This window comes from Aulonocara stuartgranti (genome assembly GCF_965226115.1).
Source record: "Aulonocara stuartgranti genome assembly, chromosome: 17".
NCBI classification, from domain to species: domain Eukaryota; kingdom Metazoa; phylum Chordata; class Actinopteri; order Cichliformes; family Cichlidae; genus Aulonocara; species Aulonocara stuartgranti.
In genome coordinates, this window is record NC_138953.1 from 15,386,496 (window position 1) to 15,963,211 (window position 576,716).

Here is a 576,716-nt window from a genome sequence, read left to right on the forward strand (position 1 = left end):
ACACCACATCGACCATAAATGCAAAAAAATAATTGAGTTTCTATGACTTGCTGAGCTGCCAGTGGCTGTGAAGAGGAGAAGAAGGGGGAGACATATCACACTACTTTCCCAGTTGCCTATTGCACTCCTTTAACTTTCCTCTGTTCATCTGCACATGTTATTGACTTTTAGGTTGAAGCTTTTCCTCTTGAACAGCTCATATTCTCTTGATGAAGGCATATGGTTTCTTCCACAGTTACGTCATCTAATTTCTTCGTAATCGCAATCAGGATCAAAAAAGGAAGAGTGCAGGAATAATTGGCAATTTTTGACTTCATATTTCACCTTTTAAAAACTGTTTACCTTCCTTCCCACTGCACAAAGTCATATAGGAGTAGCATCTTTTAGGTGCAGGTTTTCTCAGTTCTCAGTGCAGGTTTTTTCTTTGTTGAGAAAAAGGACAAAACTCTCCATCCCTGCATTGACTTCTGAGGATCAACACAATCACTGTTAAGAATAGGTACCTCCTGCCTCTGCTTTTGTCAGCCTTTGAGTTATTGCAAACTCAAACTCCACAATGCCTATCACTTGGTTCGCGTCCAAGAGGGAAACGAATGGAAAACAGCATTCAATACTCATCCGGGTCACTTCGAGTGTCTTGTAATGCCTAACACCAACACTCCCGCAGTGTTTCAGAGAGTGTTGGTGTTAGAGAGACTTTATTAACCAATTTGTGATTGTCTACCTGGACGACATTCTGTTTTTTTCCAAAAGTCATGGTGATCGTGTGAAACAGGTCCGGCTCATCCTGCAAAGACTGCTAGAGAATCGTCTGTTTGTAAAGGGAGAGAAATGAGAGTTCCCCGTGCAGACTGTAACACAGACTGTAAAAACGAGAAATTGATTTTTGTAACGCATAACTTTGTAACCTCAGGTTGGTAGCTTGATTTATTGGAGCCATTTAAGCTTAAGTGTTTTGCTCACTTGACACTTTCACTGTGTGAGCCATAAAGCCTTTTTTTAAATTTATTTATTTTTTTAGTCAATAGTTCTACAGCCACTTCTGGAATCAGTTACCACTCTCACTTGTGGCAACTAACACATTTCAATTCCATTTTTCATTTCAATTTTATTTATATAGAAACAAATCATAACAACAGTTGGGAAGTGCAATTTGTATTGCAAGTTAAATACCGTAAAATAATATAAAGATAGTGAAAAACCCCAATAATCATCAGATTGAGTATAACGTGACTCACTAGTGCTTCTAAAGTGTGCAGTGGCTCCGATGTCGGTTTCTATTTCAGCTGCAGTTTCCTGAGCAAAGTTGACCTTTCAATTTGTGTGAATGTTTCTCTGGAAAAATACTGAACAGTACAGTAGCAGAGTACATGTTGTCCTGAAAAAGCCAGTGACAATTTTATATCTTTCCTGCTATTAAGTATGTTATATTTAGCAACATTTGTATATGCCTTATTTGGAAGTACACCTTACATGGCTACCAACTGAGTTAAATAAGAGGTTCAGATTTGGTCATACACAGTCAAGAATACGTATTTATTGTCCTAATATAAAACTGCAAAACAAACATCTGATCTTATTTTTACAGGTACAACATTGTCACTGACTTCAAATTAATCAGTTATGGTTTATAATAGCAAGTGTGGCAACAGTCGCTATTTTCAAACTTTTTCCAGAATGGGACTAATTAGAGTGTGTGTTTATATTTGACTAAGGCAAATAGTCCTTGAGGTAGGTCAAGAGGTTGTAAGTAAATGACAGGATGTGTGGTCGGGCTGATTCATGAAATCTTAGTAACATTGGGAAAGAGAACTGACCCAGTCATCACCAACAATGCCCCTTCTGTTAACCACCACACACACAAACACACACCTGAATGGACGCCAGTGTACTGCAGAGGGGAGATGTGCACCATTGCATAACAAAGAGAGAGAGAGATAAATGCAGAATGAGCGAGAGGCAGAATAAATGCTTTTATATCTACTGGAAATTCTATTTTATGACAGAACAACAAACAACAGTCTTTTGCTGACGCACAGTGCTACACTGGTGAGCATTGTAAGCTGGTGCAACTCAAACAGAAGTTTTCTGCTGCATTTAAAGTGTGTTAACAGAACTTATGTTGGATACTTACACTACTGGTCAAAAGTTTTAGAAAACCCCAGTTTTTCCATCTTTTATTGCAATTCAAGTCCAATGAATAGCTTGTAAGTGGCGACCTGCCAGAGATTTAAAAAAGGTAAGGTTACCCAACACTGAAAAATAATGTAGATTTCAGAATTATACAAAAAGCCTTTTACAGGGAACACAAAATGGGCTAACAATTTAATGCTGTTCTGCCACAATGGAGGTTGGTCCAGTCTTGAAAGCTGGTGCTACTAATTCCTACAGGTGTTCTAACCGTTCTGGATTACTTACAGTCCCATCTGTCTGCATAAAAGCAGTGTTGGAACACACTGTGGTACCATACCCTCGTGAGCATCAGTTGAACAGTATTGTACTGTAGAAAATAGTGTGTTGCTACAAATATGGCGGGAAAAAGGCAATTAACAGTGCAAGAGAGATAGACCATCACAACAGTCAAGGTGTCAGTGAGTACAGTTTCCTTCACCATCAAAAGGCACTTAGAAACTGGGGCAAACGCTGACAGGAAGAGGTCTGGCAACCCAAAGCCACAGCTGAATCAGAAGACAAGTTTCCGAGAGTTAACATCTTGCATGATAAGCGGTCACAGGACAGGAGATTGAAACACAGCTTAATGGCCCTACACATGAGCACAGACACACACTGGACTAGGGATGGGTATCGTTTAAGTTTTATCCGATACCGGTGCCAAACCGGTACTTTTGAAACGGTGCTGGTGCTTAAACGGTGCTCAAACCGGTGCTTAAAGAATGGAGAACACAAAATTGGTCCAAAAACCTCTCATGTTCAGCTGGTTTTTTTGTAAAAAGATAACAATGTTAGCCTTTTCTGCAGCTATAGGGGATTTATGGCATCACTCTTGGCTGGAAGCAGTGCTTAAACAATGGAAAAAACACAAACTTTGTCCTAAACCTCTCATGTTTAACTGTTTTCCACTTTTTCTTTGGTCGTTTTAGCCTTTTTGGCCAGGGTGAAGGGAGTATCTGCCATCAAACAAGAAGACAGCCGCATGTAACTACGACGGTGTTTGCTAGTTCACTTTACATGCATTAATTTAATAACGTGGTTAGCCTACTCAACGTAAATTATACACGAACAACATTAAGCTACTCACGCAGAGAAGAACGGCTGCTGCTGCCATCATCATCCGTCATCATTTCTGCTACACTGGCAGGGCTAGGGGCCAGGACTCTACTCTTTGGGTTTTTGGGGGATGATGCTAACTCCGGGTCCGATAACAGGCACCACGCCCGCAGTAGATGCGCTCGGTGTGAGGTCTCGCAGCAAGCTATCAAATACGGCGCATTTTTCGGCTTTTAAAAAAAACGCTATGTGTCGCCAGGTGTTTCATCGGATTTGAGGTGTTACCTCCTTTGACAGTATCACAGTATCAGCTTAAAGCACTTGTTGCAGGCTGCTGAGTTTGCATATTTTGCTGTGAAGTACAGCCAGACTTTTGACCGCTTCGCCTTGGGCATTTTTAATCTGTAGCTCTGCTCTAAAAGAACGTACGTACCGGAACCCGCCTACTATCCTCGGAAACGGAAAATGATTGGCTAGAATTCAAAGTGTATGACATCTCAGGAAAAAAAAAAAAGCACCGAAATGTGCGCTGCTTTTCGGTCTGGTTACTACCGTTTATGTCAGAACCGGTGCCATCATGGCACCGGATACCAGTACCCATCCCTACACTGGACCTTTCTTTCATATGGTCTGCCTGTCACTAACCTGGAGATCTGTGACTGTGCACTCTCAGATCATATGCCTGCGTTATTCACTGTTGTTTTTACACATACTGCAGTTAAATCTCGTAGGGTTATTAACCCCTCCACTGCCGTGCAGTTTCTGCTGCTTTTAAACCAGCTCTGTGGCTCCATTAAAAACCAGGCGCCCTAAGGCTAAACCTGAGCTTTGGTTTAATGTTATCGAGCAGAACGCAGATGGAATTGTGGATCACTGGAATCCATTGATTCTGGTAACCACGTTGTTCTGATCTTGCTTGATTTAACTGCTGCCTTTGACACAGTAGACCAGAATATTCTCATATCTCAATTAAATGATCTAGTGGGTATTGGTGGCACTGCACTTAATTGGTTTAAGTCTTATTTGGCAAACAGAACGTTCTCTGTCAGCCTTCTCACTTCTGCATCATCTTCTGTCATGTGGCGTCCCACAGGGCTCAATTTTAGGGTCACTGCTCTTTTTACTGTATTTATTGTCTCTGGATTCCACCCTTAGAAGGCATGGGATCTCTTTTCATGGATTTGCTGATGACTGCCAAATTTATTTGCTACTAAAGCAGAAGGATGGTATCTCCGTAAAACCTCTCTTCACATGTCTAGATGACAGTCAATCTTGGTTGGCTTTAAACTGGTTTGTGTGAGTCCTCCTCTGTTATTACTAGCGTTGGTTTTAAGTTGACAGCGATTTTGAATTGGACAACCAAATTAGAGCAGTGGTGATGTTCAGTTTTTACATTTAAGGTGACTGGCAAGAGTGAAACCTTTTCTTTCTAGGCAGCACTTTGAAACAGTGATCCATGCTTTTATTTCATATTGTCTGGACCACTGTAACTCGCTTTATGTGCAGATCAGTCAGTCATTGCTCTCACGTCTGCAGCTGGTTCAAAATGCCTCTGCACGATTGCTAGAAGGAACTCGTAAAAGAGAGCACATAACCTCTGTCCTGGCCTCACTGCACTGGCTGCCTGTGTCTTTTAGAGTTCATTTTAAAATTCTTATGTTTGTTTTGAAATGCTTTCACAATCTTGCCCCACCTTACATCGCTGAGCTTCTTCATCCCCACACACCCTGTCGGTCTCTTAGGTCAGCTGACCATCTGCTCCTGGGCATACTGAGATCCAGGACGAAGCTCAGAGGGGACAGAGCCTTTTCTGTCGTGGCTCCTAAATTCTGGAATAACTTGCCCTTGCGCATTAGAGAGGCCGCTTCACTGTCCACTTTTAAAACATGTCTTAAAGCCCATTTTTATTCTTTGGCTTTTGGCCTCAGCACGAAGTAGTTTTTCTTGTAATTAAATTAGTTATTAACTAATTCATTAATTATTTTACTTTTTTCTTATATTTGGATTTTATTTATAGATTATGTAATTTTATTATTTATTTCCAATGTACTTTGTGTTAGCTGTGGTTGTTTTAAAGTGCTTTATAAAAGATGATGATGATGATGATGTAGAAAGAATGCCACGGGTGTGTTCAGCTGTTATATCTCTCAAAGGTGGCTACTTTGATCAGTCAAAAGTTTAGAATACACTTTGGTCTATAAAATGATTCCATGATTTCTTTTCTAACTCCAATTGGTTATTTGTACGAACGACCAAAACCAACTTTTGGCCGGTGGTGTAAATTCTGAAAATGTAAAAAGCTCATGTCAGTAAGTATGCTGCTATTACGTTACAAGAGAGAAAAATTAACTCTTGCATTGATAACTTTCAGAGTACCCAGAGAGCGCCAATATATACTACCAGTTGAAAGTTTGGCACACATTCTCATTTAATCCAAAACATTTTCCCAGAGATGCTGAGCACTTGTTGGCCCTTTGGGCTTCACTCTGCGGTCCATCTCATCCCAGTCTATCTCGATTGGGTTTAGGTCAGGTGACTGTAGAGCCCAGGTCATCTGGTGCAGCACTCCATCGCTCTCCTTCTTGGTCAAATAGGCTCTTACACAGCCTGGAGGTGTGTTTGGGGTCATTGTCCTGTTGAAAAATAAATGATGGTCCAACTAAACTTGATGGGATGGCATGTCACTGGAGGATGCTATGGGAGCCTTGCTGGTTCAATGCGCGTTCAATTTTGAATAATTCCCCAACAACAAAGACATGGTGGGTGGAACCAAAGATCTCAAATCATCATACCAAAGCACAGATTTCCATTGGTCCAATGTCCATTACTTGTGTTTCTTGTCCCAAACAAATCTCTTCTGCTTGTTGCTTTTCCTTAGTCGTGGTTTCTTAGGAGCTATTTGACCATAAAGGCCTGATTCACGGAGTCTCTTCTGAACAGTTGAGCTAGTGATGTGTCTGCATTTATCTGGCCTCTAATCTGATGTGCTGTTAACTTGCGATTTCTGAGGCTGGTGACTCGAATGAATTTATCCTCAGTGGCAGAGATGACTATTGGCGATGATGGACTGTCGTTTCTCTTTACTTAGCTGATCTGTTCTTGCCATAATATGAGTTCAAACAGTTGTCAAATAGGGCTGTCAGCTGTGTACCAACCTGACTTTTGCACAACACAACTGATGGTTCCTCGTGTGCTGAGAGACAAAGAAGAAAACTTCAGAGAAATACATTTTCTTTTATACAACGTAGAATTGTGACCACTTGTCAGTTATGTTAAAAGTCAGTCAATAATTAAAGTGATCGCTGGGAAGCAGGATCAAGATAACAGCCAAAGAGCTAGAAATTGTGTCTGGCCAAACACTAGTTGCCCCTATGCATCATTGCATCTTACTGACACCACAAATCTCAACAAACATACCCAGATTGTTTGGGTGATAGCATCAACTGACAGAGACAAAGACGGAAACATCCTGAGAAATAACTGCACAAAGCCAAATGTCTTTCTTTTCGTACAAAGAAATGTAACTATTCTGAAGGTGGTCAGGTGAGAGAACAACACTGATTACATCCATTCTCTTTCAGTTATAGGCCAGAGGCCATCCCAGCTACCATAGGGTGAGAGGTGGGGTACACCCTGGACCGATCACCAGTCTGTCACAAGGCTTACACAGAGACAGACACTTACATTCACACCTATTGGTGGCAATTTAGAATTAACAATTAACCTAACCCCACTAACTATGAAGCCAGAGCACCCAGAGAGCACAAACACAGGGAGAACATGCAAACCACACAGAAAGGCCCCGAGCAGGTGGTGGAATCGAACTCAGGACCTTTTTGCTGTGAGGTAACAGTGCTAATCACTGCATCGCCAGTTTTTTTGTCTAGTTTGTGGATAGTTGATCATTTAGTCCGTTTATACATCATGGAACGTCATACAGGAGAAGAAAACTTGATCTGATTTTAATGTATAGCTGCTGCTGCTCAAGCCTCCTATAGTGAAGTTAACATTATATAACATCAGATGTGGCCTGAATCCTCTCCTCACTGACTCGCCTCCATCAACTTTTCATTTTACTTTTAGCTCTTAACTCTAATCACTTATATACTCCCACAGCCTGGCTGCAAGATTCACACTGGCACACACAAACACATACATTCATCCTGCTCTTGATGAAATCTGAACACAGTTTTTGCCCATATATGCCCACAGACAGTGTTGGGGAGTAATGGATTACATGAGTAACTGTATTCCGTTACAGTTACCGTTTAAAAAGGTGGTATTCAGAATACAGTTATTTTGTTGAAATAAAGGGATTACACAGCGGTCTTTTCCTGTTTCATATGTTAGGGTATGCCCTCTTTTGGTAATTCCACGCCGGTGGAAACCCAAACAAAACATGCATTAGGAGGCTCAAATGCCTGTGTCTCAATCTCGTGTCTTATAATGACGTGAGGAAATATTTTTGATGATTTAATATGAAGGCAATAGGCAGAGTGCTACAGGCATAGCCCTAAAGAATGTAGCCTCATGGGCAGTGTAGTGCGTGCTGCAGGGACTGCCATACCCGTTATGTGTCTGTGAGCGAGGGAGGGAGAAAAAGGAGAGTGGAAAAGTACGAGTCGTCACCGAGCAGAAACGGGAGCTGGAAGCATGTAAATATAATAATAACCACTGCAGCCAAAAAGAGTGCCTGACGAGCCCAGTTGTAAGTAAGCTATTAAGACTCGACTGTACACTGTGTTGCGTTCGAGCAGCCTTTCAACGCCTCTCTCTGTCTCTCGCTAGCAAAGTTGACCCAGACAACAAAGTAAAGCTAGTTTGGAGGTGTGCACCCAATCCTGAAATTCAGATAAATTTCCTTCAATTAAGAAAACTTCATGCTTCGCTGTGCTTCAGTCTCTTAAATAGTAAGTTCAATAACAGCAGTGAAAAGAGACTTTAACAGCAGGCAAATGAAATGAGCCTATAAGTGCAGAAATCTGTGTGTCCTCATTTTCTTTTCTTGTTTTCTCTGTTTGATTTTTGGTCTTTGATTATGCTTATTTGAAGCAAGTTTTAAACAAAGAATGAGAGGCATGTACAAGAGACTGCTGTTTGACATTCACTTTCCTGTTCTCTTCTTGTTACAACTGCTGTAGAAGGAAGGAGAACATTTCTCTCGCTGTCTTACTTTCTCCTAGAGTTCATCGCTCTGCAGGGAGCTACAGGTGTGCGCCCAGTGTCCTTGTGTGTCACACCATGAATGTCTGAGGGATGAAACACAACATCACAGCAGGATTTCTGCCTTTGCATTCTGGTTTAGTTCTGCACACAGCACACAAGTGCTTTAAATTCTACTTGGTAAACAAGAACAATGTACAGTGAGACAGTATGTTGCAAAACCATATGTTAATAAAGGATGAGCATTGTTCTTATAACTAAAAATTTTAAAACAAAGTAAAGGTGCCTTAAACTTTCAAATAGCCGTTAGGGAGTTTTATATGCTTTAATGGAAAAATGCTTCTAAGACCTTTTGATCCACGCATACAATAAAAGTTTTCTTTATAAATTTCTGGGCTTGATTGCTTTCACCAAGGGATGATATAAATCTAAAAGACAACACAGTGGTAACGTCTTTAAAAATGCCTTAGATTGGCTGTAGGTATTGTGACACATATGCATATGACTATTACCAGAGTCTGAATCTACTAGGGGTGGGGGAAAAAATCGATACTGTGTAGTATCGTGATATTTTTGTTGTAATAATGTATCGATACAGGGACAGCAGAAATCGATATTTTTGTTACAAAAAAGTTTTTGTGGACTGGAACATGCTCTGACTTCAGAGCATGTTGATCAGCTCCTTTTTCTGAGCAAGAATCCTGACATTCCTTCACTGTCCAAATGTGTTTAACTTTTTTTTGGCAGCAATAAACTAAATTTAAGACATGTTTTATTTTAATTAAGTTAAACTTTTTTATTTAATGTAAAATTATATTTTGTTTTAATTTACTTTCAAATTCTTCAGTTGCTGAATGGGCTGCATAGTTTTCATAAATTGCATAGTTCAGAATAGCTATAATTGTACCAGATGGTTGCATTCAGTTAAGTTGGACTAGACTGTAATCAGAGATGGGCAGTAACGCATTACTTGTAACGCGTTACTGTAATCGGATTACTTTTTTCAAGTAACGAGTAATGTAAGGGATTACTATTGCAAAAACGGTAATTAGATTACCTTTACTTTCCCGTAGGAACGCTGCATTACTGCGTTACTAAAACCGTGAACTTTTTGCGAGAATGTCTCATGACAATGACGCAAGCGAGTGCGACGGCTATGGTAGCTCGTGTGTCAACAATAGAAAACATGGAGCGAGGGATAGAGTACGATCGTGCAGCATTTAATACTTGGAAATACCGACATTATTTTGAATTTGACTCTTTAAAAAGCGACAAAAACATAAGCGTACGTTGTACACTCTGCATCGGAAGAAAACTTCTTTCTACGTCGAAAAATTCCACTTCCAACCTGAGCAAGCACCTAGCACGCTGCCACAAGAATGTTAAATTGACAGAAAACCCCCAGGATCCCCTCACTGACGTGACCGCTGTGGCTACCACATCTACTTCCACCGGGCAAACCTCAGATGGACCCACTCCTGCTAAACAGGTTAAACTAGACGTAAGAGCGACAGGACTTAGTGCCGCTGAACTGAAGAAGCTTGTCGCTGCCTATATCGTCGAGGACATGTTGCCGATTTCCACTGTTGACTCTGAATCATTCCGACGCATCGTAGAAAAAATACCAACTAAAAGTGGTGTCAAGCTGCCCCAGAGAAAGTCATTTGTAGGATACCTTGAGAGAGAATATGACAAAATGAACTCTAACTTGAAGGCTACACTCGAAGAGGCAGAGTTTGTTTCCACCACTGCTGACATCTGGACGGTAAATAATAAAAGTTTTATGGGTGTAACAGTTCACTGGATTAATTCCACATTACAACACAACAAGGCCGCTCTAGCATGCAAGAGAATTAGAGGCAGCCATACCTATGATGTAATTGGAGCAGAGATTGAAGAAATCCATTCATCATATGGACTACAAGGCAAAGTTATTGCCACTGTAACGGATAATGCATCCAATTTTGCCAAAGCTTTCAGAGTATGTCAGCCCTGTCATTTGGAGTCTGAATCTGAAAATGAAGAAGGTGATGACGAGGAACCGACCTTTACTGATGTCATAGAAGCTCTTTCAGCTGCATCTGGTGATGCACAGTTCAGCCTCCCTCCACACTACAGATGTGCATCGCACACAATTAACTTGATTTCAACAAGCGATGTTGACAAACATCTAAATTCCTGTGCAGACACCAAGGCTGTATATAGGAGTAGCATTGCAAAATGTTCTGCTCTTTGGACTAAAGCAAGTCGATCAACATTAGCCTCTGAACAGGTGGAGGAAGTCAGTCGGAGGAAACTAATGGTACCGACATCCACAAGGTGGAATTCCCTGTATGAGGCCATTTCTAGAATCATCACAATTCCCTTGAATGAACTTAATCCCCTGTGTGTAAAACTGGGAATCAAGTGCCTTAATGAAAGGGAGTACCAGTTCTTGAAAGAGTACTGTACTGTGATGAAGCCCCTGACAGTGGCTCTGGACATCTTACAAGGGGATGAGTGCACCTACGGGGCTTTACTGCCAACACTCACAAGCCTGATGTCAAAGACCCTTGCCCTGAAAGATGACCTCTCTAGAATGACAGCCAGCCTTCCAGATGTCATTGTAAAGGTAAGATTATTATTAATTGCTTTGGGTGGATTTGTTAAATTTATTATACCATTCACAGTGGGTGGATGTTATACTTTGTTTTAAGCAGTGGGTACAATTATTAAAATGATAGAATAAAAGACCAAGTATTCACCCCTTGTTAAATATCAGGGACATTGATCATCATTAATCATGAATATTAATCATAATATCAACAAAAGCCTCAGCCAAAATTAAATCTCATACAGTATTGATAATAGAAAATATAGATGGTTTAGAGCTGTAAAGCCCACAAAATATTGACAATAGGTAATTATACAGTAAAATAATTTTATTCTTAGTTGCATCATATTGTATGTTACAGGCCATCAAGACTCGTTTTGATGCTGTTCTGGACAGCCAAGAAGGACTTCTCGCAGCGGCCACTTGTCCCAAGTTTAAACTTCGTTGGCTGAGAGATGAGCGTAGGAGAGAGTATGTGAAGGAGCTCCTGATAACAGAGTGTCGTAAAGCTGCTCCTGCAACTGAGAACACTAATGTGTCCCAAATCCCAGCCAGCCCAGCCGAAATGGACTTTTTTGAATTTCAGAATCAGCCCACAGAAAGCTTCTCAGCAGAAAAAGAAATAACTGACTTTTTAAGGTCAGGCTATGAGCTTGAGATTCTGAATCAGTTCCCAAATCTCAAAAAGATGTACATGAAATACAACAGTCCAACTCCATCCAGTGCACCAGTGGAACGGCTGTTCAGTTTAGGTGGATTGGTGCTTTCCCCAAAAAGGAACAGAATGTCTGATAGAAGGTTTGAGAAGCTTCTGCTGATGCGATATAACCACTGTTTCAGTCCAAAAGAAAACAATAAAACATAGGTCTTTTTCAGGGTTGCCACAAACTGAGACTGGATTAACAGCCTGAATGTAGCATGCAATAGCATTTTCTGTTTTTGTAATCTCAATATTATGCCTCTCTGCACTTTACCAACTGTTAAAAGATGTTTTTGTTAATTTTATTTATTTTATTTATTTATTTTTTGCTTTATTTATATGAAAAGATGTGTGTATACACAAAAATAATTTATGTTATATGCTGGAGTATGCAGAAATACAGTTTAAGCCTTTATTTTCTTAAAATATGGTGTAATGTGCAGAAATATGTTCAAATGTTAAACAAATTTATTAAAGTCAAAGACTGTTGAATTTAATTTAATTTTTGTTTGATGCACTGTTTATAAAGTTAAGATTAAAAGTAATAAACAATTTTTTAAAAAGACACTTTTCCATTTGATTCACTTTTATATGATGGATTATGCAGAAAAAATAGCATTGGCCCAAAAGGTCTATTGCTTTATCAAGCATTCAGGTAGTGTATCATGTTTTTTAAAAGTAACTAAGTAACTAAGTAATCAGTAAAGTAACAGGATTACTTTTTTGAGAAGTAATCAGTAATCAGTAACTAATTACTTTTTTCAAGTAACTTGACCAACACTGACTGTAATACAAACCGTTCAGTTTGTCAACAATAAAACTGACTGAAATGAGAGAAAGACTGAGTGCGAGACTTTGATATTAGATAAAATGAATACTGATAAAGTTTACCTTTATGTACAGAATCTGAATATCGCAAAATATTTTTAAAAATTGCAATAATATCGTATCGTGCATTAAGTATTGTGATAATATCGTATCGTGGGATGTATGGTGATTCCCACCTCTAGAATCTACCCCGATCTATTTGCTCTGTGTCTTCAAGGAAGATGATAAGGGAAAACGTAAAGTGGGTAAAATGTTGTTTTCCTGGTATGTAAGCCCACCTCCATGAGTATATCATCAAAAATACCAAAAACACATGTTGTAAATTTATTGCACAGTGCATTAAAAACTTCACTATCAATTCCATTTACAGGACTTTTATTGAGGAAAAAAAATCAGTGTGCAGATAGTTGATTTAAAACATTGACCAGATCCATAACTGCCTTTTGTGCCAGCTTGACAAAGCAAAGTAGCAGAGCAGCAACACTAGTCTCCCCTTCATTTGCAGAAAAATAAAGCATGAATGTCTCAATTATGGATTATGTATGTGTGTGCACCTACACTGTCTTATGTGGCAAAGTTTACCACTGTCATTTTTGTTGACATCTGCAGCTCCGCTCAGTTTATGCCGTGTTGTTCCTTGTCTTAGCTGTATTAAACACAGGATTCATGTGTTTACAGTTAAATGTAGAAATGTGCTAAAGGTCTGCATGTGTGGCTGTGATGCAGTTGATTAAGTAGTCTGAGCTGACAGAAATCCAATACAGTACATCCAGAAGTCACAGCACATAGAGCTGTGGTTTATTTTAATAATGTTGTTTTCAATTATTAAAATACTCATATTGCAGCACATAGAGATACATAGAGAGTACATATTCTGAACATGTGTGTTATGCAGAGATGAGTGGAGTGGAAAACAGCAGACATCACTCTGACTTGACTGAACAGTATGTCTCCACACCTCTCTACATAACAGTGTGGATGACCATAGTGTGTAAAAGCTGACCATTTATCATTTTAACAGCAGAGGGAGATATTTTATATCAAGCCAACATCATGTCATGACTGTCTTTATGCAGATGCCCTGTCACTCACAGTGACAGATAAAGAGATCTTCACTGCAACCGCCAGCAGTGTCACTGCCGCAGTGCATTGACTGCTGTCACATCTTGATGACACCAAAACATCAGAAATATTTTGCAGCAAGTGATGTGTCATGCAGCTTTTTAGCCACCTTTGCCTCAGATATGCCTCATAGAGCTAAGAGTTGAATGCCTAGCCAGTGTGTCCAGTATTTTGCGACTGTGTGCTCAGAAGTCCTATTCAATCTGGGTCTTTTGGTGAAGAGAAGGATGTTTTTTTTCTGTTCACAGAAAAAGTAGAGCCAGTGGCCCAACACTGACAGCCTCTTGCCTTTGAGAGCCCCCGAGCTTTGGTCTGGTCTTCTGTCTGTGAGGGGTTTATTGTCAAAGAGTGAGGCCTTTCATGTCTCCATCTATCCAAGGAGAACCAGCTTCGGCACTGCTCTGGATTTATTTCCTGTGATAGGGGAGCAGCCTTGCACCCAGCTGATTAGGTCCGTCAGCAGGGAGGAGCAATACCCTGCATTAACCCCTGCCATGTACGTTCCAAACTAGTGTCCTCATCCTTTCTATTGTAGCGCCCATCTCTGTCACTTGGCTGTCTCTTTCAGCATTCTCTGTCTTAGTCAACCATCTCAGGATTTCCCATTGTCACTCTTGAGATTCCAGCATTCCCAGGCATTGCCTGTGAAATAAGCCAGAGCAAACAAGGTTCATGTGATGAAGCTACGGCCCCAAAATGTATGTGTTGTTTTTGATAGAAGAAGTCCAAAAACTAGATACAGTTTCATTTTTGACTGTTTTATGTGTTCTGATTGTAATAAAGGACCTTTCTGTAAGTGTTAGAGATATCATAGTTGTTTTAGGAATTAAAAGCAACAGCAGTAGAGACTTATATATTTTTACTTGCTGTGTATGATGTGAACACATTGTTTGGTTTTGAACACAGGATAACTGATTTTGAGGAGATAGTTTGTTTTGTGAAGTCTGGGGTTTTGTGAATGTAGTTCAGATTTTTGGATTTGTGTTTAAGGTTTTCAGAAAATGAGTGGAGATTTCAAGACGTGTTTCATCAATTCAGAAAAACTGTAATTTAATAGATGTCTTGGGATATATTTTTTATACTCAAGATTTTATTTTCACATTATAGAGCAACAGAAAAGAAAGTGTGTAATGTAACACTTTCTTTTCTTTTCTTTTTGAAGAAAAGCTAAAATATTTTAGATCCTTCTATATATTCAATCTGTGTATAAAGTACCTCGTTTTCCTTATGCATATGAAATATTAATTTTTCATTTTTACAACATTGTTGAAATTAAATGAATAGAAAGATCACTGCTTTTTTTAAAGTCACATTAATTATTTAGAATTTCAATTTTCTGAAATGAAATGACTTGTATTCCAATCAGATTACTTCAAGAATTATTAGAAATAGAAAAAGACAGAAGAGCTTTTATCGTAATGAAATGTCTTGTACACTGTCTTGTCCTGCAGCTCTCATCTTTTCCTTCTCTTTGTAAGAATCAGTTATTTTCAGGATTTGACAAATGCAGAAGTCAAACTCCGGTCACCAGCTCCATGGCTGTGGGAGCCTGGGAGTGCTGCAAGAGCAAATCCAATTCACTGCATTTCATTTCATCTCTCCACACACTGCGAGAAATTTCTGACACCAGGCAAGAAAAAAAAAACACTTTTCATCGTGAATGCTGTGTATGTGGGTTCATCCTGAGGCCAGTGAGATAACGAGAGGAGAGAGACTGGTAGCGACTTGTTGATTATAAGCTCTCTCTGCTGCTCAGTTTTGTTTTTCCTGATAGTCTGTAACTCTGAAGTCTGAGTAAAGTCTGACAGGGGAGAGCCTGGAATAGCAATTAGAGAGGAAACATTGCTGTTGTTGTCAGCGATTCACAGTAAAATAATACAATTTTTCAGGTTATTAAACAGGCCTTGCTTTTCATTGTAAAAACCCATTGGCGCCAATCAATGCAGAGCGCTCCAGACATTGCTCTCCATGATTAAATTACTCCTCTATCAATCAATAGAAAACATATTCTTTTTACGAAAGCCAATCATTAAGAAGATAGAACTGACAACAGGGATTGTTATCTGATCGACTCTCAGATGTACTGAATGACAGATGCTGTAATGAAAATGGCTGTATTTATGGTAATAGATATTAGTGTGCCGGGATGCAGGACAAATTTTCCAAACATAGACCTTTTCTAGTTTCTTTGATGCTTCTCTTTGCAGATAACCATCCTTAAATATTACATCTCTTCTATTTGAATTGATCACTTGTTGTAGAAGATATAGGAGTAAATTTCACAAACATGGTCAGGCAAAAATCATTCACAGTGAACGTCTACTTCAATCCCTCTAACCCACAGCAGACCTCAAATTACCTTTAAACTCTACAAAGTCCACAAGATTTTGTAGGAGTGGCTTTTTTATTGTATTCACTACAGGTTCTGATCCACCAAGCTTTGTCTCAGCTAGGTACATGGCATGAATAATAAAGAGTCCTTTTAGTAAGGCTTGTTCCTGCAGTCAAACAACTTATTTGGTTCTTGAACTGAAGAAGTTTAAGAACTCTGGCATCAAATCCTCTCTGATATCACTGATACACATTTATAAAGTTATTTTACTTTTACAGGACAGCAGAAAAATACCCAAACTTTATTCACTATTTCTCTAGTTAAGGTCTCAACATTAATAAAATCCCCTTGACAGGTTCCCTTGTAAGGAAACTGATACTTTTTTATATAGGCAGAAAATTCTGAGTATGTGTATTTGATCTCAGTATGAGCATGTGTTGCTCCAAGGTAAAAGAGTCATTCAGGCTTAACATAAGAAAGTAGAGAAGAGTAGTTAATTTTCAGAAGAAGACTATCATTTAAAACACACTCAGAGTTTGAGCTACTCATTTACCACTTTCATGAAACTGAGCTGACAGCTGTAACTCAGAGAAATCCCTGATTTTCAGAAGAAATTTGACACTTTCTTCAGTGCAGACAGGAGAGTGAAATAACTGTCAAAAGATACAAGATACTACCTGACATGTTTCTCAGTGAATCTCCCTATCAGGTTAATTCAATTCAATTCAATTTTATTTATATAGCGCCAAATGACAACAAAAGTCGCCTCAAGGTGCTTCATAGATACAGAGAAAAACCCAACAATCATATGACCCCCTATGAGCAAGCACTTTGGCGACAGTGGGAAGGAAAAACTCCCTTTTAACAGGAAGAAACCTCCGGCAGAACCAGGCTCAGGGAGGGGTGGCCATCTGCTGCGACCGGTTGGGGTGAGAGAAGGAAGACAGGATAAAAGACATGCTGTGGAAGAGAGACAGAGGTTAATAACAGATATGATTCAATGCAGAGAGGTCTATTAATACATAGTGAGTGAGAAAGGTGACTGGAAAGGAAAAACTCAATGCATCATGGGAATCCCCCGGCAGCCTACATCTATTGCAGCATAACTAAGGGAGGATTCAGGGTCACCTGATCCAGCCCTATCTATATGTTTTAGCAAAAAGGAAAGTTTTAAGCCTAATCTTAAAAGTAGAGATAGTGTCTGTCTCCTGAATCCAAACTGGAAGCTGGTTCCACAGAAGAGGGGCCTGAAAACTGAAGGCTCTCCCTCCCATTCTACTTTTAAATACTCTAGGAACAACAAGTAGGCCTGCAGAGCGAGAGCGAAGTGCTCTAATAGGGTGATATGGTACTACAAGGTCATTAAGATAAGATGGGGCCTGATTATTTAAGACCTTGTATGTGAGGAGCAGGATTTTGAATTCAATTCTGGATTTAACAGGAAGCCAATGAAGGGAAGCCAAAACAGGAGAAATCTGCTCTCTCTTTCTAGTCCCTGTCAGGACTCTTGCTGCAGCATTTTGGATTAGCTGAAGGCTTTTCAGTGAGTTTTTTGGACATCCTGATAATAATGAATTACAGTAGTCCAGCCTGGAAGTAATAAAAGCATGAACTAGTTTTTCAGCGTCACTCTGAGACAGGATATTTCTAATTTTAGAGATGTTGCGCAAATGGAAGAAAGCAGTCTTACATATTTGTTTAATATGTGCGTTGAAGGACATGTCCTGGTCAAAAATGACTCCAAGGTTCCTCACCGCGTTACTGGAGGCCAAGGTAATGCCATCCAGAGTAAGAATCTGGTTAGATACCATATTTCTAAGATTTTCAGGGCCGAGTACAATAACCTCAGTTTTATCTGAATTAAGAAGCAGAAAGTTAGCGGCCATCCAGGTCTTTATGTCTTTAAGACATTCCTGCAGTTTAACTAATTGGTGTGTGTCATCTGGCTTCATGGACAGATAGAGCTGGGTGTCATCAGCATAGCAGTGAAAATGTATGCTATGTCTTCTAATGATACTGCCTAAGGGAAGCATGTATAATGTAAACAGAATTGGTCCTAGCACTGAACCCTGTGGAACTCCATAATTAACCTCAGTGTGTGAAGAGGACTCTCCATTTACATGCACAAACTGGAGTCTATTAGATAGATATGATACAAACCACTGCAGCGCAGTACCTGTAATACCTACAGCATGTTCTAATCGCTCTAATAGGATATTATGGTCGACAGTATCGAATGCTGCACTAAGGTCTAGCAGGACAAGCACAGAGATGAGTCCACTGTCAGAGGCCATAAGAAGATCATTTGTAACCTTCACTAAAGCTGTTTCTGTGCTGTGATGAGCTCTGAAACCTGACTGAAACTCTTCAAATAAATATCCCTCAGTGTACATGCCTCTGTTTACTAAAGGCCAGTAGTTTATGCAAAAATACATTTCTAGATTATTTGAAAAAAGAGCCAATTAACTGACTCATTGATTGGCAGATTCAAAAAAATTTAATCCAGAAGTCTGTAAAGGGAGAATGGTGAACGTGCATTTTATCCTGTAAACTGCTAAAGTGAACAACAACTAAGTTGAGCTGAGTACTGCAGGTATACAGTGTATACATGTTGCGCTGTAAAATCCACTTCAATAAACAAAAACAATAAAACACATGATGTTAATAAGTGATAGAACAGTGTATGTTTAAAGCCAAGTGAGGTGAAGTCACTTGGTGAACACTGGGGGAGGTAATTCTTTGATCAGCGGAATATGTAAGTTTGCTCACAAAGGGACTTAAATCAAAATGCAAGCTTTAATTCTTATACTAGTTTCATTTTAATGGAGAGCAATAGTAAAGTCAAGTGGCTTTATTGTCATTTGAACCACGTGCAGTGGTACGGTACACAGTGACAACGTTCCTCCAAGACCATGGTGCCACATATAACAGACAATCAACACGGGACTACATAAATTGTAAGTATGCAAAAATTGCACACAAAAAAACTGTGCAACAGTAGATAGAACAAAACGATACAGACGCAAGACAGTGCAAACATAACAGTGCAACAGAAGTGCAACAATGACCGTGGATTGTGCAAAAAGACTGAGCACTGTGCAAAAAGTAACTTGATGTATGAGGGTGTGCACGCAAGTGTGTATGTGTATGAGACTGTGCAGATAAGTGCTTGGTAGTGACATGTATGAAGGTGTGTGTGCGTGTGTGTGTGTGTGTGTGTGTGTGTGTGTGTGTGTGTGTGTGTGTGTGTGTGATACTGTTTTGCAGTCTGGCTGTGAGGGCCTGAATACTCCAGTACCTCTTGCCAGAAGGCAGCAGGGTCAAGAGTCTGTGTGAGGGGTGCATTGGGTCCTCCACAATGCTGGTAGCTTTGCAGATGCAGCGGGTGTCATAAGTGTCTGTGATGGAAGGAAGAGAGGCTCCAATGATCTTCTCAGCTGTTCTCACTACCTGTTGTAGGGTATTGCGATCCTATACGGCACAGTTACCATTCCAGACAGTGATGCAAGCGCTCTCGATAGTCCCTCTGTAGAAGGTGAGAGATGGGCTTTTCTCAACTTCCTCAGGAAATACAGACGCTGTTGGGCTTTCTTAGTTACGGAGCTGGTGTTAATGGACCTTGAGAGGTTCACCGCCATGTGGACACCAAAGAATTTGGCGCTCTTGACGACCTCCACAGAGGATCCATCGGTGTTAAGTGGACAGTGATCTCTCTGTGCTCTCCTGAAGTCAGGAGATGCTGTTACATATTCAGGCTGTTGGAGGTCTTTCCGTCCGGTTCCAGAGGGAGGGGTTCAAGTCCAGCAGGCTCAGTTTTCCAATGAGGTGCTGAGGAATGATTGTGTTGAATGCTGAATTGAATGACGAGCCTTTTGAAGCACTTCATCATGATGAGTGTAGTGCAACAGGACGGTAGTCATTGAGGCAGGACACTGAGGACGTCTTTGGCACAGGAACAATGGTGGTGGCTTTGAGGCACATTGGAACGACAGCAGTGCTCAGGGAAAGGTTGAAAATGTCAGTGAGGACATCTGCCAGCTGGTCTGCACATTCTCTGAGCACTCTCCCAGGGACGTTGGACCAGCAGCCTTCCGTGGGTTCACTGTGCAAAGAGTTTTTTCTCACATCAGCCGAGGTCAGACACAGATTCTGGTCGTTGTATCTGGGTCCACTCCTTAATGAACCTCAAGTTCATGACAGATGTAGTGTCTTTTGCACAGGTTTCTCTGTGTTATTTCGAGAGAGTTGGGACTGAAAGAGATCGAAGTCTATCCTTCTAACCTCTAATTAAATCTAAAAAAAAAAAAAAGGGAAAACACAGAAAACCACACTTCAGTTGCCCACAGGCTTACACTAGTATCAAGCAAACTGGTCCCGCAAGCAAAACTCCAAAACACACCAACAGGCTCTCCTTTTCCTTGACCTCAGTTTCACACAGTGAGCATGGTTCCATGGGTTATAATAAAACTATCTTTTAATAATTTTCTAAATAATTCCTAAAGTATAAAATTTGACTCGATAACTCTAAATGTGCAATTGCATTTGACAGTTTGCATTTGTTTGTGTTGTTAAAAGATATCACAGGGGTAAGACCACGGGAGCAGATGAGTTTTTGTTATATTATTTACTATTTTATTTATTTTACATTGGTAAACATGAGCTAACAGACAGATTTGACAATAAACGCATAACTCATATGAAAGTTATCTTGAATAAACTCCTGATACCCTAGGCCTGTGTAGCTCTGATTGATTCAACAGGAGCAGAACATACCTGGGCAGGAATGTTCGCTCTTTTCTGTGCTTGCTGTAAGGAAGGACAGTGGTAAAAGCATCTTCATTGTATTTGTGCTGTGGAGCAGGGATGAACTCAAGGACTCCATACACTCTGTTAACAATAGAAATATTTTCAGGCACACATCAAACACTACAGAACAATCATGCACAGAGCACCTTTTATTTAACACAAAGCATTGAAGTTATCATAAAATCCAGCTTTGCAGACTTCTGTTCAACATGTGAAGGAAAATGAGAACTGAAAACATGTCTCAGGGTCTTATGATGCAACACAAATAATTGGTAAACACTTGTTACCTTTGAAATGCAGCACAATAACAGCTGCTGGAGTTTGCCGCACTCTGTCCATCCGAGACACAGTATTAAATAATAAAAATGGCTTTTATTTGTACTGCACTTTCAAAGAATTTCCAAGGAGTAAAATACAAGGACTCTATATCTCGCATCACAGACGAGCTGACCAGAGAGTGAGCAAGTACTTGTGAACTCTCAGAGTTCAGCACATCAAAATCAACTCCACAGCCAAGCACCTAGAAGAACAACACCTCCACACACACACCTACACAAAGACACGTACACAGACAAGTATCGACAAGTGCAATCTCAATCTCACTGCCTCCACACCGGCACCGCAGAGATCCAACCTCCCTCACATGCCCTCAATCTACAGATTAACTGTGTTAAGTACATGTGAGAACATTTTGGTCTTCTTTTTAAAGTGTGGAAAGTTGCTTTAAAAACACTGCTAATGGCTTGAAAAACTGTGTGTCAGTATGCTGATGAGAACTAACACAATTTGAAATTATTTTTCTGTCAACTGCACAAAACTATTCTTGGCATTACATCTAAAAGCAGTTTACTTTCCTTTTAGAGCATTTGCGGAGGAATGTGCATCACCAGCGTTTTAGCATTTCAACTGCCTACTTATTAACTGTGAGACGATTTCTAAAATATTAAATACATTCACAAAACCTCCTTTTTTCCCTTTTTTAACAGATTGTTGGGGTTTTCTCTGTATTATTGAAGGGTCTTTCCCTTTACAATATAAAACATGAGGTGACTGTTGTTGTTGTGCTATAAATAAGACTGAATACACACAGGCATAGTTTCATATGTACTTATTGAAGGTAAATGGACTGGTTCTTACATAACGCTTTTATACTCTGAGCTCCTTATACAGCTTGCCTTACTCATTCAAGCACTTTATTCCTCTGCAAGTGCTTTCTATCTAATATTCAGGCAACAGACACATCAGAGAGCAACTTGGGGTTAGTATTTTTCATGCAGACAATAGCAACCAGGGATTGAGCCACCAAACTTCCAATTAGCAGATGGCTTGCTCTACCCTCTGAGCTACAGCCACCCCATCTAGCCATTCATAAATCAGTCAGTACCTACAGGTAGTGGCCATAACCGAGTGTGTAAACTCAGGTAGAATGTTAAATTAACAGCTTTCTTTTCATACTCAGCTTTCTCTCAATCCAATTTAACTCTGTTTAATTTAATTTATTTTATTCTATAGCACCAAATCACAACAACAGTCATCTCAAGACACTGATGTTGTAAGGTAAAGACCCTGCAATACTACAAGGAAACCCCCCAAAATCAGAAACCCCCCTATGAGCAAGCACTTTGATGACAGTGAGAAGAAAAAAAGAAACAATTTTAACAGGAAGAAACCTCAGAACCAAGTTCAGGGAGGGGCAGCCATCTGACGTGACCAGAGAGGGGAGGAAGACAGCTGTGGATAGACAGATCAGTTGATCAGTTTGGTGCTGCTTCAATTGCACCAGTTGTTATTATTACAATTACCCACTGCACTATCTCATTCTCCACTTGGGACAGCAACTTGTCCTGTATAGCTTGCATTACACACTTTCCTGGTTGAGAACCGTGGCCTTGGACTTACTTATTAACATAACGCAGTGGATAAAACACAGGACTAGAGAGGGTTGCATTAGAAAGAGTATCCAGCGTGAAATCTCAAAAAAATAAATAAATAATTCAGATCCATCCATCCATCCAAAACTTGCTTGTTCTAGGAGCCAAAACTTAGGAAACAAAAGTGAGGTGTTGTCACACTGAATGGGTTGGATTTGGCTTGTTCAGCTGCTAAAGTATTTCCATAAAAAATCAGTAGGGTATTGCAATGCTTGCGTGAGCTGACTAGGCTCGGGTTTAATAAGCATAAAAAGGCAGAAACAAAGAACAAAAGCTGAAGTTAAAAGCAGAGTGTGTATATTTTTTTTTCCTGAATGTACAGAGGCCAAAACACACCATCATTTGGGACAACAGGAACAGAGAAGGGGCTGTTTCGTTTTGGCTGCCCAAGAGCCGGCAAGCTTTCCTGTTGATCAGAGCTCATCTCTCCCCTGCTATCTCTTTATCACTCCTTTCAGCTACTCATCACATCTTTTTTGACAGTATAACAAACTCTCCAGAGCTCCAGCAGGCAAAGCAAATAAGATATTCTGTATAATGTGCTGATAACAAGAGTAAGAAAAGTTCTCATGAACTGACATCCAAATAGATATTTTTGACATCCCAGAGTCTGTATTTTACAGGCATTAACTTTAGCTAGCATTGTATTACCACAAGCATTTTTTGTGCTGGGCAAGAGTCACCACAGGCACTTTTGTTGATGTGCAACTATGCAAGGTTTTTATGTTTTAAGTTTAGAACTAATTAATTCCAAATGACAATTTAATCAATGAAGTGTAACTAGATAAAGATGCATAAACCACACAGGGATCTGTTTGCTTCACTGTGCATATCCCAGCAAGTCTGAGACATTTTGTCACTCTGGCATCTGCTCTCTGTCGAATGCCATTTCAAATATTTCATATATTTATGTTTTAAGAGGATGTCTCGTCAGTTCATCCTTGAGTTACACGTTCTTTCTCTGTAGCTGGCTGAAACTTTTCAGGTGTCCTAACTTGATATTATTCTCATATTCAGATGAATGTAAGAAATAAATAAATACTCACCATAGCCCCAAAGAGAAAAAATTAAAACATGCAAACATATAAGATGAGATTTAGAGTAGACTAAAATAGTTGTGGGTCTTGTTATTAAAATAAATATGACTAATCCATATTTTCGTCAGAAGCACCTTCTATATCAGGGGTTCTCAAAGCATCTCCAGCATCTTACTGAGGGCTACACAGGAAAAAAGCACTAACGAAAAACGTTTAGTGACTCTCTGAATCTGGACCAGAATTACATTTACATAATACTAAATAAAGTTTCACTGACCTTTCAATGAGCTTCAAATTTCAAGTATCAAGTATCTTGGTGTCCACATCTCCTCAGACCTGACATGGGCTGCCCACATTCAGGTCCAGACCAAAATGGCTAGGCAGCACCTGTATCACCTACGACAACTGAGGAAGTTCAGGGTCTCTCCAAAGATCCTCAGGATTTTCTATACAGGCGCTGTGGAGAGCATCCTCACACAGAACATGACATCGTGGTTTGGGAACAGCTGTGTGAAGGACCAAAAAGCTCTCCAGAGAGTGATCCGTACAGCAGAACGCTGCTGCAGGATTGCTCTCCCCCCGCTTCAGGACACCTACACCAGGAGATGCCGGACTAGAGCAGCGCAGATACTGAAGGACCCGTCCCATCCTGGCAACAAACTGTTCCAACTTCTGCAATCTGGTAGAAGGTCCCGCATCTTCCGGGCAAGGACAGAGAGACTCAAGAGGAGCTTCTATCCCCAAGCCATCCGTGCCCTAAACACACACACCCGCCCTCTCACATCATCTATAATTGACTGAGACAGGACTCTTCCAGACACTAAACCAAGGCACAATGTACATTTCAATTCCTTTAATTTTAAATATGTTTATATTGTCTATCCTGTAAAATAGTCAGATGTCTATTCATATTAATGTACAAAATTCACCTGCTTGCTGCTACTACTGCACATTCACCCAATGTATATATATATATATATATATATATATATATATATATATATATATATAATGTTCTTCCTCTACCCCCCCCCTCCCAATTTTTTTGCACATGTCGAGGAGCGTGTCAGGCTACATTTCACTGTGTGTTATACTTGTATAACTATGCATGTGACAAATAAAGAACCTTGAACCTTTAAAAATGACAAGCCACATTCAGCACTTTATTATCCTTTGATAAATTATTTATCTGGTTAAATCACCCATTAGGCTAAAATGTATATCTTTGAACTATGTACAGTAACCAGGGGAAACCCGCACACGTACAGGGAAAACATGGGGAGGCCAGACTATTGTGTTTCATTTTTTCTGTATTATTAAAATTGAATTGATAATGATGGTTTCTTTGAACCATCATCATTATCGTTATCAAAATGATGGTGATGATGGTTTATTTCAAATAAACCATCATCACCATCATTTTGATTCAATTCAATTTTGTGCTACAAGAATACGATGAACATGTCTGTGATAGGTCAGCTGCCCTAATATCAGCTCTGTTCAGATTCTTTCTTTGATCGAGCTCCCGATTACTGTAATTGTGAGCAGAATCTTTCCTCAATTCACGATGTACTGCAGCGAGGCCACCTAGGGAATCTAATCTGCACATGAATAGCCTTTACTCTGGCATTTTAATGTAACGAGCATATTTTTTCGCTGGGGAGGTGCAGCCTGAGTTTTGGATAAGCTACATCAGAATCAGAATCAGAATCAGAAAGGGTTTATTGCCAAATGTTGAGCAGGTTTACAACATTAGGAAATTGCTGCGGCGCTTCAGTGCAAACATACTGTCATATAACGCTTAAATAGACATGAAAAAAATAAAAATAAGAATAAGAATTAAAAGTGCTAAGTAGATAGATATATACATGATATATACATGAGTGCAGGTGGTGATCAGTGCCAAACATGGAATGATGCAGTGAACACAGCGTAGGGTCATGTGTTAGTGGTGGGAACAGTCATACGGTTATTGTTCATGTGTCCAACAGCAGAGGGGAAGAAACTGTTCTTATGGCGAGAGGTTCTGGTGCGAATGGACCGGAGCCTCCTGCCTGAGGGGAGCAGGTCAAACAGACTGTGTCCAGGGTGAGAAGGGTCAGCTGAGATCCGAGCTGCACGCCCCAGTGTCCTGAAGGTGTACAGGTCCTGCAGAGATGGGAGTCTGCAGCCAATCACCTTCTGAGCAGAGCGCACAACACGCTGCAGTCTCTGTTTGTCCCTGATAGTGGCTCCAGCGTACCACACGGCGATGGAGGAGGTGAGGATGGACTCGATGATTGCAGTGTAGAATTGCATCATCGTCCGTGTTGGCAGGTTGAATTTCTTCAGCTGCCTCAGGAAGTACATCCTCTGCTGGGCTTTCTTAATGACGGAGGTGATGGTGGGCTCCCACTTCAGGTCCTGGGTGATGGTGGTACCCAGGAAGCGGAATGAGTCCACAGAGGTGATGGGGGTGTCAGTCAGGATGATGGGGGGGGAGTAGGGCTGTGTGCTTCCTGAAGTCCACAATAATCTCCACTGTCCTCTTGGCATTCAGCACCAGGTTGTTGTGGCGATAAATAAATCACGATAAATGGGCCTCGTTCAGTGACAGTGAATGTATATATGTGTGTATATATATATATATATATATACACATACATACATACATACGTGTGTGTGTGTGTGTGTGTGTGTGTGTGTGTGTGTGTGTGTGTGTGTGTGTGTAACGGGGGGAAGACTATATAGACTGACTGTAAATAACAACAAGTAAGTGTGTGGATCCTAAAGACCCTATTTTTGATGTGAATGTCTAATCATTTGTGTAGCACTTTTTAAATAGCCATCAGAGATTTAGCCTCTAAAAAGCAAGTAATAGTAAAATAGGTTAATCTCAATGTGTTAAATCACAGAATCCAGAGAAAGCTGGAACATGAGTTGACATGATAACATGTCTATGGCTGCACCTGCAGGTTTTTGCAGGAAATTACCCAATAAATCATATTCAATCAAAAGTTAGGCTGATGAATTAGGTTTTCAGTTTTGGTTTAAAGAGCTGCTATATATGAAAGTGTTTCAGTTTCTCTGTGTTACTTAAAGAAAGAAATAAAAGGTAAATTTGGTGACAGAGCATATCAGAGTTAAAGACCACTCCTGTGTCTCTTGAACCTCTTACAAAAGTGTCCTGAAAATTGTTGTATATTTATAATTTTGCATGCATGTCTATGTATGCAGCTTACTAAGCAAGCTTTAGCTTAGGTTTGGACTAGCATTAGCTGACAGCTTTAAACCCTTGTACACAAATGTTCACTTTTGGCTTCAAAAGTCTCACATGATGTCACTCAGAATACTAACACTGAGTCCAGAAAGCACTAAGTGAACATGTGATTTGAATGTGATTTCCAAATATTAGTATTACAGTTTTTTCTGATTGCTTAAGCACATTTTTTGTAACTATTGGCTAATTTTGCAAAACTCTTCACACAAATAAGAAAACCTGTCACCCAATAATCAAAACATTGTAGTTCTCTTGCAAAAGCAAACACAGCTAGATTAACTCTTCACACCTTCGTAAAAATGGTGTTTCCGTATCAAACAGTACACACAAGCCATCATCTACTAAGCACACAATGCGCCAACTGCACACTGATGGTATGAATACAAAACACATCTGGCTTTTGCTTTCTCTGTGCACAAGGTAGGCTATGTCAGTTTGAGCTCATACTTCTGTCATAGATCCATAAGCATAGAGGGATCCAAACTTCAAGTACTGGTGTTTATTCACACACATCAAAACAAACACAAGTGTTTATTTCCAAGTATAGGATTATTTGCAATCGCCATAATGACTATATGGGTTACTTGGTCTGCAGTGAACATGCTTCCTCTGCCCCAGCATCTGGTCATCTAGCAATTCTGTAAAGTAACAATTTCAGTATTTTTACATCAATGGCATTGGTGTGTTTCTCATTGGCATATGGCAGTGCTACAAATCTTTGTGCGAAGTGACTGTACTCTTGCTCCTCCTTGTCCTTGTCGTCCTCTTCATCCTACTTCTTCACCTCCACGTCCTCTTCCTCGGCCTCCTCTACTTCTCACTCTTTCTGCTCCCTCCATTGTACTCCGCACACACAGCTTACCTGTATTATAGTGCTTAGGCTGATTGCAAAGTGAACTAATTATCTAAAAAAGTTTTCACATGTGAAAGTGTGCCAGACAGTTGGCAAATTAGTGTTAATGATAGCCATACATGTGTATACTTTTGCTAGGAGTGTGTTGGAAATTTGGTAATTGAGTGTTGTGCAGTGAATTGTGCCTACAGTTTTGCAAAGTGTGTGTTACAAAATTGCAAACTGAGTGCAAAGCAGTTTTTGTGCTTTTAGTTTTGCAAACTCAGTGAGTGGTTTTGCTATAAGTCTGAATAGTTTTAGAGATTGTGCTACAGGAATCACAGTTAGGGTTTAAGCATTCAGAAAAAACTGTAATCATTAGTACCTTGATGCACTTTACATGTTAGAAGATCATTAATTTACTCCAAAATGAGCCCAAATGTCTTCACTCCCTTGGGATGTTTTTTTTTTATTCTAAGCACAACTGGTGCAATAATTTTAATATATCACCAAAACAAACCAATTAACAGTTTGGAGCTTGCAAAGTATTACAAAATATTTTTTTTTAAAACAGTCCAGTGCTATGTGCTCAGCTCTTTTTTGTAATAATTTTGAGAAGTATAATCTTTTATGAAGATCTGTGTTGCACCTAATGTAATCTAACAGTGCCCTCCTATGGCTTCATTTGGCAATCTACATTTTAATTCTTATATTCCACCAAATCCCTGCTGGTAATTTAATATCTACTTGTTTTATTGCTCAGTGAGTGACACTGATGAAGCACTAACGGTGAGATTTGAGATTTGCACTGTTACAGTCAGAGGATGGCAGCAAGCACAGATGTAATGACTGGACTGCCCGCTCAGCTGAGGAAAAACACAGATCGGTGGTGGTGGTGGGGGGGGGGGGTTTGTCCTGCTCTTTATCTGATGAGACTCTCTGACATCAAGAGAAGGATGGTGAAGAGAAGTGACCAAAAAAGAATTTGGTTAAAAAGCAGGTGGAGAGATTGATATTAATATATTTACATTTTGTATTTACATACAAAATAAAACATTTTGACATTTGAAGCCAAAGTGAGGTCCACACAAGCCCACAGGATTATTGATTAGTGTATAGATGGTCCTGGCAGAAGGGTTTGCAAGCCTTCAGTAATTCCAACAGAAATTCCTACAGCATATTGTACACCGCGAATGCAACATTCCTTGTAGCCTTGCAGTATTCACAATGCAGCACATTGTAGTATAGGATGTAACAACACTTCTTTATTAACCCAAAACCATAAAATTGACAGTGAAAACCGTCAGTCTAACTTTGGCTGTGATCATGTTTTATTCATGTGGTTTTGCTGTGGGTTTGCTCACCGATAGCTTTGATAGAATTAATTTTTTTTTCTGTTAAATACTCTTTAAGATGTGTCTGGATCAGATATCACCAAAATATTTATTTTTTATTTTGAAAGGAAAATATCTGGAATAGCGGGCACTACTTTGTTTCTTCATGCACTCTCAATGTCCCCGTGAGTCACATAAGATTAAAATGTTTAATTTTCATTTTTAAAGTGAGAAAAAGTAATGCTATTGCTGCACAGACTCTTTAGTCATGGCTCATTTTTAAAATTGATCACACCCTGCTGTAACTGACTGATAAAATTGCTGGTCCAGCTAATTTCTTGTTTTGAAAATCCGGCCCAACACACTTTATAATTGAATAGCTCTGCCCTACACCAACAGCAAAGTCAGATCTTTGCACTGTGTTTTGTGAGGAATGAGCTTTGTTATTAAGCTTCCAGTGAGGTATATACAGTACATTCTGGTGGACGTTCTTTAGTTTTCTTCGCACCACCAGCTCACCCTCCACCTCACCCTCCACCTCTCACTGTGGATTCTTTTTGTGTTTATGCTGCTTTACTATGGGTGCGTGTTGTTTCTGCAAACATTTATAAGCGTTTTAAAAGAGTAACTGGCAATCAACTTATTATATCATTTTGGTATGAGAATGTGTTGGTCTATCGGTAGCTAGTTGGCTGCACTAACACAAAAAACTTTAGTTAAAAGTATGACGAATCATGCTTTTTGGTAATATGCATAAATGTTCTTAATTTTAACAGAGGACTGAACTTCAAACTTTAATAAAAACTGACTTTTATAGAGTATTCATTGCATATTTCAAAGTCGTAGAGAGAAATCAGAGTTCAAAATTAATCCAACCCTAGAAACACATGAGGCAACCACTCAAGCAGACAAACAGTAGGATGCAGCAAAGAGCTAAGGAAAACTGAGGGCTTAAAAACATCCACAAGGTAATCAGGGAAAGAGAACAGAGTTGGGGAAAACAAGACACAGGTGAAGAGAATCTGGCTAATGAGACAAAGGAACACAAAACTAAATGCACACAAGATTAATGCGCTAACACATTAAAACAGGAAGTAACTAAACACGGGACACTGGAACATGGAGAACACAGATGGGTAAAATGTAAACCTAAACTAGAATATAAAACAGAATGTGTAGGAAATATAATAATGAAAAAATTGAAACACAAACTTGCAGGCTCAAAGACATCATGACACCTCCGTGTTGTTCCGGTTATGGATTTTGTCACCACCTAGTCTTAGAGGTTTTCCACTATGTTGCAACACACTATATCCAAACCTTTAGATGGTCCTGTATATATACTGGCATATGAATTGCACAATCTTAAGCATGTGTGAAACCTTATGTATGTATACTATCTCGGCAGATGAGATTCTCATTGCTGTCTGATAGAGATGTCAAAGACATCAAACAGCTTCTCCACTACACGATCACACAGAGATGAGGGAGGGAGTTTAAAAATGAATGGAGCAATGAACAGAAGTCAGAACAAGTGCGAATCAGTGAAAGCTCTGCTGTGAGACTTCAACAAGCAAAGCAGGAGTTCAAAAACTGAGAGAAAAAGAGAATGATAAAGTGGGTCTGTGAAAAGAAGGATTAGATGTTTGGATTTTGGAAATGTAGATAAGAAGAAAGCTGAGAATACAGACACAGCAGCAGCATCCCCTACGGGTCAAACAATGAATTAAAACATATGTGCGTGCGTCTGTGTGTGTGTGGAGACAAGTTTACACTAGCTGATGATTTGATTTGCATTTCATTAATGTTTGTGTTTATACACATGTACAATGTTAAAATGCAGAAAGCACATATGCTGCTCAGATATGTAGATGAGGTTATGCTTACAAACTGAATACATGTTATAATACTTATAATAATATTATTATTATTTAAATATTTAAATATATTTATATAAATACCACACTAACAGATGTTTTATTTAAACAACCACAAGACTGCTTACACAATTTATTTATCGGTTTTAATAAGGAACGCTACAAGTAAGATAAAAAAAACATTTACTAAACAAAAAAATGATTATGCTTCACCTGATTAATAAACGTATCCCCAAATCAAATTGAAATCTTTACAGAGAATATGGCCACAGAAGTGTAAACACAGTCAGGAGAGCAGGAGGCAGATCTGTATTCATTACAGGTATTCAAATCTGTGTGTGTCTGTGTGCTACTCTCTCCCTAAGGCATTGTGCGGCCGTGTAGAGAGGATGAGATCTTTTATCTCGGTTGACGTCCCAATCAATCAGCCAGACACTGATGGAGACCACTGTGCCCTCACTCTCTCTCTCACACAAGCATGCGCACACACACGCACACACACACACACACAGTAGTTGCTAACCCCTGCCTGTTAGTCTTTTGTTTAAAAGCATCCTTGTTCTTCACAGGATCAGGAGGATGTTCTTTGTTAAGCCCTGATTGTGGGTCTTTGGTGCCCCTCAACACAAATACACACACATCTTAGAGTATCACATGCCTGATGAGGTAATTAGGTAAATCTTCAGTGAGGTCTTTGTGATATCTGCAATAGTGATCACATTTTGTAAATTAAATCTTAAAAGAATAGACAAGCACAACAAGTGGAAAGATCTCAATCTAAAATTTTCAGAGTGTAGAGAGAGCAAATTGGCTGCACCCGTCATTATTGTAGGTTCATAGATTGGACATACACTGAATTTGAAAAAAAGAATCCGACAAGTTAAAGCTTTGTTCATTTTTTTCCCCAAATATCTTTGTTAAAAAATATATGCAAATGTTATTTTACCTGTCATCATGTAAAAAGTGACAACATGAACTGACAAGCAAATATTTGCATCCTGCTAAAATGTGAAATGCTATGAGAGCTCAAAGGTAGTTTCAATGCTTGTGTCTATAAAATGTGGGAAATGTAATTCAAATATTTTGATTTTGAAGCTCATTATGAACATTAGAAGCAGGTTCTGTGACACAGTGAACACAGTGTCAGACTAAAGGAAAAACAAGGACTGAACAAGTTCATTTCTCTTAAACATGGTCTGTCTGAGAGGTAAATCTGTCAAAGCAGACAACAATATCCCAGAAAGCATTTAAATGAAAACGTCCAACAGATGTGCACTTTCAAAAGAACAAAAATCATAACAAAATTTTATTTTAAAAAAATCAACTTGAATTTCTTTGACGCTCTCATTGCTTTCAAACTATATTGATTTGAACCATCCATCTCTGTTGCTTCACACAGTGGCAGCTATTTCATGCACTATTAGCCTCATACACATTATCATCTTAGGTGCAGCAGAAGAGATGCTAAAGTAGCCATACATCAGCCCACCACAGGCTTCATTAAGTACCTGGCACCTGCTACCTACAGAGATCAATTAGAATTCAGAGTGTAATGGGATGTGATCTCTCTCTGCCAGGCCTTAACCAATCACAGCACAGATTTAATAATTTCAGTGTCCTCATTAACGGTGATAACTAAAGTACAGAGAAAGCACAAATAATGTTCATCTTTTGTGGCAGAATGGGAACAGTAGCTGAGGGGAGAATGAGGAAAAATGTCTTTACTAACTGTTACTAACTGAAAAACTAACTCATCAAACTGTCAATCATTGGAGCACAAAGATTGAAATGTGGGTGAAGCAGGAAATGTCCCTAACAATGATTTTGATAAGATTTTTTTTTCAGTTCAATTCAATTGTATTTATATAGCACCAAATCACAACAACAATCACCACAATGTGCTTATATTGGAAGGTAAAGACCCTACGATAATACAGAGAGACCCCAGTGATTAGACAACCTTGTCTGAACAAGCACTTTGGATGAGAGGCAGAAATTAATAATAACTCATAATTAAAAGCAAAGTGGTGTATAAACCCATGGTGAGTGAGAGAAGAAGCAATGCTCAGTGCATCATAGGAAACCCCCAGGAGAAGGCAGCATAACTAAGGGAGGATTCAGGGTCAGGTGATCCAGCACTAACTTCGTGTTTAGCAAAAAGGAAACTTTTAAGCCTAATCTTAACAATAGAGAGAGTGTCTGTCTCCTGAATCCACGCTCAGAGCTGGCTCTACAGCAGATGATCCTGAAAGCTGGAGGCTTTATTGTACTTTTAATTATTGTAGGAACCACAAGTAAGCCCATAGTCTGAGAACAAAGTGCTCTAATGGGGTGATATGGTACTATAAGGTCATTAAGATAAGATGGGCCCTGATTATTTAAGACCTTGTATGTGAGGAGCAGGGTTTTAAATTTGATTCTGGATTTAACAGGAAGCCAATGAAGGGAAGCCAATACAGGAGAAATATGCTCTCTCTTTCTAGTCCCTGTCAGGACTCTTGCTGCAGCATTTTGGATCAACCGAAGGCTTTTCAGGGAGTTTTTAGGACATCCTGATAATAACAAATACAGTAGTCCAGCCTAGAAGTAATAAATGCATTAACTAGTTTTTGAGTTTCACTCTAAGACAGGATGTTTCTAATTTTAGAAAATACAAAATAGAATAAAGCATTTCTACAGGTGTTTAATATGAGCATTGTAGGAAATATCTCCCAAGATTCCTCACAGTGTTTCTGGAGGCCAAGGTAATGCCATCCAGAGTAAGAATCTGGTTAGATACTATATTTCTAAGATTTTCTGGACCAAGAACAATAAACTCAGTTTTATCTGAATTTAGAAGTAGAATATGTGAGATCATCCTGGTATTTATGTCTATAAGATATTCCTGTGGTTTAACTAATTAGTGTGTGTTATCTTACTTTATGGATAGATAGAGCTGGGTGTCATCAGCATGGAAGTGAAAATGTATATTGTGCCTTCTAGTGATACTACCTAAGGGAAGCATGTACAATGTAAACAGAATTGGTCCTAGCACAGAACCCTGTGGAACGCCATAATTATTATGTGTATGTGAAGAGGACTCTTCATTTACATGAACAAATTGGAGTCTATTAGACATACAGTGGGGCAAAAAAGTATTTAGTCAGCCACCGATTGTGCAAGTTCCCCCACTTAAAATGATGACAGAGGTCAGTAATTTGCACCAGAGGTACACTTCAACTGTGAGAGACAGAATGTGAAAAAAAAATCCATGAATCCACATGGTAGGATTTGTAAAGAATTTATTCGTAAATTAGGGTGGAAAATAAGTATTTGGTCACCTCAAACAAGGAAAATCTCTGGCTCTCACAGACCTGTAACGTCTTCTGTAAGAAGCTTTTCTGTCCCCCACCCGATACCTGTATGAATGGCACCTGTTTGAACTCATCATCTGTATAAAAGACACCTGTCCACAGCCTCAAACAGTCAGACTCCAAACTCCGCCATGGCCAAGACCAAAGAGCTTTCGAAGGACACCAGGAAAAGTATTGTAGACCTGCACCAGACTGGGAAGAGTGAATCTACAATAGGCAAGCAGCTTGGTGTGAAAAAATCAACTGTGGGAGTAATCATCAGAAAATGGAAGACATACAAGACCACTGATAATCTCCCTCGATCTGGGGCTCCACGCAAGATCTCATCCCGTGGGGTCAAAATGATCATGAGAACGGTGAGCAAAGATCCCAGAACCACACGGGGGGACCTGGTGAATGACCTGCAGAGAGCTGGGACCAAAGTAACAAAGGTCACCATCAGTAACACACTACAACGGCAGGGAATCAAATCCCGCAGTGCCAGACGTGTTCCGCTGCTGAAGCCAGTGCATGTCCAGGCCCGTCTGAAGTTTGCCAGAGAGCACATGGATGATACAGCAGAGGATTGGGAGAATGTCATGTGGTCAGATGAAACCAAAGTAGAACTTTTTGGTATAAACTCAACTCGTCGTGTTTGGAGGAAGAAGAATACTGAGTTGCATCCCAAGAACACCATACCTACTGTGAAGCATGGGGGTGGAAACATCATGCTATGGGGCTGTTTTTCTGCCAAGGGGACAGGACGACTGATCCGTGTTAAGGACAGAATGAATGGGGCCATGTATCGTGAGATTTTGAGCCAAAACCTCCTTCCATCAGTGAGAACTTTGAAGATGGAACGAGGCTGGGTCTTCCAACATGACAATGATCCAAAACACACTGCCCGGGCAACAAAGGAGTGGCTCCGTAAGAAGCATTTGAAAGTCCTGGAGTGGCCTAGCCAGTCTCCAGACCTCAACCCCATAGAAAATCTGTGGCAGGAGTTGAAAGTCCGTGTTGCTCGGCGACAGCCCCAAAACATCACTGCTCTCGAGAAGATCTGCATGGAGGAATGGGCCAAAATACCAGCTACTGTGTGTGCAAACCTGGTAAAGACCTATAGTAAACGTTTGACCTCTGTTATTGCCAACAAAGGTTATGTTACAAAGTATTGAGTTGTATTTTTGTTATTGACCAAATACTTATTTTCCACCCTGATTTACGAATAAATTCTTTACAAATCCTACCATGTGGATTCATGGATTTTTTTTTTTTCACATTCTGTCTCTCACAGTTGAAGTGTACCTCTGGTGCAAATTACTGACCTCTGTCATCATTTTAGGTGGGGGAACTTGCACAATCGGTGGCTGACTAAATACTTTTTTGCCCCACTGTATGAGATTCAAACCACTGAAGCGTAGTACCTTTTATACCTACAGCATGCTCTTACTCCTAAAAATCAAATATTATGGTCAACAATATCAAACACCACACTGATGAGTCCACTGTCACAGAATACTATTTATCATTTACAACTTTCACTAAAGGTACTGTGATGAGCTCTGAAATTGAAATGGAAACTGAAATTTCTTGTATATTAATGATTAACAGATTTTGTACCTATAAAGTGGCTGCTGAATGTATGTAGTTTGAGTTAACTGAACTATACAGTTGCTGGTGCTGCATTCTCAGATTGTATATATTTTCTTTGTTTTCTGATGCATATAGTTTCGTGAGTATGCTTTTCTCCATTTCAGCAAATTTGTTAAGATTCCAATAAATCCTTCACAGCACATGTTGGATGGTAGGACTTTCCATAAGACAGTCAGATGAACTCTAAAACTGCTTTTTTTGGGTTCACGCTGGATTTTCTGACAAGGTTTACTCCCTTAGCATGAAGACTTGCAGGTGGTTCAGCAGCAGGTGGGTTTGATTTCTGAATCTCACCTTCCTAGCCTTTGCCTCTAATGCCTTGCCCCATAGGGCAGCAAAGAGATTAAGAGTAGAGTAATGATAACTGAGGGGTCACTACACTCCTTCCCACAGATCCATTTTATCTCAAGTGTTAGAGTTAGGGGACTCAAAATGAGTCTCCCCCCCCCCTTCATTTGATTAATAGTTAATTTAGAAAAATGTATAATTCCTCTTTTATTTTTCATAGATTATTAAATAGACTGAGGTCACTTGGACTAATGGTGAAACGTTTCTCCCACAGAAAGCGCTACATCCAGATGAACAGAATCAACTTTTTGGAGATTATTAAATAAATCATTATTTTATTCATTGAAAACCTGAGGGCATCCTATGCCTGACTGGACACAGGAAGTCAGTATATTTGGGGCTTGTTTCCTTCTGTTCACATTCCCCTGGCTATCCTTGTCTCCGTCTCCCTCTCTGGCAACCTGGAATGAATTTTCTAACTCATGTCGAGTTGTGTCAGCGTAGGTTGAAGCTGGCAATTCATCACTGCCTGTCACTACTGCTGCATTTTCGTGTGTGTGTGCAGGACACCATTTTCCTGCTGTCAGAGCTTCTCTCGACTATGTGTACCTCCATCCACTTAGCATGTCTAGTGATGACTGAAAGGGGCCATTTCTCTCTCCTCTGTTCCGTCAGCTTCCTTTGGAATCAAGATCGTGAAGGAGATTGAGGCAGGAGGGGGGAAAGGGACCCAATTATCCCACAATGCAGTGGTAGGTGGTGTTTAAATCAGGCGGTGCAACCCTTGACCTCACTCTACTGGCGGGAGACTGAGGTCCTTTAGCAAGAGGCTGTGTTAGCATAGAGGAAAGCAAATGGAGATCCATTCTGTGGCAGTTTCTGCCTCAAATTGTTGAAGCCCTGCAGCCCATCGCAGATTAGTCATTACCCTCTACAAAAGCATTCCAAGGCCAGGTGAAGCTGTCTCCTTTGAACATTAAAATGTCTGAAATTTCCCACAGAGACAGAGTGAGATTAGGTACACATCCATAGCCGATCGGGCCATTTCAAGCCCTATTAGGGAGCTCGATGCGGTAAAACCACAGCTTAACTGAGTGGATGAAGCCACTTTACTGATAAACTGCTGGCAAAATGAGTTTACAGATAATTTACTGCCACTTTCCTGCTCACTCTTGGTCTCTAGATACACACCAGGACTTGAGGAGAAAGAATGACTGGGAATCAACTGGCTGGCATGGAGACTGAGAATAGAGGGGGTAATTTAACATGTTTATGTGAAGCGGGAAAAGCTACTCTCACCCCAGTGAACAAAAATGTGATACACTGTAAAAAAAAAAACAAAAACTCAGTTCTGTCTAAAACTTTGTTGATTCAAGTCACTGCACGTTTTCTCAGGTTCATCCACAGCCAGGGCTGCACATGAGTGGTCCGCAGGTGCGCATTCGCTGTCAAAATAAAAGACACGCACCAGATAAGAAGTTGCAACGCGCGTTTGCGTAAATAAGATTTTCAGGAGAAGGACAGACGTTTGTTTAGAACTCTTAAAGATGTTGAAAAAGCAAGCTCCTTTAAGCAATTACTTTGGTGTTCCTCCACCACCAAAGAAATGTCAGGAGTCCGAACCGCAAAAGAAGCACGTATTCTCGGAAAAATGGTTGCCGAGGTGAGCTGGCTTCAAACGAATAATGAACGCACAGAGATGTGGTGCAGAATATGCCGTGAAAATCCCACTCTAGCGGACAAAAACAGTGCCTTTTATATGTACGCAAACGCGCGTTGCAACTTCTTATCTGGTGCGCGTCTTTTATTTTGACAGCGAATGCGCACCTGCGGACCACTTATGAGCACCCCTGGACATAGACTTTAAATTAAAGACCAATACAGCAGACATGCCACACATTTGTACATTTTGTATTGTGAATCTCCACGGTTAATGTTGGGCCTGCCACCATGTGGCTATTTTTTGGAGCCAGAAGTGACCAACAAAGGATAAAAGGCAGAGTGTAAATTATTTGCTAGCTTGGTGAACAAAGACTCCATAAATGGGATGCAGAGAAACACATACCTGCTAATTTAGTATGTAAAAGATTAAAACACTATAACTACACTCACCACAATTTCAACATAACCTTGATGGATTACATTGAGTCCCTTTAATCGTAAGTGGGCCAGACTATTGACCAGTAAAATTCCCAATTCTGTCTGTGTGCAGAATTTGATAGACAAAGGTTGCTGAAAGAAATCTGAGAGTCAGCACGACTCTTTGGGTTAAGATTCTAAGAAATAAATATGTTAAACTACAACTACTAAGCACAAGTAGGTCATTGTAGACTTGCCTATAATTATAGACATGAAAGGTTTCGCTAATTAACAGAAATCACAATCTTTTTATTAATTTGTTTTAAACTGTTTAAAAAAAGCTTCAAAAACCAGAAACTTTTATAGTCGACAAATTTTAAAAAAACACCTTCCCCTTATTTAATTAATTAATTTGGTAAATAATTAACTGTTGACATTTTTTAAAAAATGGTCACGGGAGTTTTATCAGTAGCAAAAGCTTTAAAAACTTAGGAAAGTAAAAAAAGTATTTTCTTTTCAAAATAGAATTAATTTTGCTTGTTTTGACTGCATCACAGACAGACTATAACAGAAGGATGAAGTGGCCATGACATCATCAGTTGGCTTGTTAACATTTTGAAGCCTCAGGTTTCTGTTGTCCAGGTCATCACAGTAAAGTCAGGCCCTTCATTACTTACTGCCCATTACTTCCAAACTTCAAGAACTGACTCTTCACTTGCTGTCTAATGAATTCCATCTCTTGGCACCAGACAATCAATCTCATTCACTTCACCTGTCAGTGGTTTGAATGTTATACAAGTTCAAGATCAATGACATTACCCACCTATTTTTTTCCCCTTTGTTTCTAAAAGTAATCAGCAATTTAGTGAAATTTGTTAGAAACAAGTTAAATGATTTCATTTAACAAACACAAAAAAGGAATTTTCTTCCGAGGACTCAGCCACAAAATAACTTAAGAGACCTTTTTGCAGTGTAGCTGTTGTCAGCAGCTTGAGGCATTGTTTAAACCTGGGGTTAGTTGTCATTTATTGGATGTGACTTTATGTGTTCAGTGGAAGAACTCTCCCTAAAAATCTGCCTTAATGTAAAAAGCGTGATGCACCACATAAAAGAGAGCAAATTGTAAAAACACAATCAATCAGTGCACAACGCAAGCGTAGAGTATGAAAAGAAACTTTATTACTGTTGCAAGGTAACATTGACAACAACATGCTTTTACCACAATAAAAAATAAAAAGATATTGCACTGGTTTTTATTCTAGCAATGTTTTTTCCCCCCATCTCTCCCTCTTAAACCTTTTCTGAAGCTTTTACAATACACAGCTAAATCTTCTTTCTCATCTTCATCACTCCTACAAGACAACACAAAGCGTGGAGATACTGCTCTTGTCTACAAGACTCGAGGCAATAAAAGTATTTTTCTTGCTTTACAGAGCCAACACAATCCCTTAATATCAGTTTAACGGATGTACGTTGAAACAGCACTGAATCTCATGACGTGGTGGTTCAGTGGTAATAATAACGCTTCTCCTCGTACCTCATCATACCCACAGTCACATGTTTAAATCATCTATATGCCTCACAGTAAAAGCTCGTCGATCCTTGTGATGCTTGTGAGTCAGAAGCGTAGGGAAGATCTTCAGTGACTAAATCATAATTCCATTTGTTAATCGATCCCAGGACTTGGGACGAAGCGTGGGACACCATAAGCAGGTCAGTATACTCAGTTCGATCTGTGGAGGTCAATCGAGAACAAAACTGCCGCATGAGAACAGAAGTTGTAGAGCACACTTATATTTTGTGGTCTGGAATCTCAACACGGTTATCATCTGTGGGGGTTTACAAATGATGAAACTACAACATTTGTGTTTGCAATCATAGCAAAATGAGCTTGCTCCTTGCCAGCACCAACCTCACTTTGATGCCTATTGGTGAATGCTAGCTTTCAGATGACCCATGAGGTCAAATCCACGTAAGTTTGTTAATTGGAATTGGAATACAGTCTTTGCCAAAGACCGTTTTTGCAGATTTGTGAGGCGGCAGTACTCACATTTGACTGATATTGGTCACCATTTGTTAGTTGATATATAACGTAGATTTTTAATAAGGATACATGAAAACATGCTGTTGAAACGGACTCTACTCTAGTTCCAGTTTTTCTGTAAACAGAAAAATCCAAAACTGAGAACACAGTTAAAATAAATCCAACTACTCGTTTCTTGCTTCAGTCCACAGACAGAACAGTTTTTGGGCTCAAATCTTTACACATGCTTACAATCACGTGCTCACTTGCTCTAAAAATTAATCAGTGGTTAAAAATCTGCCCACAGAATGATTTCTGCTCCAGGCTATTCTCTCTCCCAACACCATTATCTTGATAATGCAACAGAAAGAACCAAAAGGTTTGGACTGTGTGTATAAACAACATCCAGTATGGTCGGATAATCTCATTGACACTAAACTGTTCAAGTTTGATGATGTACAAAAAGTTATTAACTCCCCGACTCTCGTCAGATCGGCCAGAGCGCTCTGATCCTCAGAGGGGAACGGCTCCGTGCCACTGATGCGTTCCACAGACAAACCCACAGACAGCAGAGAAATGTGCTGAATCGCCATCATTTGCAAACTCTTCGTCACATGACACAATATGAACCTATCACATTATGCTCACCTTGCTGATAATCATCCTAGCCTGTTAGAAGTTCCATTGACACTCCCACCCCCCAACACATATACACAAACAAACATAATCAACATGTAAACATAATACAGATTACCACAGTCACTGTCAAAGTCACTTTTACAGTGTCCTTAATATGCAAACTGAAACGAATGAACTCTGCTGCTCCCCCTGCAGTGAAACAAGCTCCACACCAGACACAAAACACTTTAAACACACGAGAAGAGGCCATCCTGTGGGTTGGGCTTTGTGTGCTTTGAGCTCACTTTGAAAGATCAAACTAAAATTACTAAGGATCAAATCAGTTCGTCATTAAAGTGTAAATCAAAAACAAAAAACACTGAAATCACTGAATTAAACAAGCTAAGTGCAGTTTTTGCTTTCACCTGCAAAAACAGTAGTAGCTCTCAGAATCAGTGGTCAAACATCCAGACCGGCTCTCCTTTCAGTGACAGTTTGCCTTTCTTCCCAATCATGCGAGATCAACGCTTCGTGCAGAGCCTCATGACTGACACAGACATGTCGACAGCCCAGCACACATACACGGGTAGGCTGCAGGGAATTCTGGACACACACCCACGCAAACAGTGTATAAAACACAACATACTTTGAAATATTCTACACAGACGATCATGCACAGATTCCTACTCGTGTCATACAGAAAGAAAACTTTACAGGATGAACACAGCGAGTTGGTCCTGATACCAAATAAAAGCAGTGCAGCCTTCAGAGGCAGACGGGGGCCAAAAATAACTGAATGGAGACCCAGCAGAGCAGGGTTTCAGGTGAAAACTGGTCATGTTACTTTACATCCACTGGAATTCTTTTGTTTTAAATGGTGCATCTGAGCGTTTCTGCTTTAATTGAATTCTGGTATAACTAAATTAGGTTTTTGTAGACGACTGAGTCAATAAAAGTCAGGCACGTGATCAAATCCTTTGCATCTGCAGTGCCGTACAGCGGCAATCTACAATCCTATCTCACCACCAGGACCACTCACTAAATCTGTCTCCCTGTTTCTTTGCACAGAACAGAAAAATAAAAATGGAGCTGGAGGATCACAGTTATACCACAATGGGTGAGATCCACTGTCCATTTTGAAAGAGCAAGGGCCTAATGGGACAGCCGCTGACATCTATAAATAGCAGTGTCCAGGGTTTCCCCATTCCTAAAACCTGATCCCACATCATATAAAATACTCAAACACTGATTATGGGGTCAAGACAGTTAAAGGACATCGGAAAACCTGCAACAAATTATGAGTACGGCACAATCCTTGTAAAGAATACATGTATTGAAAAGGTAATCATCTAAAACTGACACAATGTATGGATGAATATATCTGGTAAAACAAGAGGGGAGAGACAATATTTCAGTATTTGTACAAATCCTGTACTTCACCCTAAATGTGCTAGTTTCCATCTGCTGGAAATCAGGACATTTCAGGGCTTAGACTATGTGAAAATGATTAGTTCAAACACTGAAGAGACACTGACTTGGCCGCATTCCTGTCCTGTTCCTCCGATACTTCACTCAGTGCGAGCCAACGCTGCTGTACAACAGCCGTGTCAGAAAGTCAGCAAAAACCACTGCAAGTTTTCATTTTATTTATTAGATGCTCTTATTTTAAGCAGTTTTAAAGTTAAAAAAAACAACAAAAACAAACTAAAAAACTTAGCCGCGCATGATAGAAATAAAACTATTAAAAACACTGGGAACAGAGGATAATCCAGGAAAACGATGAACTCTGCAAAATGTCCAGCAGGTGCACAGTTTGCTGTGCAATAACAGAATAAAAGTTTCAGAGACGTTCAGTCGGCTGCAAAGGGTGAAGCAGACCCAGAGGGTCCTGAAGACCGACAGTGTTGGATCAACAGGGAGCACAGTGAGAGCAGAATTTGGCCTATTTCGCTGGGTGCTGCATGTACAATGACGATGCTTGACTCTTACTAACAATTCTATAATGCATTTAAACAGTTTACTAAATATAATGTTGCACTTTATTGCTCAGATACAACTTTCTGTCAATCATAAGTGGATGCTCAGAAAGGAGGGATGTGAATAGGAATAGAAAAGAGGGAGAAAGAGGAGTGCGTTAAGTAAGGCACGTCCTGATCTCTTCGAGGAACATGTGTGGAGGCTCTGCTCGACATCAAGGTGAGATAATGAGGCAGCACAAGAGGAGTGGAAAAGCTGTGCGCGTGTGTGTGTGTACTTTTTAAAGTAGTGTCTCCTTGGACTGCTGAGCAGTACTGTGTTTCTAGCCCCTTATATGTTTGCAGAAAAGCAAAGACCCCCAAACTCCTCATCATATTCTGTCAAGCAAGAACTCACATGAACATAAGATAATCATAAAGAGCACAGAACAGCTGGATTAAAGCTGGGACTATCACATCTGGCTCTGCTTCTCAGCTCTCCTGCTGTGCGTTTACTTTGCTTTCTGATTAGTGTGATGTTGTAAATGTGTTTTTTCCCCGAACATGCAGTTTTTCAAAGTTTTAAAACTTGGAGCCAACACTGAGCCCTGTGATCTTTATGTTTTATTCTGGTACTGTGGTAGGTTTGCTGCTACGTCTTCTTGCTGGTTGCTTTGTCTTGTTGCGAGGCAGCAGTGGTAGCTGTCGTCGTCTGGGGGTCTGACCTCTTGCGCTGAGGCTCAGTTGCTGCAGAAGTGGGTGGGGCTGTGCTAAGAGTGGACTGAGCTGCTGCTGCTGCTGCTGCTGTTGTACCGAACCTCTGTGCAAATGCAGAGGTGGCAGTGTTGTCTCTGCCTGCAGACTCTGATGCATGCCTTTCTGGAACATCTGTGCAGGATCGAGGGTGAGAAGCTGGGGTGGTCAATTTGGCTGGTCTCATGTGGTTGGTGGTGGTTGGTGAAGCAACGCATTGAGTTTTCTGCCTGTTTGGGGAGAGTTGAGGTGACTGAAGGGTCGGGACCTGTTTGGAGGGGAAAGGGACAGGGTCAGCAGGTGGGACTTCTGAGGCGCCACCTCTGGATGGTTTCTGCTCCTTGGTGTTGAATTTGACTGGACCCAGAACACTTTTAGCTACTGTTGCGAGCTGGGACACAACTTTGTCAACCCCACTTTCAGAAGGGGGAACTGGGGATCCTGAACTTGAATTAGAGCTGGAAGAGGATGAAGGTGAGGTGCAGAGACTTGCAGCAGCAGCAGCTGCACACAGTCTCCGATTGTCAGCCTCCTTCTTCTCCTTAGGGATGCCTGGAGATGAGCAAGAAGTGCGAGCAGTATCGCGGGTGTCAGTGGTTTGGCACTCTGCAGTACTTGTGGTGGTCTTGGAGTCTGTGGTCTTTGGAGTACCTGTGGAGCTCTCTGTACAGGGAGTGGTGATTCTGGATCTGTCGATCATTTGGCCATCTGCTCTGGGTTCTGATGGTACAGTCTTTCCCATGACAGTCTTTGAGTCTTTTGGAGGAGCTGGCTTAATAAAAGTGTCCTTGCTAACTGAGATGAATGCACTGCCTGGTGTGGAAAAAGGAAGGGGACCCTGAATGGTATTTGTTGTACTGCTGGGCTCTAGAACCTTCCTCTCTCGTCTTGCATCGTCCTCTGTGGACGAGGCCAAGCTTCCATCTGTTGACCCTTGAGAGCAGGGAGTCTGACTGGGCTTAGTCTCTGCAACAGGTGGTAAAGTGTGCGAGTGGCTGGGTCTGCCTACCTGAGAGGGCCCTGTATGACTGAATGTAGCATGAGGAGTGCAGGGGGAGAGGCAAAGGGATGGCAGCGTGCCTCCAGGACCTGTTCTCACAGTGGTGGGTCTCAGAAGAGGAGGTGGAGTGGACATATTCCCCCTGCGTCCATCCTGGCTGTCCTCTGAGCCTTCGTCTGTCTCATCCTCAGATGAATCCACCTCATGGATGGCATCTTGCTTCTGCAGAGACTCTCTTCGCTCAGCTCTGTCTTGCCTGATGGCTGACAGTTTGTCCTTCAGCTTGCTCTTCCCTGCTGACAGACCCAGCGAGCCAGACACCACACCGAGTGTGCCATCTCCTTCCTGCCGCCCTAACTTCCTGGATGAAGAAGAGTGTTTGTGCAGACTGCCTTTCTCCACGCCGCGTCCTGCTGAAGACAGCAGACCCTCGCTGGATGACTCCTAGTGGTCAATAAGCAAACAGACACAGAATATCCTTGTTAAAGCACTCACCATTCTGAAAATCCCACTCTTTGCACAGTGAAGAGAACCGTTACCTATCCTGAGATCTGCTGTCTGGGAAGCTAAAAACTGACAGTGTTGTGGATTCCACTGTTAGAATTTAATCGATTTCTGCAATGTGCTGTGTTCAACAATAATGTGTTTTGGGGAAAGCTAAACTAGGTTACGGGCTTGACTGTGCTGGTATATAATACAAACTCTGCAATAAAACTTTCTCTGCTTGTGTCTAAGAAAAAAAAGTCATCTGAAACCCCACAGAAGAAGCAAAGCTCAGTAGAGCTACAACATTTCATCACCAGTTTACACACATTTTATTTTAGCTTTAACTTAGTTACCATTTGGGAACAATAAGTCCTACACACACACACACACACACACACACACACACACACACACACACACACACACACGAAGACTTCTTCTTTACATTTTGGATCTCATTGCCTATTTGTTATATCAAAATAAAAACTTTTTATCTCCCCCACAACAGATGTATTTCCAAATGTAAGAACCATAATACTTGCATGTCCTAAACAAACTCTCATTATTATGATTATTTTGTTGATTATGTGTTAGACCCAACTTTGTGTGAAGGCAGTATCTACCTGGAGGCTCTGTAAGCTCGGCTCCCTCTGCAGAATCTCCTTCTTAAACTCAGAATGCGAGATGTCCAGGCTGTGTTTACGGCTCCCCACAGCTGCTCCAACTGCCAGCTTCTTTTCTGCTGCTGCTGCCATGCCCGAAGATGAAGGAGAGTTAGTGAGAGAGGCTGCTAGTTTCTCAGCTGACTGCACCCTCTTGAGGAGCGGAGAACGTGGAGGCTCTGCACTCTTGGGTCTGGATATCTGCCTCACCAGAGGAGGAGAGGAGTGGAGCTTCACAGGGAATGACTGACCCATGGCAGACTGGCCAAGAGTGTGGCTGGAGAGTGGTGAAGGAGAGCGCTGAGGAGAGCTGCTCTGAGGGGTGGGAGAAGGTGTACGGGCCAGAGGGGAGAGGGGAATGTTGCCAGCTGACTTGCGCCGAGGGGAGCGGTACTGGCGCTGGAGCTTTGGTGCAAGTCCATGTAAGGAGCTGGGTCGAATGTGGCCGGAGCTTGCTGGAGAGTTTGGGACGCTCGAGCTGGGTGAACTGCTCTGGGAAGAGTTCCCACCCACTGTGGGGTATAAAGGAAGAACAATAATGTAGCGGAGATATACCAAATATGATTCGTTTTATTTTGAATGTGTGTTTTGCACATGTAAAAAAACAAAACAAAAAACAGACATACACACACAGATTTAAAAACAAAAAACAAAAATCTATCCAAATGTGTGTCTCACCTGAATGCGTGGAGTCTGGCGTGGACCTGTAGCCCTGTGTTGGGCTCCGAGGTGACAGATTGTGTGTTGGTGAGCCGGGGCCACTTTCCCCTGATGACAGTGAGCGGTTTAAAGAGGACAGACTGCGGCTAGTGTGGAGGAGAGATGCCTGTTTGGTGATTTTCCGGAAAAGAGATGTCCTCTTCTTACTGTGGGAGGTGAAACAATTAATTGATCAAGAACTGTCTGTGTAGGTTCTCAGTCATAAAAGTCATGGTCTTAGGAGCTTAAAGAGGAGGTAAGTGGACTTCTTTATGTTTGAAGACATTTAAACTCTCATCCAACCTGATTTTTAGTTATAAAAAAGCAAAAGGTAAGAAGCATTGATCCATGCTGGATCATCCTGGTAAGTAAATTCCAAAAGGTGGATTCTGCTCATCTGGACGTAGTGTTTTCAGTGGGAGAAACATTTTGTCACTCATCTAACTGACTTCTTCAGTCTCAGCAGACTGCAGGTTTCCCCAATCTTATAAACAGTACATTTGCACAATGACTGAAACTAGCACCACTGACGAACAATGGGCTGTGAGGTCAGTTCATTGATCATTAATATGCAAATTGTCACGACCATTGATCAACAACCACTGATCAAAGGGCAAAAGGTGAAGAGTCCCACTGTCATTGTCGCAACATCCCTGTTCTGGGACTGTTTTTAAACCAAAGATCACCTCTGATCCTCTTGGATCAGAGGTGAAATGTTTTCAACAAACTGAAACAAGTCCAACTGTCCAACAAACTCCTAAGATTGTTCAAGAATTCTTTGCACAAGCACGCTTGTTATTGCTCGACTTGTGTGTGTATATTTCCTACCTGTCCTGTCCCTCCTTGTTCTTGGTTTTCTTATTTCGTCTTGCCATCTTGGATTTGTGGGTAGTCTTTCGAGCAGGGCCGACTTTGATGGACGTGTTCTCAAACGGGGTTGCAGAGATGGACACTTTGGCACCACTCTGAGTGACGACCAAGCAATAGAAACATTTCTTACTTTCAGAAAAAGATATCTTTACAAAACATTTAAAGTTGTGTGTATGAGCTGAGAAGTCGAAAGGTCTGACTTCTCAACTCATACACATGCAAGGTGTAAAATTCTGTTACCACATGCAAGGTCACAGAATTTTTATCAGCTTGAATCATATCTTTATTTTGCAAAGAATCGATTTAAACAGAAAGAACACAAACAGAAGGAGAAGACTGATGTTTTTGCTGTCCGCTGAAAAAGTTACTTTAGTGAGTACAAAAGGTTGTGATCCCGTACCTTTAGAATAAGCTCCACTACCTCTGTGTGAACCAGGCCATGGACCGGCTCCCCATTAACATGGGTGATCAGGTCACCCTCTCTGAGCCCTGCCTCGTGGGCCGGTCCCCCTTCCTCCACATGCTGGCAGTGAGCAGAGAGTTAGACGAGTGTAAGGGAAAAAAAAGAGGAGGGAGAAAGTGAACGAAAAAAGTACTATTACTGCCACCTTCTGTCAAACAACAAGAAACCTGCAAACACAGTGATACTATTACAGAGTCCTTTCACAGACATCTGTTAAAACAAAGTGATAATGGGGAAAGAGCTACCACACATGAAAGACAGTTTGGCCAAATAGTTTAACAGCTTAAAACAAAAAGAATATTTTTTATTGTTAAATCTGATACAAATTGTGTTTTCAGATATCTCGGTGAAAATAGCAGCTGCATCCACAAACGTTAGTTAAAACTCTGCTATGCACACAACAAACAAATACGATCCAGAAAAGGAGCTACCTTCTCTGAGCCCACGCCAATTTAAGAGGAAAAGTTCAAAACTATCCTGAGCTCTCATCAATGAAAACTTGGTCTGTCCTGTAGCAGAGACAGACCAAGCTTGTTATCTGCAAGCAGCTGAAAGCCAGTTGGGGTACATTAGTGCACATAGGATGGGTAGTTTCTCACATCTGTGAAGGCCGCCGCAATGTATACAGATTTTGAAGCAATGCATTTTACCTTTCAAGGAAGACCTTGTTTATTTCATCAACACAAACATGACTTTATGACTATATTGTAATAAAGCTGCAGATGCAAAACTGGCCTGCCTGCAGCCCGGACCTGTCGACTACAAACATTTATAAAGACAAACACAATAAAGGGGGGCACTAAATGTTGAACACCTGAAATGTTCTATCAAGTAAGAAAATGGAAAACATTTAGCTTTCAGAACAACTTCATTTGCTCTTCTCAGTTTCCAAACACTTACAGAATTTCACTTAAAGAGAGAATTACCAAACAAGCCTAAATGTGTCCCTGCCACAACTATTTTTAAATGTCCTGCTGGCAGTTTCAAAAATGAGTAGCCATTCATCTGCTGATGTGTTTGTTTTACTTGATGTATTTTATCAAGTTTACTTTCCTTCATATCCTTAAAAGCGATGTCTTACAAATCATTACATTCTGTATTTAACTGACATTTTATACACCCGGTGTAGCTTTAGCTTTATCCTTTTGTCCTATAGTCCACTGTTTTTAACTCAATATATATCACAAATTTACAACAACAGTCGTCTTAACACACTTTATGGTATAGGTCAAGACCCTGCAGTATTTGAAAATAAAGCCCAGCAATCAGACAAAAAGTTAATGAGCAAAAACCTGGTGACAGCAGGGAGAAAACAACTCCCTTTTAACAGGAAGAAGCCTTAGGGAAGACCAGAATCAGTCAGGGGCAGCTATCTGCTGTCACCAGTTTGGTTTTTCTTTTAAACATATGGTACTTATCATCAGTATCATTACTAAATCTGGTGCGACACTCACCCAGACCATGTGATGTACAGTGTAGATGTCAGAGTCACCCATGTACACTCGGATGGCTCTCAGAGTAAAGCCATACTTCTTTCCAGCTCTGTGGATGATGATGGCAGGTTTGACATTAGTCACAGCTGGAGACAGGTCCCGGCTTGGTGAAGAGTCTCGTGATGATGGATTGGATGACAGTGAGTGGGGAGACATCGGGCTGGCCAATGGCGAGGCGCCATGATGGTCTTTCAAAAAACAAAAAAACAAAATAAAAAACCCAAAACAAAACACAAAAACCACACAAAGAACAAAACATGACAGATTATACCTGATTTCATGTAGCATGGTTGCAGATTCATTCTACTCTAGTGCAAAGGACAGCAGCTGTCCACAATAATTCAAAATACTATGACCAAGTTAATGCTGTTCATGTTGTCTTTTTGGTTTTAAGAACCTAATTTTTTGAATGTTTGAAAGCACCTGCAGGAATCATCAGCGACAGCGTTGTAGCCGAGGCCGACTTGATGACCTTGTTGAGCGGCCTGGTCGTTGCGTGTCTGTCTGCATCTCCAGACAGCATGCGATGGCGAGCTCTACGAGCTGCCAGGTCACTGATGGCCTTTGGAATGGAGGGAGAGTCGCTGTCTGCTGCAGCTTTGGCACCTCCGCTGGCACCACCGTTACTGCTGTTGGCACGTTCGCACGCATCGCCTGAACTGCCTGCTGTATTCACATAGGAAAATTGAGGAATAACACCAAAAGTAGCAAATTAGGTCAGACCTGAAAGCTTTAAAAGATGTGGAAACAATCTTTTTCGTTCATATTCATCTTCACATTTGTAACTTTTTCATGTGACCCATTTAATCCCCCTAAAAACAACAAACCACATTAGTACTATTAGCATTAACATTTTTATCTTAGTATATAAGGTGTTTAAACTACACTGACGAGTGAGTGTGGCTTTGCTCAGTTGGCTGGAGGTGGAGCTTGGTGTGGTGGGAGACTCGTCGAGCTTCAGCTCTCTTTCCACTGGAAGCTCTGGGATGGCGAGGGGCAGCTCATCACATCGCAGGCCCCTGACTGCATTTGGGCCAAGCAGGCTGGGACTCTTTCGACTTCCAAGTGCACCTTAGAAATCAGCAAATTAGAGGCACAAATAAGTTACAACTTATTATATCTTATTACATCTTTTTTTAAAAATAAATAAATAAAACATTTATGAATAACTTCTTTTGGGCTAAGCTACTCGCTGTGCTATGTGTACTGGACATGCACATGAAAGAGCATGACAGATACAGCATATTTATCAGAAGAAACTGGGGGATTTTGTGGCAGGTAAATGCAGGAACTGGTAAAAATTAAAAACTTCAGCAACAACTTGTAGGCAGTTGTTTGTAGACTGTGCTGAAGGACAGTTTTGCCCTGAAATTTGGTTATTTCAGTTTATCAGAGCTAGCCTTTCTTTACCTTGCCCTTGGCCTCCTTCCTCCTCTGAAGAGATAGCAAAGCGCGGCATCTCAATGATAGCAGAGCAGCAGCGTCTCCTGACTGTCAGGGGTGGGCTTGAATCACTCTCTGTGTGGGAAGACTCAGAGACTGACAAACGCTTCCGCAGGCTGTAAAGGTGAAGGACAGGACAGAACAAACACATGAACAGCTACTAAATAAAGCTGAAAACATCATCATCATCATAATTTTTAACTAGAAATAAAGCAAAAAGTACATAAACCAGCAAACATGCTCACTTGGGGCATGCAGGGGAAATTTGGGTAAATACATATGGCCCACAGCCTACTGTGGCCGCAAGAACTGGCATGAAATGTGGGGCCCAACTGGACGACAGTGGGACATACCCACAGTATGCCCATTGTTTATGTGTGGGTTTCCCTACTGGAGCCACAAAAGGGCAAAACTGCTATGGACCATGAGCAGGCCCGGGGCCCACGCGGGTTTTTGTCAACAAGACCACACAACCCCACAGCTCACCCACAAATACCCAATGTGGATTTGCACAGACATGTCTGCTCGGAAATATCTGTTGTCTTTTTTGTAAATGAACTCACATCTCTGGAGATCCCACCATCCAAGATCGATCTCTGGACTTGAGTCCACTCAGGCTGTCGATGCGATCTCCTCCCTCCTCACTGAGGCTGCGTTTGGTGGGAGGAGGTGTCCTCTTTTCCTCATGCAGAGACAAACGTTCCATGCTGCTGTACACCTATAAAAACATTTCTCTGCATCAGACATCATCTTTAGAGCAGAGACTCTTAATCCTTTCTGACTCTGAATATATATGCAATGCCAAAATCTTTGATGGTCCTCAGGATCAAATGGTAAGCTGCCCTGGCATTAAGAATATCCTCCAAGTGTATCAGTTCAAACACACTAAAACAATCAAAAATATGTTAGTATCTAATATTAAATTATCAAAAGGTCATTTATTTCACTGATATCTGTCATTTGAGGGTTTTGGCTTATTTACTGAGCATAACCTTCCAAATAAAGATCCAGCTGATTTAAAAGTACAAGACATGGATGAGTCAATGTGTACCTTGCTGAAGCGAGGCGAACAGGAGGAGAATTGTCGTATCTCCACGTGTTCTTCATCATTGGTATCGTCCTCCTCCTCTGAATCCACGTGGTGGTAGCGATCAGAACGAGCTGAGACAGACACATGTTGGTTGTGACGAGACTACATGACTTTCAAACAGTGAACAATTTCTGTAAGGCACTGGCAGACATACTGTCAAAGTAACTGGTGTCATCCTCTGACTCCAGTTGGGGGATGAACTCGGCTTTCTGTCTTAGCAGGCTGTTCCAGTCCAGATCTGTGAAGAATTGGTGCTGCTTCACCTCAAAGGCACTTCCTGTGGAGTTGAAAAATTAAAGAGAAGATAGAAAGGATTGAGATATATATGGTGGGTAGGTGATGGGGTGGAGGTGGAGTGGGGAACACAAGCATCAAAGAACAACCTACAAGTTAGCAGAACGCATGCTGACAGGGTCTAACTGAACATCTACAAAAAAGCCAAAGACAGTGATGCGGAACACAAAAAGGCCTCTGAAACATGGGAAGAAAGAGAATTACATTCCAAAATAAGTTTTTCACTATATACTACCAGTCAGAAGTTTGGACACGTCTTCTCCCTTTGCTTTGATTACTGCTTTGCACACTTGGCGTTCTCTCGATGAGCTTCATGAGGAAGTCACCTGAAATGGTTTTCCAACAGTCTTGAAGGAGTTCACAGAGATGCTGAGCACTTGTTGGCCCTTTGGCCTTCACTCTGCAGTCCATCTCATCCTAAACCATCTCAATTGGGCTTAGGTCAGGTGACTGAGGAGACCGGGCCATCTGGCGCAGCACTCCATCACTCTACTTCTTGGTAAATAGCCCTAACACAGCCTGGAGGTGTGTTTGGGGTCATTGTCCTGTTAAAACATAAATGATGGTCCAACTAAACAGAAATGGGATGTTGCTGCAGGATGCTGTGGTAGCCATGCTGGTTCACTGTGCCATTCAATTTTGAATAAATCCCCAACAGTGTTGCCAGCAAAGCACCCCCACACCATCACACCTCCTCCTGCATGCTTTACGGTGGGAAGCATGTATGTAGAGACCATCTGTTCACCTTTTCTGCGTCGCTCAAAGACACGGTGAGTGGAACCAAAGATCTCAAATTTGGCCTCATCAGACCAAAGCACAGATTTCCACTGGTCTAATGTTCATTCCTTGTGTTTCTTGGCCCAAACAAATCTCTTCTGCTTGTTGGTTTTCCTTAGTAGTGGTTTCTTAGCAGCTATTTGACCATAAAGGCCTGATCTGGGCAGTCTCCTCTGAACAGTTGATGTGAAGATGTGTCTGCTACTGGAACTGTGTGGCGCTTATTTGGCCTCTAATCTGATGTGATGTTGGTGATGATGGACTGTCGTTTCTCTTTACTTAGCTGATTGGTTCTTGCCATAATATGAGTTCTAACAGTAGTTCAATTCTACAAATGAACCCTGACAAGGAACACTTGTGAAGTGAAAACCATTTCAGGTGACTACATCACAAAAGTCAAAAAAGCAAAGAGTGGCAAAGGGTGGTGGCTGTATCTACAATGTAGAAAGCAGTGAAAACAAAGGAAAACCATTACATGAGAAGGTGTGTCCAAACTTTTGACTGTGTAGTAACAGTTATTTCTACATGACTAAAATGATAAGGGAGTTGAGATGAATGGGTTCCAACACAATATTGCAATTTCACACAGCGGCAAAGGCAACGCTACTGATTTCTTTGAAGGTTCAGCAACCAAAGCAGTTTTACTGACACACTGCCAAGGTCAAAATAAAAATCTGTTTAAATAATTCACACAGGCACACCAGCACACTCCTATGGTCACATACATTTCTACGTTTTGTCTTGTCTTATCTTAGTGTAGCACTTCTTTGTGGTAATGTTTATCTAATTCTTGAAAAACTCTTTTGCTTTACAGTGCATTACCTGTGCCCAGTCTCTCCAGAGGATTTTGTCTTAGCAGCTTGGAAATAAGGTCCTGTGCATCCTGAGGCAGAGCTTCATCCCCCTCAGGCCAGATGATCTCATCTAGCACAGCACAAAGACATGCACACGACACTTTGATCTTACTGAAATGAGTCTGTATTCATTTAAAAGAACAAACAAACAAACAAAGATCAAATTCCCTCGATTCTCAGACTTTTGTCTGACTTTTGTCTACCAGTCAACCAACATTATCCAACAATGTTGGATAATACCTCCCATCCACTCCATGACACGCTGGTCAGTCACAGGAGCACGTTCAGTGAGAGACTGAGATTACCAAAAAGCACCACTGAACAACACAGGAAATCACTCCTGCCTGAGGACATCTCTTTGTACAACTCCTCCACTTAACACACTGTATACTGCAATAGCTACACCCTTTTTGCACATGCTCTTCTTTCTTATTCAGCTATTTATCAATAAGTGACTTTTGTGTGTGTGTGTGTGTGTGTGTGTGTGTGTGTGTGTGTGTGTGTGTGTGTGTGTGTGTATATATATATATATATATATATATATATATATATATATATATATATATCTCAGAGGTGTGGACTCGAGTCACATGACTTTGACTCGAGTCATGTGACTCGAGTCCACACCTCTGAGATATATATATATATATATATATATATATCTCAGAGGTGTGGACTCGAGTCACATGACTTTGACTCGAGTCAGACTCGAGTCATTAATTTTATGACTTTAGACTTGACTTGAAAAATGTTCTAAGACTTGTGACTTGACTTGGACTTTTACACCAATGACTTGGGACTTGAATTGGACTTGAACCGGTTTACTTGAAAAGACTTGATATTTAACACGCATATTATATAGAGATTGAAAATGTGACGTCATTCACGGGTAGAACCGCAAAGGATTCTGGGAACTCGTGGCAAGCGGTACTAGCGCACGCAGGCTTTCAATTGAAATCAGTCACACAGCGATAAAAAGAAACACAAAAATGTCAAGAAGCTGTTGTATTATTAACTGCAATAGCCGGTCGCATGACAGCCACGGGAAGCCGACGGGTAAAGAGATCGGTTGTTATCGGATTACCTCGTTGAAGAGAAATTGTTCGAGCCAAGTTTCCGAAGTAACAAAGAGGCGACGGATGGCCTGGATTGCAGCCATTCAAAGATCAAATATAACGTCCCAGAACACTCCAGCTCACAGGTTAGTCTGCTCCAAGCATTTACACAAAGGTCAGTCTGCTGTTGTAGTTAATACGTCATTTTCATAACATAATTGGTGATATAGGTTACAAGCAAGTCTGGCGCTGAACAGAAATTGTCGCGCTATGCTCCTTTATTTATTGTGCATAAATAGTGAATTGTCCTGACACAATATTGTGTTTCGCTTCTGTTATTATGGTACACTGACAAAAACATACTTTTATTCACAGTTTAAAACAGGTTTTTTGTATCACTAATTGCCCAGTACGATTACAGCATACTACAGTATTATTGTCACTGCTACATTTCTGTGATGCTACCAGAAATTATTTCCACTACTAATTAATTACCGTTGAGCTCAAAGGTTATATTAATAAACGGTTAAGGAATGTGTATTTATGACGACGATTTGTGAGACTGGTAAACTTATGATACGTACGATGGTCTTTACTTTCTACACGGTACATTTCAAGGGCCTGTACCCATCCATCGGTAAACTGTACCTGGGCTTGTTGCAGTGACCGGAAGTTACTAAACTTCATGAGTGTATGCACTCACTCCAAGAACCGTATGATTATAAATATGCATATAAATATGCTAAGATGAGATAGCTGACTTCATCTAACTAGCAAATGTTGTCCAGGCTACGTTGGTGATACAGTTTTTTTAATGTGTATGATATTTTTGTCATGCGATTTTAAAGCTGGTCCTACAACCGCATCCAAGAATAACATGCAGCTTATCTCAGAACTGTCGGTGAAAATTATTCTTGGAGCTAAGTTTAATTGAGCTGCATTTTAAAGAGGTGCAATTTCACAATTTGTGTATATTTTCTAAGTTCACTATTTTGTCATGTGTTGAGAAAAACACAGATTTTAAAATTACATGGTCTAATATTTACATTTAGCATATAACTGCAACATGCTTTTTTTCGCTTTTTTTTTTTTTTTTAAAGACTCGAAAGGACTTGAAATTCAAAGTTTCAGACTTGTGACTTTACTTGGACTTTTACACCAGTGACTTGAGACTCGACTCTGACTTGCCTGACATTACTTGAGACTTGACTTGAGGATAAAGACTTGAGACTTACTTGAGACTTGCAAAACAATGACTTGGTCCCACCTATCTATCTATCTATCTATCTATATATATATATATATATATATATATATATATATATACACTGTGTGTCTTTGTTACTGTTTGTACTGGAGCACTGTAACCAAAATAATTTCCCCTAGGGATCAATAAAGTATTCTGATTCTGATTCATTCCTGTTTGCAACAATAACGACACTAACTCTGAGCACTAACCTGTAAAACACTAAAAGTATAGATCAATCAAGAGTCACGTCTTTCATGACAGCCCTCTATCACCACTTTGTATTAATGTGGGCAGAAGTCAAGAAAAGAGACGGTGCGATCAATACAGGTTTATGATTATTGATTAGGCCTATCATCTAAGGGAATTCAAAAGGGGAAAGGAACACAGCAGAAATCATAATTGATTTTAGTCCTTACAGAGAAGCCCGGGATCCTTTACTGCAGAGCTACATGTAAACATTTCTGAAGACGTCTGCCGTTCTCGCTGAGGCTGGGAGTCAGCAGGCTCAAATGTTTATTATTCTGATTACAAAGCAACACCGTTATTAGACCAGTAACTACACAAAGGGTTTAAAGGGTTAAAACCCACATCTGCATGGAGTGACTTAATACTAAGGTGTTATAGGGACATCGAGCATTGAGTCCTTAATGCTAAGTCTGAAGTTCAGTTTTTAAAATTTCACACTTATTGGATTCTGAACTTCAACAGGTAACAAAGGAACAAACAGTCAGGCTGCTGCCTCCATTTCTACATGTTCATATTTCTAAAGCAGAATCACTGTGGCGATCACGTCTTTGTGCTGCTTTTTAACTGTAATTTGTGTTACTGACTTCATGTCAGTAACACATGAAGTCGGAAAGGAACTGAAATTGCTAAAGTCTAATCAATGCCCATCCCTAGTGATGGATTGATAGATTAATGTGTATTATATGTTTTTATCTATTAAGTATGAATATGTAAGTGAAAGCCAAATGACACTATGCATGTATTTCTTCTTGTCCCTCAATTCTTGTTCATTGTGATGATCATCATTAACCGTCACCCTCTTTCTCTTTCAGCCTTACTAACCACCGACTGTGAGGCTCACTTATGAGCACATTAAGCTATGGGAGCCTGGCTGACTCTCCTCCTCTACTGCCCACCTTTGTCTTTGGTTTAGTAAATTATTCTTGCATTATTAAAAACCCTTTGAACTACAACAACTTTGTGGCACCTTATATATTGGGATACTCCTGATTTTACAAAGTACAACATTAATAAAAAGCAATGAGCAGGTGATGTACTCACCACTGATAACCTGACCAAAGAGCTCCTCTGGAGTGTCTCCGAAAAAGGGAGCGCAGCCCACCAGGAACTCATACAGGATGACTCCCATTGCCCACCAGTCCACCGGCTTGCCGTAGCCCTGACGGAGAATCACCTCGGGGGCGATGTACTCTGGAGTGCCACAAACCTGCAAAAGCAGAACGTTAGCTCAGCACATGAAAAACACACACACAAAGGTATTTATTCAGTTTTGTTAAGGAAAGACAGGCATAACTTCTGGGTCTGAAAAGTGAAGCCAACACTATGCAAACATGCAAACACTGCCCTTGGGCTTTGTCTCTGTAAAACCTTTCTGCTGAGTTTATCATACATACGGAATAAAACATCAAATTCATTTTGTAAACTGACATAATTCAAAGTTTAAGAAAGGAATCGGGGGTGTGCTCACTGACTAACAACTTCTGAATGACAAATGTGAGTGTGCAGTTTCACAGTCAGTCATAACATGCATGCATAAGCCTTAAAAAGCTCATACCTGTTTGTCCAGAAACTCCCGGGTGTCTTTCTCTATGTGTCCTTCATACAGATTTGTGGTCAAACTCATCAAACCGATTTTAGAGAGGCCAAAGTCCGTCAGCTTGATGTGTCCCATAGATGTGATGAGAAGACTGCACGAGAGAAAATTGAAAGTTTCTGTCCAGACAGCAAATGTTGGAAAAACAGTGCACTATTTCTATTAGTTTCTAACCTTAGTAATAACAATAATCAACAAAATCATAAAAAAGAAAACACATATGAGCAACTTATGTTAAAGTAATTACTGCGAAAAAACACTGTGAACAAGGCTTCAGACTGCTCCAAACACTCGTCATGGTGCAGTGTGATGTGGATATCCCTATTTTAGTTATCTGAGTCTTACTTGTCAGGCTTGAGGTCTCTGTGCACGATGCCATAATTGTGAAGATATTCTAAGGCGAGGACAGTTTCAGCAAAGTACATACGAGCCATATCCACAGGCAAGGCTCCGATATTCTTCAGGAGTGTGGCACAGTCGCCACCTATAGATGACACATGAGAGTTGCAATATTAGACAACATAATACTACTACCACCACTAATGACAACTAGTAATTATCTTACCCTCCACATACTCCATCACCATGCACAAGTGTCTCCTGGTCTCGAAAGAACAGAACATTGAGACAACAAAAGGGTTCTCAGCAAATGTTAGTATGTCTCGCTCTACAAAGGCCTGCTGGATCTGGTTCCTCAGGATCAAGTTCTGCTTGTTGATCTTCTTCATAGCAAATCGTTGCCTGGTCTCCTTGTGACGTACGAGAAACACAGCCCTACACAGGACAAGAAAGGTATTCAGGTTTTACAAAGAACTTAACATATATTAAAAATACAGACAGAGAGATGGGTTGAATGCTGTTGTACCCATAGGCTCCATTACTGATGAGCTTGATATTTTCAAAGTCCTCCTCTCGAGGGGTTTTGGCTTTAGTCTGTGGTGATCCTGCTGGGACTGTGGCTACTCGAGTCTGAAACACAAAAGCAAAAAACATGAAAGGTTTTCAACCCAAAGAGAAGAACCATGAAAAAAAAATCTTTACTGTATTTTCATAAATGATTAGTAAAATTCACCCTTTTGTATGTTTCTGAATCTACAAGTTGCTTGAAAAGTGATTTCAAATTGATTAGATGATTAAAATGAAAGTCAATTAAACTGCTTACATTTTTGGTCTACTTTCACAGATTCCTATTAAACACTCCTTCATTGTATACTCACGTCAACTGAATCATCTGTCTCTGGGGTTTCTGGGTTTCCACTATCATAGCTGCTGAGCTGAGTCATTTCTACAATGAGACACAAGGATCAATGACCAGGAGAAAGAGGAACCGAGGGGGGCAAAGAAAAAGACAGTAGTTAACCAGTTAAATAAGAAATATTTGATGTTTGCTGATGTTACCCTCCAGAGGGTCCCTGGTGAGGCCCAGCTGGCTGATGATGTATCGGGGAATGTCAGACTTAATGCCCTGGCCTTCTTTTGCATGGCCTTCAGCTGCTTCCAACAAGTGGTAGAACTCCTCAGGATCAAACTCCTGCAAAGGAGGGAGAGTGGAAGGAGGTCATGAAGCAGGAGTGGCATAAAGAGACAAATCAAAGCTTAAGGTTCAAAATCAAGTAATAACAGAATGAGAATCTATTTCTTTTGGTGCCAAAATGGTTCCTACAATCTCAGCTGTGTAAGTTGTTATGAAAGCCATGACACATGTGAATTTAAACGGTTGAAAGCCTTGACCTGTCCAGACTTTTATTAGCTGTTCAGTATTTTGCCTTGCAATAATAACAATAAACAGTAACATATAATATGAAGATTCTTTGTGTAGTTCTGTATCTGTGATAATTCTCCAGTAACGAAATATCATAATTTAGCACAAAATGCTCCCGTCCTGTTTGAGTCTCGACATGGAGAGAAACAGAAATTCATCTGGTTATCTTATTAGATCAAGATATTCAACTCTGATTTAAAGTGAGTTGCCCCAACAACAGCGCTGCACAGAAAAAAAACACAATCTAAACCTTCTGTGTGATTCTAAAGCAATCACAGAGCGAAGACTTGGACGGTGCTGCAGACGTACAGGATGTTTTGCTGGGCAGAAACTTCTGTGTCCTCTGACTAAGACAGACTGCCTGATTATTCCCTTCTTGTGGACACACATAAACACTTCCTGCGCCCTCTTGTCTCTCTGTGCTTTCATTTGTAAAAACCCATCCTGTTCAGTGTCACAGCTTCAGCTGTATGCAATTAGTCAAAACTACTGATGTGAGGACTTGGGAAACCTCCCCTCTTGTCCTCCTCTTCCTCATCCTCTACTGCCCCTCCAATTATCCCTGTCTTCTGCACTCCACATCTTTCTTTCTTTCCCCTTTTCCCATTCTTTTCCCTAATGTCAAACTCCTGGGCTCACCAATTGCTGGTTCCATCTATTAGGCTGAAAATGCGAACCATCTCATCCAGAGATACAAATTGAGAACCGGTTCTTGTAGAGAACTAGTTCCCAGTAGTCCAATTCCTTGGAATTGTTAGCCTGTCTGCCTATCGATCCCACTTATCGGTTTTTGCACTCGCACTACAATCCGCTGATTTCAGTTCACGTGTCAGAGGAGGAAAATAATGACACAGTTTAGAGTGTGGATACGGACTTTTTTTTATCGTACAAAAGGATGAGATAAATGTTAAAGTGGAAAACTGCTTCCAGGACAGAAACAACAACATTATGCTGCTTACACACCTATGTATGTATTTTTTTTAGTTTGTATGTAATGGTGGTGACTCTCAAAACAGAGCCAATGAGAACCTAATGACAATCAATAAGTGATATCAATAATGGAATCACTAAATTTGTACCAACTCCCATCCTTAATCTCATCCCAAAATCATGGAGGTCCTCTGAGAGAAGTTTGAATAGGTGACAGACAGAGAAAGAAAAGAAGCTCTGCTGTTGTCTAAACATAATGTTGCTGAGAGGTGTTAATGTGTGAGCATGTGTGTACATTAGACTGTTTTGAAATACCCATAAATTGATTTATTGGCTTAAATTTCCACCAAGGAGCAGAAAGCTCTAAATTGCATTTTTCAAGCGTTTATGGAGCGAATCTGAACAGTATGAAAAAAACAATTCCAGTTAATACTAGTAACTGAAATGCAAAAAGGACTCAGTAGCTGTTGAGGATAAGCAAGCAAGGTAAGGTTTGGTGAAAAAGGTGAATAAGCTTCATATTTAAATAAAAAATTAATTAAAAAACATCTGGAAGGTCTGTGAAGGTCTTTCTTACCAGACACTCGAGCAGACGTGCGGGCCGGGCGATTATGATCATCAGCTTCTTGACAAGTTGTGTGACAAAGGTAACCTCTATGCTTTCAGAACGCTCATGAGCCTTAAAGAGAACACAAGAGGACTCAGGGTTAAAGCAAAAAGTGTACAAAGAACAATTATTACAAATATTCTCTGCGATATTAAATTCAAATAGGCAAGAAAAAAACAATAACAACAAAAAAAAAAAACAGCTAACAAACAAACAACTCGTATCTGTCAGGACAGGACAATAATTCATCTGTGTGAACTTTGATGACCTTGCACTGAATAGAAAACGTCTCTTGTGCTGGATTTGTCCTTCATAAACAAAGCAGAACAGCCATGAGGATGAACAGATGGTGGAGTCCTTCTTTCATTGACACCTGAGAGGTAATCTAAATCAGAAATGACCTCTGCCTCACTCCTTCGTATCCACCATGAAATGTCTGCCAGCATGGAGACAGAGCAATTTACTCAGCAATCCGTTGTAACTGACTGGAGATGCAGCTGGAGCAAACACTGACCCCTGGAAAGAAATGGGGTGGAAAGAAAGTGCATCTGTGTGTGTGTGGTGACGAACCTGCCACTGTAACAAAATAAAATAATTAAAGAGAAACTGTGTACATGTGGTTTCATATGTGCACATTTATGAATGTGGCATGTATGTATGTTTTTATAATGTATGTATGTGTCAGGCGGGGTAACACAGGGGAGGCGGCTGCTCATAAACAAAGCGTGGCTGACAGGTTGTTGTTTGTCTGACAGATGCAGAGGGCCCGGGGGCCCCTATAACCCCACCACCACCACCACCCTTGAATTATCTCTTGAATTATTTATAACTGTAATGAAACCTGGAGGGAGGGAGTGAATATCTACTGTATTGGTATTCAACTATATGTATCTAAGTATAAAGGAGATGGAATATTATGTATGTGCGTGTATGTGTGTGGTTACTGTAAGGACCAGCGATCGGTGGTAACGCACAGCTGAGGGATAGGCTCCCCCTACATAGAGACTAATTATCCAGAGACTATGTGAGAAAGAGACAGCCGGCATATTTTAACACTGTGTGGTCAACATGAAGTGACTCCCTGGTGGGTACACAGCATACATACAAGTCCTTTAACATCTTGAATCCACATGCACAGTGTGATCTAATTTATAGATTTTAGTGTATTACAAATTTATTCTATTATGCTAGAATGACGTGGATTGGACTTTTATGTTTGGTAAATGCATAGCGATTAACCATGCTAAGCGATACACACAGTTATTACAACTGGTGCCAAAAACGTCATCTTCAACATCCTTTGTCTTCATCAGCGGAGCGCTGCTCGTCTCGTCAGAGAAGAAATTAGATGAGCATTTCACTTATATTGAAAAAGATCAACTAATTTTCATTAACAAATTCAATTTCTTGTGAATCATCAAGGCTGGTGTGAAATGAATACTGTAAAACATGCTATAATTCAGATTACCAGTGAGTAAATATACTTAGTAAGACTTAATTAAACTAATTTAATCCTAATTTAAGAGTGAAATCCAGGAAATGCTGGAAACTGCTGGCAGTGAAAGTGGTCTCACCAAATGTTTACGGACTTTTTAGGTTCATTTATTTATTTTAACAAATGGTACAATAACTGTTTTTGTTCAACTAAGCTTCAATTTTGTTTAAAGGGAAGTACATGTAAGTACATATAATTTGGCAGTATCTTATTGTAAAATGTTCACAACCTTAGCTGCATTTCTGCAAATATAATATAAATAAATTATATTTATGTCTTTTTTTATTTTAAAAAAATGCAAGTTATTTTTAAGATCAGAGGTAAATTCATTAAGTCTAACAGAGAGACGTGGGGATCACAGATAACCTAATACAACAATATCACAATACATGGTGTACAGAAATGATGTCATCACACAGCAACACTCAGTACAGTGGAACAAAGTCACAGATCCCTGTGAGCTGCTTTTCCTTCACTTCAAATTCCATTTTCTTTGCTTTTATTCATTTGAAAAGTACCACCACAAGCACTCATGAAAAAGTGAATGTGAGATGTTTAAGAATGATTGAATGTGAATTTCTGGTGTTAATTTGGTTCAGTTCAATTCAATTTAATTTTTTTAACACCATAACATATGGAAGAAAATATCTTTTTCTCATGCTTAACAGAGAGCATGCATCATTTCCTCCAAGCAGGTCACAGTTGTACCTGAATTCAGCTAAAAGACTATTAAAAGCAGGTGTTTGCAGCTGTGTATGGCTTGTGGCAAATCTGTTGAAGGTTCAGAGTGAAGGATGGACACTTAGTGACAGATCACTGGAGCTGAGATAGCTTTCTACAACCCTCTGCCCTCAGGTGACCTCCAGGAGTCTAACAGGGTCTCCCAGGGGTTCCAGCAGAGGATGTCCTGGATGGAGGTTGCCATGGTGACCGCCAGACAGGTCACTAAGGCCTCGTGACAGGGATAGATGACCGAGAGGAAGTGAGTATGAGCCAAAGAAGAGGGGTGAAGGTGGAGGACAGAAAAAAGACAAGAGAAGGACAGGAGGAGGAGAGTTTAGTCAGCCTCCTGTGAATTTTGTAATGAGGTCATGACACAAGGAAAGGAAAGAAAGGACACCAAAGAAGGGGATAAGGAATGATGATAAAGGAAAAGGACTGATAATTGCAGAAACCAAAAGGTGTAGGCTGGTAAAAATGAAAAACAAGGGGAAATGGGTTTACCAAACCAGCTTCTCAAAAATGAGAAAGGCTCATTTCTCAAAGTTACTCTGCAACTGGCTCATGTAAAGTGCAGTGAAGCATAGTAAAAAGCCACTGAGAGAACATACAAACTATTATTTTTGTTACCGTTATTCCTGTAAAATTACAGGGTCAGTTTATCAAATGGCAAGTTTCTGTTGAGTTTTGTCATTTTCCAGTTTCAGCTGATTAAATTCCACTTCACTCACGCTCACTGAGTGGCACACAGAAATCTCACTACAGGGGAAAGTGAAACCATCAAGCTTCACGCAGTTTGTGTTTTTAGACTTTTCTACGGTGTTTCTCTGATTTTTAAGGGAAACAGGAAAAGTTAGACAGGCAGGGTTGAGATTGTTTTAATATTTGCATTGATGGGATAGTAGCTATACCGGACAAAGGATGTTGAAGATGGAGTCACCAGGCAGAAGGAAAAGAGGAACCACAGAGAAGATTCATGGATTTAGTGAAGGAGTATATGCTGAGGGTTGGTGTGACAGAGGAGGGATAGGTTGAGATGGAGGGCCATGGAAGAAAAAGAACGGCTGATTTATTTTAGTGATCAAGTTATCTGGGGATAAAAAGCCTTCATTTAAGGTGTTCCTTTTGGTTTTTGACTCACTGGATCTGTGATGGTCAGGTCACCTGTCCAAGGCGTACACTTCGCCCAATAAAGATGGCATTGATTCCAGTTGGATAAGCAGTTAAGATGGACAAGATGAATGACATTCACTACATCAGGCAAAATGATCAATTTTGATGTAATTATATTTACAAATATATTGAATGAAAAACTAGATTAACTCTCTGTTGAGATCTCTCCTGTTAAAATAGTAAATACCAGATAATGCATCACCTTTCTGAGCTGACTTTTGAGCCAACAACAGCAGCATTTGGGAAGAAATTGCTCACAAAGTCGCACTTAATGCCACAAAAAACTAGCTAGACTCAACTTGCAGATAAGGGGTAAGAATAAGACGTAGGCTCACTTGTCTTTTATGAACCTTTCAAAGGTTTTGTTTGTAGAACAATTTACAGTTACAAGCTACTAAAGCCAGAGAAAGTAGTGCAGGCAACTCCTGAGGTATGACATCAGATCAGCAACATTCAGTTTACCTTCGAGTCTGATCCTCAACAACAATGTAACCGAGTCTCAACGTCTCAATAAAGCTACACTGAATCAAACCGAAATTGACTCAACTGTAAAGTCGGCATCTGTCCCTTCCTCCTCCCAGCAGTCCATGAACACCTTCCACTCGCTCCTCCTTATCACCTCCTCCACCTCCTCTTCTTCCAGCCTCCTCTGCCACGAGGTGCGATACATGTCTCGGACAAACACCCACAAAAATTACGTGGAATTCCCATAAATGAAAGTGCTGAGGTTGCCTTCACACCTGCATCCACCTGCTCACAAATTCATTTTCTGAGCTGGAGGTCTGCTTCACCTGCTGCTGCACTTGGCTATATTACAAAAAACAGAAGAAAAAAAAAAACAGTCTAATGTCGCCTAATTGGTGATGTCATCATTCAGCCCGCATTGCTGCACTGCCATCTGAGCTGGGAGCGCTTCTCCAGATGTGCACAACCCGAGTTCCTCGCACCCTCCAAAAGACTTTGAACAGGCTTCATGCATGTACATCCACCTCCCCTTTCCTCTGTGAACCTGCTGGCCAATCGAAAGCAGAGGAATCCCCTCCAATCCTCAGCCATCCCAAAACCTTTCCACTGCACCTCCTTGCGTCTGGGAGAGTCATCCATCAGTCCCCAGTGACCACTGAAGTGTGAAATTAAAATCGGAGAGCGTGTGTGTGCTTGCCTGCATATATGTGTGTGTCTATGATTGAGACATCTTGTGTTTATGTGTCCCAGTAGAACAGAAGGTCAATAAGAGGCCTGTGGGAGCCACAATATCACACCCTCAGGCCCCCGAAAACTGAGCTAATAGAGATGTCACCACCGCTCACACATGTGTAAGTACATTTCTGTGCTCTGTCATGTTGATATTCGTGTGTAAACGGACACGAGGTAATTTTGTCACACCAAGTGAGTAAATTTAAATTGATTGACAGAAATATACAAACTGTTTATGAAGGAATGTGTGAGAGCCCAGGAAGTCTTAGGTCTGTAAGGAACGGCAGCCTCTGTGCATTCATAAGACATGTAACCATACTCGCAATGAGTGAACAAAGGTGTGTGTCACACTGTAAGTTGTTGCACAGTAAACCAAGCATGGCTGGGATGGTACTATACATGTTGTGTCTTTATTTGTGTATTTTTAAAGAGAAGAAAATAATGAAAAGAATTAAATAATTAAAACATTTAGAGGTCTCTAGAATCAACACTGCAGTCTACACCTGGTCAAAAGTGTCCGAGCTGATTGTTGTGTGTCTGTTTGTTTGTTCTTTAGAAGTGCATGAGGAACACAATTGGAAGCAAATGAAGTTCTTATATTTAGATTGCTCTTACACGCTTTATTCAAAGGAATGATTAAGAATTGGAAGCAAAAGTGGCTTATTGCGGGACTGTGAATAAACTTGTGAATCAACTTACATCTTGCAGCAGCTTCTCCAGATTCTCCTGGAGTTCGTAGAAGTAGCGGGAAGTGATGAGGTCCTCTCTGCTTTTCTCCAGGCAGTCTCTGGACAACTCTATAAGCTGATGATGAATGAAGCTCAAGACCCCGTCGGCCAATGGGCAAATCTTCTCTGGGGCCGAGGAGGCAAGCAGCTCGGCCAGACGCTCCTCCATTTGAGCTGTTGCCTGAGGGGAGGAGGCGGAAGGCAATTACAGGGTGGGGAGAAGGATGAGTCACACATAGGAACGCTCATGTGAGACACATGGAGAGACAGTAAACGGCACGGCTATAAGATAATCTCATATGGAAGGGAAAATCCCTTCTAATTGAAAAATTAATTATTCAAAAATGATGTTTGATACAGGCCTGAAATAATGTACTCAATGAAACACTAAACTTCTAGTCTTTAGCATAATACATCATCTATGTCACAGTAATTGAACAAATACTTAAAGGGACAGGTCGCTGTAAGAAAAAAGAGAAATATGGAACAGAGACGAACGCTGATGTCACATATTAATAAGAAATTAGAGTATTTTATTTCAAAATGCTGCTCATACAGCACTTACTGCAGCTGCTTCATTGAATAAAAACAACTTGCAATAATATTTCAGTTGTGTATAAATCCTGTATTAAATAGAAAATAGAAACAAAGCAAACGCATCGATCTCTTAGACTTCATCAGCCAGATGATTGGACAGCATTTCTGGATTTTTTTTACGCATGTGCATATCTCTGCATGCTGGAGTCTTAATTTGCACTTGTGGATGTGCAGCCTTACTGCACAGTAATGAACAACATCTTTTTTAAAGCAGTGCTGCATTAGGGCTTGAAAATATATGCTCATTTTGAATATGTTCTTAGCACCAATTTATTTAACTACTGTGGTGCATCTATTTTGTTTTTTTTAAGTTATGTTCTCCACTCAAATTCAGACAAATGCTGCAAAATTGATGGTGCTGGATAATGAACAAACACATAGCAATCCAAGTCTCTCTAGACAAAGAAATGAGATATTTGACCAAGTCAATGACCTGATATTAGCCTAATAGAGCATGATTTTCAGTTGTTAAACTGACTGCACAAAGATTCACAAACATGCAGCAACTAAAGCTGGCTGAGTAAAGGCCTAGCAGAGCATCTCGATGGAGGAAATGCAGCATATGTGATGTCCGTGGGTTCTAGACAGCAGTTGTTGTTTTTTATCCACTTCTTAAAAACAATCTTAAAATATTGAACTACGTATAATGCAATTTACATTCTTTAACAGTTAACTCAATATATTAGCAACACGTCATGAATTAAAGCTGAACGTCTACGCTTTAGAAACATCTTGAAAGACCGATTTAAAATCCACCGGGGTGGTGTGCAGAGGCAATATGACAAAAACTGTGTCAATGATGAAAACCTAAAAAACACAACTAATATCAAAATACCATTGTTGTTTTTATAGGACTGCTTAAAACTGTATTAGTGGCTATAGAGATGAAATGTGTTCATTGACTAACTTAAGCAGAAGGTGTCTGAGCCCATGCACTTATTACAGAATCAGGTATGTTTTTGATGTAACGCTGCAGTTCAGCACTACTTCTCAGCGTGCTCCCTTGCTCACAGAAACATCTGTAGATTCTTCTTCTTTTTTTTAAATACACTGTGTACTAAAGATGATGAAATCCCCAAATTCTTGCAGTTGTCCAAACAGTAGTGAACTCTAAACATTTTTAATTGCTTGTTGTTTGGATTCTAGACCAACTTTGAAAGCAAAGACTTAAACTGAGGTTCTTGCATTGTTGTTCTTTTGTTCATCCCTTTTTTTTTAGCACTTCCTTTAGTTTCTTTAGGAACTGTGTGTCAGTAATACAAACCTTTGGGAATCTCTCCTTGTACACATGGTTCATCATCATAATCTCATGGTCAAAGGACACAGGAGAGCGCCCAGGGCTGAAACAAAGCAAATGGAGATAATCACCAACTGTAAGCCATTAAAGTCTTAGCATGCCTTTAGTTAAATGTGCTGACAGGCAACAATTATTTTCAAAAAGCTGTTTAACATATGCTTTCCAGGACAGTCACACGTTACTCTTGATGTAGCTCATCAGGAAATTGTTCTGTGTATACTGTGGAACCAAAAACATGAGCATGTGATGCACAAACACTAGCATTTGAAGCCAAATACTTGTGAGAAGGGATCATGTGAGCATCCATAAATAATTCAGTACATAAGTCTACCTGTTCACTATGTCAGAATTAATGATAGTCATGGTCCTCTAATGTATAAAGTAGTAGACCCAAACTTTAAATCTCCAGATGGTAAAAATGAATAGAATTTCTTTAAAGATTCTCTGTAACGTACATAAAAAGCACAAACTAGGATAAAGCAAAGACAGATTTTTTTTTCTCCACAGATGAACATTTAGAAAAGTTCTGGTGCTCGTTTGTATTCTGAAAAAAAAGATCCGCCCTGTCAGAAACAGGCCCGAGGAAACCGAAGTGACAGACAGGCTCGGTCAGCTCAGAGCAGAGGGGAAGAGAAAAGAGATGGTGCTCACACACAATAACAGGACCTGGGGGTCTTCATCATACGTGCATCTTCAGCGGTGTCAACCGAATACCATGACATCCTCTAGACTCACATGGTTGCACACACTGAGCAGCGCAAAGGTAACCCCTCTGGAGGCTGGCAGACCAACGGACAGCATGTGTGCGTCAGTAAAAAGCCAGGCATCTTCACTACTCGTCCAGCTCCGTGCAGCGAGTCTCCATTAGTCCTCGGGGGGTTTTCATGCCCTGACAGACTGACAGTGATGTCTCCTTTAGTTCATACTAGCACCAACAGTGGACTTCATTTTCTCTGTATTGTGCTTCTCCAGGGACTCATCCCTTTTCTTATTCTATCATGAACCAACCCCCACACCTGACCTCTCTCTACAATAACACAAAACAGCAACAGCAGCAATACCCTTGACCTTTCCATGTCTCACTTTCACAATATGAGATGATGACAGGTAGAAGGCAGTATGTGTGTGTATGTGTTTTAGTCACGGAAGAAACATTTAATTCTGAACAAGGCTTTGATAACCTTCGGTTTCATTTACTATCATATATGAAAGTGAAAACTGCTTTCCAAACGATGAGCATTTTAGGAACTTTAGGAATCTGGCACACAACATATCTTCATCTGTTTTAAACCATTAGTTTGGTTGTTATTAACTGTTCCTGGAATGATTTTAAATATCCTTCTTGAAGATACAATGAAGAAACACGGCCATAAATTCAACTGTTATTAAAATTGTCTAAGCTTGCCTTTAGTGTTACTCAGAAACAACTTGAATACATGTTTATTACGAGAAGGGTGATGCCAGTGTACTTGAGCACACTGGATTTTAAATTCTGCTCCCTCTTGTATGTAAATGGTCTGAGCAAAAGGAGGAAAATTAATGAAGGCATCTCTATAACGCAGCCCACTTCCATCCATTCATCCATTTATCCATCCATCAATGTACATCGACATCTATGGTCAATTTAGCAAGCGCTAAGCTATGTACAGGGTGTCTTTTGTCCTGTTTTCCTCCCATCACCCCCAGCCTGGCTGGAGTTTTGTCTCTATTATTGTAGGGTCTTTACCTTACAATATAAAGCACCTTGAGGTGACTTGTTAAGATCTGAGGTTATATAAATAAAATTTAATTGCACTGAGTGTATATTTCCTGTTTTTCAAGAGGCCTAAAGTGACTTTTTATTGCTCTTACAACTTAACCTCATAAAGGGTCATCACATCAAGGGGGTAAAACATTTTTGCTAAACTCAAATATAGTAAAATATCTAATTTTACAAAAAAAATAATTATTTGACCTGAAGGCCAACCAACAAGTTACTTGTTTTTAAAATGAATTGAAATCTTAAGAAAACATTAAAAAAGGAAGTGCAGAAAAGACACCTCACAATTTCTGCAAACTTAAGAGACTTAATATGACTGAGGTTACAAACCTAGCAAACAAACACAAAGACATTTTAGCCACCACACATCTGTTAGCATGAGTCACTGATAAACACACAAATATACCCGTGCACACAAGCACATACATGGTGACCTGTACCATGAGGTAATGCTCTGAGTCATCAACCAGCAGCTCAAAGTCCAATTACGAGCGTAATAGGAATGAGAACAGCCTGAACGTGACAAACATGCTGAACGTCATGAGCGCAGTTTATCACGCTGACAGATGACCACACACACACACACACACACACACACACACACACCCCGCTGTGAAAAAGTATTTGCCACCTTCCTGATTTCTTACTTTTCATTGCATATTTGTCATGTTTCAGATGATGAAACAAATTTTAATACTAGGTAAACATAATCACAGCAAATACAAAATGCAGTTTTTAAATTATTATTTCATTTATTAAGGATAACCTTGGCAGCAATCAAGCAATTAAAAAAAACTGGTAAAAAAACTGGTAAGGTTTGTTTTTTCTTTGCTGTGCAGGAAGTTTGGCTCGGTATTTGCAACTTTTTTTAATTCGGCTACATGTGAGGGTTTTATGGTCATGAGCACCTTAATCAATCAAATTAAGTACAGACCCCTCCCTTTACATATTTTCTGATCCAACTCTACGATAACGATTTCAAACTTAACTGAAAAGGACCTCATCCTTCCTTTTCACTGCTTCATTGTGAAACATCTGCAGGGACTGTTGAATTTGTTAACAGCTTAAAATTGAAAAAGCTAGAAGGAAGATGTGTTTTCAACTAGTTGATGAAAGAAAACTGTCTTTGTGACATAACGGCACAGCAATAAGACAGAATTCGGGTTTACTGATGCTTTACAAAAAGAAAAAGGCTAGAATATCTGTGCACGTACATGACTAACAAAGGCAATTGTTAGTCATGTACGTCAATCACCTGATGCGATAACATGTTCAACTTTAAGCACTTCTTTAATGTCCGTGTGCCTTTAAGGAAAGAGAAAATCAATCAAAACCTGTAGCTCTGCCACAGGGCTCAGTAAGTAAAGGAGGTGGAGTTTGTCCAAAACAGCCTGAGGCACTTTCTTAATTTTCACAGTATATCATTGGTGTCTTCTTTGTGTTCTTCTTGTTGGGCGCTCATGCCTGTGAGCAGCCTGAGCAGATATTAAAATAAATCTCCCATTCAGTGTGCGGTAGCGGACGCCAGAGTGAAATCCTCTGGATGAATAACATAAGAAAGCCAGACAAAGGCTAATTAGAACCTGGCTATATTTCTGCGGTAATGGGAAATAAAAACTGCCTCGCGGCAATCCCTGCGAAAATCGTCTTAGTCATTACTCTGAGAAATGACCTTGGAGAAGAGATATTGGAGCAAACTGTGGGACACTTGTTTTAGTGTGGGGCTGCAGTTCGAAAGTTAGCACTTATACTTTCAGAAAGATATGAAATTTGATAATTAAAACATTGGGTGAAGGCCCATTTTCTTTCTAAGTGGTGCCACATGTGACAAAAGGCACTCAAAATGCAAAAGAGCTGATTTCTGCAGAGGATAATTGAAGTAAATCAGATGAGACAGGGAATCAGACGGTGATGGTGAGGCTGGGGGAAGGCTGAGGTGAGGTGGGAGGAGAGATGATTGGTTGGTGTGTGTGTGTGTGTGTGTGTGCGCGTGTGTGTGTGTGTGTGAGAAAAAGAGAGAGTGAGAGAGCGAGACAGAGAAAAATAACATTGCTGCTTCACAACTGAGGCGTCTGACTTGGGGAAATAAGACGCCTAATTGAGCGTGACAGAGAGGGGGGGCACGTTGTGCCTTCACCACCAAAATTCATCGATGATGTCATTAAAATCCTCCAAGCTAAAACCTAATGAAAAGATAAAGGAACAGTGAAGGTATGTTTGTTTAGTGAATCCTAAAACAGTGGTGCAAATTCTTTTCAAAATTGATGTAAAGTGTAATTTCAGTACTTTGTCTTCATTTACTTTCTGGCTCTGTTTCCAGTCACGAATTTCAATTTGTGTTAAGCTGCTTAAACTCAACTATTTAAAAAAAATAATTATAAAATATTTTCTAGCTTTTTGTGTTTGCATACAGCCTTTCTTTGGAAGTACACATTTCATCTATAATCCGCAACTTGTTTCTATTGCGTGAAATTCGTTAAAGTTTAAATTGTCAGATAAATTAGTCACCTACCATTTCTGACTTTGCTGTTTGCTCAGCATAAAAGCACCAGAGAAAAGTCTGGACACACAGTGTAGAAAAAACACTGAAGAAAGCAAAGCTGTCAGGTGTGCTGATCCAAGCTACTGCTAAGATTAAGAGCAAAAGCCCTCTTAAGGCTTTTTGAAGTGCAGTCTTAAAAACAGCAAAATACTGTTATGAAAAAGGCTCAGAAAAAGAGGAGCAAAGAAGGGAATCAGTGCCTGCTGAGTATAAGCTCATTGGAGTTACCAGCCTTAAAAAGGTGTGGGCGTCACAGAGATGCTCCCCGGAGATTAAGTAGTGCGCACCTCCCCTCATCAGTTGCTGTGTCTTTACCAGACACTGAGAAAAAGAAGACATGGTTTCTGCCTGTGACATTCCCACCATGAATCATTTAGAAGGAGCTGTTATTGTGTGGGGGCTTTGCTAGTAATGGTCAGATTTAAGCCGACACTTTAGTGGCAACCAAAAAATCCTGCAGTGACACATAGTCCACCTGGTTTGATCTTAGTGGGACCATCATTTATTCAGTGAGCCAGGCCACATCTTCAGGCTCGGTAAGGACTGTTAAAAAGGAAGCAGCAATGATGGAGTGCTGCATCAGTTAGCTTGACCTCTACACTCACCAACAGAAATGGTTGCAGACTGTAGAGTGAAAGGGAAGGAGACAAGAGCTGCTCAGCCTTGAAGGAACCCCCTCAGGTGATGGAAACTGTCCAGGTGATGACTGACAGATTGAAGAGTGTATAAAACTGATATGAATTAAAAAAAAAATGTTTTTCTGTATTTAAACATCCTTGTTTACTACATAAATATGAGGTATATATATTTTTTGTTTTAGCTATGATGTCTTAACAGCCCAACAATACAAACGGATCTATGATCCTACTTTGCTTCTGCAAAAAATGAAATTAATAAAGAAGCTAGAGAATGACAAAAACAATGGTGAAGGTCATTCCTTACAACAGAATGATAAAATCATGATCATTCTATTATATATTATTGCTTTGCAGCTCATGTTCACTATAATGCCTCTCATCCAAATACACATACTCTTCTTCTCTTGCTCCTTCTTTTGTCTGATGGGTCCAGTCAGTGACTCCAGTTAATTTCTTTCATTGTTCTTCTTCTTTTATCTTTTTGCGTTTCCTTTTCAAACGTTTAAACTGCATTTACTCCTCACATTATTACTGCTTTCTGTTGGCTATTCCTCTGAACTTGTAGATTGTCTATAGACTGCTCATTAAAAGCTTTTTAATGACACTCACTGCTGGTAGACTAATATGATGTCAGGGTTTTGCTGAGGCTCACTCCTCCTTCATACGAGGGGGGCTGACAACCAGCCACAGTTGAAACACTTTTCAAAGTCACCTCAGAGTAAAGTAACTTGCTCACAGTCAGCAAGTGCTCTGTGCTTGTCAGCTCTTCTTTTATCTCTGATAGAAGCAGGTTGGTGCTAAAATGTAACATCTGAGATCTTTTTATTTCATTTTATTTTCTGACTGGAGAGATATCAAGGTTACATAGGGACACTGTTGATGGTGGATTACCTGAGATAGCAAACCACACAAACACACACACACACCACTAAACACAGCGGGAGTCTAGTGTTGTGGACTTCGGGAGGTCCAGAGAAGGTCCACTGCCAGTTCAGATAGAGGGGGAGGAGGTGGAGGTGGTCAACAAGTACAAGTACCTCGGGCTGTGGGTGGACAATAAACTGGACTGGTCATGCAACACAGAGCACCTGTATAAAAAAGCCCAAAGCCGACTGTACTTCCTCAGGAGGCTGAGGTCTTTTAACATCTGCAGGAAGCTCCTGAGGATGTTTTACCAGTCAGTGGTTGCTGGAGTACTTTTCTATGCTGTGGTGTGCTGGGGGAGCAGCACAGCAAAGAAGGACTCATCCAGGCTGGAGAAACTGATCAGGAGGGCTAGCTCTGTGGTCGGCATGAAGCTGGACACTCTGGTGACAGTGGCAGAGAAAAGGACACTAAAGAAACTGCTGGACATTATGGACAATGCTGGGCATCCTCTGCACACGGCCATTAACAACCAGAAGAGTCTGTTCAGTGACAGGTTGCTTCTCCCCAAGACAAGAACTAACAGACTTAAAAACTCCTTTGTCCCACACGCCATCAGACTGTTTAACTCCTCTCTGGAGGGGAGAGGGAGGGGAGACAGGAGGACAAAGGAGGGGGGAACAACTAAGCTGTAGTGCCTCTGCACCTCACTGTACAATACCTTGTGCAATACTTTTGTAAATAGTCAACAGTGCAATAGACTCAATACTTGAAATGTGCAATTCACTTGTATTTTTATTTTTTTATTCCTATTTATTCTATTTATCCCCTTTGTATATTTTATTTATATTTGTCTCTGTATTTATATATATGTGTGTGTGTGTGTGTGTGTGTGTGTGTGTGTGTGTGTGTGTGTGTGTGTGTGTGTGTATATATATAACAGTTCTGTAACTGTAACTTTGGTCGTTGCTGTGCTTTTTTTGGAAGTCGAATTTCCCAGAGGAACCCACCCGAGGGATTAATAAAGTTCTATCTTATCTTATCTTATCTTAATCAGATACACACCATGTAACTTGGTATTGCCTGCTTTCATCTCATAGGATGAAAGCATTCGATATCTATCCATAAAGAAACAGGGATAAAGATGAAGGGGTCAAAACAAGTGTGTGATACAAGGAAATTTTAAAGAGGACTGATACAGAAAATCTGTAGATGATAGGATGAGGTGAAATCTGAAAGTATCTCTTGACAACCAGGAACAGAAATAGAATCACAAAAAAGCAAAGATGGCTGGAGACGGCCAAAGACAACGCAACACCGACAGAGCTACAGTTTGACAGGTGAGTGTCACAGTGAGGACTATTCTCACTTACACCTGTCATGGGTAAGTCAGAGGAATATGTGTGACCTTTTTAAGACTGACAAATACACACACAATCTGGGTCTGCTAATGTTTGTTCATCCTTTGTGAAATGCTATTTTAGTGCTATGCTGTATTTAAAAATCAGACCTCCACAAGTGAAGGGGCGCAGCAGTGTGAGCCTCCTCTACAGACCAATGAAGGCCCAGCAACTTTACACTCAAAATGAGCAATCATCATCCAGGACTGACTGATAAAGCTACGTTGCATCACTTTTTCTGACACAAATTGAAGGTGAGAAAAGCCATCTCTAGATCACGGGACAGAAAGGATACATTTATGAGATTACTTTTAAATTCAAGTACTGACTTGATCTGAATGGTCTGCACCTACAAGTGCAAAAAGATCTACATTGTTTGTAAAATTGTACATTTTACAAAGACATAATACTGGTTGATTAAGCTGAGAAACTATACTCCTTTTTGAAAATTATATGCTCCCTTTGAATGTAAAACAAAATTGAGAGAGACATGTTTAGCAGAGACATGTGTTGCATCAACTCTTCTTTGAATAGCAAGCAGGGTTTGTGCGTCTGGGCCCTACAAGGGTTTTTCTTTTGCAGGAAGCCTCTAGCAGCTATAGAAAAAATGGAGGGCATTTGCTTTATCGTTCATTTCTGCTTTCCGCTAACACGTAGGCTGGGTTTCATGTGGCATTTTGCTGGATCCAATCAGAGTATATCTTGTGAGCTAGCCCAGAGCTCCTACCTTAGGCTGCGGGACCGTGGTCTCATGGCGGGGGAGCGTCGTCCCTCCTCATCTGTGATGCTCTCAGAGCTGAAGTGTTTGGTAAGGAAGTGCAGCTCGTCAGGTGTGGGCTGGAAGGGCAGCTGGTGCAGCTTCTCCTGGGATGAACAGGAGGACTGTGAGAGGAGGAGCACAAACGGAGCATAGATTACAACCAGCACTGAAGCTACAGTGAGGAGTTAGGCCGGAGCTAAACTGGGATTAGAAGAACTCTGGGTTGAGTTTGTCTTTGGAGTAAAGTTTAGTCCCCTTCTCATTAGAGGAGAAAGGGACAGGAAAAGCAGATTACTCAAAGCTGGAAATGCCTGTAAGGTTTGAAGGGAGCTAAGCTAGGATTATACTACAGGCTAAAACTATTTTTGCTTGTATGATGTATTTTTGAAAAGTTAAAGTGCTCTAAATGGAAATTGGCGCAAGGACATTCTAGCATTATCTCTAGCTGGAACAATTTGTGGTAGTCTGTCCTTGCAGGAATTCCTGGTGTTTCTACACAGAAAAACAGAGTGGAAAGACTGAAGAATGAAGTGCTTGGCATAGCTGTAAATCTGTGTGTCATCAAATTATAATGTATGTAGCTTTGCAATTCCACTACTGGAAAGGTTTTCCAAACAACTTTAAGCTGAACTTCAGTGAATGTGAGTTTCTAAAGCTGACAAGTGAAAAGTCCCTGGTTTGATTTCAGTAGGAGGCACGAATCCTTTTGGGGTTGTGACAGAAAGGGCATACAGCATAAAAAAAACCCCACCAGTTAGGGTGAAATTCACACAACAAAGGTCTTATTTGTCCGAATAAGATAAAAGAGAAGGGGGGCTCGGTTCTCTCTTACTACAATGATTGTGTTAGTCTGGATGCTCAAGTTCACGGCTTCTCAGACAACTTAGCCAGGCTGCTGCCTTTGATGCACAGCAAGTCTCATTTTAAAGGCAGGAGCCACAGAGGAAGTGTGCAATTTTAAAAAAGGGAGATGAAAGAACAGCAGAAGGTAAAGGACAAGGAGGAGAATAAGACCAAGTGGGACATTTGACATGTCCCTAAGAGTGAGGGAAAGAAAAAGAGTAGGACGCAGAAGTACACAGTAAGGTATCAGAATGAAGGAATCAGCAGTGGAGGCTACGGCAGTTTTGCAGCTTTGTAGTAAGTGAAATAAAGTATGTGTTTCTAGTTTTCATGGATGAGTCTATAGATCACTACAGCAGACATACAAATACATGCATAGACAGAGTATAGTGAATTTATTTACCGAGACAGTGGAACTGGGAGTGTTAGTGCCATATCCAGAGGAAGGCAATGAAGCGAGAGACCAGCGTCTGCCATCCGTCCTTAAAAACAAAGAGCGAACATTAAAGAAAATGAATGAAGACATCAGCACTCAATGATCATTTTCAGTGAAATACCACATATTCTCCACAGCCAGAATAACAAGATGAAGTAGTGTCACATACAGTGGAAAAGTATTACAGTGGGTGGAAGAAAAGGTGAAGCGGAAAGATAGCATGGAACCTAATGTGTGCAAAAAGCATCCACTGAGACTTTGCACACGTAAAGAGAAGCACCACAGAGTTCACAGACTCGACAGCTCATCCTGTGTCAGAAAAGCCGGATTCTTTACTTCACAAATACCTTCTGGTTATCAAACATTAGCCAGCTTTTTGTCACTTTCAGTAAATATTCATCCTAACAAACCTGAAGTGCCTCCTTACCCCTTCTGTGTCTCAGCTCCAAATCCAATTAAACATGTCCGACTTTAAAAACATCTCGCAAGTATTTCATTTCTTTTTGTTTTACACTTTTGGCTAAAACGAGTGAAACTTCTTCTGGAGATTTTTGAAGAAATTTATAAAAAGATCATAAAAGCACTTATTTAAATGTCTAAAAAATGATTTGTTTTTCCTCTAAAAAAACAAAACAAAACCCTGTGGTGTTCATTATGATATTTGTTTATGGATGCAATTCTCTCTTTTGTTTTTTTGTCTCTCTATTGCCTACGTGTTCTGGGGGGTCTTCATTTTTCTCGTGTTACCTTGTCTGTCTACATATTCCTGTTGTCTCGGGACTGTCCCTCATTCAATTTAGTTCCACTTTTATTTTGAAGGTTAGTTCCTCTTGTGCTTTTCTTTGTTATTCCTTCCTTCCTTCTTCTGCCCCCCCCCCCCCCACTGGTGTCTGATTGACTTCACTCCTTATTACCCTTCTTCAAAAGGAACACTCCTGGTCTTGCTATTTAGGATGTTTGAATTCCTAAAACAGGTGGTGAACAGAGGAGAGAGTACAGGAGAGGCTAGCCTGAAGAGCCATAACTGAAAATGGATTTCCCCTGTGGAAGTGTTTTGTGAGAACAAATGAGAATGTTTGAGTATTCACCAATAGAAAAAAACAAGAGGATGCTTTTTCATGTCATTCTTATCTCTACTTATTAAAAAAAGCAGAGATAAGTGTGTGTGTGTGTGTGTGTGTGTGTGTGTGTGTGTGTGTGTGTGTGCTGAGTCATGCAGGACAGAGGGCAGGAAGAGGCAGGCGGAAAAGTCAGAGGTCAGAATGGAGACATTACCTGTCAGACCTGTGTCCATGGCTGTGAAGAAGACAAGACAATGGTTTTCTTTTTATTTATTTATTTATTTTTATTGCTGTCACACAGACTGAAAAATAGATGCAAATTGCCTCAGTTGGTTTTCCAAACAAAACATATCTGATAAAGAAAAACGTTTAACTGCTGATACTTTGTTGGCAGTGCAGAGTGGCACACTTTTTGTTGCAAGCCATATGTATTTTTTATTTTATGACAACAAGCACAATTATTTTCATGCAAAGCCAAATGAAAAATACATTTAAATGAAAGTGTTTCTGGTAAAATAAGGCTTTTATGCGAGTAGGAACAGTAGGCCCGTCATATCAGACTCCACCACACGGTGTCCCTCTCACCCCACAGTGTGCTGAGCAGCGGCAGCTCTGAGGTCAGTGGCTGGACAGAGAGGGATTTCCAATTCAAATCAGCACTAATGCTCCTTTTCGCTGCTGCACCTCACACACACAGTGTCTCGGTGTTTGATGACGTCGTCGTGCAAACAGCCTGCCTGTTCGGCTCAGTCCTCGAATGGAGAGTCTCAGTTCAATCAAATAGATTCCAACCCCCCCACCACAGCTAGGGATCACAGTGTCTCACAATAGTTCCCGGAAGTTAGCAACATACGCTAGCCACGGCACAGATATGAGAGTACAGATCTTTTAAAGATAAGATATGTAAAATAGTATTTACAAATTTGCCTCCTCATCAGCTCACACACTCATTTACATCAGCAGCTGCTCAGCTCTCATAGGTCACTGAGTTGTTTAACACTGTTTCAAAGATACGGACATTAAAAGATGAAGTACACCTTATCTATTTGGGCTCAACATCTGCAATCTATTACTTTATTTCTATTTTTTTTCCTGATGTACTGTATAACTTAAAACTGAAAAGAACTGGTAAGAGCTAATGATCACTAATACAATCAGTTTGTTTATTGAGGACAACAGCGCTTCTGTGTTTTTTACATGTGTGACTGCAAACACAAACATCCTTAGCACATAAATGGAAGTCTTACCTGCGAGCAGGAACAAAGGAGAAGTGTGCAGCTGTGTTGGGAGAGAAGTTGCGAGGACTGTCCAGTGGGCTGGTCCCTGAAAAACAGAAGTAAAGGAATAAGCAGGAATGACAGTAAGACAGACAGAAAACCTACATCTGTGTTCACGTGATGAGTTCTTTCTTTAACACAGTGAACACTTTTGTGGCAGCTAATTCAGGGAGAATCACAGGGAATGAAAATCATATCCGATTACCTTAATTAACTTCTCATCAGCCATGAAGTAACTGATCGGGATGTGTTTTGTTAACGTGTGCCATTTTACTAATAAAAGACAATGTGTGAAGTCTTAATCCAGTGAATTTGCTCAGTGAAAAGAGATTTAAGAAAATTACACCACAGACTATGCAAATAGGTAAGAAAAATGTTTTTTGGGGTTTTTTTGTCATCTCTGGACTTGTCATCTCATGTCATTGTTGCTCAGCAACTTGGTGCTACTATTGTTTGTATCAGGGATCAGCGCATCATGCTGATGCCAGTGAGCATGCCAACCAACCATGATCACGGAAAAGAAGATGCAAAGATGCAGAAGAGGAAAAGGGGATGTCTGCAAACGCACAACTGGCAACTGAGACTGATGATAAAGATGTGAGATGTCTTTTTTAAGTGGAGTTCAAGGAAATAAAAATCCAAGACAAAATAATAAAGAAAGAGGCAGAGGGACTTTGTATTACTACTCTGATCAAAGCCCAAGTAACGGCTCCCAGTAATGATATCATTATATCAATAATAAAACATAGCAAAGATATGTGCTTACTCAAGACAGTAATCTCAAATACAAAATAATATCTGTGGATCAGAAAAAAGAAAACTTTGTCTTTACCAAAAGCTGGTTAACTTCCTTTTACTTTACCCTCTTAGCTCATTACCTACTGACTAGTAAGATGCATTAGAGGTAAATTCAGTAACTGTGTCGGAGATTTGTTCCATGCCAGGACTAATATTTTTCACCTTATAGATACTTTGCTTGAGCAGTATTACTACAAAACACTGCAAATATTTCCATCCCAACCCAAACCAAATACTTGGACTATAATATACTATTATATTTTTATAAATGTCTTCTTCTGTACAGGGTCTAACCAGAAACCTACTCTCGATGACATCACCAAGTTATTTTTGACCAGAAGATTTCCTTTGACGCAAACATTAAATAAATATGCCTTCTTTCATCTGTGCAGTATTGTTCATACTGGGGTTCTTAAAACTTTACAGAATGAATTATTTGTGCTGCAAGACATCTTCCTGCTGCATTTACCAACCTGAAAATATGAATGGGAAGATAAAAAGGCCCTCACTGTGAAAACAGAGCATGCGTTAAGTGTTCTGCTCATTCATTTGTTTTCCTTTATTCTCCATCACTTTAAATTTCTGACCTTGAACAAGACAAGAGCAAAATGAGAATCCGAATGTAAGATGTATGAAGAGAAGAAGCGTGGGCGATATGCAGAAAATAAATAGGAAAAATAAATAAATAAATAAACAGGGGAAGTGGCTGTAATAGAAGACAGAGAGGAAAGAAGATGGGCTCTCTCACAACCTGATTGAGTGTCTCATTAAGTGAACGAGCACACAGGGGAAAGTAAAAGGTAAAGATCTTAAAGGAATGACTCGTCTGTCTTCTTGAATCACACAGAAAGGTGGAGTTAAAAATTTAGATTAAGATAAAGTAGGTGAACCACCTGCTTTTTACATTTACTATTACACTGCTGAAAATATACAAAGATAAATGAATGCAGTTCAGTTAACTCCTTTTACATCACTTAGACTGATAACACATCATATAATGATTGTGGCAATCAGTGAGTTAATTACTTTTAACTGGATAAAGGGGAAGAAAAAACAGCTTCCCCAAACAAAATCACGTGTAAGTAGCTAAACAATAACTTAGTTTGAGAAACTGGGGACACAAACACTCAATTTCTGCTTCAACTTCAACACAGAAGGGAAACATTTCTCTTCACTGAACACCAAATATCTCCAGAACAGCTTGAATTGACTGTGAAGCTCATAATGCAGCCATTGCCACAGAAGCCACAGATGATCCTCTGTTTAATAAAGCTGACATTTTTTAATTAAATATGCTGACATATCCGAGCAAAAGCAGTGGAATGGATATTCACGGTCAGTATCTGCAGGGAGAAACAGCACTCTGATAATAATTCAGCAGAATGAGGCTGAAGGAAGAAAGGGTGAACACAGATGAATAGCAGAGGAACGGCTGGCTGCCTCAAAAACAGGAGGAGAGATTAAGTAGTCGGACATTTCCACATCAATTATGCAGTTTTCTCCGCAGCATGTCTGGACAGAGCAGAAACTCAAATATTAATGCGAGCATTTGATTGTTGTCAGATGGGAACCTCTGTCTGTCTAGTTGGCTGTGCAGAACATGTATGCACATATTGGAGTGAACAGGTAGGTTATTAGTCAGACAGATTGCTTGTTAGTGTACATCTTACTTGTGTCAAATGTCTTATACATGATGTAGTATGGCTGCAAGGATGCTGCTGAAGTTGCATTTAAAAGGACATGGAGTTGTCCCTGGAGCTGTTAGCAGGCTCACCCACTGCACCGATCCTCCCTGTTCATATTTTATACTATACTTAGAACTGTGTGTGCATATGTGCGTGGACATTATTTAAGATCCATCTCTCTCAGCAAAGAGAAATCAGACACATCAGCGATGGGTCAACTGGTGTGTTTGTGTTTAGAAAGGATGTTTAGGTCTCCTCAGACGTTTTTGCACGAGAATGTGTTTGTGCTCATAGGTTGATGACAAGAGTACCAGATGCATGCACAGGACACGCAGTCACGCAGTGTTTCACCACAAAAGAAAGTCACTTTAATCCTTTTTTTAATCACCAAAGACCGAACAGATTGTCATGAAACATAAAAACTAGACATTCCTTCGCTATTTGCTCCCCCAGCCTGTGGTATCCTCTTTTATGGGGAAGACACTCACAGCACCTGCAGGTTTTTGCCAAATAATATATTGATATGTATTTAATACTTGTGTGTATTAACACCTTCACAATTATAAGTCCATGAGCTAATGGACTTACTGACATATAGGGCTGCCACGATTAGTCGACTAGTCACGATTACGTCGACTATCAAAATCGTCGACGACTGATTTAATAGTCGACGCATCGTTTGAAGCTTTGTAAGATCACAAAAGACGCAGGAATAAGTAGCAGGATTTAAGAGTGTAATAACGGACTGAGACAGAAGATGGCAGCACTGCATGTACAAGGATGCCAGCTGCCGTTAAACCCCGAAGAAGAAGAAGTAGCTCTGTCCCAGAATTCATAGCGCAGCCCAGCTCAGTTTCCAACAATGGCGGCAGCTAGTTAGTTTTAATATTACTCTTATTATTCTTTCTGGGTCACAAAATAAACGTTTAACATATTTTCAGGCGAGAACGTAGCTGTGTAAACCTCAAATATCTGCTCAGTTTATCAAGACACCACATATTTTCAAAAGCGCTCCGACGTTTTCGGAGACGTCTGTTACCCATTAGCTCGATAGCTAGCCGGGGGCAAGGTCACTAGAGCCGTGAGAGCACCGGACTCCCTGCAAATTGTTTTCAAACCCACCACCGTCTTTCGCTACTCAGGTTAAACATACATAAGTCACTTAGATAACTTACAAATGTTATTGTTTGGCTTTTTTAGTATTTTATTTGTTCCTGAGTAAATCGGTTTGGCTGAGATTAAAGTTATAGTTTTTACACAGCTGAATAAACGTCAAGCAGACAGCTGATTATCAGAAGTGTAAGATGCTCGAGAATATACTCCAGTGTCCCGTTAGATTTTAGATAGTAAGGAGTTTATTAAACTTCACCGAAACAATCTGCAAATTTCATTAAAATTTAATAAACTATCATCTTGTCTTTATTTTTAGTTAGCACATACCTTAAACACTTAAAGCTGTAAGCTAATGATCGTTATATAAGAGCAGATGCTGCTGGTGCAATAAGCTGTACGTTTTACTCCAATGGATGATGATCTGATTAGTTGACTAATTGCAAAAAATAATCGGTGACTAGTCGACTATCAAAATAATCGTTTGTGGCAGCCCTACTGACATATAATGTATGTTCAACACAACATGCAAATCATGAGTGCTGAGTCGATTGCTCGCAAGTATTTTGGACTGAACTCTCCACGTTTTTTGACAGAGATTAGAGCCGACTTGAAAACTCAAACAGACCTGATCTAAGATCACGTCTATGCTTTGTGGATCTCCCATGTGTGTCTTTATATGTACTGCAGTAAAGTGAAATAGCAGCAATGTGTCCATCTATTGATCGTGCAGTCTCAACTGACACCACAGTCAGTTATAATTATGCCACAATCAAATAGTTTCCAAAGAAAAATCACTATGGAATCTATGAAAAAACACTGTGGCATGAATTTTGCACCTGAATAAGAAAAAGTGAAGTGAAATGTAAATTATAACTGAGTGCATGTAGTAAGAAGTCTCATCACACCATATATAGAAGCTACTTTGCTGTCACATTTTTAGGTTTCCTGCAGTAAACTGCAGTGACAGTGACCTACTTTAACAAAAACCAAGACATATGCTTTCATATCAGATACATGCAAATGTGATATCTACTCTGTGGCTCTTCATTTTCACTTGCCTGCTCCCTCTCCGGTGAAGACGAGGTGGGGAAATCAAAATAATTGGGGAAGGGGTAAAAAGAAATGTGCAATACATGCATATGTATGTATAAATATATTTAGCCTTGAGTCTGTGACATGAAACTGAACAAAAGAAAAGCCATCTTTCTTGCAGTCCTTCATTACAATTGCAAAAATGAGCAGTGGTTTGACAGTATTCATCTCGACTCAGAGCGTATAGCTGCCAATCACAAGCTGACCTTTACCAAATAACAGCTTTCTGTCAGCCAGGAGAGCGGAAACTACGGGCTGGTGAAGTGAAACAAATAGAAAAGATGGAGATATTCTGTGTGAGTAAATGGGGGAGAAGAGAAGAGAAAATGAAGCTTGATGTTAAAACATTACAAAAATATCAAGAGAGGAGAAAAAGAGATCATGAGAGAGGCAACAAGGGATTCATGCAGACCTCCAACATTTAATAAGTCTTTTTTTTTTGGAGAGGATTGGTGCTCATCAGACCCTCAGGATATTAGACTGAAGAATTTCCATCTGATTAGCAGCAAATGGCTTGGTGATTGAAACTATGATGAAATTCAGGATTATGGCAAGAGCGAGAAACTGAGAAGGAGGAAAAGGGAATGAAAGGACAAGGCTTAACCTCCAGTGGTTCATATTAATCAGTTTGTGTCTACAATGAGATATCACAGCCTGGATTAGACAGTTACAGTGGAAGTGTGGAGCTGTGTTCACACGTGATATGAAACCAAAATTTACATTATTCAAGTAAACAGATTCAAACTAAACAAAGTGTAACAGGACAGAAAATGAAAAACAGCATCTTTAATTAGTGCTGTTTAATTAGAGGTATTTAATTCCTGCGCAGGGTCTAGGACACATAGACAGCACTGCAGGACTAGTGGCACAGTTACCATGGCAATGTAGCAGCTGGAAGATGTAAATGGAGAGGAGGAAGGGAAGATAGAAGAATGGAGCAAAAGAAGTGTACAGTATTAGTAACAGCAAACCACACTGTGAATACAAACAGGCAACCACAGATCACTTCTACGCACTGCAGATGCCCCGTAGGACATCTATCCAGTCAGATATGAAACTATGAAAAGAAAATCATCATGTCAAATAAGTAATGTATGATGGTGAATTACTCCACATCGAAAGGAGCCAGCTGAGGTGGTTCAGGCATCTGACAAGGATGCCCCCTGGGCGCCTCCTGGGTGAGGTGTTCCAGGCATGTCCCACCGGGAGGAGGCCCCGGGGCAGACCTAGGACACGCTGGAGAGATTATATCTCTCGGCTGGCCTGGGAACGGCTTGGTGTTCCCCCGGATAAGCTGGAGGAGGTGGCTGGGGAGAGGGAGGTCTGGGCCTCTTTGCTTAGGCTGCTGCCCCCGCGACCCGGCCTCGGATAAAGCGGATGAAGATGGATGGATGGATGATGGTGAATTTTTTTATCCTCTCAGTGAGCTGCCAAAAACAGTTTAAAACCCCCTCTCAAAAACAAAAACAACATGTCTTTTATTTCCAACCCTTTCCATTGTCTTTTGCTAACTTCAGCCATCACAGTATTGTTCCTGTGTCATTTCACAGCATAATGAAATACAGGAAAATCTGATTAACAGATCAGTGCTTCAGCATACAAGTAGAATCTGTGCACCTTTTAGTCAGAACAGAAACCATACACTAACCACAGGACTACAATCTATAGATATTCAGCTGATATTCAGGGAAGACAGCAATTTACTTTATGGTGAACAGCAGCTCTTGTATAAATGATCATTCACTGACACCAAGGTCGCCAGTCACACAATAGACTGGTGCCAAAATAAAACAGTGCTTGTGCTATGCTGTGGGGAGTGGAGGATGACAAAGCTCCCATCAGTAGCAAAGGCTCGCTGATTGCTTGGCTCTAAGCCTGTGTTTCATAGTTCATGAGTAGTTTATGAAATCAGTATCAGGATATCAATATTTAAATATATATTTTGGTGGCTTCAGAAAATGGTTTGAGATCAGTGTCTGAGAAAGAATGTTACAAGAGTAAAAATAAACTTTACATTTACAAAGTGGCTTTTAAACTTCATTTGACTGACTGACCAAACAATACTTGTTTAAACAGTATAAACCAGCACTGTGCAGTAAAAAGTCTTTAACTGAGCTGGATTTAGCATGTTTGCAAAATTTATTTGCACTAAATTTTAAAACGCTATTAAAATTTAAATTGTTGCTGGTTTTGTTGCTGTTTGTTATTTAACTCTTTTGGAATTTAAGTTTATTTTACCATGTTAAGAAAACTTTTTCTCATATTGTCCGAAATATTGTTATTGCCAATATAATTTTGAGGCGATGTCACCCACCCAAAGAAACACTACTACCACTATTGGGTGAAGGTAAACACAACATGGTAATGAGTGTTTCTCTGTGTCACGCAGCCTCTCCTTAATATTCTCTCCTCAATATTTTACCATCTTTCCATCTTTCATATTCATTGAGCTCTCGCTCTCTCTCCTCCCATTCAGTTACTGCCACCAATAATCCTTTTCCATTCTGCTGTTTCAGTCTATATTTTGATTCCTTCGCTCAGTCCCCTTCAGGCACCATCAATCATAGTTTTTCTTTTTTCCATCTCTTTTCCATCTATACATTCGAAGGGTGGAGGAGAGGATGGGTGGGTGTGTGGGTTGGTGGGTTTGTGCGCTTGTCTTCCTGTCAGATGTGTTCAGAAGACATTTTGTTAGCACACATTTCATCGAATCATTTGGTGTGTGTGCATACAGCTTCTAATATCAGCACACACACTTTTTCATAGCGAACGTACGTATGATGGCATGGTGGGTGGAATCCTTTTGAAGTGACTCTTGCCTGCTTCTTCTCAGGAGTATTTCAAGAGTATTTGATAAGGGTGAAATATTTTTCTTTCTATAAATGTGTCAGTTTGTCAAAGATCAAGGCAAAATCTCATCTTGATGTATTTCCTGCTGCAAGATCAGCTTAAAGTTATAGACACTGACCTTACACAGGGAGACAAGAAAATGCAATACCAATTTGCCAAATTTGACGAAGTGGAAGCAGCTTCCCAATGATTTTATGTGCTCTAGCACATTACAAAAGGCTAAAGCACATAAAATCATTGGGAAGCTGCTTCCACTTCATCAAATTTGGCAAATCTAAGTCACCCAGCAAATCAGTGGTTATGCAAAATTATTGTCAAGGTGCTTGACTTCTTTTTATCTGATGAGATTAAGCAATCAAAATTCTGTCAAGAAACTACTGCTAATTGTGCCAGAGTGCCCTCAGATTATACAGTCCAGAAAATTTATACACTATCCAAAAAAACAAAACAAAATTCACCCATATTGGGGACTCCCCTGTTGTCCAAAAACAGTTGGGACATGGATTCAAGATCTTTAGGGAGTTGTTGGATGGGTTTGGGGAACTGGATGCTGACACGTTATTCTCTGTGTTATGTGGATTTCAGAGCGAGTGGATCTCACAGAGGCTCAGTCAGATTATGAAGTAAGGTGTCTGGAGACTGAGCCACTTCAGACTCTTTTCTTTGTAACTTGAAAATAGTAAAGAACAGCAAAGGTGTGGTGCGACGTACTATCCTTCTGTTATCAGCAACTGCTCTTCCTATGAGAGTTGTGCCTCGTCTTCAGCAATGTGTTCGTGGGAGTAACGGTAAGTGACATTCGCATGAATGCCTTCGACCCGAGGTTTCCCAGAAGAACATTGCATTGTAACAAAATAATCACCTGCATGCTCAGCATATATGCATATGTTTCAGTGATTTTAAAAGCTATACAAATATTGCAGGAATGCATACGAATTCAAGCCAATCAGCAAAGACAACCATCAGTCTGTCTTCTGTCTTGCATTACTGTAACGATATCTTGATGATGTCAGTTTTAAAAGTGTGAAAATCTAAGTAATGCATTGGTAACAATCTATACAATAATTAAGATGAAGTAAATATTTCATCTTAATTATAGTAACATGGTGTTAAATTACAAATAATAATATTTACTAATCAATAATAATGGCAACATTTATTTAAGGAGTAGGTTTGTTTAACAAAAAATACTTATTTTCTAAATATGTTTCATATTATACAGATAAGAGAAAATTACTTTAAAATCGGAGAACATTTTGCTAATATTATTTGCTTATTATTTACAAAGATTACATTTTAAAATAAAACTTTCTTTACTTACCCAGGCATTTAAATGCTTTTGTTAAAACCCTGAAGCAATTTTACAATAAAGAAAATAAACAATGAAGTATTTTTTTTTATTTCAGATTTCAAACTAATTAGTAACCAATGGATGAACATTAAAAGTACTAAATATTCAACAGCAACAAACTATTAGCTAAAGCATCATTATAAAAAACAATGGTTATTAATAAGTGTTAAAAATAAAAGTCTGTCTGCGGCAGCTGACCGTATGTCAGCCTGTGCATTCATTCACACAAAAAACATCTCACTGTGCGATCTCAGTGTGCTACCGGAGCTGTTAATTGAGCTTTGTTGGTGTGTGATTGTAAACAACACGACTCCATGTAATGCAACTTGTCTGCTGTTACTACACACTTTTAGCAGAACAACAACATTTGAGCAGAGTCAAAGTTTCCAATAAAACAACACCTAAATTATCACCTTTTCATCATAATTTATTCAGCAACTTTTGCTATGCTACCAGTGAGAGTGGATTTGGACTACTGAAACTGGTACTATGGATACTGATGATATTACAGTATTGAGTATATCAGGTCTATAGTTTGAAACATCAAAGGCAGTTTATATAAAGGAGTGTGTGTTACCTGTGTGTCCATGCAGAGGTGAGTGTGGTCGTGGCAAAGTGGGCGAAGTGCTGGACGTGACAATCAGGCTCTTCCTGTTGCTTGCCCGACAACTGAGAACAAAAACAAAGGCAATTTAGTGACTTCAGCTTAATCTAAGTTCAAATTTGAAACAAATAAAGTCAGGGTAATTAACTCTTTACATAAGTACAAGGATTTCATAGAACCTTCAATGAAGGACACATTCCTGGCATGGAATTTGCTTCTATAAATGTTCCTTGGGATTTCATAGCCACAATCACCAGTCACAGACATTATGAAAGCACATCATAACCTCACACACTCTTATGAATGCTAAGTTAGTCATTTGTTCTTGTTTACTCTTATCGACTCTTATAGAGTGAGGTGCGCTCAGCTGAATTACATCTTATGCAGAAGATGTAGTTTTAACAAAATAAGAGACTGAAAGGTTTGGGCTGGGAAAAACAGATAGGCATCATTAGATGGTACTCTGTAGGAGACCTCAGCTCCCCTTTGGGCTAAGATGCTCATACGGATGTGTACATACTGCTGTACCAAAGACACTCGTCGAGGAAAGAGCAATCTGCTTTAAAGCTGTGACATCTGTCCCTAGACAGAAGGAGAAGAGGAGGAAATGAGGGGGCAGTCTTCACAGCTAACACCTCCAACATAAGCTCACAAGATTATTCGACTTTGTTGTTTACTCTGAAGCTCCGAGCCAAGTGTGCCTGTAATGACTTAGGAAGGGCTAGCTTCACTCAGGGGAAATTACAGATGGAAGAGGATGCTGTGATGTGGCATCCAGGTACGCTGATATGATATCTTTCTAAAGTGACACATTTGCTCAGCAGCCACCTCTCACATTCAGACAGCACTGGCTGAGAACAATGCACGTGAAGGCAGATGCCCATGTTGTTTTTAATGAAAACGCAAACATAGTGACTATATTTTAAAAATGAGCATTACACCTATTCTGTCATGCTTTAAGAGTGACAGAGAACCAAAAGCTGTATGTTCACAAAAGATGCTGCACAACGATTGCTAAACAGTATAAAAGCTAGCAAAGCACAGGAAGCTAAACTCAGGCTATAGTGATAGGCGCCCAATGTTATGAAAACAGGTGAGTGAACAAGGCGGAGGACAAGACCGACTGAGGGAATTAACTGGGAAGAGGGAAGAAAATGGGAAACACGTGAAAACCGCCACATGTGAGAACAACTAGACAAACATTAAGTAAAAACCAGAAGAAAAAAACCCCGAGAGAATTCACAGCCAAACCAAAATGGAGACGAGAGACCTGGACTACAAAGCAGGATGTTTTTTATCCAGGTAACGTCATGTTCAATCCCATTTTATCTACAATGAAGGTGGCTCACTTCGTGCTGGAGTATATTGTTTTGGTAGTTTTTGCTGCAAACCTAACCTGCTCAGGTTATTTTTCAGGTTAGGGAGCAATTGGTGCAAAATCAACACCTACTGACCAATTAACTTTATGGAAAACAGCAGTCACTATTACTGGAAGACCTCGTGCGTGGATGGTAGGAGTGTAATTCAGAGTGTAATTCAACACTGTAATGTCTTTGCATTTCCCTGATGAACATCAGTAAAAAGTAGAGATTCTATGACTCAGTTCTATTCCTTGATTTTTATTTGTGCTGCCTGAAAATCTACAAAATGTTTATTTTTTTGAGCCTTGATATACCCTTCTGAGAACCAGCCTATTCATTTCTGTCCTGTGTAATGGACATTTGTTTTTCGTCAATATCTTTTGACTTATTTGAGCTACCCTACTAAGTCCTGATGTGCTTAATAGAGGACATCCTGGGCTTTCCATTGATATCTCCTGAGTCTGGGTATTCTGTTTTAGTGCCAAAGAGGACGGAAATTGAAGAAATGTTCAATGGGAAGACTTTTTTTCCCTCGGTTCTCAGAAAATCTGGTCCTCAAACAGTACACCTATACTGCGCTTAGAGATCTTCATTTTAAATTTGCATGTAGACTAAGTATAACTTTGAATTCTGATGATCTACTCTGACCACTAAGTACTACCAGGGCTGCAGCTGAAAGAGCAAAAAACAAAATGATTTTCTATTTTAAATATAAACTTAATGAAATGCTTGATTTTAAGCCATCAGATTCTCTCGTGTCTCAATTTGGTGACGTAGTTGTAGTCAGATGTCCCACACCTTCCATGTGAACGTGCAGAGAAACCCAGAGTTAACTTAGCGAGTTGATAAGCAGCTTTGTATGACTGCTTATCTTGATTTCCAATGTTCAGTGAATCCAGATAACAGAAAGATAGCTGGGGTATGTTGAACTCTGCTCACACTAAACCTGATAACAGACGCAGAAGGACAGGCACCAACAGAAAGAGGAACAGACGAGGCAACACTGAGGAAACTAAAACAACTAAACATGAAGACATGAACCAAAACTAAAATGAAAAATGAAAATTAAAAAATGATAAAACGCTGTAATATCGCAAATACTTAAAGACACATAATGAAATCTAAAGCAAAACTCAACAAGAATCAGTTGCAGACACTGACAGTGTAGTTATACTTGTTCTACTTCTTCTACAAGGACTGGGATGCATGTGCAGTTGGCCCGTCGTAATGTAGTTTCTCAATGGCCAAGTCCAAAAAGCAGACTAGCAACAAAAACAAAAAGGTATCCTTGAGCTCGCTTTCTGATGATTGGGACCCGAGTGGAGCCTAGCAGAGTTGTGAACATGGAAAGCATCACAAAGGCTGTAAAGGATCTCCATACTCCAGGATAACTAATTACCTGGAGCTATTTTAATCCCACACACAAGACCAACAAAATTATGATTTATGTCATTTACTACTATTCTCTCCCTATGCAGCTGACGCAGGTTTATATCAATCTACACAGCAGCCTGTTGAACTGCATCTCTCTGAATGGAACCTATTTCAAAACTATGCGTGTGTCAGATTATGACGACACTGTCTTTTACTTTTCTTTTTTGTTTTGTAACTTTAGCAGTGGATAAAAACAGTGGTTAGTTTTTAACATTTTACTTTCGTAAACTTTAAGGTTCTTGATCATGACAGAGCTCGTATATTGAAACATTATTATTGATTATTGACTCATTGACAGCATCAAAGCTAAAAGCAGATTTTTTTAAAAAAAGTTTTAACTATAAATTTACCCTTTATAGTTAAAACAGAATGGTTGGCATTTGTTCATCTTTGATTGAGTACAAATCAAGCAGTCCTGTATTATGTCTGTACAGAAGACAAATGCTAAGTACTTCCTTTCAGTCCTGCTGTGTGTATATTATTCTAAATTGTAGGAAAATGTCTTTAGAGAACAAATGGACAGACAAATTGGGACTCTCCTGGCAAATTGTCTCGATGCCAGCAGGTGTCGGCACAGTAACAGCATGTGTGTGCTGTGTTAATTGACCCATCACATCTGCTGGCTGTAATTATGCAGTTGTGTAGTGCAGTGTTTTTGACAGGCTAAACGCGCCTGAATGATCACACAACAAACATTTTTCCACAAAGAAAAAAATAGTTTGAAATCTCTCTTAAGTATGTTTTTAAATTTTCTTGTCAGATATGCTCTTAATCTTTGTTCTATGATTTCTACGCCTAAAGTTTAGGAACTTTAGTAAATCTTACCCTAGTCCTTTAGTCTAGCTTCAGAGTTAATATATTAGAATTGATATTTAGGTAAAGGTTATGTAAAGGGAACAAGAAGCGCATCTGGGATTTTAAAAAAATATATTTCATAATGGCAAAAAATACTATGTGTAATGTAGATACGATATTCTGTATGCAAATGCATGTATCTTCTACCATCTGCTGAAATGTGCCACTTCAGCAGTTTGTGGCAGCATGTAGTCGACACACAAACATAAATGACAGATGTACTGCCAAATTAAAGATTCAGTGATGTGTGTTCATGGAATATCTTCATCTTACGAAGACACACATATACACCATTGATCTTTTGAAAGTTTTCCCCTAAAGCCTGAAATTTAAACGTCGAAAACACAAACGCCTACACAAAAAAGTGGCCTAAGGCAGGTGATCATTAGGAAATAGTAGAAGAGATGTACAGAAAGGGTCAGCTGGAAAGAGAGAGAGATGAACTGATGACCAAAATTCAGAGTCTGCAACAATGACTACAACTTCAAGTATTAAAGTAATGGATTGAATGAACAACAGGGAAGCTAATTAAACAGTTGCATGGCCTTAAGGTGCTATTAGAAGAAAGGTCATTGGGTTTGTCATCAAAAAATGTTAAGCTGAAGTCTTGATGCTGCAAATGAGAACAGATGATTGAGGCTCCAAAATGTATAGGCTCCATCCTCTGGGGAGAAGGGGTGTGGTCAAGAAAGTCAAAGAAATCTGATCATTGGATTCATTTTCAATTTAAAATTCAAATTATAACCAAAAGTCACATTTCTTGATGCATGCTGAATCATCCAGGTAAGTAAATCTCCAAAAGTTGATTCTGTTCATCTGGACGTAGAAACACTGAAAACGCTACGCTACGTCCAGAATCAACTTCTGGAGACAAAAGACGTATTAGAATTTTTCTGGATCTGTAAATGCCATCCAAGCCTTCAAAGAAATCAGGAATGGTTGCTGAGGTAATTTGTAAAGTTTTAAAATGGAAATCTTGAGGTAAATGTGGAAAAGGTGATGTTGGTTTGACAAATGTCTGCCAGAAAGCAGAAGATTCAGAGTAACAACAAGGGATGAGAAGCGAAGAGAAGAAGATTAAGAGAAGCAAAGGAACAAATGAACCGCCTTCGCCAGGAGACGACAGAAGGGTGACAATTATGGCTTGCGGCTCTGAGAGTCCCGCTAAAACAAAAAAACTGTTCAGCATGTAAAGGTTTCTTTACAGCAACCGTCACTCAGTCTGCTGCTGTGAACAAAGTTAATGAACAAATCATAGTGACTGTCTCAACAATATGGAATACCATCCGAGTCACGCATCAGAAACGCTTGGGGAAAAGAGGAAGTGAGCAGGTGCCTTCCAGTGGAGCTTAATTTACTGAGGCAGAGGAGTTTCCATTAAAAACAATGTCAGCTTCTTTCATCTGTTACTGACCAGAATATAAAATGAATCTATAACATGATGCTTTTAGAAATCTATCGAAGCTCTTCTACTATATTGCTGAAGTGAGATGAATATAGTATGAGCGATAAAAGTGTTATTATGATCATTATGACTCTTCTGCCAATCATTTTCTTCTGCTTATACACTTCATGTTCAATTACTTCAAGTAACATAAGGATTGGAAGTCATGTTTCACATATATAAATGGATTGGCCGTCAAACACTGACAGTTTGAAATATATATATACCTTAATGCATTTAGTTTATGCTGACCATAAGACAGTGGAGATTTGCAGCCAAGTAATTTAAAATAGAAATTAGACTGTGTTTTGTATTTCCTTCTCCCTTAATTAGTTTTGGGTCACCAGCCAAGGTACCAAGGACATATGATGGTACAAAGGCGCAAAGGATACAAAGCTGGTACAGTTAAAAATCAAGAGCAACTCCAGTAAGTTGCTGTTGGTTGAACCACTGTCAACATTAGCTTCCTGTATGTTTATTTCTGACTCACATAGACAAATGTAACTTCAGTACCGAGACTACCAACCTACCTTCCTTCTTTCTCCTGCAGGCATTTTGGATCCCTGCTGGGAAACATGCATCCATTATGCAGAACTGACTGAAGGCTAGACACACTGTCTGAGTGTGTGTATCCATGTGTGTGTGGTTCTGTGTGTGTTTGTATGTGTGGGTAGATAAGTAAGCTTTTGGGTACCTGGTATCATCAAAGCAGCAGGCTGTCAGGTAACAGCACCAAGACTGAATTGCTTCTCTGGCTGAAGAAGGATTTATGGCTGAATCTTCAGTCAACATTACCACAGCTAGAATGGCCTTTTTTTCTCTTAGCAGTTTTTATCCAAGTTGATCCACCTGCCCATTTAATAGTATGGTGGAAAGTGATTAAAAGATATCATTTACAGCAACAGAAAAAAAAGGCTTATTTGTTTGTTTCTTAAATATGAGTTTAGGGGATTTATGACATGCCCACCACTTTGTTTTCCCAAATCTGTAAATGTTTGAACACACGTCTGCTTACTTTATGTCTCTAAAATGACAAAAACCTTGAGATCCAATAAACTTTTTCACTATAACACACAAAAGGCACAGTTATAGAAGTAGACATACAGGTTTTGACATGGCTGACAGACTAACAAACAGCTGCACTGGCAGATGTACCCACACACACACACACACACTAAACAGACAGAAGGTAAGTTTATGTGGATAAGATCTATAGCGAAACACATTTCCCACAGCCCACACAATAACTTTGTCTGCGGGTTACAGCCACCACAGGAAATCAAAGTGATAACAGACTGTGTGGTGACATGTGTGTATGCTCCTGCGGCAAGAGCTTTAGGGTTAATGATCTAACAAATGAGAAAGGATTCAACTCTGCATTGTTCTTGTGTCACTGTGAACAGTTTCTAACAAAAAACGTTGCATCAAACTTTTGTTTTCTTTTAAATGAAAAGGGTTTTTAGAGGAAACGTTTTTTTATAAAGCACCTTTATTAGAGTGGCATCAGAAAAATTAAAGGTACTCATCTAGTTCACTGTCACCGTCACCAACACTGTAAAGATAAAGAAACTATGAAACACAAAGCAGCCAGTGTTTCTGGGGTTCCTATTCAAACAGTCAGTAAATTACAACACAAGTCAAATGGTTCATTCAGTCATTTATTAACTTAGTGGCAGGTCTTAACTATTGCACTATTTTGGTTTTGACGTCATGTGCACATTGCCCAAGAGCAGGTGGCAGTTTAGCTCACTGGGTGAGCAGGCGACCCAGGTTTGAGTTCAACCTGTGGCCCTTTGGTGTATGTCTTCCCCCTCGCTCACTCTCTCCACTGTACCACTATCCACTAAAGGCAAAAATATGATAATAAAAAAAACCTTGCCCAAGAGCTGCCATATTGAACAGGATACAAAGCACCGGTTGCTAGGGAAAAATGTGGTTGGTGGTTCCTGAAGGTTGCTGGTAGTCACTGGGTGACATTGGTTGCAAAGAAACTGCTGGACCAAAAATCTCCAGATGATTAATTTGCTTGCTAGCAGATGGTTGTCTGTAGTTTTCCATGTCATAGTAAACCTAAAAACAACTATATACACAGTGGACACTAACAGCATTTCTCAGAGAATATGAAATAGTATTTTCACCTTAAATCACCATTCCCAGTTCCTATAGGTTAGTTTTGCACAGCCAGCACAGCTTCACTGGTCAATCCAGTAGAAGACCTGAAGGTTCAGCTGCAGAGGACAGCCCAGGGATCTGGTGTCTGTGCCATGTTTTGCTGGCACAAGATGGACCTACACATTATCAGGCAATTTTAGCTGACTGCAGTTCCCATTGTGCCAATTTAATGTCAAATAGCAAGTATAAAAGAGGAAATGATATCAAAGAACAGTGGAGCTACAATCTTTTGAAGTCTAAAACTGACAAAAGAAGCACACTTTTGTTTTAAGCGCAGGCTAATGAAACAATAATGCAAAAATAGAACCATTTTGCATTTGAAATGATGTTAAAACTATACGGCTAACTTAGAGAGCTTAAAATAATCTGTATGTAGACATTTCTGTAAATGATGGAAAAGTAAAATGTATTATGCTTCTGATCCGAATGTGATAAACGCTGCTACAAAAAAAGAACACAGTTTATTTTAAAACCTTCAGATCACCTTTAATCAGTGCAAATGATGAATGTTATGCCTGATTACAGCTTAACGTCATCTGTCGACTGTATCCACTCCAAAAACTGACAGAGCCTGTTGCTATGCAGGAGTCTCACTTCACAAGCATTCCTCCCTTAAAAACACTGCTCTGGAGGTAACAAAAGAGCAACACACCACAGGACATGGTGACACGTGTGTGTGTGTGTGTGTGTGTGTGAGTGAGTGTGCGTGTGTGTGTGTCAGCTGCTACCCCTGTTATTACAGGGAGCAAAGAAAATTGCTGCTTCAAAGTGATAAGTACAGCCCTGTCTCTCCCTCTTGTTCCTGTTGGAGAAGCTACTTCTGCTTTGACTGACAGAGAGGAGAGAGCAGAGAAGAAGAAGAGGGGTCAACTGAGAGAACGACAGACGAAGGAACACGATGCTCGTTGTCAAATCACACTTAGGTATGTCACTGTAAATATGGTCATATCGAGAGCATAGGATAAAAAAAGAATTTGACAACAAACGTGCACACTGCAGATGCCAGCACCAAATGACAATAACTTATACTCAAAAAGCACCCTGTTCATACATCAAAACACACATCCAGTTAGCTGACCTTCATTTTGGAGCTGCTCCTGCTGAGCATTAAGACATGCAGGGAAGAGGAACGATAAAAGAGAGGAAAACGGAGCAAAACATAGGCAGTGGCATGAAAATAAAAAAGGCATATATGAAAGAGGGAAAAAAACTCAATGAAGGTAAGATAATGGAGGCTACCAGAAATGAAAGAGAAAGGATGTGTTTGTACCTTTTGGAGCGCCGCAGCATGCTTCTCTCAGGCAGCGAGAAATTGGAGAGCACCGTCCAGAAGGACTCAGACATGCTAACACTAGTGCAGTGCAATCATTGCTCTGACACGGCGACACTCGGCAGAGGACGCGGTCAACAAACAGACGCTGGCTTCCACCTGCCACACCGGCAACATCAAATGCGTGTGAGAGCTGTTAGTGTCTCTCCTCCCGCCTTCCCTCTTCTTATTCTCCCTATTCTGATCCTTTCTCGCTGCACAGTGCTGCCTCCTCCCTTCTGTCTTCTAACCCCTGTGTTTCTAAGTGGAGCTCAGCTGACTTCAGTTTCAGCTGAGACACACTTGTCATCAGGTCACAGATGCTCACAGACAGATATCTGAATGCAACCAATACAGGACTGATGCAGAAAAGAAACACTTTCTACTTAATTTAAGCACTCAAAGCATTTTCTGCTACAAGTGTCATTTACCCAGTTATACTAAAATCATGAAGCTATAAATGATTAAATCACACACACATTCATGCAAAACTTTGATTTATACCTAAACACTTGTGTAGGTACACACTCCAACACATCAGGAGCAACTTTCGGTTCAGTATCTTGCCCAAGGTTACTTCAATACATGGACAGGCAAAGCTGGAGATCAATCACCGACGTTCTGGGTGGTACAGTAGATGACCTGCCCAACCAATGAGTATGGGTGATATAATATCTATTTTTCAATTCTGCCATGTTGTTTATTCAATGGTCTTCATCCCTTTAGCATTGCCCGGCAAGACCATGAGTGTTTCTCCCAAACTCGTCTCTGTGTTACGTTGACGGTTCGATCTACTTGAGCAGAAGTCTGAACAAAGACCAATCAAGTATTCTTCCTAATGGCCAGCAGAAGACAACTCCTCTGATTGCAAAAGAAATCTAGATATGATATGGGAAAACAACCTTAGGAGTATTGACTGAGAATAGTCACCCTGTCGTCAGAGCATATACAGTGGGGCAAAAAAGTATTTAGTCAGCCACCGATTGTGCAAGTTCCCCCACTTAAAATGATGACAGAGGTCAGTAATTTGCACCAGAGGTACACTTCAACTGTGAGAGACAGAATGTGAAAAAAAAAATCCATGAATCCACATGGTAGGATTTGTAAAGAATTTATTCGTAAATTAGGGTGGAAAATAAGTATTTGGTCACCTCAAAAAAGGAAAATCTCTGGCTCTCACAGACCTGTAACGTCTTCTGTAAGAAGCTTTTCTGTCCCCCACTCGTTACCTGTATGAATGGCACCTGTTTGAACTCATCATCTGTATAAAAGACACCTGTCCACAGCCTCAAACAGTCAGACTCCAAACTTCGCCATGGCCAAGACCAAAGAGCTTTCGAAGGACACCAGGAAAAGTATTGTAGACCTGCACCAGACTGGGAAGAGTGAATCTACAATAGGCAAGCAGCTTGGTGTGAAAAAATCAACTGTGGGAGCAATCATCAGAAAATGGAAGACATACAAGACCACTGATAATCTCCCTCCATCTGGGGCTCCACGCAAGATCTCATCCCGTGGGGTCAAAATGATCATGAGAACGGTGAGCAAAGATCCCAGAACCACACGGGGGGACCTGGTGAATGACCTGCAGAGAGCTGGGACCAAAGTAACAAAGGTCACCATCAGTAACACACTACAACGGCAGGGAATCAAATCCCGCAGTGCCAGACGTGTTCCGCTGCTGAAGCCAGTGCATGTCCAGGCCCGTCTGAAGTTTGCCAGAGAGCACATGGATGATACAGCAGAGGATTGGGAGAATGTCATGTGGTCAGATGAAACCAAAGTAGAACTTTTTGGTATAAACTCAACTCGTCGTGTTTGGAGGACGAAGAATACTGAGTTGCATCCCAAGAACACCATACCTACTGTGAAGCATGGGGGTGGAAACATCATGCTATGGGGCTGTTTTTCTGCCAAGGGGACAGGACGACTGATCCGTGTTAAGGACAGAATGAATGGGGCCATGTATCGTGAGATTTTGAGCCAAAACCTCCTTCCATCAGTGAGAACTTTGAAGATGAAACGAGGCTGGGTCTTCCAACATGACAATGATCCAAAACACACCGCCCGGGCAACAAAGGAGTGGCTCCGTAAGAAGCATTTGAAAGTCCTGGAGTGGCCTAGCCAGTCTCCAGACCTCAACCCCATAGAAAATCTGTGGCGGGAGTTGAAAGTCCGTGATGCTCGGCGACAGCCCCAAAACATCACTGCTCTCGAGAAGATCTGCATGGAGGAATGGGCCAAAATAGCAGCTACTGTGTGTGCAAACCTGGTAAAGACCTATAGTAAACGTTTGACCTCTGTTATTGCCAACAAAGGTTATGTTACAAAGTATTGAGTTGTATTTTTGTTATTGACCAAATACTTATTTTCCACCCTGATTTACGAATAAATTCTTTACAAATCCTACCATGTGGATTCATGGATTTTTTTTTCACATTCTGTCTCTCACAGTTGAAGTGTACCTCTGGTGCAAATTACTGACCTCTGTCATCATTTTAAGTGGGGGAACTTGCACAATCGGTGGCTGACTAAATACTTTTTTGCCCCACTGTAGAGAGAAAAATGGCCCAATACTTTTCAGCAAATGCAAGGTAAGTTTGCTTTATCTCAGTGTGTGATCGGAGAACTTTGGAGAAAGAAAACACTTTGGACTGCTAAACTGTTTTCCTTAAAAAAAAAAAGAAATGATCTTTTTCCATTTACTCGGGTTATGTGCACCTCAGGAGGTAGAGCAAGTCATCTACTAGTCAGAAGGTTGGTGGTTCGATCCCTGGCTGCTGCAGTCTGCATGCCAAATATCTTTGGGCTGCTCTCTATCCTGCTCGTTCATCTGAGAATGTTCGATAAGAAAACACTTACGTAGAAAAAAGTAGTTGCATGAAAGGGTGTATAAGGATGAATGTTCAAAGTGCTTTGAGTGGTCAGGTAGCGTGAAAAAGCGCTATAAAAGACCTAATCCATTTATCATTTTTGTATAATAATATTCTATATCTAACAATAACTATAATATTGATGAGGTGATTTCATTTATTTGAATTCCAGCGGTCAACCACATTTGCAAGTCTGGTTATTTCATAAAGTCAAATTCAATGCAGAAGATTGTGTGTTGTTGTGTTTGTGTGAGTGTTTTTGTTTTCCAACATAAAAGATGGATTTAAACTAAAATTAAGAAGCTATAAACGATCAAACAAACAACCCTGCAATTGGAAGCTGCTAAACAAAGTGAGTTGCTCTTTAAAAACAGCAAAAGAGTGTTGTAAGTGCTTTCTTGTGTCACCAGATGAACACAGCTCATTAGTGCCGTTTGCTGGATGCTCTCAGCGGTCTGTCAGCTATAACACCAACAAAAGGTCGGCAAACTGAGTAATGGGGACAAAAAAAGAAGGAGAACACAACACACACCCCAAAAGACCAAACAGTTATGAGATGACACGCAGGGTGGGTCTTACCTCCAAAGGAAGGGGTTTCCCCACTGGTAAACAGGGGCTGACAGAGGGCCATCACAGTAACAGAGAGAGGGAGAGGAGGACGAAGAGGAGAGGGCGAGGTTGACTAGGGCGGGCTGAATGACAGAGGGATGAAAGGAAGAGGGGGAAAGCAGGTGCTGGAGGAGGCTGTTGTTGCCGTGGCAACGCAACTGAGCTGGTGACCAGATTCTGCCAAAAGAGGAGGGAGGGGAGGAAGATGAAGAGAAAAAGACGCAAGGAGAGATGTGTGACGATGTGTGGGTGTGCGCTGGGCGGTTTAACACCATCAACTCCCTGCCTGCTGTGCCTTTAGCTGGACCAGAGGAGCTACACTGTGACAATTTTTACACTACACTGAAACAAAGTTTAGCAAAACCTTCTTTGGTTACTACTCTACTGTTCTACTGTTCTGATTTTATATACTGTTTTGTTTGTTTGTTAATTAGTTTGTTTGTCTGCTTGTTTTAATCAATTTTAAATCATGCTTTTTACTTGTTTAACTTGTTTTTTCAAGATTTCTTTTACAAATCCGTCACTGCATTCTCCATAAAGCTTAAGATGTTTCTGTGTAGTGAGATAGTTGGGTGACAGCATGCAGATAACAAGAATGCATCTATGGATGTAGAATAATTCTGATTCAATGGTAAGATAACAGTGGTGGTGAATGAGGCCTAATAGCACTTGTTTACCTGGGTAACCCCAGTTCTCTGACAATCAAGATAGGTATCTCACTATAGTAAGCACCTTCTGGTGTGATCAGTCATGGACACTAAACTACCACCACATCTTTCAAAGACAGACCAATCACTTCAAGGACACAGCATCTCACTCAATCTTCCCCCGAGTGATCGGGGATTTTCTTTGACTGGTACCTGCTGAGAGTCTGGAAATCACCACAATTCCTGAGTCGACCTATGAGCCAGCATTTTTTTCCCCTGGAAGGCAGATACACAATAAAGAGAAGCCAGTATGGGTGAACATGCTTTCTCTTTCTAGTCCCTGTCAGTACTCTTGCGGCATCAGTTGGGATCAACTGAAAGCTTTTCAGGGAGTTTTTAGGACATCCTAATAATAATGAATTACAGTAGTCCAGCCTAGAATTAACAAATGCATGAACTAGTTTTTCAGCATCACGACAGGACATTTCTAATTTAAGAGATATTGCATAAATGGAAGAAATCAGCCCTACATATCTGTTTAATACGCACATTGAAGGACACATCCTGGTCAGAAACAAGATTCCTCACAGTGTTACTGGAGGCCAAGGTAATGCACCAGCTACCACCATGATTGGCACCAGTAGAAGCCATAAATACTAATGCTCAGGTTAGCAAGCAAATAGCTACACGAGCACAAGCTCACTTAATGTGCTAGCTTGATAAAGTTCAAGTTTTAAACAATTTGACACCAGCTTACCGGAAAAATATCGTCACAAAACAAAAATGTAATTACAAAGTAATAATTAATCCTGAAACAAAAACAAAAAATTACAATGGTTCAGGACCACTGAGGAGCTCTAGTGATCTGCACAGGAAAGAAAGCAATAATGCCTGGTGTTGGGCCAAGGGTTATTAAGGGAGGTGTTGAAGACTGTGTGTCCTTGAAGTGATAGGTCCGTCTGATACACACATATTGGTAGTGGATCTTCCACTCAGGTCACACCAGATGGTATTTCCCATAGAGAAATACAGAGTGACGCCTGAAAGAGAACACAGGCTCCCTCTCAGTTAGGGAGGGTTCCTCATCTGAACTAAACACCACGAACTTGTTGGTTGTGTAGAAACTATACTTTTTTCAGTAACCGGCTGACAGTATAACAATTATACTGCCTGAACATACACCACCCGAGCAGAAGTCACTACTAAGTGTCCCCAACATATTGTCTGACTGCCTGCAGATGTCCCCTCACAGCAGGTAGAAAGCCTCACATACTAACTTCTCACAGCCAGAGATGGCTGGACACAGTCTTGGATCAGCTTCAAAGAGCTCTGTAAGTACTCCCAGGGAGGCACCGGGTCAGCTGGTAGACTGAGCTAAGTCATAGCACTAATGTGGATAGAATTGGTCTGACTCAATCAGTTTTGTCTAACTCACTGGGTTACAGTGAGTGGTAGTGATAAGAAGCACACACTGTTTTAGGTTTAAATCCAGCTGTCAGTTGTCACAGCTATGCAGGGCAGAATGACCTTATGGTGTTGATCTCCACGTCCCCTCCCCCCTGCTGGATGGGGCAGAGTGGGAGAGACCACCTACTGGGAGGTCAAGGGCTGCACACATTTTAGTATCTGCAGTTTTTACCTAACATACTGTAAGGCCATCTGTGGTGTGCCTCTATAGTTTTTAACACACCAATTTTGGAAGCAGAATTAAAGACAAAGTCATCATCAAATGCTAGCCTGGAAACTAAGTCACACCAGCAGTGAAAAAACAACACTGTGTCCCAAATATTAGTGTGGAGCAGTCTGACCAGTAGGTTTTTGGAAGGTTTGTAGTGACAGTGTCACATAAAGTTGATTGAGATGAGCTGAAAAATACCACTGAATATTATGCAGTGTAAGATGATGCATGTTGCTTCTCTATATTAACACGAACATATCAGTCAACTCGAAAGCTTGGGGGGGGGTGTCTGTGCTTCTTATTTTAAATAACAGCAGTGTGCAAATTATTATATATAAATATTGCAATATATTATTATTATTAATATTTAATTATTCTGGAAGTTAGCTACAATATATCTTCTTAAAGGCCAGCATTGCCTCAATAATTTGTTCAAACCTCCACAGAAAGTAAGAAAAAACAACATTGGCTGTATACACATGTGAAAGAGTGCAAGCACAGAGTCACAGTAATCTGTTAAGCTGGTGAAGGATTTCCCTCCCTGCTGGGATCTCACTCTGATACCTTCTCGTGTTCATGGCTCCTCATGGTTTCCATTTCACTGACACACTATGTATGTACACTATGTGTGTTCAGCACTGTGAATGTATGTGGGTCATTGATGTGTCACCTACACAAAGTTTCCGTCTTTATTTGAAAATATTAAAGTTTAAATTGATATCAACATCTCACTCATGTATGCACTAACTTTCAATTCCCAAAAGCAATATGTAATTTTTTATATTTTATATCATCAATGCTTTTAATTCTCTTCTTTGGTATCAATTTTTTGTTGTCTTAAATGGATCATATGAATATTTAATATATGAAGAGACTTTGTCCAATGATGTCCAGTTTGTGAAATACAGCATGTGGGTAAACAATAAAAACATCTGTTGGGGATGTTATTTGAAATTAATGTAAAGACAAAGCTAAGCCTCTTAAACGTCTGGTTGGCCTGCAGTTTGCTAATGTTGCTAACTCTTTTTAAAGTGCTAAATGTACTGTGGACTGTGGGAACTTGGTCACTATTAGTGATTATGAACGTGCCATGAAGTACGAAGTGGCCCAACATCAGTTCCTGAGCTTGTCCTATTCCTATAAGCTTAAGATGAGCACTTTTCTGTTATTTTCCTCTTAAAATAGAGACTAAACAGATAAATCACAATATTCACATTATTGATCTTGAGGTGGTACTTGTATATAAGAATACCTCTGTCTGTTTAGCACAAATAAACGAGAAGGAAATGGGATACAGCTCTTGTTGTGTTGATATGAACCTAATCTTCATTCGCTTTCACACACAAATTTGAACATGCCGTGTACACACACTCTTACTGGAGGCGAAGTTGCGGGGCTCCTGATCGCTCCCTCCTCCTCTTCATCTTGTGTACTGGGACAAATGAATCAGCTGTAATCGTTAATAATCCACCCGCCTGTATCAGCTCATCTGTCGGTCAAATACATACTGACCACTGAGCAGCTCCTCCAAAGGACCAGAAACTCTCATGTAGTTTAGTTTTCCATGGGTCAGACTGCTGACAGCACCTTCATGTATAAAAGAATGAGCTTAGCCTGTGCTACGTCAGCACCTACTCTTATCTCCACACAGAGACTCAGCTGTATGAGGTATCTGGGGTAGACTGCTCTTCCACCGGCAAGCATGGGCTTGCTAATTCACAAACACACACAAACAGAGTGTGGAGCTACGTGCAAGCAACACACATATTTATCTGAGCTGGATAAACAAATTTGGTGTGTGTTACACAAACTCAATTGACCTTTCCTCCTTCTCATTTTGTCTTCCTCTGATGAATCCAAAGTCTGTTAAAAACACAAAAGAAATCCTTTTGTTTCTCTTCTTGCATAAAACGTAATCCCAAAGTCAGAGAGAACATTACGTTCTGTGTTGTCCCATCAAGTCAGAAAAGAAAAAGGACCAACTCCTTAGTTATCAGCTCCTGTTACCGCTCAGCCATAGCAAAAGTTTGGAGGAAGTGTCCTGCCTGCACGTCCCCAGGAACAGAGTGCCTGCCAGAACCTCCCCGGGTACAGCCGGCCCTGCTAATCTCCCTTCAGTTCCTTAAAAGTCTCAGCCTGTTTGGGATCAGACCGTCCAAGAGAACTGACTGAGTCCTCGACAAACAGCCTACAGAGGGACGGGTGAACAGAAGGCTCGAGGGAGGGGTCAAACAGGGAGGTGGGAAGATAAAGAGTGGAGTAAAGCCTGACGTCTCCTTCTGTGCCGTTTGGCTTGGCTTATTATGGGAGAATTTCTAGAGAACATTATATCTGGAGAAAATATAATGTTTGAAAGAGTGTTTTAATGCTTTTTAACCTGTTTAAACTTTTATTCCACATGGTTTTTCTTTTGGGGTTGTCTTTGTGTTTTGCTTTGTTTTTTTTGTGAGGTTTTTCTTGTGTTAGATTATGTAAAATAACTGACAATGACTGGGATATGTTAGAAATTAAACAGTTTAACAGAAAACACTGCTTAACCACTTTTCAAACTCAGTCTTATTTTTTATTCCTGTCACATTTACCAAACTCCTACAAAGTCCTACAATTTTTATGGATTCAACCTAAAATTATTTTTAACCGACTCCTCTTCAGATGGTGTTTTTCTTTGGGTCAGGTTTTGAGCGTACGTTAACACCTAAAAGAGAAAAGTCAACACAGGAGACACTTTCATGATGCTATATTAGAGCATGTGTGAGGTACAGCTGTCCACTTTCTGTCTCTATTCTCATTTCCGAGAAGCTTTGGTACACTGCTAAGCGCGACGGGCTAAATGCAGCTCATAAGCCACATCGCTAAGTCATAAACAATGACTCCAATCACAGCTGGCTTTGGCTGCGTAGTGAAACACATGCACACACAGTTCGGTTCATTTGGAGTGATTACTGAGCTAATATAGAAGCTGCAGCAGGACACGAGAATGCCATTAGAAACTATACTGGGTCTTTGTGTTTGCCTCTGGACTTGGAAAAGTTAGATTAAGGGGTCTGGTGGGGTCAGAATTTATTAGTGGAAGTTAAAATTAAGGTCACTGAGGATTCTCACAAAATAAAAGTGAGCATGAGTGTCACATGATTCCCCCACTGAGCTCCTTTGCAAGCCCCCAAACAAAGAACACTTTTTCTAAATGTCATCTTGCGTGTGTGTAACTGACCTTATCCCATCTTGTTACTGACGTTTGAACACAGCAAGTTTAACATGGAGGGGTGAAGCCAAATTGTAATTCAATTAGAATTTTTTAGTACCAGAATAATAAAGTAAAATCAACTGCTTATTCAGGCCAGTAGATGGTGCTGCTGAGTTTCTAGTGAGGTAAGCAGAGTTGAGATTGCTCATTAAACAAACATGGTGGGCTCTGAGGAAGAAGTTAGAACAACCATCTGAGTTTAAATTAAACTCATGGGCTTCTTTTGGATTTTTTAACAACGCTGGGACAAAGAGACGGAAATGAAAAACAGCCTAATATTCACGGAACCAATGATCAGCTCTGTAGAGTCAAAGATTCGAAAGGAACAATGGGAGGGGGAAAAGTTGTTTTGGGGTTGTTGCTACAGCAACCATTTTTATACTTTGAGTGTTTGTTTGTTGAAATTTACCACAATTTTGGTGGGCTGGGATCAGAAAAGAGTTCAAACATTGGGCACAATTTTATACACCACCAGAGCCAGGAGGAAAAAAGATCTAAAGAAATACACGTTTACATCTTATGCTCTGGGTTTGGTCACGATTTTAGCAGCCTTTCTCAGTACTGCTGATGCTAAATATTCCTTAAAATATTCCTAAAAATGCATTTCATTTCATATGATTTTCTCATCATACTTGGAATTGCAGCCTCACAGGCCTCAAATGCCTGGAAAAGATGAAATATACATCAGTAGTTCCCACGTTGCTCATTAATGGAAGTTGTTCATGTGAGACGAGGGTTTATCCTGGAAGATAATGCGAATTGTGAAGATGATTGTGGGAAATCTTTTGATTTGCAAGTAACACAGAAACCATCCAATCTTAGCTAAATGGTGTTTACTTTAACCAAACAAAGAAGTAATGAATATCAATGTTCATTGAGAGTCACATCAAACAGAGTCAACACCTTGTGTATTAATGTGATTGGCCAATAAAGCTGATTCTAATATAGGGCTTCAGCTATCATAGCAGACAATGATGCAAATATTTTAGTGATCCTGTGAAATCAACTTGCAATTTCTCTGCCTTTGAAATGGAAGCTCAAAGATGGGGGCCAGTTCTGAGACCACTTGCCATTTTCCAGCTGACTTCGGTGCATAGATATGCCAAATAAACTGGGAACAAATGGCAATAAGGCAGTTTCTGATCAATCTGGGTCAAGCTGGCATGTGCAATCTGTTTGCGATAGTGCTGCCGTGATAAACTGTGATAAATCTCAAATCTACTGCTGTCTGTTACAAATCTGTTCATCAGATGTGTAGTGCTGTACCAAAGCCAGCGACAGACTTCCCCATACCACACTGCACCACACGTCAGGTGTGACTATCTGCCACAGACTGGGCTGTTTCTAAAGAGGGCCGGTTCTCACACGGAGCCTTTTTACTGTACCTGAACATTACAAGCACTTTATACAACATGCCTCATTCATCTAATCACACACATTCATACAAGCATCTTCTGCTTCACACTCTGATAAATACACTGATTCTTTGGTACGCAAAGCAGGGATCAAACTACTGTGCTACAGCAAATTTATAATATACAATTATTAAAAAAAAATAGATGCCACTAGTACTGTACCTGATTTCCCCAAGTATGCCTCTTTTTATAAGACAAAATGAGACATGCTTTCTGGTGTTAGATGCACTGTAAACTACTCTAACAAACCTTAATAGCTCTGATTTGTGTGTTTTGTCGTTTCATGGAGCAGACAAGCAGCTACTTCTAATCTGTTCTAGAAAGCCCAAAAATTCTGTGCAATCATTTTCCAACCAGTGTTTTCCTGGTCATATGGAGATCATCGTCCTAATTTTATTCTAGTTTAACTAAAGCGTCATAGATTACTTTTTAATGACAGTAGGCAAGAATATATAATATTACCCAACACTAGTGCTGCTAGGGAAAACATTCCCTCAGGACATTTTTTAAGATATCAAGTTCTTGAGGAAGGCAAGAGGAAGGTTGCGAAGCATTTGATTCCTCATTTCCTAATGGACATGGAAGTTAACTTAACCTCCATCATTTCTGTTGAGACCTGCAAGAAAAAGTAATCGTTTTGAGAGAAGGTTCTTCTCTTACACTTTCCAGGAAGAAACAAGAAACCCTCTGCAGGACTGCAGAACAGCTTTAGGATGACTGAGCACATTCTGGCAGTGATTTGTTCTACTGTGAACCCACATCGGCACAAATATGGCCAAGAAAGACTCAGAAAACCTATAAAATTCAGAAAAAGGTTTTTTCAGTGAACAGAGAGACAAGACTAATTAATTAAATGACACAGGTCATGTGTGATTATAGCCCAGAAGTAATTTAAAATTCCTTCTGAGCTATAATCAGCAGAGGTATGTTTGTTAAATAAAGAGGGAGAGAAATGAATGAAAGAAAAACTGCTTTGGACATGTTACAAGAAGAACATAGTACCAGTATGAGGAAGAATGACTGAAGTGATTACACTGACCAGCTGATCTACCACAGAGTAACTCCATGCTGAAGGTTTTGCAAAGGCTCGCAAACTCCACATTACCTCAACATCAAGATAAATACAGAGAGACCTCAAAACACTGTCAAGGGAATGTGACTAAAGTGCAAACGCCTTTAATAATTTCTCTCAAAATATTAAACAAGTGCTTAAATGCCATTCTAGTGCAATCATCTGAACTGTTATGATGACTGCACTAGAATGGCATTTTCCCCAATGCATCTCTGACTTTTGGTAGGACTTATCAGCATGACATTACATTAGAACTTTGCCACGCACACACGCACAAAAAGATATAAATAGGCCTAAGCACACAAACAAACTTAGTGGCCTCTAAATAATAGCTCTTTATCCCTTCACTTGAAGCTCTGCTCAATACTAATGACCACTAAAGATGAAATTTAGGATGAAAGACATTGTTTTCCAAAGAAATTTAAAGGACCCGTACAGTCAGAGGTGTGTATAAAGTTGATTGCTTTGCACCATAAAAACGTTCCAACCATTTCCATATAAGGCTGGAAATAGACAAAAGGCAAAGAGAATGATGGGTACTTACAAGCTGCCTCTTCTGGGAAGGCTCAGTTCCTTCTGAAAAAAAAAAGGCAGAAAGAAAGACACGGTGTCAATACTTGTAGCATTTTCCATTTGTCATTGTATGTCAAAAGCACTACATCTCTTTAGACATGACGAAATATCAGTTGGATCTTTTTGACCAAAAAGTGTCACTGTGACATAATTTATACAGGCAGCTTCAACATGAGACCCCCGGTCATTGTGGTTCAGTGCGACCAATATGACACCTGCGTAAGGGATTGAGACTTTACTGCTCAACCAAATGTTCTGATTAACAATTTCACTTCATTTCATTGCTGTCTTTTTGGCACATTTTTATCATTTGCCTTCTTTCCCACATGCTGAGACAACGTCTGACTTTTGTTGAATGACAGTGAAGAAAGCAGCAAGAACTATTGCAAATTCAGCATCACTATCTTGTGCTGTGGATGCCACGCCCAATGCAAAACTGCATGTTTACACGAAGTCAAAGCCAGGTGAAGTCAAAGCTGTTTTTAGTCATGTTTTGTTCAGTTATTTATGAAGTCTTGAAAAATGGCCTCAAAAAAAGAAAGCTCATTATTACGAGACATAACAGCAGTTAAAATAACAGCAGTTTTATTGGTTAATGGAGCTTAAAAAAAAAGGAGGGTACATGAGAGTAAGAAGGTTTTACGTGAGATCAAATATGACTAATGTCTCCTTTAATTCTCACTGTATTTATTAAAGAAAGGAGTTATTATGGTCGCATTCATTCAAAAGCACTATGTGCTTCACATTCTAAATGCCTCTCAGTATTAACAATATGTTCCACCTAAACATACTCATTGTAGCACCTTTAATTTATTAGGATACTGTCATTGTTTAACCTCCTAGGACCTGGCGACCACATATGTGGACATTTGGGTTATTTAGACCAAAATACTCAATTTAGCTCTACAAGGGCCTGATATCCACTTACGAGGACATTATGCTGCTACTGTTCTATCGAAGTTTTAAATGAATATCCTCATATGTGGCTCTCATTTCTCTTAGAAACAAAAATCAGGTTAAAAAAAAAAAATTAGGTATTTCTTTGTTTTTACATTCATCGGGCCCCAATATGCCCAAATATCAAAGAGAAATCAAAAATGCATGCAGTGGAAGAGTTCGGGTCTTAGAAGGTTAAACATCTGGCATTCAAACTGAAGTCAAGTAACTTTTACTGCGTTGGTAACGTAAATGTAAAATGAACGCGTGCGTTCAATCAAAGATTGACAAGAACTCAGTTTACAAAATGGTGAGTTTATTTGTTCAAGTGTGATGTACTGTCAACAAGTGACCACACAGTGGCAGTGCAGTGCTTTTACAATCATGGGTAGGCACCAACACTCATAAGTTGAGAAGTAATGAGGCAAAACAAAAAAGCAACTCATAAGAAGCAACAGACATTTCCAAGTGTGAGCACGTAAGCAGAGTCTTGATTTATATTGAGTATTACTTTCTTTAATGCATGAATGTCAGTATGAGTGAAACTGTGTTGCCCAACTCAGCCCGAAAGCAACATTACAGCCCTCATAGAGAGCACGTTTAGTCAATACTGCTAATCAGTGTTTCTGTGGCAGATATCAGGTGTGTGTGTGTGTGTGTGTGTGTGTGTGTGTGTGTGTGTGTGTGTGTGTGTGTGTGTGTGCGTGCGTGCGTGCGTGTGTGGTATTGTCCTATAGCTTAAGCTGATAGACCCTGACGAAGTGTTAATGGTGTTTTTCCAACTACAACGGTTGGGAACCCGGCAAGCCACAGTTTAAACATCTGATGATCTCCCCTACACACATGCATGCACACACACACACACACACACACACACACACACACACACACGCACACACAAAAGAAAAGTGCTGACATGACAATTTCTGTTTGCTTTGAAACCATCCCTGGAAATATTAATTTACCAACTGATTAGAACTACAAATAAAAAAATAACGTTTATTTTTTTATCAATTACTTATCTTACAAACAGTGGTTTATGTCTGAGTGTCTGCACCATTTAGAAAATTATACTACATCTGAAACATTACATTTTTAGATGACCATCTAAATGCCCACATCCATAGATGTATATGACTAAGCATAACTGTGATTTTGTACATCAGGGTTTTGGTTCAGCCATGGCAGGGATGAAAAATGCAGCACCCCCTAATCAGGATCAGTTTCAATCTTGTTCTTTGAGTTTTAAAGTAATCATTCACTGCCACATTGATTTAGAAGACTCTCTATCAGGAGAGAGAGAGAGAGAGAGCGAGAGAGAGCGAGAGATACCTCTTGGCTCTGTTTTTAAACCTGGGACGTGGGACGGCTGTGTGATCTGAGTCAGATAGGCTCTCTTCATATCTCTCTGCACAGATAAGCTTAATGGGCATAATGGAGTTCAGCTGAAGTAGAGTGAGTGGGTGAGTGAGAGTGCAGCAGAAGTCTGCAGAGGTGTGCTATGATAACATCAATCAAAATGTGGCTTTTTTTGGTTTTCACTTAGCCAAGCACAGAACAGAATCACAGATTGACCAATTAGCTTGTTTGTGTGCCTGTGTGTGTGTGTGTGTGTGTGTGTGTGTGCGTGCGTGCGTGCGTGTGTGCGCCTGTGTTCGTTCCTGTAGGTCAGGCTGGAACCAGGAATCCTGTCAGTCATGTAAACAGATTTCGTTCAATCCCAGAGGGACGGGAAATGGCTCGAGTCTCAAAAAGAGCAGCTCCCTTTTTTTTTTTTTAAATAATCCTAATCATGTTTCCCTCACGCCTATGTTTACACTGCTGTTGTAAATACCTCGAGACACAAGATTCATTACGACCTTTCTTTCCCCTACTTATTAACATTTTCTAAAAAATTAAAAAATAAGAAGAAATACAAACTCACATTACCCTTGAACTACCCTGATTCCTTTAGATTTGGATTCCAAGGAACCATAGATAATTTCTTACAGAGGTCTTGAGCAATATTTCCCTATGCTTTTTGAAAGTTTTTCTTTGGACACTGACTGCTTCTTCACTCATTTTCAGTCAAGCTCTTGTATCTGATTATTTTCCTGACCAATGATTTGAGTCATTCGGGTATATTAAAAAAAACATTTTAGTTAAGGGATGAACCAGTGTTGTGTCTTCATATAACAAACGCCTTGACAAAGAAAATTTTAAACTGCATCTTTAGGCACTTAGTTACTAGCAGGTTGTGACAAAAACATATTTGCTGTTTCCATCTCTTTAGTTGAGTGCACACACAAAAAAAGCCAAAAATAAGTCCCAAAGTTGGTACAGTTTATCTTGACATGCTGTGTGGTGTACCCTTAAAAACCTGAAGAAATTAAATAAGCAGGGAAAAAAATGACAGCAGGCGAATAGCAACACAGAATTGAGGAGAAAAATGCAGCAAAGACCGCACACAGAACCCATAAGATTGGTTCTGTGCTACTGTTCGCTGAAGACTAATCAGAAATGGTTCTTAGTGGACGGGTGGCTGTCAGGAAACCATTCTTAAGGAAAGGAGGGATGAAGTTTGCCAAATTACACAAGAACTGGAGTCAAAATCAGAAGTAACAGGTTTTATGGAGTCATGAATCCAAATTTGCTATTTTTGATTCAAATCGTCATCAATATATATGGAGTATATATAGAGAGAGAGAGGCGCAAAAGTGAGTGTCTACAGCCATATTTAAAACCAAAATGATTATGAACACAGAAGAATGCTGATGTTGATCCACCATAAGTGTCTTACTGGCTTCATTTTTCAGCAGGACAATGATTTCAGACACATTACCACTGCATTAAAAGCATACATGGACAGAAGCACACAATGGAACTATGAGTCATGGATTGGAGTCCTTAACTTTACTGGATCAGTATTGACAGAGACTGGAACAAAATGAAGCCGATACCTATTGTACTTCTAGAAGTTTGGAAAACTATTCTTGAAGAGAAGTTAAGAAAATGACAAGAAAACTTACCTAAGAGAGTCTAGGGTATGATGAAGAATTGAGGTGGCCATACCAAATGCTGACTGTCACGCTCAAAAGAATTTTACACTTTTTGCTTTAGCCTTAGATACTGTGTTTCCGTGTCTGTTAGAGCATACTTCCATAAATTATTGCAGCCATTCGTACCTTCAGGCTGTCTCAAGATTTTTGCACAGTACAGTTAATCACTAACCATATCACTACGCCTGTTACTTTTAGGCCTAAAGACTTAGGGCCATTACACGCCAAGCACACTGCGAACCTGTCGTTAAGGGTACATGAGAGACACACGCCAAACTCATTGTGTTTTTGATGGGGGGGGGAAGGCACTTTGAAAATAATAAAGTCAACATCAAGCAATGATGATCCTGATGTTAAAAAAAATAATCAGGCTTAAAAAACAGAGATTATCCATTCTCATAAGAAGGCAGCAGCACTGAGATTACTTTTACCATTCCCATATCATTGCATAGTATCCGGTTGTTCAGTCTGACGTCACTAGCCGTGTCTGGGTCTAAACTCCGCTGCAGGTCCATATATCAAACGATCACTATGGCATTACTGAGAGTTGAAAAACTGTCTAAAGTCTTTCATCTTTAATAAAATGATCAGCGTTCTGCTCTACCAGGTGTAACAATTGAGTTTAACATCCAGGCATCCATGAAAACGGAATTTATGACATTTAACGGAGTTAGAAGTTAGCAGGGAGTTAGCTCGCTAGCTTCTATCTAAATACAATATAGCATGTCCTGACTGCGGGGTTTTGGAAACAAATTAAAACGTACAGCTCTGCTATCACTTCCAGCATAAATGAAGACAGAAAACTAAACAGCAGTGACGTTTGTAGGGTTACTGAAGTTGGGCTAGCTGGTATATAATGATGTGCTGCGTGACCGCTAGCGACACAGCTATGTTAGCATAATATAAACAAGCTAACTTTTTTCCCACTCGATAAAAGTTAACGTGAGTGTTCTCGGAGGTCAGAAACAAATGTAATCGCATGGCAAGATGCTGTAAAAGGACCAAACTTCAGCCAGGAGAACAACTGAGATAATCCATCCACAATACGAGGTTAGTCATTCATATACTGCTGCATGGGCTGGGCTGTAGTTACATCCTAAGGTTTTAAAAACTGAGCTTAAATAAATGATTAGCGGTAATAAAAGCCGAGGGAGGTCAACAGTGATCACTGACTGTTTTAGGAGCTTTTTGAGATCAAATAGAAGAAAATACATAACATTAAACATGTTAACAACACAAAAGCCATATTAAACGCAGACTACTTTAGACCCGGAAGTAGGATTCGTCGCGTCATCACTGAACAACCGGATTGATGCATGTTTTAATCTATGATCGCACTTGTTGCTGAATGCAGTTGTCTCATTGGGGCCGATTAATCGGTTCTGACCAAACAAAAATCTGAAAAAAATCAAAAAACAATATTAAATAAAATTTACATATTCTTAAAAAACTCTTCCCTACCTTTGTTATCCATCTTCAGCGTCTCAACCTTCATGTTATTACCATTACATTAGTCTCTACCTGTTTTGTACTTCACCCCCTCACTTTAACTCTCCTGTTTGCATTAACAGCAGAGAGGAAAGCGACAGGAAAACGGAAAAGAGGTCTGTCTGTGTGTTTAAGTACTTTAAGCTCTTATCAGCCATCCGCCTACACAGAGCTCTGTAATGTGAAATGATGTTCGTCTGAAACATTTGTTTGAAGGTTTATTGCTTTATATTGTATGTTTTCTGTGTTTTGCAGCTGTTCATATATGATAATCAATAATAATAGTCAGAGGGAAGCCTGACAAGGGAAAAGAGGTGTAAGCCTTATTACCTAAGTGACAGAACTGTTAAGGTGATGTTCTTTTTATAAAATGTTGTGTTCGTTTTGTGCCACATGTAGTGGGAACTTTCCACATAGTTCAGATTTTATCTTGTCCGAACACAGAATATTTTCCCAAAAGTCTTACGGATCGTGGCACTTGATAAAAAAAAGCCAGTGGGATTAGTTTATGTGTTTGCATTTTTGCAGAAAATACAAGTTTATGTATACTTACTTTAGCATGATAATCTCCACAAATAACACAACTTGTGATTTAAAATGACAGAGGAAATGAAAGCGGCTATAAAGAATCTACACCACTTTCACATGATATCAGTATCACCAGCACTAAGGTTCTGTGTTCCCAACAGCTTCTGCAGCTTCATTTAGCAATATGTTAGCAAATGCCTACTTCATTTCAACTTTCTTGTGCTTCAACCACAAGAAGATTACTAAAACATGTAGTCATGGCCCACAGAGCTCTGATTTAATTATTGCAGACTCAGAGGAGACAAACACAGAGTCAGCCGTAAAACACATTTTTAACTGACTGATTTTACTAATGAATCTATCTGGGTCCCATCTTAGGACTTGCAAAGCTTAGTGCCAGAAGCACCTCATACTGGTAGTCTGTGATTCTGCCATTCCAGACAGCTGTGGTAGTCAACAATCATCGGTGTATTCATGGCAGCCTCATAGTGATTTGCCAAGTGTGTGATAGATAGTTCAGGAAATGGAGCAACAGCAAACCCATTACAGCCAACTGGGGCTGAGCTGACACACTGTCAGCAGGTGAGAGAGATAAAGAGTCGAGATTCTCCAACAAACACCTAATAGACAGGAGGGCTGACCATCACCACACAGTCAGATGGGACTGGGCAGCTGTTTTCTGCTGCACCACTCCTGCTGCTTGTACTGTAGCAGTGAGTGAGCTGATTCAGCTGAAACCAGTCCCATTCTTAACTCTTTGAATGTGTGCTCTCAAATTTGCTCTCAAATTGTACAGAGAGCACTTCCAAGGATCAAAATCAAGTCATAAAAGGGCTTCTATCGAGGGATCTGTACTAAAAACTGTCCAGAGGTGCACAAGAAGATGCCACTAAACATTAGATTGGCCAGATTTAAATCAGGTGTCTTTGTAAAAGAGAATTTCAATTCTGAGAAACATGAAAATAAAAATGTGACTGTGAAACAAGCAAACAAAACATTTTTCATGTTTTCTTACGAATCAAAACACTAGCTCGGTGGTATCATCATACTTGCAAGCTCTGATAACAAACACTCACCCAGACACAAAAGCAGTAGCATTTATTCAAGAAACAGGTCTTTAGTACCAAAGAGTCCCATGAGAATAGCTTTTCTTCTGAGTGTGTGTTACAGTGCGCGTAGACTATGTGCAAAATGTCTGCATCTAACCAATTTATGTGCACTGCATGCACACAACTGTGCCACCCAAGGGCCTGATCATAATAACATGTTTTAGTTCAACTAAAAACATGCAATTAACTGGAGGATGCAGGGGAGCTGAGCTCCACCAGAGACAATTAGAGCTGCAGCAGCAGCCAGCAGGCAGAATTCATTATCAACACAGTGAATATTGATGACAAAACAGTGACAACAAAGAGACTCCACGATGGCACACAGTGCACAAACAAGACACAGAGCCGAGGCTTAGAAACACGCTGATGTTTACCAACTTGATATTTCATGTGAAAATTGTCCAGTCGAAGAGGAGAGTACAGACAGGGCAGAGAAGTCACACTCTCAATGTGCTAAAACAAAAGATAAAAGATGCCAAAACTGAATGTTTCATTTTACATCTACTGTCTTTAAAAGCTTTTAAATGAAATCAACATCAATCACAAACTTAATTTCAAGTACTTTAAGTAGTCCGTTACACCATTTGTCCATCAACAGAAATGATTGAAGCTCTTCAGCTAACTACAGTTAATCCTCCTGCCAATGTGGAGGTCTTTAAAACAAGCTTTAAAGCCACTGAGTAATACACATGTGACCTGTGAATGTGAAGGACATCTCTAGTCAATCACACACTGTATATAAAAATGCTGCTATTCATATGGAACATGCTGCAGTGATCAGTATATCTACTGTATGATCAGTATCACAGTATCCTTCTGCGTGCTGGCCTGAGTACAGCCCACTTTCGGATGCCTAAACTATTTGGTAATGACATGAGCACGAACATGGTGAGCTGAGACGCGTTCATTACAATAACAACATGCTACATGTTTCCATCACTTGTCTGTTGGTCAAAATCTGATAAATTACTTCATTTATTATTAACAGCATTAATAACTTAAATGCATCGTTGGCCACACCAGTCACCTCACTGCAGCCTAATTTTATTATTGTGTAATCAATCCAGCTCAGCTTCTGGTGACTAACTCGGTTTGGCCTTGGTTTGAGAAAACAGCTGTTACAAATCAATCTTAGCAGTAACCAGACACGGACAAGGAAAGGCTTTGTAAACGATTACGTCATCCCACATACAGCACCATTACAAAGGCATATTTTCACAAATTAAAGTCTAAAGACTTGAGGCTGAGTTGGCTGAGTAATCTCTGATAATTACAGTAACATTTGTTTTCTTCTCATGTGCTGGTACAGAAAGATGAGGTCATCACTCTGGGAAGGATGCGGAAGTGCAAAATGCGGAAGTCATGTTTTTCAGGACTCTGCACTGGTATTACGATTGATGGGTAAATTTAAAAAAAAAATCTATTAAACAAAACAAAAAAAAAGCAAAATAAAGGCAGACTATCCATTTGCCACTTATTGACTAAATATTTTTTTCTTTGTCTTTTAACAGGGTCATTTTTATTAAACTGAACATTACTGTACGTGGCCTAATAAAATACACTAATACAACTGGTCACAATATTAACCTATGTGCATCAGGACAACAGGTATACAGAAACTTCAAATTTGAATTAAAGAGAAAGCGAGTAAGAAAATGTAGGCTGTATTAATGAAATGCTAATACTTATACATATATAATACAAATCTGAGATGAATACGGGGATGTTTCTATAATAATAATAAAAAAAACTTTAAATGAGTTTTCTAATGAATTATTATTTAATTTACTTCTGCAATCCCAAGCAGCAATGCCGCCGTTGAATAATGGTATACCACAGTACCGCGGGGAAATTAAGAATGAAAACACAGCATACGAAAATATATGGGGAAAAAAACGATAGGAAATCAGAGCAGGAAAATGTACTTTTAAGGTGAAATACAGTATTTAGTGGTAGCAACATAAAGTTGCACTAAGTGAATGAGCTAACGATGTGGTCCATTTTGAGGACATGAGCAGAGTCCTAATGATTGCTCTGCTGCTGCTTTACAGCCAACAGGAGACACTCTGAGCTCCAGAAAAAGGCCCGTCGGGACCAGTAAGACTCTAACTGGGGGCTGTGTGGGTACCATGGAAAGCGTTATAATTTACCTGGGCCACACACACTGACACATTAATACAACTAGTCTCCCTTCCTCAGAAAGCAAAGTGTCTGTGTAAGTGTCACCAGGGGGATGACATCCATTTAGGATGCCTTTTAATCTCCCAAATGAACAGATATAACTCTCCCAACACTAATGCTAATGAACCCAATTACTGTGTTTGTGCACTAATGTGTCATTACAGACATTTTAAATGTGTGCGTGTGTTTTCAATGATTAACATGACTGAGTGAATACAAAGTGGGACTCTTCTTTTACAGCCTCCTCTCAGTTAAAAGCGCAGCTGTGGCCAGCCAATGTTAAAGTCTTTACGTGACGGCGGACCTTTCTAATCACTACTTTCTAAAAGCAGTATTCAGTACTGTATGTCCTCCATCAGTTAGTTTCAACTGTTTCAAATTTTTTTTTTTTTTAGTTAGCAACAAATGAGCATTTTTAAATAAAACGTGTGGCTAATCAGATGAACAATACAAAGTATAAAAGATTGTAATGTGCTACAATGTTAAGTTGCAAAAAACTCCCAAAAAGGTTAAATTCCAGAGGATTTTTAAGGTGCTCCATTTTATACTGCATCTGTAACAAGTTTCACTCATAGTTTAGCCATGGGCAGATGGCAGAAAGCTAACGTTAGTATATATGTGTAGTGTAGTGTAGACTGAGCTAAAGGCATTCACCGCTGACCGTCCAGTATAGCACAGTGAGTTCAGTACAAAATCTTATGGTCAGCATGTCCTGAGAACCAAACTGTCAAAGGACTATTTATGTTGATGTTCAAGTGCTCCTGAAAAAATAGACAATACTACATCTACCTGCAACGGTTTGGCTGTGCAACGTAAGCTATAACATGCTAGCAGAGTTAGCCTCAAAAGCTACAGGGTTTTCCATGCTTTTTTAATTCTTAAACATCAATATATTGACACACTAAATGGTTCCCCACCAAATCTGGAGATGGATGATGTTTCCCAAAAAGCAGAGGACACTGCTTTTTTTTCTTTTTTCTTTTTTTTTTTTAAATGCAGCAATTGTGTCTTATGTGTATTCTTAAAGCTGCAAAGCTAGGAGATTCAAACCCGCAAGACAGCAAAAGCTTTGTCTGTTTATTTAAGTTGAAGCTTTTCTAACAGCTTCTACTTCACTTGTCTAACCATATTTTACTACATTTATTTCATTTATGTCAGAATGATTGACGTGCTTTAGCTGTCACACTAAAAATTATGGCCATATTTTTTTTGTTTGTTTTTTTAAGTAACTGCTGCATTCATGGACCATGAATTTCTGTACTATTACACATCTATAGCTTACATCAGGCTGGTACATGAGAGAGAGGGCTGATGCCTCTTCATTAACAAGAACCAAATTACAGTAGAAATTATGTCCAAGAAGAAGAACAGCAAGGGTATTTATTGTCTGCTCTAATTTGGCATTCGAGTGGACATCAACTCGTCTATTTCTACAGCTACTGTTTCCTTACAGCTGCACCATTCATTCATCAGATTGCTCTCCACACTTCCTGTGACACTGCTGGATGTGCCTTCATGCAGCTGTGGGGTCTCTCAAACGGATGTCCAGAAGTGTACAGTTATCTAGAAAGCATGTTGGTACTTGTCCCCTGCACAGAGAAGACAAACTGCTAATTATTTTTATCCACGAACAACATCACGCACCTACCAACCCACACACACACACACACACACACACACACACACACAGAAAAGCGCGTATCTGGCTCCATCAGCTCATCGTAAGTTCCAGTAAGCCATCGCTTCCTCCAGCGAGATGCTAAAGTCACTATCAGAACCAGGAGTGAAAACAAGCTAATCCTAATTGGAATTTACACATTTAAATAGAATCTGCAATGCTTCACTGGAAGGGTTTTTATCTGCAGATAATACAGAGTGGGAGTGGCAGAGTGGAGGGGAGAGGAAGGGTTGTGTGTGTGTGTGTGTGTGTGTGTGTGTGTGTGTGTGTGTGTGTGTGTGTGTGTCTATGCCTGAAAAAGAAAGAGAAAAAGAGTGAGAGAATGAGAGAGAGAGAGATTGGCAGGTGGATGGGAAACAAGCTTCCCTACAACAATTAAAACAAAGAGATGTCTGGTGTCTGTTTCAACATGCTGAGCTGAGCTGCTCCGCACTGGGACTGCGTATTCAGCATTCACAGAATTTGAGAGTGTGTGTTTGTGTGTCTGTGCGAGAGAAAGAAAAAGACAGAAACATGGACATATGCTTAACAGGACGTCAAAGTATGTAGGCCTCAAGTTTTCTTATCCACATCTGTTTTTACAGGGGGGGAAAAGAAAGATAAAGGCTTTGACCTAAACCAACAATCTATAACAGTATGTGACATGGTTTGATAAAACCTTTTGATTATAATGAAATTATAAAGCAGAAGCCATTATAAAGCTCTTGAAGCTTTATTTACAGCAAGTAGAGGTCTTTTTCTTACACAGTTATCCAGCCTACACCCCATTTTAGGCAGATAAAGCCCAGATTGTATACGATACATAAAAAAATCAAAGACTTGTTGGCATGCATAGATCATCTCACTGGGTTACCTATCAAAGCAGCTCATTAACAGCTTTCTCGTAAACATGTTTTTAAATTGATGACTTGGATGAGCGTCTCTTCCTGCAGGCAGTTTGGACACTACAGGTCCAGATGTTGACTCGGCGTAATGGGAATTCTTCCTGACTGACATAGGTGAGATTTTACCTCTGTCTTCTCCTGCATGCACACACGATCTGACGCAGCTCAGCAGCTTGTTTGTGATAACAGAACCGACATAGCCACGCGCACGGAGGCAGCAGCTTCACAAAAATGTGAAAAGTGGTTTTTGAAAAGGAGGTGAGGCTGCCTCGCTATGATGTGTGTGACCCAGATTTGAGCAGGGCACTCAGATGATGTTGGTGCGAACCTCTCTCTGCTTTGTATGAATACATTAAAGCAGCAGGCTGTGCTCAAGCGCATGTTACACAAATAAAGTGTTCCATATGTACCTTGTGTCTGTTACTCTTGTCATCCCTCTGATCTGGCCTCGCTCACGTCTACAGTTTCACTTTATTATGAAGAACCTGGACAAGTGTGCTCTGCTGCTCAGCCTGCAATTTCATCTTCATTTGGCTGAAAACTACTTCAATTTATGTCTTTCTGCTGCAAACTCACTCTTGCCTATCATACAATATATATACGAAGAGTAACACTCTGCTGTCACAACCAGATCAACACCCATGGTACAGGCTGAAACTGTTTTTCAAGCTCTAAATTATTACATTTTCATAAAATACAACACCTGCACTGAGGGTAACAGAGCCAAGGCACCAACTCACACCGCAAAAGCCACAAATACAACGTTAGTAACACAATAACCTCAACACTTACCAGAAAACATGTCAGGTTTGTCTTTATGTGTCAAAGAAAAATTTCGGAAGAACATCGCTACATATTTGTCTTTGTTTTTTTACAAAGCTAAATTTCTTTCATTTCGGTATTCATCACACCCCTAAATGTGTCACGTTCTCCATTTGCTTTCATGTTCAACAGAAGTCCTCCTTAAGTTACTTCAGTGTCGGCAAAATTAGAATACACAACAGAATTTTGTTTGAGTCTCCACTAAATAAAGAATTTTTAAAAAGCACTGCAGGCCAGAGGGCAAATCAGCTGTTTACCACAATGATAAGATAAAATGCCAAGCACCACGCAAAACAGTTCTTCCTGGTTCTGCCAGAGGTTTCTTCCTGTTAAAAGGAGTTTTTCCTTCCCACTGTCGCCAAAGTGCTTGCTCACAGGGGGGTCATATGATTGGGTTTTTCTCTGTATGTATTATTGTAGGATATACCTTACAATATAAAGCGCCTTGAGGCGACGGTTGTTGTGATTTGGCGCAACAAATAAGTCACTAGTCTAACAAATAAGACTAGTGACAGATCAAAGAGATGGAAGTGCAAAAAGGTGGATGATGAAATTCTGAAGCAAGAGAGCGGGACAAAAAATGAACTGATGAAGACTTTAATGGGATTCATTAAAATGGAAGAAAATGACAATGAACAGAGTGGCACAGAAGGAGAGAGACTAACGATTAGATAGTGAGATGAGACTGAAAAAGTGAGACAAAGAACAGTTTGATGGGCAGCTAAAGAGGGAAATGATTCCCAGGAGGGGAACCAGAAATAAGAAAGAGTGACATGTGATCTGTCTGCACGAGCATTCTTTCTCTGCCTCACCATCCCCCTTCTCTTCCTCCAATATGCTCTCTGGCAACCCCGCTCACAGGTCGTCCTCATTGTTACAGCTGATCTGCTTACAGTGTGTGAGGGGTCAGGGTGTAAAGAAAGCATAAGTATTGGGGTTGAAGAATGAGCAAATATCAGTGCACACTTGAGAGCACTCAGCCACTAAGGACTTCAGTAATTATCATCACCAGTTAGATTCCCCTCATTTGGGAGTATGAATCTATAAATCCAATTAAGCAAAGCAGCTAAAAGCAGCTAGCTTTGATTTCAGAACAAATACATATAATTCTTAAGATAGCTAGCTGTTTTTTCCTTATGGGAGTGCTTTCTATCTAACATCACACACATTCATACTCCAATGGATGCATCAGAGAACATCTTGAGGTTAGTATATTGCCAAAGGATATCTGGAATGCAGACTAGAGCACCAAGAGATCGAACCACCAACCTTGCAATTAGTAGCTGAGCTGCCCTACCTCCTACCTTACCTCCTGAGCTACAGCCATAACATTAGTTTCACTACTGCTAGCATGAGGTGATATCTGTGCCCTACTTAGGTTGCATAGACAGTCCAACTTCTCCAGGATGGCACATCAATATGTGGTATTTCCAGAAGGATTGTTGCGTCTCCTGCATGGAGGAGGTTCCAGGAGACTTTTAGTTACTATAGGAGAGCTGGACAGGGTTGTGGCAGGTCCTTAAACTATCAGGACTGGTATCTGCCTCTGCAAGATACCAGTGCAAGGAGGAAAAGGATGAGCACTACCACAGCCCAACAAAATGACCTACAGCAGGTGTAAATCTCTGACCAAACAATCAGAAACACACTTCATGAGGGTGGACTGATGTCTAGTCAGCCCTGTGCTCACTGCCTGGCACCATGGAGCCCGGACTACCCTGCCATATTATTTTCTTCTAGGGTGTCTTTGAATTCAGCCCTCTTTAGGTTGATAATATTTATTTTCTTGTTCCTAACACATTACCCAGTATAGGATATCAGTATAGATATCCAGCATGATTTTTCCCCATTGAGATCTGATGCGTTTCATACCCAGGGGTTTTCCAGGAAAACCCAATGATCTGTGAAGGAATTAGAAAAATATTAGGTATAGCTAAAGGCAATTAAGGAGGAAGAGCCCAATGTTAAAAAGACCACTTTAAAGAAGTTTGTCTGAAGGTGTAAGTTTCTTATAAATCAAAATGTAAATAAATGTTTATTGTTTTCTACATGCCACACAAAGTCTGAATGTTGCTCAGTATTTCGTGTAAGAAAAGAAACCGTCCTAAGGCAATGGAACTGATGCTGTGTCTTACAAGCAGGAACAGTGTGGTGTCTAGACATTCAATTTCACACTCCTTGAAGTTTACTGCCTGCTGGCTAAATGCAGCCATGTAGATTGACTCAACGAGTCGGAGGAGGAGAAAGGGGAGTGCTTCAGGGTTTACATATGTGTAGGCAGATGAGATGAGGTCTATACAATCAGCATTTTGTTCATATTCAGTGGGAGAAATAATGATTTGATCCCCTCCTGAATTTCCAAGAAAATCATGACTTAGAACACAGGTGTCGAACTCCAGGCCTCGAGGGCCGGTGTCCTGCAGGTTTTAGATGTGTCCTTGATCCAACACAGCTGATTTAAATGGCTAAATGACCTCCTCAACACGTCTTGATGTTCTCCAGAAGCCTGGTAATGAACTAATCATTTGATTCAGGTGTGTTGACCCAGGGTATTATCTAAAACCTGCAGGACACCGGCCCTCGAGGCCTGGCGTTCGACACCCCTGACTTAGAACTTTGCAGAGAACTTTACAAACTACCATTTGGCAACATGAAGCTTCAGCTTACTCCACAGATTTTCTACAGGAGACTAGTAGGTCAGCTAAAAGTTAGGCTATTGCAAGGCCTTAATGTGCTTCTTCTTTAGTCATTCCTTTGTAGCCTTGATGGTATGTCTTGGGTCATTATCATGCTGGAAGACCCATATGTGACCCATGGTTAGTTTTCTGGCTGAGGGAAAGAGGTTTTCATCCAAGATTTTACAGTATAGGGCTCCATCGCTTGGCCCCTCAACGTGGTGACGTTGTCCTGCTTTTCAGTAGGTAAACAATCTCAAAGCTCTTTGGTTCACATACAGCAATTTTCTTCCTCCAAACATGGCAAGTTGAGTAATGATAAGGAACTTGATTTTGTTTTCGTCTGACCACATTACTTTCTCCCAACTCTTTTATAAATAATTAATATATTCATTGTCAACATAAGACAGGCCTGTACATGTGCCTTCTTGTGCAGGGACCTTGTGGGTGCCACAAGGTATCAGTCTATTGAGGCATAGTGCGTCAGTGGTTACTGTGGTCACAACTGCCTTTAGATCATTAACAAGTTCCTCCCAAGTAGATTCCCCACCTTTCTCAAAAGCATCTATGCTCCAGATCTCCAGACCGAGGGTGACTTATATCTATTATTTTTTGTTTCTTTCAATTTGTAAAAAGGAACAAAGTGCCACTTACAAAACAAAGACTTAAAAAAGTCTGAAAGCAAAGCAGAAGAAGGGAGATTTAGAGAACAAAAAATAAAAAATCTTGCTTGTAGGTATCAAAAACAAACAATAGAATTTGTGTTCATAGTTTCAGCTTCTCCTTCCTGCTTTCCCTCATTCCATCCTCTTCTTCTTCCAGAACAAACAACAAGAGACCCAGCCAACTGTCAAAGTCCAGCTAAGGCTACTAAGCTCAGTTTAACCTGTTCTTGGGGCTGAATGTGGTGTTACAATATCTGCTCAATGAACATTTATACAAGCCCTGATCCCCAAACGGGCTCTTAAAGTATAACACATGGCTGCTACATATTCAGCTACACAACACATCTAAAAGTTTAAGAAAAAGTCCAGTTCATACAGGGAGCTCAAAACTTAGTATTTGTACATGAACGCTTCTGATTTTAATCATATTCCCAACATAGCGTTTATCTGGAACATCAGAAACATGGCTATTCACCCATATATATGCAGTTACCCTAACCTAACAGTTACCCTATGGGCTAAATCATGAACTCACTTTGGGTTTAGTTTGGAGAGTAAGAATGAAATTTAAAGAAGCTTCAAAAAACCCCAGTTGTTTTTAATGGCTATGATTAATGACGTTGACCATAGTCATGGTGTCATGTCACACTGCCCTGCACTGTTTTATTGCTATATTGTATGTACGGCATACAATATAGCAAGCATGTCATGCACGCTGTGCAAGAACAGTATATGAAAGTCACTAACAAAATTCTATATGAAACCACATTACTTTTTGCTTCATCAGCATTATAACGAGCCAATTTTGGAGTCTGTGTTGTGCTAGAAACTGAGCTTTTGTTGCAACTTGTAAGTAATGGATGCTGATGATGCTGAGTGCAATTAGCCTACCAGTCTTGGACTGTATTTCTAATAAAACTCAGTCCATAGGCTGGCAACCAGAAGACAACATTGTTTTAAAACTGTATTTTGCATTTTTAATGACTAACTACCAGGATATGATGCCTACATGTGCATACATATATCACATCTGAGGATGCTGTATAAGGTATTTGTATGCAAACACACTTATTACAAACTTGTACTTTTTTGTGCTAGAGGACCCAGAATCTCCTAAAGAGCACTTCAGTTTGGTAAAGGATCCCGGTGGTCTCAAGCTATATTTATATGAGCTGTTTGCTCAACTAGCAGTAATGTCCATTCTCTTTCTCTTACCATTTCCAAGTATTCAGATATATGCATGTTTGAAGGAAAAGAATGCAATGCAGTGGTGCTTCTTCTCATCAAAATATAACAGAGGAAAAAGAAAAAAACCCAAAACCTTCAGCAGAGGGTTAGCAAAACATACTAAATACCTACGACTCTTTATTTGTATATATTTGAAATGTGTGCTCTCACATCCAGATGCTGGGGCTGATGTGTACTCCCAGTGCCTCATTAGTGGGCTTTTATTTTTCCATGACGCAAAGTAGCCTCAAACTGTAAACTCTGAGCCATATTCAACACATTAAAGCTACTATGTATAAATTTGATAGAAATGTCAGTATTAAAACTGCTATCTATGTGTCTCATGGTAGTACAGTAATATAGCCATGTGCAGTACTTCAAGTAATTTATCGTATATAATTAGATGTCTTTAAAAACACTGATAAATACTAAATATTGATATTTAATTATTTAATTACTAAAATTATAGATACAATAGGTGCCAGCCTCAGTGTGAACCTGAGCTAGAAAAGCAGCTCAGAGGGATGGAGGTGGGGATGGATGGATGGATGAATGGATGGAATAAGGGGTAAACTCTTTACAGAAGCGTCTTGATAAAGACCCATCTCCAGATGGAAAAGTGCTCTGCATTGTTCCTTCAGGAAGTCTGATGTTCCTCGGATGGATCAATCTGACATGTAAGTGACAGTGAATGGGTTTGATGACTGATGCTGGACTTATTTAAGCACTGTGTGTTTGTTCTGTCCCTGTCAGTTTATCACACTCTACAAGTCAGTCAGTGTCCTTGAAGTGTCAACAAAAGAGACATTAGTGTAGCATTTCTTGTAGGAGAAGAGCTGATGTGTGTCTGTGTTTGCGATACATGCCTTTTATGTTCAGATGCTAATCAAGTCCAAGGCTGTGAGTTTGAGTCTAGACAGAGGCAGTGTGGCCTTTTGTTGTATGTCTGTGTCTGTTCAGGCTTTCCTGTATTACGTCTGCACACAGGATTATAATAAACAGCAGAGGTTGGCAGATATAAGAGAACGTGACAGCTTTCTGACTGGAATTCAGACAGAAAAAGCTTCAACAATGCCACAAGCTTCCACCTATTCACATTCCCTAACCACCCATGTACACAAATCCTTGCATTCAACATTATTTTCTGACAAGAAGCCTCTGTGTGCTGAAATCTGAATCCACCCACACTTGACAAGAAGGAGACATCTGATTAAGACAGCGATGAGAAACTTCCACACCAGATATCTAAGTCTGGGAATAATTTCCCTGTCGACCTTCTGGTATCATTACAACTGCATCAGCTGTTGGAATAACAGCTGATTGTCCACAAACACCATCTGCTCTCACAACCCCAGGGACTAACAGGGTATTTCTGCTGGCCTGACACAATGTGCCATGGGTAATTAAATACCAGATTTGTGGTGCATTCTAAAACACAGAGGTTACATAAACAAATATGAGAAGGGGGGAAAAAACTACTTTGCAAAAAGAAAATTCACGAAGGTTAAAATGGCAGCATAACCAACTGAGACGGAGCACCAATACAGGTCAAACATGCCTTAAAGAAAGGACACTAGTGCACCTAAAATCGTATGAACATGTTATTAATATAAATGAAATGTTCAAGCTGTGCTAAGAGGTTAAGATAAGATAACCTTTATTAGTTTGTTACTGTGGCAAATAAGGAATACTTTAAATAAAATCTACCCAAATAATGTGATAATGTTTCATCTGAAACAGAATTCCTCTGCTATACTGCACAGCAAATTCCATGGCTTACATATAATGATCGGCACAGATTGCAGTTTAGTGTTGGATAAAACACAACCTCACTTTAGTAAAGTTGGGAAAAGAAAAGCCAGACAGCTAATGAGTCACACTCCGCTAGGGAGGTGAGAGACCCAAAGTGCCTGACACCAAATCACTTTTGTTCAAATATTAAGAGTTTAGCATGTCTGATGTTTTTTTTCTAGACACAAACAAAAGAAATGGAACTGTGCTCCCTTCTCTTCCATAACTGAGATTGTGGATGAGACAATAAGTCAAACAGTGCTCTACATCTCTTTCAATTTCTTCCCCCCCCCCCCCCTCCCCACCCACTGTGCCGTCGTTGCACTTCAACACCAGAATGGCAGCAGGCTTGCCACCCTCCAGGCATTGGCTTTTATCATGTTGAGAGGTGTATGCCCGCAGGACGACAGATAAAAGGAAGATGAAGGGCATGGAGGAGGAGGAGGAGAACGGTAAAGGCGAGAAAACCACAGTGGTTGATGAACAATGAAGGTAAGGAACAGACTATATGCAACACAATAGACTGCATTACAATGTAGACAGAAGGTTGATAATCTTAGATTCTTACTAACTTTAAGTTAATTGTGATTTTAAATTAATTTTAAGTAATTAATTAATATGTTTCTGTATATATATATATATAGGTTGTTTTGTGTTGTTTTGACATTATGTGGGGGGAAAAAGTCCCATCATGTCGTCCAATTCAATAATCTTTTTTCCCAGAAACATCTTATAACAGAAACTAACATACGAATTTTTAAGTTTTAAAGCAATCTTTTTCTTACTTGGCACATAGCCCCATTAGCTAATGACCATCATGGCATTTAACTCCGGAGGTTCCGGAAGCAGCTATCAAGGTTAATTTAAAGTCACATTTTAGAATTCCCGATACGAGTTTTGGAACTAGCACGACTGCAGGGCATGACTGATAATTATGATGTCAATCAGTTGTTAACTGTAACACTCAAGAACTTAAATTGGGAGATTTATGTGGCAATTTATGCATGTCCACAGAGAGCTTTCTGTTTGGTGTCCAAACCAGGAAAATTATTTAAGATGTGTCTGCTTTATTTGCCATAGTAATTTAAGTATGGGACAATGTATCATCATTGATAACAAATGAAATGCTCACAGCATTAAATGTTCTTTGCCACATGTCTTTCTCTGAATATCTGGTTTATTGATAGACCAACAGGAAGCTGGCAGAACTCGATTTCTCACAGAGCAGTCTATTAGCAGCTCTGAGGATTGTCAGATAGCGTGGAGCAGCTGCAGTCTGATTTTCTGGGCTTCTGATAAATAGCAGCTGCAGTGATTTCAACAGCACAGTGAGGCAAGGTCACAAGTTACTGCTCTGCTTAAAAGGAGTACAATATCGATTTACCACCAAGAGCAGAAAAACATAAGAATAAAAAAGATTCTGAGAGGGGAAATCAACAACAGCGGGGACGAAATGTTACTATAATTCCAGTGGAATTGATGTGTGCTTGGATAACAACAAACTGGTGTAAAAACCTTGTAAATTTCCTCAGACCTCAGGATGGAAATCAAGAACTTATTTCATATTAACTAACTGAAATCATATGACTTCAACCCTATCAATTAATTTATCAAAGTTTTTTTGGTCAAAGGGAAATGTTGTATTATAGTTGACAGGTGGACATTGTTGCTTTACAAAATAGTTCTTTTCAGACAAAATGTGATTAGTGTATAGAACATATACAAGATTTGCTTGAAGCTTTTATGCCCGAACTACTTGAAGCAACTCTTGTTCAGCTGAAATTCATTACAAATCATTTCCATCTTTGTACCTGTAAGTTTGTTTGTTGCTAGTATGTTTTAAATGAAAGAATTAAAATAAGCCGCTACAACCAGCAATAACACGTCAGTGTTAGTTGGCACTAAGAGGGTTATCTGCTTTAACTTCATTCAGGAAAAAAGCAAGTGGAAGGATATTCTAATATTTATATCACACACGTAATAATGGCACTGAGTTGTAGCTATTCAACACTGGCATATTAGCATCATGGAAAATATCCTAGATGTCTGAATCATACCTGGCTGACCTGTGAAGCTGCCTCATTGGTCTCCTTGATCAAATTCAACCTCAAACCGTACCAGCTGACCGAGCGCCTGCATGCCAGAGACCTCCTGTCCCTGTCTGCTTTTTCATTAGCCTGCAGACGAGCCATTGCAGAACACACAAGCACTCTCAGAGGTGCTCTTGTAAGACTGTTCTGTTCCCAGTGAAACCAACACCCTTAAGAACTCCTAATCCATAAAGGAGATTTGTCTGTTTACTTTTAATTGGCTGGATTTTTCTCTCCATTAGCCTGATCTCCCTTTGCTTGATTTGTTTAATCTCAGTTTCACATTCTCACCTATCTAGAGTTGCTCAACACATTTCAGTTTGAGATTGTTCTTTGGCCAAAAAGTAAAATTATCCACAGCTGGGAAAGGAAAGCAACAACAGATTTTCTCCATCGATTTGAGAGGCACAACCATCATAGTGTATGATTAAAAAAAACAGTAAAAGCAAGCGAGTCAGAACAATCAACAGAAGCAAATAAGAGAAAATGTACAGCTAATCTGAAGAAAAAAGAAAAAAAATCCTGTATTAATCCCAACTGTAGGTAGCAGCGTTCATTTATATGAGACACTGAACTCTTGCCAGATTGTTCTTAAGCACCATTATGTGCCCCCAAATTGTGCATTATGCAGAAATGACTCCAACAAAGTATATAAAGTATCCTTAAAGTAAACAAATCGTCAAACCGTGTAAAGAGACAAAAGAAAAAAGAATTTGACGACAAAAGCAGAGATATAACGAGTTTTCTGGATTAAATCACAATTCTGAAAACTCATGTACTCCTCTGACTAAAAACTCTTTGGTGGACAAAGATTCCACCAACATTGTTTTGGCCTGTTACATATAAATAATGACTATGAATGAGTACCAAAAATATTAGTGTACATTGCCAACAGTAAAAAATACGTAATGACTAAAAATAGCCTTCATAGAGATCCAAGAAACCTTTACTAGCATGCATTGTCTTTACAAGTGTCTTCATGCACATGGAGCTGGTATCTGTTCGTGTAATTTACATCTTCTGGGTGGAGATTAAGAAGAATCATGATAACGGCTGTTTTTAGATGTGATTCTTTCCTTTTAAAAGACATTGAGATACAAAATAAGTGTGAGTCAGTACTTTTTAAAGACTGTCTGTGTTTGCAGTGTGTTGTCACTCTGGGTTTATAGACATTTTACATTGAGTAACTTAAAGTTATAAATAATTCATAAAAATATTTTACAGTCATAATTCTGCCTACAGAAGGTTTTGTGATCTCGGTTGGTGTGATTTGGGGGAATTTATAGGATTGAAACTTACAAAATTACCCACCTATTGTTTTGCTCTCTGTCTTTTGAATTATTCGATGCTGAACCTACGAGAGGAAACCAGCTGGTATATAATTTCACCATACCGTCTTTTCTGAACAAGAAGAGCTTATGGTGAAGAACAGTCTTTAAATTCATGCGACAGCAATTTTGAATGGAAGCTGATACCAGCTGATATGAGCTGCTTTCCTAGAGCTCAGACAGGCTGATGTCAGCACAGAGCCATGATAAAGATTCTTAATTTAAGACATAATCAGAGACAGACAGGCTTTTGTTTCAGTCTGCTGCTGTTGGAGTTCTGAATGGCAGAACTAATCCTGTTTCTCAAATGACAACAGAACACATGCACACGGGGCAAAATAGTCATTCTACACAGACAGAATTTGCATTATGCGTTACACTGATCAGGGTAGAGGCAAGCTCAACCCTATAGCCCAACAGCTGTGGAGCGATAAATAAAACATGTTCATAATAAACACAAACAAAAGGAGCAGACGCACTTTTATTGTGCAGTTAAACTTAACCCACCGAAAGTTATACACACATTTTACCACAACCATATGTACAGCAAACCAACAAGGCTTTGCTGGTATTATTGAAGCAGAGACTTAAGACAGCTGTATTAATGGCTATAGCTCACCAACTCCTACATATTCACCCTAGAAAACAACACAGAGACACCAGAAGACAGCGAATAGAATACCGATCCGATTCGATCCACTAAGCTTAACATGACAGCTATCTGTTTGACCTTTCACCCCGACCACATTTTCTTTTACTATCTCTAACCCAGCAGTCAAGTAGGTGACCTGTGCTCTGTGTTTGGGTTTGAAAGATCACACTACTTCACAGTGTCAGGCTGACAGTGGCCTGATGAAAGGCCGACTGCTGACCTCAGGCTATATATCTTATCTGACTGGGAAGCTAATAAGAGAACACGTGTCCTCACAAGTTTCAAGGACAAGCCAGAAAAAGGACACTGCTCACACAAACCTTTGGTGTGTTTTTGAGGTTCCTACAAAGAAAAGTCTTAAAGATGTTGACAAGTCTATCCATCTATTTGTCTGGAAATTTTTAGTTTTAATACTATTCATACACTTTTGCATTACATCTATTCAGTTACATTTAAAGACCGATATGTTACTTGTACCACCACCACTACTACTACTACTACTACTACTACTACTACTACTACTACTACTACTAATAATAATAATAATAATAATAACAATAATCATAATCATGATAAACTGCTATACCAAAAAGAACTTCACAAATGTCAATAAATATAAAAATGTAAAATCATCATCATTATCCCAAAATCTAACATTTGACAGTAATAAACCAGATTGTAGACAGACCAAAGTTACTGTTGTTAGATATCGTTTGTGAACTATTATTTCACCAGTTTAACTTCAACTTCTGTATTTTTCTGATGGTGGAAAAAAAAACGCGCATCTTTATTCCAGTATGTACTTCAACAAACAACTTTGCTGTTAAAATGCTTTCCTTTCAGTGGCCACCCTGACACTTCTTCCAGTGTCATTATAAGCCTACAATGTTCCTTTCAGCAACCTTTTGAGCCATGATGGTTCATTTTAAAACCCAATTGCCTAATAGTCTCAAAGAAAGCTCCAGATATTTATCGCTTTAAAAGATGACTGACCTTTGGCCAGAATTTCAACTCATAAATATATCTAAAAAAGCATGGTGTTTCATGATATTATTCTTTCTTTTCAGCGGATAAAGGATTTTGATTGTAATGACCCAATTATATGTCCTACAGCACCACAAATCAAATTAACATGTTAGCTTCAGCACTGGTACCATTAAAGAATGAGCAAACACACACTACAGCCTCTAAGGGCCACAGATTCGGACTGCTGGTGTCATTAACACTGGGTTTTGTGTTACTTCCTGTTTCATTTTGATAGTCTTTTGTCTACTATTTTGTTTTGTTTCCTTTATCTCAGTATTTCCTGATTTGTCTTACCTGTTCCACTCTGGTGTGCCCTATCCCCCTGATTAGCCCTAATTTGTCATTTAATATAAACAGCCCCAGGCTCCACACATCCTTTGTTGCGTTGTCTATTATCCTACATACTCCCAGCCAGTTGTTTAGTATTGTGGATTCAGTTTAAATTCCCTGTGTTTCTTTTTTTGTATGGACTCTGTTGTTTTTAATAATCCACCTTTTAAATAAAGGTGCTTTTTCAGTTTGTTCAGTGAGTCTGGTTAGTCTACATTTGGGTCCATGTCTAGCAATTCATGGCAGCTGGTTGTGCTTTTAATCTGTCCAGCCGACAGGGTTTGTATCCAACTGTGGGCACTCAGCCATAAAGAGATTTACAGAGAGTAAACATCCCTTCCAACAAATATACCCAGCCCAGACAGAGCTGCTGTGTCCAGATGAACAAATGAGCAGTTGTCAGTTTTCGGTTTGTCAGCTTGGCAAAAAACAAACAAACACCTAAGGACAACCATACAGCACCATTGTTACCCTGTCATTTCCCATGATGAGACATAACAGTGAAAGAGTAAATGTCTGATTTAAGGATGAAGCTTTAAAACATTGAACCTCACAAACTATCAGCTCTCGATTTCTGGTGAACATGAGCGCATAAAAACTGGTTAACTGGTGCTGAGGGAGAACATGGTTTCATTAGTATTTGTCAACATTACAACGGTGTCAGTATTAGTTATTGATCTCTACATGGAAATACTCGAGTAGTAAATGATGTTGTAGTTGTTTGAGTATAACACTGTGTGCAGTGTCTGACTGTCTAGACATTGGTGTTATTTAGAAAATCCGTTTTTAAATCAATAATTCAAAACCATTTTAGCAGTGTGTTCAATTAACCGATTAACTGTTGTTCACAAATAAAAGCACTAAAAAGCTGTCTGCGACCTGACACTACAACGCTGTGACGTGGAAAACAGAGTTAATCTAAGAAAATCCAGGTTGTCACTCCTTACAAGGTGGCCTCATTCAAGCCCCAGTTCCTCTCGACACAAAGCTATTTAAACACCATAAATACAGTACTAGAACACCGTTTCATCGCCACTGTGTGCAGAACCTTGTGTCCTCATTTCTCCTGGAAATCTAACAGTGTAAGGCAAGACCTGAAGGAAAAGCTAATCTTAGACTAAACCTGTCTCTAACACGTGCATTTGTCCTTGGCCTCTCGGATTTAGGATGTAGATGACACCATCTGCTGACTCAACATTTGTCAAGCTTCTTTTTCAGCTTTTCAGCCGTGTGCGGGAAAGGAAGGAAAAACAATGCAAACAAAAAAAAATGTATCTTGGTTTAATGGATCAATCTATTTTTTAAAATGTTGTTTTTGAAGTTGTTGAAAATCACATCTGTTGTTGTTTACATAGCCAGAAATTCACATTTAACACAAATGTGCATTTAATTGTTACATTTGCCTTCAGAAACCTTCCTGTTCCATAGCAACGTAATGATAATGCAACCAGCTGGCAACCAGATGAGTCGAGTCCCCTCAAGTTATACTCATTGAGAACGACTCATTTAGCTTGATGGCAACATGCTGGCAATCTGTCTGCTTTTATAAATGAGGCAATTATTTGCAAACCTTCACTCTGAGAGTGACTGCAGTCAGTCCACGTAAGACTGCAACTGTTTGCAGAAAGGTTGCCTCCTATCAGCCAATCTGTGCAATCGCCTTGCAATCAAACATGGTCACAAGTGTGCAACCCCCCTTAAACTATCTGCAAGCATTTAGTCACCACTAGCTGCAATCAGTCCCAGAGTGACTTCAATGTAATACAAACACCAGGCAGCCAACAATGTATTTTTTCTTGTAGATGTCAGGACTGTCCTATTTTTAGTCATGTGACTGGACCATTAGCTTGCACTGAATTAGCGCAAGCTAATTAGCTTGCACTGAATTTAATTCAAGTTATCTCAGGATGGTGATGCAAGAGGTAAGCCCTCTTTGTTCATAGTCTTCCCAAAGTATTTTAATTTACTGCAGTATCGATATTTGTATCGATATCACCACTCAAGATGCTCCACCCGTAAAACTGACAAGGTAATTTGTAGTGGAAGAATGAACCTATACACAATTGGGCTTGACAACACAAGCAGGGATGTTACATGATTTTACATAGTTCTATGTAACCTGAATTAATTTGTTTTTAAAATTCATTCAAATGGATGATAGACACTGTCTGGTGTAGCAGTAGGATCAGTTTTCATTCCATTTCACATTTGTAGCCTTAAAGTTAGTAGTTTAGATTTTAGACTGATGTTCTTACTAATAGAACATGGAGCTAAAAGATAACAAAACTCTTATATAGTCCTTCGTAAATTAATTGCTTGAATTATAAATGGTTATTATTTAAAGGTGTGACATGAACCTGACAGGCTGTCCACATTCTGAGTGCTATGATACACAATTGCTTGTTGTTGTTCACTAGGCTGTTGCATCATTTACCAACTTCCACCAGAGGGAAATTGGATAGGCCTGGTGATATGGTTTACGCATCTGTTTAAGTGAGTGTGAACAAATAATGGTATATTGTGATGTGATAGGGTCAGTCTCCGTGACTGCTTGGGTGCATGTTTGACGAATGCAGCAGCATCAAAACTGTGCATATTCAAGTATTCTGAACCTCTCCTTTCAGTGCAGGACAGTTTATCTCTGCAAACTACAGAGAAATAATATGCTCCAGTCTTAAGTTAAAAAATGCACACACGCACACACAAACAGCAAAAAAAAAAAAAGCACTAGAAGCCTACCTGCAGGCCCCTGCGTCTCAAAATACTTGAGTCATCCATGATAATGCGAGGTTAGGTATCTTTTGTTTTCAAAGCAACAAAGTTCAGGCACTTTCTAGGAAGTCTGTCCACATGGAAGTAGTGAGATCAGAGCCTCCACCCCTCTTTACTGTCCGTCAAGGCTTTACTCATCAGGTTGTCATCGTTTTCCATTTCAATCAGAAGCTTTAAGAGTCCTGTTTTTTCTCTGAGGCGTCACTGAGGTGATCGGTTTCAGGTTTCAGTGCCAAATAGATGGGATTCAGTCAATAAGGTGAATAAAAATATGTGTGTGTATATATTGATATATATATACAAAATCCAAGGCTGTTATACTAACTGTGGAGGGAAAATAAAAGCACAGAAGACTGGTCTAATGTTGATCTCTTCCATTTCTTTATCTTTTGTGTGTATTCAAACTTGTTGTAGAGAATGGTGAAAGCTCATCCTCCGTATCTTCCCTGTATGTTCCATTCATTTATTCAGCACTGGACACACCCCTCAGTTTCCCAGAGTGTACAGTGAGGCGCTCAGCTCCTTTTTTCTGGTTTCTGACTCTCGAGTCTCTTCATCTGTCCTCCTCCGTTTGCCTCCCACCCCTAAGGCACTAGTCCAGAGGAAACTCTGCTCCTTCCATTATTCATGTGCAGCTTGCAATAGAAATTAATGATGACGATGAGGCCTCAGGGGGTGGACAGAGGGAGGGGAAAAAGAGACTGAAAGGAGGCAAAACATAAATGGGAAGGCACCAGCTTGCTTGCCTCTGGCTTAATTAGAGCTGAGCTGTAACAAGGTCCCGAAATCACTGCAAAAACACAAGCAGGCAAGCAGGCTTCCAGAGTTTCTTTCTATGGAGGGATCAGTCAGGACTGACAGGCCCTATGTGCTCAACCTGCTAAGTGACACTCAATCCAGAGTTTAGAGAAAAGCCTGCTTTTCCTCAATCAGTTTTATGGCTTGAGATTAGAAAAGAAAGACACAAAGCTGTTAGACTCACCAGACGACACAGAGTGTAGACTAAAAAAAAGTGTTTGTTTGCTAGCAGTGATTTACTAAGCAAGAAGGCACCTCGCATCCATCTCCATGCCAACCAAAAGGGCCAGATTCCATACAGTTAAAGCCATAGGGGTCTCGCAGACACACACACAACCCCATCATGCATGTTAGTCATCGCTTCATCTCTGCCGTCCTCTCTTGCACCTTCTCCTGCATCTTTCAGTTTTCAGTGTTTCTCCAAAAGGCTGTGGGGAGGAGGAGATCCAGATCAGCTGAGAGTAGTAACACAAGGGGACGAACAAGGCAGGAGGGATGAGCGTTTCCGTCTCTGAGAAGAACAGCTGAGGATTCCAAGAGGATTCCTTCCTTCCTCTTCTCTTGTCTTCTGTTCCTCAAATCTCTGCGTCCCCTCTGTTGTTGCCTTTCTTTGCTCTCTCTGATGTGTCAGTATGCTCACATGCTCCAGCTCCTCCCTCTGTTCTTTTTCCACAAGCTCAACCTCTCTCTCTTTCTCTCCCTCTCTCTCTGCAGAGACGGCCTATCAGGCACAAGCAGGAGACAGAGGCTTTGCTCACAATGAATGGAGCAGGGACAAGTGCTCCGCCTCCCTCTCCACTCGTGTGCGCTGTGTATCCGTCACTATAACCTCGCCTGGTTCTAACCAAAACAAGATGCTGCCTTTGCACCTTGCAACACGCACACACAGAGCAATGTGTGCTTAATGCATCATTATTTTATACACATGAATTAATCATGAATGCACTGATCAGAGGTTTTGGATGATCACTTTTTCACACAACTCTCTTTTTAATTTAAAAAAATATATATTATCCCTGATGGTTTGTATGTAAAAGTATGTGGACACGCAAACATACACCTGTGTTCACCTGTGCTTAAAGCCATAGGCATTAAAGATGCTGGTATTACAGCCACCGCTTTCCTCATCTTACAAGAACTTGGAGGTATGACCAAAAGCATGTAAGTGAGCCTTTATAAAGCTTCAAAGTGTCTCATTTTTCCCTTTAATATTACATAAAAAGAGTTAAAAACGTATTTTACCTTGTGTTTTAAGATGAAGATGAAAAGAGGGTGGATGTAAACACACAGCCAAGGAAACTTTCAATTTCTTTTCAGAGAAAGAAAATAAAGGTTCAGCCAATCAGCTGGATCAAAAATTGATTACAATAACTGTCACTTGTAAAGATCTGAAAATGTTTACCTTTTCTGGATATATCTTGTTTTGACAGAACACTATTTTTAACTGGTGATCCTCCTCCACAAACAAGAGAGATGCAAAGGAGCAAAGAAGCGGAAAAAAAACAAAAACAGGAATGGGGACAAAAAAGTGATGGAAGGATAGATTGAACTGTAGTAAGGCAGAGCGTCTGGAGTCCTCCTACACGCCACAGAGAGCCATGTACTGATGACTCACAAAGACATGAGAGAATGGTAATGAGAATGAATGGATGGTTTGAATAACCAAGCAAAAAAAGAAAAAAACAAGCAGAAGAGAGAGAGTATATGTCTGCTGGTGCATGCATATATATACTGTATACAGCACAAACACAACACTGACCATGGACAGATTCGTCTGTTCAGCCACTGCTGTGTGTGTAGAGGGAGATCAGACCCTGAGTAATCCATATCAAACTGAGCTCCAGCAGCCCTGTCTGGGCCCCCATCCTCTGGTCAAAGCCCCAGTGTTAGTGAGTGCAAAGGCCAAAGGGGCCACACAGAGGAATGTTCACTTAGCCACAAGACTGGTGGACAGTAGCCCACCGACTGACTGCTTGTGTAGTGGACTGAATGCAGCTTGGCTTAAATTAAAACGCATACAGAGACACTGAAATGAAAGTAGTCTAGCATGTGGGCACCTACACTCACACCCAGTGTGAGGTTAGAGGTCAAGGGCAATAAAGGCATGATACACATGCCTATTATTATCCTGTTTCTACTACATTATCCCTATAATACTCGGATTTTGCGTAACATTGCGTCCAGCACCCACAAACTCACAGGAACATTTTGTAAATCAGCTACAACATGGACATCGTATTTCACCTTCCAACCAGATGCCAGACTCATCATGATGATGAAGATGACATGATCAACGTGTCTTTCAACATCATACTTCAGGACACAAATTAGAATTATTAAAGCTATAATAAGTACTAAGTACTTAGCAGTATGTACCTACCCATTTATTAGTATTACATTTTGATACTGGAAAACTGGGAAATCTGCCTTGAGCCCATATTTCTAACATAATCCAGTGTGTAACAGTGACCTATGCAGTGTGGCTGTGCAGAAAATTAGTTAGAAGTTGCGTAATTATAAATTTAGTTCACTGTTTAGGAAGATTGTTTTAAAGAACCTGTTTTCAGTATAACCTCAGAGATTTTTGAACAGAAGGTTCTGACTAATAGCTCTGGGCCACAGCTGACTGTAAAGAAATCTGTCTACCAAATACACAAGATTTAACAACATTTGTGTTGTCGTCAAGTTAATGGGCCATTGCAATGTGGCTCAATAAACAGACAATATGAAATCATGTTATTGATACCTGATATTTCGTGTTAAATTGGTTGAGGGTTTGGAATACAGGCTGTTGTGCCAGACACGATGGTCATCTTCTTTGTATAATAAAGGAGCTGAGATAAAGAGCTCCTGTTTGTGTTGCTTCATTCAGCTGCTTGATGGGTTGGTCTACTATTAGTCAAACTGTCCTGCAGCCAACTGGCTGGCTGTCTGGACAGCAGCCTGACAGATATCTCAGAGTCATGCATGTGTATACAGACACGCTGAAATAAAACAATCGGAGTAAATGAGTTTCAGGGGAAATAAAGTTAATGCCAGGAAATCAGTCACAACAATTATATAAACACAATACTACATTTGTCCAGTGCGATAATGGACAGTCCTAAAGAAACAAGCAATTGGAAGATTAATAGAAAAAATAAAAGCATTAACAGAGAGCTGTAGAGAAAGGTATCAAACAGCACTATGCAACAGCCCCGCCCGAAAATGAAAACTATGAAATGAGTAGTAGGATGACAGCTCTGTGTGTGTGTGTCTGCATTATGCAGACAGGTTGCGTGCTGCTCTGTCTGAGCATTGTGCTGACGGTGTATTTGGATGTGTGTGTCAGACAGGACAGCAGGAGAAAGCTCAGTCTGAATAAATTAAACATGAAGGTGTTTGGCACAGGATGAAGAATGTGAACACAGTGTTATTCAACTCCATCAGTGACAGGAGGCAGAGGGTGCAATTTCCACAATAATAGAGACCAACTAAAATGCACACACTTGAAAGAGCTGCGATCTTACATAACCACAAAGCTCTGAAATCACTTTTCAATCCAGCTTTGCCTTTCAACGCACCACTTCTTTATCATACACAAAGCTGTTCACAGCTGCAGCGGCTTAATAGCTCTACGTATGGAGATGTGGTTCATTTGGTCCAGGTAAGAGAAATCCGGCTGAATAGTCCGCTTTTCTTTCTGTGCTTATTCTCGTCTGTAATGACCATGGTTTCTTTGTTTTGCTGTGAGAGATGGTGACATCATTTTTGGGTTTCCTGAAGTTTGAGTGACTGGTCGACTTATTCTTGATTTTTGCAGATGGTTTATATAGAACAATGTGTTGATGCTGAAAGCAGATGAAAGCTAAAGAGAAAAAGCGAAAGAAGAGAGGGAAATAAGAGCAAGAAAGATGTGGACACACAGCCGTTGCATAAAGCTTTGTCCCCATCGGGGCATTGATAAGAAAATGCTGAGTAAGCCTGAAAAGGCTTTACACTGTGAGAGGGAGAAAGGGCAGAAGAAAGAGAGGATAGAGAGAACTAGGGTAGAGGTACAGAGTACAAATTAAGACAAAGACTAATGTGGCCTGTCTTCCCTTCAAGTCTCAACTTTTGTAAACTGGATTAAATGAAATGTATGACTAGAAAGTGGTAGATAACATAATTAGGAAGTACAGAAATGAAGCCGTCTGGGAAACACAGAGTAGCTGTGCGTGGATCCAGCATGGCTCAAGGACCATCTGTGTGTAATGCTACAGCTTTTGAGTCACTTGTGCAATTAACAGTTTCGGGTTTGGATTATTAATCACTGGATAACTGTGCACTGACAATAAGGAATCTGAAACGGATTTTAATTTTATCTTGGCTCTTTTTTAGATTATCTAAACTGAATGTTTATTTTTTGTTATTTGTCATTTTCTCTATGCTACAGTAAATGCAACAAGAGAACTAAAGATGTTTTAAAAGGATTCCAATATGAATGTTTACATTCAACCACTAATCCCAAGGGAAACAATATTTAATAATCCTAAATAAGATCCAGAAGGCTCTGTTCTCTGTCAGTCACACTCTACAGTCATTTCAAGGCTCTCAATAAAGGGCAGAGGAAGCCAGACTCCAGTCCTCATGATAAGGGCTAAAGCTAAACTTGACTATGTCTGCTGTCAGGGGTAAAGACATAGTGAGAAACAAGCTCTTGATGATACAAAAATCCAAATGCACACACACACAGACACACAGATTAGGACTGTAGTATCAGGGGCTCGCCAAGTCAAATCTTCTCTCTGTATCCTGCTTTGAATTGATCTCTATCATGCAAAATGTGCTTTGGCGTACTGTGCAGCTATAGTAGGTCAAAGGTTACACTGACGTAAGATATCGCCGTGCATCTATATGTATGTAAGTAGGTGTGTGCATGTGTGTAAGTTCAAACTCAGTTCAAAAGACTGCTGGCGACTGCAGCAGCTCTGGCTCAATGCGCAATGGTGTGTGTGTTTAATGTCTGTTCAGTCAAGCCACAACAAACAGCAACAAACACTGCACCCTGTTTCAAAGAGATGATAAGTTCCTAAAGACAGACATGCTGTTCCATCCTGTTCCTTTTTCAATGCAGAGCCTTTACCTTACAATATAACCTGCCCTGAGGCTGCTGTTGTTGTGGTTTGGTGCTATACGGCAGTTTCACTAAGGACCCATTTATCTGTGACACAATGGTCACTTCGCACGCAAACAGTCATGTCGCCACATCTCTGTACTATCTCTACCAGTCCCGAGGGCGCTAATACTCATTGCTGTATTCGCCTGAATGACAGGTGTCACCGCTCAGACAATCCTACCAAAGGGTGCCTCGTGCCAGCAGATGGGACATCACTTTTGTTGCCCATAAAACATAACTTATATTTACCCTTTTCCCCTCAGTACCACTTCAGAATGCAAGCAGTCACATTAATGGACAACTCTTCTCTCTTAATAGATTTTATCAAAGCACATGAAATCCTGCTTGTTTATCTTTCCCAAACCCTTCAGCACACACCGCTGGCTATTTGCCATCTTGAGTTTGTATATATTAAAAAAAAAGGCTGCAGAGAAGTACTGTTGAAAGTTGTAGGGCTCGAGCCATATTCTGCACAATAATACTGCTCGTCCGAAAACAAGACAACACACAATCATTTCTTGCAATAGGTACAACTCGAAGAGCACCAGGACTGACATTCAGACGTCTGGCAGATTGAAACATGCCCCTTTAATGGAACCTACATTTACATCCAGTAAAAGTAGGAAAGATGCTTTACTGAGTCGTACTGGACTAAAGTCCTGGGTTGCTTTACTGTTTGAGGCAGACTTGAGTCTGGCATGGCCCCGAATTCATGTAATAGTTCATAACAGAGAGACAGAAAGAGAGGATGATACATGAGGCAGGTTGACATATGAGGGAGGATTACAAGATTGCAGGTAACACAAAACAACACACAAGCTAAATTATTCTTTGCACATACTTTTACACTGGAATATTTTAATCAATCTGTTGGTGACATTTTTAGTCTGTGCATTAGCTCTAATCGGAAGATAAAGAAAAGCTGCAAGTAAACAGAAAGAATTCAATACTAACACAGGGATTTCATTCCAGGAAGAGTTTCCAACCTCACAGCAAAAAGGAGAGATGTAGAAGAAAAACAGATCAGAGGAGGCAGGCAGGGAGGGGGAGCTGAGATGGAAACACAATTCAATTTCCTCTCCGTCATCAGAGATGGAAGATACTGTCAAAACTGAATTACCTCATCCCAAACAGAACAGGACATTGTTTGAATGTATTTGTTAATGTAATTGAAGTGCAGGAAGCATCCAGCATAATGCTACACTGAAGCCTACGTCATTTCTGATAAAATACAAAACCAATGATACTGCATGTTATCTTTACCTACCTCCTCCTGCCAGGCAGCTCCATATCCAACACCCTTTGTCCGATATATTCACTTCGCTCCACTGACCATGTCCAAACCATCTCAGCATTACTGCTTTTTCTTTTTCTCCAAACTGCTCAACCTGAGCTGTCCCTCTGATCTGCTCATTTCTAAGACGTCCTAAACCTTCCCTTTCAGTCTCGCTTCTATCCTTAAATCACAAATCAGCCCTGACATTCGTCTGCACCCACTCACCCTGCCTGGACTCGTCTTCACCTCTCTTGCGCAGTGTCCATTGCTTTGGATGGCTTACCCCAGACATTTAAACTCAGCTAACTTTATTACATCTATTCCTTGGAGCTTCATTGTTCCACCCATCTCCCTCACATTTACACACATTGCTTCCTCTTCTCTCCTGTGCATACTTCCACCTCTCCAGGCTTTTTCCCCCCTGCCTCCTAATCTCAGTACAGATCACGATGCCACTCAACAATTTTGAGTGCCTTTAAGGTGATGCTTTAACTCCTTATTGAACCTTTGCTACTTATTATGTTCACGCTGTAACCAAAGCATTATTATTATTGTAGTCTTGTAAATGTTTTCCGATGTGAAAGGAGAATTAATCGTCTGTTTCCTCTAGTTACTGAAGCACAGACTCAGTTGAGGTTTCTGGTTTTTATTTTTGGACTTCTTTTAAACATTTTAGCTTGTAAATGACATAAAAGTTCCAGGCAAATGAATAAAGTCTGCTATTAGCAGACAGAGTGAGAGAGGAAACCAGATGACCGTGAGGGGTAAATGACTAGACTACACCTAACATACCACTGTTGGCAAGCACTGCAAGGCTTTCTATTATAATGAAAATCTAGACAAGAGCAGACCACATCAATCTGACTGATTATAATTGCTGACAAGGCTTAAAAGTTTACTCTCTCATTGTGCAAATCGCCTTTATTGTTATAAGGCTGATTTAAAACACCTAAGTACGCACATTCAGGACAAAGAGAAGGAGGTGAACAGGAAAATAACACACAAACTGCCAGCAGACTAAATCTGATCATTGATTTTCTGACATTTTCGGACCCAAAAATGTGACATTTAGCCCCAACTGTTATGCAGATTATTCGTCATATATCGTGATCAATGTCTGAAGCCCAAAAGGCATGCTAGCCGACACTCAGTTATCTAACGCACAGCACTGCTGAACTGCCTGGAATGTGTTTCCCTCTCATGTCACTCTGAAAGAGGACATAGCTCCCAAGAATAGATTTTACCACCTCTGGCGTTTTTAGGACCTTCTGTTCTCACCCAAGTGCAAATAAACTAGTTTTGTTTTCACAGGACTCTGTGTTATACTTTGAAAGTATACCCTTTGAGAAACTACTTCCATAGAATATGTCTGTGAAGGGCTCAGCCATCCACGTCATTGTAATCTCAAGAGCTTGGACAGAAAAGCAACTGGACTTTTTTGAGTTTCTTGAAGACGTTTCACCTCTCATCAGAGAAGCTTCTTCAGTTTTTCAGGCGTAGTTCTGGTCTGGAACATTCAGCAGTGTGTTAACAAAGTGCCCAGCTCCAGTGAACCCCAAGGTCAGACTGTGCAATGCTCAGAAAAACTGCAAACTGCAGGCCTGAGTTCAAAGGTTAAATGGTTCAGTCACTGAACTCCTCTGTAGTCCAAAGTATTCTCGAGTGAAATGTGTGACCATCTGTCCAACAGCTAAAGCTTGGTTAAAAATTGTGTAATGCAACATCCCGAGCACACCAGAGAATTTATATAGAACGGCTATAAGAAGAAAAGAATTGAGATGCTCGGCTGCTCCAGTTGAACCCAGACCTCAACTAAGTAACATTACTGCTGATAAAAACTATGTTAAAAGCTACTGAATGTGTACTTAAATGAAGCCTGAAGCCTTACAAGACTGGGAATCGTACAAGAATGATTCCCAGTCTCTTCTTTTCAGTAAGAAATACAACTTTTAATTTATCTGTAACAGCACAGAGATGAGGTACTGGCACTCAGCCTAAAAGAGTTTCATCATGCAAAATGAAGTGTTTCGTTTCCATCCTTCTGTCTCCTCCATGTATACCAGCTCTATTCTGCCTCATGCTTCTGTCAGAAATGGTTACTATGTCCTGAAGGAGTCAAGCAGGATGTCCTTGGACGTTACGCTAGAAAGTGATGGGTAAAGGAGTAGTCGATGTTAAGTGGAATTTTCCAGTATGAGCTAGATTGAAAATATATTATCATTATTTTTATTTCATATAAAAAACGCAACCCCCCCCCCAAAAAAAAAAAAAAAAAAAAACCAGACCAGAGTCATGGAGCAAAAACAGAACAATATGTCATTTAATGTTGCCTCATTTAACTTCACATATTATTATCACTATGAACTTCAATTCTGAAAACCTTTTCTTTCCTCTGACTTCCAAGCTCTTTCATGTGATACAGCCATTGTGAAGTAAAACAAACTTAAGTCACTTTAAAGTCTATTTTTAATAAAAGTTAGATGGGGAAATCCACACCTGTGACATTATTTCATCCTCTCTTCCAGCCCCCCTTATTGTATGAAACTTAGAGCTCTATGAGATGAAGATGTAACCTTGCAATTCCCCTCCAAATGGCATTTAAATGCCTACTTGTGTATTCAGACACTTTTAGATTCCGGCTGCATGAGTGACTCAGAAAGCATTATAGCTCATGGTGAGACATGATAAGTGTTTCTGAAATCTCTCTAAAGAGGATTTGTGTGGTGCAGTTACATGTGATGGAAAGGAAGTAAGAACAGTCTACGTATATTAAGAAGGACCAAATGACACTTTGGCTCATGCTTAGCTTGGTTTTAAACATGAATCTTTTCTTATTTTTAACTATTTTGTGATTAGATCTCAATAAACCTGAAGCTGCTAGACAGACCAGTCAAACCACGTAGCACTGCTGATACGCTAAATCCCCTTTGAGCGGTGACACTAATCAATAACATAACTGGTCAATGGCATGGCAAGTTTATTTATATAGCACAATTCAACAACAAGGTGATTCAAAGTGCTTTACAGAGACATTAAAAAACAAAAACAAATAAAAAGCATGATTTAAAATTGATAAAAAAAAAACCCAAAAACAAACAGTAGATAAAATCAGTAGTTAAAATGTACGTTTTGAAATTTATGCTTAAAAGTGTGGATTTGGTGTTTTATTCAAATGCAGCTGAGAACAGGTGAGTCTTCAACCTGGATTTAAATAAACTGAGTGTTTCAGCTGATCTGAGGCTTTCTGGGAGTTTGGATTTTACCATGGTGTCATAAAGCACCTGTTGTCTAGGAATCAAAGTGCTTTTCTGTAATCAACTGAATTTCAAAATGAAGAAAAGAGCAAACAAACATCTTCTTGCAGAATCAAGCCTTCACAAATGACTAATGCTGTGGCTGTAGCTTCATTAAATGTGCCTGTTAATAACCAAACTGCCTAACAACTGTCAGCAGCATCAGTGATTAAACTTATGGTTATTTTTCATGCTGCACTCAGTCCCTAAAGAGCAGGGAACAGGGTTTTTTCCCCCTAATAATTAATGCCTACAGTACAAATCAATACATTGTACTGTGATGGATATCCAGCAACATAATGCAGGAGAGAAAAAACACAGGAGGAGCTGGAAGGAGATAGAAAGGGAGGGGAGGAAGAAAGAATCCGTAATAGGATCTTCTTCTAAAATGATCTGGTCGATAGAGATCACATATCTGCTGAAACTGATGATTCTCCCCACCACCACCACCAAGCCTCCCGGTAAAGAAATGGAGATCAGGTCTGCAGTAAAAGTTTTAAATGAGTTGTTACTGTTCGCAACTAAAACTTATAAGACAGGCTGACCTAACAGGAAAGTACCAGGTTGAACAGAAGCTGAAGGATGAATAAAAGAATAAGGATATAAAAGGAAAAGACAAACAGCAGGGGCAGCATGAGGAAACACAAAAGATGGGTAGCAGTGCTATAACCCTGTTAGTGTGATTTATGTTAGACATTAGGTTTTAGACTAGATAAGGCAGGTGGGTCAGCTTAGACCTAAAACCACATATTAAACTACATAACACAGAATGTCCCTGCCCCGCTGCATCAGAGGTAATAGCTCACTCTCCTAATTAATAACTATTCATTGGCGTGTGTGTGTGTGTGTGTGTGTGTGTGTGGGGGGGGGGGGGGGGGGGGGGGGGGGGGGGGGGGGTGCTTTAGTGCATGCGTGCTTACAAAGCATAAAAAGGTGGAGGGTGAGTTAATAAAACTAAGTAAAGCGGGTTTCCATAAAAGCCATTAGGCTATCAATAATTCAACCACGGCACTTTCCATGTAGCTCAATCAAACATGGTTGGTAGTTTAACATACATGCTCACACAACCTACTAATGGTCTTAGCATTAAGCGTTAAAGAAGACACAAAACAGCACTTTTTAGCAGGTTTTATGCAAAATTAACAGAGTTGGAATTTATTTGGAGAAAATAAATGGATTTAAAATGACTTGAAGTTAAATTAGAATTTAGGTTTTGGTAACTCACCTCATGCTGACATTTGCTCTGGGGCCAGTGAGGAGGAGAGAGCGTTATAGCAGAAAACAAAAACGAAAACTGCCCATCAGCAGCTACTCTTGAGTTTTTATAACAATAGTTTAACAATAGCTGATTACCATCTAAATCAGGACATAGTGATCTTTGAATAAAACTGTGGAATTTAAACAAGTCACTCATTTGAAGTTGGCATTCATATTCACGGTTACTGTTTGACTAGTAATCGTTCAAATCTACTATGCCTACTTGTTAGCTAGCAAGCTGCTTTGCTAGCTAACAGAAATGAGTGACACGACTGAGGTCACGTTATCAGGCCAAAAACATATATTTAGTGTAAGAAGGCATAACATTACAGGTGTGGTATTAGCTATACTAAAATAAAGACAATATAAAAACAAACAGGACCCTAAACGTGAAAGAACGAACCAATCACGGTCTGTAATTTAAAACTGACCTCATAGCTACAACAAAATAAACACATTTCAATAAATTATTGTAAAAAATTATCCACATCTGCCTGCCTTTTAAATCTACATACCAGCAAACCTTTCATTGGCAACCTGCATCTCAACCTTCATTTATACATACAAACATACCCCAGTGAGAAGGCAATGAAAACTACATTTTCAGTTAGAATATCTCAGTCAGAAGTTTCCAAGGTGAAGAAAATAATCTCAAACTATGTTCGGTTTGTCCAAAAATGAAAGACTTTTACCTGGAAGGTGCAGTCGCCCCAAAACAAAACGCATTAATTATTGTTCATAAAATATGCACTTCAACCAATAATAATAATTTCATAAATGTTTGAAATTGTTAAATGAATTTTTTTTTTTTTTGCAGATTTAGCAAATTGCTGAAATGAAAAAAAAAAAAAGATTATTATTTGATTATAGGATCAAATTCCTTTGTGGATTAATATGAGGAAGTACTTTACAATGCCTTATCTGAAATCAGAAGGTAAAAATGCGTTTGTGTTTTTCTTTACCTGAAAAGGTACCAGAATTTGTTAAGAAACATAACCAAGATCTAGTCTCATTTTATCATTTTGAGAGAGACACAAGAACTAAATGAAGTTGGTCTAATGAGCTGAAAACTAATCTGAGAGTGAGAGCAAAGAAAAAGAAACTGCCTAATGAAAAAGGAACAGTGAGAGGAAATGTGTTTGCTTATGACTGAGCATTCCTCAGAACAATGTCCAACATCAAAACAGTGGATGTTCTCAAAGAAATGTGGGAAACATATGATACAAATAAAAACAGATTTCTGACAAAATAAATAAAAAAAACAAACAGATGTACCAGTCGTTCGATTTAATTGTTAACATTTTAATTAATGCCCTATGCCAGTAAATTGTAAATGTGATGCAGCCATCTGGCACCAGACAGAGCAAAGAAAAAACACCATAACTCTCTTAATCTATGCCTGAAGCTTTTATTATGCCTATTATTGTCAGTTATTTTGATGGTGAAAGAATGAGATTGGAGACCGAAGCGATGGAAATGAGCTTTCTCTGAAAGAAGCAGCTTGAGGTGGTCTCCTCCTGGGTTAGATGTTCTAGGCATTGTTCTAGGCATATGTCCCACTGGGAGGAGGGCCCAGTGGGACATACACTCACGACATGCTACAGACATGCTATACACCCACGACATGCTACAGAGACTGCATCTCTCGACGAGCCTGGGAGAACCTCAGTGTTCCCCTGGCTAAGCTGGAGGAGGTGGGCTGGGAGGAGTTCTGGACATTGATGGATGTTACCAAGGTTAAAATGCTAACAAAACAAGATAAATGTGAATCTACAAATGACTCTTAAGAACAATATCAATACATAAATAAGAGAAACATTTAGGGGGGCAGAAAATTAAAGCTGAAAAACTGTCACACAAATGCAAATAAAATAAGGCTATGGTGAGGCATGATGCTCAAGACTAGTCTAAAAGATAATTAAGTGTCATTTTACAGCATTTTTTGACTTTGAGGAAGCAAAATGAAAGGAATTAGCCGCATTTTTCAGGTAATTTCTGGGAAAGATACTGATTTATTTTTTTTTACTCAGTATTAATGTAATTATGTCAAGGTTACATCTGACTAAAAGCAAAATTTAGCAAGAGGAGGCACGCCTCCAGTGTATTAGTGACACAATTCCAAGTGTTAATCATAAACAAAATGCTGAGGAGGATTTTAGATCCTTTCAATATTATTATTATTATTATTATTATTAGTATTAGTAGTAGTAGTAGTAGTAGTAGTAGTAGCCGTAGCCTATCCCATCCCAGGCAAAAAGTCTATTAACTTAATAGGAAGCACTTCCTCTGACAGAGCTGACAGCAGGTACATAAGACCACACAAAGCTCCTTACTTCACCTCCATCTCACATTCATCCATCTCCAAGCACCTTCGCTCACCTCCTGTACCCCCTGTGCAAGTTTTGTTATTGCGCTATTGCTTGATTTATTTAGTCAGCCTGTCACACTGCTGCCCACCCCACACTCCCCCATCCTTCCTTCTGCACAATATTTTTCATCTCATCACAGCATGCTCCACTGGAGATGCTGAATCTCTTATTTGCTGAGGTGTGAGACGGGAAGTCAGGCCGGCGGCTGGCCCTGCCAGCGTTCTCTCTGCCCTTCACATTTGACAGCCAAACACTTTGGTTACAAATACTCTACTTCAGCTTCTCAATTAACTACAAGAAATGACTTCACAAACCCAAAAAACCCCAAATCCCCAGAAACTCTAGGTTCTCCTTCAATCCTCTTCAGTTCGCCTGTTTAAATTGTATTCTTTTTATTTTAATTTGAATAGTGTAAGTCGAAAATGTCCTTGAAATGCCATCATATAGTTGTTAGGCCATATCACCCACGCTTGTTGGAGAGTCGAGCTGAGCAGACTAAGTGTTGCAATTTATTGTTTATAACATTTATAAAGCAGGAAATAGTTCTAAGCTTCTTGAAGGCCATTCCAAAGCTCTGCTTTAGACGCTGCCTGCCTGCTGTTCCATTCACCCAGGCTGCTTCTGCGGAGGTCAATCTATGACTGATACTGCTCAACTGTGTGTTTTTCTATCCAGGTATGCTTTTAATGCATTTCCAGTGTGTTTGGGATCTTGTGTCATAGCTGTTGCTAATCAGATGCTTTCCAGGCAACCATGCATGGTGGATCAAAATCTGAGAGTATTTTCTTCTGATTTGACAAGAATCCCAACATGACATGGCCAAATGCATTCCCAAACCACGACAAAGCTTCCACCGATGTTTCCTTTTTTCCCTTCCTGAAGAATGAAAAGAATGAAAGCCACCCTATCGCTGAGACCGTTTCTGATGAGGCTTTGGTAGACGCAGTAGATGGGCCAGATGCACCTCTCAGGTTTTTTAAACAGGTCTTTGCTAGATTTTTTTCCTACTTCTTAAGGACATGACTTTCAGATGTGTTCGCCTGCTGTCGTTAATTTCATGTCAAGAATTAGGCACTAGTAACAACGTGCCTGGAGATAGAATTTCAATGTGGTTCTTTGCCAAGTTATCTGTTACAGTGGTCCCTTGCGATAATGCGGTTCAGCTTTTGCATCTGCGTCCTGATTGGCTGTAGACCAGTGTCAATCAATCTTGTGTCGTGTCTCCTGTCCAATACAAAATGCGTTCATCTTGTCAAATTTACAGAAATCTTCAATCGCTAGCAGTGTGACTCTGAAGTGCTGTACTGTATGTTTGTAAGTTTACTCCCCAACAAACACAACAATGTCGACAAAACGTTTTGCACCGTCAACGACACCCGCAGTAGCAACCAAAAGTCAGAGCAAGATGCTAACCATCGCACAAAAAGTAGGACTTCTGGACATGCTAAAGGAAGGTAGAAGTTACCGTATTTTGGGGACCATAAGGCTCATCCCATTATAAGGCACATTAAGCGAAACAAAAGAGTCAGATAAGTCAAACTTTACTCAAATCATTCTTCTTGCTTCCTCTACTTCCATACCATTTATTCATTAATGTTTTATTCTCTGGCAGCTGCTCTATTCCCATGTTCTGGACCTGATAACAGGCTTTGATCTTTGGTTTCATTCTATATTACTGGACCTATTTTTCTACCAAGGCTTGAACTTTGAAAGTGTTTAAACAAGAGAGGAAAGTGTGAAAATGTTCGTGCTTGTCTGAGAAAAGTGTATAAAGTGTGTAGTGAGGGGGTTTACAGCCTTGGAACATCTATAATAATTGTAAAATATAAAGCTGGCTACTTCACAGGTTAATTTTAGAACGTAACTCCGCGATAAATGAGGGACCACTGTATATGCAGACATAGCACTCATTCATCACTTGAGTTAGGTGTTGTTTTATACACTTGAATGATTTATAGATCAGTTTCAAGTGTCTTAAAAACATTCTTATTACTGTCAGGTAAAAGACTGGAAATGAGTGCAAAAGTAACCAATGATCAAAGGAAAACTGAAAGAGTACTGTTGCTCAAGACCACTTTTAAAAAAATGACTGCAATGTCTGTCTTCTTGGAAGCAAAATATCAAGACTTAAGACTTTTGTACATTACTGTAACTTGATTTGTATATTCTACTAAAAAAAAAAGGTATTTTGAATTAGCCAGTTCTTTCTATGCTCATGTTCTTCCTGTGCTTTGGAGGGTTTCTTCCCATATTCCAAAGACATATATGTTTGTTGTTTCTAAAATGACCGGGGATGTGAGCTAGTCAAAATGAAAAGAATAAAGCTATATAAGCTATATGAATGAATGAATTGAGTTCTCAGTAAGACTAACAGAGCTCTTGATACAGTCCATTTCCATTTTAAGTTCCGTTACAATACAGGTATGTAATGGCGGTAAAAAATGTATTTACTTTCTATAAAAAAAGCTTGTTTAAAAAAGTAGGTATTGTACATTTTGGGACTTGTTTTTGGGATGTGCAGTGTTACACTCCAGAAAGTCACGCTAAGGAAATGTTATTGTGAAACAGTGTTAATGTGGCCTATTATTACCTTGACACCAGATGGCGCTATTGACAGCAGACAGACTCCACAGCAACTGAAAATAATATTTTTATATAATAAAATCACAAACTGTATAAGAGCCACTTTTAGATAAAGGAAACAACTGCATGTGCCTCCAGTATGGCTGTCTATATAGATACTGTATACAGTGTATGTGTTCATTATGTCTGTGTCCTGAGTGTGTGTGTGTGTGTGTGTGTGTGTGTGTGTGTGTGTGTGTGTGTGTGTGGAGAGAGAGAGAGAAGACTAACAGTAGTCTAAATAAGTCTCAAAGCACTTTACTTGGTGCTGTTGTGCTTTAGAGGAAAAGTGTTTCTGGAAGGCAAAATGAAAAAGTGTTTATTTCTTACACTTGGCCCATATTCTCTAGGATAGAAATTCTTACAGCCACTGGAGCAGGAAGGGTACTGATGATCAGCGTTTACATTCCAACAAGCACCAGATACTGTCGCTAACACAAAAACCTAGCTCGGTTCCAGTTGTTTACGTTTCACAAAAGAGGTCCAGTAAACAACCTCAACCTTGGCCCCTGTCTCGTGTGTTTTATAAAGCAAGTATTTAGCTCACTGCCTAGACTGTGTATTCTGTACAGCACATTGTCAGGGCAGTAGAGATATTATCCTGTATCACTACTATTGCACTGCAATCCTACTGCTTCTGGCACCTTGTTTCAAAGGATTCACGCTTCAAATTAAGTAGTGTATATTCAATGACAGTAACTCATTAGAAAAGAAGAATGGATGCCCTTCATTTACTTATAAATGCTGCTGCCTGCAAGCTGCAATTATCAATAAAACATTGTTTGGTTGATGCAGGGCTTTTATATTGTCAAAAATATCTTTAGTGCAAATTTTCTTGAAACAACATGATGTAGTTTTTTGAGGTTTTTTCTTAGTCATCTTTGATGTCAAAGTTTGGCATGCCACTTCACCAGCCGTCTACGTCACTGTCCCCATTAGTCACAACAGAGGAGATACGGTACGAGTACAGCGATTACTCAACATGTCCTCATGTATATTTAAGATGCAGCTGCCTCAGCCTGTTCCCTAGCAGCTCTAACACAGCAGCATGGTAAAGCTCCCTTTAGGCCAAGCCCCGACGTCTGCAGACAGCAGGTGTGCGGCCTGTGTGCTGCATGCTGAAACACCGCTTTGTTTATTTCCCATCTTAATTATTTGCATTCATGTATGTCTTGCAGAGAATATCCACCCTGCTTCTAAGATAAATATGTAACAAGATACATGTTAAAGTGTTGAGTTTCAACTTGGTAGGTGCATTTTTCACTTTGGGCCATTTCCTGACAAAAGCAATAATACTAGGGATGTGCAAGCTGACCATCTGGTTACAGCACAATGTTCTTCTAGAAAAGGCCCTGGACGTTCATATGGATTGTTATGTGACTCGCATAAACATTGTTTATGTAAAATATGCAAGAAAACTGTTGCCACTAAAGGTGGAAACACTAAGACTGGTTCACCACAAACACCACAACTGGTTCGCCTGACAATATTGTGCAGGCTCCGGAAGAACTACGAGGTTAAGTTACTTTATTGTTGAAGTGTTAAGCAGTCATCTGTTACATTTGCTTATAATTTCCATGGAAAACAATGCATACCCACAACCACATCTTACTACCAATTTATCACCAGGTAACCTTTCATATATGTCTTTGGACTGCTGGAGGAAACTGGAACACTCAGAAGGGACTCACGTGACAACCCAAGTCTTTTTAACCTAGAAATTAAAGCTGAGGTGTTACACTTGATTACATAGCTGCCTTTAAAAGTCCTAACTAAAAGTCCAAAGACTTAAGGGAAGTATAAATCATAAATAAAACATGGCAGGACTGGTTGTCCTATTCCTAATCCTATGACTATAGACTAACTATGAAATACAACTATAAAAGCTAACAGCTGTCAGTCTGATGAGTCACACTGGACTAAAATATAATGTGTGTGAAGCTTGGTTTAGTAAGAGATGCAAGGAAAGTGAGTGCGATAGAAGTCAGAAAGTCTGCCAAGAATACTTTAATAAACCTACCCTTGAGAAATAACCACCTGGGATTATTTGCTGAACTAGAATAACTCTGCACATTGTATTTTCCATTTTGAATCCATGGTACAATGTGCTTCTGGCTGCACTGACCAGTTCCTCTCAGAGACTTTCAGAGTGAAAGTGAAATTATGAAGATATCCAAAGCGGCAAAAGTAAACTGATGACATGATTCATTTTAGATTAATGTATTTTTCTTCACACTCACTACAGATTTTATAAATGCACTGTCCACACACCTGGCACAACAACGTGGATTCAGTATCAGATTAATGGCATGCTGAAGTTCTACCTATTAAACACTGCCATCTGTTGGTAGCATTCAGCTGCAGTCTGTTAAGCTTCTCGTCATTTTCACGTGCTTCCCTGTGCATGAGATAGATTCACTGCATGTGTAATCATTATGTGCACAGAGAAGAAGGCTGGAGATGAATAATAAATTACAATTTAAATTAATAATGGAAGGTACTGTGTAAATTACTAATGTAGTCAATACACACTTCTAAAGCATGGCAAACACAGAGAGACGATAGCCATTTCATGAAGGAACAGAAAGTCAGGGTTCATTCAGAAAACGCTAAAGATTTTGAGAGAGGTTCACAAATTATGATTTCAACATATCTGAAGATGTTTTGGATAAATAATAAAGCAGAGGACAGAAAACCCCTTTGAGTCCTTCAATCCCTCCTGCAACCAACAGGGGTCACAGTAGAGCAAAGGAACACAAAAATCAGCATCAGACATGTCAGGAACCGGCATTTACACATAATTCATTCATACTACAGCTCTATGATGTCAGCACTGTGCTGCATGTTAACCAAACAAACACATAAATGCAGATACAAATATACACATCGCATGAAAAATCCTCTCTCTCTCATTTCTGTCTCAGCAGTGTGCAGCCCTTTCTGTGAATGGGAAGTGTCTGTGTGTGGAGCTGGTGGCACGCACACCGCGCACACACACATAAACACAAAAGCCTGAGTCATCCTCAGTCTACCTCCCTGCAGTCAGCTGGCACAGTTTCAGTCTAACACACAAAATCTATATTGCGATGGACTGTCTCACAGCGACTCTGCAGGCTTTGCACACTACGTTTAGACTACATTCATTTTCCTAAGACCACAAATACATTTAAAAATCTTGTTTTTACACCCCAGCCATAAGGTTGCACATTACATGCTAATTGTAGGACTCTATATATATGAACCATTTGTCCAATAATTTTGCATGTGATGTAATCTGAAAGTAATCTGAAAAAGCAATACTGGGCTTGGCTGATATCTAGGATGGCACAGAGAACATTTGGAAGAATCACAATTATCTCCTGATTACTTCTTCAAGACTTAATCTGAGTGTAAATAACTGTAAGTGTGATTTGTTTTGTAGATTCCCTTTCAACATATGCGCAATTTTTTTCTTTGATACTGACCAGTCCGGTGAGAGAAGGGGCAGACTGCCCCAGAGCCTGGTTCCTCATACGGACCAGGTTGTTGGCCTCTCCTCCTGCAGATGCTCCCCCAATAGCCCCAGGTGCTCCAAAAGTCCCAGAGTTGCCTTGACAAGCCAGCTGACTAACTCCAGCATGCAGACTGCTGGACAAAGGCAGCAGCTGTTTACCTGGGGAGGTGGGGGCAAAGAGGAAATACATCTCAAATAGGGCTGCCACAAACGATTATTTTGATAGTCGACTAGTCACCGATTATTTTTGTGATTAGTCGACTAATCAGATCCATTGGACGTAAAACGTACAGCTTATTGCACCAGCAGCATCTGCTCTTATATAACTAGCATTAGCTTACAGCTTTAAGTGTTTAAGGTATGTGCTAACTAAAAATAAAGAAAAGATGATAGTTTATTAAATTTTAATGAAATTTGCAGATTGTTTCGGTGAAGTTTAATAAACTCCTTGCTATCTAAAATATAACAGGACACCGGAGTAAATTCTGGAGCATCTCACACTTCTGATAATCAGCTGTCTGCTTGACGTTTATTCAGCTGTGTAAAAACTATAACTTTAATCTCAGCCAAACCGATTTACTCAGGAACAAATAAAATACTAAAAAAGCCAAACAATAACATTTTTAAGTTATCTAAGTGACTCATATATCATGTTTAACCTGAGTAGCGAAAGACGGCGGTGGGTTTGAAAACGATTTGCCGGGAGTCCGGTGTTCTCACAGCTCTAGTGACCTTGCCCCCGGCTAGCTATCGAGCTAGTGGGTAACAGACGTCTCCGAAAACGTCGGAGCGCTTTTGAAAATATGCGGTGTCTTGATAAACTGAGCAGATATTTGAGGTTTCCACAGCTACATTCTCGCCTAAAAATATGTTAAACGTGTATTTTGTGACCCAGAAAGAATAATAAGAGTAACATTAAAACTAACTAGCTGCCGCCATTGTTGGAAACTGAGCTGGGCCGCGCTATGAATTCTGGGACACAGCTTCTTCTTCGGGGTTTAACGGCAGCTGGCATCGTTGTACATGCAGTGCTGCCATCTTCTGTTTCAGTCCGTTATTACACTCTTAAATCCTGCTACTCATTCCTGCATCTTTTGGGATCTTACAAAGCTTCAAACGACGCGTCGACTATTAAATTAGTCGTCGACGATTTTGATAGTCGACGTAATCGTGACTAGTCGACTAATCGTGGCAGCCCTAATCTCAAACCTCATCACTTTGACCTTTAGATCAATCTATTGCCCCCAGGTCAAAGGTCAGATCTGACATGATATTTTAACTCCTTAGATGGTACTTTCTATATATTGATACCTTTTCAAGCTGACCTTGAAGACCTTGGTGGTCATAAGCCAAATTTCGGTGGAACAATATCATGAGGCCATTCTACGCCCCCATGACATTTTATCAGAATTTATCAAAACCTTTTGACCTGTCGTGTTAAAAGACAGAATAGTGACACATACGCAAGTAAACACTACCAAAAACATGATCTCCTCGGTGGAGGGGGATTGTCACCACATGACCTCTCTTTGGTAAAATGTGGATGTAAATGTGAGGTGGAATTTTCATAGATAACACAGGAGCCTGGCACAGCTAAAGTGTGGGCGGGGCCACATTTAACTAGACTTAGAGCTTCTGGTTACAAACAAAAGCTCAATATATAAAAAGTAATATTTGCAAATAAAAAATGTTCATATTAGAGAGTAACGCCATAAACATAAATTCATATTTCTTTTAAATATTATAAACTTCATGTTTTGATAAATAAATGCACACCTAGTTTATTATTTACACATTTCTATATTTTCCTAACCTAAAAACTAATCCTACATAGACATCATCATCTACATGGACATCTTGGTCAAGGGATTTTGTCCTGTTTTCAGATATGCAGGTGTGTATACGTGTTCAATACCAGTCATGGCCATGCTGCTACGTCGGGCCCGACTCTCATCCTGGCTCAGCTGTCGGTGAAGTTTGGATTTGGTAGCAGCAGTTGCTGCGGGTGATAGGTCAGGATTACTCAGCTTCCGGAAGAGCAGAGGAGGAGGAGCTGCAAACTCCTTCTGGAAAGAGATGAGGAGGAAAGAAGAACAAGAAACATTAGACTTTGCTCACATGTGTTGGGTCATACTGCTCTCAAATAACCTCTGGTCAAAGCAGCACACAAACTCAGCAGAATCAGATGTCATCTCTGCCATAAAAGTAGAGTCACAAAGCTTAAAGTAAGACACATGATTCATCTTTTTTTTCCCCATGTTTCCTTGATATCCTTTACAGCCACCAAGGTCGAAAATCTAAAGTTTCAGCTGGTTCGCAAGAGGAAAGAAAAAACATATATACATTTGCCGATCCCCCTTGCTAATGCCAAAACCGCTCTGAGCAGTTGCGATGTGGGCTTAACCACACCTCTGTAGGTGTACCTGGTATCAGGTGATATGTAGTATCTACATCCCATCCCCTTACAGATGCTACTATAGCAACATAATCAGACTACCTACTGGTAGTTTTAATGTTGTGGCTAAAGAGATTATGTAGATTAAATAAGCAGTAAAAGATAGCAGGGTAGAGTCTATAGGTGAAAGAATTCTTCAAAATCTTGGTTGCAGGTCATACCTCAGTTTATCTTCTTCAGCATACCTGACTGTGATGAATTTCCACTTTACTCAATAGTCTTTAAACATTACAGTTTCACTAGACTAGCATGTAATCTCTAGGTAATAACAGTTCTACATAGACATCACTGAGGAAGAAGATGCTATTTGGGTGACAACACTGCAGATGTTTGAATAGCAGTTTCAGCCTAACCACATTTTTATTTATTTGACACACAAAACAAAGGGACACACATTACTTGATTTGATGCTCATCTACACTTTCTAGTTATTGACAAAGTTTTAGAAGTTACAGTTGAGGGTTTATATATATATATATATATATATATATATATATACATACACATATACATATACATACACACACACACATAGGAATAAAAAATTCAAAAATAAATGTTTTGTGTAACTTAAACTCACAATAGTGCAGGAAAAATCCCCATGAATGCAGGCTTACAGCCAAAATTAAAGCAAAGCATCCACTAGCACCAAATCTACTTCTCAAACTACCACATTAGACACACACACACACACACACACACACAGTACTGTTTCCCATGCTATTCAACTGACAGACAGTACAAGACATGCTTGCTGTGTCATTAACACTTACAGCCACAACAGCCTCTCCATCAAAACTCTGCAGCTGCAGAGCAAGTGGACAGCCTAATTCAGTTTGTCAGTTTAATAAAAGAAGGTTCCTCTGGACTTCCTTGATATCCCCAAGTACAGCCAACACACATAAACACAAAAGCAGAAGGTTCACATGATTTTGGAAATCTCTTTTGTTGCCATGGAAACAGGGCCTGCCTGGGCTCATATCCTCCTCTCCGTTGCGCGCAGCCCAATGCTTGACAAGGCTTTTCCAGAAACATCTGGACAGCTCGCAACATGTACACACGAGCTCCCAGACGGCCACATGTATGAAGGAGTTTTAGTGAAAGCTTCCGTTAGTCTCCAACCGCGTCCCTCAAACCCACTAAATACAGTGTAATCATGTGCAACTTGTAACCAATACTTAAAGCTGCAGTAATGAATTACAGCAGAAGATGAATATTCAGTACTTCCATGCAGTATTAATATGTAAACCTTATGCGCGTGTTGCTTCACATCAGCCGCCACTCAGCTAGAATCACACATTATACTCAGTCACAAAACACTTTCACACTTCCGCCATTTCTATGAAGGCCAGAATTCATTGAGGATGAGACACTGAAGACTTTTCTGAAAAAAAAAATATTTCAGACATAGTTCTTAAATGTGCATTTATCCAAAGTCTCCCAATGCAAGCTACTTTAATAACTTTTCTGCCTGTTTGAATACAGTGTGAGATTATAAGAAGAGCTTAGAAGAGCTGTCACAACAGGTCGACAACATATAAGAGGTAAACAGCATATTTTCATGCGGTGCTGTTGGCAAGAATCACACAAAAGAAATACAAGTTACCCACAGGCAACAATGACTGGGACACTTGAAAATACAGCACATAAATGCATGCATGAACCGCTACACATTTCTGGCAAGCAGGAGTCAGCCTGCTTCATTTTAATTCATTCAACATGTCAATATGCAGACTTCTGGGTGAAATTATAGCATCTGTTATCAGTATTTGTATCTCTGCACAATACAAGGACACAGCAATGGCTTAAATACTAATGCTGATTCTTCAAGTCCCATACCAGGGGGTGACATCCCTGTCCGTCTTTTAAATACAGTCTGTGACATGGATGCATAACCTGACTGCAACCAAGTGATTATTCCTTTCTCTTGCACTTTCTCTCTCTCGCCACTTAAAGTGTCTCTTATTTTATTTACTTATTTGTTTTACAGTTAAGAAGCATGTCATGAATTTTCATGTTTCTAAATCTCATAGGTTTTGTAGAGAGATAAATGAAGTACAACTAGAAGAAAGAAGCAGCAGATACAGAATATTGATTCTGAAGTGGACAAAGAAAAACAAAAACTAACAGTATAATCGCAGTGCCTTGTTTCTGCTTGCAATGAGAGCACAACTCTCCCTGGCCAATGTCAGACTGATTACTGTGTATCATTGCACCACTGTTGATGGACACCTTCAGTTGCTACAGCCACATCTGTGCAACTAATGACAGGATGTCTTGTGGGGAAGGAAAGTCAGTGATTACACAGATTTTTCTTCCCCGCAAGACACGCAGAGCACTGCAGCACTGGCTGAATACATTTAAATTGATTGTCGCCCTCATTCAACTTGCTGCAACTCCAACTGCAACCAGCAGGTGGCAGACAGAACGCAATCTGCTAAGGAAGCTGTGATTACAAGTAATCTGCTGATCCAAGCTTTTTGTAGAGACTAAAATGAAATGGATTAACATAGAAGACAGCAAAGAGGAAAGAGGTGTGTGTGTGTGTGTGTGTGTGTGTGTGTGTGTGTGTGTGTGTGTGTGTGTGTGTGAGAGAGAGTGAGAAGCATCAGCTGTGATCCATCACACACACACTGTCACAGAGTCAGCTTTACAAGACTGCTGATATAAACACATACTGTACATCTGTCACTGGGAAGTAAACACAGATGAGAGCTAGATACATTTCCAATTGTGATGGGTATCCAGGTATTAATGGAGCCGATTAGTTCTACCTGCTGCAACAAAGGAAAGTTTTGTTTGCAAAGGGAAATCAGTTACGGGACAAGAGGACGTATTATTTACAGTGATGCTACTCCTGATGGTGGGGTGCAAAGTTAGCTTGGTGCTACATCCACAAACTGTACAGGTTCAGAAATGCACATCAGTGCTAACTAGCATCAAGAAAATGATTAATAACATGCTAAAATTTCTTGGCCAGTCTGTGTATTATTTGACACTTAATTCCAATAAAAATGCACCAAAGGCACGGACAGTTCAAGTGTGCCAATTCAGTGACTTGAAACACTGAAGGTGAGACCTAGAATGGAGCTGTCAATCAAATCAGCCACACCTCTACCTTCAAGCCTTAACAAAGTCTGGATGAACAAGTTAACAGATACTGTATAAATGGACTGACTGTGAAGCTGTTACAAAGGACAAAGGTATCCATAGAACCCAAAGCTTTTTTGTTTGCTTGTTTCATGCTGTAAACATGTTTTTACTGCTGTAAGGTTTTTACATTTTAACATAGGTGTCTATAGGGATTGACTTTTTGGAGCCAGACTCCAGTAGCCACTCCAGGACATGGAGTTTTTGGTATGTCGTTGACTTTGCCACCTGTTCCTCTTTGAACACAAAACGTTGATGAACAAAGCATTCTGCAGTGGTCACTACCAATGGTGCATTATGCATGTAACACAGCTCTGTAAGTACATTCAGCAAGTTTATGAATGAATGTATGAAATATGAAAACGACAGCAACAAAAAAAAGGGCTTAAGTGACATTACCTATTAGTCAGCTGGTAGGGACAGAAGGTTGGAGGACAGGAACATTTACTCACTTGACAAAATTACGTAAGAAACTGATTTTGGTATTCTAATGGTATCTGCTATAAAAAGACTATTTTTGTATTTTTGTTTTGAGAACTTCTATTCAGAATTCAAAGCACCCATCTGTGATAAATGAGGCCCTTTTTTAAAGCTTAATGTACAGTTCTGCATAGGTACATGGTAACTTGTATTTCAGGATAACAGTTTGGGAGTAAGAACCAAAGAAGATAAGGAGAGGGCCACTGTTGCATCTTGAGACCTTTGAAATCCAGTGATGTGTATGGTATTAGAGTTTAGTTCTTAAAAAGCACCAAATTAATATATGTTTACACCACAAAGAAGGTTAAAACACACATGAACACTCAGAAAAGCTTTCAGAAAGAGATTTTAAAAAGTTTAAAACCAATTAAGAATAACAAATCCTAACGTAATTCAACAAACAATAGACCCATAACCATAAGAAGGAAGTAAAACCAGTTTTTCACAACCTTCTTCTCCTTTCCTCTCTTCTCTCTTCCTTCTCCAGCTCACAGCTCCCTCCAAACTCATGCTCCTGCTTCACTGCATTTGGGTCGACATTAATCTTTTGTCATGTCCCACAGAGCTCTAAGCCACACTTTAATGTAACATACACCAGACCACAATCCATCACATCTGTCATCAAGTGGGCCTGAAAACAAGCTCCCAGCTTAGCTCGCGGATGATGATCCCTCTATCATTTAGAGAGAGAAAAAAAAAACTTGTTACAGTGGTGCGTGCATCACACGAGTTAAGTAAGTGGAACTGTCCCCAGTGGAGCAGCTCAACCGCAGCCTTGTGACTTCACTGAATCTTACACCCACACAGCAAAACATAAACAAATACATGAAAATATAGATTATTATTATTACTAATAACATGAATAATGATGCAATCTTTTACATGACTTCTCTGACAGCAAAAGACACCGACAGATCCAAAACATGATCAGGGTGCCTTAACTGTTCAATGAACTAAGGAAATGCTGCAAAATTACCACAAGCACTTGCAAGTGAAATGCTGCCGATGCAAGAACACAGCACAGAGCAGCGTGCAGAGTGAAGGGTTAAACAGCACGTTTCTAGCTGTTAATGTTTTGTTTAGTGGGGAAACTGCCATAGCATCCAACATTTGTGGGTGTTCAGGCTCACCACAGCAGAAGTACAAGTGCGCTGCAGTCAACAGTCAAACAGGATTTAACAGGCCAGCAAGTTTTTTCTATTATTCCCTTCATTTTTAGTTGTTAAGCTTTCCTTGCCAATAGAAGATCACGTTTACTATAGACATGTGGCACATACATGTAGGCAGAAAATACAAGAAGATTCAAATAACTGATGTTATATGAATGGCTTTTTTAAGTCTAGTTTAATGGTCAACAAGCTCACTTTAGATTTTTGGGTATCTCTAATTTTTAGTATAATGTTACATACGACATGTTAAAAACTAAAAGATTTAAATTTCATTTTTTTTAACTCTGCTTTTATGTGCTTAGATCTTTATTTCATAACAAAGAGGTGGTCTGGTAAAATACTTGAAAGATTTTACATTTTTGGAGTGACTTTGAATGATGCCAGTGTTCATATTTAGGACCAGGAAGATATATGGTTAAGCGAGGAGTAAATCTTCATCCACTGTGAACGAGCATCACTTAACAAACATTTCAACCCCCATTCACATTTTGTGTCAGGTGATCTCAGTACCACACCGTTCACTGCAACATTTTTCATTGCTTTTGATGACGGTTTGCAACAGTTGCCACGGCACCGCAGAGCAACCAGTCAAAACAAATGGACGAGCTCATTCCTCAACGAGCGGCTACCTCTGTAGCGTGGACATTGTTCGGTTCTGAAAAGTCTGACACGGAGCAGAAAACTGTACTTTTAAAATTTGCAGTAAACAGCTCCCCACCACAGTCACAGACACAACAAACTTCTTCTACCACCTAAGCAAGAATCATGTGAAAGAGCATGGAGAGAGTTTATGAATGAGAAGCAAAAAGAGACGTCAAGTGCTCAAAATAAACCACAAAGCCAAACGTCAGAACAGGCTTTTCTCTGTGGAAACGCCGTATAATAAAGACTCATTAAGATAGTAGCAGCCATTTATTAACTTTCTTTAAATATCTGGTTTCACGCGTTGGTCAAAACACACAACTTCAGGTACAGAACGCCCAGCCGAAAATACTTCACACGGGTTGAGTTGCTTCATTTATATCACCAGTATTTGGCCAAAGTATCTGCAACGCAGCATACAATACTGCTACAACAGATATGTTGACGAGCCGAACAACGCATCCCTGTAAGAGTTAGACGGTGCAGTTGATCCGAGACTGGATGCTCTGCAGTCGACGGTTGCAGACACGCTAGTTTCCCGAAGGCCATACAGGAGCAGGAATGATACCCAGAGGCCTCAGGGAAGCGCTCATGTAACATAACGCAATGCAAGGCCTGTATTTACTTCATTTTCAATTATTTCATTTATATGTAGAAAATAGATAGTACTTTTGATGTGGCAACTATATAAACTATTCGCTGAATTTATAGAAAATGCACTATAGTGTGATATATATATTGTTATCAGATAAGAACCGACTTGTATCGGGATATGAGATTTATCCACAGACAAAATGTGTGCAAAAAAGTGATATTGTTTCCCTATTATCTCAGTTACATTTTCATAATTGTTTAAAGCCATTGAGATTACAATACAATTAATCCTCCGGTCCTTTGTTGTAATAATGATGTTTAGTTGCTACCATAAACATATTTGAACCAGCATTAAAAGACAGGTCAGTAAGCCAGCTAAGATCATTCAGTATGTTGCATCATGAAATTGTGCAACAACAAATTCTGTCTGAACAGGATAACGTTGCATTATATATACTTCCCCTCTGTCAGTGGGTGAAGAGGCAGGAGTGTCCCCATAAGAGCTCAGTGTGTGTATACACATGCATTTGTGTGTAAATACAAAGCTATTAATCAGAGTTAATACAAGGTTGATGTATTCTAGCTGCATTTGAGCCAGAAGAATGAGTGCAGAAATGAAAAGCCAGGAAGAAAGCAATAACAGGAAAGAGGAAAATAGTCAGACAGATGGATGTGAATGATGGAGGCCGAAACAGGCAATGCAGAGAGGGTGTAGTGAGCCAGGACAGCTGCTGCCTATCCTCAGCTGTGGTTTGTGGAAAACTGTTTGTCCACATGCAAAGCTCTAACGCCAAAAACAAGTCATAAAATTCCAAATGACAATCCTCAGTCCCACATATAACACCACGGAGAACAAAAATTAAATGAGCAGAAATACCAAAATCACAAGACTTACTGTAATTAAAGAGGAAAAAAACTCATTGAGATCCTGACACGCAAGAAACCTGTCAGGAAAATCTATTCTGATTTTTTTGTGTTGCCACAAAATAACAGCTCCAGGCATCACGAACTTCATGCTCATTTACTTCAACATAAGCAACCACATCATCTCACTGACACTTTACGTGGGCTCAATGTTCCTTCAAATTTCTTTAAGTAACATATAAAGGCTCACAAACAGCATTTTGTGTTTAAAAGCTGGTGAGCCCCACCAGTAAATGATATGGAAAAAAAAATTTTGTTTTTCAAACAGTGACTTGGAACCAAAAACTGTTCCCAGTGAGACCGCTATCTGTACAGAGGAACAGGGGTTCATGGTTAATCAGTAAGAGCCCATCATCTCTGCCTCTGGGTGCTGTTGTCCATGGCAACAGTGGCAACGCAGTAACAAATGACCATATTACAACCTGTGAATTGGCTGCAGGTTCATTCTCTAACAGAACTGCAGACACTGGACTAAAGAAAACGACCTCACCACACATTCCTCTTGCACTGCAGACAACGCCCACACCTCATAGAGCACAAACTGTACTTTCCACACGGGTTTGGACTTTTCAGAAATACTCAGAAAGAGACAGGGAGAGATAGGGAAACACAGAAAACCCAATCACAGGACACAGAGTACAGTCCTGCCCATCAAAGCATCAATAAACTTGTCAGAACTTCCTTCTTTTGTATGACTCGACAGTATCTTATTTCTCAAAAACAATCAAATCCTAAAATATGGGTCAGATCCAGCATTTGACACTTCTGTAAACTGGCTCTGTACTTCTAATATAGATGAAACATTCACGTCGTTCACCCATCGCTGCTCAAGGCATTAAAAAAAAAGATAAAATGCTTAAATCTGAATACTTAAGCCACTTTATACCAACTATTATTAATAGTAGTAACTGAATAAAAGAATTGAAATTATTCTAAAATGCTGAAAAAGATTACGTCTGGGGAACAATAGGAAGGCTGGACTGTAGAACAGTGCATCCAAAAGTCTGTATCAGCGCAAATATATTAACAGAAAATGTAGAATATAAAAATTAGACTAGTGTTCACTGCAAGCCCCCAATAGCCAATGACTTGTAAATTACAAGTTGTTAGCCATTCAGGAAATATGCAGATTGAAAGCACTTTTCAGGCCTTTACTATGGTACACACCAGCAGCAGAAGAACTAACTAGCATGAAGCAAGATAAAGGATCAAAAGTTAAGAGGTATTTTTCCAGCTGCTACAGCATCAGATTTTCCTTCTATGTTTTCAATTGTTTATCACTTAAACTTGAACAGTCTTCAAACTGATTCGATGACTGCTGAAACGCTCCAAGACTAACTCTCATCTCGCTGCTATTTTGTGTTGTAAGGTGCGCTTGGTACAGCAGTAATCACATCACAGGAAGCCAGGTCACCTGTAAACTATAAACCCAGCTACAAGCTTTTCAACATGTTCCAGGACTCTGTTGAGTCACTACTAAACTTTAAAATCAGTGTGAAGATGTGTCCATTGTCTGCGTAAAGCCAGCCAAACAGACAAGTAACTCCACTGTCTGGTCACCATGAGGTCATACTTGCCCACCCAAATAAACAGTGTGATCAGGAACAAAGAATGAGGAGGAAAAGAAAGAGAAGAAGAAGAAGAGTATCCAAAAAACACCCACAAATGTTCCACATCTGCGCTGTCTCACTAAGTCAATGTGGAGATATTTGAATATATTCTGTTATCTATCCAGTAAACGTGGTAAACTATTATATGAAGTTTGACAAAGGATGAAAGAAACTTCAAATGATCGCCATCTTTTAGCATCCAACATACAACTGTCAGGAACAGCTCAAATACAGATCAAATGTAACAGTAAGAAGTGCCACACTCTAGTTTTTGCTGCTCACAACTCAGCAAATAGATTGTTTGACAATATTTTTAAGTGGGCATAGTAACAAGTTTACAGGTTTGAAGCACAAAAACTAAAAGAAAGTCCAGTGCACCATGGGAATAACTCACCAAATGTCTGGAACGACACTGGAGGAATGAAAGCCACAAGCTCCATGGGTATATCAGATATATCAGAACCACGTCACTGTTAAATGAATCTAATGCAAAGCTGTTTTTGTAAAAGATGATGTGTCACCCTGGGAGAAGTGAGTAAAATCTCTGGATTGCAGCCATGTGACCTGGGTGTGAAGTTAATATGAGGTCAGAGTAGCTGACAGTAACCTTTAATTGTACAATACTTGATACAACTATCAGGATGCAATAAAACAAAACTCCAAAAGAGGAAGGCGTGCATTTTAAACCAACACCATAACACTATGACATACCATGAGATTAGGGTGGTAACAAAAAACTACGAAAACAAAGAAAGAAAGCATGATAGATGAGGTGTGCTTTAATCTGAGGTCAGGCTCAGCAGGTCATCTCCAGCCTGCCTCCCTCTCCTAGTGTGAGGTGACCTTCACTGGCCTGCTCAGTCGCGCTGGGGGACATGAAGTAAATAACCCACTGTTGAACCACAGGCCAGATAATAAGATGGTTGCTGTGGATCTCTTCATTAGTAGGTGGAGCAGTTTGGATGCAGCCACATTGTTGGCTACAGTGAGAGGAGACAGGAATAAGCAGTGAAAATGTTAGAAGGGGGAGGTTTCTTTGCGAGCAGTGGGGTGCATTCAGAAAATGTCACAAAGGAAAATGTCACATCTCACCTCCTCATCCTCTTCTGTGCGCACTGAGAAAATTATTTGTGGGAGGAAAAGCTCAACAGCGCTGGAATCAAACCTTTCTTTAGTCATACAAACACAGATTCATGAGCGTGTTTCAGTTTGGGGGAAAATGATCGGTTATTTGATTATTTGGCCAGGCGATGATCACGGATAAAGTCCAATGATTTTGAACACAATGAAAGTATTCCCTGTTGTCTCACTATCAGATATAAGACACAACGGGTGAGCTCAGACTCTTGACTCAACACAATGACAATGTGACATCATGTTTTTATAGATTAAAAGTTTATTTCGTGATCTTATTTCTAATTTTTTCGTTATTTTGCTGGAAAATCTTACTAAAGAATAAAAAGTACTTGGTGAAGAGCCTAACACAAAACACACAACAACAACTTCCATTACAATTCACACCAGCCAGCCAGAAACAATAGAGTGGTTTGAGATATTAAATAGCTTTTCATATAGCTGCTCGCCTCTGCCACACAGATAAAGCTCATTAAATGTCTGGCTCTCATCCAGCAGCTGAAAGACACAAAATAATGCGTGTGCAATCATGTGTGTTCAGATGTGAGGGGTGTGTGTTATGTGGAGACACCTGGTCTCGAGTCTCCACCCGTCGTTGAAGCTCAGTTTGAAAATGAATGGATGTAACTGACATTATCCAAAGGATCTCTGCTCTCTCCACATAAACTGACAGTATTATTACTGGATCATGTTTTATAGCCTGACATTAACATTTGGCTTCTTTGGGTTGCATTTTTGGAGATAATCATACTGAAGTTTATTTGATTTTCTGTAATTATACAAAAAGTATGTGGAAAAATCTTATTTTGTTGCATGAACCACAACTATGCTGACTTTAAGATTTGACAACATAAAAAAAAAATAATTTTCCCAAAAACATGACTGACTTTTGAAAATTTTACTCCGGCCATGCGATTCCATTGTGTCTATATAAATGTGTTCTTGTAATGTGGCCACTTGACTGAAAAAGATAGAAAACTGCATATGAAATATGTGCAGAAATACACAATAACCTCTGTTGTAAAACTTGAAAAACACCACAGCTTTTGGCAACTAAGAAGCTCTGAGCCATGAAAACAGACAGAGTGAGAAATGATCCCCAAAATGGCAGAAAGATGCACAGTCAGTGCTGCAGTTTGGACCAGAGCGAGCCAAGTTCCAGCTCGTTAATTCAACGTTTAATTTGCAAAAATCAGAGGATTACACAAAATTTTATCCCTGGAAACATTAAGTCTCTGCGTACAGCACAGGAAATCCTCAAGTCATGATTTGATTTATTGAGGTGTACCTAAACCTGAACGGGATTTGTCCCAGCAAATAAAATAAATAAATAACTTTGCTGTGTGAATGATGAGATAATGTTGAGATCAATGAGACATGTTTTTATCATAATGTTTATCGTATGTAGGCCACTGAGAAGAACAAAAGCTAAGTGCAATGAATAAGATCCATCTTTATCATTTAAGGAGTAATGGCAAGTCAAAGAACAATCAGAGTCTCTCAGGCTTCGTAGTACAAAGCTAGCATACTACATTATTTCCATTAGGCATTAGTATAATTACCATAGGCATACGGTCTATTCTGTTGGTTTAGGGAGCAAAAGATTCCTGAATGTACTTGACTACAGTCATATGCTACAGATAATTTTTAGATTATTCAAACACCTGAAAACACATAATTAGCTACAGTATATGATGAACGCATGAAGAAAAACTGTATAGTGGCTGATATAGTTAATCAAATATAGTTTATGAATGTGAGACAAGCCTGTACACCACCAGAAACCAAGGTATCAAAAAAAAACCTCACAAAGACGCACTAAAATCAACAAAGTAATTGCTTATTATATTAGCGCAGAAATGTCAAACACAATGAGCAAGAAAGGCATCGGGAAAATTGTCAACATACTGGTCAAAAGATGTTTTCCTCTCACAGTAAGTGACAAAACCTGCCTGTATGCAAAATGCAGCAGGGGAAATAAGGAGGGGTCTCACAGCTGCTGAGTAGTGTGTGTCTTATCAAGTAGCCCTGATCTCAGCCCTAACGTTTCATACCTTCCTACACGGAGGCTGAGCCAACATTTAGATCTTTCAATATAATACAGTTGCAAATCACTTACAAATAAAAGAAAAAACACATATGTGTAATGTGGGTATGTGGGTATATGGGTATGTGTGCGCATACGCCCATTTTTGCAACATGTGTGTTCATGCACATGTGGCACCATAAGAAAGCATACTGCATCAGATTTGGGCTGCAGTTTTCTTGAGCAGCAGGAGATTCATGGAAGCAGTGATCTCTCAGAATACTGAACCATTCAGAAGCTGCATTTACTTGGGTCATTGCCACACACGAGTTGATGCTTTGTCAGCTGGCAGACTTTTTATGCGATCACTCTACTAATAAAAGCAACACGAATTGTGCAGGGCTGCCAGGTTTTTGATGCTCTGGCACTAATAAAAGTTTACCATCATCTTTCTGCAGCACAAACATGGGATGCAAAGGACAGTACAGATTAGGAAGTATACTGCATGCAAAACAGCCTTTTTAACGGAAGCCAACATGTTATTGTGCTGATGCATGTCACGACAAGACGATCACCAGACTCATCATCAGAGTGGATCATAGCCAAAAAATGAGCAATTTAATTACAATTTGAAAAGCACATCTGGCACTCTGAACTAAATGTATCAAATGACATGGCAACATAACTAATGGACAATAAATAGTAAAGGTATGACGACACAGTTAATGAATCTCAGATTTGGCTGTAATATTTACAATGTTTGAATCTTTTAAAAATCACTGTATCATATATTAGTGCAAGAAATAATTAATAACAATGGCACTAGGAATTTTTGCAATGCAGCAACTACCCTTCTATTTACAAGGGACCAGGATTACTTGGGGACTTTGGTATGTTGCTACGACTGCGGTGGTCAGTGATCTTAATCCCAAATCTGCCATTTCTAATTTGTAAACTACAAATTCCATCAAAAACTAGCTTCCATATTTCAGTGTTTTCATGTGCACAAGAGGGTGGTGTTGGCAATTTTAAATGGAAGTTAGACAGCATTTTGTCCACATATGTCAAAGAGCATGTCTGGCTGCGGAGCATGAAGACATATTAATTGAAGAATAAAATTTCAAAAGATGATATGATGGAGAACATCCATGGCAGGACTACGTAAGGAACATTGGGCTACCTTTCAACAGGAACAATCTTTGTAGAAGTCTATTAAGATTCATTTTAGGCCTGCAGCTGACCACAGATGGAATTCCCAGAGGATTAGTTTTAAATTCAACTCAAACTAATCCCAGGCAAACAGGGCTTTATTACACTGGACTGGTATTACCAAGGAAATATCCATCGCATGTCTGTTTCTTGCACTGCATTCACACAGAACATCCCAAGTTTGTTAAACTGAAATTAACGACCTGCATTACTTCTAATCTACAGAATAACTACTGAGCAATTATTGAAATATGGCAAAATGTTCCAAAAATGCTTCAATGATTTATTTTTATCATTATGATAGATACGAGTTTGCTCTTTCAGTGACTAGGACTCCATGCTGTTTAGTAAAATAAGACTCAGGAATCATGAGAACCAGTGCTGTGCAAATGTTAAATTTACTAAAGGTCCTCAGGTAAGAGAGCTTAGGTTTATGTGGACTGATGTGAGGTTCTGTTGGAAATATCACCCAGCAGAGAGCCAAGGACTTGTATGTTTAACAGGAAAGTGTCAGTGGGAGGTAAACTGAAAGCTCAATTTTAATAAAGTGGAATTATTTTTACCTCAATTCACATCAAATCTCCTACCAGTGCAAAAATATTTATACTCATTAAGTTGTATTGATATTAAAAAATATATAAAAATAGTAGGCCAGTTAAACTATACATGGGCCAGTAAAACTTTGAGCCACTGACCTGGGCCTGGAGCTTCACCACCATGGCTACACCATTACAGGCCTGTTTTCTGGAGCAGCAAACGTTGCATCAGAGCACAGGGCTCTACACCTGATATGACTGATCATCAGTTCACATGAGTCACTATTTACAGGCCTGAGACATGTAGCGATACGACCTATCAGAACACTAATCCCCTGGGCTACTGCTCACAGCTCACCAATTTAATTTTTGGTGGATTAAACTGATATTTAAACGTGAAAGCTTTAATCGTGGGTGTGTTCTTGCTCTGAGGGCTCAGTAGCAAGTCCAGCTTGTTTCTGTTGAAAATAATATTTGCCAAAAGCGATTGTGAAAGAATTGAGGTTAATGTTCAAACGCTGTCTGGGAATCAGACAGTGAGGTCTCATTACTGCCTAACCAGAGTTATCAGCACTGCTATAAAATGAGATCAGAGCCGTTTCAGTAAAGATTGTAATTAGTCCAATTTATGCTGATATGAATGCTTGTAATCATTTTGTAGTTTTTCCGACAGAGCAGCTCTGAATAATGCCACTGACTCACTGATGTTCCCACTTCCTGTGGTTAAGGGAGGTGAATTGGAGACTGGAGAAACAGCCGATTGCTGCCATTTTTTAATTTCCCATATGTATATATAATTCAACAATTGGTTGCAAGCTAACCGGGCCTAAGTTCAAGTTTACATCTTGCAGATCTTTCCAGTGAATGTGGCACACAGGCATAATAAAAAATGTCTTTACTTTGACTGACAAGACAGAACATAAAATGTAACTTTTGCAGTTACATAATTCGACTGTCTGTCAAACCTTCTTGTCTTATGATTGTTTCAGACCTCATTGTTGTGTTTGTGTTCCTATAGTTAGCTGGCAAGGAAGCAGGATGTTTTTCTGGAATCGCCTTGCTGGCCAAGGCCCAAAGGTTAATATCACCCAATCACAACAGGGATGGCCACCCTCAGTCACTTCCAAAAAACATTCATATATCAAGATGGCCCACACACACACTGTTTGATTTAAACCACAGCATGCTGTAAAATCTGTAACGCCCACTTGAATGCAAGCGAAGGACACTCTGCAATCAGTGATTGCAGACACTCCTCTGCAATCACTGATCCTCAACCTCGTTTTCGAGGAAAAGAAGTCATGTAAGTCATGCAAGCGACAAACACCTGTCAAACACCAAGAGGTGGGGGTTGGGGCTGTTGATTGGTTGACCTCATTTCACTGAGTAAGAACGGGGAAGGTTGATGGTAGAGTTCATACACACATTTCCCTGTTCTGCTCTTTCTCTCACTTAGAGATCCTGCAGAATACTTTAGCTTTTTGATGTGTGTGTGTGTGTGTGTGTGTGCGTGCGTGCGTGCGTGCGTGCGTGCGCGTACATGTTTATACATCTTTGTGAGGACAGAGAAATTGGCCTGCTACCTTATTTGTGGGGATCAAAAGTCACTTATGGGGACGAAAGGCCTGTCCCCACGAGTTTGAAGGCATTTTTGAGGCTCAAAATGTTGTGTTAGTGTCAGGGTTACAATTAGGTTATAGTTAGGTATAGGGTAAGGGTTAGGTTTAGGCATTCATCTTTGATGGTTAGGGTTAGGCTAAGCGGCAAGGGAAAGCATTATGTCAATGAGATGTCCTGTGTGTGTGTGTGAGTGTTCTCCTCCTCAGTGGACAACACTGTGTTATCTACAATTTTGGGGAAAAAGACTCCTACTCATTCATCCATCCAGCTGTTGAAAAAAATATTTAAAGTTACTCATAATTTTTCCACACTTCTGCTATGAAAGTTCAAAAGCTGCCAGTTGTAAGCCCTTTCCATCTCCTGTTTTTCCTCCATTAGCTAGCTCCCTGGCAAGGCCACTATTGTGGTGGCCCTCGAGCTGCCTCTGTACCTTGTCTCACTGTCAGGTGGATTGTGTCAAATTAAGTGGCAGTTATGACAAATGATTATGTATGTGCCTGCTTTTACATGGACACATGATCCCAATTATTGTACACAAAAAAACTATAGAGAAGAAAATCTAAACTCGGGCAATTATGATAGTTGAATAGCATGTTACTTGTTCAACTTGATATCGCTCCACTTAAGAAAATATCGGTTTCCAAGTTGGTTTAAAAAAATGTCATGACATTCTCTGCTGGAGTGCTCACCTTATACTACCTAGTGCTTTGAGGTGACTGTTATGAATGAGTGCCTACAGGAGGCACAGCCATTTGTCGTTTCCTGTGAATTAGGTTAATGCGACTTGATGCTCTTGAGTATACATTCACTTCTATTAACAACTCAAAATGGAAAATAAATGCCTAGAGAAACACTGTAAGTGTTCATTGTTTTCCTTAGTTAGTTAGTTATATATTAATAAAGAGCAATGTTATATCATAATAGGTTCAAATTTATTGGTTTAATGCTAGTAAATTTTCACACACTAAAAACTTCTATTGAAAATTTCCTAAACACTAAACATGACAGAACAACTTCCACAAGGAAAACTCTTTAACAATGTTTAATATTAAATTGTGTCAAATTTGAAAATACTACAACAGCAAGCATAATGCAGGCTTTTGTTCAATGCACAGAGTTGTGCCCATTTTCAGGGACAGGATAGAAAAAGCAAAGTTTAAACGAGGTGGTCAATAGCAAAGACAGCAAAGCAATGTGCAGTCCAGATCAGTGTGAGATCAACATCACTCAGGTTCGGGGGGGGGGGGGGGGGGGTAACATTATAAGACATTAAGCTGGAGCAGATGATGGATTTTCCCTAGTAAGAGTGTTGTGCTGGCATTTTCACAATTTAACAGCCCAAAGTTTAATCTAAAGGAGGAGACTTAACAAAATATAATTTGAGAACGGTAAACAGATAACCACAAACACACTGAATATTAACAAAGGGAAACAAACAAATGCTTTGACTTGTGTCATTTGTCACTTTTTGAGATTTCTCCTTCCTACTCATTGCAGATTACCACAATAACTAAACCTGTACACTAATACGTGAGATTTTTGTATAGTCATCGATAGGGCTCACCTCAGCCATAATTCTCGTTAATGAGGGCTTTATAATTAATGTCAATCATCCTACTGCATCTGCGCCTTCCCATTAGTGCGCTTCTAGGCATTCTAAAATGGCACATAAACCATTTGGGCTCTATCAGTCTGCCCCCTGGCATCTGCAATGCAGGGAGAACTATCAGCTGGAGTCCCAAAGGTCGTTCTGGCTCAATGGCTCCTCAGCTGCACCTAACCCATAAGTGGTTAAAGGCTGGGAAGGAAATCACTCTCCCGTATCAGTGAAAGGGAGGGGAGGAGATTTAATGAGTACCCTAAGCACATCCAATGAACCGGAGATGTTAACAGCTACTGTTACCGTTGACAATTTGTAGAGCTAGGAACAGACGAAGTTGATGAGGCTGGAAGCGGTTTGACTTCTTTCAGCATTATCAGTAGCGAAGGATGGACATTATAGTGAGCATGGGGCTGGACACTATGGAAAGAAATCCATTCTCTCAGAAGAAGAAATGTTCTAAACATTAGCTACATGGTCATATGATAGAAAAAAAATGTTGGTAGTGCTAGATGTTTAGTGCAATGGTTTTCAAAAGTAAACTTCATCAAACTGATGGACAGATAACAGATTACAAAGAATTAAGGAGCTACAATGTGCATTTTATAGCTTAGAAATGAAGTGAAAGTGAAGTTAGTGAAATAACAAAACTCCCTGTTCCCAGCCACTCCTATTAACACTGTAGAGTACACATTTAAGCTGCTGTAGATTTCAGTCTACCTCAAGTCTGCCCTAATTAGCTTGATCATGTCAGGGCTTAAGCAAGGAGCAACAACATGGTGTCTTAAGTGAGAAGATATTACAGCTTATCCTTTCATCTCTCTTTCAGCTAGCAGAGAAAGAAGAAATGTTTTCTCTGCAATCTATGAGAGCTATGAACTCCATCACATATAGCTGCAATGTTTTGGCTGTGGGGAAAAAGTTATTAATTAATTTAAAACATAATAATATTATTTGCAACAAAAACAAATCATATTTAAATACCCTTTCAAGAAATCTAAGGTCGCTTTACACAAAAGTCAGAGCTCAAAGGCCTCAGTGAACAGGTGGCATTTGAACTGTCTGTTGAAAATACTCAGGGATGGAGCCTGTTCCAGAGAGATGGTGCAGTAGCACTGAAGCCTCTTTCCCTAAAAGACTGGCGTGAGAAGTGCAGACTACGCCTTTATCTGCAGAATGCAGAAGAAAACATGAGGTCTAGAAGAGAAGATCAGAAAAATGCTGAGGAGCAAAAGCATGTTGGGATTTGTAAATGAGGAGATGGATTCGATAAGAGATACGGAACTCGACTGGTAGCTTAGCCGTCATCATCGCCAAACTCCAGCACGTAAGTGTTAGGGTGATGTGTTTAGGTAAGAACTCCGGCAGCTGAGTTCTGAACATACTGCACTGTGTCCAAGGCTTTGATAAACAGACCAAGCAGGAAAATGTTACAGTAGCCCAGGTGGGAAGTACTGAAGCTATCAATGATGGTTTCAGCTGAAGAGTCAGGGAGCACTAGCCAGAGCTTGGACATATTTGGGTGGCACTTTTAGAGATGGATTTAATATGTAGTAAGGAGAGTGGAGGAAGCCCAGGATGACACCAAAGTTGTGGAAAAGGTGAGATAGAGGTCCAGATTGGCCACTTTTCCTGGCTGTGACCTGGGAACCACAACCACAGTTCAGTTTTATTATTGCTCAGTTTGAGAAAATTGGTTGACATCCAGTTTTTGATGTCTACGAAGAAGCTGACGAGAGACAAAGGAAGACCTTACCAAGGTGCTTCTCTGGTCTGTCACAGCAGATGGTCTGTGACCCTCCCTTTCCTCAGGACCAATAATCAAGACTGCGAGGCTGAAGCTCATGCGTGCCCAGAACACGACGCTTTCCAGCCCTGGAAGATTCACATTCTTTTGCATACTTTTGATATTTTTTAAAGAAGTGTGTCATGTTACTGGATTTTGTTGGGACCTGTCGCCACTATATCTTGCAACCTGTCTTTATCTGTGCTTGGTCTAATCATAGAAAACTGACCACTTCCACACTTTTGATGATGTGTGACCTTTCTTTGGTATTATCTCTTCCTGAACGGCGGATACATTTTCCTTCTTGGCTTTACTCATCAGGACATCCTGGTTATTGTCATTTTTTTCTCTCAGAAGACCAGCGTTACACCAACCTTACATACTGCCTGAAACCAAATTATTGTTTGTCTCATCAAATATTAAAGCCTACATTCATCATCGGCATTGAAATTTTCCCCCCTCTATAAAATATTGTGATCATTTTATCGCCCAGCACTGCTCACACCATGTTGGAAAGTTCCAAAAATATCCATTATAAAAAGGAAAGCTACCATTTCTCCATTTTTTTACATTCAATGTTCAATGGCATTTACATTTAACCCTATTTTGAATTTGTTTAAAAGATAAAGGAGGAGTTTGATTACACCTTGCAGAATGTCTGACTTTCATGATGTAATAATGTCCTGTTTGTTTTTACGGTGGTGACTGTTTGCAGTCACCACCGTAAAAACAAGCATTCTTCTTCCAACTGTCAGTATGCAGGTCCCACATTACAACACTCCAGTGGGTGTTTGTATGTGTTTATCCGCTGTCCCTGGCAACATATTGAAATTCACGCTGAAGTTAGAAAATGACATCCATCCTCTGACTGTGTGAAATGTTGGTTATTTTGTGGGGGTTTTATTGTAACAAGGACAGTGTGTAAGTGAAGACATCAGTGACGAGTGATTCTCCAGGAGCAACTGTATGATCTGATGATCTGTTTCTCATAAAGTAAGGACGATAAGCATAAAAACCACTTATTTGTGTGGGTTTTCTTTACAAGACGGCAACTGGCTGTTATTTTTAAATGAACATGTAGAAATCATCATCAAGCAAAAACGGAAATCCAAGCACAGCTCTGACCTCTAGCATGTGCAGCTTTTCTCCGAGGACATCTCTTTGCTTTGTCAGAAGTAAGTTTTTGTCACACATCTTACCGAAACCCCAATTATACACATTTGCAAGAAAATAAGAACAGCCAACCATGAAGTAATATAGCACATGATTCACAGCCTTCCACAATGTAAGCAAATAGGCAGATAAGTCACTTAACATGAAAACGCCCTGTCTGCTCCTTCACTTCGTCACGGTTCACACAAGAACAAATAAAACTGTGGTAGCAAAAAAACATCTGTCTTTCTTCCCATGATACAAATATAAAGCTCACTCCCTCAAACTTCCCCAAAACCGAATCCTTCCCCTGAATCTAAACTGCCTGCAAAGAAGACATTTCCTCTTTTAGGCCGGTTTTGGGAAACATTTGGAGCTCCACCGATGACTTCATCTTTGGACAGAGGATCTTATTAGAGGGCTATCTTTATAGTTTTTACAAACAAAGACAAATAAAATATAAAACTGCCTTAGTATGGCTCCTGAACAGTATTACACACAAGCTGCAAGTGATTTCAATTCCTAGCAGCATTAAAATAAACTTTTACTGAATTCTATCAGGAATTGCACTGTACAGTATTACCACGCAACAATGAGTTATTACGGACTCAAATATGATGTCCTCTGTAATGGCTTGCCCATATCAATAAAGTCTTAAATATTTTAATTATTGGTTTAGTGAGGTAAAGTAGCCACCAAAGGGGGCATGCAACAAATCTGACTGTAAAATTGTGGGTGCAAATCAATATTTACTATAACAGATATGCTAGGATGATAGCCGGTGCTCAGCTTCTCATACTTCTTACTTCAAAAAGTCTTTACGGAAAATGTTGTAAAATCTTTCAGGACTTCACAAAACATTTTGAACATTTAGCCAGTTGAATATTATTAAAATACTTAGACATATGGTACTGCGATAGCAATCAATACTGGCCTATACCTGTTTTTAAACCAATATACTGATGCATGGCTTCTAGAAGAGCATATTCCACCAACAGCTAATAACTGGTTAAAGTAGATATATGTGGCAGACAGTCGTTTATTTTGTGCTTAAGCCTCTTAACCCTCTAAATGTGCAAATGCACAGAGTTTCAGACTTTATATATGTAGAATCAATAACTTTATGGGAGGGATGAACCCTCCCCCAATATCACTTATATCAAATAACTGGACTAAAAAAAACATACTACTAATAAAAAATACCTGAAATGAAATTACCAGTTTGATGGCACAGCTCAAAGCCCCTCTGACCTCCAGTTCTGATGCATTTGTTCTTAAGCTTTAGGTTTCCCAGGTATCCCAGACTGGCATTATAACTACATGTTGAACAAATTGGGCACTGAATAGATTAGCACAAGGCCAAATAACACCAAGTAATGAGCCCACTATGGATAACTTGGTGTTAGTTGGTGGTGGATTACTTCTACTTACTGATAAATTACAACAAATCCAAAATCCATACTCTTTGACAAAGCGCAGATTTACTGCTAGAGCACACTTTAGTCTTCTTCAGGACTCCAGACTACATGCCTTCGTCTGACAAACCAAAGAATGTATACAACCTACCATAGTAGGAAACAGCCAGCATCCACACTGACTGAGCAAAAACTGTGAAGCTCCTGAATTAGGTCCCTTTTCTCCATTAGGGAATGAGTCTTTCAAACATGTAGAGCTGCAGGGACAGAGCATCTGTGTACATGTTTTACTGAAAGCGTATATTTCCTGAGAGGATTAACTGTTCATTAGTAGTAGCTGATGAAACAGACGGACATCATAACTGCTTGTTTATTCTATATTGACTGCTTCATTTTTCACACAACCTCACTGCTGTGTGACTACATGCTTACAGACAGTTTTATAACTACTAGCAATAGCAACTAATTATGATGGCATATATTAACTCATCTAAGCCAAAAAACATAGTTATTAGGAAAGTTCTGGAAAAAGGTCTACATTGCAGAACTACTAAGAAAAACGGTTTTGCATAAAGGTACCGAAAGCAAAGGACGTCGCTGTTTAAGGGGTTTCTAGCGATTTCTGTGGGCTCATGAACTCACAAGGGAACGAGACACGTCCTCCTGACATAGCAAGGAGTATCGAAAGGCTTTTACTACTCACCGCATCTTTCTCCTCTCCTCCACTGTGCTGCTCCATACTGCAGAGTTTCCTTTTGTTTTTATTCTCCGTCCTCTTCATACTGACTGTAGGAACAGTCCTATCGCGCGCCGGATTGCACCACTTCACCCGCTTGCCTGTGCAGTTTCCAGTATCCTCTCGGTAACTTCACTTAGCTGGCTAGAACAACGTGTCAGGTCGGCTGCTGTGGTTTTCAGGGACACCTCAGCGCCAAACTGAAATGCATGGCTTGCTGTTGCAGTTTGTTGACTTGCGATTCCACCTATGAGTTTGCTCCGGCCAGCCATTCCCGACTCAGAGCCCGGCTACACTTCTTGTGCTGACTCCACATCTGGAAAACCCGTTGTGACAAGCTGTCAATCAGCCTTCTTGCATGAGCAGCCACCGGTGTCTCCTTGAAAACAATAAAAGGGCAGTGTGCGCTTTTCACAGGGATAGCTTTATATTTCTAGAAAAAATTTATCAGTGCTGCGCTTTTTTGTGCCGTCTGTGGCAACAGTTCATTCAACCCGATTTAAGCTAGCGTCTTGCCGCTGAAACACTAGCTGAGCGGCTAGTCTGGCTGCCTGATAACGTCTACCTGCCCAGAAAGACCGTGACACCCTGGCACCCTTCCAGATGATTCCCCAAGAGCTCCACGTCTTCCGTCTCTGTCTGGTGACTTCTTAGGCGACATACATCATGTCTCGGTGTTCGCCCATCCTCACATAAAGGCTGATCTCTGCGAACACTGAGTTAACCTCGCTGTTGAACTGCAACGACACGGTACAGCTCAGCTTGTTTCCTGGCTCTGACACGACTGCTGGGGTGTCAGGTTAGCAGGAATACAACATCCGGTCCATTAATACCAAAATAAAAGTATGCAAGAAAGGACAGGAATCCACATGTAATAAAAACAACAAAAACAAATCCTATCTATCTAACTAACTACTAAACAAATAAATATATAAATAATAAAAATGCAATGACTATTAAAAATAAATATTAGTGATAACCTCTTTGTCTCTCCCAGAGTGTTCAATCTTTGACGTCTTTGTAGTCATAGAAAATAAACCAGATGGGGATAACATTCTCTTATTTTAAAACGATAATAATAATAATTAAATTGTATTTATTAATTTAACCAGGTTAGTCTCACTGAGATCAAAGCTCCCAGTGGCACTAACCACTGATCTCTTTTACATAATAATTATAATAATTTGGGATTTTCCTGATGTGAGTGAAATTTGAACACTGACAATGCAATGTGATATCGGTAACTGTCGTGGTAAAAGAAGACAAATATACTCTACTGCCATTTCAAAAGAAGAAAATATATTTTTGTTTATCCTGAATGCAATATACTGAAGTCAATATGCCGTTATATTATGTCTGTCATTTTTCGCAATTTGCGCAAGTGCAAAAGGTTTTATTTTGAAATCCTAATCCCCTTCACACCTCTGGTTTCAAGCTCATCTACACCCTCCGCTTGCTAGACGATTTCTTGATTTTGGAAAAAAAGATGATGACGATTATAAAAAAAATCCATGCAGACACATGAAAGAAATTAACTTTTTGTTTTCTAAAATTTAAAAGCACACTCACAGAATCAGACACCTTATACTGATTCCTTTACATATACCGACTTGCTTTTGCATCCTCGTAGTGTTGGGGCTGTGAAACAATTCCACGAGGTTTGTTGTGGTTTGCTGCCACCTATTGATTAACAACTAAACTGCTTCGTATGTGTTTTCTGTGTGTATGTTTAACGAGACCGTGAAATAAACAGATAGGCTTATAAAGTGATGTATATTTTAATGTTTCATATATAGCTGCATATAACATTTACATATTAAGCAATATATATTCTATTATCTAATAATATGAATAATTAGTGTGTATTTTAGGCGCACGTGTTGTTTAATAAAATCCTCTTTTTTCCCAAAGAGGGAATTTTCTTGTCACTTTGACATCCTTGTATTTAAACCACATGGCAATACTTTGGTAAATTGTGCCATATATATGACAGTCAGATTTTCTTTTATCCCCACAGTAGCCTTATTCTATCTTTCACTGTTAAACTTCACCAGGTACACCTGTTCAGTGTTTCATTAATGCAAAGATCTAATTAGCCCGTCACACGTCAGCAACTCAGTCCATTTAGTCCTACAGTCATGGTCAAGACAACTTGCCGAAGTTCAGGTTGTGCAGCAGCAGAAGACCGCACCAGCTGTCAATCCTGTGCTGAGTAGGATAACATTGACTGGGCTGATGGATCTCAAACTCTGCTGCAGCATACAGATGCTTTCATTTAGTTTATCTGGCATAAACAAAATAAAAGCATGCCAGTATCCATCCTATTTGTACCAGTAGTTTAGACTGGTGGTGTAATGTGGGGGACATTTTCTTGGCACACTGTATGTCAGCATCATTTACTCTAAATGTCTGACTGAGTATTGTTGCTAACCATATCCATCCCTCTCTGATCATAGTGTACCCATCTTCTGATGGCTGCATTCAGAAGGATAACACATTCAAATAACCTCAAACTGAATTTTAAATATGACAACGAGATCATGATAATTTCCCATTTTTCTTTTTTAATGCTCTGATATTTTGAGAAGCACTATGTGATTTTTGTCTTGAAAGGTTCTTTACTTTACTGACTTTACTATCACTTTCCTCAAATGACCTCCCAAGTCATTGCGTTTTAATCCATTCGAGACACGTTTGGGGTGTAGTAGAATTGGATATTTGCATTATGGATGTGTAGCTGGCCTGCAAATTTGTCAGCTTCCCATTCAGTTGACCACAACTCCATATTATGGTCAGTATAGACAACAAAGTCCAAAGAGTGTTTCCAGCGCCTTGTTGAATCTTTGTCACAAAGCCAATATGGAGTTCAACTCAGTGTAACTAAAGAAATGGCCAGTGAGTTTACCCTTACTCTTTAGTATAAAATAATTCATAAATTTCAAAACATAACAGGAAACAACTCGTATTTTCTGCGCATCATGTCTTCTTTAATTTAACATGTATGATCACTTTTTAATTTAAGAGTTTTAAAATTTTAATCTTTAAATTTTTATGCCTCTGCTTTCATTTTGTATTTGCATTTCCTGCTTTTATAGCTTTTCTTGCTTATTGTTGATCTTATAATCAGCATTTAATATTGTTGATCTAAAAAGAGAAAAGCTAGTGACACTTGAAAGTATTCTGTAATTTTGTGTAAGTCACATGTACATCTATTGTTATTCTGTTTTGTTTTTATTTTGAACAGCATTTGAGCGCTGATTAAACACGGTTTATGAAGTGTACAGTATAAAGAAACCCTCACTGTATTTGCAAGGCTGTGCTTAAGGTGAACAAAATAAAAAACATGTAGTATAATGTGAGAAAACAACAAACATGACAGATATTTTTGTCCCCTTTTATTGGAAAGATCTTCACCACAAAACATTTTAATAAAGAGAAGTCTTAAAAATACAAATGGCCTTCATCCAAAGACCATCTCTTCTCTCTGATGTACATACTACCGTTAATATGCACATATATGAAGGGTGGCTCCTAAAACAGCTCTAACACTAAAAGAAACAAAACAAACCAAGTTTGACCTTTGACCTCTAAGGGAAAACAGTCCAAAACTGTTTTGTCTACTTTGGTTCATTTTATTGCTTCTTAACTACACTCCTACAGTATAGTGCTGTTTTATGTGATTTAGATAGCTAAAAATGCCTGGGCCAATAAAAGTGCTTCATACTGATTGTCACATGCATTCATCTAACAAATAATTTTCTTAAATCAGTTCAGTTTTAGAATTAAAACCGTTGACATGGCACTTTAACACTCAAGCTTAAAAACAAAAGCAAAGAAACACAGAGCTATGTATTGCACAGTAACCCCAGAATTTCCATTTTTCAGTAAAAGTATTAGAGGGCAGTAAAGCCACAGTTCATGCACAAAACAAAACAGGTGACCTACAAAACAGAAAAAAGTCACGAAAACAAACTAAACAATAATAATAATAATAAACACAAGAGGAGCCAATGAAATAAAATAAACTGTGAGTGTCACAAAACCTCTTCCAAAGGAAACGCTTCCAGAGACGTGTTTACTTTTTTTAAATATCGCTGTGACAAAACATTAAAACACACAGATACTGACAAATTTAGCTAAAAACAAAAAATAAACATAGAAAAAAAAGTTGTTGTTTTAAAAAAAAAGGGAAAAAAAAAAGAAGTTGACGAAGAAGAAAAAAAGAGATGCTATGTTTTTTGTTTTTTTTAATCGTTACAAAAATGAACTGTCATCCTTTCTGGACCATTTATTAAAATGTATCTCACAAGTATCTTTTTTACAAGGTTTATCAAGCCTGCAAGTTGATGATGCCAGACCCCCATTTTAAATTATCTAAAGACAAAGGAAAGATTGTTTCCATGTCTAACAGAAAAAGTGAAGTTGGAGGGTGAACGGTGAATCAGTGACACTAAGCTGCTGTGTTACTTGAAAGTAAAAACATCATCTACCAGCTACACGACCGACTGCACGTCTTTTGATGGTTCTATGTTCTTTTTTCATTAGGATATTAGGACAAAACTAAAACATAACTACCTCTGGGGAGTATGGCTTTGTTTTATCACAACGCTCACACCACATGCATGTAATTCTACACACTGACTACAAACATGAGCCTCAAGAGAGGCTAAGAGGAAGCACTTTGGATTTTGCTCTTTAACTCTTCCTTTTCCTGCTGGCATTAAACACATTTTTTGCATTTTAAAATCCCTGCTGAAGTAACAAAGGTGAAGCTCCTTCCTGATTTGTCACTTTTAAACTGTGAGTCAAGGGCATCCTCCAGAAATTGCTGATTAATTTGCTGATGAATCTAAAAGTTTTCAAACTGTTTTAAATTTAGTTCTATTCTTATTTAAATTTGGTTTAATAGTAATAATGCAAAAAGACCTATGAATCATAAACAAGCTTCAGCCAAACTGAGACTTATCTCATATGAACAAAAAAACCTTTGAGTTCCCTCCAGGAAAATCCTGCAAACATCTGCACAAATTATACCATTGATACAAATAATAAAATAACACAGCCGGAGATGGCAGTGATGATGAACTCTGAGCTACAGGAAGACTTCCTGCAGGGGGAGCTGGTGGTGAGTCCACCCCTGGGCAGGAGAGGAGGAAGAGCTACAGGGTGAAGTTTGGGGCTTCATGACACTCCAACCAGGAGACATGTTGAGCTCACAGAAGCGTCCGCCTGAGATTTCACCTGAAAGACAGTTGACAAGAGATCCAGGAGGTTTCTATGGAGTGGATCTTATTTATGCACCACCTGTTAAATGTAAGTTGTATATAATTTAAAATGTTACACTTGTAAGTAACTTTACTATTTCTTTTTGTTAACACCGGTATCAGCTTCTGATTGCTGTTTATCAGTTTTCCTTTGTCCCCTCAAAATGCACATATACAGAGCAAAACCAACCTATTGCTCAGCCAGTGGTATTAGACATCTATATCAATTTGAGTTCATAAAAAATGTATGTGTATAAAAGTAAGTATAGCAGTAACCACATATAAAGCCCAATAATCTCTTTTGCAGTTAAAAATGTCTGTTTTAAAAATATATATTTTTGGTTCATCTCCACCAGACATTGCATTTCTTTGCACTTATTACTTGATAACAGAATCAAAAGAAATAGTAATCCTGGGTAAGGACTAGAGGCCACATTCTTAAACTGGTCAGTATGGTCTCACTGCACTATTTGCTTTTCTAGTAAGCAAACTGACGTTTCTAGTTATCGTTTTTGTCCAAATGATGATTAGCAAGAAAGACGAACATTAGCAAGGAAAGCAACGTGTTAGTGTTTGCTTAGTCTTTTACATACAAGTATGCTGTTTACCTGTTTAGTAGTATCTCAGTCAGCCTTACATGCTGCATGATTATGTAGTATTTAAGTGGCTTTACTGGCTACATGCAAACATTTTTGATATATACTGTAGGTTCTTAATCAAAAAGCAAGCAGCTTCACCACCCAACACGCCAGACTGTATCTTTACCAGGCCAGAGTTGTGAGGATGAGGATGAGGAAGAATAAGAGGAGGAGAGGAGTGAGGGAGGAGAAGGAGGAATGGGAAAAGGAGCTTGGTGCAGGGAAGAAATCCTGAGTTCATTCTCCTGAGGACACTCAGTAGGAGACAGGATAGAGGAGGAAAGGTAAAGAAAACAAACATCTTTTTCTAATGACCAAAAGTGTGAGGGACGTCATCATCCACCCACTTAGTTGTTCTTACTTATGGGAATACAACACTCATTGTGGATAATGATACCAAAACCAGGATTAATATGAGGCAACGAGTGAACTGACCTGTAAGTTGGTCTTGGCTTTTCTCAAGACATCGCGTGTTCTCAACACTGTAAAAAACAAAAACATACAATCATCATCATTTCTTTTTCTGACACAAACTGTAACAACGGTGAAAACATTACACATGACCATGATTACACATGATTACTGACAATACAAAGTAATCTCAGAGTCAAAATCTCAGGCTTCTCGTAAATGCTCCAGTTCAGACTCTATGAACAAGAAAGTCTTGCCATATGAGGCACCTGTGGCTCAGGAGGTGCAGCACATCATCACTAATCAGAAGGTTGGTGGTTTGATCCCCAATTTAAAAGTATTTTCCAAGTGCTGTTAAATAGAGAAGGATTTTTTTAAACACAGCTTTTCCAAACATTCTCGTTTTATTATGGATGCTTACAGTATTTTACTTTGGACACAGGAGCCAAATTATTTATTAAAGTGTTCGATGCTAATAGTCAAATGTGCATCCCTTTGCTGGATAACAGTCATTTGTTGTCTCACACACATCATCTTAGCAAATTTCTCAAGTTCCTCCAGATTTGATGGTCTTTTGCCATTAACCTTGGTCTTCAACACCCCACAGTTTTCAGTGATATTCAAAACAGGAGTTTGTGCAGGCGAGTCGATAATGTTCACTGGAAAACAAAGTGACAACCTAGATCGAGTTTTTCTGCCGACTGCTTGAGGTTTTCTTTCAAAATCTTCACATATGCTTCTTTCTTCATGATTTCTTACATTCTGACAATATTCCCACGTCACCTACCCATTGGAAGGTTGGTTGTTCGATGCCTGGCTGCTTCAGTCTACGTACATGCCAAATATCCTAACTTTGTGTGAATGAGGCAAGTTTTGTAAAGTGCTTTTAGTACTCAGGTGGAGTAGAAAAACACTATATAAGAAACAGTCCGTTTCCAGCCCCCTGCGTGTTTCACTGTAAGGATTGTGTTTTTGGGTTGTACGCCTTTTCAATCATAAGCAGGATGTGCTTCTAGTATATATAATCTTTCTCCAGGTTGTCCTGGAGTTTTCCTTGGGCTTAAGGGTAAAGTCATTCACTGGTATCTTGGCAGCTGTTCAGGGATCTTTAGATACACCTCTCACTAGTTTTCTTTGAATTTCACTTCCTACCTCCACCAGGCTTGTTCTGTACCGTGTGCCTCTCTTTGAACTCTCTCTTGTCACTCCAGTTCTTGAAAACACCATGTATATAGATCTCAGTTTTAACTTGATTTTACAAGCTTTGAGCACTGCATAGGTGAAAGACGTTATTAGACAGGAATAGTTTGTGCTGCATAAATAGAAATTTTGTATGCTTTATAAAAAAAACCCCAAGTATATTTAGAAATGCTGTGTTGAAAATCCCATCCATCCATTCGCTTCCGCTTATCCTTTTCAGGGTCGCGGGGGGCTCTGGAGCCTATCCCAGCTGTCATAGGGCGAGAGGCGGGGTACACCCTGGACAGGTCGCCAGTCTGTCGCAGGGCCAACACACAGGGACAGACAACCATTCACACTCACATTCACTCGCACATTCACACCTAGTGGCAATTTGGATTATCCAATTAACCTATCCCCACAAGCTGCATGTCTTTGGACGGTGGGAGGAAGCCGGAGTACCCGGAGGGAACCCACGCAAACACGGGGAGAACATGCAGACTCCACACAGAAAGACCCCGGCCTGATGGTGGAATTGAACTCAGGACCTTCTTGCTGTGCGGCAACGGTGCTAACCACCGTGCCACAGTGCTGAAAATCCCTTTCTCTGTTAAAAAAGAAAATTTTGACAATAACTTGTATGAATGTGTGTGTGACTGGGTGAACGAGGCTTGTAGTAAAAAGCACCTTGAGTGCTTTATTAGAAATGAGAAAGTACCAGACAATTTATCGTTTCCCATACCCCTTTTATTGCCAGCTTTGGCATGCAACTCTAGCTGTGACCACAGAATAGCAATAGAACAAGCCCACAATCTGTTCATACCAAGTGTAGCCAATAAAAAGAGACGAGAGCCTCTCTACACTTAACACATGGTTTTACATGTGCTATTAGAGTTTTTTGGAAATGTGTACTCACATTGGCTGACTATAAAGTGCTCCATGCTATCTTTGGTGCCGCTGGAGCTCTTGACTCTCTCCATTGTGTCCTTTAGAGCCTGTTCTTGCTCTGAGAGCTTCAGACGGAGAGAAAGGACCTCCTCCCTCAGAGACCGATCCTAAATAGCAAAAGACAGGTAGATGGCTCTCTAAGCTCTTGGAGATGCATACACTGACGTGCAGAACATGCGAGTACAACCTGAAATAACAAAGGCAGGTGCAGCAGTTGCAGTAAATGATACATTTTTGCATAAAATCTGTTTATTCACTCATATCCAGCTCCTTTAATCTTTGGGGAAAAGTTAATAAATCTTTTACTTCTAAGTAAAGTATGTGCAAAGGCACCTAACAGGGTTCACCTCACAGGGGCCAACTGTATCACCCTCATGTTTTTCTATCAGCAACAAGCTTACGTAGTGAAACTTACTCTGTGTAGGGTGGTGTGATTCTTTCTGAGAGCCTGAGGAAAAGGAGCAGGATCATTTAACCCTGACAGACGTTTAAAAAAATGATTTTGAGCTGAATGTTTCTGTTATATAAACTTCACATTTAATGGGAGTTGGATCTAAAAGTGGCAAATTAGATATATATTTTTTTTATATAGGTTTAAAACACTAATTGATTACATATTATAGCAGCAATGTAATATGTCAAAGTCTGCTTTTAATTAAGTTTTTCAGTGATACAAATGCCCTCATCCAGTGTTACACTGGTCCTGTTGTAACACATTGTCTTGCATTAAACTGAACATTTTAGTCAATTTTAGTAAATACTTTTATCAAGAAATATTTTTCCACTTCTCTATTTATGTATTAATGCTGAGAAAAGAAATCATGCGTGGCGAGAAAAAAAATAGTAATACAGTGATTTTGGTCTCTCGTTTTTACAATCCCAAATCAGATTTTCTCTGTGACACCAGGAAATACTTTTCTGACCTGTTGGACTTCCTCAGATTTGGGCAGAGCTGCTCTCCAGAACACGCGAAGCAGAGACTCAGCCTCATCCAGTATCTGCTGCAGAGTTTTAGTGTCCAGCAGCAGCTTCTGAACAGAACCCCAGTCTGAAAGCTGGAACACAAAATGCATGAAGTCAATATAATGTGCATTAATTATGAATATATTTATTTCTATTTATGTATGAGAGGTTTTCGCCAGGGCTGCGGCACTTGTTCGCGTCGCTTCTGTTATGAGAAAAAGTTATTTACAGACCTGACAGCACATTCCAGAGACCACCCCCCATTACAAGGCACTAATAATTTTTATCTTATCAGCTCTGGACTTTTATGAGGACCATAATTTAGTAAATGAATCTCAAGTTATATTGAATAAAAAGAGATTTGAGCTCTTACCTGATGAAAGGAGAACTCCTGTGAGGTGCTCAGAGAATAAAGAGCAGTCTCCATCTTAAGGAGGAGCGCACTTCCCTGGAGGATGTGCTGCTGCAGAACTTTGAAGTCATCAATGTGGCCCACTGCATGGTGGCCATGACAGTTATAAAAACAGCCATCTGTGCGATGTCCATGCAGGGTTGAGCCTGCTGGAAAGGAAAACGAAAGAACTGTGTCCAGTGCAGTCTTCTCTCTATGGATTCACTTATTTGATTTAAGAGTACAGAAATCCCACATAAAAAAGAACCTTTAAATGCCTAAAGTTACAGGTTCAAACTTAAGCCAGGCTCAAGCCAGGAGGATGTGCAATAACCACACATTATCAGTGACATGAAGCAAGGAGTTATTATTTGAAAGAATTGTGGATGTGGACTCAAACATACACGGTTACTGTTATTTCCTTTTTTGCTCAGAGATATTGTTCCCCATAGCCAACTGCTAATAGTTTCTGGTTTCATGTAAAATTATTCACACTGAGGGATACCTGAACAAAGCTCGCAGAATAATGTTTTCATGCTTAAAGTTATGACTATTATGGGTAGGATTGCATAGTCACAGTGCAAGTGCTGCTTGAAATCTCTCACCCTGATCAGTTGCTCCAGTTTCTTCTGTGTGTTTCTGCATAGCATGCAAAGGAGAGGAAGGACTGAAAAGTCCAGTGTCTCTCACAGGTGGAGAGGGAACGCTATCTGTGGAGACAGATTCCCATCAGTACTGATTTAAAGTTTCCTTGTTAAAACATTTTTGTAATTGTAATGCTATGATCTGCCATATTTGTCAGGATTTTCAGAAACAGTCTATGTGTTTCAGATATACTGACCGCTGAAGAGCTGCCTCCTGGCTTGAGGCTGCGTGTCAGCTTCTCTGCTCAGCTGCTGCTCCAGCTGAATGTGCAGGTCTTTGGGATCAAAGACTGTTGTGCTGTCACTGCCTTGACCTGTTAGAGAACACACAAATACTGGTGATTAACAAAGAAAGTAGACAATCTGTGTGGGAGCGTGGGATTGAGAAAAGAAGCAGGTCCTCATTGTAACTTTAGAAAAGTGACACATTAGATGATTTTAACAAGGAATACATTTTTAAGTTCACAAAACACACACATGGACCAGTTTTCATATTACTGCATTCCTAAACAGAAACATAATTCCAGCAGCCGTCTTTTACGAATGGCAGCTCATAGAAAAAATACCCACCTAGAAAATAGTGATTGATGCCAGTGGGGTTCATTCACTAATATAGGCAAAATTATCCAAACAAAATAAGTGTGCATGCAGAATTTTTGGTCTGATTAATGAAACATGTGCAATGTTTTTCTACTTTTATTTTTGAATGCTGTATGACAAAATATTCTGTGATATAAAGTGAAAAGGTTTGACATCAGAGATGATGTGAAGAAAAATAAGATAGCATAAGAAGGAAGCAGGTGGAGGAGATGAAGAGCCTCCAGCCCACTGGGAAGTAGCAAACTGGTAAGAAATGAATGCCATTGATGACATCCAGCCAATATGCAAGTCTTTTTAGTAAATGCAGCTTTATTATGCTAAGCATTTAGTGTTAGGTATATTAGCTAAAGCTCAATCGTTTATGTTGTACGTTACATTTAAATTCTTTATTGTTATTTAACTCTATGATTTTTTTTTACATTGTTCTGGAAAACAAACTAATTGCCAAAATAAGTTTAAAACATAAGACAGACTGGTATACATGTGGTCTGGGGAAGTTTTAAATTTGTTTATAAAGTATTTAAAAAAATTCATGTAGGAAAATACTGATGAATTCTCGATACGTGCGTGTTTCTATGCACTGTTTAAGCACAGTTTTGTGTGTACACCATGTTTAGAATTAAAAATATTACTTCTAGAATACTTAGAGAAATTTTGCATTACTCATTTTCCTGCCCTGCGATAAATTGGCCACATGTCCATGGTGTATCTTGCGTCTTGACTGCTACTCCAGGACCACAATGTCTCTGAATTCAGTAAAGACAAATGGATGGATGGATGCTTTTCTTCAGGCGACTGTGTGTTGATTCTTACCAGTGGGCGCATTTGTGGTGACTCTCCCCTTTTTGCCATCCACCTGCAGCTCACACTGAAGAGAATGGACCAAACTGCGGCTCTCACAAAGCTGCTGCCGGAGAACAGTCAACTCATGCTGGAGCCTGAGGTATTTCATAAAATGCATGAAATCATGTTATTTATTACCTATGATTTCTTTAAGATATGTGTTTCCTTCAAAATCGTCCCACTAAAATGTCTAAAAAGTGTTAGACTCCAAGTATTCCAATGAGAGAAACAAACAGACTACCTGTTGACGGTTTCCTGGTTCCTCAGTCTGTCTTGTTTCAGGTGTAACATCTCCTGACTCTGAGCTTCAGCCTCAGTTTGGAGCTTCCTGGTTTGCTCTGCCCACTTCTCAGCCTCTAGCTCCACCTCCTTCACCCTGGAACGCTCCTGGAGCGCCACCTCCCTCAGCTGCTCTGCCTCCTTAGTGCTCTCTGCATGATACATAACAACAGAGCAGAGTGGATATTTTGATTTTGAACTTTTTTGTCTGATTTCAGGCAGGGACATTTAAGACTCACATTTACATTCTGAATATAAATAATGACTCTTGAGCTTATGACATGGTAGTAAACATTATACTGTACCTTTGGTAACCTGCTTCAGCTGATTTTGTAGACTAACATTTTCCTCTTTTAGAAGTCTAATCTCACTGGCAAGCTGGTTGACTGATTCCAGTCCCTGGATGTAAATATTGGTAGGAGCACCTTTGGAGGAGATAGAGACAGAGGAGTGAAAAATAATAAATAATAAATAAATAATGACAGAAAAAAAAACATCTTTGTAAATTCAATTTAAAGCAATAAAATTTCGATAACATATTTTGTCAGGACTAAATTCAATGCTTTTCAAAACTTTGAGCCCTGCAGATAACACGAACAGTGTGTTCGTTTGTCTCTGTTACCTTTCTCAGTGGTGGTTCGGGCCAGTTTCTCCTCCAGCTGTTGTCGGAGACGGTCGTTGGTGTGGATGGAGTCCTCCAGTCTCTGCCTCAGACTCCTGATTTCCCTCAAGTGCTCCTTCATCAGGTCTGAACCTGTAGCAGACAAGCGAAGAGTGAGTGTCTGTTGTGAAATCACCAATCACGCTCACCTAATAAACTAATAAGGCAAGAAAAAGATCATTGTCAAAAACAGCGACTGATCACTCACAGCTGGCTTAACAGGAGACAATAACCATATTTTTGTTTTTTGTTTTGTTTTTCATGCACTGGCTATTTTTGAGTATTTTAATTCCAAACATGTCTGGATGTGTGTTTAACTAAACCCTTTCAAATGTCATTGCATATTTAATCCATGTTCAATAAAACAAAACTTCTTATACATGATTTAAAATTTGAGATCATTTGCAACACAGTGCTCACAAAACATTTAATATGTTTCAGATCAATTTGATTTTATTTATAGCACTACAACAAAAGTTGCCTGAAGGTGCATTCACAGCCTGATGTATTGAATGCTTTGTTCGTAATACATCAGCACAATGAAAGAATAATTCAGAAGCCGAGCTTTTATTATATTCATCTGAAAATTCTGGAGTTTTAAAAACTTATTACAAACCTATAACATCTCGTCTTTGACCATTTTACAAACAAATATTCCAAACTAATTTCAGCTCAGTGTTATGCAATTCTTGGGGTTTTTTTTGGTATTTCTTTTAAGGCTATAAGAAAATAAGAATAAAAATGTGCTTTTAATGCCTCAGCTGAGGAAATACAGTTTAGACTAATTTACTACACAAGTTTGCTAAAAACTGATATTACATAAGCATACCCAGGCACTAGCGTCAGTAGGGAACTTGTACATACAAAACATTGAACAATTTTCTAAACATTTTTAACATAAACACCCAGAAATCAGAGAAATCATCGGGCACATTAAAGCTTTACCTGTGTGACTGTTGCCTGACTGGTACCCCGAGGATCCTGATGACAGGTCAGCTCCAGTTCTCACTGCTCGATTTCCATAGCTCACATCCCACAATGCACTGCTCTCCAGGAGGCTAGCCCCAGCTTTCATTGTCAAGCTGGCATCCAGACTACTGTTGCTAGCAGCACTGCTGAAAGGAGAAGGTTGGAATCCTTGGTAGGAGAGAGGCAGTAAGTCAAAGGAGTCCGGCTGCTGGTAGACAAATGGGAAACCCTGAAGCGGTTTGGCTTGAGGAGTAGAAAACCCTGCAGAGGATGAGAAGATTTAAGGAAACAACTAAAGGAAAAGCGGATAGCTTATATATTGCGTAAATACATGGTCTGCTTTGTGTGTGTGTCTTAGAGAGACCAAGAGCAAGATGAAGGGATTTCTCCTGACATCGGGAGCAAGTTTGTTAATCAGCCAAATGAAATTTGTCTGGTTGGGGCTTTCTGAAAGCTCTAATGCCCATCGGTGTTTTAAGATCACAGCAAATCCCTCTCCAGCTGGAGGCTCTGGCTTCATTAAACATCAAGCGCAGAACAGTTGCTTAATGAGTAAGAAAGTACAGTGTGTTAAAGATAAAGGCAATGGGATGACAGGACAGTGAGAAGAAAGACAAAGGCAGTTGGGGAGAAATGAATTATTAAAGCTGGTCAGCTCCCTCTCTGCTTAACTACAAGAAGCCATCTTATAACTTTTATCATAGTGTACAATTCAGAGGCAACAGATGCTCAAGAAATTAGTAGAGTACAACTAAATGTAATGTAGATGGCTGTTGCTATCAAAGTTATGTGCTCTAATTATGTGATGCTCTTTATTAAGACACACAAAATGTCAGAAATTCAGGATCTGCAACCAAATCAGATCATAAAATCAGCCTTTAGCTGATCTAACAAATCCCCCACATATCTTTTAGAAAGTAAACAATACAAAGTAATTCATTTGCATCATGCCCCAGTATTTTATGGGGCACTAATTACCATATAATGCACCAGCACAAGCATAAATGCGGCCAATGACATCGCCATCTTATGTAGGTTATGTCATAGGGTCCAAAAAGATCCCCCGTAGAAGTCTAAATCATTTCTAATGATTCAGACTTCTGAAGCATTCAACAATTATTGAGTAATCGTTACTCTTAGGCAGACTAAATCCATTTTATTTCACCAGCAGCTGCTTAATTTTGAAAAGAAATTCAAAGGATTGTTTCTGGAAGGAATCAGTTCTTGGTTGCACACTCCATTGAATTTGTTAAGTTTAAATTGGGTCAAACACAAAAGCATGCAAAGACATGACGCACTGCCTTTGTCTGCCAGCTGCCTTTGTAACATCTGCAGCTCCTGGTGCACCTCAGTCAGGGAGAAACCCATACCCCCACTGCTTTGGCAACGGGTTCGCAGGTTGGAAGGGCGAGGATGGAAGGGCAAGCGTGTCTTCTGGGTGGAGGAAGTGGGGGAAGTGTGAAAGGAAGTAGGGCTGAAAACTGAGACAGGAGCTGGGAGAAAAGGGGAAGGTAAATATGATAGACAGACACAAAAAAGCAAAGAATAAAGAAAGATACAGCAAGTAGCAGTTCCTATCTACATGAGCTGAAGGACATTTTCTGGGGTCCTTCCTACCTGTCTGACTCTGCATGCCTGTGTGTTGGGAGCTGGTGGATTGCATGCTGGAGCAGCTATGACAGGACTGGGTTCTGTGAGATGAGGTGATAGATGGAGGGATAGATGGATGGCGTGACACTGTTCCATGGTGACAATCTGGAAAGAAAAGTCATACACTGCAAAACACTGATTCTATGCATTTTATGATAAAGAGTTGATACTGCAAAGGTCAAATGGCAAAACTGCAGTGCAGGACTTGCTCCTTTTGTTCTGAAGAGCATTAAAATGATGGTTAATGCTCTGCTGGAAACAGGTCATCAATTGCAATTTCCTCACACATGAGTAACATTTGCATGGAATTACACAAATATTCATAATTGGAATTCCCTCTGGACTGTGTTGGTTAAAAAAAACACAAAGAAAAACACTCGTACCTGTGCTCACTTTGGCAGAAATCCGTGATTCATCCTGACCAAGCTCACTTGCAGCATCAACATCAGAGCTCAACTCCAGGTCCTCAATTGTGGATCCATGCTCATCGGACACATAAGAGATGCGATCTGATTGGTCGGTGGTATCAGAGAGGGCATGACCGCTGCAGGGTGTGTCAGAACGATGAGGATGATGGTGCTGCTGATGCTGGTTTAGTCTGGCACGGAGAGACTCAATGACCTTGTCCTTCTGCTGCAGCTCTTTACTGAGGCTGTAGGCACGTGCGCGCATGCACACAAACACACACACACACACACACATTTTATTTACCATGGTCAATGCACAATACATTTATCGTGTCAGATATAGCTAAAATGTAATTCTCCCAAATTATTAGGCCACAAATAATGTGCAGATAACACTCTATTAAATCATCATAAAACCATAAAAGGATTTATAGCCCCCCCACCCAGACACACAAAGAGAAACACATGCACAATTTAAAATGAAAGGCAAAATGTTTAAAAGTACTGAACCCTGATTTCTGTGTGCTGAGGAATCTGAGAGTAGTAGCTGCATGAGTTGTGTCCATGTGACTTAAAGGATAAGTATTATTAAGTAGTGCTGTACCAGGTGTGTGAGTCACCTGCCTGCTCTTCTCACAAAAGGCTTTGCTGACTGCATCGTGTTGCTTTGGGGAAGCCTCTTAGTGACTAACACATACATGACACTGCATCAGATCAAATGTGTAAGAATCTAGACTGACATTAAACAAGTCACACACACATTTTTTGGAAAGCTATGTTCAATTTCACTAGCCACACTCAGGCCTGATTACTGCTACACCCAGTGAATGAAGAAATAATTTCAACAGAACCTTTGTGACAAAGTGAAGTAACAAAGTCATTGACATCTATCAGTCTTGTGAGGGTTAGGAAGTCATTTCTACGGCTTTGGAACTCAGACCCATGGTGCTCCACAAATGGATAAAGTTGGAACAATGGTGAGCTTCCCATAAAATGCATTGATGGAACATCCAGGAAGTCACAAAATAACCCAGAACAATATCTAAAGAACTGCAGGGCTGACCTGGCTCAGGAATGGAGGAAGGTCAGATTCACAATTCAACAGAGGCTCTGCAAAAATGGCATTCATGCGAGCGTTCCAAGGAAAACAACTGCTGACCAAAAAGAACACAAAGGCTCATCTCATATTTGCATCTTGATGAGCCTCAAGACTTACAGAAAAGAGATTCTATCGACAAGCTGGACTTTGGATACAACACTAGTAACCATCACCTTTGGGCTGAGCTACTCTCTTGGGCTCTGCCTGCAACCCATTATCCATCAAGACTGCATACTGTCAGACGCTTTGCCTTTACTTAAGCAGCAGTACGATCTCAAAAAAGAGGGGAAATACCTCATGCACAAGCATTTAACCACACAGCATGCAATTAATTTGCACAAATGTAATGTCTTTGATATGCTGCTTCGCTACTTGGTGGTGACTCTCAAAGTGGAACCAATGAGAACCAATAATTGAATCGATAAGGAATCGAATGGATAAATGATATCAATGATGGAATTGTAATTGCTGAATTAGTATCAAGTCCCATCTCTAACTGCACCTCATGGTCAGTTGTCAGAACGATTTACCTGTTCAGCCACAAGGACCTTCCTGCTCACAGATGGCTTCACTCCTTCTGCTCGCCTCCTTCCGACTCACTCCCGTGAAACTCTCCACCCTCCACTGTGCTCGACTCCTCATTTCTGGAACCCAATCTGTCAACATCAGCTAATGCTACGTCTACCTGTTCACAGACCCTTTCTCACCGCTGATGTTGAATGAAACTCCAGCTCACACACCCTCGCTGATCCTGAACTATATAAGCAAACGTTTGCCCTTCGTCTGACACTGTTCATTGGGTTTGGTATTAATGTAATCATGACAAACACAGCATTTCATAAAAAGAATGCCACACCATTAGGAAAACACTGTGGTGTAATGGTGATGGATGGAGGTTGGTTAAAAGGATGGATGGATGAATGGATGGAAGGTTTAGGAGGGCTCCAGGGTGCAGCTACTTTCCCACATGGTTCCATTTAGGTTTGCATAGCTTTTTCCATTTAATAAATGAAATCATCAACTGGGCAGCATGGTGGCACAGCGATTAGCAATTGCCTCACAGAAAGAAGTTCCTGAGTTCAACTCTGCCTTTCTGTGTGGAGTTTATATGTTCTTTGTATTTCTGTAGGTACTCTCCAGGTATTTTGGCTTCCCCCCACAGTCCAAAGACATGCAATTAATGGGGTTAGATTAGCTGGTCGTTCTAAATTGCAAATAGCTTTGAATGCCTTGCAACAGACCATGATCTGTCCAGGGTGTACCCTGCCTCATGTTAGCTGGGATAGGCTCCAGCTCCCAGCAACCCTGCTAAGGATGAATCATTTAAAAGCTGCCCTTTGTAAAGGGGGCAAATATTTTTTCACAGCACTACACATCTATGCCTGTACCAGAAAAATAACACCTGCAGGGCTGATACCTAATGGCAGTCAGGGTGCTGATGTCCAGCCTGTGGAGGTCTGCGTGTCCCTCCAATGATGTGTCTTTCCAGACCATCACTGACCTACCACCAATATCTCTCACATGTGCTCAGGGTGAACATGCTCTCATATTTGAAAAACACAGGGTCCTAGTGGTGGACTTGCCAATTCTGTATTCTATGGCAAATGGAAACCGGGCTCCATGGTGCTCAGAGCTCACTAGTGGACGTCAGGCCACCCCCGTGACTCTATCCAAATGTGAAACTAGTGAAAGAAGATGGATAAGGAGGGAAAAAATGCCAGAGTCCTACACAGATGTTATTAATTTAATTAACACCAAAACAACTGAAACTGAATAACAACACCTTCTCCTACATAACTGACCAAAACAATATCCAAGACGTTTTACTGACTTGATGCTATACTCTGATTGAAAATTATTCTTTTACTTTTTTTGAGCAGTGTAGATTATGAATATTACTTTACAAAAACCACAAGTTACCCTTTTTGAAGTTCCTTTTTGTCTTTGGTAAACTACAGACGAATTCAAGAAATAGCCAACCAAGTGGATTAGTAAGGTGCTGGAAGACTAGAGCTGCTAGAACAGCCTCGGTCCATCTTAGCACTGATTGTCCAAGCCTGCTGAACTCTAATGAAAGAATGGAAGAACTCTAACACGCTGGTCAACAACCATCAACAACAATCATCTGGGATTAGATTTGGTGAGTGTGAAGGGCACATTCATCAGAGGATGAAGGCGAACACCCAGAACAACAAATTGACCTCTTATGATAGCACTAGTCTGCCAGTTTCCCTCACTTCAAACATTAACTCTAAACAAACTAGATGCTTTGCTCATATAGTTAATGCATAAACATGACTGTAACTGAAATAACAGAAGCTTGTTATACTGTTTCAAATTGATAACATGTTTCTTTTTTTGTGCTGTCTTACTTGTCGAGCTGTGTGAGCATTGCTCTCCTCTCCCTGTCGGTGTGTTTCTTCAGCAGCAACAGCTCTCTCTCCTGAGCTTTCCACTCCCACAGGGAGAAAGAGAACAGAGAGTCTCTGTACAGTGGGCTGCTTTTAGACAGCATGACTTTCCACAGAGGAGCCATCACCCACCCTCAGTCACCCTCCGCTCCTAACACCCTCCACCTGGGTGAGCGACCATGCCTCCTCTGTCTGCACCGTTTCTATTGAACTCTGCTGCAGTTTGTTCTTCTCTGCTGGGTCTCCAGAGGTAACGGAGAATGGTTCACTGGCATAGATGCAGAGATTCCCAAAATGTGTGTGACAGAAGGTATATTAGACAGGTAGGGCATAACACAGCAGGAGAGACGACAGAGTGCGCGGGTGATAAGGTGAAAAGCATAGAAAATCCTCATTAGGTTTGGGCTTCCCAGAGAGGGTTGTGGGTGTGATCAACAAATTGAAATCAGGGGTAATTGAAAAAGAAGAAGATAAGAAGATCAGCAGAAATGTAAAGGTTTAAAAGTGGAAACAAATAAATTACTCCACTCCCTGAGGAAATTCTACTCTCCTGTACACTTTTCCTTTTCTGATGCTGTTGCTCCTAGGTTCACGACCGCTTGAATAATTCCCTGAAAAGAAAGCCTCTTGTTGCTGCTCTTGACACAGTCTTTCACTCCACCAGCAAACGCACAGCTGCAGCAGCAGCAGGCCTGAGGCAGAGATGTAGTGACGAAAGAGTAAGAAGGAAACAGAGCTATGCATCTAAATCAAAGTCCAGATCCTGAGGGCTTATATGTTCATGCTCCAGCAACCATCAGAAAAAAAACAGCTGAATGAAAGATCACCCACAAAGCATTGCTCCTTCTTTCTTCTGCTTGCTGATATGTTTTCTAGCCACACCAGTCTATCCATAAAAACATGTAAGCATCATCTTAGCTGCAAAAATGCAATCACAAAATGAAAATGGTTTTCTTTTCAAGGTTTCAGAATATAACAAGTATCCTCCACTTAAAAAGCTTCAGGTTGAAAGAAAAATCCCTTATGCCCAGCCTTCTGTCCATGAACACAAAAAAATCCAGGTTTCTGGTGAGTAAATCTTACATAACAGAAATCGGTGCTCTGCTGGATGCATAGTGCCACGCGCTGCTCCTGATACACTGAAGCAAAGTGACGCTCTCTCTGACGGGCTTCATCGCTCACGTTTTCTCTCTTTCTCGCTCACTCCCTCTGTGTGTGTGTGTGTACGCGCATGCGCACGTGTGTGTCTGTGTGTTTAGCTCCTCTTGACCTATTTCTGTCCCCATTTGAGGTCTTAATAACTTAACCTGATTAGAGGGCATGCCCTGAGCCAAATGCAGCAAAAAGCCTAAGCAGTATTACGCTATCAGTGCAGTCACTCATGTCATGTACTGTACATTTGGCCTGCTGTCCATGTTATGTAGATACTGTTGTCAGAAAAACAACCCCAAGTGTAAGTTCTTATTACCTGTGATTACACTTTAACAACTTACAGCAGCCATGTGCATAAGACCATGCAAAATATGTACTAGTGTCAACGCCTATAAATTGGTGGAACCTGACAGCCTGGCAGGAAATTCATTTTCTAATATGAGTTTAACACTGTAAAAAAAAAAAGTGCTGTATTTTGAGTGAAAGTGGTTTTAAATAAACACAACATAACGCTCCCTTCCAGCTAACATGGACAATGTTTTTAAAGACAACCAACTTGTACAGGATTGTCATGTTGGTTCAGGGATGGTAAATATAATTGGTTTGTGTTTTTCTGTGTTGTTCTGTTAAAAACAGTGTAGGTCAGTATTTGCACATACAGATCCATTTAAAATACTGAATAGTCATCAGGCAATTAGTGGTTTTTTTTAGATTGCATTTTAGCAAAAATGCCTGAAACTTTGCGTGTTTAAACATAATCGTACTTTAGTAGCTAAAATAGATACTGTAATTTATTCTGTGTTTATTGCACATTCTATGACGAGGGTTCTGGATCCCTGAGGCATTGTGCTACTTTCAAAGAAACAAAATCAGTGGTAAACAACACAATTTTCACACATCTCACCTGTTTTTCTTGATATAAAGAAATCTGTCTGATTATTCATGCATTTACAAGCTGACACACATAACTGACCACACCGTTCAACAGTTCAGTGCAACCCCATACACACTGTATGTACACTCGTAACCAGAGGGAAGGCTAAATTTCTGCCACAGAAAACACACTCGCTGATTCTCCTTCACATCTGGTCAACCATCTGTGCTGGAATAACACGCTGGCAGATTACTGCAGGCCTCCCCCTGTTTACGTCTCTCTGAGGACGAGCTCTAATTATTCATATAGCACTGTTTGTTTTTCGAGATTTGACCCAGCGCTCACTTTTATCCAACAGCAGTGGTGGAGCTCTAAAGACCAAGCCAGCGTTTTAGTGTGTTTACGGTAATTGACTGAAATTCATGTAACTGTTCGTACTTTTTAATGAGCATTAAGTATTTTTGTGACAGATTTACAGTCTGTGCTTTTGACCTCTCGGGCAGCCATGTGATTCTTTTCTTCTCACTCATGCATGAAAATCGAAGAGCTGTGTTATGAAACAAAATTCAATGTTGTGTTACAAGTGATTGAACATCCAGGACATTCATTGCTCAAGCAAAAGAAATGAGCTGCCAAAATCTGTGCTTATAGCTTTTGCTTAATGGAGCCTTGTAAAACTGTGTTCTTTCATCATAAAGCTGTGATGATACATTAAATGGCATTGAACACACTAATCAGGTGCCTGTGTGTTACAAATTCTTTAAACTAAACAGCTTTCTGCTGAAGAAATATTAACGATTTGTACTTGCGCTTGAGGATTATTAAAGAGAAACTAAGATTTTAAAAGCTGGACATTTGATCAGCAGCACTGTGTCAAATTAAGGCCAGTAACCAGATTCTGGATGGCATTACCTTGGCCTCCAGTAACACTGTGAGGAATATTGGGGTAATTTCTGACCAGGAAATGTCCTTCAGTGCACATATTAAACAAATATGTAAGACTGCTTTCTTCCATTTGTGCAACATCTCTAAAATTAGAAATATCCTGTCTCAGAGTGACGCTGAAAAACTAGTTCATGCATTTATTACTTCCAGGCTGGACGACTGTAATTCATTATTATCAGGATGTCCTAAAAACTCGCTGAAAAGCCTTCAGTTGATCCAAAATGCTGCAGCAAGAGTCCTGACAGGGACTAGAAAGAGAGAGCATATTTCTCCTGCATTGGCTTCCCTTCATTGGCTCCCTGTTAAATCCAGAATTGAATTCAAAATCCTGCTCCTCACATATAAGGTCTTAAATAATCAGGCCCCATCTTATCTTAATGACCTTGTAGTACCATATCACCCTATTAGAGCACTTCGCTCTCGCACTGCAGAACTACTTGTTGTTCCTAGAGTATTTAAAAGTAGAATGGGAGGCAGAGCCTTCAGTTTTCAGGCCCCTCTTCTGTGGAACCAGCTTCCAGTTTGGATTCAGGAGACAGACACGATCTCTATGTTTAAGATTAGGCTTAAAACTTTCCTTTTTGCTAAAGCATATAGTTAGGGCTGGACCAGGTGACCCTGAATCCTCCCTTAGTTATGCTGCAATAGGTGTAGGCTGCTGGGGGATTCCCATGATGCATTGAGTGTTTCTTCTTCAGTTACCTTTCTCACTCACTATGTGTTAATAGACCTCTCTGCACTGAATCATACTTGTTATTAATCTCTGTCTCTCTTCCACAGCATGTCTTCTATCCCGTCTTCCTTCTCTCACCCCAACCAGTAGTGACAGATGGCCCCGCCCCTCCCTGAGCCTGGTTCTGCTTGTGGCTAAAAGGGAGTTTTTCCTTCCCACTGTTGCCAAAGTGTTTGCTCATAAGGGTTCATATGATTGCTGGGGTTTTCACTGTTTTATTATTGTAGGGTCTGCCTTACAATATTAAGTGCCTTCAGTCGACTGTTGTGATTTGGTGTTGTATAAATAAAACTGAATTGAACTGAATTGCAGCAGGAAGTCAGACTTGACATAGATTGTAAGAAAAAAAAGGACAAGAAAATGAACAAGGCTGCCGAGAGGAAGTGGAATGTTCAGCTTTTAAAATCTTAGTTTTTTTCCCCAGTAAACACAGAAATACATGGTTTTGCTGACCCTTCCCAACTCAGAAATATGTAGCTTTCAATTAGTTCTTATAACAGCTTAGACTGGTCTTAAATACAAGGAACTTTAGTTTAAAAACTCACCATTAAGCATTATAAATGTATAACTCTATTTTAATACACAGAACAGCTACTAACTGTGATGGCATGGATTTATATTTCATTTCATGTCAGAAAGGAATGCAACTTCTTATAATTAAGCTTGTCTGCTTAAACAGGAAAATATGTAGTTATTTTAGATTTCATATTTTAGTATTGTCCTACATTCTCCTGTAATGTTAATGGAACAAGCTGCGATTTCTATAGTTATTTCATTGTTATGTAATGTAAATATATCTTGTGTATTGATAGGCTTTAATCTCTAATGTTGTATTGTGTAGTATAACAACACAATACAGCATTAGAGATTAAGTATCACCCTGAAGGTGCATCAATGTGGTATTTGAAAATGCGAAAGCTGAAAAATGCAGAATGACAATATGGTGAATTACGCCATTTTTCACATTCAGTATTCAGTATAATGTTTGAGATTGACCAAAAACATTATAGCCCCCCCCCCAAAAAAAAATTATTATGTGAAACATCTTTGTGTAGCTTAACATTTTTGGATCACAATAATTGTGAAGTGGAATAATGGAATATAATTAATTTTTACACACACACACACACACACACACACACACACACACACACACACACGCACGCACGCACGCACGCACGCACACACACACACACACACACACACACACACACACACACACACACAAAGCTGTAATGAGGACTGACCGGATGGCAAGTAGCTCTGTCTTATCTGGATTTTCGGAACAATCTCCTGTTTGAAAACAAAGAAAGAGCATCAATATCATTAACTGTTATCTGCACTCCCTGCTCATGAGAAATCCATGGTGTCGTTTGTACTTTCTGAGACTTCGCATCTGGTCTGATTTTAAGGCTGTACAATGAAACAACAAAAACAGACTCACTTCCACCAAATTTGGCATTAACTCTCTGTGCCAGAGCACTGCTCTGAGCTAACTGATCCCTGAAGCTCTGGCCCATGTAGTAGTCGATGTCGTTGGCTCTCAGCAGCTCCTCAAACGCCTTGGTTGTGTCTCCCAGGTGCTGGGTGAGGATGCTGCACACACCCTGACCCTCTCGTAGCCGCTGGCGGAGGTGAGACAGTTCTTTGGCCTGAGCCTGGATCAGCGTGTCGAATTTTCTGCACAATGAAAAGAAAGAAGAATGTAGCACACCTGACAATGTGTAAAATAATACCTGAAAGCTTTTTTGCTTCTTTTATTGTTTGGCGCTGTCTCATTCCATGGTGAAACTCGCCTCACTTTAAGGCAGTGTCGTTGATGTTATTTCCTCTCACCTGAGGATGACAGTTTGGTTCTTCTTCCAGATCTTTGCAAAGTGGTGATGCATCTAAACAACTTTTACTTGTACTATTTGAAATGAAGATCTTGAACTATGCAGTTGTTTACAAACAGCTCCAAGAGACCTTTCCAACTGTAAATCTACAGTTCTTCTTAAAAGTCATTAAAGATGTAATTATTCAATCATTCAGAACCCAAAGTTATCCTGATATGCTCATGCCCGTTGCTCACACCTGCTCCTAATTTCTTTGGACTTACTTCCTATGGGGGAAAGATTTCTCTATATATTTTACCTGAGTCAGTGTCACAGTGTTGGAACTAAAGCTTCACTGAAGCCACACAGTTTATTCATAAATGGCAAATGGGGCAGCATGTTCCCAACCTCGTGTTAGTTAATCCCCTCACTGTCAGGCTGCCGAGTTTACATAAAAGCATCTGTGGTTACACTTGATTACTAAAGCTTGATACTGACAAGCACTGTTTAAATGGGTTTTTGCTCATTTTAGGCAATTTCTGTCAATCAACCCCCCCACCCCCCCCCACCCCTCAACCCCCCACCCCAGCGAGTCCATATTATGATTTTTTGTAGTGTCTTTTAAAAATTATTTTCCTGGTTTATTTCACCATAAAGTTACCAATAGATACAATTTTAATATATTTGCTATAATAAAGCTATAATGAGCATTAAGCTATTAACATTTTAAAATGTAATACATGTACAGGACAGGCTGAGCATAGCTGTGGATAGAAATTTTAAAAAATGTAGAGGAATGCTGTATAAAGCGCTTTATTCAATTCATCATTATCAGATGAAGGATTTTATTAATGGCATTCAAAAGGAAAATAATCAGTAAAAGACTGAATTACTGAAATTTATCTATATTTGACAACAATAGTAAAAGTTTGATTTAACCAAGTCAGATTTGCAAGCTTGTAGCTTTTTAATGAAGATATTCCTATTCTTCTCCAACAAACGACTGAAATTGGTGATGGGCACTGGTTCTTTGTCTGACAACAGGATTGATCTCTATGCCTCAGGAATTTCCGGAATTTTACATTTTTGGACTACGACAGCTTGGCGTTGTCTGAGGTTCTGCAGAAGCAGACTCTTCCTGGCACTATTTAGGGTAAAAAAGCAGCCACTCTTGAACTGTCAAATAATCTGTTTATATTGATCTGGTTTATGTTCTTGGTGTTGGCACAAACACTCATTGTGTTGAACTGGAAACAAAAGAAACAACTATCCCACCCCACCAACAAAGAAAAGAGTTAGAAAAAAAGCAAAACAAACAAAAAACTGCATCGCAACGTCTTTCTTACCCTGGCAAGGTGGCAGACACTCCATCCTCTGCCGCAGCCTTCTTTCCACCTTTCATCAGCTGGTCCTCCAGTGCATCTACACGAGAAGCAAGCCTCTCTAGGTCCTTGTCTGGGTGATGGGGTGAACGTAGTTGACCTCCCTTAGATGACTGCCAGCCCTCATTATCCTCTGCCTGGCTCTGTGAAGCTGATGTCTGGATGGACCAGTTGACCTTGTGGGGTATCGAAGGACCATATTCACTAGAGGTAGAGAGGGAACGGAGGCGGCTCTGGAGCCCGGAGATCACTCCCTGGGAGCGGGATAGCTGTGAGCGGAGGTCCTTAACAAGGTGCTGGAGAGAGGAGGCCTCGTTACCATAACCGAAGCTCTGGGTGGTGGTTTTGTCATTGCTGCTGGCAGGCCACCATTGGGAACCGCATTCCAGAGACGTACACATTTCTAGGTCATCAAACTCTGTCAGGAAACATACAATGCGTTCATCAGATTCAGACTCTGTTTCCTGTGAGTGACACTGAAATATATGATTGAAAAAACAAAGCATCAGTAACATCAGTTAATGTCATCTTAAGGCCCATAGTCTGGGGTACTTTAAAATTATGAGATATGTGTATAAAACCTAGTAGCAGACTACCCTTTCATCCAAATACAACTCTGGCTCTCAAAAACATTCATGGCGATCACTCAGAGTAGCTTCTATTGATTTGATTTCCCTCTAAGGGGTCAATGAAAACCAAACCACAGTATAATAGAGCAGCCAGGAACTCTCATTTTACAGGCCAAGGCTTCAGGTCAAAGTTTTGACTAACCATCGAGCTTTTAAGCTGGGAATGCAAACAGTGCTGAGTAGAATGCACTGGACCGTGAAGAGAAGGCTACTGTTTGGCACAAAGGCTGCACTTGGCTGCCCTCTGCTGTTTCTATGATACCCCGACAAATAACACTGACGAGATCAATTTCAGGATATTTACGGACATTGTATGATTAGAAACAACTCTTAATAAAACATTAATCAGAATTGAATGACATTACTGATATAAAATTCAAAACAAAGGGTCTCAAAGAACCACAGCGTCTTTTATATGGTGATAATAATACACACCGGGGCTGCTGGTTTCTTCTCTCTCAGCTTCATTTTCACTGCGGCCGCAGGTCTCATAGCCCAGATCCTGGAGGTCTACCTGGATCTGTTTACTGTCCTGCTGCACTGCTGTCTCTGCTGCAGGGATACAGAAGAAGAAGAAGCTTTATTTCATTATGTTTGACACTGCTGGATCTACTATCCTCGTCAACTTCATAGCATTTTTTGGACCATTTTGAGGTCTTATCTTATTATTGACATCACAAATTCAGTATCACCGCCACATTTGTTAAAAGGAAAAGTGCGAAGTTTGTGTCCACTCACTGAGCAAGTCCCTGTAGTCTTTGAGCTGCTCGGCCTGAGCCTGCACTGTGGCCTCAGAAACCATTAGCCTCTCCTGCAGCTCTTTGCTTTTCTGCTGCAGATGAACTGCCTTCTCACAAACTGCAGAGGACGCAGTGGCCTGTTGTGAATCTGCGAACAGCTCGCCACCCAGGTCATTGTACTGGTTACAGACAGGGAGGAAAGATCGTGACTGTCAAAAACAATTTTAAACACCAAGTGTGGCTTTTAAATTGATACTTTCTTGTTTTTAATTTACACCACACCTTACAGAATGGTGCAATAATAGTATATTTAGGATCCTCCCACCTGTGACGATTTAGAGTCCAGTGGCAACGTCTGATGTCTGCTGGCTCTCCTTTTCCTTTGTTCATCATTGCTCTGGCTCTTGGCCTGGGACAGGCAAAGCTCTCCTTCCCAGGCATCCCACAGTTCAGAGTTTTCCTCCTCCTCTTCTTCTTCTATGGTCACATCCAACTCATTTTCATCCTTGTCTTCACCATCCAGTGCATTTTGCTCATCACTCTGTTCACTGGCACACTCCAACCCTCCATTCAGATGACGCTTTACTTCTTCATTCTCTACCTGCAAGCTGAACAGAGCTTTCCTGTAACAGAGGGAGGTTACAATAAATAAATAGATAAATAGCTATATAGATAGACTCTACTGTCCTCTAGTGGCCAAGAATAGATTAGTGTTGTCAGAAAATAGTAAGCTAATTTCAGCTTTGCCAAAAGGTGTCGCTATGTGTAGCTCCACAGGCTTTGATTTGACAGAGTTTACACCAGATGCCCTTCCTGATTAACTCCAACGGCGATTTGTGTCTTCAGCTGGAATCATATGCATTAACCGTTACACTACTAGAGACAAAACAGACTAATTTGGAGTTTAAAATCTCAAAAAAATGACCTCATCTGTGATACTGAAGAGAATCCCGCTTTCTCCAGCTGAGCCTTCAGCTCTCCCAGCTCTCTCTCAACCAGCCTCTTCTGCTCCACCAGCTGCTTGACTTTGATTAGCCCCTGACTTTCAAGCAGCATGCCGTGGGACAGATTCTTCTCTGGACCTTCAGAACTCTGTACACACGCAGAAGTAAATGAATCAATAATTCTGATCAAATGATTAGAAACAGTACATTGTGCATAATATTTATTCTGCAGGATTTATCTGTATAAGCAAGATGAACAATAACAGCTGAAGGTTGCTCTCATACCTTGGTGTCGGTCTCTTCTTCGTCGATGCTTTCAGTGTATTCAGTGTTCAAATCATCAGCCTCAACATCATCCTCAGCGCTCAGCTCTGCAGGAAGCAGACCAAAGACAACCAAATCAGAAGAAGATCAATCTGCTTTTTCTTTTACTTCAGTTTTGAGCATTTCAGAAGTTTTACAACTGAGTGTGAGACCATCACTTGCTCAATTCTTCTAATATTATTCACCCTCAGAATCATGCTGGTAATTTGTAGCACAGCCTTGTCTAACAGTCTGAGTGTTAGGCTGTATGAGTTTGATTTTCTTGTTTATTGCACTCTGCTGTAGTTTAAAGGGGATTACACTTAAGCCCTAGAATGGGATCCCAGGGATAGTCATATAGAGTTTAATCCAGAATTTAAAACCAGCGAGAAAGACTTAAAAGACGGATGGAGAAGGCTTAAAAATCCCTGAAGATGACAGGATGTTGAGTGTTCTGAGCCTTGGAAATAAAGTGGTAGCTGACAAAGAGCTAAGGCAGGACTGCCTCACAGTCTATGTTTAAGATGAGTTACTGTTATGAAGACTGGTAAAAAGTAATTATTCATTTTAATATTGAATTAAAATAATGGAAGAAAACTGTATTTACCTCACCAGTAATGATTACTAGCATTACCACAATGTCTGTATTTGCAGATATAAGTAAACAATTATATATTAAGGTATCGGTATGCAAATTTACTAGTATCCAGATCAGATACAGGGGCAGGTTCCTCTTATGTGATTGATGTTTATGTCTATTATTTCTTGATAAATAATGAATTTAAAAAATTAAAGATAAATAAATGTGACCTTGGCATCAACTTAATCTCTATATGCTAAATTTCAAATTATGACATTTATGCATATTAATCAGATGTTTCAGTCTGACACATTTTCACTCAGTGAGGGGGAATGAAGGAGAGATTTTCCTCTGAAAGGTGGACCATGTGCTTGTGCCACTGTGTGTTTTACGTGAGTTAATACTGAACATTGCACATTAAAGAAGGAAAAAAAGGAGAATTTCAGCTTTCGCAAGTACTAAAGTAGAATAATCTGAAACCTCTGAAATCACAAAGGCATTAATCAGGTACAGTATGTTTATTATTTATTACAAATCACTTTGAAGGGTGTTTGGCTCTGGACAGGGAAAAATTCAAGGAAAAAGGTGCAGAAATGCCTACAATGCAACAAATGTGGCTTCTCGTGGTGTCTGTGCAGACGCACATATATTATTCAGTTTGATACTTCATACTTACTGTGTTCTAGTGTGACATTCGTTCATTTAACAACAACAGCAACAGAGCAACTGGACCAGTAGTTGTTGGAATGCACAGAAGCAAACATGCAAACTAAATATACACAGTCACTGTACTAAACACAATGTGGAATGTGCTCAGATTTCCATGATCTTCAGACAGCATGTGACTTGAGTTAAGTATACAGAAATCTCAAACTTGCTGCAAAAAACATGCAAAGGCACACAAACACCATCATATAAAGGTTACATTCTGAAGCGCACACTACCACAATATTTGCAGTTATAATCATAATGATGATGTGTTATTCAAAAAATTAAAAATTAAATGCCTTGCTATCATTTACACGCAAAAGAAGCAGCACTAATTGTGCAAACTCACAATAACTGCACTACAACATTTATAAAGTTATTAAACAAGATGTTCTTTTTTGGGACGCTACAAGTTCAGATCAATATCCATCCGTCCGCTTTCATCTACTTTCCATGTTAGTATTTTCACACCAAAGAGTTTCAGCTGATAGATTTATGGTACATATCCCATCACCACAGTGCAGTAAGCCATTCTACAGTCACCGCTCCCCAGTGCTAGAAGTGCTGCTGTTACAGATACTGTCCCATGCTTCTCTGGTGCCCACCTCCAAAGTCAGGCTGCCTGCTGTTAGGCCGGTCACGGCCTAGGACAGGGCGTCCCATTGGAGGGCTATCCTCCTGACCCAGTCTCTCCCGCAGCTCCTGGACCTCCTGGGTCAGTCTTTCCACCAGAGGGAGCCCTGAAGGATCCACCATCTGCCTCTGAAAATCCTGCAGCACAAACAAACATGAACTCACACGCATAGAACTCATGACATGTATATACATACAAGCATAGGCAACATACACACACTATCAGCTTATTAGACAAGAGGTTCTACTATACTCCACAGATACCTTCTGTATTCTCACACACTAACCCTGATGATCTCCTCCTTCACATGCAGAGTCCTGTTGAGGGAGTCTAGCCTTGCAGTCTGACTCCTGGTAAGTTCTTGACTCTCCTTCTCCCTCCTTAGAGCCAGAAAAAGCTCCTCCTGCACTGCCTGAAGCTCCAAAGCCAAGTCTGCTCCAAAGTCAGGCTGTGATCCAAAACCTGAGCTCAGCTGTTTGCGAAGTTCCTGGAGTCTTGACTTTTGCTCAGTTATGACCTCACTCAGGCGGACTGCAGAGTCCTGGAGGGAGAGTGTTGTCAGGTTTTCTGTATATTCAACCTTTTCTTTTCACTCTCGGATTTCACATGCTTTATCTGCTCTACCTTAATATACTGGTCTCTGCTGTTGATGCTTCTGAGGAGATCCTGAACTTCCTTCTGGTGCTCCTGAGCTTGATGGGTCCGGTCAGCCAGTACTTCCTGGAAGAGGCGGTCTTTGAGGTGGAGCCGGACCTTAAGCTCTTCCAGAACATCACCTGGAGCAGACTGGATCTGAGCCAGCAAGGAGCAGCGCAGATCCTGCAGATGAGATAAGAAACAAGAATATACTTATTGGTTAACACGATCCTGGGAATATTTCTCTGCAGGAACATATGTTACTCTTCCTGCCGATCTCTCTCTACCTGAGCCTCCTGTGTGCCAGTGTGCAGTGCCTTCTGCAGCTGGTTGATGATGGCATCTCTCTCTCTCAGGATGCAGCTCTGCCTCTCCTCACTCTCCTGCTGCTGCCTCTGGACGTTCCTCCAGGCATCACACACCTGCTCCAGCTCCAGAGCCTTACCCCGCAGCAGTACTTCCAGGCTCTGATACAGACACAAACATTCCAATAAGGAAGCAAGATGAGGCAACATACTGCCAAGAAAAAAAGATGAGTTTATTTTGTGTGTCCTCTTACAGTGATGGTCTCCTCATTGCTGGCCAGGACGCAGCGCTGTCTCTCTAGATCTCTCTCCTTTTCTCTGAGCAGCAGCTGCAGGCGACGAGTCTCCTCGTCTTTCTCCTCCATGCAGCGGAACTTCTCATCCACTATTTTCTGCAGGGTTTGTGGAAATAAAGTTGTTTTAACCTCCATCTAACTAAAATGGCATGTGTTAAAATCTAAACCCACAAACTCAACCATCTTAGACTACTAACAATTAACATGATATAAAGGAGTTCACAGGACACGTTGTGTTGGTCTAATTGTTTTGGCTTTTGTCATGTGTTGGCGAGCGTACTGCTGTGTTTACCTCCAGAGCTCCGTCTCGCTCCTTTATACGCTGGCGAAGTTTCTGAAGCACAGAGTCTCTTTTCTCCGTTGGATCCTCCAGGAACTCACAGCAGTCCTGCTGGACAGCAAACAGACCGTCAACTGCAGAGTAATTACAATCCTACTTATCCACAAAGACAAAATAGAGCTTGAATGGAGCTGAAGTTTTCAGAAAGCGTCTAGGGGCTGTGAGAGCAACTGCAGCTCATCTTACTTTTAGTTTTGTCGTTCTTTGCTCAGATGCGGAGCATTTTAAGCATTAGTCATGTGCACTTCTGTGTTTATTATACAATATTGACAAGAATGAGATCTGTTTGTATTTATTATCGTCGAACATGATGGTTTGTTTACTGTTTACAGACTATTTGATTGTGTCCAACCTCCACCAGCTGTTCTTTGGTCTTCAGGGAAGCCTTCAGCTCGCTGATGATCTTCTCTCTCTCCTCCTTTTCTCTCTGTCTCTCTCGCTCACCCTCTCTCAGTTGCTCCTCTCTCTCCTGGAGAGCTGATCGAGCCTTTTCTAGAGCTAGCTGCAGCTCCTGAGTGTCGCGCATGCACGACACGATAAAGTGAAAAGAACCACGATGCAATTAAAACAAAGAAAAGAAGAATGACGAAAACACCCTCATTAAAAAAAAAAAAGTCATTTTCTCACCTGGTTGTGTCTCTCTGCCTCCCTCTTGTGTTCCAGCGACCCCTGCAGCTCTTTCTCTAGTCTCTCCAGGGCCCGGTTCAGGTCCTCCTGAGTCCTGACTGCCTGACACTGGGCTCTCTGTCCAGCCTGCAGCTCCAGTTGAGCTTGGAACAGAGAGGCCTGCAGAGCCAGGACCTCACCCTGACCTCTAATAGTCTCTGCACCAGACGCCTACAAGTAAAACCAGTCAGGGAAGAAAGAAAGACTTAAAGGGCAGGTGAGGAACCAAACAGGAATGAAACTCAACTCAACTCTGAAACATGTTTTTATTGTATGCTGAAAAATTATTTTAGATAGGCAGCTTGGTAATTAATAAAACAGAACTGTGCTTTGTGTGGAGGACCAACCTGCAGCTGCTGCAGCTGGTTGCGGTTGGCAAGCTCTTTGAGTGAGCACAGTGTCTTATTTTGCTCCTCAATCACCCTGTACAGCTCTGCAACCTGCACAATCAAAGGCACAATTCATGTGTGAAACTGTGGGGTTTTCAGCACTTCCACCTCTGACCTTACTTTCATTCTCTCTGCAATGCTCAGATTTTGAATTCCCTCCTTTATTTACTATCAAGCCTTATTTATCACTACTGTACCTCTGCCTGTTTGGAGTTTACAGTATCAGTGAGGTTCTGGATATTTCTCTCCTGTTGCTGGGCATCCTCTTGGGCCGATCGCAGCTCAAGCTCCATTTCACCTAGACGCTCCTGCAGCTTCTACATACACACAAACACCCAGAACAAAATTCCACATTATCTGGAATATATTACGGCATGTGTTTGTATGTTTTCACCCACAGTCCAAAGACATGCATGTTAGATTCATTAGAAATTCTAAACTGGCTGTATGTATGAATGTAAGTGTGAATGACTGTCTGTGTTGGCCTTGCAAAACACCAGCGATCTGTCCAGGGTGTGCCTTGCCATTGGCCAAATATTAGCAAGGATAGGCTTCAGCTCTCCTAAGAGCTGTACAAGTGGATATTTTGACAGTGTCATGTTTCAAGTTCAAAGTATATGAAGGCAAAAAGAAGATGAAGCGGTAGTTTTGGAGACTGGTGTCTTTGTACCTGGTTCCTCGCCTCGCTCTCTCTGATCTTGGCCTGTAGTGAGCGCACCTGATCCTGGGCCTTCTGCAGCTCGCCAACACACTGACCTGCAGCACTCTCATAATAACTGAGCTGACCCTGCTGATTGTCAATCAATCGCTGAAAAAGAGACAGGAGGAAGCATGACAGATTCGCCAGTGAGGAGAATGTGTTAGTAGATTATGATGAGGTATGGAGATGAAACAGTACATTTTTATCATATTACTGATGATTCATGAATACAGTTGTTAAGTCTTAACATTTGTTGATTACAACGTTATAGTAGCAGTCTGATTAGTCTGCTTTTCTTTGCATCACATGTTACGAATGTATACTTGTGGGTTATTATGAGCTGTGACAAACCTAAATTTAAAGTTTGGTTCTTAACCAAGGATTAAAAGTTATAGTCCTCCAGATAAACACAGTCTTTTATTATTGTTGCAGCTGTTGTGTGGATGATGGAGTGAAAGTGGAAAGTGATGTCAGCTTGGTGTCGGATGGCTTCCTCTGGAAGTGGGTGTTGCCATAGCAGCATTTTGTTGACTTCCTTGTTTTTGTTTTTATGAGACTGTAATGATGTGATGTCACTCAGCCCTTGGAGACATTAGCTCTGTGCGCAGCCTTTTCTACAGTCATTTCAGTTGTGTCCCAGAGCAACACTGTGTCAAGCAGTGTGGTGAAAAGAAAGAAAGCGTAAACCAACTGGATTTGTACCAGAGGAACGATCGCTTCATTTTCTATATATTAACGAATTACACTAGAATGGGGCTAATATTTACATCACTATGTTGTCTGATTGAATTAAATAATCTGATATGCAACATAATGCAGAATAAGATACTTGTAGGGGCTTAGAAATTGTGTCATCCCCAGTTCATTTCTGAAATGTGTTTTAAAACAACAGTCGGGAACATTTGAACACTGATTTCTGGTCAAAACCATTAATCAAATCCTACATACACTAAAATATACTTTTCCAAGGCCCTTTCAATAAATGTGAAGCAGATCCCCCCCCCAAAGCATGGTCTCAGTAGTCAGGAATTTAACAACAGAATTCCCCATTTGTGAGCCTTTGGACATTCTGTATTGTAGTAAGCAAGTATCAAATAACAAAAAAAAAATATCACAAGATATTTTCCTGATTTGACTCGGTGAGCCTCGTATTTGCTTCAGAAAACAGTATTTTGGGGGGGGTTGGGAAGCTCATCTTGTAACCGGAAGGTTGCCGGTTCGATCCCCAGCTCTGTCTGTCTTGGTCGTTGTGTCCTTGGGCAAGACACTTCACCTACCGCCTACTGGTGGTGGCCAGAGGGGCCGATGGCGCGATATGGCAGCCTCGCTTCTGTCAGTCTGCCCCAGGGCAGCTGTGGCTACAACTGTAGCTTGCCTCCACCAGTGTGTGAATGTGAGAGTGAATGAATAGTGGAATTGTAAAGCGCTTTGAGGGTCTCGAAAAGTGCTATATAAATGCAATCCATTATTATTATTATTTTTGTATGAACCTAGTCATAAATCGCACTGTAAGACAGCTGCTCTACATCTTTGGAGGCCAGAGAGTGATGAGCCAGAACAAGACCCAGAAAGCTTCTAACAGTTCTGCTGATATTACACGTTGAGTACTTTACCACAAGGGTACAGAAATCTCAGCAAAATAATCCAGAGTTTAGTTGTATGAATGACATATTTGTTTCTTCATTCCTGGACTAATGTGTGCACTGTGCAGTTTTGTGTATTGCATTACAATAGCCGTATATGTTTGACAATAATAGACTATCACATAGCTGTTGTGTGTCTGTACGCTCCTTTCAGACTGAACCACATTTTAACTGTTCATTAACATGACAATAGAAGTTATGAAGCTGCAGTAGACAGAAGGGCCTTTACAGAGCGATGGCTGCAGACCTTGGAAACGGTTTCCATAGCAATGGAAGGGTCGCTAAGATACCGTAAAAGAGGGTTATTTATGCTTCCTTTGAGGGTAATCAAGGCGGTGAGTGTGTTCAGCTTTGTCAGCAGTGGAGGAGACAAGCAAGAGAAGATTAAGAGGGGTCTGACCTCACTCAGTGTGGATGCTGGTCAGAAATAGTTTGCTTTATTCTGACGCCCCTACATCTGATTCTAATGTGGAGCAAATCTGACACTTGTCCCCTAGTTTGTACTCACTTTTTTTGATAAAAAAAATAACTTCAGTGATTGTAATAGGATTACACCTGGGTTTTAAATTACTACCTATAATTTTCCTACAAAGTTCTCCATATTATTATATTATATTTATTTATATTTTTTTATTTATATATAGTGTGTTTTAGAGTTTGCAACTAATTTAAGGCTGTTTACAGCTGCAAGAAGTCAGCACTTTGACTGTAAATAAGATTTTAAAGCAACCCAACCCTGACAAGTATTTTATAAAGTGCAACCCCACAGACTATTGCACCTTTCTCAAGTCTGAGAGGCACCCAGATCTTTAGGCTTTGGAACATGCTTCCCATTAAAAAGCTATAACTATTAATCCTGCAAATTGAATGAGCTAAGTTAAAGGCCATCCAGTATCCAAGGCTTCTGATGTACCTGCTGAAACTGAAATGGCCCACACAGAACATAATCATCCATCCACTGCTCCTCCATCTCTTCCAGCTCAGCCTGGAGCTCCTGTTGGGGACATGGGGTCACGATCTCTGGTATACTGTGGTGGGTGTGCAGCTCACAGTCTGCTGTCTCTGCATAGGGCAACCTCAGTGATAGGTGCAGGGGCAGTGACAGGCCTCGCTCCGGTTTGGTTTTGACTAGAACTGGGATCTTGCTGCCCCTTCGGGATTTCACTGGCCGGTGTTCACAACCCCGCAAGAGGGTCAGCATCATCTCAAACCCAGACAGGAAGCTCTCACATGGGGTCTTGTCCCACTGAATGTCTCTTCTCACCATTGCCTCACTTCCATCTTTCTCTGGGTCAGTTTCTTCCTTCTCTTTATGATCTAAAGGAAGACAACTGACGTCCACAGTGGTGTTGAGAGACTCCACAGATGATGCAGGACTGGAACTCTTCTGCTCACAAATGGTCTTTTCAGGTTCCATCCCAGCAGAAGGTGACTCAAAGGTGATGGCTGTATCAGCTCCAGGGCCTCTGGCCACAAACTCCACTTCCTGTGTGGCTGTTGAGCAGCGGGTAGTTGGGCCGCAGGATGTGCTTCTGCGCCCGAGCCTTCTAGGAACCTTACATACAGCCTCATAATCAGAATCAGCAACTCGAAGTGCAGCACAACCCCTACATCGCCTCTGCTTGTGACCAGAGAGGGAGTCTGCTCCTGTGCACTGGTGGAGGTGGTGGTGGTGGTGATGATGATGGTCCAGGGCAGGGTATTCCTTATCAGCCCATGACTCATACACGGAGAAGGTAAGATCGTCCTGGATCATGTCTGAGTATCTTACATCCTGGAGTGATGACAGATCCACCACAGGAGCGTCTTCAGACGCCGTCTCAGTCACGACTCTGACACTGGATGGAGGGGGGACCACGCTGCACTCCTCTGAGTTGTTCTTCCAGTACAGGCCTCCAATACACTGCCTCAGCCGGTCTTTCTCGAGGAGTAGCTTGTGGAGACGCTCCAGAGACAATGCCTCCACTCGGGCAATCACTGTATCAAAGCGGTACATGCGGTCTAACATGAAGGTGCACTTTGAGCACGCAAACTCACCACGGCCATCCCGGGTCAGCTCACGGCCCAACGCGTGGGAAAGCAGCACCTGCAGATTGAGCTTGGCTGTTGGGTGGAAAATCCATCTGCGCTGGTTGCCACAGAGCTCACGGGCACAGATCCTGCAAGTCTCCTTCATCTTTACCACATCTAGCATCACAACACGTGGCGAACGGATAATACAAGAGAGCTTTAAAAGTCACTTCCTTTTGATGCATGTAAGAATTTCATTGCAGGGCTGGATGAAAGATGATGCTTCTCTCCCGAACTACTATCATTTGGTGTTTTTCCAAGTTATCCATTAAATGGATAAAGGAGGAAGATGAATTCAGAGTCCAGAGTCAAATCTGAACCAAAGTGAATCTTGGGCAGAAATGTTTTATGATACTGCAGGAAAACAAAGAGGTGGCAGTCTATTCAGACATTTTATTTATCTGTTTTGTCAGATCAAATAAAAGTAGGCCCGTTAATGGAGACAAACACACTGCAGCAGCATCGTGGCCACGTTTCCCTGATTACTCAAACCTTTCGATCGGGCTGGTACGTCTGAGCAACGTGATCAGCGCCTTTAATTCAGCCAAAGACATTTCCCCTCGGAGCGGATGTGAATGAATCTTCTCTGTCATGGGTTTCACTTCCTTGGTGGGGAAGCACAGACGTCAACTCAAATCTCACTCCTGCGCTGAATTTCAACCCTGCCGTTTCCACCTGAACGATCCCGTTAAGTGTGTCACAACAGCGGCTTTTTCTGCCTTTGAAATCAATGACGTCTCTTTATATGACAGCATCTCTCTGCCGCAGCTGCTGCCAGGTAACAACCGGAAACGAACACGGAAACAAAACGCGATTTCCTTCCTTAGTCAGCGATTTGGATGTTCCAAGGTTTACCGGCTCCCGTCTGCGTCCCCGTTCAGCTGTGTCCACTTCATCAGCGGAGGCTGTCAATCGTCCGGGTGCTTTCAAAACGAAACAACGAGGCAACGCGGACTGAAACCGAAGATCGTGTATCAAAGAGAGGATGTCTCACTCTGATGCTCGAAATAATCTGGTGTGCCAATCCCGGGGAAATCTGCCTTTTCCCTCTTGTGACACTAGTCCACTTTACACAATTAATCTGGCCACAGATGTGCTATGGACACAGTACAACTTTGGTAATAACGACTACGACGGCAACGAGTTTCACTACTGATTTCTTTTCGACACCAAAAGCCCATCAAAAATGTTTTAACACAGTCAAATCAAGCCAAATTATTTTTTTGGTGTCTTTCTGTACTCTATGGAAGCCCGTTTCCGCCACTAAAAAAAAGGATCCATAACTCAAAATTTCGAGTTATTTTCTCGAAATTTCGACATATTAACTCAAAATTTTGAGAAAAGCAACTCGAAATTTCGAGTTCGCGCTGCCAATCAGTAATCTACGTGAATGACGTCATTTCCATGTTACCCGGAAGCTGAAGCCCTCAGCTACAAATGCTACAGCTAAGCTACCGGTATTACATCCAGTCGTGAATGCACAGATTGCTGAGTGTTTTAAGCCTGGCTTCACAAATGATGAAATCCCTGTGTTATTAGCTGAATCACATGGTGTTACTATCAGCAAACATACTTTAATTTGTTGGGATCCGTTTTTGAGTGCGCGGTCCTGCGCCATATGCTTCCGTGTAACAAGAAAGCGACCTCATTCACGTATATTTTTGATTGGCAGAGCTAACTCGAAATTTTGAGAAAAGTAACTCGAAATTTCGAGTTATTATCTCGAAATTTCGAGAAAATAACTCGAAATTTCGAGAAAATAACTCGAAATTTCGAGTTATGGATACTAGCTTTTTTTTTTTTTTAGTGGCGGAAACGGGCTTCCATAGTATTCTGATGTAATATTAAATGTATCTCCTGGATATGTGTAGTTAAACCAGTAGTTTTTAATAAATGAATTCCCCCCCAGTCCATATTATCAGCGTCAGAGTGGGACCTCGTGTAGAAGGCAGGACTGAACCATTTTCTTGGCTCGGCTGAACGGTGGGGTGGGGTTGGTGAGCCCTTCCCTTTAAATCTAGTGACTGTCTTTCAAATGAAATTTCTGGATTTCTTCAGGCAAAAGATGAGGCCTCTTAATTCACTCTTACCGTAACTGTCAACACAAACATTTATGTTTCTCTGTAAGTAAAAGTTCCTATGTTAACAAATGTTAACAGTAAAACTGGAGTGCAGATGCAAGGTAAACAGTCTGTTCTTACACTTACAAAAATAGTTTCTTTTGATTGTGTTATTACTAATGTAAAGTCATCCAGTCATAAAATATTATTAATTTTAACGTAGTCGCTGCTCATTTGTATTGTAAAGAGATTTTTTTTTTGAACGATAACCAAACGTTTTAATATGATATTTTGATCTCTCCATGTTCAAAATGACGAAATATAAAACTAAATAAGGTAGGATTTCCCCTCGGAAAATCTTAATGTCATTTACCGTTTTTATTTGGCTTTTAATCATGTTTGTGGAAATCTACAAGCAATCAAATGGCAGTAGCAAGGACTAACACTACATATGATGTTCCATGTGCAAAACCTTCTGCTAATTCCCTTTCAGATCATCCATATTAAATCAGGGTGTGACCGCCTGTTTAATTAAAAATCTTACTTTTCATTTCCAGCTTGTGTGTTTGGATGTATCAATAAAATTAGCCCTGTGTGTTTTCCATCAGGTTCATTAAATCTAAATCTAATCTCTAAATTGTCAGCATGGAATGAGTTCATGCCTTTCCCAGGGGCACACACTCCCAGTCTGGCCTTGATATGTGTGTCACACAGCATGAAGGGGGAAAGGAGGGAGGCAAATGGGCTCTGTTATTTCTCTGGAATTGATGTCAGTGAATCACATGACACTTTAATCAAGAAGCAGCCCACTGTCCTCCTCTTAAAAGAAGCCCCTCCAACATGCACACACACACTTAAAAAGCATCATCCATCTTTCCTTATTGAAGCAGGCTAGCTGTGTTGTTGATACAACTGCTCTCACATGTGATTTATTTTCCTCAGAGTGTGTGGGCCAACACAGAACTCTATTTTGGCCCTTGCTTCATCTACATTTGTCACCCTACAAGCCACTAGAGACACAACACTAAAAACTGATCGGCTAGAATGAGGCACGCAATCAAAAATCCATTAATCCTAATCAGAGATAAGTACCAAACAGTGCTGACAGACTGCACCCGCTGTTTACTTTTTTCTAAGTGGCAGAAATACCAAAGGGTGACAGCAGAAAATGAACACTGATGCAGACAGAACAGATATCCCCGCCCAATTTTTCTCTCTCAGATGTGTCAGTTGTTGCTGTGCTAGTTAAACAACCGATTCCTTCTGTGTGTTGAGCCGCCAGGAAAAACTGATTTAATCATAACTGGTACAGATGAGGAAAATGAGACTATATTTGCAGAAATATACTGCACATATGACATGACTCTGCACTGACACTGATCCTTGCTGATGCTCTATAAGGAACTGTGCCTCCTAATTTTAGAAAGAGAAACATAAGCCTTTGTTCCAGCTGAAGATTAGGATACAATAATAAGTGAAACAGAAACTGACTGGAACTTAAAATAGGACTAAGGCTGGAAAACACAATAACTGGGACCTGCAGATGGACGGTGACCCGACACTCTGACAAGACACAAAGGGAGACTGAGAAATTATCTACATACAAGAGTGTGATTAGGGAAGTAGAGACAGCTGCGGTAACAGCAGAGACAAATCAGGAGTAATGAAAAAGGGGAAGCAAAACTGAACGCACAAGAGACACAGGCTATCAAAATAAAAGAGGAAGCATAAACAGTGAGACAGAGACAAAGACACATGAACCTGACAAAGAGGAGACAAAAGAAGCAGGATAGGAAATAACTATATAACTTGGACACAGAAAGACCGAGGCCAAAGACAACTACAAGAAACACGAGATGAGGGACTGGCAAAATATGATGGAAAGTATAGAACTCGACATACAGACAGAAAGAGGAGACGAGACTGCCTGCATACATGGGACACTAGGGAGGACACAGGGATGAGACGAGTCTGGACATGAAAGGGAACCAAATGAAACAAGGAACTGAGAAGTAGAAACATGAATAAACTAGGAAACAGTGGAAATACTAAACTAGGAGACTAAACAGTGAAAACTAGAATGTAATCATAATAAAAACTGTTTTTTATTTCTACTTCTCTACACAACTTGCTTCATTCACACAAACACTTTCCCCCCCTCTATGCTTTTTCTACCTAACATTCACACGCTCATTCGGCATGCAGACTGGCGCACGCAGAGACTGAATCACCGAGCTTCTGAGTGATACGTGATCAGCTCTGCCACCTCAGCTACAGCCACTCCAGAGGTGGATAAGGGGAATATATACTCAGATCATAGGGAAGAAAACTAGGACCCATGTCAGTGTTTCACAAGAAACAATATTCAAACAGTTAAAATGTTTTTGTTTTATTTTAATTATGAACCCTTTAAAGGGTAAATGTGCAATACTCTTGATTGTATTTTTCTTTTACCTGGCCTTTTATGATGACAAAATATCAGGTGTAGAAACTTCAGTTTTAAATTATGACATTGCTAAAATCCTAATTTTACTATCTAAACAAGCAGTGAAAGCAGTGAACATATATGCTTGGGTGTTTAAAATGAGAGGAGTATTAAATCTGATGCTACAGTCATACTGTATGTGCAGTGTGGATTAAGTAACAGAAGGTGGAGCTACTTGTCTATGAATGGAGAAGATGGGCCTCCTTGTCTGAGATGCACACCACCAACAAAAGCTGCCAGTAAAAATGTAGACGTGAGATTGGGTAGCTATCAGAATATAAATGCAGAAAATACTGCAGAGAGTAAAAGTTCAAAGATCTCACAAGTAAAGTTTTGTCCTACCTGCATCTGTGCATGAACTGTGCACTTGTGCTCACACTGCAAAGAAACAAGTGCAATAATGTCACACATAAACCACCAACATGGTTTCATGTTACTACTTTTTAGCTCTCACAGGTCAAAACCTTGATTTTGAGCTACAAAGGCAGCTATCCCCATCAACACCTCCTTCGTCCACCTCATTATTTGTTGATGAGGTGTGTGTTGAGGCTCAGACTGCATATTTTAGGAACTGCATCAGGTTCAAAGTACAGTATTTGTTGAAAATAAGTAGAGATGGTAAAAATGAGACATTTATTCAAATGCAAGCAGAAAAACACAAGCATACAGGGGTTTACATGGTCCTAAAAAGGTGCACATATTTTTAGCTTCATGGTGGCGTGAGCTGTCTACCGTGCCAATGTTCCACTGACCCACATGCAGATATAAAAACAGTTTCATATCTTACTGGGTTGACCTATCTGCTGTTTGAGCCAGAACACTTAGAGCAAAGTGACAGAAGATGAGAAGGGGGGTTGAGGCAACCAGCAGAGAATTTAGACCAGGACTGGCACGCGTGTCTGGATCACAGTCAATGTCTGGAGTCCGTCTACTAAGCAAAAGACCTTTGGATTTTTTTGAAAGATGAAAAAACGTTGGAAAATATTTAATATTCCATATCCAAATATTCAATGCCATTGGACCATATGAATGGAAAAAAATGGATAGTTGTAATGCTGTGATATAATTCAGAGGCAAGTCCTGTTTTGAGACAAGCAGCACAGTAAAGGGTCGGCAAGGTTGTGTGTTGATCCTACACAGAGCCTCAGTGCAATTGTCAGACAGTCATCTACAAACTGTAGCCGTTTACTGTCACCAAGGAACAGTGCCAAACAGCTGGTTGTGGACTACTCTTGCAGTTGTTGCTCTTGTGCAGTTGTTGGTCCTTCAGCCAGCTCGAGTGAAACTGAGAGCTATAAACAAAACCCTGTTGCTCTGTTTGTGTGCCAGCTAACCCAAAGATTGTGCAGAGCTCCTAAGTTGGCTAATTCTGAGACTTTGTTTTTTGCCTGCAGCCTGTCAACCCTTTCTTCTGAGGTGGATGGATTGGCGCCATCAGAATCTAGCCTGTCAAGTCTGTGTGTCCTGCATTTTTCTTTCCTCTTTCGCTGGCAAAGATTCCAGAGAATCTCCCATCGCTGGTGCTTCCTGACTCAGATCTTGGACTTCTGCCGCCAAAGCCCAAGTTACCTGAGCCAGAGCCAGAGGGTCCAATGTTGCCATAGTCATTATCATCTCACTCCTTGACCGCCTGACAAGCTCCTCCTCCACTGTTGGCTTCCTGCGCGCCTTCCAGTGGGGATAACACCTATACTGATGTTAGAATCTTTTCCATCTCCTCTGCCACCAGGTCGACCCCCAAAATTAAGCCTCTGCTCTGTCCTGCATTTGGGTCAACTATCTGTGCTTCTTTGGTTTGCCCTGAACCCACTTCCAGATCACTCCCTCTGCTGTCCCTGCTCCAACCCACAGAAAATGAGTATCACTTACAAAGACCGTGACACCACAGGTAATTAGCTGCTTGGATATGTGCGCTTAAGGTCTTCTCTTCCACTTTGTTCTAAATCTAGCTATACCCTTACAGCTGACGGTGTACTGCTGATGTGAAAAGTAAGGAGCAGCAGGCTATTGGTTTACTCCTCATAAATTATGTAAATATACACGAGGGACTCTGGGTGAAAACATAGTTTAAAGACCTTCAAGAAACCTCTGAAATAGCACAGAAATGTAAGTCTGCAAAAGTTATTTTGATTATCACATCTTATAATTATTTTATTTGATAGAGACTGAAAGAAATAAGTAACAGAATTATTTAAAACATAAAAGAATTAAATGTCTTTTTTTGTAACTAGTTGTTAAAAATAAAGGATATTTTAGGCATATTTTACTAACTGTAGGTGTTTCTCAAGTTAGTTAGATAAATAAACAGCTTGTTGATTGTACCCGTAATACTTTCTTTAATGTCTCTTTCTTACTGGTTGGGCTCTAGTGACTTAATAAAACTGACATGAATACTGTGCAGCACTGGGGCTCCTGTCTAGTATACCTCAGATAATCACTATGTGCTTTCAGCTGCACATAATAGGAAAATAAATCACTTATTAGGGTCACCTGAACTCTGTCATTTCTTCTTCAGTTTTATAGCAATAAAGTATAACAATATTTGCAATATTAAGGGTGTGCGTGCATGATCGCCTCACCCTCTTATGTTCATGTAAGGAATATCATGAAAATACCTCAGTTTTTCCTTCGTCTTTGTGCAGACAAGAGGAAGGGTTTTGAAGTCTCACTTCAAGCTCTTTGACTTGAAGATGCAGTGAATGTTTGTCCTGTGTCAGCTCCTCAATCATTCTGATAAAAAGAAGAAACAGAGACAAGCATTAATGTAGCTAAAGCTGCAGTTTACCCCAGCTGATATGAGGTAAGAGGCATGGCACATCACCAATCTGTTACTTGTCTGCGACAGACCAGAACACGCAAAGTCCACACAGAAAGACTCCGACCAGATGGTGGAGTTGAACACAGGGCCTTCTTGCTATGAGCCAACAGTGGTAACCGCTGTGCCATTATGCACAGGTATTTATGTGCCACCAAAATGCAGTCACATCAAAAATTGAAAAGCTGGTGTTTTCAGGTGATAAATCATACACTGTGCAATGATTTGTTTTTATGAATTAATTATTTATTAAAACTAGCACAGCACTTGTATTTCATTCATTGTACTAAATACTGATTTGCCACAATGATAAAAAACAAAGTGAAATCAATAAAATTAAACATATGGTGAGGTTCATCAAACCCCTCTGAAAAACTCCAATGCACTCATAATGTACAGTGCAAAAAGCTGTTTTACACAAACTGGGATTTTGGTTGCAAGTCTGTGGTTAGCTACATATTAAATTACCTGTCTTTGTCTGTCAGTGGCTGCAAGTTGAGTATTCCACCTGAGGCTTGACTCTTCTCCAACATCTGTTTCTCAAGAGTGAGGTAGCGCTGGGTCTCGGTGTTTGCCAGCGAGGCCATCCGTTCAGCCTCAACTTGTGCCAGCTCAGCCTCCTAAACATATGCATGTTCTCATCAGCATAAATCTCCTTTTGCCTGTTAGGAACTGCTTAGCCAGTGCTACTATCTGTACCTCTTGTAGTAGCCGGACTTTGGTTGCCATGATTTCCTGTAAGTGGTTGATTTCCTCCTGCTGCACCACCAGACGCCGCTGCAACTCTGTTTCATTTTGATTAGACAGGCCCTTTGCCGTCGATCTGTATGAGTTGAAATGAATAACGATTAACTTGTACAGGAAGTACTAAAATAAAATAATCCCACACGTATTCAACCTTCCTAACCACACCACAGCTTAGTAAAAATTCAATGGTACGTGCATCATCCTCGAGCTCGGGTCCTCTAGCAGAAGCCTGCTAATCAGAAGGTTGGGTGTTCAAGCCCCATCTTGGCCAACATACTATTCCTAAGTTGTTCTCAAAGAATCTAATGTGTACTATTTGCAAACCTCAAATCGCACACCTTGTCTTTAAAAGCAACATAATTCATTGGATAACCTGTTGCAGTGTCTAAGAATAATTCAGAATGAATAATCAATGATTTTAATATACCACACTGGTTTTACTGGCTAGCTGTTAGCGATCAATCCCAGAGCAAAGGCTCCTTCTTTGCTGTCTTCATCCTGTTCTCTTTCTCTCCCTCTCTCTGCAGTAATGGTGCAGTCAACAAAAAGTTAAATGTTACAGTGAAACAGACTTTACAACCCATTAAAAGGCACACTGATCTGTGTTATTTATAGCAATATTCAAACTGAATACGGGCTGCTGCTGGCCGTTGACAGGTAACATGCTTTTGACTTGCTGTCACCTAAACTGGAGCCGTACTATTAAATAATGAAGCCCAATTTGACCAGAAAAGGAATATAAATCTTTAACTAACTGAAATATTAAAAGAATAAAGAACATAAGCTCCTTGGCTGACAATGGCAATGGCTTTTCTTATTCTTGTCTAAATTATCCACACATGATAACAGCAACAAACTGTGCTGTGATAACAGGAAATGAAAATAATAAAGACAGCCTTTTCCTGAAAAACATGGACCATCTTTCCCTTTAGGGAAATTTACAAAAAAAAGCATCAAATGCACATTAAATTGTGTAATCTGAGGTTTGCATCCTGATCTCAGTATTCTGCTTAGTTTATTGTTTGGAAAGGAGAACGGCTGAAGAAAGAAAGGGAGACAGCTGGCTTGTAAACAGGTGCTGGAGCTCATATAGTTCCCAACTCGGCAAACCATAAAACCTCTGCCCTTTACTCAACCTACTCCCATATTCTAATCACCCTCCCCCTTAAAAAAAACAAAAAACACCCTTAGTAAGACCCTCACTTCTTCTCCACCTTGTCAGTTTCCTACCCTCTTTGTCCTCTATCCCAGAACTCAGAGGGACTTCACAAGCATTTTCGTGCTGAATCCATGCATTCCTTAGAGCTTAGTTTGTGTTGTGATAGTTAGGTTAGTCTACAGGCCAGCAGGCTTGCGTGTGATGAGAGGCCGTGGGGTCCTGAGCTTGCCTTGGCGCTGACGTACTGTTGGACTCATGGGAAACAAACTAGTGATGAAAGGAGCGTTTTTGTGCTTCGCTCAGAGGTTTCCCTAAAGGGATTTCAACAAATCTGTGCATAAGTAGTTGAGTATTCGAAACCGCTTTGAATTTTAAAATGGTTACAGGATGCTAGCGAATTATTTGTTTGATAACAGTGGAAAGGAAAAGTACGATTTTGCAAATACTTACTTTGCTTTGTCCAAAAGCTCTTGTTTCTCCTCGAGTTCCTTTTTCAGACTCTCAACTTCAACCTTGAGTTCAATATTCTGGAAGAAAATCATAGAAGCGGATAAGAACAAACAATAAAAGTTGCAGGTCTGAAATTTCACGTGCATCATATTCAGTGATGGGAATAACGGTGTCACTTTTTTCAGTAACGAGTAATCTAACTAATTACTATTCCTATCGTTACAACGCCGTTACAGTTACTAACAAGAAAATGCGGTCCGTTACTATTTTTCAACAAACAGACGGTTGAAGCTGTGCTGACTACGTAAGTAATCTGGACGCGCGCTCCCGCGGACGGTAATCACGATCACTGTCTAGCACAACACCTGGAGCTAAGGGGGCAAAACAATGGCATGAGTGCTGCTGTTTGACTGAGGAAGAATAAAGTAGTCGTGGTAAGCCAATCACATGACCACTTCAAGACAAAGCAACAAGGTATAGATACCAGTTTTTAAATTGTGCTGATAGGCCACGTAAAACCAGAGTCATGATAAACAATATACGCGGCGTATTTTCCTCAATAGTTTCGTCACGTTTACTGTCTAAGGACAGCGCAGCAAGCGCTCTCTGCTTATGAGCAAAAAAACAGAGGATGTTTTAGGAGTGACAGCGAGAGAGAGAGCAGAGAAAGAGAGAGAGCGAGTTTTGAGACGTTTAGGTGTTTGGAGTGTGTAGTTAATGTGTTGTCTTGTGTAGTTAGTGTGTAGTGTTGTGGATAGTTTTGTGTTGTGTGTCAGAACAATGAGGCAACTGCTGTCTCCAGGTAGAAACCTGCTGCTGTCAGACCTGCAGGGATCAGGCTGTGATGTTCTCCTTTATAGTGGACAGAAATTATTTTTTTTGGAGTGGCACAAATAATTTGTGTGGGATCTCATTGAATGCAGAACAGCTGATTGTTCTGTAAATAGTTTGAAATGGTTATAAAAAAAGAGTAAAAGGTAAATGACTGCAAATAACTTTGTTGTTTGAAAACTTGTGCATATGATTTTAAAATTGACAATTTATATTTACATTTAAAGTTATGAAATATTATCATTAAACATGTTTGTGGTTGTTACAGTAAAAAATATAACTTTTTCTACTCTGATTTTATTTTATTTGTCTGATTTTAGATCCATTGTGTTAATACAGTATGTCAAAATGAAAACAGAACTGCAAATTCAGACACGCGAGGTTGTGCTGAAAAGAATGATGCCAAACAAGGCAAAGTAAATAGTTTCTAAAGATAAAATGTGGAGGGAAAATCAAAAGTATTTAAAAATGGCCAATTATAACCTGGACCCCAGAGGGTTAATAGTTAATAGTTAATAGTTACTTTTCAAGTAATGAATTACTTTTAGAATCTTGTAACTCAGTTACTAACTCAGTTACTTTTTTGAAGAAGTAACTAGTAACTATAATTAATTACTTTTTCAAAGTAACTTGCCCAACACTGATCATATTTCATGGACAGACTTTATATTATTGCCAGACTAAATTTTAGGCGCTACATTATTCTTTTCCTGGAAGAGCTGGACCACTTTGTGTGGGTTCTCTTCAAGTACACTGGCTTCCTCCCACAGTCCAGAGACATGCAATTAGTGGGGTCAGGCTAATTAATGATCCTAAATTGCCCATAGGTGAGAATGACAGAGTGAATGCTTGTCTATCTCTCTGTGTTAGCCCTGCGTCAGATTGGCAACCCCTCCACAGTGTACCCTACCTTTCGCCCTATGGTCGCTGGTAGGCTCCAGCAATCCTCATGAAGCTAAGTGAAGCAAATGAGTTACCCTGACTTCAATTGACCTTATTTCTGCAGTCGTTGTCATTCAGTCAGTATAGCAGTACAGTAGTATGCCACACGAAACAAGCTTCCAAGTCTCACGTGCTATTCAATATCTCTGTAGCTCAGTAGGTCTATAAATAGGTGGTAGAAATAAGAGCACCTGCTGTATATGTCTCCTTCTGACCCCCAAAAGTGTAACATCCACCACTCCACCCCAAGTACCCAGCAACAACTCTACTTTTAACTTTTAAATCTTAAAGCAGGAACCAACTGGATGAAGACTGACCGTCACTTCACTCACAGTATCCGTCTGCAGTGATTGATGTTTTATGTACACCAATCTGGAATTGCAGTTCAGCACTGCTGCAGTAACTGTCACACAACACAGGTGCTGGACACAAGTGTTGTTGCTTGTATGTGCAAAGAGATGCAACATACACACGTGCATATTGTGCACCGACAAAAACAGTGAAACATGAAGTGGGTCATTGGGTTTATAGCTGCCACTGGAACACAGGTCAAGCAGTTAGGGCAGTTGAAACAATTATTCTCCAGCAGACATGTGGCTCTCTTTAGGTATACTGAGCAGCTTCCACTGAGAGCAATGAATTAAAACCTCATTCCAGGTTAGTATATGTTAAATACTTAACAGTATTTGGATGCTCTTAAAATTCCCAAAATTAACACTGCTGCAGCCCAACAGAAAATCCCACCAAATATTCGCTCTGATCAAAATACAATAGAAAGTGATGTATTTACTTTAAAATTTTATTCAAAAAACATCAACAGAACAGACTGTTGGTTAGAAATAGTTAATGCTACCCAGTAAATTTAGGTCAGAGTAAAAAATAATATCACAAACTAAACCTCCTATTATCAGTTTTAATTGACTTTTTAGATAGATAAATACACTTATATGAATATGTAACTGTAAATATGAGTAATTTAAAAATGAATTTGTGTTATTTCTGTGGATCACCTGCAGTGCCTTAGCCCACACTTTGGGACTCACTGCTCTATCAGGTTTACCTTAAAATGTGAAATGCCCTCAAATACCTTTTGTTGTGAGTTTGGAGAGTACAAATAAAACTGAACAGAATTAAATGAATCTGTTTTCAGATAGAAAGCACAGATTTCAAGAGTGGATACGCTTTTGACTACGATGACCTGGATGACTGAGAACCTTCACAGACGATATGTTTTTAACTTTTTCTTTGTGTTTTAAATTGTCATGCATTACAGGATTGATGGTTTTCTTTTTGCAAGAAAATATTTTTTTGGGATTTTGACGTTGCTGTAAAATTATACATAACGTTAGAATTAATAGATACTTGCATTAGATACTCGCTGGTGCCAGGTAACAGCAATGACAAGTATTTACTGTGGGTCATAGGGCTGTAGCATATTTGATGAAGCATAAATATATTACAAAAGATTGGTGTGGAAAACAGTGATCACTGTTTTCAGAATCATGTACAGCCCTCTGCTCTCATGCAGATCGATTAGATGAAAAGAAATTATATATATTTTTTTATTTTGAAAGACTGATTTGTGAAGTGGCAGAATAAGTTTTATTTTAGTATCAAGTATATATCATTATTGAATTACAAAAATAGAGAGAATTACATTTTAAAATTCACCACTTGTCTAATCCATGAAATCATCTAACAGTTTTGGACACTGTAACATTAATTCAATCACAACAACAGTTCTATCAGGGTGCTTTATATTGTAATGTAAACACCAAGTCCTATAGCCCAGAAACATTGATGTGGGGAGTGAGGGCATAGGGTATAGGGAGGGATAGGGAAGGAGGGGGGTGTAATAATATTTCTAGGGATCGGGGCCAAAATGCAAATCTTCAAGTAAAATCCATATATATATAAATGTACTTAAGTATTTAGTTACTAATCACTGCTGCCAGAGAGAGTGAACAATTTCAATCCCTTTTCTTGTGACCCTTGGTGCCTCAGAAGGTTGAGGCCCTCCTTTATTTCTGACTGCAGCACTGAGACAACTGTAGTCACTCTAAATCAGCTTCACAAGCAGAAATGTTTGACAGACAGTTTGAATGAACTGCTGCGGAGCAGCCTGAGACCTACTGTCAGTATGAGTTACTGTCAGACACAAACCTGCATATCTTTGCATAGCATATAACTCCACATCAAGTGCATGCAAGTACAGAACCTTTGGAATAACTTGCATGCGCGTGTCACAGTTAAATTATACACAGACTGTTTTTCTTACTCACCCACTTGTGCACGTCATCACTGCTCTCCTCAAATTTCTGCTGGATCTTCTCCTCCAGGAAGTAGATACGCAGCTTTAGGCTGAAGTTCTCCTTCTTCAGGTCATTCAGGTGCTGTGAGATAGTGCGGTAACCACGGAAGCCAGAGTTAGACATGATGACAGGCTGCTCCTTTGTAGGGGGCACCGCAGCCCCCCATTCAGTACAACATAACGTGGGAAAAGACAGGACTGCAGAGAAGCAAAGCCCTGTCTGAAAAATCTAACTGTTCTGATGTTGTATAGCAAAAATCTAATGCTCTAATCTCTCCCGCTAGTACACTTCAATAGACAAGCGCAAGATCAGAGTGCTGGTCAAAACAAAAAGTGGACATGAGCTCCTCGCTGTGTGGATTTGTTACAGAGGGGCTCAGGAGTGGCACGAGAGGGGAGGATGAGGGGATGTTTCCTTTTTTACCACGAGAAAGGCATTACAAGAATCTGAGACAGGAGTGAGTGTGTGCTGATAACTGCTACAATACTGAGCTGCTGTAGAATATCCTTTCACTTGTGATTGTGTGTGTGTGGAGTTTAATTGGGATTACATTAGCCTGACATCAAAATAAAATCTCCTTGAACTGAACTGAATATGGGCATTTGTACATGAGCTACTCTTTGTATGTTCTCCAGTACTGACAAGAGCTGAATGTTTACAATACAAGTGATGCAAAAACATGTGCTCTACTAATACAAATTTAAGCTCCACAAAAAATAACAGTTGACTCAAAGCACTTTAGACTACAAGCACACTATGCATTTATCTAGTGTTTTATTCTAGAAACTTTAAGCGCCTTATCTACCTTACTTCAACAGCCAATCCTCAATCGCCCACAATCTAACATGCATATCTTTCCACAAAGACATATGGAGAACATGCAAACTCCATACAGAAGCTATGAGGTCAGAGTGCTAACCACTACACTGCTGTGCAGCCCAATAGGGGCAAATGTGAATTTCTATTCCATTTCAAATTTACATGGTCATTGAATCGTAAAAAGGCATAACTTGGTCATGCGCAGTTAAAGGGTGTCCTTTGAAATATGTACCATGCACGTAGGACTTTCACTTTATAACAATATAAGACCAAATTTAATAAAGCAAAATAAAAGTCTGCTCTAATAAATTAAAACAGTAAATGAATAAATACATGAAAATGCAGTCTCAGGAGTGAAGTTTTCATCTAAAAACAGATTCATAGAACCAGAGAGTACCAAACCACAGGGAGGCACTAATGCTCTACCAAAATTTCTAAAACCAGACGTCTCAGAGTGAACTTGAATCCAGAAGCTATTTAAAGAAACCTTTGCCCCACGGCTGTCACTGAGGAATGCTGAAGTGGGAGACAGTGATCACACATGCAGGGCTGTCCGATGCCAGCACTTCAGATGGCCCTGTGCCACACTGACTGACTGCATATTAAATTACATATGCCTGAATGCATGAACATATATTGTGTACACATACATGCACACAACATCTATGCCGAAAAAGGGGACGGCTATATGCAGAATGTTCATAACTGAAGGCTTTGAACATAAAATGAAATCACTTAGTCAGGGCTATTGAAACTTCACAGGGACTTTGTGCACTTCATTTTAAAAGAACACAGTTTGTTTGAGGTAATGTGTTCCTACTTCTCCTTTGGAGCGTATTTTTCTCCTTAAATCTCAGCTCACACCGCTAAATGGCTGTGTATTTGTGTAAAAACACACACATCTGCTTCTCATAGGGCCCACATCAATCACTAAAGCAATGATGGCAATGATGGAGTTTCTATTTTTAGTGTTCCTATTTCAGTTACAATGTTATAATAAATGAAGATTAAGAATGAAGATAACTGTAATGTGTATTTTTCATTGATGACAATAATAAAAAATAAATAACATTTTGTACGAGCACTGTAAAAAGTAAGAAGATAAGTTTAGCATTTCAGTCTATTTTTTATGAATTCATGTGTGAGAGAACACTGAAACCCTGGATGCACACTAGAGTGTGTGTATGTATTTATGTATATACTTGCGTATGTGTGTACTGCACTACTCACAGCTATTTGTCATTAATCAATCCTTGCAAACACAGAGGTTAAACCTGAAATATATTACTGATACAGTAAATATATTAGTGATGACAGTGGTAATCTTATTCTGACAGTCTGACAACACAAAATAACAAAGATTACATCTGAGAAATTAAGCACATGACCACTTCAGGCCAAAATGATCATAAGAGTTTTTCATGACTGCCACAACTACACTGCAAATCAATCTGGAGTTAACAAGAACTGGAGAAGAAATGTAAACCCGAGGCCATGCAGAGAAAAAAGACTAAATTTATTGCAAAGCGGCATGCCCGTGAAATGAAATCATCCTAATTCTCCGGGACTTTTCCAGCATCAGAGCATAATCCAATACAAGAGAAGGAGGGGAGAAAAGAGAACATTATAACTTTTTTTCCAGGCTGTTGCACCTCCAACTTTTACCACACTATGTTTCATGAGTCAGGAACAAACTCAAAGTCCCATTATTAGAATCAGAAAGTATTAAGACCTGAAATTTCACAGAAGAAGAAGATCCATTTTAAATGTTTTCATTGTCCCTTTCCACATTTCTTTTTCTTAAAAAAAAATCTTATGCCTCTATTAGAAGTTGTTTTGTTACCATGGATGGTAGGAGGGAAGCAAAACAGTTTACTACCCTCTGCCCTCTGTTTAACTGGGAGCTTGCATGTGTGTGTATGAGTTTGTGTGTCCTCCGGATTGGCAGACCATTGGGAGTTTTCCCCCTTTACCGGTAACAGGAGCTCCTTGATGCCAGCTAGCTCAACATTTTCCAGCCATACTCTCTGGCAGTGCCAGCCCGCTAATGCAACTCTGCAGTGGGAATGTCTGATTGTGTTTATTATGCTGCCATGGTCCATGCTTCACGGTGGATAAAAATTATAATTTGTAAACCTACTTAAATCATCAAGAGAGCCACTAAAAACATCCCCAGGAGCTAATTAAAATTATGGACTAAAAAAAGAGGGATTAATGCTTGAAGCATTCTAGAAACCAGATAACACCTGCATGATGGCTGTATGCTGCAGAGTGGTTCTTTACGTATGACATGCAATTACATATGTGGCTGAGTTCACCATACTAGGAAAGACACTAAGCAATACAGAGAGGTGCAGTGCGCACTGCCACCTGTTAGCAAAAGGGTTCCTGCCCCAAACCCCAGCTGGGGTCTATATATGTGTCAGTCTGTGGGTTTCCTCAGTATGATTAATAAGTATGTAAACTCTGTCTTGTAGTCTAAATCACTTTGAGTGGTCAGTAAGACTAGAGTAGTGCTCAATTAATATCAGTGCATTACATTTGAATGTGCTCAGTCTAAGTGGTGGGTATATTGATATTTAAGACATTAAATTCGTCTTCATTTGATTCGGATTAATTAAAACAAACAAAAAATAATTAAAAAAAAATCCCAGCACAACGTAATCTCTTTGTCACTCTAATATTTCATGGGATGATTTGAAACAACATTAAACTACAGAGACCACTGGTTATTGCAAACTGCAGATACTGGAGTGTTGTTTTTATATAGGACACACAGTGTCATGAATTTTGAATCCACAGAATTGTGGTTCAGTGTGAATGTACTTAATACTGTAAGCAAAACTAAAGTCCCTGCAAAACATTATATTACACTTAAATTTTAAGAGAACTTAACAAGCAGGAGAAGGCCATGTGCTACTGTTCTCACACTAAAAAAGTGAAAACCTAGCCTTAAAAGTGAACCTAATACACCTAGAAAACTTTTACAAGGTTGTAAAAAAACAAGAAAAAAGAAAGAAACTTCAATGTATTACTCTGAGATAGAACTATATACAGTTCAACTCTATTTTCCAGTGAATAATCATTTCTTCTCACACCACAAGACTCATAACACTATATCCAATGGTTTGGCCAACCTTCAGAGAAAATGTGACTCAATGTTTGAGATTTATTTACTGGGATAATTCATCAAGAGGAAAATTTAAAGATTGGCTGTCAGCAGAGCAAAGCCTGCTGAAGAGAGCGACTCCAAACTCAAACCCAAACAAAATACAGAGAATATCAGTGTCAAAATTCTTAACACAAAGTTAAGAACACAACGTGTATTGATTTAATTACTACGTTCAATTCAAAATTGTATCTATGAAGCGCCTTGAGGCGACTTTTGTTGTGATTTGGCGCTATATAAATAAAATTGAATTGAATTGAATTGAAAATAAAGGACAAAATGTATCTCTGTCCATCAGCCACAGGTGCTGTTTTCTGGTCTATCTTGCTAGGTGTGATCTATTAGGCGTTAAACATTAAACCAAATTTAGCCTTTATGGTCTCTTAATTGTTAGATAAGCTCTCTAATCAACAAAAGGAAACAAAAACTCAATTTCTAATCACGAATTTATTCATGATTCAACAAGGATGAGGAACCAAATGCAAAACATGGTAGGGGAGGTAAGGGCTGGTATACTAGACAGAGGTGCCATAATCCCGAGTCTTGACTCATAGTTGACTTTTCCTTATTTTTACTTCCTTTGTCTGATTAGCCTCACCTATTCTACCTAACTGTTCTGTCTTGTCCTGGTTAGCCCTTGTGTGTCAGTTAGTAAATACTGAAATGTCTTACCGTACGTGTTCCCTGCCTGCTTGTTTGCTTGTTTGTGTTTATTCGTTTGTTTGCTCTTGTTTGTTTATTTGTTCCTTTTTTTGGATTTTTTTAAATGAAATGAAACAATAACTTTTAGTTTATTTAGACATAAATTTAGACATAAAGGGACTTTTTAAAATTTGCTTTAATTTCGGTTCAGCAATGAGAGCTGAAATATGAGAGTTGTATGAGTTTAGTAGGTGTCTACATGACTCCCATCTATTGTTTTTAAAAACTGCAAAAGCATACAGCTGGTTTCAGTTTTTTAATGGCACATTTGATTCAAATAATATTTGATGGTGATGACCAGATAGAGTAGCATTACTTAATAGTGGTTTTATAAATATAAACTCTGTCTGAGATTGAATGAAAAAGTCTTCATCCAAATGTTGTTCAAACTTCCCATCTGCAAAATATATATTTTAAGTTCACCGGGAACCTTATGATCCAAGCACCATCAATGTGCCTCATAAAGCAATCATTCAAGAAAGAATTACAGCTGCAAAATCAACAATATTTAAACCTCAAGGCAGTAAAATAGATCTGAGCTAATAAGGAGTTTTTGCCTGTCAATAAGTTTAATGGAACTATATGAATTCCAAAAAAAAGTACTTTTAAGTACTTACACACCTCTTCATGTAGCAATAATTATAGGCAGAAGACATCATAGGGTTAGGAGGATGTCAGACTGAGGATGTCAGACTGAGGTCTCATCACATCTCCCTCCTCACACTGTCTGTGTCTTTGGGTTTGACAGAAGCATTCCCAGATGTGGTGGCAGCAGCTGTGTATGAGTAAAGAATGGTGTAGTGCTAAGGAGGTGTCAGTCGCCCATCAAGGTCTTGGAGTAGAATGGCACTGATGGGTGGAGCGGTTCAACTTAGAGGGCTTCAACGGCTTTTCCAACCCATCTGCCAGATTTAATGCAGTGGGTTGGAACAAGCAAAACAAAATAAAAACAACCCCCCCCCCCCCTTAACATTTTGACTTTGCAAGTTGATTTTTAAGCATTTATGAGCTGGAGTGTTTATCTTTCAACCCTCTTCCATGCATTGTTTTGGCCAAAGACATACTGTATGTAAAGTGTGTTGCATGTCAAGATGAGGTCAAGGCGAATGTGCTACATGCAGCCTGCGGGAGCAGTTTCAGTGTGGAAGTATGGCTTGCATGACTCAAAAACCTTGGCTGGCCTCGGTGTTTAGCTGCAGCAATCGCTGTGTTTCCATGGCTATTTACCATGCATGCCATTGTTTTCCTTTAATGATGCCAAGAGAACAAGAGGCATGAAGCAAAACAGGATAAGCCTCTCTTTAACAGCACACACTGTGTCCAGACGCTCAGATACGGACTACGGATTATTGGTGGATTATTTACATCTTCTCCACAGCAGGGACAAGCAGGCGCCTGGGCCAACCCCATGTTATAATACAGGATCAAAAGCACTCAGCATTGTAAATGAAACTGGAGCCTGTCAGCAAATCATCTCAGCTGACACATAGTTCTTAATGAAATCACATTAAAGGTTATTTCAGAGGAAGCAGAGGACATAAATAACAAGTAAACCCTATTTTATCACTGTACAGCTGTAGCAGCAATCACAGGTGGGGGTTTAGGATTCATTTTGGAGCTGTTTTGTTTTCTGTTGCTACATCACCTGAAGAAAACAGAGCATTTCTGCATTGATTCAAGATTTTGAAGATTTCTTCACAGTTGAAGAAGAACGATCAGTCCTGTTTCCCTCCTTCCTTTCCCATTTCCAAAATCCATTTACTTTTACATGTCGATATTTCCCTCCATCATTCATATGCCAAGAGCCTGTATTTCCAGGTTTTATACCAGCCTCTGATTTGTTGAGATTATTTTGTCTTCACAAACAATTTGTAATTTGTGGTATCCCGTGCGGCTGTTTCAATCTCATTCACAGATTTATGTATTTTTTGGTCCAACACTTGTTATTCGTTTAATTTTATCAAAAGTTGGCTCATTGATTTGCCCATTTCCAAGAAAAGAATACAAATCTAAATTACTGCATTACTAACCATCAGTGTCAACTTAAATTAATTTCAAACTACTGCCTTTTTGCACGTTCTTACACTCATTTAATTTAATAAGCGCATTTAATTCAATTTCTACTATTGTTTGTGTTTCTGTTGCCAAAAATATCATAAAAGTTTAGCTATTAAAAGACTGCCATTCCTGAGACAGATAATATTTCTTACACTAAGGTTTTTAAAGTAGGCTATATTTAACTTTAAATTATGAAGAGCTTTTAACTTAAGGCTAAATCAATCTTTAAATTGACTTATCTAATAAATTACTACTCATGAGTCAACTTATAGTCAAAGCTCAACTATTCCTTCTTTATGTTCTGCACATTCAAAATAAAGAAGTCACTGACATTTTTCAGGCAACAGCTTTGCCCATTCGAGTAAAGCAACCTTATCAAATTTATAGTGTAGAAACAGTAGCTTTTTAAAATGTTTTATTTTTATCAGGAATAACAGAAAAATAGTGAGCCAGGAAAAATGCTGTGGTCTTGGCTTTGTTTAGGCCTGGATGGAACCACAGACAGTTTACTACTCTTGACCAGTCATAGGCTAAAAGGTTACAACTACCACGGAGTTAACAGTGTCTTTCAGTTTAACCCACAACTGATGTCGTGTATTTTTAGGGGGGAGGGTGTCATAAATACTATATCTAATACATGTCAGGTGAGATCATTTATCGTTTCTGCCCGACTGAAAGGCCTTCTGGAGCTATTTAACAAGAAGCCCCATCCATCGTTATAAAACTACAATTTTATATGATACAGAGACATACGAAGGTCAGTATCTTCCAGGTGCAACACAAGCTGAACACCTACAACTTTAAATTTTACTGGATAAGTGACTTTAAAAGGCTGGAAATGACAACAGGTCTGTGAGAGTCCACTCACAGAAATGGGATCAGATGTACCAGCATCATTTTCCCTCCTAACCCAGGCTGTCTGAGATATCTGACCCCCGGAAGTGAGTGGAGACTGTGACTGATGCCCCAGAGCATGGAGCTTGGAGCTCCAGCTGCTAATGCAGCATGATACTCCCATAGAGAGAAGGAGAGCAGGGAGCAGGGCCTGAACTCAGGCAGCTTTTGAGGTTAAAACACAGCTGCTGCTGATGGCTACAGGCTTGGTTGCTCTGCCAAAAAGGAAACCTTATCAAAGGAGCACCAAGAAGTCAGTGGAACCCTATGTGTCGATGTCCAAGTTAATAGAGTGAAAGAATTCCTGCCCTTTGGTCTCTCTGACAGAGCTATTGTGTGTCTCAATATGGGTAAAGGACAATCATATTTAACCATGTTTACTGGTTTGCAGACTGTGCACCAGTAGTTATGATGTCACTTTTAGCATGTGCAAGCAAGCATAACTGTTGGTGAGTCACTGGGGAAAAAAGGCTATATCTCTCAGCTTCTTGTATAAGAAGATAATAATTTAATGTCAATTTGCAGAGGACTGTAGCGTCACACAATGTAAAAAAGTCTAATCTGACAAACGTGTAGAATTCTATTCCATTAGGCGACAGGCAATAGACATAAAATAAAACAATGCAAAGTAAAACAATCTCTCTCCTTTCATCTCAGACAGCGCTTAAAATTATTGTCACATCGTGGCCCCAGTCAGTTATTGTTGCTTAAAGCTCCGCTTGTTTTGTATTTATAGTATAATGTCTGCCTCTTGGAGCTGGGCAAGCAGAGAGGACAGCAGCTTTTTCTGGTGGCTTATGCACATGCATTGCGGATAAAGCTCTGTCTTTAATGGGAAACTGATGGGAGACCAGCATGTGAGGCCGCTGGTGCTGCTTTCACTGCTCTGAAGTCACTTGTGATCTGCACTTTGTGTGGAAACACAGCTAACATTAGCATGTAAACAAGCTTAAGTGATTTATCATCATAACACATCTGTTTCCGCTCGCTAACCACCTTAGCCAATGTGTGATGAAAAGAAGATTGAGTGTGGAAAAAGGTTATTAGTAGCTCCTTAAGTACATTAGCAAGGAAGGCTCTGATGATGATGATGGAGAGGTGACAGCAGCTCTTAGTATGTCCACTAAAAAAAAAGAGGCAAGTTGACCAAGTACAGACACTTTCAGATAAACATCTATGAGAAATCACTTCTTTGAATGAATATAATTCATTTAACCCGTTGTGTTGCCAATAATCCACCTTAATTTTTCATAAATATTTTTTGTTGTTGTTTTATAATTATATTATTTTTGATATTTTTGTACAAGTTTCCAATAATACTGTACAACTTATCACTGTAAACCATATTTTGGGGGGTAATATATAACAGATATTATTTTAACTACAGACATAATAACATTTTACCATTTTCTTGTAATTAACAAATCTTATACAGAGGATAAAACGAAGATCGTTGCATTTTACTGTCACATTAATGCCCCTTCTCCACAGTAATGTGCATAATTCCACCCTTCAAAAATTGTAGGTCATTCGGCCATATTTGACTACAAAAAGGACTACTGTAGCGTGCTTTATGTCATGCTTAATCCCCTATATTTTTCTCACATTTCACTGACACCAGCCCTCAATGTTTTCATCACCATTTGAAAAATATATGTATAAGAAAACATCACATTTGTGACCAAATGTAAACTGCCGTACATGTTACATATACAAATGTTAAGTACCCAAAGATAAACAGGAAGAGCTTCAGTTTCAGATATTTGGCCAGGTTTTTAATTCTAAAATTTGCATGGAGAATTCAGTTTTTATTTCCAAAAGCCTCGACTGTTTCCGTTAAAGTGATGCAATAATCATCACGATTACTTCTGAAGGCCTGAACCTTAAAGATAACTCTGCTCCCCTGCTTTCTAAATGATTTAGACTCAGACTCTTGTCTATTAAGAAACATCTTCACCACTGTCACCTCTGTGATCATAAGAGTTACACTCTGTGAGTCATACAGCACCCAGTAACCTTAATACACCATTGCACTGACTTTATCTGCAGGCTTTGGTATTGGCTGCTTGACAAAAGCATGTTTTTAGTTCTACAGAACTGGAAAAAAGTTGTCAAAGATTCTTCAGCCTCTGCCTGTGTTTGCTTAGTGCTGTTAACTCTCACAGTGGAAACACTTGAGGTCTACAGATTGATAGGAAACCTTCCTGCTAAGCTGATTTTACTCAAATCTCCCTTTGCTCTGTGGTGATGCCAGGACTTATCAGAAGACCTCGTTACAGGTACACATTCTGTAATGAGCAGATAAAGACAAGAACACACATTCTCCACTATATTTTTAAAAGTTGAAACTATGATTTTCCCTGGATCGTACATTCCCCAATACTTTGTCTGTGTGTGAGGTGGCTCCCTTTATGTTATTTCCTGTTTTATTTTGATATTTTCTCGTACCATGTGCCTCGTATTTAGTTCCTGCTCTTGTCTTGTTATTCCTGATTTGTTCCCACTGCCTAGCCTCATTACTTTGTGTATCTCATGTCTAAGTCTCCCCTTGCCCTTTGTCGTGTCCTCTCTCATGGTTGTGTGTTTTTCCAATGTTTTTTGCTCCTGCCCTGCTCAATGCATGCCTTGGTTTGTCTCCCATTTTTAACAGCAATAAAGCTAAGTTTGAGCTCATTTCTTGTCTTGTGATTCCTGCATCTGGGTGCTAATTCTGCCTCTTACATATCTTAAGCTTGACAGAAAGAATAATTCTGACAGTTCATTCATCTTCAAATCAACAAAAATGCTAACCTTTAAGGAAACACAAGCAGAGAACAAAGAGAGTCAGCATAATCCACATGTCTAAACAGCAAGTCATTTCTAAGCCATCTCCTTAACACAAACTAATACCTGTTCCCATGCCTCTGCTCTGCACACATGCAGGCAGCCTGAGCAAGGCCAAGCAAATACTTTCCATCAGTTTGTGTAAGCAATGATAAACACATTATGTCTAATCATAAGTGTATTTCATGTTACAGTTGGGTCAGAGCCCTTGCAGCCAAAATGCCCAATTTTCCCATGGTTGTATTTCAGAGGGAGAGTAGGTCTGTGACTCATTTCTGTGTTTATGGCAAGTCTAAATTATGGTATCAAGTTCAGCTCAAATCGAAACAAGTGCCAACTATCATGGCAGACCATCCCTTGCAGGCCACTTCTGTCTTTGGGATGCAGTGTAACTCAATCTATCCCTGAATTTCAGGCTCTCTGCTTGGAGTCATTTTCACTGTACAGGGAGAGACAGAGCAGACAGATCTGAAAAAACAAACACAGACCTTTAGAACAAAGTTAGTGGTTCTTTTTTTTTCAAATTTTTTCAAAGAAGAAATAGAAACCACGTTTTGTGAATGAAGCCCAGCTGACAAACAGAGGAGGACCTCCGCACGCACATTTGTGTGTGTGTGTGTGTGTGTGTGTGTGTGTGTGTGTGTGTGTGTGTGTAAGTAAACCTGAATTTCTGCAGTTTTACAAATCTGTATTTCTATGTTTCTATAACCTATAATGGATCCTGCTATTCAGCTGAATCCTTTGTCATGTCATTTCACTAGTTTACAATGTGATCAAGAGATGCTGATATTATACGGAAGAGTCGAACATGAAAAGATGTGAAAATAGTTTTTAGACCACACTGAAGGTCAAATTAAATTATTCGTAGGAAACGATGTTGAAGGAATATGATTAAATAAAATGTAAAATGTGTTATGTAAGTTTCGACAACCAGATTTTTTTTAAAATTCTGTGCTAAAGAACAGTTGAGACAAACTAATAAATAGTAATAAAGGTTTACTGATAAGTTAGCAAAGATTGCTGAAAGATTTTAAGACTGTTAATTATCTTTATTTATTGAAAGGCACTTCTAGCAGGTCTATCACTGCACTCCATGTTAGCTGACTCACGTCAGCCAAACTTTTACTAGAAGCTTTGATCGTTGCGCTGTGATTGAAATTACTCTGACAATAATGTACATATTCTCATTCTAAAATTTATAACTATGTATTATCCCCTCTCTATGATCTAAACAAAGAGCAGACAGTAACAAAGTGGCACAAGGTTGTACCTAGTTCTTGCAGATGTCTAAATGAGGAAATGGCTAACAGAAAGCATGCTCAAAAAATCAGGAATAACGAGACAGAGGAAGTTAAACTGAACATGACATACAAGAGACAAAACAACACTCAGGACAGAAACTAAGACATACCAACTTGACAGAGACAAAAGGTAAAGACACACAGAAACTACGAGACAACTACAGAGACTGGGCATGGAGAAACCAGACAGAAACAACTGAATGGTGAACAAAGATAAACTTTACATAGAGGAGAACAGGATGACTAGATAGGGAAACATGGGAAGACAAAAGTCCAAATCCAGATCAGACTGTGACACAACGAAACACAGAAGGAATAAATCAGGAATAACAAGACAACTATAGATAACAGTACTGGAAACAAGAGACTGCTAACATAAACCAGGAAGTAACAAAACATGGAATCACAAACAGATGAAAACTAGACAAAGCACAGAGAACACAGGCGAAACATGCTGAAGAGAAAACAACCCTAATCACCTAGAACAAAACCTGGATATCTAGAAAACCTGAGAAGATAAACACGAAACATAGAAGGGGACAGCACCAGACGCAGGGACAAAAGGGATGTGAGAGTACATAATGTCAGCGTGTGCTGTGTGGCAGGCAGGATGATCGACCCAAATGCAGGACTCAAGACGGAGGAAAAAACGGCTGCTTTTATTGCTGGAAAAAACTAACACTAAATACAAAACAAACCAGAAACTATAAACCTGGTGATGGCTGGAAACACGGCGGGAAACACACAGCATAATGAGAGTTCAACGTGACAACAAGCAGGGGAAGATAAAATACAGGTAGGATAACGAGAGGATGGGGAACGGGTGGAAACACAGCTTGGACCAATCAGACGTAATGAGACAGGGCGAGCAAGCAAAACTCAAAACACAGGACAAGGACTACCACAATAAAACAGGAAACGCACAACAGGCACAGAGGCACGGACTTGATACTGAACAGAAGGAACATGGAGCACAGGGACAGGAGCGACACAACGACTGACGGGGGAACCTGAAAATGCACATGAAGACAGAATTAAACCTATACTACACATGAGGAGCACAGGAACAAAAACCAAGAACTAGAAATCAAGAAATACTACAGAACTTAGGGAGCTAGAAATACAAAACAGAAACCAAAACGCTAACAGTGATAAACCAGGATGAAATCAAAGATTAATAATAACACAAAACACTCGGTCACCAACCCAGAACCGTGACATAGAGGGACTCCAGGAATACAATATAAACTGAAATCAAGAACAGAACTAGAAGAGAACTAAATTCTTTGAATAGCAAGGAAGCACTAAAAGAAAACAAACTGTGTGCACTGGGTCCTAAAACCAGGGATTCAAATATGTGAGTGATGGCAGTTGCTAAGAAGTTGTTTACTACTCCTCAACTGGCTGGTGAGTGATTGCTGGATTTTGCTTGTGGATGCAAAAGAGGGGTATACAGCACCAAAAACCTAATGGTTGCTTTGATTGCTAGCAGATTACCACGGTTGCCTTTAGTTTGTATAGAAGGCTCTGACAGCAAACCCTTGATAAATAACCACAGAACAGTAACAACACTTGAAAAAGTGTCAAATGGAAATGAAGACCATGAAGACAGTTTGCTTTTAAAGTAAAAGTTACCTGACCAGTGAAACCAGTGAAACCAACACGTTTGATCTCACAGCTCTCAGTGAGTACACACTAATAACTGTTTCCCTTTGTAAGAAGCTGAGAGTAAACATACACTGTAAATTTCAGTGAAACAAAAAATTCAAGTACTTTCTTACATGGTAAAGACTGTACACAATGAAGTTCATGTCTCGAGCCAATGCCATTATAGGTACATTACAGTTTAAATTTGCACAAAGTTAATGTATAAAGAATGTCTGTAAGAAGCAGCATGTCATGTCGAAACTACATATATTACTGCCAATTAGCTGCTGGAGGCTTTTTGTGAGCAATTGAACTTTTGAGCTTTAATCCAACAGAACCTCTGAATACACACAGACACACACAAGTACAGTTACGTACAGGACTTCATTAACAGTGTGACCAGTGGATGACGAGATGGCTCTTTAGTAAATGTACAGACGCATGTGTAGATGTTTTCAAGCACCGCACAGCAGTTCAATCACACATGAATGCACTGGTGTATAGCTGCACGTACTATGTAGACTGGATGCGTGCCCTCTTTTTTGTTGTCTGTGGATGAAAATCAAAGGGACAGGAAGTGTAGCTAGAGGGCCTCACTGCACTGGACCATCAGTTGGCAGGATGAGAAGTGACTGTATAATCAGACAAAGGAGGGGAGGGAGAGTGGGAGGGGGAGCTGGAAAGAGGAATGCATCATATAATGAGGGAAAGACGAAAGGGAGGGTCAAGCAACAAAAAGATACAAAAATAAATAAATAAAAGCGATGCAGAAATGAATCAGTGCAGAAGTCACAACAAGCTTATTTCTGAATTTTAGCCAACTAAAACTTACTAGCCTTCACTGGGTTATGTAGCTGTGGTGTACTGTGTTTGTCTCACACACAAACACGCATGTGCAAAAGCACATGGAAAGCTGTAACCTGGATTCAGTCATTGAGACTGTCATGTTTGTGAAAACATTTATCGACAATGATAGATTCCCAAGTCTCTTAGGCCCCAACCTTAACCATCACCACATAGTGCCAAACCAGCCTAAATCTAAAGGCAATTATAGACAAGTGTTGCGTGTATACATTTTCATATCTGAACTTGTCGTGTGACATATACAAGCACACATCAAACACATGGCATTTTTACAGAAATTTATTGTTAAAAAATGCACAAGAAAGGGGGATTCGGGCTTTATCCTATTCTCATGAGAAGGTAGCAGAAGAAAGAATTTCATGGGGTGATTTAGGAACTGAAGCTCTATCACAACTGCTTTCATACATATTTCAGGTTGTCACTGGGGCAGTTTGACCTCTTGCTGGCAGAGTTGGGACAACGTCTGAGTAGGCAGAGAAATAATTTCATAGAACCAGTTGACCTAAAGCAGTTTCTAGCTGTGGCATTTTCAGTAACAGTGCACGTTTTGAGCTATGAACGCACACACTAGCCTGAGTAGTCAGATCTGTTTATTTGTATCCAAAAAAATCTGAAAAATCAAGCTTGATTAAATAAAATAAATGCCACATTTTTTTCCCAGTTGCTTGTGTAAAGGCCTTAACTTTAAATATAAACCTATAAAGTCCTGAACAAATTGCTAACAAATTGCTAACAAATTTACGAATTCATCTAATAGTCTAAAACTTGATGAGTTGTATTTTCATGTCTCTATTGTCATGAATTTCTTTTATTTTCTGTTCTTAAGTTGACAAACATTTGAACAGCATAGAAATGCAGAAAATTGCTATGTAGTTGATCTTATTATTACAATGTTATTACCAATGTATTAACAAATTTAATTTTTATATGGTATTGTGCAATTTGATTAATTACCTTTAATAATGCTTTTTTCTAAAACTGTAATTATGCACAGTACTCGGATATGTGTTTAGTGTTTGCAATAAATCTTTAAGCTAATGGTAAAAAGTAACTAAAGCCTTCTAGATTAAATGAAAATGCATCTTCTCAGTAAGCTTTAGATAGCTACACTTTGTCACTGGTTTTATTTCCCACGTTGCATAACCAACAACAGCTGAACATAATTGAGAGTATCTATGTTTGTGTTGTGTGTAAAGCTCTGGCTGACAGCTACCACAGTGTCAGTCAGTCTGTCTGTGTGAAGAATCCAAACATATAATCATTCTGAGGACAGAGGGGACTTCAAGACAACTCAACACTTTGTGGCTTTGAGCTATGTGAAGACTTTAAATGTTTCAGATATCAGGGTTCAAAACTGTTTTGGTTGAATTTTCATGGCAGCATGCACCGCCTGCTAGTCTTCACACCTCTTTTTTTAAGTTTAAATGAAATACAGTACTTCACTTAATTGCCAAATAATATTTTTTTTCCTCTTTGGGCTTACTATTTTTGATACCAGGTTTCTGCCGTGTTAAATGAATATAAAACTGCACACATGGGAAAACACCGTGGCACTGCCAGTGAATTATATGTTCCCCCAGTGCCTGGCTGCATGATCCAATGTTGCGGCTGTACTTCATTAGCTATCTCCTCTTTACCTTTCTCTGACAAATTCAATAAATGCTCATCTGGTTCCAATTAGGCTCTCGTTAGCAATAACTGGCCTGGTATTTACTAACAGCATTACTCAACACTAGCTGGCTTGGCTTGGCTATACTAATCTGAGACAGGCCACATAGCTTTCTGGGCTTGTTAGTAACTTGCCAATCAACTCTGCCCTTCAGAAACATGTTATCTCTAAAAAGCCTCCACATGAATATCCCCTAGTATTTATAGTCAGCAGTTATTTTATGTTTAGTCCCAAGAAAATGCTAGTTTAGCTTACCAGCAGTTATACATTTATCTAATGCTGATACATTTCTATTTACATTTTCTCTATGCAATGAGGTACCTTGGAAGTACCATATAGTTTTAACGAGGCACTACCAAAAGACAAATCAAATAGCATCCAACGTAGATATAAAATACAAACTGGGAAAAGGTGTGGGTCTTTAAATTCAAAGATCCTCTGCAAGTGCAGACCACTGCTCACTGTTTTTCAAAGTTCAATAAAGAATGCAATTGTTTTATGTAAAAATCCATTAATAAAGTATAGTATATGTGGTACTGGAAAATATTGTTATGAACTACTTAAAGACATGTTCAGTAGAGGATTCATGTGCAGGTTAATGTGTTTTTCAGAGGCTGTCTTGGAGTTGTGAGGTATTTGTATGGCACTCAGATTCATCCACTGTGGGTCACAGCTTCTTTTTCAAATGGAGAATTTGATGGTCTAATTCTAATGTTTCACCGGCAAGAGAAAATATTTTCACAGGGTGGAAAGGGTACTGTTACTTGGAATTCCAATCTAGGAAAAAGAAAAAAGAAAAGGGTAGCTTTGAAAACATGTACACTGTATACACAGCAAACATATTTTAATAGATGTTCCGTATTTAAATATGAAAACTGAGCAGATGTACTAATGACTGTTTTCAGTGACAAATTTATTCATATTTTGTGCTCCAGCAATTATTTGTGGCCGCCAAGTTGCAACCACCAGAGTTAAAAACCAAGGACAAAAAGGGCAGTTCATTTGAGTTTAGCTCAAAGAGAAAGTCAAATCCAAAAGACTCCCATGTTAAAATTCCCAACTTTGAAGAATTAAAAGAATTTAGCTTCTCAATTTGTAAAAACTAATTCATGTGGAATGAACTGCAACTTTAGCTGACTGTTGTCAGGAGTTTTTGGGTCTGTTTCTGTTATTTCTGTTATTGGTGTTGTTTGGAGCACTTGTCTGTTAAACAATTAGGCCTGCTGTGTCATACAGACTATTCAAGAAGTCTGTTCTTCAGTTTTGTTGACTGAAGTTTTGTCTGTTATTAATTAATATTCATTAGCAGATACCTGTGCACCCCTGCAGGTTATGAAAAATTCTTGTTGGTCACTTCTGGCTCCAGGACACATGACAATATAAATACATATGACCAAATAAATTAATTACTGCTTGTTTATGGTAGTGAAACAACAGTATAGTTCACTGATGTTTTTTTGAATGGGTTTTTTCACAACAGTGGAGCTCTTTGGCCCAGAGGGATGGGATGTGTAAGGTTCTTGATATTCACACTTGTTAGGAGGAAACAATCATTGTATTCATCCTGTAAAGGACAAAGGGTTTTTCAAAACCTAATCAGGTTTTAAAACATGTTGAAATAGTCAGGAGCATGATGAAGAGAAGCTGCTGAGTAGTACTTAAGCACATAAATACTATTGAGAATGTCAGTGACAGACAATATAAGAGCAAATGGAAGAGTGTTAAAGAGAAACAGACAGATAAAGCAGTGTGGGACTAATGTAGACAAGTAGAAAATTTCAAATAGAAAAGCGAGCAACTGATGAAAGTCAGGAGTTTCTTTAGCTGCTCCTGGTCTTCCTTTCCCCCCCCCTCTGCTAGTAATTATTCCATTTCAAGGCTCCCTCAATCATAGATAAGTCAAAGGGTTTACCAAAAAGCACCTGTCCCCAAAGCACAGAAGAAAAACTCAGTTTCAACACTCCATTCTAATGTGCTGATTCCAGGAACCTTACATTGGAAATAAATGATGACACATGGGTGCTTCGATCAGTTCCAACTGAGGATTTTTTTTTCTTTTCAAACATACATTTTTCCTCCCTTTTCTCTGGCAGCTGGATAAGTTTTCTCTGGTATGTGAGGGGGGAGGGAGGAAAAAGAAGGTTGTCTGTACTGAGGTCTGTTCGGCACATGTTCCTCTTTCACAACCTTTTATAAGTTATCCCAACTGAGGAAAAGAAAGAGATTTAACAGTGGGAAAGAAGAAGAACAACAGACAAAGTCAGAGTCTGCAGAATGTGTCTGAGGAAAAAAGAGAAAGATGGGTGGAGCAGAGGAGATGACGAGACAGCTTTGATTACTGGTTATTACCAGCCTGCAGAGAGACTCTATTAAACAATAACAAATGGAGACCATCAGTCAGTCCATCAGTAATAGGCTACAACAAGAAGTCTGCTGATGGGAAACACACATACTAATAGTAAACGCAGGCAGACTTAAAAGATATAAAAGCAACTTCATAAAAATCGAAATTAAATTTCCACTCCTAGGTGTTTTTGAAAGAAAAGTGTCACATTTGCCAACTCTTTGGCAGTTTAAAGGAAAAAAGCCTGTTTGTCTAATGTGTCTGTATTGCCCGAGTTTACGGTAGAGAGCAGTGACGCACTGACACTTTTGCACCTTTTGGGTGTTTTGGCATCCAAATTTTTTATCACTGCAATTTTTTCCTAAAGCTTTCTGAAATTAAAGTTTACCTAATGTGCATCGCATTTATTAGTTATGTTGTCTATGTGTTATACAGAAGCATCAGTAGAAGCAGCTCTACTGTGAGTCCATCCCAAATCACTAAATTCCTCACTCTGCACTAATGGTGCAGGGCAACAAAAGTGATGAGTATTGAAGAACACAGCTCATGGCCATATATGAGGGTAGAAATGTTGACTGGCTGGTAAATTAACAACTTTAATTTCATGTTCAGCTATCTTTTCACCTATAACACTGATACAGCATCTACATAACTGTGGAGACAGCACCAATCCTTCTGTCATCTCCCACACCATTCTCCACTTACTCATAAACAAGATCCCAGGACATGTCAGCTTTTCTACTTGGGGCAGAAAGTCGTGACTTGAAGTAGACATTCCACCCTTTTCCTTGGTTTCAGATTGGGAGGACTAATTCTTATTCCCACCCAATGAACTGCTCTGGCGCAAGCTACGACCAGATGAAACTAACAAAACCAAATCATACACGAAAAGCAAAGACAAGATCCTGAGGCTACTAAAGCGCGAAGTGGCAAAAGGTTTCCTTTAACTTCTGTCTCTAAAAAGATTATCAGTATCAGTGAAAAAGGAAGCTCTGGCAGAGTCCAGCACCCACTGGAACTATGTCTGATTTATTAATGGCAATATGGACGATGGTTGTGTAGGGATCGAATAGCCCATAAAAATTGGCCAAAAACCTTATACTCCCAAAGCAACCCCGATGAACAAATTTCATCTCCCAAGATGACAAAGATCCCACAAACCCTTGAATATCCAGTATTCCAAGATCAAGAAAAAAAAAGATTCTTCCTCCTGAATCTGGGGTTTGACCAATGGATGTACTCTCTTCATTCGTACCCTAGCACAGAAATTTCTGTTGTTTAACTACCTCATTGATTTCTCCCACTCATGGGTGAGTAGTTCCCTCTTTCCCAAACTCTGCCTCTGTCACCAAAGTGGGGCTGAGGAGATCTTTGAAATATTCTTTCCATTGCCTGACTGTATCTTCCACTGAGGTCAGGAGCAGCCCATCCCCACTGTACACTGTGTGAGTATCACTTTCCATTCCTGAGTCGCCAAAACTGATCATTGATCTGTGACCTAAGGTGTCTGGATAACATGCACTTATGAACACCATTATGCTTGAGCATGACACTTATTATGGAGAAACAGTGGTACAGGGAAGGCCAAGAAAAGCAACCCTCAAGTCTACAAAGGAAAACCCCAACATGCAGAGAATCAACCAAGTATATCCACCCCTGTCCACTGACTCTCACAAAATTTCAAATCAATTCAGATCAGTTCAGTTTTATTTATATAGCTCCAAATCACAACAACAGTTGCCTCAAAGGACTTTATATTGTAAGGTAAAGACCCCACAATGATACAGAGAAAACCCCAACAATCACATGACCCCCTATGAGCAAGCACATTGGCGACAGTGGGAGCGGCAGCCATCTGCTGCAACCAGTTGGAGGTGAGGGGAGGAAGACAAGACAAAGACATGCTGTGGAAGAGAGCCAGAGATTAATAATAACTAATAATTAAATGCCAAAAGGTGTATAAACACATAATGAGTAAAAAAAAAAGGTGACTGAAGAAGTAACATGGTAATCCCCCAGCAACCTAGATCTATCGCAGCGTAACTAAGAAAGGACTCTGGGTCACTTGATCCAACCCTAACTATATACTTTATCAAAAAGGAAAAAGAGGAGAAATATGCTCTCTCTTTCTAGTCCTTGTCAGTAATCTTGTTGCAGCATTTTCAAAAAATAAAAAAATGGAGGTCTTTAAGGCATTCCTGCAGTTTAACTAATTGGTGTGTGTTTAATTGGTAGATAAAATCAGGTATCATCTGCATAGCAGTGAAATGTATGCCTTCTGATGATTCTGCCTAAGGGAAGCATATATAATGTAAACAGAATTGGTCTTACATAATGCTGTGGAGCTCCATAATTAACCTTAGTGTGTAAAGAGGACTCTTCATCTACATGAACAAACTGGAGTCTATTAGACAGATACGATTCAAACCATTGCAGCGCAGTACATTTAATACCTGGGGCATGGTCTAATCGCTGTAATACAGTTGTTATGGTCAACAGTATTGAACGCTGCACTGAGGTCAAGCAGGAAAAGCACAGAGATGAGTCCACTGTCAGAGGCCATCAGAAGATCATTTATATCCTGCACAAAAGTTGTTTCTGTGCTGTGATGAGCTTTTAAACCTGACTGAAACTCTTCAAATGACTCATTCCTCTGCAGATGATCAGTTAGCTGTTTTACAACTACTCTTTCAAGACAAACAAAGGGGAACCTAATATTTGAAGAGAGTCCAGCCCTTCTCCAGGAGACTGGTTTCAGAGCCTGAGCCATGCATCAACATGAGCATAAGAATATCTAGCTGGTATCTCTTAACCCTAGGCACTAGCTCAGGCTCCTACCCCACCAGACAGGAGATGTTTCATGTCCAAAGAGCTAGTTTAAATAGCCAGCAATCAGACTGTCACGACGTCTGCCCTCAACTGCTACCCAATACACACTGCACCTGACACCTAGACCGCCTTCTTCAGCCTGTCGATCAACAAATAACATAATTGATCAATGGATGTTGTTTACCAGATGGCAGTTTTTAAAAACATAAAATATTTATTTTTTACATTTAAATATGTAATATTCATACACTGCTCAAAAAAAATTAAAGGAACATTTTGAAAACACTTCAAATTTGAATGCTGGATTTCTATAAATGACTGGATAATATGTTAAGAGCAAAAGGATACCATATCATTTGTTGGAAATAAAAATGATCAACCTACAGAGAGCTGAATTCAAAGACACCCAAAAATCAAAGTACAAAAATGATGTGGCAGGCTAGTTCAGTTTGGAGAAATTTAATTGCAGTAACTCAAAATGGTACACTGTAGTCTGTATGGCCCCCACGTGCTTGTATGCATGCCTGACAACGTCAGCGCATGCTCCTAATGAGACAATAAATGGTGTCCTGGGGGATCTTGTCCCTGATCAGGACCAGTGAGGTCCTTGCAGTTAATATTTCTAGCAGTCTTTGTTGTTATAATGAAATCATAGTCAATAAAATTTTGAATGTGTTAGATTCTTTTTTTTTTTTTTAGCTCCACAACAGTTTACATGTTTGTTGCCATTTCCTGAACAAGCTGTCATGAATTATGGTCTTGTAAACCAGCTATTTTCCTCAGGTGCTGATTTTTAGGATTTGTGGAGGGTACTCAGACTGTGGTTTCTCTGCCTCTCTGACCCCAGAATGAAAGACTGGCTATACTATTAGAGTAATTGCAAGATCTGGCCTTGCACTAAGTTTTTTTCTTTTTTGTGCCATTTTGTTTGTAACTGTTTCCATATGATTGGTTGGGCTCATGGGAGGACAGATGATGAAATATAACACACAAATCCCATCTAAATAACAGAAAAACACACAATAGAGCTTTCTGTATATCAAATGCACCCATTAATATATACAAGCGTGCGCACACACACACACACACACACACACACACACACACACACACACACACACACACACACACACACACACACAGAGTTGGGGTTGTGATCAACTGAGTTGTTTAAAAATGATTTGCTGACATGTTAGAACTCCAAAGTAAAATGTTTTAATGCTTTCAAGGAACGACATAAAATACCAAACTGTCAGAAATAAAACATTAAAAAGTTGTGATTATCAAGGGTGAGTCAGTGTGGTTATGTTATTGGTGGAAGGGGCTGGAAGCAGATTTCTGTGCATTTTTACTGAACAATTATCATCCATGACCAATGCTGTGATCAACTCAATATGTCTTCTTTGACCCAGCGGAGAAGATCACAAATTGCACAAGCCTGGGACCAATTAACAAGTTATAGGCGTGCATGGACTACCAGCATACTTTTCAAAGTTGATTTGTCTCTCTGTCCAGCTGGTGGCGCTAGTGCATCTCACTGAAGCCTGTCCAGATTTCCACTGACTAAACATGCTACTCTTTCCTATGGCCCACAGGCAATACAAGGTCCTGGTCTTCTGTGCGTGAACACCAATGCATATACCAAATATTTCAAAGCAAATAACAAATCAAAAGAGAAATTGTGTTCTTCCACCTCATTGTTCAAACAGAACAGACTGAGAACATTTCTGTTTGTCAGTGTAAGGCAGCTAATTCAAGTTTGAGTAGATCTGCTGATTTACTCAAAGCTGAGCTCCTCTTTATTGATCTGCTGCATGTCTGAGTACTGCTGCCGTGAAAACTGACTCCTCTGCTGTCAGCATGTCTTAACACTCATTAGCTCAATCACCGGATACCCTGCAAAAAATATGATCAGTACCTACCATCCTTGAAATGCATAGAGTCAAGCAGCAGAATTTCTTAGCAGTTTATCACAGAGGGAACAGGCAAGCAGAGCTGGCCCAGGAGCGCTGGCAATATGTAGAACAAAACACACAGCTGTTCACAAGAACAATCAACTGATTAGGAGGCTGTATCATTTCATATTTTTAACTTTGAGGGTGCAGACAAACAACAATAGTGTCAATACAATAGTGAGAGATTTGAGAAAATCAGTTTTGGAGCTCTGTATCACAGTTCAATATCAATGAACTAATACAGATTTGGATGGCATTTCCTGAAATACAGACAACACTCTGACATTTATTTATTTACTTTTACAAAAACTGCAGAATGTCCATTTCCTGTTATGAAGGACAATGCTCTGTAAACTTTACTTTGATTTTTAATTTTTTGACAGAATAACTAGTTTATGTCTCAGTGTCTCTTGTGTCTAAATAGAAGTCATGTCCTAATTCTTGCAAATGAAAGCAAAAAACTTAAATATCTCTGAAAGCATTTAGATTTAATGGATCATTTATTGGAATAATATGAATTTTAAAAATCTAACACCACTACCACTTTAAAAATGCTAAATTGTAGCTGATGTTTATACAGCGCTCACCCCAAACAATTGAATAGTTTATGTTTTATCATACTTTCTATTTATGGAGCGAGACGGAGCATCAATTAAAGATTCAATGTCTTAAGTAAAGTGTAGTTTCTAAACTGATTTCCATGTCATGTGAAATCAGTATTTTATTCCTTATAACCCAGTCAGAATTCTGGCCCCCACAGGTTTCAGTTTCAGTTTTTTATTTGTCATATGCAAGTTAGCACAGGGTCAACATTGCAATGAAATGTGTTTGTCGAGCAGCAGTCACTCAGCAGCATGTGTGTTGGCTGTGTGCTCATATGGCACAATCATTCAATCAATCAATCAATCAATCAATCAATCAATCACTCCCAGATACTATTGATCTCAACTCATTGTGTGTACTGTATAAAGCACACCTATACCATGAGTCATTAAGCTGAGATGTAAGCTAAACAATAGGAATTAGGTCCAACCCATCAATATATATGTCCTACTGGATTTTGGATACAAAATTGGAATAATAAGCTGGCCACAGGAGGTGACAGATGCCACTCGCGTCAAGACATGAAAACTCCTTACAAAGCATGGAGGTCACTAACCATTGGTCCAGCACCCTGAGGCTCTATGAGCAACAGAAAGAAGGAGGGGGAGGAGGAGTGAGTGTCAGAGCCACAATACAGGATGAAACATGGAGCATCCGCAAATACCTCAGGAAGATGGGCCCCTGAGATGAGCCGTTCCAATAGTGCCTCAGACAAATGAAGATAGATGGGGATGAGGAAGAGGAACTATAATGAAAGACCAAGCCTCTGCATGGCATGTACCATCAACAGATCGAGTGGATCAGAGCACAGAGGCTCTGATGATAGCAGCACAAGGAGAGACCTGAAGCACCAGATCCACAGAGGCAGCAGTTTACCAAGACTGACAGGACCCAAGGTGGCGTGTGTGCAAAGATGCCCCTGAGACTAACCAACACATAGTAGCAGGACGCAAGACGCAAGGTTGAACCATATACACTGAGACAGGTAACGACCTCGCCAGTGAAGCCAGCAACCTTGCCAGTGCAGCCAGTGACCTCAAAAAGCAGAAAAGCACAAGAAGCAAAGTGAAGATAAAAGACTCAAGAGATGAAGGCAATTACCAGAAATGTTGCATTTAAATCACACACAGACCCGGGTCAACTGCAGGATCGGCTGTCTTTTTTTTTTTTTGTCTCTGTACAATATTGAATGCGATCTATTACTGCCACTCTGGTAATGGTAATCTATCTCTGACAGACCTTTCATAGCATATGTGGCTTTTTGGAAGTGAACACTGAGACTGAGGGCAAAATAACAGATTAACAACCCTAATTTGTCCTGAGGTTTTAATGGCCAAAATTATATGCAATCTTCCCCCTGTCTTCTATCAATCTCAGCGTCACCGTGGTCGGTTTGAATTCACATTTATAGTCAGCCATGTGCTTTCAATTTCTTCTGTGGACTAATAAAGGCCATTTGAGAAAGGGGCATTTTGATTGGGTGATTTCTCTTTTTTCTCTTTAAAAACCTCTGGACTGCAGAGTGTGAATGTTTGACAGTTACAAATGCTGCTCTGGCAGGTTCACATTTCTTTCAACCAGCCAGCGAGAGGACTGATTCTTTAAGCTGACGCAAATGTGAAGAGAAGACAAACTGTACACACACACACACATACAATCACACGCAAACACAAAACCTGGATTCAATAATCCAGACTGCTCTATTAAGATGAGAGGCCGAACATACATAACCACTGTCAGAAAAACTCAATGTAAAACTATGGAGGAAATGAAAGTTCAACAAAGTTTAATGTGATCCATCAGAATATGGAAATATTTCAGACAAGAACCCAACTGTACTGTCTCTGCGCCATATTGAAAATTCGTTGTTTCCATTTCTTATAGTTTGAGAGCCTGAACTGTAAGTACTTCTGCCTGACGAAATTCTGATAAATCGTTTTCTTAGTCTTACACTGTGACTTTTACAGTTTTGTGCCAGGTTTCTGAGATTTACCACATCTGAAAATATCCAGTACAATGAAACCTCCGCGTGGTATTGTATTGTTTGCACATCCATACTAGACTAGTGGAAGAGTGGAACGTCAACATTTTTTGTAAAAGACATTCCCACTGTTAAAAAAAAGGTATAGAAATAACAGACAAAACGTTTGTTTCACAATTCATCAATCAGAACTACATTCAGAATGAATGCATCCCAAAGTATTGCAGAGTCCTCACAAAGTGTGGGACAATTTTCACAATTTTAAAGATTTGCACACAAATAGGAATATCTCTGCAAAGCCAGATTTCATTATCAGTTCCAGTGAAAGAGAATAACGCCCCAAATATGGCAAAATCCAAAGTCTGTAGTCTATATAGCAGGGGTAGGCGACTCCAGTTGTTTTGAAAGGCCAAGACAGATTCCAAACCACTGCTTTGTAAAGACATTTTTTATAAACGTGTGCAAAACAAGGCACTTCAAAAGTTTTCACTGTTTACTCTAGTTTGAGTAAAGTTAAGCAATACATTATTAATGGCAGTACCTGAAATCTTTAGGTACTGGCATTATATAATATATGCGATATATAAAACTAGTCTGGTACTTTACATGGCAGCAGTTTAAGGAAATAAAATATGTATAAAATCTGTTTTCTGGCTCACTATAAAAATGACCAATCAAAATGTCTGTGTTAAAATTAACAAAATCAAATCAAAAATAAAGCAACCTGAAAGGCAATTCTACCATCTTCAGTTACTTTTTACCATAATCATATTATCATATTTAATCTGCTAAATCTGTTTTCAAACTACTGTGTTTGTCTTCGACTTTTCCACTATGCAATCCTCTCGCCCCCTTTTTAGTGACCACAATTGTTCGTTTAGAGTAGCAGAAATGTTACTGACTAAATTTTGGAATTATTTTAGATGAAAATATAAAAAAGAAAAGTAAACATCAATTAGTGCTCGCCAGGTTCAAATTTAGATGATTGTGTAAAAAATGTAAAAAAGAAAGGAAAAAAACAACAACTCTGTGCTCCTTGGAAGGATTTTTGCAGGTCTGCAACACATTGGCTCTAATTCCAATGGAAAGCACTAGTAGTATCATCCCACTTTTCTCATCTTTGCAAACAAAACCAGTAGTAAGTTGACTCCTAGTCTGCTCTATATGCAGTACTATGTGTGTACAAATAACCCGACTCATCCTTTCATCCCTTTGTGGGACCGTCAGAGTGAAACTTCAAAGCTACCCACACACTGTAATGTGGCCTCCAACCAACCAGCCCAGCCTCTTCCTGTAGCTTCAGAGAAAACACAGTGTATATGAAATGCACAATATGACAGTTACCATGGAGCGGTGACATTCTTCTTCTTGAAATCTGAGACATAATTGAGGTTTTTCTGCTCTCTACTCTGTACCTGTTATTCAGACATAATTATGGTATTCTGAGCTGCCATAAATGCTATTAGGACTAATCTCATTAGCAGTGTATTGCTCAAGGACTTTTTTGATATTTCGAAATCCTGAACCATAAATCGAGCAAACAGCAGTGATAAAGAGACAACCCACTTCCACTAAGTCACATATTATTTATCTGAAAATGTTGGATTTCTCTTTGTACTTCAGTTTGCTTAGAAGTAGAAAAATATAAACTTAGTAATCAGACAACAATTAAACATGAATAATCACAATTACCTCATTACACTACAATGCTCTGCATTACACTGCCCTTCCATTCATTTTAACCATTCCTACAGAACAGCATTTTTTTCTTATTTTTAAAAAGGAGACAATCTGGTACAGTTTTAACACAATAATTAGGCCTGATCGGTAATCTGGTGTCCCTGAACAGAGCCAAACAAAGAAAGCAGCAACACTGGAAGTAGCATGATTCTCCCATAGCCAGCCAGTTGTCTGTCAGGCCCTAATTTGATTCACTGAACTAGACTGCTCTACCCTATCTGTGGTACTCATATGGAATCATTTAATAAATATTAGGATTTACTGTGAAGGATAAAGCATAGAAGGAGACGGTGGTTCCGTTTTGGTAAAAAATCTAGGATTTAATTGCAGGTATCTGTGTGTGTTCTTTGCACACATACAGGTTATGGAAGTAGTTTTGCAATCATTAGTTGACAAACTTAAGATTCCACCCACTCATCTCTTTTGGGTCAAAAACCTGATGTCACTGTCACACAGTTGTGATTAAAAAAAATCAGTAGCATAAAATATAAAATGAGGTGTGAAACAAATCTTTTAAAATATTAACTGTTTATTTGTTACTGCCTGTTTATACATTCAGAAATAACCTTTTAGAGAAACAAAAATTAATCAGGCAGTTTGTCCTGTGAAAAAATATGGATTCGATCTTCTCTGGCTGTAGTTTCAACTTTCATACCGTGCTTCACTTCAGGCCAAACTCACCACCGTTCAACATTATTACAACCAGCAAGCCCAGCCTGTTTTTCATCTATACTTCTGTCCTTCAATAAATGGGGTAATTGCAGCAAGCACCTACAGAGTTATATCACACCCATAATGCTAGTGGCAGAGTTCCCAGAATTCATTACTGTGGGGTAGAAACAGACCTAGAGGAGCACCATGCCCCCCATTTCATTGGTGTTTCATACAGACTGTTTGATTTCCAACCTCTAAAAATATTTTGCATATGCAAGCTTTTAAAATGCATTAATCTCTCTATTTTTATATGTGAGTCTGTATTTGTGTTAACCATCTGATCATGGAAGTGGACAGCAAGGCCGAAACGTTTGACATTGCTGTTAAATATATCAAATGAAAATGAGCTAGAACACACGAAGTGTTGGTGGCATCAGCTGCAGTAAGTAATGTGAGCAGAGAATGCTTCACATTATAAAATAATGATTTCATTGCAGTGGCATTTTGTCAGGCAATTTCTAAAATGTATAGAAACTAAATGTAGAAAAAACAGTGGCTGTATCATTCAAAAAGCACCCTCGTCACGTTCAAAGAATCACCAGCAGGGATACGTTTGATACCTTTTAATATCACAGTTTTAAAAATGTGCTGACACTTATTGTTGTTTTTGTTTTTTGGACCTTACCGTAGGCAGTGAATACACAGTCTGCAGTTTTTCAGTTTCAGTTCAAATATACCCCAACACAAGAATCACATACTCCAAACAAATGACACCTCGTGCACTAATGAGGCACACCAGCAAACCTGACAGAAATAGTGGTCGACTGAGTAAGAGATCCACAAATTAGAAATAGTTTTACAGTCTGTCTAAAAGTGGCAAGACTGTGGAAAACCAGCTTTAGCAAAGGGAACTCTCTAAGTCATGAGGACTTTCGGTTGCCACATCAACTTCCTCAACGCACCTAAATAGTAATTAACAGTGGGCAGAGGCAAGCCTGGGCCTGTCTGACACACAGTAGATGACTAACACTAGTGTAGTCTCATCAAGTTCACAACTCAACAGCTATTTTCTTGCAACACTAGGAGATATTTGTTGTTTCTATCAGCTTGTTTCTGTCTACACCAAACTGTGACATATCTGGCCTCGGTCAGTATCAAAGGAATGCTCTGCTTTCTGCACAGGTTTGTAGCTGAGCCGATATCCTTACCTGTTCAAACTCTCTGAGGCTGTGCATCTGTACTGGGGGTCCTTTGTCTGTTTCGTCACCTGAGAAATCTGCACAGGTAGAAGAAGAAACATGTACACATCAACCCATTACTCGCAGAGGAGCTATTCTGCTGCAGGAATTTAATACCCTTAGGGTTTTCTATGTTTATAGCTTCATAACACAGAACAAGTCTGCTGTATACAGTGTGTTTAATAGTAAAAAACAAAAAGCATTTGATCTGCGAAATGCTGTTTAAATCTCCTCATGAATGCTTCCTATTTACAGTAAATTTGCTCTAGTTTCTGAGAATCATCAGTGCAACAGCAACGGGTGAAATTTAAACACTTCAGGGTTTTCTGAGCAACGTCTCTGAGACTGTGTGATCGACCATCACCTCGTTATAAACCCATTAAACCTAGATACAAATGGGCTGTGTGTGTCCTTATACACACACTCATAGAATTGATATAGTATATTGTGGTCCAATTTAAATATTTCCAGAGGTCTAAAGACATCACGAAGCCATGCTTATCCCCTATAACAGGCCAGGAGTTTTCCAAGAAAACTCCATCCAATACTTAGAATTCGATTTGTATAATAGTTTGAATTTTATTCCTTTAAAAGCAGGGGCAATTATCTGCAGGAGAAAGGGGGTGGTGGTAGTGAAGGGCAAGATCCCAAGGGGTGTAATCACGTTAGTTTTGGCAGAGTTTATATTTCTAACGATTCTTTAAAATTGCAGCACATTAAATATGATTAAAAAGCTGTTGTGTAAGAAGTTAGAAGGTATCCTGGATCAAGTGCTGAGATGTTAGCTGCTGCAGTGCCTGCAGCAAGCCAGGCTACGAAACACTACAGAACACCGATATGAATGACATAATAGTAGAAGTATGCAAGCACACATTTTGTTTGATTGGACTTCTCAGAACCATCATTAACATAATACATTACTTTTGTCCAAATCCTCATCACATTTAAATCACATTTTAATACTGTGAATTTTGACAAATAATTTCATGTCATTGTCCTGGTCTTTGACCCAGGACTATGATGAAGCTAGAAGCCAGAGAACAGTGATGCCTGAGGTAATCAGAGCATTCAGGGCAGTAACCACCAAACTGGGTGAATGGATCCAGCAGATCCCAGAAATCACTTTGGAGATCTGTCCTAGGAAGAGCAAAGATACTTCACAGGCCATCAAGCTGCCAAGGTAGGGGTATTCTTAAGTTATAGGACCCAAGTTTGAATGATAAAGGCAGCTTACTTACAAAGAAATGAACATTGTTTAATTTTTAGAAGCAGGAGAAAATGCACATTTAAAAAATAAGACAAGCACCACTTTGCATTTGTAATACATTAGGAGACACTTACCCATCATGCTTTTCGGCCTGGCCCGTTTATCTGCACCACAGTGCCTGAAAACAGAGACAGCTATCAGTAAAGTCCCTGAACATTTTCCCATGTGTCTTCACCATAATGATCCTTATCTTTGCACTAAACTTGTTTTCTGCTGGAGTCCTGTCTGCATGATGTATGAGTGAAAATGTAGTAAGTCGTACAAAGCAGGAGGAATGAGCAGAGCTGCTTCACACTGCCATGTCAGAGAAGCTGACACTCACATGCTGCTGGTGGAAAATGAGTCAGCAAATGCTTCAAGTCACACAGCCATCAGTCACCAATGGGGAAACAGTAAACAAAGACAGCATGGAATAATCCAAGAACTCCTTCCACCAACTGGCCGTGAAACTCTAACTTCTTAGAGACTTCCTCATTTTTGGGACCTAATGTTAACTAACCTGTGCACCCCTGCTAATATACATGAATTACAAGCCGCCATATATAGGAGAATACTCTGATTGGGTGAGGTTGGTTAAGTCATTTACACTCCTGAGACATATCCTGTAACCAGTGTTGGGGAGTAACGGAATACATGTACCGCTGTTATGTATTTAAAATACAAAATATGAGTAAATGTATTCCGTTACAGTTACCATTTAAAAGGTGGTATTTATAATACAGTTACTTTGTTGAAATAAAGGGATTACACGGCAGTCTTTTCCTGTTTCATATGTTAGGCTGTCCCCTCTCTATTTTTGGTAATTCCGTGCCGGTGGAAACCCAAACAAAACACACATTAAGAGGCTCTAATGCCTGTGTCTCAACCTTGCGGCCTGCATAATGACGTGACAACAGATTTTTTCAAATTATTGTTCAAAAAATTATTTAATATAAAGGCAATAGGCAGAGTGTTACAGGTATAGCCCTAAAGAATGTAGCCTTCTGGGAAGTGTAGCCCAGTTGTAAGTAAGCTATTAAGACTCGACTGTACACTGTGTTCGTGTTTTCCTCCAAAACAATAAGTTCCGTTGGAGCAGATTTTCAACGCCTCTCTCTGTCTCTCACTAGCGAAGTTGACCCAGACAACAAAGTAAAGCTAGATTACAGCTACAAGCCCGACACGGAACCTGACGTATTAGCCAGAGGTCCCTTTACTACGGTTTGGAGCCGCTGACCTGTTCTATATACGCATTCGCTGCCAAAAGTGCAGCTTTACCTAATGTCCACCTACTGTTACTCATTTAGATTAAGATTTAAACATCTAGTTGGTGTTGGTATGGCAAGTAACCTTCAGTAATAGTAATAAATCACACAGCAATAGTACATTCATGTAGTTGTAAAAAGCATGAGAATGTATTAAGTAATCCAAAGTATTCAGAATACACAACCCGTTCTCACTCCCAAAGCGTAACATTTTACGCTAGGTGACAAATCGTCACCATATTACGTTTTCGGCTACCCACCACGTTCCTAAATGACGACCTCGGAAAAAGAGGAAATATGAGAACCGTCTGGACTGAACCTACACATGTTCGCTCTTTTTCTTCAAATCGCTTAGAAACACGCTATTTAACATCATTAAAGTCCTGGTTAAGGTCAGGAATAAGGTTATGGTCAGGGCTAGGGATAAGGTTAGGTTTAGGGCTGGAATACAGGGCTGGAACGTCTACTACCGCGGGAGCGTCATTGCACTGGATTCCAGCCATAACCCGCCGCGTACCATAAGAACGCCGAAGGTCTCCTTTCGCGTTCCTCAGGAACGCCGCGGGACGTGACAAAACGTCGACATGTTACGCCTCGGGAGTGAGAACGCTCTGGAATACATTACTCTCATTGAGTAACGTAACAGAATACTTTACAAAATACACCTATCAACAACTCCGTGCAGTGATTGCTAGATAGCTAACTTTTTTGCTAACATTACATTGCCAAATTACTTCACCAGCTAATATGATCTTTTAGAATAACTGATATGATGATGATATTTATTCATCAGTAAATCATTTATTAGCCAAACGCAAAGACTGAATTCATGTGAATTATTGGTTGGCAAGCTAGCCAATTTTGCAGCCTGGGACACTGAGAATCAGAATCAGAATACTCTATTGATCCCTGGGGGAAATTATTTTTTGTTACAGTGCTCCATTATAAACCAACATAAACCAACATTAACAAGACAGACAATACGCTAACTAAGAATAGTACTATATATAAAAAAAAAAAAAAAAAACACCCAGCACGCCCCTGCGGGCGGTTTATCCTTCAAGCTCGGGTCCTCTACCAGAGGCCTGGGAGCTTGAGGGTCCTGCGCAGTATCTTAGCTGTTCCCAGGACTGCGCTCTTCTGGACAGAGATCTCCGATGTTATTCCCGGGATCTGCTGGAGCCACTCGCCTAGCTTGGGAGTCACCGCACCTAGTGCTCCGATTACCACGGGGACCACCGTTACCTTCACCCTCCACATCCTCTCCAGCTCTTCTCTGAGCCCTTGGTATTTCTCCAGCTTCTCGTGTTCCTTCTTCCTGATGTTGCTGTCATTCGGAACCGCTACATCGATCACTACGGCCGTCTTCTTCTGTTTGTCTACCACCACTATGTCCGGTTGGTTAGCCGCCACCATTTTGTCCGTCTGTATCTGGAAGTCCCACAGGATCTTAGCTCGGTCATTCTCCACCACCCTTGGGGGCATCTCCCATTTTGACCTCGGGACTTCCAGGTTATACTCGGCACAGATGTTCCTGTACACTATGCCGGCCACTTGGTTATGGCGTTCCATGTATGCCTTGCCTGCTAGCATCTTGCACCCTGCTGTTATGTGCTGCATTGTCTCTGGGGCATCTTTACACAGCCTGCACCTGGGGTCTTGCCTGGTGTGATAGACCCCAGCCTCTATGGATCTTGTACTCAGAGCTTGTTCTTGTGCTGCCATGATTAGTGCCTCTGTGCTGTCTTTCAGTCCAGCTTTGTCCAGCCACTGGTAGGATTTCTGGATATCAGCCACCTCCTCTATCTGCCGGTGGTACATACCGTGCAGGGGCCTGTCCTTCCATGATGGTTCCTCGTCTCCCTCCTCTTTCTTGGGTTTCTGCTGCCTGAGGTATTCACTGAGCACTCGGTCAGTTGGGGCCATCTTCCCAATGTATTCTTGGATGTTCGTTGTCTCATCCTGGACTGTGGTGCTGACACTCACCAGTTCCCGGCCCCCTTCCTTCCGCTTAGCGTACAGCCTCAGGGTGCTGGACTTGGGGTGAAACCCTCCATGCATGGTAAGGAGCTTTCTTGTCTTTATGTCAGTGGCTTCTATCTCCTCCTTTGGCCAGCCTATTACCCCAGCAGGGTACCTGATTACGGGCAGGGCGTACGTGTTGATGGCCCGGATCTTGTTCTTACCATTCAGCTGACTCAGGACTTGCCTGACCCTCTGCAGGTACTTGGTGGTTGCAGCCTTTCTAGCGGCCTCTTCATGGTTCCCATTTGCCTGCGGGATCCCCAGGTACTTGTAACTGTCCTCTATGTCTGCAATGTTGCCTTCTGGTAGTTCAATCCCCTCAGTTCTGACTACCTTCCCTCTCTTTGTTACCATCCGACTACACTTCTCCAGTCCGAACAACATTCCAATGTCATTGCTGTATAGCCTGGTAGTGTGGGTCAGTGAATCGATGTCTCGTTCACTCTTGGCATACAGCTTGATGTCATCCATGTACAGGAGGTGGCTGACAACTGCTCCGTTCCGTAGTCGGTATCCGTAGCCAGTCTTGTTAATGATCTCACTGAGGGGGTTCAGGCCTATGCAGAACAGCAGTGGGGACAGAGCATCTCCTTGGTAGATCCCGCACTTGATGGTGACTTGTGCTATGGGCTTGGAGTTGGCCTCTAGTGTTGTACGCCACATCCCCATTGAGTTCCTGATGAAGGCTCTTAGGGTCCCATTGATCTTGTACAATTCTAGGCATTCCAGTATCCAGCTGTGGGGCATTGAGTCATAGGCCTTCTTGTAATCAATCCAGGCAGTGCACAGGTTGGTCAGTCTGGTCTTGCAGTCTCGGCTGACTGTTCTGTCTACCAGTAGCTGGTGTTTTGCGCCTCTGGTATTCTTGCCAATTCCTTTCTGTGTCCCACTCATGTATTGACCCATGTGCCTGTTCATCTTAGCCGATATGATGCCTGACAGGAGCTTCCATGTAGTACAAGGACCTTCTTGGGGTCCTTGGGGATCAGGACCGTCCGGCCTTCAGTTAGCCATTCCGGGTGTCTCTCGTTAACTAGCAGCTGGTTCATTTGTGCTGCCAGACGCTCGTGGAGTGCAGTCAGCTTCTTTAGCCAGTAGGCGTGAACCATGTCGGGCCCTGGTGCTGTCCAACTCTTCATACTGGAGACCCTTTCTTGGATATCTGCCACTGTGATGGTTACTGGACCCTGTTCAGGGAGGTCGCTGTGGTCTGCCCTCAGATCCACTAGCCACTGAGCATTGCCGTTATGGGTTGCGTCCTTCTCCCATATGCTCTTCCAGTATAGCTCCGTCTCCAGCCTTGGTGGTGCTGTTCTCTTATTATTGTTCCCTTGCCACTGAGAGTACACCTTTGCTGGTTCTGTGGAGAACAGCTGGTTTATTCTCCTGCCTTCTATCTCTCTGGTGTACCTCCTCAAGCGGCTGGCCAAGGCTGTGAGTCTTTGCTTGGCAGTTTCCAAGGCCTCAGGTACGGACAGCTTGCTGTATTTCTTAGGCACCTTCTTTGTCGCACCTTTCTGCAACTCCGTTAGTTGGCTAACCTCCCTCCGTGCTACTTTGATCTTGCCCTCTAGCCTCCTTCTCCATGGAGGGTACTGCCCCTTGTGGCTGTTCAACTTGTAGCCAAGCATCTCACTGATCACTGCTGCCGTATTGTAGATCAGCTTGTTAGTGTCGGTAATCGTGGTTGTAGGTATTGTCCGTAGTGCTGCATTAACATCATCTAGCAGACCTTCTGAGGGAACTTCACGTAATCTTGGTAACCGGCTACGGGGGATCCAGGTTTCAAGCTTGGCCATTATCCTATTTTTCAGGTCAGTTCCTCTCGCACTCAACGATCCTTCTCCTATCGCACTTGGGGCTATGTACCCAATCTTGGGTGGGGGTGATGATATCTCCCCCCTGACCTGGCGTCCTGACTCCTCCTTGCCGTCGCATTTGTGTTGTACCTCGTCAATCTCTAGCTGTGAGAGCAGTCCCTTCTTTCGAATGTTGGAACACTGAGCTACTAGTTGTTTCGCCGTCATTGTGGATGTTGGGTATCGAAGAATCCATAGGTCCGTCATCCTATTCATGTAGCCCCTTCCGCCGGGGTTACTTGCGTAGTAGCATTCCAACAACGCCCTGTTTTCGTCTCTTGCCCACCGATGCCTTCTTGTTCCAGTAGCCCACTTTTCGTCAGGGTGCCCTGGTTCCTCAACACCTGACGCGGACCTTGTTGATCCGGGCGACGTCCGAGCCGGCATGCCTTCATATTTATCTGTCTCGCTCATGTCTGCGGTAGGCTCGCTTAGCATAAGGGGTCTAGCCTTAGGACCCTTACTGGATACAGACGCCCCAGGCAGGAATCGAACTTGCGATCCTGGGTTTTTGATGCATTCATGGTTAAGATATAACCATAATTTATATAAGTTGTGTCCAAGGTACTTCAGCATCTAGCTAGCACCACAGAAGTGGAGTGAACGAAATCCAACTTTTTTGAAATGCCGAGTAATTTCAAATTCATCATTTTAAAAGGCTCAATATATGATGTATGACACACACACTGTTTCTGTGCAATTTGGCACATAATTTGATATCTATGGGTGAAGTGGCTGTATTTCCAAGGGAAGAAAAAATGTTAATGCGTGATCATTTTACTCTCTGCGATGGAGAGTAAAATAAGAAAGAGGAGACATGAGAGGAAGATTAGAGATTCTGTTGTAAGGTAAAGACTGCTTAAGAAGTGGGGTCGCTGTAGCTCAGGAGGTAGAGCAGAGCATCTACTAATCAGAAGGTTGCTTAATGCATCCAAGTGTGAATGTTTGTGAATATTAGGGAGACAAAGCATAGAAAAGGTGCTTGTGTGATTGAGTGAATGGGGCATGATGTTTAATGTGCTTTGAGTGCTCAGGTAGAGTATTAGGATTATGTGTAATTGCATTGGCTGCATTTTTAGATAAATAGTTGTATATAACTTTAATGTTTACAAAATTTGTGCATAAGTTTTCAAAATTTACAATTTATATTTGCATTTCAAGTTATGAAAATAATTTACTAAACATGTCTGTGGTTTTTACAGTAAAAAATATATAACTACTACTAGGATTTTATGTTTTTTGTGTGATTTTATATGAAACGTATACCTACTGCATTTGAATCATTTTAACCATATGTAATACCGGAATATGTGTTGCGTTTTTTTTTTTTTTTAAGGCTTTGATTTGGCCACCCCATTTGATTTCCATGACACCCTAAGAAAATTTCTCTAGATCCCTGATCAACCAAGGTTTAGGGTGAACCCATGAGGCCTTGCCTGACCCTATCATGTAACTTACTGAGATCAAATGACACAAGATGTTATTGGGCGTTAAGGTGTCTGGAAAGGGATCTCAAACCTGGATTATAGATGGCAGACAGTTGGTGTCACAAGCCACCATCTCTGTTCAAATACTGTCGTTCACAGTGGACATAGATGGCCTCTTTCACTCCTCTATCAAACCATCTGTCTCCTCTGTCCAAAATGTGAACATCTGCATCCTCGTAACAGTGACCTTTAACCTTTAGATGCAGATATAGTCTCGTCTTGTCAAGGTGGCTCTTCTATGTTGTGCTATGCATTTATGAAGTGGCTGTTTGGTTTGTCCAATGTAGAGGTCTGAGCACTCTTCTCTGCACTGTGCAGCATACACAATGTTGTTTAGTTTGTGTTTGGGATTTTTGTTTTTGGGATGAACCAGTTTTTGTCTGAGGGTGCGGCTGGGTCTGAAGTATACTGGGATCTCGTGTTTGGAGAAGACTCTCCTGAGTTTCTCTGATAAACCTGCTACAAAAGGGGATGACAGTATAGTTCCATTTGTCCTTCTGATTCTCTCCAGTTGGTGTCTGACCTTCTTTTCTGTGCATCTTTGGTGATTTTATGAAAGCCCAATTAGAATAACTACATGTTTTAAGAGCTTTCTTTACATGTGTGTTCCTTCTTTTTCCCTTCTGGCATAGAGGGAATGTTTTCTGCCCGGTGTTACAGGGTCCTGATTTCTCCAGGTTTGTGTTCCAGAGGATGGTGGGTGTCAAAGAGTAGGCACTGGTCTGTGTGTGTGGTCTTGTGGCAATGCTAAGGTTTCCATTTTCCTCAATGTGGCAGACTGTTATCCTTTGTGTCTTCCCTATTGAACTTTAAATTTCTGTCTAATGAGTTGATGTGAGCACTGAAGGATTCAACTTCTTGGGTTTTAGTTTTGATCCAGGTGCCATCCATGTATCTGTACCCATGGCTTGGTGCTGTCCTTTTAAAAGAGACAAGAGCTTTTCTTTCCACTTCCTCCATGTAAAGGTTGGCTACAATAGGTGACACTCGGGAGCCCATGGCACATCCATGTTTTTGTCTGTAGAAACCCTTGTTGTATTTAAAATATGTGGTGGTAAGGCCGAGATCTAACAGTGTACAAATTTGTTTGGGGGTGAAGCTGGTTCAGTTTTCCAAGGAGCTGTCTTCTTGTAGTCGTTTTCTGAGAGTCTCCACTGCCTCATTTGTAGGTATGCAAGTGAAGAGTAAAACCACATCAAAGGACACTATGGTTTCATCTGGATCCAGTGCAAGTTTCTGGTCCTTGTTGTTGAAGTCAGTGGAGTTGATGTGATGGGGTTGTTCCCCACAAGGGGCACAAGGATGGTGGCAAGGTGTTTGGAAATGTTGTAGGTAGTTGAGTTTATACTGCTAACACTGGGTCTGAGTGGGAGTCCTTCTTCATGGATCCTTGGAAGTCCGTAAATACAGGGTATAGCATCCCCTTGGTATAGATGACGGTATGTATGTAGGGCGGTCAATGACTTTATCCTTTTCAAGTTCTTGCAGGCAACTGTTGACTTTTGTAGTCGCTTGTGGGGTCTCATTTTAATGCTTCATAGGTACTGTTGTCACTAAGGAGTGCAGTAATTTTTGTGTGATAATCCGTTGGGTTTAGAACAAAAGTGCACCTCCCCTTGTCGGCTGGTAATATGGTGATGTTTTGTTTTTGCTCAGTGATGCAACGGCCTTCTTTTCTTGTATTGTGAGGTTAGACGAAGGGACTTTAGCACTGGAGAGGGTGGATGAAACCTTCATCTTTTGCTCTGCTTCTGTTTGTGTTCATTTATTAATCCATATGGCAGTTTCCGTGGTTAGCAACAGATACATTTTAAGAAAGAGACAAAGCACTCAATTCTGAATTGTAATTTCTGAGCAAATTCTCAATAGAAAGATAGTGGTGGAAGTGTAACTACCAAGGGAGAAGGTTTTACAATCGTATTTGTTTGTAAAGTCAGCAATCTTTTAGGCAGTTTGCATTTGATTTGACTAAATAGTTTGTACATGAAGTTTTCATGTTTCGTTGACCTTTGAAAAGAAAGGTAATAATGCTTCAAAATAATTGCATATTTAAGTTTTCAATAAGTAACAGAAGTTTGTTCTTGAGGATGTCATCAATTTCAATTTAACGTGAATCTGAATCTAAAGTGGTATTAAGCTTTTTAACAACAGGTGCCAAATTTCAGCTTTAAGGTGGCCAAGGGTTGGATAGTGGCAAATGTAACAAAGGCTTCTAAATTGTAATATAATGTAGTTGCTCCCTGGCTGCCCTGAACTTAGCGTCCCCCTTGTCAAATTCCACTTTAACCCCAGACAATAACATGTAGAATATTTCCATTTGCTGGACTGCAGCAGCCACCAAATCGTGACGTTTTCAGTCATCTCATCAGTTTTAAGAATAAGTTCCAACTGGATGACACAATATTTTACACTGTTAGTGTAATTGCATGAATTACTTTTAGTATGAGAAATAAAACATGACTAATGTTTTGTCACATGCCTGAAGGGGTTAAAATAACAACAGTGGACACAGATAATGCAGCTGTTTACGTTGAAATGACTGCAGCTGGCTGAGCTAATTTCCGTGTAATACTGACACAACAGCTCTCTTTTCTCCTGAAAGGTAAATGAGACTCTGCTTTCAGAACAAAATCTTTTCTCTACATGTTACATTTATAAAAGCGCACTCACACATGCCTATACAGAACAAAGAAATACAACACACTCACACTTCACAAACCATGCACATTCATCAAACTGACTCATCATAAGCACTGTTGCAAAGGCTTACCTTCCTCTATAAAGAAATCCACTCATTTTTCAGCTGTATCATTAAAAAACAGCACAAAAGCTCAGTACATAGTATGTCCTCATCTGTCAGGTGAATAGTCCTTGGCCTCAGCCTTCAGAGACCCGAAGATATCCGATTACCTCCTAGCTGCCATTAGAGTTTCAGTAAACACTCAAACCCAGGCATATTACAAGCTGCAAATAGCAAAGTTGCAGAGAATCTTCAGAGTCAAAGCAGAGTGACCACAGTCAGGCTCTTCGGCCACGAGGCTCCCAGAGGAGCGAGCCAAGCACCCAGGCAGTCATTTGACGTGGCAGCGAGAGTCACAGAGAGACGTGGTAAACAGCACCGTGGAGCAAAGGTACACAGAGGCTGCTTGCTTCACCATGAAAGAGTGATCTGTCTCAGCATGCTCCACAACAGCCGCTTCACCAGGTATGTGTGCGTGTGTGTGTCAGTGGGTGTATAAACCACACCAACGTTTTCCAGCCATTTCTAATAAAATACTCACTGTCTATTGACTATTTGCCTCTGGTACTTTTTAAAGGCAGGTGGAGCACAAGGAGGATACCTGTGTGTTTGATAGTGTGCATGTGTGTTTATGCACACCTCCTTCTCCCTGTAGGTGTGTCTAACGTGTTGCAACAGGTAAAAGGCGGCATTTAGACACTAATTTCCTCCAACACAAAACACTGAACTGCTTTACATTTTTTCCTGGAGAAAATGTTCAGATCCTTCACATAAAAGCAGCATTAAGCACCTCTGTTATCACTCTCTTGAAAATCAGTTTAAAAGAATCACAGCATAGCTGTGCCGACTAGATCTGAACAAACAAGCAGCACATTGAGGTTGGCCGAGGGAGCTCAGGATCAAAGCTAGACAGCTTTAGGCTAGGAGTCAAAAACAGTGGTCTGGATCAACGTTTGTGGAAATTCTTATTCAGTGCTTCTCCAAACAGGAGGGTGTGGTCTGTGTGAGTCTGTATGTAGGGAGAAAAAATCAGATTTAAACTGTGTTTGGTTTAAAGAAAAACTCCTATGGGCAATTTTAGGTGTGGCAGTTTATTAACACAAAGGATCAAATTGTATATTCATTCACCTGAGAACCAGACCTTTATAAATTAGAGAGAAGCCTCTTCTTTGGTCATAGGAGTTTTAATTTTCTGTTACCTTTCTTAATATTGCATATTCAGTTTAATGTGCACAGATAATGATAATTATCACTTAGTAAACGAAGGGCAAGCACAATTAGACAAGGTGTGCCAAGTTACAGTATTAATGGTTATTTATCATTTGTTTTGCTGCTACTTTACTTCATAAAAGTGTGTGTATAGCAACGAGAAAATTGTATTTGAATTCAAATCTTAATGGCACTCAGAAAACGTGTTTTCATGCAAGGGGAAAACCTTGACTCATAATAATAACAACAATAATAATAATGAAAAAGAAAATAATAATAATAATAATAATAATAATAATAATAGTAATAATAATAATAATAATAGTAATAATAATAATAATAATAATAATAATAATAATAATAATAATATTAAAACACATTCCCAGATCCAAATAAAATCAAATTGTCTCCTCCTTTGGTCATGATCCACCGTTTTAGATAAATAATGTTTTTGTATACAATAATCTTGGAAATGAAGTGAAAGTAGTACAGTAGTGGTAACAAACTGGTGAAAAAAACAGGAAAGACACTGGAATTGTTTTCTGCTTTCTAAACTCCCACAGGTTTTTATATAGATTCACATTTGCCAGACAGCTGTACCCGATGTTCATGTTTGCTGACTGTTTTTATTCACAACCACAATACATGTGCTAATGCTGGCCAAGAGCTCGTGCACCTTTTTTTGACACCTGTTTTTGATTCGCGCTAAAATAAGCCAAACAAAATGGGGAAAAGAAAGATTATAGCGATCATAACTCACTACAGTTTAATTTTATTGAGATAACAAGACCTGTTTAGTAGTAAATTCTACTACTTCATGTACTGCCATGTAATAACAGCTTCATAGGAACTGAGTATGTAAATAACACTTAATATTCATTACATAGAGATACCTTGCTATATTTGGATCTATGTGCATATATGAAATCTAAAACTGGTCAATTCATAATTTAGTGTAACCTGCAATCTGCCAGATAGATACAGATACATGACCTGTAGGTTTGGGGTTAAGGAACAGGGAATGTCTCTTCTCCTCTCTTCCTCACCTTCACTGTCCTTCCATCTTGACCTAAGCATAGATATCCTCACATTCCACACATAGCACGCAGCGTGCAGCTGGCCAGCAGGCCTTATTGGGGCAAGAGACAGAAAATCAGAGGTTGAACTGAGAGGCTTCCCTCAACTGAGCCAAACGCAATTAGCCAAAATAACAAACCCTTCACTCAAGTGTGATTTACTGCTTGGGCCACTTGGAGTCTTGGGTGTTACTGTGTATTCATAATTCCTTACATCAGGCCTATAGTTCCCAACCCATGGGGTTAGGGCAAAAACAATTTCAAAGTAAACTTCAAAGATTATTATAGAAACAAGAATAAGGAAAATGAAAAAGAAGATAATGGCGGGAGAAAATTTAGTAATGAGGGCACTAAGGAAGAGGAAGAAGAGCGGAAAGGCAGGTGTGAAGGTAGGAAGGTATGACATACCTGTGGCAGTATGGATATGTAGGAGAGAGGGCAGTGGTCTTTTTAAGTGGTCTTTGTTTAACACAATCCTGGAGAGAGGGGACATCCCTGAGGAATGGATACCAGGAAGGAGGTGGTGTGACACACCTGCAGTCATTTACCTTTAACTTGTATATTAGCAGAATATTGTTACCACAGAAACTGACATTTGTTTATGAGACTACATTAAGTTACCAGTTTCATCTAAGATTATGATTTTTATCATTTTTTTTAATTCCATATTAATTCTTTGTGCGTATTATTCTCTTCTGACAAGCTGTGGTCACCACTGCATAACAGAAGAATTTATTCACTTAACCTATCAGTCTGTAACTTTTCGATTTTCTTCACTGTTTAGTTATTCTCTTGACTGAGTTGTTGCTGTGTCAGCACGTAGATATTTCACACATGACTCCTGTGGTTTAGAAGAATCAGTCAAATTCCCTTGACTGAGCTCACATCTTTATTTTTGGCAGTCAAACTATGATCATAGAACTTGAGTCGGACCTTCACGCTCCAAAAAGATTGAAAGAGAAATTACGAGAACGGGACAGTTTATTCAGTAGAGCTAGATGTAGAAATTCGGTGTTAAATTTAACTACTATGAATAATGTTATCTGATATTGTTATTCTAGATTGAGGTGATGACAGGCATGAAAGACATGAGACATGAAACAAGAGAGACGAGGGCCAGTCTCCTGACAGAAAGCTACACCCTGTTATTAACCCAATCACATCCTTTACCCTCCTACTTGGACATTCTTTCTTTTTTTTTCCTTGTTACCGTAACTTTCAGCTTTCCACCTTGAATCTTGTATCTGTGCTCTTGTGCTTAGACTGCTGTTGCTGGCTAACAATTATAACAGGTCGATGTCAGCCAGTCACCTCAACTCCGTTTACAGTGAATAATTTTTTTTTTTACTTTAATCAAAACCTTACTGACTTTAGAAAGAGTATTGCAAAAATAAAAAGTGTTCAAACACAGAAAGGAAATGTGAAGCATTTCTTTTAAACTTTACTAAATTGCATGTAGACATGGCAGAGACAGCCTGCTGAAGTTCAAACCAAGCATTAGGAAGAAAGGGGAGTGAAAGTGACATGGTTCTTGATGCCAGATGGGCTGCTCTCATTTTTTCAGTGGAGAATTTCGAGCTGATAGAAAGGCAACAGTAACTCAGTCGCTTGTTAGAAAAATGTAAGCAGAAGAGCATTTCTGAAAGTATCTGACCTTGAATCAGACTGGTACAGCAGACCACACTGTTGGTCACTACTGTTATCTAAGAACAGGATATGGAGGCTATATTTTGCACAGATTTTTCACCAAAATTCCACAATAGAAGTTTGGAGAAACACAACCCTACTGGTCTCCATAATCACCAGATCTCAGTCCAGTGGAGCATATTTGGGATGTTGTTGAACGTGACATTTGTATGAGCAGCAACTATGTGATACAACATGTTACTAATTACTACTATGATATATGCTTACATGTGATTGGCTTTGCCATGACATGCACCTGTGATCAAGGCTGGAAGTATGTATTTTGTATTGTATCTGTTTTTTGCAAGTAAACCTCTGACAGTGTGTTACTCGATTTGTTCTTTCATACTTATTTGAAAGATGTTCAAAGTAATTAAATTGAAAACCCAATGTAGGACTCATCAGACCAGAACTAAATTTAAACACATCTTAATTGCAGGCAGCAGACTGAGTTAACAAAAATAATAACAGAGCAGCGGATGGGCAAAACAGACTGATAAACTAGGACCAGAGAAAAACACAGACAGATGAGCATGCAGCATAAGGTTATGAGGGAAGATGAAACAAAGACCAGAAGCAAAAAATTGACATAAGCTAAACTAACATTGAAGCAAGACTGAATTCCAACAGCAGGCACTGAGGACAAGACACAGAGATGAGACTCGGATAGACTGGACATCACAGGGAACTGACATAACTAAACAAGAAATCAAGAGCGGCAAATAATCAAACTCAGAAGCACTAGAAAATAATATACATATGTTATAATTCACTGGGCCCACATCCTCATTTTAGGTTTGGCAGCATTTTAGTAGGTATGGCTTGGACATGAATTGAGCTGCGGTTTGGGGAAGGCCTCGAAGGGGCCTGGCAGGTCCCCATGTACCAAATGGAAGTGAAGAAGTTAAAGAATTGAAAAGGGGCAGGATGGTGGGGCAAATGAGAATGAACAGCTTGTAGAACTGGGGAAACATATATAGATGACAACTGGAAGGAGCGTGTTTGGAGGCGTGGTCACGCTCCTGGAATTCCGGTACTGAATCTCCAATAAAAACATGTCAAAAGAACATTTCATTATTCCACAACAAAAATTCGAAACACTGGACCATTATAAATGAACTGGTTTGCATATCGTACTCCACCTCAGTACTCAAAGTGCTTTATTCAACATGCCTCATTCAAACTATTCTTTCTGTCTAACATTTACACACATCCTCATGCCGAGAGCATGCAGAGAGCAATCAGAGAGCAACTTGCTGTTAACATCTTTCCCATGCATATTAGGCAAACAGAGCAGTGAGGGATGGAACCACCAACCTACCAGTTTGTAGATAACCTGCTCTATCTCCTGAGCTACAGCCACCCCGATGCTGGACAGTGCTCAGACAACTAGAGCTGTGACTGACAAAGCTGACCATCAACGCAGTCAAAAATACCTTTAGTAGTAAAGTATGTAGAAAAAATATGATCAAAAAGTTGTATTTTTAAGAACTTTATCTTCAGTGGACTTGAGTAAGTTTGTCAGGACTCCATTTGAGCTGTTATCTAAATCTGATACATATGTGACAAATCGTCTGTATGTTACGCGTTGGGAATGAGAATGCTCTGGTGATGTATGTAAACATCTTTCTTTTTTATTAAATGAATGCAAATATTTAGTCCCGCACAAGAGATTTATTAGTGTTTTGTGAATCTTTCTTCACCATGAGTAGAGAATGAGGCACAGACCTTCACTCTCTGTCTTATTAGATGCAGGGTCTGTGTACTGTGCTGGGAGGATGTTGCTGTCCAGTTAATTCAGCAGTTTATGTACAAGCTGTGAATGACGATCTTGAAGAGTGTTTAAAGGCCAAAAATCTGCCAGAAAGACTTTGAATGACAGTTTGTTTTTGTCTTTTTATTTCATCCAAGAGAATTCACTGGTGTGTACTGTTAAAAAACGAAGAATGTTTCACGATAGAAATCAACATCATAAAATAGCTGATCAACAGTTTGAGCATGTGGACATTATTTTCCCAGGTGTTTTCACTCAAATTTAGCCAGAAGACAAATGCATTTATTAGCCCTCCCCCATCCAAAGCGCATATTTTGAAAAACTACTTTATAAATAATCAATAACTCAGTGTGATGGTTTGGCTCAAATATCACAAATCTAAGCTACAAGTTGTTGCATGTGTGTTGTTGCTGCCTGTGTTTGAGTAATTTCTGTAACTGTGAGACATCTGCTGCTGCCTATCTTGGTGAGGTCTCCCTTGAAAAAGAGGTTTTTAATCTCAATGGGATCTTCCTGGTTAAATAAAGGTTAATAAATAAATAAATAAATACAAGTGACATAATGCTCAGTCATTAAACATTAACAAACATTACACAAAATTGACAGGTTTTTTTTCTTTCTTATTTGCAAAACTGACTTTTGGATAAATGCATCCCACTTACACGTGGAAGTGTCAGCAAATGAAATACATGTGTAAAATACACCTAACAAAGTACATGAATAGTAAATATTTGTTTAACTGAGAACTTGCTGCACTTTTGGGTTTTCAGTTGAAGATGCAAATAAAAATGTTTAAAAAATTAATTAATTGAATTAATTAAAGTAAAAGGTATTTTATCCTATCCTTTTACCCTTTACAACAGTGAAAAGGTAAAAGATTTTTATTACCTTTAGCACAGTACTACAGTAAATGTACAGCTTGAGTTTATCTTCATCTAACACACAAAAGTGGTCCTTAAAGTAATGAATGTTATGCCTGAATCACTGAATGACAACATGAGTAGATGTAAGTGCAAAGTCTGTTAATATATGGAGTAGAAAGTACATACATTTGTTTAAAATGTAGGGAGTAAAAGTAAAAAGTAAAAATAACTACTAAAGTAAAGTACAGATACCTGAAAACTCCACTTACAGTTAGGTCCATAAATGTTTGGACAGACAGAGACAACCTTTTTGGTTCTGTATATTACCACAATGAATTTTAAATGAAACAACTCAGCTCAGACTTTCAGCTTTAATTCGGTGGGTTGAACAAAAAGACCTGCATAAAAATGTGTAGAATTAAACCATTTTATCATTTTAGGGGCTGTTGCCATGATTTTGCTCAAAATAAATAAAATGTAATTAATTGAATTTTAAATGTATTATATTTAAAGTGATGATCCTATAATCTAGAGAAAACAAAAACTGTAATAATGTTGGTTTGTGGTCACCTAATCCAAAACTAACTGTAAGCCCTGTCTTAAGAGTAGACATGATGTCTGTCACCAAAACCTAGACTGGGAGCTAGTTCCACAGGAGAGGGCCTGATATCTTGTTTGTGTGCCTGGAATCATACGTTTAGAAACTCTGGCCTGCAATTGGAGAGCAAAGGATTCAATTGGGATAATATGATAGCATTTGATCTTTAACACATCACAGGACCTGATCAAAAAGGACTTTGTCATGTGATTGGAAAGAATGTAGCATATTCAGCCTAATCAGAGTGACCACATTCTATATATAATGAGATCAGCATACATGTACAATTGCAATCTAACTTTCAAACTATTGTCTAAATATTTTTGATATAAATGTAAAATATTGCATAAATTACATCAGCATTGCCAGTCAGAACAGTCATTGAAATATGTGAATTTGCTTTTCCTTTATTCTCTGTCTTCTATGTAAAAACACTTGAGAAAGCCTAGAAACTTGTTGGAGAGAAGTAATTCATTCAAGAGATGGAAAAATCACAAGTACTGCCCTTTAGATGGAAAGCTACAGTAGAGGAAGAGCTCTGTGCTGAGACTGCTAATGAAAATCATATAGCTCAGAAATCAATAAATCACTTAGGAACAGGAAACAGTTATTGACTAATAACAGTCCCAGACCTCCTGCGGACCAATCAGATGCTTATCACCACCTGACAGCATCAACACTGGATTTTGGTTTACAACATAATATGCCTGCTGGGCGGGTATATAACGACACTTTGCGTTCTTATGCACTGCATTTCCTCTAAATTTGTTTTCAGTTACACGAGAATAAGTGTATCCATCTTTATTACTGTTATTCCGCCAAACCGGTTCTACATTACAGCACAAACAGAAATAGACGATGCGTGACTACCTCGTATGTAAGTCGTATGTTGCGGTGACAGCAGCATCTCTCTTTAGCCATCTTCTTCTTCACCTCCACGAGCACATCATCATCGGTATCCGTTTATTACCCCTTCATCATCCGGTCATGGTTGCAGGAGTCACCTCAATCTGGAGTCAGAGATGCTGCTGCTATGACGCCACCACTAATGCTCCCGTTGCAGCTCATTGGTCGGTTAAGCGCCCCCCCCCCCCCCCCCCCTCCCCTCCCCACACACACACCCCCGGCCCCCTCCATTAGGGTATTCTGGATTTTCATTTTTATGCCCGCAGATTGTGTCCCCCCCTTCCCGCAGACGTCCAAGGAAACCATGTGACCGGCTCGTCAATGCGGGGAGTTGCGAGGTGAGGGGTAAAACATGTGCAAAAAAAACAATGCTTTGCTTGGATAGATGACATATTCTTTTAGACAGACTGGCAGCATGTCAAGAGGCACGCTATTACCATAAGAGACATGAATAAGGATAAGAAATGCATATTACAACTGAATACTATTAAGGCATGTGAGATATCGATAAGTGAGACAGCTGTCCGAATTTAAATGTTACAAAACTTACAAAAGTCTACTAAAATGAAAATTCACCGTGAAAGGTAAAACTAAATGTAGGCTATAGAACAGAGTATGAACCGAGCTTTTCTTTTCCTGTCTTTTTCCTGTCCTCATCTCCACAATAAAATAACAAGGTCATTACATGTGTTTCCCTCTGTGTGTTTATATGAGTGAATTTCCCTTTTTTTGATTTGAAATTTCCTTTAAATGGGTCCTGGTTTTTGCTTCAAACTAGTCTGTGCGAGCCATTGATGTTATGTCACCTAGTGGCCAAATAATGCATTACATTCCACAGTTGATGTACAGTCATGTAAAATCGTGTATTTCCGTTGTGTGGTGTTTATGTGCACATACGTTCTTTCAGTTACTCCTCAATGTGTTTTTATTTCATGACATGTGCTCAGATGAAAAAAGGGATGTGTTCCATACATTCCACGTGTGCCACATGTATTCAAGCTACAGACGCCATTCTTCCTTTTTATTTTTTGTTTTATTGTTAAATATGACTATATATATTATTCAGAAATTGTCAGAAAAGTTATATTTTGGAATGAGAATGTTTTTTTAAAAAAATTAGGAAGGAAGGAAGGAAGGAAGGAAGGAAGGAAAGGAAAAACTCCTTTTTAACAGGAAGAAGCATCCAACAGAATAAGGCATCTGGTGTGACCGGTTGGGTGTGAGTAGATGAAGACAGGACAAAGACATACTGTTGAAGAGAGACAAAGATTAATAGCAACAAATAATTAAATACATGCATTAAATTTGTATATTAACAATAAATAAATAAATGAATATATAAAATTGAACTGAATTAAACTATAGCTAAACAAAACTATAGTTCAAAACGCGTGTGATAAAAATGAATGGACAGATGAATGAAAAGAATATTAAAGCTAGACTTTAAAAGAAAATAATAATAAGATGTCCCAGATTTACAGAAGGCTTTTTGTAGAGCAGCAAACTGGCTTTTTGTGCTAAATGATGCTTTTCTAATTTAGTGAGATACTATTTACTCTCCAGCTTACCAGTTTTCCACTTTAAAGTGTGTTTGAGAGTTATACCAGGGAGTCAAGTACTTCTGATTTGAGGCTCTAATTTTTTTACAGTATCTAGAGTTGTAAACAGTGAAGAAGTGTGGCACAAAATAATCAACCTCTGTGGGAGTAGCGTAGCTCTGCACTGTGTTGGCACAAAGCAATGAAGAAGAGAGCTGTGGATGAATTATTTCCTTAAACTTAGTTACAGCACTTTGAGGAAGACATCTGCTGTGATGAAATCTACTCCCTACTGCTGTGTAATCCAATATTGTAAATTGAAATGTTATCAGGAAATAATCAGAACAAAGACAGTTTAGGAAATATTGTTAAATGTTCAGTTTCTATGCCATAAGTTAGAACAGGACAGAGTGTGATTAAAGTGGTGGGAGGGCTCTTTTACCTTTTGAAAGAAGCCAGTTGAGTCTAATAACAGATTAAATGCCATGCTGAGGCTGTCATTTTTAGCATCTACATGGATGTTAAAATCACCCACAATAATTATATTATCCGAGCTGAGCACTAAATCAGATAAGAAGTCTGAGAATTAAGACAAAATCTCTGTGTAAGGCCCAGGTGGACGATAGATAATATCAAATAGAACTGGATTTTGAGTTTTCCAGCTGGAGTGGACAAGGCTAAGTCTCAGGCTTTTAAATGGATTATAACTCTTTCTGCTTCTTTACTTGATTTACAAGCTGAGGTGGGGGATTGTTGCCAAAAAATTGTTGATAAGTGATTAAAACATGTATTAATAGGGACTTGGAAGAGAGAGAGGTGATGTTTAATAATCCACATTTCACTGTTTTACGCTTTGGTGCAGATGTGGATGCTGTATTGTCCTGTTTTTTATGTTTAAGTTGTTTTTTGCTGGTTTTTAGTTTGTTTTTTGTCTGTTTGGGAGCAGACACAGTCTAAGGGGATGGGGTTTCAGGTAAGACCAGAAGAGAGAAGCTGCAGAGAGGCGTGTAAGACTGCAACTCTGCTTTGTGGTTTAGTACATTTGTTCAGATTTTTAGAAATGAGAGCTGCTCCATCCAAACTGGGATGATGCCATCTAATATGACCAAGTTTCCCCAGAAAGATTCCCATTTATCTAAAAAGCCCATGTCATTTTTGGACATCACTCAGCCAGCAATTTAAGGAGAAAATGAGGCTAAACATGTCACTGGTCTGTTTGGGGTAGAGACCAGAGCAAACTACAGAGTCCAACATTGTTTTTGCAAAGTCACACATCAATTCCATGTTGTTTTTTCGATTGGTCATGTTTCGATTGTCATTACTGCCGACATAAACTATAATTTTACAGAATGTTCATTTACCCTGAGCCATTTTCTTCAGTGTCACCTGTTCTGGCCCCTGGAAGACAAGACTATAGTTGCTGGTGTCTCTATCTTCACATATCTCAGAACTGAATGAGTTGGTGGTGTACCGGGCGCTTCTGCTTAGGAATACGTGTCATCCTCACCATCATCCAGCCAGCTTAGGACCGCTTGGGACAATCTGCTTGAGCTAATGGGTTTCGTTGATGAATATATTAAAATATCCTACTGCACTGTTGTGAGGCTGGACAGTCAAGTGGGGAGAATCATATTTGTGTACCAATCTCATTCAATCAGTATCATATAAACAATTTATCATTCAAATCTTTTTTTGATCATTTATTTCGAGAGTAGAAGGCTGATGTTTGTTTAGTCTATGTCAGGGCAGTAGCTGTAGCTGTGGCAGAGACTGGCTGGAAGTTAAAGGCTCTCAGAGTGATGGTCTATAATTCTCTGTGGGTAAAAGGTGAATTAGCTTCCTGTGATGAGCCCAAGGATTTTAAGGTCTTAGTGTCCACATTGACAAAATCCAATTCCCGCCTAAGCCATGGGGATACTGGTGTGCGTGTGAGACTGTTCCTAAAGACGAACAACCCCACATGCTACCGTCAGCTACTATCTGCTACACTCAACAACAATTCTTCTTGTAGGCTTCTTCCACTGCAGAAAATATTCTTGGATATCCTTAGTTTGAGACTCACATTAACCGGAAAAATTAAAAAAATGAAAGCTAAAGCTCTTACTGTTCTTTCCTCTGCCTACAGTCAGCAATTCTGCCCATAGGCAAACGATCAAAAGCAACATGATCATTTGCCATCTGAGTATTGTCTTGGTCCTGAGCTGTATAATGAAAGAGGTTTCAACAAGGAAAAAGCTTTAGCCTTACTCCGACATTGGACATATGACTGTGCCACTGACTTCCTTCCTGGGCACTGATTCCCTCCAATCATTTTATAGCCTCTCAGGCCCTGAACATCTAACCATGTATCAAGGACTCACTTGATGCTGGAGTCATCCGACCCTCATCCTCCCCAGCAGGTGGGGAGCTATATTATGTCCATGTATAGATTTGAGGACTAAACCAGATCACACTTCTGCTGTCTTACAGGTCATGGTCCATGACCTTCTCAGAGATTTCCTGAATATATTTGTCTACCTGGATACTAATCTTCTTGAGAAGGGGAACACTATACTCATATCATAAAGGTACTTCAAAAGTTCGTGGAAAATAACATTTTTATCAAAGCAGAGAATAATACACTTCATGCCAAGCGGCTAACTGGCTTATACTCTGGAGAGATGGCTTGTGAGGGCAGACACAGAGACAGTTAAAGCAGTAACCGATCTATCTGCGCCTCCTCCTGTCAGTTATCAGTTGTTTGAATCTGCTTACTGAATGCAGCTGTTACAAAAACTATGACAGTAGCGTAGCTAAAGCGTGGTATGGTCACAGCAGAACTGCCAGAAATAAATGGTCTCATCACTGTACATTTCATCAAATTTCTATGCAGTACCCAAATTTCAATTATATACAGTGCTGTGAATTTCATGCTTTTCTTGATTTATAATTTTTTACCACACATGTTTAAGATTATCAAACAAATTTTAATATTAGACGTTAACACAACATGCAACTTTTAAATGATTTTATTTATTAAGGGAGTAAAGGTATCCAAATCTAAATCATGAATTAACTGTAATTAACAAAACTTTCTGAAAAGCTGAGTTTAGTTTCACTAGCCACACTCAGGCCTGTTTGCTGATCAAGAAATCATTCAAACACAACCAGGAACCTGAAGTAGACTAAAAGATCTCAAAAAGCAACACATTATCCCGCGATCTAAAGAAAACAGAGAAGAGGTGAGAAACAAATTCATTGGCATCTAGAAAGGCTAAAAAATATATTTCTTGATTCCCCAAAAAACCACAGTGAGAGCCAATATCCACTAATTGAGAAAACTTGTAACAGTGGTGAACTTTCCCACTAGTGGCCGGCCTATCAAAGTAAAAAAAGAGGGCATAAACAACTCATCCAGGGGGTCACACCAAAATACCCAGAACAGCCTCAGTTAAGGTTCAGGTTTCAACAACAACAAAGGGAATGGGCAAAAACAGCATCCATGGATTGCATAATGTTAAACGTTAAACCACTATTAACCAAAACGAACACAGACTTGCCTCACATTTGCCAAAAAGTATCTAGATCATGACACAGACTTTTGGGAAAATATTCTGTCGACTGACAAGACAAAAGTTGAGATTTTTGGTTTGTGTCCTGTTCCACCTGGTGGAAGGTGGAACACAAACACAGCTTTTCATGATAAGAAAATCCTACCAACAATCAAACGTGCTGGTGGCTAAGAATGGTTAAATTCTGCTCTCTACTAGAAATTCTTGAAGGAGAATTTCTGACCATCAGTTTGTGGTCTGATGTGCAAACGGAGATGGGTTATGTAGATGGATAATGATCTGAATCACACCAAAAAGTCTACCTCTGAATGGCTAAATGTATTAATAAAATAAATGAATAAAAATCTGGATTTAAATCAGAGTGAGATGCCTTGGCATGACCTTAAGTAGGCCATTCATGCCCAAAAACTCCAGTGTGACTGAATTAAAACAATTCGGCAAGGAAGGGTGGCCAAAAATTCCTCGACAGCGATCTTAAAGACTCATTGCCAGCTATCACGAATCCTTGATTGCAGTACTTGCTGTCAAGCAGCAATAACCGGAGGCACAACCAGTGTGATGGACCGAGTTGAAAAACAGGAGGAGTCCCAGGAATTATTAGAAAAACATAGTTTCCATTTATTTAACCCCCAAAAAATTTACAAGACTAATAAATGTTGAGCTCATAAAAGAGGTCAAAGAAACAAAACTGAACTCAGGCACCGACTGCAAACTTAACAAACCAAATGACTGCCCAAACATACATAATTGACCTAAACATGAAATGACATACTAGGGTGTATATATAATGGCTGATCAGACCATTGTGACACATGAGGGGTAACAAACAAACACAATCATAAATCACAAACGATGCAGTACAATCTAGTTTGTTAATAAACTAAACACTAAAGAAGAAACTCAAAAACCCCATTAAACCCTAAACTCAAATATTTAATTAAATACAAATACTTTGTTTTTAAAGTAAAGAAAACACACATTCCCCCCTTCAGCAGGAAGTGGTGGTGTGGTCCAATTATCTTCCTTTGTATTTAATGGTTTCAAACCCTGGCTACCATCTTTTGTCCAGCAACTCCCAGGGATGATGGCAGGTAAGAAATAAAAAGACAAAAGTTAGTCAGAAAGCAAAGAAATTAAGTAGTATGAATACATAAGTAAACTAAATGTGCGCGCTTACAAATAGAACAAATGTATCCAAACCAATCAATGAAGTTATTGGCAACTAAAATGTATTACTATGTTCAAATGAATGAAAATACAAAAGTTACCGACTTTAGAGTGTGGCCATGGGTTTGGCCATCACAACCAGTCATTAGGTTTAAAACTGCAGTTTTCATTCTTTTGTATCTTTGTCAAAATTTGTTTGATGATCTGAACCATGTATGTGACAAATACGCAACAAAAAAGGAAGGGGGACAAATACTTGGATACCTTAAACAATAAACATGACTAGTCCTTGTGGAATGCCTGTTTTACATGGTCTCGGTGATTACATCCATGAGGTCAACAGACAACTACAAGATATATGAATGTAATCTGCAAATTAGTCTTTTTTTTATTTAAAGCTACTTATGAGGTTTATTTAAGGGAAACTCAAATGCTGTGTGAGGTAAATGGGTGTGTAGATGTGTTGATGAGTGACGTTACGTTTACGTCTGCTTGCTCTTTTGTAGAGAATATTTGGACCTTTCTGCAGTTTCCTGCTCTGTTTGTTTGAATTAGTCATAATTGCGTGTGACGCTCCTACTCACGTTAGGACATTTCAGCTGACTGTTAATATTAGCTCATTCCTGCGCCCAGAGCTGATGGAGTGATCAAAAGCTTTACTGCTGAAGGAAATATGCTGCTTGTCCCAGCCTGGCACTGATATTCATCACCACCTCAACTCTGCCGGCCCACAGGTGGCTCCCTTATTACAAACACATGTTACATAGCTGCTCAGTCGCTCAAAAAAAAAAAAAAGTTCAAGTAGAGAGTCCATATATCTGCCTGTATTTGGCGTTTCACTGGAGTGACTCCAACATTCTTCGCAAACACTATTTGAGTTACATAAACTCATCGTTTAATTGCCTTTAAGTTAAAACACTATTTTCCAAACTAAAAAAGAAAATCTCTACTTAATGATAAATTCTTGAACTCAGTGAAATTCAAAAATTGCTCATGAACGATTTCAGTCCTTTTTTAAAAAAAAAACAACTTCTACTCGTGGAACGGAAACCATTCTTCCAATTATTGTTTTAACGATGGTGCTGTCTAACATGTTAACCCACAGTCTCCAAATGGAGTTCATCTTGTGATTGTGTAGGCCATGGCATATGATTCACATCATTTTGAGCCCTTCTCGAGCCCTCTTGTGCTGTTAAATGGGGGGATTGCGTAGCCTTCATAATCAAACAGGGCTTCAGAAGACGTTGCATCAAGGCATTAATGTGGTCTCTCCCAATAATTCTGGATTAAGTGGTGACAATTGGATCCAAGACAGGCCAGCACACATAGACACACATAGTATGTCAGGAAGAGAAAAAGTGTATACATTGTTTTGAAGAAATTCTGATGGGTCATTACTATAAGTAAAAGAAAAGAAACAGAGCAGTGTTAAAAATCTATTTCCCAAAGGTGATTCACTCTTGCTAATCAGGTATTAGTTTAAACACCATTGTTAAATAAGGACAATACAAACATTTCCTCTCGGCGTGCTGCCCATCAGCCGAGTGCCACTTACGCTAAATGGATAATTGAAAAAAAAATAAACTGTGGGGTCCACTTGCTGCAGGCCAACTGGATCAACAAGTCATTGTGTGTGTGAGGGAAAAGAAAGCCTGGTCTTTGGTTTGTGAAGTCAATGTATGTGTGTGAAAGTGGAAAAAAAGAGTCTGAGGGGCGACTGCGCACACCGCCACCACTGGGAAAATTGAAGGCAGATTTTCCATGGCAGGCGTAGGCTCCAAATTGTTCGTTTTGGATGGAGAATTTGCTCTGGCATGAGATGTGACAATGATATTCATTTTGGAGCTCACTTCCATTTATATAGTGCTGATTGCACTTACACACCTACATACACACACAGGCTCCAGCTGAGCCAAACTGTTACAGAAAACTAAACCTGCCTTCAAATGAGAAAAAGAAACCTTGCCTAAAGTTCAGGCACAGATCTAAAGACTTGTGCTTAAATTGCAGCTCTCTTTATACTTTGATTTGCACACACACGCGCACACATACACGCACACCTACATACACAAACACTCTCCAAAAACAGACATTTCTCTATCGCTTACTCCTACATCCTCATGCGTGCCCAGACCCATATGATGTGCCAACATTTAGTTGATGTGATCCAGCTCCAGGATCATGTTTCTTCAAATCATCTCTAACTGGCCACCACGAGGCCCATTAAAGAAAACTGCTACAGATAGCTGAGGAGGTTTACTGTTCTCTATTTCAGTCAGGAACACAGAGGAACATGGATTGGGTGTGATGGGAAGAATCACAGAACGGGGTGCACGTCTCCTCACAGCTTTCTTAGTTTTAGCCCAGCTAAATCAGCCCAAAAGACAAAAAGTGTATTGATTGCACTATACTGGAATGCTTCCAAATTTGTGCTCATTTTTCATGTTTTTTAGTTTTAGTTTTTTCACTTGAATTTTCTGATTTCTTGTGGAGATCTATGTCTGATTCAAGCTAGATTTGAATTTCTGAAGACCATTAAGAAAAATTAAATTAGCTTTACTTTAAATCAGTTTCTGCGATTAAATTTGATGGTTGAACAACTGTACAAACATTTAAAATGTTCTAGTTTCATTATCCTTGATTTTGCGTTGCATTTTTTAAAAAACCTTGTTGAGAATACACAAAATGCACCATATTTATTTTAAGAAATTAACCTATTTTTTATTTTGAGTTATAGGTGGTTCGGATTTTAGATTTCATTTAATGTTTTGATTTATGTGTTTATATCAGCACGAACACTTATTACTTATGGAGCAGCTGAGATTACTGTTTTTCCTGGCTCTGTCGCAGCTGTGCATTCTCTCAGTGTCCAGCAGAGGGAGTGAGACATTTAATAATCTGAGTTCCTGTTTAGGTGCAACTATGGCAGCTTTACTTTTAAGTAAAAGTACTAAAAAAAATCCAATCGTGAAATTTTTATATATTAGAATTTCAAGGGTTTTTTTTTTTTGCATTGAACCACAACTTTTTTATGCCGTCATGCAAAGTGATCTGAAAATGCAATCATACTGGTGCATTTACACATATGGATACACATATACACACACGCGCAGACATGCACATGAGATACACAGCCCACTCCCTCTTTCTGCTTGTAATCTTACAATCTGATATAATCTGATAACGTCGTCTTTTAAAGTGCTTAGCTGCTTTACTTCTATCGTGAAAGACGGTTTTAAAGGCAGCGAGAAGTAAAAACACAAATGTGTTACGAGGCCTGTTCGATGAATAATGTAATATTCCCTGTGCTCAGTAAATGTTTGTGCTCTTGAGACTTCTGTCATATTTCCCAGGTCATACATTTGTTCAGCTGCGAGAGGCTGAACTTCCTGTAAGTAATTGACAAACTCCTTTAAATAGTTCATGTGCCATAAGGGAATATGAGCTCTGCCGAGCCGATGATTATACAACGATGGCGTCTCAGAGCTCACGTCACGTCACTCACCATAATTGTTGTTTTGGTTGTTTCCCTGCTGGACCTCAGAAGGGCTTAGAGAATTAAAATGCTAATTCATCCAGGACCAAAATAGTCCAAACAGCTATTTAAGTTGAGCCAGAAGCATTTATCACACCATAATTAAGTTAGATCCAGGAGGAGACAAAAACTATCTTTGTTACTATGTTAACTGCAGCATGGGAAAACCCAGGATCTGTGCAGAAAGCCTTTCATTTGGAGTTTTGGATTTAAAGGTTAACTCTTATTTTTGGAGCATTGACCATCACCCCTGTATGTAACAATAACACTGCAATCCCCAAGTTCAAATCTGTGATCACTACAAGGAAATAAGACTGAGCAAATGATTAGATGTGCCAGATACCAGAAGATAAGGACAACAATCTTAACTAAAACAAAGTAACATCCACCACCCTTTGTATCGGCTATGACTTATGCTCCTGTGTGTGCACAGTTTTCATGAGCAAACAGGAATTATTGGAAATGTTTCAGGCATGCTGACTCAGTTTGCCCTCCAGACATAAAAAGGTTTAGATGAGCTACAAAAACCTTTGACTTGTTTACTCGTCGTCAGATCAAACAAGCCAAAGGTTTTACTCATGTTCTCTTTTTCTCCACCTAGAGAGAAAGATTGAGAACTACCATTAGTCCAGACAGTTTCACTCGGCTGAAATTCTTCTTGAATGTAAAAAAACCCCACCCCAAACAAAACAGCATCTCGTATTATGCTCGGTGACTGCACTCGCATGAAAACTCTGAGATGGATAAGACTACAGAGAGATGCAGAAACCTATACTGAAAACTCAAAGCTCTGTTGTGTTTAAGAGAGAGCTGAGCATAAAAGCAAAGCTGTCAATTTTCCGGCATGTAGTAACAAAGTACAATTTGAATAAGGTACTTGAGTAAAATTTTGAAGAACATTCCATCAACTCCATCCTGAAGTTATTGCACATAATACAAATGATGGTCAAATGTGCAAAAGTGAGGGCTACCTCTTCAGGTTAAATGCCTTCTGGTGGAAGCACAGGCTTCACAAATAACACGTGTTAATCAGTAAAAGCAAGCATCGTTTTTATGGGGAAAAAGCAGACAGATTGTAAAGAAAAGGAAAACAACCACTCGTTGGCAATGCAAGAACAGTTCATATGCTCACCAATGTTAGCCTTGGGATGGCAGCTTGAAGTTAATTATGTTTCCTTTCCAATCCAACAGAGGGTGTAGTCGAGCTTGCATCTGTGTTTATGAAAAGTGTGTAATAATAGTGACTTAATCACACAAATAGTGCAACCTCTCAGTCAACTTGACTTGCGTGGAAACTCCACATCTCAGGACATTCTTTTGGTTGTTCACCCAAACCACACACTGTTAACAGCTGTGCAGTATTTCACTCAGACTGCTTGGAGATTTTCTATTTTTTGTGTTGAGCTCTTTTCCAAAACCACTCATTAATAAAGTATTTGTGATCATGTGGCACTGATGGCAGAACAAAGCTTACTCCAGGCAGAGAGTGAGGGGCAGGAAGCAAAGAAAAGAAGGTGAAATGCAAAAGTCAAGGAGAAAAAAGCAAAAGGAGAAAGGAACAAAGGAAGAAAAAAGATGGATGTTTCAAAGGAGCCGAGTTAAGTAACGCTCTCTTTCCCGCTCTCTTGCACATACACACTCTGCATGCAGACTCCTCACCCCTCCCTCGCTCTTACTGTCTCCTCTGTAATGAGCTCCAGATGTGCTGCTAAGATGGGGGGGGGGGGTGGGTGAGGGTGACGGGTGGAGGAGGAGCGGTGGTAATGGGGGAGCTGCCTTGTATGTCATGTGCTCATTCAAGTAGAGACGATGTCTGAGGGGACGCTGTCAGCCCTGATGGAGTTGCAGTCCAGGGCCTGGAGGCGAAACTGGGGGAGGAGGATGAAGAAGGGAAGCTGAGGTGGGGGTGGGTTGGGAGGTCAAAAAGATCTCCACATCTGGAATTACTTCGGGGCAGCCAGGCCCTGGCTGTGAAAGGTGAGCCTGGGCGCCTGGCAGGGGAGAGGGTGACAGGGGTCTGACACTGGACATCCCAAAGTCAGGGATCAGTGATCAGGAAAACAACCCAGAGCAAGAAATGAAATGGGTGAAAAGGAAAAAGAAAAACCCCTCCTTAAAAGTGACATACAAGTCAGGAAAAACCCTAAAATCTCATCAGTGAACCGTTTCTCTCCTTATGACTAACATTTGCTCTGCTCTGTAACTGTTTGACAGTGCCGGCTTGCATTGAAGATACTTGAATTATGAAAAACTACCCAAATTACTGTGTGTAAATGAAGATTTTCATTCTTATAAACAGTTTAAGGCCTGCATCCCACTGAGTTTTCTACAGATTCGTGCATAACAATAAGAATGAAGGAGATGTTGCAAACACCGTTCAACACATATGTAATGTTGCTGACACCACTAACGTAAAGGTTTAGGCAAAGTGTAAACTTATGCAAATGACAATTCGTTCGTTCGTTTCATACGATGGCACGCATGCCAATTTTTTTTAAGTCCACCAAATTAAAACACTTCCTCATCAGCTACGGTTTCATTCAACCTGGCTTTTACAGTCTGGGAACACCATTCAAAGACCAGTATCAACTTATGTTTGTTGACAGTGAAGGTTATGAGGGGCAGGGAGAAGAAACACCTTGTTTAAGAGTCATACAGTTAAACAAGACCCGAGGGCCTCCATAGCAAGGACAAGATTTCGCCGCTCATAAATATCCTATTTTTAAGATGGAAATTTCAGGTTGTGGTAATCAGGAAAACACCCCTCCCCCAAGCCTATCCCCCACACAAAGCAGGAGGACCTTGGGGTTTCTCTGAAGGAGCATCTGTTCTCTGGTTGTAAATCTCTCTTTTTATGGGGTTTGCATGAGGTTCGTGATCAGTTTGCTTTCCAAATGGTCTCATCTATAAACACACTTATTCCTTATAATTCTTGAAGCATAATTCAAGGCTGACTGATCGTAGGCAGTATATTTTTGTTATAATAATCTGCAAGCGTAAAGACTCAGGAACTGTTTAAAGAAAGTGTTGGAAACCTGGAAAATATTGGAAAACAACTGTTTTCTCCCTTCTGATATGTGTTGAAACTGCAATTTTATTGCTTGAAATGCATGTTTATTCATATACAAGTTTTTATTCTGTTACAAATAAAGGATATCATATGAAATTATCTACTGATTTTGGATTCAGAAATACATTAGCCTCTCCTTTATATTGGACTATTACATGAAATTCAAAATGTGTTGAAAATGTTTGTTTGTCAGTGGTATAAAATGGAAAGAAATGTGAAAAAAAATTTAAATTGTATAAATGTCAGAGGAAGTCATTGTCATTTTGTTGAAGACATAAAAAGAAAGAAAGTAGATGATCCCAATTATGGTGTGTAATTTTATCCAACACCATAGAAAAAGTGGGATTCCATGTAGTCCATATGAGTCTCCATTTAAGCAAGTTCTCTGACTGGAACTAACCCTCCATTTAAGTCACAATCACAAATGCAAAACTGTGCAGATATTTGGCTACAGCATCCAGTCTAGATGTCTTTTTGTGTGAACAAGAATTCAGTGATGCTGAGGAGAAAAAGAAAACTTGGCTTGGGGAAAATCCTGCCATCACACGCTTTTGCACTTTTGCACATTGGTACATTGATAGTAGTATACCATCATGGCTGCTCCAGAAAGAAAAGAATACTTCTTGATCCAGAGTATGTGGAATAATGTTCATCCCAGAGACAATGTCCTTCTCTGGGTCTGGGGGGTCTTGTAGTAGAGAGGGCTCCTTCCCTTCCCCTGGGATCCCCTAGCCTCTCAGTGTTTCAGTTGACTGTGGGCACCTGGTTCAAGCTGTACTCCTTGGCTTTGAGTCGCAGATTGGCAATGCTGTTGGCCATGTTCATTCCCTGGGATGTATTGGTGTTGGAGCAGGTGGGTGGGTAGGTAGCCATGGCACTGAGAGAGGAAGGAGGAAGAATAGGTGAAAAGTTACATCATCTGTGGATTACAGTATCACCTGCAGCTATGTAAATATGTAAAGAAACAAAAAAACCTTTGAAACTAAATGTGACATCAACTACTCTGAAAGCTAAAATCCCTACAGGAACATGACCGGTGTTTTTGCATGTTTGTTGTCTAGGCACAAAGCTGGTGGTTATATTGTCTGTTAATAGCAGTATGTGAAACCTAATCAGCAGAAATCAGAAAGATAAGCAGAAAGATAATGACCCATATATATATATATATATATATATATATGAGAGAAAGAGAAAGAGACTCTCTGTGGGCAATATTTTCTGCGGCACTCACGCTGCCACCATTGGATACCAGCTTAGGGATAATGCACAGTGAACTCTTGGCACTACAAAGCATTATTGCTACAAAGATTTCCCTGGCTGCAGCTGTAGGGTTTGACATTTTATACTCAGTTTCAGAACTGAGAATTACTGTAAATCATGACCAATGTAACCAGAGTCACAAAAATGTTGCCCAGGAGAGCGCTGTCATTCTGTGCGATGTTCATTATCTCGTGTAGTGTAGCACAGAGGGGTCATGGGGGTCAGTAGTGGATTTAATATGGTTTGTTTTCACATTATCACCTCTTCAGGAGGGTCACAGGATCTATCCCCAGCCCTCAAGTGCTGACAGAGGGGTTAGATGAGGGACAGGGAGAGGAAAATGGTGTTTTGATTCACCACAATTAGCTTAAAGTTAGATGTGTGCAACAGATTAAAGTTGCATATGAAGGGTAGAAGGCAAAGATGTAGAGAGTTTAAAAGGCAGAATGAAAATGTAGGAACAGAGGTCGATCTTTAACTCAGTATTACAGCATTTAAAGGTCACATTCACTCAACTTTCACTACAGTTATTAAAATGGAAAGACTACATGTACCTATTTTAGGCATACATGCTTGCCAGTCGTTTCTCCTGAAAACAAATAGATCAAGTTGTCATTGTGAATAACATTTTTTTTCATCATTTAAATATTTTCATTACATGCAAGATGTAGTACTTGGCTACTTAAGTATTTTTAAGTATATATATAACTCCAATATTTTCACTTGAGATTTCTTTATTGTCATAGTCTCTGGTTTAAGGTTTTCTTCTCTACAAAAGCAGAGTCCTTTACTTTAGTCAGGAACATCTAGTTTTAAACCAGTTTATACCATCACAAATTAAACGCTGCAGTCGAGACATTTACATTCACTACATTCATTTCTTGCAAGATTTTCCACTTTTGAGAGGTGCCAGTAAGACACTTACAAAACATTAGTCTACACATACCTAGAACAATATATAAAATGTTTGAGTATAATATTTTTTGAATATACAATTTGTTATTTCAAAAAACGTTTTTTTTTTGTTTGTTTTTAAAGAAGGTTTACACGAATGAATTTGAACATTTGGGTTTACAGTGTAATCGTTCAGAGACAGTCAGGACGGCACTGTCAACACAATCTGGCTTTAGATTATTGTGCGATATTATTTCATATTCAGTGCTATAGAAATGAAGTGGAAATTTTTTCCGCCTGATTGTTCATCAACGAGAAATAAATGGACAGGCCAGACATTTAGGGATGTATAGACTTCTAATAGTTTAAGCTGAAGAGACTTTTTTTTATAAAAAGGAAATGACTTTCAAGAAGTAAATTTGGAAGTAAAATGCAGGTAAATATTTATGTGTTTATGAAGATTAAATTTGGGTTAATGGTGATTTTTTTTAATACTTGTATATATTTTTAATCTGCCGTTACTTTATTTTTATTTTTTAACAAATCCTTTAAAAAGAAGATTAAACTCATCAGTAGTTTAGTCTGCTTTTATTATTAAAGACTAAACTTTTCCTTTATCTCTAGATTGTTCCACGTTGGTTCACATTTGCTAAGGATTTGTAATAACCTAAAGCTCAGTTTCAAACAAATGCACTGGGTGATTCAGTCCTTTTAATTAGAAATTAATTTTAGTGATTAATCAGCTTCTGAGACCTCGTGTATGTGTGATTTGGTCATACTAAAGTGTGCATGTTCATTGTAATAGATGAGCATGTCACATTTGAAAAGCAGAGAGTTGTTTTATTTGCTGTTTATTTATCTGTCTGTTTGTTGTTCTGTCTGTCAGCAAGCTTACCCAAAAGCAATCAGACTGAATTAATTGAAACTTGGTGCAGATGTTCATCATTTTGTTTAAGGCTGCACAAGAGGACATGGGACGTTTAACTGTTTTCTATTAAAGCTCTGCGGCATGGAGGCATTAGATGCATGCGGCTTTGGATACACAGAATATGCTGCAGCAGTGAGCCTTGGTTTGTCTGCATGGACAATTAGACAAAAAGAAAAATAACATTGTTTTACTATTCGAAATGCACAAGGCATCGCTGTTGGTGTAGAAATATAGTTTGAATGGACTGTGTGTGTGTGTGTGTGTGTGTGTGTGTGTGTGTGTGTGTGTGTGTGTGTGTGTGTGTGTGTGTACTGTCTGAGGTATAAGTCTGCTTGAGTTCAGGATCACAGGAGATGAAAACTTTTAGCGGAACAATGAAAAGTATGTGCAGGTAGGAGAGGAGGAAATTAAACAATAACAGAACGCAGCATCTGTGTGTGTGTGTGTGACAGAGAGAGAGAGAGAGAGAGAGAGAGAGAGAGAGAGAGAGAGAGAGAGAGAACTGTTACGGTGATGTTACTGCTCGTGTTAGTGGTTATTTCTTCTGGCTTTTTATACTTTCCCCACCTTCCTTTCTTTCTTCCCTTTTTCTGGGAAAAAGGAAAGATTTCTTGGGAAATTGCTAATAAATGGAAGTCCTTCTCTAAACTGAGAAAATGAATTCCATTTGTATTCAAAGTAGGCTTTGTGCACAGAATGTGGCTGCAAGATTATTAAGTGATGTTCGAGGGGACTATACCTGTAGGGCGCAGCACTCCCCCAAGATAGGTAGTCGTTGGGGCGAGGTGCAGGGCGAGGCACAATTGGCTGCTCCACTGCCGTCACATCTCCTGAGTAAGATTTGAGGAGCGAGGCATTTTTGCTGGCCAGCATAGCTCTCTCATTCCTGCGGAACTTAGCTCTCCTGTTCTGAAACCACACCTGCAAAGTCAAAGGACAGAGCACATTGTTTGTCTTTTAGTCATCGCTTTTTAATCTTCATGACTATGAAAGCACTGCTCCTTTAATCCAAACATAACATACATATATGTATATCAAAAATAAGATGTAGCCACTAGATATGAAGCCATTGCTGAAGAGTCATACTGCAGTCTCTTTCTGTTAAAGAACCAATGAGAAGAGAATTCTTCCTTTGCATTGGTTTTGAGATTTGGTGTTATATAAATAAAGCTAAACTCAATTGAATACAGCTGAAAGAGTTGTATTCAAGCTTTTTTCTCATTGAAAAAGCTTCAACTTCTCACAGCAAAATTTCAACCATAGTTAATAGATTTATTCAACGGGTTATTATGATTTCATTAGCTAAATACACACATACCAACCAGTATGCCAGTGGTCCTGCTTAAATATTTCTGACACTGATTAGATATCAGGCTTTAAAGAAAGCCTTCCCTAATATACTTTTAGCTCCACTTTCTCGTCCACATATAAAGTAAACTCTGACTCCAATAAAACAACATGGTGATGTCCAAAATGCCAAAATTTCAGTTTTTTCAGGACTATTAATATTTATAGCTCGGGCACAGCACTGTGAAGTATGAGGAACTATGGTGAGTCTTTCCAGACTCATTGGTCATTTTTTTTTGTATTGACCAAAATGTTGGTCAATTAAGCAAGAAGTTTTTTTTTAATATACTTTAAGTTTTGACCTTGAAAGCTGGTAATGTGTCAGAAACCTCTATCTTTATAGTCTGGGCACATTCATAGAATTTCATAATTCTCCATGTAATCGCCAACTTTGTGGCCTGCTCAACAAACCGCATTTTATCTCTAACCATGCAGTGAAATAGAAGCTCTAAATGTTTCTCGTGCTCAGTGTGTCCGAAGTAAGATGTTTTTTTTTTTTTTGTGGTATCCTACAACAGTTTGCAGTCAAATACGCTAAAATTTCTCAGTCAGCACTGAATTAAGTCGTATGACATCAGTAAGAAAAAGAGGTTTTATATGGTGTTTCACACTCACAGTTTCACTTGTGAGAGAAAATTCTGAGCTGTTGGTAAAAGCTCTAAAATAAAGAAAGTCATCCTCAGACATGTGTTCTCATACCCAGATCAGGATATAATGGCAAATCAGTAACTTTGCTTTTTGAATGGCCTAACAAGTGCTTCATACATGCACTCCATGGACCATATTACACTCCACTATTATTTACAGGGATAATCAACGTTTTGATTTTGTCTGAAGATCTATAGAAATCCCTTGAAGCTACGATTGGTCAGTGTAACAGATATTTTCAGATATTTTTAAATATCGATCTATCATTATGGATTTTTTTTAAATAGTTGTGTCTCACTCTTCAACACATTTTAAACACAAGAAAGCTCATTTTCTACATTCTGTACACAAACAGCAATTAATGTCAATTAAAAGACAAACACAGTATAAAAGAAATGCTTCATGTCTATTAAATTGTAGTAAAATCTTTACCCATAAAGGAGCAGATCCATAAAGACCACCTAAACTCTTGTCTCCAATCCAAATATCTAGTCTAATGTCTAAAATGACCATGCGTCCACACGCTCTCACTCGTGTGTCCATGCTTCATCTGTAGTTCACCTCTTTCCGTCCTTATCACCCCCCACCAGCAGAACCATCTCATTAAGTAGACGATGACTGAGGTGGAGGATGCTGATGTTTTTCCTTACTCTGAAACTGAGTTCATTATTATAAGTTGTATGCACTCAGAGGGGCTTGCTGACGCACTGCCTCAGGAATTACCCAAAGTCTTTTATCAAAGCATTTCTGCATTGCTCTCTGCTACACATTAATCACAGATGTGCTGCTTGTCTCACTCCCAGATCACTATTTCCTCTTTCCCTCTCACTCTGGCCACAGAATAAATACTTTCATTGTTTTGTATAAAGATAGCACTGATTTGTTTATAGACACTGTATATATCAATACCTGCAAGAAATGCACGTGTTTAATTATTAGTCATAAGTCACGTGTTTCTAGGGCAAACCTAAGTGCATTTAAGAAAAAATGTTTTCTTGTTTATAAGTGAAGAGTGGCAGATTATCCAGTACAACAAAGAGAAAACCAACAAACACTGGTCATAAAGCTGTGAGGACAAAGAATGAGCTGAGTGTGACGTTTGCATTTACATAAATGTCATCTCAGAGTCTGCTGTCTGAACTGGGGCTGCTGAACGTACGGCTAATTACCTTAAAGTTGATCGCCTGTGTGACAGCTATAAACTCAATGACATTTACATGTTTTGTAATTAATAAAAACATTTATAATTATGTTTTTTTTAATCCATCCATTTTCTTTACTACTTTTCCACCTAAGGGACATAGAGGAAGGAGACATAATGTGAGCGATAGGATACGTCTTGCCCATCTCCAGTCCATCGTAGACAGTCAACCACCCGCTCTCACTTTCACACCTTTGCCCAAATGAGAACCATCTTATCATATTCAACATGCATGTTTAAGGTCTTTGGGAAACAATCAATGAACACTCATAGTCTACACAGGAAGGCCCCAGCAGACCACAAAGTTCACACCAAAAACCTTCTTGCTTGTGAGGTTACCTGTTAACCACTACACCACAGTACCATTTTTTAAATATGCAAATCATAATATCAGTCAAGCTGCTGTAGGACAGAATCTATTACCAAAGGACTGATTGACAATAATTCAAATTGTAGTTGATCTTTGAACGCTTTTTCTCTTATTGCATTCATGCAAATTATTTTGTGGTGAAATATATAACGAAAAAATTATAACGCAACATAATAAAACATAATTTCTAATTCAGTATGTTAGACTTATATGACACGCTGGAATACAACACATGCTTCATGAACAGAAATGCAGACTATCAGATGTTCGGTGCACGCAAGTGTGTGTCTGGATGAAAAATCCTTCATGAATTCAAAACTTTTACTAACAACTGGAAACATTCATTTTACGAGACCCATTTCAGAACACTATACATCCCAGTTTGTATCTGTTTTTGTGGCGTTCATATCAAAGTCAGTAGTTCATTCTCCCGCTGACAGCATCGTATTTAGCAGCCCTTTTGTTGCAGCACTTGTGTGTTTTACACATTTTGTAAACAACTGAGGAAATTAAACATCATTACATCCACTTTTCTAATCACGGTCGGTTCACTGGGGAGTTTTTGCAAACTGCTAACAGACTTTACAGTATCAGTAATTATCTAAAAGATCACTCTGGCATGATAAGAGATATTTGTCAGCTCTTATCAGTTTAGTTCAACACAAAATCTAAAGCTGTTAATGACTTTCGCCTATTAGGAAGGATTAATAACCAAATACACTAAGTTAAAAGCTAACAGATGATTTGACGCTGTGAGGAGTCGTGCTGTTTGTGTGACCGCGTGCACTGCAGTTTCCTATTAAAACTTTTCAGCTTAGTCAAATATTCATTTAATATGTTCTATTTTAAGATTTGTATCATATAAGTTCATATCTGTATATTAACAGAAAGTTATTTATTTTATATCTGACTTATTCTGGTACAACACTAATTTCAAATCTCATAAGTGCATTTGTTGTTTCTCTCTTTACCTAAGTTAGAATCTAGCCAACAGTTCAATCAAATGTTCAAATAACAGGAGAATCAAATGTCAAGGAATCAGTATTTGTCGAAATAAAAGTATCAGAATGTGGAATTATTACTGAAGGTTTATAATCTCAGGAAAACATCTTTTCTTCTTTTTTGCCACGTAGCATTGAAGCCACCTTCCTGTGGCAATACATTTTTCGTACCTGCACTCTAGCCTCGGTGAGGTTGACCCGGCGAGCCAGATCTTCTCTGACGAAAGCATCGGGGTAGTGTGTCCTCTCAAACACCCTCTCCAGAGCTTGGAGCTGGCTGCTGTTGAAGGTGGTCCTGTTCCTGCGCTGCTTCCTCTTCTTCTTCTCCTCTGTGTTCATCTGTTCATCTGCACAAAGAGGAAGAAGGAACTTTATGAATCAGAGGAACAGCTTCGTTCTGCTCAAGCATTACCCAAAAAAAATCGAACGACTATATAATTACAGTTATAATTGCAATTAACTATAAGTGTAATTGTAACTGTTATATTGTTATATAAATACAGCAGGAAGCATTGTCTGCATTGACACACAACCGCTACTGCAGACTGTAAGACAGTTTGAGTCACAAATTAAAATGAATAAAACTGATCGATCGATCGATAGATAGCCAGATAGATACACTACCACTTAAAGACTGATGATTGAGGTCAACAAGTTGAGGTTTGTTTCTGCCCAGTTAGAGCAGAAGGTCATTTAATAAGTTTAATACGCAAAGAACGACACAACGTATCATAGCTCTACATTTTACTAGAGGAAGACTTGACTTATTAACAGTACCTTTTGTGGTTTATCCTTATCATTATTTTCTTGTAAACAAACAATGTTTATATATAAAACTATATATTATGTATGAATATTTACCCTCATAGAAAGTACGATTTCTTTTAAAAAGCTGTGAAATAATTTCTGGATCTGCAGAAACACGTCACTTGGCTCTTCACCTAACTAATTAGCACACAAGCCAAAAACAAAAGTAACAGAATCACTTTGGCAAAGCTGAATGTGTAATTCATTATGGAAGAGCTCCATGTGCTCAGTCTGATAGTTCCTGCTGGGTGAAATCAGTGTTGGTGAATTGTGGCTGCACAACAGGACCACAAACTAACACTTTCACACAGAAAAATAAGGCTGTGATCTAAAGTGTTCCTAATTACATCCACACATACACACAGTCTGTAGTTATGTGCACACACATATGCAAAGGTAGGACGTTGCTCAATACACTCAAGTGTTTCATGCTACTTAGCAGTAATAACATTGAGAGATTTCAGTCAACTGAGACAAAAAGAATCATTTGGGTTTTTGCTGCTACAGATTTTGTGTCTCTGATTGGGATTTTGTATTCAGCACATTCGTTTTGTTGGGATAGTAGTTCTTTTTAAATGTGTTATTCTTTATTTTGGGGTTACACGAAATCCATAAACTTTATCTAATGAACCAGAATGGCAAATATTGGCCGTGTTTCTGGAAACATCTGTGTGTATTTTTTTAATGTAAAAATCATTAAGTAGAACTTTTATTGCAGCACTTTTTACAGACCAGTTTTTCTCTGGGCTTTCAGTCACATGCTCTGGAAATTTTGTGGAATACATTAAAAATTAAAAGTTATTCACAACATTCATCCATCGGGTAATGTGTTACCTGATGGAGCTGGCTGCTGTTGAAGAAAAAGTTTTACTTTTGAAAATTTCCACTTCTTGGAATCTTTATTTAAGTCTATAGAAACTACTTCAACTTTCATGCTCATTTACAGTTTTATGCACTTTTTAAAAAAAGATTTCTGGAGCATGTTTGTTAGTAGAAATATGAACTTTCAGCCAAACACGGGATATTGTTGTTGTATTGATTCATTTTTCGCACACACTCCTGGCAGTGTGTCAAACATTACTCGATCGTCAAGTAACCTGTTTGTTTAGCTGTCAACATTTCTTCTAAGAGTTGCTGTCAGTCGATTGGCAAAAAAACCCAAATGTAAACTTGTTCACCTGCTGGAATCGAAAATGGAGCCCTTAAAATAAAAAGTGATGTCTGTCTGTAACTCTTAATGAATTTATTTCAGTCAAGCTGACCACAAAGTGTTTTCTTCTGCTGCTCCATACAAAGGATTTTTACAGGCCTATACATTAAAAATAGCAAGAGGAAAAAAGCAAAGACAGAAAAATAATTTGTTGTAAATAAAAAAAAATGTATTCTTGTGTGAATTTATGATTTTTTTATGTCCATATTTTTCACTTTACTTGCTTCAGATTTTGATCGTGTGCTGCTGTTGACCCGATTATTTGTTTTACTGCTGCAACCAAATGTCTCATTTGTTTTGTTTGACTGAATCTTCACCTTTATTTCTGGATCGAGACTCAGAAGCTGAAACCATGAACAGTTATAAGTACAAATAATTATGATTTTTATGGTTGCAGTACACAGTGTTTAAACACAATTGCTACTGCAGGCTGTAAGACAGTTTGAGTCACAAATAGATGTGTGTGTGTGTAGGTGGGGTGGGGTTGCTGAAGGGTTGGAGTGACAATGTTCATTTTGGTTTCTTTGAGCCCTTTAAATTGGTTCTACTTCACATTTGAGGCCAACCCATAAACTGAGGAGGAGAGTGCAAAGATGCTTCATTAACTAAAACAAATCCATGAAGTGATATTTTATTCCTTAAGTGCTTGAAAGTAATAAAAAGCAGTAGCTATTGTATTCATATTTTTGCCTTTATTTTATGCGCTAAATGCCTTAAAAATACCTTAAACCTAAAACTACAACTACCCCCATCCTTTGCTCTTCTTCTTCATAATCCAGTTAATCAGACTGGCCTTGTGACCTTTTGTGGGCATCCTGCCACCATGAGGTTTAAGCCAATAGATTTTACTAATGACATCTTCATTTCATTTCTATTGAAAATAAAACGTAAATCTTGGAAGGAAGGACTGAATCCACAACGAGAGTAGTTTATGCAAGTATAAGTAGTTTCATGACTTCTCCAGGCCTGTTTTTTGCTTTTTCACGTTTTAATCTCACAAAGAACAATGACCATGTTGCAGTACCACAGACAAAAACAAATAACCTCATTAATTTACATGAAAATGTGTGTGCCTATTTTCTTTCTTTCTTTTTTCAAAAATATTTAACATAGCTACAGCACCAAAGTTTCTTAGAAGTGATTACAGCAGCTCTGCAGACACCACGGTCCACAGTTTTGGGCTGAAACTCTGTTTATTAAATGGAAAAGAACAAATTGCAGTAAACTGGAGTTGTAAAGGCCACACATGGCAAACCAACGACCGCATACAGCTTTCTCACCAGAAACCAGCGTTTGCGCGTCTCCAGGCTGAGAGTTAAGGAGCAAATCGTGACGCCCTTCCCGCCGACTTTACAACCGGAGAAAAGTGGACAGCAAATAAGATCTGTCAGAACCTAAATGTGCGTCTAAACTTTCATTTAAACATATAGGAATTAAATGTTATTATATAACTTAAATTAAACATTTTGACTGCTAAATAACACTTTTAGGGCGATTCAGCAATAAAAGAAAATAAAATCAAAAGGTTTGTAGGCTTGTATAAAAAAGGTATTTATTTACAGTATTCTATCGGACTTCATTTTTAGATTTTAAATAAAAAAAATATGACAGGACAGAGGACAGTCCACACAAAACGGAATCCACGCAGGTATTTTTAACAGTACTTGTATACAATTCTAAATTTTAAAGCGTATTTAAAAACTATCAATTCCACGCGAGTTTTCTTCGTGGAATAAAATATTTGGAAACCTTCATGGGTCCAAATGCCGTCACGTAGAGGTTTATTGAGAACGCAGGCACAAATAGCTTTTTAAAAAACTCAGCTTCCCGAAAAGACTCATTCATTTAATAGATCGTGCAGCGCCTGGGCAGCGGTTTGGTGTCGCACAGCTTTTAATTAACCCTCCAGGGTGATGTTTAAAACAGCAAATCAAAGCCATCGGCATCATCAGCGCCATCATCAGCACCATCATCATCCTTCTGGCAGCTTCAAGTGTGGTCAACACGTGGGACTATAGATTGATCTCATTAGCAGCGATCAGTGAAAGTCAATTAGTCCTGCTGCCAAGACAAATTCGTTAGAGGGGACCTGATTCCTAACTAAAAGTGTAGTTGGCAATTTTTTGTTATTTTATTTGGATTTTTATTAAATTTTGCGGACGCCCAAGCAAATAATGGACATCTGTGCAAAGTTTTTTTTTTAAACGTGGACTAAAAATGTTTCAAATGTTTGAATCAGTTGTTGCCTATAATAATAATAATAATAATAATAATAATAATAATAATAATAATAATAATAATAATGTACTTGCGTAATAATTCAGATCATAATGTTAAACTTGCTCAAGTCTGATTTCTTGTTTAATGCAATAAAAGCCGGAAAACTAGCACTACAGTTTTTACTCATCACTCTAAAACATTTGTTTTCTAAATCCGATCGATTCGTTCCTTCTGTGGTTTGTCAGAGTCACGTTTCCACAAATTAAGAGCTGATGAGATGCTGTTATTTGATTCTTTAATTGTCGGAACGAGGACACGCGCGGTAATTATGACAAATGACTAGGCTCCGATATTCTGAAAGTGTTTGACAGGCTGAAAATAACCGTAGATTAACGACGTGACCCCGCCACTTCCTCCTCCATATTTCTCACAGACGATTTTTTAGCCTTTAAAAATAACAATAACACTCATTAAAGGCTATAACGTTTGTGTCAACTTCTCCAAATGGCCCTCTGAGCAGAAAAAGAGGAGGGGGGAGAAGGGAGCGTTTATTTACTCTCTCAGCGGTGAGGTGGAGAGGACGTGCAGTGGCATTTTTTTTATTTATTTATCTATTTGTATTTGTTTGTTTGCGCTGAATTTATCCAGGTTCTTGTCGGCTTCGGCAGTGACGTATACCAAAAGAAAAGTTGGAAATGTTAACCTCGATTCTCACAGTGGAATTCCAACGGCAGCCCAGGGATTAGATCCCGCCTCTGTAGTGTCAAAGATATCGGCTTCATTTTTGCACACCCAGCGGGGATGAGGCCTTGTTTAAAATGTTTTCTAATAAAAATTGTGATAGGGCTATGCAAATATTCACAAAGCATAAGTCACACCTGCGCACGTCTACATGACTCAGTCTGTTTTCAAAATTCATTATTGGTGTTTTCTTCTTAAATGTAGGGCAAAACAAAGCGCCCTGCTGAGGTCAACAGTCGTGGGGAAAAGATTTATTACTCCGAAGTTAGACTTGTAAGGAGACTTCACTGACCATGTCCACCATCAGCATCATACTTCACTGACATCAGAGTGTTAATGGTAAATTAATGGTCATTTTGAGGGGGAGACCGTCAGGGATGATGCATTGCCAAAACTCACTAGAAGATTCCTTCCATGCGCGCGGCTTTTCGCAGAGCTCCGTTCGTGCGGTCTGCGCGCGGACGCTCGCCAGCAAGTCATGAAAAGAAACACGTTTCGTTTTCAGCCTGTCAAGAGAACTACTTTTGTCTGCGATTTGATTTGTTTCCAAGAAATGATGAATGATAACTTGGGATAGCAACAGGGGCTAAAACAGTTCGCTGAGGATTATTTCAAATAATAAGAAAAAAACGTGTTATTTTGAGCTTCGTCCCATCCTTTTAAAACATTTTTTCATCAGCATTTCACTTACTTTCCTGCTGGGTCGTGTCGCTCCCGCTAGTCAGCCCCGGAGATTCCAGCATATTTCTCCCCGTCTCCCCGACGCTCTCGTCTGCCTGGGTACCGACCATTTCCCCGGCCTCTTCCAGATCCAACAGATGGCTGACTGAGAAGTTCTTTTTGGCTTGCAAGTTGTCCAGGTTAGACGTGATTGGGCTCTCCAGGCGGTTTGGTATCGTAGCTTGCCTGTCCATTACATGTGCATAGCTAGAAGTCATGACGCAAGTGGGAACCAGCGGAAAAAAAGAGAGCGGTAATAAGAAAGAGAAGCGCAAGTGAGCCAAGTAGATCCGTGCATGCAGAAAGCACTAGCAGCGCCTCTAGAAAAACACAGCCAGATAAAAACTCGGGACTTCCGAGCAGAGGGTGGATCTGTTCACATCCAAATCAGCAACGGAGTTCTCAAACGAACTTGTTCCTGCTTTCCCCACTAAATCTTTTTACAGCCAATACATCCAGCAGTACGAGTCAGAGAAGAAAATGACCGACCCGTGTTCGTCCAGTCGCGTTTTTTTTTTCAATTTCAAGAAATCATATAAGAAGAAGAAGAAGACGTTCTCTTCCTCCTCGGTTTGAGCCACATATGAGCAGGAAGAGTGGCCGCTGCTGCTGATGACGACCAGATGCGTAAAGTTCTGTGTGCGCACAAATCTGGCTCAGCTGCAGCTAGAGGCACGGAGGCAGGACGTTACCGCCTCACCTTCAGGCTAGCTTCTCTCTCTCTCTCTCTCTCTCTCACACACACACACACACACACACATACACACACACACACACACACACACACACACACACACACACACACACACAGCTGGAAAGAGAGACTTGCTGCACTACGAAAGTGGGCCGATTTTCAACCGCACTCTTAATAAGAAGTCCGTAATTGCGTGCTAACGCTTTTGCTGTGTCTGACGTTTTTCATGACCCCACCACCCTCTTCCCCCTTCAGCTGAAAACATCACATCAGCAGCATCAACAGCCCGCCTGGTGTTGGCCGTTTTTCTCTGATAAACCTCAGCTTGAGAGTCCTTACGGGGGATGCAGGAGGCAGCAGAGTGTGAAGGGAGGCACGCTGTTATCTTTGTGTGCTGATAAACCCACTCTGAATGTCCTGCGGTGTGCCACCAGTTAAATCAACCATAACCAGTGCCAGTCAGTCTATCCACAGGATTGTCCGCATGAGTGCTGGCTGAGCTAGAGAAATGATAGAAGCAAATTACAGGGCGACTATGGCACCAACCATCCATTCTTTTAGATTTAGATTTGAAACTGAAAACCGTTCCTTAAACTACAAACTAATTACCAAGGCCAGCGAGAGGTCCCACAAACATCACTCGAAAGTGTATTTTTTATAATAGTGATAGTTGTTTGTATTTTATCGTGATTTTTAACAATGTTTTATTCTTCATTTTTTAGATCGCGAAAAAGAAACGCACGAGTTTTACATTTCTTGACAGTGTATTTATTTGTATGTTACACGTGATGTTCCTGCCACTAAATACATTCTAAAAACAAAAGAAAAAACAAACAAATTTTTTTTTTTAAATTTTTGGGTCAACCCACACTTTGTTAGTGCATCTACAAATGTGTTTAGTGGGCACCATGTCTAATCCTTGGTTATCTATATACAGGCACTTGAATAGCCACTGAACTGTCTGGCCTTTAAAGAAATTGAAAAAAAAGGAATTTTTTCACAATTTTTTTAAACTTTATAATTGCAAAATATGCAAAAATCTACATGAGCTGCACTTAAAAATGCAGATCCCATTCAATACATTGATGAATTGTCTTACATGACATCCTGTTCACAAATATTGTCCAGGATCTAATATATTAATTTACCAGCCAACCAGAGCCTGACAGCCCTCCCCTGATAGCTTCATGATAGTTTTACCTCTGTCATCACACCATTAAAATATTACACCAGACTAGGATTTTCAGGTACTTTTACAAATTCCCCTTCCAGTCCATAGCTGAATGCTGAACTGATGGCCTTAAACAGTTTCAGTTTCACTGGTGCCAGAAAAATTTTGATATGTAATACAAGGCAAAAATTCTGATTATCAGCTGTAATCTTTTCAAAGCATTGAAAATTAAAGTCAGAAATTCTGGATACAGACCAAAAGACATATCGAGGCGTGTTATATGAAAAGGTAAAGACCATACAAGTATCAAAGCGTGAGTCTAAATGATCCCCCGTGAGGAAGAACCTGGCAACGGTCAGAAGGAAAAACTCCCTTTTTTTAGAGAAGTGAGATGAAATAAGAGACAGACGGAGAAAAAACAGGAGCATAGCTAGGCCACAAACAAACACACAAACAAAAAAGAAAGAAATACAATGTGAATGTATTGAATTTCCTCAAACTGGAGATCTGGGGGGGATTTCCATGTTTCAAATCAGCTAAGGATGAAACAGCCTGAGTATGAAAAAAAGCAGTAAGAATCATTTATACTGGTACTAGAATCGTAGGGGATTACCAGCACATTTGCCAGTTTTTCCTTTCTTTCTTTCTTTCTTTCTTTCTTTCTTTCTTTCTTTCTTTCTTTCTTTCTTTCTTTCTTTCCTAGATAAAATATAGTGGAGTGAAATCTAGAAAAGCATGAAATGCTTTGGTTATTGACTCCTGTCTCATACACAAGCTAGAGGTTAGCTGACTGAGGGAGGTTGAGGGATGAAATGGAAGGAGCTAATGTTGTTGTAAATGAAATGGTACTTAATTTTTCTACTAACTCAGCATTAAAAACACTTTTATATATACAAGTGTTTCTTTGCAACTCTTGTCCAAGGAAGCTTCAGACTAAAAGAGTGTGTGTGTGAGGGGGGGGGGATTGAACCGCTTAGCTTCCGATTCGTAGATAACCTGCGCTACCTCACGAACCACAGCCACCCAGTTATGGCAGTGGGGTCATGTATTCAGATGGCAAGAGTTGACTCTAGGCTCTGAGGTGCCATAGACGTCCTGTAGCTTCCAGCCCCTGATCTGGGAAAAGAACACTTGATGCCATCAAAGGGCCACCGATTGAATCCAGATGTGCCTCGCTCGCTCTTTCCATGTATTTAATGAAGGCACAGGGATAGAGTAGACTTTTTCATCATTAGCTTTCCCCCAGATTCGCTTTTCATGGCTACAAGTCGATTCTGGTGCCAGCTAAGGGAAAAAAAGAAGAAGAAGAAAAAAAAAAGAAAGAATGAAAAATGGGGGGAAAAGGCCTCCCCATGACTCAAGCTCAGTGTTCTCATTCAGGGCCCCTATTCTTTGTTCTGAGCTCAATGTGAAAGTGACTTGTTTGCCCTGGCTGCTACAGTTTGTCTGTGGCAAATCGAAATGTCCAAACATCTCTGAGACGAATATGCCATCCTGCAGAAGTGATGTTAGCAGGAAAAATCTGTGCACGTGGCTGAAATGGTTTAGAAATCAGTATCAGGGTTAGCACAAAAGTACTTTGCAAATGATTTATTTGTGCACATTATTTTGCTGTTACAATATATGGGTTTAATTTATGAATGGAACATAATCTAAAAACACCAAGCCTCAAACACATTTAAAGCACTTCAGAGACAAATGATAACATGGTTGAAATAAAAAAATGAGTATTCCACTTATTTCAGCTTCATTCAATAGCTTGCACGTATTTAATGTTTCCAATAAATATCATTGTATCAGTCTGTGCATTCTAACATAGCTGACAGACTGACAGAGCAGCCCAAAACAGGAACATAGGCCATCAAAGTCAGAAATATTCAGTCATAAATGAATTCCAAGATGTAGAACAGTCCAAGTGTTGTGATCACGTCATACCAGTAACATAAGCACTGCTTTAATGAGACTGTTTTAAAAAAAAAACATGCCTAACCAAGTTTAACATTACCATATGAATACAAAAAATGTATGCTATCCATTTCAGTGTTGTTGTTGCAACACTTTTTTGTATTTATTCTACATTAATGTGACTTTCTTTATTCCCCAAATCACAACCAACTGTTGATTACAAGCTTCAAGTGGTTTTGTGTGTGTGTGTGTGCTTTTTTACATGATGTGTTACATCATCTGTTTGAGTTTGACAGGCAACTTCTGGGCTCAGATTTAACTTCAGTAAAGTGCATCTCACAAATCTTAGGGCTGTGCACAAGCCAAAAATAGGAATGGTCATAAATTAATGCAAAGTTTCACAAAACGGGTTTTGGTGATTTTTGAGTGCAACCTGATCACAGACTCCTGAAACTTTACTCTCTATTTTATGTCAGAACTGAAAGTGTGTAGAGGGATAATTAGAGTGTGCACTGTTTTGCAGTTGGTGGAGGGAAAGTAAAAAAAGTCTTTATGAAGCATGTCTAAACATGTTCTTTCCCTTGAACTATTCTATTATATTTTTTGTTTGACTTGTTAGTTTTCAGCCTGCATCTGCACTCTATAAGGCTTCCATCCACACAGAAGAAAATACAGACTGTAGAACAAATTTGACACATTCTGGTTGATGAACTTTTTAATATGTAATGTTAAAACAACCACTTTCACAATCCAAAATTAATGTCAAAAAGAAATTATACTTCTATAATAGTTCGAATTGAGCCGCAAGCTGTACATTGATGGATTCCATTAAATAAATTTTCAGAATTCACAGATGACACGACCTAAATATTTACAATGCATATGCATTGTAAATACATAGGCATAGAAAAATACAGTGACTTATATGCTGATGTTAGTTTGGTTGTGTATTGGATTTATTTTTCAGGTTTTGTGATATTTTCCATTTATATTTAAAGTCATATCTCCAAACTGAACTTTGCTGCTTTTGTTTAGTTCATTAGATTGTTATTGAACTTGGAGAAAACAGTGCATCATGTCACTTACAGTGTAGAAATGTTTTTAAAATAAGCAACCAAAAAAGATCATCTGACTACTTTTGGATTACTCGAAGATCAAACATGGAAAATGTTGCACCTTATACAAAAACGGACAGTCTCATAAGTGTGTCATTCCACAAATGTTTTCTCTTTATGTGCACAGAAACAATTTAAATGCAAATGTAGCAGTTACAGCTAGTCAAATCAAATGACTCGTGCACTGTGTGAATTCTGCAACATGTACTTAGAATGCGCAGTAATAATATTAATACTGTATTCTGTCATTGCACTTCTTCCACTACTTGCCAGTCAAAATATACAGATTTAAACCAAAACCTCCCTCTTGGTCGTAATGTGTTTTCTTTGTCTGCTCATTGTGCATTAGCTCAGTCCCTCTGTGTAGCCTTGGCCCCGGGCTGAGGATGATGATGATGATGAGGGGCCCGGCCCGCCGCCGCCGCTGTCCAGTGACCCCTGGTGCTGATTGGAGTAGCGTTTTGGCCCCTGTCCTGTTTTATTTCCCTAATTGGGAGTAAATGGCCTCCTTGTTGACTCTTTACATCCTGTGCAGGGAACCATATGTTGCACACACGCCCACCCCCTGCACGCCGCCTGATTGCAGCGGCTGCGCCGGGATTTCTCCTCGCATACCGACCGCTGCGGCTCTCCCACACAGATTCTAAACTGATTACAGTTTTCAGAGACAGCTATCGGGGTTTAAGTAGGAATGGCGATAGATCAATAACCAAAGACCCCAGAACTGTGCAAATCATCTGACCTTGTTATCGGCCTACTAGGCTGAACTTCACGCATTCTATTCATTTATGCGTTTATATGTCGTAATGCTGATTTTCCTATTATGAGATCACGAATGGATAATATTGCTTAAATAAGCAATGTGTTTAAATTAAAAAAAAACACACACACACACAACTATACAACATAAAGTGCCTAGTGAGGAACAGACGGCAAAAACCGCGAGCTTTGTATGAAAATATAGAATATTCCAAACTTTGATGGCGATAAAAGACGTTCGCGCACAAACAGGCATATACAATTTATCTCCATTTAGAATGTGCAAAGTAACTCCAGCTGTCAGATAAACGCGGTGTAACAGTAATTGCGCGTAATTGCGAGTAAATGTACTTCATGTATGTGTCCCCTCTTTATATTTTATGACTGGTTTTGTTCCGCTGCTCTCTCCATTGTTGCAGGCGGCTCACATGCAGCACTGTTGTAACTGTAAACGGTCTGTGGTGTTCCGACATAAAAAAGCAAATCTGCTCCTGATTAAAACAACACGGAGAGTTTACAGAACAAGTGGCCGTGTGAGATTAATTCGGCCGCGCTGATTCTCATTATTACAAAGCCCCAGAAACCGCTCGGAACAGCCTGCAACCAGGGACTCTTTAGAACTCATCATCATAAGACATACTGTGTAAATAAATAACTACTTCTCCTCATAAAGTCTTGGGTCCGATATTTATGTGTTTAAGATTTAATTCGTCTTTGTTTAAAGTTAGGGTGACTAATTTCATTTGATATATAAATGCATATGACTATTTGTTTTAATAAATGAGTTTATTTTTATTTCTTTCTCCCCTGAAATAAATTTCTTTTCCTTTTAAAGTAAAACAGCCTTGTCGAAAGATTTCTTTGAAAGTGTAGCTGAAACAGGCACGGCACGATTTCAACTCTATAGTTCACATTTACAAAGATTGAATCTACTGGCGGGATCCTGAGCATTAATTCGGCTCAAGTATTTAAAATTCAATCAGAAACAGAAGTGACATTTGTTTCATTTACTGGTTAGTTTCTTAATTTCCAGAGCAGACCGTTAACAGAATAAGGAGGAGATCCCGTATAAAACACCGTTTCCGCTCAAAAACGTTGATGGCACACATGCTTATCTTGTGCCGTGGTACTGAGGTTGAGTTCAGAGTTCACTCTGCGTGGAGGTGAAGTCCGGCTCGTCCAGATGGCTGATATTTTTAAGAAAACTTGATTTCCCCCCCCACCCCCCGTTTCTCTGTGGCTGCCGGACTTCTCGGGTTTCAGGGTCTTTCTCGACCTGTCGAGGGACGGCAGCGCCACATAAATCACACTTTACTTTATAAACCCTCTGCTCTCTGAAGTCCGACTCAGGACCCAACACACACACTCTCTCACACACATACACACATGTATTTCCAATGTACAAGCGATTGCTGTAGATTGAAGCCCCGTTGGATGCCTTAATCTGCGCTGCCTGTATCTTCTCATTTTTCTTTGTCATAATTTAGAACACATTTCCTTTCACAGGGAGTCCCCTTCGGAGTTATCTGGAAGGACTGCAACAATTTTAGACTAAAACTGCAGCAGTGATGAATCGAATGCAGAATAAACAATCTTATTTTTGAGCATATGGGAGAATGTAAAGTCTAATATTGTCAATAAAAATAGAAGAAACGTTAATAAAAGCAGCCGCAGAATAAAATAAAATAGCTGAAAACAAAAGTATTTTTGCCGTGTTAACATACATATTTTTTTTAATCAAATAGTTGCTTTCTAGTGCAAAACTTATTGAATATTAGTTAAAAGATGGAAGGGCAGGAATTAAAAACAGTCATGAGATTCTACAGGGACCGTGTTTGTGTCAGGTGTGCTCAGATTGTCATGTTTCTGTGTGTGACTAAACTAGGGTCATATTTGTGCTGTGATTCCTTCAGTACACAGAGCAAGTGGATATTATAAAGTCATCTAAATCTGACTTGTGCATTGCATGCCAAATGGTTGCATTCATGCTGCTAAAGTTACTGTATATTCTGGTTATTTATGTCATTTTTACTTGTGTGAAATACTCACCCTGGAAAGATCAAACGATCTGACTGAGTGACTACACAAACTACAAATCAGACCGGATGTTTTTTTGCAAGCTTTTGGTATGTGACAGCGTTTCAGACTAACCAACCCTCTCATGTTGCCACAGCTACTCATAGATGGAAGCAGCATTTAATGATGCAGCCGGTCCAAGTTGAGCTACATTTCTAAAGTCTGTAAGAGTCAGTTCAGAATGTTTTACAGATAAAGAGCTGTGACTTAGGACATATTTGAAAACGGCATTTATCTTAGCGATTAACTTTGAAAACACTACTTTAAGGATATTCAAGATTCTACTGCAGACCAAAGTGACATGACAGACATTTTTATGTGTACATAGTGTGAATCAGGGGAGTCATTTATGTGGATTAAAAATGACAATATTTTCCTCCTAAATATAGTATAAAGATCAGTATAGAGGTATGAAGCTGCATAAAATTACAATACTCCTGAAATGCACAATTCAAAATAGCCGAGTTATATAGCCTATATGAGAGTACACTAGATTACATTTTATTTTTAAATGGATGCTCAAAAAAAATGACATAATAATCTGTTTTAGTTCATTTGGGTAATTGGGAACAGAATCCTAGAGGTTCTACAGGGACAGACGGACGGTGGTCACTCTCCTTCTGTGAACTTAAACCTTCCGACTAATTAAAAAGCTGCTTTTACGGTCTCCCCTTCAGACAGCCAGATGTGACCGGGGAGCTGTAAAATCTCAAAGCAGTATACAAAAACACTGCACTTTGAAAAACTTTGAGAAAGCGATTGGAGACCCAAAGTGGTCACATTGTAAATTCCTTCCCACACAGCAAGCTTCAGTTCTGTAGATAACCTTCTACCAAAAAAGATGAACGCAAAGAAAATACAAATGGATATTTTCAATTTAAAAAAAGTTTATTTTAGTAAAATATTACCCTTTTGTACATCTCTAAAATATGATGTTTTAAAATATTTTTTTTTACCCCATTTAAATAGCCTTTATGTATTTTCTGAACACACAAATGAATCAGACTTTGGTCATTTTCACTTACATAGATTTACATTTACATTAGATTCTTATACATTTTCTGACACGCTGTCAAAAATGTACGCTAAGAGAAAAGATAAGCTTGGAGTATGCAGAAACACATGCAGCTGAGAGCATACATTAACAGATATCACCTTACCGTGCAAGCCCACTGCTCCTTAGCTGAACTGACAAGAGGGGCTTTGTGAAATACAAGCCCAGCACCAGCAAATAGCGTCATCTACAACACATAAGTCACGACAGTTTGTATTCAGAACAGAAAGGGATTAATGATTAATGCCTCACTCCATATGCATGAAACGCCGGCTTTCTGCAAAGTAAACACAACCAGTCCTTCCACTTTTACAACAAAGACACAACAATCAAAAACACTCATCTTCTGAATTCGACCCATGCTCAGAGATGTGATGGAAAACCATGTTTGGAAGAAGAGGACTGCTTTTTAAGCACACACAAACATAAAAGTGCACACCTGAAGATAACAGCTACAAGATACCCTTCGATTTACCCAGCAACTGAACACGACTCTGGCCAGTCTATTGCTTTAAATATTTCACTCAAAGCCAGCGGGGATACAGTACTCGTGTTTCTCAAGCCCGATATATTAATATTCTACAAACTCTTTATTTAACAAAAGGAGGTAAAGTTCTCAATGTTTAAACAATTAAATAGAAGCAGCCTCACAAATAATAATAAAAAAAATGTGTGAAACACATAACACCAGAAATCAGACCAGATGTTCTCTGTGAGCTTTCGCTACATGAGTTTTTCAGACTAACCAATCGTGTTAGTAACATACAGCTTTCTATGAGCTGCGACTTTTTAAAACAAAAATACAACCCAAAACATAACGATGCTTCTTCTGTATTAACCAAGGCTGTCAAGGATGCCAACATGGGAAACTTATCAGCTGGAGAATCATGTTGTAAGTGTTTTTCGCTTTGTATTGTGTCTTTTTTCTCCCTCCCCTTCGTCGATCTGGAAACGATGCTTTGCTAGCGATCCGTCTGTCTTGTCAGTGTAAAGTTGTAATTTAAAAAAATAAAATAAGTATTGATTTTAAACAGGCATACTATGCTGTGGGGAATAATTTTCTGTCATAGTTACAGTACAAAGTTATTTGATGCAAATGCCATGTTTAACTAGATGATAACAATGACGTGACTCGTGTGCTCTGGCCTCAACAGTCATTACATTTTAGACTGAGGTGTGGCAGTGATCGCCACAATCTCATCAGCTGTTCTGCCCACATGTGATGGTCAACACCTTGATACAGACACTTGATACAACATCTTTGTACAATTTGTCACCCATCAATATATAACAGATATTTATAGAGCACATAACAGATTAAGATTGCCTCACGACACAGCCACAGATTCACTCTGAAGACAGTTTTCTAGTGTTTTACAGTCTTGCTCAGAATCTCCAGTCTCTTCCTTCACAGTCTCTTTCTCTTTAGGTCCACAATTTTTAGTTGATTCCACCTTTACCTCCTGACTCTCCACAGAGCCATTTTCCTTTTCCACGTCTTTCTGCACCTCTAAGTTTCTCCTCTCCTCTTCCTTTTGCCTCTCCAGCTCCTCTTCAGAAGCCTGAAGCTGTAGCTGCTGCATCAGTTCCTCCAGCTTGTGGGCTTTGCGCAGCTCATTTTGCTGGATGATGGCACAGAGATGCTCCGTCAGCTGTTCCTTCACCTCAGTTTTCTTGTGAAGGTCCAGCTTGGCTATCACGTATTCAGCTTCTGCCCTCTCATAACGCTTTCTGTGGAGAAATAAGAGAAGAAAATGACTAAGAAACATGAAGAGGATCAAAACAGTACACTCAGAAATGACATGCTGTTTTTGAGCTCAATTTCCCTCACGAATAAGTAACTGTTTTATTTTATTTAGAATATGTGCTGAAAAAGATCCAAGTATGTTCATTTATATTTCATAAGTGCTATGACCAAATATCCTTGGTCATATGACCAATGTGTTAGGAAATGTGCTCATTTGTTATTTCTGCTTTTTGTCAAACCTTAACCACTTAGGAACACAAATGGAGTTCACAACATTTTTCAAGAAAAACAATCCTGAGAATTTATATAAGAATAAACAAAACTCAAACTTAAATTAATAATGATTCAACAAATAAACACATTCTGGTTCCAGGAAGTCAAAGACTTGTATATAGTAGTAAAAGTAGTAATTTCTTAACAATTCATCTAAAACAGTTTCTATTGTTAATAGTGACATTAAATAATGGACTAAAGTAAATAAAGTTAACGCAGTAACTAATAACTTCAATTCTTACTGAACTCTACATTTAGTGAGTAAATATCAAAAGCCTGCTTAAGTTTCTCCATTTTGGGAACAGAGCTTACGTTCTCTGCTCTCTGTGTCACAGCACACAGCATTAGTTATTTTCCTCTCTCACATTTCGTGAAGACCGTCTTCCATTCTGCCTTATCCTAACCATCTAACTGTACCAATACACGCTAGTCAGTCGGAGGCACAGTGAGGGCATGTCTTCACAGAATGCAATCATTGATACTGGGACTGACAAATACTGGAGACCAGAGTTCATGGACGGTGAAAAGATGATGATTTGTTTGATGATGAAGTTTGTTAAAATTAATGTTTAGAAACTACACACACACACACTTTACTTATTCGGCAACTAACAAAAAGGTCAGTTCAGCAGTGCTTGCATATACTTTAGGTTTTTTTTTTTAAATTTTCTTTCATTTGGTGCTTATTATGTCTGGAACACCGTGCACTTCAATGAATGCAAAAAAATGACATGCAGAGTTGGTGACTGAACTAAAACCGACTGTACTGGCAGTGTCTCGTAACCCGCTGAGAGCAGATGCTTATTCTCTCAGAATGTCTGAATGCAGAAATATTGTTTTAATTGCAAAGGACAGAAGACCACATGGTGTTTGGAAACACTGTGGTAACAAACCAGATGATGGCAAACATTTCCAAAAATCAAATTTCACCTCTAGCTATTATGTTGCATCTCAGCAACATCTTAACATCTGACTAAATCAGCATAATCATAACAGAATCCAGTGTACCGAGTGTGTGAAGGTCGGGTTTGTCTTTTCATTATACAAACACCTGTAATGATACAGGGCTAATGTCACTACATGACAGGCTGCAGCTTCATGAACTAGGACAAATACAGAGTTACCATATCACAGGATAAGATAAGATAAGATAACTCTTTATTGTCATTGCACAGTCATACATAGTACAGTAGTACAATGAAATTGGAAAAACTGTCCTACGTCGGCACTACATATAACACAACACGACAGAAGACTGTTTACACTGGGAAAGTAAAACACCATAATACAAGATACAGGTTTAACTTCCTGTATTTCATGATAAATGACTCATGATTTTAGCTGTTCTGTCCTCTGCATGGTGCATATATTGTGAAAGGTTACACGAGTACTGTAGGGGGCAGTGTTTCTATGGTTTCAAAGCACAGCCTGTACTAGCAAGAATTTATACTTTTGAAAATAAAAGCAATAAAAAGCAACACACCCCTTAGGAGTTACTGTTCAACAAATTGAATGACAGCAGAAACTGTTTTCGGAGAGGCTCCAGGAAGAACATCAACGTGACGCTAAGGCTCCAATGGCTGTTTCACACAGCATTTATCTCCACTCTCATCACTGTGTCATATATAGATCTGACTCAGGGCAAAGAATAAATGAAATGGTAAATGGCCTATATTTATATAGCGCTTTACTAGTCCCTAAGGACCCCAAAGCGCTTTACACAACCAGTCATTCACACATTCACACACTGGTGATGGCAAGCTACATTGTAGCCACAGCCACCCTGGGGCGCACTGACAGAGGCGAGGCTGCCAGACACTGGCGCCACCGGGCCCTCTGACCACCACCAGTAGGCAATGGGTAAAGTGTCTTGCCCAAGGACACAACGACCGAGACTGTCTGAGCCGGGGCTCGAACCTGCAACCTTCCGATTACAAGACAAACTGCCAACTCTTGAGCCACGATCGACCCATATGAAGTGTTGACATTAAAAACAACCTTTGATGGTCTACAACAATCTGAAATATAACCACAATCTATAATGGCACTGATATCCATACTGTATCTAAAAGAAAAACAAAGTCACTGTAACATCACCCACCGATTCAGACTCTGCATTTTGAATCATCGACACTTGTATTATGGCTGTTTCCATGATGATTTTTCTGAAAGCCAGGACTGCCTGTATTTAGATCAGATGGTGGACTGCTAAACCAAGCTTCGAGGGATAACACTAGCAAGTTTATTTAGCAGTCTGCCTTTTTAAACTGTGCAGATTCACTACAGAGGTTCACATACACAGTACTGCTAATCAGCACGATGTAGAAGACTAATAAAAATCATTAAAAATTCACTCAGGAAAAACTAGCACAAAATTCTTGGATGGTCTGTAGCGCAGAGTTACTGTCAGGTGATAAGCAGTTGAACAAAAGCAGCTGAATGGAGGAACTGCAGTTTTGGCATTTCCATGTTTATTTTCAGCCACTTGCATTGGGATCAAGGAAATTTGTCAATATTCATCCCTAGTGGAGAGTGACACTTCAACTGGTCAACTGACATGCATGTGTGGATGCATTCTAATGCCTAAGGTGTGACCTAACTAATGTGATTGCATCACAGGTACCAGGTGTGAATTGGGCATAAGTGTACTGGTGGGCCATGAAGTCATTAAAAACACATCTGTGCTTTTAATATTGTGACAAATTCACATCAGCTGTGGAAAAGGGTTTACTGACACTTTCTTTTATATTTTTTCCTGATGGTAAGGCTACCTTGCAGCTGAGTAGTCCCAACTGGCTTGCTCTATCTTTCCTCTCAGGATGCCAATGTCACAAGACACCATGTCGTCGAGGGCTTGCAGCTCTTTCTGGATTCTCTTTAGCTTTACAGTCTCTTCCTGAGTCTGTTTGGATCTGTGGAAAATAATAAACCATTCACACATATTGTTTTTTTGCCTTGACCTTAATCGTTGCAGTTTTGAGGCACATTTATATTCATCATGTTGACTTGATACTCTAGTGATATTTAAAGGGGGCCTCTTTTGAGCCTCTGTGTTCATAACAACGATCAAAAGAATGAAACTATATATACACTTACTTCTCAGCGATAGTTTTTGCCAGCAGAGCTTTCTTGCGTTTGTTCCTCTCTTCGATGATTTTTTGCTCTTGCTGAAGTTGCTCCAGACGCGTCTTTTCCCGTCTGCCATCACACAAAATGAGAATTTAAACAAATGCATTTGCAATTTCATCTCAGAAAGACCAAACAAAAAACATCAGGATTATGAAAGGAGCAGTGTCTTTCAAAATCGTTCTAATTTACAAACACAACAGCACCCTATGGTATGGGTTTGGCAAATTATTATTATTAAGATTTTGATCATTGTGTGTTGATATTCTGATTCCGTTTTTTCCAAGTATCTGGTGCAGATCAGAATCTGAATCAGAGAAACCTTATTCATCCAAGAGAGAAACTGAGTAAGATGTGGACAGTGCTGAGGTAGTATGCATGAATTTAATGAAATGTGAGCCACATGTGTACAAGACCGACAGTACTGTCATTTATACATCACTCAAATCATCATATAATATGCTTGCTTTGACAGCCAAAGATAACCAAAAGAATCATGCATCATTCTTGTGGATATCACTTTGATCCACATCACCCACCAACCAAGGCTCCACACCCTCCACGAGAACAACAGTCCCTAGCAAAATCGTCCTGCTTCTGCAAGAAAGTTCAACACTTGCAGTGCAAAAAACACTCCTCAGGAAGCGTTAAAGGAGCAGGACAAAGAACCCAGAGTTTTTACAGGTCTCCCAAACTACACACATCTAAATCTGTTCCAAATCTGAAACAAGTCTGTTCCATAGAGGCCATATTTTGGAAACCCACAGGAACCAAAGGATCCACAGCCACTGTTACAATGACAGGATACCCTGACAAGTCCTGTGTCCTGGAAGCATGGAAATCAATAATTTCCAATGATTTGTCTATACAGAAGCACAGGCGTTTATTTTCCACAACCATCACTTTTATGTTTGACTAGAACATTAACTAAACATTGATACAGCACTGATGAGTGCTAATTATCCAGCCGCAAAGTTGGGGCAGAGAGGAGCCATCTACTGTGGTAAGTTAAAGTTTTGTTTCTCACCCAGATAGACTGCAGATACACGCAAAACCACAACACACATTAATGATACAAATCACTGCTAGAAACCAAATATACAGAATTACAGTTAGGTCCATAATTTATTGGACAAAGTGAGATTTAAAAAAAAAAAAAAATCAGTTTTCTCTTTGTAGAACACCACAGTGGATTTTGGATCAAACAATCTGCATGTGACCAAAGCGCAGATCTTCAATTTATTTTAATGGATTTAACAGAAGGATAATTTCAGCTACTAATCTTTTTGGAACATTTTCTGCAGGACTGTCTCTGAAACCCAATGACATATATAATGATTGCTGTGAAATTTTAGCTTTATATATGAAAAACTTTCCTAGACTTTTATTTTTAAAGACGTATTAACTAGAGTCCGTTGATATGATTTCAAATCAATGTCACGATTGAATGTCAACATTCAACAATGTCAACATTTCCTGGCCGGAGGAGTTACGTGATAACCCATTCAGCACTACATTATTAAGGGGGCATTGCATACTTCTAACAAAGTCAAGAACACTCCCAAGGAGGTGGGTATTATTATCAACGTCTAAAATCAAGAGGTACTTTTATGTGGGGAAATGCAAAGGTTTACTACTACTAATTACATTCAAGAACAAGAAGACCAGAGTAGACTTTACCAAAAAAACATCTGAAAGAGCCTGCTGAAAATTAATTCTTTGGCTAAATAAAATCAGCATGAATTTGTATCAGAAAGACAACCAGATAAAAATATGCAGAAAGACTGTTTCCAATTATTAAAAATTATCCTTATATTTAAAATTAAATTTGTCCAAATGCTTTTGAGCTTTTGAATATGGGGGACTACCCATACGGAAAAGAAATAGTAAAAACTTATATGTGATTTACTCATGAAAGTGGCCACTTTCGCATTACTTTCATACATTGTTTTAGTAAGTATCCAAAACATAGAAGTTTCATTATATAATTTTTCAAGGGATCTTATATCTGTTTTCACACTTATATGCTTTTTATACAAGTTTCACACAAGACAGATACAAAGTTTATAAGATTTATATATATCTTTTCCATATGGGTATGCATAAAAATGGGTATGGTTTCTAAACAGTTGATGATAAATTTTTCTAAAAATGTTATTAATCAAAGCTGAAAGTCTGCGCTTCAATCACGTCTTGATTGTTTTAAAACCCTTTGTGGTAAAACTGCAAAAAATGTGTTTTCGTCCAACAAATTTTGGATCTATTTGTATATTTTGATTCACTGTGATACAGTCTCAAAGAAGAGCACAGAATGTCCCAGCATGTGCATGAAAACACACAATTATGTTTACATACTTGGGCATGTTTGCTACCCTGGTATTACACCTACTATGTAAATATTGGTCAGTTTACCTGTCATCTTTACAGTGCACGTGAGAACAAAATCATACTAACAATTCAACCTCTTGCTTATCCAGCTCTTTAACCACTGGGGTTTCTTCTTCTGTAGTCGGTTGGTCGTTTTCATTGTGCTTCATTATAGCGGGCTTCTGCTGCACCTCTTGTTTGACAGTGGGTGTTGTCGCCGGGGCTGTGGGTTTAGGCTCTTCCCTCGGGGACGGTTTGGCGAGTTGTTGTTCGCGTGAAAGAACCAGTGACTCGGCTCCTACGTTTTTCTGGGCTGCTGACTGCAGGGCTCTTTCTCGCTGCAACTGCTGCCGACTCCGGTTACCTGAAGCTGGTTTTCGACCCCGAACTGGAGGTGCAGATACAGTAGAGTCTGAAAAGTACACGTGACCATGGTTACTACTAAAAAAAAAGAAGTAGGAATAAAATATCAGAATGAAGTGCTGAGTGTTCCGACTCTCAAGAAAGGTTAGCTTACCCTTTTGCTGTATCCTGCGCAGCTCCTCGTCTGAAAAACCGGCCCAACCGCTCATTTTGCAACTCGCCTAACGAGACACATGTAGGAAATACTCAAATTACTTAAGACTACAAAGTTTTTAATTCAGAGTAAAGTTCAACGAAGGTGTAAACGCCACCGCCATCTTTGTTTATTAATGCCACGTCAAGGACCCCAAAAAGACCCACGAAATTGAAGTCCTACATATCGCCTGCATTAAAACAACGAAGAAGAAAGAACTAACTTGAAATCTAATTGAGATCATCAACAAGAATAATATCAGTATATTCTTTAGATAATTATACGTTGATGAGCTTAAAATGTGCTTCGAGTTATTTTATTTATCTTCGCAACTTAATATCATTTGTATAAAAAAGATAAAAGGCAACGTTCTGAACACCTGATCAACAGACTGAAAATGTTCTTGAGCTCTGTGCTTGTGGCTTGATAGTCATTAAGTGTTGTTGATCAATTAATTGATTTTTTACACACACACACGTCCTAGGATGCATTATTTATCACAAAACAAAACAAAAGAAAACTGAGAGCTAGTGGAAACTTGTAGGACTTTATACAACAATTTGATTACTTCCTAAAATTAAAGAATGCACTTGCAAGTTCAATGAATGGGAATACTATGGAAGGCAACTGAAGTGGATGATTAAGGTTCCCTTTCTCTTCTCTGGGGAAAAAACTCTCCTGAAAATATCTCACCAAATGAGGAACACTTTCATTGAAGTATCTACAGCCATGACATGCATTTATTAATTCAAAAACAGAGTTTACGTCAGCAAGATGAACAAGGCTACAGGGCTATACTCTCTTAATAACATTTTAAAATTCACACAGCAGTGGGGAATACATTTCAGTACAGTAGGCATCTTTCAGAAAGTAAACTAAATGTAAGGATATTAAGGATTATATTAAGGATGTTTAATTCCCCCATTGTTACTCTCTTCAATACCATGTGCCGACACAGAAGTCAGTTATCTCATTAGTAGTGCTACATCCTCACTGCATACGACCCTCGATACTGTGGCTCCACTGAAAATAAAGCTTCAAATTAAAAGCACTTGACTCCCATGCATGACTCTCAAACGTGCGCCTTAAACCAGACAAACAGTAAGTTAGAGAGGAAATGGCATCTCACTAAATTAGAAGATCTTTATTTAGCCCGCAAAAAGAGTTTGTTGCTCCATAAACAAAGGAAAAATAACAATAACAACAAAGGCTTTCCTAAAGTTGGGACATCTTACTTGTATCACTGATTCAAGAAAAGAAGAACAACCCCATGTTTTTCTTCGGTACTATAGCCCGGGTAACAAAGAGTTAGCACTCTTTTGAACTTTCCTCTCACAGTAACTAGTTGTGACTTAATACATTTCTTCAAGAAAAAATGTAACAATTAGAGAAAAAACAATCATACTCACACTCAAAGAAGTCCTACCATTAATTAACACTTTGATCTTAAATATTAGTCTTTCTATTAATGGCCTACATACCACATGTCTGTAAGGTGGCAGTAATTAAACCAGGTTCAGTCAGGACAAGCGTCAAATCTAAAAATAGTCATGAATGAAACAGTTCCGAAGTAAAGCGATCTCTCTCCTTTTATCTCAGACAGCGCTGCAATAAAGCTAATCCCTTCTCAGTTAATATGTGCATCCATCGTTTACACGTCGCTGAAAGCTGTGCTTAATTCAGTCTTATAGAAAAATGTCTCTGTCACTGAGGGTGTAGCCAGGTACAGCTCACAATGACTGGGGGCTAGCGGAGAGGCCAGGAGATTCTTTCTTGTACTTTGTGCATGTGGGTTGTGGATAAACCCCAGGTCTTTGGCAGTAATCTGATAGGAAACCAGACTGCGTGGCAAACTCCCCCATAGCAAAATTGGTATGGCCCGGATCTGGCCCACACAATGTGCTTACACATGGCCTACATACCGCAAAGAATGACGGCCCTTTGGTGACCCAGATCTGGTTTGCCAGAGGTGGCCCATACATGGGCCAGCACAAAGCCAGTTGGAGACACACTGTGCTGGCCTATGTGTGGATTACCTCTGGCAAACCAGATCTGGGCCACCAAAGGGCCGTCATTCTTTGCAATATGTGGGCCATGAGTAAGTTGTGTGCAGCCATGGGCCAGTTTCAGACACACTGCTGGCCCTGTGCTGGCAGAACAGTTTCAGCTCTGGCCCCAGATGTCAGCCTAAAGTGTACCTTAATCAAGCCATGTAATAACAACATGTGCCAGAACATAATAGTGCAAAAGTAAGATGACAAAACTCAGACAGTGAATCTCACACAGCACTTTTCTACTCTCGCAGATCACTCAAAGCACTCTATACAACATTCACCCACTTTCTCTAAACTGAGTGCTTCCTAACTACATTCATACACATTCAGGCAGAGTGGAGGAGCCAGGGATTAAACCACTAACCCTCTGATCAGTAGGTGACCTGCTCTACCTCCTGAGCTAGAGTGTACACTCACAAACCTGTCAAACCTGTCAAACCTGCGTTTGAAACATTGGCTACCATAGCAGTATATTACTGCAAAATGGCATTTGGGTTTTCTAACTAAAATAGGTAAATAGTAACATAAATATTGCCATCATTGCCACACCTGGCCCACATCTGTTGACATACACTCAGCCATGACACCAGTCAGTCAGAAGTGCCAGCTTGATGCCAGATCCAGGCCAGACCTGTTTTCTATGAGCCTGGGCCACATAAACCAAACCATAATCAGGCCAGATGTGGCATGCCATCACAAAAACAGAGCTATCTACGCCAGGGCTGGCCCATATCTGGATAACATAGCAGTTACCATGCCAGAAGTCAGCCAGCAGTGCCAGCTTGACACCAGATCCGGGCTAGACCTGTCTGCTATGTGAGCTGCTGCTCGCTCAGCTTTTACTGTTCTGAGATCAGCTATGGTCTGCGCCTCATATGGAGACACAGCTAGCATTAACAAGTAAACAAGCTTCAGTATTTAAGCATCTTAACAGATGAGTGTCCTCTTGCTACCCACATTGGCCACCATGAGTGAGGAGAGGAGATGTTTTTAACAACTGCTTTATTAGATCAGCAAGGAAAAGTCTGATAATGTTGGAGAGTGGACGCTAGCGCCAACTATATATTATTAAAGTAACTTTATATTCAAGTAAATGAGCTCAACTCTAAACATATGCAGTAATAATGTTAATCTATTTAACAATGATAGGGAAAATTTTTATGCAAAATATATTTTGTAACTTTTTGTAATGCAGTTTGCCTTTCTGTAAGTCACCAGATCGCAGTAAACTAAACGTTACTTAAAAAGACATCACTTCACCCAGCTATTTGGGTTTCACTTACCACCCCTTGTCTGCAATATTCCTGTGTAATACTCAGTACAATGTTTATCAATGCTGCCAAATGTAACAATATATCTAGTACAAAACACCACAGCTGCAACATGGCACAATATTCAATAACACCCACATTCCACGACTTCTGCTACCCACCAACAAGTGTAATATCCTTCTTTTGTAAAGTGCAATATCTTTTTTTTTTAGCAGAACTGTATTTATGTATGTTTATACTTTTATTTTTGCTATCTTATTATATTTGCTATTTTATTGTATCTAATTTCGTGGATGAATGATGAGCGTAACCAAGTAAAAATGTATGTATGGTAGTCTGCTGAAACGTAAGCTTTCCTCCAGTTTTACTGTACAATACCCAAGTACCACGACAGTTTAGGAATCTTTATCTTATGTTTATCTTTAGTTATAGGCCAATCTCGAACCTCCCTTTTAATCTCAAACATTCTCTAAGAGCACTTCTCTCTCACACTGCGGGCTTACTTATAAGTAGAATGGGAGGCAGAGCCTCCAGCTTTCAGGCCCTCTTCTGTGGAACCAGATCCAAGTTTGTACTTGAGAGACAGATACGCTTTCTACTTTTAAAATTAGGCTTAAAACTTTCCTTTGTTTCTAAAGAATATGGTTAGGTCTAGATCAGTTGATCTTGAATCCTCCCTTGGTTACACTGCAATAGGCTTAGGCTGTTGCGTTGATGAGTATTTCTTCTTCACTCACCTTTTTCAGTCACTGGTTTTATACATCACTCTGAATTTAGTCATTAATTATTATTAATCCCTCTTCAACAGTGTGTCTCTTATTCTGTCTCCCCCCCCATCACTTCCAACCAGTCATGGCAGATGGCTGCCCCTCTCTGAGACTGATTCTTCCCGTTAAAGTATTTCCTTCTTGCTGTCGCTAAAGTGCTTGCTCAGAGTGGGTCGTTTGATAGTTGGTGTTTCTCTCTATCATTGCGGGGCCTTTGCTTTCAGTTTGAAGAGCCTTGAGGCAACTGTTGTGATTTGGCACTATATAAATAAAAATGAACTGAATCGAATTGAATTGAATATAAGGAGTGAGTCATGGTGAATGTGAATGCAGTGGTCTGTTGACTGCAGGCAGGGCAAGAAAAGAATTTCAGAACTGCCCTTAAAAGACCTGGATCCACATTTTTGGTTTTAATTGCTTTACTGTACTCATTATGATCTGAATTTAACATAGTGCAGGGTTTTCCGTTTAGCCAGTGTAAAGGCATAGTTTTTTCCTTGTCATTGGTGAGGAGAAGAATGGTGTAAAAACAATGACCCCTGCCTGGCAACTAATAAAAACTGGCATTCACATCATTTTTTTCATCTGGGCGCCAATTATGTGCAAGTGAAAAGACGAAACACCTCAGGAGGGCATAAATCGCTGGCAGAGTTGAGACAGAGCTGGGTATGGAGGCCAGATGGCAAGGAGAGAATAACTTTGTGTTGGGCTGAGGATGAGATAGCCTTGGATAGCTGATTAGGAAGGAAGGACCAGATGGCTCATTACTGAGATGACCTGTAGAGGCAGTTTAAGGTTAGAGGTGGAGGAAGCATCTAAATACCTCATATGAATGGATAGTAGTGATAAAAGAGAATGGCAAATTGAGTTACCAGAATGACTTCACTCAGTTCAGAAGTTCACCATTTCAGATCTGTCATCCACGTGTGTCAAGGTTTTCCCAGAATCTGAGAAAGTTCTTCCAGTCTATGACACAGCAAGAGGACATTAATCTGAAGTTAGTTTATACATGACTAATTAAAGACAATTTATTTTCTGAGGGGAAAACAAGGCAATGAATTCTGCAAAACCTTCAAACTTGGCTACTTGCTGTAGTTGTTCCTCTAATTAATCAAAACAACAACCCATGAAATGCATTTCTTCAACTTTTTTTTCATCGTACATTTTTCAAAGAAAACTGCAACTCTGGTTAAAAAAAACAAACATTTCTACAATCAAAACTTAAAAGTACATTTGTGTGTGCACTGGAAGTAAAAGCCAATTTTAGTAAATTATAATTTCTTTCATGGCCAACACACAGTTATGTGTATTATGTGCAGTGCGTACATTTGGGGGAATTGTAATTTACAGGTTACATTTAGAAGAAACCCTGATCTTATATGTAAATGAGCCAATTCTGAACAATACTCCAGCTTTGCCACCTGTTGTGTTCTTTATAATATGTTTGGCATTGGACAATGACATTTCTTTATTATTTTATATCTCCAACACCGTAACAATGGATTTTGAATGAAATACTTAATATGTGTGACTGATGTGCAAATCTACAGCTTTAATTCCCTGGGTTCAACATAAGCGTTGCTTTAACTTGTGTTAGGAATTACAGGGAATTCTTTAATATAGTCTCCTTTTTTGAGACGTTTAAAAGTAATTGAGCAATTGAGTGACATGCTGTTTCATGGCCAGGTGAGGCCTGTCTTCTCGTTATTTCATTACAAATTAGAGATCTGGAGTTGATTCCATTTTTTGTATAAATAAGAGCTTAAGGAGAGCTGGTCACTTCTTCAAGCACTCTCTGAATACTAATCCCAATCACTTACCCTTCTGCTCATCCTCTGACAGCTCCTTTCTCATTAGACACAGAGACCCATGGACCTCCTCTCCCCCCTCTGGACAGAGGAGAAAATTGATGATGATTCTACGCGCCCGTGATTGGCAGCGGCCATAGAATCGAATTTCCCAGAGGAACCCACCCGAGGGATTAATAAAGTTCTATCTAGAAAGGAAAACAGTCAAATAGTCTTTTTTTATATAAAATTTTTTTATATAAAAATGTATATAAAAATTATTGGCCTATCACCATAAAATAAAGTCTTCTTCACAAGGTACTTATGAACACGTTTATTTCCCTCATTAGCTTTATTTCATTCTTGGCAACAAAGGCAGGGGGAGGTAGGGTCAGTCTCTGATCCTGCCTCTCCCCTCTTTATTTCATAATATGGTTTGGTACAGTCTGTACCGTACAGACTGGGGGGTGGCTTTGTTAAAAGTAAAGTCTATAGTTAAAAAAAGAAGAAGAAAAGAAAAGAGAGACAGGTAAAACTGTCTAATTGTTTTTGTTTTTTTTAGAAATCATTTTTTAATAATGCATTTTAACCCACATAAACAGAGCATAGTTTTTGAAGAAGTGCATATTGCTCTGCATATATTTTACACACTGTATTTGATGTAAGGTGATGTAACAAAAAAAATCTAATAATATTTTCATTAAAAATATTAAAATGCAAAAAATGTCTTGAATTCAAAAACTCTGTGTGTAAGCAAAATATTCATCAGTGTCTCCAAAGTGTTATATTTTTAGGGTTGGCATGGTTTGCAATATTAAGGTTGGCCCCAAAGTGATATTTTTTTCATGGGGCCCCAAATCCCTGGTGGCACCCCTGTCTCTAGATCTCCCCCCTGGAAAATTACAAGTAAATTCTCCTGGCTAAATTGTCTGTCTCTGGACAATCTCCAAGTGTCAATTGTTCAAAAGATCATCTAGGACTAAGTCTTTCCTGTCTTCCCTGTAGCCCACGCTTCCTCTAAAATCTGAGTGATTTCCAACAACCCCTCTTCTCCCTCATCATCTCATACAACCCTCTGAGCATGTAAATAAAGGACTTAAAGCAAAAATAATTCTCCGTGGTCCTTGTTTGGGTTCCAGGCTTGAGTGCATTTTTTACCACTGGTTAAGCCAGTTTATGACATCTTAATGTAGGGCTATCAATGCCAGTGTCTACAATTAAGGGAAACTCAAAGGGTTTACGCTCAAAAACAAGAATACCAGATTAGACTGTGTGAGAAGATAGCCTGTCCAATTCTGGAAACAGAAAATCTTTGGATAGACAAAACCAATATGACCTTGTACCAGAATATGTACAGGAAGAGAAAAATATGAAGACTGAGCGAAGACGTGCATGGTCTGAAGCATACCACATAAGCTGTCAAATATGGTGATGGCTATGTTATAGAATAGTCGTATATAGCTGGCAGTGGAACATGACCACTAGTGTTTATTGATGATGTGATTGCTGTTAGAAGTGACAATATGGGTTCTGAAGTGTACAGTGTTATACTCTGCTTGGATTCAACCAAATGTGAAACTGATGGGACAGAGCTTCACAGTGCAAATGGAATATGACTCGAAACATATTGAAAAAGCAAACCAAGAGTTTCTCAAGGGAAAGGAATAGGATATTTATCAGTGGCCAAGTAAGTCAGCTGATCTTACCTCAATAGAACATGCTTTTCAGTTATTGAGGAGAAAATTGAAGGCAGAGAGACCCCGAAACAAAAAACAATTGAAGACTGCTGCAATAAAGTCCTAGTAGAGCATCTCAAGTGAGGAACTGGATGATGTCCATTGATTCTAGACTTCAGGCAGTCATTCACCGCACAGGATTTTTATGCCAGCATTAAAAACAATCCTTACATTTAAAATTAGTTTGTGCAACTGCTTTTGAGCCTTTGGAAATTGAGGACTATGTATAAAAATTGGTGTAATTCCTAAACTGTTACTGCAATACTTTTGCTAAATCACTTACATTAAAACAGAAAGTGGGAGAGCAGGTAGAGAGTGAGCAGGCCGGTGAGTATTTCAGGTAAATCCTTCTCTTAGGTTTCAGGTATTGTCATACTGGAGATTGAGGCAAGGCTTCTCAGAGAACCAGACAGAAAATCAGAGTTGGAATCGAGACTAAGGAAATCAGTAAGGCAGACGAAACAAGGCAGGCGCCCATAAGCCTGAATTTCAACATCTCATTTGAAAAGAAAAGAAAAGAAAAAGCAAAAAATAACCTGGCCTGCCCCAACCATGACATTGGGATGATTTCCTACAATGACATATAATTCTGTTAAAAAAGACTATCATTGAAGGGGTGTCCAAATATTTTTGGCTTCACTCTATACATAGAAGTGTAATTTGTTTTGATTGGAGGGCTGCCCGTGGCAGATAGAGCACCACGGGACACATGCAGTAAGTAATCACCTTTGCTCTGTAATGATGTCCTTAAAATCACACAAGCCGCATTGCTCAGTCAACAGAACAGGAAGTGCAGGTCTGAGTAGAATCAGAGCCTTGAAGAAACTGAGGATGATTAAAGTGTCAGGCTGTTACCATGGTTTTGAGCTGAAAGGTGATAGAACTTCCTTCTAATTGCTGGTTATAAAAATGACATCCAGTCCACACTGATCCCTCAGTCATCTTCCATTTTAAAATGGCTCCTCTCTCCAGCTAGCTGCTGTTCAAAATATATTAACCTAATTTCGAATCGCTGAACTTGTGGTAACATCTGCTGCCAATTTGCTAACCAAACAGCCTGATGTCATGTACACTGATTCCCTTTATCACCTTTTTAGAAAGATTGAAACACAGAATGTAAAACTCGCACAAAGACCATGACATCACCATCATTTCCATGTTTTCCAGACCTCGCATGTTTTACCAATGTCATGGCAAGGATCGGTGACTCTAATTGGTTTTTAAGGTTTCCATCAGATGGTAGTACCTGGTACCAGGTACTTTATTAGTATCTGTTTGGCCGGGTTGACCAACGTGAGGCCATCCGTAAATGTGACTTCAACAGATTGCAGCCAATGATTGGCCAGTCAGTGGTGTCACTCAATGAGTCATGAGAATGACACATTCACAAAAATCAAAACCGCCATTTTTGAAACCTGGCAAAGAGGTAAATGGGTGCACAAGAATTAACACCGTGGTTGATTAATGACTCTGACAAAAACCCATAGACCAAGCGGGAGGTATACCATCGCATTGATGTCCACCATTGTTGTGTTGTGTTTGTATCTCATAAAAATGACATCACTAGACTTTGCTATTATGACACCGTACACATTGAGGTGGTACTCAAGTGTAATGGAAAACGACCAAAACCGAATGGAGTCAAGCCAAGTTGAGCTGAGTGGGCACAAGTGGAAAAGAGGCATATGTGACTATGGATTCCTTCGCTACAAATTACAGAAATTGCTCAGTCACTGTAAGAGACTAAACTCAGCAGCTCTCTGCCTCTACAAAAAATTCTGGTTAGTGTGAGACAGAAGTTGATGTTTGCTTTCTGTGATGAAAACAAAGCACACAGTGTCAGAACAAGACTTCCAGGGAGAAACTTAACCTAATTAACTTTTAACTTTTTTTAGTAAAGTAAAACAGAATGTTAAAAACAATGAAACCTGAAAATCATGCTGCCTGTGGTTCTCATGAGTGATTTTTTGTCTTACCTTTGAACCAGCCAGGATACTACCTGCAGTGTTGGGGAGTAACGGAACACATGTACCAGCATTACATATTTAAAATACAAAATATGAGTAACTGTATTCAGTTACTGTTTAAAAAGGGGGTATTCAGAATACAGTTACTTTGTTGAAATGAATGGATTACATGGCGGTCTTTTCCTGTTTCATATGTTAGGCTATGCCCTCTCTACTTTTGGTAATTCCACACTGGTGGAAACCCAAACACGCATTAAGAGGCTCTAATGCCTGTGTCTCAACCTCGCGTCACTTTTACTTGCGGCCTGCATAACGACGTAAAGAAATATTTTTAAAAATTATTCAACTGTACACTGTGTTTGTGTTTTCCTCCACAACAATAAGCCTTTCAACGCCTCTCTGTGTCTCTCACTAGCAAAGTTGACCCAGACAACAAAGTAAAGCTAGTTTTCGGCTACGAGCCCGACACGGAACCCGACATACCAGCAAAAGGTCCCCTTACGAGTCGCGGACCTGTTTTATATATGCGTGGAAAAGTTTTCTATACGAGATCGCTGCAAAAAGTGCAGCCTTACCTAATGTCCACCCTACTGTTACTCACTTTATATTAAGATTTAAAAATCTAGTTGGTGTTGGTATGGCGAGTAGCCTTCAGTAATAGTAATAAATCACACAGCAATAGTACATTCATGTAGCTGTAAAAAGGATGATAATATATTAAGTAATCCAAAGTATTTAGAATACGTTACTCTCACTGAGCAATGTAACGGAATAAGTTACAAAATACATTTTGGAGCATGTATTCTGTAATCTGTAGTGGAATACCTTTGAAAAGTAACATTCCCAACACTGACTACCTATGCATAATGTCATTGCTGACAGTCTATAGACTGCTTGTTGGGGGACTGCAGGACTACAAAGATGGTCCCAAAAAGGCCCATGTCTTTCTTGAGTTATGTGATTACTGAAACTTACAGGGACTCGAGACACTTGTGGACACAGGTAGGTTATTGACTAAGCAGAAGTGTGTTTTGACTTTGTATTGACCCCAACCAAATCTGACTAAACAGAATCAGAAAGTTTAGGACATTTTAAACAGGCAATCAGATGTGATGACAACTGATTTATCAGACCTCAAGCTTTGCCCAGAAATCCCCATAAAAAGACCTCAATCGAAGTCTTGTAGAGACTCATTATGAGGGAAAATGTGGTTCCGCACATCAGAGCTCAAATAAAGATACAGCTGTCTCCAGCATGGCTTAGAACAATTTGGCCGCCAATTCAGATTCTTAATCAAATTATTTTTAGCTATGGCACATTTAATCCACTGTTGTTTTATTCATTAGCCATTCCACAAATTTATTGTGGCTCTGGCGGCCTCGCTGTCTCTCATCTTAGCTGTTTCCCAACACACACACATCTGGACCTAATCAAGCAAAGGGAAAAGGAGAGAATGTCTGTTAGCAGTTTCTGGCATAGGTATACTTTGTGAATAGTGGTGCCCCATCTCCACATGAGATTCTGGTAGTCCTGCAGTGTATGTGAGCTCTTGCTCTGTTTCCATGCTCTTATTACCTGATTACATTATGACGGGAAGAAAATGAATGGGAGTCATGAGCTAGGTTTGGACTTTTCTGGCAGCGCTGGAGGTAAAGAAACCCTGGTGAGAGCAGAGTATAGAGATTTATAGCACAAAAATGTCAAGGCTCAGCTGAGTTAATCACATTAAATCGAAGTATGTTTTGTGTTTGTGGATATGCAAAGCAATAATGACTCCTTGTTCCAAACAAAAAAGCTGTGATAATTAGACTAATTTATGACCTCTCCTTGTTAACTCTTTTATGTTCTTCATAAACAGATTTGATTATTTCGAAAATGAAATTTTATTAGACTTACTGGTTCAGAGACATAAACAAAACAAATGTGGGTTGAAACAAGAGGTTACACGCTTTAAAGTGAACACAAAAGAGATGGACTGAAAGCATTCCTGTAAATAGACTTTCAGTAAAATATAAGTTTGTTTATGTTTTTGTTTCTCAGACATCTGTTATAATTTAAAAGTATTTCAACTTGTTTAGATTTTTTGTGTACTGAGAATCAACAGGCAGGCTGGAGTAAAAGATTAGGAGACAACAAGACCTAAATCCAAAGAATAAATATTTTAACGTTCATGAACTCTCAACCCCCAACACCAAACCACAACCACGTACTGTAATACACAACAATTCATTCCAAAACCCCCAATCTTAATCTAAAGCCAAGTTTAACCTTGGCTCTTTGGGCAAATGAACAATGGAAAAAAGCACCTTCATTTCCTGGAAATGCCTCCATGTTGAATAACATCTAGCAACATTTGGCAATTTGGGCAATTTGGGCTTCTGGCACCTGTTCAGCAGCGTGGGGTGGAGGGTGGGTTGGCTGCCTGATTCTGCCAGTTCTTTCTGACTTGCCTCTCTGGCTCTCTCTCCTTTCCTCTTCTCTTTTCCTTCATCTGCCCCCATCTATTGCGCTGGTCTGTTTATTGCAGTCCTGGGGTGCCTTGGGGGGTGGGCCGTGGGGCCTGGGTTGTGCTGACGGGTGCCCTGCTTAGCCTTCGGGTCTGTTTACCGTCCCTCGGCTTCTGCGCTGTTCTGGGACATTCACTCTGGATGTCCTTACTATGTCTGCAGGACTGAGATGTGCTGGTTGATTTATACACAGCAAAATCTCCAGTGTTAAATTAACACTGGAGAGTGTCTATATGGGTCCACACCTCTGAGTGTTAAATACAACACTGTTGAGTGTTAAATTAACACTTTTGACAGTGTTATATGTTTAAAAGTAACCTAGTCAGTTTTGAAGATTAACAATGGCTAACACTGAGCAGTGCTGATTTTCTAACACTGGAAAATAACTCAAAATGTTAGAAATATTCCAGTGTTAGAAAATCAGCACTGCTCAGTGTTAGCCATTGTTAATCTTCAAAACTGACTAGGTTACTTTTAAACATATAACACTGTCAAAAGTGTTAATTTAACACTCAACAGTGTTGTATTTAACACTCAGAGGTGTGGACCCATATAGACACTCTCCAGTGTTAATTTAACACTGGAGATTTTGCTGTGTACTAGATCTTGTGTGGGTTTCTGACACTGGTGCAGACTTTCATGTATGTTTCTAACACAGCACACTAGTGCTCTTGGCTTCTTGGTCTTCGCTATTGGTTGCCACTAATTTGGGCTTCTGGGCATTGTTATGATGTTTGCATTCTGTTGATTTGGGTGAGCTTGATAGGGGTGGAGATGTTCTTACAGTAGAACTTACCACATTACCTGTTATCTATGCTAGTATGAACGTTTGGTTTCAGGGTCTCATCAGGGTGCACTTTTAGAGGTGTGGTTACCTACGGTGGCCCCTAGAGACAAAGCACGTACAAACTCCAAAACACTTACAAAATCCAAAACACGTGCAAAATCCAAAACACATGCAAGCTCCAAAACACTTACAAAATAAAAAACACATGCAAAAGACAAAACACGTACAAAATATAAAAAACATGCAAAATCCAAAACACGTACAAAATACAAAACACGTGCAAACTCCAAAGCACTTACAAAATCCAAAACACGTGCAAACTCCAAAACACTTACAAAATAAAAAACACATGCAAAAGACAAAACACGTACAAAATACAAAACACATGCAAACTCCAAAACACGTACAAAATACAAAACACATGCAAACTCCAAAACACGTACAAAATACAAAACACATGCAAAATACAAAACACGTACAAAATACAAAACACGTACAATATACAAAACACGTGCAAAATACAAAACACATGCAAACTCCAAAACACTTACAAAATACAAAACACATGCAAAATACAAAACACATACAAAATACAAAACACGTGCAAAATACAAAACACGTACAAAATACAAAACGCGTGCAAAATCCAAAACACATACAAAATCCAAAACACGTGCAAACTCCAAAACACATGCAAAATACAAAACACGTGCAAAATACAAAACACATGCAAAATACAAAACACGTACAAAATACAAAACACGTGCAAAATACAAAACACGTGCAAAATCCAAAACACGTGCAAACCCCAAAACACGCGCAAACTCCAAAACACATCGGAAGTGCTCCAGGACGCTGGGGGCAGTGTTGAGCTTTTGTTACCTAGTAACTACACAAGCCAGGAAGTACCAATGACCGGATTTGGGGTCTGCAGCCTTAAAGGCCGCATTTTAAGGCCGATTATGTCACAGCGACACGACAAAGACTGTCCCAATTCAAAGGCTGCTCAAAATGCGGCCCTCAAATGTGTCCTTAATTTCCCTGAATTTTAAGGATGGGTCTGTGTAGCCTTCATGGCCCAACATATCCCAGACTTCATAGCGCGGCGGTGGTTTGGATAATTTTGCCGAAAAAAAACGGCGGAAGCGGAGCGGACGAAGAGTAAACTTCCAGAAGTAAGTACTGAATATTATGTCACTTATTTATGCGCAAATGTTTTTATAATGAAGAACATTAAAACATTACTGTTGGCAACATGTCGGGAAAGTTATGTGACATTAGCGACGTTTGTACTAACTTGGTTTTAAAGCCTTCACTTCAAAATATTCGCCGTTCAATAGCTGACTTTAATCTTACAGAGAATGTGATGATTTTATGCGTAATTAAAGTCAGTCAGCTGACGGTTCACTCGTTAAGCTGAAAGAAAGATGCTTTAATCACAGGAGTCACACATGTGTCCACTGTACCATCTGGGAACTCTTCTTGTTTAGCACTCGTAATGACACAAACACTAAATCCTCCTTCTCTGGTGCTGTTTTGTAGCAGTGTGTACACCTGAGACTGTCACCTGTCTGTCTGTCCTGCACTCTCTCTCTGTTTCTTTCTCTCTGATTGTGGAATAAAAGTATGAACATGTATTTATAAGTCACACTTGTGTTTGAATCCTGCAGCTTATCACACATTTGATTTCTATGTGTGACACCTGCAAGTGTCCAGAGTGAGGACAGACTGAGGGACCCACTGCATTACATCATCTGTGAGGCTTTGCACCCCTGATGATCCACCAGGACAATCTCAGCAGTATGTGAGGAAGAGGAGGAGGAAGAGCCAGCAGCAGCTGACAGATGGAGAGAATAGACAGACTGTTCCCTGTTTGTGAAGGACTGCTAGAAAAGTTTAAAATAACTAATTGTCTGTCCTGAATCAGTCTTATTAGGTAATGTTCAAATAATTTTATCATTCCAGTGTTTCCAGTGTGGGAGAAAGTACTCAGGGCCTTCAAGTTACGCACTATGAAAGGCAGCAACAAGTTTAATGTTCAGAAACCTAAAGTCTGTATCAGCAGCAGAATGGAACTAAAAATAAATGTTTGTTTCAGTTCTATGAAGCTTTGAGTATTTTGGATCAGTAGCACTGCTGTGTTTGTTGCATCATATTGCTGTAATTGTTTATATGCTTTATATATTCTGAGGTAAGTTGATCTATAGTGTTACATCATATTCTATAAGGATGTTATGTGTTTGTATACTTTCTGCCCAGTTTGACCCATTTAGCAGACGTCAGCCTGTTTAAAGCTCTGATATCTATTCTGTATGACTTAAAGCAGTTATGACATGGTCTGATTTTCTCACCCAATAAAGGAATATTTAATACATCAGTCTACTCTTCATTTTATCAGAAACATATATATACTATTATATATTGTACATATATTTATTAGTTTCAGATGTAGCCATTCTTGTATTTTGCTTGTTTACATTATTGTATTTTGCACAACTCTGTTGCTTGTGAAGCTCGCACACAAGAATTTCACTCACATGTGCTGTACCAATGTACCTGCACATGTGATGTGACAATAAAAGTGATTTGATTTGAAACAGCTCACAGCTTGTACATTTTCTTTTTACACATGTATGTAAGCATTTGAGCCAAATTTAGTAATGCCAACATACTGAAGGAACAACATTTGTCTCTTATATATGATACACCTATGCACTGTCAATATACATTTTGAACCAGCTGCAGATGTCAGAGTAACAACTGACTGACCCCCACATAAAGTGCGTTACAGTAGTCCACAGGGGAAGAAATAAAAGCATGGATCACGGTTTCAAAGTGCTGCCTAGAAAGAAACGATTTCACTCTTGCCAGTCGCCTTAAATGATAAAAATGGACTGGTCCAACTTAAAACCAAGGGCAGTAACAACAGGTTTAAAATAAACCTCCAGGGGTTCCAAATGAAAAGAAGAGGACTCACAGGGACCACTGGGTCCAAACACCAACAAATCTGTTTTCTTTTCATTCAAATTTAAAAAGTTTAGAGCCAACCAAGCTTTAATGTCATCTAGGCATGTCAAGAGAGGTTTTATTCAGATGCCATCCTTCGGCTTCAGTGGCAAATAAATTTGGCAGTCATTCCTATATACTTGTCTTTGAGTGAAGATTTAAGGTGGTAAGACATGTAAATAACTGCAACTTGAATCTGTACTGAAGCTCAGTATTTGACAAAGAGTTCATGTTCACTGCTGTAATACCTAATAATGACTAATATAATAACCATAATATTGGCCATATTATATTTACATTACCAAAGTGATATGACTTTAGTCTCATGAACAACATTAGCTAATTGTTATTTACTAGCTAATCTTAAATGACTGTTCAGTACAGAAATGAAGCCCAAAAATCATGTTTTACTGTCCTGTGGTCTCAGCCTCAGATACTTATCAAATCACACAAAGCTCTTGTAGAAACAAACAAACAAATGAAAAAAAATATGTTCTCCTTCATTTCTGTCAAAAAAAGTTGTATGACACGTTTCCAGCTGTTAGTATCATAGTTGCTAGGCAACCTGGGAAGCGCAACGGAGACTAGAGCCCATGTGTTTGCAACAAACTTGCCGTTTATTTTACAAATCGAGCTCAACACTGCCCCTAGCGTCCTGGAGCACTTCCGTTGTGATTTGGAGTTTGCATGTGTTTTGAATTTTGTACGTGTTTTGGATTTTGCACGTGTTTTGGATTTTGCATGTGTTTTGGATTTTGTACGTGTTTTGGATTTTGTACGTGTTTTGGATTTTGTACGTGTTTTGGAATTTGCATGTGTTTTGAATTTTGTACGTGTTTTGGATTTTGCACGTGTTTTGGATTTTGCATGTGTTTTGGATTTTGTATGTGTTTTGGAGTTTGCATGTGTTTTGAATTTTGTACGTGTTTTGGATTTTGTATGTGTTTTGGAGTTTGTACGTGTTTTGGAGTTTGCAAGTGTTTTGGATTTTGTACGTGTTTTGGATTTTGCATGTGTTTTGGAGTTTGCATGTGTTTTGGATTTTGTATGTGTTGAGGAGTTTGTGCGTGCTATTTGGAATTTGTAAGTGTTTTGGAGTTTATACATGCTTTGTCTCTAGGGGCCACCGTAGGTTACTATGAAGACACAACCTCACAAATGTGTGGTTACAAATGTAAGTATAGTAATAAACATAGCTCACACACTAGCTAACATAGCTCACAAACCAACAGCATTTAACTTTTTTTTTTTTAATTCTTTTTATATTCCTGTGACAAAAGTTAGAATAACACATAGGGGAGACCGGGGATAGTTGTAACGTGGGTCAGTTGTAACACTTCCAATTTCTCCAATCAGGGCTAAGTTTCAAATGATGTGACTCATCCTGTGCATGCCCAATTCAGTTCTGCTATCACATGTGAAAAATCAGCACATTTTGTCAAACACAGACAATTTAACACGAAAAAAAGTAATTTGTATGCCAAAAAGTAAGTTTTTCTACTTTATTTCAATTTCTAATAGCATTATCTGCTTTGCAGTTAAACTCATCAAACTTAAATTATGTTATTTGTATGTCTATGGGGATATATTCTGTGTAGGTCTTTAGTGCTAATGTTTTAGCCGTTGGCTGTAATATTAGCTAGTTCATGGCTATAGGAGTCTGGGTCAGTTGTAACAGCAACAGTCTGGGTTAGTTGTAACAATAATGCAGATGTTACAACTTACCACACTATTACTTTAACTTATATTAAACAAGTTTGTGAACGACATCAGCAGAGAGAGGGTCACTGGTCGCTTATGTATATGCGGTTAATTCCTCCACTGTTTGTGTTCCCACACATACATTATGCAGACCACTGTGTCAGAGATGGACCAGTAGGAAGTACTGGTAGTGGAAATAAATCAGGATGGATGCAAGAAACAGATTCCCTCATCTTTCTGAAGCACTTTGCAAACCACACCAAGGTAAGCCATGATAAAAAGTAATGGAATTGCGATGCTGGTGAACAACTACATTTTTTTCAGCTTCATTGTTATGTTCAAAATTGGTGCAAGAGTTGTAGGTTATAATGCCCACTGAGCCAATGAGGCCAAACTCAAGGAAGACCAACCAAAATTAATGAAATATTCAGTTGCAGAAAATTCCATAATTTGTCTTTTTTGGGGGTTTGGAATATGTTCAAAAGCTAGATTTCTGCATTCTGTCACACACACACATAGCTACATAAATGGATGTAAGTGCATTCATGTGTTGAATAAAAAAGATTACATGTTAATGTTTTGTCAGTACCCTTATTTCATTGTGTTACATTTCACCCCAGGATATGTTACAACTAACCCAGACTATGGGGTTAATTGTAACATTTCACTCTTTGTGTTTGAGACCATACCATGCAATGGGTAATTGTGCTGCAGAGAAAATAGCTGCACTATTTAATAGCCGAGACATGTAAATACTTTGCATTACATTTTGAATCCACTACCTTAAAAGAGCTCCAAGCTACAGACAGAAATGTGAAAAATGTTACAACTATCCTCGGTCTCCCCTACTCTTTTCCATAAAATGTCTTTGGTCCATTCAGTTTAGCTGTCTATATCTTTTTTTTTTTCCTTCTTGGATATATTTAAATCATATTGGTACTTGTAGCTTCCATAAACATCTGTCTTCCACAAATTTGTCTACTGAACAAAATCAGAGAAGGTTATCTAAGGAAATGATAAACTGAAGGAGTACATTGTAATAGAGGCACACTAATCAAGATATCCTCCCACAAACACAGAGTTAATCAGATCCAGGGCACAGAGCCATAGAGTTTTTTCCCTTCAGAAACCAACTCCATATTTTATGGGCCCCATTGTAAACATCATGATGAAGTTTGCTCATAGTGACAGTTTCCTGAGCTGCATCGTCAAACCACAACAGACAAGTTGATACTGGGGAACAGGGAATGTGATGGTATTATACCATGGGAACCAATGCAGGCAAATTACACACGTTCATTTAGAATGATGCATACAATAAACCAAAGTTAAGCAGGTGCTTGGTCAGGTTATATTTTTATTGCTCATGTAAATATGCCCACAGAATAAAAGTCAAGTCAAATCTGGGATTTTTAATTTCTTTTTAGTGTTGTAATCATATTCTAGCTTTTTTTTAAAGACATTTTTGGTAGCTTAATAACTTTAGAATGAATAATAATAAACTGTGGAAATTAGTTTTTGACTACCAAAATTGTAGAATGACAGGAATGCAGTTAAATTTAAATTTCACTCTGGGCCTCTGGAAGACGCTGCACTGGTGCAGCCTACTACATCACCTAGATGCTCAGCTGAGCCACAAGAGCCTCCTGCATCAGCAGGATCTTGCTCCACCTGCATCTGAGGTTCAGCCTTTCCATCAAGACCAGTAGCCAGGCAGACAGCCTGAGGGATCCCATATCATCCGCTGACGTCTGTCCTTTCAGACCACTCAATGGTCTCCGCCGCTGACGGTGACCTCTAGTCCAGTTCCTCAAAAGCTCTGCAATAAAACTGAAGTGATAAACTTTGAATTCAACCTGTGTGCTTTGGAGTCCTGCATTTGGTTTATAAACGTGCCTGCCACACATTCTGACTACAACACTATAATCATGAGCTTGGGGAGTGATTTAAATAACAAGATCGCGGATACAAACGGCAGCTGTTTGGGGTTTTTTTTGTTTTTGTTTTTTTTTAATTTAGATGAACTTATTAACTGTACTTAGTTGTCTTTTAAGGCAACAAGTTTGCACAATTTTTTAAAGTTTTGGGAACTAAGAAGATTTTACAGTGCATATCCTGAGTCAACATACGCAGTTTTTTTTTTTTACTTCCCCTTTCTCAATGACAAGAAAAAAGCAGCACTCTAGGGAAAAAAAACATGGAATATATCAAGTCCACACATATGGGACAAGCCCAGGTTGGGATTCAGGATCCACTTGTTTAGGAACAACAGGTATAGCCAGTGAGCTACTGCCTGTGAAACAATCTCTACTTTATGCTGTTTTTTTGTTTTGCTTTTAGTTCTTATCTATGATAAGAGCTTATCTAGTTCTTATCCTGGCTGTAAATCATTTCAGAGAAAAATTCCTGCATATCTAGTAGAATGAAAGCTGTCCATACATGTTTGAAAACAAAGCCAAAAACTGTAGAAAAGAAAATCTAAATTCATCTCCATGTATGTTAACACGGCTTAGACCTTCTTCTCCACTACACCCCTGAAATCTCTCTCTTTTTTCTCACAACACACAGGTCCCATGGAGCCACATTAAGAAGCATCTGTTTCTAATTATCCCTGTAGCCACCAGTGACATAGAGGTGCCCTGGCACAGAATCACTGGCATCTAATACCCTACCTTAATTTCTGTGCCCCCCCCCCTAACCTACAGCACCCCACCATGCCAACCCCTGAACCAAAAATAACTTAATGAGGAGCTTTTAATGCCTTTATTATGGCAGAACTTGGCACCATGTACCAAAACTAATGCCACATTGTCCTCATCCTTAACTTTCTAACAAACTGCCAGAGGTAATGCAGTATGGGCCGCATGCCCTCAGGAATGGGGAACAATTAAAGGCTGTGTTGCCATTGTGTTTTTAATATGCTAACCCGTAACCACACACTCCTGCACGCACCCACTGTTGCAGGCATTTTGCTTGGACACAAAAAATGCATTCATGCACAAACACAGCTGTGCAATCAGGCATCCTCAGGGGCGGTGATTTAGTATCTGGGACTATTTTATTAATTTAATTACACATTTACAATCATTCTTCTCAGAGGAAAACAGGGAGAAAAGTGCTGCCTGTGTGTTTTTTTGCGGAGGCAGCCAATCTTGTTTTATTTTATGGCCAAGAGAGAAAGATGTTGTTTTATTTTATGAGTGGCCTCAAGGTTCCCTTAATGTGTTAGAAACACTAAGGGTGTGTCCTTTAAAGCAGAGAATTTTGTTTGTTTGGTTTCTTCCGCTTTCCACTAGACCAATGGGGGAAACAATCACTCACTATAAAACAAACAGGGATTTATTCCCCCCCCCCCCCCCCACCCCTGCACCCCCGCCCGATGCCTTCTTAATTTTAACTAATTTTAACTAATTTTAACTAAAACTGTAAGAAAATATTGTTGTGAAGGTCAAGAAAATAATACTTAATAATACTCACCTTCACACTGAATCAGGCGAGGAACTTTTGTTTTTCCCATTGTGTGGGCTGTACATTAGAGGTCTCGCTGCATATCGAGAATAAAAATGAGTTTGGGCACAGAAAGCTGAGAGGTCAAGTCTGTCAATTCCATCTGGAAAGGGGAAAAAACTGCTAAAAAGTAATACAAACTGTATAAAAGGCCCCAAAGTTCATATAATAGTTTTACTGGTGTTTATAAATGGTGTTTATAAATAAGTTTATATAAGTTCATGTAATGTTCCATCTTCTGTCAGTTTGGGCCAGCCCACCTTCTAGTGACATCATCCGGTTAGTAAGGTGGGCAGTTTAATGGCGGCTGAGCAGTGTTGGTCCGGAGGGGGTGCACTGATTCCTGGGGCATGTTAGGTGTGCGTAAATGACAAGTAAGTAGTGACCTGTGTCGTATTTTGCCTTTGTTGTGTCAGTACTGTAGTATGTTACCATTTAGGAGCTAATGTAGTCCATAGTTGGAGCGGTAGGCCACGCATGCAACGCGTGAGTTCACCCTCATTTCATATGCTAACTTATGTTGTTAGCTTGGCCCCGGTTTAGCTTGTTGACGCATGTACGGTCGCTCGTATGTCCATAATGTCATTCCTGTGTTATCAGACCTTCTCTATATGTTGTATGTGATGCTTGTGATTGTTTACTTTGAAGTAGCGGAGTTTGTAGTGAACAATCAGGTACGTGGATTAATAAAATAGCAAACGTAGTATAACCGGAAGTATGGCGTCCCGCTTGCCCTTCACAATAAGAGCATTATAGCGGAATATAATGGGGGACGCTTTTATTTTGTATAACTACCGGAAGTAGTTCACATGTACTGACGGTTGCTTAACCTCGCACTAATGCTATTTAGTTGCATAGTGTGAGCAGTTTGAAGTGTATTATATTTTTCTGATCTTTATATTTGATTATGTTAACTATGTTGTATTATGTTTATATTTGAGTATTTGACTTTTTCATTCTCTTTATTTATTGTTATTTCCCTTGTTTATTTCCTTTGTAGGAAACCACACACACACACACACCCAGACACACACTTATGTACACCCGCTGTGTTACAGCCCCAGAAATTAAGCGGTGACAATAAAGTGCCTCAAACGGAACCTCAAGCTCTCTCCTTCTTTCGTGCTCTGGGCAATTTGGCCTTAAGTGGTGTTCTGGCCGACACACCAGGGTGACCGTAGTGCTCAAAGACTGAATCAGTGCCACAGCCGTGCCTATCTTTGATATCTCCACTACATTAATTGGTCCTTCGAGCCGGATGCACTAGGTTCGCCTCAGAGATGGAACCAGGCCCAGAGTACGAGGCTCGTGGCGCACGCCCCAAACGACATGCTCGCCCACCTGTGCACTACGCAGATTATGAGGTGGAGTACCCAGGCTACATTAGCCATGCATATAGAGAGGATGTAGAGCTCAGACACCAAGAGGACAAGGCCAGGATGACCTCCCTCGCTTCCCCCTTTAGCTGCAACCTAGCCAGCCCTCAGTGGAGGCGGGATGCTATTCTCCATGAGACGGCCTCGCGCTATGGAGCTCAGAGCCAACAGCACATTCAGGAGAATCAGCTAGCCCCCCAGCTGTATCCGGAGAGATGGCATGGGGAACCAGCCTATGATCACTCTACTCCTCTACCCTTCGTGCTCCCCTATACACATCCAAATAAGGAAGTAAGTGCAGAGTTAGAGGATATCCGTCAGGAGCGCCACCTCATCCAGCAGAGCCAGCAACGTATGTCATCAGATCTGGTCGAACTCAAGGCACTGCGGGCAGAAATGAGACAGTTAGTGGAAGCTGTCCAGAGCATGCAGGGCCCATCTTCTCTCCAAACCAGTAAGTCAATGCAGTCACCGCTACCGGGTGATGCACCAGAGATTGAGGAGGATGATGACTGGCCTGCCCCACCACCGTGGCCAGATCCAATTGAGGAAGCGCCACTGCCTAGTGACCCACCAGTGTTGAACCCCCATCGCCAAGATGCATGTATGTTTCCAGCCATTAAGACAGAGGCAATGGCAATCCCACCTGCTAATATGGTCGTGGACCACCCAGGACAGAGTCTGTCATCAGATCCTCCACCAGCTCTCAGGTTTCCAGATAAAGCCTCCCATAATCCACCTCCCTGGTTCAAGCCGGTTCATCTCCCACCTCGCCCAGGCAGTTTCCCACTGGGTGGGTCCAAGCATCCGCGCGCCGCCTATGGGGACAGTAAGACTGAGCATGGCTGTAATCCAGCATCCCCTGAGCAGCAGTTCAATCTGTCCTCTCCACAGCCACTGCCGGACAGACCGAATCCGGGCAGGACTCCTATCACCTCAGAGACAGTTTACCGTGGTCCCTGCCCAACAATCCCCAACTTCTCCAGTCGAGACCCTAGTGAGTTTGCTAGGCTTAAGATGGCATTGGGGAATCTTCTACCTGAGGACACGACTGAGCTGTTCAAGTATCAAGTGTTGGTTGATCACCTGCACTTAGAGGAGGCCAGATTAATAGCCGATGCTTACCTCAACTCTGCCACACCCTTCACTGATACGATGGAGGCCCTCAATGACAAATTCGGCCAACCACATCAGATAGTGCTGAGGCGTATTGCTGCGATGATGGACTCACCTGACATCAGACGTGGAGACGTCTCGGCATTTGAGAGATTTGCCCTCCAGATACAGTCACTGGTGGGGATGTTAAGGACACTAGGCCCAGAAGGAGAAGTGGAACTACACTGTGGTTCACATGTTTCTCGTCTGCTTAGTAAACTACCCCCCGAGCAGAGAGCGGAGTTCCGCCGCTGCATGTTCCAACAAGGTGTGAGGATGCATACCTTGGCAGATCTCGCAGGGTGGCTTAAGTATGAGTCCTGGTGCCAAGACTCTGAAGGGCAGCTAGCAGTGAAAGGGACAAAGGAGAAACAGTGGCCCAGGCCTGAGGTGCGCCAGGGTAAGAGATCCATCACAGTCCTTCATGGTGCAAAGGAGGTAATGACGAACCCACAGGCTTTGAGGCCAGGTGGTGTGGCCAGCAAGAGCAAGCCATACTGTCCATTCTGTAACACGGAAGAGCACTATCTCAGTCAGTGCACAATGGTATCCAAGTTGACAAAGGACCAGCTAACAGAGTGGATAAAGAGTAACAAGAGGTGCTGGCGCTGCGCACGGTCACACCAGGCAGCCCAGTGCAATCTGAGGAAGACTTGCAGCCTCTGCCAAGGGAAGCACCTGCAGGTACTGCATGATGTCAATGTTAGAACACCTAAAGGGTCGCTAACAACAGCGGTGGTGAGCGGTGACTCGAAGGTAGCAACCGACGTCCTGTATCTAGACAGACCCACTGAAGGCTGCAAAGTCCTTCTAAAGATTGTCAAAGTCTGCATTCATTATGGCAAGCGAACAATCAGCACTTATGCTGTACTGGATGACGGGTCAGAGAGGACAATGCTTCTGCCGGAGGCTGCCGAGAAGTTAGGCATGCAAGGGATCGCAGAGGACGTCCCACTGCGCACGATTAGGCAGGACGTGCAGACTCTCAGAGGTGAGTCAGTGTCGTTCTCTGTTTCTTCTCCATCAAGGCCCAGGACCAGGTTCAAGATTGCTGGGGCCTTCACTGCTGCACGCATCGGACTTGCAGGCCACACTTATCCCATGGAGCAACTCAGGGAAAGGTACAAGCACCTGATTGGTCTTCCGATCCACACCTTGTTAAATGTGAAACCTTTGCTACTCATTGGCAGTGACCATCCCCATCTGGTTACCCCCGTTGAACCAGTCAGGCTGGGACCTCCAGGAGGGCCTGCTGCTATTCGTACCAGGCTAGGTTGGGCGCTACAAGGGCCAGCAAGTATAGTTGGCCAGCTTACCCAACCGCAGCAGTGCTTGCTGACTTCTGTTGCACCTCAGGTCAGTGAGTTAATGAAACATGTGGAGAAACTGTGGCAGGTCGACATCATTCCATTCCGAAACGAGAAGCTTGTTACTCGTTCAAGGCAAGACCAAGAGGCCATATGCATTCTGGAGACCAGAACTGTCCGAATAGAGGTTGAAGGCATACGTCGCTATGCCACCCCACTGCTTCGCCGGAAGGGGATGCCTCTACTGCAGGCAACTAAAGACGCCGTCATGCCAAGTCTACGGGGTGTAGAGAGAAGGCTGGCCAAAGACCCAGAACGAGCTGAGGCCTACAAAGTGGAGATGGAGAAGCTTATCAAGGCTGGCTCCATCATTAAGTGTGGCTCTGGGACACCTGTGACAGAAGGTCAGGAGGCGTGGTACATCCCTCATCACATGGTGAGCCATAATGGCAAGAACCGATTGGTTTTCAACTGCTCATTTCAGTACAGAGGACAGAACTTGAACGACTACCTGCTGCCTGGGCCCACCTTAGGTGCGTCGCTTCTGGGAGTCCTATTGCGCTTCAGAGAGCATGCAGTTGCAGTGAGTGGGGACATTAAAGGCATGTTCCACCAGGTTCATCTCTTACCAGAAGATCGTGCCCTGCTCAGATTCGTCTGGCGAGACATCAGCGACGAGAGCCCTCCAGCAGTCTACGAGTGGCGGGTGCTCCCGTTCGGAACCACGTGTAGCCCCTGCTGTGCCACATTTGCCCTGCAGCGTCATGTCATGGATAACAGCCAGCCAGATGATGACGTGAGACTCTCGGTCGAAAGGTGTTTTTATGTGGACAACTGCCTTCAGAGTTTCCCCACCGAGGAAGAGGCAAGGAAACTTGTCGACAGGTTACGGGCCATCCTAGCCTCAGCAGGTTTTGACCTACGTCAGTGGGCCAGCAATGAACGTGACGTCATCAGTCACTTACCACAAGAGAGCTGCTCCGCTAGTGTGGAACTATGGCTGGCCCAGAACAAGGTAGATACCCCAGAATCTACCCTGGGATTGAGCTGGCTATTCCACACAGATGTCCTAGGCTACAAGCATCGTCAAGTTCCATATGCAGTCCCCACGATGCGCAATATCTACAAGGTCTTGGCCAGCCAGTACGACCCCCTAGGGTTCATCTTACCCTACACAACCAGAGCGAAGGTAATCATCCGCCATCTTTGGGACAAGCAAAGGGGTTGGGATGACCCACACCTACCTCAGGAGCTTATGCAGCAGTGGACAGCCTGGGAGGAAGAGCTGCAATTTCTACCTGAAATTACTCTTCCCCTACCATATGTGCCTAAGGAAGTGGACCCCTTCAGCTGTCAGAGAGAGGTGCACATATTTTGTGATGCCTCTGAAGAAGCTTATGGCTCAGTAGCTTACCTCCGGACCACTGGCAGAAATGGTGAAGTGCATCTGTCATTCTTGGTGGCCCGTTCCAGGGTTGCCCCTAAGCGGTTCCACTCCATGCCCCGATTGGAGCTCTGTGCTGCACTCACTGGGGCACAGCTCTCACAAGTGCTGGAAAGGGAGCTCACCCTTAGAATCGACCAGACGGTCCTATGGTCCGATTCTACAACAGTGCTGACCTGGCTGAGGTCTGAATCCTGCCGATTTAAGGTCTTCGTGGGCACTCGTGTAGCCGAGATACAAGAGCTGACAGACAGGCACTCCTGGAGATACGTCGACTCTGGAAGGAATCCAGCCGACGATGTGACACGTGGGAAGAAGTTGAAGGAGCTCACTGTACCAAATAGATGGAGCCAAGGACCATCCTTTCTCCTGCGCAGTCCAGACTCCTGGCCAGAGGATCTCACGGTTGACCAAGCAGGAGATGCCTCGGAGCTGCGCAAAGCTGTGTTCTGTGGGACCACAGCAACTACTCCGTCAGGTCAGCCAACTTCAGATTTGAGCCGCTACAAAACCTGGAGTGAGATGTTAGAGGTTACAGCGCGGGAGCTACATGGGGCGGCCCAACCAGATGGTCATCCCAATGTTGAGGACTATCGCAAGGCGGAGAGGCTGATCCTACAGAGGGCCCAGATGGATAGTTTCCTGGAGGAGTACAACCTGTTGAAAGTCGGTAAGCCAGTTCCCAGGAGCAGTCGTCTTCTCTCTCTGTCACCCGAAGTGGATGAGACCAGACAGCTCATTTGTGTTGGAGGACGACTTCGTCGATCTGAAGATTTGGCTCTGGAGACACTCCATCCGATTATCTTAGACCCAAGCCACCCAGTGACCAAACTCCTGATCCAAGACTTTGATCGCCGCCTCCATCATCCTGGCCCGGAGCGGGTGTTCGCAGAACTTCGGCGCTCCTACTGGATTCTGCGAGGGCGTGAAGCTGTCCGGCGCTACCAACACCTCTGTGCTGATTGTCAAAGGTGGAGAGCTAGACCTACAGTGCCAAGGATGGCAGACCTGCCAGCAGCCCGGCTACGTCTATATAAACCGGCTTTCTACTCTACGGGAATGGACTGCTTCGGGCCGTTTGAGGTCAAGGTTGGTCGGCGTATCGAGAAGAGATGGGGAATCATATTCAAGTGCCTCACCACCAGGGCAGTCCACTTGGATGTTCTTAACACCATTGATGCAGATGCATTCCTGATGGCTCTTCGGCGATTTGTCGCCCGTAGAGGAACACCTGCCGAGTTGTTTTCAGACCAGGGGACCAACTTCAGGGGAGGTGAGAGGGAGCTGCGTGAGACCTTTCTGAAGATGGCCCCGGAACTACAACAGCTTCTAGCACCCCAGAGGATCAGCTTCCGCTTTAATCCTCCAGGTGCCCCACACTTTGGGGGAGCATGGGAAAGGGAGATCCGGTCGGTTAATTATGCCCTCTATGCCACCGTTGGTGCTCAGTCAGTTCCAGAAGAAGTGCTTCGCACTGTACTCACCGAAGTGGAAGGGATACTCAATAGTAAGCCCCTGGGGTATGTGTCTTCCGATGCCAGAGATGCAGATCCGGTGACTCCTAATGTTCTTCTGATGGGGCGGCCGGATGGATCGCTACCTCAGGTAGTATACCCAGAGAGTGAGCTCCTCAGTCGCCGTCGCTGGAAGCACTCCCAGGTTTTGGCTGACCATTTCTGGTCACGTTTCATTCGTCAGTACATTCCCAGTCTGCAGACTCGCCAGAAGTGGCAAACAACGGCAGCTGATTTGGCTGAGGACTCTGTGGTGATGATCGCTGATCCACAGCTTCCCAGGGCTCTCTGGCCGGTGGGGAGGGTGATTAAAACTCATCCTAGCCCTGATGGACGCATCAGGTCAGCTGACGTGAAGGTGAAGGAGAGAGTCTACACTCGGCCAGTTGCCAGACTGGTTGTCCTCCCTGCGCTGCCCTCTGGAGAAGATGAGGACAGCTCTGCGTCGAACTCACCACAACCCTAGAACTTTGTTGCCTTATTGATGAGCAAATGTCTTACATACATTTGGGGGCGGCTGTATAAAAGGCCCCAAAGTTCATATAATAGTTTTACTGGTGTTTATAAGTTTATATAAGTTCATGTAATGTTCCATCTTCTGTCAGTTTGGGCCAGCCCACCTTCTAGTGACATCATCCGGTTAGTAAGGTGGGCAGTTTAATGGCGGCTGAGCAGTGTTGGTCCGGAGGGGGTGCACTGATTCCTGGGGCATGTTAGGTGTGCGTAAATGACAAGTAAGTAGTGACCTGTGTCGTATTTTGCCTTTGTTGTGTCAGTACTGTAGTATGTTACCATTTAGGAGCTAATGTAGTCCATAGTTGGAGCGGTAGGCCACGCATGCAACGCGTGAGTTCACCCTCATTTCATATGCTAACTTATGTTGTTAGCTTGGCCCCGGTTTAGCTTGTTGACGCATGTACGGTCGCTCGTATGTCCATAATGTCATTCCTGTGTTATCAGACCTTCTCTATATGTTGTATGTGATGCTTGTGATTGTTTACTTTGAAGTAGCGGAGTTTGTAGCGAACAATCAGGTACGTGGATTAATAAAATAGCAAACGTAGTATAACCGGAAGTATGGCGTCCCGCTTGCCCTTCACAATAAGAGCATTATAGCGGAATATAATGGGGGACGCTTTTATTTTGTATAACTACCGGAAGTAGTTCACATGTACTGACGGTTGCTTAACCTCGCACTAATGCTATTTAGTTGCATAGTGTGAGCAGTTTGAAGTGTATTATATTTTTCTGATCTTTATATTTGATTATGTTAACTATGTTGTATTATGTTTATATTTGAGTATTTGACTTTTCCATTCTCTTTATTTATTGTTATTTCCCTTGTTTATTTCCTTTGTAGGAAACCACACACACACACACACCCAGACACACACTTATGTACACCCGCTGTGTTACAGCCCCAGAAATTAAGCGGTGACAATAAAGTGCCTCAAACGGAACCTCAAGCTCTCTCCTTCTTTCGTGCTCTGGGCAATTTGGCCTTAAGTGGTGTTCTGGCCGACACACCGGGGTGACCGTAGTGCTCAAAGACTGAATCAGTGCCACAGCCGTGCCTATCTTTGATATCTCCACTACACAAACAGTGATAAAATAAAGCAATCAAATGGGTTGTTTCTGAATGTAACCATGGCTAAAACCAGGGGTGTCAAACATAAGGCGCAGGGACCAGAATCTGCCCAGCAATGACTCCAATCCAACCCACTGAACATCACTGGAAAATGTGACAGAGGGCATACATTTTGAAATTGTAACTATATTTTCACAAATTTTACAGCTTATTCTAGTGATAAAGGTCCGCCAACAGCAATTAATACGACACTAAAGTAATTAAATAATAGATAAATAATTAAATGAAAAGAAAGGTTCCTGGTTTTCTACTATGTAGTATTGAAATGTCTATTTTTCACAGTAGATCCCCAATAAAAATAAATATATGACTGAATTGAAAAATACAATTATATGTATCTATAATTTTATATATACCATATATATATATAACTAAGTTATATTGTTGAAATTGCTCTTCTTTTTTATATTGAGACATTGCAGAAATTAAATGGGCTGTTAAACTTCTTTACACTACAGAGGATTTTCACTGGTTTCACTTGAAAACAATATGAACTGTATGTGGCCCACAAAGTAAAATTAATTTGCCTCACTGTTATAGAGGAAACCTTTGAAACATGAAGATTTTACAAAGTTTTTTATATGAAACCCTGATTAATCAGGTTTTCACCAGAGAATATGCTTAAGGAAATAAAAATGCTCAGAGCACTAAAATTTAATTGAAAACATCTCGTTGTAAAAATCGTGTACAAGATTGTGTAAGTCAAAGCCTCAAAGCCTCTCCTGTCAGGTAATCAAAAAAGAGACCAACTTTGCTTTACTTTAAAATTTCAGAAACATTGTACACCTTCGAAGCTTATAATTACTTCCTTCTTCCCCCTAAATCCTCACTTCAAGCTACTCATATTAGCGTGTACTGATATAACAACTGGATCTGACAAAAAATTGTAATTGTTGAAGACACAAAAGTCTCCTGCATAAAAGAGTACAAGTGAACTTGTACTCTTACATAGATAGATAAGAAGCACAAGTGAACTTGTGCTTCTTATCGTCTATCCAGTTTCTATCCAGTTTGCTGAAATATTAACCAAAAAGCTTAAAGTGCAAAGTTTCATTACTTCACTTGGTCATTACCCTGAGCTGAGAATTTAGTGACCTCATCACCTCTCACTGCAGAACCTAGTCAGAGTACTATTTGCACAAATGGATCTGTCATTAGCATGTGGCCTTCAGCTGTCAGTGAGATTCATCAGCAGTGGAAAACATCAGTCAGCCTCAATGTCTGACAGAGCTCATTACTGACGTTATCAGCTGACGATGGCAAGGAGCCTCAAGTTTGAGTCAACGCATCCAGCACTGCTTGTTATTTGGGCCCTAGTGCGAGGGCAGAACACACACACACACAGGGCTAAACACAGCCAGCGTTGACACCAGGAATGTGTTTTTGCCTTATTTCTGTTGATGCGTGAGAACAGCAAAAGTGAAGCATCTGTCTTTATTTTCCTTGAAACTCTATATATGCAGAACAAGTCTTAATTCTGTCATTACACATACTGCCTTATTGCTGCAATCCATGGCCATGAAATCTGTTATAGATATGGCTGACAATCACTGTGTATATGTCTGATGTGGAATTGATGTTTTACATCAATTCAGTGCAATTTTGTTTTATTGACATAGCTCCAATAACAGCTGCCTCAAGGTGCTTTACGGTAAGGTAAATAGTATATAACGATATAACAGTAGAGAGAAAATCACCTCTTGCCCTATGATGGATGGATGGATGGACTCTTTTAAGCAATAATGATGGGAGGATGTGTAAAGAACAAGAGAGTTTGTTAACAAATGCCAGTGATAAACGGAAAGCTGCAGTTGCCCATTGTTCATCAGTGGTGCTTCTTTCAGTCATTGTACAAAGGTACTGTTTATAAGGTTGAGGAAACCTGCAGTCAGCTGAGACTGAAGAAGTCACTAAGTTGGATGAGTGACGAAACGTTTCTCCCACTGAAAACACTACATCCAGATGAACAGAATCAGTTTTTTGGATTTTCATATCTAGAGGATTGAGCATGCATCAAGACATTTCTGCCACAGGTAGTACAAGCCAATACATGGTCACAGAAATTTATTTCTAGAGAAGGCCACCAAGATCAACATTTGAGCTAATTTTGAGGTGTCAAGGGAATTTTGCTGTATGGATCCAGTGAACGACCTAAGACACCACTGAAAATGAGACATACAGTTGGGGCGTGGGCGGTGGTTTAATGAGCTTAGCAGATCAGATTTTTCAGTCCTCCAGGTAACAGCTCTGATGGGACAAGAGAGTCACCTGCTTCCTGTCCTGTCAGAAAGCAGGTGATCCACTGATTGTGATCAGGATGCCTGGGATGACGGTCTTGAAAGCTGAGTTGAAGTCCATGAACAAGAACCTGGCATCCGTCCTTGGTTTTGGTTTGGTCTTGGATGCATGTTGTGGTGCTGTCCCATATTGATTGCATCACTGGCCAACCCGTTTGCCCGGTAAGCAAACTGAAGGGGTCCACCAAGGGCCCTGTGATGTGCTTGAGACATAAGGGCAACAGGCCTGTAGTCACATAATCCTGTGATGGTAGACTTATTTGAGACTGGGTTGATAGTGGAGCAGCTCCAGAGATCTGTTAAAGATTTGGGTGAAGATGGGCACCAGTTAGTGAGGACAGATCTGCAGGAGGGTGACAGACCATCAGGTCTTGGAGCCTTCCTGGTGTTCTGTCTCTAAAAGAGCAGACACACATCCTTCTCACAGATCTTTAGAGCAGACAGTGGGTCAGAAAAGAGGGGGGTGAGGGCTCCAGGTAGTGTTTATGTGTAGGTGTGAGTTGAGTGTGCGGAGATGGGAGGTGTAAATGGTGGTCTTTGTAATGTGCAGTAGAAGTTCTTAAGGTTGTCAGCCAGTTGAGGATTCACCACAGGATTGGGGGATTGACTCCTGTAGCTTGTGATGTGCTGCAAGCTTCTCCAAACTGGTGCTGGGTCGCTGGCTGAGAACCTGTTTTCTAACTGCTCACTTTACCTCCTCTTAGCTACCCTGAGCTCCTTGCTCAGCTTGTTTCTGGTCTGTTTGTACAGGATCCGGTCCCGCTGCTCTAGGCCTCTTCTTTGGATTGGCACAGTTTACTTAGATTAGGCTTGAACCCTGGGTTGTTATTATTGTATGCACAAAAATACATGGTCTGCAAATAAGTCCTTACAAAAACTGATGTATGATGTCACAGTGTGAATTAGTTAATTTAGGCAAGCAGCTGCAGCTTAAAAAAAAACTCACATCTGTGCAGTGAAAGCAGGCTTGTAATTCCTGCTTTAACTCCTTAGAAAACAAAAGGCAATTTTTGTAACTGTGGTCTGAATATTGCTCCCTCTGATAATCACAAAAATATAAATACACAGGCACACACAAGGTTTTTTTTCACTGAAGTAATTACACCCAAATACAAAACCTGTTAACATTCACATTGGTTAGTGTTCTTTTCCATGGCCCGAAATCTCATGAAAAGAAACCATTTCAATCCATTACCCCCTCTGCTGCTGAGGTTTGTACAAGTTGACTAACTTCTGGTCTGCAGGAAGCAGATTATTACAAGAATTTACTTTAATGAAAGCAGACACATATTAAGCCATCACAGTAAGAATGACTTGCAATTGAAATTACAGCATCCTCCATGAGTCAAATGTGTGATATGCTTCGTGAGGATGAAGGAAAACAAAAACATATGGGTCCACTTTGATTTATAAATTGAGGACCTATTAGCTTAGCAGCGTTCTAGGTAATAACACATACACAAACACACACATACACACACACTCTATTCTCAGTTTAAAAAAGAAAAGAATGTGCTACAACTTCTTATCTTATTATGAAAATGGTGTGGATTACTGCGTGCGTGCGTGCGTGCGTGCGTGCGTGCGTGCGTGTGTGTGTGTGTGTGTGTGTTTTGGGACTAGAGGAGGGTCCACAAAGCTTTTTGGAGCTATAATGAGGTTAAGTCATTATTTGCCTCTCCACCCTGCCAGTCAGAGTGAGAAATCATGTGAGCCAGAGACATGCGAGTCTTTGCCCGACATCTTGGCAGGCCCTCTGTCATGGGAGAATAAAGCTAACATCACACTTCATCCATATTTTCGACTTCTGAACAACTGCCACACATAAAAACACACACAAGCATCTACACATTTACCGACAACAGTGCACAGACCTGACCCAAGTCATTAGGAATATGTCCATCCACTCCAAACTTGCAAATGTGCAGAAACTAACTGAAATGAAAGAGAATACTGCGATAGTGTTAGTCAGGTTGAAAGTTAACACAAAAACATTTAAACATATTTAAACAAACATTTTTTATTTAAACAAATTTTTTGTACAAGAATTGTTACAGTGCTATAATCTCCAAATTTAATGAAGAAAAACATTTTTCATTTCTTTGGGTGTCTTGGTGATCTAAGAAGTTACGTTGTTCTCTTAGCACTCGTGCAACTTTTTTGCACTACAGTGTTGCTGCTGTTTTATCAAAACTGACAAGCAAAGTATATGCTTCAGTTTGAAAGAATGACAAAGCCCATATAATGACGCAGCATGAAGACTGTCAGACTGACAACCCGACAGCCAGAAATACAGTTTAGTTTCATTTTCAGTCGTTGTTTGCTTGGGTTCTTGGGTTCTCTCCTGCTTACTTAACAGTAAGGTATGTTGCAGATGGTCAAGCCTCCATATGTGACATGTTGGAGGTGTATTGTCTTAACGTGTATACGAGTAAACATAATGTTTTTGTGTGTGTGTGTGTGTGTGTGTGTGTGTGTGTGTGTGTGTGTGCGTGCATATGTATCCATGTGCATTGCATGTAAGCTGAAGTAAAACCACAGAAGAGTGGTGGGAGATTGTTCCTCACCAAATCTCCTTGGTGTTGGTAGATCCGCCACTCAGCAATATTAAACCCTGATGTGGTGCATCATCACAGAAAACCTAAAATGTCTGGCAGCCATGCAAAGCACAGCAGTGCCTCCTATTATAACAGAACAAAAGCTTTGCACTGTCAGAAAAGCACCCATCTGGAGCCAAAGAGAGAGGCTTCATTGTTCTGCCTCTCTCCATCTCTCCTCCAGGACCCCATCTTCCTGTTGTGCTGGCTTGGCAGCAAGAAGGGGATTTTTATTATGGTTTCTCTGCTGGAGGTCAAAGTTCCCTGGGATGTGGAATCAGAGGAGACATTGCCATGTTTCCCCTTGCTCATTCTTCAACCTTCCCAGCAGCTCCTCTGGGATCGAGAGCAACACATGTCATCTTCCATGAGAAACAGCAGCAGCCTGTGCAGATGAGGCGGCACTGATCTGTGTGATCACGCAATGTGCTAAAGTCTGCAAAAGTGCGCAGTCCGATGTATAATGTGTATATGCATGTTAGCACACAAGCTCCTGCAGATGACTTTATACATACTTGAATATTCTCCAGTGCTGAATATTTCTATCAATTATGGAAGCATTTACTGTATAATCATCAGCTTCAGAGTAAGGAAAGAAAGGATGAACCCAGGAGATAATCCCCCACAGTGCAGGGCCCAGAAATGCACCACATTGCGTAGTAGACCCACATTGAATAGTGGGCTGTCCACCCAAGCTCTAATGTGTAGTGTCCACATGTGTCACATTTTATTCTTGTACCAGGAATGACAGTGAGTGTCACACGTATTTCTTTTTTCGTATCTGTCAAACAAGTTAGTCTATGGCCTGACAGGGCAAATTGTGCCCTTGCCCATAGAAAACATATGGGGCTCCAAGGGGTAAAACTGCTGTGGGCTCCATGTGGGCACACCCAGTTGGTGCCCACAGTTCACCCACAGTTACTCACTGTGGGCTTACACATGCATGTTTTCTGCAAAGTCTAGTCTACAGTTGCTCATGATAACTTTAATCATTTATCCAAAGCTCTCTTTTTAGGAGCATGAACATCAACAGATGCATTTCCAAACTATTCTGAACTGTTGAGATGTGTAAATGAACTGATATTTAAATGCAAAAATTATTTGAAATCAATCATGTGGCAGATAACTGAAAAAGGTGTGTTCCTGCGTCTCTGTAGTTAAGCTGCCGTTATCATAGCCAATAAGAATGACTGAAACTACAGCAAACAATGTTACAAAAACAGGTGTGTGTGTGTGTGTGTGTGTGTGTGTGTGTGTGTGTGTGTGTGTGTGTGTGTGTGTGTGTGTGTGTGTGTGTGTGTGTGTGTGTGTGTGTGTGTGTAATTATATCATTATCTTTTCATTATCTTTACCAAGACCCTTTTCACTAAATCTAATCAGAGGAACATTCATCACAGCAAAAAGCCATTTTCTGTTCTCCTTCCTCTTTTTGCTGCACTCTTTTCTTTTGACTCAGCGGAGATGTTTTGATGATAAATTTCAACGTAATGCCAGGTAAGCATCTGATATGGACATGAATGTGCTGCAGATGTGTCCACTGTTAGCAACAGTCGCAGCAGAAGCCACAATGTTTCTGCATTTCTGGCTGACAGCACAGATGACTCGCCCTTGTTGTTGCACAGCAGAATGATGAGTCATTAAGTGTTTTTAGGGGCCTTTTCAAATGTCTGCTTTCCTCCCCAGCCCTCGTGCCTCTCTGGTTCAGCCTGGTTGTTCATTGTGAGTTAGGGGGTTTAATATTTTCCATGCACTGTGTCCAGGACATTTACAGTTGGCGTCAGGGTACGCTGTTGGTCTGAAGGGAGGCACTTTGAAGTGTTTGCGGTTTCGCCACATCTGCAGGCAAGATGTGCGTCCAGGGCTTGGGGTATGGGGAATTCAGGGGAGGAGGCGGAGAGTTTCAATCCGGGCTCCCAATGTCATGTGACAATGAACAACATCCCTTAACTCTTTCCCAGGATTGCCTGGTAGATCAGAACAGCTCTTGGTGGTGCAGTCATTAAATTCTACTTCTCATAGGGAAAAGCGTACACGTTTTTTATCGAGTGCTAAATGTGGCAGGCATCGTGTGTTTGTATACAGACACAGAGTCTATGGGAAGAGAAGGATCATGGGGTTGAACCAAAAGAGGGAATTTCCCAACATGTGCTTTTTATGCTGTCAAGGAGGTGTTTTTGCTATTAATAAATGCAAATTACTGCAACATTCAAACTCCAAATAAAAAACCTGTCTAACTTGATTCAGTGCTTATTAGTACATTTTGTAGAAGGATTATTTTTAGTTGAACTGAATAGGCTGTAAAAATCATTAACATTTTGGTAGGAGTGGGGCCTGTTGGAGTGGGAGCTGTCCCATTAAACCATACCACAGTACCTGTTAAACTTCTTTTCAGGCATTGGTTGTCTCATTCCACTCTTGCTCATCAAGGGTGGAACGTCATCCCGAAAACCTCTGAAGTAAAGTGTGCCTAAGCACAATTAAGTCCCTGCTGCAGGGACATCAATTTAGTTGTCCGTTTATAGAGCTAGATTTCACTGAGGCTGCGGTTGCTGTGTTTTCACATTTCATTAGTTTGCAGGCTTTGCCAGGGTGGGGGCAGATGCACAAGGAGGTGGTGGTAAACTGGTGCTGATCCCAACATAAGAATTTTGACTTCTTTATTTTCCACTCTTTAAGTCCCGCCATAGTTCTCTCCCTCCCATGCTCCCAGACACCCGTGCTGCCATTTGCAACCATTATTAAAGTCATATTTCACAGCTTAGTCCATAAAAATTACCCAACTTGCTTCAAATTAGTAGGCTAGCTTTGCCGCCACCACCAAAGCCCACTCCACCCTCAGCCTCTGTTTCCCATTGGTTACCCTTACCAAACGTCAGAAAGTGATGGGCTTGCAGTGGATTTTACACAGCTAAACCATCACTTGGAATTCACACAGAAAACTCTTCAAAGTTTTTAAACTGACCTTATGTATTAAGCCATTAAAGTTTGGGATTACTCAGCTCAGTTTAGGTTTAACTCTTGAATCCTGTGCATATGCTGAACATGTCCCACTGTTCAGATATACTACTCAAAAAAATTAAAGGAAAACTTGGAAATCAAATCTCAACAGGATAAAAAACATGCATTGTCATAATTGATGGATTACTCTCGTCATGGCAGGGTCCAGAGGACAGAAGCACCCACTCTCTTCTGGACTGAACTCCTCTCTTTCTGACCTGGTGTGTATTTAGGTACGGGAACACGAAGGCAGTCTGCCGCTGTTTGTCTTCCAATGACATCTTAAGTTGACCAGGTGGCCCTCCAGAAGCATCTGCAGCAGTTCAAATAGTGCTGGATTGACAGTTCAATTCTGTCTCTTTAGATGGGAAGAGGGGGAAAGACTAACCTGTGCAGAACTTCGTCCACACTTTGGATGTGAACCAAGATGTCGTTGAGATAGACGAAGACAAAGATGTTCCTGAAATCCTGGAGGATGCCATTAGCCAATGTCTGAAAGACCGTCCAGGAAGTTAGTGAGGCCAAAAGGCATTACCAGATCCTCAAAGTGGCCCACTTTTGCCCTCCTGAGTTCTGAATCAATGGCAAGCATTCTTGTGAACTAGTTTTTAGAAGATGGTGGCTCCCTGCAATAACTCAAAGACAAATGACAACAATAGCAGCAGGTATTTGTTCTCAATAGTAATCTGATTGAGCCCCCTATGGTCAATGCAGGGCCGTAATGACTTGTCTTCTTTCTCAATGCAGGAACTTCTGCAACACTTAAATGGAAGAAGAACAACTTTATTGACTGACTAACACATTTCGGCTTGTGGCCTTCATTGGACCCTGATGAAGGCCACAAGCCGAAACGCATTGGCATCTGACACTGACAAAAAGACATGAGGCCGAGCTAGAGCTGGCAGTGCTAAAAAAAAGATTTTCATTTGAAGTGACCAGGATGGACAGGATTAGAAATTGGTAAACCATTTGAGCAATTTGGAGGCATTAATAGGCAAGGCTGAGATGGTTTGGATAGGTGCAGAGGAGCGATAATGGATATAATGGATATAATGGACAAAGGGACGTGGAGCTGTTAGGCAGGAAGAAAAAAGGCTGTCCTCCCATTAGGTTTATGGATGTAGTGATGGAGAACATGCTGAGGGTTGAAGGATGAGATGAGGATGATGCACTGTTGCAATGCCTAAAGGCAGCACCTGAAAAAAGAAGAGGATTACAGCATCTTTCTTTCTTAATAATTAGCTTTACACTTAGTGTCACATATTATGTTAGCTATACTAAAAATTTCTTGTAACATTTCCTCCACCCTGGAATGGTTTCCAAATGCGGTTCAACATACAATTAGGTTTGATTAAATATGTCACTCATGTGATATATTCACCCTCACATCTCAACCACTTGAGTGTTGTGGTGAAGATATTGTTTACAAAGCCAAGAACATGACTGAATAATGTATCCCTCATTATATCCCTTCATCATGAACTTCTTTAGTGGGCTCTTGAAAGTTCACACCATGTCTTCCTTAAAATGCAAACGCTTCACGTAAGGTTGAAGTGTTAAGAAAAATTCTGCTCTGCTTTTCTGGGTGGGAGGAACAGACACAGGAATCATTGCAGACTGAAAGAGGGATTCGATCACTTAAACAAAAAGAGGGAAAGGAGACGATAAATCCCTCTTTGTCTCCTTTCCCTCTTTTTGTTTAAGTGATCGGTTAGAAAAAGGAAACCTCAAGGAAATGACTGTTGCTTCAAACTTAAAAAAAATAAACTTGAACCTTAAAAACATGTTCATGTTTATGTGGTCTTCATGTGAAGACCAAGCCAGAGAGAAAGACGGGCTATCAGTCTTTAAGACAAAAGACTGTCAACAAGAATGTCCTGCAAGATACAGGGGAAAAGCTATAACGAAGCGTCTGCTGTGTTCAGCATTTAAGATACCAGGCCAACCATGGAGACTATGCCCTTTTCAGTTGGCCACGACTGAGATGCTCTCCAAAAGAGGAGCTGACAACCACATTAAGATAGTATAATCTGGTGAGGGTGACTTGCGTGACCACATTGCAGCTCCACACGTGCCATTGGGACAGTCTGGGCTTTTACAAGGGTCTGCCCACAACCCCATGGTTAAAACAGACAAAAAACTGGTGTGTTTTCCTAATGGTCTGGGTGTGCCTGATATAATCTGTCAAAACCCGGACAGGGTACAGAGCAGCGCTACCTCCTAGGCCTCCTAGGCCTCCTAACCAGAATTGCATAATGCTATTATAAATATAAATAAAGCAATTTAATCACAGAATTTTTTTGAGGGGTCGTGAAAAATAACTATTTGAATGAACATAAAAAAGCCATGCAAAGGATTTCCACGTGATTTTATTGCTTCATTTTATCGTTATACAATTTAGTTATTCCAACTTAATGATGAATCAACTTATATAGCGCAGTTAAGTCCAACTTAATTTATCTGAGTTGATCCAACCCATGCAAATTAAGTTAGTCCAACAAACATGCTTAATGCTAATAGAAAGTCATTTATTAATGTGCAAATTCTTCCTATGATTATTTTAAGTTCATTTAAAGAGTTGTTTTTTGTGTTCAACAAAGTCTAGAGTTTGTTTAACATAAACTTTAGTGGATTTATAAAAAACTTTCACATAGCTGCCACTGCCAGGGTCACGGGGTTGGGGGGTTTACTGGAACCTATCCCAACTGACATAGGGCAAGAGGCGGGGTACACCCTGGACAGGTTGCCAGTCTGTCACAGGCCTAACACACAGAGAAGACAACAATACATACTCATATTCACACTTTGGGGCAATTTAGAATCGTCAGCTAACCTAATCACACTAACATTATTTTGGGAGCAGGAAGAGTAACTGGAGAGAACCCACCAAACTTCACACAGGAAGGCCACAGGCAGTTGGTGGATTCAAACTCAGGACTTTTCTGTGAGGCAACAATGCTGCACACCAAGCCATCAAGCTTTCACTCCATACTTTAAAAAAGTAGAAAAGCTATGATTACAAGGCTTGATACAGAATTTCTTTATATTTTTGTCCTTGACAGGTTAAACCACAATAAATAGCAATATCATAAACGTGGTGTGTGTGTGTGCTTTTCTGCCTCTTATCACCCCAGAGTCCAGGCAACCACTCCTGCAAGCTTTTATCGTGTCATCTCAACAAGAATACATTTAAAAAGTGTTAAGTTGTTGAATTTTATGCAAATAATATATATGATTTCATCATAGAAACATAAAATCATTTTGTTCAAAATACAAGTTAGACTTTTGTAAACATAACAACTATTCAATTCAATTTTACTTATACAGCACCAAATCATGACAACAGCTTTATGTTACAAGTTAGACCCTACAATAACACATAAGCATGTATGTTATACATAAATTTATATGTTATTGCAAGCCAATTTCATTTTTTTAGTGCAATTGTTAAGAAATAAATCAGCTGTAATTAACATGAAGTAGAAAAACTACAGAACAGACAGAGTGAGAGCTGAAAACTCCTCCTGTTTTGTCAAAAGAATGCAAAGCGGTGGTGCAAAGATCTCGAGGAGAGAGCCTAGGAGAAAGTGCTGCAGGGATGCTAACCAAAGTGATCCAGTGTAAGCTCAGGTTTCAAGTGTTTCTCTCTGAAAACCGTGAGGTAATTTAGATAAAAGAGTGGAGGAAAAACGGAAATCAATATTCTTTTGATCTAAGAAATAACATTTCTGATAGAAAGCGCAGAGGACTGTGGACTGGGTTCTGAGGATTAGGATTCAGGTGCAGCTCAAGATTTATCCTGAGGAGAGCTGCATAATTACAAACTTCTCAACCACATAAACCTGACATCACTGTGGAACAGCTGACCTATACAATCTGCAGAAGAACACAAAACTTTATGTACCATCAGATCATGAGCTATCCTACATACTATGTTACTGCGTCACATACATGTATGTATGCATCACTTTTAAGTTTTAATAGCCCATTGCAACATTCAGGCATTAATCTAAGAAAGTGGCACTTTTACTTTGAGGAGAGATTGAGGAGAGAGAAGTTATTCACTGTGTGCACAAAGCTGGGCAAAGTAAGCTCATTTCAGTTAATTTCTGCTTTATTTCATTAAAACAGTTATACAGTCACGGAAAAAAATTTTTGAACCCCTGCTGATTTTGTAATTTTGCCCACTAACAAATAAACGATCAGTCTATAATTTTAATTGTAGGTTTATTTGAACTGTGAGAGACAGAACAACAACAACAACAAATCCAGAAAAATGCATTTCAGAAAGTAATAGGTGGGGCTTCTTTTTAAACACTCAACATGAGGATTGAGAGAAGTTTTAGAACAGAGATACAGTTTTGGCACTGCAGTAACAACTTTGAGCCATTACAAGTGCCAGTAAAAAAAACTCAACTGCTGCATAGTCATGCTATAAACATTCATCAACCACTTTATTATGTATGCCTGTTCCACACTGCTCGCTACAGTAATCCACTCATTCTTATACAGCAGTTTTCTCTCTACATAAACACAACAAGTGCTGATACAACGTAATTTGTCTCCTTCACACAAAAACTTGAAACACATGAAAGTGCTTTTCTAACAGTCACACACATTCATACTCTTCATCATCAGGGAGCATCCTGGGGTTACAATCTTGCCCATTTAGCATACACCAACACCCAGACCAACCTTCCGATTATTAGATGACCTCCTCTACAGCCAGCCCAAATATCTAATCAGCCTTTCACATCAACAGCAGCTCAAAACATCCTTTTCAGGGTCACGAGGGACTGGAGCCTATGCCAGCTATCTGTCGAGAGTACACCCTGGATAGGTCGCCAGTCTGTCACAGGGCTACCATATAGACACAGACAACCAAGGGCAATTTAGAGTTTCCACTTAACCTATCCATGTCTTTGGACTGTGGGAGGAAGCTGGCGCACCCAGAAAGAACCCAGAACATAAAAACTCCACACAGAAAAATACCAGCCTGATGGTGGAATTGAACTCAGAACCTTCTTGCTGTGTGGCAACAGTTCAAGTCAAGCATCTCAATAAGAGAGAAAGTTGACTTAATGTGGCCAGACAAGCAGGTGTGAGTATTTCAAACAGTGTTGACGTACTGGGATTTTTCCACCCAACCAGAAACTATCCAGTGAGCAGCAGTTTCTGGATGTAAATACCTTAATGTCAGAGAAGACAACACTTACTGTCCTGTTTATTGTGGATTACTTTAAGCTGCACCACTAACTCAAATAACCACTCATTACAAACAAGGAAGGTAGACCAGAAAGCTAAACACATCTGATTTTGAAGCAGATGGGCTACAACAACACCACACTGGGGGCCACACCTGTCACCTAGAAAGAAGAAACTGAGTATGCACTCACCAAAATTTGTAAACCAAAGATTGAAAAAAGCTGTACTCCACAGTCACCAGATCTCAGTCCAGTAGAGCATCCCTGGCATGTGCTTGAACAGGAAAATTGGATGTGCAGCTGTGACAGGAGACTGAAAGTATCTATTTCTTATTTGTTAAAAGTAAACCTCTGACAATGTGCTATTGTGTTTGCTCTTTGATCCACTTTAGAAAAAATGAATTTGACTAAAAACACTGATGCAATGTTGCAATTTTTAGTAGTGAAGTATGTGCAGAAACAATAGCAGTTTAAAAACAATGAGAATATCTAATGTGAGTGAGGAAATGCATCACTCATTTTTGAAGCGCAGCTCATGAAGTAGAATAGGTCATCTGCTAATTTGAAGGTTGGTGGTTCAATCCCTGGCTGCCCCAGTCTCCATGCCAAATTTCTTTGTCAGGAGACTCACCCAAGTTGCTCTCTGATGCATCCATCAGAGCAGGGGTGGGAGAACTCCAGGCCTCAAGGGCCGGTGTCCTGCAGGTCTTAGATGTGTCCTTGATTCAACACAGCTGATTCAAATGGCTGAATGACCTCCTCGACATGTCTTGAAGTTCTCCAGAGACCTGGTAATGAACTAATCATTTGATTCAGATGATGACCCAGGATGATATCTAAAACCTGCAGGACACCAGCCCTTGAGTCCTGGAGTTCCCCACCCCTGCTTTAGAGTTTGCATATTGTGATTGATTTTTACAAATATAAACCTGGCGCTCCAGTTTCACACAGAGAGTGTGTCTTTTAACCTTTTTTCCTACTGCCCAGTGTTGTGTTTTATCTTGTTTTAGTTGAAGAGTTGAATTCTACTGTTTACCTTATGTTTTTGACTTAAATAATTTTTTTCTCTGAGCCTGCCTCAGGAGTCCTATATTTGCATCCTCTTTCTGCTACATGCCCTGACATGTTCTGTGTTTGTACACATTGCAGTTTTTTCTACACAAACTTTACTACTAAAAACATTTTGGTACTATGTTCTGATCTGAATCTGACGACTAACCAAAGCAGTATATTTGTCAGCGTTACAGATCTCTTAATGCTGTCTAGCGCTGCATTAGTCTTTTCAACCAAATGGTAGAACTGAAACTGTCCTTCAACTAAAAGCAAATAGAAACTTACGTTCTCAGAAGAGGCTTGGTTGAAACAAAAAGGAACACACAATGGCCGTCTTGTATCACAGGTGCATGTCAGGGCACTGTTACTTACACACCAGTATACGTGGTACATGTAATGAATGCGTTATGACTACACTTTAGTACACAGTTCTTGGTCTTAAAGTTGCATTTTTTATTTGTGCCTTTGCAGATGCACATAGTTTCTCCTGTATTGTTTTAGTTTTCTTTATTTTCTGTTTCATTATTTTATTTTTGTCTGAAAGCTTTTTACTCTGCATTAGGGCTACATATCTGAGGTACTCTTTTCAAAGTCATAGCTTCTTGTAACTATAAGAGGCAAAACCACTGTTTTGGCTAAGTGATAAAACAGTGGTGAATTGAATGGATTTGACATGTGAAGAAGGTTTTAGCTGTTTTAATATCTTTTACAAAGACAAGTATGCCTCAGCTGTTTTGAGAACTACATTAAGATGTGAGAATTGCATCAAAGCAATCAAGAAAAACAGGAACTGTGTCACATGTTCAAGTGTCATTGATACAGGGAAAAAAACACCATTAACGTTTGAAGGGATGAGAGTTGTGTTTAAACATAAAGTTATTTGCATTGCATGTTGTATGTGTGCTAAAAATGAGTGGGTTTTGGCACTGAAATACTTCTTAAGCACATTATATATCCATGTACACGTGTGTGTTTGGCCTTGTTCTGGTTGAGTTGTGATAATTCATGAGAATGAGGGCAGAGAAACAGGCCCACTGCTGGAGCCATTAGTTGCTCCAGTCAATCTGCTGGTACCTGAAAGTCAGTCCTTCAGCAGGTATTTCCTGCCTCTTGATCTAGGAAGGCAGTGCTCATTTCTGCTGGTGGGGGTTCAGCTTTCATAATAAGTTGTGGTTTGATGCCAACAGTTTATTATTCAGTTTCATTTTGAGGACAGTTACGTGTGTGTGTGTGTGTGTGTGTGTGTGTGTGTGTGTGTGTGTGTGTGTGTGTGTGTGTGTGTGTGTGTGAGAGAGAGAGAGAGAGAGAGAGAGAGAGAGAGAGAGAGAGAGAGACAGCATGAGTATCCTTTCTGGTGAGGGTCCAGCCAATTTGCCACCTCTAGTTTCTTGATGATTTTCTTAAACTCAGCCTTATAGCTATAAGCAATACTTTTCATCATTTCCTGCAATTTTATTTAAAACAAATGTCATCCAGTAATACTGTAAGGAAAAGTCATTCTCATTATTCTAAAGCAGTTCTCAAATCCCTAGTGCGTTCTCGTGGTTTTTAGACACACGCTGCTATTGTTTCTACATACAAATCACAACTAAAGTCCTTTGTTAAGGTGTTGATGCACTTCTCACTTGAAACTGACAACTTATCAGAACCGTTTGTACTTTTGTCGGTCCCAGGTATAGATTGCTCACTTTCCTAAATGTTTTCCAGCATTGCATCAGTTTTTTCAATCAAATTACTTCAAACTTTTTTCAAATATGTATGAAAGAGCAAATACAGTAACACACTGTTAGAGGCTGACTTGCAACAAATAGAAATACATACTTTCAGTTTAGTGTCACAGCTGCTCATCCACATTTCCCATTCAATCATCTTTCTTCCTTATTCTGAGGTGTGAACTTCAGCAGGCAGTCTTGACCATGTCTACATGACTAAATGCTTTGAGTTGCGATGCGAAAGGATGATTAGATATTAGAATTACTGTAATGAGCATTGGCTCAGGCATATCTAATAAAGTGGCCGCTGAATGTATGTAGTGTGACTTTACTGGATTAAAATAGTTGGTGCAATTTTCTCACATTGTATCAATATATTTTTGGTTTGTTTTCTGATGCTTATAGGTTTACAAATATTATTTTTGCTTTTCTCCATTTCATCAAAGTCACTCTTACCGCACTAAATGCAGATCTCAAAATGGTTTTACACAGAGTCACCTTAGCAGAAGGCACTACAACAATCAAAACCTTTCTCATATTTGTTAAAACATAAATAGTCTGCCCATCACCACTCCCTGATCTTTATTTCTCAAAACCTTACCAACTCTTGAAAGACGTTTGTAGGCCTAATGCAGAGCAAAAAAATAAATAAATAAATTCAAAAACAAAAATAATATGTGAGGGTTTTTTTTTTTAAAAACTTTACAAAATGGCAAAAATGGAGAAAAGCAACAAAAATAATTCAATTCAATTCAATACTTCATTGTCCCACAAGGGGAAATTAGTTTAGCAGCAAGGGCAACAATAAGAATAAACAAAACAATGATAAAAAGTCCTAAGACAGTTATTCACTGTTAAGGAGACGGATTGCAGTAGGAATAAAAGAAACCTGGAGTCTTTTGCTCTTCCTCACAGGTACTCTAAAACGACAGCCCAGAGGGCAACAAGTCAAACTCACTGTGAAGCGGATGATTAAAACAATTAACAATAAAATGAGCCTTCCTCAGCACATGCTTGTTATAAATGGCTAAAAGCCCATCTTACCAACTCCCTGAGATTTTGATGGCAGTTTTTACCAAAAGTCCCAACTGTTTCTTGTTTTTCAGAGTTATGTTCAATAAAACTTCTGTAAAACAAGGACAAAATTTCAGATGAGACATTAAAAGATTTCATTTTCCTTCTAAAGAACAGTCTTTGCTGAACCTTTTTGGTAGTGGCATCAGCATGAGGCTCAAAACACAGTTTGTGGTAAAGAACAACCCTTAAATACTTGCATCAGGAAGAAGAAAATGATAATATATACAACTGGAGAACAATGCAGCAACCACTGTATAGTCCAGTAAATTAACACTACATACATTCATTTAGGGATCAGACAATGTCTCTAAGGAGATGGGGCTTTGAGGGAGTAACAGGAGGAGATAAGGTGCAGAGAGGCGTTTAAGACTCCACCTCTGGTCCCTGGTCCTCATTATGGTCACGTTTTGGGTGGCTTAATAAATTTGGCCAGATTTCTAGAAACGAGAGCTGCTCCATCCAAAACGGGCTACTTTTTCTCACAAAAGTTTCCCATTTATTTATAAAGCCCACAGCATTTTTTGGACATCACTCAGACAACCAGCAATTCAAGAACAAGTCTTCACCATTAAACTTGCTTGCAACTTTATGCATGCCTTCCTCTTGGAAAAACATCAGACTTTCTCCTCTGAGCTCAAAGACTCGTGTCAGCACTTTACCTCGTGAAAGCCACCTTGCCTCACAGCGTGAGGAGTCTTTCATAGACTCTTCATGTTGAGTCTGAGTCTGCAGAGGGTCCCAGTGCTGTGGAAGACACCATGCCTCATCCCTGTACCAAAGACGTCACGTGATCAGCCACACAGGGGCACCACAGGGACTGTCCTCTCCCCCTTCCTCTTCACCCCCTACACCACAGACTTCAGAACCTGCACAGAGACCCGCCATCATCAGAAGTTTTATGATGACTCACATCAACACTGGTGATGAGTCAGAGTACCGGGCTGTGGTCGACTCCTTTGTCACGTGGTGCAAGCAGAATCATCTCCAGCTCAACGTGGCAAAGACCAAGGAACTGATTGTGGATTTTAGGAAGACCAACTAACCCTTGACCCCTGTTTCATTCCAGGGGGTCAGTGTGGACATTGTGGAGGACTATAAATACCTTGGAGCCGGAGTCGTCTCTATTTTCCGATGGATGCGGAGGTCCTTCAACATCTGTCAGGCAATGCTCAGGATTTTCTAAGAGTCTGTTGTGGCCAGTGTTATCCTCTATGCTGTTGCATGCTGGGGCAGCAGATTGAGGGTCGCAGGTGCCAACAGACTAAATAAACTGATCTGCAAGACCAGTAATGTTGTGGTTATGGAGCTGGACTCCATTTGGGTGGTGTCGGAGAGCCAGATGTTGTCCAAGATAAAGACAATGCTGGATAATACCTCCCACCCACTCCATGACGTGTTGGCTAGCCACAGGAGCACGTTCAGTGAGATTACCAAAAAGCACCACTGAACGACACAGGAAATCATTCCTGCCCGTGGCCATCTCCCTGTGCAACTCCTCCATCTAATACAATGTAAACACTGAAGTAGTTACACCCTTTTGCACACGCTCTTTTCTACTCTGTAATATTCCTGTCAATATTCTTGATATTTATTTTAAATCACCTCTGTTAATCCTTGTATATATTAGTGCTATTTTTTAATTTGTAAATCTGTAACATATTGTATTGTTTAATTAGTTTACTCTGTTACTGTTACTGTATTGGAGCAACTATAGCCCACATAATTTCCTTAGGGATTAATAAAGTATACTGATTCTGATTCTGATTCATTTGTTGACCCTCATACTGTCAGCTGCCAGAGTTTTCAAACATAAAATACACACCAGTCTCTCCTCATCTCCTATAATCACTGTGAAAACAACAGCAAGATGCGGTTCATCATATTTCCTTTTTGGCTTATTATCGGCACTTGCCTTGTCTGTCTCAGATGCAATGCATTGTTTTCTTTTTATAAATGGTAAATGGCCTGTATTTATATAGCGCTTTGCTAGTCCCTAAGGACCCCAAAGCGCTTTACATATCCAGTCATCCACCCATTCACACACTGGTGATGGCAGCTACATTGTAGCCACAGCCACCCTAGGGCGCACTGACAGAGGCGAGGCTGCCGGACACTGGCGCCACCGGGTGAAGTGTCTTGCCCAAGGACACAACGACCGAGACTGTCCAAGCCGGGGCTCGAACTGGCAACCTTCCGATTACAAGGCGAACTCCCAACTCTTGAGCCACGATCGCCCCATAGATATAATTTCAAATGGGTCCAGATTTGCGATGCACTCTATTTTTTTTTTCAAGTACCGCTGCTTCGCCTCTGGACGCAATCGGTCTCTATACCGTCCGTTTTCTTTTGAGCTGCTTTTAAGCATGTTTCTTGTCGTCGTCGTTCCAACACAGTGTGTTTGTTTTGATTCGTAGACCCCGAAAATGGAGCTGCGCTCCCACAATGCATTGCGGCGTGACGTCAACTCCAAAGCCCTATACAGTGTTGAATGTTGAATGTGTTTGACCTGCTCCCCTCAGGCAGGAGGCTCCGGTCCATTCGCACCAGAACCTCTCGCCATAAGAACAGTTTCTTCCCCTCTGCTGTTGGACACATGAACAATAACCGTATGACTGTTCCCACCACTAACACATGACCCTACGCTGTGTTCACTGCATCATTCCATTTTTGGCACTGATCACCACCTGCACTCATGTATATATCATGTATATATCTATCTACTTAGCACTTTTAATTCTTATTCTTATTTTTATTTTCATGTCTATTTAAGCGTAATTTATGACAGTATGTTTGCGCTGAAGCACCGCAGCAATTTCCTAATGTTGTAAACCTGCTCAACATTTGGCAATAAAACCCTTTCTGATTCTGATTCTGATTCTAATTCTGATGAGAACTCTCAACCAGAAAACTGGTTCTGGTTGAGGGAAGGAGGTTTTGAGGCATTGACATTCTGACAGTATCTCAAAACATACGACACAGGCAACAACTTTGTGAGCTAAAGAAGAAGTGCAATATGGTCGTGGAGAAGCCCTCAGCCCTATAGAAAATCTGTGGAGGGAACTCAAACGTCAAGTTCCCAAGCAGCAACCAAGAAATCTAAAGAATTTAAAGTCTTTCTGTAAATTGCAGTGGGACAAAATTCTTCCTGAGATGTGTTTAAACCTTTTTCACCAACTACAAGAAATGTCTTACGATGTTAGCCACAATATAATTATTTAACCCACGGTATTTGATTCCCTCCAAACACATATGACACATACACACACACACATACACACACATACAAACATGCTCCAAACTTCTGCCTTGCCTGGCTCTCTGCTCTGACTCACATAGGAAAAAAAGGTTTAATCATTGGAGTAAATTGGCTCGTTGGAAAAATGATTCGTCGGGGCATAATGTGCATGTGTGAGCCATTTTGAGTCATTATGCTGTGATCTGAAAGGTTATAGAATTGAAACCAGCATGAGGCTGGAGCTTCCAAGGGCACCTAGAGCACTAGGCCTCGAGAGCGGCTCCACATGTTGCCAGACAGCACAATACCACAGCAATGCGGAGGAGGGGGACAGCTGCGTGTACTGTGGGAAAACCTAATTGGGTGACGCTGCTTTCAAACCTCAGTCAGAGCAATAAAATGAGGTGTTTGTTGTACCACATCACTCTGAATTAATGTATACACTTGTACTTTACAAACACACGCAGTCATGATTCCATCACTGTAGAGCACAGCACTGTAGCTAACTTTCAGTTCCTCATCTTCTCCTAACCCTTACCGCCACCTGCCCAACCCTAACCAAAATCTAACCATACCCAGTCTAGCTTTAGACTAGTTTCAGTATTATCTGGGAGTGAGAACCAGATAAATAATATTGTCAAAATTATATTGTTCTCCAAAAATTATAAATAAACACATTAATGAATCACATTATTGCATGGCGACATGTTTCTTCTTGAAAAAGTTGAGCACTATTTTATTCGGACACAGCAAATTAATCACCAATTCACAGATTAGTACAGATCGATGTCAGTCCCTTTGTTACTGTGAGTCAGAGGTCATCGAACATTCTCAGACAGATATAGTGCCGTTGACGTTACATAACTTCCTTAGTGTACTTTTAGAAATGTACATATGGGACTGAGTTCGCCACAATCAGGTATTTTCTAGCAATAACATATGCAGAAAAAAGAGACACTTAAAGTTCTCCAAAAAATCAAATCTGTTGCATGAACTGTGTGTGAACATCCACAGTGATCTCTGTCTATTGATAAAGGAAAAGTACTAATACCACAGTAAACAGTTGTTTAATGACTGAACACCTGAGGTTTCTGTTTGTTTTCAAAGAGGTGTTCGGCATTGGGAAGGCCAGTGGTTTATTGTGGGTGCTGACTGTCACTGATGAAGCTGTGCCCAACTCTCTAAATCCTCTGCACCTTACAGATTTTACTGGCAGACAATCCTCCTGACCGATGGGCTTGTGGAGCTCCGGAATAACACTTTGAAGGATGCAGGGTAGGTTATCACAGGAAAATTTGTTCCAGGCCCAGGAACGTCAGCAGTGCCTGTACAACAGTCACTAGGCACAGACAATTTACAACAGGAGATCAAATACTTGTACTGCTTCTTTTGTCCAGCTCAATTACTCACCAAGTGGTAAGGACCCTTTGTGGTCACACGACAAATGCGGACTTTGATTATGAAGTGGTGTGGTAGGACTGGGGAAAAGCCATACAGGTTTACCACCTCAAACTCTTGCATGGAAAGAGGTCGAATCAAGATGAGCTGGCGCCTGTAATGCCAATTTCTACCATTCCCGCCTCACCCCATTACTGTAACCCTCTCACACCACCCCAGAGAACAGATCTTGCTGCAGTGCAACAGTATTTTGCAGATGCGTTCTTCCCTCCGCCCGGTTACACCCAACTCATAAAGCCCGATTTTTAAAACTGCCCCAACAAAACGATGCATTCACAGACCTATAGGTTACCTGAAAATAAAAGGCAAATAGTTTGGAAGGAATTGGCTGCTATGTTGGAGATGGGAGTGTTGGAAGTACAATGCTTGGTGTGGCTCCATAGTTCTTTTGTTAAAGAAAGATGGGTGTATAGGTTTCTGTGTGGACCACAAGGTAAATGAAGTGTCACAGTTTGATGTTTGTCCCATGCATGCACTGCTCATTTTTTTCACACTGGATTTGACCAGGGGCTACTGGCAGATTCCCTTGTCTTCAAGTCTAAAGAAAAGATGGCTTTCTCTACTACATACACTGCATATGATACAACCTACCGGGATAATGTCATCATCCACAGTGACATCTGGCAGAAAGTTACTGAAGTGCTAGAATCCTTGAGCCAGGCGGGGTTCATAACCAGTAGTGGTTTTTGATACGGGTGACACGGGCGGTTGCCCGGGGCGGCATCGTGGTGGGGTGTGGCATCAAAAGAAAATGCACATACTCATGCTGCCCCGACGTCATGCCAGCGCATATCGGGAATGGCATAGGCACCGATCGGTTTTCTATCACCCATTTGCTGGGAGTAAGGGCGCCCTCCATTTGCGAGGTGCGCCTGCTGCTTGCGGTACAGGGAGGAGAGGGTGGGGCGGCGGGGGATTCTCTGACCGGATGGAGCAGCATCTAATAACCAACTCGCAAAATAAAGCAAAATAAAAACAAACCAACAAACACAAAAATACCAGACATTATGATAAAGACTTATAATTTGCACCGATGTTTTTCCTCGGTGCACCTGCTCGCTGCTGAAGTCAAAGTAAACTTTATTGACATCTCCGCTAAATACAGTCCAGTATATAGAGAGACGAGACGACGAAGCTCCAGTTACAGCAGTGCAAGTAAACAAACAATAAATATAAGAAGAGTAAGAAAATAAATATACACTTTAGGACTCGAGGTAAAGGGATCAATACAATATTTAAAATTCATAATTTACAGTTTGATGATTTAAAGTCTCACACACAACTTGTTGAAAGGGGAGGGGGGCCGGCTGCTTCCAAATAGAGCACATTTCATTCATAATCGTGGCTCAAGAGTTGGGCATTCGCCTTGTAATCGGAAGGTTGCTGGTTCGAGCCCCGGCTTGGACAGCGTCGGTCGTTGTGTCCTTGGGCAAGACACTTCATCCGTTGCCTACTGGTGGTGGTCAGAGGGCCCGGTGGCGCCAGTGCCCGGCAGCCTCGCCTCTGTCAGTGCGCCCCAGGGTGGCTGTGGCTACAATGTAGCTTGCCATCACCAGTGTGTGAATGTGTGTGTGAATGTGTGCATGACTGGATGTGTAAAGCGCTTTGAGGTCCTTAGGGACTAGTAAAGCCCTATACAAATACAGACCATTTACCATAATGATGTAAATCCAAGGCCATTATGTATTCATGATTTGAACCCTGGGTTGCGCGAAATCCTAGAAATAAACCCTACACAAAGTGAATATGTGAACTAAGGTGTAGGTTGTAGGGGATGGGTGTTCATACTGGAGTGCAAAATTAAAACCAATGGAAGATGGGCAAGAAAAGTTCAAAGCCATCAGTTTGAGTTTAGAGAAAAGAAGAGGAGGAGAAACGAGCAAAAGATACAGGTAAGCAGATGTGTCATTGGATAATGGCAGGTCATCCTGAAACAATCAGAATCGGAATACTTTATTAATCGCTCAGGAAATTATGTGGGTTACAGTTGCTCCAAGAAGAAATGGTAAAAATAGCAACAGTAACAGACTAAACTCCAAACAATACATTATGTTACAGATTTTAATATTAATTAGTCATTGTCAGTTGTTGATTTGTCCTGTTCTTATTGTATGACGAATTATGATGGCTGTCTGCTAGCCGTTTTATGTTAATGTACAATCCTTAATATGTTTTATGTGTGTGTGTGTGTGGGGGGGGGGGGGGGGGGGGGGCAGAAGGAGTGTTCGCCCAGGGCGCCAAAGAGGCTAGGACCGCCACTGTTCATAACCAACCCGAAAAAGATTACGGTTGGATGGAGGGAGGTACAGTGTCTGGGGTACCACTTAAAGGGTGAGCAGCTGCACTCTCATATAGAAAAAGCAGGAGCTAGTGCATCCTGCCCATGTTCCAAGACAACAAAAGAGGTGAGATGGTTTTGGGGGCGGGCTGGGTACTACCACAGGTAAGCATGTTGGGCCGGACTTCAGGGTGTGATTTGTAGCTCAGCTGCAGGGGATGGGTGGCACAGTGGGTTCAGGGAGCAGTGCCAGGGGAAGCTGACTAACACTGCTGGCAGACATCAGCCAATTCTGCCTCTACCATTTTACACAGTAGTATCCTGGGACTGATTTGTGTGGCAGCAGATGACAGTGAGGAGCTGGGGACATAGACTGGAGCTAGGCAGGCAATGGCACAAGCATTGCATAAAGTGAATAATAAAGAGTTATCCTGAGCTGGGAATGCCGCATCCCGTGTGTGTATTAAGGGTCCAGATCAAGGCTAATGTCACAGAGACCTGGACTGGAAATACATAAAAATGCAGCCAATGGCCAAAGAAAAACTAGACATTTAAGGAAGAGTCCTTCAGAAGCCATTTAACCCACTTAAAAAATAGAAGAAAGGCAAGGGTTTGTACGTAACATATATGCTGTTATTTTAACTGTTATACTCATTTTGTTATACTAAAATACATTTGAAAGTAGGTTGCTGAAATCTAAATCTCAGTGTCTCGTTTAATGCCAAGAACATGACCCTGCATTGCTCCATTATAATCACAGTGAATCAAACACACATATTCCATGCTGTTCATGCCAGTTCCAGATGGGAAGAAATTCCTCCTTATTTTGTTGTTATGAGTAATGTTTTCCATCAGGCTCAGCAGGAAGGTCATTTTTTGGGAAGAGGAATTATTCTTTTTCAGTCAACACAGTTGCAGCAATCTTTGGGTGTATTAAGCAGAAGTTAGGACATTTTGTATGTGTTTTAAAACAGGCAGGATATTGTAATTTTTCATTCTTTCTTCAGTTTGGAGAATTAACTATTATGATCAGCAGCATCTGATCTAAGCTCCAAACCTACATTTGTTGATGAGATATTACACGCTTAGGACTGTGCAGAAGTAGAACAGAAGCAGTGACATTGTGTTGCTGTGTTGTTGGTTAATTTACTTTGACCCTCCCACAAAGTGAGAAATCATAGTAACCAAATAACTTTGTTCTGGTAAAATGAAAATATTAAATAAAATGGCCCAAAGAGAGGATTCTTATTGTCAGTGAAAGTGTACCAACACAGATCACTGTAATCGGCACCCGTTGGCTAGGTCTTCTCTGCTAATTTAAGTCACTAAAAAGGCACTCTTTGTGCCTTCAGCAACTTTTAGAGCATTTTAAATAAATGATATGATACATTTTAGGGCTTCTATGTGGACATGTTTGTGCTTCAGTTTTGGTGAGTGAGATTCTAGTATCATATTAATCTTTTACTTAGAACTAGATGTGTGACCATATACATTTCTTTTGCTAGCATTAGCTAATAACTAAATACAAAAAGAAAGAAAGAAAAGAAAAACAGTTGGGCAGCAGCCAAATCTTTAACATAAAGGCTTTATGAAATCCTTATTCAATGTTTCTCACAGCCATTGATGAAAAGGAAGTTATTGAAATTGTCAAACAGAGTGTTGAGTTGAAGCAATGCCCAAACATAAAACTGTTTAAAAAGGGTTATGAAGAAAGGGAAAATGTTGATATTCAGTGAATACCTCTGTTTAGGAATTTTATGATGATGTATATATTATATCAGACATATGTTCGTTAATATTACTGCAGATTATATCAGTAAGGAGGCTGATTAAATATTGATCGATAACTTATGGTAAAGGGGTGGGATTAAATAAGTGTGCACAGCTGACGCAATGTTGAAATGTATTAGCTTTATTTTGTATAGCATTTTTTCTCTTCTTTTTTCTGCTCGATGGACTTTGCATATTGTTTACATGATCGAAATAAATTAGAACAAACAAACAAACAAATGTGTCTTAGGGTTTGTGGGTGGTTGTAGTTCGGGAGATAAAGCGGGTCATCTACTAATCAGAAGGTTAGTGGTTGCTCCAGTCTGCATGTCAAAGTATCCTTGAGCAAGACACAAGTTGCTCTATGATGGATACATTGGAGTGTAAATGTTAGGTAGCAAGAACTTAAGTGGAAAAAAGTTCATGTTGTATAAAGTGCTTTGATTGCTCAAGTGGAGTAGAAAAGCACTATATAAGAATCAGCCTATTTAAAAATCAAAGGGTCCAATAAAAGAGTCCAAAACCATTTGTCTTCTTTTATATAAAGTCTATTTTCTGGTGGGGCGGGGAAGGACTGTTTCCTCACAGAAAGACAGTTCTTGATTAAATCTTCTGAGCGTGCAAGTTTTGTTTGTGCCTGTTTTGGTTTCCTCCAGGTAAAAAAGAAAAAAAAAAGATGCTAGTTAGGTTAATTAGTTATTCTAAATGTTCTAGATTAGATGTGCAATAGATGAACTCGAGTTTTTGAGCTGTCAGTAATACTAGTCTAGACTAGACTAAGAAGAACTCCACCAAGGTGGTTATTGGACTACAAGCTAGTGCTAGGTTTTAATAAATCTTTTAGTTGTTTTGTGTGTGTGTGTGTGTGTGTGTGTGTGTGTGTGTGTGTGTGTGTGTGTGTGTCCCATAGACAGAATTATGTATTCGTGTTGCTTTAAATAACAACAAAGGTTTAAATTAACAAAACTGGACAATCTCTTGTCTGTGCATCACTGGACAATCACGAGAGCCCAGGTTTATTGTTACTACAAATTGCGTTACAATAATTTCATATTTTCTTTGGGCAGTGCAGTATTGAATCATTCCCATCAAGTTAGCTTATGTTGCCCTGAATGCAGTTATTGCATCCAACTGTGCTCTCTGTCTTCCTAACATGCTCTCAGCCTGCATTCAAGCCCAAAGCTCTGCACTGTTGATGTGACTGGACAAATTAGTGTTACTCCAACTAATGTATTCAAACTGCTGCCGAGTGGCTACAGAGGACATTGAGCGGTATTAGAAATGATCGCTTTGACTGTGAGCGACGCTAACCACTCGTGAAAAGGTGACAGCACATTTGGCTGCTATTTGCTAGGGGAAAGAAAAAATACCTCCAAGTTTAACTTTGTGGTATTTTAGATATTTAATTCATACAGGATGTGGAAAATGTGTTTGGTCTATTCACATCTTAAAAGAGTCATTCTGACGAGAGAAACATGCTACAGAGTTCATCTCATGCCATTGCCCCTTGAACGCTTTAATGATTTTGTACTTTCTCAGTGCCAGCCTACTCACTGACAAACTATTCTTTCATAAAAATCTCTGGATGGCCCAGCTCTGTACCACTCCTGTTGAGCGCTTGCACACACAAATATTAAATATTTGTGGTGACTCCTGGATGTGTCTTAAGCAGACAACATCTCACAGGCCTGAAATGAAGCCAGGGCAGATATGAAAACAGGCACTGTCTGTCAAAATCAGGAAATAACCCCCACATTCACCTCAAGGGCCCAGCTGAAAATCATTAGTTTAAAACAATGTGCTGCTTCTACTGTTAGTCTGTTGGCTAAGCTACTGTTAGCTTTCAATTTGACGTTTTCTTTTACAAAAATGGTCCAGCTAAAACTAGTTTTCATATCAAAACAAATATACAGTATGATTCGATAAAAGCATGGAAAACATGACACATCTATTAATCTGCAATATTACATGATAATTTATTTTTTTAAAAATACACAAAGGCAAAAGTATTTACAACTGACTGCACACTGAACAGAAGAAAAATGGTTTTAGTGGTTGTGTTTGATAAATTTTGTACTTCCTAGAGAACTCTAGTGTGTTTGCCCAGATTTGGTTATAAAAATGAATTCAGTTTATTATTTTTAATAAGGATTTTAACAAAGAGAGGAGGTCTAAAATAAAAGGACTGTAAATGTCTTGCAGTTTGCAAGCAGATTACAGTCAGTCCAGCCAGACAAGATCTGTGGTGATATTCAGAAATAAATAACTATGATCGAGATTTGGAGAGCTTATCTGATTCTGCCTCCTTCCATTGAAACTGTTTGTCAAGAAACTACACAGATGAGCCCTTCCTATACAGAAAAAACAACTAGCATCTATAAAATAGGATCACTTGAGGGAACTCTCGAAAGTCTGCAACAATACAATACAACAGAAAAAATGAGTATATTACACTAGATTTCCATGTTAACAATGTTGACATCAGCACAAATGATGTATGAAACCAATACAGATGTCATTATTGGGGACCAATGCTAACATCAGCATGAAATATCCAAGTTTTAGTATTACCCTTGCCCTTTGGGGGGAGTTGCAATCTTTGGGTGTGCTTGTTTTTTTGCTTTTTTAAAATTAATATCTATTATTATTTTTCCCCAAAAAACGACTAAACTGTCTCCACATCAGCTCTATAAACATGCCAACATATGCTGTAAGAGTCTATGTAATTTCAGACAGAGATCTGTCATCCCTGTTTTACACGCAGATCACAATGACTAATTAAACTGAGAAATTAAAATACTCCCAGTTGGGATGTGATTCATTTGTAATTTTCCACTTTGTGGAAACATTCTAGTTTGGTGCTGTTTTGAATGGCATACTGCTCTACATTTATAATATTACTTTATGCAAACAGTTAGCTTTGACTGGACTGAAACTATGATAAGGTTAGCTTGGCTAAAAAGTTAAAAATTGCTCTGAGGAATCGGCTTGCCCAAGCTAGGTGTCTGACCTCTACAGCATTTTCTAGTTCTGCCAGTGCTTCTTTATGGTGGCCCCTAGAGACAAAGCAAGTACAAACTCAGAAGCAAGTACAAATTCCAAAACACAACAGAAGAGTTCCAGCACAATAGGGGCAGTGTTGAGCTTCTCTCTGAGCAAAGCACACTGACTGTTAGTTAACGTCAGATTTGACTCCACATTAAGCTAAGCGTTCATAGTAATTAAAAACAAATTAAACAAACAACAGTTTGCATATTACCTTTCTTATAAAGCGTGGTTGTTCTATCCTTGCAGGTGTTTCCCGCCGGTATCCAACGCCCTGTGTTTGCAACAAACTTGCCATTTATTTTGCAAATCAAGCTAAACACTGCCCCTAGCATCATGGAGCAGTTTGTACGTGTTTTGGAGTTTGTACGTGCTTTGTCTCTAGGGGGCCACCGTACTTCTTAACTGTTAAGCATTCCCAGAATACACAGTATGATGACATACTGAACCATCCCAGCTGTTTGCTGTCAAGTTTTCTAAACAAAGCTTTTAAAAGTTAGTTTACACCTTAGCAAAACCAATTGAAATGGCATGGTATCTGTATCCATCCACTGCATGCAACAAAAATAACATATTATTAACAAAAATAATATGCCATTTTCCAGACAATGTATCCAGATATATATTACAAGTTTGTGCAACGTTTTGTTATTAAATCTTACATGATTCATATTTGGTGTTGATGTTTGATTTAGTTCAAAACTAGTCTGAACCACAAGATCAAGATCATTGATGTCATAAAGATATAAAGAGATAAAAGTATGAATCTGCTGACATACAGGATGCTGTCTTATACTGTGTGTGTATACTGTGGCCTTAAGAAAAAAAAAAGCCCCAGTCTCCATAAAATCCACTTGGTTGCCATCATGCTGTCCACATTGCTTTTTCAACATTTATAGATGGATTACACTGCTAAGATTTCTAGCTATGTTGTTCTGCTTTTCAGCAAAACAGCAGAAAAAAATCCTGAAATATCAAGTGAACTCAGCTATGAGCTGAATTTTCCTTTGTGTTATCAAAGCAAACCACAAGCTTAAGCTGTTTGCACTAAAATTGTCTCTTCTATTTCATAGCAATCATCCAGACAGGCATAATGATCTCTGGGAAGCCTCCCTGTCTCTCAACAGCCAGGACCTCCAGTCCAGCCTTGGCAATGATGGTCTTCATGATGTCCAGGTGGCGGCTAATGCTGCTATCGATGGGGTCCAGCTTGCAGCCTTGCCTAGCCATATTATCCTTGATTATGATAACACCATTTGGACGCAGACTCTTTTTGCAGCGAAACAAGAAGTTCATCAGGTCCTTGTCTGTTAGGTGGCCTAAAGGGAAAGACAGGAAAAATAGTTACTTCTAACTGATTTATTAGTCACTGCAGAAATCATCAAGTCCCCCAATAGAACTATGGAAGTCCAGTGACTGTGATTTCACCCAAATGCAAAAACCTTGAGTCAGAATAATCTTAACAAAAGTCACGTCGTTTATTAAGAAGATAATTCATTAACAAAAAGCTAGACATGAAATACAAAAGGAACTGAAAACTTCAAATTACACAAAATAAACTGGGAAACATACTATGAGGTACGAGGAGCTCGGACACATTAGGCAAAATGAGCTGACGCTCAAGGACAAAGGGAGACCGACACAATATATTCATACAGGAGGGTGATTAGGGGAGCAGAGACACTGTGATACACAGCAGTAACAAATTAGACATAACGAGATGGGGGGACATAAAGCACACGAGACAGGGGACTATCAAAGTAAATCAGGACGCACAAACACTGAGAGACTAGGACAATGTGAGCTTGATGCAGACAAAAAGTAAAAAAATATGGAGACATGGCAAACTTAACATGAATGACACTAAACTACAAAATACAGATATGAGACTAAAAGGACAGAAAGGGGATGCCAAAGGGAACTAATAAACCTAAAGTTATCTAAAATAAACTAGAGATACATAATATATAAGGAAAACAATATGAGATCAGAATAATTCATAAGCGCAAATATAAAAATAGAACCTCGGAACATTCTTTTAAAGAATTTTAGGATTTTCTGTTTGAAAAAGTGCAAAATGCATCAACAAGTTTGCAGAATTACAACAGCATGCAAAATATTTGGAAAAGTTTCATTTTGTATCTGTATTTTGTATCAGCCAAAGATAAGGTAGATAAAGTGCCGAGGGTATAAGTGCTTTCTGTCAAGGGTACATGGGCAGTAACTTAGAGGACAGCAGTTAAGTGACAAGCCATTGTACCTCTAAGTCTAAAAGTATAAGTATAATGAGGTACTTAAGAGTATACTGTATCTTCATAAGTATACAATTTGAAGCATCATTGTACAATAGATGAAAATTCAAATATATCAATACACCTGATCTTTCATGAGCAGAGTGTATAGATAACCTTCATACTTACATGCCACCCACTGCATCCATATGACATCATACTTGTTTTGTGGAGGTGTGAATTCTTGCAGATTGTAGCAGTAGTAGGTCTCAATACGGTCAGCATCGTCACCCAGGTACTCCTCATGTGCATGGAGCAGGAAGTGCTCCATCATGTCTGCCATCTCCAGTTTCTCAAACACGGGAAGGAGCACACCTTTGGCTACCCGCCCGATCCCACAGCCACAATCCAGAGCACACTGTGTGCCCGCACTACCGGGCCCCTGTTGTTAAAAAGAAAGAAAAAGAAAGGATAGACTCATATAACTTTAATCAAATTCATTTTAAAGGATACTTAGAGTTTAAAGTTAGGAAAATGCAGACTGTCTATAAAGCAAATGTAGTCATAAAATGAGATTTTCAATTTTACAGAAAACAAAAAGATGCTTAAATCTTTCTTGTTCTTCTAGTAGTGCATTATTATCATGTCTAAATCATAAAAAGTTCTATACTTTATGTTTTATGTTACCAGGTGTCAAGCTTTCATGCTCAAAAGTACCAAACAAATCAACCCCAGTTCCTTAGGGTAACAAAGCAATGAACTTTAACACAAGGGAATAAAAAGTCACCTCACTTGACTTGTGCTGGTTTTCTTCCTCTTCATTTGGTATTCTGACCTCACTACAACCCCTCCACATCAGGGACCCCAGTTTATGATTGTAGGAAAGTATGGGGGCCCACAGGAGCTCTGTTACAGGAAGCTTCTTGGTTTCAGTGAATTACTGCCATACTGCTGTGCACTTATGTAGCTCTCTTTAATCTGGATGCGTTCTAAATCTTTTCCTGCCACACTCTTTTTTAATGGAAACGTCAGGTGTAAACAGAAGCTGTTCACAGCCAGGGAAGAGACTTTGGAAGAGAATAATGATCCTCCTGCTTTACGCCACACACAATGGGGAGACATAATCAGATGATGCAGGTTATGTGTGTGAGAGCCCTCCCCGAACACCACACCCTGAAGCCATTCATCCCCCCCCTACCCCCCTGCAGCTAAGCCACAAGCCACCCATACCCCCATCGATGGAGAGCCATCTAGGCCTAGCCGAGCAGGAGAGGAAATCAGTGACAACCATCTCCATCCCTGGCCTATGGACCACCTGGTGGAGAGCCAGATGCCACCAGGTGATCCGGACATTGGCATCCTTCATGCGACGGAGGCACTGCAGTTCCATCACCCATCCGAACACAGGGTGAAAAGGCAGCCCAGGAGGTAATAATGAAGGAGCATTGTTGATTGCCCACTGGAATACCAGGCACTCTTTCTATACTGTGCTGTGCCTAGTCTCCCACTCCGACAGTTTGCTGCTAATAGGAGAATTGGCTGAAGCGGCACTATGGGATATTTGTGGCTGTCCCCATGCACACATCTAACCTCCACCCACTCTGCCTCCAGCAATGCCCCAGGCCAAACCAGGGTTTGGTGGGGCAGGGTCTGCATAAAACCTGAGTCCACCATAGCCTGGTGGACGCATTCAGACTCCACAGCATTCCTTCTGACATCATCTCTAACTAGTGGCTCCAGTTCAGCTCTCGTGTATGGGAGTTTTAGACTGAGGTCCCTCTTCAGTGCAATGTCTCCTCCAACCTGTCAATATGGCACTCCAAGCTGGTGTGGGTAGAATACGCCCACAACACCATGACCTCTGCTGCTATGGGCCTATTAACCTTTGAAGCATGGCTTGGCTAGGAGTCACCTCATTCCCAGCCACTGAAGGTGAGCTCACTGTACCCTCAGATGTCCCCTCCTATGAACATTGCGCTCTGTATGGAGTTGTTAGCAGAGACGGGTCTTCTAGCAGAATCTGCATGAATATTGAAGATACTTATTATCTAGACGGAGGAATAATCACACGTGGGGCATCGGCTTTTACCGGAGCATTCACACCAAAAGGTGACTTTGTTTATTGAACTCTCGCATATACTCCGCAGCATAACAGGAAGCATCCTTTCAAAATAAAATCACAACAGATGACAATGAGGGCATACCTATTAACTAGCTCAACGGGAGTCCAAAAAATTGGCTCCCAGTTTCATTGGCCTGTTTGAAATAGAATAAATCATTAACCCTATCTCTGCCAAGTTGAAATTGATATAGAATGTGAAAATTCACAGTGTTTTCAATATCTTCAGTCCACTGTGTACATTAATGTTTAAATTGCTATCCCAATTTCCCATTTTCTTTATGCTTTTTGAGCATTATAATTTTATATGGTTATATTACTGCTAGAGAAAGGATGCCTCCTAATTGTTTGTAGTTCCTTTTAAGCAGTCTTAGGAGTTTGTAAATAAAGGGCATGTAGCCTGACTCCCCTGTCTACAGCAGCAACACACACACAGACAAACCCAGAACATTAAAGAAATCCTTTCCTTGTCCACTGTACAGAAGTTAGCGCTGTTTTTAAAAAATAAATAAATAAAAATACCATAGTACAAAGTGATTACCAGCTGTTGGCTCAGCTCACTCTGTGTGGGTGTTTATGAGGCTGCCATCACGACTCCAGTATAATTAGAATTTGCACTGAGGCGCCATCATCATGAAACAATAATTTGTTTTGTACAATAAGGATGACAAATTTCTCACCAAAAATAGATTCTGGCATGTACACTAAGAGCTACATTGCAAATTGATATACTACAGGACAATATGCAGAAACTATGACAAAGTGCGTGCAAAGCATATACTTTAAAGCTTAAAAGCTATTTTTATTCATCTTTAGGCAAGGCAAGGCAAGGCAAGTTTATTTGTATAGCACAATTCAACAACAAGGTGATTCAAAGTGCTTTACAGAGACATTAGAAACAAGAACAAATAAAAAGCATGATTTAAAATTGAATAAAACAAGCAAATAAACTAACTAACTAATTAACAAACAAACAAACAAACAAACAAACAACAGTATATAAAATCAAAACAGATAAAATCAGAACAGTAGATAAAATCAGTAGTTAAATGTAAGTTTTGAAATTTAAGCTTAAAGTGTGGATTTGGTGCTTTATTCAAATGCAGCTGAGAACAGGTGAGTCTTCAACCTGGATTTAAATAAACTGAGTGTTTCAGCTGATCTGAGGCTTTCTGGGAGTTTGTTCCAGATATAAGGAGCATAAAAGCTGAATGCAGCTTCTCCGTGTCTGGTTCTGACTCTGGGAACTGATAAAAGACCGGATCCAGATGACCTGAGGGATCTGGATGGTTCATACTGGGTCAGGAGGTCATTGATGTATTTTGGTCCTAAACCATTCAGAGCTTTATAGGCCAGCATCAGAACTTTAAAGTCTATCCTCTGACGGACAGGCAGCCAGTGTAAGGACCTCAGAGCTGGACTGATGTGGTCCACTTTTTTGGTCTTAGTGAGGACTCGAGCAGCAGAGTTCTGAATGAGCTGTAGTTGTCTGACTGATTTTTTAGGTAGACCTGTAAAGATGCTGTTACAGTAATCAAGCCTACTAAAGATGAATGCATGGACTAGTTTTTCCAGGTCCTGTTGAGACATCAGATCTTTTATCCTTGATATATTCTTGAGGTGATAGTAAGCTGATTTTGTTATTGTCTTAATGTGTTTTTCTAAGTTTAGGCCTGCATCCATCACTACACCCAAATTTCTCGCCTGGTTTGTGGTTTTTAGATGTATAGATTGAAGTTCTCTGGTGACCTGTAATTGTTTTTCTTTGGCGCCAAAGACTATTACTTCAGTTTTGTTTTTCTTTAGCTGGAGAATATTGTGGCACAACCAGTCATTGATTTCCTCAATGCATTTACCAAGAGCCTGTACAGGGCCTCGGTCTCCTGGTGACATTGTGATATATATTTGTGTGTCATCTGCATAGCTGTGGTAGTTTATTTTGTTGTTGTTTATAATCTGTGCCAGTGGGAGCATGTAGATGTTAAACAGAAGGGGTCCCAAGATGGAACCTTGGGGAACTCCACATGTGATACTTGTCTGCTCAGATGTGAAGTTACCTATTGATACAAAGTATTTCCTGTTTTCTAAGTATGTTTTGAACCAGTTTAGTACAGTTCCTGAAAGACCTGTCCAGTTCTCCAGTCGTTTGAGTAATATGTTGTGGTCAACTGTATCAAATGCTGCACTGAGATCCAGTAAAACTAGGACTGACATTTTTCCACTGTCTGTATTCAGACATATGTCATTAAACACTTTGGTCAGAGCGGTTTCAGTGCTGTGGTTCTGTCTAAAACCTGACTGGAAGGCATCGTAGCAATTATTCTGTTTTAAGAAGTAACTGAGCTGTTGGGAAACTGCTTTTTTAATGATCTTACTTAAAAACGGGAGATTTGAGATCGGCCTGTAGTTGTTCATTTGTGTCTTGTCAAGATTGTCCTTTTTCAGTATAGGTTTGATTACAGCAGTTTTTAGTGATTCTGGAAACACACCTGACATTAAGGAAAAGTTGACGATCTGTAACAGGTCTGACTCTAAAGTCTTTGAGACCTTTTTGAAAAAACTTGTTGGCAGGACATCTAAACAGCAGGAGGAGGAGTACAGTTGACCTAAGATGTCCTCCAGGTCTTTGCTGTTAATAGGTTGAAACTGTTTCATGGTGTTTAAACAGTTTTTTGGTGGACACAGTACATATCCTGGATCTGCTGTTGATGTACCAATTGCTTGTCTAATTTTTTGGATTTTTTCAGTGAAGAATTTGGCAAAGTCATTGCAGGCCATGGTCGAATGAAGTTCAGCTGCCACTGACACAGGAGGGTTTGTTAGCCTGTCAACTGTAGAAAATAAGACCCGAGCATTATGGCTGTTTTTAGTGATGATGTCAGAGAAGTAGGACCTCCTTGCATTCCTCAGTTGTAAATTATAATTGTGAAGTTTCTCTTTATAAATGTCATAATGAACCTGGAGGTTTGTTTTTCTCCATCTGCGCTCAGCTTTCCTACACTCTCTTTTTTCATTTTTCACCAGTGTGGAGTTTCTCCATGGAGACTTTTTCCTTCCAGAGATAACCTTCACCTTAATGGGAGCAATAGTGTCCATTACATTTAACATGTTAGCATTGAAGCTATTGACGAGCTCATTGACTGACCCTCTGGGCAGGTCAGGTGTTAATGGGAAGACCTGGTTAAAAATTGCACTACTGTGTTCAGTTATACACCGTTTTGTGATCACTGTTGTTGATATATTTGTGTGGGCTGAGATTTTACTTTCAAAGAAAACACAGTAATGATCAGACAGGCCCACATCAGACACAGTAACCTTTGAAATGCTCAGGCCTTTGGAGATCAGTAGGTCAAGAGTGTGTCCTCTATTATGTGTGGCCTCTGTTACATGCTGAGTCAGCCCAAAGTTGCCCAGAGTGTTACTCAGGTCTTTAGTCCCTTTGTCCTGAGGGTTGTCCACATGGATGTTAAAATCCCCAGCAATAATTACACAGTCAAAATCAACACAGATCACAGACAGCAGTTCACTGAGGTCATTAAAAAAGTCTGTGCAGTATTTGGGAGGCCTGTAAACATTAAGAAACACAACTTTGGATGGGGCCTTCAGCTGTAAAGCCACATATTCAAAAGACTGAAAACTTCCAGGAGATAGCTGCTTACATTGAAATGATTCATTAAATAAGACAGCAACCCCTCCTCCTCTCCTGCTCGCCCTGACCTCACTGATAAAACTGTAGTTAGGAGGGGTCGTCTCGATGAGAACAGCTCCACTGTTACTTTGGTCCAACCAAGTTTCAGTTAAAAACATAAAATCAAGGCTGTGCTCAGTGATTAAATCATTAATTAAAAATGTTTTCCCAGCTAGAGATCTAACGTTTAATAAAGCCAACTTAAGTGTTTTAGAGGTATTACTTGTCCCCTCGTGTTTGGGAGCAGTCTGTGGCACACAAGGTATGTTTACTATGTTTAAAGATCTTTTAGAGTGCAGCTCTCTGTGTTTTGACCAGGCCACATGTCTCCTGTCACCTAAAAGTACAGAAATTTTAAAACCTTCTAGTAAACAGGGTCCCAGCTTCTCCTGGGAAAAGTCATCACTGCCATAATCCTCACAGCCCGGACCCTTCACACATCACACATCAGACTGCGGAGACAGGGCATGAAGAGGAACTAAGGGGGGCGAGGCTGGGCAATGTGACTTCGATTGCTCTGTTGAGGGTGGGGCTCGATGGCGAACCTTTGGCCGCTCTGGTGGGGGGTTTATGGGGGACAAAAAGGGATTGGGACGGGGGGTAGATCTGAGCCCAGCATTGACCCGCTCCATCATCTCCTCAGTGAATTTCAGGTGTGGGGAGGAGGGAGAAAGGGAGGGGGAGGAGGGTGATGGCCTGTCAGGGGTTTGGGGGACTGGGGAAGGTCGTGGTCCCTTGTCCTGGTCGTTGGTGTTGTTGAGAGAGTTGGAGGCAAATAGGGACCCCTCTTCTTGCCTTAGATGTCTCTCCTTTCTGAGGCTCTTCCTCAGATGCCATGGATGTCTCTCCTTTCTGAGGCTCTTCCCGGGTGGGGGCAAATGGAGCTCCTCCTCAAGGTTTCTGCTGGGCTTTGTCTGTTCTTGGAGTACTGTTTGTTCCTCTTTATGAGATAACTCCTCGTTTATCTCAGCCTTGGCACCAAGCACGGATGGATGACGTATGGAATAAAACAAGTTGGAGGTGAACAGTTTCACCCCTGACTTGTTAAAATTAAATCCATTTGCTTTGAACAGATGCCTGCGTTCCCAAAAAATATTAAAGTTGTCGATAAAGTGCACTGAGTGGTCAGCACATGCTGATATAAGCCATTTATTCAGTGTAAACAACCTGCTGAATCTCTCGTCTCCTCCTCTGACCGGCGGTACAGGTCCACTGATGAATACAGCTGCATTCAGAGAGTTTACAGTATTTAATAATCCAGTAAAGTCCCGTTTCAGAACCTCCGACTGTTGTTTGGACACATCGTTTGACCCTGTATGCAGAACAATGTTTGTCACAGTTGGATATTCATCTGCAATTTGAAGAATTCTCTCCTTCAGGTTGTTGACCATATCGTTAGGAAAGCAGAGGACTTTAGTGTTCTTACCGCACATCCTTTGTACATCCTTTACGGCAGAGTCACCCACAATCAGAGTTTCAGGCCTAGCCTTTAGCTTTCCCTGTGGCCTTTCACTTTTCAACAGATTTTCAGACTTTATTTCGCTGCTTTTAGATGGATGGTTGTCCGATATAGATCCAGGGTCCTTTGATAGTGGAGCAAATCTGTTCTGCAGTTTCACATTCAGTTGTTTTGGAGGTTTGTTGTTAACCTTCCTATACACGGTTGTCCAGTCCTGTTTCCTCCCGTATACAGGGGTAGAAGAGCTTCTCTGTCTCGTAGGAAGTGAAGGCCAGTCGGTTTCAGAGATTTCAGCTCGCTGTGCCCTGCCTGTGATACGTCCTCCCCCTTCCAGGTAGGGTTGCCAACTCCCTGAAAAATAAATAAGGGACACCTCGTGGCCAGGGCCGGGCGACCCAGTTGTCTTCACCCTTCCCAGTGTGGTGAATTTTCTAGCTCTTTTTTTGTGTGTGAAATTATTTTTTTAACCATTTGACTTGAAGTTGATTTAAGTAGATGCATATTCTATTCTTTGTGATATGAACACATGTGAAACAAATGATCATTTAGCCATTTATTTTTAGCTCAAAATGACAACATTAACACAGTAAAACAGGTCTCTTTCTTAAACAGAAGCCTGTCATGCTTAACTTTTGAGAATATAAGTAAATCTTTCTTTAAAAGAACTCTGTCCTGCTTAACTTAAAATAATAGAAAACAATAGAAAGAAAAATATTCTTGTAACAGTGCACATTTAGTGCATTTAGTACAATTGGCTTCAGTTGAGGTATTATTTCAGCTTTTCTAATGCTAATCAGCTGCTCCTGTTTGTAAACCCGCTTGTTCCCATGATTACGCATCTTAACTCATCATCATTATTCATCTATGTATTACTTTTATGTATTAGTCATCTATTTGTTGTAATCATCTATCCTTGCAGTTGTTTATTACACAAAATAAATTATATTATCACACTTCTGGCCACATAGCGCTGATATTCATTGCACATGCCCATATTAACTTTTTCCAGCCAGGTGTTTTCCTTTTCCCATTCTTCCCTTTCTCTGAGGGGAACAAACATTGCTGCTCTAATGCTGGGCTTACACTGTGCGGTTTTTGGCCCATTTTTAGCCGATTTTTGAGTGATCGGACCGATTTTGGCCTTCATCGTGCGTCGTGTAGTATACGTGGGGTAACGAGAAGTGATTAACACCTCACGACCAGCTCCCGATCATCAATCGCTCGTGAGGTTCTCACCACAGCCGCTCACACTGCTCACGCGCAAACACGTAAACGTCGGTGAAAAAGACGGAGCAGCACAGCAGTGCAGCGTGTGATCTGGACACAAGCAATGGAGGCACTACTTGTAGAACTTCGAAAAGGCTCGGATGAGCTTTCCAATGTGGCCTCACAAAATGATCACGACCACAACAACCGTGAAAATAGTTGGATCTACATTGCTGCTCAATCACAGCTGCCTGATCAATGTTTTTCATTAGCAATTTAGCAAAGTTGATGGTGGTGGTGTGCGTGTCTGTGTGAGTGAAAGACAGAGAGAGAGAGGGAGAGCGACAGATTTTCTGTTATAACCTTCATCTTATGGAGGCACAGTGTGAGCACTCAGGTCGCATCAGAGCATCGGGCGGTATAGTGTGAGACCTGCATCGTGACCTACCAACGTCTAACCCCTGCGAGTCAATCGTGCAGTTTGAGCAGGAGCTGAATAACGTGACTGAAAAAATCGCACAGTGTATGTCCAGCTTTAGGTGTACTGTCGTCCGAGACTTGCACCGCAGTGTCAGCGTTTGTTTCCCTGTTGGCCATGCTTGTTGTTGTGGTCATCTGTTGTCTTCCGGTATTTTCTCCGTAAGCGACCTTTCCTCGACCAATGAGATGAGCGGTAATCTGAATTGTCATACTCGAATTGTCATAAGTGTGGTGTCAGCTCATTGGTCACAAAGCAGGAGAGGGGCTGGGAATTATGTTTTCAAACAAAGCGTTAATTCCATTAACATTTATAGACTACTTTTGATTCTCACTGTATTACGGGACAAAGTGCGTCCCTTATTAGCTCAATACGGGACGTGTACTTTTGTTTCGAAATACGGGACGATTCCGTATTTTAAGGGACGGTTGGCAACCCTACTTCCAGGAGACATGATTTATGTCTTGGTTTTGCACCAAGACAGTCTAAGGGGGGATTATCACCTGAGGATTTATAATAATGCACAGAGTCTACTTTCTTGGTCATGTTATCTGTGCTCCTTAGCTGTGTACTAGCTTGCTCATCGCCATTGTTTTGAATCAAAGGCAAGGTTGTTTCATTTCCACACAGTCCATTTACCTCCACATTTACTTCTAAGCGATGAATTTTTGTCTCCAGTACTGCAATCTTCTGCAGGAGGCTGTGGTAGTCATCTGTGGAGAGGGAAGGCATCTTGTTGCTAGTTAGCCTAGCGGTTAGCACCTTTCCAGGTTATTGAGGCTGCTCGGTGCCCAGACGCTGTAATCAGGCTTCAGCTGTGTCTAGGCCACAGACACACGGAGCACTGAGGATAAGGTAACCATAAAATGTTGCTGTTTCTGTTAAGAACACTCTAGTCCTAATGATCTACAAGTGTCCAGAAGTTATCGCAGGTAAGCTCACACGGAAAAAAGGGGAAAAATCAGCATAAAAATCAATAAAAATCAATATAAGAAGCAAAGCATTCAAGAGCAAAGAGATGAAGCGTCCACACTCACAAAGGGGAGGAGCAAGGTATGAAAAGATGAATAAAAATACTTTAAAAAAAATCCTGACAGAGGTTGTCATAATTCATGCATGACAGGGTTAAATAACAATAATTACAATGAAACACATCATAGTAACATTAAACAATCAGTGGGTGGCAGGGTATGGAGTGACACATCAGAGTCCAATGGGGTGGTTTATGTTCAAGTATACCAACAACACTCACACAAATACAAGAATACAGCCTTTGACTAGCTGCCCACTGTAGTGACCAGCATGCGTGAAAATTTCCCAGATTTGTTTTTGCCTGGATTCTATTAATTGAATGTGAGGTACTAACTTTTGACTTACCACGAACCTCTTCAAAAACTGAAGGGAACCTTCCAGATCAACATTGGATATTTCTACGAAATCTCCCATCATGCCCTCCTCTGAGGCAGGAACATCCTCGTAGAACTTCTGAGCTCTGTAGTAGAACTGTTTCTCTCCTTTGATGTACTCACAGGTGACTGGGAACAGCTTCACTGTTAGAACACAAGGACAAACATACCGGGTGACCTATCATAAAACCCAGAACGTCATTTGAACACAATTGACCAACTACACAGACTGTTTATTACTATTCAATGACAGTCACAAGACTCCTCCTTTAATGTGTCTTGTATTCTGTATGAGATACGAATATTATTGAGAACCAGAATTATGTGAGATTAAACATTTAAACATTTGGGATAAGGGTGCAGGGCAGAGCTGCAGGACAGAGAAAAAGTTCTGGAACTACACTCACAGCTTTCCCCATTTTTAGCAGCAACTGTCACAACCGCATCAGGCACAAAATAGGCATGGTATTTCACTCTAAATATAGTTCAGCGGCGCTATAGTTAACATCAACACCTCACAACAAGAGCTGATGCTAGTAAATTATAAACATTGCCAGTGCTTATTCCTAGTTTCTGTATTGTAACGCTTATCCACTAATATTAAATTGTGTTCTGCAAAAATCTATTATATCCACTCAGTTCTTTCAGAGTACCTAATCTTTTCATGTAACGTGTGGTTACTGTGGAAGCACCCTCTGAGGTGTTTGTGCCCTTGGTTGAGGGTGAGTGAGAATGTCATTGCCACCACTTCAGACTTCAAACTTGTGTTAGTTTTTAGACTTCACCATTTCGCAAAATTATGCTATAGCGATAACCCATGTATTACAATGTGACAACACGTTACATCAACGCATGTAATGAGCTATAGTGGGAAAGTGTTAAGAAGTTTACCAGATATGAATTTATAAGAATGATGTCTGTTTTAAATAATGATCAATTAGTTTGATATGATTATTTTTGACTGGTTTGAGTTTTTCCGAAGCATTACAAAGATGACACCAGACTGCTCTGTATGAAGATGGTTTCAGTCCCATAGGAAATGTAGAATGATAATTTGATCACTACTATAAATAGGGATGCGGTGTAGTATTCCTACACTCAGCTCAGCTGTTATATGGTACATGATAACCCTGTGGTTGATTCAAGTTACTGTTGTGAATTTACAAATGTTTAAAACGAATAAGTTTTATTACTGGGAGGCTGATAATAGAAATGTATACAGTGTTGAAATTTCGATATTGCCTTTCAAGAAACTTTATAATTCGCTTTTTAAACTATCCCAAACTTCCACTACTTCAGCTCTACTGAGCTGCAAATAATTTCTGTAATAAATGAACATATTTCTTGTCACTGACTTCATAACAAGTTGTTTCGGGGAGGAGGCTGAGGGCAATGTGTCAGTTTGATAACTAATAGCATGATTCATGACACGGTGGCTTAATCATGCTGCACCTGGCCAGGCTCACTAAAATAAGATGTAAAAGGAGACAAATGTGGTTATGACCTAACATTTTTCTCACAGTACCAGCTTTGATCAAAGCACCTACAACTGGTGTTTACTTGTCATGTTATCCCTCAGGACAGCTTTCAGGGGAAGTGTAAGTATAGAAATGTCGAGAAGAACGGAGAAGACCTGAAGACAGCTTGATAGCACACTTGTCTGCCAATCAAACTGTACATCTACCTCACACCTTGAAAGTGCACCAGCTCATTAGAAGCTGATCTTGGACTTTCTGTGTAACAGAATACTTGCTTAAATGATACAAGGTATGAGGATTAATCTGTCACGCTGTTAGTAAATGACCTGACTGCAGCCGCCTGATGGTAGATCAGACGGCATAGCACTGTCTGACATGAGTAAGTGCTCTTGTGTTTGATATGTCATTCCATTAATGGTCCTTGTATCAAATGGACGGTAAGAAAATAAGACACGTTTGAGCTAGAATGACCTACAGCTCAAGATCTCCTGTTGCTGCTGTTCAGCCCATGATCTCATGATAGACATGAGTGCACTCTGGAGATGATTAGCTATTATTTAAACTGTTAATGCACTGCAGTGCTTCCAATGACACTTTTTATATGAATGTACTAACCATTAATGATTCATATATGTCAATTCACTCACTAGCATTAACACTAACAAATCGCTATCCTGTAACTGTTTAATGGTATAAAAACAAAGCTACAAAAGAAATTTTACTTTGTTTCTGTTAATAAATATTTCATTACACATATGGTTCAGCACTTGGGAGAAAGGCTAAGTTGTTGAAAACATTAGGAATTACCAGGACTTACAACCAATTGCTCATCAAATCCAATCAAGTCTTCATCTAAGCCACAATTACGGACAAAATTCCTGTCTGGTTACACTGATATCAGCTGTATTTGCTGCTTAAAGTCAAGTGACCTCTGGAATTTGAATTTGGAGAACCCCCTTAAGCAATAGATATGGCAACAACCTATATTGCCATATCTATTCACTCATCAATCCAAATCATTAAAGTCAAGTTTTTCAGTCACATCCATGGCCGCAGGTGTATAAAAGAGCAGAGCAGTCTGATGGCTGAGTCTGGGTTTGGTGGTTGCTAGGAGAACGGTACTTGCTTGGGTGGACTGTGCCAACCCTAAAGTTTGGTAGAGGGGGGATTACGATGTGGGGTTCTTTTTCAGGAGACAAGCTCCTTAGATGCAGTGAAAGGAACTCTTAATACTTCAGCATAGATAATTCAGACAATAATATGATCCCATTTGTGGATCCGTCCCTTCCTGTTCCAACACTTCCAACACACTCCTCTAAACATTGTGGAAAGCCTTCCTAGGAGAGTTGAATCTGTTGTAGCTGGACCAACATCATATTCAATCCCGTGGATTAAAAATGGGATCTCAGGTTCATATGCATACTAAGACAGATGGGGAGTACATTTGGCCATATATAGGCAATGTCGCCTATATATTTTCTGTAGCTGCTTGGGAAACTAACACAATGATAAGAAGGCATTTTATATAAATTCTCCATCAAAATTCTTTATGTTCTCACTGTTGTTTGCCACATCCCTATTGAGTTCCTGATGAAGACTTTTAGGGCCCTGTTGATCTCAGATCCTTTCTTGTAGTCAATGAGTAATTTTATTTTTTTATTTCAAGTAACATTACCAGGAATTTCTGTTTGCTAACAGTATAAGTCTTTCAGATAGGCTGGAAGCAGAAATGTGCAGGTAACACCACAGTTTATTGAACAGTGGTGTTGTTTGTTGTTGTTTAAAAGGGATTCACATGCTTTTTATCTTTTAGTGAAAGGCGAAGTGCAATATACTGGAGGTGTATGCAGCAACTCTAGTGTGACCATTACATGAAAATATCCACATCACCTTTCTATCTAAGGAAAGAGTTGTACTCTGTCCACTTTATTAGGCACACCTTGCTTTTACTAGGTTGCCCCCGTATGCCTTTACCTTAATTAGAAGATTTTACAAGATGTTGAAAATATCAGAGCTTTTGATCCATTTTGGCATGATAGCATCACGGAGTTGCTGCACATTTGTCAGCTGCCACGAGGGAGCAATGAGGCATTTCCCATTCTGCCACATGCCAAAGGTGCCCTTTTGGATTGAAATCTGTTAATTGTAGAGGTCATTTAAATACAATTAACTCAATTTTATGTTCAAGAAACCAGGCTGAGATTGTCAGAGATTTTTGACATGGTGCATTAATCTGCTGAAAGCAGCTGTTAGAAGATGGGTCCGGTTTGGATATTAAGGTATAGAATTTAATCAATGCTCACTTGATACTAGGGGCCCAAAGTGTGCCAAGAAAATATCCCAAAATATCATATCACATCATTACCACACCAGACTGAACTTTCTGATACAAGGTAGGATGGATTCAATGTATGTACACATGTTGTGATAACTTCGTCTATTTCATTACAAATGGCATCTGATATAAAATAAATAAGTTAATACATTTAAATAGTGCCAAATTACATATGTATTCCATCTGCTGTGTCAACCTTTTAGGAAATAAGGTAGCAAAAGTAGGAAAAGGGCTACTTAATCTATATAGAATAAAGGGAACTTAAAATCTTTTATATAATATATATATATAATTTTACATGTTTAAGTTGCATTCACACAATGGGACACAATGTCATGAACATGCACATGCGAGAATGTTTAAGTATTTGGTAGCTCAGACAGGACCACTCGAGCTACAATCCGAGGAGACTTGTTTATACCCCACAGACGGACAGCATTTGGGCAGAACGTCCTCTCTGTAGAGGGAGGCCATCTGTGGAACAGTCTTCCTCAACCCATTAGAGAATGCTCGAAATTCAATTTGTTTAAGGCAAAGGTTAAAAACTGGTTATGGACAAATCAAGTGTGTGATCATGTATGAGTTGTATAGTTTTAATGTTTTATTTGGGAACAGAATGGTGTGTATGTGTAAGTTTGGTGATGGAGTTTTTATTATGAATGAATGATGAATTTTTATGAATTATTATGTCTATTTTTATGCTTAAGGACAACAGATGGAAATTAGCCCTTGGCTATAATCTGGTATGTTTACATTCATGTAATTTTTTTTTACATTTATGTTCATTAACATGCACTGACCTAAATAAATAAGTAAATATAACATTTTGTATTGTAATGCAATTAATGCAATTAAATTTAGTGCAAATAAATGACTATTCTGGTTATACAGTCACTAAACATCTATTTAGACTATATAAAAAACATAACAAAGGAAAAAGAGCTATTGTTATAGTGCACACTGCATGTCCTGCAAACTATACAACTGCACTAATCAGTCATAGGGGAAATTTATCTTTAAGGGGTTTCTCCCATAAAGCCTGAAGCCTATAAAGCAAACTTAAATGAGCTGTGGGCCACTGCTGGCAGTGTCATCTCATTGGAGGGCTACGTTAGTGCTCAAGTAATACAAAAAACAAACAAACACACGAAAATATTTCTGAAAATGTAGTGTTTTGCCTTTTTTTTTTTTTTTTAATGTTGTATAACAAGGCAAAACTGCAAACATGAGCGCAAATATATATATTTTTTTCTCACTCTTTAACTGAAGCCCTTTATTGAACTACCAAATAAACAAACTGGTACTCTCTTTCTGGTAAGACACATGGCAGCATTTCTGCTATAACCTTTTTTGTATTTAGCAAAATAAAAAATCAGACACATTAGTTTTTGACTGCTAGTGAAAATTGTTTTCTTTACAAATATCTCCATTAATGAACTGACACAGCCAATCCCTCAACATGTTTGTACTCTCTGCTCATACTGCTTTCATATTAAATCATTTTTTGCTTTTTAAAGAATTTATTTTAACATTGAACTCAACAACAAACAAATCCTCCCTATCAAAAAAAAGGAACTTCAAGGGCCAAATTGCATTATATTTCTTCACGTCACTACAAGTAGGGGTGACGTGGGCAGCAAGTGGTCCCCGTGCCGTGAGTTTGAGACCCCTGCTATAAAGCATCTCTGACCATAAAGGTGATTGTCAGAGTTGCAAAAAGATGTACTGCAATGGTTAAGTAGGGAGAAGACCCATATGTAGACAGTCAGTTAGTCAGTCCAAAATAAGAGATTTATGAAGTCAGACACGTGCTTTCAGTTACTAAGTCAACAAAACAGTTATCAGAAACAAAAACAAAAAGGTGAACTAGTCCAAAACACATAAGGAAGAAGCCTATGAAGGTGAATGCCAAAGCAATAATCTCAGATAATCTGAGAAAGCAAGAAAAACATCTTGAGAATGGCTAGAACACTTGACTGCAGTAATAAAGAAATTAAAACATAGATGTCCATAAATCAAGTTGTGTGTAACAATGAAAAATCGCACAGGGAAAAAAATATTGAACACCCTTATTTTAATTTATTTAATACCTTGTACAGAAGCCTTTTGTGGTGATGACAACTTCAAAACACCTCCCGTATGGAGGAACTACTCGCACGTATTGCTCAGGTGTGATTGTGGCCCATTTTTCCTCGGTCTTCAAAGCCTTTAGGTTCAGTGGGCACCTTCTGTGAACTCTGTTCAAGTTCTTTCCAAGACTTTCAACTGTACTCCGGGCAGGCTGCGCTATTCTAGCAGCTTTATTTTCTTTCTCTGAAGCTAATAGAGAGCTTACATGCCTCTGTGTTTGAGATCATTATCTTGCTGAAACATCTACCCATATTTCATCTTCATCATCTTGTTAGATGGCAGCAGATTTTTATCAATAATGTCTCGGTACATTTTTCCTTTAATCTTTCATTCAGTAAAATGAGGCATGCCAGTGCCATATGCTGAAAAACAGCCCCACACCATGTTCCCAACTCCAAACTTTCATCTCAGTAGAGCAGGGCGATATGGCCAAAAATATTTATCACGATATATATTTGAAAATTTGCGATAACGATATAACTGACGATATAATTGATGCGAGACAAAATACAACTCCACAACATTACTAGCGCAAAAAGACAACCTTCCATTTATTTTCACTTAAACAAGAAGCTGGTTTTTATGTACATTAAAGCTTTATAAAAATGTAACAGTGCAAATGCAAATTCCTTGCTGAAAGTTTAACCAAAAGGCATTTCCAGTAGAAATGGGCTGACATATCCTGAGCATAACCATGTATAATATCCACTGAAGTTAAAAAGAGGTGCTTTGCAACATTAAACTGCAGTGTGCAGTACGTATTTTTCAGACCATAAGGTGCACGGGATTATAAGGCACATTAAGCGAAACAAAGCAGTCAGATAAATCAAACTTTATTAAACTCATTCTTCTTGCTTCCTCCACTTCTGTACCATTGATTCATTAATGTTGAATTCTCTGGCAGCTGCTCTATTCCCATGTTGTTGCAGTATATTAATGACTAACCTCGTATTGTGGATGGATTATCTCAGTTGTTCTCCTGACTGAACTTTGGTCCGTTTACAGCATCCTGCCATGCGATTGCATTTGTCTCTAACCATGAGGAACCTTCACGTTAACTTTTATAAGTGGAAAAGTGTTAGTGTTCGTCCTCCAGCTTCACTGTTTATGTTATGCTAACATAGCTGTGTCGCTAGCGATCACGTAGCACATCATTATATACCAGCTAGCCCAACTTCAGTAACCCTACAAATGTCACTGCTGTTTCGTTTCCTGTCTTCATTTATGTTGGAAGTGATAGCAGAGCTGTACGTTTGATTTTTTTCAGAAATCTCTCAGTCAGAACATGCTATATCATGCTTAGGTAACTAGCGAAACTAGCGAGCTAACTTCCGCTAGCTTCCTGCTAACTTCTAACTCCGTTAAATGTAATACATTTTGTTTTCATGGATGCCTGGAAGTTAAACTTCATAGTTACACCTGGTAAAGCAGCAATGCTGATCGTTTTATTAAAGATGAAAGAATTTAGACAGTTTTTAACTCTCGGTGATGCTGCAGTGTTCGTTTGACCTGAAGCATACGGCGTTTAGGACCCAGATTACTCCCAGATTTAAGAGCATCTTAGTCCGACAAATACGACAATAACGACGGCCGCTTGCATGTTCTGCAAAAAAATGTGCTTTGTCGTGTATCTGACGGACAAACACCAAACCAGTTCCACATCACTGAAGTTGCACCATTTTTACAAACCAATTCTGGTTCATCTGTTTCACTCAACAATCGGCCATGTGCGTATGAAAACAATGGCACTGCGCATGCGCGCTTTACTCATATTCTATATATTTCATTTTCCTATCGTTGCCTAACATTATACCGGTATTACCGTGAACGGTATAATATGGCCCAGCCCTACATCTCAGTATGGTGTTTTGGGCTAATATGCAGTGCTGTTTGACTTCCAACCATTATGGTATCCAAAGAATTCAATTTTGGTCCCATCTGACTAGAATATATTCTCCTAGTATTTCACAGCCTTGTTTAAATGTTGGTCAAAAAACCTTAAATGCGCTTCAACATGCTTTTTCTTCAGCAATGGAGTCTGGTGCATACAGGCCATGGTGGTAGAGTTCATTACTTATTGTTTTTCTTTTTAAACAATTGTGCCTGCTGGTTCCAGGTCTTTTTGTAAGGTCCTTGGGTCTGTGACAACTATTCTAATAATTATTTTCATTCATCTCTCTGAAATCTCGTGGGGAGCACCTAGTCATGCCCAGTTTATGGTGAAATTATGTTTTTTCTACTTCTGGGTTATGGCCACAGCAGTGCTGACTGGAACCTTTGGTAGTTCAGAAATTCTTTTTTTAATTAATGCCAGTATGTTTTTTAAGTTGCAAAGGTCTTGAGAGAGCTTATTAGTTTTACCCATCATGAGATGTTTCTTGTGCGAAACCTTGGTAATGAGACATTATTTGATAGGCCAGCTATTGGGACAAAACCAGCTGATATTAATTTGCACTAAGTGACAGGATTGCTTTCCAATTCCTGATAGATTTCAGTTGGTGTCATGACGTTCCATGTCCTTTGTGTTCAGTGTTCACTATTATTCACATTCACATTATTAAACATAACTTGATTTATGGACATTCTTTGGAGTTCTTTGCATGCATGGACTGATTGTGTTGTTATCAACATCAAGTGAGAATTTCATATCAATTATATATATATATATATATATATATATATATATATATATATATATATACATATATATATGGACACAGATAAGGCAGGAAATTGCAGCAACTCAATAAAAACTTGATGTCAACTTAAGCTGAGTGATATCAAAATAAAACAGGAAGTGGGTACACAGTCCAAATCATTAAATGTTTTTCCGAAAATTAAGAAGTAGTTTTGCTGGCTACGTTTAGCAACTACAACATCCTTTTTTCGTGTGTGTGTGTGTGTGTGTGTGTGTGTGTGTGTGTGTGTTTTTGTGTATGGACATACTGCAAATCAATTTCCCATTGGGGGCAATAAAGTTACCATTGAACCATTGGAAAGACATAAGTTAACTAAATCTGAGAACAAGCCATAGTTAGAGGTAAATCCTGGCATTCTAGGTAAGTGCAGTGGTGGTGATACAGGATTTAAAATCATACAAATCAATATTTACGAGTAACCGTCTAAGAATAAGGATCAGCATTATCCGAAGGAGTCTATAATGTGCCCTGAGGTGCAGTAAGAACAACCTTTTGTTATTTTAGCTATTTCAGCAACCTGACTTTGGCAAAACATGGGTATGAAAAGAAGAGAAGAACACATCACACCTGTCATGAAATCAACATTCAAGAAAAAATTTTAGTACATTTCTATGACCCATCTTACCCAGTGGAACCTTCTCTAGCAGGTACAGGTAGCTGGCAAAGAACTCACTCCTCAGTGTGTGGTGTAGGTGAAAGGACATGCTGTGGCGACACATGGTGTCATCTGTCCCTTTCCAGCGGTCCCTGAATGCCTGGTGAGCACCCTTGTACTCAAAGTTTGAGGAGCTGTTTTTGTCATTTTCAAGTGTAATCTCCATTTTGTCCTGTTGGTCTTTTTATCCAGAAAGATCTTGAAGAGCAATGGTACAGCAGAGAAGTCTAAAAGACTGAATACTGTGGTGCCCGTTTAGGATACTGTTTCTCCAGCTGCTGCTATATCTGTCTAGCTGAGTGTTCAACAAGTCTCTGCCAGTTTTCAAATAACCAGCAGAGATCTTTTTCACAGGAAGCACACAGGAGGTGCCACCAGATTTACAGATCACCTGCTAGAGACACTGACTGTAAAGAAGTGAGAAGGGGGCAGGGCATAAATGAAAGGACTTATTTCTACAGGAACTCGTGACCAATAAGCCCACAGAAGGTGACTGAACTGCAGGGTTTAAATTCCAACAAGTCCTTACACCCATATTTATGACTTGATCCTAAAAACAGCGTTGTCTTATCAAGTTTGTATACTCTAGAATTAAAATACCACAGTTTAGACAACAGGCAGCAGTTATTAAAAGCTCCAAGATTCTATGAGTAAATATGACCAGACAGGAATATTATTCATTATTATGAAATATGAATTGAATGCCATTTTTATTCAAGGTCATTTATTCAAAACTTGGAATAAATATTAATTGAATTTATAAAGTTTTCCACTTTTTTAATACTGTTGAAAAAAATTGGGAATAATCTAAGTTCAGACAAGTTAACAAAATATGTGTTAGTATATCTGTGCACCCAAGTTGCAAAATAACCCTGGGACTGTCCAATACAGAGTAACAGGATGTAAAACGCAAGCTGGGACATCATACTCTAAGAGGCACAAATGAGTGGCTGGGGCAGTGTGCAGGAAAATTTGTCCAGCATATAGATTAGAAGTCCCCAAGTCCCCAACACATCCAAAGGTGGTTGAAAACAACAGGGCTTAGGTCCTGTGGGATTTCCAGTTCCAAACCCCAAAACTGAAAGTGTGGCTCCATTCTTCTGATATTGTAAAGATGGGGATTTTAACATGAGATTCTATGGCAGGCGTGCCCATAGTCCAGCCAGGGGGCCAATCATGGCCCTAGGTCAGATTTTATATGGTCCCTGGCTCCTACCATAAAATGTATTATTTATAGTCAACAATCATAAACAGAATTAATAAAATGTAATTTCTCTTTTCACCATGAGTTGGAAAGTGAAATTACCAAGGAGTGCATAGGAGTTTTCTACACTCACACAATAAACACAATAGTAAGTGTCGTTTAAAATAAACCTGAAATGCTGATATTCAGCAGCTTCACTGAGGTTTCAGGTATGCCAGAGAGCTCAATCTTTTTTCTTTTTTTTACACAATGATTCATTGATTTTTTTTGGAACAATACAAACAGCAACAAATCAGCACAGCCAAATACAAACAAGAAGAAGAGGAAGAAAAAAAAAACAAATACAGGTACATGAGTTACAAGTGTACATGTCTGGGTCAAAATATGTACAGTGTTCCACATTTAAAGTCAAGAGAAAGAAGAAAAAAGAGGGAATACAGATATTAATTATTATGTTTAAAAACAAAATGTGGTCCCCCTTTATGCAATAGCACAGCAAGGTCACGAGGTAGGTGATCAAGCTAAGGCTGCCATATCCTACAGAATGCATCACAATTGCCCTTTATGATGGCACTAAGGCGCTCCATTGGCAGCACCTTGAACGTTTCTCTGTACCATTGTGTAACAGTGGGGTGCTGTCTCTGAATCCATTGAAACAGTACACATCGCCTCACTAAATGTAAAAGTTTACATAACAAAAGAATTTGTACAGAAGACAGAGAAAGCTCTTCTATAGATAGACCCAAAACGAACAGGACAGGGTTCAGTGGGATTGTCTGGTGAAAGATTGAGCGAAGCTCTATACAGGGAGTGCAGAATTATTAGGCAAGTTGTTTTTTTGAGGAATAATTTTATTATTGAACAACAACCATGTTCTCAATGAACCCAAAAAACTCATTAATATCAAAGCTGAATGTTTTTGGAAGTAGTTTTTAGTTTGTTTTTAGTTTTAGCTATTTTAGGGGGATATCTGTGTGTGCAGGTGACTATTACTGTGCATAATTATTAGGCAACTTAACAAAAAACAAATATATACCCATTTCAATTATTTATTCTTACCAGTGAAACCAATATAACATCTCCACATTCACAAATATACATTTCTGAAATTCAAAAACAAAACAAAAACCAATCAGCGACCAATATAGCCACCTTTCTTTGCAAGGACACTCAAAAGCCTGCCATCCATGGATTCTGTCAGTGTTTTGATCTGTTCACCATCAACACTGCGTGCAGCAGCAACCACAGCCTCCCAGACACTGTTCAGAGAGGTGTACTGTTTTCCCTCCTTGTAAATCTCACATTTGATGATGGACCACAGGTTCTCAATGGGGTTCAGATCAGGTGAACAAGGTGGCCATGTCATTAGTTTTTCTTCTTTTATACCCTTTCTTGCCAGCCACGCTGTGGAGTACTTGGACGCGTGTGATGGAGCATTGTCCTGCATGAAAATCATGTTTTTCTTGAAGGATGCAGACTTCTTCCTGTACCACTGCTTGAAGAAGGTGTCTTCCAGAAACTGGCAGTAGGACTGGGAGTTGAGCTTGACTCCATCGTCAACCGGAAAAGGCCCCACAAGCTCATCTTTGATGATACCAGCCCAAACCAGTACTCCACCTCCATCCTTGCTGGCGTCTGAGTCGGACTGGAGCTCTCTGCCTTTACCAATCCAGCCATGGGCCCATCCATCTGGCCCATCAAGACTCACTCTCATTTCATCAGTCCATAAAACCTTAGAAAAACCAGTCTTGAGATATTTCTTGGCCCAGTCTTGACGTTTCAGCTTGTGTGTCTTGTTCAGTGGTGGTGGTCTTTCAGCCTTTCTTACCTTGGCCATGTCTCTGAGTATTGCACACCTTGTGCTTTTGGGCACTCCAGTGATGTTGCAGCTCTGAAATATGGCCAAACTGGTGGCAAGTGGCATCTTGGCAGCTGCACGTTTGACTTTTCTCAGTTCATGGGCAGTTATTTGGCGCCTTGGTTTTTCCACACGCTTCTTGCGACCCTGTTGACTATTTTGAATGAAACGCTTGATTGTTCGATGATCACGCTTCAGAAGCTTTGCAATTTTGAGACTGCTGCATCTCTCTGCAAGATATCTCACTATTTTTGACTTTTCTGGGCCTGTCAAGTCCTTCTTTTGACCCATTTTGCCAAAGGAAAGGACGTTGCCTAATAATTATGCACACCTGATATAGGGTGTTGATATCATTAGACCACACCCCTTCTCATTACAGAGATGCACATCACCTAATATGCTTAATTGGTAGTAGGCTTTCGAGCAAATACAGCTTGGAGTAAGACAACATGCATGAAGAGGATGATGTGGACAAAATACTCATTGGCCTAATAATTCTGCACTCCCTGTAGCAATATTCTTCCAAAATCTAGTAATTAAAGGACATTGCCGTATGCAATGGTAGTAAGTCCCCACATCCATATCGCACATTACACAATGAGGAGAAATCTGAGGATGAACTTTATTTTAAAACTCTGGGGTACGCTGCAGTCTATATAAGATTCTGTAATGGCTTTCCTGGAGTCTGTTACAGGAAAACAATTTCTTGGCAGATCTAAAAGTTCTGGACCATGCTTCTGCACTAAGCTCAACTTTGAGGTCGGTTTCCCACCGAACCCTGGCCCTTATCGGTGGTTACAAAATTCAGAGACAATGATTTCCTGAAACATACAAAGACAAAACTAATTTAAAGACAAAATCTTTAATGAGCCAAAGCCGACACAAATGTGTTTTATCTACTTTCTAATCCATTTATCATAAATGTAACAATGAACGTGTTTAGAAAGTTGGCACATACATGTAATTTTTCATCTTTTTATGCATCCATCTATAGAACGCTGCATGTTATATTCTAAATCTGCCTGTTCTTTTTTAGAAACCTGCCTGTAAAAAATAAACCTAAAGTATGTAATACATCAATGTAATCACTTTCAAGATGGAGAAAGCATAAAGTTTGTCTGTAAGTGACAGTTATGGACACCTAATATGATAAGGAGATTCTGCAGGTCAATTATCAATGTATAAAACTAAATGTATTGTAGTGACACAGGACACAAACACGGAAGCAAGATATATAATTAGGATTATATATAGTAAATATGAATAAATTATTGCAATTTCTTTAACCATCGAGAATGACTAAATCCTTCAGGACAATATCACATCAATGCACTGAACTCACTATGTTGTCCATCTAACAGAGTCTCCATATGTTCTCACTGTAATTTCGCCCTCATGACTGAATTTATGCTTGCGCTAATCAATCTGAATGTTCACGGGGGATCAAACGCATTTTACTCGCAGTACTCAAGTTGACTTACCTTTTTTTGAATGATGACTTACTCACAACGTGGAGGCTTAAAAATAGGCAAATCTTGTACTTAACCATTGGTGAATTGGCTGTGTGGCTCCAGAGATTTATAATTGCGAAATTGGCTCGCCATGTATGCACTGACTCCAGAGACGAGGTATGAAAATATATCAGGGTAAGTTAATAGCGGTTTGGTCTTTGAGGTTTCTACTCCACTGCCGTATTTCATACAGGTCCACATTTCCAATGCACGCTATTTTTTGCAAGTACCATCTCTTTGCATCCGGACACGATTTGTCTCAATAACATCCTTTTTCTTTTGAGCTGCTTTTAAGCATGGTTCGTAGCAATCTTCCTTCCAACACAGTTTGTTTTGATTCATGGCCTTCAAATATGGCACCAAATTCCCACAATACGTTGCACCGTCAATTCCAAAGCCCTATATACATATTTTCCGCACTATAAGGCGCACTTAAAATCCTTTAATTTTCTCAAAAATCTACAGTGTGCCTTATGTATGCATTCTGGTTGTGCTTACTGACCTCGAACCGATTTTATGTGGTACATGGCACTCAAAAATCTGTCAAAAATTCTTTAGTAAGCATTTACTAAATGTAAAAGTAACACACCACTTGATGGATTGTCAGAGCATTACGGCTACTGTTCCAAGCCTGGCGGCGGAGTAATCAGGGTCCAAACTCCGCTTCAGGTCCTAAAGTCAAACGAACACGGCAGCATCACTGACAGTTAAGACTGTCTAAATTCTTTCATCTTTAATAAAATGATCAGTGTTGCTGCTTTACTAGGTGTAACAATTAAGTTTAACATCCAGGCATCCATGAAAACAGAATTTATTAAATTTAACGGAATTAGAAGTTAGCAGGAAGTTAGCTCGCTATTTTCCACCTAAACATGATATACCATGTTCTGACAGGGATTTCTGAAAAAATTAAATCGTACAGCTCTGCTATCACTTCCAACATAAATGAAGACAGAAAACTAAACAGCAGCGACGTTTGTGGGATTACTGATGTTGGGCTAGCTGGTATATAATGATGTGCTACGTGATTGCTAGCAACACAGCTATGTTAGCATAATATAAACAGTGAATCTGGAGGATAAACGCTAACCACTCGATAAAAGTTAATGTTCACCCGTTCATCGACAGTGCATCTTCTAATCTGGTGTGCCTTATGGTCCGAAAAATACGTACAATGATTTAAACGAAATCTTACTGGGAATGTTTCAAGTAATGCAGAGACATTTGTTTTTGGGAGCGCCTGGAAACTGTGAAAATATTTCAATGGAGTGGAAAAATACCCCGCTGAGTCATTGAACATCTCCTAAGTTTAAGGCTTTAATGTTTCAATTTTATTTTATATTTTGGTTTGCTTTGTCAGTTTACATGATAACAGCAGTTAGACGTTTTTGAAAGTATCTCAGAGGAAGTAAGTTTGAATTTGATTTAACCACAGAGGCGTCTCATAATATAGATCAGTCATTATTTCGTCGCTCAGTTGATTTCTCCCAAAAAGGCATATGATTGCATAGCCGTGAGACAAAAAACACTAACCAGCTAAACAAATCACACAAAAAATGAGATGAGGTGTTAAATACTTTATGCGTCCTTTATTTGGTAAATCTTTTTGTTACAGTACTTACATATGTGAGATGCCTCTCTGCCACACAGATGTATAGTATTTTCACTGTTGGTGTCACCAGCTGTTAAACAGCAGACCACAGCAAAATACACTGTACTTACCACAGCTGACTGTTAGAAAATGATATTGCTGCACACTTTAAACGGTCTCAGCTTCCTTGGGAAATTGCACCTGTTTACTGAACTGTGTTGGACTTCCCGTTCAGCCTGATGTTGATGCGGATGCCCATCTCATCAACATCCTGTCTCAGGGTAGACAAGGGTTGTGTAGCTGTCCTGTTCCTTTCTGAAATTGATCACCATCTCTCTGGTCTTCTTCACATTCAAAAGCAGATGATTCCTTTCAGACCACTCCAAAAGATTGTCCACAATGCTCTGTAAATTAAACTACCGGAGACTAATGACAGTATTTCTGTATGTGGCATGACCCAGAGTTGTATTGAAAGTCTGAGGTTGTACAAGGTGACTAGAAATGGAGACACCACAGCCCCGCAATACCAGACAGATCACTTCCCAGTATCATGTACTACAGCCAGTCTGTCAGGTAGTCATGAGATGGTGGATGTGTTTACTGAGATTTCCAGTAGCATCTTTTTTTTTTAGTAACAACAGCTGAATTGTTTTAAATGTACCCAAGAAATCAAAACAGGTGATTCTCACTGGAGAGCTGTTAGTATCTGGCAGTTAGCTCTCTGCAGATGATTACAACACCATGGTTTTGGTGTAAATTTTACAATTGCTTGACCCACAGGAATTTAAAGGGATGTACTCTGGATATCCACCCGACTGACACAGCTCTTGTTGTTCAGTATAAGGTGGAGGCAACTGTTCTTGGGGAGCTGGAGGAACCCAAGGTTGTCGTCCAAAAAGATTGTCAGAAAATGTGAGACTAATTATTGACATGAGCTGATTTTTTGTTATGTACCTTACATTAAAAAAAACATTGTAATTTAATGTTTACCTTTGCATTTTTGCCACTTTTAGCATTTGCCTAAAAGGCCTGAATGCCAGCACAGACACACACTCTTGCTCAGAAGGTGGTTGAGGAATCTCCACTGATTCACCCATCTAAACTCCATGAAGTGGAGCAGTTGCTCTTCTACCTGCAAAACGGCAAGCAATCAAATGGTACAGATGAGTTTTCTAGGACTATTTTAATATGACTGCGAGCATTTGTTGTAAGACTCATTCTTTATGAATAATGGAACTAGTTTATCGTAATAGTTTTGTTGTGGATGTTGCTTTTCACAGACACCCAGGAGAAGAAACAGATATCACTTCAAGACTTTCCTCCTTATGCTGGATTAGAAGTAGGGACTGATTTTAAGGCTCCATCAAAATCTTGTTTTAGTTAATAATGGAGTGCAGTGTTGGATCATATGTAAAACAGTATATATGTTTATATACTATTCTTCAATATGGTACTGTATTCTCTTTGACGACTGGTGTTTATTTTCTTACAGGTGGATAACAAAGCGGGCATCATCAGAATTGATGAATATGTGAGCTGCTTTATGAGGACATTGAGGAAAAGACTTGTTTAACTTGTTTTGTGCTCTTCTGATTACTTTTAATTATATCAAGTGACCTTAGGAAAACACTAATTATATCAGCAGGGAGAGAAAAAGAGCACTGAGGGACGTCTGTCAACCAGGCAGCGACATGGAAACCGGTCCAGTCCTGGCTAGCAGGTGAGCTCAAGAGAGAATTCAAGAATTTCAGCATAGGGATCCCATATGGAAAAGAAATAGTGAAAACTTATAAAAGACTTGCATAAGATGTGACCTACTTCATATAGTTAATCATATAAGGCTTATATGATTTACTCATGAAAGTGGCCACTGTCTCATTACTTTCATATATTGTTTTAGTAAGTATCCAAAACATACGTTTCATTTATATAATTTTTCAAGGGATCTTATATCTGTTTTCACTCTTGTATGCTTTTCATACAAGTTTCACACAAGACAGATAGAAACTTTATAAGATTTACATATATCTTTTCCATATGGGATAACAATGAATGAGAGGCAAATATGGAGACATATGACAACAAGATGGATCTAAGGTGTGTCTGGTAGGACTATATGGAACACAAAGTTGGCTAGGGATGGACTGTACATAATAACAAGCACTAGTATGAGTGTGACAATCTTTCGTGAGTCATATCTCATTACTGGAGGGGGGGCTTTTCAATACGAGAGACATACCCCCAAAAAACAAAAAGAGGAACAACAGGTGGGGAAGGTGGCTGGTACATCTTTATTGAAGTCCTCTTATTTGTACATAGTTAAACTAAGTTGCAGTTTGTTAATGAAAATGTTTTATTTAAACAAGGGTTCAATGGGGTGCCTTTGGGGGTCTCAAAAGACAGCCAGTAAATCACAAAAGGATAATGCATACTACACATGAAGAAATAAAGTGTATGTCCTTAATGTTGATGGCACTGGTAACCCAGTTAAAAGAGCCGAGATTATGACTAAACTCAAAAAGGAGAAGACACAGATAATTTTCTTACAAGAAACTCATTTATCAAAAATAGAACACAAAAAATTAAGGAAATTTAGGTTCAAAAAAACCTTCTACAGCTCTCATACAAATTCTAGGAAAAGAGGGGTTGCAATTCTGATAACTAATTCCCTTAAGTTTGAATCTCGCAAAGAAATAAAGGGTAAGGAAGGTAGATACGTTATAGGCTACGTCCACACGTACACAGGTATTTTTGAAAACAGAGATTTTCCATTTTTGTTTTTTTTTTTTAAATCTTGTCCACACGTGCAGTTTTGAAAAATCTCTCCGTCCACATGTAAACGGCCAAAACACAGTCAAACGTTGTGAAGAACCAAATCCAAGCCGTGTAGAAATGTTGGCCAATTAGAAGTCTAGAAGCCTGGGAGGGAAAGAGTAAACAGGATTTTATGCAGTACTACTGAAAAGTTTTTGTGTTTTTTTGGAAAAACAGATAGTTTTGTGCAGTGTTGGGTGTAACGCACTACTATTTATTTTTCTAATTATTATTATATTTTTTTACATATTGTTTTTTCTTTTTTCCCTCTATAGATCCTATATTTGTGCCTTAAGTCTGTGACTCTGTATTCTATTTCTCTGAAGAAACTGTATTTGTACATAGATAGGAGAGTTGTTCAAATAAATAAAATTTAAAAATAATAATAATAATTTAAAAAGCCGCAGTCTGAATGAGGTGGTCATATACTGAGATCAGATTATTAAGTGTTTGTTCAAAGATATTCTTCCTGGATCATTCTCTGACTTGACCTTACTCAGATCTATAAAAAGTCTTTATGCTCAAAATTGGAATTAAGCTCACATGACTTTTAGAAGACGAACCATGAATTACTGCAAACCTTTACTTAATGACTGTATTTAGATCAAAATTGCTAGAACTCACTAAGATCTCAGTGTTATAGCTCCTTCACTCTGCTACTCTTTGACTTGGGAAGAAAACAGAGCTCAGCTCCTGCTCGTCTCCCTTTCGTGACCAAAAGCCCTTTTTTCCCTGTAACAGCATGTATCCATCATTGCCTCCATCCTTTGTGAGATGGCACAACTTCATTTGTTTCTGTCATAAAGCATTGTCTGCTCACTCCATCTGCCACGCCACATCAGGCAGTCCAGTACTGATAAGAGCCAAGTATTTATGTGAACCGAGACTCTGGGGTCAGGGTGGAAAGAAGAGATGAACACGGAGACATATGTTGGATGTGAAGCACCCACAGGTCACAATCCCCAGTAGCAGTCAGCATGATCACATTACCCAACACTCTTTTAAATTAACCTCCAGTTGCACTTTCAAAAACTCTGCTTTTCCTTTCTTTTCCTTCCTCATTCCTTTATTTTGTCTCCTGCATATGCATTACACATATCTATAATGACTCTTGTTTACCCGTGTGTTCCCAGAAACTGTCCTTAGAGCCTTGGCCAGAGTCCTAAGAGAAGACTGGAAGTGGAGTATAGACTTGGCAACAACCATCATCTCTGTCTTCTTCTGTTTCTCCAGGTAAAAAATCTAGTATATTGTTTCAAGAGTAGTAACATAGCAGGGCTTAGAATCGGAGATGGCATTCAAGTCACTCTAGAATAAGCTTGGTGTATCTACAATAGAGGCAGGGAGAACAGTGATGTGGTTTGCTCCTTAACTGCATACTGCTCCAGCATGCTGCTGAAATGGGAAGCAACAGAGGGATTAGCTCATGTACAAGAGATGTGCCAGTCACCTCACCTGTTGATGGCCCTGAGCCATCCAGCTCCACCTCCCCCATTTGGAGCTGACCCAAGACCCCACCTCAACACCATAGTTAGGCCAAAGGTATCTGGACATCCGAACATACCAGCCATATGCATCTTGTTAATATATTGTTAGATTATTTATATTATTATATTTCAGTTGTCCTGTTCCAGGGTCATGTTCATGTTTATCTGCTCTCTCTCTGTCTCTCTCACATTAATCACCCATCTTTGGCAGCAAAGTTTTACTCTTTAGCTGTGTGTTTTGAAACGATAAAATAAGCCCTCACTAAAACAACACATAAACGTCTGTCAGGGCGAATTTAGGCTTCAAGATGTATGTCTGAAAACTGATCGTCATTCTTGGCTTGTCTCCCTGTCCATGTTACACTAATTGGCTTGTGAAATGGCTCAGGTTGGGCTGATTATGCGTCAGACAAGGACATACTGTTTGACTGGATGTGTTTTGACTTTGTCAGTTTGCTTTGTAAAATATTTCAGGGGTGACCGATTGGGTAATTTCAATGACAGCTGGAATCCCAAATTTGATTAAAAGAAAAAAAAATAGTTTTGAAAATTCACTTTTGGATAAATAGCAGTCTTTTACTTCAGTTCCATGGAATGATCACACATTTCAAGATTGGGTCCCTGTGTGTGAATATCATTGAATATGAGCTGAAGAAGTATGACCTTTGGCAAGATGAGCTGCAGAAGAAGGAGGCTTATATCCCTTTATAAAGAGTCAAAAACACTTGATTATGTGTTTTTTGTGGTTTGTATTTATTTGAGTTCCTTGACTATTGCTACATGAAGCACTCTCTGAGGACAAAAATCTAAAGAAAGTAGAGGAAGAACACAAGAAGTCTATGTAGACTTAATTTTAGTGGGTGATTAGTTCAGCTGTCCTGTGGCTTGTTCTCCGTATGCAGCTATAATTGTTGATAAATTAGGTGTGATTCCTGCTGTTTTGGTTCTTTGACCCGTTGTTGCTCCAGAAAATTAAATCAGCTAAGTTTATTTAATTTCACAGACATTAAATGATAACTTAAACTGCATCATTTGGCCATAACTGCAGCACTTTTGTGAGTTAAAAAGTGGCCAGAATAATTATTTTATCTGAGTTGAGCACTGAAGTCAGATAAAAAGTCAGATCGATAGAAATAGGGTAGAAACTCTGAGTAAGGCTCAGGTAGATGATGGATAACAAATAAAAAATAAAACAGTTTTCTGAGGTTTTCAGGCTAAGCGTCAGGCTTTCAAATTAAATAATACTCTGTTTCGGTCTTTGGTTGATTAATAAGCTGGAGTGGAAGATTCCCTCCTCGGCCTGTGCTTTGAGGACTCTGGCAATTAGTATGAGTCTGGGTGTAGATTTAAACTAACATAATCATCCTGCTGTAACCAGGTTTCTCCAAGGTAGAGTGTTCTTCACTTTAATTTTCCTCTATGCAATAGATCTTTGGTTTTATTTGTTGTTCCTAATTATGCTTACCGTGCTGTAAAACTAGTTTCAGTAACAGGATTTTATGTCCTTTGTGGGTCTATTTTGCCTTCTTTCTTAATTTTTTGTCTGTGATTTTACTTTTAATATGAATCATCTGTATGAATGAATCCATAGTTCTATATGATGTTTTTGAAACTAAATGAAAAGTTCAGCTTTTCACAAGGAAAGATGTGCTCTTTTTCTTGGTCATGGATAGTGAGGTGGATACTTTGGGTGCTATACTGCTGATCAGACAAAAAAATACCTGGGGTTGCTTGTCTTCACTGTTTTTACATGAAATTAAATGCAAGATTAACCAATAATGAACCTAATCACTGGTTACACTTAAGAAGCATATGCAGTTAATCTGCTTGAGGACTGCTACAAAACAAAAGAAAGATATCAGCAGTATTCTTAGAGCCAGTAACCAGTGTTGGGAAGGTTACTTTTAAAATGTATTCCACTACAGATTACAGAATAAATGCCCTAAAATGTATTTTGTAACGTATTCCGTTACATTACTCAATGAGAGTAACGTATTCTGAATACTTTGGATTACTTAATATACTATCAAGCTTTTTCCAACTACATGAATGTACTATTGCTGTGTGATTTATTACTATTACTGAAGGATAGTCGCCATACCAATACCAACTAGATTTTTAAATCTTAATATAAAATGAGTAACAGTAGGGCGGACATTAGGTAAGGCTGCACTTTTTGCAGCGATCTCGTACAGGTCCGCGGCTCCGAACCGTAGCAAAGGGACCTCTGGCTAATACGTCGGGTTGCGTGTCGGGCTCGTAGCTGAAAACTAGCTTTACTTTGTTGTCTGGGTCAACTTTGCTCGTCAAAGACAGAGAGAGGCGTTGAAAGGCTGCTCCAACGGAACTTATTGTTTCAGAGGAAAACACGAACACAGTGTACAGTCAAGTCTCAATAGCTTACTTACAACTGGGCTATACTGCCCATGAGTCACCATTCTTTAGGGCTAAACCTGTAACACTGCCTATTGCCTTCATATTAACTAATTTTTGGAAAAATAATTTTTAAAAATATTTAGTCATGTCATTATGTAGGCCGCAAGTAGAGGTGACATGGACAGCGAGATTAAGACGCAGGTATTAGAGCCTCTAAATGCGTGTTTTGTTTGGGTTTCCACTGGCGGAAGTAGTATTATTTGAATATTTCATGAGCTCAATTTAAAAAAAGATTTTAGAAGATATAAATGTCCAAATTCTGAAAAATATCATCTTTTATGCTCATTTATGCTCCTTTGCCAAGAATTACTCTGTCAGCGTGGCATAACTTGGAGGTGATCCACGTGTGCCAGTGCTGAGTTGTTATTGAAGCCCAGATTGCTTTGAAAGCAGCCTTCAGCTCATGTATATTTTGGGGTTTTACACTTTCTGTCAACTAGGTAACAGATAAATACTTTCTGCTGTTCTTTTATAAATGAAAATGGACTGGCATTTATATAGCACATTGTGAGTCTTACTGACTGCTTAAACAACTTAAGTCTACAATCAACAGTTTAACCACCCATTCATACAGTGTTTTATTCTATGCACTTAATCCTGTTTTCGTATTGTGGAAAGAAGCTGATGTACTTGGAGAGACACATGGAGAACATACAGACTCCACACACAAGCCTCCAGCCAGGTTTTGAACTAGGAACCTTCTTGCTGTGAGGGGACAGTGCTACCCACTCTATCATCATGCCACCAAGCTCATACTACCTGGTATTGCCATCAAGAACTTGAGAAAGCACAGTGGATCAACTACCACCACCTGTGTTCCAGCTATGATTGTGTGAGAGTTGTAGCAGCTGTCACAAGTTCTTATTTAATAATTCTTTAAGGCTGGTTTCATCTCCATTGCTTATAAATCTTTTGCTATCACACGTTTCCCTTCTTGTCAACTTTCCATTAGTGATGTGCTGGTCGCGAATGAAACGGCTCTTAGAGCGGGCTCTTTGAAGTGAACGACAGAAGACGTGTTTGTTTGTTTTTTTTTCTTTCTCTCACCCTCTCTCTCGCACTTTTTTTCACTTCACTCCGCACGTGAGCCTTGTGCTTGCACTGAGCAGAGGGAGGAGGAGCAGTAGTTACACTTGCAGTAGCACAGGAACAGAGTTGGAGGGAGAGAGAGAGAGAAAGAGAGCCAGGGGCAACAACAAGACACAACATCATCACATTAGAAAGGTATAGTAATCATCCACAACTATTTTCAGTTACAGATGGTAAAGGATTTAGAAAGATTATTCATGCAGTGAATCCTATGTATGCAATTCCAAGTAGGAAAACACTCTCCCAAAAAATCCTCCCAGGCCTATATGACAGAGAATGTACATCTTCTTTGTTTTGCATATTTTAATTTATATTTTATTGTGTTGTGGTTTGCAGTGTTTTGTGGTTTCACTTTAAATTTGTTTAAAAGGAAAAAGCTGAAAATTTAAATAGTTAAAAGTTGAAATGTGAATAGTTGGTTTTTGTATTATATGAATTAATTATTACATTTTATGTGGAGTGAATAAATAAAAGTATATTTACGGAGGCCCCTAGAGACAAAGCACGTACAAACTCCAAAACATGTAAAAACTCCAAACACATACAAAAGACAACAGAAGTGCTCCAGGATGCTGGGCACAGTGTTGAGCTTTTGTTACCTAGTGGCTACACAAGCCAGCAAGTACCAAAGACCGGATTTGGTGTATGGTAGTAACAGGTAAATGAACATTTGTTTAAATTATTTGAATATATATGAGTGCTTGTGTATAAATACACAAACAATACACACATGCTTTCAATTGTGTAATTTAAGTGATCTAAGTAGCTCTGCTTTGGAAGTTCAGTTAACGCTAGCAACGTGTTTTGGAGTTTATACGTGCTTTGTCTCTAGGGGCCACCGTATATATTTATATATAAACATATATAAATAATAAAACACAGGGTTTTTTTACATTAGTAATTTCTTTTCTGCATAATTTTATATTGTTGTTGATAATAAATTAATTAAAGCAACAAAACCGCCCTAAGAGCTGGTTGGGAGCCGAATGAGTCGGCTCTTTTTAGTGAGCCGAGCCAAAAGAGCCGGTTCTCTAAAAAGAATTACCATCACTTTTTTCCATTCATATCCTTTGATATTCAGTTTTTTCAGATGTGACCTTCATTACCCTTCTTGTGGAGGCTGTCCATCATCATCATCATCATCTGGACAAATATTAAGTCATCAGTTTTGCCCATGTTTGTGATTGAGTGTACTGAACCAGACCAAGACACATATTATACTTTTAAAATATTAATTTACGTACTTGAGATGTAATATTCTATTATTTTTTCATATTAGATTTCTGAATTATATGAGCTATAAGCTTTAATCATCAAATTTAACCAAAAAGGTCTTGAAAACAATTCACATGTAATGAAAATAGTTTATTAAAGTTTACCGTTTTTAAATTCAGCTGCAAATAAAGAACAACAACAACTAACCTTTATTTGTCACATACACAATCATACAGAGTACGGACAGGCTGCAGACGTAGCTGTGCCATTCCAGGGCTTGGTTTTAGCATGGGGGTCTAGCAGGACCCTTACTGGATCCGGGTGGGAATTTAACTTTTTTACAGTATTCTGTTTTTAAGGTACACTTGTATAAGTCATATTTTTTTGCTAGTTTAGTGTGTTTTTGTATTTGTGTCTTTTTATAATTAAGTAAAGGTTTATTTATCTCTAAACAGCAGTTCTAAAAAGTCTTTAAAAGCAAGGTACAAGAACCACAGCTAAAATAACTGTTACCTGCACTGTTATCTTTGACCCTGCAGTTGCTCTGTTTCTGCTGCTCAACCTGGGTGAAGACACACACACAGAGCTGAAGATGAGGAACAAAAACACTGTTCACATGCTTTTGAAGATTGTGGACCGTGAAGATAATGAGCTACTGCTGGTTGTTATCACCATCCTCAAGAAGCACTCTATCTTCCTGGGGAGCAAGATTGACAATGGTAAACAAAAGATCTTAGATTATAAGAGAAAGTATTATTAAACATTGTAAAACTGCATTCAGAATATTTGTATAGTATTTCAAAATTCAGAAGGAAAATATCAGGGCATCTATACTGAATCTCATGCAGCACAACAGCTACCTTCAGTACAACGCAAGTATTTATAGGATGATTAAAGAAGAATAAAGATGTTTTCTAGTAGCCAAGTCAAAGTCATGACCTTAATCCAACAAAAATATTATGGAAGGACCTGAAGTTAGCCTTGCAGAATCTGGTTTGCTCTGGGTTTAATAATTTGAGGGAAGATTGTGGGACAGTGTCCCAAGTCAGCAAAAATGTTGAATGTTAAACCAGCCTAATTAATACAGACTTCTTGCTCACATTCTTCTAATTAAGTAAAACAATATTAATATTATAATATTGTCTTTTTCATACAGTCTGTATAACCTACAGACACCGTGGAGCACAGAGTCTTACCAAAATAGGTAAAATCTTAACAAAATGACCATTGTTAGAAAAGCTTGGACTAACTGTTTGAAACTAGATTTTTAAATTCTATTTTCTACCTTTATCTTCACCTCGTCTAATCAATGGTTTGTTTAAATGCATTGTTTTGTTACATTACATAAATTACTCATAAAGGACTGAGGATTTATTTTACTGTATACAAAAATGTAAAGGATAATATTTTCACAAATGTCTGTAACCTTCTGCAGTGCCAGTTAAAACCATGCTTAGATTAGATTTTCATTTTAAAAACATTATTCAGAGTCCACTTTGGTGGGCCATAGTGCTCAAACAGAACCCTGGCTTTTCAACTGTCCCTAATCCAGTCCCATGTGGTTCCAGTCTAGTTCAAGTTTGTGGGTCTTTATCAAGCCCAGACCCTGTCAGAAACTTGCTTTATCTCCTTGTTTACCATTGATTACACCTTTAATTCACATTAGAAAAACTTTCATACCCACACAAGCTTGTGTCCAGCATGGAAATGTTGGTTTCAACACTTTGACTCATTGAAGTATTTAAGGGCATGGGTGTTTAATGAATCAAAAAGTGATGATCCCATCAGGTTATATTTACTCAGCAAACTGAATCTGATAAGAGTTCAGTACTGCCTAATACATTTTTATTCTGCCTATGTCACCAGTGGAAATGTCAGTGGTAGGTGACACAGGCTGCAGTTGATAATGCAGCTCAGTGTCTGGTTTGGGATGGAGTGACTGGAGCTAGTTTTGCACACAGAAGCAATGAGTGTGTTTTAACTGGTAGCAGATTGTATCACCCTGGTTTCTGGCTTTCAGCAAATCACAGGAGATGGAAACAGACACTTTAGAACGCAGAACTAGACTGAGTGGCACTGCTGTGCTGATAGTCACAATCATAGAGTGTAGATGAAGTTGAACCCTGTGCTATATCTGTGTCAATCTGACTTCAGTTCACAACAACTCATTTCAAGGTGCTTTATACTGTGCTATACAAAGTGACCAGTAGAGAAGCTGGCCCGTTTAGTTCCCAGTGACTACAAGGAGCTCCTGGACGCCACCCTGCGCCTCCTGTTCAGCCTGTCTTTTGACACTTCTCTCCACAACCAGGCTGGATTCATTCCCAAACTTTCCTCTCTGCTTGGTAATCAGTCCCAGTAAAGATTAAGTGTTTATGTTTCCCTTTGTTTGTTCCTGTAGATTTGTTTAATTGTGGGTTCATGTGTCGGAACCAGCATTTAAGGTGTTTTCTAAAACAGAAAGACACGGGACATCAGAAAGACGCATTGATCTCTGCTATTAATTTGCAATCATTAAGGCATATGTATATAGCTTTTATGCCCATCCCTTGAAGTTCCCCTTGGGACCATTTTGCAAAGCTGCACAGGATGTGTCTTTGCAGAGTTGTGTGACATCGTCATCTCTGTTGGGGCTTTTGAAACCTCTCAGGAGAGGCTCAGGTAACAGTACATAATTAATAGAGTGTATTTGTTCGAATAACATGCCAGATTCTGGTCAGATGATTTTGTTTTATACAATCAGGGTTGAGAGACGGATATTTATGTCTTTGGAGATTTAGGTAGAGCTTTGTGGAGGGGTGGGGGCATGCATGCACAAGTAATAACATGTAACAGTGAACAATCACGCCTGCTTATAGTCTTGACACTAGGTGTGTGTGTTCTGTGCCCTGTGTGTGAACCAGGAGACCATTAATCATCTGCTCCCTCTGCCAACTGTCCAGTTTTCAGCTGACACACTAAATGCAATTATCTCTAAGGACAGACAACACAGCAATGGTCTCCTCTCCCTTCATGCCTTTTGGATCTCTGTTCAGGCCAGACCTGAGGTCCTGACCCTGACTGATAAGATGAAAGTGAAGAGGGAGACTCTACTTGACATCATCACCTCTTTCCTGTTTCATCAGACAATCAAGCTTGAACACATCATTTCTCTTCATCTCTGCTTTGCAGCTCACGCATAAACATTGGTAAAAAAAAATAATTCACAGTTTAATGTGCAGTAAATTACATTTTTCATCTATTAAAGTGGATCAGTGGGGTCGGGAGTGCAGAAAAGACTTGGGACCTCAGGACCTTGTGGCAAAAACAAATTTATAAACCAAAAATAAGTTTTCTCTGAATTTAAGACAAAACCAAAACAAATAAATAAATAGTAAGTAAATAAAACTGAATTTAAGTTATTGCCTTAATTTCCAAGAAGTCACAAAGCATGTTATTGTTATATTTTCAACTACTTTATTTAAAATGCTTATTTAAAATGACTCTATCACATGAAACTGAAAGTAAGTAAATTAGTTACATGACTCATCATAAAGCCATACAGACTCCACTGTAAATTAGTTACATTAGTGCATTAGTACTATGAGCAGGCGTGATTGTTCACTGCTACATGTTATTACGTACTATTAACTGTGCACGCATGCCCCCACCCCTAAATTAGTTACATAACTCATCATAAATGCATACAGACTCCACTGGAAAAAGAGCTAGATATTGTCAGAATTTGGGCTCTTCACAAACACACAACCCAAAATGTGAAGATCTACAGTGCAAGTGGTTAGAATGTTTGTAAAGCTTTACTCACATGTTGTAAACAGCACAGTTAGAGTAATTGCATTCACCAAAAATTTATTGAAAATATGTTGAAGACAGCTTTTCCACAAATCTAAATTATACTGAGATTTGGAATAAAAGTCAAATCTATAAATATATCTTATGAGGTCATTTGGAAAATGATAGGAGGTAAAATAAGTATTGAACACGTGACTAATTTTTAAAGTAAATATTTTCCTAAAGGCCCTTTTGACATGAAATTCTCACCAAATGTCGGTAAGAACCAATCCAATCCGCACATGCGAAGCAATCAAACCACTGTGCATAAATTAAGGTATGTGTAATAATGAGAAATGGCAGAGGGAAAAAGTACACGAACACACTTACTGAAATGTATTTAATACTGATAAATAAATTTCTACCACTGCTAGCGCTTCAAATCATAAGCTACAGTGCAGCATGTTGATTGTCATTACAAGACAAATTAGAGGATTTAAGTGGGGGCAGGGATCTTTGTGAAGCATTTTTATAACATCTCGTTATGTGGTATGTGATGTCTTCAAATACCCAACCCTTCATGCTTATTTATCCAGAAAATTCAATAACAATGGAGAGGTGCAGCCCACAGACATTTCTTAATGTTTGTGGGTGTAATTTTACAAAGGCTAGGCAGTTTTAAATTAGCCTGGGGTGTAATTGAAGTTTAGCTCTCCCACTAACTGCCCTTGAACATAGTCTAGTTAATTCTTAACAGCTCCCCTTTACCTTTTTTTCCTTCTCTGCTGCCCTAACCCTACTTGTGTTTTGAACATTTAATGGGGTCTTTCTTTTCGCTCATAAAGAATCCTCGACTCTATGTTCATTCTAGAAAAGTAGGGAATTTTCTTGGCCTGGACAAGCTTATTGCCTCTCTGTGTGTGCAGTTGGTAGTTGTGCACTTCAAGGTGCTGGTTAAGGTAAAGGCTCACTAATGAGCAGCACATGTTCCGGTCAATTGGTGGGCACACGGGAAGGGCCAAAGCAGCGAGCAGCGTGGCTTTAACTTATTAAAGGCAGTAAAATTGATGCTTCCTCCTGTTTTCCCAATTAAAGCTAGAAGCTCCCTCTCCTTAGCATTCACTCCCTTCTGTGATTCCAGAGGTTCACTGAGTACATCTGGATCTAATTTTTCTGAGATAAGGCTTCCTAAACAGCCAGTGACTGAACACAGCTGAGATCAGTTTTAATTGGAACAGGGTGGGGCTTTGGAGGCTGGTGGACATTACAGGGTGTCTCTCAGTGGCTGTCCTCCAGTGAGAAGCCTCTCTCTTAACACTTCCCTTAATGAAAACTCCCAAGGTGAAACTCTGGTTTCAGCTTCATTAATTCTCTGTAGCTGGTTCCTCCTTCAGGCCCCCAGCTGTGGTCACAGGTCAAACTCATAAAGTTCCTGGGCTCACTGACAGCCTAAGCCTAGATTATACCCCACTGTGGATGTGGACAGGGACAGCAGGGGACCAGTGGCTGAGCAGTCATTCCTGTTATACTTCTTTGAACTGTGCTCATGGTGGCGCATGCAAAGTTGATGCTTTAAAATGTAAATTCTCTGCGAATGAGTCTGCGCAGGTAAGGGGCCATTTTTTTTCCCACCTTCCGATAGATGCATCTGAGAACAACTTTGGGTTAATATCTTGCCCAAGGATATTTGGCATGCAGACTGCAGCAGCCAGGCCTCTGAGCACCAAACTTCCAGTAAGTAGATGACCTGCTCTACCTCCTGAGCGACAGCTACAGCCTTGGTGATGTTTGGTGAGCTGTGCCTTTAGAGCATGACAATCTTGCCTTCATGATGTTTTTGTCTACTAACTGCTTAAGAGACGCAACAAACTGAGAAATTGCAGTTGACTGTTGCTGATTCTGCACTGAATGTCAATTGACCTTCAATTAAAGAGGCCTTTCATCCCATTAATATTTTTAGAAAAACACACAGCCCTCCTAGATGTGGTCATTGGCATCCTGTGGAACATTACAGCACAACCAGTCATTCATCCATTAACTTCCCTCCCCCTCCTCCATTGACTTACCTCCTTCTCTTGTGTTTATGTTGCAGCTGATGAGGGCCAGAGACAGCTCAGCATGTCCATTCTGTATAACATCAGCATGGACCACAAATTTAGGTCCATGTTTGCCGACACAGACTGCATACCGCAGGTAAGACTGGCTAATGTACACTGCCAGTAGAGCAAGAAACACACATTAGCATCAGCAACTAATGACATACAGGAATTAATGCATGAGAAACAGAGCGAAAGTGAGAGACACACCACATCTGGAACCAAAACCCACCAGAGGATTGCTGCTCATTCTTCTGTCAGAGTGTGTGCACATTGTTTTGTTTCCTCCTTCATTTCTTTTTCCAGTGAGTCCTGAAAGCAACCTGGCACGATTTCACATTTTTCTGTATCTTTTTCCATATTAGCGTTTTTAAGTTCCATTACTAAAAGGGGACATAAACACCGAAATACAGCTGCTGATGAAAATTAAGGTGAAACCTCAAACAAATTTCTTTCAACTTTTATTTTAACATCATTTGGGTTTGCTAAGATTGAGCTGACCGGGTCAGTCATTCCTTTCATCACTGCCATCATGTCTGTGTTAGCAGCTAATGTTAACATCAGGGTTCTCCCATGGTAGAAGGAGTACCAGTTTGCAGTGTGACCAGGATGTGAACTTCAACCTTGCCCTTAAATTTCAACAAAAGTTCTCCAAAGGCACAGGCACAGTGGAGAGTTGAGTTCAGGGAATTAAATTAGGCTCAGGAGATGGCTAAAAAACACATCCAATGTATGAGTTATAAAAATCCACAAATGTCATGAAGAGTATCCATAGAGACCAAAAGCGTTTGTTTTTGTTTAACCAGTCTGTAAAAATATTTTCATGGCTAAAAGCTTGAACATTTTAAGATTTAATGCTGTTTGATGCATTCTTTCAGAAAACTTCAAGGAGCTACTTTGGTTTACATGAAAGGTGGTTTTAGATCAAACTACCATAACTGGCTGGTTCAAGACATCTATGAACAATAAAATGTCTGTTTTTTTGCATCACACTCACTCGCTATCCTTCTGTCAGCCAACCTTCGTCTTTGTGGACATGCTGTGACACCGTACCTGGATTACCGTAATGACCCTGATATCATTGAAAAGCACCTGTCTGATCCCAGCGACAGGTTAGGCTTTAGAGGCTTAGGGAACTACAGTTTTGGGCACTTTGGCATTTTAATATTTTTAGCCCTATGTTTCCAAACTGGAAACTGGCATATGTGGCAAAATGATGATATCTCTAAATTGGTGAAGTTCTTTCTGGATACTGCTCGTGAAACTATTATGAAGCTTTTTTGATCAGCACAATGAAAACAAAAGTGACTTGAGAACATTAGAGTCCTTGTATTATTCCCAAAGATTCACTTCCAGTTTTGTCTTTCTACTTAATCCTCCTTGTTTATCTTCCCACACAAAACACAATTTCAATTCAATACAGGGAATACGTGTTCTTCCATTTGTAAAAAATGGATCCCTGACCAACTGTTTTGCCCTATTTTCCACCTTTTTATCCTCTCACCTTTCTTGGATTTATAAGACCCCTCTATTTGATCACTTTCTTAGCATGCTCACTGACCTGCCCTTTTCCCCGTCTTCTGTTTTAATGGGGTCACCATTTGGTACAATGCGAGCTTTACAGAGCAGGGAAGCCAGAAGTAAAGGAGAGGTGCTTACAGAGATGGAGGAGGGAATGGAGGTAGTTGTGTTGGTCAGATTGTGGCATGGTGCTGTGGCCCTGACAAAGCCTCCGGTGGCTCTCTGTGGTAAATAAGCAGATGCAGGTGCCAGAGAGTCTAGACAGGGCTGATTTGGAGTCTGGGGCCCCTGGTATGTGATACCTAACCCTGGCCCGCCCTAGTCTTTCTCTCCCTCTCTCTCTGATTCCTAACGCCTCACTTCCCCGTGAGGCGTTAGGAATCTGCTCCCTGCCCACTGCCACCCCTCAGCTCAGAGCCTTTCCTGTTTAATGTTAAATCAGTGCAGGAGAGACTTACAGACAGACTAGTTAGCAGAAGGAGGGTAGCTTAGGAAATGACGCTTCTTCTCTCTTTCTTTTTAAAATTATTTTGGGACATTTATTGCCTTTATTTTTATAGTCATCAGCTGGAAGAGACATTAAATGTTGATAATGAAAGCTGGGAATTGACACAGCAAGTAGTCCAACGAGTCGGAGAGTAAGAGCTAGAATTTGCATTTGCAAATTTCTTTCTTTTTAAATTATTTTCTTGTCACTCTATTTTGTCCTCACCCCTTTTCACTCTCACACTCAATGTCTACAAATCTGAATATGAAAAGAATTTAAATATATAAAAGTGTATGGAGTTTTCATCTAGCAAGGGTTAGAATTATGCAAGAAGCCTGGCTCCTATATATCATTTTCTTTTACTGTCCTTGAGCACCTAAAGTGCATTATACAACATGTTTTATTCATCCATCCAGAACATGCAAACAGAAAGACCCTAGACTGATGGTGGAATTGAACTCAGGACCTTCTTGCTGTAAGGCAACAGTGCTAACCACCGTGCCACCGTGCTGTATTCACTAATCCTTTTATACAGACATCCATACAAGCACTTTTTTCTACATCTAGTTGCTTTATATCACACAAGCACACAGAGCGGAGCATATCACCAGGGCAGGACAGAGCATCTCCAAATCTGCAGTTCTTGTGGGATGTTCCCAGTCTGCACTGGTCAGTATCTATCAAAAGTGGTCCAAAGAAGGAACAGTGTTGAACTGGCAGCCAAGACACACTGATGCATGTGGAAACGAAGGCTGAATGAATTGTTACGTATTGAAACTGCGTAGTCGCAGACTAGTCAGGGTGTTCGTGCTGACCCCTGTCCACCCTCAAAAGCATCAACAATGGGCACCACAGATATCACCGTCTAAACATTTGCTGACTATGTGCACACCATTTCATGGAAGCGGTGTTCCCTGATGACTGTGGACTCTATCAGCAGGATAATGTGCCCTGCCATAAAGCAAAAATGATTCAGGAATACTTTGATGAGCACAACAATGAATTTGACTTGGCCTCCAAATTTCACAGATCTCAATACGATCGATCATCTGTGGGATGTGCTAGACAAACAAGTCTGATCCATGGAAGCCTGACTTCACAGGGTTTAAAGGATCTGTTGCTAAAATCTTGGTGCCAGATACCAAAGCACATATTCAGGGGTCTCTCTAGTGGACTCCATGTCTCAATGGGTGAGGGCTCTTTAGGCTAACACAATATTTGGCAGGTGGTCATAATGTTATGTCTGATCAGTGTACAGTACAATTCAGACATGATGCATTCTGGATTCATTTTGTTTGATTTATACTTCTAATCGAACTGCTTGACTGATTTGGTTGGATCATGTGTTTGACAGCTGATGAAGAATGGTGTATGACTGTGAGGTAGAGATGATGGACATTGTGTCATGGTCCCCGTGCCTCGCTGGCTGACTCTGTGGTAGGCAACACGTTTTGTTTGTTCTTTGACCTCTCTCTTTCGTAATGAGCGGTGCTCATTACAGGCTCCCGCCCCTGGCCCAAGCACCTGTGCTCACCGTCACACCTGCAGCTGATCCCAGCGAAATGAAGTAGGGGTGGGTTTTGATGATCGATTTATCGATTAGAATTGATTCTAGCTTGAATAACGTGATATAGATTCATTAAAATCCTGAATCGTTTTTAAAATATAAATTTATTTTATTTAAACCTCACAAAATTTCTACAACCGCCAAACAGCTAAAACAGTAAATGAGAGCAGGTACACGGATTCTGCACAAAGAGCTAAACACAAACCTGCCGACGCATCAGAATCGGTGAGACGACACACCGTCGGGGCTGAAAGCCGACAGCTTCACTGATTTTGAAGCGTCGGCGGGCGCTTTGTGTTTACCTTTTTGCGCTAGATTCTGAAGCTGCAGGTTTTATCTCTCTCCAAACAATATTGACTGAACCAGCAGCCAAAGACGATCCAAACTACGCTTCACATTTCGCTTCACATAAACATTGTCACGAATTTCCTCTTACTTTTGCTGTTTTGCTTCTACCACGATAAAATCACACTTCATGTAGAGCTCTCTCTCTCTCAGGAATAGTTTCCCATCTAAAAATCTCTGTTTTTTGCATTATTCACTTACTTATTAATAACCAGTCTACGGTGTCGGCTGCTGTTTTTTGTTTTTTTACTTACTTCCGACAAGAAAGCCTAATTTCTGCTGTTCAATACTGAACAAATGTAAACTTTTTAAAATTATGCAAAATTGCAAAATCCTTAGCTGTGTCTCTAATCGAACCTCTGTAACTTTGCTTCACTTCGCTTTTGACTGCACAGTATTTTTAAGGTCATCTTCTATAAAAACCCAGACCAGGAAAACCACCTTCATGTTTTTCTGTGTTTTATCCTCAGTTACTTTGACACAAAGGAATCTGCTGTGATGCTCACACCTTTGATAAAGTCTCACAAGTGTCAGCTTTCTTTTTATAGATATAAAAATACCGATATGTACTGATAAGTGATCAGAACTATAATATTTCTGACTGTCTGTGGCAAAATCTCCCCAATTCGAATCGAATCGAATCGAATCGAGGATCGAATCGATTTGGGACCTTGTGAATCGGAATTGAATCGATTCTAGAAATCAGTGACGATACCCAGCCCTAGATTGAAGCACTATTTATGATGGCGGACCTGTGTTATTCTTCGTGTGTGTGTGTGTGTGTGTGTGTGTGTGTGTGTGTGTGTGTGTGAGTGAGAGAGACAGCCCTGGACCTGTTCCCCGTAAAGCTGAGGGAGCGTGTGTGTGTAAAGAAACTGCTGAGGAGAGGAGCTCTGTGTATATATCGTCACCTGGTGTTTCACTGTAAATAAACGCACTGTCTTCTTTGCCAAGGATTTCTGGTCTGCGCCTGAGTCCATTTCAAACTCTGTGACAAAACGATCCAGCCATCATGGAGGTCAGGTCAGGATCCCGTGGCTCAGGCGCTGGCTGCCTAGCTCGCCACAAACAAATGCTTATGCAACAGAGGAATGAGATTGCTCCGTTAACACAGGCTGTCGCCCACATAACACCTCTGGAAAGCAACGCACAGCCAGGGAACGCAGCCCCTCAGGCGTCCCCGGCGGCTAGCCCACCTCGGTAGCCACACCATCTCCGGAGGGACCCCTGCCCACTCCAGAGCCATTCTCGGGTGAGTCAGACAAATGTGTCAGTTTTCTAGCTCAGTGGTCGTTGATCTTTCGAGAGCAGCGACGTTGTCATAATAATGACGGAGTGAAAATGACATTTTTGTACAACTGCGGAGGGATCGTGCACTGAAATGTGTTGAACTCTGACCCTGGGATTTCCTATACAGACTTTCTGTCTAAATTTAAGAATGTGTTTACCAAAGGTTCCGGTGCAAAAACGGCTGCACTCCGCCTATTAAACTTCAAACAAGGTAAGCGGAGCATGTCTGATTATGCAATTGACTTTTGAATTTTGGCTGAAGGAACGGGCTGGGGTCAGGAAGCGCTGAGAAGCGTGCTTCTGAATAACATTCGTGAGGATTTAAAGGATGAACTAATTATGCATGACCTGCCAACTTCATTCAATGAACTAATGTCTTTATGCATCAAGGTGGATGAGCGGCTGCTGGCCCGCCGGTCGCAACGAAACTAATAGAAACTCCCATGAGGTACTGGGGCAATTAGGAGCGGGAGTCGCGCCTGAATCCAGCTTCTCCCGGGCACGGGGCATGCAGCTAGGCGGCTCTCATCTCTCTGCTGCGGAACGGCAACGGCAAATCTCCGCTGGTGAGTGCCCACACTGCAGTTGCAAAGGACATGTTGTTGCCACCTGCCCATCGCAAGCAAAAGGGCGGGCCCGCCAGTAACGGTAGGAGTACTGATGGCGGGTTCGGTCAAGAAAAATCTCCTCAACGATTAATTTTCTCAGCTAAAGTCTCCATCTGAAGTATGGCCTGAAGATCCCGATGAAGCGGGCGTTAAAGCTGAAGGATGTATGGGTGATGAAGATGATCAGGAATCTGTCTCAGCATGATGGACCCGCCAATATCTCTGCAATATCTTTTTGCTGGTCTGAGAGACACAGTACTGTGACACTGTTGAAGCACACATTCATAGAAGCACTTTATTTCTACGGAAGTGCTTTCTATCTAACATTAATACTCAAATCTGAATGTTTGTAATTTATCATGACAGAGGCATGCACAAAAATATGATTCCTGCTATGGATCTCTGAGAAATGACATGGGTTTCTTTGAAACTGTGCTGAGCAGTTTCGGACAAAACAATAAATATAATACAATAATAAAACCAACAAATTACATAAAAATAAAAAGGGTTCTGTGGATCTGTCGATCATTTCAGTGTCAAAAAGATCTTATACTGCTAAGATCAGAAGACTAAAGGTTTGAATTAATTGAATCTTCCAAGTAAGAACTGTTATAATGTGATGTATATTACAGAATTCTGTATTTTCGTTGTATTTATTAAATTGAATCAGAGCCCAAATTACAAAAGAAATGTTTTATTGTTCTACAACAAAAATGTAATAATTAATCTAAATTCAAATTCCAGAACCAATTCACTGAACTTCAATCTATGCGCTAGCATTTCTGCACTCTGTGGAGCATTCCTACAACAGATGCTCTGAGTGCTCAGAGTAGAAAAGCACTATATAAGAACATTTATGATTTCTATTCAAAAGTGATTTTCTCTGTTGATCCTCTCTTTAAGTCAGAGCTTCTCTCAAATTTCACATCAGTGATTAACTAACTGATGAATTTCTTGTGACTGACACGTGTGGTCAGCTCCCAGTCAGTGTGTGATCACTACCAGACCTCAGATCAACATAATTAGCTGTAGATTAGAGACAGGCAGTGCAACAGGGCAAAGGAAGTGTTTCATTGAAATTATCAGTGAGACCTATTAAGTTGTGAACCACATGAAAGGTAGCCATTGGGGCTCTGGAGTGTGTCAGCAGCTGGACAGCAGAGGTGAGAGAGAAAGCAGAACTGTGGACACAAACACACATCATTATTGCTTGGCAATGTGGGATCCTTTTGGCAGCACACGCCATAACTGCGCAGTCCTGAAATGCTTGCCTTTGATCATTGCAGCTCTGCTCATGTACAAATACACATTAACATAGTGATGGTTTCATGTGAAACTTTATAGATGCTCCAAGTGGGACACAGGCCCAATTCACAATGATATTCTTAGCCTGGGTGTATTTCCTTAGGAATATGTTCAAAAGCTCCCAAAACCTGTTATGTGCTTCCTTAGCCCTGCTGTCAGCTTATTTATATGAAATTAGCCATGTAAGAAATGCTGAAGGACCTTTAAGTGCTCAATCAAATTCTGTGTCATGATGTTGTGTCACCCTCTTGGTGACAAAACATGTCAGGACTAGTGCAAGGTGGAGGGTGAAGGAGGGGAGGGGAGGTCTGAGTAACACTGTAATAGTCCAGGGATTTGGGTGGTTGCATAATCTTCTTTCTTACCCCTCCTATCTCATCTTTTTCTGTCCTCAGAAGCATGATGAGGATTGGGGCCCTCTGCAAAGATCCAGATGGAAAAATTCTGCTTGCACAACAGTAAGTGGTTAGAAATGATGGAGAACCACTAACTGTAACGGTCCTGTGTCGGTGACCCAGTGTGTTCCGTTTTATATTATTAATCTTTGATTTCTTGATGTCTTGTTAGTTCTTAGGTTTTGGTTCTGTATCAGTATTGAGTCCTGTGTGTGTGTTTTCTTAGATTTTGCACAGTTTAGGTTTTGTATGGTTTTTCTGTTCAGCAATAAAGTTGCTTTTTGACTTTCACTCCCGCCTCAGTTGAGTCTGCATTTGGGTTCTTTTCCTGCCTGCACACAGCTGTAACATGACACTAACTATTGGACCTATATTTTTTTCTTTTTTTGACATTCAACAGTAAGTCACTACAAAATAAAATGACTGTTTGTGATCAAAACAGCAGACCATCGTGTGCTAACTACCTGTCTAGTGATGTCCTGTGTCACTCATCCTCTGTATTGGGTCAGTGTCCAATCCCTTAGGTTTTCAGCCTTTTGTTGAATATAATGATTTTAAAATTATACGAAGTGTTTTGTATTTATGAGAAAGGTTTTCCAGAATTGTAAAATGTTTTAATCTTAGCGGGGGGTTAGTAAAGGTTTTTTAAATAGGGTAGGGCCTCTGGTTCGGTGTTTTAAGGTCCTTACCAAACCTGATGAAGGTTAGGGCCTGGGGGCTCCTGTTTGGGTGGTTCGGGGTGTTGAATGGTTGTGGTTAGGGGCAATCCTCAGGGTTGGGGATAGGATTGGGGGGGTATTTCTGTGGGTGGCAAGGTGTGATGGATGGTTGTGGTTAGGGCCAATTTCCCGGGTTGGGGCTAGAATCGGACGTGATTTGGATTTTAGATTGGATGTGTGTGCCAAATCAAATTCCAAAGGGGGTTTTAAGACTCCTATAGGATTCACAATGCGAGTAATACCCAATTTAGATCTATTTTATCATCGCCAATTATTTGTAATTTCTATGAGCGAGACTCCATATGGTGTCTTAGCCCCATCTAATATTCAGACCTCCAGGAACCAAGGTGTTAAGTAATCAGATCCACTTCTTTTCACATCTCCTTCTTTCACCATCCGTCCAGAAGAAGTTTCCTTCAATACCCGCAATTTTAAGTCACTGTAAACCGTGATAGGCAGCACGGTGGTTAGCACTGTTGCTGCACAGCAAGAAGGTCCTGAGTTCAATTCCACCATCAGGCCAGGGTCTTTCTGTGTGGAGTTTGCATGTTCTCCCTGTGTTTGCGTGGGTTCCCTCCGGGTACTCCGGCTTCCTCCCACAGTCCAAAGACATGCAGCTTGTGGGGATAGGTTAATTGGATAATCCATGAATGAATAAAATGTCTGACAAGAGGAGTATGGCCTTCTTTGTTATGTGTAATGTTATATTTATGTTGTCACATGTGAGTGGAAATTGAGCTTTTGGTTTCCCCAATGTACTGGATGTGGCATCTTGTACAGACAATCATGTAAACGCAATTGGAGGTCCTAGGACTAAAATTTTGTGAGAGTTTGTACAACCTGTTTCTTGTCCTGTTCTTAACATATGCTAATTTGACAAATGGTATAGATTAATTTCTGGTTTTCTTTGGTTGTGCCGGGCTAAGTCTCGCCCTCATTAAGTAATCCCTGAGGTTTTTGTTACGTCTATATGCCAAAATCACCTTGTGGTTTCCAATTATCCCGTGTTGCCCAATTAGGGTTGGGGTTAGGTTTAGTCACAAGTCACTGTCAAATTATAATATGGGCAGGACGATTTGTCACAGTAGGACAGTTTCTCAGAACACCGATGAGAACAGCAAACTCCCGGCACATCGTTTTCAAACTGCTGCGGTCTTTCGCTACTCAGGGAAAACATGATATATAAGTCACTTAGATAAATGTTATTCTTTGGCTTTTTTCAGTGTTTTATTTGTTCGTGAGTAAATTGGTTTGGCTGAGATTAAAGTGATTAATTTAGATTAAATAAAACTATTAATCCCTCGGGTGGGTTCCTCCGAGGTTTTCACACAGCTGAATAAACGTCAAACAGAAAACTGATTAAATAGAAGTGTGAGATGGTTGAGAATTTATGCCAGCGTCCGGTTATATTTTAGATAGCAAGGAGCAGACGGCAGAGTTTAACTACATCGAGAGAGCTCTTGATGTAAATCTGAGGGCTAGACCGTCCAGTTTCACAGTCGCTCACTTCCGGCCTACCCGGCTTTCGGAGGGCCCGGCTCACTTAGGGGGTGTCCAAATTCATGGGCTGCAGTTGCAGGAGTTTGGAAGAGAACTGAACAAATATTTAAAACATAATCTGATCATTTTTGAAGCAGCCTTCAGAATCTCCACGTATTAACATGCTGTTTTTCTTCCCGGTGAAAATGTTTCCTCCTGAATTAAAATATTTTTAAGGTTAGGTTTAATTCAGAGTCAGCTAATCTCAGCCAAATCGATTTACTCAGGAACAAATAAAACACTGAAATAAACCAAACATTAACATGTAGAAGTTATCTAAGAGACTTGTGCATCATGTTTAACTTGAGTAGCGAAAGACCGCGGGGGATTTGAAAACGATGTGCGGGAGGCCGCTGTTCACTAGAGTCCGGGCTCTAGTGATCCTTGACCTCCCGGTCTGTTATCGAGCTGGCGGGTAACAGATGTCTCCGAAAGCATCGGAGCACTTTTGGAAATATGTGATATCTTGATAAATCAAGCAGATATTTGAAGTTCACACAACTACAGTCTCGCATGAAAATATCTTAAAAGTTTATTTTGCAAAATGGCCTGTATTTGTATAGCACTTTACTTAGTCCCTAAGGACCCCAAAGCGCTTTACACTACATCCAGTCATCCACCCATTCACACACTGGTGATGGCAAGCTACATTGTAGCCACAGCTGCCCTGGGGCGCACTGACAGAGGCGAGGCTGCCTGACACCAGGCCCTCTGACCACCACTAGTAGGAAATGGGCGAAGTGTCTTGCCCAAGTGCACAATGACTGTTGGAGCCGGGGCTCGAACCGGCAACCTTCAAGACGATTACAAGACAAACTGCCAACTCTTGAGCCACGACGTCCCATTTGTGACCCAGAGAGAGTAATATTTAAAAGTTTTTAGCTGCGCTCCTCTGGGTTTGAGATTTGGACGAAATGAATTCTGGGATATCAGAATCAGAATCTAGCTGTACCAAGTACACACAAGTCACCACCGATGCATGCTCGATAAAACGGGCAGAGCGAGAACACATCCGGAATTTTTTGCGTTCTTGGCTTGATGTGTACTTTGAGTTGGAACAGTACTTGGTTTCTGACTGATGACATATCGCGAGTACACGAGAATGCAAGTATGCACAAGTACGCATATCCGGTCTTTAAGTCTGCCGTCATTACCCATGTCTGGGTCCAAAACTCCTCTACAGGTCTCTAAGTCACACAATCACTGCAACATTACTGAGAGTTGAAAAAATGTCTAAATCCTTTCGTCTGTAATAAAATGATCATTGTGGCTGCTCTACCAAGTTAAACATCCAGGCATCCATGAAAACAGAATTTATGAAATTCAGTGGAGTTAGAAGTTAGCAGGGAGTTAGCTCGCTAGCTTCCACCTAAATAAACACTGTAAATGCTGTAAACGGACCAAACTTCAGTCAGGAGAACAACCGAGATAATCCATCCACAATACAAGGTTAGTCATTAATATACTGCTGCATAGGCTGGGCTATCGTTACATCGTAAGACTTTAAAAACCGAGCTTTAAAATGATTAGCGGTAATAAAAACTGAGAGAAGCCGACAGTGATTACTGACTGTTTTTAGGGGCTTGTTGAAATTAAATAGAACAAGATACAAAGCATTAAAACATGTCAAAAACACAACAGCCTTATTAAATGCAGAGTACTTTGGGCCCAGAAGGATCTTCACTTAAAGACCGGATTGAGACAGGCCATGCGTCCTCCTTTTCCCCGAATTTGAAGGATGGCTCGAGTGTATCCTTCATGGCCCACCATATCTCAGAATTCATAGCGAGGCCCAGCCAATTTCAGTTTCCAACAATGGCGACCGCTATTAAATTTTAATATTACTCTTATTACTCTTTCTGGGTCACAAAATAAACTTCTAAGATATTTTCAGGTATAATGTAGCTGTGCAAACTTCAAATATCTGTTTATCAAGATATCACATATTTGCAAAAGTGCTCCAACGTTTTCGGAGACGTCTGTTACCCACCAGCTCAATAGCTAGCTGGGAGGTCGAGGGTCACTAGAGCCGGTGAGAACTGTGTTGCCAAAGTAGGTATCCCAGACAGAATTTGTTTTCCCTGCATTGGGAGCACGCAAGAAGTACTGATGTTTTAGTTTAGTGAAAAAGTGAAAAATTAGTACCATTACCATTCAGTTTGAGGGTTACAACAGAAAATTATACATTTATTGTTGTCATGTGGTATCGGATGGGATTATTTTAACAAACCAAGAACATTTTGGCTGATAATTATTTTTATCCTCCTGTTACTTTACTATATAAAGTGCTAAATCCTCCAAAGTTTCAGGAGTCATACGTCATAATAAGAAGTGTTTCTGACCTACAAATCAAGAATGTGGGATACTGTTTGTCCGTGATTTACACAGGGGGAACAAATTGTGACAGGACCATCCTGATATTATTACCCACTATAACTCCCAGTATAAAGAGCTAACATCTCAACAATTTAAGGAGTAGTTAGTCAATATAAGAAGTATTTGTATGTATATGTATATCCTCACCCCCCAACAGCCCTTTTGAATGTCTCCCTAATTCTGAGGTCTCAAGGTTGGCAAGTATACCTTCTTCTAGTCCTGCACCACAGATGAGTACTATTAGTAGCTCAAGTTAGAAACAACAAAAATTCAGGCATAAAACTTTGCTATTATGTTTCCTTTACTGACAAATCAAAATTATCTTAAGAGGGATGTTACTAATGATCACAATCTGTTTTGGACAACACTAATATTTTAATTACATTGATATTAGCTGATTATTGTTGAGATTTTTGTATGGTTTGTTTGGATGTGAAATGATAATAGTCTTAAAAATGTTATTTAAAAATCTAACTTCTTTAACCCTTATTTGTCCTTGTTTCCATGCCAACAGTACCAAAAATCCTTTTTATAACACCTTTCCTAAAGAGACCCAGCTCACTAAAACACACAGCAATGTATGCAGCGTTGTTGTGAATGCGAGTGTATGACAACAGCTGTAAGCAGGGCAGGTTGCCTTGTCCATAAACACTGGCTGTGTGAAAGCACTGAATTGCAGGTGTTTACCTTCAGCTCTCAGTGACTCCGTCAGCTCGTCCAGCAGCAGTACTTTCATACTGTTATTTCGAATCACCATTCACTGATCTGTGTTATTGAACCAGCCCGGGCCTAAATCAACAGCCCCCCTCGCCAATCCCAGAAGACATCACTCAATAGCATTGCTCCAGCTTTGAGAACAAACATTCTCCGGCTGTCTCTGTGTCACCATGTTCTTGTTGTACTCTCCAGGTTTCTCTCATTCCTCTGTGAAACTATGAAACTAGAGCCAGGGAATCCTGTTATCAGTAAATTCAAGTTTCAGTTTTGTAGTCCCAGTATTAAGCACCAGTTAATTCGATATGCTGCTGAGATGATGAATAGTCAGGGAAACAGAGAGTTTATTCATAGTAATTTGTCTTATTTAGCGAACCAGTACTTTTTGCCAATTATTTTATTTATTTATTTATTTATTTTTGCTTCTACCAGCAAGGATTGTTTAGTTTGGCTGACATTGAGAAGCTGACTGTGACTAGCTGAATCCACTGCAGAGTCAGTCTGAAAGGACTGGAACTTGGAAAGAACCAGAGTGAAATCCCAATCAGTGCTCCCTTCGCTCATTGCTCTGCTGTCTGTTTTTGCTCTTTCTCCTTCCTCCCTCTGTCGCTTGTCTCTCTCCCAGGTTTGTTACTGATACCTTTTAAATATACTGTGAGCACCAGGGGAATTGGCATCTGTGAGGCTGTTTTAATTTGGCCCCTGTACTCTAAGGAATCCAGGTTAACATAATAATCAAAACCAGATCTGCTGCCTGCTCTAAACTATGTGTGAAACAGAGTGTGAATGAGGCCTTTGAAAATGGACACATTCTTGTTCAGTCACCTGTATTATAATGAGCTGTTTGTACTATTAGCAGAGTAGTAATGAGGCTGATATAATGTTATTGATGATTTCATATGAACCATGAAAATAAATCTTAATTTAATCATGGAAATGTGGTATCCAAGGCAAGAATATAGTTTATACAATTCAAACAAGTTTAAAGGTCAATAATATTGGGGTAACTGTATTTCAGGAGATAGATCAGGTCACCTACTAATCAGAAAGTGGTGGTTTGATCCCTGGTGTGCATGCCAAATATCCTTCAGCAAAAGAAACTAACCCCAAGTTGCTCTCCAGTGCATCCATGTGTTTAATCTGTGTGAATGTTAGATAGAAAGCACGTCCGTATAGTGCTTGTATGAATGGGTGTGAAGCGATCAATGAGGCGTGTTGTACAAAGCACTTCGAGTGCTCGGGTAGAGTCAAAAAGTGCTAAATAAGAACCAGTCGATTTACCATATTTGGTATGACCATCTTTATCCTGTATTTTTTTATTGTTTTGCAAAATCCATGTATGTTTTTGCAGCATTGGCAGGGTCTTGGGGATCACTGTCATGCTGAAAAATGAAGCCATTGCCAATCAGACATTTTATTGCATGCTTTTTAAATCTCATGATACTTTTCTACATTTATAATTCCATCAATTTAGTTCCCAAGACCAATAGCTGAAATGGTTTATAACAGAATCTCCAGTGTGTTTTTAAGGGTGACTGTAGACGCACTATTGTACCTCTTCCTGACCTTCTCTGTACATACTGACAACAATTTGAACCAAGACCTCTTGCCACATGTTTTCAGTCCAGTTCTTGTATAATTTGGCTTGCCTCATCTTTTTCTCCTTGTTTCCCTTAAGAATGTCTTCTTGACAGCCACCTTTACACTGTGACCATTTCTGATGAGGCCTCTACACACACTGTATGGATCTGTTCATGGGCTAGATGAATTGCAGGTCCCGTGTCAGGTCTTTATTCCTATTTCTTAAGGGGAAGACTTTCAGATACTGCTCATCTGCTGTCGAACCTTTTAGGCATGCCACTTCTTTCTTTTGTTCCTTTATCCTCAACTTGTTCCTTAAAATTGCAAGAACACAGTGCACAATTTTGGCTAACAGCACTTTGAGGATCACTGGTAATATTTAATGGTAAATGGCCTGTATTTGTAAAGCGCTTTACTAGTTCCTAAGGACCCCAAAGCGCTTTACACATCCAGTCATCCACACGCTGGTGATGGAAAGCTACATTGTAGCCACAGCCACCCTGGGGCGCACTGACAGAGGCGAGGCTGCTGGACACTGGCGCCACCGGGCCCTCTGACCACCACCAGTAGGTAACGGGTGAAGTGTCTTGCCCAAGGACACAACGACCAAGACTGTCCAAGCCGGGGCTCAAACCGGCCATCTTCCAATTACAAGGCGAACTCCCAACTCTTGAGCCACGATCGCCCCATAAATGCCTGTCAAACTGTTTTAACTTTGGCATTTTTCGTAATGAAAAATCATTTTTAATGCTAAAGAAACAACAAACTATGTGTTAAACACTATAAAGAAAATGTATGAAGACAGAGTTTGAAATAGTTTTTTTGCCAAGTTATCTGTTATCTGACCTAACGCTGGTTCATCCCTGAAGTTTGTGCATTATTTCCTACTTGAATGATTCATACATCAGTGTTGAGTAACTTAACAAACAAAAAACCTGCCCACTGAAATTGGTCAGGTGCAAAAAAAATCAGGACTAATACATGTAGTACAAGAATGCAAGAGTAAAGTATATGCAAATACAAAAAAATAGGTCTAACTGCTTGGGGCCGTCTAACAGTGAGGGGCTGTCAGGAGACGTGACCTGAGCAATGACAGCAGGCAAAGTTCAAAGCGAAACCCTGGAAGAGTCAGACATATGTGAAGGAGAACACGCCAAAGGAGGAAAAGGGCCATATTCCCTTTCCTGTTCATTCCAGGAGAATTTTCCCAGTATGATATATTCTGCTCGGGCTTCTCCTCTGAGGCCAAACAGACATCTATGAGAACACTGGGCCCCATTATCCCAGTTGCCACCCTCCTCATTTTGTTGCCCTCATTTTGTCAGCTTCTCACAACACACATGATGTATATAATGTAGCAGACAGGCTGATTTCCATATTTCATCATCACAAATATCAGAGCTTACAGCAGCCATGTCATGTGTCATTTCTGGTGTTCAGTCCTGCTGGGCTTATAGAATATCTCAGTTACATCCTAAAAAAAATGTAGTAGATATTCTGAGGCGCTACACTGACAGAAATAGGAAAAGCATCAGTTGACCTGTTGGATAAATCAGGTTCTTCAACTGTAGTGTTTTCAAAGTGATCATTATCCACTGCCTGGAAGGTTTGTGGTTTGATCCCATTGTCACAATACCAAAACGTACGTTTTGTCAGCATGTTTCAGCAACAAAGTTCAATTCAGTTCAATTTTAGTTTTATGGCGACAAATCACAACAAATTTCCCTCAAGCTGTTTGCGCATTGAGCAAAACGCAGCGTAAATGTGTGTCTGAGTAAATGAATGTGACTTATATTGTAAAATCACTCGGATGGGTTAACTTCTGATTTTAAAAAACAGAACAAAACATATTTCGATTCTCAGTTTAGCCTGCTTTTTAAGCTGTTGCACTATAAAAGATAACCATCATAACAACCATGACTCTCACCAATTGGCTTTACACTTCACATTTAGCATTTTGGCTTCTACCACGCTTTTTTAGAGAGCCACAAACAATCACAGGGTGTAATGCTGAAGTTGTCATCTACACACAAACACATGTATTTGTTAATAAACCAACTAATAAAATACAACAATTTCACTCACCAAAACTGAAGCATGAACGTCTTGGAGGTTTCTTTACCACACAGCAGTCGTGTTATTTGTCACATAATTACATAAAAATGCTCCATAAGCCACCAATTTCACAAACATATCAAAAGGTTTTAATGAGCTGAAGTAGTGTTGATGAGGCCCAGCAGCTACAGCTGCCTGTGTCACTACCACCATGTTATTTCTGTTGGTAACGTTGGCATTTTAACATGGGAGATTGTTTTGGTACTAAAAGCTACAACTTAGCTGGTACCAACTCCTATTTAGGTCTTACTACATTGACATGAATTAAATCAAGTCGTCCATACATTTAGAGTGAATGGTCTGATTCTTATATAGTGCTTTTCTACTCTCCTGGAGTACTCAAAGCGTTGTATACAACATGCCTCATTCACCCCCTTCACACCCACTCATACAAGCACTTCTAAACTTAAGTGCAATCTAACCAACATTCACACTCCGATGTTAGTATTTTGCCCAAAGATATTTGGAATGCAGACTGGAGAAGCCAACCTTCCGATCAGTAGCTGATCTCCTCGACCACCTGAGCCACACACTTTATGCACCTTAATATAAATTTCAGTATAGATAAGAAGTTTACCTGGACAAAAAAAGGCCTAACTTATAAATGTATTTCATTATACTGATGTTTCAGAAAGCAAGTTTAACAAATCGGTAGACATCAAATACTTAATTTTACTAACACAATAAATAAAGAGATGAGGCTACGTTTTAATCAGGTGCATCTTAATGAGGTCGAGGATGTTTCATTAACTAACAGGGACAAATGCCAGTAATGGCAACTGCGAATTAGTTTAATTATGGAGTTTTGATATCATATCCATTAGGAAGTGAGGTGTGAGTGTGTATTAGACAAAGAGCTTAGGCTCTATATAACTGTGTGTGAATGAGTTTTGTAGTAAATATGAATTGAAACAAAAGTTAGCTTGAAGTTCATAAGACATGAACTTCACATCATCTCCAACATGATGTCAGTAAATGGGGCATTTTTCCATCACGGCAACAGATTACAGCATGAAAAAGATCATTGTTCTCAGTCGATATCACGAACCTCAATCAATACCAAAGCTTAGGTCTTCACTCAAACCTGCAGTTTTAGAACTTTTATATCATAAGTAAATGACTAAAGTAAACCAGGAGGACTCATACAGGTCCTATACAGAGCCTCGAGGTCCGGTAAGTGTAACCAGTAAAGCCACAAAAAGGGTAGACAGGCATGCGGATGGTGTGACTCAGAGCTCCAGTGGTTCTCCAGCCACCTTTAGCCTGGCTCTCAAATCCCCCCCTGACAACCGTAGCGTGCAGAAAATAAAAAGACATATTTCTACCCTAAGAGGAGAGAGAGGAAGATTGTGGAGGAGGTGAAGTGGCAGGGGGCAAAAGCAAAACATCAAGCAAGGAGATGAACCCAGTGGGGGTTGGGTGGGTGTTGCTGCAAGCTGAGCAACTGATCGCTGGAAGTGATTTGGCTAAAAACAACATGTCATTATAGGAGCTTGCAGGGGCAAAGTAAACAGCTCGTATTTTTAGAAGGCCAGGAGAGGACAACGGCTGGGTAGCAGAATTCTCCCACTTCCACTGAAGAACGAAGGAATTTGCGAGATGTGGCGTCATCCATCACAGCCTGCTTTATCCATCAGCTGCTCTGTCCTGACAAGGCAACCGGGCCCAACCCATTGACCCCTTCACCAGGCTCAAACTCCAAGCAGCTGGTCAGAAGATGGAGCATGAAAAAAGCCCCCAACCTTCAAATCCACGCCCCATAGTAACTGATTTATATGGTGTAGATACAAGCCCTTTATCATTGCTCCTCAACAGGCCCCTATTGAGGAGGGCAGCCAGGTCCTCTAGGCTTGGCTGTCAGTCCTCGCTCTCATCATGGTGGGGCTTTTGTTTTTTTGGCATATCTTTGGTTTTTATGGCTTGGCCACTCTGATGTTTACCCCTCCAGCTATTAGCGAAGTGTAATTCATAGAGTCACTGTGATGTCCAATGTATGCGTCATTGTAGATGAATATTGCATTTACTTTTTATGAGGCTTTTTTAAAGTCCCATACCATGACTGAGTGAGTGGACGGGTAGGGCTGATGGAGGGGCTTCTTTATGAGATGTTTGGTGTCATAGCGCCATCTAGTGGTGTGCGTTTAACAGTATTTAACTGTCATTCATTTATGGCATCAACGCTGATGCTGATTGATAAGATGCAGCTCACAGTCTGTCTCACTCTCTATCCAGTTGCGTTTACTCTTCTTGTGGGAGAAAACAGCAGTAGCTGTATTTCATTTAATTGAATTTCTGCTTTATACAAGCTGAAGTTCCTCAAAGCACTTCATGTTCTAAGATAAATACTCTAAAATATTAGAGAGTAAGTTACAACAATCTGAAATTCTGATTAATCTGAATAATTCACTTTTAACAGGAAGAAAGCAGGAAGACAGCAAAACCAGACTGCAAGCCTTTTTATATGTTTATTTTGTTAAATAAATGCAGTCTAAGGATGTTTTAAAAACAAAAAGTCAAGAGGAAAAAAATCATCATGTGTTTCTCTCCCATTTTTCACTCTCAGTGCTGCTTAACCTGAACAAGATATGACTCTGGGAACGCTAATCTCCTCCTTTTGATTACTGACCTAAAATAAAGTCGAATCTAAACTATTTCTTCTTCGTTCTACATGTCAGACCTCATTGTTTGTCTGGGATTTTTCCCCCCCAAGCTTTTTCAAATATTTTCATTATTTCCAGCTTCACGTTAAAACATGACACACATTTGATGCAGCCTCAGACTTCTGGACGTCACTGCATTGACACACTGGCTGTGAGGCAGCTGTGACTAATGTTAGTCTGTTAAAGCACCGGCTTGCCGATTTCCCTCTCTTCTGTTCACTGCTCTGATTCGATTGATTCACCGCTGAACACAAGCTTACCTGAATGTTTTCAAACTTTGCGCCTGCCCTGCTATGATAAGTAGCGTAAAAAGTCCATTGGACATTTGCATAGGAAAATAGAGATGGAGTCAGTTTTTGTATACAATGAGGTTTATAAAACACAGCACATATATTTCAAGACATACTACCTTGCACTTGTTTCTTCAACATAGCTTTCAGTCAGGTAATACTTTCTACCTGTATCAAAGAGTGTAACTCTTTTTCCTCATCTCCTTTTGTCCTTCAGTGACTATTTTGTTTCTTCAGCTCAAATCCCAGGAGATCAATCACTCCGAGAGCTTCCATCCTGATAAACACGTCTACTACAAACCTATAATACTGCACAATTAATTAAATTAGCCTTGAAACAAACTTGATCTCTCACCTGAGCACTGGAAGATATTTTACTTATGTTATGCTGTTGTTAACTGCCTTTTATCGTTTTATTGTGAACAATCCGTTTTAAATATGAACATTTGAAAAATAGTATATTGATGTTTTCTTATTTTGCTTGTCCTTGATGCACCTGGAGTACTGCTGAAATATGACAATATATCAAATCAGAAAATAATATTACAGTCAAATTTTTTCTGTGGTTCATTAAAAATGCTGAGGATAATAAATGATTAAATCATTCTGCTGCATTTGATTTACTGGCTGATAAAAGTATTTATCAATTGTTTCCAAAACACAAAGTTTTCACACGAAAAGCTTTCAGGGAAAGTTTGTTTAATATATGTATTTACAGGCTTTTACTAATGAGACATATTCAGCCGGTGGACAGTTTACGGTCAATATGCTATAAACAGGCACTGTTAGGAATACATGCATGCATGGACACATGCATGCACGCACACACACATGCACACACGCATGCACGCACACACACATACTCCTCTGCATGTCCCCTGATAAGAGGAAGTAAATGAATGAATGGATGGATTTACAGACCAGTCTCTATAGCAACTGCATCCAGTTGTATATCTGGTGAAATCTAAGGCAACGTGGATGTACTACAGAGGCACTTTAGGCTGATCCATAGTAGTATTTAGGTGGATATTTAAATTTTTAAAAAATCACAATAAGGAGAAATAATGTAAATATTGTATGTGTATGTTAAATTATCTGTTAAAGTGATTTCCAAACACCCTGAAACTTGAAAATACCAAATAAATACAGGGCCAGTATTTTAAGCTTGTGTCGGGGAGATCAGTGTGATTTTTGCTTCCCATCTTGTTTTTTCTTTTTCTTGAGACCTGGAACGTACGTAAAGTACTTTGAGTCAACTTCTATTGTGTAAATGTGCTACAGGATATAAATAAAATATATGTGACAATCAACACAAAAAGATTCAGACATTTTTCATAGTGGATATTTTTCATTCCCCCCCCCCCCAAAAAAAAGAAAACAAATGAGTGGACTACATACTGAACACAATAGTATTTATCCTATCGTGCTAGTATTGACCTGATGCCAATACCAGCATTGGTTTAGATACTATCGACATTTGGAACGATCCACCCACCCCCAGTGCTCATACTTTGAGGAGCCGGTTACATCACTCTGATCTAAGGGGACCCTCACATACTTGCGGACACCTTAAATACAACTTTTCTAAGTGGAGCATCGTCCCTCAGAAACAACATCTGGCCAAGTCACACTTTCAGTAGACAGCAGGAAAATCTTCCCTGCAGTCACACTACTTCAGAAAAAACATGCTACATTTGGTGTTTATCTTTGGTATAAATGACAAGCTGCTAACTAAAGGTTTAACAAAAAAAGTAACACCATTAGCACTGAACCTGTATTCTGCAAAAGTATATTTGAATCAGTTGCACTCAAACACTTCATCCATTTTCTTCTTGGAAAGAAGAGCAGAAATGAGGAAATGTGTTCTTTATGGCCCTTATAATCAAACATAACACTCATATGAACCCCATCCCAAATGCATTGATCCTTCATATCAGATTAATTTACAGAAATTTCTTCACTTATAAAATTGTTCTAAATTCTTTTTTTTAATAATTTAAGAGTTGTAGTGTTTAAAAAAAGCCCTGTCCAAGTCACTGAGTGGAGAAGACATTTTGGTTTAGCCACTTTTCAGCTGAAATCAAGACTAATTTATTCATATAAATAATCATGCTATCATGCATATTTATAGGAAGGAAGCTGAGGAGGCTTCCCATCTGTCACATGGTCGCGTTTAAATATAATGGATACAGACTGGTATCAGAAGTGGAAGCCGTTCTATATAGAAGTGACAACTACTGGAATATTTAATCTTCTTTGGAGATCCCGCTGGGGTAATGCTGCACAGGTTCCTCCACCTCAATCACCTCCACCACCAGGTCACGGATCTCCTTGACGCAGTCCAGAGGCCGTGCTTGGGCAGGACTGGAAGGTGTCTCCTCTTGAACGGGTTCACTAGACAGAGATGCTTTCATTTTCTCCACCTCCTCTGCTTCCACCTCTACAATGGCTCCAGTTCCAATGACAGTCCCACTCTTCACCTCTGTCTGGACTGGCACCTTGTCACTTGCTGTTATGTCCTCAGTAGCATCTCCTGAACCCACTGGTGACTTCCTGATGTTAGCTTCGCCCTCCAAAATGTCTGAGGATGTTGACACGTCATCTGTGGACTCAACATCTGAGGGATGAGACTCGCTTCCCACTGACACAGCCAGAGAGCTCGTCTCTGAGAAAGCAACTGGTTCTGCGTCCCCTACGTTCTCACTGAGGACTATTCCTCCTAGTGCTTCACCACTAGGTGGAGCCTCGACCATGATTTCTGGATTCTCACACTGTGTCTTTGCTTCAGTATTGGCAGGCAAGGATTCAGTTCCTTCTGCTGAAAGGTTAGAAGCATTAAGAGATTCTGCCTGCTTTGGTGCTTCTGTTGTTGTTATACTTCCTACAGCAGTGGGAGGTTCTTGTGGAGCATCTGCGCTGTTCGTTTCAGGCTCAGCAGCTGTCTTAGTTTCTTCTGTTTTGACAGAAATCACATCTTCATGCATCACAATCGCTGGAACTGCTGCTGCTGTATCATTTGTGCAGCTCTCTGGCATGTTCTCTATTAAATCAGGGCTGTTGAGGTTACTATTGCTTCCTGCTTCTTCCGCAGCAGTTTGGATGACATCCTCTGCTTTAAGTGCTGGTAGGTCTGATTCCTGACTGCCAGAGGAACTAGTACCAACCCCTGTTTCAACCTTCCCCAGAGGTGTCTCACCCACTATCATGTCCTTTAAGGCCTCACTCTGAAGCTGGTCTTTCCCTTCCTCCTGCTGTTCTTGCTTCTGGGAGCGGGCGAAGACATCATTAGAAGCAAGTGGAGAAGGCTGCGGCTCTAAAGAAGGTTTATTGAGGGAAGCCAGTGTCATGGCTGGGCTGCCAGGAATAGATGCTGGCAAGGAAGAGAGGCTAGACTGACTGGTCAGGTCTCGCTTGTCTGTGAACAAGTTGTACTTCTTTAGGTTGGCTGCCTCCTTCACCACTGCAGAATGACAGAACAAACAGGAGGATCGATTAGACGTAACTCTACACCTGTGTCTGGGGAAAGGCTGTGTGTTGCTAAGTTGCCATTATTAGTCTTTTTGTACCTTTAGTGACTTCCTTGTCCAGAATTTGCAGAAGGATGTTTTCATAAACATTGTCAACATGAACGAAGCTTGAATGGTCACTATAGATGATCTGTTCAAGACCCTGAAGCTCCTGTATAGAGGGACAAAGACAAAAGTGTCAGGCTTTGTTGAGGGATATGTGTGTTACATAGTGTATACAAATATAAAATCCCATAGACCTGGCGTCCACATATGTGGACATCACATTTTGCTTTACAAGGGCCTGATATCCACTTTCCACTTACGAGGACATTATACTGCCTTTATTCTATCAAAATTTAAAGCGAATGTCATTTTTCTCAGAAACAAAAATCAGGTACAAAAAAAATAAAAAATATCACATAATTCTTTGTTTTTACATTCATCAGGTCCCAATCAGCCCAAATAGCAAACAGAAATTTAAAATGCATGCCATGGAAGAGTTCGGGTCTTTAAATTTTCATCAAATCAAAATACAAGAGAACGTGATAAATTTCCTTGAAAATTTTATTTGAAAGACACAAACTATACAGGCTATTCCCTATAAATTGCTAATGCTGCTCAGTCATATGCTAACTGTTAAGCCAATGTATGTCCCACCTGCCAATGGGACACAAATGTCAATATAAGAGCAGTAAATTTAGGTCAGAGTTATGAGTAATATCACAAACTGACCACCTCCAAAATTGGCAGTTTGCTATACCTGTATGGACCAACAGCCATTATGGGGACAAATTCCCGTCCCCATGAGTTTGAAGGCATTTTTGAGACTCAAAATGTGGTTTTAGTGTCAGGGTTACAATTAAGTTATTGTTAGGTTTAGCCTAAGGATTAGAGTTAGGCATTAATTTTTGATGTTTAGGGTTAGGGTAAGCATTTTGTCAATTAGATGTCCCCGGGGTTAGGGGTATGGTTAGGGTTCAAATAAGCTAGGGTTGATAAAGCAACTACTATTAATTGTAGAGTTATGGTAGGAACAGATGTGCTGGAATTTAATGTCCATAGAAAGACATTATGCTGTGTGTGTGTGAAAGACAGAGCCCTCACAGGTTTGCAGGTAGACACCAGGCTCTTCTTGATGAAGGGCAGAGTGATGGAAACCAGAGCTTCCTGGAAGATTCTCTTCCTCACCGTGCTGCTGTCATAGTCGTATTTCTGCAAGAAGATGGAATGAAACCAGTCAGTGCATCTGGAGGAGAGTTTATTAGTTTTAGATAAACAGGACCTATTCTGATTGTTATCTCTTACAAGCATTTGGCCTACAGTTCTGATGACATTTCTGTATACAAGTGAACATTTCATATTAGGGGGTAGATGTGAACCTCACCTGCACCTGGTTACAATTTTCTCATGTCTTAACTAGAAACTTGGGAAGTTTTGTTTTAGATGACAAACTGACCTTGAGCACTATGTGTTTGACCTTCTCAGTGGCAGAGCTGGCGTTGTCTGGGTTGTCCTGGATGGCTTTGTAGAGCAGCTGCTCGAAGGTAAAAGCTGCATTCTCAATCAGCTAAAATGAAGAAGCAGAGAATTAAATTGGACTTAACACTCCCAATATGTTATGATTTTTTTTTTTTGCTATCACTGTACACTATAAAAACTTAATCCAAATTTTCTGGAGCTAATCTAAGGAGCTTGGAAAGAAAAGTTGCTTGAAGACGTTTCAGCTCTCATCCGAGGGGCCAGGTTTCACAATGAGCTCACCCGAAACTCCATTGTGACCCACACCCGTTTTCACACCTTGGCTCATGTGATTAGGTAGAGGATCATCAGGGGGTCCCTTTGTGTCCACCATTTGACCTTAGAACTGAAGAAGCTTCTCGGATGAGAGGTGAAACGTCTTCAAGCAACTTAAAGAAGTCCAGACGCTTTTCTTTCCAAGCTCCTTAGATTACGATGACCTGGATGACTGAGAACCTTCACAGACATATTTCTGGAGCTAGTTTTCTGGCATCTTCTGGTTTAATCAAGGGTAAGTAGCAAAGTTAAAGCAATTTAAGAAACAACCTTTCTGCTTTTTGTTTCTACTTTGTTTACTGCCACTCAACAGGAGTGAACTCACATTTAGCTAATTATCCAGTTGATTTGACAAAATCAACAGTTTTTTTTCTAATAAGAAAAGTGAAGCTCATATTACGAATCACCAGCAATCATAAACTACACTAAGTAAATAAACTATCGCCAGTGTTTCATAAAATGCTGATTCACAAACGAGTTGTGAAATCCTTACACTCACTCCATCTCAGTAGAAATACCCTCTCAGAAGGAGGGAAAGGGAATTCAAATAAATCGCCATGTGAATGACAGCATGAAGCTGTACCTGCTGCAAATCGATCTGAGCACTGTGCATCACTCCTGTGGTGTCGGAGAATCCAAACCTCGCCTCCAAGTGCTGCAGTTTAACCTGCAGGGAGCTGATCTTCTCATAGCAGTTCAGCAGGTTCGGTTTTGCCATGGCGTCGAGAGACTGAGAGACAAAGAGAGAAGAAGACAGAGTAGAAATTAATGAGATTAATAGCCAAGGTTTGTCTGTTCACTTTCACAAGGTATGAAAGTGAATGCAAATGGACACTTTGTGTCAGCCGTGCAACAGACTGGTGACCTGTCCAGCATGTATCCAGCTTAATATCTAATAGGTCACCAACAACTTATGTAGAGGTAAATTTGGGCTTGAGGAAACATCTAGTTTCTGAAAAAATCCCCTGTATTAAAGAAAAACGCTACTCCTAACCTTAGTTAACTCTTTCCTGTGAATGTTATAAAGTTGAAGGTTTAAAATGAGATGAATCAGCCCAACCAAAAGTAATTCTCTGGAGGTTTGTTCCGTTATATCAGAAAAAAACCAAACAAGTGAAATTCCAACCAACCTGTTTCAGCTGTTCGTTACCACATCCCTGCTTGATGTCCTGATACACTTGGTCCATCGTGTTTTCACTTAGTCGCCGTCCTTCCTGGAACCCAGCGCTGATTGGCTCCATCAGCTCCTCCAGGACTGAGCCTAGGTACGGCTGGACAGAGTCGGAACACAGCTTCTCAGCTGGCTCTGACACTTTGGCTGGAGAAAAAAAAATTACATTTGAGAAAACAGCCCAATTCCGTCACCCTTATTCCCTATACGAAGCTGCACTTCATTAGATCATTACATGGAGAGGAATGCAACACATCATTCTGTTTCTGAATGTTCTAAGTAACAAGGCTATCAGATAGATGAGAATACCTCGGATTTTTTCCTCGAGCTGCCTTCTTGAGTTGAGGATCTGGTCCATGTCGGAGTGAATCAGCACCTCTTGCTGCCGAACAGACACCCGACATTCCTCCTTCAATGCTGATAGCCCCTCAAACATGTCCTCCTGGACCAGGATATATACTGCCTCCACCATCTGAAGGTAGCAAATTCATGAAAAAGATGGGGGTTTTTTTTCTTGTTTTTCCTCTTTTTAAATGAATTTCAGCTCTTTTTTAAAAAATAAAAATGACTTCCAAGAGTGCAGAAAAGAGCCCGGAGACTTCATGAATAATGTATTAGTGCACGACTTTTTCAGATATAACCCTGAAAAACAGACTTCCATTCATTTTTCCTTTCAACAGCTGGGAAATGAAATCCTATATTTCTTAGAAACTGCATCAGTTGCAAACATAAATGACTCACAGCAAACCAAACTCTCTTCCTCTCAGTCTTTTTGGCTTTGAGGCCAGGCAGCATGTCTTTCTCCAGAGACGGCAGCAGCTGCTCCATCACCATGTTGGCCATCACCTAGAGTTAACAGACACAGGTTTGTCTCATCATCATCCAAACGAGGCCAGAATAAACTTTTATAAACTCTCAGGTTTTACTAGTAAGACAGGATTTCAATATTTTTTAAAAAACGAAAAAAACAAAACAAAAGCAAACAAAGCAACAAAAACACACCATTTATATAGCGATATATACACACATAAAAAGAGTGTTCTCTGGAATATTTCGCAAACCTATGTCAGGAAAAATGTCCAACAAACCCCGAGTTTAGAAATTAACTCTGAGCTGATTAACTCTGAGAATATTAGCTAGTTACTTCAATCAACTCTGAGTATATTCAAAGAGTTCAGCACGTACATGAGTAGAGAAAGGAAGCCATCGTGAATTGAGCTCCAGTAACACACGTTGCTCTGTGGCAACAGGTAAATAAAGAGCAAAGCCTCCATTATAATCTGAGGGATACTGATGCATGGGAGTGTGGACATTTTAATTAGCTTAAAATATTTATTTATTTTCCTTTGGTCATCATTTACCCCATTGGTACTTTAATTTCTTGAAGATAAACTGTATATAAACTGTATGAAGGCCTGATAGCCGATGTCTTTGTGTGCAGACCCACTCAGACTGATTTAGCTGATTTTCAGTGGAAAAAAATATAAATTTTCTGTGAATTTCAGACTCTGTGCCTTGTAAAATACTGTTTGACAACATTTAAATTTACACTGTTCTTGAATATACTCCAGTGGCTCCAGCAAGTGTTTGTGTTTTACGCATGTTTAGTTTGTTGTTATATCAGAGGACAAATTCCTTCTATAATGCTAAGAGGAAGGATTGGAGACTGTTACGAAAATGTCATGTGGGTAAAGGCATAGTTTATGTTCACTGCCCCAAATTATTATATCTCTTTCTAATAGTCTGTGCTAGTGGCTTATATAATGGGAAAAGTACGGGGACAAAGAATCAACATTGCCGGTAGCCTCTTTCAAGGTCCACATGGTGAGACAAATGATTTCACACCTCTGATTATACAGACATCAAAGCCAAAACAGTATCCCCAAAAAAACTGAATCAAAGCCCTTTTAAGTTTCAAGGCTTAAAACTATTAATTCTTCAGAGGAATTTTGCATCTGGTCAATGAGATTCCTAACATAAGCCAATGTGTGTGTTTTATAAGAAGCCTGTTTGATCTACATCTATAAGGTAGAATAGACAGAATGCCTTTTGTTGCCACTATACACATGTACATGTCCAGGGGTGCGTTACACAGCTAATAAGTCAACCTAGCTTTCCTGTACCATCCTTTATCCGTTTAATTTTCATTTTGTAAATGTATTTACATGTATTAATTATGTAGCCATTTCACTATTTATACTTAAGTAAATATTCATCCTCAGTATTACTATGTTGGGAGAAATAACTGTTGCTAAGAAAAATAAAGAAAAGAGACATACCCTTGCATCACTTCCTATCAGCATGTCCCAGGCTTCGTATTTGCCTTTGTCCTGTCTGTAGAGCTGAATAGCTTTAAGGAAGGCCTGAACTTCACAAGTCTTTTTCTTCAGGAAGTCTGACAGAGGGAAGAGAAAAAAGTCAGACATGCAGGGAGCTTTGAGAAAATGAATTCACTGTCAAAACATTGGGCCATTGCGCTCGCTTGTTTTATCTTTATCATTTATTCATCAGCTGATTTTAACAGTACTTCACTGATCGCACACAGCAGATATTTATCTTTCATCTTGATGCTCAGATGACAAAATCGTCACACGACAGTCTTTGTGGCACAACGGCCAGTCATAATCCTCTCAGTTTTTTGTAATCCGGCCACAGCTGGGTAGAAGACACGACTGTATGATCATGTTGGTTTTTACCACCATTTTAATGATCTTGCGTGGGTTCTCTCTGGGTACTTCGGCTTCCTTCCACAGTCCAAAGACATGCAGTTAGCTGGGATAGGTTAACTGGAAACTCTAAATTACCCATAGGTGTGAATGCAGCAGCTTCCTGCAGCTTAACTGCAGGTGTAAATACAAGCGACTGTGAGACGAGGTTGTGGGGCCGAGCGAAGCGACCATTGTGGCGGGTATACTGTGGCCACTCTGTCAGCACTCAATGCTCCATCCACAACCCATTCAGCCTGCCATTATTATTCATCTTTTCTCTGACTACAGTCCACAAACTGCTGGGTTAATGTTAACAGATGGCTCATGTGACTACCAGAGAACTGCTAGTTTAATGGATAATGTTAACATGTGTACTGGCCAAGTTAACATTTAAAATATGTAATTAACACTTCAGTCTTGTTGAAACAGGAACTTTATGAAGACTTTCAGAGAGATCAGTAAAGGGTTGTTCGGTGTTATGAACATTAATTACTCACACTATTAGTAAGAGGAGGAACTGTGTGCCTGAGGAGGTAAGAACATCCTTTTCTGTAGCATCTTACCTTGGTTCTGGTGTCTGATGCAGTCTGATAGGATGGAAATGAAGGTAGCCTGTGTGGCCTGTTGTTTGAAGCAGAAATAGGAGTCCCTTCTGTAGGGCAGACGCAGGTAGACTGGAAACTGTCCCGGCATCCCTGCCATAGGTGGAGCAAAGTCCTCTTTTGCACCTGAAACAGAAAAGAGTAGATGAAAGTCTACATGTGCTGCTAGTGAGCAGCTGTCAAATGGCCAGAACCATTTATTCTTTAACTTTGTAGTGCACTAAAAATTAGAGATGGCACGATACCACTTTTTTATGTCCGATACCGATACCGATATCATAAATTTGGATATCTGCCGATACCGATATGAATCCGATATAGTGTTTTTTAATCAACAAAACTGTTTTTTAAAATATCTTGCTGCATTTTGCAAGTCTGCAAGTTCATACTCAAGTTTAAAACAACAACTACACTAAAGCTATTCTGTTATACCTGTATACAAAAAAAATATTTCATAGTTCAGCAATACTGATCAATCTAATAAACTTAGACCTACACCATCCTCCCTATTCTGGTATTTTAAAGAGTACTTAGCATAAATATTAAGCAACCTAACTAATAGGGTTCCAACTCCCAGCAACAACAAAATTAAATAAATAAAAAATAGGGAACCACCCCTCACGCTCCACCTCATGATGCTTAATCGACGTAATCAACCTTAATTTGATGCAGTGTGAAAAAAAATGCACAGAAATCAATTATTTTTCAAGAAATATTAAATAGATTCAACATCTTTCTTCAACAAAATTGCAGACTGCACAGATGGTACCTTCCCAAAGGAAAAAGTACTATAGCTTACTAGGGTATATATTAGACTTAATAGTCACTATATACAGTAATTGACTTCTATTCATTTTACATCAAATTAAAACTTTGGGTGTCAGATAATTATTTATTAAAAGCTAGACATTTTAAATGAGAATAAGAAAGAAAAGTATGTCTTTGTGCCCCCTTTTCCCTGTTAATGCCCTATCGGCCCCCCTGGCTAAACTTTGCTAGATCCGCCCCTGCACAGTTACCAGCGTCAGCTACGTAGAAAAAGATCCTGGTGTAGAAATTAATATTAAATAAATTCTAACAACAGCTTATCAAGCTTAAACGTGCTGCTGTTGTTCAGCCGCTGGTTTCCTCTTTCTGGCGCAAAGTGGACCAAAAACAAACGAGAGACAGACTCGCGACAGAAAAGCCGATCAGCTGATTTAAGCAGTTTCACGATTGAAGTAGCAGCCGGAGAGCGAGAGGCAGTCGCTTGTTAAGCTTAACGTGGGAATGCTTTACAAACATTCAGAGATGGACTTACACACTTGCTTTACTTCTCTCGGGGATAACTTTGTCGGAGATGAAATGCCAGGTTGCTAGCGAAGCTCCACATGCTATCCAGACCACCAACAGGTCCTGCATGCCACAGCCGCTCTATCACGTGATGCATACTGCTCCGACGTGCTAACGTTCTGAGGTGAGTTACGGCGTGTTGCAAGTTTTGTGAGGTGCTTTCGTGATATTTAATGGATCGGATTACATTTTTTATTTTTCTCCGATATCCGATCCAGTAATTTAGGTCAGTATCGGACCGATACCGATATGTAATATCGGATCGGTCCATCTCTACTAAAAATTAGATGACAGTAGCAGGCTAGACAAGATTACTTTGATTATGATGTAGGAGAAGGTAATGGAAAATAGGTATTGACTTGGAGATGAATAACTTAGGCTTATTACTGTAAACAGTATGATACTGCAGTATATTTCTAACTAAGCAGCTCTTTCTATTTCGCTTGACAATACTTTCCTTAACAAATACCATGCATTTTGGGATCAACTTGAAAGAAAGGCAGATATGAAATGTAAAAGTGAGATCAGAGGTCAAATGTGAACGATATTAGAAAGCAATCTTTAATGTGATTTTATCATATCTTAGATGTTGCCATTACAAAGGCAGTATCATTTTAAGCATAATTTTAAAGACAAACATTTTATGAGGGTTTGACCGTCTTAAACATTGAACCTTTGATCTCTTCTTAATGTGATATTCATAATTTTCTTATCATTCCCTACATGCCTACAGACAATATTGCCAAAAGCATTTGCCTGTTTGCCTTCTCATACATATGAACTTGAGAATTGTTAATCCAGAGGGTTTAATGTGATGTCGACACACCCTTTGCAGCTATAACAGCTTCAACTCTTCTGGGAAGCGCCTTCCACAAAGTTTAGGAGTGCGTTTATTTAATTTTTGATGATTCTTCTAGAGGCACATTTGTGAGATCAGACACTGGTGTTGGACAAGAAGGTCTAGGTCTCCGTTTCTATTCATCCCACAAGTGTTAAAGTTCTTTATGAACCTTGTTTTGTACACTGGAAAATAGTTGTATTGGAACAGGAAAGGTCCGTCCCCCCTTCCACAAAGTTGGGCACCCTCCAAACCCAGATTCGTCCCATGGATTACCAGACAGAAATGCGTGACTCTAGAAATATGTTGTTGGTCATGAAGTAGTGTACAGGCAACATCCATTGAAAAATACAAATGAAACACATGCAAACAGAGAACATCACATTTACAGGGGGACAATGAAATGAACATAATATATAGGAAAATCAAAAATATTAGGATTTATAATGAATCCTTTTTGAAAAGCATATAGATTTTAATAATAACTGTGTGTGACACAATGTGTGTAGAAGGTTTAGTTCAGATTGGCCCACCCTCTGAGGAGCTACGGTACATACGAACATATATACGCTAAGATTATTGTTGATTATTATTATAAAATAATAATTGATAAAATAACCATTTCTGTTTGGACATTTAAATTCTCATGATTTCGTCTTTAGCTGTGCTTCTTAAGAGGCTTGATGCTTTATGTACCCTTTTCCCATCTCTAACTGTTACCAGTTTGAAAATTTGAGCTTTTCATACGTAATAGTACGGTGTTAGAGGCTGTTCTACTATTAAACCAAAAGCAACTGACTTTTTCCAGTTAAAGAAAGGTCTAAGATAAAGCCTATGATGTCATCACGAGCCAAAACTATGGTTTTATTACAGAAATGACGGCGAAAGGTAGATAAAAGCATTGGCTGTGAGTAGAGCAATGTGGAAAATGAACCCATCACACAGTTACACATTATTCTTACTAAAATATAAAGCGTAATATAAACTTTCATCATTCAGCTGGCTTTTTAAATATACTAACTAATTGCTATAACATTAATATTAGCAGTGGAAGAAAGGGTATTATCTAATATTCTACAATTGGTTTTTCCAAATTTGTCAAAGATTTTTAATAAAAATTCAGCTGACGTTACTAACACTGATATTACAGAATCTCCTAACAAGGTGGCTTTAAAGAGAGAGTAGCTAATACTAATGGAAGTTTAAGGTAAGCGTTATTTTGAACTGCCAGTTATCGGGAGTTAATTTAGAAGAAGAGATTTGAAGACAGGAGACAGACACGACCATAGTCCCCTTTATAGCACATATAAACGTATCGTGCAATGCCTACATATAGTTTAGACAATATTAAATTGAAAATGTTCTCTACTGGAATTCAATATCTTCTAAAATTACTGTCTGATGATTGCTTTGTTGTGTGATAGAGGAAATTTGCAAAGCTTTATTAAGAACCCAGTACCATAAGGCGATGTCATAAAAGTGTAAGTGAATCTAATGACTCTTAAACCATATGTTAATCCAGTGGTTCCCAATTTTTTTCTGCTAGGCCTCCCTTTGTTTTACAAACACATCCTCACACAACCATATTTTGTTTCCAAACTCTAACATTTCATAAACAATTAAACAAAAACAAGTAAACTGCAATAAATCACAGGCAGTAATAAAATACACTACTAATTCTTTTACGCTACATCCACACCTACACGGGTATTTTTGAAAACGCAGCTGTTTCTATGCGTTTGGGCCTTTCGGTCACACGTAAACGGTGTTTCGAATCACCGACAATAGAGACCCCTTTTTTGCGCTTACGTGTGGACGAGGAATACAGAGTTCGTCACGCAACGTCAAAGGTATGTGCCCTTTTTCACGTCACGCTGTGCGCCACGTTATTGTGACAAAAAAAGAAAGAAAAATAGTTGTTTTAGGTGTTTTACTCACAGCTTTCATCAGGAAAACATTTATCCACTACAGCCATGTACGCCTCTTCTGCCGTCAGAACCTTGCCCCCTGTAGGCAGGAGCTTGTGGCATGGAGGAGCTCCTTTAACAAAGGTCTGAAGAAAGAAGACACAGAATGAATAAGAGGGGCCCCTTATGTAGATGCCTTTGATTTGCTGACATCACTTTCACAGACTCACCTCAACGCTTTCGTGACACTCCAGGCAGTAGTTGGCTCTCACCACCACATACCTCTCCCGCCACTTCCTGGTGTCATCAAAGTAAAAGACACTTTCCTCATATAGCACTTCACCCTCCTCTGGAGCCGCCTGGTGAACACGAACACGTGCATGAAAATTTGTGCCTGCTCGTCTTTGAGTTGACTATAAACTCAGTTTGCATATCAGAACATATCAGAGTTGAGCCTCCAGGCTATTGTGGACTGCATGATGAACTTTAACTGTTTTCCAAATGCAGCTATTCTACAATTATTAAATTGTTTAGAGGTTATCGTGTTGTATTCTCTATTTATTAGTAGATGGTCAAATATAGATTTACCTTGACAATCCTCTTTTCCAGTCTTATTGACAGAAGAGCTTAAAGCACTCACGTTTAGTGCTCTATATAAAGAGTGCTTTTACCTCTCACACATATTGCAGTGTTACTTCAGTCTCTATTGTGTGTTTAACATCTTCATTTTCCCCTCAGTATAGGGTTATCTTCTTTTGTAAAATCAGCTGCTCTGTTCCCAGCAGCCTACACTTCCCGGTATTTGTGTTTGTGATTGGCCAGATGCTGCAAGCACCACCCCTTTCATGGGGAAACCCCTGTGTGTTTATTATTGATTCAGCTCGGGTGAAAAGTTGCTAAGATAAGGTTTGTACGAAGCACATGCATCATGGATGTTACATTTCTCCAGTACATTTTAAAAGACATACCCTCTGTTTGAGCAGCTGTGTGATCTTCTGTTTGTGCTGTTCCACATCATCTTCTACCTGAGAGAACTGAGCCACAGAGAACTGTTTCCTGTAGTACGGGCTGAACTCTTCCAGCACAGCCTCAGCCTGGCCTGCAACAATACAGAAGAAAGGCCGCGTTTTTAATACATTGCTTTTGAAGCTTAGAAAAGCACATATTATTGTTGGGGATGGGTGGTGAAAACTGAACACTGAAGCTGTGAATGGATGGTGGTCAGATTACAGACAGACTAACAAAGAGACTGAAATGCAAACCAGCAAGTTTAGACCAAGGGGAAAGCTGTAGAGCTGCACTTAGTGTGAATTGAGTTATTTTGCAATACCAAAAATACAAAAATTAGTTTACAGCAGCGTGAAGACCAATTTTGAAGACCAAAGGAAATGAGATAAGAGAGCCACAATTTGTCAGTGTGAAACAAAATACTGTAAAACCCATATGGACCCATAACCCGGTGTTTTAAAGATCTTTAAAGTTAAAGATCACCTTTCCCTCTCCTGCATTTTATAAACTATAAAATATGTGTGTGTGTTCATAAACAGTTTTAAAGTTAATGTACATACAGAAAACAGGCTAATGTTATGACTTTATTTTATTAGACTAAAAAGATTTAAAATCATGACTTGGCCTTCTGGAGCAGGAAAAAATTAACAGCAACAGAAGTAGGTTAATATGTAAAACTACATTACTGGTAATAGATAACCTATAAATAATGAATACATCACTGCAATAGCTGTGAATATGAGGTTAGAATGTTTAGCTAAATTATCATGAATTTTCTATTATTCAAGGCCCACTTTAGTGTCTGCTGGTCTTGAAAAAACATTAAAACAAGTAAAGAGAATGATGACGGCTTACAAGAAGTCAAGGAAAAGGTTAAATTCTAACGCTAATGACACTTGATCGATAAACTGCAGACACATTTATCCCTGCTTCACTACTACAAGCCAAATTAAAAATGTCTTAACTGGTGAAACAGTTCAACCACTTCAAAAAAAAAAAAAAAAAAATTGTATAAAATGGGCCGTGCTTGACTAACAAAACAAACACATGAAGTCCGAGTTGAAATTGCCATATCTGATTCAAACTTTTCCAGATGCCTTTTAGGAAATATTGAAGAAAAATGGCTCTTCTTTCTGCTTATTTTCAGTGTCTTTCAGTGTCCTCTAACATAGTATTCCAGTCTTAATACATACCAGATGGTATCTCGCTGTACCTGATGTGACCCGTATAATTCTCCTATAATTAGGTGACTGAGGTTGTTGTTAGTAGCTCTCGAGACTATATGAGTCATCTCTATCCAGATTACAATTGGCACATCAGACTCCAAGACCTGTCACCAATAATCGTCAACCAGAACCCCTTTCTCTTTCTGCTTTTCTTAGTCCTTCCTGTTGTCAGCCGTACAGTTGCCAACACAGAGAGAAAAGAAAACCTCTCAGATTTCTCTCCATTCTTATTAAATCAGGTCAGACGCCTTGTGTGAAGGGATCCTGATTCCTGGGGGGGGAATAAAATTGAGCTCACCAATTCTTTCCACTGTTGCTTGCCTTTGCAAACCAAATCACACCACCAGAGAGATGAGGAGGGGTAGGGATGCGTTAAATGTGTATTTATGCTCCCCCAAATGTTCAGTGTCCCCAATTCCCAGTGATACATCATTCACTTACTGGACGAGCAGCGACAAATATTTGGCTGCTGCTTGTTGTGTCTCCCAGTATAGGTATGCTAATGCTGGGGTTAATGCCTCTGCCATTATGCCTGCATTCTGCCTTCAGACTAGTATGGAACTGGAGCTCTGTTACACTGTATTAATGCACTGAAGAACAGAGCACTCACGGAGCAGAGTTGGGAAGTGAAGTATGTGTTTGTGTAGCATTGTCCAAGGCAAAAGCATTTACTAATGTAGCTATTAATTTATGCATTTTTCACAGACTCTTATTGGAATCATAATGGGAAATAATATAGTATAGCAGCCTTAATGGCCTTCATGTACTGGCTACAGCATATAAACTAATGGCTGTAATTTCATAATGGTTTATGGAACATTTCAATTCAACCCATGTCAAATTATCTACTTGATACTGACTCACAATCAGCTAAAACTGTGCTAGCATCCAAACTGAGGGTTAAAAACCTTTAAGGGGACAACAAGACCTAATTGTGGATTGAGGAAGGAAAAGAACAAAGAAAAAGTGGCGTAGTAGTAGTAGTAGTTTGTCATAGTCATAGTCAGAAGTACTCGGAAGCTAGGAGAAAGGGAAAGAGAAAGGTGGCAAAGGTGAAGGCTAGTGAGTTCTAAGGAAGCCTGAAGGAAGAGTGGGACAAAATTCCACCCAGTGTGCACTAGGAGTGACAGGTGGGTTGGGATAACATCAAGTATCAGGCTCTGAGCCCATTCTTGCTTGCAGTGGTGATGGACAGGTCTATATGGACGACTTGCAGTACACACTGTGATTTGTAGTGAGAGTATGGAGCACAATATATGTGTGCATGACAGGAAGGCAAGTGTAAGGTAAACGTGTGGTCAACCATTCAAAGCAACAGACAGTCCGCAAGAGACGTGCAGAAAAGAGTACAAGCAAGGTGAGGAGTGGGTGGAAATGAATGTCACGGTCATTTATGACAGAAGAATACATCGAGAATGAAGACTTCAGAGAAGTTCACGTATGTTGTGCATAAAATAAAGGATAATGGAGTGTGTTTTAATGGACTATTGTGTCACTAGGTACTGATAAGGAGGATGTAGTGGAGGAGGACATGGAAAACGGTTGGTGTGACAGAACAGGATGCTAGCTAGCAATATGGTGAGATTGAGGAAAATCATCCACTGTGGCAATGCCTAAAAGGAGCAGCCGAAAGATGAAGACAACAACTATGAAACATTTAAATACCCTTGATCTAAAGTTGAGTAAAATTCCTTTCTGTAAAACAGTTTACATGGCCAGACACTTTCCATCACGGCAAAGACAGACGATGATGTAATGATGTAAACTGCTGGCTGTTCTGCTTCAAGAGAACATAGAGGAAAAGGTGAGACGATTTGGACATGTGCATACAAGGGATAGTGGATATACTGGACAAAATGTTGAAGATGGAAAACAGGAAGACCTCAGAGAAGTTCATGTATGTAGTGAATAAAACAAAGGTGAATGGTGTTTTAATGGATTATTGTGTCACTAAGTACTAAAACATAAGCTGTGAATCATTTAGTAGCTGGTTTCACCTTATTGATGCAGATGTGTGTGGGCGGGGATCCTCTGCACTGCAGCTACAAACAAGGAAATACTAGGGGTGGTGGAAAAAATCAATACTGTGTAGTATCGCGATATTTTGTTTGCTAATGATGTATCGATACAGGGACAGCAGAAATCGATATTTTGTTACAAAAAGGTTTTTGTGCTCTGACTTCAGAGCATGTTGATCCTTTTTCTGAGCAAGAATCCTGACATTCCTTCACTGTCCAAATGTGTTTAACTTTTTTTTTGGCAGCAATAAACATGACAGTTTACTTATTTTAATTTAAGACATGTTTTATTTTAATTAAGTTTAAAACTTTTTTATTTAACGCAAAATTATATTTTGTTTTAATTTACTTTCAAATTCTTCAGTTGCTGAAGGGGCTGCATAGTTTTCATAAATTGCATAGTTCAGAATAGCTATAATTGTACCAGATGGTTGCATTCAGTTAAGTTGGACTAGACTGTAATACAAACCGTTCAGTTTGTCAACAATAAAACTGACTGAAATGAGAGAAAGACTGAGTGCAAGACTTTGATATTAGATAAAATGAATATTGATAAAGTTTACCTTTATGTACAGAATCTGAATATCGCAAAATATTTTTTAAAATTGCAATAATATCGTATTGTGCATTAAGTATTGTGATAATATCGTATCGTGGGATGTATGGTGATTCCCACCTCCAGGAAATACCCCTACTAACTTATATATACACACTTACAGGCACACTTATTCTGGCTGCCAGCTCTCTAAGCTTTCTGTTAGAATACATTTAACAATAAAAAATAAAAAGTTATTTTCGTAGTCTCAGTGGAGCCTCTTCACAAGGTTATCTCAAATCGTCTCTGACGAGACTGAGCTAAGTGTCTGTGAACCTTCAGCTCAAATCTGCTGCTGTTTATGCAAAATGTCTGCAGCCACTATTTGGTTAATGTATCCTCTTTTTCAGGTTAAGTGATCATGCAAACACAGAAAGGTGCCTTTAGCACCTTTTCATAAATCACTGATTTAAATAAATAAATAAATACATGATAACAACTAAGGTCATGGCTTGCTGTATGATACATCCTTTCCAAGACAGGATGTATCTTTTTGTTTAGGAAAATTCTGATTCTAATGTGTGTCCATGTGTTACGCCTGTACAATTTATGACTGCTGCTAGCAAGTTTGCTAGTGTTAGCATGTAGCTTAGCTGGGCTTCCTTTCAATCAACTTTCAACTTATTGCTCTAAAATACAAAACCAAAAAAATTATTGACACAGTGTGGTTAGCTGTCACAAAAATTCCCTTATGACGTGAGACACACAGAGGAGCGAGTTCTAATGCATTTATTTTCACTCTCGGTGAACGTCTATGTGAGTGCTTGTCAGAGCAATCCTGTTGGGCCTTTTTATACATTTCTCCCAACGTTATCCTGGGAACAGATATGTGTGTGTCGCTCTTACAGAGAAACAATTCAGCCACATGGTGTGCTACATGATGCTAACGATGCTTTGGATAACAGATAGCAGAAGAGTCAGAGAGAGAGATACAAGGACTTTGAGAAAGACTGATTAGCGGGACAAGGAAACTGACTGACAGAGAGAGCGATTCCTTTAGCTTACTGAATGTCGTGTTTTAAGTTCATAGAGTCTGTTATTGTTAAGCTGTCCCTTACTGAAGGAAATGCACTTATCACATTGCCACGGTAATTAAGTGATTTAGAAAATGATTAGAAAATTGTTCTACTTTATTTCAGTCTACTGTTAAGCCTTTTACACTGCTGGAATTATAGCTACTAGAGCAAAGAACACACACCAAGAATACTTGTTCAACCATTTAATTAATTTAACCACAATCTACCTACAGATCTGCTTTTTATTCACTATTTTATTATCATCTGATAATGTCTCTGTTTGGAGTACGTGGCACTCAGAGGAATCCATCTGCCTTAAAGAAGAGTCACGTGATCCACGAAATGCCCCTTTTAGATTGGCTAGATTCTGACGACACAATCCTTTTTATGTGAACATGTAAGGGAAAACCTGGGTTTACCTTAACAAGCTGATAACCATCTTTATGTGGACAATGTTAGGGTAAGTGAATCCTGACAACAACAACATACCATAGGCATGTATGCTGTACTTGCTTTGTAGCACAGAGCCAAAGATTTATAATAACTAATGATTCAATGCAGGATTCAGGGTCACCTGATCCAGCCCTGATAAAGAAAGGGAGGAGCTAACAAGCCATGTGATAAATAGAAGAGACAATGATAGTGAGTGACAAACAGAGGTAACTGCATACCTGGAGATACTGGGGCTAAAAATGTTATAGCCATGGGCTGTCTACAGCTGACAGGGAAAATGTTGGACTTTTAAACCAGATGCAAGATAACATTACTAAAATGTACCCAGAGCTAAAATTAGCATTTTTGCATTGTATTATACGTGAGACCTATCGAGAGCTAACTTGAATAGGGGCTTCAAGAAGGCCAAACACTGGTATAAAGGGTATATGTTTTGATTAATATCATCTTATGTGTCGGATTAATTCTTGTTATGTTTCTGGAGAATTTCTAGTTCTTAGGCTTTGGTTCCCGTGCTTCCTCTGTTCTCCATGTCTGTGTCTGTCATGTGCTTGTTTTGTTTTGACATTCCCTGTTCTGCGTTCAGTCTCTGTCCTCATGTTTTCTCTGTGCCCGTCCTGGTTCCACGTTTCCTGTCTAGTCATCCCCGTCTTTATGTTCCCTCAGTATCATGTCAGCTTGTGTCTCTGAGTCTGGGTCTGTAAGTTAAGTCGGTGTGTTTCCTGTTTTACTTTGAAGGTCCGTGTCTTAAGTCAATGCATTCAGTTTTGCTTCCCTTGTCTCGTCCTGCCTGATTAGTCCCAGCTGTGTTTCCCTTCCGTTTCCCGTTTCCTGATTACTCCGCCGTGTATTTTAGTCCTCTGTCATCCCATGCTTGTTGTCAGAATACATTCAGAATGCATTTCTTTTAATACCGGTCTTTTCTGTGTAGGGTTAACAGATCTAATTTATTAGTGTGAGCTCGTTTAACTTATGTTCACTACTAACTCCCATGACTAGTTTTTTTTTTTTTCCCTTTTACAGGCAATCAAATGTTAACAAAATTACTTTTGGGTATAGTGACCCTTTAGGTTAGAGTACCTATATGTAGAGGAGGGGTCCAGGCCTCATCCAACACCCAGAAAACTCTCTGAAGTAGAAAAACAAACAAAAAAACTCCATCTACAGTATAAGAATTACTATAAAGAATCAAAATGAACAGTTTCTGCATCGGTGAGAAAAGGAAAATAGCAGCAGTTCCTCCTCTCAATGCCATCCTAATGCAATATAATACAAATGCATGTTCAAACAACATGTTCTCACTCCCACAGCGCAACATTTTACGCTAGGTGACAAATCGCCTGTATATTATGCTTCCGGGCACCCAACACGTCCCTATATACGAGATCGGAAGAATTAGGAAACATGAGAACCGTTTGGAATGAATCTACACATGTACGTTCGTTTTACTTAAATTGCTTTGGAAAACACTAACGTCATTAAAGTGCTGGTTAAGCTTAGGGATAAGCTTAGGGTTAAAGCTGAAATACATGTCCGGAAAGTGTATTACCCCAGGAGCGTCATTCTACTGGATTCCTTCCATAACATAAGATGGCGCATAGCATAAGAATGTGGAAGGTCACCTTTCGCGTTCCTCAGGATCCCCTCGGGACTTGACAAATCATCATTATATTACACCTCGGGAGTGAGAACAGGCTGTCGAATCACAATTAAAAACCAAATGCACCTACATTTGGTCACATAAGTCATAAGTCAAAACTCAAATCTACTGTATTATAGATTCAGCCTGTATCAGTATCTTTGTATTCAGTAGTAATCCATCCATCTCAGGAATTATTCCATGTCTGCAAGCCTATGCTGGTTTCAGGTACCCGTTACAGCTTTCTGTGAGATTTCTTGCAGACATTGAAATATACTTAAAAGGTTCATGACTCCAGCAAATCCAACCGTCTTCTTAATGAAGCCATTTCTTTTACTAATGACTCTTCTGTTTGCTGATGGAAAGACAAGCTCAGGCCATTTTTGATTTGTGTGTTTATTAAAGGTGACACACAAAAGCACAAATGTGTTTCTGTTGTCAGACTCGGTAGAAACTGATGACACTGCAATGAAATATGTGAACAGGTGCAGTGCAGTAGGTGTTGTGCGTTACACCACTTACACTTGTTGCATGTTAACAAGAATATGAAACCCAAAGGATCTCACCTAAGTCTATAATCTGGATTATCCTATAAGTAAAACAACCATTATGAACGGAATAATCTTTAATTGTGTGCAAAGGAATTCACTTACTAGCTCAAAAAAAACCAACAACAAACAAACAAACATCAGGGAACACTACAACCCAAAAGGAATGTAGACAACAGTCACTGCAATGCAGTATAGGCAGGTGCCCAGTTTCTTACCTGAACAATATCTTGGTATGTGAACTATGAGTATGTGCAGGGGAGTGTTGCAGGATTTCAACTGCAAGTCCTAGTTTCACAGGAGAGACCTGCTCTTCCACTTCCACTTCATGTCACAGGATAATCATGGACTAGATTATTCATTCAGTTTCATGCAGATGCTTCCAAGTTAATGCAACTGTTCAGAAATGTCCTCTCTTGAAATTCTTTGAATATTTTCTGAGTCTGTTTCTGCAGCAACAAGTAAACTCAAAAGAAAAAGACTAAAAATGAGACATCCTGAGCCAGAGTAAAAACTTTTCCTGCAGTCTTTTATGGCAAAAGTCTGTTTTATAAGTGAGGCAACATGAAAATAGTTTTGTGGCTCGCCAAAATAAACTGAAGGGCCCCTGTATGGTACAAACTTCACATTACCAGACCAGAAAGCTGTCCATAGTCTGACTGCACAGAAGCAAGTGTTTGGTAGTGAGCAGTTTTATATAAAAAAAAAAAAAGTATTTTACAAAATATATGTTTTAACAATCATGATGTATATATTTTTCAGTAATATTGCAAATACAGCATCAAAGAAAAAGTACTATTTTGATATACTTGTACACTTCCGTTCCTGTTGGGAATCCAAGTTTTCTCTATTTTCCTTCTTTAGGAATGCCTTTTTGAAAGCAACCCTTTGATTAAGATCATTTTTGATGACATTTCGGCAAACAGAAGATGTATCGACTGAAGGGCCAAATACATCTTTAAGGTCTTATGACTTTTCCTGTTACTTAAAGATGTGGGTTAAGATACTATTCAACTGCTATAGATATGTTTTAGGCCTTCCACTTGTTATTTTGTGAGGCATCGATAGGACGAGGCATAAAAACATTTATACAGTTTCTGTACCAGCGACTGAATACATGTAAATTCCAATGACAATGCAACACATGCTGTAACTTTACAGATGTGCTTTATTCTGTTTGGCACATAAAGCATTCCATCCTCAAAAGATTCAGTGAAAACTTGTCTTTTTTTTAAAAACATGGTATCTGATGAGCAATCAGGGAAATCTACTGGTCATCTCTAGATTTGTACTCAGTATACACTCACAGCCAGGATATCTGTATGGCGTCCTAAGTGGAAAAAAACTGAATGGTGCATCCCTAGATGTATGATTTTTTACATGTTTTTAAAATGGTTTTTAGAACCTTGAACATGACCTCTGAGACGATTACTGGGATTGTTATTATGATGACATGACAGTGTATAAGAGGAGAATGCCAGAAAGAAGGTCTTTCAGAGGTAAAGTTGGAGAGAGGTTCATTTAGATACCAGGTTTACGGTTTACCGTCTAGTGGAAAAATCCCAAAGTTCTTCCAGGACAACAAATGTTGAAACATTAACATGTCGGCTCATGTCATGCATGCTTTTACATGCATTCATGTAAACATGTAAACCCACATGAGCAAATGGACAAGCATCAAGTTTGTAGTTACAGCACATGGCTTTTACCAAGTCAGACTTCAGTAAACAGGTTTAAGAAACAAGTATAGTTAATAGTAAATACTGGGAGCATTGTGCTAAGAGGAATAACACTAAATTGAAGTCCAGTGTCTGCACTGAAGGTTTGGCAAGTCAGGAAATACCTGAAACAGTAACTCGCTGAAAGGCAGAAAAAAAACAATGGCCCATAGAGACAAAGGCAGAGTGAGTGGAGAGGAAGACGGCACGAGCGCATGCGTGTGGGTGTCTTTGACAGAAATACAAGTATTGTGAGAACACACACAGAGAAATGAAAATACGCCACAGCAACACAGTGCAGTACGTCAACTTGTACTGTACATTTCACCGCTGCATGTAGAGCTGTCAGAAGTATCAGGCTATAATGGCTGAAATGTACAACTGTATGAATATAATTCATGAGCATAACTGGTTTGCTCATTGCCTGTTTTTGTAGAACAATGGAAAATATAAAAGCATTTGCATGTTTACAAAAGCTAATTAACTTAAATAAATTAATGACAGAAAATACTTCATTGGTCATTTGTAAGAAATAATAGTCTCCTTGGGAGCCACATTAATAATATTTTAATGTGCAGCAGAGAAGCTTTGGAATCCCTGTGGTTTAAGAATTATTTGAGAAACGTAGTCGTTCAGGTGCTGTCAGATAAAGTTACCAATAAAATTAAACATGGCAGCAACAGTTAGTGCCAACCATTCCACCCATAGCTGAAAGGTTTTGCTGCACTAAGAAATGCCACTCTCATTAGAGATGTTCTCTCTATCAGGCTTACATAACCTGAGAAATTGCTACAGATGGCTGACACTCATCATAAGCTCTTCTTGAACAACTGCATTTCAGCAAGTTTCATGGCTTGTAGAGCCAGTTTAACAGTTGCATGCCATCATGACTTGATTACATAAGTAAAAAATAAAGGTCTTTTGTCCACAGTCCTTATGTTTACACTCACAACAGCCTTAAACAGACTTCCCTTGCAACTTCATCGACAAAATATTAACTTCTGTCTGTGCTTCAACTTCCCTGATTGAAAAGTAATATATAAATATACACTGTCGCTGTTTATTATTACTATTATTAAGTATCACACATAAACTTGTGGAAAGAATAAACAAGTAGTTTATGAATGAAGGTCATTTAACAAGCTTGTTGGTGTTATCAGATAACCATCAGCTAACAAGCTTGTGTTGACCTCCAGCTCCAAAACCACAGCATCTGCTAAAGTTGAGACATCAGAATGTGGAGCTCAGAATCACCTGTGCCATCGCCATCTTTCATGTACAGGCCACAGTGCTCATTTGAGATTTAAATGAGCAGAAGCAGCACCAATGCAAACTCTATACACATCTTCATCAGTAGATGCAGGGTGGATTCATGTTGAGGATCCTCACTCATGACTAATGTTGAGTAAGTAACCAAGAGACAGTTTTTACAGTGAAAGACGTCCCACCCTCGAAATCTAAAGAGTACAACCCAAAGAAGGCTTCGACCTACACCCGTTTCCACGCCTTGGCTCGTGTGATTAAGTAGAGGATCAATAGGAGGACCATTGTCGCTCTTGGAGGGAAACTCCCACAGGGCTTAAATCTGGGACTCTCCACCATTTGACTCTAGAACTGAAGAAGCTTCTTGGATGAGACGTGAAACGTCTTCAAGGAACTTAAGGAAGCCCAGATGCTTTTTTCTTTCCAAGCTCCTTAGACTTTGTGCTTTTAGTTTTTATTCACTTGATGATCAGAGGCTGTGTATCAACCAGCATATAATGTCAAATCATATATAGTGTTCCAAGGTCATTTGGTGGAAACAATCCAAACTATGAAAACAGTAGTTAGTTGTTGGTCAGTTGTTCGGAGTAAACAACAGGTGGGTTTCCAGCTGAGAGCCTGAGCAGCAGCAGTTTCCTCTCTTTGTACAGAGCAGTGCATTCAGATCCAAAGGGTGGAAAAGTCCCACAGTTTCTCTCAGCTCTCTGAATATCTGAGGGATTGTGTAATGGCAGCTGGAGGCAGAGTGACACAGCATGAAGGATGGCAGGCTTACAGCAAAAACAGACTCTCCACAACACTACAGCAATGAAAGCCCCCTTAACTGCCACAATAAACTTTTATTACAGCTAATATAAAGTCCCGGATTATTTGTTACATATATGATTATTCGCCAACATTTGGCCAAATGACATATTTTGCTGATTAAGTAAATACCGACACTTCAGAAAACACAAATTAAAGCATATCTTAATAACCTCCTAAGTAAGTGTGGGGAACTGCTGAAAACTGCTTGACCATTACTTACAAGTGAATACAAAATGTTGCAGTTACCTTAGTCTGTAACCTTCACACCAGCAACACGTGTTCAAGCCAAAAGAAGTAGATTTAAGAGGATAAAGGGAAATCTTTGACATTTAGACCACATGCATATAATCACCAACTAAAAAGAGGGAGAGTGTAAATGAAATATCTAAAAACATCTTTTAAAGTTTACTTAGGAATTAAGAGGGGAGAGTTTGTTTTCTTTAACAATGGCTCATTTTCTCTCTCAGATTTATGAGTTCATTCAAACACACATACAGACATATCAGCTTTTGTGCTCTCAGACACAGCAACACAGCCTCTCCTCTGGTGTAGTTCATATACAGGCAGTTTGATCATCACTGAGGACTACGTTTTTCAAGTTTAGGTTTGTTGCTGAGGAAGGAACAACAACAACACACACACACATACACAGCTACAGTATATGGACAAAAATATTGGGCCACCTACACATTACACCTCCAGGAGCTGCTTGGCAATAAAAACCCACACCATGAACCTACCGGTGCATGTACCTCAGCACTCGACAGTCCTGCTCTGTAACATTACGTGGTCAGCGACTTCGTGAAAGAGTTGCTGTGGTTCCTAATTGCTTCCATTAGGCAGTAATACCACTTACAGTGGCCCGTGAAATGTCTGGTTGGGTATTACAGTACCGTGCTCTAATTTAGTGAGCTCTTCAGAATGATCCACTCTTTCAGAAACGCTAGGCAGGCTGCATGTCTACGTGCTTGATTGTATACATTTGTGGCAATGGGTCTGAAAACACCTGAATTCAAAGATTAACAGGTGCAACCCACTACTTTTGTCCATATAGTTTATGTGTCAGAATGTGCAGAGAGCCTTGAAAGTAAGTAAAGTAAATATCCCTGCATGTAGGGCTGGGCGATATGGCCTAAAATCCATATCGCGATATAATTTGAAGAACGTGCGGTAACGATATATATCACGATATATAAGCTCAGTTTTTGGCTTTCCCCATATTTCAAAAGTGCTTCATCTCTCTTGCTGTGACTGACGCCCGGCATAATTTGCAGATGATAATGGTTGTAGCCGCTGCAATGCTTTCGACCAAAACAGGCACAGCTTGATGACATCATCAACATGCGCTATCGCGATAGAGCGGTATAGTCAAAATCTCTATCGTTGGCCAAATTTATATCGTTTCTATCGTTTATATCGCCCACCCCTACCTGCATGTCTCCTGACACAGCAGCAGTAATGTTAGATGTGAAAAGTTGATCATTTTTTGAAAGCAATGCCAGCAATCAGAATGCAGGAAGCAAAGTTTCTGATGCTCCAAGTTTCTTGCAGACCCTCTGCCCTAAGCTCAAGTGAAGCATATGGTAGCCTATGACAATGTTAACCCTGAAATCTTTTACTATAGAGAGAATTACAGGTAAATTTACATCTAAGCACTGTAATGCTTGGAAATATTAACACTTGCAGTGTATTATGAAGTCCACAAAACTACCCCTCAGACTCCTAGTAGATGCAGTTTTCAGTTTTTAGTAGGTCCCTAATTAAATAAAGGCTTAAGTTCAATGACTTTTCCCCAAAATGAGGTCTGGAGAGATTTTCTTCCATGCTGGTTACAATTACTATGCACAAATTTACGCACCAATGTGATTGCATCAGAGAGCTGCAGACTATGCTTGTACATGAACGTAAGTAGGCGAGATATTTGATGTAATGGAATTTTCCTATACATTTGTATTCAGGATTTTTCAAGAGATTTGTCTCTGCCTTATAGTATAATGGCTCAAAGTATTGGATGAAGCCTAGCAGACTCCTGGGACAACTGTGAATCAATGCAGGGCCTAGATGACCTATAATTTTTGCCTCTGCATTTGCTTGTTTTTTCAGCTTTAGAGGTTGTATCTTGGTCAACTGTCAGAAAACACAAATTCAAAGAGAATCAATTTTGTAAACACAAGACTAGGAAAAGCAGCATATCGTTAAAAATAACAGGTTGCAAGAGTGTGGAACGTGGCACAACTTTTCTTCAAAACAGATTCATCTGCAGCTGATCAACTCATATTTTCAAGTCTGATTAACACTACAAAAAAAAAAATAACGAAAGATTGCTTCGCCCCCCCAAAAAATAAACATAAAACTGAATTCATTTCAATGCTAAACATTTGATATTTCTAAGGCCACTGTAATAATTTAAGCTTAATAACCTGGAGAATAATGACACCAAACCAAACTGGAACTGAATGACAACACACCATGAATCAAACATTCAAGCCCCCTTTATCCTGTGTGAATCTGGGGTATGTGGGATGTAAGGTCTGGGGTTTTTCTGAGGGGCGGGTGGGGGGTGGTATCCCATATTCCTTCTCTACTCCCCTTTTTATAACTCCAATGTGTTAACATGCAGCACCAAGCAACACAGCCCTCTGCTAACAGTTTAACAACAAGAAGACATCGCTTTGGAGAATGATATAGTCAGAGTTAGAAATATGTTCAGACACAGTCAGAAAAAGGTCAAATTACATCAGTCAGAAAAACTGCTAGTGAGTGTCAAGGGACGGAGCTCCATCAAAACTGGACCTTTGTCAGCTTATGAATCATACACTATGTACTGCAGTAGGATCACTTCATCTAACCCAACCTTGGAAACTACTCACCAAATTGCCACGCTCCACCCTGTACACACATTTCACAGCTACATAACGATAGACAAGAATGCTCTGGCCATGAGAAATAGATCTAGAGTGTCACTGATCTTGACTGTTTTAAGCCTCCCCTCAGTAGCAGCCAGGAAAATCTGACAAGGCAAACGTGAAAGCACACGCTTCACCCCGAGACTGAGTGTACAAACAGCTTGTACAGACCATAAGCATAAACTCCAGAAGATAGAAAGTTCCCAGGGGATGTCATTAAATGAAGGTCTGAACACTGGCTTCCTAACATACAGAGCATTTCCACTCTGATATTATTAAGAACGGCAACAAAAATAAACACAGACTGCCCCAGTTGAACCCATTTTACAGCTGAGTACTGCAAACTGGTATCAGGTCCAAAATCAGTCCAAATTTTGTCACAGCATGGTGTCTTCTGGTATGCTTGTTAATCAGGAAATAGAGTGGGGCTGATTTAATAGCCGACTCCCCACATTGCATGTTGAAGTGGGAAAGAAAAGTCCAACTTGCCCTGAGTGTATTCATTTAAGTGTGTGTGAGACAAGGCACTTACTCATGGAATAAAGGGCTGTATGAATGTGTGTGTGACTAAGCGAACAAAGCTATTCTAAAAAGCACTCTGAAACTGCTCAGTTGGCTTTGAAAAGCACTATAAGTACCAGTCCCTCTGAAATAAACCATATTTGTGGTTAAAAAAACTTGAATTATGAAGCTCAGATTCGCTTTAATAAAAAAAAAAAAAAAAAAAAAAAAAAAAACTCCCTACAGCAGCCTGTATGATGAAGAAAGCATGAGGGAAGATGCTGCATGAAGGATTGCCTTCAAATCAGATTTCACTATTTACGCAACACACATCACCACATGTGCACCTGTCTGCTGTGCACGCATACACACAATAAAAGACAGGTAACATTAGTCCACACCCCTGGACACGCCCAAAAGAAAGAGAGAAAAAAGAAAGAAAGTTCGATCTCTCTGATTTTCCTTTTTCCTAGCAGTACTGGAAATACTGGAGTGACCTCCATGAGCCCCCCAGACTAACCAGGCGGAAGTGATAAATGCATGAACTAATGTTTTTGCCATGAAAAATACATGTAAAGTGTCCCCCGCCCCCCCTCCAGAGAGCTTATTGGGAGAGGGACAAAATGCCTGGTTAAAGATAACCAGGCATAACCAGACGGACAGCTTTGCGAGTAGCCTGATACTCGGCTCTCTGGAAAATCGACGGGAACTGTTTCCCACTCTAACTCACATTTTCACGTAAAAAAAGCTCAAACTGGCATTACAATTCAAATTAAAATCGCGCTTCTTATATTTATGCGCAAACTAACAGCTTCAAGCGCCTCGACTCCAAACACAGTGATGTGAAACGTCGCTCTAAACCCGACAGAAACAGCCCACTCTCTTCATCGGTGCTCAATGAAACGCGCTGAGGAGTGCGCTGCGCCCTCGTTGCGTCGCTCACCCAACGCATACCAAAATTTCAACCTCAAACTTTCTCGGTTATTTAATTTTTTTTTTACCTTTAATGTACTTGGATTTGTTTTCATCCAACAGGCTGGACGCGGAACCCCCCATGATGCTTCTGACAGGAGACGATCCGCAGGTAGTGTTCTGCACTCAGGTACTTACACCGTCACATCAGCTAGCAGGGCGTGCTCTCCTCCTCCTCCTGCCAGTGTGTCATTCAGTGACGCTCCGCCACTTAGGCCAGCCCCAATAGCGCCTGTGGTCTCCCTAATCATCCACCGTGACTTGTTGAATCACAGCTGTAAAAAGCTCTATTCAGTTCGGTTCATCAAACGACTAATAATGAATAAACAAATAATATTAATGTAACTGACCCTTTGGATTCAGGAGTGCTCTATCTAGACAAGGAGACAAGAGGGTAGAATGTAAAATATTTACTTCAAACATCAAACTTAGAAAGGGACAATCTTGTGATAGATTTATAAAAATACTAGAATTTTACCAACCCAAACTGTGCTGTCCCGGAGCTTGCGCAAACAGAATTGTGATGTGAATGCAATGTGGTGCCGAACACGTATTGCTTTTGCAAGAACAGCTATATAACATCTTTTTGTTTTTTATTTATTTATGGATTTTCTATTTCAGTTATTACATGTGCTATTAATCTCAGGCTCTCTTCCACAGCGTGTCTTTTATCCTGTATTCCTTCTCTCACCCTAACCGATCGCAGCAGATGGCCGCCTTTCCCTGAGCCTGGTTCTGCTGGAGGTTTCTTCCTGTTAAAAGGGAGTTTTTCCCTCCCACTGTCGCCAAAGTGCTTGCTCATAGGGGGTCATATGATTGTTGGGTTTTTCCTCTGTATGTATTATTGTAGGGTCTACCTTATAATATAAAGTGCCTTGAGGCGACTGTTGTTGTGATTTGGCGCTGTACAAATAAAATTGAATTGAATAAGCTTCGGTGGAAGCACAACCATCTTGGTTGATCAAAGAAACAAATAAATCACTCACATAAGCAATGCTAGTCTCGAGTGATTGAAAAGCAGGCAATTGAACTTGACATTTGACTTCTCATCCAAGATGCTTTTCACACACAGTAGCTAGGAAGAAACTACCCACAGAGACCGAAACCCTTTTCTGTATGACACTGTAAACCGGATTTTAAATGTTGAAAAGGTTGACATTTTAACGCTGAAATCTGCAGCGACTTACGGTAGTTACTTTTGGAGCCATGCATGGGAGGAATTGCAGTTTCTTAGTACTTCCATGGCTCTCGAGTTTGCGGTTACCGTTTTGCTGGTGACTAACAGACAAGCCCAATATTAGCATGTCCAGTGGAAAGAGCCAACGCAAACAAACTTATCCACAGAGCAACAGATTTGGAAAACGAAGTCTTTTAATGTGTTTTTCTTTTCCCTGAATGCACTAAGGTTGTTTTCATCACTTTTTAGGCTGATAATATTTTCAGTGTCACTGTTCTATGGCTAAACGGGCTGGTTCTTATTCAGCGACTTTTTACTCTGAGCACTCAAAGCACTTTATACAACGTGCCTCATTCACACAAGCACTTTTTTCCTATGCTCTTTCTATGGAAGTGTTTTCTGTCTAACATTCACACACTACCTGGGTTAGTATATTGCCCAAGAATATTTGTCATGCAGACTTGAGCAGACGGGCATCAAACCACCAACCTTCTGATTAGTATGTGACCTGGTCTACCTTCTGAGCTACAGACCACACAAATATCTAATGTATATCTCATGCCTATTACAGGTTACATTTTAAATATAGTAGTTCTTAGGTGTCTCTCTGCATATGTCACTGCTTAGTATTGACTCTGACCCTTCATTGTACATTTTGGGTAACATGTGCACCTGTTCCACACTGGACAAAAAAAACCCAGAACAGTTTAAAGAATGAAATTAGAGCCCAGTAAAGAATTACTAAGACAGCAAGAGACGAGATTTTTATGATGCTTTTATAAAACAAGGGAAACAAAAAGGTAATAAAGAGATTTTCAGCAGAAATAAATAGAGATAAAATGAGCCATCTGTAACACTTGAATTTGTGTACAAATAGAAAAATATCTTTCCTTGGTTTATGTTTGATTAAGGTTTATTCAGAAAAACCACATGTTTTGACTGAAACTGACTGAGAATTTAGTTCAGGCGTAAAGAAGCAAAGAAATAAAGTTTCACTTCAGGTGTGGAGTAGTGAAGCCTTTTATTTGCTCACACTGTTTTCTCCATGCTCACGCTGGTCTGAGTGGCGCTAGCGTTGGTGCATGTAGGAACGCTGTACTTGGCGAGGACAGATTTAAACTGCAGCAGCGTGGCGTCGGTTCGAACCCCCGTTGGATCAAAGTGAGTCCGACTCACTCTGAAGCCAGCTTCTGTCAGGTACTGAAGGAACTTGTTCAACCTGTGCACAGAACAAAGTATTTACAGCGAGGTGCACTCTGATCCTGACTAGTGTTTGGCCTGTTTTTGTACTTTGGTCATTAGTTTCCTATTTGTTGCAAAGTCACCAAAATGTGAAAATACCTGAATTCTTGAGAGAGTTTGGTAAAGGTCACTCACTTGGGCATATTCATGCCACGAATGCTGTGGCGATGGATGCTGTAGTAGAATGGTGGGTGATCCAGAGCGGCATCAGACTTGAGCTTTTTCACAAAGTTCCCAGATTCATCTGCAATCTTCCTCTTTCCTATGGGAAAATTCAAAATTATACCTCAACAGAAAACTGGAAATGAAGAAGTCAAAAATCATTTTTATGTAACGTCATATATGTTATACTGAATACTGAATATGTCTGAAATAATGCAGTAAAGGAAATTTTTAGGACAAAACTACAATAGTTTTTTTAATAGACGATGCCTGTAAAAAGTGTTAAAATTAAGACCAAGTAGTTAATTTATTCATCATGAATCTCTTTAATGCAGGAAAGGCTTGCACTGCCCTCTAGAGGACACATGCATGCTTAGAGTATGGCCGTGTGTGTACACAGTCTTTACTCCTTTCCCTTGTCTGCTGCAGGTTTTCACTCAGTTGTCCATGTGTGTGAAAATATTTCACACCAAGTAGGAGGCCTGAGTGAATAATGGAGGCTTAGAAAACTTTGACTCACCAGACTGATCAGCAGCACCCGACTCCTCTCCAGTGTTTAAGGTCTTAATGACAACGCCGCACTCCACTGCAGAAGAACAGAAGATCCTTTTAAGATTCAACCATGTCAACATCAGACCCATGTTACAGATGATAGATTGGTACCTTGGTTGGTGAGAGCAGACGGTCCGTGGACTAAAGACTTGAGGGTGTTGCACTCAGACTCATAGATCAGGGTTTTGACAAGCGGCTGGATATCATCCATGCTGTGCTTCACAGCTGCAGAAAGCATCCTTCTCAGAAAGCCTGTGTTAAATAGAGGACCAGACCTGCACATGCACACATACACAAACAGCTTGGTAAGTATTTGGACAATGACACTTTAACTCTTTGCTTGTGTACACAACTTCATAGGATTTTAAATGAAAGTCTTTAACAAAAGTATTAACTTTGTAGCACCATTTACATTTTGTATTACCATCTGTGTGTATTATTGTAGGATCTACCTTACAAATAAACACTTTGAGGGAGCTGTTGTTGTGATATCAGCGATTTTTCATAAACAGCCCCCCACTTTCAGAGGCTCAAACGTAATTGGACTGACTAACAAAGTTTTAAATATAAGGAATGTAAAATGTAAACAAAGCATCCTTCAAACTAAAGAAGAGAGGAAGACGGAATTGGCAGCTCGCACATCTGAAAAGACGTGCAAGCGCAGTTTGGAAAAACATACAGGTTTTCGAGCAGCACATTCTCCCATCCAGATGATATCTTTTTCAGGGAATACCTTGCATATTTAGACTTTAGATGGGTTATTTAGTCTAATTAAGGAAGGCATTAGAGGAATAGAGAACTAGGGCCAGGATGAGCCACACAGTTTTAAAATAGTTCTTGATTGTTGGTTCTTGTGGTGATATCATGCTTTTATCTCTTTCTGGACTCTTTACAAGCTTGTTTTTATCATTAAATTATGCACCCAGTTTTTGTGGGTGTTAGATGCATCCTTCAATAACAAAAATGGTTTAAAGTATCAGAATTTTGGTAAAGCATTTCTTTCACTGGCCATTAAATAATTTAATTGCCACAAAAATGTTTTAAATTAAATGTTAGCACAAGGATAAGTGGAGGAGAATGGATGTTAACAGCAAACTATTACAGCTACATGAGAACGCAGCAGTCTGTGACTGGTGTTGCTATGTGCAGTTTACCATAGAGGTCCCAGCTGCACTGCTGTTTTTCCAGGCAGACTTCCATGACAGTTGCAGGGTAATGTGTCTGAAACAAACAGGCATTAGAACACGATGATGAGGTAACTTCAGCATCTTATTAAAATTAAAATTATTTGCTACAGCTCACCAAATATGTGACAGATTCTTAAATTGCTTTAATGCTTCAATGCTTTAATGCTTCATGACGAGGCTCCGGTCCATTCGCACCAGAACCTCTCGCCATAAGAACAGTTTCTTCCCCTCTGCTGTTGGACACATGAACAATAACCATATGACTGTACCCGCCACTAACACATGACCCTACGCTGTGTCACTGCATCATTCTATGTTTGGCACTGATCACCACCTGCACTCATGCACATATCTTTCAACGTAGCACTTTTAATTCTTATCCCTAGTTTTATTTTTTTCCATGTCTATTTAAGTGCTATTTATGACAGCATGTTTGCACTGAAGCACCGCAGCAATTTCCTAATGTTGTAAACCTGCTCAACATTTGGCAATAAACCCCATTCTGATTCTGATTCTGATTTAAAAGCTTGTAAATAATCCTCTACAGTATATGATTTTCAGCCACTCACCATCCACCATGTTTCCCTGTTTGAGGAACACTCTCTCCTCACACCACTGGCAGTGCATCAGTTTTCGTAACTTCTTGGCTGACTCATCAGCTTGCACAGGACCTCTGAGGACTCTCACGACCACCAGCACAAAATGCTCTAATGCCACCGCTAGCAGCACCTCAATGCCCTTGTTGCAGCGTGCTGCCGCTCTGCAGCAGATGGAAGTTAATCAGTATAAAAAGCTGATTTAATTCTGCATCACATCCCACATTAAAATAAAAACAGCCTACCGGGCGACAGTCGCCACGACCATTCGTGCTGCCAACTCCTTGTAGTATTCGGTACGTACAATGTGGCAGCCATAGTGACGCAGGGTGACGTTGGGTGACTTGGCATAAAGGGAGCTCGTGTCTGTGGATGTCACAGAGATGATGCCCAGGTTTCGGACGTTTCTGAAGGCAGCATCCAAGTAGTTCACTGCCGTACCGAATGGATCTAGGTGACTGAAACATTCATGAAATAGAAAGTAGAAATTTTTTAATGACATTCTGACAGAATTGGGACCTCCCATAAACCCATAACACAGACTGTATTTAGATTCATAACATGAAAACCCTACAAAGATGAAGCTATAGTCAAAGATTATATTGAAATAGGGTCATAACCACTTTGAAAGGGAACCTGTTGTTTTGAAACTGGACAAGATGAGAAATAAATGTTTCCAATTCAACTAAGAAACTAAGAGACACTTAAAACTTATGTAGTTGTTCATCACAAGTTAGACTCAACCTGAACGATCGCATTTTGACTAACTGGATCAAAATAAATGTCATGTTAAATGAAACTTGAAACTAGGGATTGAGTCTATAAACACTTCAGTTACAGTAACTGAGTAACTGAGGTTAACTTTTATGACTCAGCGTTACTAACTTGCCATGTAAAAGATACCCTGCACACTTACATGTAGTCAAAAGGTCGCAGGTGCATGATGACATTAGCATCCATTTTGACGACCTCAACAGTAGCAATGGGCACTCCTTCGACCTCATCGCTGGGCCCGTCAGACCCCCGGGGAACTCGCATGCCTCCGTCCACTCGGATGTTGTTTAGCTTGCAGTTCTCTTTGATCATTTTGACACATGTCTCACTGATATCTGTTATAGTAACTCTCACAGCATTAAGAAGATGCTTCGCCCACTGGAGGCCCATGATGCCTGAAAGGTGGCAAAGAAGAAATGTTGTGGAATTTCATTGCTGATTAGCTAATACTGCTGAGACATGATGTAAATTTACTTTCTGTGTCACTGCAAAGAACAAACAGCCTTCCAGCCTCTTAATAACTGATTTGAACTAAACTAAGCTTAATGAATAGAATTTTTATAGGAAAAATAAACAAGATTATGCTAAAACTTCTGTTATTTTATAGTTTGTTTGTTTTTTAAGGTTTTGGTTTGAACTCCTGACTAAAATGAAACTCTTCCGTGGAGTTCTGTACATTTCATACTCACCTGTGGCTCCAAAAGCATCCAGACACTCAACAGGGTTTCTCTCCTCGGCCAAAACAGCCAGCGAACAAAACACCAGCTGCCTGAAACAAAACCCCACAAATTCCACTTTAATTTCTCAACATCAGAGACATACTGGACATATTTTAACAAGAGCTCATCTCCACCTGTTGGGCTTCATCTTGCGATTGAAGTAGGTGTCACTCTTCTGCGGAGTGGTGTGGTTTGGGAGGAGCTGAACATTTGTTCCGAGTTCTTTCATGATTTCGTAGGCTTGACCTGACGGACCTGTTTGCACAATAAAGCAGACGGAGAGATCAGTTCTTTATCACTAATACCTTGTGATTTTGCAGAACAAAAACAGGACCTTTAACAGCTGTGTTGCATTTAAAACCCTGAAATTAAGCTGCAGACAGCTAAAATAAATAACAGACAATTTACATTCAAAAACAATTTGGAAAATTGACTCAATAAATAACTTTATAAGCCATTGGTCCCTGTGATGGCCAAACCCATGGCCAAAGTCGGTAACTCTTGTGTATTTTCATTTCTTTATTTAAACACAATAACACGCGTTGGTTTCCAATAAGTTTGTTGATTGGTTTGGATACATTTGTTCTATTTGTAAGCGCACACATTTAGTTTACTTATGCATTCATACCAGTTCATTTTGATTTTTGACTAACCATTTGTTTCTTTACTTCTTACTTGCTATGATCCAAAACCTGAGTTCATTTGTGTTTCTTTGACATTTTTTATGAGCTCAACATTTATGACTTTTGTAAATATAATTTTTGGGGGTTAAATAAATGAAAACCCTATTTTTCTAATAATTCCTGTGACGACTCCTGCTTTTTTTCAACTCGGTCCATCACAGTCCCCACCACAGTTTGTCCAGTTTTGTAGCCAATCATAGGCCCAGCTGTCTTAAACAGTCTATTCAGTTGGCAGTTGTGATGCTGCTTCCCCAGCAGACCACAGCAAAGTACACGGTGCTCACCACAACTGATAGAAAATCTCCAGCAATGTTCAGAGTGTGGATACCTAGGAACTCATATTCCTCTACCACATCAACATTCTACGCCAAGACAGACAAAAGCTGTGTAGCAATCGCTGCTTCTCTGATCTTATTCACACTGCGAGTTGGACAAAGTCTGATGTGTTCAAAGAGTAATGCTCAAGTAGTCAGCAATCCATGAGACGGTGGACATGTTTACTGAGATTTTCTTTCTTGGAGTGGGAGCAGGATTGCACTGGAGAAATCAAAGATGAAACTTTTACTATCTAGACCGAAGTAAGCTCTCTGCAGCATCGAGATGATTGTGCCGATATAGAATTATATTTGTGTCACAAATCACAAACAATCATAATCTGAGACATTAGTTGTGTTTATTTTTGAATGGTACTCCTGGTCCATCTCTGATTGTTTCTAAAATGTTAAAATTGTGTCCATTTCACTCATGCTACAACGAACAGCCATTTTTTTTCCAACACCTCCCCCCAGATGTTTGATTGGATGGAGATCTTGGAAATCTCAAGGCCAAGACACAATCTTCATGTTGCTGAGATCTTTATTGAAGCATTTTTTGTGATATGGCAGGAGACATGGTTTTGCTGAGAGAGGCCACAGTCACCAGAGAACATGGTTATGATGCAGGGCCTGCCTCTGATAGATCACCGTCTTCCCAAAGTGCATTCTGCTTTGTTCTCTTATTTATTATTATTATACTCTTATTTAATTTATCTCTTTATTTTCAAATAGCTGTACAGCACTTTGTCTGAAAGCGCTTTATAAATAAAGTTATTATTATTATTATTATTATTATTATTACTACTACAAGTAAACATGACAGCTCATGGTCAACTTCTTCAAGTGGCCCTGGGTCCAGACCTGCCATAAAACACCTTTCATTTGGGAGATTTTCTGGAAGTCATAATATAAACTTCACTTCACCTCTGAGGGAACTTCTATGATTTTTATCAATACTGCAACTGTAAACGTCAGCTTAGCTCAGTGTTTCTTACTTGGCTCTTCAAACAGGACATCTGAGGTCCCGGAGTAGCTAGCCTCAGTCTCCCCTTTGTTTACGTGGCGTTTCAAGTGGCTAATCATGTCCGTCTTCCTGGCAATGGTAACAGAGCACACTACGCAGTGGTAGTGAGCGACGTGTCTCCCAGATGCCTACAGGGAAAGAATACAAACAACAAAGTGATAAAATATAAGCCCAGATCATTCTCTCACAAGAAAAAGGAATATGCAATATGCTGATAATATGAATTTAATGTTGCTGTAGTGTCCTGTATTGCCACATTCCGTATTTTCCGCACCATGAGGCGCACTTAACCCTTGTCCTCCTGATTTCCATACACCTGTGGTCCTCAGGGGTCAAAAACGACCCGATGTCATTTGAGTGTTTTTTCAAGTACAAGGAAAATTGTCAATCAATTCAGTGTTCACCTTAGTTTTACTTAAGATCATTTTGCAATTTAGGGCCACCAGACCTTGTTTACATAAAGTATTTGTATTTATTTATATTTGTATCTGTTTTTGAGCGAAAATAAAATGAAACAATAAAATATTTAAATGTTTAGATTATTTTGACTATCTGACTAACCACAGAGTGCTGTATGTTAAACTTTAGTGAGAATGTTTTTTTGAATCATTAAAATTTTTAAATGGCAGCACATAATCACACCTGTGGTCCTCAGGGGTCAAAAATGACCCCATATGGTTTGAAGTGGATTTTTCACCCACTCGCTAGCTTCCACCTAAACATGATATAGCCATGTTCTGACTGAGAGATTTCTGAAAGTATTAAAACGTACAGCTCTGCCATCACTTCCAACATAAATGAAGACAGAAAACTAAACAGCAGTGACGTTTGTAGGGTTACTGAAGTTGGACTAGCTGGTATATATTGATTTGCTACATGATTGCTAGCGACACATCTATGTTAGCATAACATAAACAGTGAAGCTGGAGGATGATCGCTAACTTTTTTCCACTCAATAAAAGTTAACGTGAGGGTTCCTGATGGTTAGGGACAAATGCAATCGCATGGCAGGATGCTGTAAACGGACCAAAGTTCAGTCAGGAGAACAAATGAGATAATCCATCCACAATACGAGGTTAGTCATTAATATACTGCAACAACATGGGAATAGAGCAGCTGCGAGAGAATTCAGCATTAATGAATCAATGGTACAGAAGTGGAGGAAGCAAGAAGAATGAGTTAAATAAAGTTTGACTTATCTGACTGTTTTGTTTCGCTTAATGCGCCTTATGTATGAAAACAGACCCATTCATCAACAGTGTCGATGAATCAAAAACAGATACAAATATAAACCTGCCTTATGGTCTGAAAAATAGGGTACATAACCCAAAATTACTGTTTGTTATAGTATCATATCATCCCAACAGAGCAGTTTGCTCTCAGCTCCTAGTTTGGATTTGGAAGCCAGACATCCTCTCTACTTTTACGATTAGGCTTCAAACTTTCCTTTTTGATAAAGCATATAGTTAGGGCTGGATCAGGTGACCCCGAATCTTCCCTTAGCTGTGCTGCAACAGGCGAAGGCTGCTGGGGGATCCCCATGATGAGTATTTCTTCTTTCACTCACCTTTTTTGCTCACTGTGTGGTTATACACCACTCTGCATTTAATTATTATTCATCTCTGGCTCTCTTCCACAGAGTGTCTTTTGTCCTGTCCCCTCTCCCATTAGCGCCAACCGGTAGCAGCAGCTGGCTGCCCCTCCCTGAGTCTAGGTCTGCTGGAGGTTTCTTGCTGTTAAAACTTTTCCTTTTAAAAAAGTTTAAAAGTTTTTCCTTCTCACTATCACCAAGAGTTTGGTGGTCATTTGATTGTTGGGGTTTTCAACAACCACTGTATGAATAAAATTTCATTGAACTAAATACGTTAAGCATAAGGAAGGAGGCCGAGGACTAGTGAGCGTCAGAACCACTATTGAAGATGAAACAGCAAAAATCTGTAAGTACAACAAGAAGATGCCCACAATTGCTCATGTGCTTAATGAGGACCTCAGGCAGCAGAAAGAGCAGCAAGAACAGGAGTCCCCTGCATCGCATGCATCACCAGCAGATAGAAAATGTGTCTCATAGAACAAAAATCCTACCAACGCCTGGACAAAGCTTTGCTGACACACAGCACAGAGGCAGACGGCAATGTGCAATCTACTCTTACACACTGTAACGTTAAAGATCCATTTATTTTTTTCATTTCAGCACTTTAGCCCTGCACACTCAGGAAGTCTTAAAACTTGTTAATTGTTACCTGTATTTATGTTTATCTTATTAGCATTTTATTGTTTACAAAAACCTAAATGATGTGTGTATGTGTTTTGTGTCTCACATGATCTCCGCTGAGGCTGGGCTTAACATTTCTGCAGGGCAGGTGACAGATGCACATCCTGTAGCCTGTTCAAAGAAACAGTTTTCACATTTTGATACAGAAGAAGATCCCTGGAGTACAAACAGTGACCACACCCTTATCCAGGACAAATTTAAACACAAAATATGATCCAGCATCAGTCACACAGAAGAAACAACTCCTTGCTGCTGCAGATTTGAGTTGAAACCAGATGACTGCTGGTTATTGTTGTATGTGTGTCGATTTGTATTGTTCCTACCTTCAAACTCTGCATACACTTTCCAATGGAGGTTCTGCAGGTGTCGGCGGAGTTTGTGGCTGTAACAGGCCTTAAATTTCTCCTCAGGACACAGAGGACACGATTTCCGCCCAGCTTTTGAGCGAAAAAGGCAAAAATCAGCACAACACTAATCAACTGCTTTATTGATTAAAATAAATTGGTTGGTGTGTGACCTATTACATAACTGTACTTCAAATGTAAAAAATAAAATAAAATACAGGACTGAATCAATATTTGCTTTGTCCATAAATGTCTGAATGGTAAAAGCTGATACATCCTGATACAACGTCTGAAACTGTGAAAATTTTCAATCATGTAAAATCTGACACATCTGATCACATTTGACAGGACTCAAAAAAATTACTGAAGTAATTATTAGAGTATCAATAATTACTGATTCATTGTCAACTAACCTCTTAAACACATACTAATTTCAACCTTGTGCATTTACTATCAGTGTGCTTTGATGTGTAATTTAACCTCAAACCAATACTATCGGCTGATATTAACTATTTGCAAGCCCTATTAGTATCAATATTTAATATGGCCAATAAATGAACATTTTAAAATTAAACACCCTTCAACCATGTGTTGCTGTTTTTCCCAGGAAATGCCACTCTGTATATTCCCAGTTGGCAACACACGATGAGCTAACACCAGCAGAATTGAGCAAAGTGTAAATGATTAAATAAATAGCTCCACATAACTAATGTTAGGGAAATCTGTTTGTATATCATGTGTCTGAAAGAAAAAGAAACACAGCTAACATATCACAATATTGGATTTTTGAAATGACCAAATATCAGTATAACTCTAAAAATCCTCTATCGGTCGGGATCTAGAAGTAATGGTATTTGTTACTTGCTGTTTTGTTTGTCTCTCCTGTAGTTTGTGTTTTGTCCCATCTTTACTGGTCTCCCTATATTCTTATTTTTTTCATTTTACCCTCTGACCAGGATGTGCCTGAGCCTGGTTCTGCGAGAGGTCTCTTCCTGTTATAAGAGAATGTTTCCTTCCCACTTTCCCCAGGTACTTGTTTACAAGGGATCATGAGATCATTGAGGTGCACTCTACAGAAGTGTTTTTGCCTTTTTAAACTTAACAAGAATTGTTGCACATTTGTACAGCTGTTTGTATTTTCAGTTCAATATCTGTCAATTTAAATGCCTATCGTTGTCCCTTAAAGTTCACTAAAATGTATCACCCTGCACTATAAAAACAAAGAGTGATTAACAAGTATGAAATGGATTCCTTAAGAAATGATTGTCAAATACACACTGAAGGTGAGGGATTGTTATTGTGTCATTTAGCTACTTTATTGGTATTAGCTAAATAATTACATAATCAATAAGCTAACATACAGATGAGGACAATGAAAAGCTGTTCTTTTTTAAAACGATAATATTTCATAATACTCCCACCACAGTGTTTCTATTTGACGACAGTATTCTCTGAGTGTCAGCATTCTCTATAACCAAAGAGTCTAGAGCTCTTTCATCTCATCTGACCAAAGGACATATCCGTATAATCTGTCTCTAGGTTATCCTTAACATACTTCAGGCTGGCTTGAAGGCATCTCTTCTGCAGAAGTAAAGTTTTTCCCGACCTGCAACATAATGGTCCCTTCCTGTGCATAGTTGTTGTGAGTCTCCTCACTATAGTTCCCGGCTTGGCTATTATTGGTTATTCACTAGTGTCTTGGTAGTTTTACTGGAGTCTTTATACACATCTGTCACTATTCATTTTTTTATTTTTCACTTGCCTGTTCTTTACTGTGTGCCTCTCTTTGAATTTCTTCATTACTTTTCCCTCCAGTTCTTGACACTTGGAATATCTGTGATAACTTTGTATATCCATCGTTTTTTATTATTGTTTTTTCTTAAAGTATTTACTGTGTACTATAATAATAATTAATTCTAAGGAAAACTTTCTAAGGAAGTTTTGTAAGGAAAACTACTATGTTTAGAAATGCTATGTTGAAAATCTCACGGGGGGAGGGGGGGGTATCAATTTTGTTCTAATATGTAATTAGAATATATGAGGAGAGCGAGGAGGCTCTTAAGGATTGTTTTGAGTCGACTGTGTGGGAGGTGATTTGTGATGACCACGCAGAGGACATCGACAGCCTTACTACATGCATTACTGACTATATAAACTTCTGTGTGGATAACACCGTACCTACCAGGACTGTACGGTGTTTCTCCAACAACAAACCTTGGATTACCCCAGAAATTAAAACCGTCCTCAAGCAGAAGAGGAGGGCCTTCAAATCCAGAGACAAAGAGGAGTTGAAAAGGGTGCAGAGAGAGCTGAGGGGACTGATAAGGAATGGGAAGGAGAGCTACAGGCAGAAGATGGAGAACCAGCTTCAACAAAACAACGTTGGTGAAGTCTGGAGAGGCCTCAGAACCATCTCGGGCCACAAACAGCAGAACTCTCTGCCTGGGAGGGATGTGAGATGGGCAAATGAACTGAATCATTTCTTCAACAGATTTGATTCAGCCATGAGGCAGTCTGCAACATCGGCTGCAGGCTCACCCACCCCCACTGCTGCTGTTCCACCTCAGACACTTCACACCTCCTCTATTCACCCTGCTCACTCTCCCCCACCCCCAACTGCAGCATCCAATACACACTCAACACAAGGCTCCAGCCTGTCTCTCTCAACCACCCAGGTTAGGAGGGAACTGAGGAGGATTAATGGCAAGAAGGCAGTGGGTCCAGATGGCATCAGCTCGAGGGTCGTCAAGTCCTGCGCGGACCAACTGTGTGGGGTGATGGAGCACCTCTTCAACCTGAGCCTGAGGTTGGGAAGAGTCCCACAGCTCTGGAAAACCTCCTGTGTTGTACCAGTGCCAAAGACTTCACGCCCCAAGGACCTCAACAGCTACAGGCCGGTGGCTCTGACATCCCACCTGATGAAGACCCTGGAGCGGTTGGTCCTGGCTCAGCTTCGGCGCCTAATAAGCTCATCACTGGACCCACTTCAGTTTGCCTACCAGCCTGGCATTGGAGCGGATGATGCCGTCATTCACCTCCTACATCGTTCCCTCGCTCACCTGGAGACCGCTGGAAGCACTGTGAGAATCATGTTCTTTGATTTCTCCAGTGCCTTCAACACCATTCTTCCCTCGGTTCTAAAGGACAAGCTGGTGAACTCTGGAGTGGACCATCACCTCACTACCTGGATCCTGGACTACCTCACCGACCGACCACAGTATGTGAGGACTCAGGGCTGTGTGTCGGACAGGGTCGTCTGCAGTACGGGGGCCCCACAGGGAACGGTTCTGGCTCCGTTCCTCTTCACCATCTACACTGCAGACTTCTCCCACAATTCCACCCAGTGCTTCCTGCAGAAGTTCTCTGATGACTCTGCAATAGTCGGCCTCATCACTGATGGGGACGACAAGGAGTACAGAGGACTGACTCAAGACTTTGTGGACTGGTGCCAGCTGAACTACCTCCAGATCAACGCCAGTAAAACCAAGGAACTGGTGGTAGACTTCCGCAGGCACAAGCATTCTCCACTGCAACCACTGAACATCCAAGGTATGGACATTGAGGCTGTGGACAGCTACAGGTACCTTGGTGTTCATCTGAACAATAGACTGGACTGGACTCATAACTCAGACGCCCTCTACAGGAAAGGGCAGAGCAGGCTGTACCTGCTGCGGAGACTCAGGTCGTTTGGAGTGGAGGGCCCACTCCTGAAGACCTTCTATGACTCTGTTGTGGCTTCTGCTATCTTTTATGGTGTGGTCTGCTGGGGCGGCAGCATCTCTGCTGGGGACAGGAAGAGACTGAACAGGGTGATCCGAAGGGCCAGCTCTGTTCTAGGATGCCCTCTGGACCCAGTGGAGGTGGTGAGTGACAGGAGAATGGCGGCTAAGCTGTCATCCCTGTTGGACAACGTCTCCCACCCCATGCAGCAGACTGTGACAGCACTGAGCAGCTCCTTCAGTGGGAGACTGCGGCACCCACGGTGTGGGACGGAGAGATTTCGCAGGTCTTTCCTCCCCACTGCTGTCAGACTCCACAATAAAGACTTTAACTGATCAAGCACACACATCCATACATATGCAATAATACTAAGTGCAATAATCCTTTCTGTCATCGTTGTATTTTTACTCAGTTGTATATAGTATTTGTATTTGTATTCTATTTTTATCTTATTGTATATTTATTTTTATTTTATTCTACTGTATATAGTATTTTATTTTATTCTATTCTGTACAGTTGTGTACTGTATTTATTCTTATTGTATTCTAATTTTTGCCTCATAACTTTTGCACTGTCCACTTCCTGCTGTGACAAAACAAATTTCCCACGTGTGGGACTAATAAAGGTTATCTTATCTTATCTTATCTTATCTTATCTTAATTGTTCAATAACAAATCAACAAGTCTTTAAATCTGCCCGTCTGTCACTGACTGTCTAATAAAAACTAAAGAAATGAATTTACCACCACTGAGGTCAACCAGCATCTCAAGGCCCTCCAGTTTAGTTTGAATGGAGAGGTGTCTCTCTATTTGGAGAAAAACAGAACACTTGTTATATTATTACAAAGACCAGTTAAAGTTTAGTCATTATTGCTACCTGATTCAATTCTGATGAGCACAGGAATGCAGCTGTTATGCAAATCCTAACAAAAATCGAGTTGTATTTAATTACCAGCGGTTGTGATGGAGGGTTTGGCATCATCATCTGTGGCACTTTCACTCTTCAGTGTCTCCTCAGCAACAAATGGTCCATCGCCCCCATCCCCACCTTCAGAAATGAAGAGAGAGAAAAGAAAAATACTTCCTTAACTATTTTAAAGGAGTTCAATGGCTCAAAGTTTTAATTATTATTATTATTATTATTATTATTATTATTATTATTATTATCATCATCATCATTGGTAGTAGTAGTAGTATTATTATATTTACCTCTATGACCAACTTCTCCAAAACTAGACAACTAATACCAAATTAATCACTACAGGTCAGAGGAAAATGATGGAAATTCGATTTTATGATTTTATTTCAATAAAAATAAAAAATATTTGACATCGTTTCACAAAACCTGAGAACAATAAAGTTAAGGAGTTGCCACTGAAGTTTACTCCCCACTTAAATTTGAATGCACTTAAAGAAAAAAAAACAGCTCATTAAAAGAACATTTGGATTTTTCTCTACCACACACAACTGTTAAGTATGTCAGGCATAAGCATTTCAGATAAATGTCAGCAGAATACACTTTTTAAAAAAGTTACTAACAGACTTCTTTGAAGAGAAAGAAAAGCTTAACTTAAAAACAACATTAACAAGAACAAGAATAACATCACATCATGTTTCCAGACAGAGTTTCTTTATGTTTTACCCATTTGTGCTTCATCTGGCTTTATCTGTGGTTCTGATGCACATTTAAGGAACAAGTGATCAACACGAGGCCCTCGCTAATCCTCTCAGACACTTGGGTTAGGCCTTTGTGAATCTTGAAACCCTTCTCCAATGTTATCCTTTTTCCAGGTATAAATGTAGGTATACAGTTTGTCCTTCAAGTGTTGTTGTTCCATCCACTGCCAAGCTTATCATTTTAGTCATTTCCATTTTTGTTTCATGGTTTAATGCCATGTGGTCCACAATTAAGTCTTCTTGCACTTCTTGTAGCCATAAATGGGTGGATCCAAACCACTATGTAGAGACTTGTCAAGACCCAAATACAGAGAACTGCAATAATGCAATCTAGAGGTGATGACGGCATGAATACGTTTTTCAATGTGTTTTGGGGGACGACAGGATTTTGCTTTGGTAATTTCATGTAATGGCGAAAACTAGTCAACTGCTTGTATAATTTAAAATAAATATTTAGAAACATTAAAGATTTCTAACAGTAGAAGAACAATAAGAAGGAAGTGGGCAAAGTGAACTCATCCATAGGGGTATTATTCTGAAGCCTTGTTTTCATTAAGGGTAAGAACATTTTGTGTTTACTGATCTTTGGCATCTTGTAGGCAGTTATATAGTAAAACTTAATTTGTTACAGAGTCAGCAAAAACAAGTCACTCACTATGTGCTCACAGCACAACAAAGACAGTGTTATTGTGGGGCTCAGTGTGAGGACTGAGCGAAATTTCAGGACAGAGCCGATGTTTTGGCACTGCAATAACAACTTGAGCCATCCACTTGAAGTGCAGATGACTCACTCGCCTGATAACGTAACTGGTTTAAATATTCTCCTCCTGAAAGTGAAACTCCATATTTCAGCCACAAAACTCCTCCTGTTCACAACTTTCAATCACAAAACTAACACTGGGACTCTTTAAAGCCATGAGCTTTTCAACTTCAAAAGGCAGCTTAGACATTTGTAAATATGGCCCTAAAAGTTCCTCTATCTTTAAAATTCCAACCTTTGGAACAAAGGGATATTTGTCCACAGGCTGACCTCATTTATATGACTTCCATAAATCACTGATATGAGAACACGTGTTGGCAAATGTGCATCTTGTAGTCCATCTTCTGCCCATTGTAGTTTTAATCCATCTGTCCTTAACAATGTGACACCCAGCATTACATTTTTAAGGACAATAGTGTAAGGTCATTATAATTAACAACACAAGGCTCTTGTCTTTACCCAAGTTCTTAGCAATTCTCCTAGCCACCTTTCCTTTCCTTGAAAAGAGTTACAGTCGAAATGTGGAGATTACTCTTGTTGTTTCAGGACAAACTGCCACAATTGCGATACCCTCTGAGGGTCGAGGGTAAAGCAGCTGTAATCTAATCATCTTTTTGATGTTTTCCAAAAAAAACTAAATTTTGACTTTTATCTCAAAATAGAATTACAAGTCTGAAAATAGTCTGAAATAATATTTTTTTCTTAATATGACCCTAACACTCCTTCGTAAAATGCTGCCCTGCTTTTTTTTTTGTTAAATGTGAAACAGTGAATCTCAGGAAGCCAACATCTATCAGGTTAATATTTGACCAAATGACGAATGCTTACACTGGCAACATTAAAGCAAAGTTTTTCTGTCTTTAAGCATTTTTATCCAATAAAAGGTAGAAATAATGGAATTCTTTATCGTTACTGGAGTTATAGCAGAAACTGTTTTTATTGAAGGTTAAACTAAACTGTGGATGAATGCATCTGGACTCTTTGCTATCTGGGTCCATCAGTAAACTGTGTCTGATCAGTCTCTGCATTTCATCTTCACTTTCTCTCTCTTGCATTTTGACCTTTCAGGTTTCAGCTGAATCATTAGATCTAAAATCAAACGTAGAATTAGGATTCAAATTCATCTAATGAAAGTTCAAGCTGGCTAAATATGGATATTAAATTAAAATGATACATTTTGGATCTAACTCAGGATGAACTTACTCAGAGTTAGTTGACTGAACTTACTCTGATCAGCTGTTCTGGAGCAACCCGGAGTTGCCGATCATAAAGTTGACCAACTCATATTTTATTTTTAAGCTAAGGTTTGCTGGACATGCTTCCTAGAATAGGGCCCTGAATTTGGGTCCACAGATGAAATGTTCACAAACATCACCAATGAAAACCAAAACCAGTTAAGCTGGAACACCGGTTAAAATAAATGAACAGTTTAAGCGGTATGAAGTGAGCGGCTCTGCGGTCCTGTAGTGCAGCTCCGTGATGAGACCAGGTTAACTGAAAACGCAACTCAAACCACATTAAAATCAGCAGATGTTCAAAGCCAGCTGCGCTATCTCATGCAACAGGAAGCGATAGCGGAGTACTATTACCGCCTCCCTTTTTGTCGTTGATGTTGTTGACTATTAGGTCCTATGGCGGAGCTCCATGCTGAGGCCCTCGATTAGTTCCGCAGTTATAAACTCAAACTCCCGTTAAATAGGCTGCGTAGCATTAATAATGCCTGTAGTATGATTTATGCTGCATTGTATGTCTGCAAATTTAGCGACCAAACATGCAGGCGCTACAGTTTACCCACGTTTGTTATCGACGTCCTCCTGGTGTAGCTGAGCAGCGTCCGCCTCTTTAAGCTCCGCCATTACGAACTACAGCAGCACACACAGGAAATGTTCTATTCTACGTTCTTTACGTAGGGCGCGTTGTTTTAAACGCAATTTGACATTTTACGGAAGCGCATCGCATTCACGACAGAAGCGTGATTAATACACATTTTATAATCTAAAATGAGTTACTGTTGCAAATAAAATAATACCACACTCAGAATACCTGACAACGTGCTGAGGATAACCAGATACCTTCAGTGTCAAATTATGCAAGTAGCCTATAGAAAGTGAAGAAGAACTCTTACTGGTTCATTTCAATGATGTTGACAAAAAGAATTACAAGATCAGAATATTTGTAATTATGACATACCTAATTATAAGATAATGTCTCCAAACAGGTTTTCCGTTTTTGTTGCAATATTTTGTCATGGAATTTTATTATTAAACTGACTGTTAAAAAATGAAATGATTAATGTAATGGCTAAAGGAATGAACCACCCATTCATATGGCAAAGCAGTTTTGAGACAATTCCTAATTTTCCTAAGCAAACATGTGATAAGCATGTAATTACTCCACAAAGAATGTAAGCTTTTACACAATGACTGCAATGACTTATACATTGCTTTTGCATTAGGGTCACTACTGAGAACAGGAAGGCTGCGCAGAGCGTAATTAACACTACCCAAAAAATCACTGGCTGCGCTCTGCCACCCCTGCAGGCCATCGCCAGCTCCTCCTGTCTTGCATCCCACCACCTGTTTGACCCGCTACACACTGGCTGACTCCTCAGGTCAATCAGGTCCCACACTTCCACAAACAGCTTCTTCCCCTATTCAGACTGTTATTGTGGATTAAAGTTTTGGCCTGTCTTAGCAATGCAAAGACCCAAGCATATAAGTATATATAATATATAAGTAAGCATATCAGTATCAAGGAGAAGGCGGCACTCATACCGCTTAGTAATATCATCATCATCCTTCCGGCAGACAAGGGTAGGTGCACAGTTTTGCTAAACCAGGACAGACTATCATGAGAAAACGTTGTCACTGTCATTTACTGACAAAAATACATTGCATCTGGAAAGCATTTACAGCACTGCACTTGTTGCACATTTTCTCATGTTACAGCCTTATTGCAAAATAGAGTCATGTTGTTTTTCACCTCAAAGATTCTGTACACAATGCTCCATAATTGCAAAGTGGAAAAAAATTCGCTTTAAATTCTTGTAAATTTATTGAAAACAAAAATATAATATTTACAGTATTCACAGCCTTTAACATTACACTAAAAAACGAGCTTTGATACATCCTGTTTCCAGTAATCATCTATCAGATGTTTCTACAGTTTGGTTGGAGTCCATCTGTGGTAAATTCTCTTGACTGGACATGATTTGAAAAAGCACACACCTGTCTATTTAAAATCCCAAAGTTAACAGTGCAAGTCAGAGCACAAACCAAACTGAAGTCAAAGGAATTATCTGTAGATCTCCTTGACAAGACTGATCAGGGGAAGGGTCTTCCACGAGAAAGCGGCGTCTGGATTGGTACTTCGAGTTGGATTTCAATATCCTGTTCATTTCCGCAAATGCTGACTGATACCATGCATGGAAAAGTGTTGACTCATTTCAGGCCAGTGAGCCCTTCTAATGCTTGGTTTAGTGCCATTAGGTGCAGTGTTGTTAGGGATAAACGTTCAACAGCACGTTCCGAACATCCTGCATGCCCTGCTGTATGCAATAATGCAGAAAGAAATACAGGTTACACTTGGGGACAGCGAAGGACTTCTAAACATCTGCAGCATGCATGCTAGGCTGGCTGGACAATTACCTGATGGTAGTCGAAATGGTGATGTGGCCAGTGTTGGCATAGCAGGTGCACAAGCTACACAACAAGAAATATTAGTTTCAGAGGCAGTCTAAAACATCCAATTATCCGTTACAACTACTCCTGTGTAGGTGTGGGATTCGTTGTGTGTCACAGTGAGTTCGATGTAACCAGGTATTTTGCTCAGCTATTCTTACAGCAGTAGGTGTGGACAGCAGTGTCTGATATCATACCTCCTACCTGGGTTGTTGACCATGTTTTTCTTTTATGACCTTGACAAACACCCAGTGTCCAGGCTTCACCAGCTCTTCTCCTCTGTGCTCCGGTAGCTTCTACAGTCATTATTATAGTCAAGGCCGGACAGGCTGGACTCAAACGCAGGCCTCCGGGGGAATCGAGGGGAAGTCCAGGGGCACACTCCTCTTCACACAGTCAAAGTTTCCCCAACCCCTTACTACTAACCGCTTCTAGAAACTACAATTCATATTTACTTGTGTTTCAATATGTTACAAACATGCAAAGAAAATGTGGAAATCAGGGAGTGGTAAAACACTTTCAGTTCCCTCAGCCCTCATCTCATTTACAAATTTCAAACTTCCCTCATTTGCCTATCAGTTAATAATAATAATAATAACAACTATTACTACTACCACTAATTCTATTACAACAACAACAACAACCTTAAAACATCCGAAGAGTCACAATTTAGGGGCCTTTATTTTTGAAATGTCAGATCAAATCAGATTATGAAACACATTCTAAGCACAATGAACATGTTTACATGAAATATTTTATATATTTATACTCCCCCCCCCATAAAAAAACAACAAGGGAAAAGAAAACAAATACACAGGAATTAGAAAGCAGATTTCTGAAAGTTTGGTATAAAAACAAAAAGAAAGAAAAAAAATCACTCGTTTCCTCTTCGACTCTTCTTGTGACTCTTTTTTGAACTCCTGTAACGTGAAACAAAACCAAGTTAACCAAGTTAAATAAACAATGAATATTCTAATACCACTACACTGGAGTTGGTGAATACAAATATGCACACAGAGGGAAACTCTTTCTTCTCCCTCTCTGTCTTGTTATTTTTAACCTGGAGCTTAAAAATACACATTTCTCTTTCTTCCTCCTTCTTTTCTGTCTTTAGCCCATATCAAATTACGGCACAGTATAGTGTGCTTGTGCTATTTCTTGTTAGTTACTTAATTTAGTTACTTGTTTATAGACAATTAAAATCATGAAAGTATAATGGAGAAACTGCTCTCACAGCTAGAGACTGGCAAGGAACAACACAAATGCAACACAAGGGGGAGCCAAGACGACAAGTCAGGGGTAGATACCCAAGTTTGGGTGAGAATGAAGCCGGGTATCAAGAAAGTATCGTTAAGTGAGAGAGGAATTGACCTGAAAGACAGGATCCTGGACCCTCTGTAGCCGGTTACCAAGATTACATAAATTACCCTCTGAAGGTCTTCTAGATGATGTGAATGCAGCACTACGGACAATACGTACTGCAAACATTACCGAGACTAACCAGCTGATCTATGGCAGCAGTGATCATGAGATGTTTGGCTACAAGATGAACAGCCCCAAGGAGCAGTACGCAAGGAGTCAACTGAATGGTAAGAACAAGATCTGGGCTATCAACACCTATGCCTGTGATCAGGTACCCTGCTGGGATAATAAGCTGGTCACAGGAGGAGATCGAAGTCACTGACATCAAGACCAGGAAGCACAGCGCCCACTAATCAAATAACGTTACCCAGATATACATTAATAATAATAATACTCACCTCTCTGGGGACTTGGAATGGCTGCGATGTCTGTGGCTTCTGTGGTGACCTGGATCACAACAATGACACCAAGTCATTTTTATTTATAGACAAAAGTTTTCCAAACTTATGTAACTATGGAAATAACTTGAACATTTCCAGTGCTAAAAACTTAAAACACAGTTGCCAAAAGGATGGCAGAAGAACAACATGAATTTCTATGATTGCTGGCTTCATTTCAGTGGTTTAAAACCCACTGATATTGTGGCACAAATCTTTGCAAAAAATAAACAGATGAAAACAAATTTGAATCCAAGTCATCCTGTGGACCACTGGCCCTGATCCTGAGTGTCCCACAAAAATGTCTGGCTCAGGTGTTTTATGGTTTGCATGCATTTTTTTTAAAAACCCTGTTGGAGGTAAGAATGTCCGATATATATTCAACCATATATTATTTTTATTTTAGGATTTCACCTATTGTGGGTTATTATTAGAATGTAACTACCACGATAAACGAGTCACCACTGTACATATATATACATATAACAAAAATAACAGTAACAAGCCAATCGATTAATTTTGGTTGATTAACTGTAAACAAAGTGCTTTGTTCATTAGTAAGTGAGCAGTTAAAGATATAATGGCTAAAATGCTTTGGAACTCCAAGTTGATGGAGAACATACATGTTCTAAATCATATGAATGATATATTTGGTTGCTTCTTTAACTTAAATGTCTGCAGACTCTTTAATAACCCATATTTTCCCCCATTCTCAGCTGTCTGTTATTGTGGTTACACCATATGGCCACAGAACACTGATCTCCCCTTTAATTACCTGGTGATTTGGAGCGGTGGCGTCTCTCTCTGGACCTGCTGCGGTGGCGCCGGGGGCTCTTGCTGCGATGGCGATCTCTCCGTGGTGAGGGGCTGTTTATGTACAATAAAAAACACAGATATTCCTGTAAGACACACATACTAGCAGTGCAGTTTTAACAAGATTAAAGTGAATGCAAAACGCAGTCATACCTTCTCCTCTTTGGAGACCTGCTCCTCCTGAAGAAGAAATAATGGAGCTTACCATAATGAAAGCAACTGTATAAACTCAATGTGGGAAAAGGTTGCTCTGCAAGTCTACTTGTCTTATTCACAAACATATGAAGACTCAAGAAAATGTAAGGATGAGCACAATGAGTACCGTCTGGGAGAACGGCTGCGTCTGTAACGTGGTGATGGGGAGCGGCGAGGTCTGTCATTGTCACGGTAACCACGTCTATGTGGCTCAGGAGTCTGAATTCTCTCCATCTGCAACCAAATTCATTCATGTTTTTATTTTTCAGTTAATCCACTAACAGACAACATTTTCAGTGGACATAGAAGCTATTTTATGCAGACGCCTCTATATAACTGAGCTGAGCAACCTAAACCAGTCATTGTATTGCAAAGGAACTAATTTACACTATGTAATACTATCTGTATTACTTGTGTTTGCAGTTTTTACATATTCGGTGCCAGATCGCGGATACAAGCGGCAGAAATGAGCTTCCTCCGAAGGGTGGCTGGCCTCTCCCTTAGAGATAGGGTGAGAAGTTCGGCAATCCAGGAGGGGCTCAGAGTAGAGCAGCTGCTGCTCCACATCGAAAGGAGCCAGCTGAGGTGGTTCGGGCATCTGACAAGGATGCCCCCTGGGCGCCTCCTGGGTGAGGTGTTCCAGGCATGTCCCACCGGGAGGAGGCCCCGGGGCAGACCCAGGACACGCTGGAGAGATTATATCTCTCGGCTGGCCTGGGAACGCCTTGGTGTTCCCCCGGATAAGCTGGAGGAGGTGGCTGGGGAGAGGGAGGTCTGGGCCTCTTTGCTTAGGCTGCTGCCCCCGCGACCCGGCCTCGGATAAAGCAGATGAAGATGGATGGATGGTGCCATCTTGTGGCAGTACAGAACGTTACTGCTATTACAGATGGATTTTCATGTTTCAGTGAAGCTGAACATATGCTAACTGTGCAGTTAAACAAAAGCTGATAGTTGAACATATTGTGTTTTGTTATAGTGAGGGCTCTTTAAACATTAGAAATATATTTGGAAAATGAACATGTCAATCAGAAACCACCAATTTATTGCATCAGTTTTATATGGTAGATTTTTACTGATAATTTTATTTTTAACCTTATCTTCTTCCTCATCTTCTTCTTCACTGCTTTCTACTTCATCCAAGTCCTCCTCCAAAGCGCTAATCCTTGGGTCCAGCATCTCAGCCTCCTCCAGCACTTGCCTCTTCTGTAATATACGCATAAAAAAAAGAAAAGTCAATGACATTGGCACGTCAAACAGGTCAGATATACAAAAATGACACTAACACACCTGAAGCCGAGGAAGGATGACGTCACACATTCTCTCTGCGTGAAGAAGCCCGTCGATGAACTCGTCCACATGCATCACCTCAAACTCTGTAATAATTTACAAATAAAAAAAAATAAATTTACGCATTTGTCCTGGTTCGAACACATCCACTTTGAAGACAAAATGTTTACTTGCTACCTCACGTATCCCACCCACTAACAAGTGTCACAATGACGAAAAAAATCAGTGTCTCATTGAATGATCGGTGCCTGATTGGTGTACATATACATGCACAACGCCTACAAATATAAACAACCACCCAATGTAAGGTTTTTGCCAACGTTGTCCTAAATTGCAAAGTTTAATCCACTAGTATGTGCAAGTGCTTTGTATGGAAGAGGATTAGGGCCACTGGGAAAAAAAAGTGGGCATGTCCTTTTTTTTTCTTCTTCTTTTCCAGAATTTTGAGAAAAAAGTCAGAATTTTGACTTTTTTCTCAGAATTTTGACTTTTTTCTCAGAATTCTGAGAAAAAAGTCAAAATTCTTTATTTGCAATCGTAAAACAGAATCAATACTGTCAATGAATTTAAAAAAAAATACTGTTTTAACAAAAAGAAGAGAAGAACAATAGTCAAGTAAAACAGATATTTTTTTATTAAGATGTCAAATTACATTTTACTGTAATTTATTTATTTATATTCTTTAGTGGGTGAAAGTTATGCTTGATGAATTCCTCACTTCTCTGGACTGTGCTGTCTCAAGTTTCGGTATAAAATAACATAAATTGAATAAATGTATAAAACATATAAAAATTGACTTAGAAAAACATAATTCAGGTTTATTATATTACAATTCTGTAAAAGCTCTTGACAAGTTACAAGGTTAAATTACTTTAATTATTGTTAATCTAAAATGTTAACCAGTAGTTTCATACTTAAACACCTATGCCACTTTTGTGCTCACCTTTGCCTCATGCTGTCAGTACTGCTACACTGTAATGCTCCTAGTGCTGGGGCCTTGTTTCAATAAGATTCACACTTCAAATTAGGAAGTTTATTAGTGACATTAGCTCATGTGAAAAGATGGAGAATGCATTTCATGCACTTACATCGTACATTGCAAGTACTGCTGATTGCAAGCAGCGAGCAAATAATAAAATGTTTAGTATTTTTCTTTTATATGTGAGAAATATCATTATTGCAAATTTTCTTGAAATATTGCGATATCATTCACCTCCCTCCAACACCAGTTAGAGTCCAGTCATTTATAGATTAACTTGTCAAACTCACCTCCATTTCTGTTCTGGCTCTTAATCTTTCTGTAGTCATTGTACAAAGGCTCCAAGTATTTGTAGCAATCCACTGCAGTTCCAGTTAACCTCATGTACATCGCTCCAAGTAAACGCACATATCTAAAAGAAAAGGGAAAAAAATGAGCACGAACATGTCATACCTCATCTATGTGTTACACACATAAAAATATATTCTTAATCAATCCAGCACGAAATGTGCTACACACGCTGCTGACTGCCGACAACAGTTTACCAAACTGCTGTGCAACATTATAATCAGCAAGATCACATTCAGGCACAAAGACATTTAAAAACACATAAAACTATAAAACAGTACTTAAACAATTTACAGAGCTTTTTATTAATAACAATTTTACAAAATAGCAGAAACATATTTTCCTTACCTAATCATTATCAATAAAGTATTCAACAAATACACAGCCATGTGACAGCAGCAAAGTAAACCGAGGAAAATAGGTTTCACTCATACAAATTAACTGAAGAAATGTACAAATATCTCAGCCCCGCTATCATATAGCCCGACGGGCGGGGCTGAGATAGATTTTGGTCGCCCAACCGGAGATATCGCTAGCGTCGGGCTAGCGATTTTGAGAGCCCTGGTGATTCATCACATTTGTGTTTGAGTTCATCATTCGATTTGTAAACACAAAAGCTTAAAAAGTTTTGAAGAAATTCAGATAAAACTCAAGGGTCATAATAATCTATTACAATTTGGCTTACATCCACCAAGATCAACTGAACAAAAAGTTAAGTTATGATTCTTACAAGTGTGTATTTTGAACATTAAAAAAGTACCATATAAAGGTTAAAAATCTTGTCACATTTGACCTCTGACCTCTCCTTCAAGGTCAATAGACTGATCTGAAGTTTCGAGTGATAATACTGCTATAAAGAGCAATTTAAAATGCCATTCTCAATGCCACTGTTTGCACTGATAACATACAGCCATATAAGAAATCATATATGGGTATTCTAAATATCATGCAACTTTTTCTTAAGGTCAAATGTTCATAAAGGTCTGTTATCTTTACAACTATGCTACAACCTTAGCTAAGCAAAATAGTGGGAATGTGCCTAAAAGTGTCACGAGTTTGAGTGAATTCTATACACTATGAACTTGGTTGAGAAAATTAACACAACATAAGTGTTTACTCCTTTTCTCTCTGCAGAAAACTCACTTGAAATCCTCGTTTTTTATGAATTCGACAATGATGTCTTTTTCAGGTTGAATCTGCAACATCTTCAGCGTGAGACAAAGGAAAGGAGTGGGTTTGATATTTCCACCAAAAACTCCACCAACATACTTAAGTTCCATGGCTTTGTCGACAACCAGCTCAGCTGAGGATGAAACAACATACAAAAGCATTGTTAACAAAAAACTATAAATACAAATTGCATTGTATACAATTGTTGCCTGCAAATGCACCTGCATACATGTTTCCAATTAGACAATGAACAGAGGTATACAGACTTGTACAGATTAGAAGTTTACAGTTCTACTACTATTTTACTACCAGTACCATTTCAGAACTGGGGAGTGATGTCCCTCACATATTAGCATATTAGCACTCTGAGTCAATTACTGTGGTATCCAACTATCAGAGAAGGAGATGAAGAAAGATGAAGAAAGGAATGCCTAAGTAGTACAACAAGCTGTGTCCTGGATTGTTGATTGCCTGACAGAAAGACCACAATATGTGCGTTTTAACATTGTGTGTTTGACAAGATCATCAGCACAACTGAGGCACCAGAAGGGACCGTCCTCATGTGATGCAAGCAGAAACATCTGCAGCTCAACGGGACAAAGACCAAGGAATTGACTGTGGACTTTAGGAGGACCTGGAAACCAATGACTCCCACTGACTTGGTAAAAAACACTGTACAGGAAGGGCCAGAACAGTCTCTAATTTCTGAGGTAGATGAGGTCTTTTAACATTTATTCCTTTTGCTGGAATGCACCAAATTGGGAGTGACATCACTTTTTCAATATTAATGCAATTTCATAAACACAAAATTTTACACCATTTCAATTGCAATCTGAAAAATGTTACGAAAGCCTTTAAATAAATATGGCCAAGAACAGTCCATGTCTCCCTTTAGACCCCCGTTTGCTGCAGGTAAGGCTGTAAAGGCTGCCATCAGCCTTTAGCAAGCTGTGTAATATAAACATGGTATGAAACCAAGTTAACAGCATGTTTTAATACTACTCTTGGAGGCTTACTGCAGATTTTTCTCTGTGTAAAACAAATTTTGGTGTTTGTTGATCAGGCGCTTTGATGAAGGGCTCCTGCCACCTTTTTCCCAGTATAGGTTTTATTGGTGGTTACAGGAACAACTGCTGTTTTTGGGCTCTAGAAACACGTTTTCTTTCCTCAGCTTCTCTGTAACAGCTAAGCCTATTTGCTCTTCCCGGTGCATGTGTAAGTGTAAACAGAGTTCAGCTCCATGTTAAACTATGCCAGTGTTATCATCACTGCTGCTATTGTGTTATCAGTGCTTCTGTATAAAACTGGGAGCCACGTGGACTTAATGTTGTCAAACTAAATATGTTTGCAGGTCTGTTTTTAGTCACAAATGTGGGTGAAACATTTGCATTTACATCGTTTAACACAACGGCATGTTACAGAACCATGTGTTAAATTTGTTTATTTTTTCTATAGCCTTTCTTCAGTAACAAACTGTTTCAACTTCTGCAATCAGGCAGGTTTCGCACTATCAGGACAAAAACAGAGATACTCAAGAGGAGCTTCTATCCTCAGACCATCCAAGGCTTAAATCAGAACATGCCCCCACTCCCCTCATAGCATCACCATAAGGGTCTAGAACAGGACCTTATTTTATATTCTTGTCATATTTCATATCGTATCTGATTTATTATTACGGCACACGCTGCTACACTGATCATGCTGCTTACCTACTGCTTATATTACTCTGGTCACTGTTGTACTCCAGTCACTGTTTACATTACACTAAATAACTATAGTCACTCAGTTCAATTACTGTGTTTACGTTACTTAATTTTGTTTATTCTACTTCCATTGCACGGTCAGACATTGCTGTGCTAATATGGTACAAACACTTTAATATTCCATTTGCAAAATGTACATATTCAGTTTTTTAATTTAAAATTTCCGATTTCTAATTTAAAGTTACTTATTGTTTATAATATTTTGCACAGTCAAGGAGCAGTTCAGGACACATCTTAATGTGTGTTGTACTTGTATGACTGTGTCTTGAATTTTTAGCCTAAAATAAAATAATTTCTGTTGCCTAAAAATATCTCTCTATCTATCTCCCCAAGAATATAACTGAGCCCGCTTAATGTCGATAGTAACCCGCTTGCTAAAATGAGCCCTCATGAAGCTAACGTTAGCTCACTGGTGACACTACTAACCGGTGAGACCGAAGCATTCCTCCTTCCAGTACTTAGACTCGTAGATTCGTGTGCGGATGATTTTCTCCACCAGATACTGCGGGTTAGTCCCGTGTATACTGTTAGCGTCTTTAACGGTTCTGTTTGCCATGATACTACTATTCTGGCATGGAGAAAATGAACAAAAAAAAGAAAACCTTAGACGCCAAACCGGAAAGAGTAAATATTATTTCCGGTTCGACTTCTTCTTCTTCTTCTTCTTCTTCCTTCCGCTTCTTCTTGTTGGCAAACAGCGAAACGGTGCATTACCGCCGCCAGCTGGTATGGCGTGTGGACAAAAATGACACACACAAAGAAAAAACGACACTCAATTTCATCCATCCATTCGCTTCCGCTTGTCCTTTTCAGGGTCGCGGGGGGTGCTAGCAACACTGTTGAGGATTTATTCAAAACTGAAAAGACACTGAACCAGAGCTAACGCAGCATCCTGCAGCGACATGCCATCCCATCCGGTTTGCGTTTAGTTGGACCATTATTTATTTTTCAACAGGACAATGACCCCAAACACACCTCCACGCTGTGTAAGGGCTATTAGACCAAGAATTAAAGTGATGGAGTGCTGCGCCAGATGGCCTGACCTCCTCAGTCACCTGACCTAAACCCAATCGAGATGTTTTGGGATGAGATGGCAGAGTGAAGGGAAAGGGGCCAACAAGTGCTCAGCATCTCTGTGAACTCCTCCAAGACTGTTGGAAAAAAATTTCAGGTGACTACCTCATGAAGCTCATCCAGACAATTCCAAGAGTGTGTAAAGCAGTAATCAAAGCAAAGGGTAGCTATTTTGAAGAATCTAAATATAACAAATATAAAATATAAAACATGTTTTGAGTTATTTCACACTTTTTGTTTACTACATAATTCGATACGTATTCATTCACGGTTTTAATACCTTCAGTGAGAATCTACAATGTAAAGACTCACACATTTACTATTATGTCTATGTTATAGCACATAGAGTGAAGCGTCTGTCTCAAAATATTAACTAAACGTTTCTAACTTTTGTTGAAAATGTGATTTATGTAATGCTGACCAGGTTATTTCAAGTATGCGGCTTGTTTTGTGACACTGTTGACCTAATGTGATTAAATTATAAATATGTCGGGTTAAACAGCTGAGAGCACCTTGAGCACAGCATAGAAAAAGTTGTGCATTGAAGATGATTCTGAACCATGAAGTGTTCATCAGAACAAGCACTTCTAATTGTACTTTGGTCCTCATTGTCTTTGAAAAGCTAGAGCTGACAAAACAAACCCAGTAAACACATTTTTATCTGTAGGTTTGGTATAGTAATCTGTCTTAATTACATTTTTATTTTTATGTTTTATTTATTCATTATATGGGGGGAAGTCCTGTCAGCCTTGTGCTCAGAGGACTGCAGTCACCCATCTGTCCTGTTCTATTAAACACCTTCTTTAGATCTGTTCAGTTTTATTCATATGGCACTACTTAACAGTCAACAAATCTTGTCTTAAGTCACTTTATACTGTAAAGTGTTCATTTAGGACAAAGTATACTGCAAATCTACACAATTGTCCGTTTTGCCATTTAGTGAACTTCCGTAAAAAAACAAAACAAAAAAACCCAGAAAATGTTCAGGCATGAATTTACCAGGACATTTGAAGAGCAAATGAAGAGCAAAGCAGAAAGTTACAGAAAGTTCATGCCTGGTGTCCTGACGCAACCCCGAAGGGCTGGAGTAATCAGCAGGGGGCAGCATGACGCCAGTGTTGGATCCTCAAGACACGAAAAAGAAAACCGGAAACTACGCATTTTTCGCGCGAAATCTCGTTGCTGTCCTGTATTGTATTTTCAGTAGATTAAATCAGAGAATCGGGCAGATCGGCTTCGCGGTGGGGAGAAGGTTACTTTGTTTTTTGTTGTTGTGATTTTGTCCTCTGTGTGAGCTGAAAGACACGAAACAGGATGAAATATTTCACTCGAATGAAAATCAGACGAGTATATGAGTGGAGTGGAAGGGCACGAAGCTTCAACAGGAGGCTAAAAACCCACGACTATGAGTGAGTAATTATTTTTCCACCTTAAAAAATGGCTTTTTATGCTCCGTCTTTTCAGTGTGATGGTTAAAAATGTTTCTGTTGGAATAATTAAGGGAGATAAGAGTCCTGCGGATGAATTAAGTAGAATGACAAACTATCAAGCAACAACTATGTGATAATCATTTAAGGCAGTGGTGGGCCGCGTGATTGTGCTCTTTTGTTGTCCCTAGCCCTCGATCCCTGTGGCTGGGGGCAACAATTGTCTGTTTATTTTAAAGAAGGGAAAGTCTAGCGCTCCTTGATCTTATTCTTCACTTTATGTTGTCGGCCTTTGCCTTTGATGTGGTTACAAAAATGTCAAAGTTACCAAAGTCGACACTCATACAAAGTTAACATATAATTTACTGCCATAGTTTGTTTTATTGACTTGTTGCTAGCAGTTTGTCCACAGCATTGAACTCTCCCAGGTACAAAGATGGTAACTGTGTTGTGGACATCACAGCTCTAATCTGGGCTCATGGGTGGAGTCAGTTTTAATGCAGTCTACCATGTTACTGTTTGCCTGGAGGGGGGCACAGTTTTAGTGATGGGTTGATGACGCCTCGTGGAATGTGTGCCACATTGGCTTTACGGTACTGTGTGTTTTTTACTGTTTGTGGACTTTAAATCCACACCGGTGTCGTGACCAGATGGAAGTACTCTACCCTTCTTTCCATAGAAATCTAGAAGAACTGTTAAAGTGTATTTTCAGAAGTTTGTTAGTTATGTTTTGGTGCTTTGAAATGACCCTCCAAAAGTTGATTCTGTTCATCTGGACGTAGCGTTTTGTTGGAGAAACGTTTCGTCACTCATCCAAGTGACTTCTTCCGTCTCAGCTGACTGCAGGTTTCCCCAATCTTATAAACAGTACATTTGCATAATGACTGAAACCAGCCCATTGAAGGAACAATGGATTGGGAGGTCAGTTCCTTAATCATAATTATGCAAATTCTCATTACCATTGATCAACAACCACTGACCAAAACCCACTGGTCAAAGACCACTGATCAATGGCCATGAGTACCATTCACAGAGAGTTGGGGAATGGCTGCGATCACAGCATTGTAAGATGGTGAAAGATGTAACCTTAGGCCCCCTCCTCGATTCAGAGATGGTCTTTCCCTTTTCACGTAAATGGCCTCCTTGACTCCCTGCTCACACCAGTGTTCCTCCCTGTCCAGGATGTGTACATCCTCATCATTGAAAGAGTGTCCACTGGCCTGTAGGTGTAAATAGACTGCAGAGTCCTGGCCTGACGAGGTAGCTCTTCTGTGTTGTGCCATCCACTTCGCCAGAGGTTGTTTGGTTTCCCTGATGTATAAATCCTGGCAATCCTCCTGGCACTTAACAGCGTACACTATGTTACTCTGTGTCGGGGACCCGATCCTTGGGGTGGACCAATTTTTGGCGCAATCTTTATAAGATTGGGGAAACCTGCAGTCAGCTGAGACGGAAGAAGTCACTTGGATGAGTGACGAAACGTTTCTCCAACAAAACGCTACGTCCAGATGAACAGAATCAACTTTTGGAGATTTACTTTCCTGGATGACTGAGAATGCATCAAGACGTTTGAACTGACCCGTTTTGAAATTTTAACCCTAAACCAGAAATCAAATATCTGCTAGATGACAAAGGCGTTTTGACACCATTGATCAATCTGGCTGTATTTTGAGATTCCAGTTCTTGCTCCCATAATCGGTAGTTTTTGATTGTTTCTTTTCTCCCGTTTGTTTCAGCTCTTTTGCGATCAGTGTGGAGGGTCTCTCAAAAATCATCATCAACACAGGCCAACACATCCTCATAGAGGGGTATGATGAAGACAACCCATATGTGGCCAAAGTTACCAGGCTGTATGGTGATGGTGAGTCGTATTCACACAAGCTTGGAGCTGGCTCAGCTAACCAAGGACCTGACGTGTACTTTTCTCAACTGATGACAAATAACTTAGGCTCTGATTTGGGACTTAACTCAAGACAGATTTGGTTCTGACCCTCAAGCTGACATGGACGTGTCTCAAGTTTGACAAACAGCTTTTTAAAATTAATTAATTGTTTTTATGAATTGACATCGACTTTGGCAACTTGAGTCCTGAGCTGGACTTGCCTTAAACGATGATACATTATTTTAGACTTGAATAACCCAAGGAGCAATCAGGGCTCGCAAAATCACTAGCCCGACGTCCCGGAGCTAGCGATATCTCCGGTCGGACGACCAAAATCTATCTCAGCCCCGCCCGTCGGGCTATATGATAGCGGGGCTGAGATATTTGTACATTTCTTCAGTTAATTTGTATGAGTGAAACCTATTTTCCTCGGTTTACTTTGCTGCTGTCACATGGCTGTGTATTTGTTGAATACTTTATTGATAATGATTAGGTAAGGAAAATATGTTTCTGCTATTTTGTAAAATTGTTATTAATAAAAAGCTCTGTAAATTGTTTAAGTACTGTTTTATAGTTTTATGTGTTTTTAAATGTCTTTGTGCCTGAATGTGATCTTGCTGATTATGTAGCCCGCCCGTCGGGCTACATGCTACATGATAACCCGACGGGCGGGGCTGAGATAGATTTTGGTCGTCCGACCGGAGATATCGCTAGCTCCGGGACGTCGGGCTAGCAATTTTGCGAGCCCTGAGCAATCAAGTCCAACACAATCAATCATTGAATGTCTCTTGGCTATCTTAAGTCTGAGATCATATTAGTGGACACTTGAAATGGTCTTGTTTCAAATAGTAATGGATTTAGAATAATTTAGAACGCGACTTGACTTTCTTGGACTTCAGTTGGACTAAAACAACTCGAGACTAATCTCAAATGGCCTAACTTGATATTTACTCTGTTCCACTTTGAGACACTGACTTTCTTTGTCTTGTGCCTGTCTCTTCCAGAGAATGGGCAACAGATGAAGGCAGTAGTTCAGTGGTTCATGCGTGTGTCTGAATTGCCTGTCAACAAACTGAAATTGCTTGGCAGAGAGCCTCATCCGCAGGAGATCTTCTACTATGAATGTCGTAATTGTGATAATGAGGTCAACGTCGAGTCCATCCTCAGGCCTGTGAAGGTGAGCTTCATTTAAATCACAAATGCTTTAAAGTCAAATGCGAAAATGTTTAATTTCCTTCCTTTATCTCCAAGGTGAAGCACCTCGACAGCAATGACCCGTTCCCTGACTCCTCTGACAAAGATACCCTGTACGTGAAGTTGTCCTGGGACTCCAAGGTCTTCGGGGTGGTGAACTCGACCGTGATGGAGTCTCCCGCTGAGCCAGCACCTGCTTCTTCACCTCCTTCCTGTCTTAAACCCTCCCTCCCGATATCACCTTCTTGCTCCCAGTCTGCAGCCACCCCCAGAGGACCCTCTCGGCGTGTCCTACCCACACCGGACCACGCCATAATGCAGAAGGCGTCATTAGGGGAAGTTGGCTGCAGCAGTGTAGGTACACCTGCCAATGTCGAGGCTGAGTCACTTCACTCGGCCACTAAACTGTCAGCGTCAAAATGCCTCAGTGCCAAGAGGAGGAATGCCACGGCCAGGACGCCTGGTGTCCGAAAGAGACTGGAGCTTAGCAGTGAGTGTTCGCACAAGGATTTTAAAATGCAACCACTTTGTCGTACCAGAGAACAACAGGGCTTTTTATATATCTCTAATACCAAAAGTCGTGAAGTTTGATTAAAACCAGAATGCAAGAATTTGCAAGTCTGCATAAATCCATTTGTTATTCACAATCGAGCATAGAATACCTGAGAAAATGTACGATTTTAAGAACAAAAAAAGTCAAATTAAGAAGAAAGGTTATTTCTGGATGGCACCAGCACCTGGACCATATTTGTCACTGTGTAGCATACCACCTCCTTCTTCTTTTCTTCTTTTCTTTTTCCAGAAAGGAATTTTCTCGCTTCTTATCTTATATAGGATTCTAGCTCCTCAGCAGAACTGGATCATTGTCATATTTATAGTTTCATGATCCAGTAAATGTTTTCAATTGGCCAATGGCCTGGACCAGGCCAGTTCAGCCCCTGGACCCTTCTACAAAACCAATATGTGTTTGACAGGAGCAAGTTTCTCTAAACCCCTTGGATGCCTTTCAGCTTTTTCAGTGCCTTTCCAGGTGTGCAAGTCAGTTCCATAAATACTAATGTACCTCCATATTATCAGAGATTTAGACTCACTGATGGCCCCTCTTCCTTTTTGTCCCGACGATGCAGCATTCTTGTCTCCCAAATTTCTAGTTTCAATTTATTTGACCAAGCAACAGTTTTCAACTTTGTCTCAGTCCATTTTAAATCACCTACGACCCAAAGAAGACGAAGTGTTTCTGGATCATGTTCACGAAGAAGCTTTCTAGAAGCTTCCTAGCCCACGCAATGATTTCCATGACAGATCTGAGTCTTGTGAAGTTTGAAAGCCCACAGATTACAGGAATCCAAGACTGATTTTCGGCCGTGTCCTTGATGATAAGATATTCAAAGTCTTGGCTTTTATGTTGAGAAACGTTTTTCTGAATTTCTTCCACAATTTGTAGACGTATTTGCAGATTTAGTGACAATGCCCATCTTTACGTCTCTGAGCTTTTTAATCCAATCCTGCTGCAGTCGATGTTCATTTTAGATGTATTTAAAAGCACTTTTTTAGCCCTTTGATTTGTTCAATTGTGAATAAAATATGGGTTAGAGATTTGCAATTCATTGCATTTTCTTATTTATTGACATTGTAAACAGAATCCCAAGTTTTGGGGCCAATACCTTACAATATGAAGCGCCTTGAAGCGGCTGTTGTGATTTGGCACTATATAAATAAAACTGCATTAAGTGAATAAAACTCTGTTGTCCATCTTTGTCCTGTCAGGTCCAGACAAGTCAGTGACAGGTGAAGAAGTCCTGAGTCAGCTGCTAAATGAAGAGTTGGAATCAAAGGTGACACTGACTCGCAGGCTTCCTCCCTCTGCCGCTCATCCTCTGCCCGTCACCCACAGCCTCACACCCCTGAGGAAGGCCCACAGACCCACCGGTGCTCGGTGTGGTGTCCCCTCATCTGTCTTCCTCAACAAACTCTCTGATTCGGATAGCCCTCTGTCACCAGCCAAGGATGACTCCACAAGGTCAGCGCCGTCTCGCACACAACACACTGAAAGCCAGTCATTTAATTATGTAAATTCAACCGTCACACAGTTTACAATATGCAGTAGAAACTCTAAGTTAGGTTTAGGGATTTTCAAGTTAAGATTGAAAAATTAAGAGATTTTCATTGACACTCACAGCTTCCTACTTTCAGCTTAAGGTCCGTTTAGATTTTGCTTGTTTTAAACTTTTCAAACGCAAAGATAAACCGGCTGAAACAAGAAAGCTTCTATATTTAGTTTTTTTAAATGACTTAAACTCGATGTAAACATACACACTTGTAGTGGAAGGGGTTGTTGTAGCTCAGGAGGTGGAGCCTGATTTTTATACAGGTCAAAACAGGTACAACAGTTCAAAGGAATGTGAGCATAATTAGGTTATTGGTTTAAAACCTGAGATAACTGGTATAAAACCAAGCACACTGGTGCCACTTTCAGTCCTTGGGAGGTGATGAAATGGTGACTGGTTCAACAAAGATCTTGGTTAGGACACAGAGGATAAGCGATGCCACTCCAAGGAGAGTATACAGTGGTGTGAAAAAGCGTTTGCCCCCTTACTGATAGGGATGGGTACTGGTGTCCGGTGCCATGATGGCACCGGTTCTGACATAAACGGTAGTAACCAGACCGAAAAGCAGCGCACATTTCGGTGCTTTATTTCGGTGCTTTTTTTCCCTGAGCTGTGATACACTTCTAGCCAATCATTTTATGTTTCCGAGGATAGTAGGCGGGGCCAGGTACGTACGTTCTGTTAGAGCAGAGCTACAGATTAAAAATGTCCAAGGCGAAGCGGTCAAAAGTCTGGCTGTACTTCACAGCAAAATATGCAAACTCAGCAGCCTGCAACAAGTGCTTTAAGCTGATACTGTGATACTGTCAAAGGAGGTAACACCAAGAATCCGATGAAACACCTGGCGACACATAGCGTTTTTTTTAAAAGCCGAGAAATGCGCCGTATTTGACGGCAGCAGCAGCCGTTCTTCTCTGCGTGAGTAGCTTAATGTTGTTCGTGTGTAATTTACGTTGAGTAGGCTAACCACGTTATTATATTAATGCATGTAAGGTGAACTAGCAAACATCATCATAGCTACATGCTGCTGTCTTCTTGTTTGATGGCAGATACTCCCTTCATCCTGGCCAAAAAGGCTAAAATGACCAAAGAAAAAGAGGGAAACAGTTAAACATGAGAGGTTTAGGACAAAGTTTGTGTTTTTTCCATTGTTTAAGCACTGCTTCCAGCTAAGAGTGATGCCATATATGCCCCATAGCTGCAGAAAAGGCTAACATTGTTATCTTTTTACAAAAAACCAGCTGAACATGAGAGGTTTTTGGACCAATTTTGTGTTCTCCATTCTTTAAGCACCGGTTCGAGCACCGTTTGAGCACCGGCACCGTTTCAAAAGTACCGATTTGGCACCGGTATCAGATAAAACCTAAACGATACCCATCCCTACTTACTGATATCCTCTTTTTTATGTTTGTCACACTTTAGTATTTGTTGTTGTTTGATGCTCTGAAACATTTGACAAAGACAACAAACATGCACTTACTAAATAAAGGTGTTTATTATTAAAAGGGGGGGATCCAAACCTACATAGCCCTGTGTGGGGAAAAGTGACCCCCTCCCCTTCTTATGGTGACTCTACCATAAGAAAGAGACTAGGCAAGAAATGGCCGGCATGGCAAGAATATCCTAAAAGTTGGTGCGAAATATTGTGTGGATGAAGAGACAAAAGTTGAACTTTTTGGAAGGTGTGTTGCACATTACATCTCATGATAGTAACAGCATTTCAGAAAAGGAAGATCATACTAACAGCTGGATGTGATGGTGGTAGTGTGATGGTCTGGGGCAGGTCAGGACCTGGAAGACTTGCTGTGGTAAATGAACCATGAATGCTGCTGTCTGCCAAAACATCCTGAAGGAGAAAGTCCAGCCATCTGTTTGTGACCTCAAGCTGAAGCACACCTCAGGTCTGCAGCAGGACAATGATCCAAAGTCCACCTTTGAATGGCATGACCTTAAAAGGGTGTTTCATGCTGGAAAACCCTCCAATGTGGCTGAATTATAACAATTTTGCAAAGATGAGTGGGTCAGAATCCTCCACAGTGCTTCACTACCAGTTATCACAAATGCTTAATTGCAGTTGTTGCTGCTAAGGGGGGCCCAACCAGTTATTAGCCATGTAGGTTTGGATAGCTATATTAAAGTGATTAGCCTTTCAGTGTCTAGAGAGATTTTCAAATGTTGTAACAAGTCCTGTGTGTTTTCAAACAGAGCTACAACTGTGTCACAAAAGAAAGAGCTGAAAACCATTAAAGAGCCAGTCCTCAGTGTTCTGTGAGTACACTCATCCATACATTTACCCTTCATAATCTTTCACTCTGCACACAGACAGCACCGCGTGATGCTAACGTGACCTGTTTATCCTTGTTGTTTCAACATGTTTGGTTTGCTACAGTTTGTATCCAGTTCTACTTTCCTCTGAGAAGTATCAACCAGGTTCACCTGACTAACATTCATATTCACATACAAGTCACACACACTGTGCATTTGATATATGCGTTGAATTTAAGATGTGGTTTTCCTTGTGTAGACTAAACCAAAAACTACAGGCTGTTCCTCTTATACCCATCCATGTGTTGTGTGTGTAGAGCGGAGGTGGAGAATGAAAAGTCTCCAATGGTCACTGAAACACCGAGGAGCTCTAAGAGGAAGTCGGCCATGGTGGTGTCATCACGCATCAAGAAACAGCTGTGAGTGCAAAAGTGGATCCATGGGATCTCTCTTATTTTTACATACAGTGGTGTGAAAGAGTGCATGCATGTGCCTGTTTGTATGTGCAGTTATGCAAAACGACCCTGCAGGCAGTCTTGAAACTTGGATCGTGGCTCAAGAGTTGGCAGTTCGTCTTGTAATCGGAAGGTTGCCGGTTCGAGCCCCGGCTCGGACAGTCTCGGTCGTTGTGTCCTTGGGCAAGACACTTCACCTACCGCCTACTGGTGGTGGCCAGAGGGGCCGATGGCGCGATATGGCAGCCTCGCTTCTGTCAGTCTGCCCCAGGGCAGCTGTGGCTACAACTGTAGCTGCCTCCACCAGTGTATGAATGTGAGAGTGAATGAATAGTGGCATTGTAAAGTGCTTTGAGGGTCTCGAAAAGCACTATATAAATGCAATCCATTATTATTATTATTATTATTATTATTATTATTATTATTATTGTCCTCTGCCAGAGGCCTAAGAGCTTGAGATCCTGTGCAGTACCTTTGCTATTCCTAGGATCACGCTCTTCTGGACAAAGATCTTGGATGTCATTCCTGGAATCTGCTGGAGCCACTTGGCTGGTTTGGGGGAAGCTTCACTGTCCCAAGTGCACCACTTACCACGGGGACCATAGTTGCTTTCTTCCATATCTTCTTTAGCTCCCCTGTTAGCTCTAGGTATTTCTCCAGCTTCTCCTGTTCCTTCTTTCTGATGTTGCTTGGCACAGTTGGATCTATCACCACAGCCTTCTTCCTCTACTTATTCAGCACTAGTATGATCGGTTGGTTAGCCATCACCAGTTTGTCCATCTGTGTCTACAAGACCCACAGGATCTTAGCTCGGTCATTCTCAGCCACCCTAGGGGCATATATTCCAGGCCACACTCGGCACGGCACAGATGTTCCTGTACGCTATGCCGGCGACTTGTTATGGCGTTCCATGTATGCCTTGCCTGCTAGCATCTTGCACCCTGCTGTTATGTGCTGGATTGTCTCTGGGGCATCTTTACACAGCCTGCACCTGGGGTCTTGCCTGGTGTGATAGACCCCAGCCTCTATGGATCTTGTGCTCAGAGCTTGTTCTTGTGCTGCCATGATTAGTGCCTCTGTGCTGTCTTTCAGTCCAGCTTTGTCCAGCCACTGGTAGGATTTCTGGATGTCAGCCACCTCCTCTATTTGCCAGTGGTACATACCGTGCAGGGGCCTGTCCTTTCTCAAGTTTCTGCTGCCTGAGGTATTCATAATGCACACATCATCTTCTTGATGATCACGGATGTTTGTTTCATCCTGGTTGTTGGTTCTGACACCCACTAGTACTCACCCTCGTTCCTTTCACTTAGCACACATTCTCAGGATGCTGGAGTTTGGGTGAAACCCTCCATGGATGACAAGGAGCTTTCTTGTCTTGTTGTCAGTGGCTTCTGTCTCCTTCTTTTGCCAGCTTATTATCTCAGCAGGATATCTTGTGACTGGCAGGGCATAGATGTTAATTGCCCGGATCTTGTTCTTGGTTGCAGCTTTCCTAGCGGCCCTTTCGTGCTTCCCATTTGCCTGTGGTATTCCAAGGTACTTTTAGCTGTCTGCAATGTTGCCTTCTGGTAGTTCTGACTGCCTCCCCTATCCTTGTTACCATGTGACTACACTCCAGTGTTGTTGGTGTAGTATCCACTGGTGTGGATCGGTTAACTGATGTGTCATTCACTCTTGGCATACAGCTCGGTGTCATCCATGTGGCGGAGGTGCTGACGATTGCTCCATTTCGTAGTCGGTATCCTTAGCTAGTCTTGATTCGGCTGAGGCGGTTCAGGTCTTTGCGAAACGGCAGCAATGACAGAGCATCTCACTGGTAAATCCCACACTTAATGGCAACTTGTGCAACTGGCTTATAGTTTGCCATTGACTTTCTGATGGCGAATTTGTTTGTGTCCGTGTGTGTGCAGCGTGATGGTTAGCACTGTTTCTCCTCACATGCAAGGCCTTGAATAGTCAGGCCCCATCTTATCTTAATGACCTTAAAGTACCATATCAGCCCATTAGAGCACTTCTCTCTTGGACTTCAGGCTTACTTGGGGTTCCTAGGATATTTAAAGGTAGAAGAGCATTAGGCTGTATAAATAAGGATGATCTGATATCGTCGTGTGGGTGTTGTTCCTGGAACAACATTGCAAGTGACCAATCACATTGTTGTGGCGTTATTCTTCGGCGCGCCAAGCCATTCGTGCATTTATGAAATTCCAATGTTCCAAGGACAATATCAATTCTGCTTAGCGTTTATTAAAGGGTCAGGGTCAGGATCCGTTGATCGGCGGACAGAGGCGGTTTCTCGCAGTACAGTTTTTTGTTTTACGGCGGTTTTTCCCGAAGTCGCAAAAGTATGACGTCACAACGTTCTGATTGGTCACTTGCTATGTTGATCTGGGAACAACACCAACACGACGATATCAGATCATGCGTATAAATAAACCTGAATTGAATGGAAAGTTGAACGTTCTGAGTTTGACTCAACCAACTAGTCGAGGCCTTTCTGTGTGGAGTTTGCATGTTCTCTCCAGGTACACCGGCTTCCTCTGAAGTTAATTACATCTAAATTATGCATAAGTGTGAATGTGAAAGTGAAGGATTGTCTTTGTGCATCAGGCTGCCGACCTGTGCAGGGTGTACCCCACCTCTTGTCCAGTGATTGCTACATCATAAAGTCACGCATGAATATGTGGAGCAAAATTAAGTATAATTAGTGAGCGTTGTTTGAAACCACACAGTGTGCATAATTTATTTATAAGGGCCAGTAAGCTTCCAGGCCTTAAAACATTTCAAGCAATAAGAAATACCTGGATTAAAGGTGTGAGGGCACCATTACTGCTGCTTGAAGCTTGAATTAACACGATTTGTTTCAAATGATCATTTTATCGTTCACACCCTTTCTGTTGTTTTATTTTTTTAACTTGTGTCAGTCTTATGTAGTCTGTGTTTTGGCTTCGTAGCACCACCAGAATCAAACATTAACAAAGTGAAAAAGGACTCGTAAATCTTAAGGGTGTCTGTTATGTGTTCCATCAGGAATCTTCTGGAAAACGATCAGGACCTAAACTCATCCGGAGAGGAAGAGGATGAGTTTGTTCCATCTAAGAATGACTTGCTGAGCAGCAGCGAAGAGGAGGGTCAAGATGAGGATGGGCCGAATATTGATGATCAAGTGTCAGCGAAGAAGTTCCGATATGTTGCAACGGGTTCTGGCAATTCTCGTTCAAAAAGGAAATCTTACTCCTCAGCGAGAACACAACGAAGAACTCCCGCAAAGAAGGTGATGAAGACCAGACGCACACTGATATTCAGACATGAGATCACCACTTTCTCACCGTCTCGCTCCTATTTCTACAGATCTCGCCGGGAACGCCCAAAACCCCCCGTCACGCCACGCCCAGCATCCCCATCAGGTCCCTGCAGACCCAACAGCCGGCTAACATCCTGGAGGAAGCCAGAGCCAGGTGAGCTCACGGTAGACACAAGTGAAAGGACTCAGAAAACTAAACTTTCTTTGTTGCGGTGCAGACACATCGGATGGTGAGCATGACGCTTCATGCGTATCCATGTTGTATGATAAAGATACAGCCGTGGACCTTTTTTCTTTTCTTCTTTTCTTTGAACCGCAACCACAGTGCAGCAACAATGCATGCACCCGTCAGGTGGACTTTGAGTGTCCTTGAAAGTCAAACAGGAACAACTGTGTTATTGTGTCTGCAGCTGACCTTTTAGTCGCATATGTGTGAAAGAGGGCTGTAGTAAAGCACGTTGCAGTCACGAAGTAGAAGATGGAGAGTTGGTGCAGTAAACGTTTCCTTGCGGATCGACTGAAATTGAAACTGTTGTATTATAATGAGTTCTTCCTCTTTTATCAGGCTGCATGTGTCATCGGTGCCAGAGTCTCTGCCCTGCAGGGAGCAGGAGTTTCAGGACATCTACAGCTTTGTGGAAAGCAAGATCATTGACAACACAGGAGGGTGAGAGAAAGCTTTTAGCAGTCTTACTGGAGTCGCATCTGCACACTTCAGGGTCTACGTGTCTCGAGGCTGTTGTTTTTTTTTTGTTTGTTTGTTTTGTCTTTTTTTTGAAAAACTGTGGGATTTTGTTTTATTACAGGTGCATGTACATCTCCGGTGTGCCAGGAACTGGAAAGACAGCGACAGTTCATGAGGTGATTCGCTGTCTGCAGCACGCAGCTGACATGGACGAAATCCCTTCATTCCACTTCATCGAGATCAATGGGATGAAAATGACAGACCCACACCAGGCCTACGTCCAAATCCTACAGGTGGGAATGAAGCTTTTTCACAGCCGCTGCAGGCTTTAGTCAAGTAATAATCATTTTGCTTTATCACTTCACCAACTTACTCTTCAGAGCTTGTGTGTGTGTGTGTGTGTGTGTGTGTGTGTACACAGTGCTATCTATCCCTATGTGCTTTTATCCAACATTCACAGACTTGTGATTAATGCATGGGGGCAGCTCGGGGTTCATTGTGCTGGCCAATGACACATGGGCTATCTGCTGACCTGCCGTAGTAACGTCTCATTTATTTATCTCATCCCTGCAGAAACTGACTGGTCAGAAAGCCACACCTGACCACGCAGCAGTTCTGCTGGAAAAGAGATTCAGCAACCTAGCGCCCAGGAAGGAGACTATTGTGATGCTCGTGGATGAAGTAAGAACAATTTTTTTTTTTTTTTTTCTTTTAAAGAGGAAATTTTTTCCGCTTATCCTTATCATAGTCATGGGGGCCCGGAGCTTATCCCAGCTACAATAGAGCAAAAGGCAGGGGACACCCTCAGTATATCAACAGTGTGCCACAGTGCTAACACAGAGATAGATAACTATGTGCACGTACATTGACAAATATGGGCAATTTAGAGTCACCAATTAACCCAACCCTAGTAACCGCATGTCTGTGGACTGTGGAGGAAGCCGGAGTACCCGGAGAGAACCCACAGAGACACATGAGGAACATGCAAACTCCACACAGAAAGTCGACTCAGGACCTTCTCCCTGTGAGGTGCTAACAGTGCTAACCACCATGCCACCGTGCGGCGTGAGAACAAGTTCAGCATTCTTAAATTATATTCTGTGAGCAAAGCCCCTGACTTCACATTCCCTTGTTCACCATTTATCACAAGGTAACTGGTATTCTGCCTAATAGTCCAAGAAATGTAGGTTGCTCTCAGGAGCTATGAATTTCATACTGTGATACGATGCCATCTGCACATCAAGTACAGTCGTGAAGTTTCCTTGATATTAAATATTCCACAATCAGCTGTTTGTGGTGTTATGACAACTCAGGCACAAAGTGGAAAGCCACATAAAATCACTAAGTAGGGTCAGCGAAGGCTGAGTTGCGTGGTGTCCAGAGGTCAGCAACGCTCTGTAGAGTCAGTCGCTATAGACCTCTAAACTCAGATTAGCTCGAGAACTGTGTGTAGACAGCTTTCCATTGAAACCCATGCAGCTGCATACAATCGTTAAATCATGAAGCACACTGCAAAGCAATGAACGCAGAGGTGTAAAGCATGTCAGCACTGGACTGTAGAGCAGAGAAGACGTGTTTCCTGGAGGAACAAATCATGCATGTTTGTAGTTCCAGAGAAAGGAACTCTTAATGCTTCAGCAGAACGAGACATTTTGATCGATTTCATGCTCCCAACTACGTTGGAACAGTTTGGGGGTGGCTCCTTCCTGCACACCACTGCACAAAGCAAGATCTATAAAGACCTGCATGAGCAGGTTTGGTGCGGTAGAACTGGACTGGCCTACACAGAGTCTCCACTCAGCTATATAGAACATCTTTGGGATAAAACAGACCCGAGTCTATAAACCGGACTTTGTCGTCCAACCACAATGTCTGACCCATATTTGGAAATATAGTCTATTTAGTTTTAACAAGTTCATGTCTGGTTGGGATATGTTCATCACAGAGGCCGATATTACTCTAATTAGTAATATAAATCATACTGGATAACCGTTTGTTCTGTCTCTGTGTTAGCCCTGTGTTAGGTTGGTGACCTATCCAGGGTGTTCCCCGCCTCTCACCCTATGATAGCTGGGATAGGCTTCAGCCCCCTCCCACCCGTAACCCTTTCCCCTGTAAGGATGAGCGGGAAGAGGATGGATGGATAATTTTTGCTAAACATGTTGCAGAACCCCAGGTTTCTCAGGAAATGGTGCCTGCTCACACCATGTATAGAGCCTGTGTGCTTGTCTGTCACTTTTAACTAAGAATTGTGATAGCAGAATAACCATCCTGTACTATATTTTTTGTTTCGGCCCGCTTTAGTTAGACCTGCTGTGGACGAGGAAGCAGAACGTGATGTACAACCTGTTCGATTGGCCCACACGGCGTCATGCTCGCCTGGTGGTGCTGACCATCGCCAACACAATGGATCTGCCCGAGAGAATCATGATCAACAGAGTGGCCAGTAGACTGGTGAGACTGATTAAACACTGCTATTCTTTACATTCCCTGACAGCAATACTATGAATGATGGTTTAAAGGTCACTGCTGTGTGGTAAAAAGATTTGAGCATGAAGCCAAAGCCGCAATTTACCGGCTGATTTATGTTCCTGCCCTCACATGGACACAAGCTGAAGCTGTGACAAAGTAGTAGCAACAGAAATGCACTTGTGTAATTCTCATTCAAGACTGTGTTAAACAATTTGACATCACTTTACTTCCTGTCTTTTCGAGATCATTTCTTCTCCTACTTATTTTGCTTTTCAGCCCTTTGAATATCTGAATATTAATACAACAACTAAATATCTCATTCAGATGACTTGTAAGAAAAAAACATAAACTAAAAGCCACTGATCATTTGCATTGCTGCTTCCAGGGTTTGACCAGGATGTCATTCCAGCCGTACAGCTTCAAGCAGTTGCAGGAGATCATCATGTCCAGGCTGAACAAGTTGAAGGCCTTTGAGGAGGACGCTCTGCAGTTGGTGTCCAGGAAGGTTGGCAACCAGATTGTCTTTAATGCAGTCTCACCCGCTCTGTTGTGTACTCACCTGCCCACCGTCAAGTCACGTCCGTGTCCCTCATATCTGGCAGGTGGCCGCTCTGTCCGGTGATGCTCGCCGATGTTTGGACATCTGTCGGCGGGCAACGGAGATCTGTGAGCACTCAGCTGCTGACCCTTCCTCCACAGGATTGGTGGGAATGAGTCACGTGATGGAAGCACTGAATGAGATGTTTTCCTCTGCCTACATCACTGCCATCAGGTGAGACCAAACCTTTGGTCACTTTAGTAATGCACGCTGTAGAGATGTACATTGGCAGCTGTGAGGAGAAGTGACTGATGTGGTTTGTTTTTTTTCAGGTGTGCGTCAACACAGGAGCAGCTCTTCCTCAGAGCTGCTATTGCAGAGTTTAGGCGGCTGGGATTGGAAGAGGCGACTTTCCAACAGGTGAGAAATATAAAACAACTAAAGTTACTAAAACAAAACCAACAAGCCTCTATAGACTGTATATGAAACGAATCCATAAGTTGATTTACTTTTTTAAAGGCTTCAATAAATACACATTTAAAGAATAAAACACAGACCTTAAATCTAACATGAATACAGATATTCATTCATAATCTAGAAATCATGTTTGGCTGGATGTTCTGTGAGGAATTAGATGAGCTCAGAAACACAGGCCTACATTTTTCTTTAGATTACAGTCTGTACTGTCTATCTCTGTGCAGTCTATCACAGTACATCACACATGTACAAAACTCATCTGTTATGATGATAAATCACTGGGCTTTCAGCTTACCCAGCTCCAGTCGTCGTTAACTGGAGGTGAATGAGAGAGATCTCTGCAGTGTCCTAAAGAATGAAATGCGTGTCGATTTCAGTGACAATGGCAGTGATGCTTGCATAATATCCAGAGGATGTTGCATTGGAATAACTTCCTTCATCATCCAGGAACTTCCTGAATATTCTCTCTAAATAAGCCTTGGTACTGCCTCATTTTAGAGTCTGACAATGGGTCCAATGATTTCATCCCAAATCCTAGTGGCCCTCAGGGCTGTTGCCTATCCTGTAGCGGTCTGTGCATCCCTTCATGCCTGTGTTTTACCAGACCATCACTGGTCCACCTCAGCATGACCCATCAGTCATGCTGAACGATGTAACAGGCAGCATAATTTTCTGTACAGATTCTCCAGTCTTTTTATGTTTGTCACATGTGTTTAGAATGAGCCTGCTGTATTCTGTAAAAAGCATCAATGTACCTGCCAGTTCTGGTTCTCTATGGCAAAGGCCAGTCTTGCTCCATGGCAGTGAGCATAGGGACCACTAGAGGGTGTCATGCAACCAGTAGTACGCTGGTCAGAAAAGATGAGGAGGGAAAAATTTCAGTTTCCGCTTCCTGCAAAACCATCCCTGTGTTGGGGTTTCTCATTGTTACCCTTCTAGTGCACTTGTTAATTTAATTTAAACCTGCTGAAATGAATTAATCCTCTCAGCTACTTAACTAACCTGATATCCTCTTAATTAGGGTTATATTAGCACAGAAATCGTTAAAAGTAGGACCTTTTTTAAAATGGGGATTTAAAACTTGTAATAGGCAGCTTTAGCTCTCTTTGCCTGTTTGCCAATTCCATGAATGTTTCAACTTATAAACCTTTTTTCCCTCAAACAAAATGTGTGATGATTGACAGATAACACAACAAACATCAATAGTTAACTCGGTTACTACAATAATTGCAGCCCAAATTTTCTACAGTTATAAGCTTAAAAGGCTACACATAAAGATAACAATTGTAGCTGATTGTGTCATTTTAACACAGTCCACTTTCACATTGCACTGTGGAATTGGAGTGCTGTGTCTCAACTTGAAATGCAACATCAGGCCCCCTTGTGTTTTGTATGCCAGGTGTTCGTGCAGCACCAAGCTCTCTGTCGGATTGAAGGTCTTCGGCCCATCGGTGTCTCGGAGGGTCTGGCTGTTTGTCAGCGTCTGGGAGCCTGCAGGCTGCTGCTGCTGGAACCGAGTCACCTGGGAGTCCTGCAGCACATCCGACTCAACGTCAGCCAGGATGACATCTTTTATGCCTTGAAAGCTGACTGAAGGGGGGAGTCTTTCACACAAACTGAACAATGACAGAAAAGTGAACCCTCGTCCACGGATTTTAGTTATGAGCTTAAATCTTTGTCCCCAATTTTACTGGAAGATTTTCTTCTGTCTCTGGATTTTATTTTTTATGTTTGTCTTAAATGTACAATAAAATTCTACTAATCCCTCAGTTGCTTTCTTGGAGTAATATTAAAACCTCTTTGATTATAGTTTCTTTAGAGTTTTAGCTGCACTTTAGGGATCAGGAACACTCAAGCTGTAAAGAAACTTAAAGACGCTTCTCTGCTAGCAGAGTTTGATGAGAGTTTAATATGGAAAACGCATCACCATCATGACTGTGGACCATGTTGCAGATTCACTGAAGCACAACTCTTTTCTCTATGAACCAAGGAATACTTTTTTTGGTAATCATTATGTAGCATATCCACATTTTGTACATTACACAAGTTGTTCATTAACACAAACCCATGTTTGTTTAATGGCAATAATCTGCAGCTACAAACAAATGAATTTAAGTGTTGTGCTTCTGCTGTAGGTTTTGTGACCTACATGTTTATTTTTTGTTTTTGACCTATGTGGTATATGTGATTTAAGATATTATGTGGTTTTCGAGAAGAAATAAATCTCATTTGACGAAGGATATTTGGCATGCAGACCGCAATAGTCAGGGATCAAGTCATCAACCTTCCAGTTAGTAGATGAACTGCTCTACCCTGAACCAGCAGTATGTACAGACACCATAAAGTGTTTGTACATACTGCCTGATTTCTTCCTGTTAAAGGGGACTTTTTCCTTCCCATTGCAGACAGGGGGTCATATGATTGTTGTGTTTTTTTCTGTGTTATTGTAGGGTCTTTACCTTACAAGATAAAGAGCTTTGAGGCAACTGTTGTTGTGATTTGATGTTATATTAATACATTTTAATTTAATTAATGGTTGTTTGAGGAAGCTTATGAGCAGTTTGAGGAAAAAGTGGTACAGGAAGAGGCAGGAAACTAAAAATGTTTATTTATTTTTGTTCATTTAGGTATGGATAGTGTAAATTTGAAAAAAGACAAATGGTTTGCCCCCAAAAGTTTCTGTTCATCTGGACGAAACGCTTCATCACTCACCGAAGTGACGTCTTCAGTCTTAGCTTAATGCAGGTTTCCCCAACATAACAAATAGTACATTTGCATAATGACAAACTAGCACTGCTGGCCACTCGCAGTGTTTGTGCTCTTGGAATACAAGGGTCAGTAATACAGGCATAATCATAGGTGTACCGTGGCTTAAAAGTTCCTTTTTTCTAAATTAAAGAAATATTTTATGCACTTTCTTCTTAGATCTAACAAATGCACCTCTCGCTTTATTCTCATATTTTGTCCTGATCCAACTGTGAGTATTCCTCAGATTCTTGGTCCGCCAAATTACGTTTTGGAGATCATCTCATTATTTTGGCTATTATTTTTGATTTCTCTTTAGAGCAACCCTTTTCCATATTCATATGGCCAAATCTATGATGTCTGGGGCCTGGATCTCTTCCATGCCTGCTTCATGCCCTGGAGGACGGGGCTATGGTTCCCACACCCTCTAGCAGATCGTTACATGGAGAACACACACAGGTGTGCACACTATATTTTTTTTGGCTCCAACCTCAAAGCACATTGTGTGCTGCAGAATGACATTCAATATTTAGTATTTACTGTTACTTATAATTATCTAAGTTATTGCTGCAGTGATGTGTTTCTTGTGTTGCTCTCCTTTTGCTTGTTTTCTCTATTTTTTCTTCTAACAGGTCATCCAGCTGATTTGTGTGTCTTCTCTCACTGTGCCTCTCTACCTCTGGTTTTCTTTCCCTACCTTTCATTCTCCCTTCCTGGCCCCCAGTTAAGGCAAAAATAAATTATTTATTCTCAATGATCCCAACTAAACCGCCACAAGATTGGTTCAGATCTCTAGATTCATGTATGTCCAAATTCCTTTGGAAAAATAAACCCCCACGTATAAGCTTAAAAACACTACAAAAGACCAAGGATAAAGGAGGACTAGAACTGCCTAACTTTCAGCACTACTTCTTAGCCAACAGGCTTCAGTTTATCTCAGGATGGCTAAAACACACCCTCTTAGATGAACCTTGGCCAGATGTAGAACAAGCACTCTGCAATAATCTAGAGATCTCAGACCTACCATTTATCAGCTCAAACATCCAACGACATGAATGCTTTAAAAGCATCAACATCAGCTCTTCTCTGACAGCATGGTGGGAGTTTCTAAAATTGACGGCGTCTTCATTAATCCCATGCAAACGTACACCTATCTGGAACAACTCTGACATATTACAAAACAATAATATGATAAACTTTTCAGATTGGAGTGATAAAGGAATCAAATATTTAGAACATATACTAGAAGGAACAGAATTTATTTCATTTGACGGACTAGTTACACAATATGGGATCAACAAGAAAAGATTTTTAGAATATCAACAAATTAAATCCATAGTAAAAAAGAAATTTAAACCGGGTCAAGTTGAACTACAAACACCACCAAGTGTGGTTCAATTTCTTACTCTTAAACCCCCCAAATTACTATCCAAAATATACAGAATGCTTTCTAAAACAGATGAATCAATATCACTTCCTATTGCAAAATGGGAAGCGGATTTATCAGTTAACTTAGACCTAAACTTCTGGTCTCAGATTTGCTTAAAAACCTTTCATCTAATTAGAAACCCCAGTCTTCAATTAATTCAATACAAAATATTACATAGAGTGCACTATACAGGTCATCAGATGTTCAAGATGGGCTTTACGTCTACCAACAACTGCTCACACTGTCAAAGCAATACACCAGACAATTATATCCACGCTCTTTGGTTCTGTCCACCAGTTCAGAAGTTTTGGCGCGAGATATGTGAAGACTTATCGAAGTGTCTGAAATGTAACATTCCAACTTCCCCCTTAGTGTGTTTGTTGGGCAGCTTAGATAATGTCACTTCAGAAAAGAATATCGCCCATATGGTTTTCACTGCCCTATGCATAGCCAAGAAAACAGTCCTCATGAACTGGAAAAATAAAAATAATCTTAATTCTAACCAATATAGAAATTATCTATTAGATTACATTAGTCTTGATACAGCCTCGGCCACCACATCAGATCAATTGCTCTGGGCTCCTTTGATCAGCTCCATCACCTAGTGGGGGTGGGGGGGTCATAGTTTGGTCCCGCCTTCACTGTTGTGATTGGTGTGGGGGTAGGGACAGGCTTAGGGCGTCGGGGGGTTCCCCGGAGGCATCTTCCTTGGGGGGCTCAACCCGGGGTAGCGGTCATGTCCGGTTAGGGGCTCTATTGGCTCTCAGGTGACTGTTTCCTCGCGGCTGCGTGCAGCGGGGCTAGGGGAGGGTCTGTGCTGACGGACGTGGGTTACTGACCTGGTAGCCTGGCTGCCCCTGGGTGGGTCCGGGATGGGCGTGAGGTTCTGGGGGCGCTCCGTCTCTGGGCTGGGACCCGGACCGGGCCTCGGGGGCTTGGGTCCTGGTTGGTGTGTTGCCGGGGTTGTGGGCGGGTGGGTGCATGGGGGCCCAGCCCTGGAGCAGGGTGCCGCCGGTGCGTCGAGCCACCTGGGGGGCTCTTCAACTGGTGGGGGAGATTGTCACATCTTGCAGGAGCTTTCCTCTCCTCAGGAGCTCCCTCTGCAGGAGGGGGAGATACAGGAGAGGTGGAGGAAGATCTCAGCCTGGGTGTTTATTGTCTTATGTAGTCTGGAAGATGAGTGGATGGTGGGGTGGGTGCAGTTTTCTCTGTGGTGGGGTTGGGTGGACTGTCCTGGGCTCTGTGGGGCCGGGCGGCGCTGCTGCACTGTGCCCCGGTCTGGATGGGCCTGGGCCCCCTTTCCCTGGCGGGTCGCGGAGTATGGGGGTGCCTACTGGGGTCAGCGGGGGAGAGGTCACTTGCCCCTCCCTTCCTTCCCTCCCCATCTCCAGCTGCCTCCCTCTTCCCGCTCCACCACAACCACCCACACATGCAGGGCCTTGGAGTAGGGGTATGTCACCAGGGTGCAGAGGAGGCTACCCCCCCCCTCTGTCCCCTCTGTCCCCTTCTGGCTGCCTCTGCCTCAATTTTATCCCACAACTTAGTAGAGATGGACCGATCCGATATTACGTATCGGTATCGGTCCGATACTGACCTAAATTACTGGATCGGATATCGGAGAAAAATAAAAAATGTAATCCGATCCATTAAATATCACGAAAGCACCTCACAAAACTTGCAACACGCCGTAACTCACCTCAGAACGTATGCATCACGTGATAGAGCGGCTGTGGCATGCGGGACCTGTCGGTGGTCTGGATAGCATTTGGAGCTTCGCTAGCAACCCGGCATTTCATCTCTGACAAAGTTATCCCCGAGAGAAGTAAAGCAAGTGTGTAAGTCCATCTCTGAATGTTTGTAAAGCATTCCTGCGTTAAGCTTAACAAACGATATATGGAGCGACTGCCTCTTCTGGCTGCTACTTCAATCATGAAACTGCTTAATGATCAGCTGATCGGCTTTTCTGTCGCGAGTCCGTGTCTCTCGTTTGTTTTTGGCCCACTTTGCACCAGAAAGAGGAAACCAGCGGCTGAACAACAGCAGCACGTTTAAGCTTGATCAGCTGTTGTTAGAATTTATTTATTATTACTTTCTACTCCAGGATCTTTTTCTATGTAGCTGACGCTGGTAACTGTGCAGGGGCGGATCTAGCAAAGTTTAGCCAGGGGGGCCGATAGGGCATTAACAGGGAAAAGGGGGCACAAAGACATACTTTTCTTTCTTATTCTCATTTAAAATGTCTAGCTTTTAATAAATAATTATCCGAATCTTACACCCAAAGTTTTAATTTGATGCAAAATGAATAGAAGTCCATTACTGTATATAGTAACTATTAAGTCTAATATATATACCCTAGTAAGCTATAGTACTTTTTCCTTTGGGAAGGTACCATCTGTGCAGTCTGCAATTTTGTTGAAGAAAGATGTTGAATCTATTTAATATTTCTTGAAAAATAATTGATTTCTGTGTATTTTTTTTCACACTGCATCAAATTAAGGTTGATTACGTTGATTAAGCATCATGAGGTGGAGCGTGAGGGGTGGTTCCCTATTTTTTATTTATTTATTTTTGTTGTTGCTGGGAGTTGGAACCCTATTAGTTAGGTTGCTTAATATTTACGCTAAGTACTCTTTAAAATACCAGAATAGGGAGGATGGTGTAGGTTTAAGTTTATTAGATTGATCAGTATTGCTGAACTATGAAATGTTTTTTTTTTGCATATAGGTATAACAGAATAGCTTTAGTGTAGTTGTTGTTTTAAACTTGAGTATGAACTTATACAAAATGCAGCAAGATATTTAAAAAAACTGTTTTGTTGATTAAAAAACACTATATCGGATTCATATCGGTATCGGCAGATATCCAAATTTATGATATCGGTATCGGTATCGTGCCATCTCTACAACTTAGACATTCACATTACTCACACTCTCATTACACATACATATAGGATCTTGGGGGTGGGCACGATACACGGAGTCCAAAGTACCATCAGGGTGTACACCCCACCCCTGGCATCGTTACCCACCTCTCAATTTTAAATACACGTAGACATTGAGGGCTAGCAGGAGGGACCATGCGCTTACCTGCTGCTCTCTGGCAGGTAGCTCCAAGCCCTCCTGGGTTTTAAATGCACCTTAGAACACACATGCATCAACACTACAATGAGCGGGTGGAGGGAGGTTTGGAGTCTTCTCTCACCCCCATTCTCTGCGACCTGCTGGAGCAGGGGGGCTAGGACTAGGAGGAGGAGTTGGCCGTCCGACTGCGGTCTGGAGTGTGGAGCCTTCCTGCTGCTGCGGAGTCGGGGCGGTCTGCCTCCCCCCACCGCCGGGAAAAGGGTAATACCACCTGGGTCTGGGTGCAGTTCCCCCCTCCAGGGGCGGGGGCACCTAGACCCGGTTTGTAGAGTACGCTTGGGGAGTGTGATCGTGTGTACAACGTCTCTTTATGTCTGTCTCCACGTTGGTTGAGTGTGGAGTAAGTGCATATGAGAGCATGAGGGTGGGAATGGATGTTTGTATCTGTGTGTGCCTGTATGTCTGTGTCTATATGTCAGGTTGGGTGTCAGGCGCCACCTCTCTGGGGACATCTCAGGCCCTCCAAGGTTTGGAGGCCTATCTCCCCCTACCACCACTTCCCCTGCCAGTGGCGGACCCCCTCAGACATCGGTGCGTTGGTGGTTCTTTGTGTCCGGGGATGGGCGTCCAGGTACACACCGGCTCACTCCTTGGCGGCCGCTTATCGGGGCCTGGAGCCTGGGGCTCGCTTGGGCCACTTCGGAGGTGGAGTGCCCCCGGCCTCTCGGCCTGGGGCTCGGTCACTCAGGCGCAGCTGGCTGCCGGCGGAGCTCACGGGCGCGTCACTGCAACTCCCCCTGGCTTCTGCTCCGCGGCAGCTGAGTGAGCCCTCATCTGGGACTCTCCTCAGCTCTTTCCGGGACAGTGGCGCAGCTGCCCCTCTGTTGGTCTTCCTTGGTCTCTTATGTTCTGGGGGCCTCTGGATGTCTGGAGTTTTGATCTCCTCCACACCTGCTTCACGCCCTGGAGGACGGGGCTGTGGCCCCCCCACACCCTCTAGCAGATTATTACATGAAGGAACCTTTTAAAAAACAAAAAACAAGCGCGTCCATGCTCACAGGTGTACACACGGGTGATCACACCCACAAACTACACCCTTTTTGGCTCCTACCTCAAAGCACACTGTGTTCTGTTGATCTTATGTGCTGCACAATAATGTTTAACATTTAGTATTTACTGTCATATTCCCATATATCATTGTGATGTTGTTTATTCTATTACTCTTGTTCTCTTCTGCTTGCTTTCTTTTTTCTTTCTCAGCAGGTGATCCAGGTGATTGATATATGCTTTTTTTTTCTCTGCCCGTTCTGTTGGCTTTTGTCTTTTGCCCTTCTCCCCCGTCCCTCTTCTCAGCTGTTTCTCTTTCCCTCTTTCTTTCTCCCCTTCTTTCCCCCAGTCAAGTCTGTCCCGTATTCAGTAAGTGAAAATAAAATAAACAATAAAAGGTGAATCAAATGGACCATTACGGCAAGGCTGGGATGGTCAGTTTGGTAAAGTAAATCCGTTGGGCATCTTTCTTTGCCTTTAGACAACAATTCTGATGGCAAAAGAGCCAAACGGGACAGGCAAAAAAAAAAAAAAAAGACAGGGCAAAAGTAAGACAGGGCAAAAGTAAGACATCCCCGGACCGTCAGCTGACATGAGGATGTGCTTGCTGGGTCCTCCAGGGCCCCCCAGCAGACGTGGCGTGAGGCTGGACGGACTCGAGCCCCCCAGCTGAGATAGACGGCTGAATGGGTCCCTCTGATCCTCCAGCAGAGGACAGGGGCAGAGGGGCGAACTCACTGGAGCTCTCAGCAGGGGATGACGGCTGAGACTGCTCAGTAAAGTTCTCTAGTGAAGCTGCTGGTGCTGGCATCTTGACCTCTAGGGCTCCAGAGTTGGCTGGTGACTGACACCCAGCCTCTGGGGAGGCCCTAGAGGGAGCAACTGTCTCTGAGATGGCCAGCTTAAGTGAACCAGCTAAAGTTTGTATGAAGTGTGTTCCCTGCTTGTAATGAGACTGTGAGGATGATGACTGAATGAATGAGTGGGTAGGCTGCTGAGCTATAGGTAGCAGAGACGATTGTAGTGGATGCGTAATAGGTGGTGAAGTGGCTGACTGAACTGGGGGCAGCGTGGCTGCTGACTGAATGGGGGCAGTGTTACAGGCCTTCCTCCGTGGAGACGGCTCCGACGGGCCAGGTAACTCCTCATCCGGCGGTACGGATGGCACGTCCTCCGTTGAAGCGAGCAGGCGAGCAGTAGCGGCGGGGGGGGTGTAAGGTGTAGCTCGTGGAGAATGAAGTTTTGTATGAGCGGGTGCACTAAGTCCAATAGCAAGGGATAATCGGAAATAAGCTGTTGTAGCCTGACTTCCAGAACGTCGAGAAACGCTTCTCCCCCATGCTCGAGCCACAGGTTGATTAATTTTGACGCTGAGTCCGTTATGAGCTTTCGAAGCTCCGTGGGTGGGGTGAATGCCGCTGAATCCATATCTGGCTGGTCCATACTGTCACGGCAAGTCAGAAGAGCCGTGTGGAAAAGGAAAAGGAGGATCCAAACGCAGGCAGTCGTGAAGGTGTGAAGGTGATTTACTGAACACGAAAAATAGAGAGGCAAACGGCAAAACGGAGAACTAAACTATACTGGGACAACTAGACTACTGAGCATGAACAAGAACATAAAGGAAGGAAGACGATGGTACATGATGATGACGGCAGGGAACACACGGACAAACCAGCAACTACAAACACAGAAGACACGACTTAAATACACTCAGAAACACAGGGAGATTACACACAGGTGGGGGACACAGCTGGGAGTCATTAACGAGACGAGACAAGAGGTAAAACTGAACACACACATGAGACGCAGACCTTCACAATAAAACAGGAACAAGATACCATCACACTAAGACGCAGACTCGACACTGAGAGACAGACAGAAAATGACACATGGAACTAGACCTATACTAAGCAGACACAACCGAAGAACAAATCCTAAACACAAATAAACAGAAACATGAAACTCTAATAATAAACAACTTTGCCAGTTACTGTCCGAGAACACTACACTAGAACCAACGTCTGTTACCTTATGAAATTAAGTAAATTAAATATTTTCAGCTTATCAAAGGAATAATAGAGAATTCACGGTATAGTATCTTATCATCATATTTTGATCTCGTTCCCATTGATATAAGCTGCGTTCCCCACGTAATAGACCTTGTCTCCTCTATTCCTTGCCTCCTTCACAGCCAGCCACAGCTTGCTACGGGTTTCTCTATCATCAACTGCCAGATCCTCTTTCTAAAGTTGAGCTGGACGTTCTTCGAGTAACTGCACTTGTTTGATCCCCTCCATAGGAATCCATGCTGTTCTGGACAGGAATCTAATGATTACTCTGTATGCAATTTGGTCGTACCCAACAACTATGCCAGCCTCCATGTCTGTTAACGCTCTCCTCCTGTTCTCCCACCAAAAACTCATTCCTTACAGACTGTTTCTGCTCCCCAAGTACATAAATTAATAATTGATCAGCAAATTCATGTATGCTGCCTTACAGAAACCTGGTTACAGTAAAATGATTTTGTTAGTCTAAATGAATCAAAACCCTTGAGATATACTAATTTGTCAGAAGCCCCAAATATGGCATTTAATGTATTTTTGGACTCAACTGACTTCTTTCAAATGTAAAAGCACCCAGTCACTGCTCTAATCACACTCTAGATCTGACATATGGCATAGAAACCGGACATTTAACTGTGTTTTCTGAAAACCCTCATTTGTCTGATCACTTCCTAATAACACTTTCTCAAAAGAAAGGCTTTTCTCCAGATTATTTCCAGAAAGAGAAACTGAGCACAGCGGCAAAAATGTTATCTTCATTAAAATGAATCTTTATTAAAATAACAAATAGTTTTTAAAAAACCAGAAGTAACCCTGAAACATAGAATCAAACATGCAAACTTGACACAAATTCAGAAATGTTATGGCCCGTCTAGGCGCGGCCAGACCACAACATAAAGGGTGATCCATCCCCGTCCAACCCCAAGCAGCACGTCACACACTTAATATTTTGTGACAGTGATTTATTTACAATAAGTGCAGTTAAACAAAGGAAGGGAGCATATCATAACTTCAGGGTGAACCCAAGGCCAAAACAACAAACAAAAAGTAACCTATCTTAGGAATAAACACAACTTACCTACTCAAAAAAACTAAACCAAACGACAATCACTTTCCTCCCTGCCTAACAAAAACAGGAGAAAACTGATCAACCAAAAAGGCGGTCCACCCCTACATGCTCTTACATTAACATAATATTTTGACACAGTGAACGGTCTGCCGGTTGGGTTGGGCCATGGATGAATGAATTGGCAGTCCCTGGCGGTCTCTTCTTATCCGCTGCCTCCCAGTCCTCAGCCAATCGGTGTGAGCCATCCACCCTGGATGCACCAATCCCGGAGGAGCACCTGGACACTCAAATTCACACATGATTACGATCACAGTCGTAACACCCTTTCCCAAGAATTAACATTACCCCCAAAATGTTTAATTCAAGGAGAAAGTGCTCTAGACAGGGTATCAGGCAACACGTTATCTTTCCCTTTCTTGTAACTGATCTCCAAGTTAAAATCTTGCAATAACAAGGACCAGCGCATAAGTCTTTGATTGGAGTTGCGCATTTGGGAAAGAAACACCAGTGGGTTGTGATCGGTAAACACCTGCATAGGGAGCACACTTGACCCAACATAGACCTCAAAATGCTGTAACGCAAGGAGTAAGGCAAGAGCCTCTTTTTCCAATGGTGCTATAATGGGTCTGGTGCCTGTTAAACTTTTTTGAAAAGTAGCAGACGGGATAATCTACGCCGTGACCATCTTCCTGTAACAGAACAGCGCCTGCGCCACACGAGCTGGCATCAACTTCTAGTTTAAAAGGGCGCTCAAAATTCGGCGCAGCTAGCACTGGTGCACTACACAACAATGCTTTGGCAGATTCGAATGCCACCTGACATGCTGGAGACCAATTAAAAGGCTTTAAGGGACTAACCACATCAGAAAAATTTCTGCAAAACCCTCGATAAAAACCGGCCATTCCTAAAAAACGACGCAGAGCTCTTTTTGTCTGCGGGACAGGAAAATCAACAATGGCCTGTAGGGGAGACCGGGGATAGTTGTAACATTTTTGACATTTGTCTGTAAATTGGAGCTCTTTTAAGGTAGTGGATTCAAAATGTAATGCAAAGTATTTACATGTCTCGGCTATTAAATAGTGCAGCTATTTTCTCTGCAGCACAATTACCCATTGCATGGTATGGCCTCAAACACAAAGAGTGAAATGTTACCACTATACTGTGATACGTTTTTACGCACTGCTCTTGGTGACCTTTTTCGTTCAGATAGATTTTCCTGAAACGAATTCTGTGCACAGAACACCTTTTGTTCGTTTAAATAAGTCACGATGGGTTCCGGCAAACACTTTTTAAACTCCTCCAGCAAAATAAGAGTTTAACTCTTCCACGGTTTTAACTTTACATGAACAACACCATTTCTCAAACAACACATTCTTTTCTCGCGCCAACTCAACAAAAGTCTGGTTAGCAGTTTTATTAAGAATCCTAAATTTCTGCCGATATGCTTCAGGGACAAGTTCATACGCCTGCAGCACAGTTTTCTTAAGAGTTTCATAATCTAAACTCTGCTCAATAGACAGGCTTGAACACACTTCTTGGGCTTTTCCCACAAGCTTACGTTGGAGTAAGAGGGACCAAAACTCTTTCGGCCACTTCAAAGCAGCGGCTATGCGCTCAAATGCACTAAAATAGGAGTCTACCTCAGACTCGCGAAACGGGGGAACCAACTTGATGTGCTTACTTATGTCAAAACCAGCAGAAGAAGAAGCACTTGTGCTTGATGACGTTGGGGAAACACCAGCTGAGCCCTTTTCAAGCATCTGCGCCTTTCACTGGCTTGCTTTCCGCATCATCTCCCCGTCGTAGAAGCACACCTTTGTCCACTAGCTTTTCAGCCAGGGTTTCCTTCAACTCTGCCTTGCGAGCACTGTAAGACACTTCCACATTGTAAGAGTTAGCCACAATGAGCAGGTCCGCTTTCTTACATTTGTCAATTTTTTCCCATGAAGGTGCCTCCACAAAATCTTCAAGTGAAAAATCCATTCTCACACACACACACCCCCACACACAAAAACATAAAACCGCTAACCAGAACAAGACACGCCAACCCTACTCACCAACAAGCGAGAAAAGAGACGGCACGAGCCCCCAATTATGTTATGGCCCGTCTAGGCGCGGCCAGACCACAACATAAAGGGTGATCCATCCCCGTCCAACCCCAAGCAGCACGTCACACACTTAATATTTTGTGACAGTGATTTATTTACAATAAGTGCAGTTAAACAAAGGAAGGGAGCATATCATAACTTCAGGGTGAACCCAAGGCCAAAACAACAAACAAAAAGTAACCTATCTTAGGAATAAACACAACTTACCTACTCAAAAGAACTAAACCAAACGACAATCACTTTCCTCCCTGCCTAACAAAAACAGGAGAAAACTGATCAACCAAAAAGGCGGTCCACCCCTACATTATGTTAATGTAAGAGCTTACATTAACATAATATTTTTGACACAGTGAACGGTCTGCCGGTTGGGTTGGGCCATGGATGAATGAATTGGCAGTCCCTGGTGGTCTCTTCTTATCCGCTGCCTCCCAGTCCTCAGCCAATCGGTGTGAGCCATCCACCTTGGATGCACCAATCCCGGAGGAGCACCTGGACACTCAAATTTACACATGATTACAATCACAGTCGTAACAGAAAGGTAAACAAGACAGAGTTGACACACGAGGACAAAACACTGAGATGAAACTAGGATGGAAAGACACGAAAGGTGAGTGAGATCGTCTGAAAAAGAAGTAAGAACTAGAAGCAAAGGAAACAAAACTCAAAAGCAGTGGGAAATAAAATAAACTAAAGACCAAAACCAAACGGGAACTAGAATGTAATAGCACTTGAAGTCCAAAAGAAACCAAAAAGACAGAAAACTCAAAACTCTGGATTAAAGACCAAGGACCATGACTGTCAATATATTTAAGGTCAATAGTTTTACACATTATGAAGCAGAAACTTATCTCCATATTACACAATATAGTTCAATTAAAAGCATTTCATAAAGTTTAAAGAGTTGGCAACAGAACATAACATCACTGCGAAGGTTTCTTTTTTTTTTTCTTTTTTTTATTGTTTATTTTATTTTCACTTACTGAATACGGGACAGACTTGACTGGGGTAAAGAAGGGGAGAAAGAAAGAGGGAAAGAGAAACAGCTGAGAAGAGGGACGGGGGAGAAGGGCAAAAAACAAACACCAACAGAATGAGCAAAAAAAAAAAAGAAAAAAAAAAAAGAAAAAAAATGCATATATCAATCACCTGGATCACCTGCTGAGAAAGAAAAAAGAAAGCAAGCAGAAGAGAACAAGAGTAATAGAATAAACAACATCACAATGATATATGGGAATATGACAGTAAATACTAAATATTAAACATTATTGTGCAGCACATAAGATCAACAGAACACAGTGTGCTTTGAGGTAGGAGCCAAAAAGGGTGTAGTTTGTGGGTGTGATCACCCGTGTGTACACCTGTGAGCATGGACGCGCTTGTTTTTTTTTTAAAAAGGTTCCTTCATGTAATGATCTGCTAGAGGGTGTTGGGGGGGGCACAGCCCCGTCCTCCAGGGCATGAAGCAGGTATAGAGGAGATCAAAACTCCAGACATCCAGAGGCCCCCAGAACACAAGAGACCAAGGAAGACCAACAGAGGGGCAGCCGCGCCACTGTCCCAGAAAGAGCTGAGGAGAGTCCCAGATGAGGGCTCACTCAGCAGCCGCGGAGCAGAAGCCAGGGGGAGTTGCAGTGACGCGCCCGTGAGCTCCGCCGGCAGCCAGCCGTGCCTGAGTGACCGAGCCCCAGGCCGAGAGGCCGGGGGCACCCCACCTCCGAAGTGGCCCAAGCGAGCCCCAGGCTCCAGGCCCCGATAAGCGGCCGCCAAGGAGTGAGCCGGTGTGTACCTGGACGCCCATCCCCGGACACAAAGAACCACCAACGCACCGATGTCTGAGGGAGTCCGCCACTGGCAGGGGAAGTGGTGGTAGGGGGAGATAGGCCTCCAAACCTTGGAGGGCCTAAGATGTCCCCAGAGAGGTGGCGCCTGACACCCAACCTGACATATAGACACAGACATACAGGCACACACATATACAAACATCCATTCCCACCCTCATGCTCTCATATGCACTTACGCCAGGACCGCCTCCTACAACGCGGGTCTCGCCACTGGCAATATGAGCGCCTACAAAGCGGCCTCATACGGCGTGCAGCGCGCGGTGAGAGATGCCAAACGCCGGTACCGGGAACGTGTGGAGTCCCACTTCCACCAGGGCGACACACGGAGTTTGTGGCACGGACTACGCACCATTACGGACTACAAAGCCAGGGACACTGCGCTGATCAACGCTGACTCTGCATTCACCAACGAGCTGAATCAGTTCTACGCCCGTTTCGAGGTTAGCCAGGCGGCTAATGCTATCTACCGCCTGACTACCGAGGACAGTGACGTCATCAGCGAGAGACCGGTGACCAGCATCGCGGAGCATGACGTCCGAGCGGCACTGAGGAGAGTGAACACAAGGAAAGCGGCGGGGCCAGACGGCATCACCGGCCGTCTGCTGCGCTGCTGTGCTGACCAGCTAGCAGGTGTGTTCACTTACATCTTCAACGAGTCCCTGGCGAAGTCTGTGGTCCCCACATGCTTCAAAAGATCCACCATCATCCCTGTGCCCAAGAACAGCAAACCCTCATCCCTGAACGATTAACGGCCAGTTGCACTGACCTCGGTAGTAATGAAGGTGTTTGAGAGGCTGCTGAAGAACATCATCTCCTCCTCCATCCCAGACACCACAGATCCGCTGCAGTTCGCCTACAGATCCAACAGATCCACAGAGGATGCCATCGCCCACGTCCTACACACCACTCTCAGCCATGTGGACAAGAAACAGGGTAACTATGTGCGAATGCTGTTTGTTGATTACAGTTCAGCGTTTAACACAATAGTGCCCTGCAGACTGTTCACAAAGATGAGGGATCTGGGACTTAACAGCCGTCTGTGTGCATGGGTGTTGGACTTCCTCACTGGCAGAACTCAGGTGGTGAGGGTGGGCAGGTGCTTCTCCAACAGCATCACCATCAACACAGGAGCACCTCAGGGATGTGTCCTCTCGCCACTGCTCTACTCCCTCTACACTTCAGACTGTGTGGCCACCCATGGCTCCAACACCATTGTGAAGTTTGCTGACGACACAGTGGTGTTGGGTGCCATCTCCAACAACGATGAGGCGGCCTACATGGACGAAGTGAAGAATCTGGCATCGTGGTGCCAGGACAATCACCTCCAGCTGAACGTCAGCAAGACCAAGGAGCTGGTGGTGGACTTCAGAAGGAGTCAGCACAGAGACTACAAGCCCATTATCATCAATGGAGCTCCAGTGGAGAGGGTGCAGTCCTTCAAGTATCTTGGTGTCCACATCTCCTCAGACCTGACATGGGCTGCCCACATTCAGGTCCAGACCAAAAAGGCTAGGCAGCGCCTGTATCACCTACGACAACTGAGGAAGTTCAGGGTCTCTCCAAAGATCCTCAGGATTTTCTATACAGGCGCTGTGGAGAGCATCCTCACACAGAACATGACATCGTGGTTTGGGAACAGCTGTGTGAAGGACCAAAAAGCTCTCCAGAGAGTGATCCGTACAGCAGAACGCTGCTGCAGGATTGCTCTCCCCCCGCTTCAGGACACCTACACCAGGAGATGCCGGACTAGAGCAGCGCAGATACTGAAGGACCCGTCCCATCCTGGCAACAAACTGTTCCAACTTCTGCAATCTGGTAGAAGGTTCCGCATCTTCCGGGCAAGGACAGAGAGACTCAAGAGGAGCTTCTATCCCCAAGCCATCCGTGCCCTAAACACACACACCCGCCCTCTCACATCATCTATAATTGACTGAGACAGGACTCTTCCAGACACTAAACCAAGGCACAATGTACATTTCAATTCCTTTAATTTTAAATATGTTTATATTGTCTATCCTGTAAAATAGTCAGATGTCTATTCATATTAATGTACAAAATTCACCTGCTTGCTGCTACTACTGCACATTCACCCAATGTATATACTATATATATATATAGTATATAGTATGTGCAACGATACACAAAATTCACGGTTCGGTTCGGTTCGATACTTTGGTGTCACGGTTCGATATTTTTTCGATACAAAAAAAATGTTCATGCCTTTTTAATTTGTCATTTATTAAAATTATAAATATATATTTTAACTCAAAAGTACAGTTTTTAAATTTAACCCTAACCCTTGTGCGTGTTTTTTATTTTGACAGCGAATGCGCACCTGCGGACCACTTATGTGCAGCCCTGGTTATTTAGCTCGTCATATTGCAGCCACAGAAATTCTTTTGTCCATGAAACCATAAAGCTGCACTTTCTTTTTGCCTTATAGTCTGATTTGTCATAACTTCTCCGTTTTGTGGTAAGCTTTTCTTTGGCTGTCACTTCTTCACCCTGACCTGTCTTATTTGGCTCAGCAGAACTGAAATATATATCCTGCTGCTTTTACACACGCACTCACATAAGCTCAGCGATTCTCTGCGCGATCAACCTCTCACATGTTTAAGCTTGCTGCGGGAGATTTCACTTGTAATGTTTGCATAGTAAGCTAACGATTAATAAGACGATGTCAGAGGAATTGGTGCACAAATTATCATCACTCACAGATCAGTGCTGTCGCTCTCTATACACAGTTCGCGCGATTGCAAAGTGAAGGCAAAAAACAAGCGCAAATTCAAACGCGATTTCAATATGTCACATTAGAGCTGGGCGATATATCGAGTTTTTAAAACATATCGATATATTTTTATACGAGATATAAGATGTGACAATATCCTTTATATCGATATAGTCTATGTTACGTTATAATTATAGTTGTGGAGCCGCAAGTTTGCCTCTCTTTCGTCCACTTTTGTCTCTACACAACGTTACTCCGCCTCGCCTTCACTGAAGACAACTCCCCCTCCTCCCCCATCGCTTCACGTGCAGGCAGCGACAAGACGGACACGGCAAATCTCCGTTAACGAGTTACTGCGCATCGCCCCATGCGTGGGGCTGGACGGCGTCAACGTGTTAACGAGCTAAACATGCTAACGAGCTAACCGCGCTAACGAGCTAACCGCGCTAACCCTAAAATCCTTTCATTCTCTCAAAAGTTGACAGCGCGCCTTATGTATGAATTCTGGTTGTGCTTGATGGCCGCGAACCGATTTTATGTGGTACACGGCACTCAGCAATCTGTCAAAAATGTTTGAGTACGACTTTGGGAAGCTACGGAGCTGCACCGCTTGATAGATTGTCGGCGCATTACGGCTACCGAGGAGCTTCGCGGAGTGATACGTACTGTGCATCAACGTAATATTACCATATTGTGTGTGTATAAGGACCATAAATGGCACCTGTAAGAGACGTGGTTATGAAGCAGATTTCAAACTCCAGGCTGTCAGTCACGCAGTAAAACTTGGAAATAGAGCTGCTGTGAAATCTGTCTGTCTTTGTTATTACGCTCAGCGTCTTTTAGTTTACATTTTGACTGCACAATTGTGAGCTCTTTGTTTAGCACAAAAACAACCTTGTTTTCTTTTATTTATGGAGCATTATTATTTAATGAATGCTCATAATTTAATTTTGAGTAATTTTTCATGTACATCTGTGCTGTATGTTAATAAAAGTGCCTGTGTGACATCTGGGACACAGCTTTGACTAAGAACTCTCTTTTTGTTCTTACTTTATGGCTTAAAAAAAAATATCGAGATATATCTTATATCGCCATCCAGCTAAAAAATATCGAGATATGAATTTTGGGTCATATCGCCCAGCCCTATGTCACATATTGACAGTGTCTCACCGATGCCAATGACATAACTACCCAGCTACATTTCTGAAAGAATGCAAAAGCATTGACATATATTTTTCCTTCCTACAATAGCCCGACGGGCAGGGCAGAGATAGATTTTGGTAGCCTGACTGAAAAAATCGCTAGCCCCGGGACGTCAGGCTAGCGATATTGCGAGCCCTGTATCTGATTGAGGAATCACTCATCTTTGGAAAAGAGAGTTTATTACAGAGAAATGGCTCTTTCCAAAATAAAAGCTATACTATACGCTTCTTCTGGGCTATATTCTCAGCAGCATATTAAACATATCAGGACCCCATAAGGAGAATCATGTGCTAACAGCTGTCTAAATGACTCGGCTAAAGTTAGTAGCATGCTTGCTTGTTTTTTTTCTGTTTCCACTTGTCTTTGCACTAAGATGATGTTGGCGTAAATGTGCAGTCATATTCGTTGTGTTCCCACTAGTGCTTTCAGGTTAATCTCGTTGAAATGACCTTAAAGCCACAACACGGCAAATCTCCGTTAACGAGCTACCGCCGATCGCCCCGTGCATGGGGCTAGACGGCCAACACGTTAACGAGCTAACTGCGCTAACACACTAGTTCCCACCCATGTAATTGAGCATTGCATGGCACATCCAACATACTGTTTTACTTTAGTCCACGACTCGCTTACCTTCAGGGTCATACGTCACATGAAAACCAAAATAATTCCAAACGCCAGATCTGAATGAGGGTGGGGGAGGTCCATGTTGCAAGGAGAGCTTAACTTCTGTCTCGCTAGCTTGCCCTGCGCTCTTCCTTCTGACGAGCCTAGGCGGAGTAGTCGAGCGCAGATTCACTGAGCGCTCAACACAGACAGCATCGTCAGAAGGAAAGTTGATAAAATAAATTACAAATTTTGTATTGTTCGATACATATGCGTACCGAACCGAAAGCACTGTATCGAACGGTTCAATATCGATACGAATATCGTTGCACCCCTAATATATACCGTAATTGTCGGGCTATAAGCCGCTACTTTTTGCACAAGCTTTGAACCCTGCGGCTTTTAGTCAGGTGCAGCTTTTCTATGGATTGTCCGTGATTTTTGTTATATCGTAAGACGATTTGTTTTGTTTGTTCCGCTGTTGTACGGCACTACGTTGCCTGGCGGAAGGGCATGTGATCAGACACACAGTATCTGGGTTCAAGAGTGGTATGTTGGTCACGTATCCATCCGCCAGGCAACATAGTGCCGTACAAGTAGCGCGAAAAACAAACTTCAAATTAACGCTACGCGTTCAGCGGGAGTCGTGGATGACGAGCGGCGATAAACTTGCGAAAAGCAAGTTATGCTCAACTCCACCGGTGGAATCTGACAGCGTGGAAAAGTGTGAAAACATCCACGATCACCAACGGATTTCGAAGGGCTGGACTGCTGCATGATGGAGAGGAGGACACCGCCACGGCCCTTCTGAGGGTGTTTGACTCTGACACTGACAACGAGGATTTCTTTGGTTTTGTAAGTGACAACGAAGGAGAGAAGTGGAGAGTGGATGACGAAGCCATCCTGAGCCTGTTCGTATCCGACACTGGAGAAGAGGACTTTGGTGGTTTTTAGTGTGCAGGAAGAAGAGGAAGATGGTGGTGAATGACTGACTTTTCTTCTTGTTAAAGCCGTGTCACTGCACCTGAGCCTAAAAGGTAGTCTGAATCTATTTTTCTGGTGTGCTGTAGGTTATTGTTATGTACTACATTTGTTACTCATTTATGAAGCACAGTACATGTTTCGTACTTGTAATTACCGCTACTTGTACATATACCTAAAAAGTTATGCAAATATGTACCCATAACTTGTTTTTCAAAATATTAATAAAAGGGGTGTGTCTCCAAACAGCCATCTCTTTCCTGACAATTCCCTTTGTGCATATTCTCTTACATATGATGAGTCAACATTGAAACACCTGCGGCTTTTGGTCAGGTGCGGCTAATGTATGTACAAAACAGGATTTTCCCCTGATTTTAGCTTGTGCGGCTAATATTCAGGTGCGCTCTGTAGTCCGGGAAATACGGTATATATATATATATATATGTTCTTCCTCTACACCCCCCCCAATTTTTTTGCACATGTCGAGGAGCGTGTCAGGCTACATTTCACTGTGTGTTATACTTGTATAACTATGCATGTGACAAATAAAGAACCTTGAACCTTGAACCTACTCCACACTCAACCAACGTGGAGACAGACATAGAGACACGCTGTACACACGATCACACTCCCCAAGCGTACTCTACGAACCGGGTCTAGGTACCCTTGCCCCTGGAGGGGAGAACTGCACCCAGACCCAGGTGGTGTTACCCTTTTCCCTGCGGTGGGGGGAGGCAGACCGCCCCGACTCCGCAGCAGCAGGGAGGCCCCACACTCCAGACCGCAGTCGGACGGCCAACTCCTCCTCCTAGCCCCCCCGCTCCAGCAGGCCGCAGAGAATGGGGGTGAGAGAAGACTCCAAACCTCCCCCCACCCGCTCATTGTAGTGTTGATGCATGTGTGTTCTAAGGTGCATTTAAAACCCAGGAGGGCATGGAGCTACCTGCCAGAGAGCAGCAGGTAAGCGCATGGTCCCTCCTGTTAGCCCTCAATGTCTACGTGTATTTAAAATTGAGAGGTGGGCAACGACGCCAGAGGTGAGGTACATAACATCACTGCGAAGGTTTCTTTAAAGTTGGAGAATGGCCTAAGGGCTGAACTCTTACCTTGGATGCAAGCCAGTTTCACTATTTTGACAGAGAAACAAAATAGGTGAGGTAGAAATAAAGTCTGCATGTGAAGTATGACCTCACATTGAGGAATTCAAACTTCATGAACAAGCCATTGTTAATAAGGAACCTGATCTGTTTTGCCCAAAGGCAAACTGTGTACATTGCAGTGTCACACTAACGCCTTCATTTGCATAGTTCCAGTAAAAACACATGGATATCAACATCAGTCAATGTCTGTCAATCTGTTCTTCTCACTTTACTTTATTATTTTGTTATAGTTGATTGATTTCCATTTATATGCTTATTTCTGCTGTGTTATTTTTAATAGTAAAATTCCATACATCCATCTTCTTCCGCTTATCCGGGGCTGGGTCGCTGAGGCAGCAGCCGTCCTTCTCCTTAGCCACCTCCTCCAGCTTGACACCAAGGCGTTCTCAGGCCAGCCGAGAGATATAATCTCTCCAGCGTGTCCTGGGTCTGCTCCAGGGCCTCCTCCTGGTGGGACATGCTCGGAACACCTCACCTAGGAGGCGCCCAGGAGGCGTCCTTGTCAGATGCCCGAACCGCCTCAACTCGCTCCTTTCGTTGTGGAGGAGCAGCGGCTCCACTCTGAGCCCCTCCCGGATGGCGGAACTTCTCACCCTACTTCTGACAGTTTGCCAGAATCTCTTCGAGGCAGTCCGGAAGTCTTTTTCCATGGTCTCTCCGAACTCCTCCCACACCCGAGTTTTGCTTCAGCCACTGCTGCGTGCTGCTCGGCCTGTCGGTACCTATCAGCTGCCTCCAAAGTCCCACAGGCTAACCAAACCCAAAAGGACTCCTCCTTCAGCTTGATGGCTCCCCTCACCTCTGGTGTCCATCATTTGGTTCGGGGGTTACCACCATGGCAGGCACCAACTACCTTGCGGCCGCAGCTCAGTGCAGCTCAGTGCAGCAGCCCAAAAATCGATCATCGACCTGCGGCCTAGAGCATCCTGGTGCCACGTGCACTTATGGACACTCTTATGTTCAATTATGGTGTTCGTTATGGCCAAACTGTGGTTTGCAATGAAGTCCAATAACAAAACACCGCTCGGGTTCAGATCCTGGAGGCCATTCCTCCCAATCACGCCCCTCCAGGTCTCGCTGTTGTTGTCGTTAATAGTAAAATTATTCATGAAAATTCAAAGACCTGAAGAGTGTGTGTGTGTGTGTGTGTGTGTGTGTGTGAACAGTTGGTATGCCACTGATCTTGGCCTCTCTAATTGGTTGTGTGTGTACGCCAGTGATTCTTCTTGGGGTTTTTTACATTTGGTAAGGACACACGCAGCACTTTCTGGACAGTTTGAATTATGAGGACAGGGTTGATGTCCTCAATCCAGGGCCGGGTCGTGGGGGCAGCAGCCCAAGCAGAAGACATGGCACGGGAGCCAGGGGAGCGCGCAGGGATTTATTGTTGGATTATTCTTTACCTCACTGTAAATAGACACATTGTTGTGCACAGAGTCCTGCATTTTGGGTCCACCTTCCCCACATCCCTACGGCTTGCACTGGCAAACCGTGACACTGATACTCTCTTTCTGGCCAGACACATGGCGGCACTTCTGCTATAATTTTGTTTGTATTTAACAAAATAAAAACGCTGACATAAGTGTACACAGTTTTTGACTGATAGTGAAAATTGTTTTTAAAGACCTTAATTTAACATTTCACTCAACAACAAACAAACCCTCCCTAACAAAAAAAGGAACTTCAAAGGCTAAATTACATCATATTTCTTCACGTCAATATACGGGCTGCAAGTAGGGGTGACGTGGGCTACAGGTGGCTTCTCGGACTGTGAGTTTGAGACGCCTGCTCAATTGATAAATTGCAGGATTTAGGTTATAAATACATGTTCATATTTATTTTACAATCAGAAAGAAAGAACAAGAGAAGGGAAAAGTGCAGGACAGACAGAAAGGTGACAGGCTCAGATTGTATAAACTACTACGAAACTGGCATTATATTTCCTGTTTGTGTTATTATTTGTTATAATAGGGGTACTAAATAAGGCGAGAGCTAAATTTAACCACAGTGTGGATAAGTTAGCACACTGGCCAAATGTGTGGCTCATGTGAATAAAATACCATTATGTAACTTAATGAGTGAACTGTCTGCACGTTTCTCCTTAAGACAGGGGTGTGGGAACTCCAGGCCTAAAGGGCCGGTGTCCTGCAGGTTTTAGATGTGTCCTTGATCCAACACAGCTGATTTAAATGGCTAAATGACCTCCTGAACATGTCTTGAAGTTCTCCAGAGGCTGGTAATGAACTAATTATTTGATTCAGGTGTGTTGACCCAGGGTGATGTTTAAAACCTGCACAAACCTGATCCATCTAACTTGAGTCCTCTCTTTTCACAAGCTAGAAACAGAGTTTACCCCTCATGTGAAAGAGAAAGTAAAAAGTGAGCTGTTGGAGCTACTATCCATGATGTAAAGACCCATCAGGATATCCAAGATGATGGCCCCATGTGATCAGCTACTTATTATATCTATAACTGGAAGTTTAGTAGAGGTTGGGGTCTGCCACACCAGGCAGGATGCCCATGAAATAGCACAGCATCTCTCAGCACCGAGTGAGATGTTAGCAGCCCAACTGGTCGCAGCAGATGGCCGCTCCTCCCTGAGCCTGGTTCTGCTTGCTCATAGGGGTTCATATGATTAGTGGGGTTTTCTCTGTTTACTGTGTATTATTGTAGGGTCTTGACCTTGTAATATAAAAAAAACCACCTTCAGGCAACTATTGTTGTCATTTGGTGCTATATAAAATTCAATTGAATTGAACTGAAAAAAACGGCTCATAAATAGTTTGTCTAATGTGCGGTTTGGTGTGCATCGTAATTTCCCTTTCATGTATCTTTCTCTCCCTGCTAAAGTATTCTGTTCACTCAAATGTGAAACCCACCTCTCATGGTTTGTAGAACACCCTTCTCTCCTTCTCTGCCATCTGTCTGTCTTGGCTTCCTGCCTGTCCTCTTACAAACCCTACTTAGGAAATACCTCCCCAGATCTCAAGCAATGCTTCTAAACTCACAACCCACAATAATTAGTTTCAGCTTCACAGCTCCACATAAACTATGCCTCACCCTTTCCACAGACCCTCCCTTACTATAAGTTTTAAGTTTAGTGCCAGGTCAGAATATACTTCTCTGTTGATATATTTTATAATTGTAAATAAACCGAGTGAACACCAGCTCACTGAAGCCGTAGAGAGCAGGCAGACAAGTAATCATGTGGAGTGTAAGAGTCCTTTTCAGGGAAGGTTTTGAGAAAATGGGCACTGCAGGACTCAGAAGACATCAACATGAGGTTCCTGGCACACTTAATGAGTGAGGTAAATGAGGTATGTACAATTCAATTTTATGTTTACAATGCCATACGTTACCTCAATGTGCTATATATTGTCGAGAGAGCTCTAACAATCAAATGACCCACTATGGGCAACTGCTTGGCAGTGGGAAGGAAAAACTCTCCTTTTAACAGGAACAAACCTTTGGCAGAACCAGGGAGGTGCAATGACTGTGGCAATACAGAGTGGTGTATTAATGCATCATGCATCATGATAGGCCCCCAGCAGCCTAGGCCTATTGTAGCATAACTAAAGGAGGGTTCAGGGTCACCTGATCCAACCCTAACTACTCTATCAAAAAGAAAAGTTTTAAGCTGATATTAAAAGTAGAGAGGATGTCTGTCTCCCAAATCTAAACTGCGATTCAGGAGACAGGGTTCTCTCCAAAGAAAGGTTTTGGATTAAAGACCAAGGACCATGACTGACAATATATTTAAGGTCAGTAGTTTTACACATTATGAAGCAGAAACTTATCTCCATATTACACAATATAGTTCAATTAAAAGCATTTCATAAAGTTTAAAGAGTTGGCAACAGAACATAACATCACTGCGAAGGTTTCTTTAAAGTTGGAGAATGGCCTAAGGGCTGAACTCTTACCTTGGATGCAAGCCAGTTTCACTATTTTGACAGAGAAACATGTCTATAGCTCTTTATATGAAAATATAAGAACTGGTGGTTGCCTGCTAGACCCTGAGCAGCTGGCTCCTTAGAGCAATGACCCAGCTCCCTCTGAACTCCTAATCCATCCAAATAAGCTGTGTCTGTGAGGTAGAAATAAAGTCTGCATGTGAAGTATGACCTCACATTGAGGAATTCAAACTTCATGAACAAGCCATTGTTAATAAGGAACCTGATCTGTTTTGCCCAAAGGCAAACTGTGTACATTGCAGTGTCACACTAACGCCTTCATTTGCATAGTTCCAGTAAAAACACATGGATATCAACATCAGTCAATGTCTGTCAATCTGTTCTTCTCACTTTACTTTATTATTTTGTTATAGTTGACTGATTTCCATTTATATGCTTATTTCTGCTGTGTTATTGTTAATAGTAAAATTCCATACATCCATCTCCTCCTGCTTATCCTTTTAAGTGTGTGTGTGTGTGTGTGTGTGTGTGTGTGTGTGTGTGTGTGTGTGTGTGTGTGTGTGTGTGTGTGTGTGTGTGTGTGAGAACAGTTGTTACGCTACCTATCTTGACCTCTCAAACTGGTTGAAAGATATACCACCGAAAGTATGTGAGAGCGTTCTTGTCTGTACCTGCATGTAAAAATAAGAGTCAGCAGTATGCTGATTTTATCTTTTTGCCTGAGGCTAAAACATTAATGAGAAGGACTAGCATTTTCATTTAACACACTACGCATTGACGATAGCGTCCCTGGAGTCATTTGACTTGATTTATTTATTTTCCTTTATTTTGGAGAACGCCTTAAAGTGCCCAAAGGCAAACTGTGTGCATTGCATTGTCACGCTAACACCGCCATTTGCATCATTTCAGTAAAACTTTATGGATATCAACATCAGTCTAAATGTTGATCCATGATTGAAATGGAGTATTTCACAGTATGTGTGTAGGCACCAGTCATTTGATCAAAATACAAGGTTCCAACAATGATATAAGTTCATATGAATTAATTTTCAGATGACTTGCAGATTTACAGATGACTGTCCAACAACAAACTACAGAGATTACAAGACTACAGTATGAAATGGTGACATCATAGGCGCCATGGTCGATGGACTCAAAACTAGAGCAGGGCGATATGGCCAAAAATATTTATCACGATATATATTTGAAAATTTGCGATAACGATATAACCGACGATATAATTGATGCGAGACAAAATACAACTCCACAACATTACTAGCGCAAAAAGACAACCTTCCATTTATTTTCACTTAAACAAGAAGCTGGTTTTTATGTACATTAAAGCTTTATAAAAATGTAACAGTGCAAATGCAAATTCCTTGCTGAAAGTTTAACCAAAAGGCATTTCCAGTAGAAATGGGCTGACATATCCTGAGCATAACCATGTATAATATCCACTTGTGGAGGTATGTAACAACGACAGGAGAGGTCTCAGTGTCTCACTCCAACAACTTTATTAACTGACAGAACTTCACATATAGTCAGCGCCAAAATCTCCACCCCCACACTTCCTTTCAACTTGTGTGTGAGTGGAGCCACCTGGTGGTCCGCCACACATACCCCCCCTTGAACACACAGTCAGGTCTCCATTCAGTCCAGGACCCTGGGTCTAAGCAAACGACCCGCACGACTGAACCTGGGAGGGAGAGAACAGGCAGAGGAAGGTCCATCCTGTGAACGAGGCTGGTGAAGGCGAGCAGGAAAGGCAGGAGGAGGCTCAAACGTTGGTGGTCCGGGGGTAGTCCTGGGGGGAAAACCAGAGACTGTCAACCCCAGCGCAGGAGGTCGGCCACGGCGAGGGGCCTGGGCCGGCACTACATCACTGTCCGGAAGAACATGTGCTGGTTTAAGTCTGTCAACACACACAGTCTCCCTTCGACCCCCAAAATCCAAAACAAAATGTTTCTGGCCCGGTTCAATAACCCTGAACGGGCCGTCATACAGCGGCCGCAGCGGTGTCCTGTGGGCATCGTGCCTGACAAAAACAAACTTAGCAGTCTCTAAAGTCTTTGGAACAAAGGTGTCAGGCACGCAATGGTGCACCGGACCAGGAACCCGAAGCGAGTGCAAAAGCGGGGTGAGAGAGAGCACCGATGGATCGAAGCAGGGAGGAGGATTTTCAGGCAAGAATTCTCCAGGCACGCGGAGGGGCTGACCAAACACTAGCTCAGCTGGGGAAGCGCCGAGATCCTCCTTAACCGCAGAGCGCAGCCCAAGCAAAACCCACGGGAGGCGGTCAACCCAATTGCCATCCTTTAAGGAGGCGCGAAAGGCAGCCTTCAGCGACCGGTGGAACCGTTCACACATCCCATTAGCCTGCGGGTTGTATGCGGTTGTGTGGTGGACTTTAGCCCCCAGTCCATCAGCCATGGCCGACCAAAGCTCGGAAATGAACTGGGGGCCTCTGTCTGACGTAATGTCCGCGGGTGGGCCGAAACGCGAGACCCAGGTCGACAAAAACGCCTTGGCCACCACTGCTGCGGTAGTGGACGCCAGGGGGACCGCCTCCGGCCACCTGGTGGTCTGGTCAACAACAGTCAAAAGGTGCGTAAAACCTTGTGACTGCGGCAAGGGACCCACCAGATCGACATGCACATGATCGAAACGTTTGCCGGGTATGAAGAACGGCTCCAGGGGCGCCTTGGTGTGTTTATGAACCTTCGCGCGCTGGCAGGGAATGCACGCCGACGCCCATTCCTTAACAGATTTGCGAAGGCCTGGCCAAACAAATTTAGAGCTGACCAGTTTAACAGAGGCCCGGACCCCTGGATGAGAGAGAGCATGTACCGAGTCAAAAACTTGACGACGCCAGGAAGCGGGAACCACAGGGCGAGGGCGGCCGGTGGAAACGTCACAGACGAGGAGGGGACCATCGTCCTGCACGGGTCTGTCCTCCAGTATGAGGCCCGTCTGGGTGGATTTAAGCGCGAGGATGTCAGGGTCACCGCTCTGATCGGCAGCCATGGCGGAGTAGTCTATGCCGAGAAAGACGGGAGAAACCAGCGCACGGGACAAACAGTCAGCCACATGATTGGATTTACCAGCCACGTGCCGAATGTCCGTGGTAAACTCAGAAATGGCTGCCAACTGGCGCTGCTGGCGTGCACTCCATGGATCGGAAACCTTGGACATGGCAAACGTCAAGGGTTTGTGGTCCACGTATGCGGTAAAGTGACGACCCTCGAGAAAAAACCGGAAATGACGAGACGCCAGGTGGAGCGCCAGTAGCTCCCTGTCAAAAACGCTGTAATTGCGTTCGCTGTCACGTAGCGTACGGCTGAAAAAGGCGAGCGGTTGCCAGACACCCGAGATTCGCTGTTCCAGCACCGCACCCACCGCTATGTCCGACGCATCAGTGGTCAACGCAATCGGCGCTGAGGGGGATGGGTGGGCCAGAAGGGCAGCATTAGCTAACGCTGACTTAGCATCAGAAAACGCTTGGATGCTGTCCGGAAACCAGTCAACGGGGTCATTAGCTTTTTTACCCTTTAACGCCCCGTAAAGGGGCTTCAGCAGATGTGCCGCTCTGGGGAGAAAACGGTTGTAAAAATTCACCATCCCCAAAAATTCCTGCAGTGCCTTAACAGTCGTGGGACGCGGAAATTCCGAAACAGCTCGGACTTTGTCAGGCAACGGAACCGCGCCCTCGGCGGAAACACGGTGCCCAAGGAAATCGAGAACGGGCAACCCAAACTGGCATTTAGACGGATTAATAATCAGTCCATGCTCCGCCAAACGCTGAAAAACCTGACGCAGATGGAACATGTGCTGCTCCTTCGAGCTGCTGGCCACCAGTATATCATCAAGATATACAAAAACAAAGGGCAGCCCGCGCAAGACAGAGTCCATCAACCGCTGGAAGGTTTGGGCGGCACCTTTCAGGCCAAACGGCATCCCAGGGTCCTGGACTGAATGGAGACCTGACTGTGTGTTCAAGGGGGGGTATGTGTGGCGGACCACCAGGTGGCTCCACTCCAACAACTTTATTAACTGACAGAACTTCACATATAGTCAGCGCCAAAATCTCCACCCCCACACTTCCTTTCAACTTGTGTGTGAGTGGAGCCACCTGGTGGTCCGCCACACACTGAAGTTAAAAAGAGGTGCTTTGCAACATTAAACTGCAGTGTGCAGTACGTATTTTTCGGACCATAAGGTGCACGGGATTATAAGGCACATTAAGCGAAACAAAGCAGTCAGATAAATCAAACTTTATTAAACTCATTCTTCTTGCTTCCTCCACTTCTGTACCATTGATTCATTAATGTTGAATTCTCTGGCAGCTGCTCTATTCCCATGTTGTTGCAGTATATTAATGACTAACCTCGTATTGTGGATGGATTATCTCAGTTGTTCTCCTGACTGAAGTTTGGTCCGTTTACAGTATCCTGCCATGCGATTGCATTTGTCTCTAACCATGAAGAACCTTCACGTTAACTTTTATAAGTGGAAAAGTGTTAGTGTTCGTCCTCCAGCTTCACTGTTTATGTTATGCTAACATAGCTGTGTCGCTAGCGATCACGTAGCACATCATTATATACCAGCTAGCCCAACTTCAGTAACCCTACAAACGTCACTGCTGTTTAGTTTCCTGTCTTCATTTATGTTGGAAGTGATAGCAGAGCTGTACGTTTGATTTTTTTCAGAAATCTCTCCGTCAGAACATGCTATATCATGCTTAGGTAACTAGCGAAACTAGCGAGCTAACTTCCGCTAGCTTCCTGCTAACTTCTAACTCCGTTAAATGTAATAACTTTTGTTTTCATGGATGCCTGGAAGTTAAACTTTATAGTTACACCTCGTAAAGCAGCAATGCTGATCGTTTTATTAAAGATGAAAGAATTTAGACAGTTTTTAACTCTAAGTGATGCTGCAGTGTTGTTTGACCTGAAGCATACGGAGTTTAGGACCCAGATTACTCCCAGATTTAAGAGCATCTTAGTCCGACAAATACGACAATAACAACGGCCGCTTGCATGTTCTGCAAAAAAATGTGCTTTGTTGTGTATCTGACGGACAAACACCAAACCAGTTCCACATCACTGAAGTTGCACCATTTTTACAAACCAATTCTGGTTCATCTGTTTCACTCAACAATCGGCCATGTGCGTATGAAAACAAAGGCACTGCGCATGCGCGTTTTACTCCCATTCTATCGCGATATTTCATTTTCCTATCGTTGCCTAACATTATACCGGTATTACCGTGAACGGTATAATATGGCCCAGCCCTACTCAAAACCCCTATACATGAAACAGTCCCTCATCTGATATTGCAGTTTTCTTTTATGAATGTTCTAGATTGATGATTTGGCCACTCACAAAGTCTAAAGTCTCTCTCTCTGATAGTTTTCAGCCCAGTTGATCCTTTACTTGAATGTTAAATGGTAACAAGTATTTAGTGGAAGGCCAACATCTGGAATCAATCTGGCGGAATTAATTTTCCATAAACTGCACAAAGACAGTCAGGAAAACTCAAAATTCATTTTGCCAGACTCTCTTCCCAAAATCAAAGAACTTATTTAAATTTTACCATGGAAAACACTGAAAAAAGCTAAACTAGTTATTCATTTATCTTTTTGAAAAGTAGCCTCTTCTCACGGAATGCCTTTGAAGTGTGCTTTAGGTGTGGATTACCTTTAAAATTATTGTGCTGATAAGACACACCTTTAACTCTCAAAAGTACATGCTGTACATGCTTGTGTTAAATAAGGACGCTAAATAGAAAGGGCCTGCACATCACAGAGTGTGTTGGCAGCACATTGTGAGGTAACATCATGTTTCCAAGCCCTATAGAGGGACGGACTTAAACGTGATGTGGGTGTGTCTTTACATTATTACATTATTAGATTACATACAGCCCATCGGTTTGTTCTTTTTTGAAAACCTGACTCAACACATCCCAACGCGTCTCTGCACTCATGGCGGAGTTGAGACTACTGCTTCTATTTTTACTGGCCTTAGTGAGTATTCAGTCTTAAACTATTATCACATTAACATGCTAGGGCATCCTTCTTCTTATTTAAAGCGACAAAACAGCACCATGAAGTGGTGCGGTCAGATATTATTTATTTTACTGCCTAACACAGATTATTATTTATATGCTACAATCAAAGTTGGCGGTTCGCAGATAACACAGTGTAAGGAAAATAAGAAAGCCTCGCCCAGCGTTTTGTTGTGGACTGAGGGATTTAACTGTACTATTGTCATTACAGATGATGAGTTCTGAGGCCAAAGAGAAGAAGGTAAAGAAACTGAGGAGGAATCGGAGAGAGTGGATTCCTCCTGCTACAAAGCTGATGGAGAACATCGACTACACCCATTTGGAACACATTGCAAAGGTCTTCAGCTCATTGAAATCTTTATAGCATATACACATGTTATATGCACGTTATATTTTTAAGCAGTGGCTGAGTGGCTTCTATCACATCATTTGGTTATCTTCCGCTACTTTAGGATAGCATGTCATGAACATTCCTTTAAAAAAGTCCAGTTGTACTCACAGTTGAACACTTGAAAACAACCACAAGTCATAGGTTTGCTGTCAGTGCAGATTTCCTATTAAAAACTAATTGTTAAAGGATTTGCAAATCCAATATGATCGCAGTGATACATTTCAGGTGCAGACATTTGTAAAGTTCTGCATATACTCTTTCTTTTCAATAGTAAAATTAAAAGTTTAGACATCATCTATGTCTGTGCAGTATCTGTTGTACCTGCAGTGCTTTGGCATAGTTTTTGTATTATTACAAAAACAATTCCAGTAGAGAGTGAAAAACAGTTCTTGAACACATACTTGCTCTTGCTAAAAAGTATAACAAGGAATATTTAAGAAGCACCCCAACCTGACATCACTGTCTGAGACTTAAGTTCAACTTCAATAGTAGAACAATTTTTTACATGTTTACCATCTATTTTACCAAGTCTTACTATGTAATTTACAGTAAATGCTCCCCCTGTTTTATTTCAGATACGCTCTGATAAAGACAAATTTGAGATAGTTCAATATTTCCTTTCTGGAGAAGGGGCAGATAAAAATCCATTAAGCCTCTTTGTGGTGGACCGAGAGACTGGTTTTGTACGTATCACTGATCTGCTGGATCGGGAAAGCTGCCCATCCTACAATGTAAGTTTGTTTTGATGTTTGTTTGTTCATTTTTTCTTTTCTGTTTTTTACTCTGCATAGTTTTCTTTCACCATTTTCTCTATTATGTAACACCAAACAATATCATGGAATTCCATTCCTGGTCTCAGCTCCACTTCTGTGAGATACAGACCTCAGGGAACGTATCCACAGCAATCGCAGAAAAATAGAGTTAGCATTTTTGTATGGTTGAAGGAATGTACATTAGCTGCTAACATTAGCTACTAGCAGCTAAAATATATATTATGAATGTCAAACAGAAGTACAGTCATTGCATTTATTTCTGGCCTTTGTATTTCACCGAAACTATTAGAGTCAATCATTGCCATCCATTAGCTGGTGGCCAGGACTGCTGGTCATACTGCTGTTGGATGACAGGCAGCTCCAGCTGATTTGTCATTCTTACAATTGTAAGTCAGTCCCTTCTTCATGGCTTATCTTAAGCTTACACAATTTCTGATTGCTAATAGCTGGTGATAGCTCACTGATGCCAATTTGCAAACTTGCTTTGCAGCTTGTTTTATGAAGTAGGCCACAAAACCAACAGTTTCCAGTCCAGTCTTTTATCACAACAAGTCCACATAAATCCAATCTAAAATCAATCCTCCTTCTGATAAAATGTAATTATTTTTAAAAGCAAAACTACTCAGGCCAGGTTAAAAGTATTTTCCTTTAAAATGTCCTTTTCTCTCACCGGAGTGTTTAATTTCAACCACCTTCAACCTGCCACAACTGTGTCCAATAGCCTCCTTCCTTCCTGTTTTTCTCCCTAAACTCATTCTTACTCTCCCCTTTATAGAGAAGGGCCCTATCGCACCAGATTAATACCAGATTGCAAATTTTACTGAAGAAAAGAAATGACTTTTCTTCAGTAAAAGTTGAATTTTAAAGTTGAACTTGAAGGATCAATTTTAATCTTAGGCCATAGAACTCCAGGTACGATCTGAAATTCCAAAGTCATTAATATAGTTTCTATATATAATTGTATTACATATTAAAAGTTACATTTTAAAACTATCTCAGTCTGTCATTCACAATTTACACAGCTATCAGGGATCGCTAGATACAGGAATGGGACCACGGCAGAGGATAACATCCCACTGATTATAACAGTCCAGGACCAAAATGACAATGCTCCTTCTTTTGAGCTGCATACTGGAAACATTAATGAGGCAAGCGAAAAAGGTAATGATGGATTTTAAACACAGTTTTCTATATGTGATGGGATACAAATTGCATTTTAGCTTTTATGGAGTTCTTGTGAGAAAATCCCTGAAATCTGTCCTCTTCTGAAGATATTTCTTCAGCCTAGGAGTAGTGAGATGATATTGCACGAGCAATAGAGAGAGGGGGAGTCATGACAGACAGGGGAAAAGAAGAACAGAAGAACTCTGGGGTAGAAGCTTAACATTTCACAGACGACCTTCGACTTGCTTAGTCACAGCCGTCCGCATCATATTTACATCTTAAAAACTGTTAAAATATGTCTGCGTTCTATAAGATCCAGTTGACATTCATTTTGCGAATCAGCCTCTAACCTTCTTTTTTGTCGCATATAAACACAGTCTGCATATATTATGTATGTGAAAGTTGTTTGTCAAATGATCATGTTGAGCTGTTGTGCTCCACTGCAGGAACCTTTGTCATGCAGCTTAAGGGTAAAGACAACGATCAAGCTGGAACAATTAATGCAGAGATCTCCTACAGCATCGTCAGTCAGAAGCCAGAAGGCACAGGTCACATGTTCCATTTAGATGAAAAGACTGGAAAACTGTACGTCAAAGAGCCCACGCTGGACAGAGAGGTGAGGCTAGCAGTCACTGCACGTACAGCAAGACACATATATGCTTCTGCATTTTTGCACGAATTTCTTTCTTAGCTTTCTTAATATATTTCTTAAATATATACATTTTGGTTCAGGCAATCTTTGTCAGGTACAATAAAACAATGTTCCTGGACTGAAAATGTAATTAAAATAAAATATTCTTAAGAGAGACAGTGTGCAGATGTCATAATTGGACCATACCTGCTAAACGCGCAAAGGTGATTTTCTCATCGTGGAAGGAAAACAGGACCGACTGGTCCGACTCATCTTAGCTTAGTATGATTACAATTCTTCTGAAGTATTTGGATATAAGTCATGCGTTTTCACCTCCTTTTCACAGACTTATGACTTCTACAGCCTGGTTATAAAACTAACTGATATGGGAGGAGCAGCAAGTGGACTAACAGGAACTGGAACTGTAGAGATCAAGATCCTGGACATCAATGATAACATGCCTACTCTGGAAAAATCTGAGGTGATGAATATGGCCTTTACTTGTTCTTAAGGCATCCAAATTTATTCTTATATCATTAATCACTTTCAAAACAACTGTACATAGCTGTGTCTGTCTCATTATTTATGGATGGCTTGAGTTATGCACTTTACGTTAGTGGTATCAAGTGTGCTTTGGTGGCCCAAGCTGCAGGGAGTTTAGGAATATCCAGTAGCAGTAAAAGGCTGTTACTTCTGCACGCTACCTGTTCCCAGAGTTTTGAGAAGCAGTCGTAGATTCATTTCCATCTTCGTAGTATGAAAGTATTCATCTGCGTGTCAGACAAATTGTGGCAAAATGGTGTTTAAAAAATTCTTAAACTGTGTTGGCCCATTTTGGAAAGCTCTGGAGTTTGCTCCTTTGGACTGTCTATGTAATTTAGACATAGCTTATGGATTTGAAAAGTAATACAGGAAGAAAGTTACCCTGCATTCTTTCTAATTGCCATGGGGTAAGTCTCTTGGTAGCAAAAACCAGTTTCAGTTGTTGATTTATTACTTCAGAAAATATTTCTGTCACAGTCTGTCTGAGGCAGACTGCATGTATTGTGAAAAGGACTCAAATGCAGACCAAAACAGAACGTGAAAAGTGACGTGGATAAACAAAAACAAGCCGTTTATTAAGGCCTGGGTGAAACTAAACAAAAACCTAAACTGGGTGAACTAAAACATGGAAAACTGGCATGGATACATGGAAACACAACGTGGACTAGCAGACAACCTAACAAGGAATGACTGAAAACAAACACACAGGAGGGTAATGAGGGAAGTGGGAACACATGGGGGAAAAAAGCTGAAAGAAATGAACATAACCAAGGGGAGAGTAAAACTAAACACAATGAACACAGGAACACAGGACCGCTTCAAAATAAAACAGGAAACATAATGAAATACAGACATGAGAACATGAACTCAGTGGCGTGTCTAGAAACTTTTTGTTGGGGGGGGCAGGTAGGGGCACAGATTTGGAGAAGGGTGGCAGATGTAATTGGCAGATAATGTTTAAAAAAAAAATTCTACCAACCATTAACCATAATTCAATAATCCTATAAACCTAATAACCGAATGAGCTTTTAACTCTTATTAGAATGAGATTTTAACCACTACGGTGCAAAGTTTTTAGATACTGCGTTGATAAAGTACAAGAGATACAATCAGTGCTTTGTCAGTGCTTACTCAGCATTCAAGGACAGCAATATTTGCATAGTATTTTTACTGACATGTAGTGCACATACGTATGTTTTGGGAAAAAACATTTTTGAATATTAAAATACGAACATTTGTAACAAACAATTGACAAATTAGCCAGTTCCAATGCAAAACTTTCTCTGCCTGTTAAAAAAAGAAGATAATCTTCTCACAAACTGGTGTTTGTGAGAAGATTATCAGGAAAAAAGTGGGGAAACAAAAAGTGGGGAAACAACTGAAAAGACTAACATTTGAATGAAACCTGAAAGCAAGTAAATACTTTCTATGCTGCCTTATGGTAAACTTTGGTAATATTGATAAAGAACAACACTGGCTGATGATGAAATACAGTCAGCTGGCATGGTGACACTGCCAGTATTAACCTGCAGGGCTGGACTGGGACAGAAAATCGGGCATTTTGACTACAGACCGGCCCACCAGGTATTAAAGCCATAAAGCCTTTGAATGAAAACAAACCCTGCTGTGACAGTGATGTACACTGTCTTGTTGGTATATGTATGATTTCTATACATTTTATGTCAGATAAAAACTTTGGTTGTAAGATTTAGATAATTATTTAATAAAAGCGAGATATTTTAAATGAGAATAAGAAAGAAAAGTATTTCTTTGTGCCCCACCTCTCCCTGTTAATGCCCTACCTGGCCCCCTGGCATAACTTTGCTAGACCCGCCCCTGCACAGTTACCAGCTGTCAGCTATGTAAAAAAGGATCCTGGTGTTATTTGTCTCTCAGAAACAGTTCATAACTTCCCTTCAACTCATTCATGTCACCTAAAAGGTAAACCTGTTTCTCCATCACCTGTTCAGCTCTGATGATTCAGTAAGGACATCTCCTGGTTTCATCTTCATGTTTCCCTCTCACCACATATCCAAACTGACATCATGACCAGCAGGTTTACAGCTGTGGCTCCAGCAAACATCAGCTGATACTGGAAATTAATATTAAATAAATTCTAACAACAGCTGATCAAGCTTAAACGTGCTGCTGTTGTTTAGCGCGACATCTGCTGGTTTCCTCTTTCTGGCACAAAGTGGGCGATAAATAAACAAGAGAGAAAAGCTGATCAGCTGATCATTGATCAGTTTCATGATTGAAGTAGCAACAGAAGAGGGAGGGGGAGAGAATGAGAGAAGAGGCAGCTGTGCAGCGTAACGACAGAATAACTACAGCTTTGTGTCTTTTTCCATTCTAGCTAAAGTCCGGGACAAACTGCGTCTCTTCTCAGCTCAATACCAAATGCATAATATTTTCTCTGAATGAGGGACCATTCCATTTTTAAGGAGCCGTTGGCAACTCTACTAACCTTATGAATAAAATAAAGTTCACTATCAGTAACATCATAGCAACTGAACAGCTGTACAGAAACTCCGTCATGCTAGCTCGGGCAGTATGAGTTATTGCAACTGACGGTAAAAAGTCAGCACAACAAAAATAAACTCCACCTAAACTTAGTTTATATCTGACCCAGATAGACTGCAGGTCATAACTTCTTACCTGAAGTTCAGTTCACCTGACACTCGGACTGGCGGCTGCCTTGGGGCTCTCCTCCTGCCTCCCCTTCCCTCATCCACCTGCTGGCCTCTGTGGAAGCCCCGCCATAGCCACCACCAAACAACTGAGTTATTTTTACACATCGACCTGCATCTGGCCAATCCACCACCTCTCATTGTTCATGCCCTTACAAAATAAAAATAAAAAATAAGTCACCGGGCATATGCCCGGTATGCCCGATGGCCAGTCCAGCTATGTTAACCTGCAACCAAATCTGCAGCTCCATACAGCAATGTTACGACTTAGATTATATCTTATAACTCATAACTCTTATGTTAGCTGCCCTCAGTAGCATACTGTCTGAAATATTCCACAGCTGCAATAATTCTTTAAGTGTTATTTTTTCCTTGGTATTCTAATTTCACCGAAGTTTACTAAACTCAACAAACTTAATATTACTTACCGGGACATTTATTCTGTCCTCATTTTCTTTCACCGAAAAATTGTTTCCTGCAGTGCCATCTTTCTTGCTTGGCTCTCCTACCTTTGCTAACGTGATGCACATAGCGCAGAAGCCGATGCTGCATTCACTTACACTCGGATATCTGAGCTTCACCGTGAAAACATAATCGGACATTTGATATTTGATTGAATTGTATTGTTTTGCCTTTGGGGTGGCACCTGGGGTGGCCAGTCTGGTTGGGGGGGTGGCCTGTGCACCCCCAGGCCACCCCGCTGGACACGCCATTGCATGAACTTGACAACAAAAGACATGAAACACATAAAGGACAAGGAAGACTTAACACGGGTTGAAAACACAAGGGAATCTAATAAACACATGAACTTAGATAACCCAATGAACTTAACCATCAAAATAAACTCAAACTCAAAACGCTGGGTCCAAAGACCCAGGATCGTGACAATTTCTCTCCTGAGCTCAAGTTCAATATAGTTTTAATGTTTGTGTTGGGTCTGTGTTTCCACAAGCCCCGCTAATTCTAGAGACTTATTCATCATGAAGAAAACAAGACAGTCAATCGATCGATTATTTGCGCAAGGGAGGCCTCGACTGTGTCCACCATGAAAATGACCTCCAGATCTGACCTCCTCCTGCTGCCTTTTATTGAGAGACAGTTCACACAAAACACGTCAGAACAAAGCCACGCCCCCTTGGTTAGACAGGCATTGTATGTATATGTGTGAACTTCTGTATTTAAGTAAGAGTGTGTGTGTGTGTGTGTGTGTGTGTGTGTGTGTGTGTGTGTGTGTGTGTGTCAGACCTCCTGCTGACCAAAGGGTCGTAAACGCAGGAAGCTTACATCAAAAGCACAAGGATGTGTCTGTGATAAAAGACTACAGCCCCCCACCTAGAACCTCGAGAATCTGGGGGGAAGGACAGTGGAATTTCTTTCATCAGAGTTAAAACGATGTACAAATGGTAAACATAAAAATGACAAACATTTAACAATTCACTCTAACAGTTTGCTTTGTTGAGCATGGGCCAATTTTCAATAAAATGGAAGGAGTGCATGTTTTCAAGCATACTTACATTGTAATGTCATGTGAGTTGTTCATGTTGTTCCAGGTTACTGTTATAAACAGTTTTTAAGTCAGCTCTACCTTATTACTTATTATCCCTATTACTTACTCAGTATTATAGTGTACTAAATATGTAACGATGTCTGCTGTTCAGTTTTTATAAAGCATGCATCGTGTTTTAACTTTTAACCAAAACTAGCATCCAAGCCAGGAGAAAAACTTCCAAGCAAGACAGTATTAGTGCCTCCTGCTATGGATGAGCACACCATAAGCTCAGAGATTCCAACAAGCCTCTTACAGCCCCATAAACCCTGCTCCCGAGTACAAACTACACTGTGTTCATTAAGGCTGTTGTCTTTAATTCTTTGCTCTAAAAATGCCCTAAAAAGGTCAGTGATCACTGTTTTATTACCACTATTAATCTGCAGCATGTTTTAAAGCAGACAAAGAGCGATTCAGATAACCCATTTACGTTGTAATAAATCAAGGGTCCAGTGTACACTGTGCGGGACAGGATTACCTGGGTCCTACCCTGGTGCCTGGCCTGTCAGGCCTGTAGAGTTGGAGAAATACTTTGAGAATCTCATCAATCTCATCTCAGGCCTTCTATAATAGAAGCAGAGTCTGAGGATGAGGGGACGGCTCGATTTCATCTTTGTTTTTTGTAGATGATGTAGTTCTGTTAGCTTCATCGGGTGGAGACCTGCAGCTTCCACTGCAGTGGTTCACAGCATGGCATTCTGAAGGATGGACTGATGGATCGCTTAACACTGGGGTTATGATAATTATTGGTGAAAAAACAGAACTGCCGTTTTTCATCTGGTAAATACAAAACATCCTGTTTCAGAATGACACTGAAAAAACAGTGCATGAATTTTTGGCAGGATTTCATTTAATCTAAAATTAACAAGAATGCTAACTGTGAGAGACCACCTTACAGAAAGCTATAGAAAATTTAAGAAGGAACTATGTACAGTTTATCATTTCATATAATTTCAATGTTTTTCTAGTCTTTTGAGCACTGTAAGCACAATGATAAAGAAAAAACAGTACAAGATGACAATAGGATAAGTTTGAATTACTAAAATCATGTATCATTTCCAGGCACTTAACATCGTATTATTACAAAAACATTTTCATAATGGGGTGTATCTTTATCACGCTGTTCTAATTTCAGTATTCTGGCTCAGTGGATGAAAATGTTGACAATGTCGTGGTGATGAAAATCAAGGCTTTGGACAAAGACCAACAATACACAGACAACTGGCTGACTCGCTTCACAATTTCCAAAGGAAATGAAGATAATCTCTTTTCCATTGAGACAGACAAGGAAACCAACGAGGGCATCTTAAAGTTGATAAAGGTATTTAATACAGCGGGTAAACAACTACTGAACGTGTCACCAAGTTTCAATATTTTCGATATTTCAGTAGCACCTTTGTTAGTTTTAAAGGAGCTATAAAAGCATTTTCACCAGATGTCAGTCGCAACCAGTGTTGGTCAAGTTACTTGAAAACAGTAATTAGTTACTAATTACTGATTACTTCTCCAAGAAAGTAATCCTGTTACTTTACTGATTAAATATTTTCAAAAGTAATTAGTTACTTTATTACTTACTTACAATTTAAAAAAAACATGATACACAACCAGAATATGTAATATTAGAGACACTATAACAAACACAATCACGGTTTAGTAGCGCAGTATCGCAGCATGCTCAAGGGAAAGTAACAGTACTCTTATTACTTTTTTTGCAATAGTAATCCCTTCAATCGTTACTTGGAAAAGTAATCAGATTACAGTAATGTGTTACTGCCCAACCCTAAACCTGACCCATGCAATTCATACCTGCAAAGAAAACAAACCACAGATGCAGGGACACTGCGAAAAAAGTCTTGAGCACATGAAGAAAGGGAGGTGCAAAAAGGAATGGAAAGTCATGACACCAGCTGAAATCTGTCGGTACTTAGAAGCAATCCTGCCCGCCTGCCTGAATGTTTAAGTGAGCACTGCTAGGGCCATAACCAGGGAGTGGAAAGACCATAGACCGGCCATGACCAGGTGCTCCCCCACAAGATTTCAGACAGAGTAAAAAGAATTATCAGCAGAGTTGTCCACTTGTTGAGAGCTACAGAAAAACCTGGAATCAGCAGGTTGAATTGTTTTAAAGAAAACAAGTAATGCACTCGAACTATGGCCTGTAGGCATGCTCACTGAAGAAAAAACATCTTGAAGTGCATTTAAAGTTTGCTGACCAACATTTAGGCAAGCTCGTGAGATCCTGAGAGAATATCTTCTGGTCTGCCGATGCCATGTTTGGAGGTCAAAAAGCACTGCATATCACCACATATATATGTTATCACTGTAATATTATGGGTCTTTATATATTGAGCGGTTTGTATACACTAGAGCTCTTTCTTAGATTTAATATAATTTAGTTCAGTCTGTCACTGTTCTTATTGTTACCACATTTCTCATTTTTACACATAACTCAATACTTAAAACTTAAAACCATGAACATCTATAGTTTGATTTCTCTACACGTGTGGATTGGTGGATTGGTTGTTCTCAACATCTGGTGAGAATTTCATGACAGTAGCACCTTTAGAAATTGGTGACGTGTTCAATGTTTTACACTATGTATTTGTATAAACTCACTTCAAACATTTTAATTTGCAGCTAGTTCTGGGTTTGTCTCTTGAATGTATTTCATTTTTTGTGTGTGTCTGTTTTCTCTCAAGTAACTCATTTTATCTTTTATCATTTATTTTGCAGCCTGTGGATTTTGAAGAAGTCCAGAAGCTTGAGCTTGGCCTTTTGATTGAGAATATTGCTCCGTTTGTGATTGGTAGTGCTGTACACATGGATGTGGATGTTCATGTTGGAGAGGGTAACCCTCTAGTTACTGGAGCTGGTGCCGGGGCAGGAGCTGGTGCTGGTGCTGGAGCTGGTGCCGGGGCAGGAGCTGGTGCTGGTGCTGGTGCTGGTGCCGGTGTGGGTGCAGAGACAGAGCTGGGAGTAGATGTGGAATTGGATGTAGGCGAGGGGGATATAGGGTTGGATGCAGGACTTAAACCTGAGGTGGAGGCTGGCCCTGGAGTTGGACCTGAAGTGGGCACTGATGTGAAGTTTAAACCAGGACCAGGAACAAAGCTGAAGCCAGATGCACCAAAAAGCTACCCCATTAAAATATCAGTTAATAATGTACCAGAGGGTCCAGCATTTATACCTGACACCAAGATTGTTCATGTATCCGAGGACCCAAAGGAAGCACCTAAAGATGGCAAGATCGCTGTGTTTGCTGCCACCGATCCAGATACAGGAAAAACAGCTGAAGATGTCAGGTTTGTCAAGTTACAGTAAAATCTGTGAGACTTAGTTCCTCCTCCTACGCCGAGTGGCGCATCGGGCAGCTAGTGATCTCCATCGATGTCGGTCAGCAGCGACTGCTTCAGCTTCGTCCCAGGCAATGTCGACAGTTCTCAGATCGTCCATAAATGTTCGACGCCATGTGGTCTTTGGTCGGCCTTGCTTTCGCTTGCCAGTGCGTGGACGCCATGTCATGGCAATCTTAGCTGGGCGATGAGGGGGTAGGCGTAAAATATGTCCCGCAAAGCGAAAGCGCCTTTCTGCAACAACATCGGCTAATGGGCGGGTGCCTGCTCTTTGTAGGACCTCCTCATTTGTTATTCGGTCCCGGTAGGAAATTCTCAGGATTCGCCGCAAGCCACGTTGTTGAAGCACGTTCAGGTGTTGAATAATTGCACTTGTTGAGCGCCAGGTTTCACTAGCGTAAAGTGCAGTAGGGAAGACTATAGAGTTCAGTAGTCTGATCTTGACCCTTACATTCAGGGAGGCCGAGTTCCAAATAGGTTGGAGACGTCGCAGGACACCAACTGCCTTCCCTACTCTGGCGTCGACATCCCGATCAGAGACCCCGTCATTCGAGATGATGCTGCCAAGATATGTAAAATTCTCCACCTCTTCAGCACGTTGTTGGTTGATCATGACAGGAATGCGGGCACGTGCATAGCCAACTCGGAGTACCTTGGTTTTTTTGGCGCTGATTCTTAATCCAACTTTCGTTGCCTCCCTCTGCAGGGCCGCGGTCAACTTTTGGAGGTCTTCCTGAGTCGAGCCCAGCAGGGCGATGTCATCTGCGAAGTGCAAGTCAGTGAGATTACGCGCTTCGTGCCAGGGCACACCGATGTCAGCTTGGTCAACTGATCATCGCATGATGAAGTCAATTACCAACAGGAAGAGGAAAGGGGATAGCACGCATCCTTGTCGGACGCCAGTATTGATCTTGAAGAAGGCTGTGCAGCCGTCATCCGTCCGGACGCAGCAACGGGAGTTGGAGTAGAGACAACGAAAGGCATCTACAAACTGCTGAGGGACTCCATAGTGGCGTAGGATAGCCCATAGAGTCGGCCGGTGGACGCTGTCAAAAGCCTTCTCGAAGTCAATGAAATTAATAGAAATCTTCTTTTGGTATTCCAATGTTTGTTCAATGATCATGCGGAGGGTGAAGATTTGCTCGACGCATGACCGGCCACTCCGAAACCCAGCCTGCTCTTCTCGCAATCGTTCGTTCACAGCGTGTCGTAGCCGATTCAAAAGAGCGAGGCAAAACACTTTCCCGGGTACCGACAGCAACGTGATGCCCCGCCAGTTGTTACAGTCACCCAAATCACCTTTTTTTGGAAGTTTGATAATGGTGCCTTTTGTCCAATCATCGGGTACATGTGATGTTGCCCAGCAGGCGTTTAGGAGTCTTGTAAGGGCGGCTTCAAGATGGGGTCCACCATTCTTCAGCATTTCGGCGAGGATTTCGTCCAGGCCTGCGGCCTTTCCACTCTTGAGTAGTCGGATCGCTGTCTTGACTTCAGTGATGCTGATTTGTCCGATATCGACAGGAAGAAGATCCATGGAAGGTGCCAGGTCTTCGGCCTCGAACCGTTGGGGTGGCTCAGGTTGGTTCAGAGTATCGCGGAAGTGTTCGACCCATCGTTATTCTTGTTCAGCTGCAGTAAGGAGGACACGTCCATTTTTGTCTCGGATTGGAACACCGCGGCCACCACGAGCCCCAGTTAGATCTCGTACAATGCGATATAAGGTTCGGGTGTCATTCCGATCGGCTGCTTCTTGGGCTTCGATGCCTTTAGCTTCGATCCATTCACGCCTGTCACGCCGGCAGCTGCGTTTGACCTGTCGGGCAAGGTCTTGGTAGGTGGCCATGGCCCTCTCACGCTGGTCTGCAGAAGCATGTGGGTCAAAGGCCACCTGGTCCCGAACTGACTTTGCCAAGCGACGTTGATCTATAAGTTCCCATGAACGGTCGGAGATCCAGCGCTCCTTAAAGCCGCCCCGTCGGCGACCAATCTTCGATTCTGCTGCACCGACCACAGCCTCTTTTATCTCATCCCAGAGTGTATCTGGATTTTTGTTGTTATTTCCTTCCGCAGCAAGGAGCTGGAAGCGGTTTCTCAATTCGAGTTGAAATTCTGCTGCCGTATTTGCATCTTTTAGGCGTTGAATGTTAAAAGGACTTGGCCGCTGCAGTCGTGGTTGGAGGCGCTTCAGGTGAAGTTTACATTTGGCAATTAGCAGGTAGTGATCCGAGTCAATGTCGGCTCCACGCCACACTCTAACATCGCTAATGGTGGATGCCCAGCGGGATGATATGCAGATGTAGTCGATCTCGCTTGTATATCTGCCACCGGGGGCCTTCCACGTCGCCTTGTGTATCCGCTTGTGGCTGAAGAAGGTGTTCTTGATGGTCAGCCGGTTTGCCGCACAGAACGAGATCAGCCGCCTACCGTTTTCATTTGTCATTGCTGCGATTCCAAACGGGCCGATAGTCGATTCCAGGCCATCCCGGTTACTGCTTATTTGCGCGTTGAAATCTCCGCCCACGATCAGCAAATCATGACGCGGGGAGTTGTCAATGGCATCCTGGAGCATCGCATAGAACCCATCCTTGTCAGTATCGTCAGCCTCTTCTGTTGGAGCATATACTTGAAGAATTGTGACTTTCACATCCCTAGCTTGGAAACGAGCTAGGCATGTGAAAGTCTGTGAGACTTATGTTCAGTAATTGAACAGTCATCAGCTTTTGACCTAGTCATAATGATCCAGTTTTCAGTAATTTCCATTAATGGCAAAGCTACCAATGATATGATTTATATAAAAATGTCACTCAACAAACACCTATTTCATTTGATCAAAGTATAGCAGAGTGTTGCAGTAATGGCAATAATAATATAATGGCTAATGCTTTACATTAAGGTTTTCTAAGAACAGGCAGTAATGTGGTTAAAATTCATTACAAGATATTTATTAACACATATGTAAATATTATGTGTCAAAAGACTATAACTGGTTAACTAAAGTATCAATGATGACATTTTTTAAACTTTACTAAATTATTTTTAAATTTGGTAACATTTTATGATTTTAGCTATAATATACAAGAAAAGTATCCTAGTGAAGTCAAGAAATAAATTAAAGTTTTAGAAAAATGAATAAAATATAGTTTCTGTTGTTACTTGGTGCTATTTGAACAAAAATGAATTGGAAGAAATTGAATAGCTGTATTAATCTTAATGAGGGCTCTTTCCTTACTTTTACTCTGGTAACAGCAAAAGTTGTCAATTGGTGTAATAATACATTAACTAATCGTAGCAGGTAGCAGGGGTAGCTGTAAAAGCAATAAAACAACGTTAACAGCTGTGTTCTTCTTAGCATTTAAAATATCTTTGATGGGTCTGTTTAATCCTATCAAGACACAAATTATGTTAATAATATAAAGTCTTTAATGTAAAGCATTACCAGGTATGATTATTATTTATTATAATTAATAAAATAGTTAAAAACTACTTTGTGTTAGAGGTTTTTTGTTTGTTTTTGAAGGTTTCATCTTTATCATAATGTTGAGCAGGTGTTTTATGTAAATAGAAACTTTTACTTCACTGATGCTCGTTTTTACTTTACTGATGTTTTTTCTTCTTTCTTATATATATTTTTTCATTCCAGTTATGCCAAAGCTTATGATCCAGATAACCTGTTTACAATCGATGCAGAAACAGCTGAAATTAAACTCAAAAGGACACCAGACAGGGAGTCACCTTACTTGAAGAATGGTACCTATATCGCCAAGATTCTAGCTATACCCAAAGGTAATTCTCTTGTCAACACTAAGACTTCATTGCTGCTTCCTCCACTTCTTATATTTAGGTTTGAAGGTTATCTTTTTCCCTACTGAAGGATTTCATTTCAGTTAACTACCAATAAAATATTGGTAGCAACAACTTTTAAGATCGTGGCTCAAGAGTTGTGTGTTCGTCTTGTAATCAGAAGGTTGCCGGCTCGGTCAGTCTCGGTCGTTGTGTCCTTGGGCAAGACACTTCACCTACCGCCTACTGGTGATGGCCAGAGGGGCCGATGGCGCGATATGGCAGCCTCGCCTCTGTCAGTCTGCCCCAGGGCAGCTGTGGCTACAACTGTAGCTGCCTCCACCAGTGTGTGAATGTGAGAGTGAATGAATAGTGGTATTGTAAAGCGCTTTGAGGGGTCCTGAAAAGCGCTAAATAAATGCAATCCATTATTATTATTATTATTAAATGGGAAGGTGCTATGTATACCAGTCCAGCAAATGGCAATCACGGCATTTGCTTCAAATTCTTACTGACATATTTACCGTATCTGCTTTTCAGACATGCCATCAAAGACAGCAACAGGAACAATAGCCATTCAAGTCACTGACGGCAATGACCACTGTCCAACCCTGACTACAAACCATGCCAGTCTGTGCTCTGATCAGAAATCTGTTTACGTTACGGGCATTGATGAAGATGTTAGTCCCAATGCTGCTCCATTCACGTTCAGAATAATACCTGATGGGACACAAGGCAGCTGGGTTGTAGAAGTCATCAATGGTAAGAAAATCTGGTTTGGGTCAAAAGAAAAAATGGAAACGTTTATTTTCGCCTCTGTCAGTGCGCAACAGGGCGGCTGTGGCTACAATGTAGCTTGCCATCATCAGTGTGTGAATGTGTGTGTGAATGGGTGGATGACTGAACGTGTAAAGCGCTTTGAGGTCCTTTGAGGACCAAGTAAAGCGCGATACAAACACAGGCCATTTACCATTTTAATTTTATTTATTTATTTATTTTTGCCTTAGTAATTGTAGCACTAATTTTATTATTATAGTGATTTACCGTAAAGACTTAAGCCTTATCTATACAGTGGGGGAAATGAGTGTTTGATCCCCTGCTGAGAATATGCAAGTTTGCTCACTTACAAAGAAATGAACAGTTTTTCATTTTAATAGAGAGAGAGATCATAAACCAAACATTTAGATTAAGAACAATTCCATAAAAGTTGATGGGCGCAGTAAACACACCCCTAAACCTTGTGGAAAGCCTTCCCTGAAGAGTTGACACTGCAAAGGGTGGGCTAACATGATGTTAAACTCTGTGGATTAAGAATGCAATGCCACTCAAGTTCATATGTGTGTAAAGTGTTTGGGAAATATAGTGTACATTTTCAGTTACAATACAATAATTATTTCCTCTAATCCTATTACAGTGGCACCAATTCACCCTATTCTAATATCATGCAGTAAAATAAACTAGCTGCTAGTTTACAGAAAAGAAATTTGGGCAAATTTTTATATGTTGTTTTTACTAAATGTAATGTAATTGGTTTTTCCTTTCCAAAGTATTTGCTTTGTTTGAGGAGGCAGAATAAATCCTGAAGTAAAGTTAATTCGAAGCTTGAGTTGCAGTGTAGTGGAGGGAAATTGTCTTTGAAAACTTTTTGTGCTTTGTTATCTCCAGAGACAAGCGCTGCTATTCATTCTCATGTGCCACTCTGGCCTGGACAACATAATCTCCAGGTAGAGGTGTTGGATGCCCAGGGTCTGTCTTGTCCAACCAAGGAAGTTTTTACGGTGAATGTTTGTACTTGTTCGGAAACAGAGGACTGCAGCCTGAGAACAGCAAGACTAGAAACTACATCATCTAAGCTTGCTACACCAGCCATTGGCTTGTTGTTACTGGCATTTTGCTTACTGCTATGTGAGTTGATTTTAGAACATCCACTAATGATATGTATAACAGGCCTAGTTGGGAAAAACATGTGTTTAAGATTTTCAATACATATTCAGGACTATTTTGTGTCTGTACAGCTATTTATTCTATAGTATTATTAAGTTCTATTTAAATATAATACTAGTTTGTTGCAACCTATTGTATTTTTACCTATACTGAAAAAGTACTGTGCATAACAGAAAAAAGGTTTAAATACATGAAAAGCCCAAACTTTTATGCTTTAGTTTGAATCTTTACATTTGAATTTAAATGTTTTTATCTATGTTTTATTTGTGCAGTTATCCCATTTCTTCTGGTGGTCTGTCAGTATGCAGGGGCAGACAAAATCTTTCCTGACCAATTTAATGAGCTACCATTTCTCCCCAAAGAAAACCTCATATCCTATCATACTGAAGGCAGAGGCGAGGATAAGGTGGGCATTCACGTTTGTCTGGGAAAATTTTTTTGTTTTATTTAATGTGGATATGTAGAAAACAAACTGATTTTTAAGGAGGAATGCGATAGCTTGTCAGTCATCCCTGATTCAATTTTGTTTTAAAAACATGATTCTGAAAACTGAAATCAATGTCGTTTCGTACAGAAGTTGTGTTCAAAGATAATTTTTTCTTCTTCTTTTACTTTTAGGAAATGTCACTCCAAAGTTTACCTGTTATGCTCCAAAAGGTTAAGATGGGACAGTCATCAAATTTCAACAGGAAAAATTCAAACATAATGGAAATTGATGAGATACAAATCCGCAGCGAGCAGAAATATCAGGCAGCTGTCCAGACTGTAATGGAGGTTGACAATGCTTACACATTTTCAAGGGAATCAGTGAACCTTGGCAGAGGGCGTGCGTCATTCAACAGAAAAGTGATGGGTATACAACACACAGAAGCCCTGTATGAGGACATAGCCCTTCCTGATGCTTTTCTCAATGATTACTACTCTCAGGTACTATGGTATAATAGCTATACATGCAATTATTTGTCACAGTATCTTCTCTTTGGACTCCTGTGTAATGAAGCTTTTGATGCCACTGACTGTTTTGTTTATTTGCCTCAAACAGAAAGCGGCATGTGCTGTTCCTGTGGAGGATTCCCATTTGGAATATGATTTTGAGGGCCAGGGCTCCTCTGCTGGCTCTGTGGGTTGCTGCAGCCTTCTGGAGGATGACAATGACTTAGATTTCCTCACTGAACTTGGGCCAAAGTTCAAGACTCTGGCTGAGATCTGTATGTTTCCTACAGTGTCCCCCAAACCCATATTGGCACAAAATGTTGCAGGTGCTATCAAAAGCACAGCTGATTTTGTCGAGCCAGTTTTTAAGAGCAGACAGGAGCACATTGTTGAAACAAAGCATGCAGACATAAAAACAGAAAGAGTAACGTCCAATACAAATATACTACAATCATCTGTCGGTACTGTAAGTACTGCCCGATCTATGACACTTCCTACCTCTAAGAGTACTAGTGTCAGACGTTCCTCTCATATTAGTCATTATGATAAACTACCCAGTCCAGTTCAGACTGTCTTACTACAACAGGAACCAATTTACTACACCAGCTCTGTATCACAACCCATACAATATGTAGTTCAACCACATCTACAGAACACACTTTTGTTAGTAGATGGCTCCAACGGAACCAATCGATTTTTTATCCAGGACATTGAGAGGTCAAGAAATCCTGCTAGCCACAGTGTTCCAACCAGCCCCATTGCCTTCCTACCCATAAGCCCACCTATGCCCCTGGGCTCTACGAGATAGGAAACTAATGCAGCTAAATGGTCATTGTATGCCGATTAAGGATAAAAGTAGTCAAAAGTAGGAATTAGGAAGGCCAGTTGGAACCAATCTCATCTCAGGGCATTTTGACAAGAGGTGTTATTCTGGTTAAAGAACCCTTCAGAGTGTGTTAGATTTGGCAGTCCAGTATGCATCATAGCCTACAAGGACATCTTCTTGCCAAACAAAAAAAACAAACAAAAAAAGAGTTGGTGGTGGTTGTTGTTGTTGCAGTATGTAGACACATGGAGTACACATGGGCAGATGTGGTTAGGACCATTCTATGTTTTAAGAGGTTTGTGATGGTGGTAGTAACAAGGCAGACTTGTCCAGACGTAGTTGATCAAATCAGCATAACACTGCTCCAAGAAAATCTGCCATTGGTGTAAACAATGGCTGTCAGTAGCTGTCAACTGTATTCCAAAAACACATGAAGGAGTGGTAGACTGTGTGAAAGTCAGTTTCAAGCTTAATAATTTGGTCATATGATCAACAACAGTATTTAAGCAAAAGAAATAAATAATACTAGTCACATCAAATATAGTAATATAAAAACCTTGCATGACAATTGCATTCATGTGAAAGTTGACACTGGAAGTTGGCTCATAACATCAACTTAAATCTTTTTTTAAAGGCCAGTCATGTTCATTGCAATTGTGCTCATGGGAACGAGTGGCCCCCGAGCAGGAATACCATATTCATATGAGTTGTTCGCACTAAAGTAAAAAGCACCATCACTTCACGTGGATACCCTCTCAGCGACACCCTGATAACAACTGTGTTTAGACTGTTCCTTCCCCATTCCATGCAAGGCCACCTGGGTTGGCTGGAAGACTGTTTACTTAGCCTGGCAGGGCGAAGGACACTGTCTCAGCTTAACTCTGGACACACACACACACATACATATATACACTGATATGCACACACTCATCCCCCCTCCCTTCCCAAACGCCTTCGATGCTTATTCCCTTCCGATGTTGACGGTGGATCATGGAGACCAGCGCAAAGGGTGCAGGCCCGGATGTACTGTCTAATTCAGCTGTCTCTCACCCTTTACCCACCCCTGTTGCTTGTCATGTGTTTCTTTGGTGTATTAAGAGTTTTTTCATGTGCTATGTGCAGAGGTGTTTATTTCTGTTCTCAAACTGATCTCCCTGTTGGAGCTCAGTCTGGGGGGAGTTATTTTTTTCTCCTTATCTTTCCTCATGTGGTGCATTTTTCCATTGTTATAGCTCTCTGACCTGTCTTCCCCACGTGATGTTTTGTGTAATGTATGTATGGTCGGAGGGTAAGATGGCGCCGCCATTGTGTGCAATAGGTCGGCAGCCTTGTGAAATTTCTATAAAACTAATAAAGGTATATCAAATCAAATCAAATATCAAAACAAGTTCATCATGAACCTGAGGCTTAGTGAAAATGACAGTGAACCCAGTGGAGTGTTGCTGAGCTAAAATCAATAAGCTTGATTGATTTTCCACTCTGTAATGCATGCGCAGGATGAACTGATCCCAAAAATATAAATGCGGGGGAAAAGGTGTGGTGATTGTTGCATTTAGCATGCAAAGGATAGATGGATGTTTCTTGAACCCAAGAGTTTGTTTTCTCATTATGTGATAGTGCTCTCATTTAACAGGGAGTCAATGAATATAGGACAAATATGATCTCTCTTTCTAGTCTCTGTCAGTACTCTCCAGCTTATGAGCTATCTACTTTAAGGTGCGCATTTGAGAGTCAAACCAGGGAGTCAAGTACGTCTGATTTGAGGTTCCCTTTTTTCATAAGAGCTACAGTATCCAGAGTTATAGGCAATGAAGATGTAAAATTATTAACAAAATAATCAACCTCTGTAGATTAGCTGCTCTGCACTCTGTTGGCACAAGGCACTGAAGAAGAGCAGATGAATGATAGCTTTAAACTTGGTAAACTGACTGCTTCTTATATAGCGCGTTTCTACTCTGAGTACACACCTTGACTCATTCACCCAGTCACGGCAGCACTTTTTTCCTATGCTCTTTCTCTGCAAGTCCTTTCTTTCTTTTTTCATACTCAGATGGATGCATGAGAGAGCAGACTTGTGAGACGTATTGCTGCAAGTGTACTTATACTTTCTTTTATTAGAATATAAGGGATTAAATGTTTAGTTAAATATCTTTACATTGACCAAAAGAGGAATTTCACTGCTCTGGTTCACTTAAGAAAGTAAAATTAGTTTGATATCCCTGTCTTAGGGGGTTGTCTGATTATAAGTTGTCTTACAGTGTAAAGCACATTTAAGTGACTCTTGTTGGGATTTGATGCTATATAAATAAAACTGAATTGAACTGATAGCTGGGACAGACCCTGCCTCATTGTTTGATTTCAAATCTACTTTCATGTTGTACAAAGTCAAACACTGACTCGTTGTTAAAACACACACACACACACACACACGGATCTGCATATCTAAGTCCAATTAAAGTTCATTCTTCACCAAGGCAGTCTGGAGATAAATGTCACAACAAATACATGTAATGTTATGAGGACAAGAAAGCAGATGAGACAGCTCACTTTCCAGAATATGCTGATGTGTTTATTTACTTTTTGATTGACAGAAAAAAAAAAAGCTTTCACAAAGTAACAACATAAAACACTTAAATTGTTTTATACTGTCTGGAACTAAAGACCGCAGAAATCTGACAATATGAAGGGCTCTAGCACTTGCTAGTAAGAGGCACAACTCCAGGGAGTAGGTGCTACATTAACATTTTAACAGGTTTGGCTCATTTGTTCTTTTATAGAGATGTGGGCATGAAAAACGTGACAATTAGACAGTTAGGATCAAAGAGCTACAAAGAACACAGGCTACTTTGTTTAGATGAAACTGGGATGAAATCTAAAATACTCAGACCAACTTGAGCATGGCAGGGAGTACGGAAGAGGATTAGGGCCACTGGAAAAAAAAAAGTGGGCACGTCTTTTTCTTTTTTCTCTTCCTGAATTCTGAGAAAAAAGTCAGAATTCTGACTTTAATCTCAGAATTCTGAAAAAAAATAATTT

At 40.4% G+C, this 576,716-nt stretch overlaps 12 protein-coding genes and 2 long non-coding RNA genes across 33 annotated transcripts; 5 read left to right on the forward strand and 9 right to left on the reverse strand.

Moving 5' to 3' along the window:
- Nucleotides 1–39,551: 39,551 nt before the first annotated feature.
- mast2 (microtubule associated serine/threonine kinase 2) lies at nt 39,552–182,795 on the reverse strand (the record flags this gene model as incomplete). Of its 8 annotated transcripts, XM_082509672.1 has the most annotated exons (33): nt 39,552–45,187; nt 45,853–46,403; nt 46,570–46,757; nt 47,419–47,555; nt 47,861–47,983; nt 49,378–49,604; nt 49,840–50,082; nt 50,308–50,487; nt 50,827–50,975; nt 51,423–51,577; nt 51,911–52,020; nt 52,104–52,226; nt 53,843–53,944; nt 57,466–57,631; nt 57,980–58,112; nt 58,364–58,502; nt 58,584–58,792; nt 58,884–58,987; nt 59,236–59,303; nt 59,417–59,549; nt 61,288–61,389; nt 66,602–66,811; nt 68,492–68,567; nt 76,455–76,609; nt 77,734–77,812; nt 79,042–79,062; nt 80,075–80,150; nt 89,571–89,662; nt 110,255–110,286; nt 157,720–157,907; nt 159,664–159,814; nt 181,954–182,365; nt 182,552–182,795. In XM_082509672.1, the coding sequence occupies 32 exons, from the start codon at nt 182,029–182,031 to the stop codon at nt 43,643–43,645; spliced, it is 6,045 nt and encodes a 2,014-aa protein (XP_082365798.1). In that variant the 3' UTR covers nt 39,552–43,642. The 8 variants fall into 8 exon arrangements, with proteins under 8 accessions (XP_082365798.1, XP_082365796.1, XP_082365795.1 ...); XM_082509670.1 differs by lacking the exons at nt 181,954–182,365; nt 182,552–182,795 and adding an exon at nt 181,402–181,524 and having other exon boundaries at nt 76,455–76,591; XM_082509669.1 differs by lacking the exons at nt 181,954–182,365; nt 182,552–182,795 and adding an exon at nt 181,402–181,524 and having other exon boundaries at nt 49,840–50,079.
- Nucleotides 182,796–185,366: 2,571 nt separating this feature from the next.
- On the reverse strand, nt 185,367–281,785 carry pde4dip (phosphodiesterase 4D interacting protein). Of its 8 annotated transcripts, none has more exons than XM_082509666.1 (42): nt 281,616–281,785; nt 264,259–264,302; nt 262,888–262,955; nt 233,598–233,708; nt 229,543–229,619; nt 227,886–228,009; nt 227,655–227,806; nt 226,987–227,101; nt 224,714–224,749; nt 216,084–216,221; nt 215,611–215,730; nt 215,372–215,464; nt 214,986–215,195; nt 214,711–214,869; nt 214,311–214,409; nt 213,977–214,114; nt 213,705–213,884; nt 213,406–213,600; nt 213,068–213,322; nt 212,753–212,918; nt 210,842–210,927; nt 210,538–210,704; nt 209,938–210,235; nt 209,611–209,791; nt 209,308–209,424; nt 208,208–208,661; nt 206,492–206,727; nt 206,295–206,340; nt 197,810–198,078; nt 197,394–197,531; nt 195,753–196,037; nt 194,769–194,900; nt 194,452–194,571; nt 194,109–194,298; nt 193,838–193,962; nt 192,622–192,738; nt 192,386–192,490; nt 191,763–191,950; nt 191,350–191,481; nt 190,395–190,533; nt 188,324–188,370; nt 185,367–187,227 (listed from the first exon to the last, which is right to left on the reverse strand). In XM_082509666.1, the coding sequence occupies exons 2-42, from the start codon at nt 264,263–264,265 to the stop codon at nt 187,168–187,170; spliced, it is 6,075 nt and encodes a 2,024-aa protein (XP_082365792.1). In that variant the 5' UTR covers nt 264,266–264,302; nt 281,616–281,785; the 3' UTR covers nt 185,367–187,167. The 8 variants fall into 8 exon arrangements, with proteins under 8 accessions (XP_082365792.1, XP_082365790.1, XP_082365793.1 ...); XM_082509664.1 differs by lacking the exon at nt 281,616–281,785 and adding an exon at nt 273,570–274,111; XM_082509667.1 differs by lacking the exon at nt 281,616–281,785 and adding an exon at nt 264,388–264,405.
- A 12,733-nt stretch (nt 281,786–294,518) lies between these two features.
- Nucleotides 294,519–308,615, reverse strand: prrx1b (paired related homeobox 1b). 3 transcript variants are annotated; one of them, XM_082511496.1, is made up of 5 exons: nt 307,831–308,615; nt 302,333–302,508; nt 298,334–298,515; nt 296,034–296,088; nt 294,519–295,389 (listed from the first exon to the last, which is right to left on the reverse strand). In XM_082511496.1, exons 1-5 carry the CDS (start codon nt 308,075–308,077, stop codon nt 295,249–295,251), a joined length of 801 nt encoding a protein of 266 aa, XP_082367622.1. In that variant the 5' UTR covers nt 308,078–308,615; the 3' UTR covers nt 294,519–295,248. The 3 variants fall into 3 exon arrangements, with proteins under 3 accessions (XP_082367622.1, XP_082367621.1, XP_082367620.1); XM_082511495.1 differs by lacking the exon at nt 296,034–296,088 and adding an exon at nt 296,327–296,361 and having other exon boundaries at nt 307,831–308,610; XM_082511494.1 differs by lacking the exon at nt 296,034–296,088 and having other exon boundaries at nt 307,831–308,600.
- A 7,838-nt stretch (nt 308,616–316,453) lies between these two features.
- Nucleotides 316,454–336,986, reverse strand: gorab (golgin, rab6-interacting). 3 transcript variants are annotated; one of them, XM_082510583.1, is made up of 8 exons: nt 336,591–336,661; nt 330,615–330,683; nt 329,667–329,760; nt 324,664–324,730; nt 324,234–324,558; nt 321,750–321,851; nt 321,425–321,565; nt 316,454–318,364 (listed from the first exon to the last, which is right to left on the reverse strand). In XM_082510583.1, exons 4-8 carry the CDS (start codon nt 324,716–324,718, stop codon nt 317,962–317,964), a joined length of 1,026 nt encoding a protein of 341 aa, XP_082366709.1. In that variant the 5' UTR covers nt 324,719–324,730; nt 329,667–329,760; nt 330,615–330,683; nt 336,591–336,661; the 3' UTR covers nt 316,454–317,961. The 3 variants fall into 3 exon arrangements, with proteins under 3 accessions (XP_082366709.1, XP_082366708.1, XP_082366707.1); XM_082510582.1 differs by lacking the exon at nt 336,591–336,661 and adding an exon at nt 329,418–329,571; XM_082510581.1 differs by lacking the exons at nt 329,667–329,760; nt 330,615–330,683 and having other exon boundaries at nt 336,591–336,986.
- Nucleotides 336,987–338,431: 1,445 nt separating this feature from the next.
- LOC309692651 lies at nt 338,432–340,175 on the forward strand. Its single transcript, XR_014272391.1, has 2 exons — nt 338,432–338,753; nt 339,249–340,175. It is a non-coding gene; the product is annotated as an uncharacterized lncRNA (long non-coding RNA).
- A 6,884-nt stretch (nt 340,176–347,059) lies between these two features.
- On the forward strand, nt 347,060–354,130 carry LOC309692719 (uncharacterized protein). The gene is made up of 2 exons (XM_082511497.1): nt 347,060–353,322; nt 353,949–354,130. The coding sequence occupies exon 1, from the start codon at nt 347,073–347,075 to the stop codon at nt 353,052–353,054; it is 5,982 nt and encodes a 1,993-aa protein (XP_082367623.1). The 5' UTR covers nt 347,060–347,072; the 3' UTR covers nt 353,055–353,322; nt 353,949–354,130.
- A 27,747-nt stretch (nt 354,131–381,877) lies between these two features.
- ntmt2 (N-terminal Xaa-Pro-Lys N-methyltransferase) lies at nt 381,878–405,139 on the reverse strand. The gene is made up of 4 exons (XM_082511340.1): nt 404,814–405,139; nt 395,518–395,690; nt 385,380–385,632; nt 381,878–384,278 (listed from the first exon to the last, which is right to left on the reverse strand). The coding sequence occupies exons 1-4, from the start codon at nt 405,007–405,009 to the stop codon at nt 384,022–384,024; spliced, it is 879 nt and encodes a 292-aa protein (XP_082367466.1). The 5' UTR covers nt 405,010–405,139; the 3' UTR covers nt 381,878–384,021.
- Nucleotides 405,140–409,274: 4,135 nt separating this feature from the next.
- kifap3a (kinesin-associated protein 3a) lies at nt 409,275–432,095 on the forward strand. The gene is given in 17 exon segments (XM_082512059.1): nt 409,275–409,551; nt 411,788–411,919; nt 412,021–412,056; nt 412,058–412,164; nt 412,288–412,346; nt 412,500–412,538; nt 412,650–412,723; nt 414,628–414,671; nt 414,955–415,054; nt 415,881–416,014; nt 420,588–420,767; nt 422,259–422,393; nt 425,912–426,012; nt 429,278–429,286; nt 429,288–429,305; nt 430,950–431,035; nt 431,840–432,095. Coding segments are annotated over 17 exon segments (1,545 nt in total). The 5' UTR covers nt 409,275–409,507; the 3' UTR covers nt 432,087–432,095.
- Nucleotides 432,096–446,109: 14,014 nt separating this feature from the next.
- On the reverse strand, nt 446,110–476,179 carry LOC309691756 (protein Niban 1-like). The gene is made up of 14 exons (XM_082509678.1): nt 475,988–476,179; nt 460,257–460,387; nt 459,519–459,647; nt 459,320–459,434; nt 455,173–455,337; nt 454,181–454,296; nt 452,643–452,747; nt 452,211–452,373; nt 451,861–452,048; nt 451,314–451,460; nt 450,393–450,503; nt 450,041–450,148; nt 448,994–449,105; nt 446,110–448,887 (listed from the first exon to the last, which is right to left on the reverse strand). The coding sequence occupies exons 1-14, from the start codon at nt 476,040–476,042 to the stop codon at nt 447,674–447,676; spliced, it is 2,859 nt and encodes a 952-aa protein (XP_082365804.1). The 5' UTR covers nt 476,043–476,179; the 3' UTR covers nt 446,110–447,673.
- Nucleotides 476,180–478,139: 1,960 nt separating this feature from the next.
- Nucleotides 478,140–495,031, reverse strand: trmt1l (tRNA methyltransferase 1-like). Its single transcript, XM_082509680.1, has 16 exons — nt 494,956–495,031; nt 491,676–491,771; nt 491,467–491,529; nt 486,984–487,097; nt 486,707–486,771; nt 484,360–484,516; nt 482,502–482,622; nt 482,338–482,417; nt 481,791–482,043; nt 481,120–481,332; nt 480,848–481,038; nt 480,246–480,312; nt 479,203–479,366; nt 479,060–479,125; nt 478,513–478,639; nt 478,140–478,354 (listed from the first exon to the last, which is right to left on the reverse strand). The coding sequence occupies exons 1-16, from the start codon at nt 495,014–495,016 to the stop codon at nt 478,165–478,167; spliced, it is 2,028 nt and encodes a 675-aa protein (XP_082365806.1). The 5' UTR covers nt 495,017–495,031; the 3' UTR covers nt 478,140–478,164.
- Nucleotides 495,032–497,502: 2,471 nt separating this feature from the next.
- Nucleotides 497,503–505,849, reverse strand: prpf38a (pre-mRNA processing factor 38A). Its single transcript, XM_082509688.1, has 10 exons — nt 505,621–505,849; nt 503,405–503,564; nt 502,204–502,325; nt 500,935–501,020; nt 500,740–500,850; nt 499,775–499,881; nt 499,606–499,632; nt 499,415–499,506; nt 498,601–498,649; nt 497,503–497,760 (listed from the first exon to the last, which is right to left on the reverse strand). The coding sequence occupies exons 1-10, from the start codon at nt 505,748–505,750 to the stop codon at nt 497,715–497,717; spliced, it is 930 nt and encodes a 309-aa protein (XP_082365814.1). The 5' UTR covers nt 505,751–505,849; the 3' UTR covers nt 497,503–497,714.
- A 1,535-nt stretch (nt 505,850–507,384) lies between these two features.
- On the forward strand, nt 507,385–524,841 carry orc1 (origin recognition complex, subunit 1). The gene is made up of 17 exons (XM_082509679.1): nt 507,385–507,677; nt 509,432–509,556; nt 510,582–510,754; nt 510,829–511,261; nt 512,539–512,791; nt 515,085–515,147; nt 515,462–515,563; nt 518,627–518,870; nt 518,948–519,054; nt 519,466–519,567; nt 519,707–519,878; nt 520,159–520,266; nt 521,890–522,039; nt 522,443–522,562; nt 522,660–522,829; nt 522,928–523,015; nt 524,472–524,841. The coding sequence occupies exons 1-17, from the start codon at nt 507,583–507,585 to the stop codon at nt 524,664–524,666; spliced, it is 2,700 nt and encodes an 899-aa protein (XP_082365805.1). The 5' UTR covers nt 507,385–507,582; the 3' UTR covers nt 524,667–524,841.
- A 12,708-nt stretch (nt 524,842–537,549) lies between these two features.
- Nucleotides 537,550–563,963, reverse strand: LOC309691763. The gene is made up of 2 exons (XR_014272105.1): nt 561,267–563,963; nt 537,550–537,768 (listed from the first exon to the last, which is right to left on the reverse strand). It is a non-coding gene; the product is annotated as an uncharacterized lncRNA (long non-coding RNA).
- On the forward strand, nt 554,853–576,005 carry LOC309691755 (desmoglein-2.1). 2 transcript variants are annotated; one of them, XM_082509677.1, is made up of 15 exons: nt 554,853–555,065; nt 555,318–555,443; nt 556,073–556,228; nt 557,293–557,431; nt 557,881–558,050; nt 558,412–558,546; nt 563,980–564,165; nt 565,578–565,770; nt 565,807–566,146; nt 569,838–569,980; nt 570,518–570,739; nt 571,643–571,882; nt 572,194–572,327; nt 572,540–572,848; nt 572,964–576,005. In XM_082509677.1, the coding sequence occupies exons 1-15, from the start codon at nt 555,024–555,026 to the stop codon at nt 573,660–573,662; spliced, it is 3,234 nt and encodes a 1,077-aa protein (XP_082365803.1). In that variant the 5' UTR covers nt 554,853–555,023; the 3' UTR covers nt 573,663–576,005. The 2 variants fall into 2 exon arrangements, with proteins under 2 accessions (XP_082365803.1, XP_082365802.1); XM_082509676.1 differs by having other exon boundaries at nt 565,578–566,146.
- The last annotated feature ends 711 nt before the right edge of the window (nt 576,006–576,716 follow it).

Coding starts and splice junctions, on each gene's coding strand:
- ntmt2 (XM_082511340.1), bottom strand. CDS start 405,009: ATGGAGATTACACTTGAAAATGACAAAAACAGCTCCTCAAACTTTGAG. Junction 395,691..404,813: donor GCTAGAGAAGGTTCCACTGG/GTAAGATGGGTC, acceptor GTGTTCTAACAG/TGAAGCTGTTCCCAGTCACC. Junction 385,633..395,517: donor AGTTTTTGAAGAGGTTCGTG/GTAAGTCAAAAG, acceptor TTTTAACAACAG/GGGCCCGGTAGTGCGGGCAC.
- prrx1b (XM_082511496.1), bottom strand. CDS start 308,077: ATGACTTCTAGCTATGCACATGTAATGGACAGGCAAGCTACGATACCA. Junction 302,509..307,830: donor CGACACGACCCAGCAGGAAA/GTAAGTGAAATG, acceptor CTCTTTGTGCAG/ATGAACAGATGAACACAGAG. Junction 295,390..296,033: donor CCTGTGACCCTCCTGAAGAG/GTGATAATGTGA, acceptor TTCCTCTCTCAG/TGCCATGGCTACCTACCCAC.
- gorab (XM_082510581.1), bottom strand. CDS start 336,785: ATGGGGGCAGATGAAGGAAAAGAGAAGAGGAAAGGAGAGAGAGCCAGA. Junction 321,566..321,749: donor GCAAAAACTATCGCTGAGAA/GTAAGTGTATAT, acceptor TATTTTCCACAG/ATCCAAACAGACTCAGGAAG. Junction 318,365..321,424: donor TGGGACTACTCAGCTGCAAG/GTAGCCTTACCA, acceptor ATTTCTCCACAG/AAAGCGTTATGAGAGGGCAG.
- trmt1l (XM_082509680.1), bottom strand. CDS start 495,016: ATGGCGGAGCTTAAAGAGGCGGACGCTGCTCAGCTACACCAGGAGGAC. Junction 479,126..479,202: donor GTCTGCTCTCACCAACCAAG/GTACCAATCTAT, acceptor GTTCTTCTGCAG/TGGAGTGCGGCGTTGTCATT. Junction 478,640..479,059: donor GGGTGCTGCTGATCAGTCTG/GTGAGTCAAAGT, acceptor ATTTTCCCATAG/GAAAGAGGAAGATTGCAGAT.
- prpf38a (XM_082509688.1), bottom strand. CDS start 505,750: ATGGCAAACAGAACCGTTAAAGACGCTAACAGTATACACGGGACTAAC. Junction 499,882..500,739: donor AAGATGAGGAAGAAGATAAG/GTTAAAAATAAA, acceptor ATTTGGTTGCAG/ATGGAGAGAATTCAGACTCC. Junction 499,507..499,605: donor AGGTCTCCAAAGAGGAGAAG/GTATGACTGCGT, acceptor GTACATAAACAG/CCCCTCACCACGGAGAGATC.
- LOC309692719 (XM_082511497.1), top strand. CDS start 347,073: ATGGAACCAGGCCCAGAGTACGAGGCTCGTGGCGCACGCCCCAAACGA.
- LOC309691755 (XM_082509676.1), top strand. CDS start 555,024: ATGGCGGAGTTGAGACTACTGCTTCTATTTTTACTGGCCTTA. Junction 555,066..555,317: donor TTCTATTTTTACTGGCCTTA/GTGAGTATTCAG, acceptor TTGTCATTACAG/ATGATGAGTTCTGAGGCCAA. Junction 564,166..565,577: donor GCATCTTAAAGTTGATAAAG/GTATTTAATACA, acceptor TTTATTTTGCAG/CCTGTGGATTTTGAAGAAGT.
- pde4dip (XM_082509660.1), bottom strand. CDS start 219,950: ATGCTAGATGTGGTAAAGATGAAGGAGACTTGCAGGATCTGTGCCCGT. Junction 196,038..197,393: donor AGGCATGCAGAGTCAGACAG/GTAGGAAGGACC, acceptor CATCCTCTGCAG/GGTTTTCTACTCCTCAAGCC. Junction 187,228..188,323: donor AAGCCAAGACCAACTTACAG/GTCAGTTCACTC, acceptor ACTGTCTTTCAG/GTGAAATCTCAGGCGGACGC.
- orc1 (XM_082509679.1), top strand. CDS start 507,583: ATGAAATATTTCACTCGAATGAAAATCAGACGAGTATATGAGTGGAGT. Junction 519,879..520,158: donor CCTACGTCCAAATCCTACAG/GTGGGAATGAAG, acceptor TCATCCCTGCAG/AAACTGACTGGTCAGAAAGC. Junction 520,267..521,889: donor TTGTGATGCTCGTGGATGAA/GTAAGAACAATT, acceptor GGCCCGCTTTAG/TTAGACCTGCTGTGGACGAG.
- LOC309691756 (XM_082509678.1), bottom strand. CDS start 476,042: ATGGGGGGTTCCGCGTCCAGCCTGTTGGATGAAAACAAATCCAAGTAC. Junction 455,338..459,319: donor ATGTTTTCCTGATGAAAGCT/GTGAGTAAAACA, acceptor TTTCTGTTTCAG/GTGCAAAAGAGGACTTTGCT. Junction 450,149..450,392: donor TCAAACACATAGTGCTCAAG/GTCAGTTTGTCA, acceptor ATCTTCTTGCAG/AAATACGACTATGACAGCAG.